General features: G+C 34.7%; 3 protein-coding genes, 1 non-coding gene and 6 pseudogenes across 21 annotated transcripts; 4 read left to right on the top strand and 6 right to left on the bottom strand.

Annotated features, from left to right (window-relative positions):
* Positions 1–939: 939 nt before the first annotated feature.
* Positions 940–1456, bottom strand: LOC107509278 (annotated as a pseudogene).
* Positions 1457–191858: 190402 nt separating this feature from the next.
* Positions 191859–193899, top strand: LOC107509270 (annotated as a pseudogene).
* A 10054-nt stretch (positions 193900–203953) lies between these two features.
* Positions 203954–309958, top strand: IMPG1 (interphotoreceptor matrix proteoglycan 1). Its single transcript, XM_016141665.2, has 17 exons — positions 203954–204020; positions 224444–224677; positions 230225–230391; positions 230650–230678; positions 234510–234574; positions 235186–235265; positions 238300–238452; positions 244243–244301; positions 247183–247203; positions 249407–249654; positions 251001–251077; positions 251867–252021; positions 281409–281937; positions 284342–284561; positions 302498–302690; positions 308460–308532; positions 309881–309958. Exons 1-17 carry the CDS (start codon positions 203954–203956, stop codon positions 309956–309958), a joined length of 2448 nt encoding a protein of 815 aa, XP_015997151.2.
* LOC107509292 lies at positions 269501–269905 on the bottom strand (annotated as a pseudogene).
* Positions 309959–312169: 2211 nt separating the features above from the next.
* On the bottom strand, positions 312170–453426 carry MYO6 (myosin VI). Of its 10 annotated transcripts, none has more exons than XM_016141702.2 (36): positions 453220–453426; positions 398748–398890; positions 391879–391948; positions 386808–386881; positions 383687–383816; positions 381680–381785; positions 379783–379838; positions 377230–377327; positions 376776–376940; positions 372564–372644; positions 369681–369861; positions 365546–365690; positions 359521–359678; positions 357863–357954; positions 356065–356137; positions 354438–354565; positions 350514–350609; positions 350049–350222; positions 346682–346720; positions 345233–345326; positions 339410–339540; positions 339237–339314; positions 337379–337508; positions 335434–335524; positions 334416–334566; positions 332738–332946; positions 331826–331904; positions 330423–330583; positions 328836–328874; positions 328252–328281; positions 326665–326703; positions 323687–323790; positions 322607–322738; positions 319656–319682; positions 316863–317081; positions 312170–316347 (listed from the first exon to the last, which is right to left on the bottom strand). In XM_016141702.2, the coding sequence occupies exons 2-36, from the start codon at positions 398862–398864 to the stop codon at positions 316148–316150; spliced, it is 3897 nt and encodes a 1298-aa protein (XP_015997188.1). In that variant the 5' UTR covers positions 398865–398890; positions 453220–453426; the 3' UTR covers positions 312170–316147. The 10 variants fall into 10 exon arrangements, with proteins under 10 accessions (XP_015997188.1, XP_015997190.1, XP_015997189.1 ...); XM_016141704.2 differs by having other exon boundaries at positions 328836–328862; XM_016141703.2 differs by lacking the exon at positions 453220–453426 and adding an exon at positions 451075–453128.
* On the top strand, positions 445721–445839 carry LOC118605124 (annotated as a pseudogene).
* An 11887-nt stretch (positions 453427–465313) lies between the features above and the next one.
* LOC118606560 lies at positions 465314–465431 on the top strand (annotated as a pseudogene).
* A 5632-nt stretch (positions 465432–471063) lies between these two features.
* SENP6 (SUMO specific peptidase 6) lies at positions 471064–562782 on the bottom strand. Of its 9 annotated transcripts, none has more exons than XM_016141692.2 (25): positions 561710–561835; positions 539602–539695; positions 537649–537709; positions 527255–527397; positions 526178–526282; positions 521864–521884; positions 512285–512355; positions 511830–511972; positions 506600–506909; positions 501336–501565; positions 498206–498376; positions 494650–494683; positions 494042–494236; positions 492846–493072; positions 491501–491610; positions 491266–491382; positions 484767–484889; positions 483662–483754; positions 480088–480518; positions 479318–479398; positions 476321–476424; positions 474684–474772; positions 473393–473461; positions 473143–473293; positions 471064–471588 (listed from the first exon to the last, which is right to left on the bottom strand). In XM_016141692.2, exons 1-25 carry the CDS (start codon positions 561759–561761, stop codon positions 471379–471381), a joined length of 3435 nt encoding a protein of 1144 aa, XP_015997178.2. In that variant the 5' UTR covers positions 561762–561835; the 3' UTR covers positions 471064–471378. The 9 variants fall into 9 exon arrangements, with proteins under 9 accessions (XP_015997178.2, XP_015997182.2, XP_015997179.2 ...); XM_016141696.2 differs by having other exon boundaries at positions 501336–501469; XM_016141693.2 differs by having other exon boundaries at positions 521864–521881.
* On the bottom strand, positions 515989–516096 carry LOC118606456. The gene has a single exon (XR_004952411.1). It is a non-coding gene; the product is annotated as a U6 spliceosomal RNA (small nuclear RNA).
* Positions 562783–565082: 2300 nt separating the features above from the next.
* On the bottom strand, positions 565083–565201 carry LOC118606798 (annotated as a pseudogene).
* Between the last annotated feature and the right edge of the window lie 11515 nt (positions 565202–576716).

Below are 576716 nucleotides of genomic sequence, written 5' to 3'. Positions count from 1 at the left end.
GACAATCTTTGGTCACATAACAACTGGAATCTAGACTCTTTCCCAAATCCAGCATCTTTCATCTCTCTCTCTCTTTTTACAGTCTCTTCTCCTTTAGGAAAATTGCTCTCATTAGCCAGAAAACAGAGTCCTTTCATTTTTGTGTCCCTAGTCAGCCCTCAAAAACCAGTGATAAAAAGGAAAATGGTTTTTAAAAGTGACCAAATTTCTTATTTCTAGTATGAATAGCCCATCATACTTGAAAGGGTACTGAAGTGAGAGTCCAGTAATGTGCCTGGCTCTATAGCAGCTCTGCCTTTGAAAAGCTCTGTCATCCTGGCCAGTCAATAACCTGCTAGGCCTCCATAGCCTTGTATAAGAGAAAGCCATTTACATCAGTGTTTTTTCAAGCTTTGTGAATCAAGAGAATCCTTTTTCAGTTGAAGTCTTATCAAGAATACTAACTATAAAGCAGTCATGCTCTAGGTCACTGCTCCAGGACAGTATAAAACCACCAGATTAGATGATTGGTCAGTTACTCCTGAATGAAATGTTAAATTCTAATATTGCCACACTTGATGGTGGTCTTGAGTTATTTTACCTTGACCATTGAGATCTGATATCTAGGAACACAACAGAAATCCTACATTTAGATCAGCAAATATGATTGTCAGACTAGGGAGGTAGAGCCCTGTCCTCAGCACAAAGCTGACTTGCCCCTCAAAGTGGCCACATAACCATAGGCCCTTTCTTTAGACTATACAGTTTTTGTTTTTTGTTTTGTTTTGTTTTGTTTTTTACTGCAAAAAGCTTTATTGTTCCAATTTGGTCTAAGGCATGGGAGAGGGCTCCAGTGTGGTTAGAAAGCTGCCTAGTGGTTTCAGGGAGAAGTTCAGGCACAAGGCCAACACCAGGGGGAAGAAAAGGGGCCCTTCGAAAGCCTCTAGACTCCAAAGGCTCCTAGTCATGCTTGATAGTGAGCCTTTGGAAGAGATACTCACCCAGCCCAACCTGGGGACAGGCCAACCTGAGGTTCGTCAGGTGGTAGCCCATCTTCTGGATGAGTTTCACTTCCTTGTCTAGGAAATGGCTCTCCAGAAAGAGATGGGGGTGTGCATGGGCAGAATTCAGGACATTCAGATCCAAAAGCTTGGTTTGGGTTCTTCTTCATGACCATGGCAGCTTGCATGGCATCCTGAGTTGTATCCCACTCTCCTTGGAAAGGCTTCTACAGGTTCTAGAAGAGGGCACAGCCACCATGCTGGTTTTACATCTTCAAGGGACACTCAGAGTCCTGGCATTTCTCCTTGGCCAGCTCACAGAATAAGTGGTCCATCCCTTCCAGAGCTGCATCCTCATAGTCAGAATAGAAGCCTAGAGAGAGGCAGGTATAGGAGGCCCATAGATGCAGGTTGACCAGGCAGTTGACAGCAGCCTCCACCTTGATCGAGTAATTCTGATGGATCTGAGAGCTCATGGTTGTTCGGCAATAAGGAGTCAAGCTCAAAAAACAGTGTTGACTGGTCTCAGAGGCCAAGGATGGCTGAGAAAGTTCCAAAGGTTGTGACTGGAAAAGAGGATGGAAGGTGGTCGGAAGCTGGAAGAAGGGGTGTTCCAGGGTCTGTTCCATCAGAACACTGCTGAAGCAAGACGCGAATCTGGGGGACCACTGAGGGCACAGCAGGGAGTATGCGGCTTTCTAACTAAATTTAGTACTTTGATGATAGCAGACTTATTGGGGTACCTGAATATATGCCTTGACCCTCCAGCAAAAGTAGCTTTGCTTATTGTGCCATATATTTGACCTCCTCAAAGATGTCATTTGAATAAAAAATTCTGTGCCCCCTCAAATTAGAAAGCCACTGTATTAAACCATCATTCAGAGCTCATCTATATATCTCCCGCTGCACTTTTATTTGATAGGTGTCGGTGCAGCTTCAAAGACAGAAGCAAAATATTCAGGCATTTCTACAAGGATTGTTGTTACCCTGTACTGGAAGTTTCATGGATAATCAGCAGGGTGAGGATATTCCAATGCCTTCATCTTGATAAAATTACTGCACGTGTATAGCATTTTGGAATCATTGTCACAAGAATTTGCATCTCACCCACTGCTGATGGCAAAAATAAGGAAGATAAAATTTTTATTTGAGAATTCTGGGAAACATGGCAGAGTGAGAGATGTCCTCAGATCTCTCCCCTTCAAACAACAATAAGCTGAACAAAACTCAACAAAAAACACCCAAACTGCACACCAGCATGTCTGAACGTGGGATCTGCACATAAGAGCTACCACAGGTCAGAACCCCAGGTGTCTGGCAGTGGGCTGGGAGAAATAAAGAAGCTGTCTCTTGCAGCTGCCGAGCTCCCTGCAGGAGGATGGGGAAGGAAGAAGGTGCAGCAACTTCCCTGATCAGCCTGCCTGGAAGTGCTGGAACTTCTAGCAGCCAGTAGCAGGGCCCAGTCAGCAGAGCAGAAAGCAGAGAAGTGGGACAGGACTGCAGAGAAATAACAGTTGGTTTTTACTGGCCCCAGTTGCAAAACTGAGGCTGAGCCGCAGCCCCCAAAGGGGCCCTTCCCCCATACCCTCCAAGACTGATCACCACGGAACCCCAGGAGATTCTGAGCAAACACTACTGAAACTGTTGCTAACACCGACAGGGACTGAAACTGAGAGTATCAACTGTGATTAAATAACAAGAAAATAAAAAAGACATTTAGGCTTTAAATAAAGCAGGGATCCAAGAGACTTAGATGCCACCTACTGGAAACCAAAAGAAAAGTGCCTTCTTTGCAGCAGGCTAAAGAGAGACCTTTATATAATAAATCTTCTTTCTGGAAAAACAACAGAATACACTTCCATTAATGCTCAGGTGGAAAATTAGTCCATTAAACACCATGAACAACCAAGGTGACCAGGAATCTCAGAAAGAAAGCAAAGTCTCCAGAATATAAGTTTACAGACAAAAAATATGCAACTTAAATGACAGGAAATTCAGAATGGTACTTTGGAAAAGACTCTATGAGATCCAAAACAACTCAAATTGACAATTTCAGAAATTGAAAAGACAACTAGATGAGCAGAGCAAGGAGACTGAAACCCTCAAAAGGAACCAAATAGAACTTCTGGAGATGAAGAACACACTGCAAGAGCTAAAAAATGAAATAGCAAGCTTGGGAAATAGAGTCAACCAAATAGAGGAAAGGATCAGTGATATCGAAGATAGAAATCTAGAAATAAATCAGAAGGAAGAAGAGAGAAACTGAAGAATGAAAAATAATGAAAGAGAAATACAAGAATTATCTGACACCATCATAAGAAAAAAACATAAGAAAAATGGACATTACCAAAGGCATGGAAAAGGAACAGGGACTAGAAAGCATTTTCTGTCAAATAGTGGACGAGAATTTCCCAAATCTAAGGAATGAGCTGGAGCTTGGAATTCAAGAAGTCAACAGAACATCCAATTATCTCAACCCAAAAAAGCTTTCACCAAGACACATTGTATTAAAGTTATCAAAATCAATGACAAAGACAGAATTCTCAGGGAACCCAGGGAAAAGAATACAATACCATAAAAAGGAAAACCCATTAGATTATCCCTGGACTTCTCAGTGCAGACCTTACAAGCCAGAAAGAAATAGACTCAAATATTTAAACTATTAAGTGAAAGGAACTACCAGCCTAGAATAATGTACCCAGCTAAGCTCTCCTTTAGACATGAAGGAGAAATTAAACCTTTCCAGACATACAAAAATTGAGAGAATTCTCCACTACAAGGACTACACAACAGGAAATACTGAAAGGTGTCAGCTCATCTAAAACAAAAGAACAAAACAAACAAACAAAAATACGTAAGAGTAAAGTGACTATTAGGCAAATAGAAGCAGAAGAGTGCAACCCTTATTAAGAACTGGGTATCATAAGCTTAAATAATAAGAGAATTGTTATAGAAAAATAGTAATGAATGTTCAGCATACATAGGGACAAATTTAGATAACAATGACTGAAAATGGGAGGATTCAAAGATCCAAATTCACAAAGGGAAAAGGAGATAAGGCACATGCAGAAGAAAATGGACGACTGTATATATACGACTATCCTTTTCATATTCATACTGGTAACCACACACTGAAGATTCAGAACTGAAGTATATAACATAAAACAAGAAGAACCAGAGGCAAAACCCACAAAAGCCAACCAAAATAAAGAAAACAGAAACATAAGGACAAGGAAACAATGGAATCACCAAGCTACCAGAAAGCAAAAGATAAAATGGCTATAAGAAAACTTCATATTTCAATAATTATCCTAAATGTAAATGGACTGAACTCACCAATAAAAAGGCACAGACTTTCAGAAACGATCAAAAAACAAAACCCAAACATATGCTGCCTCCAGGAGACACATCTCAGCTTCAAAGACAAATATAGATTCAAAGTGAAAGGGTGGAAAATGATATTTCAAGCAAATGGCATTCAGAGAAAAGCGAGAGTAGCAGTACTAATATTGGACCAAAAAAACTTCAAAATAAAAAAGGTAAAGAAAGATACTGAGGCACACTTCATAAAGATAATGGGAATTATGCACCAAGAAGATATAACACTTATTAATACCTATGATCCCAATCAGGGAGCCTTGAAATATGTAAAGCAATCATTAACAGAATTATAGGGAGAAACAGACCCAAACACTATCGTAGTAGAGGATTTAAATACCCCACTGCCAGATATGAATAGATCATCCAAACAGAAAATCAATACGAAATAATATCCTTAAATGACACATTAGACCAACTGGACATAACTGACATTTACAGAGCCTTCCATCCCAAAACAGCTGCTTATACATTCTTCTCTAGTGCACATGAAACAATCTCAAGATTTAATCACATACTGGGACACAGAAATAGCCTTGACAAATATAAGAGGGTTGAAATCATACCAACCATATACTCTGATCATAATGCTTTGAAACTAGAGATCAACTGCACAAAGAAATCAGGAAGAACCACAAATACATGGAGATTAAACAACATGCTATCGAAGAATAACTGGGTCAGGGAAGAAATAAAAAGAGATATCAAGAGATACATATAAATGAATGATAATTATAGTACAACATATCAAAACTTTTGAGACACAGCAAAAGTGGTCATAACAGGAAAATTCCTACCATTACAGGCCTATCTCCAAAAACAAGAATGAGCCCGAATAAACGACCTAATGCATCTTTACAAACTAGAAAAAGAAGAACAAATGAGGCCTAAAGTCAGCAGAAGGAAAGAAATCATCAAAATTAGAGCAGAAATAAATGAAATTGAAAACGAAAAAAAAAATAGAATAAATAAATACAACAAGGAGTTGGTTCTTTAAGAACGTTAATAAAATTGACAAACCCCTAGCTAGACTCGCTAAAGAAAAAAGGGAAAGGACACAAATAAACAAAATCAGGGATGAAAGAGGGGAAATTATGACAGACACTGTAGAAATACGAAGGATCATACAGGAATACTATGAAAAAGTATATAACACTAAATTTAATAACCTAAAAGGAATGGACCAGTACTTAGAAAAATACGATCTTCCTAGACTGAATCAAGAAGATCTGGAAAATCTAAATTGACTGATCAGCAGTATGGAAATTGAAACAATCATCAAAAACATACCACAAAGTAAAAGTCCAGGACCAGATAGCTTCACCAGAGAATTCTACCAAACGAGATTAAATACCTCTTCTCCTCAAACTCTTCCAAAAACTCTTAAGAGGAGGCAATACTTCCTAACTCATTTTATGAGGCCAATATTACTCTGATCCCAAAACCTGGTAAAGATAATACAAAAAAAGAAAACTAGAGACCAATATCTCTCATGAACACAGATGCAAAAATCCTAAATGAATTACTAGCAAACCGAAATAGCAACATTACAATTTATTAAAAGATCATACACCACGATCAAGTGGACTTCATTCCAGGGGCACAGGGATAGTTCAACATATGCAAATTGATTAATCTGATACACCACATAAACGAATTGAAAAATTAGAATCGTGTGATCATATCAATAGATGCAGAAAAAACCTTCAACAAGATACAGCATCAACTTATGATCAAAACACTTAACAAAATTGGTATAGAAGGAAAGTATCTTAACATAATTAAGGCCATATATGACAAACCCTCAGCTAACATTATGCTTAATGGTGAAAAACTAAAAAACATTCCCTCTAATATAAGGAACAAGGCAAGGCTGTCCACTATCGACACTCTTATTCAATATAACATTGGAGGTCCTAGCAAGTGCAATCAGGCAAGAGAAAGATATGGACAGCATCCAAATAGGAAACGAAGAAGTCAAACAGTCATTATTTGTGGAAGACATGATTCTCTATATAGAAAACCTTCAAGAGTCCACAAGAACTCTACTAGAAACAATAAGCAAATATAGTAAAGTCTCTGGATACAAAATAAACATTCAAAAATCCATAGTGTTCCTATACTCTAATAATGAGTCAGAAAAAGAAGAGGGGAAAATAATTCCTTTTGCAAAAAAAAAAAAAATACCAATGAATAAATTTAATAAAACATGTGAAGGACCTATATAATGAAAACTACAAGACCCTACTAAAAGAAATAGAAGAAGATACAAAGAAATGGGAAGATATTTCGTGTTCTTGGATTGGAACAATCAGCATAGTTAAAATGACCGTATTACCTAAAGCATTATACAGATTTACTGCAATCGCCATCGAAATACCATCAGCATTTTTTAAAGAAGTAGAACAAAAAATCATCAGATTTGTATGGAAGCACAAAAGACCCCAAATTGCCAAAGCCATCCTGAGAAAATGAACGAGGCTGGCAGCATCACTCTGCTCAACTTCAAATTATACTACAAAGCAACAGTAATCAAAACAGCATGGTATTGGCAACAAAACAGACATGGAGCAGTGGAGCAGAATCAAGAGTCCAGAAGTAAACCCATATTTGTATGGGCAAATAATTTTTAACAACAAAAAAATAGGCCAAAAACATATAGTAGAGAAAGGAAAACCTCTTCAATAAATGGTGCTAGGAAAATTGGAAGGCCACTTGCAAAAGAATGAAACTAGACTGTTGTCTATCACCATATACCAAAATTAACTCAAAATGGATTAAAGCCCTGAATATAAGACCAGGATCAATAAAATGCATAGAAGAAAACATAGGAACTAAACTCAAGAACTTTGGACTTAAAGAGGATTTTATGAATTTGACCTCAAAGGCAAAGGAAGTAAAAGTAAAAATAAATGAATGGGACTACATCAAATTAAGAAACTTCTGCTCAGCAAAAGAAATTGTCAACAAGGTAAAGAGACAACCACCCGAATGGGAAAATATATTTGCAAGAAACACCTCTGATAAGGGCCTAATATCCAAAATATACAAAGAACTCATACAACTCAACAACAACAACAAAATGATCCAATCAAAAAATGGGCAGAGGACCTGAACAGACACTTCTCCCCAGAGGACATACAAATGGCCAACAACTATATGAAAAGACATTCGACATCGCTAGCTACTAGGGAAATGCAAATCAAAACCACAATGAGATACCATCTCACACCTGTTAGAATAGCTATAATCAATAGGACAAGTAATAACAAATATTGGAGAGGATGTGGAGAAAAAGGAACCCTCACATACCGCTGGTGGGACTGCAAATTGGTACAGCCACTGTGAAAAAACAGTATGGAGGTTCCTCAAAAAACTAAAAATTGATCTACCATATGATCCAGCAATTCCTCTACTGGGTATTTACCCCAAAGACTTGAAAACCCATATCTGAAAAGATACTTGCACACTGATGTTCATAGCAGAACTATTCATGATGGACAGGACATGGAAGCAATGAAGTGTCCCACAACAGATGATTGGATAAAGAAGCTGTGGTACATATATACAATGGAATGTTACTCAGCCATAAGAAGAGACGAAATATTGCCATTTGCAACAACGTAGATGGACCTCAAGATAATCATGCTAAGAGAAATAAGCCAGACAGAAAAAGTTGAAAACCACATGATATCACTTATACATGGGACGTAAACCTAAAAGCAACAAATGAACAGGATAAACAGAGACTCAGGAACATAGACAATGGACTATGTTCATTGGTTACCAGAGGGTAGGGGGTGGGGGAGGAGGGAAGAGGTAATTGGGGTAAAGAGGGTCAAATATAGGGGGTTTGGGAGAGGGTGAAGTAGGTAAAGGGGATCAAATATATGGAAGCTGAAGGAAACTGGACTCTGGGTGGTAATCACACAACAGAATATATAGAGTCAAATTATAATTTATATATGAAAGTTATATAATTGTATTAACCAATGTTACCTCGATAAACACATACAAAAAAATATTTATTTGAAACCAAGGCTAAGAGAGAGAGATTGTGTTTTACTAGAAATAAAAAGTTGATCAGTGAAGTAAAAGAAACATAAATCTATGATTCCTAAATCTTTTCACTGCCCCTTTGACCCCTCTAGATAACTTTTTTTTAACCTCGCTTAATAAAAACAATATAAACTTTAATAAATAAGTATAAGATTAAAAATTCATCACACCTAAACTTCTCAAAGAATTTTATAGCAGTTCATGCTGTAAACATCTATAGCAGTTCATGCTGTATACATCTTCGGATCTTCCTTTTGCACACTTAAACTTCTGTAAGGAGTCCATGGAGAGCTAGTACTAAGCCCTTTCAGAGAGTAGGTTTCTACGAGGGTGTTCCCACCATCCTTCTCTTTGACAGTGTGTTCCCAGCATCCCTCTCACTGACGGCGTGTTAGCAACATCCTTTTCTCTGTTCACCGCACTGCAGAGAACAGGAATTCTCTTACACATTCAACACTTTAAGATTAATCATTTCACTTTACTTCTTCAGAAACCTGTGTGGAATGCTTTTAAGCACAAATAATTCAGGACCAAATAATTTAGGAAATTTTGCTATGAGTAGGGACACAAGAAACACCTTCCTAAGTGAAGAGTGTTGAAGGAAACCAAAAGTGACCAAAAGTGAACTTCGGAAGGATTGCTTTTTATGCTATTTCATGTGTGGGATGGGCCTTTGTTCTTGAAGAGCCACATTACTGTAGTTATCCATCTCTGTAGGATCTAAAGCTCATCAGCTTTTTGAAGTTGTCTTGAAATCAGAGGATGAATACTTTTAGGGACCGCACAACCTCACACACTTAAAAATCAGATGTGCTGTCAGGAGGCAAGTATCTAATTAACAGTTTTTGCATTTTGCAATTTAAGTGAAGAACTTTCCCTTGGGCCCTGTAAATTGAAACAATTACTTTGCTTTTAAGATTGCAAATCAATTTAATTTGTAAAAAACAATGGAGTCACACATACATTTTATATTTCTCTTCTAGGGATATTCCAAAAGCAAACATTTTTACATATTTTGTAACCCATATTTAATCTTTTATCTAAGCTAGATATTAGAATAATGAGCAACTTTTAAAATGAAAGATGAAATAAAACAAATTCTAAGGTCCGTAAACTTTTCTGTGTCATGCTTTGTCACAATGTGTAGCAGAACAGGTAAAAAAAACAACAACAATATCTTGTAATTACAATATTTTTCCTACCTGTAACTTTCTATCTGAAACTATACTTCGAGGAATACAGCCAAAAAAAAAACCAGCTTCCAAGTAGCCAATAAGTATATCACTCTATTTTATTTATTGAACTATTCATTCTTCCATTCATCAAAAAGAATTGAGTGCCTGCCCTGCTGTAGGCCAGGCATTCTTCCAAGCATATAAAATGATTAGCAAAAAGGGCTTCCATTGTCGTGAAGTTTATAGTCAAGTGCATAGGCTTTTCTTCTCAGCCTATTTATTTTACATGCAATTCTAACAGCCCCATATATCTAGGTACCATACTTTTGTCACAAGAGAAATATCAAGTCACAGGGAAAAAGGCTACCAGAAGGTGTAATGAGAGCAGGGAGAGATAAAGGACTAGCCAGGAAGGAAAGACAAAACTTATTAGGATCCATTCATTTGACAAATACTTATGAAATATTTAGTATATGCCTGTACTGCTCTAGGAACTGGAGACATTTACTGAACAAAAAAACAGAAATCTTGCCTGGTTCTCTTGGGACTTACCTTCTAGTGGCAAGCAGACAAAACAAACAACAAAAAGCACAGAAAGCCGAGGAAATTTAATATTAGGTAAGATAAATAAATAAAAATATAATAATAATGGCAGCTAATCCTTTTCTAATACCATATACCAGACACTGTTCCATCCATTTTCCACATAAAAATTTATTTAATCCACATTAACTGCCTTCTGAGGTGTGAACTATTATTAATATCTATCTTACAGAAGAGGAAATAAAGGCATTTCTCCAGAGGCAAACTTTTGCAGAAATATACATATGACATACAAATGTGTAATTGTTCTGGATGAAGCAGCAGTGAGCATCTTGCTTACACCCAACACCATACCTCACACTCCTAATTGGAAATTCTTCAAGAAAGAGACCCCTAAGCTTTGCAGAAAATAATTTGAAAAGCACTGACAAGAAACCTCATTTCCAGTGAGGCTGAACAGGTATTATAGAACCTACTCACTCTGCTCTAAAGAACTAATGGGTGTTTTAGACATATCCTTTCATCTTTTCCCTTCATCTTCTTATGAAGTGAGTTGAAAGAAAGGCATTGCTATTTTATAAATGTGTTTAAAGAAGCACAAAAAAGTGACTAGTACTGTTTTTACCAGCTACTATGAGACTTATTGAATCACAAACTAGAAAAGTTCTTCTATTCTTCCCTCTGAATACCAACAAGACCTAAGTCATTCATTTAAATAAAAATAGATACTCTAGAGGGCTTTTCACATACATTTCAGTAATGTTTTCCACTTGGGAATTTTTATCTTTTACAATAATGTACTGGACATTTATTACATAAACCTTTCACCAAACTAGAAGCTGATCACAGAGAAAACCCACGGTCTATAATATTGAGGTTAAGATATAGTGGAAGAGAAAAAATATAAATGCCATTTTTGATACATTTTATATCCAAAGTAGGATTCTGCATGTATATTAGTAGGGGTAAATTGATGGGTTAATGGGTGAATAGATGAAGCTGAAGAAAGGATGGAAGGGTGGATGGATGGATAGAAGAGATGGATTAATTTGAGGTTGATTAATAGAGGAAAGTGAATAAATATATATAGATAAACTGACTACCAAATAAAGAGTAAAGATATGAATGCTACTAATGTACAAATTAGCATAGTATCACTGGGGCTGATTAAATGATGTCTACTGTCAAGTCTATAAGAATGCAAGAAAACAGGTTATAAACATTTTAGAAACATTTTAATACATCTAATCCTAAAGGAATACATTCTTAAATGTCTCTAGAATAACCAACAAAGAAAACCATTAAATGTCTCCAGAATAACCAACAAAGAAAACCATTACAAATTAAATAAAGTTACTTAAGAAATTAGACTGAAATTGATGCTTTAAGAATATATAATTTTGGAATAGAAAGGAATACATTCTTAACAGAAAGAAACCAAAGCCAGAGGAAGGAGTATAGTACGTTCATGGGCAAAAAATGAATTTATGTGTTTGATGTTGAAGTTACATATTGGGAACCAGTAAGAGATGAGGTTAGCATATTCAGGCACCAGAATATGGAGTGCTTTGCATGCCAGGATGAAGTGTTTAGTGTTTCTCTTCTACATACCAAGGAGATATTGCACTTTTGTCGGTTTTGAAATTTGTTTGTTTGGGCTTGGGGCTTTCAGAATCTGTTCTGTTGATTTTTAAGAGTAATATATGTCAACCGCTGTCTAAGAAAAATTATTCCATTAGATAAAGATATGATTAATAAAGGGAAAGAAAGTCATCTATATTTACTAACAAAAACCACGCCAGTTTTTCTGCTCTAATATTCTCTCCTCAGAAAGGTCTTCAGTGCCAAGCAACCTGAAATAGGTCCATCCCAATATGTGCCCCAATAATAATCACTTCACTTTGCCTTATTTATCTTTATAGAACTACGTCCACCTGATATAAACATATGTACTTATTTTTTTACTTGTTTGTTTTGTTTCCCACTAGAATAGATGCTCCAAGAGGGCAGTCACATCTATTTAATTTGCTCCCTGATTTATTTCTAGTGCTTAGAATAAAGCCTGGCACATAGTAGGCAGTAAGCAAACATTTGTTTTAGAAATGAGTTAGTTTAACCAATAAGAAGTCATTTATGAAAAATCCACAAATCTGTAAATTCAGTTATACTGGATATATTAGTTTATAAATCACTGAATTTCTCTTAAAATTTCCATCCCTCAGTTAATTATTTAGCATATCTCTGACATTTTAATTTTTATGAACTGGTTCACAGAGTACCTCAATAGAATCATAAAATAGCCAGCAAGTTTCTGTGGTAGTTTTTGAAAAGTAGAAAATTCACTGTCGTTCATTTGTTTGATTCAATGTCACCTTAGAATCCAGGGGAAAATATAAATTAAAATTTATATGCAGCAATTAAAATTTTGTTTTCAAATAATAATATGGAATGTATTTATGCTACAATGGTTTATAATACCAAATGAGGAAATGTTTATGATACAAAATGAAATAACAGACACAAGATACCGTTTTATAAAATATAATCCCTATTTAGTCTGAAACAAATATATATGAATATGTGTGTGTAATAAATAAGAAAAATTGACTAAGAATTCATTTAACCATGATTTATCTCTGGGTATTATATTTTGGATATTGTTCCTTCTTTAAAATGTTATGACTTATAAAATTTTCCATAAAAACATTGTATTAATAATACTTCAAAAATAAGCCAAAATTATTTAAGTAAAATACAATTTAAAGCAATTTAAATAATATAGTCATAGTGACAAAATATACAAAGTAAATCTAATTATAGTATATGAAATTCAGCAATTAATAATTTTAAACATCCTTGCTATAAAAAGTATTAAGAAATAACAAAGAATTATGTAAACAAGCAATTACATTTAAAACCACAAGCATAAATCTCAGACCCGGGAAGGAGAATAAGGATCATAGAATCTAGATTATAAATCTGCATAAACCAAAAAGAAAAGAGCCAGACAATGGCTTCTCTCTTAGAGCTAACAAGACTTGGATGGATTTTATATTGAATTGAAACCTGGCTATAAGTCTGTCATATCTAGTTTTCCCACATAGAAGACCAAATTTTCAGGCAAGGACAAAGGTAATATATAAAAAGTCCATTCGATTCATTTAAAACTAGTCTAGGTTCTAGTATATTGTGAAAACATTCATCCTTGAGAACTAGTTATAAAGAGAGTGCAGCAGCTTGCCCTCATCCCATACCCGCCCCCCCCCCTCCACACACACACCTTTTTCTAGAATCCCGGTGGCACTTCATTTGGCCCAAGAAAGCAAAATATTAAGGGAGAAAGCAAAAAGTTGCAAAGTTAAACATTTACATTTGGAATCAAAGACATATGGGAAATTTTGACTTCCTCAATACTAATAGCTCTAGAAATTCTAGACCAAATGATAGAGTATCAATAGCAGCAATGTAATCTTGATAAGAGATTATAAACTTCCAGATAGTTCTTCCTCAAAATCCCTTTTCGAAGATTTGTTAAACACAGACAAAAATAAATAATTTCTTCTGAGGATGAAAGGATATGTCCTTTAAGAGCATTATATCACTTATCATTCATATTTAGGGAATGATCCTACAATTTTCCTACTCTCTGTCCTCTCAACTCAGCTTCTCCAATCTTAATATTGTAATAAGGATAATCTGATAATTCATGACCTGATTATTGCCCTTTAGCAAAAGGAACTTTTTAATCATCCTTCTCCAACTACTTAAAGTACAATCAGCTCAAAACAAAATATTGTTTTGGCTGTGACTTTATCTGTGAGTTTGAAAATTACCCACAAATGCAAACATATCAAAAAGCATAAGTATTCTAGTGACTTGGTCACATATTCCATTTTTATTGTAAAGAAGAATTACTTTAAAGTTTAGCCAAATATGATACTCAGGAAAAACCAATCTTCCAAGGGAATTGGCTTTGGGTATCAGCTTTACTCACTGGTATTAGTTTTATGACAAATTTTCTAAGGTGTACCTGTGATGATCCGGATTAAAAGACATCAAATTCCACGCCATCTAAACTCACATTAATTAATGACATCCCTACGTGTATTATTTTTTCCTTGTATTGGCAAACAAATGTGTGTGTGTCTGTGTGTGTGTGTGCGTATGAAGAGAGTTATAGAGAATGCATTACATAACACAGTAAAAAATAAATCTATTGCAGCCCTTCAAAAATTTCAAGAGCAGTTTGGCTTACCAAGGCACTGGCTCTGGTTTCCAATAAGAAATCCAATTAGGCTCAGTCTCTTGTGACAAGTAGTCATGTAATTGAGTATAATTTGTCACAATTGACCATTGTGACTCAGGAATGATTTAAGACTAAGCTAGTATAAACATTTAAAATGGCTTTGCCGCATTCCAGCTAATAGTACAAAAAATATAGCATGGCAACCTGGCCTACCGAAAAAAAGAATCTATTAAAATATTTTTCTGTATTTCTTTATTTCCATTGACTTTTCCCATTACCCAAATACTACCCTTTGCATAAGTTTTTGGTTCCTGTCCAGAGAGGTAATAATCGCATTTAACTCTTCTGTGTTACTTGTCTGAAATTAAGTAACATCTTTCACCTGAAGATTTTTTTTTTTCTGAGTGTTTGAAAACTTCTGATGCCTGAGACAAAAGCAAAGAGAAACCAAATCACTTTATAGTGACAAGTTGATTTCCCTCACATTGATGCTATTTGACTACATAAATATCTTGACTTACATTTCCAAATGTACTAAGCAGAATATATGGAAGTGAAAGATGAAAGAACTCATGCATTTATTTGTTGTTTGTTTTTGTTTTCAATTACAGTCAACATTCAATATTATTTCCTATTAGTTTCAGATATGCAGCATAGTGGTTAAACATTTATGTAATTTATGAAATGAACCCCCCAATTAGTCTAGTACCCACTCAGCACTATGGATAATCATTGTGATATAACCGAGTATATTACCTATGCTATACTTTACATCCTTGCAACTATTTTATAACTGCCAATTTATACTTCTTAAGGCGCTCTGGACTCTAAAGAAGCTGTAATTTTTATTGAAGCTTCTCCTGTTTATTGGAGCAACTTTACACAAATGGAGTATTAGGCAGGCAATTAAAATGCAACTTTCAGTTCTGATTTGATCCAGTTCTAGTAAACAAAATTGGAAAGTTATTAATTTTTTCTTACAGATTTTTAAAGTTTATTTCTCTGTGCCTAAAGCAGAAATTTATTAAACCAGGTTAAAATAGTAGGACACATTATATTCTAGGAACTACAACATCCTAAATATTGTCTACATTTCATTTTACTTTAGGTCATTGAATAGGTGTTCTATATTTTTGGCAATGTGGATTTCAAAATTTACATCAAATATATGTTACTTTGACTATACTGTGTAGGCTTTAAATAACTGCCAATTAATGTTGAAAATGTAATTAAGAATTTTTAAAAATACTATCTTTAAATCTTCTTTGGTTGATTTGATGAAAACAGATATGAAGCATTAGACTTGTGATATACTCCTAATAAAACAGAAAATATGATGTGTAACAGATCTGAGGAAAAATCACCTGTTGAACGTTTGTCAGCGTTACTAGTGTTTCTACTTTCTGGGACATCTATGTTCACCACTATATTTAAGACTTTTAGTTATCTGCTCAATAGCCATTTTTAGCTTTTAAAAATAGAAAGAGATTCCCAACTTTATCCAAGCAGAAATGCGTTCAGCTAAAATACCATATTTCTTAATCTTCCTTGTAGCTAGAGATGGCCAGTTACATGTTAGTTAAAGTTATTTGGTGGTTCTAAGCCTCCATAATTAAAAACCAGATAACTGACTTGTTTCATTTTCCTCTTTAAATTTTCTCATTCCTGCTAGCTGGAAAGTGGCCGTAACTGCTGAAGCTCCAGCAGCTATTTTGTGCCAAGAATGAACTTGAAAATGTAGTCCATTCTACGTGATGAAGTATAAAATGAGTCAGTCAGTCTCTTCAACTTGACTAAACTTTAGATAGGTTTTTTTCCTGACTAAAGGTCTCTTCCCTCTCTTAGAGCATTTACTTTAGAACACATTCAACTACAAATCCTTCTCTGCCTCTATGAGATGCAAATCTTCTCTTTTCCTAGTTTCTTATCAGTTTTACAACACAAGAATATTGTTCTCAAGGATCTAGGAGCCATCTGTTTGAAATATAATAATCAAGAGAGATAAACACCCTATCTCCCAGTCTCTATGGGAGCATAGGAGAATTAACTAACTCATTAGCTAACTAAAATTAATAAACACATATGGCCTGATCACATTGACCAACCACCCCTCCTGGCACCTTTCCACTGGATCACTCTAGTGCTTAAAAATTCTCCTATCTTTTGTTTTAGCAGAATTGAGTTCAATCTCCCCTACTAGAATAATGTTGAACAAAGTCTTCCTTACCTGTTTAATTCCATCCAATGAAATTTTTCAACACCTACATCTTATTGTGCCATTCTTCTTAACAGAATAATGCTAGTTAATATATGAAGAAGGAATAACAGAATTATACAATTGCCATTTTATGACACTCAGTGTAATAACCATTTAGACAAAGACCATAAAAGGATACTGTAACCGTTAGGTGAAAAGTTAGAAGGGAACAGAATATATCAGCATGGTGCCAAATTAACACTATTCAGATTACTTATAAATTACAAAGGAACAAAGTACCATTACAAAAGAGAGATCTAGAAATTACCGATGTAACTAAATGGTCTCATCTAGCATCACTAATGAGAAACAACCTGACAATATATACCTCTTGCTGTGATATAATATGAAATATGCACCATCACTTATGGAATTCCCTTGCCAAAAATGTTTTCCTGAATCTAACCAAATCTTTAGACCTAAGTACAAGCTTACAGGGAGCCATTAATTTTTTAAAAAATGAAAGTACTTCTCTTTCAGGAAATAGAAGACTAATTAGGAGCATGGACATTTCCTTTTATCTTTACAATTAAAGCACGATAAAGAGCAAAGATAGAAGGGGCCTGAATTCTTTGCACTACTTGGAATTGCTATATCTAGACTGCAAAAGTGTGGATTTATTTTTATGTTATATACAAAATGAATTTCTTTGTTACATAAGGCACTGTATTTTGGAGTTTCTAGTATATCCGAATTGAAAGTGATATGAACAGAAATTTTGGAAATCCAAATCACAATTCATCTAAATCAGCAAAAATCATAACGTTCTCTGCTACACTGAAGAAATCCTGCTCTCTGTATTAATGAGGCAAGGTCACTGAAAGGATGGAGTGACTTAGACATATTTGAAACACAACAGTCTAGTAATAGTGCAAGTTTGTATATTGATCACATAATCAAAAAAGCATTCTATGAAAATAAAATACAATAAATAAGTAGCTAAATAGTCTTGAAAATATAAAAGCTTAGAAATGTAAAAGCAACAAAAATATCTTCAGTTCAACTCTCTCTTCTGACAAATGTGAGATCACTGTTTCCCAGAACTCAAGTGACTTCCTTAGGTCATACAGCTCATGACGAGCACAGTTAGGATCAAAACTCGGGCCTTCACATTCTTGACAGTGTTCTCTTTTCACTACCAGGTAAAAACAAGTAAAGAAGTGAACAAGTCCTAAGGGGGTTGAATCCACTTTTAGAAGTCTCATTGAAGTAATAAAAAGGGAACATAAGTCAGGAGAATTTCTCTATGGCTTAAATGGCATTTGAATGGAATTTTTAAAAAGAAGATAAAATAAATTTCAACGTTTCACCAGAGTGATACAAATACAAGGTTTCTACCACTTATTGGGAAAAGATAAATACATGAATTGGAGGTGCAGCATCATGAAAAACATGTCCTCCAAAGATTAGAAAAAAGAGCTGTTCAATTGTGACCAAAACTAAAATTGGCAATACATTAACCTCATCTGTATTTTTTAATGACAAGTAGCTACTTGACAATACATTTTCTATTTAATCATCACCTTCTCTGATATTTATTATCTGGGAACAAAATTCTCTGTCAAGACTTACAAGCTACTACTCAAATCCCTGTAAGGCTCTTCCTTGCCTGTCCTTCACTCTCCCCACCCAATTTCATGTGTTAATGTATATATTAATAAAGGATGACTTAGATGTTATACTTGCTGTTTTGGTATTGTCAAGAATTTAGCATTTAGGATAAGACTTACATTGGAATAGATATTTTAATAAAAACCTATCATACATACTGTGGGGTGAGAACTTTCACCGTTTACCAGACATTTGTATAAGACATGGAAAGTTTTCTACAGTCATTTACACTAGCTTTTCCTCGTAATAATTTTGTCAACTGTCTTCTGTCATTATTCAAGGCATTAATATTTGTAAGTTAAAATTTCCTATGAGCAACAATACAGAGGCTTTAAGACTTAATCAATAAGGCACAATGAGCTGGCGATGAAAGAATATATCATAATGAAAATGAAGGAAGAAAATTTAAAAACAAGAAAAAGTGAAAAGTGAGCAAAGAACCATGAAAAGGAAATAATCCAAGCACTAGAAAAAACGAGGAATTCTGTCAGAGAAGTGAACAGACCCTGAGGATGAATGGGTTGCAGGAATATCAGCGCCATCTTATATAGGCAGCTCCACTGCCTGACGTACACAGGATCCCCCAAAAAACAACTCCTGTTGAAGATGAACTCAGTGTGCAAAATAAACAAAATGAGTCTGAGTGCATAATAAAAATATTAAATAATCTAAGTTAATTATGTTATAAAATTCGGAGAAATAAAGGAAGAAATTGATTCATAAGCCAAGAACAGAAATGAATGAAAAAAAAGTAATACATAGAAATTCAAAAATAAAAAATGTAGTCAATGAAATTAAATAGATTGGTTTACAGCATATTAGCTATCTATGGAAGGAATTAGTAAACTGGAAGATGAGTCTAAGGAAATCAACTAGATCAGTGTTTCTGTAAGAGTGGTCTGTAGATCGCTGTAATTCTACCAACTGTTACCAGACAGAAGAGGTTTGTATAGAAATTAATAGTAAATATTTAGAATATTTTATAACAAGTTGACAGAATAATTTTATGTTGTTAAATCTAGTAACAAAAAATTGAGTTTCGTCTTTAATTTTTCTCGAATTCATTTTGTTATATTTTACAAAAATAAAACTGGTCTTTTATCTTAAATAGTTTGAGAAAAACTCAACTAAACTATATAGCAGACAGAGAGAAAGGGGTAGAAGTTATAAAAGACAAACTGAAAAGCATAGGAATTTATAATTTATTCCATCAGGCTTTGAATTAGCGATACCCAGGGCATGTATGTAATTTATCTTCCAAATCAGATGCAGAGAGGCATTTCTAAATTTTTACACCATAATTAAAACAAACAAGAACAGTTCCAAAAAGAAAACAAAAACAAAACAGCACCGATGGTCACTTTCTTGATGCCCTATTTTGGTAGTAGTCTATTTCAAAGGCACTAAAAGGTAATTATCTTGATTCTGGAGGGAAGTGGGAAAAACACTATTTTATACAGTGAGACCCAAAGCAGCTTCTCTTTTCCTTCTCCACTACATTCTTATAATTCTAGTGCCTTTAACCTAACATCTTCTACAAGAACCACATTTCCAGCATCATTTAAAATTGAGGTTAAAAAAATAATGTATTATTACAAACAATCTACCATAAGAATGTGCCTTATATATGTATAGTTTCACAATTTATTTTGTAATGGTTTTAGAGTACATAAATTCCTTAGTATTAAATGTGTAACCATGTATAATTCTGTAGCATTTCACTTAAATTATTAAGAGCTCTATAGGCAAGATGACTGGCCAATCCTAGCTTAATAGAATTTTTAATTTTTTTACTGTTTCTTATGTGAAGGATGGAATAGACCTATTTTGAGATATATTTAAAGCTATATTCAAGCATTCATTCTCATTCTGTTACACTGAGGAAAAAAATAGTTGGTGTTCTAATAGAAATGAGAATAAAAGGCTCATAAAGGACAATGATTTTTACATTTATCCTACATGTTCCTCTGGACTTGCTGTCCAAGCTACCGACCCCAACAAGGCATAAAGATTGAGGATTAGGTAGGAAACATATCAGGGGAAAAGGTTAAGCATGGTTTCTTAAGATCAGTCCTTGTTCACTTTGTTTTCCATGTTATATGTTTTCATTTGCCTGTAATAACATGCAGATGTGTCTTCAGAATTTGGGGATATACATAATTATATTTATTATATGCTTTTATATGTATTGTGCTACAGGCAGTAACCTTAAGAATTATATTAAAGTCATTAAAAACTCTCAGACCCTAACCACTTTTATGAAAAACTTCTTCCTATTTAAATGAACAAAATTTTGCTGACTGAAAAAATGTGATATTGCTAAAAAACATAATATATAGAAGACTAAGGCAATAAGAGAGATAAGAAGTATTATATATACATTTCAACAATATGAATAGTTAAGGGTGTATGCAAGAAATTTTACAAGCTTTGACTATTTAAAATATTTTAGAACGAAACCAACTTAAACTTTTAAAAAATTTACATGAAAAGATATCCTAAATAATTATTCCTTAATATTTTTAAATAGAATATGTTAACATTTAGAAGCTTGAGATCTGGAATCAGAGAGATCTGAATTCGAATCCTTACAAGTTCCCTCTAAACCTCAGTCTCATCAATGAAACCAAAAATAATAGCATTGGCCTTGTTATATGAGTGTCTATCCACTATGAGGTATACCTGAAACTAATATAATATTGAATGTCAACTGTAATTAAAAAATAAATTTTTTTTAAAAATCACAGTTCTTTCTATTCATTACAGTGTAAACTAGAAGAAAAATTTCAAATCACAAAAGAAAAAAAAATACTCCCAATTATACAAGGCTAGCTTCCAATTGAAATTAGTATTCTAAGTTTTCACTTGGTACAGTTGTTTCTGGTGTAAAACTAGACCATGGATATCTTTAACACTTTCTATATAATCTCTAAATATCCCAATGAAGAGAAAAATAGGGTACTCTCTTGGATTCATAAACATTATGCATATACATTTGTTTTCAGGATTGTGTTTTCCTAACTACATTTTTAATTCTTATCTGATAGTATTATCAGAATACTAAAGACGTAGTTCATATTGACCATTCTTTTTCTTTTAGTATTTTATTTTATTTTATTGTTAGTTTCAAGTATACAGTACACTGATTAGGCATTTATATAATTTATGAAATGATTCTCCTGATTACTCTATCTTCCCTATTGCTCTACAGACAGCTATCACATTACTGCTAACTGCATTCCCTATGCTATGCTCCCCATCCCAGTGACCATCTATCAACTACTAATTTGTATTTCTTTAACCCTTCATCACTTTCTCCCAGCTCCCCAACCCCATCCTTGGTCCATCACCAAATTGTCCTCTATATTTGGGAGTCTGTTTTCAATTGGTTCTTTTCTTTTTGTTCCTTAGATTCCCCCATGTAAGTGAAATTACATGGTATTTATCTTTGTCTGACTTATTTCACTCAGCATAATAACCTCAAGATCCATCCATGATATTAACCATTCTTTATTTATTTTATTCCTATGATATTGAGCCAAAAACTTTTAAATATAACTATTTAAAATTACCTAAGTAACTCTATATATTATTACTTTAATTTTCAACCTAATATTTATCATAATTCACTTCTAAGTACATACATAATTTAAATCTTGCCTACTTTTTAAAAAACAATTTTTAATCAACATATATGGTGCTCTTTACCAACATTATAACACATCATAATTATTTAAATCGAATATTTATTAAATCCCTATTAAATACCTAATATTGAGTTAGGGCTGAGAATATACAACTATATATAATATGCATTCTTTGCAAAGTCTATTAGGGGACATAGATGTGTATACAACAATTAAATACCATCTGAAAGCTGTATTTGATAGAACTGTTATCTAATACAAGCATCTTTACTATTTAGGGTCTTCACACATTAAACAAAGAGTGACCCAGAATTTTCATCCTGTGTATAGCTGTCTTAAAACACTTAGTTTTTGAAACTGAAATAAAGAATATAAAGAAGTCCTACACTATAGCTACATGCAAGAAAATTAGTCATTTTGTTGCATCTTTCCAAAATATTCAGTTTAAAAAGCTTATAAATGTCAGTGGTCTCAAAAGGAGTAAAGAAAACTTATATCTCATTTATATCTCATTTCATCAAAACAAATTTATATTCTGTTCTCCTAAAATGTACTTTTAGAAAATATGCATCCCTTTACAATGAACACGTTAAAAAAAAAAGTGCTATAAAAATTCTTTTTTTTAAATGTTTCGCCCACACTGATGTAGGCCATTCTACCACACTAGTCACACTGCTGTTACGGATGCAGTTTTCTATAATAATGAACAATAAGAACTATCAACTACATTAGGGTAAGAGCTCAATCAGGACTCGCTAGGCTACAAATAAAATTAGAACTTTCAAAGTGTTATTTTTTTCCTTTGAAAATTAAAGGATTCCTTTTCAGCACTAAGATCGATGATGAGACTTCAACTTTCAGAGGTTTCTGGATCAACTAAATATGACAGATAGATCGGAGTTCCCATTGGAGGAGGTGAATTCTAATCATACCACAGTGAGTTCTATAAATTGAGCTATTGCACTTGATTACTTTCATCTGCAGTGTGAAAAAAATAGGCATGAAATTATAATTCTCAAATTGTTTTCCTGGTTGACAAAAGGGAAGGTTGACTACTATCAAATGTTACCCAGATAGAATTTATTAATAACCATCGACAGTAGTACTCTGGGACCAAAGACAGGGAGTTTTCATACCTGGTTGCAGAAGGGGAGAGAATGGTATCTTCTAGAACAGACAGTGACCCAGCTCAGCAGGTGCCACTCAAAATTCATTTTCCTTTCTGTTCACAGATGCTGTTCCTTCACATATATGTACGACTTTTTCATGTTCGCCCTAGAGCTAACAATAACAATTTATTTGGGAATTTTTAGGAAAGAAAAATCTACGATTGTTAAGTGTCACCTTTTTTGGCAGGCAATGTACACTGGTGCTTCATATACAATATTTCATTTAAAATGAACAACACTGTATTATAAAAATGAGCAAATTGGTTTCTCATGTGACAAACCAAGAATTCCAAGCAAGGTCTGCCTTAGGGCAGAGCCTGTGCTCAGTTCATCCTGATATATAAGGATACCTGAGATCATTGTCAACTACATATAAGAACAGTAGACATGGCAAAGGGTGCTTCTCTTTTACTACGGTATAATGGAATTGATCATATCAGCTCTTGTAGTTGTAGCTTGTCAGACTGTAAACTTAATGCGATACAAACGTACACAATCTCTCCCATACCTGCCTTAAAAACAGAAACTTGTGAGAACCCTTCACTACTACAGAGTTACCAGAAGAATTTATGAAATGTTTGGGTTTCAAGCACTTTTGTAAAAAAGATCAGATACTTTGTGTAAGTCAAGGCTATCTAAATTCTTACTGGATGAATACTCAAAGGGGTAATATATATTATCAACTGACAAGAATAAGGAATTTCCTGGAAATATGTTTTACAGTAATTCTGAATTTCTTCTTTGTAACAATGCCTTTGACAGCCAGAAATGGTAGAGCCTAAATAATTTTGATATGTGGTTAATGGAAGAAAATATATAATGTAGTTCAAGGAAATATATGGGTTTAAATCTGTCAGAAAATTAATTCAACAAGCTGTATTACTATGTGAGAACAATAAATAGCCAGGTTTTATTTGCACAAGGTGAGGTGAAGTCTATGCATGAATAACCTCAAATTATACTGACTGCATAAACTTTACTTTTGAACTCTGGTTCTTGTGACTTTCAAATAACAAAAACCAATAAAAATCATCTGCACTCACCTAGACCTCAAGAAAAAATGAAAAGTTTGACAACTACTTAGAATAAATAGAGTGCCAATGAAGAGCAGCCTCTTTGGTATACTTGGTCTCACTCAGCCCGTTCACAGCACTTTGTACAAGATAAATTACAAGTTTAAAAAAAAAAAAAAAAAACAACTCAGCTTAAGGCAGAGCTAAAAATTCACTAAAGCTTATAAAGCATACAAAATAGTTATGCTTTATAACTAAACCTTAAAATTGATAGAAATAGCATAAAAATGAATACATTTATACAGTTTATGTTAATATATAATGTTACTGATATAGTGCAAAGTTTTACGTTTATAAAACTGTAGATTCTACATTAATCATTAGATTCTACAATAATCTTTGTGGTAGATAACATTATTATACCACAACTACCACCTCCTCCACAGTGAGCAATTTAAAACTCACAGAAGTTACTTTACTCAAATAAGTTTGCAGAGCTAGAGCTAGTAGTAGTGAAGCCAGTGTTCGTCTGACACAAAGTATATGAGGTTTACTTGCTTCTTGAGAGCAAATAAATATCCCAAATTTGGGCAAGTACTTCCCTCAATCTCATAAGGGCTCCAAATAAGAATATTCTGGCCAGAGAATCATGAGTGGTCTTCTTAACATTTTCTTTCAAACATTATACCAAGGGCTGCCTTCTAGATACAACTGCTGAGAATAAGTAACCTGTCAAAGATCTTAAGGGAGAGAGACAGGATTCAAAACAGTCTTTTCTCACCCCAAAACTATGCTACTCCATTATGCTCCCTTGTCCAAAAATAAATATTTCAAGAGTTAACATCAGGTGAACCTCCAGTTTGTGATAGAAATGTTGTTCAGTACTGTTAAACAGAAGATTTCTCCAGCCTCGGGTTGCTAGAGAATTACATTCAAGGTCAGGGATCTGATTTACTTCTCTTTTCAGATTATGTGAACTACTCAAACTCCACAGTTGAAAACTAAAGCAAATAATAGTCTGCTTTCTGACACAAAATGGATTCATTAAGATAAACCAAAGAGAATAAAAGTACAACATAGCGAATTATACTACTAAAATCAAGCCAAGTTTTTGAAGATTCTTTGCAGTCCCAATATATCTTTTTCTGCTATAATACACGGTTGAGATAAAACAAACAAACAAACAAACAAAGTCTGGTTTCTTATTGATTAGGTAGCATCCTGGCCAAACCACTAAGGAGAATATTAAAAGATATAGTAAAAAAAAAAAAAAATCTGATTTTTATTGTTCACCTCACCACTCAAGACAGCTACCGCAGTGGAAAGCATCATGTTGTAAAATCTTCCACCAATATGAGGCACAGGAAAGAGTGTGATTGGCTCTGTAACTTTGGACATCAGAAACAGAGATCAGAAACCCACAGGGATGAATGTAGGCAATAGTCTGGAGAGGTATTAGCTAGGGCAAGTCTCAAGCAGGCAAGGATGGAATCAAGCAACTGGCTATACAGAATGCCTGAGGTGGAGGTAAGTGTGACAGGGGAGGAAAGATACATGGGGGAGAGGAGAGGAGGGGAGGGGAGGGGAGAGGAGGGGAGCCGGGAGGGGAGGGGAGGAGAGGGGAGAGAAAATAAAAAGGAAACGGTTTCAAAATAGATCAAGGAGGAGCCACTTTGTAGATAACAGCACGTTTCAGCCTTTCACACTGGGAAATAGAGAAAATTTTCCTGACTTCTAGGAAGAACTTACCTTCTAGAGCTGAGGCCAAGTGTGTCTGAGTGCATGAAGAAAAAAGGGCCCATTTCCCCATTTCCTCACAAGTCCAGGCCATCTGGGCAAGCACAATAGGAAGCCCCCGGGCTATGTAAATGACAGTGGGATAAAAGAAAAAGGGGAAGGATTCAAGAGAAATTATGAAAGATAAAGGGAAGGCAGCATGTTAGATAAAGAGAGCACAGGAAAAGAATGAGTCTATGAAGGCACATGCATGATCAAGCATGGTTTTGTAGAGTCTGTACAGCAATTCACACCAACAGGAAGTCTGCAGAGTGATCAAGTTTGTGACTGTACTGTGGAAATCTGCACACAGGTCTAAATCCTAAGAGCTAAAAGTTGATAGGTGCCAAGCAGCTTTATTTGAATTACCTATGAACAAAAAAATCATCATTACAAAAGCTAACCCTTCTTTGGACTAGTAACTCTGCTTTCTATTGTGTTAGGGACCTAACAGTTCAGACCAAATTTGAAATGCAAAACACATCATGCTCTTAAGTGAGCATTGTAGGGAAATGATTGCAATGACTAAGACTAGCCATCAGCAAAAGCATTTTGGACCCTGTAAAATTTTCTATGACTATTACTACCATCATTACAGTCTATGTTTCTTGGTGATAAAGTATTCTGACTTCTGGCAAAGAGATCAGGAAAGGAAAACCAGCATCCAAACACAAGATGACTGTGGCTTTTGAGAAATAGAAATAAAAGATGAAACATTATCCGTGCATGGTCAAAAGGGCTAGTACCCCGATATTTTTAGTCAAGGCTTTGTTTCATTGTGAACAGTTCAGTCAGTTTCACAAATGGTTGGGGCCCAAAACAAAAGCGTCAAATGAAAATCACAATCTCCTTATCTACACGAAGGTGGCTCCATGCAATGTATACCCAGAGCTCAGTGCTGCAGCCACACCCCACCCAACTCCTTCAGCAGGGTCGTTTGTAACTGCAAGGGAAAGGATTGAATCTAATGACTGTCAGAGAAATATAAAAATGGATTTTAAAAAACTAATATAGTTGTCTACCTTTTTTATTTCAAGAGGTAAGTACTTCAGAATGCTTTCTTTTCAAATGCATTTGGGCCCCTGTACATAGATTCCTTGAGTTTCCAAATAGAGACAAATTAGTTTCTGGAACAATTTGTGGGTAAGTTGTTTACTGGAATTCAGCCCAAGACTCATATTTCTAGCTTCATGCTCCCCTAAGTGACAGCTGAAAATATTGTATATATGCAAGTGTGTGTTCATAAATGATGTATTGGGGAAGAAGAGAGATTGCTAGAAAGGGCATAGAATGTTGAGATATTTTTAAAATCTATATAACAGGTACCAAAGGTTTATTGATGGTCTTGGGCTCTTTTCCTCTGGATAATGTTCTCTATAGGACATAAGACAATAAAATTCCTTAGTGATATTGAAGAATACACAGAAAGGCATTTTCAGGAGAGGGGGACAAATCTGTTGGCCATATTAAATTTACAGAGCAAAACGAACTATTCAAGATGACATAAAACGGTATGCAGAAAGGAAATCCTTGCTATTTACTAGCTGTGCCTGAGCTGGTGTTTTGGCTCTCATTTATAACGATGCAAATATTTATCGACCTCCAGAAGACAGAAAAGCAATGCATCTGGAAACTTTTTTAAAATTAAAAATAAAATAATAACAGCTATAACATGTTCAGTAACTAGTATGCACAACTAGACACTCAGCATATATGCTCTTAATTAATAGTTATTATCAAAATTACTGCAGGTATTAGTATTCCCATTTATTCATGATAAATGGAGATAGAAGAATAAATAACTTATCAAAGATCTTAAGTGAGAGAGACAGGATTCAAAACGATCTTTTTCTCATTCAAAAACTACGGTTATTCCATTATGCTCCATTGCCCAAAAATAAATATTTCAAGAGTTAACATCAGTGAACCTCAGCAAACGCAGAAATAAGCCCAGTTTACTAGATTTATATGTGCTAAGTAAAACCATTTTTAATTAAAATTGTTTTAATTAAACACACACACATACATATATATATACACACATATATATTTAATTTTTGAAACTTTTAGTACTTTTGCAAGTGAGGTTTCATTTCCAAAGTTTAGGAACATTAAATTAATGTGAATAAATTGAGTTGCTGTGTTACAATGTGTCATAATTCTACTCTTTTTTGCCTAAATAATCCTCCTGATGGATGGCCCAAGGATCCTGAACACATTTCTGCTAGCATACTCCCCTGTCCAATAACAGTACAACACCAGGAAATTATCCGGAGGGTAAGATGGAAAACTAGTAAGTTTAACTCCAGACCTAAAAAAGGATTACCTCACCTGAAGCTCACCTGTGAGGGTGCCTGTTCTATGTGCAAAATATAGATGACATTTATCAAAATGAGCAACTGCTTCCCTGAGTTACTGAATATTTATAAATACTTAGAATATTATAAAATTCAGTAAAGTATAAAATTACTCATCAAAGAACCTATTTTAGTCCAATTTTTGCCATTTTCCAAAGACTTTCATTGATCCATTTCCTTAAAGTCTTTATTCTTTAAATATATATTCTTTGAAATTATTCTCCACCTCACCCCTGTCAGAATGGCTTATATCAATAAATCAAATACAAGTGTTGGCAAGGGTATGGAGTAAAGGGAATTCTCATGCACTGCTGGTGGGATTGCAAATTGATACAGCTACTATGAAAAAGTTTGAAGTTTCCTCAAAAAATTACAAATAGAGCTACCTTATGACCCAGCAATTCTACTTTTGGGTATTTAGTCAAAGAAATCTAAAACACTAATTTGAAAAGACATATGTACCCCTATGTTCACTGCAGCACTATTTACAACAGCCAAGATCTGGAAGCAACCCAAGTGCCCATCAATAGACGACTGGATACAGAAGTGGTGGTACATATATATAATGTCCAGGACAAAAAAGAAATCTTACCATTTGCAACGACATAGATGGACCTAGAGGATATTATGCTAAGTGAAATAAGTCAGACAGAGAAAGACAAGTACTATATGATCTCGCTTATACATAGAAATCTAAAGAACAAAATAAAAGAAGAAACAAAACAATAGAAACAGATTCATAGGTATAGAGAACAAGCAGATAGTTGCCAGATAGGAGGGGAATTAGGGGACTGGGTGAAAATGGTGGAGGGATTAAGAAATATAAATTAGTAGTTACAGAATGGTCATGGGGATATGAAGTACAACATTGGGAATATAGTCAATAATATTTTAATAACTATCTATAGTGTCGAGTACTAGACTAATCAGGGGGTTCACTTCATAAATTATATACCTGTCTAACCACTATGCTGTACACCTGAAACTAATATAAAATACTGGATGTCAACTGTAATTAAAAAAATAAAAGTTGCTAAACATCATTCATCACCAGGAAAAGGCAAATCATAACCACAATGAACTATCACTTCACACCTGTTAGAATGGCTGTTATCAAAAAGACAAGAGATAAAAACTGGTAAGGATGTGGAGAAAAGGGAACTCTTGTGCACTGATGGTGGTAATGCAAATTGTCAAACCACTATGAAAAACAGTATGGTGTTTCTTCAAAAAATTAAAAACAGAACTACACGAGATCTCATAATTCCACTTCTGGGTATTTATCTGAAGAAAACAAAAACACTAACTTAAGAAGATACATGCGCCTCATGTTTATTGCAGCATTATTTACAATAGCCAAGATATGAAAACAACCTATATGTCCATCAGCGAATTAATGGACAAAGAAGTAGTATACATGTACAATGTAATATTGCACAGCCATAAAAAAGAATAAAATCTAAATAAAATTATCATTATTCACAATGATATGATTGTGTAAGTAAAAATGAAACAAAAAATCTATATGGAAATTATTACAAGAGAGTTTAGCAAAATGCTTAGTTATAAAAAAGTCAATTGTACTTTTACTCACTGTAGAGCATTTCATTAAGATGTAATTTTAAAAGATACTATTTAAAAATAGCATTAAAATGTGAAGTACTTTGGAATAAATCTAACAAAATATGAGCAAGAACTTGATGGCAAAATTATAAAACTCTGTTATTAAATATTATCACAAATCTAAATAAATGAGATGGAAATTTTTGAAAGACCAATTAATCTATAGAATAATCTATAGTGCTAATGTAAATTAATCTATAGAGTTAATGCAGTTCCAACAAAAATCCCAACAAGTGCTCTTGTGGAATTTAATTAGCCACTGGAACTATGATATAGAACTGAAAAAGTCTCCAAAGGGCCAAAGACCCTTGAAGAAGTACAGCATGGAAATGCTTGCCTTATGAGATAAAAAGAAAATTCATAGTAAACTAGATATGTGGTAGTGGTGCAGTGACAGATGAAGAGACTCATGTAACTGACTACAATGCTCTCAAAAAGATATACACATGTAAGGAAAGTTAGTTTTGGTCAAAGGTAGCATAACTGCTAAGTGGGTGGGGGAAGGATTTTTTTAAATGTTGCTGAAATAATTGGAAACCAGACAAAAGTGAAAGGCAAAACAATAAAAGTTTTACGAGACAACATGAGAGGATATAATTATAACTCCCAGGGTTATGAAAATTTCTTAAACAGGACACAACCAGCATAAAGTATAGAAGAAACGATAGAGGAATTTCACTAAATTAAAAATTAGGAATCTCTGTTCAACAGATGCTTTAAAACAAGGAGAAGCCTAATTGACAAAAGGAAGAAAATGTTTGAAACACATAAAATCAACAAAGCATTATTATTCAATCGATTAAATAAAAAGGTAAGTCAGTAGGAAAATGAGTCAATGACACACATAAACTTTTCACAATAGAAGAAACATGAATGGCACATAAACATATGAAAATGTCTCAGCCTCATCTGTAATCACAAGGAGATACCATTTTGTGTGGACTTGTAATTTTAAGGTGAGGATTTGGTGTGATGTGGATTCTGCAGGCACACTTCATGTGAGAATGTCTGGGAGAGATATGAGCAGCTCTTGTACCTGCTTCACGAAACATGGCCAAGAATGTTCAGGGCAGAAAAATGGAAGCAGCCAGAGTCCAACACCAATAAAATGAGTAAATAAATGATGGTACACTCACACACTGGAATACTAGAAAATCGTGAATGGTGAAGAATTACAGTTTTAAGTAACAAAATTGATGACTCTCAGAAAGAACATAATGTTATGAGGGGAAAAAAGCAAGTGATTAAAAAATACATTCGACATGACTATATAATGTTCAAAACCATGTAAAGCAAACAATATTCTCTTAAGAATATAAAACCTGTGTTTTAAAACATTAAAGAAAAGCAGGGAATGATACACTTAGAAGATTGTGTTTACCTCTGAGCAGGGAGTAAATGCAATTAAGGAGGGACATTAGGGCCCCCCCAATGTAATGAACGGTACCATCCTCTTACTTAAACTAGGTGGTGGGTGCACAAGTATTTGCATCACTTTTTAAAATAATTCACATGCATCTTGCAACTATTCTTTTGAATCTAATCAATGTTTAATGAACATAATGAAAACAATTTAAAATTAAAACAGAAACAAGTTTATTTTTTTTATTTTTTAAAATTTTATATTAGTTTCAGGTATACGGCACAATGGTTAGAGATTTATAGCTTATGAATTGATCCCCCTGATTATCACCCGCCTGACTCTATACACTGCCCTTTTAATAATATTGACCATATTCCCCATGACTGTTTTGTAGCTACCAATTTGTACTTCTCCATTCCTTCACCTTTTTCACCCTCCCCTTTCCCCTCTAGCAGTTACCAGATTGTCTTCTGTATCTGTGAGTCTGTTTTCATTTAGTTCATTCCTTTTGTTCCTTAGATCCATATACAAGTGAAATCATGTAGCAGAAGCAGTTAAGAAATGATTTAACAAATCTTGATTATAACTAAGATGTATGTCCACATATATAATTTTCCCAGGCTTTGGCCCATGTATCTTGAGGTTGTGTCCTGAGTGACTGCAGACTAACAGGCCCCTAAATAACCCAGCTTTCAGCAAGTGATGGCATTTCGGACTCCTGGCTGAAAAGTCTCAGAGAGTTCTTAATTCCGAGTTGAGTTGTGAGACAGTGTTTGGCACACTAGTTAGAAAGATGTTGACTCTATATTGTCTTTTCTATATCAACCCAGAAGAACCACTTTGCACAAGTGTGTTGCTATGAGATCCTCATGCCTTCTAGGCATATGAGGGCTTCACTGTGTCCTGGAGCTGCCCACAGCTAATCCTGTGTCTGTATAGATTAGGCAACCAAAGCTCAGGTTATTTGTGTTTCAAGGTCAAGCAGCTTTTAATAGTAAAGACAGAACTCGAGCCCATTTTGCTTGGCTCCACAGTCAGACAGATCCTTTCCATTTCATTCTCCTTCTCTCTGAGAGCCCTGAAAGAGAGGGCTTTGGATAAATCATTACCCTCTATGGTTCCTTACGGCTCCAAATATTTATAATGCACGCTACTATCCTCATTTGACACTGTCTAATTAACACCAATGTTGTAAATTGTTTCCTCCTCATTGTAAGTGGAGAGATGAACACAACCAGGCCACGTTGGTTTTTCCACTCACCGTAGGACTCGGCTTCCACACTGAGCTATCAACAACCTACTTAGCTGTTTTTAGCTACCTCTTAAATGAGGTTAGAACATTTTTTTTCCTACTCTGCTAATTATTCTGAACTTGAAGAACTCAGAAGAAAGTCTCACATTTCTAAATTAAGAAGGATTTTTGTGCTACATTTTAGGGGTGAAAGAAATAATCTGAGAGATAGAGTTTGGTCACAAAAGAGTTGGTATCTCTGAGACATTTCTATATTTAATGGAGAAAGATCAAACAACATTCAACATTAAGATTTTATTGTTGTAAATTTCATTTGGACATTTTTTGTTTTGGAAAGTTAGGGTTTGAGAGGGAGTGGAGAGACATTCTGACTGCTAATAAAAGAAAAGCCATTGTCGAAGGGTTTATTTTATTTTTTGGTTCTCTCAAAATAGCATCTTGGTCATGTAGGAGTGTACTACAGAAAAATTCTATTTATTCTGTTTTTTTAAATTTGGGGGAGGCAGCATGTGCCCAGAAATGCTCTGATTTTATTTTGTACTGGATGAAAATAGGGCAATTCTTTGTCTATCTCAGAAGCTAAAAGAAAGAGTAATTAATTTCTTAAGAATGTCATTCTTAAAAAATGTATCCCATTTCCATTGAAATATAGATGTTTGTACTTCTATGGGAAAAAGTAATAATTTAAATGAATAGAATGGTTTAGCATCAAAGAATCTCACATTCCAGTTCTCTGACCACACGGGTCACCCCAACTCTCTGAACCTCTCTTCTCATCTGTATCAGAGATATGCTTAATGACTACCTTCAACAGTTTTTTCTAAAGTCAAATGTAGAAAATGTTTGCAATGTGCTTGGCAAGTGAGAAGCACCCTTTAAAGGGTTGTTGTTGTTATCATTATTGTTGCGCTGAAATGATTTTTGAAATGTGCCCCTTCTCTCAAGGATGGTGTTGAATGTTTTAATATCAACTCTAGGAAAGTGTTGAGCATATGGGATGTAAAACTCCTCTGTCTAGACACTTTAAGAAAGGGGTTTAGACTATTTTTGACCCCATATTATACAAAAGATGTCGGGAATATGAGAGACCTGTGATTCAGCCACTCCTCCACTCTCCCACTGTGAGCTTTAATATCAGCTTTTGCATAATTCAAACAGAAGCATCTGCAGGGTTTTCTTTTCTGCTGACTTCACTGCAGTAGTTGGGTGAAGCCCCTTTTTCTAGTCTATGTGATCTAAAAGTCATTATTTCTTTTGAATTGGACTAAAGCAGTGAAAGATCATTATTACACAAATTTCAGGTTATGTCTGTAATCTACTCTGTCATTGTACTTTCTCCAAATGTCTTTCTTCTGTAAGAAAATGGACTGATTTTTAATCAAGTTTTCTACAAAAATAGGAAGTAGACATATTTGAAAGAGAAGTGGTGTAGATTTTAATGAAATGTACATATATCTATACATATACACACATACCTATTTTATATATGTAAAATACTTTTTGATACCTTAAACATCATGAAGAACAATCATCCTAAAAATAATGCCAACTTTTTAGATGATATATATTAGAAAAGGAAGAAAAAAATATTTACAATTAAGAGAGAAAAATGAAATGAAATCTTATTCCATTCCTCTTCATTCAGCAAGCATTTTCCAAGTGCCTATAGGGGATATGTCAATGTAATACTTGCTTTCCAAGTGTTCTAGTCCAGAAGAGGAGACAAAAATGTAAATGAGTAAGTTAAAATACAGGAGGTAATGTCAATAACAGAAAGAATTCTGTTACACTTATCACAATATAAGCATTCGCAGCATAGAAAAGGAAGCAGTAGATGCTACAGTGTAGTGGAGGAAAGAAGTAGTTAAACTTTAAGTGTGGATATTTGACTGGTACAGTAGAAGGACCACTGAAGCATCTTAAGAACTTAAACTTTCTGGGCTTCAACTCAGTCATCTATAAAATGAGGTTTAACTGAATGAGGACTAAGGTCACTTTTAGCTTTAAAATATTGTTCTGTAAAATGGAAGAAAGAGGTAAGGTGAGCAGATGGTGGCTAATTTAATTCTCATTGAGAGTTGATTAATTCAGCTTGAGTCTCTCTATTCCTTAGAATTCCAATGTGAATTTCTTAGCCTTTCTTTTATTAATTTTCGTAAAAATCTCAAAGACCAAATTAAGACAAAACATTTTAATTCAAAGTCTTTATACTAGAATCCATGTGGGATAATGAAATAGCAAGATTATTAAAGTCAAGTAAATGTTCAATTTCTCGCTCTCCCATTTATAGTGGGGGAAGTCAGTAGGTTTGTGTATCGGGTCCCTGGGCCTGCAACTTTACCAGGGAATTCAAATTATACGAATTCTCAGACCTCAGCCCAAATTTCCTGAATCAGAAACACTCAGTAGAATCCAGCAATCTATTTTCCAACAAGGCCTTCCAGGTTATATCATTGGTCCCCAGAGTATGAGAACAGCTCATGTCTGACATGGGGGTGATAACTTCCCTTTCCATAATATTTAATTTATATAGTGATTGTCAGGCTTTAATGATGTCATATTTATTACTTGATACATCATAGGTCCTCAGTAGATGATAACTATTCTTTTTATTATCTCGCTAACATTACAGTAACCATTGCTATTCCCAGGAAGAATTGGAGACTATATACTTATGTTCAGTATTCCTTTGTTCTTCATACAAACTTAAATCTAAGTTTGTAAAATAAATTATATTTCTTTAAAAGAAAGTCTCACATTTGGTAAAGCAAGCGACATTATCTGGAAGCGCTTTCCAGAAAACATGATATAACTGGGCGATTGTTTAGCCTTTTGTTTTACTGGTGTGGAGCACTGAGCATTCACGGCATTTATAAATCCCTTTGTTCTATCATCCTTTGATGTGGTGCAGAGAAAACCACTTAAAATAAAGTGTGCTTTGAGGGACAGGGTTTAGTGTCATCATTTACTAACTACAACTTTAAGCAAATCCTGAGACTTTAATAAACCTGTTTTCTCATCTGTAAAACTGAAGTCATAGTATGTCCCCACTAGGCAGTTGTGACAACCTAGTGAGATACATATTGGTTAAAGCCCTTTTAAAAACACACGTTGGCTGGCATAACCAAATTCAAGTTTGACAGATTAGATCATCGTTCTTTCATTACATTTAACAAATATTTATTGAACAATTACAACATGGTAGGCATTGTGTTGCAAATTATTTCATAGACATACTTTGCCTGTGAGTTGATAGCATAAATATTTGTAACTTTTTCACTCATGAAGCTAATGAACACTCCATGCACAAAACTATTTTGTTCCAAGAAGGCTTTACCTCTTGGGAAAGCTTAACATTAAAAGGCTCCAAATTTGATGAGGGTGACATGAAATGACAACTCATAAATATAACTTGGTACAACTTCTCAGAAACACAATTCATCAATATGTATTAAATTATATACTCTTTGACTATTAAATTCACATCTATTACTCTCACAAGCTATCCTAAGGAAATAATCAGGAACGTAACAAAGATTTATATAAAAAGTACTTATTATCATTCTATTTGCAATAGTGAAGAATTGGAAAAAATGTCTAATGACAAGGGAATAATTGAGTTAACATGTATGATGTAATGTCGCATATATTTAATAGAATGTTAAAATCCCCGTAATGGAATATTACTTAAAACTATTATTGTGATAGATATATTCCAAATATTTTTTTTTAATTGAAATTGACATTCAATATCATTTTATATTAGTTTCAGGTGTGCAGCATAGTGGTTAGACATTTATATTATTTATGAAGTGATGCCCCCAATTAGTCTAGTACTCACCTGGCAGTATACATAAATATTACAACATTATTGGCTATATTCCCTACATTGTACTTTACATCTCCATGATTATTTTGTAACTACTAATTTATATTTCTTAATCCCTCCACCTTTTTCACCCAGTCCCCCACTTCCCCTCCCATCTGGCAACCATCTGTTTGTTCTCAAGATACAGAGAACTCATTGTTCTCTGTATCAATGAGTCTATTTCTGTTTTGTTTCTTCTTTTACTTTGTTCTTTAGATTCTGCATATAAGTGAGATCATATAGTATTTATCCTTCTCTGTCTGACTTATTTCACTTAGCATAATATCCTCTAGGTCCATCTATGTTGTTACAAACAGTAAGATTTCATTTTTTTTTTTTTATGGCCATTGTATATGTGTATCACCACTTCTGTATCCAGTCATCTATCGTTGGGCACTTAGGTTGCTTCCAGATCTTGGCTGTTGTAAATAGTGCTGCAGTGGACATAGAGGTACATATATCTTTTCAAATTAGTGTTTTAGATTTCTTTGACTAAATACCCAAGAGTAGAATAGCTGGGTCATAAGGTAGCTCTATTTTTAATTTTTTGAGGAAACTTCAAACTGTTTTCCATAATAGCTGTATCAATTTGCAATCCCAGCAGCAGTGCAGGAGGAATCCCTTTTCTCCAAACCCTTGCCAACAGTCGTTTTTTGATTTATTGATGAAAGCCATTCTGACAGGTATGAGGTGATATCTCATTGTGGTTTTAATTTGCATTTCTTTGATGATTAGTGATGAACATCTTTTCATATGTCTATTGATCATCTGTATGTCTGCTTTAGAGAAATGTCTATTTAGATTCTCTATCCATTTTTTAATTGAATTTGGTTTTTTGCTAGTGAGTTCTGTGAGTTCTTTATACACTTTGGATATTAACCCCTTATCAGATATATAATTTCCAAATATTTTCTCCCATTCAGTAGGTTGCTTTTACATTTTGTTGATGGTTTTCTTTGTTGTGCAGCTTTTTAGTATGATATAGTCACATTTGTTTATTTTCACTTTTGTTGCTTGTCTTTTGGCATTACAAACAAAAAGTCATTGTCAAGACCAATATCGAGATTTCCCCCTATTTTTTTTCCCTGCAGGAATTTTAAGGTTTCACACCTTATATTCAAATGTTTAATTTATTTTGAGTAATTTTTGTGTATGGGGTAAAATAGTAGTCCAGATTCATTCTTCGACATGTCGCTGTTTAGTTTTCCCAACACTACTGAAGTAATTATCCTTTCTCCATTGTAAATTCTTCACTCCTTTGTTGTAAATTAATTGACCATATATGCATGAGGTTTTATTTTCTGAGTTGTCTATTCTCTTCCATTGATCTGTGTTTTTATGTCAATATCATATAACTTTGATTACTATAGCTTTGTAGTACAGTTTGAAATCAAAAATCATACCTCTAGCTTTGTTCTTCTCTCTCAAGATTGCTTTGGCTATCCAATGTCTTTCATGGTTCCACACAAATTTTAAGATTGTTTGTTCTATTTCTATGAAATATACATTGGAATTTTCATAAGTAATGCATTGAATCTATAAATTGCTTTGGGTAGTTTGAACATTTTAAAGTATTAATTCTTCCAAATCTGTAAGTATAGAATGTAGTTCCATTAATTTGTGTTTTATTTTATTTCTTTCATCAATGTCTTATAGTTTTCTGAGTACAGGTCTTTCATCTCCTTGGTTAAATTTATTACTAGGTATTTTTATGATAGTTTTAAGAATTCCTTTCCCAGTCATAATCCTTTCATTTCTGGGGTGTTTTTGGTCCTTTTAATTATTATTTTGTTTTGGTTTGGTTTGATTTGGTTGGCTTGCCTTACTAATTTGGCTTGGATTTTCATTACAAAATTGAATGGAAGTGGTAATGGTTGACATTTTTTATCATGTTTTATCCTGATCTTTAAAAATGTTTTCAATCTTTTACCAGTGTTGTTTGCCATAGCTTTTCTGTAGTTACCTTTTATTGGACTGAGAATACTCATTCTATTGCTAATGTCCTAAGAGATTTTATCGCAAATGCATATTGAATTTTGATCAATTATTTTCCTGCTTCCATTGAGATAATTGGATTCTTCTCCATTAATCTGCTAATGTGGTGAATTAAATTATTTATAATGTCAAACCAACTGTGTAATGTTGCAATAACCCCCAATAACTCATAATGTGTCATCTTTTTAAGCACTGTTGTAATCAATCTGCTAATACACTATTTTGAGAATTTTTGCATCCATGTTTATAAATTATATTGCTCTATACCATTCCTTCCTTGTACAGTACTAGATTGGGTTTTACATCTAGGTAATGCTAGTCTCATAAAATGAGTTGAAAAACTTCCTCCTTTATGTTCTGCAATAGTTTTTGTAATATCGAAATTATTTATTTATTTCTTGCATATTAGAATTTATAGGTAAAAACTCTCTGATCCTAAAATTTTCAATGAGAATGTTTTTAATTGTTCTTTTATTTTATTTTGTAGATATATGACTATTAACATTTTCTTTTTTTCTTGAGTCATTTTTGTTCAATACATTTTGTTCCTACAAATTTGTCCTCATCAAAACTCAAGTTTATTGGCATAAAGTTATGACTATTCTACTATTTTTAAAATCTCTGTAATTTCTGTAATTGTCATTCTTTATTTCTAATATTGCTTACTGTCCCTTCATAATTTTTCATGATCACTTTTGACTGAGATTTGTCAATTTTATTAGTCTTTCCAAGTGAAATTTTGGATTTATCAATCTACTCTATTAAATATTTGTTTTCTACCGCAGTCGTTTACTCTCTTATCTTTATCTTTTCCTTCTATCTACCTTCTTCGTGATTGTTCCATTGTTTTTTTTCGTATTAAGTTAGCAGTCTGGCTTATTAATTTTGAGACTTCCTACTTTTATAATACAAACATTTAAATATCACTCTACCTAAATCTCCCAAATTTTAATATGCAGGTTATTATTACTCAGTTCAAGACAGTCTCTATTTTATATTGATGACTTTTTTAACTTGTAAGCTACTTAGAAATGTGTTTCTAAATTTGCAAAAATATAGGATTTTTCAAATTATCTTTTGTACTCTTTTATATATGTGCTCGTTAAGTTATGTTAATTACATTGCAGTGAGGGAATAAAATGAATATAAAATCCATCTATTAAAATTGGCTCTATGTGTTATATTCATAGGTGAACTCCTTGTGTGCTCAGAAAGAATATGTATCCTGCAGTTCCTGTTTCAAGTTTTTTAATTGTTATTTAAATACGTTATATCATTGATCTATTTATACACTTATTCTGTCAATCATTAAAATGTGTGTGTTGAAAATCTCTTGCAATTGTATTGTTCTGTTAATCTTGATATTTGATCAATTCTGACTTTATATAATTTTCAGGCTATGCATTAGGTGCACAGAATTCTATTATATCTATTATATCTCTCTTGTTAATTGAGCTTTTTATTAATATAAAATGGAATTTTTATCCCTAGTAACTCTTCTTACTTTAAATTTTATTTCAGTAAGAATAATATAACAAATTCAGCTTTCTTTTGTTATTTCTTCCAGTATATAATTTGATATACTTTGATTTTCAAACTATCTGTATCCTAATAGTCCAGATGGGTCACCTATAAATTCTATGTAGCAAAATTTTAGTTTGTGGGTCTGATAATTCTTAACTCTTAAGTGTAGCATCTAATTCACTTACTTTTATTGTAATTCCTAATATAGTCTATCATCCACTTTACTGCTTATTTTTTGTCATTCCTCTTCCATATTTTTTGTTGTTCTTTTTCTAGTTTAAATTGATTCTTTTATTGCTTCTCAGTTTTTTTTTCTCCAACTATTTGGGAAATAATGTACTCTATTTCTATTTTGTGTGTGTGTGTGTGTGTGTGTGTGCGTGCGCGCGCGCATGCGCTCACATAGAAAACTAGACATTTTAAGATATCTACTTATCAAAGCATAAATTTTATTAACTTCTATACCTTCTCCTAAATAACACATATACTTTAAAACACATGAACCCCAGTCGTCCTGTGAACTTACATTAGTATTATCATTACAGTTCTATCTTGTTTTTAAACCCCAGAATATATTATTATTTTTGTTTTCTTTAGTCCATGTTTATTTTAATTTTTAGTACCTTTCTATATCATTCCTTTTTGCATATTGGTTCCGCCAACTAATTTTTCTTATTCTTGAACTCACCCTACATTGATTGCAAATGCTCCAATTATTTTTGTCTCTATCTGTTTTTATTTTGCCTTGTTCTTGACAAATACTTTACTGTGCACCAAATTTGAGATTAACACTTGCAATGTTTTCTCTCAATTCAATGAAGAAATTATTCCTTTTCTACTTGTTGGGAGAAGCCAGTGTCAGTCTAGTCATCATTCAGTTGAAGGTAATTATTTTCCGGCTGCTCTTAAAATTTTTTTTATGTTCTTTAATTTCACTACAATATGGTTAGATATGTATTCATCTTGCTTAGAATTTAGGGGCTTCCTGAGTATCTTTAATCTATTTCAGAAAGCTCTTGGTTATTTTCTTGAGCTCTATTTAACCTCCCTTTTCTTCTACATGATTAAATGCATTTAGATACCTTCATTATTCCATGAGTTTTACCTTCTCTTTCAAATTTTCCATCTCTTTGTCTTTCTGTGATCATTTTAGTTAATCTTTTCAAATGTTTTATTAATACTATTTTCATATGTGCCTAATCTGTTGTCAAAATTATCTACTGAATTTTTAATTTTAACTAATTTTTATTTCTAGAAATTCTATTTGGTTCCTTTAAAATCTGCTTACTCATTTTTAACATTTCTTGTTTTTCACTTACCTTTTCCATCACTTCAATTATACCTTTTAGTATATTAAATATTTTAATTTATATATTGTATGTCTGATAATGACAACATATAAAGCCTTTGCAGGTTTCATTCTAATTTCTATTGTTTCTACTGATTTTATCTCAATGCATTATGTCAGGCCTTTTGTGTTTCTTGACTGAGAATTCCTATTTCCTGAAATTTCATCAGTAGGAAATTTTGTGGGTTTAAGCTAAAGGTGGACATTTCCAGAGATGATGTACATTTGCTTCTTCCAAACACCAGCTCAGAACTGTTAAACTAAAGGAGTGATTTATTGTTTCTCAGACCATGTAAATAGTGTGAATTCAGCCTGCAAACCTGTTTGGGTCCATTTTTTAGCTATGAATTCTCAAGGAGATTTTTTTTATCCTCCACTCAATACCAAGATTCAAATCCAGCAATGTTCCCTGTGTTCTCCTTGGATAGGTGGAAGGTGCACGTTTACTTCAACCTTTACGCGGAAGGTATATGCTTATAGTGCTCCAGCTTTATGTAGAGGAAGTCTTATTGACTATTGTTAGTGGTCTATGATCTTTGCTTCTTGTCACTTCTGTATCCCATGAGACTGAAAACAAGATCCAATTCATTGGCTTTGGCAACTGCCCTCAAAGAAAAGTCTGGCATCAACATTCCACTTACCTTCTAGTTTCCTACTTTCATTTAGGTTTCGACACTGATTATTCTTTACTAACTTGCCAACTTAGCTCATTTTAAAAGAGAGTTTTCTATATTTTTAAGAGTTCTGTTTTTTTTTTTTTTTTTTTTTAAAAAAAAAACTTTTCAAAAGTGATAGTTTTGATATAGGGTACCCAACCCACAATTCTACTATATATATTCACATATGCTTTCACGTAAATATATCAAACCTGCTAAACATGTTAAATGTAAAAATGAAGTTACTAACCACAAAATTTTCTAGGCAGAAAGAGTGGCAGGTAGGAAGCAGGATGATGAAGATTAAGAATGAGAAAAAGAAACTGAAATTTCCCGTGCACAGTAGATATACACTTTACGTGGGGGTAGTGTTCTACATTCAGTCCATAAGTCATACAACTGTAAAATATTATTGATCATTGTAGTCCACTCTCATTCACTCCTGGGGATTTGCTCGTTGATTGGAATCGTGACCTGACTGTGTGTGTGTGTGTGTGTGTGTGTGTGTGTGTGTGCGCGCGCGCGCGCATGCATGCACGCGCACACACACACACACACACACAAACACATATTTGAATTTTGAATTTTAAAAGTTTAAAGAACATAAGGTAAAACTCTAATGTGTTCTCACTCTGAGTGAGAAATTTACTGAATCTGTTAAGTTTTTACCATACTTTCTTCACTATTTATACCTCAATTTAAGATGAAAAAAAAAATCGTTTTGCTACTCTAGTATGCTAACGATAATCCTTTGACTTTCAATCACAACCAGTGATTGTCTGGGAGAAATGTAAAAGACCCTTAAAAAGCTAAGCAGAAACACTTTAAAAGTGATAAAAATTTTTAGTAAAAGAATACTGTGTTTAATTAATCTCTTGTCAGCAGTGAAGCAACGTTGGTCAGGTGGCAATAACATGAATCTTTAAAACATTACTAAAGACTGGTAGGCAGGAGAAAATACAAATACAAATAAAATTTCAATCTGGTTAATTCAGAGTTGACTAATTTAGAATCAACATTACAAAAAAAAAAAAAGTGACTCTCAAAACTCTTAGAAACTGAACACCTGGAATTCCATAAAAGCAGAATTACTTTACTATGCTTTCCTTGAAAGAGGCAAAGAAGAAAAAATAAAATAAGAGGCATTTTATTTAACTTGTAGGAGACTTGCCACCCAATTTTTTTATGCAGCCATAACTACAGCACTTTACAATATAGATTCATGTTCAAAAAGAGTATTTCAAAGGCCTACAAGTTCCACAACTTCTAAGATCACATTATACACAGCTTCCAATGCATGAGGTTTAGCGGAAGGACTGCAGGCTGTTGTAGACAAGCTGTGTAGTTAGAAGCAAGCACTGTCATTGTCATTGTACTAGTATTTACACTGAGGTCATAACACTAGTTGGAGAGTATTAGAATCTCTGAGGAAACTGGGGCTTAGTGTGCATAAATAAATAGCTTTGTGACAGAGCTGGGGCTCAACACAGATTTCTTTAACTAAAAGCTGGTATTTTCTTAGCTGTTTTACAACCACCTCTCTAATGTATATACAGGGAAACAATCTGAGTTATTACTAACTTACTCTGACCTATTATCCAAGACTAAGAAAGTACAATCATATTCAGAAAAAGTTTTTATGATACAAATAAATTGTAATGCTCTTCTACTTTTAGAACTCTATAAGTTGAAAACTAGATTTCCATCATTTCACACTTAAAACTCGGTTGAAGAATTTCCCAGTCATTTAATCACCTGCTATAGAGGTATTTCATTGTTAATGCCTTTTTTATATTCCTTAGTGCTTTGAATACTATTGAGCAAGAACAGAACAATGATTTGAGAGGTCGAATCCTGAATTCGTAAAGTTAACTATTTTTCTTGTCTTTTTTTGAGTATGTCTGCATCAAATTTGGAAGATCTTAGAAAAAAAATATCACAGAGGTAATAAGGAAAAAAACTTATTTACTGGAAGTGCTTAAAGATTCTTATTGAGATTTCTAATTTTGCTTTTTTGATGGATGTTTTCTTGCATTGCTGATCAAAATTAGAAAGTAGAGAAGCAGGAAAACAGTTTATTAAAACAGTAAAATCATATCTAAAATATTTATTTTAGAGGCACTTATCACCTGAGCATCTAGGTGCCGATACGGATGTCAGAATTAAAAATAAAATGACTTTTCTCTCCGTGGGCGTCGTATCAGGTTTAAGAGATCATTTTAAAAGAGCAGAAAACACCTATATTTTAGAAGATAGATACCACTCAAACTTTTTTAAGTAGATTAAAAAAGTATGAGGAATTAAAAAAGCATGAGGAAATATTCAAAGCCGAGATCTACATGTTGTTCGTTTAGTCATTTCATTCAGATAAGAAAAGTCTAAAGCACTTATTACACGTCACATGGTAATCATAAAAATGCTCACATTCATAATTTAACTTAATTCTAACTATAATCTTATGTCATAAGTATTATAATAAACATTTCAACAGATTTAAAAACATAAGGCACAAAGAAATTACATGCATTGACCAAGGTCATAGCTAACCAATGGAAGAAAGCAAGGTACTCCGACTACAAGTCTATGTTCTCTATGAAGCACAATGCTCAAGGGTGTCAATGAGTTTCTGTTTGGCTTCTCTGTATCATTCGACCTTGGCTTGCAAAATGAAAAATAGGCAATATGGGGGCAGGAAGGTGAACTGTTTCAGGCAGAGGTATATTTTGCAAGCTAGTTTCAACAATTCTGTGTCAAAATAATCACTTAGCCTGTCTTAGCTATTGTTTCCTCATCTAATTTTTAAAAGATGGTAACACTTATTTTTTTTTAAGGCTATCGTGAGGACTGGATCTATATAGTTATGGTTAAATTAGCAGAAACAATAGAAAAAGAAAAATATAAATTCTTGGCTTCTATTAAGTCTTGAGTATAGGTTGATATTGGCTTTTGTAAAGATTTGAGATGCATGCAAAGAGAAAAGAAGAAGGGAGGATCTCATAAAAGCTAGCCAACAGTGGCGTTAAAACCAGAGCCAGCCAGAAGTTAAAATGATAAAAGCAGATTTTGTTCAGGAACTACTGCAATAAAAGAAAGGAGACAAGAGTATATAATTTGACTCAATGACAAATACAGCATAAACAATTGGGATTTATAAACAAGGAGTAGGGTGAAGAGTCAGCACATGGAAAATTAGTAAGAGGAAACATCAAAGGTCAGGAGAATTCTAGCTAAATAAACTTAAAGGAATTCTTGCTGAAGGCAAGCCAGGGTGATCACACACCAAGAGTGAGGAATGAGGACTTTAACTAGATACCAAGGGTAGGGATTCTTGCTAAACTAAGAAAGTTTTTAAAATAGGTGATCCGAAGACAAGAACAAAAAACAAGAAAGTCCAAAGGTCAAGGCCTAGTTGAAAAGAGGAGCCTTACTACAGTTTGGTCAAGAAGGACATCTTGTCAGTGGCCTAGAGTTTGTTTATTTGTTTTTGTTGTTGTTGTGGGCAGTTTTTAAGTTATAAATTTGATTATTTTAATAAATAATCAAAGAACTATGCAGCTTTTCTATTTCTTATAATCACTTATAATCACTTTGGAGGAGTTGTATTTTTCTAGGTTCTTTTCATCAAGATGTTCAAATACGTTAGCATTAAGTTGTTCACAGTATCCTCTTATCATTTTAATGTGTGTAGGATCTGTAGCGATGTGTTCTTTTGCATTCCTACTATTGATTATTTATGCATTCACTATTTTTTTTATCAGTGTCACTAAAAATTCATTGATTATTATTGGTGCTCTCTGTTGTTTATGCTTTCTATTTCCATAATTTCTGATTCTAAATCTGAGTTCCTTCTTTCTGTTCTCTTTGGATTTTTTTTCCTCCCTAATTTCTTGGCCTGGATGGTGTGCTCATTGATGTTTTTTCAGTTTTATATTTTTCCATTTCTAACACGCATTTAAGGCTATAAATTTCCCTCTAAGTACAGCTTTACTAGTATCCCATACTTTCTGATATACAGTATTTTTATTATCACTCAGTGTAAGGTATTTTCTAATTCCCATTGTAATATTTTTCTTTGATCTATGAGTTATTTACAGATGTAGCTCTTTATTCCAAAGCATATGGTGATATTCTAGATATCTTTTTTGCTATTGATTTCTAAAATAATTGCATTATGGTAAAACATTATATTCTATGTGCCTTCGACCCTTTCAAATGTGTTGAAAGTTGCTTTACAGCATAACATTACCGATTGTTGTAAATGTTCCACATATACTTGAAAAGGATGTATACTCTGAAGTTTGAGAAGAAAGTTATAAATATGTTCATTATGTCAAGGTTGCTCATGGTGTTATTCAATCGCTACGTCTCCACCTTGTGAAACTGTTAAAAGCTCCACTCTGAGGTCCCAACCAGTTGATAAATGTCCCCCATCAAGTGGGTAATGGTTGAGGAGATCAAACTTAAACACTAGGCTCACTACCCAGAGCCTTTGTTCTCCTTCATTCTGGTCCCATAATTCTTAACTCTCTTGTTAGCACCCCGATACCTTCCAGTAGGTTATGTGTCCAGATTTTTTAACTAAACTCAGTGGAATATTTTATTTGAAATACTGTCATCCCTAACCAAGAACACTGCCTACTTGTTCTCTCTTCTCCTCTGGAATGAAAGATCTATAAGGACAATGGCTGTATTTCTATTGTATCTTTAGTGCTTAGAAAAATGCACAGAGTAGGTACATAATAAATATTCGGTGAGTGAATGATTAAATACATATATCCATGCCAACATTATAAATGATTCTCCTCAGCAACTTTCCAAACATTCATTTCCAGAAAAAGCTTTTCCGTGGCCTAACTTTTTGGCTGGCAACTGCGGATTTTTCAGCTTTACATCTAGAAAAATTGAATAGTTACCCTTTCTAATTATGTCTATAAAAGCTCCAAGAGTGCTTAATTCATTGACCATTATAAAATGCTTTATTATCTTCAAATTTAAGAATAGAAAGTGCCAAGTTATATGCTTAATTAAAATAGCTATAATTCCATATGGGCTTAAGATTAATGTTACTGCACAAAAATTAGAAGCATTAGGAACTCTCCATGTGAGAGTAACATTAATTATTGTGTTTGGCATTGAGAAGTCTTTCATCTAATAAATTCTAGGAGTGTGAAGATATTTGAAATGTCTGTTTATTCTCAGTTATTCCTCTAGAGAGTTTAAAAAGAATTTTCCAAGCAAGATAACTTTCACCTTCGTTTAAAACACAGTTCAGATATTACTATACTAATCTATATATGAAAAGACAAACAGAGGTAGCATCAAATTACACAAGGCCACAGAATTTAGACAGATCCATGGTCCTGTTCTTGACTGGGCTCTGGGCAACTATATAAGTAGTAGAGTTTTAAATTCTCAGGGGCACCATCTGAAAAGACTAATAAAAATTAAATAAGACTCTATCCTTGAAAAACAAGTAAAATAAAGATTGGTAAGTAAGTATCAATCTCCAGGGAAACTACCTAGAAATGAATAATCTCAAGAATTCTCACACTTTTTCAAACCTTGTTCTTCTATTGCTTTCTATCCCTTTCTAGTAGTTAGAACAATGGGCTAAATAAAGGGTGAGGGGCATCTACTCTGCCGGCCATGGACACCCAAATGCTAACTGGCCTACTGCCCTAGAAGCCCTTCATCTCTGCTAGTGATAAGTGGCTTCAAGAATGCCTAAAATTGAATGTCTATAGTTGCGTATTCAAAAGTGACAAGGCATTTCACATATTCAGTGAATTAAAAACTTCTTTGGCTTTAATTAGATTAGAAAAAGGGAACTGTCCAGCAGTTCTAGATGAGAGAGTTAAAAGAGATTAAGTAACCAATCGAAAAGTGTAGCCTTCAAGAAATCTAGATCCCCAAAGCTAGACAGCATGAAGGCTGCTCAGCTAACTTAAGAAGGTTGACATACTTTATTCATTGTTAACATCCTGGACCTAACCTGACCCTGCCACATGGTGGGAGCATCATAGTCCCAAGTCATAGAAAGCCTGGCTCATTTAATCCAAATTATTAAAAGTATGTTGATACCCTAGTAACAATCTGTGGGCTTTGTTATTAGTATTATCATTATGAATTTAAGAATTTTATACATTTGATATTTTTCAACCCATTGCAGTCACTCATGCTTTTTAAATTTAAAACACTATTATATATTCTGCGATTATATCTATTCTACATTGTTTAAATAAACATTTTTATGGAAACATAATATCCCATGGAAAAGTGCACTAAAGTATATAACTGAATTACTGTACTCAAAATAAACACAACCACATAACCACACCAGATGAAAAAATAGAACATTACCAGCAACCCCAGAAATCCCTCTTTTATCCTATTACCATGTTAGTTTTGCCTGTTTTTGAACTTTACATGAATGTATTCGCACGATGTTTTTTTTTTTTTTTTTAGAGTCTGGCTTCATTTGTTTAGCATTATGTTTATAGATTCTGACCATGTTAAATGTAGCAGCAGTCTGTTCATTTTCCTTGCTACATAGTATTTAATTTTCTGACTATACGCAATTTATTTATTCATTCTAATTAGTAGATATTTTGGTTGTTTCCAGATTTTAGCTCTCATAAAATCTCTTTTAACTTCTACAAAAAGTCTTTTAGGTGTCTTTTGGTATATAAATGTATGCAATTATATTGAGTACATATCTAGGAATATAATTGCCGAGTCAAAGAATGTGCATGTGTTTTAGTAGATATCAAGCAGTTTCCCAAAGTGTAAATTTACAATTTGCACTCCCACTAGCAAGGTAAGTGGTTACTCCATATACTTGCCCATATGTGACATTTGGAACTCTGAAAGTATTTTAAGTCTTCTTTATGTTAGCCATCCTGTTAGGTATTCAGTGGGACTTCATTAAAGTTTTAATTTGCTTTTTCCAGCTAACTAATGAGGTTGGATACATTGTCCTATGTTTATTTTCCATTTAGATATCACCTTTCATTACATTTGATAGTCAAGTAAATTTGTTGCAGGGAGGGCCTTTGGGTTAGCATTCATTTGGGATACAGCATTCTCATACTGTGGGCCCATTCTGAGAGATCCATCAAATAATTCTCCGCAAAACCTCCTCCTTTCTCTCTTTCCAATGTGTGTCTTTTAAGTTCAAGTTCCTGACCATCTAGCCAAACTAATTACCACACCCTATAAATCAGGATAGATCCGTGCCTCCAGGTATGTCTCTTTCTAGAAAATGTAAAAGTAGTTTGAGTTTCTACCTACCAGGAATATTTACCTCCTCCACTGTCCTGCAGATCACACCTGAGGGGACTGCAATGCCTTGCCAGTGCACCTTGGGCTGAGTCACCTCAGGCAACCTAACTATGCCGCCAAAGCTATGGGTTAACAGAAACAGGCATAGTGTAAGTGTGAGTCAGTCATTCATATTATCTTATTTGTGCCTTCGGGACCTGCTCGATCCCAAACCTATATTTCCACTCGATCTGATAAGGGAGTCCTACTGTGCATGTTCTAACTTTAGAGCTTGATATATAAATTAATGGGAAGCTTTTGTTACATGATCCCTCAAATGAATATGACAAGCCTTTATTTCTCCCAGAGCCTAGTATAGTAAAGCAAGAGCTCTTTCTAAGAAGAAAAGAAGTTGTTTGCTGAAGAAGATCTATTTTTTCTCTAAAGTCCTAGGGACTATTACTATCATTCACTAATTGGAGTTTAGCATGGCTACATAAAATTCTGATTTTCCCAGACATATTAGACCTCAAAGGGTCTTAAGGAGCAACCAACCAGCCAAAGATCCACAGAAACAATCCAGTGAGAAAACGACTGTCATTGTTCTTAACAACAAACTCAACATCTTGTATTTCTGACAGAACAGAAGACACTGCCCTGAAAACTACAGCTATTTTGATATTTAGGTGATAGATTTAGTTAATGCTGCTGCCTCTGTCACCCACAACCAAAATGGATTCTGCACAGGCTCTCCTTCTTAACATTACTAGCTTTTGATCTAACATACTGGGGCAGGTATACCAATTGACAGAGCCTAGATCATATGCCCATGACCTAGCTGCAAAGAGGACCGAGAAAGCAAATATCTAACTTTTTTTCAGACATTTCTGAACATAGGAAAGGGATTTAAATTCTGGGCAGTCAGATACAAAAAGTCCACTTCATTAGGCATTCAGTAGATGTTTATTGATCTGCATTAATTGACCTCACTCCTCTCGTTACACATCATGATAAAATGTGAGGAAGTTTGAGCCAAATTTTAACAGCTGGTTTCACAGCATAGGGACACCAAGGATTTGACCCTGAATTTACTCTTTATAACACTCCTCTCCAGAACACAGTGAGTTAAGATAAATATATAATTTAACTGTGTACCATTTTCTAATAAACAGATTGTACCTTGTTAAGAAAATTAATTATGATCTCTTTGAACATACGGTTGAATTTCCTGTTACAAAAATCTTGGATCTGTGTAATTTAGGACTATTTATTTTGTAAGAGATTAATAATAAAATGAGCTTAATAAAGTTAATCTGTAACCAGAAGCAGTCTTAGCTCAGACAGAGATTGATCATCCAGTTCAAAAAAAGCATTGCCTGGAATCTAATTTATTTCTGCGATGCCTTCTACAGTGTCAGTTTCATCTATAGGTACTACACAAGGCCTAGAAATCTTCCCATCAACACACACACAGACTCACTAGACCAGACTCCACAATAGTGTTAGTCAAGTGAATGCCATAATTATAAACTCAAGAAATTCACTTGCATCTTCCAGTAACTGTTGTAGAAGAAAGTGAAAGCTTCTCTTTTTCAGAAACCTTAGCAAATATCTCTTCACATCATTTTTAGTAAGTTTTTATTAAATTTATTGAGGTGATGCTGGTTAATAAAATTATAGGTTTCAAGTGTACAATTCAATAATACGTCAATACGTCGTGAGTATATTACATTGCGTATTCACCACCTAAAGTTAAATTTCCTTCTGTCTCCATATATTTGAACCTGTTCAGTCTTATCTACCTCCCCGCTCTCACCCTTTCCTTTGGTAGCCATTAAACTGTTGTCTACATCCATGAGACCCTGATGTTTATTGCAGCTTTATTCGCAGTGGCCAAGATATGGAAAAACCAAAATGCCCTTCAATAGATGTGTATATGTATATGTACACACACAATGGAATATTACTCAGTAATAAGAAAAGATGAAATATTGTTGTTTGTGACAACATGGATGGATCTTATTATCATGCTAAGCAAAATAAGATAGAAAAATTCGAGAACCATATGACTTCACTCATATATAGGATATAAAACTGAAAGCACCAAATGAACAACACATCTTAATGCATTTGGTTGGTTTACGTATTCATCTCTGAAATAGGTACCGTGACTAAAAAATAACAGGATGGCCAGTTTGATTTGAGGTTATCAGAACTCAGCCTCGAAGCTAATCTGAGTAAATCCACCTCCCAAAATAAACATAACTGAGAATGAAAGAAAATGGTCCCATCAAAGGAAACATCTTGGAAAGGCAGGATACTGTTGGTAGAAAAGCAAGTAAATATGTATGAGAAGGCACACAACAAAAGCCCATTATAGATCGTTTGGATTTTATATGTAATTGCAAGTATCTACTTTCTTTAGTGGGTAAGAACTAAGCAGTCCATTAAAGACTGTTACTACCATACCACTTTAAAAGAATTAAATTATTTTTCAGTGATGGAATCCGTTTATATTTCCTAATTTATTATCCTTCTCAAATGTTCATATGCTTACTGCTATATGTCAGTCCAAAAACTTGGACATTAATGTTCCTATTTGACTCTGTATTGATGATATTGAAAATTCCTGGTAGGGATACCAAGGAGTGTCATATATAGAGTCACAAACTTTACCTGTTCCCCCAGGAACCACATCCTTTGAGTCTTCTTTAGATAAGAATTCCTCAAGATGTTTCCAGTGCTAAGAATGGTCTCTGAAATTATTATGAAAATCATATGTCCTGTTCAAATACCCTAAGTTGAGGGCACTGAAAATCATCACTTAGGTAACTTCTATCTCTAAAATTGTTTTGAACTTGTGGAATTTCATGTTCCAATAAGCAATAACAGCTTGTGCAATGTATCTGTTTCATTCTTTCTCTATGAGACCCCGTGAATCATGAAAATCAATCCCTGGCCTGTTATGGCAGCTTAAGAAGTTTGTATTTCTACAACACAATTACAATTCATGAAAAATCAACAGTATGCTAAAATGTTTTTAAAATAACTAAAATTTGAAGTACTGGCTGGCAATGTCGTATTGTAGCTAAGCTCACTGTCTCAAGTACCCAACTGAGTAACAAGAATAATGCATTTTAATCTACCAATGACCACCTTTGTAGAAGAAACAGCCTAAAGAGGAGGAAAAGGAGACAGGCGTGTCACTTGGTGCAGAAACAGGCAGCTTGATACTTGGCCTCCTCTGTACCTGGGCTCTGAAAGAAAACGGAACAAGCTGCCAGCTTTTATTCCAATACCCCACAGACAAGATACATGCTGAGATTGCACATCTACTTCCAGGTGGGAGAGAGATTTTTGCCTTTTGGATGCCCTCGCTGGAAGTGCACAGCTTGAAGCTGCTGGCTTTCTGCACTGCTCACCTTACTCAGCAAACCAGGAATGAGAGAGTGCTAGGGGAAGCATTTTCTATTTACTCTTCACATCCTGTCATTTGCCATGACCTCAGGGATACAGTACATAGCCTTTGTCAAAGCAGCAAAGACAATCTGTCTGGGGAACTTTAATTCAGGTTGCTTTCTAATTTTGGATGGCAGCAAGCTGTAGGAATAGCTTTGGCTTAATGTGGAGAAGAAAACCAGAGGCTGTTTTGTCTCTGTAGCCATATTATTTCTGATGATGTTTAACAACATTAAGAAAATTAATACTTTGAAGTCAAACTCTAATTGTATTACCCCCTGAGAAGTAAACTCCTTTTGTACAGTAGCAAAATAGACCAAACATTGTGTTTAGAAGTCTTCCCTTTTATATATCCTGTTGTTAACCACGCCTCAGTGATTCTTTTATTTTTACATTATTATTCATCCATGGAACATTAGAGAAAATGCTTGTAGCCTCTTCAATACCACAATAACTTTAATAATTTTACATGTTCTAGTCTTTCTTGTCTGTCACCATGTGAATGCAGAATTTACATCATAATCATAGTGTAAATCATAGTAATCTTAGAGTAAATATTTTAAGTTCTCCTTGACTTCCCAGAACACTATCTGAATGCTACCTGTATTTATATAAGTCATTTTACGTTATATTATGCTATAGACATGAACAATATTTCATTAAACAATTCTACTATTGTTGGACATTTAAATTGTTCCAGATTATATTATAACTAATGCTGCAATTAACATTTTTGGGAATAGAAATTTGTGGGAGGAAAAAAACCTTGTTTTTCTAATTACAAAATCAACATATGCTCACTGCATAAAATTTATAAAACCTAATTATAAAACAAACAAACAGAAAAAACCTATCTGTAGTTCTGCTACCCAAAAGTAACTATTTTTACTTTGGTGACATCCTTCAAAATTTTTTCTTTATGCATTAAGAATTTTTTTAAATGTGATAGTACTTCCTATCCTTTACCTTTGCAATAAATCATGTGCCCTTCTCTATGTAATTACATATCCATAAAGTCTGGGAGGCTTGAGCCTTACAATCACACCTGAGTCTGAATCTAATTTCAATCATTGATGAGATATGTGACTTTCAGTTGTTGTATAACATCTCCAAGGCATTAGGTTGACATGAGGATTAAATTTCAAAATGTATGTAAGTGCATTAAGTGGTACATAGTAAATATTCAATAAATAATATTATACATGGTTTTAATGGCTCCACATAATTTTATAGTATCGAGGACATAATTACCTCTTCCCCAATTATTGAATATTTAAGTCATTCCCACTTTTTTAGTATTATTTTAAAAACACCATAAACATCTTCATTTGATTATCAGTATATATATATATATATATATATATATATATATATATATATCCCTCTATTTCTTTAGCATAAATACATAGGAATGTAATTGCTGTGTCAAGGATATAACTATTTGGATTTTTAATGCATGTGGGAAAAAAAATCCAGAAAATGTGCACCATCTTGAACTCTCATGCAATTCACTCCCCATCCAATTTGTGTGCAAAAACTGATTCACATAAGAAAAAAAAAATGTATGTGCCAACTTTTTATAAAAGCTGCTGCATTACTGAGGATGGAACTGATAGAATTTGATAAGTGCAACAAATGATGTGCTTCTTTCATTCAAACACTCGTGTGCTATTACTGCTACTAAATTGAGTTTGAAAATAAAATACATTAGAGGAAGGTCTTCAAATCACAGCATCCAAAGTGTCAAAATAGGACTTTTAAAAAGTAGTGAGGTACACTTAATCACATTACTTTAAAAATTTATTACTAACATTTTGGTAAGAACAAATATTTAAGAGCATAATAAACCAAGACTCAATAAGGTGACAAATATTTCTGATATTGTTGTTGATATTAGTGACAATAAATTGCACATTTTAAGAGTAACATTATAATTTGATAGTTTAAGACATTATATAGTTTCTAAAACATTTATATATCACGGGATAGTTATTTGACACTTTTCCCTTAAATGTATAAAACCAACAGCCTCACAAAGTCACAAATGTCTCCTTATACAAAAACTACACTACACCATTCCTAAAATAGAATAGTTGCATTAAATTCCTAAAATTTCTAATTTCAGTTATTGGGTCTCTGTCATCATATCAAAAGCTTAACGTACATTGTAAAGAAAATGTTCTAGTATCTTTTATCAAGATAGTCTTTCATGAACATTTTAAAAAGGGAATCTGAAATTAGGTAGTCTACTGAAATTATTCAAACTGCCCAAAATTAAGCTATTATTAATTTTATAAATATTGCAATGAAACTTATCAGAAAGTTCCTGAATAACAAAAGCCTTTTTATCTTCCAGACACTTATCAGAGCTCACGAACTGTCAAACAACAATATCTTCTGAACTTTTCAGGAGAAAGTCTTCTCCTAATCATTAATGGCTATGGCATAAAACAGACAGCACTTGTCAACAAAAAGTATGCAATAATTAAAAATAAATTAGTAAAGAATAATTCCATAAAGATTTTAAGCCTTGATAAATGGAAGGATGATATTTTGTTTGGGGCTAACAACGTAATGACAGCACCCTACCAACCGCCATTCTCAGTGAAGGCAGCCACATGTGCATCCATCTGTTGCAAAATGAATCAGATGAAATTGTGGCTAAATCAGCAAAAATCTATCACCGCTTGAGAAAAGTAACTCTGTCCATGTTTGCCCCATAATATTGGGCTAGTAGTATCATGGTCCCACAAAATGAATCAAATATTGCTGCATCTCAACCTTGTAAAATATTTGGCAAGAGTAAGATTTCACACTGTCTGCTATAATGCTGGCATTTCACTAGTCATTAACTAAAGTACATGTCATTGTCATTGTAGTTTTCATCCTATGACATACTTGAATTCTCACATTACTTTTGTATCTGTGACTCTACCTAGATTTTAAAATGATGAGTTAACATTTCTGTGCTCTACTGTATTATCTTAAATGTTTCTCAATCTGTCTGGATCTTAGTTTTCTCATTTGTAAAATAGGAATAAAATACATTTCTTAAAGCATTGCTTTAGAGATTTTAAAGATCTAGGTCAAATTTTTATATAGCCCATGCCTACCAAATATTACATTGCTGAGTAAATCATAGCCATTATCATTCATTTCAGTGCTTTATAAGATACTGATTATAAGATTGTTACTAATAAATCTTTAATTTTTTTTCTAACAGAGATTAGGTGTGCCAAGCAATTCATAAATGAATAAAATGCTGGTTTAACGAAAATAGTGCCATTGTTAAACAACACTTTATGCAGTTCAGATTTAAAAAAAAAAAAAAGGACTACTTAAAGCTAACTCAGTTCTAGACAAGCGCACACAGCAAATAAAAAAAAAAAAAAACAAAAAAAACTAAGAAGCATGCTGTTTCTGAGTTGACAAAATGGCAACTCTGCAGTAGTCAATTTCACATCAACAGAAGATAATAGTCCAAGTCAAGGATGAATTCAAGACTATTTGCACTCAATAGACCTCCAACCCATCCTGTAGGTCATGCTGGTTGAAAGCTGACCTTGGTGGCAACAGCTGAGTTTCACCAGAAACCCTGCTCTTCGTATTAGTTACTAAACTCAAGCCTTGTACACTTAAGATGAAATGCAAAGTTTAAAAAAAATCAGAACTGAATAATGAAGGTAAAAGTTGATGGCAAATATTCACCAGCTGCTTATTGAATATAGTTGAAAAAGCAGCAGAACACTCAAATTAAGTCTCTAACAATCAAAAATATTATTTTAGACATTAAGGTAAAATTTCTACCCCATTAGCTGCTCACAAAAGCTGCTAAGTATCAGAAGAGCAGAACTATCTAATTTTTTACTCCCTTTCCTCTACTTTTTTTCTCTCTCCTCTGATATAGTCTACACATTATGTCCATAACAAGCTTACCAAAACATTAGTTAATATAAGAATTAAAATCCATTAATGATTTTTCATAGTTCATAGGATAAAGTATCCAATTCCCAGTCTGAGCCCTGTCTATATCTGCAATTTCATGTCCTATCCACCTTCCATGCACTCACTTTACACTTAAACTTGACTGCTTATTGTACATCAAATATCTGCCATGTTCTCCTTCTCCTTTGCCTTGCTTAAATGTTTTTTATGTTCTTCCATTATTGTCTAAATATCCTACCTTTTCCACAAGACTCAATCGACGCCTCTTTTACATCAAGATTTGCAAAACCAAATTTCAGATCCTGGTTGTTAACATAAATAAATGAGTAGATTCAGAAATAAATTGAATGTTGCAGGGATATGGGACCAATATTTTCCTTTGATTTTTCAGGAGAAGCCAGAAACTTGATTTTCGTATGAAAGCTTTTCATGCTTAAATGATTGAAAAATGTTTTCTATGTAATGAGGTAATACTCTGACAAACTAAGTGATGTGCTTTGCATCCTTTGTAATTTCTAATGAAGAAGCTTCATTCTGCTCATTGGCTCACCATCACTCATGCCCCTGACCCCCGTTTAGGTGCTGACACCTCAGAAAAGCACCATTTAGATGCCGACTCCTCTCATATCCACCTCCATCTTTCCCATGCTATAAGCACCAGCTGATGGAGGGAGGAAGCAAAACCTGATTTGATTGAGATTAAACAACCTCTAATTAGAAGAATACAAACTCAAAATACAAATTACATCAGTGACAGAAAAATTAAGTTTATTGCTCATCTGAGATTTTGGCCTGCCTTATATACCTGCCCACATGCCTACAAGTCAGACACAGTGTGATCTTCCCCAACAATCCCACTGCTCCATGAGTCTCTTTCCTTCAAAATACTGAGGGATTGTTGTTGTAATTGCCTAAGGTAATTTCTATTTTTATCTCTTTGGGGACTTTTTCCTCAACAAAACTATTTCACAAGTTTCTGGAAGGGTCACATCTATGTTGCACCAGGAAGTATCAATGCTAGGATTCTCCATAGTAGTTTCTTTATATTTTACTGAGTATTGCCATTGGGGAAAAGGACTACATTTATAAAATGGAAGCAAAAAGCACAGACGGATACATAGCTGGAAAGATTAACTAAATACTCACTTTGAACAAGAGACTACACTTTCATCATATTTCTAAAGGAAGTTAAACTACTCAATGGTGAGGTTGTATGTAAGTCCCTATGGTCCAGGCCCAAGGCTTATGCGTTTGTCTCCCCCTTACTTCCTGCCAGGGTAGATAAAAAATACCTCCTTAGAAATTAAGTCCCTGCTAAATTGGTGTAATATGGCCCTCTTGCAGAATATCAGAGGTTTAGCCTAAATCAAGGAGCCTTGTAGTCCAGGATTTTATTGGTAGTTTCTGTGGGAATAAGGTTCTATTAGGAAAGGTTTCATATTGGTAACTAGTCAAAAAAAAAAAAAAATCTAGGATATGAAAGTAGGAAAAAAGGTTTATCCTTACAGAGGTCAACTTCTGCCCTGACTTCTGTCAATATTTAATCATAAAAGTGTGAGTTCAGTCATAAGACTGGCGCCAAAAATCAGTCTCCCCCTGTAAAAAAAAAAAAAAAAAAAAAAAAAAATACAGTGCTACATTCCCAGCTGTCTCCCTAGAGCTTAGAAATTCCATTTTGAGGAAACAGCCATCTTCTTCGGAGTGATAAAATGTGAAGTATTCTTTATTCTAGTGAGATGTCTCACACCTCCCCTTCCTTTATTATTGTTTTTATTATCTAATACATAAGAAAGAATGAAACACCAGGATTTGTGTCATGCTGTGAAGTCCCACTGCAAAAGGGGACTTTTATCCTCTATTATTCACAAAATTGTTTCATGGTATTGACACAGGGCCGCCCTGGTGTTCATTGGTTCAGGAGACTTTGATAAACAGTTTCACATAAATTTGCTACTTCTATTTAAAGAAATAAGTGAGTTTTTGTAATCATCAGGAAAATCACCAGGAGCTGTCCCCTGTGATGTGTCATTTAAATGGCTTGGGGCATCTAGAGGCTAAAACAGTTGGAACCCAAAGACCCCTTTAAGGGAAAGCCCCCATGCTGCCATTAACACATTTGAATTCAAACCTAAAGTTAGTTCCCTGTGGTTTGCTGAAAAGCAACCCAGCCTAACCCAATAACGCTTAGAAACAACACTCCACAAATGTCAGTTATCCTCAAGAACCAGCTATGGCTAATTTGCCAAAATTTTCTGTATTCTTCTAATATTTTTCTACCCTATTTTTAGTCTGTCCTATAAACAGGAAGATTTTTGTAGCGTAAACCTATATTTTTTAACTCTGGAGCAACCATAATTACTACTTTGAAGGTTCAGCGTCACACTCCTTGTTAACACTGAGGTGATGGTTTAATCAAGTGTTTTATTTCTGTATTTCAATATTCTTTGCCTTAAATATTAATTATCAAAATTAGAAAATAAAAGAAAAAACAATATTCCAACCATCCCATATTATTACTTAAGTCTAACCCGGGCCGTTACTTAACTTGCAATAATGAGTGTTCCCAGAGAAAATTATATGTAAGACATTTATGAGGCGATGGCAATGCAATTGCTCTTGGTGCTGTACTCCGTGCTGCCCACGCTTTCTGGAATTTCTTCTTTACAACAACTTTACAAGTCAAGCACTATTTTTATTCTAATTTCAAAGGAAGAGAGAACTGAGGCTTGGAGAGACTAATTACTCTGGCCAATATCACACGGTTTTGGCCACAGCCACTGGGGCCCTGGTGGCCATATCCATATAACTACACAGAACCACCATACAATGTGTGACCACTGAACAAGGATACCAATGCCCCTGTGCCATGATTAAAACAGTAAACCCTGGTCCCAGAATCAGAACCCCAAACTACTAATTAGGGAAAGGAAGCCAATTCTCAATGTATTAAGTTATATTATGGAAATTAAGGTCCCGCATTCCACAGAGAGTGTATTTCAAAGGCCTAAATTCAAAGAAGAGATGAAACTGTGTAAAAAAGACTCAGTTATGCAACTTATCCAAGGGTGGGCAGATAATAAAGAGGAAATCTGGAATTCAAATCTAGATCTCTCTTGCTCCAAAGATGATTCTACTAGATGAACCAAGGTTGGCTTGGGCCAATTAGAAGCAGCAGAAATCATAATAATCAGACTGGTTCTTGTTCTAGGATATACTCCCAGCTCTTAGTCCTAAAAAGCCCAAATGGCAGAGAATGTCGATAAATTCCAAGTTCTGATGATCAAAAAAAAAGGTTTGATATTTAGTTATGACTACAGAAAATAATTAGAAGCTGGCAACTAAAGTGAGGTAAAAAATGACAAATGCTTTTTGTCTCCCCAGAAGAAATTACAGATTTCAATCAATTCCCTTATCTATCTTTGTATTCCAAATGGATAATGTCGGCACTAGTCTAAGACTAAGACTTTTATGGATTAAGAATTTTTTAGCAAATGATATTACAGTCGTCTAACATCCCAGTTGCTAATGGAAAGCTTCAAGGTCATCCTTACCACTTTACACATCTGGTCATTTTGCAGAAGTCAAAAACCTAGTGGGCATCCTTGATATTTCCTTACCCTTTGACCTCATAGTAAAATCCTAGCTTATATGAAACCCCGCATTTAGAAACATCATGTTAGAAAATATCTACTTAAAAGGACTGCTATAATAGTTACAAAAATTGAATAAAGAATTATATTTGTGCAACTCTAATTTAGATAAATTCTGGAAATAAGGTTAAAAAAAATTCTCCAAACTTAAATAAAAAAAAAAAAAAGATTCTCTGGCCTTCATTTCTTTCACTCTAGAAATCCAGTGACATCTTAGAGAAATCAAATGAGAAAATCAGCAGAGCAGTAAGTTCTGTATTTGTAAGAACACACCACATGATTGAGAGTATAATATGTTTGGTGATAGAATCCAGGTATTTTTTGTTATGAGATAATTCATGTTAAAAGTGTATCTATCCCCTCTATTAATAATTAGATCATTCAAATACTAATACAGAAATGAGAAATTCTGAGGAAGAGTGATTGAAATGTTGATTTAATAATCAATATTTAAAGAATATACCAATTGAAGGTACAATTCATCTTCAAGGACTATGTTCTTGACACCTCACCGCCAGCAGAGTATGAATATTGGTCCCACCTGTGGCCAGAGAGATATAAGAAAGCACTGTGTATATGGATGTAGCCTGTGGAAGTGTTGACTGTCCCACTTTTTTCAGACCTCAGAAAAAAGAATGTAACCACCAAAAGTGATCGGGAATAGCTTATAGCTAAATTTCAACTACTCATTATCTGGAGCAATTATATAATACCATGTTGGAATTAAACAAGATGATAATGCAGCCTATGGCTTTGACTATAAGAATGAGGAATATAACTAATAAGGGGAGATATGACATAATGAGTTATATACTATAAAACAAATCTAAAACTCATGCCATGTACAATGACTCAAACAGGGAGGGAGAAGTGGAAAGTTTCAAATATTGACAATTTAAATAAGTCTCAATCTTATTTCTGAACCTTGAGTATTAATCTGTTACCAAAGAGAAAATTAGGTTTCATTCTAGATTTAACCTAGAGACATCCACCAGTTCCATCTCCAAGTCCTCATTCTCCAAAGTTCTGGATCTTCTTTGCCCAAGTAAAGAAAAGTTAACTGATCACCTTGGAGAGAAACGGGCCCCTCACTGGGGAGGGTTGCCCAGCATTTTTGAGAGGAGGCCCTGAAAGCCATCCACAGTAACCCACTAGAGTTTTTCAGGATCCGTTTAGTTGGTTGTTGTTCAATATCACATAATCTGCATTTAATCTGCGTTCTTATTTTGGAAAATTCTCTCTGGCCATAATCTTTTTTCCTGTCTTCATTTCCAGACAATGTTACTTCAGCTTCAAAGTTACTTTTTTGTTACCATTTCCACCCTTGTTGCTGTATGGCACGATTTTAACCTCAGGAGACTGTTAAAAATATATCAAAGAATGTGGCGGGGGAGGGGGAGGAACAGAATAGATACATAGCATTAATGTAAAGAAATCTTTAAATATCACATGAAATGGTGTGACATCTTTCAAAGTGTTGAAAAAGTTGCTAAAACCTCAAGCACTAGAAACAATGTTTTCTCTAATTTTGTTCTAGCATATTACCCCTTACTTAAATTGATTTAGTCAATTACTCTGTTCTAGTCAGGCACAAGGCTGAGTGTTGCAAGATGTGGCAGCTGTAAAGATGAAGTCGTATGAAATTTATCATGTAGCTGATAGGACATAAACATTATTAAATTCAAAGAAAAAAAACCTAAATTCCAAAATCCACTGGACACAGAGGATACTTGGCTAAGTACTTGGGGGAAGGGATGTAGGGGCGCAAAAGAAACAAAATATAGTACTATACTCTCTACACATCACAATCTAATTAAGGATATGAACTGTTTTAAGGGAACATAAATTTAAAAGAAACAGTAAAACAGCAAAAGCTTTATGTTTATGTGCTTCCTTCTTCCCATCCCAACCTTGCTCTGCTTCTCCTCCTCTAAATCTATTCTGGAGCCCCCTTTCTATGCTTAACAAACTTACTCTCTCCTTAACAGTCTATACTCACATACTTCAGGCTTCCCCTAAAACTCTGAACTGGAGGCTAATTATTCTCCCAGGCCCTTGAAAGCCAGGAACTGAGATAGACATCGTCCTTGACTTGACTATCAAACTGTGTAGGGCAGATTTCAATGCCTTCTCTATTCAACATCCATTTGCACTGAAATAAACCAAGACTTTGAGAGTTAGTGATGGGAACTTGAGATTAGAAGTCCTAAAACTCAGGGTGGGGTTGATACTAAATGTTATGTGCAAACCAATTGTAAGGTGAGGAAAACCAGAGAGAAAACAGAGACAGAACACACACAAAAAATAAGAGGGACCTTTAATATATCCTTTGAAAGATGAACACAAACTCAGCTTCTGAGAATTCATTTATATCTAGTATCTTAATATTAAACTTCCATATATCAAACTAGTTTAACCTATTTTATTTGTTCATTTTCTCAGAAGGGACGTAGCAAGCACATGGACCATTACTTTATCGCATTCATAAAAAATCCTGTGTATTTTGAGCTTCACTAGTCACTACCTATCCCCAACACTCATTTCTTCTAAAATCCTGATCTCTCCTGCTAATCCACAGAGATTCTGACATATCACCTAGACCTTACCCCAAATCCTGCCACCATCCTAGTTAACTTCAATATCTGCATTGTTAACTGTGATGGTAAATTTTATAGGTCAACTTGACTGAGCTGATGGATGTCCAAATAGCTGGTAAAATGTCATTTCTGGGTGTGTCTTAAAGGGTGCTACCAGAAGAGATTAGTACTTGAATCAGTAGACTGAGTAAAGAAGATCCACCCTTACCAATGGAGGTGGGCATCATCCAATTTATTGAGGGCAGGAGAGGAAGGGCAAACTTGTGCACACGAACTCTTTCTCTCCCTCCCCTCCCTCCCCTCCCTCTTTCCCTCTCTCCCTCTCTCCCTCTCTCCCTCTCTCTCCCCTGCAACCCCTGAACTGGGACATCCATCTTCTCCTACTCTCAGCCATTATAGCTCCTGATTCTCAGACCTTCACATTCTGGGAATTATACCAGCATCTATCCCACTCCCATTCTCCTCCCATTCTCAGGCCTTCTTACTCAGACTGAACTACACCACCAGTTTTCCTGGTTATCCAGCTTGCAGTGAGACTTCTCAGCCTCCATAGTTGTGTGAGCCAATTCCCATAACTAACCTCATCCTACATATTTATATGTATATATATCCAACTGGTTTTATTCCTTTGGAGAACCCTAACAATAACCCATACAACAATCAAACTGCTTAATTATTTTTTCTCCTTATACTTCAGCCACCTACATCATGGCCACATCCCATCACTGCCACTACTAGAAACTGCTCCAATTCCATTCTTACCTGTCTGAGATGTTGTTCCTCTTCTTGCTCCATCCCTGATACTGATGTTTTCCAATGCTCTCTTCTCTGCCAGGGAAGAATGTGCAGAGAAAGGAGAGAAGCAGGCTATCTCATCTAATTCAATTATTATCTGTACGACAACGACTTCCAAATTTGTAGCCCAAATCTATGTGCTTACTAGACATTTCTGCTCTCTGTGCACAAATAGCTCAAATTCTATGCATCTGAAACCAAACTCATCTTACTCCCAAATCTGCTCTTTCTCCTTTTCAGTTACTTAAGTCAGAAACATGTCATCTGTCTTAAATCTTCCCTCTCCCTTCCCTGTCATTTCTAATCCATCACTAACTCCTAGTCTTTCTACCTCCTAAGTATTTCTAGACTGAACCTCTTCATACTTCCCACTTTCTCTTCCGCCACTATAGATTGATGAAGTCAAGCATATGCCAAGTAGAATACATTCAAAAGGAATTAATAAATATATCTGAAGTGTATCTAACATCCTTTATTTTTAAACAAATGTATGCAGTGATATGAAAAAAATAAAATTGTATATTTAGATTAAAATGTTTGCTTCTAAAAATCTTCAAAAAATAATTGATATCTAGATTTAAAGATGACTATTCTATCTGTGTGAATGGACTACTGATAGAAGATAGTAAAGCACATTCTTTAATAGAGGCATAAACTATACTTTACCCATACAGTCTGTAGAATGAAGGTATTATTCACCCCTAAAATTATAGACTGTTTCATAAAAAGACTGAAGCTATATTACAAAAGCACTTGAACTTTCTAAAACAATGACATCATTATTTTTTTAAAGAAGTAATGCTAGAGAGACAGTAGGCTCTAGCTTCTCAGATTGTAATGCCCCATGCAAGTATAGAAATCTAAAACTCTGCATGGTCAGGACTAACGAAAAATTTCCCCCCATTTTCCACTTTTTTTTCTTATTTTCCATTTTAACTATTAGGCATGACATAAAAGGATGATTCGAAATATTTCTAAAATATCAATCATATTGGAAACCTTAGAGAATAAGTATATGAAAGAAAATAACTTATTAGTAAAAAATTCTTTGAATTTTAGAATTGTTTTATTGAACAATTGAAATAATAGACTTTTTTCCTCATAGCCTAGTCATGGCACTAAAGATTTGCTGTTAAATGTATACCACTATCATATTTGGTTCTTACAACTATAAGAAGGAAGCTGGGCTTAGCATTCTTACATTAAACGAGAAAACTGGAACACATGGAATTACTGGGTAGGTTGATGTGTTCTTGCCATATAGCTAAATAACTACTGACTTCATCCTTCAACCATCAGTTTAGTGCAATGAGCTCTGCACTGTCATTTGCTGTAGTTTTGTACATTATGATTTATTATACCAGTATACATTCCAACAATTTCACTTGTCCTCTGAAGCAAAGTTTCCACCAGCTGGCTTTGCAAAAGCACATACACCACAGCTCCTAAGCATTTCCACAAACTGCTTAACCATTGATCAGTGACTGCAAAATGCACAGTTGCAGAGAACATGTTGGCTGTACATGAAGGCATCTGGGATTGAACAATAAATGCCAGGTTTAATTTGGACATTGGAAACAATGAAGTGTGTGGCGGTCCAAAAATAGGATCTGACAGCTTAGCTCTATCAACCTGTACCAAGCCTCCTAATGACCCCCAACAGCTAAGTTACATTACTTGGGCCAAAGCCAAGTAATTAACCTTTCAAGAATTTCCTCAATGGTTTTACAATGACTTTAACAAATAATTAGAGTCATTGTTTCTTTCCTTATACAAATCATTTTTCCTCTGTAAATGACTTGAATAGTTCTTTTGTCCCAGACTTTTGGAATATTGACTTGATTAAGGTACACACACAAATACACCGAGTCCCACTTAGTTAAATTAAATTAATGCTGTGAAGACACTGAAAAGCCTGGAGTCTGTGTCTATGTGCCTTGAACTCTCATTTTTCCTCTTAAATATTTTTACATAGGAATATTGATTCCAGAACCAACATCTAATTGATTTCAGTAAATCCATAGCTTAGGCCTGCCATCATAACACATTATGTTATATGCCTTCCATGGAAAATCATCTTGTCAAATGTATTTCAAAAATGCCTGACATATGGCATGGGCAAATTCTAGGTGTGACACGACATTCTCTGTCTGAGTAATAGGGCATAATTCACAATATGTAGTCAGTTCTGTTGAATGAAGGAAAAAAGACTGTAATATGTTTTAGATACTATTCTTTTCTTTAAAACAATCAGAGATGCTTCTCTTAGAGCAAACAATGGCAAGCGTCACTGAGCACCAGTGTCTAGTAATAAGCATATCAGAATTGATAGGTCCTAATGTTTTGCTCAGTAAGAGCCAGCAAGTCACTAAAATGTTCATTTAACATATGTCCACCCCCAAAACCATCAAGTTCGCTTCAAACATCTTACTTCTCCTTTTTATTTCATTTGGCTCAAAAGCAAAATTGGCACGGTTTTATTCACCACTGGAGATTAACTTCTAATAGAGTTGTTAGAGTACATACACGCATATGAATCATTTGCCATTGTTTCAGAAAATGGAGAAGTGAAGATTAAAAGAGAAATTGGCACAGATCTTCCAAATACTTAAAATGAGCCTGAAAATTACATTCTTGAAAGCCTTTTTCAATTTAAGTAAAAATAATGAAACAAACATTTACAAAGAAAATACAGAGCACAGAGAGCCATTAGCCAAAGCAGCAAGAGTTTTGAAGGAATACATCAGACCAAATGGATATCTTTTCAGTGAAGTTATAACACTGATGAATAAAAAAACAAAGAAGATATTTTTTTATATATTGTGGATATATGTAAGAAAATAATGATTGCTATTATTCGCATGCTCTAACCACATAAACAATAGAATACTAATAAACAATTCAGCCTTTTGACCGACAACGTAGCTATATTGATCAATATAACCCTCCAGAAGTTTTAGCAAGGAAGCACTGATGCTATTAAGTTCCTAATTCATTAAATGTTGCTCTCCCTGGTCAGGGAGAGTAAGGATTCCACATATTGAGATTTTTCTAATTTACCTATTTAGGAAATCTATCTAATAGTCTTAAAAGCAGAATATAGCAATGCATTCATTTAAAGTATTTATACAAAGTTTTAAAGTACTTACACAAATTTTTTTAAAATCTTAGACTAGGAAAGTATAAATTACTATTGGAAGACAAGTTTAGAGTGAGAAATACTGTTTTCCACATTAATGAAAATGAGAAAATACTAGAAAATATTAGCACTACAGTCTTGGGAAACAGTGATCATCAATTTATTTTACTGAAAATAAGTTACTTCAGAAAAAACCATTTGACAAAATTCAATGTCCATTTATGATAAACATTCTCAACAAAGTGGGAAGAAAAGAAACTAATAAAGGCCATATATCACAAGCCCACAGCTAACATCATACTCAATAATGAAAAGCTAAAAGCTTTTTCTCTAAGATCAGGAAAAGACAAGATGACATTTTTATTCCATATTGTATTGAAAGTTCTAACAAGAGCAATTAGGCAAGAAAAAGAAATAAAAGTCATCCAAATCAGAACCAAAGCAAAACTGTCACTATTTGCAGCTAACATGATACATATAGATATATAAAGATAAAGAGAGAGAGAAACCACCAAAAAATCTGATAGAACTAATAAACAAATTCAGTAAAGTTACAGGATACAAAATCAACAAAATCTGTTGCTATTCTATACACCAATAGCAAACTATCAGAAAGAAAAATTAAGAAAACATTTCCATTTACAATTGCATCAAAGAACATAAAATACTAAGAAATAAATTTAACCAAGGAAGCGAAACACCTATACTCTGAAAACTGTGAGATACTGATGAAAGAAATTGAAGAAAACATAATAAATGGAAAGATATCTTTACTCATGAATTAGAAGAATATACTTAAAATGTCCATTCTATGTAAAGCAATCTATAAATTTAATGCATTCTCTATCAAAATTTCAATCGTATTTTTGACAGAAATAGAACAGATCATACTAAAATTTGTATGGAATCACAGATTCCAAATAGCCAAAGCAATCTCAAGAAAAAACAAAGCAGGAGACACCACACTCTCTGATTTCAAACTATACTACAGAGCTATAATATTTCAAAACAGTATGATATTGAAATGAAAACAGGCACATAGATCAATGGAGCAAAATAGAGAGTTTGGAAATAAACCCATGCATACATAGTTAATTTATGACAAAAGAGCAAAGAATATACAGTGGGGAAAAGATATTCTCTTCAATAAATACTGTTAGGAAAACTGGACAGCCACATGCAAAAGAACAGAACTGTGCCACTACTTACCCCGTATACAAAAATGAATTCAAAAATTAAATCTTATGTTCAAGATTTGAACATAGGACGTGAGGCCTAGAAGAAAACACAATAAGGGAATCTAGCAATTTGTTACAACATGGACAAAACTTAAGGGAAAAACGTATTTCACTCTGAGTGAAATAAGTCACGCTGATAAAGAGAAATACCATGTGATCTTACATGTGGACTCTAAAAAAAAATTTAAGAAAGAAACAGAACTAACTCATAGATACAGAGAACAGGCTGGTGGTTACCAGGGCAAGGAGGGGCCCACATGGGTTAAAGGTAGTCAGAAAAAAAGTTATTTCATAACTAAAAGTTACAAAATAAGTTAAGTCATGGAGATATAATGTATAGCATGGTTTCCATAGTTAATTCTACTGTATTGCATATTTGAAAGTTGCTAAGAGTGTAGATTTTAAAAGTTCTCGTCACAAGAACTTGTAACTTGTAGTTATTATATTTAATAACTATATGTAGACTTATTATGGTGATTCTTTTGCTATTATATACAAATACTGAGTCATTATGTTGTACATCTGTAACTATATAATATGTCAATTATGTCTTAATTAAAAAAAAAGTTTAGAAGTCTTGTCTGCCAAGTGATATTAAAGCGAAAACACTGAAAGAGAGAGAGAGAGAGAAGAAAGGAAGAAAGGAAGAAAGGAAGGAAGGAAGGAAGGAAGGAAGGAAGGAAGGAAGGAAGGAAGGAAGGAAGGAAGGAAAGAAGGAAGGAAGGAAGGAAGGAAAGAAGGAAACTTTCAGATATGCCACAGGAGACATGTAATGTACCAGAACATTTGTTAAACTTTTCTTGCCTAGCAAATGAAAATTGTAAATAAATTAACGTATAAGAAGAGGGGAATTTAATATTACAATGTAGTATAGTTATACAGTGAAATACTATGCAAATAATAGAAGGGATGAAATAAATCAACATGAGCAAATCTCAAGAAAAACAGGTAAATCTTTGGACTCATTGGGGGAGACCTTGGCCAGATTAGGCATTCTCACCTTACCACATACAACTGAGAATCACTGACATTTTTCAGCTAGGCACTGATACAATATGAGTCATTTTAGGAAGATTGACCTGAGAACTGTGTGTATGATGAATTAAAGATAAGAAATTTAAGAAGTAAATAACATTAAGAATCTATTGTAACAGCCCAGGCATGAAATAATAAGGGTCCTTAATTCAAATGTTCATAATCAGAATAGAAAGGAAGAGACGGATAAATGTGTTATCACAAAGAAGGACTTTGGCAAAACTTGGTGACTGAGAGGAGAGATGTTACAGGCTGAATGTTTGTGCCCTCCAAAATCCATGTGTTGAAGCCCTAACCCCCTAGGTGATGGCACTTGGAGATGGTGGTCTTTTTAAGGTAATTAGGATTGGATGAGGTAGTGAAGGTGGAGCCATCGTAATGGGATTAGTGCCCTTATAATAAGAGACACCGGAGAGCTTGCTCTCTCTCCCCTTTCACATACAAAGAGATCATGGAAGCACACAGAAAGATGGTTGGGGACCACCTACAAGCCAAGAAGCCTCAAAATTAAATCTACCTTATGTGCACTTTGATCTTAGATTTCCAAGCCTTCAAAACTGTGAAAAACAAATTTCTATTGTTAAAAGCACCCAGTCTATAGTACTTGTTATGACAACTTGAGCAGACTAAGACAGGAGAGGTCATAGATAAAACTCAGATTTTCAATCTGGATTCATGAAAAAATTATAATGATTCTCATAAATAGGAATCTAGTTTGGGGAGATACCAATCAATCTAAATCCAAATAATTCAAGTCAACTCTAGCTGTTGCTATGATATGCAAATAAGATGGGGGCTACATGTCTTACATATAATAAAAACAAATTTAACTGAGTATAAAATGATAATGCATGCGTATGTCTGTAAGATGATCACACAATAATTTTACATTTGAGACAACAGGATTAGCAAAGCTAGCAGCGTGTAAGAAAAATCATTTGAAATTCTGCTACTGGTTTATGTATGAGTATGTGTTTCTATTTATTCTTCTCTAATGATGTTGGTAATAAGCTTGTCAAACAATTTTACTGCCAGGCTTTGAAATGGTATATTCAAATTGCTTTGATTTTTATTATAATGTGCCGGTGGCACATAGTGAAAGGAAAACCACTTACTATCCATTCAGACCAGGAAGGATTTTCCATTACCAAACAAAATGATAAAACAATAATAGGCTTCTTTTTTTTTTTAAAGAGTAATCAGCCAGGTATTATTCTGACATCACACACAATCTTCAAAACTGATTTTTTTCCTCTCGTTGGGTTTGTGTTGTTAGGATGGTTCTCTAATAATTGGAAGGCTACCCAACAGTGGTCCATGTAAAAGTTATTCTCCTACTATAAATATAATTGCACCTGTGCATGAGCTTTAATATTTTAGAATTAAGTATTTGGAATATGTAATTTTCCGTTGTTGGCTTTCATTGGTGTTTTATCACAACCAACACCATCTTCTCCATTCAGTCTGATGAGGATATTTGTAGAGATAAGTTGAACCTTTCACTACTTCAAAAAGGTCAAAAAACAAAAACTGGTGTCATCAAAATCAATAATAGGCTGAAAGTCTTTTTTTTTATCTAAAAGGAAAATAAAACAAGTTCAAACCAATGAGTAGACATTTCATGATATGTTCAATGAGATATGATTTAGCATAAATCAGTAGAAAGTCTGCTATATAACGAGGCTGCCATCAGCCAAAGCAGCCCCACGTAATTAAAAATTTCAGTAGCTCGAGAACATAATTTTAACTTAGGTATCTTAAGAAGCTGACTCTGAGACAAGAAGCAAGTGTCTTTGCTGGAAGGAGATTCCGGGGGCCTCTGGTGAAGTAAGATAAGAGAAACGGAATCCCCCGCAGGTCTTGTGATAGCACAGACTGTTGTGCCGCACACTCTGTTTTCAATTTAGTAGGCCTGTGTCAGCTCTGAAAACCCGCTTTTCTAAGAAATTCCCAGGTGATGCTGATGTTGATACAAAGACCACACTTTGAGAACAACTGCTTTAAAACGGCCTGGGCACTGAATCCAATGAAAGATTTCTTTGAAGCTTGTACTTTTCTCTGTATTTTATTCTGATAATACCTGGTATTTCTCTGTTAGCCCATTTACCACTTGGTATTATAATGTCTCTTTCCTGTTCTGTCTCCCTGGCTAGACTTTGAGATTCATAAGGGCAAGGAAACTGTCTTTCATCTCTATTATTTGATGATTGGCATAAAATAGGTGCTTCATAAATACTGGGTGAGATAAGGAAAGAAAAAGAAAGTCACGGGGAAGAGAAAGAAGAAGAAAAGAGTATGAAAGGAGAGAGAAAGAGGAATAGGGAGAATAGAAACCATACTAAGGGCTTTAAATTCTTGATTAGCTCAGTGTCATAGGTGGTCCAGAAAGCAGACTCCAAGTAAAGGAGCGAGTACATCTAGTTCATCTGGGAGGACTTAAGAATACCCACTTTGAATGGAGAGATGCTCCAGGAAGAAACGAGAAGGTAAACAATTTAAGGATGCATTATTAAGGCAGCAAGCACTGTGGGTGAGGGGAAGCTCTTGGAAACTGTGTAAAGCACATAAGTCCAAGCCAAGGGTGAAGGCAGGTGGAGGCAGGTGGAGGGGATTTACCCACATACCCTTCAGTAATTGGTTAGGGGCTGCCCCCAGGAATTCTTTAACTTTCAGGCACCTTCAGCCTGATGTGCAAAGGTCCTGGCTGCTGGAAGTCAGGCTGGCATGGATAGAAATGGTAAAAGGATCCCAGAGGATATGAGTGAACAATTGACAGCATCTGCTACACTCAGAGACTAGAGAGAAATTTCCATTAAGTTCTGTCCAAGAAAAAAGAAGCTGAGTTGAAATATGAAAACTTGGCATGTTCTGGTATACCAATTAACAGATTTTAGGCTTTTGTATTAGAAGAATCTATTTTACAATGGTAGGAATAGTTTAAGGCTAATTTAAGGAGAGACACCTCAAAAAAAATATTACACCTAAGCTTCAGCAATATCAAGCTTCTTTAGAGACAATTACCTGATTCAATCATTCTGAAGTCAATGAATATGTAAAACTGACAAAAGAGAAAGCATAGGTATTTGTCTCAGGCAGAGGTTTGAGAGGCAGATCTCTGTGATCATCTGTGGTCCTTAGGAAGGAACTGATAAGAAAAATAAAAACGACCTTCAGCAACGTCCTCTTTCCAAGAAGGGTGAATCATAGTGATTGTAAAGAAATCTATGAAAGTATTCTCCTGGTACTTATGTAAAAATGTGGGAAAAATATGTCCTTATAAATCCTTTACACACACCATGTGAGTATGTTTTAGGTGTTAACACTATGTTTTCTGTCAACTTGAAATCACTGCTTTAAATGTCACATAAATCCAAAAATAATGACACATGTATACAGGTACACTTTTTCATTTCTGATTATTTGCAATCATTTCTATACCCAGTTAATAAAATCGCCTTTGGGTAGAGCCTCACTTATGATTCATTAAACATTCAGTAAATGCTTTTATGAACAAAGCATAGGGCTAAGCACTGTGTATGACACAAAGAAGAAAACAGTTTGCTTCCAAGAAATTTATGACCCAATAAAGAAGATATGATGGATGTATAATCTATACACTCCAATATTCACAGAAGCACAATTTACAGTAGTCAAGATACGGAAGCAACCTAAATGCCCTGGATAAAGATTATGGTTCATATATACAATGGAATATTACTCAGTTATAAAAAAAAAAAATGAAATCTTACCATTTGCAATGACATGAATAGATCTAAAGGTTATAATGCTAAGTGAAATAAGTCAGACAGAGAAAGATAAATACCATTTCACTTATATACTGTATCTAAGGAACACAAAGAACAAACTAATCAAAAACAGACTCATGAATATAGTGAACAATTTGGGGATGGACATGGAGGGGTTTGGGGGATGGGGAGAATGGGGTGAAGGGTTAATGAAGGACAAATTAGTAGTTGATAGTTGGGCATAGAAATGAAGAGCACAGCAGAGGAAATGCAATTAGCACTAATATGATGGCCAAGTGGAGGGCCAGGGAAGGGAGGGAGCAATTGGGGGGATCGTTTTATGAACTATATAGATGTTTAACCATGTTCTGTATACTCGAAACTAATTTAAATAATTTTAAAAAATAAGATTGCTAGATGTAATCACAAAAATTAAGCTATGTTAGATCAGAAAGAAGAAAGTTTATCTCATGTGGGAAAAATAAGAGCTTGTGAGTCAGATAGCATTTGAACAAAGTCTTAAAGCACTCTTATGATTTAGAAGTGTGAAGGGAGAATAGCATTCTATGGGTGGGTACAAGACAGCACAAAGACATGGTGGCAAAATAACTTGGGTGATTTACAGATATGAACATATAGTTCAATTTGGCTGGAGCAGGGAGTATATACAGAGGAAAGAAAATTGGAGTCGGAAACAGGTTTGTAAAAGGTAGTGAAAGTTTGGGGGAGCACAGCATAAAGAATGTAATCAGCAGTAATGTAATGGCTAGGTGCAGAGCCAGAGGGGTGATAGAGTAAGTGGGGATCATTTTATAAACTGTATAAATGTCTAACCAAGGTACTATATACTTTAAACTAGTAATAAAATAAAACGCTTTAAAAATGGGGAAAAAAGAGGAATACAGTAGAAAAGATCAAAGACCTTATAATTGAAAAAGAAAAGGTTGTGAAAGTTCTAGATCTACACTAACAGGGTAACTATTAGCCACGTGTGGTACTAACCCCTTGAAATGCAACTTAAAACATAGTTTAAAGAATTAGAAAAAATAATGTAAAATATAAACAATTTTATATGATATATTCAAATGATATTTTAATATATTTGGTTAATAACATTACTTTTTACTTCTTTGATATGATTATGATAAAATTTTAAATTACATACATGGTACATATAAATTGTATTCTATTGGAAAATGCTATTTTAGAACAATAGCTAGAATGTTTGTACTTTGTTCTGTAAGAAGTTGGGGGCCTTAGGATAAAGAGTGAACGACTAGGTGACCTACTTAGGTATCTGCTTCAGGATGATTAATCTTGATTTAAAAGGGAGGGACTAGAGCAGAAAGAAAAAGAAAGAAAAGCATACCAGATGTAATGAAGCAAGTGGCAGTTGGGTGTGCCGAAAAGGAGACAGATTAATTGATATTGGGAAAGTAGAATTGGCAATAGTATTTGGAAGTGGATCAGAAGTTATGTCTAGAGAAGGGCAGAAGTCAAGCACAATGCCAAGTTACTGGAAGAAGTAACTGGAATAAGTATGATGATGTTAACAGAAACAGCCAGAGGAAATCAATTAAAAGAAAAAAAAGATGGGTTCAGCTTGGGGCATATTGAATTTCACATCTACAAGACATGTGTGAGGTAGCCAAGCAGACAGTTAGGAATCTGTGAGAACAGATGCTCCTACAACCTGGGAGATTTTCAAAGACCATAAAGAGGGAAAAAATACTAACAAATTTTTTAAGTAGCAATTTTTACTCAAGAAATAGAGCCCTCTTGTTCTTCTTAGATTAGGCACAGAGGTCACAATACCATGTGTTACAAAAACACTATAACAAATTGTGAAATGTCACCAGGAAATGGTGTCTTTAAAAAGAAAATTAAAGCTATACAAAAGCATAAAATAAGGAAAACTCCTCTTTCGTTTAGCTATTACTTATTGAATTCCATTAAGAGTCAGGAACTGCTTAGCATGCTAGAGAGATGGAGGTGAATGAGGCATCAGTCTGTTCTGAGAGCATTCGCAGTCACACTTTTTTCTTGGGGAAAGTGAAAATGTAACAGAATGAGGAAGCTGATATGAAAACTTGTCAAACCTTTAAGCTGTAAAGATACAACCTCTAATAGAAACAAAACTTGAGGCAAAATGTGGCAGTTTCAAGAATGGCACTGTTTTGTGTTTTTTGCTTTTTGCTTTTTTCATTTTGTGACTAGTTTCAGTATGATACTAGCCTTAACATTTTTTTTAGCATTCTGCATCATTAAGCTTCTATTGTTTTCAATGTTGATATTCAAGAGTCATTTCTTTGCCGTGAAGATAAAGTCCATTCTATACTCTATGTGAAGTCCTGTCTCTAACTTTAAAATATCATTTCCATGATCAAAGGTACCTATGGGAGCCTCCTTATAGCTGAGAAGACTACACCTTGTCAACTAGGAAAAAATATATCCATTTACTAATGAGGCAAATGAAGACACTATGTGAAATTCTCAAATCATTAACTGGAATTATATCACGGTCCAGAGGCAATTGCATGGGGGTCAGTACAGGGCCCTGGAATGACCACACACAGAACATTTTGATATGTTTGGGGACAAGGGAAACAAAGAGATCGAAGCCTTAAGGAATCATTATCTTCTCATGAAAGTCTAACCCCTGAGTTAAACGAACATTTTTCAAACAGAGAAATGGCAGAAAGTGGCCACAGCTTAAGAAACTGAATGGTTACAAACAGAATTATAATCATGTCTGACAGTGAGCTTTGTCATCTCCACCGACTGAAGGTGAACCCACAGTTTTTCCAGTTCTAAACTGATAGTTTCGACAATACACAATGCAAAATTCCTTACCAAAAAAAAAAAAAAAAGACACAAATCTAAAAAAGACCGAGTGTGATGATTTCTTATCACTGACAAATTATATAGTCACTTTAATTCATTTCCTTTCTGAAAACAGAATAGAAAAGATAGAAATAGGTCCAAGATCCTGCTTTGTCAGAATCCTGATGATATATTCTAGAATATAGTCATGGTTTGGGGGAGAGAGCTGATGGCAAGTCTCTAAGCCTGTAATTAATCCTAAAAGAAGAAAATATGATTAACTGATCATTCTAATAACAGAAGAATAAATGATGATACAGTGACAGATCAGACAAAAGAGTTTTTTCTCAGAGGAAAAATATTACTGTAATTTCCATTTTAATTTGAGCTGAACTATTATTTGGTAAAACTCTATAGATTCTCAAAGAATATTAATACAAGTCTTCTAAGCTGTCAGTGAAATACACTATAACTTTTTCTTTTCTTCTTCATTACTTCAGAAATCCTGATGGTAGAATGAAGATGTAGCCCCCATTACAGAAAATGGCATTTCATATGACCCTTATAATAACTGTGGAAAATCAAAGCATTGATCTTATCCTCATTCCACATCTAAATGATGGCATGGTCAACACCCCTTTCCCATTTTAACATTTGCTTAAGTGTAATTACTGAACAATTAGAAAACCATCTCATTACATTAAATACAAGATGTTACTTTAAAAAGAAACAAAATGTCTATATTTCATGTTCTCTAAATACCAGCTAGGGGTAGGTCACCCTAGGATGAAGAGAATTTTTAAATTTTGATGTTAACATATCTTTTTTTGGGAGGGAGATAGCTAACGTTTACTGACCTCATTAAATGCCAAGCACTGGGTAAAGTACTGTAAGCTTAGGTCATTTAATTCTCTCTTTATTTTATGAGATCCTAAAACAGAAATACCAGGATTGACATTAGTAGGAATGTGGAGAGCGAAGCAAAATCTAGCCTCAGTCAGTCTCCTCCCTTCCCACCCGCCAGTGCATTTACCGGCTCCCACCACCCCTCCCCCACCCCCCTGCACAGGTTGCTGTTCCTCCACCTAATGAGGTTTGCCTGACTGGCTGCTACAGCACAATTTCCCTGACATTCCAGCATAAAGGAAAACACAAGCTGACATATCTTAGAGGAGAGGAAAGTGCACTCCAAATGTGCTGCTTCTGTATTTATCACACTAGAGTAAAAAACATTTTTAGCATTTTTTAGCATTATTCTTTGCCACAGCTAATAAGGTTTTTTAAATCAAAAATAAACAGAGAATTGTAAGAATGTAGCAAAAGTGCTTTACAAAGATAGAAGGGTGAATCAAACTCTGCAATTAGTTGCAAGGTCAATGGAAGTAAGGAAGAACTTAGAGATCCCTAAGAAAGCTGTATCAGAAATGTTAGTTACAAGTAGAAATCAAGCTGAACTAGTTTCAGCAAAAAGGAGAGTAAGAAGATACTGGAGATTCTTAGGAAATATAAGAAGAAGCTGAACATACTGAATTTGGAAAGGTCAAAATGAAAAAAGCTCTGATTCCTGGAGTCCCTTAAAAAATCAACTTGTGCTGGACAATAAGGACATGAAAAGATGTTCAACATCACTAATCATTAGGAAAATGCAAATTGAAACCACAAAGAGATATGCACTAGGATGATGGCTATTATTAAAAAAAAAAAAAAAAAAAAAAGGCAAGTGTTGGTGAGGACATGGAGAAATGGGAACCCTTGTACATTGCCAGTGGGAACATAAAATGATTCAGCTGTGGAAAACAATATGACAGTTCCTCAAAAACTCAGAATTACCATGATCTAGCAGTTCCACTTCGGGATATATGGTGTGTCAGGTGTCCTTGAGTCAGCTCCAACTCCTGGCAACACTATAAACGAGTGAAGCTTATAGAGTCCTACCCTCAACAGCCCTGCTCAGCTCCTGCAGTCTCATGCCTACAGCTTCTTTTACGGAGTCAATCCATCTCATATTTGATTTTTCTCTTTCCCTGCTGCCTTCCATCTTTCCCAGCATTATTGTCTTTTCCAAAACAAACAAACAAACAAACAAACAAAAACCCTGCCTTCTCATGATGTCCTCAAAGTAAGATAGCTTCAGTTTTGTCATTTTTACCTCCAGTGATACTTTAGGCTTAATTTGCTCTAGGACCCAATTGCTCACCCTTCTGGGTATATACCCCAAAGAATTGAAAGCAGGGACATATAGGCTTATAGCGGCATTCTTCGCAATAACCACAAGGTGGAAGCAACCCAAATGTTCACAGGAAGATGAGTGTATAAAAAAAAATATGGTGTATACATGTCATGAAATATTATTCAGCCTTAAAAAGGAAGAACATTCTGACAGGTGCTATAAGATGGATGAATCTCGAAGTTATTAAGGGGTAGCAGAATTTGCCACTTGAAAATATGTCTTTATATATATATATATATATATATATATATATATATATAATCTGAAAACTCAGGAAAAACTTTTGACCTTACCCTTACTGCTGAAAAGAGTTTAGATAGGGGTCCTGCTCTAAGAAGGGAGAAATAATCATAAATAAAGCTTAATATGGACTAGTGTCTGATACAGAGGAACCTAGCAAGGTTCATTTGATTAAAGTCATTTCTGTGTCCCATTGTGAAAGATGACCCACCCAACATCTACAAAACATTTTCTTTTCCATCTCCATGTGAATTACGTTCCTCCTCATTGAAGTCCCAAACCACAACCTCCCCTCCTTAGCTCAAGATGGCACATGAGCCTTAACTACCTGATCTGTCCTCAGATCTCATATTCTTATGAAACCCCCATCCATACAAACGTAATAAATTTGGTTATTGTCTCCTGTTACTCTTTCTCATGTTAATTTGATTATTAGTCTGGCCAGAAGAAGGATGAAGCAAATTCACTTTTCTGCCCCACAACATTAAACAAATGAAATAAGCCAGTAACAAAAAGATAAATATCGTATGATGCCACTCATGTGCAGTACCTAGAGCTGTCAAATTCACAGCAAGAGAAAGTAGAAAGATGGTTACCTGGGCTGGTGGGAGGGAGAGTGACGAGTTATTGTAAATGAGTACAGAGTTTCAGTTTGGGAAGATGAAAAAGTTCTGGAGATGGATGAGGTAATGGTTGCCCAAAAACGTGAATGTACTTCATTCCATTAAGCTTTATACCTAAAAATGGCTAAAATGGCAAATTTTATACTATATATCCTCAAAAAAAAAATAAAGAGGTTGAGAACAGGAAAAATATTACTAAATTTGATTATCAAAGGGTTATCAGTTGTTGAAAGAGTGAATTCAGCAAAGATAAAAGTCAGGCTGCAAAGACGTTACAAAGGGTGAGCTGGCAGGGGAGGCAGTAGATAAGCGCGTCCATAGACAGCAGGTAGGAATATGGCCACAGAATAGCAACCATGGCCAGATGGAAGAATAAACTTAGCTATTAAAGGGAAGAAATGAATGAATGAAAAGTGAAGTTTCTGGTTTTGGATTAACAAAAAAGAACACTAAAATTTATGTCTAACAATTGATATTTTGTATTCAACAAATAGTAGTATATAAACTAGCTAAGAGCAGCTCATATGCAAATTGTATTCCAGAGTGTTCCAATCTGACTTTCTAATTGTCTCAGGGGGAAAACATTTTGTTGGAATAAGTAAGTCAATTAGGAGCCATTGACCATGTTTTTATCAGAGTTTCTGCAGTTTTTGTCTCTAAAAGTAAGTGTCAGTTTGACTAAGAGTAAGTAAAACAACAAAGAAGAAAGACATGTAAAACATTATATTCTAAAATTTGAAAGTAAAAAATAAAATGAGACAAAGTAGAGATTAAAAAAGAAAATAGTCAAATATTTATAGCTAGTAAATTATATTTAATCTGTTCTGGATTTAATTGTTTCCTTTTCCAACTAATTATGCTTTACTTCAACTACATCTTCCTGCTAAAATAACATTAAGGGGAATAAAATGTAACTAATTATTATTTTATCACTGCATAGAAATTTTTCTATAAAATAATGTCTTTTCACAAAGAGTAAAATGTTTGTCACAAAACTGAAGAATTATCTGTTACACACAGAATATGAGTTAAAATTAAAATAAGTTAATCAAAATTAAATTTTAAAAAAGACTGAATTCCATTGTAAAAAAAGTGGCAAAACACATAGCTTTACTAAGGCTGATGTTAAAAGTTCGATATAGATTGGAGGGGAAAAAAAATGGCATAGATGATAGAGGCTCCATCCCTCTGGCAACCAAATTAGAAGCAAAAGAGCAAAGGAAACAAGGAGCAAAGAGCAAGGAAAAATCGCTTGAGATCTAGATGAACAAGCCATACAACTAGAGAGAAATCCAAGAAATCACCCTGCAATGGCAGAAGGTAAGATGGAGTAAGGATACAAAGCTGCCAGGTCTCCAGCTGCTGAGTGAAACAGAGGCTGCAGCAGTTGCAGATGCCTCTTAAGGGGGCCAAGTCCACAAGCAGATTTTTCTGGTGATAGACTTGCTCGCTCTGAGCACCAGTGCCCATTTGGCTGCACGCAGAGGGCACCAGGAACTTACAAGAGCACACTGTTAGAGTGAGGGCCAAGGCAAGACTCACTGTATACAGCAGTATCCATTATTCCTTTTTGCGCCCTCCCCGTTCCCAATGTGCAGACACAGAGCTGCGATAGCCGCGATGTCATCAAACTGGACAACAGAGGTCACTTGCCTAGAGGATTCCCTGAAACTCTGCCTCCCCCAACTCCTGGTCCCACCCATTCCACATCCAGGTATATCTCATCCAGTCAGGTGCTCCTTGCTGAGCAGTGCCTAGACTCACACTGGAGGCAGATGGCCTCGGTTTCTGGTGTGGCCTTTTGAGGCAACTATAAGCACAGCATCTGTGGATTGCTTGCTGAATCTTAACAGGTGGCCTGGGAGATGTAGAGGCTTGGGCTAAATTTGGCCTGCAGCTGAACCCCTTTCAGGACTGTGCCACTGGACACCTGCTTCACAAATCCACACTAATAAGACCAGGAAACTTAGGAGCTTTGCTTAGTACACAGAAACAGACATGGAAAAGCAGCCAAAATGGGAAGACAAAGAAGCAGAAACCATATGAGAGAACAGAATAGGACAGAACAGAAATCATATGAGAGAACAGAACAGAAATAATGGAGTCAAGTAATCTAACAGATGCAGAATTCAAAACTGGTTATAAAGATGCCCAATGAACTTTTTGGGAAGTGTAGAAAAATTCAGTGTGAACTTCAACAAAGAAATTTTTTTAAAAACATAAAAACGGGAATGGAAACTACAAAAGGGAACCAGTCTCAAATGAAAAACACAGTATCTGAGATGAGAAGTATATAAAATGGAATAAGCAAGGGAATAAACAAAGTGTGAATAAAGAAGAGGATCAAATGACCTATGTAGAGGACAGAAAAGCCAAGGACACTCAATCAAAATGGCAAGAAAAAAGATGCCAAGACTATAAAAATAATTTAAGGAGCATATGGGACACTCTTAAACGTCAAAAATATCTGTTTCTTTGGCGTACTTGAAGGAAAACAAGATGTTGAACAGCCTAAACAGTTGAAGGAAATGGGTATAAAACCTCGGGATGCTCAGAGAATTCCAAAACCCAAGGATCCAAAGAGGGTCAAACCAAAACACATCATAATTAAAATTCCAAAGGTTAAATACAAAAAAAAAAAAAGAACCTTAAAAGCAGCAAAAGAAAAGTAAATAGTTACCTATAAGGGAACACCCATAAGACTAGCAACTGATTTCTCAAAAGAAACTATGCAAGACAGAAGGGCTTGGCACAAAATATTCAATATAATGAAGACTCAGGATCTACAACCAAGAATACTTTATCCAGCAAAGCTATCATTTAGAGTTGAAGGACAGATAAAGAGCTTCCCAGACGAAAATAAGCTAAAGGAATTTATCACCGCCAAGCCAGTATTACAGGAAATGTTGGAGAGACTTCTTTAAGAAGAAAAAACATGTATCGAAAACAAGAATAAAGAATGGTAACAACTACATTCCTATCAAGAAGTACCTCAAATGGAAAAGAATTAAGTGCTCCAACTAAAAGAATGGATGAATAAGAAAACCATACCCCTACATGCTATCTACAAGAGACTCACTTCAGATTAAAAGACACACACAGACTAAAAGGAAGGAGATGGGAAAAGATATTGATTTGATAGACCTAGAAAATATTTAAGTTAGAGAAAGATAAATACTATATGATTTTACTTATATAAAAGGAACAAACTAATCAAAAACAAACTCACAAATATAGTGGACAATTTGGTGACAGACAGAGGGGCGGGGGTTGGGGGCTAGGAGAATTGGGTGAAAGGTTAAAGAAGTACAACTTAGTAGCTGATGGTCACGAGCACAGCATAGGAAGTGTAATTAGAATTAATAGCTTGGCTAGGTGGAGGGTCAGGGAAGGGAGGGAGCAATTGGGGAGATCATTTTATGAACTATATAGATGTCTAACCAATGTACAGTATACTTTAAAACTAATTAAAATAAATAATCCAAAAAAAAAGATTTACAAAAGTTCAATACAGTTTATCAATCAAGATAGTATCACGTTACTTAACTCTCAACATTGTTTACCCTGCAGAGGTGGTACTCTGTAGTGTAGGAGATAAGCACTAAAACCTAGAACCACTCTCTCTTGGGTTTGGAATCTATCTCTGACACTACCTGTCACTTAATCTCCTAGTGATTCAATGTTTTCATTCAGAAAATAAGGATGATGACAACAACTATAATGATGATGAGAATAATGATGATGACAATGATGATAATATGACAATGATGTGGTGGTAGTGATGAGAAACCTGCCTTACAAATTTGTTGTGAAAACTGGTAACACATATAAACTGTTTATAATGGTGCCTGACACATAGAAAAACCTGACATAAAAGTGTTGTTACCATTGTATCTTCTGGTCACCACAGGTTCTGAAATCTGCAAGTAATGTTAGCAAGCAGGAGAATAAATGGTACCTGTTTTTATTACCTCTCACTGATACCCATTTTTTATGTGTCACATTGCTTTATTTGGAAATATGCCTGATGTCTGTTCTCTCACAGAGGAGTACCATACAAGCCCAGCACCCTTCCTCTCCCTGTCTTGCCAGGCTGCTTCATTTGACAGGTTTAGGAGCTCTCTCTCTCTCTCTCCTGTGTTGCTTCTGGTAGCACTCAGCAGCCTCTTTAAATATTGGATAGCTACATATGAATGAATACATAAATATGTCAGAATGACATAGCAATACAAGTAAACCCAGAGAAATTAAATAATTGCACATAGCAAATAAAGTTACTACTGCCAAAATGAACTGGTTATGTTTAAAAAAAATTAAAGCAGAAATTTCTATAAAAATTACATTATTCGGTAGCAAAATATTTTTTAAAATGGACAGTATGTTTAAAATATTAACATCCTGTTAATGCTTTACCTATTAGGCACTGACCACTCATATATTATGGGCTTCTAAAATTATTTTTATTATTATTTTAGTCAATGTTTTCATCTATCTTAAACATCAGTGTTCTTACAACTTTTGAATTAAAAAAAATCATCAGAATATTAAGTGAAAATAATTTAATGATGTATTGGAGGAAAACAACCTGTTCGGAAACAAGCAATTTAAAAAAAAAAAAAGTGAGCTAGCAGGTAGAAAGAACCACACAATAAATCTCAGTGGATAGGTCTATTCATCGCTATATCCCCACTGCCTAGAACAGTGCCTGGCTCACAGTAGGCATTTAATAAATAGTTGTCTGAGTTTTGAATGAATGAAAAACTTGTTACCCTCTAAACCTATTATCAAGCAGAAAGTTCTGGATTTTATATAAGAGGTGAACAATTAGAAATTGTTCTCAGTGGGGGTAGGAACAAACTACTTATGGATGCTTGGAAACATGGTGGGAAGTTGGCTTGTCAAAATGACTGTGGGTGCTATGGACAGTTAGAAGGTGGGGCCCAGGCATGCTAAACTCTCCAATGTTGTGACAAGTAGAGATAATTATAGGGCAATCTAGCACAATAATAAATTTTTCCACCCAAAATGAAAACAGCAATTCATTGAGAATTAATTACTGAAAGCCAAATTAGGATAATAGGGATAAAAGAAAAAAGAGAAGCAAATAAGAAAGGTAGGGGGCAGGAGCTGGGCACCTTTTACAGTGTTCAGGAGGTCTTTGTTAAGAGTAGGGAAGGAACTGTTTAGAAAACTGAGCTGGCCTAAAAAAATATCTAAATCAGAGCTTCTGGTATATAAGTACAAGCTGCAGAAGCAACGGCGAGCAGCTACTTTTTATTATAAAACAAATATGAAATAATTAATTATAAGGTGGGATGCAAATTTACTTTAAATCAAGATAAGAGATTCAAAGAAATCTCATGTTTGTGGCAAGCATCTGGGGTGTATTCCCAGAGCTCCATATACACCCACCCACACTCCCTTTACCTCTCACCCCCACGCCGTGAGTGGGTGATACTTTAGAGAAAGTTACCTCAGGCCTTGAGCAGTGAACAACAGTTCATCAGAGATGAATAGTACTAAGTATGGAACACTGCGGGGGTAGTACCAGCATAGGAGCAAGCAGAAGAAAGGCATCTAAAGGAAGGTGCAGATGTTCAGGTGAGTCCACCAAAGATAAGCTTCAAAATACAAAATACACAAAGTATCCAAGGTGGCAACATTGAGGCCCTGTTTATTCATACAGTAAATATTTATTGAACTTCTCTGTATCAGGCACTGTGCTAGGCCTTAAGGATAGAGATGAACAGAAGACATGACCTGGTCTTTATGAAGCTTATAGTCTATCAGGAGAGGCAGGCATTAAATAAACAAACAATAACTGAAACACAGGGCCTACAGACATAAGATAGCAAGGGCACCTATTTTAGATTGAAGGACTTCCCTAAAGAAGAGGTATCTTCTTGGGTTCTGAATGATGAATAAGAATTAGATGATCTTTGCAGAAATGTATTTGTGGAGAGAGCTCAGCTTGTCCCCAGGACCAAGGCAGGACAGAGTCCAGAACATCCCTAGAGCTGTTAACAAGTATGGCTGTCATCTTGGGGAGCTGAGAGGAGACACATGACATAAGGCTGAAGGCAGGCTGGGGACAGACTCCTTCAGCCTCCTACAGAAATTGTGGTTTTAATCTAATCGAACTGGGAAACCACTGGAGGACTTTTATTAGGCATGAGCCAATTTTTGTCTTAATAATATCACTCTGTCTACGATATGGAGAAGAACAGAAGGGACGGCAAGAAAAGAGGCAGGGAGACCAACAGGGAAGCTAGCACAGGGGAGAAATGATGGTGGCTTGGTTGGGCATGACAGCAACAGAAACTGGAGTAATCCATGAATTTGAAGCACAGTCAAAAGAAATTGGTAATGGATACAGAAAGTGAGGAAAAAGTGAGTGACGAGGATGAATCACTGGCCTGAGCAACTATGAGGGTGACAGAGACTACCAAGTTCTAATGTGGGCAGGTTAGAGGAAGAAGAGTTTTAGGAGAGGATGATCAAGGGGTCAGTTTTGGACTTGTTTCTATCAGTGACTGAGAGCTACCCTAATGAACATGTTTGATATTCAAATCACCAACTCAAGTGAGCTCTGGATCCAGGTATGAAATTGGGAGGTCCAGACATAGATAGGTAGTATATATAGATATGGTGCTGGATTAGATCACCTAGGAAAAATATAGTTGTCCTAGTCTATCAAGAACACTACTAAATTATCTGTCATCACGAAGTAAATCCAACAGCATGGGAAAACAATTTTAGTTCTAATACTTTTTCTATTATATTTCACTCGTTAATCATTTTTTTCTGGTCTTTATTTTAATGACTGAAGTGTACCACAAAACAAAACAAAATAGAGCCTTAGTATTGTGGCCCTGTGTACTACACATTTAGATGAAAGTTTCTAGCCAAAGATGTAGCAATTATTGTTTTTTATTCATGTGCTTCTTGCATTATTCATGAGTTCAGTAAAATGGTCACTAACACATGTTTATGAGAAGTTCACTGTAAATCTGTTAATGTAAAGTGTGTTAGTATGGAAAGTATTTGCAGCCTATTTACACATTTCTGTTTCCATGATTCAAATCTTGCTGGCCCCATCCTCATCAACAAGGCAAAATCTAAACCCTCAGCTACATATCCTCTCATCCCCTCTCTTGCTACACCCTCATAACACCACACGATTTAGCAGGAAGTTTTTACACTGCTTCCCACTGCCCTGCCTTTGCCCAGGCCTTTCCAATGCTTGGCCTACCTTTCCCCCTCAACTACCCCAAATATCAAACATCCACATCCAGAACACTCCTCTGCTCCTCCTGAAAGTCTCCATGATCCCTTTATTAGGTCACTCTCTCCACTCTGCTTGTCAGTCAAGTAAGCAAACTCCTTAAAATCAGAGCCTGAGTCTAATTAATCTCTGAGTCTGTAACTCCCAGCAAAAGGTTTGCCACAAGGGAGAAATGCAAATGTCTGTGAATTAAATTAAATTGATCAATCTTAATGTAATTTAATATAGTGGAATTGGTTATTTTGTTAAGTAAAAACTACCTTGTATTTTCTAAATTATGCATAAACAAACAAACTACTGTGCACCTACTTTGCACTTACTTTGACAATTTTAAAGATATTGGTCATTTTTTTCAAGTGCTATTTGACATAGAAAAGACACATTATCAACTATCCAGAGATGAGTCTAATTTGTATTTTCAATCACTCGATGAGACCCAAATAATCTCTAGCCTTTTGAAAATACTAGTCATAGTACCATTTAAAGAAAGCAGAAGACGGGCCAAAAATTCTTAAGAAGTTTATGCTCGGCACTTCAAGAATTTTAGTGTAGCACAAAATGTCAAGGCTTTCTCAGAGTTTAAATTTGTGCATTACAAAATCCTTCTAATCCTGCTCTCTCAAAACACAACAAAAGTAAATAGTTAAGAAGCAATTCTATAAAAAATTTTATAGCAAAAGATAATTAATTTCCCAATATATTTATCTTAATTTTCTTGTTGTTGTTAATCTCATACAATAATATTCAGGTTTAATAGGGATTTCCTAGAAAAATGAGAGCTCGACAATAACGAAAGTCTTCCTTTGGGTTAGTCCTGGACTGGTGGTCTGGTCTTCAAGGAGTCCCTTAACTTCCCAGCTCCTCAGTTTCCTCATCTGTTTAATACAACTAATAATAATTTTGCCTTAAAGTAGCTTTGCAAGGATTCAATGAGAAAACTTTCAGTTGACATTCAATAGATGGTTGCAGAATATGAATTATCAGTCTTAGGTTAGGGGTGAGGACATGGACTGGGGTCTGATCACTTACTGTGTGACCATGTGAAAATTGTTTAACTTCTCTGGGCCTCAGTCAGCTATACATCTGCAGAGCCTACTGAAAAATGAAAACACAGTGTTTTTTGTTCAAAAATTATTCATAATTTAAAAACAGTGACAATATAGCATTAAACCATATGCAGGGCCCCTCTGAGACCCTATGCAGTGACACAGGTTACAGGCCTATGAAGCTAGTATTGGCCTGTTTCCTCCCCCGGGGATGATAATTGTATCTACCTCATAGAGTATGTATGGGTATTAAATGAGACAAATAAAACATGTAAAACAACTAGAATTGTGCCTGACGTAATAAATATTATGTAAGTGTAAGCTATACAGATATATATAATAACATGGGAACCCCAGAGTCACTTCTGAGTTAGAAAAATTCATATCTCCCAAATATTAACTTTATGACATAAGTATAATAACAAAGAATGCAAGGAAAATCCTCATATTTTACATCTTTTATTCTTTACTCTTCTTCCATTCAAATTTTCTTCTAGTACAACCCAATACTCATTCCATTCTGGGTCACTCCCTCTTTTTCCAGGTTACTCAAGGGAAGGGAAAGGTATAAAGGTAGGATCTATATATCAGCTCCTTTGCAAACTTGTAGAGAGAATAAACTGCCTAGAATTCACTGGTCAAAGCTTATTCTTGGAAAAGGTTCATCAAGAAAAGATCTTTGAGAAAAGAGTGATGAAAAGCAACCCAGACCCAACCAAATGGAATCTTTCCATCTTTGTCAAACTTGGAAAGGAGTCAACAGAAGGACAATCTGCAGCATTGAGATATAACCTCTAAGGCCATTGCTGTGCCTACTCTGCCCTTTCTATTTTCTTGAGGAACAGGTACTCAAACCCAGAGTAAGAATGCTAGAATTTATCATGTCCGAGTTGACTTTTTAAAAGTTTCCTCCATTTGGGTTTAATTACTTAACTATACTTAACTACATTGAAAAAAAATGTTAGAATTAAAATAGAACCACCGGTTTGCTAAAGAAAGGTGACTAGAGTCTTATCATTGAAAGTTCCTCATTTCTTTAGAAGCAGAAAATGATTTTCAAGTATTCTAGTCAATGGATCTTTAAAAAGTAAGAGCATTTCTCACCAATTTGATATGAGAAATAATACAGACATTTCCCCTTTCCCAGACATATTCTTTATATTCTGAGAAGGAAAAATATAGCCAAAACTAATAATAGCGATCATCATCATAGTAATAGCGATTTTCTTCCAAGGAGCTTAAAGTACTTGTTAAATATCATTTTATAATAAAAAGAAGGCAATGAACTATTGGACTGCTGGCATTGCCATTATTAGTTGGATAATGTAATAGCATCTGTGGTGAATTTTTAAATTGCTGAAAAAAAAGTCAAATATCTAAGAAATATAAAAAGGCACAGGCATTTCTCTTATTTTTGACCTCTGAACTTCATTTTATCTATAAAAATACCTGAGTGATTGAATTGAGTTCTGGTAATGTAAATTATACAAGCATGAGCTTAAGACAATATAATGATCTAGAAAATAAGTGACCAAATAGGAAATGTCACATTAACCTATCCATCTAGTTATTCAATGTTTATGACTCACAAATAGAGCAGGCATTTCAATACTGGCATCCACAATAAGTCTCATACCAGTTCTCTATGCAAATTAGATATTTTGAAAATAAACATTTAGACAGTAGAGCACTATTTATTAGTCAGTTATTAGTCAGCTATTACTCCATCACTATGGATGTTGTAGTCATTTTAGGGTATAGGTAGCAATGATGTCAACTGTCTGAGGCTTTATTAGCATGTTATCACTAATCCTTGTCAATTAATAAGTAATAAGTATTTAATTCCTCAAATGGAAAACTTTAGTACAATTATTTTAAAGTGAGACAGATATAATCTTACTATCAGTATAACTGAATGTGTTAAAAGACATGACTCACTTTATAGAGGCAGAACAGTTCATTGGAAGGTAAGTTCTTCATGACAGGGGCTTTGGAATCAGACAAAATTACAAACAATTTCTGATGCCCCCCCCCCCCCCCGCTAAAATGTAAATTCCATACAAGGGGAAATCTCTTTATTTTGTTCATTATTGTATTGCAGTATCAAAATTCATCCCAAGTACACAGTTACACAGTACTTGCTTAACAAAACTTTATCACTGATTGGCAGATTGAAGGAGAAAGCAGTATCCTGGATAACTCAAGACCTTGGCTTGTGAAAGTGAGCAGATGATGGTGAAATTCACTGAGATTGAGAATTCAAGAAGAGGTCCTGGTCAGGGGTGTCTTAGTTCTCTACTATTACATAGCAGATTACTCAAAAAAAAATCAAGCTCAGAGTTTCTGAAATTTGGAAATATGGAAGCAGATTAGTCAGGTGGTTCTGACACAGGTTCTCCGTGAAGTTGCAATGAAGTTATCAGCCAAAATTGCAATCATACCAGGAGTCTCCTGTGACTGAAGAATCCACTCCAAACCTTGCTCATGTGGTTGTTTATAGGTCTCAGTTCCTCCTTAATTATTGGCTGGAAGCTTCCATTTCTTGTAACATGGGCCTCTCCATAGGACTGATTACAACAACACAGGAGCTTGCTTCCTCACCCCTGTTTCCACCACCCCTCCGCTTGTGAGAGATCCACTTTCATCTTTCCCTGAAGCACTCAATTGTGTCAACACCTTCTTGTATATCAAAAGACTCGTTCTGGTTCACTATAGGTTCTTCTGTTCCCATCAGCCCCTCTCTTCTCTATCTGTGGGTATTCTTTCCCCTAACACCAATCTAAATATAGATATTTCCCAAGGATCAATGCATGAACATAAATTTCTTTTCTTCTGTCAATGTTTTCTCACTTGTCAGTTTTATCTAGGCCTATGACTTGAAACACTCTCTGAATGTTGATAATTTCTACATATCATTATTTACGACTCTTATTTATATCTCAACATCAGCCATATTTTAAACTACAACCCCACATTTTTAACTGAACTCAGTGTATTTCCTCTTTCTAGGGACACCAGCCTCCTGGGCCCATAGGCTGAAAACATTTTCACACCATTAACACTTCACTTTCCCTTGACTGCCAACATGTAATCGATATTTATTCTGCCTTTCTAACAGCTATAACACTCATTTCTTCTTCTTTATTCTACCATTGTGATCTCACTTCAGGTTCTTGTGATTTCTCATGTGGAACATCAAAGTAGTCTCCAAATTGTCTCCCTCCCTCTATTTTTCCCCTCCACATTCTGTTTTAACACAGTGCCAAAGTCTTCTCAAACATCCCTGGAAAGACTTAAATAACACCCTATTACAAAATGAAGTCTATAGGGGTTCAGAGCATGGCTCCTCAAATTTTCCACTTTGGCATGTGAATTATTTTGTGCTGAAGGTAATTAAGACCCTGCAGGCTCACCAAGAAACTTCCACTTCTCCCTTAAATAATTTGAAGTAGGGGCTTTGCCTATAATAAGAGTTATCACCAAAAGTAATCTTTTAGGACCTATCTATAGTACAGGATGAATTACTAAATAACTGAACATTTGCTCTTGTATCATCCTGCAATGACCCTCTGAAACCAAGGTAATTTACCTCATCCTTAATTCAGAATGTCATATATACCTCATTTTAACTCTGAACCTCTCAATTATGTGGGGTCTCTGACACTTGGGTATGTGGGGTTCCCATACACATATACGTAATTAAATTTAGTTATTTTCTCGTTTCTCTGTCTTACATAGAATTATTAGACCAGCGGAAAGAAACTTGAAAAGAAGAGAAAAGTGCCTTTCCTCACCATGAGTCCAAACTCCTTACTTTGATATTTTACTCTTTCCATTAACTGGCCTGTACTAAAATGCCACATTGTTTACCAAACTCATGAAAAAGCCCTAGCTTTCTGATACGATATGATAATCTAATAAAATATTTTATTTGTTAAATAAAAAAATATTCATGACACTTGTTAAAGAATAGCTAGGCAGATTTCATTCAGGGGAACTGTAGTGTTTGGTATAGGAACCACAACAGTGGAGTTTTATAATAGGGGAGAGAGGTTGGGCTCAACACTAAGTACAACAAGGAGAATTGGGAATTTATAGCAAAGGGCAGAGTAGGGGTTCAATGGATGAAAAATTAACAAAAGTAAACATCAAGGGTACTAGGGGATTCTGGCTAAATCGACCTAAGATACTTGCTGAAAGGAGGCCAGAGTGATCAGATACCACCTGGGTGGCAGTGGGGAATGAGTAACCTGATCAAATATTGAGGGCGATCAGATATTAAGAATAAGGTTGTAGCTAAACTGAATTAGCAGTATTCTTACTAAAAATGAACAATGCAGAAACAAACAAGGAAGCCTAAAAGTTAGGGCCTAATTGAGAAGAAAGTTTCAAGGAGCCTGAGTAAAGTTTGGTCAAGAAAATCTTTGTCAAAGTCTGCTGATTTTAAATACTAAAAACTCTCCAGAAATGATTCCCAAGTCTCATTTTCTTGAAGAACAAGAAATCGCTTTCAATGAAAATTTTTCCATCAACACATTTAGTTATTCTTTCTCTGCAAGAAGACTGGCATCTCATCATTCAGTCAAATGGAGAGCTCTGCTGTGTGTCTTTGTCTAGTTGGGAGGGTAATAATTTAACCACGTAGCAAATCTGAAATGCATCCTTTCCTTAGTTTCCTAATGAAAATAAAATCTTAACCAATGTGTAGAAATGTGTACATAAGACATACTTTTGTGCTCACAAAAAGTAATAACAAAATATTGGTTATTTAACCATTAATAGTACCTCATGACTTAATCTATTAATTTAGAGGTAAAATCATTGATAATTAAAGTCACTCATACTTTTCATGAGCTGGAAAACCACCAAAAATATGTAAACTCTAAAGATATTGGCTAATTCCATCTAAATTAGGAACAGACACTGTACTAAAATTTCAATGCATTTTAAACAGTGTGAAACTCCAGCAAATTTGACAAGAAATAAATCACTCAAACCAAAATATTCTCTTTTTCTGCCTGATACTAGACTAAAACAGAAAAGGTGAGTGAACTAATTGATCATCCCCACGGATCATATTCTCATACTCCACATGCTAATTCTCTCTGGCTCTCGAGGGTACATTCAGCTCCACCAGCCATGCCTTGGTCCTCATGTTCCTAGCTCTAGTCATGAGCCTGGCAGTGATGGATTCAGAGCCGTTTTCTTAGTAAGTCTGGTGTGACCTTGTTGGGCATGGAAAAAGCATACTTTGCCCACATAACCAAAAAAAGATCTTTCTTTGACCCCAATTCTTAATTCTAAATTAACTCCAAAGCCATTTTTTGTTACTTCCTAATATAGTTAAGCTTATACATTGTATATAGCAGTTGACCTGAAAAGAAAAATTTTATGTAACACTCTTTGACAAGCATTGGTGGCTCATCCAATAAAGGTCTGTAGAGAAAATACTGGACATGGAGTGAAAAGACCCAGTTTGAAACCCAGTGCTGCCACTTTTCAGTTCAGTGATTCAGCATATCACCTATCCTCTTTGACCTTCAATTTTCTCAGGTGTAAAACAGAAATAACAATTCTCTCAGGTGATGCGAGCAAAAAGTGAGACAATACATGAGATAATCATTTTGCGAAAACTGTAAAGCAGTGTACAAATATAAGGCACGTTTTCTAAGAGGCCTCAAAAAAAAATCTTTCCTCAGCAAAACAAGACTCCTCAGGTCACATTCACATCACCGGGAAACTGGTATTTCTCAGGCTGAAAAACACCTAGCTCCACATGTCTCTGTACAAAACTGAAAAGCAAGTGCACTTTGATTGACTAATGGCTGTATAACTCTGAAGAAAACTGATCTAAAATAGGACTTATGTAATATTAAGGTAAAACTGAGCAATAACAGAGGCAAGAAGTTATGCTAGGTTTCAGCTTAAGGAGTCGAAAGTATAAAATAAAAAATGCGTATTTCTCTCAAAATCCATAAAGAATTTGCATTTATTGGTGTCAGCAGACACACTCAAAAACCTATGGATCACATGAGAACAAGCTATAATCTTCCTAGAAAGGAAGGAGAAGCCCTTAATTTCTTTCTCTCCAAATCTCTTCTTTCATAGGGCAATATCTTTGCTAAACTCTTGTGGCCATCTGAAAAAAGAAAAATCAATAGTACATTTCCTATTTTCTAATAATTAACATACCTCTCTATATATTTATCTTATATCAAACCACATCCACTTACAGTAGTGGTGGCTAAGTTCTCATGCTAGATAGATCTTGTTTACATTTATGTATCCATCACAAATACAAATGGTGATGCATATACTCGTCTGATTAGTTGAAGTTAATCAAATATCTAGTCATTGAATACGGAACTATACCAGAAAGCCCTGATTATCAATAACAGCCAAAATCTTAACACTTGAAAGAAAAGCTCACTGTTGGACTGTAATTACAGAAGACATTAGAAGCAGGGATAGCTTTAATGAAAAGATGAAATTAAACTTACTTTCTCTTTGGCCTTTCTATGTCTCCGTCATCATTTTGCCTCACAGAGCTTTCATACTACTTGCTAGTTGCCCAGATAATCTCTTACACACACTTATATACACATATACTCATACACACACACTCACACACACTTACACACACACACAGAACTACCATGATCCTGCCTAACTGCCATAAATATCTCTGTCCACCTCTTCAAACACAACTCCTTTAGGATAAGCTAACTGTCTCCTGATTATGGCAATTCTCACACAAATAAAAGAGAACTACTTACATTAATATTTTGAAAATATATATGCAATTAAATAACTTTTAAACCTAAGATTCCAACTCTTTGGTAGTGGCTTGTACAGGCTGTGGTAGTCTGCAAAAGAAATATGACAATAGAAAGGAAAAAAGAAATGAAAGAAAGAAAGAAAGAGACAGCTAGATAGATGACAGCCATGCAGCCAGAAATTAAGTGTATACATATTTATGCATGTTTACATGTACATATGTTCTGATTTGGGGAAAGATACCCTTTAAATCACACTATTTTAGACAAGCTCCTAGTCTGTTACATGTGAAGTCAGCCAGAAGATGAAACAACCATTTTCTCCCTGAGCCAAGTAAAATATCAACCAATGGGCAACACCTTTGCAAAATGCTTCTTATACTGCAATCTTGTGTTGTGTCATTCTTTAATCTTAGATTAAAATGATTTCTAAAACTGGTTTTGAATCTTCAGATTATTCATGACTGTAACACTCCTTATTGTGAAGTCTCTTTCTGATATCTTTGTCTCTATGACAGGTTTCCCGAAAAAATCTATTCTTTCCATTCCTGAGAAAAATTACTTACTTCAAGAAACTCTCCTGCCGGGTTTTTTTTTTTTTCAAAGATTGTTCAATTGGGAAAATGGCTATTATAATACTGAGATCTGTAGGGAATGATTATTTAATTTAATCATATGATACTTATGTTATATGCAATTTTGAAATCAAAGAAATGAATACAACCTCAGTTTTATGATGAAAGAAAGTATAACTGACAGAGCCAAATATAACATAATAGATTACTTGCAGAAGCACCTGATGCACATAAAATTAGGAATCACGAGTCCTTGTTCCACTCTTCTCTACAGTTACTTAACAAAACCACCATTCCAGTTTTCCATTTTCTCTTAGCAACACTAACGTTTACCTTGTCTGACTCAGAGGGCCATACTGAGAATCAAATAAGATATTATAACTTAAAATGCTATATTCCCTTATTATTGCTACATAAGCAAAGAACATTATAAATTGGTTTTGGCTTCTCAAGAAAACAGAAGTATCCACCTTTATTATTAACTTCCAGAATTCAATATTTTTGGTAGCTCAAATTTTCTGACTTTCTGATAGAAATGCCAAACTACAGATATGAGGTATAAAGGCTTTGGTAGTGGCAGGGTTCTTAAGTAGTTGCTTAAGTTCCTGTACATTTTAAGGCACAGTTGTTTAAGGACAGTGGGAGGACTGCAGGGAATTGAAGACACCACTGAACCAAATCTAGAAGAGTAGGAGCACTAGGTAAAGTTCCTAGATCTTACTGAGCCACCTCACTCTCTCTGTAACTCTGAACTTTGGTCATATCTCTCAAGCCTTGAATTCCCTAAGTAGTTGACCTGAGATTGACCTTCCTCCTCATAAAAGAATATCTCTTAGAGTGAGGATTAAGTTTCCTTGCAACCCACTCCCTCTATCCAGCTTTGGGTATTTTATAAGCAACTGGGCTAAAAAAATTAAGACAATAATTATAAACTCACAATTTATCTCCCTAAAATAATGCTTTCACTTTGTTATTCTGCTGTTCAAAACTTCCGTGTCTTTTTACTAACCATAAAGTGAAGTCCAGTTGGCTTAGGTAGCCTCACAAGGTTCAGCACAAGGTAAGGCTTTACCTCTCCATTCTCAAGTCATCTTCTAACACTCCAACAGCATCCGTGCCAATAAATACTTATGTCCATTCTCTCCCCAACCCTACATGCAATTCTTCCTATCTACCTATTCAAAGGATACAAGCTTATAGGCCACTATAAAGACCTCTGCTTTCTTTAAAGACCTCTCTAACTATTCCGAACCAATGCCATTTACCAAAGCTTGAAGTACTTGTTTACATCACTCCCTCATTTTTGTCTTTCGCTATTTGATGTTTCATAAATACATGTCTAGTTTCCACCTATAAAATATAAGCTCAAGGTAAGGAATAAACTTGAAAGTAAGGAAAACCTTCAGTACCAATGCAGGAAAAGCAATTAATCACATAACCAATGAGAGATGGAGGTAAACATAAGAGTTAAGAAAGCCATCCTCATAAACCCTTAAGTTTGTTTGTTTGTTTATGCCTACAGCAGCACCCACCTGGACTTCCTGGGTTGTCTCTCATCCAAGTACTAGACAAGCCCGACCCTGCTTAGCTTCCAAGATCAGATGGGAACGTGCTTGTTCAGGGCGGCATGGCCATAGACTTAAGTTTTTCAAAGTACTGGTTTTTTTAAGGTAGATGACAATTTTGTTCTATTTACTATGGTGGACACACCTTAAAGTAAGATTGAGTGTTCATTTTCCAATGCTATATTTGTATACAATTTAGTCTCCACTTTCCTAAAAATACAACAAGTATCATAACAGAGAGACCAATTGTTCCCATTAAGACTGTTACCAAAGTAGATATACACACATCATTAAAGACAAAAAAAAGCAAGTTTGAGACTATTATAGTTTAATTTATACCAAGTGTAGGTGTTGATAATATTCCGAACATCTTTAGCTATTTGTCATTCATTTCTTCCACTTGAAATCTTTACCTTTTTAAAGTCAAGGAGAAAGCAGGCAAATAAGTAGAAAGTTTCATCAAATTTTAACCCTTCCTTCCACTTATTTCACAGTCCTAAAGCTGGTCAGATTTTAGAGGGTTGTATATACCACTGGCAAATATGGGCCTTTGACTTATAAGAAAAATAAAATATGTGCAGAGGTCGATCATGTTTCTCAATTGTACTTCTTAAGGCTTTTTGAAAAAAGTATTATTAAACGAAATGAAAGAGAATTAAAACTCAAGCTATAAAGACACAGTGCCTATGTCTATCACTTAACTAAGGCATATTATTTTACATTTTTCCTACAATTTAATATATTTTAGTAGATTTTACATTTTTTCCCACAATTTAATATATTTTAGTATCTATCTGTTGGAACAGATTAAAGGTAAACTCTAAGAAATCTAATGAGAAGTGCCAAAGAGAAGTGCCAAGGAGGCTAAATTTTGTATTATTAAGAAATAATATTAAGAATTTATGGAAATAGCTGTGATATACCCAGTGTTGAGGCCAGGTTGATATATTAGAAAGAACACTGAGATAAGAGTAGAAACCCCAAAGTAAGTACAAATTTACACATTAGAGAATTTAGCAAAAATATATAGATGGAGTACCAAAAAATCTGTGCAAAAGCTAACCTGGGATGGAATATTTCTTGACAAATATTAACTATTTGGCATGAGCTGAGTTTTTAAAGAAATTGTGGAAGTAGGCTTGGCTTTATTTAGATTGATTATTACTATCCCTTTAAGAAAGTCCTCTGAGGCCCCTCAACCGAGACTGCACCACACACAATACTCAAACTCCCCTGAGACAAATATGCATGTGTACAAGATCCATGTGTGCAAGATCCTCTCACCTGGCTCCTTCCTCCACCTAAACTGTCTCTTGTCCTCAGATTTTCACATTCATGCTTATTCAGATTTGACAATTCAGCTAATAGGTTTTCTTTCCTGTTGAGCCTCTCCAATTTTGCTTTTGTTACCTACATTACCCTCTATCTGACCTGTGTTCAGCTCCTTTTATTTCAGCATGAACATCTCAAAAGAGACATACTCTACTACCTGACTCTCGTTATAGCAATAGCCCAGCTTTATCCCCATGAAAATCAGTATTACAAAAGAATGATGAACTACTATGCCTTGTAAAATGAAGGAACCCTTGCACTGTGTAACATCAGACTATAAGCTTTGAAGGGTTTTGAATTCTTACCAATGACAAATTGTCCCAAAAAATTAAGGATACAAGATAGTTTCCTTAAGAACAAACATTCTTGATTCAACTCAGTACTAAGACCTCTCGCCTGCTCTCATGTTCCCTACAAGAACTGTCCTCAACTTACCTGACCTTGGCCTTCTGAACAGAACCCATATAGTTTTCTTGAGCAGTCTAGTTTTATCTTATAATATTTTTGTAAATGGAAATTTCCTGTTTCCATTTTCTCAACAGAATCATAGTTAATTTGGAATCGCATGAGTTAAGTATACCTTTGCCTTTTTTCTTCATCTATCACCCAGCTCTTTGTCACTCAGCTATTTATTATGCTGAATCCCACAATAAAGTTCTGAAAGGTAAGAGAATATGCCATTATCTGTTATATAAAATAATCCGAAGAAATTTTACTTTGGAGTCTTCCAATTGTTATAAATATTGGTCTCCACTCTATCAATTCAACGCTTTAGATAACATGTATATAAGCAGATTCACAGCTCTTCATATTTCATAACTTTCCTCAGCCAGGAAATTCCTCTATTTGATGAGCATATTAAATTCTATATCGTCTTCCAACTTGAGCGAAAGAATTATCTTCCACTCCAAAAAATTTCCTAATACCACCAAACTTTCCTGGTCTCCCACCCTCTCTGAGGGTATTTGTTCCTTCATGTTACCTCCTGTGCATCATAACAAAACTCACTTTCACCACCCAAACCTCATTCCCCCAAAAAGGAGTTCTGCAATGCACCCTCTCAGAATTCTGCCAGGTAGGTAAAAATAATATAATAAAATTGGATATTTTGTCTAGAACAGACTCAACTCAATCACTAACAAGCATTATCATTGTGATGCTAAACTGAATGAGCTCAACAGGGAACAATGTATGTTAACTTTAGCATGGTAATTATTTCACAATGTATATAATATATCAAATCACCTCATTACAATATTAAATTTACATAGTGGTATATGTTGATTACATCTCAGTAAAGCTAGGTGAGTGGGAGTGTGTGCCACACGTGTGCATGCTTATGTGTGTGTGTGTGTGTGTGTGTGTGTGTGTGTGTGTATGAGAGAGAATTCTCCAGCCATAGACATTCCTCCTGCAGACATGTCATTTGCAAAAGGCAAAACAGATAACACTATAGTATAATAAAACCTAGCAACAAAACTAGGAAACGGTCAACTCAGACAACTTTGTAGACATATAACAGAATAAATGATAATACTTTTCACTATGGTTAATCTTGTAAGCTGCCTCAAATCCTTTCTAAAGTTTAAATCCTAAATAACAATATGATATGATTTTCACTACTTAAATAAAAAATAATATTTGGCTTTTTGTGATGATCTCATTATTAAGGTCTCCTTATTAGAAATTAGATAAGCATATATAATGACTGTTACAGTACTACAACTAAATTGGCATGGTCTACAGTAAATGTGAAATTGGTTAAACTTCCTAAAGCTATCTCTAACTAGCAACAGAGTTTTACATGAGTGACATCTAGGGGTTTAGAAGATTAACACCCTAACAGAGTCTTCATCTAAACTTGAATTTTCCCCTGCATCAGAGTAATTGACATATACATAGTTCACCACCTAATATAGAATCTAAACCACTTGAAAAATTAATCGGCTGTTATCTAAAATGCCATTACCTAGGAACACATTTCTAAGAACTACTGTAATATTGTGTGAGCTCCACTGATTGAAGTCTTAAGAGCCAGAGAGAAAACATTCAAAATAAAAGTTTGTTTTTTATAATTAGTAAATTTTTTAAAAAGAAATGATAGGAATATAGGTCTCTTTGTTCTTTAATGCTATCTTGTCCTTGATATCATTCTAGTTTATTCTATTTTATTTCATTCTATTAGATTTCATTCTGTTATCGCTTTATAATACATAAAATTCTTTTTTTCCTACTGTGTGTCTCCTACAAAGTTTTCTTGTGACTCTATCATCTAAGGACAATGCTCGAGATATTAGAGAAAAGAAAGTTTCCACCTGAGGGTAGGCAAAGAGATTAAGTCATATATTGTCTTCCCATACCTATATTGCACTCATTTGAGATATTTATTTAACAGGCATACCTCATTTAATTGTTCTTCACTTTACTGCACTTCACAAATACTGTGTTTTTCACAAATTCAAGTTTTGTGGCAACCCTCGCTCGAACAAACTGAAAACTTGGAAAGGATTTAGCATTCCAGATACTATTGACAGCAGCATGATTCATAGGAAGAGGGCAAAATATCAACATTAGCAGGAGTTTGGAAGAAGTTGATTCCAACCCTCATGGATGTCTTTGAGGGGTTCAAGATTTTAGTGGAGAAGTAACGGCAGATGTGGTAGAAATAGCAAGAGAACTAGAATTAGAAGTGGAATCTGATGATATGACTAAATTGCTGCAATCTCATGATAAAACTTTAACTGATGAGGAGTTACTTCTTATGGATGAGTGAATTCTTGAGATAGAATCTACTCCTTGTGAAGAGGCTGTGAAGATTATGGAAAAGGCAGCAAAAGATTTAGAATACTACAAAAACTTAGTCTATAAAGCAGCAACAGGGATTGAGAGGATCAACTCCAATTTTGGAAGAAGTTTTACCTGTGGGTAAAATACTATCAAACAGCATCACATGCTACAGAGACGTCATTCATGAAAGGAAGAGTCAAACAATGAGGCACACTTCATTGTTGTAATGTTTAAGAATTTGTCACAGTCACCCCAACCGTCAGTAACCACCACCCCGATCAGTCAGCCCCCATCGACAGAGGCAAGACCCTCCACCATCAAAAAGACATGACTCACTAAAGGCTCCGATAATGGTTAGCATTTTTCACCAACAAAATATTCTTTAATTAAGGTATGTATGTTGTTTTTTAGAGATAATACTATTGCATACTTAATGATTACAATATAGTTTAAACATAACTTTTATATATTAAAAAACTCACATAACTTGCTTCATTTGGATGGTTTGGAATAAAACCCACAATATCTCCGAGGTATGCCTATAAATGTTTCAAGCAGTTTTAGATTGTAAAACCCATTACTATATTAAATGTGTTTAATTCAAACATGTTTCTACAATCCTCCATATCCAAATGTTAAAATCTGCTTCTAAAATTTTGGTTATTAACTAAATGGTGAATAAAATTATTTCAGGATATTTTAATAGCTCTGATATTATGTAAAATAAAGTCTTTGGTATTCTCCTTGCTCTTCCTTGCTAAGATTTAAATAGGATTTTCCAGATATCTTAAAAACAATCCTGCCTTTGTTTTTGCTTAAACACAAAGTCCAGAAGATTTGTTTCAATTCACTGCCAAAATCATTTTTTATATCACAAGAAAAGGTTTTTTAAAATTTTATTTATTTGAAGGGTTTCTCCTCTCCTCAATGCTCAGCACCATATATATCATACCTTGAGTTTAGAAGTATGTTTACCTAGAAAATGTAAAGGGCCATTTTTCTCTTAAGAGTCCCAAATTATTTGGAAGAGAAATTTCTAGGTCAGAACTGTGTATCAAGCAATGTTGATACTGGCAAATCTTAACCATTTATTCTATATGACTGCTAACAAACCATACCAGAAACTAGCTCCACAAGTATTATGATAGCACTTTCTTCATGTCCTTTATACCTGGACATAATTTGGATTCATCTCTTTCCATACAGTTTCCAGTTACATTTCAGTTTTATTATAGTCAAATTGACAGCTATATTGCTAGGGAAAGAGGAGAAATTCAAAAATCCAATTCTTGTGATCAGATTAAATTACAAACCAATACACATATAGGGAGAAAGTCATTTGCTATCAGTTTTATATTATTTTAAAAACATTAAAACAAGTTAAATATGAAAAATGTATAAATATGGGAGATTTTGGCCTGGCACGTGGTAGGGTTACAATAAATATTTAGTTAATGAACAAATGAAATGTAAACCAACATAGTCACAGGAAAGTTTTCCATAGATAACACAAAATGAGAAAGACACTGAGTAGATGTCAAAGACAGCGTGTTCATTCTCTCCATCCCACTAGCAAGCCAAACTCTCTCCACACAATTCTTCATTGTCCTAGCCTCCTTTACAAATAATTTTATCCAGTTCTCTGTACTCACTGTCACTTTCATTCAATTTATAACATTTTTTATTCTGAGACAGCCTTCCCATAAGCCCTAAACTGACCTCAGAGAGCTACAGTAGAGTAGAAATTGTGTCACAGGTATAGGCAGAGAGAAGGCCTGGAATACTACTAACGTACCTAGAGTTTCTCTCAGCCTCCAGGAGGTGACTCAAAACATAACCTGGTGAGCTGGCAAGTTCACTAGGATTGTCAGCACAGGGTGGGTGGCTGCCAACAGAGGATGTGAGTTGGGGCCTGACTGAGATTCACAGCAAGCTCTTTCAGGCAGATCCACAAAGGAAAGCCAGTGGGGAAGGAACCACTGTGCATTCTCAGTACTGAGACGACAATCCTCGGGCTGCAGCAGCCACACTGTGATGGTAGACACAACAATGGCAGGGGTGGATATGCACATCCAAGCAAGGATCCAAGAACAGCAAATGGACCTCAGGCTCTTCCCCTAATGCTATGAAGTTAAATCAAAATATGATGTAATGAGCGAGGGTACCCATGCACCCAGATTCATCAGGGCGGAGAGAAGGAAAAGGAGGAGGAGACGAATTCTGAAAGCTTGAGTATTTACCCAAAAGAGACTGATGTAATCTGGACAGGACTGAGGAATACAGGACAATCACCTTAAAAGAGCAAAATTCATCACCTACACCACACAAAACAAAGCTCAGGGGCAGGCTGAGTTTACTTGCAGAGAAATAAAGTTAAATGTCTGCATATCTAGGTTGTAACTTTAAATTTTAAACTTAATACATTTGAAAATGGAAACACTAGAACCCAGAGGAATTCTTTATTTAGCATCTTCCCCTGCCAGATGGATCTCCACAGAGACTGAGCAGTTTTAGCTCCTGTGGCCAACAATTTCTCCTTCATAAATGACAAACAGATGTGACACAATTCCCTAATTTTAGAGAAGGGAAACTGAAATGCAGAAAAATTTAACGATTAACTTAACTAAATTCTATGATTCTAAATATCCAATTTATCAGTCACAGAAATAAACATCTAGATTTGTTTTTCAGACTAGCACCAGGAAACAGAACATGAGGACCTACGCACTTGGTCCATCAAGTTTTCCTTACGTTTAGCTATAAGGAAAAAATAGAGCTAAACCTTCAATCAGAGCATAATTGAAATTACTGTTTTGAATCTGAGTTTTATGTTGCTTTTATTGAATTATGAGCTCTCCCAGATAATTAAATCTTAATCATTCAAGATGTATTTATTGAGAACCTAAATCTGATCACATCAATTCAATTTATTCCTATTAAGTGTTTACTGGGAATTAGCTGTGTGATAGTCATTGTGCTAACTGCTGGGAATAAAAAAATGAGCCATCTATTCCACCGATACAGTCGCTGCTCCTGAGGGCATTAAGCGGTAGGTGAGGGAGGCTTTTAAAAAGTTATGGAAATATAAAGTGCTATCAGGAACATGAAATAAGTGAGGCTAATCTGGACTAGCCCTACCTCAGGAAGCGTACTTCATAAGCTTTTATTTATAGACAGTAGATAAATTCATTTATATTTGAGGTTAAAAGTATAATGCCATTTTTAAACAAATGACATTTTTAAATCAGATAGAAGTAATTTATAAAAATTATAAACTATCAGGATTTAAACATTCATTGAACATAGCTCCGTGTTTAACATTTGAATTCCCTCACTAGTATTGCTTCCTGGAGCTTCATATTTTATATGTATGTTTTATATCTATAGATAGATAATTCATATTTTATATGCCACCAATCGTTGTTTAAAATGGTGAAACAAAGACCATTTTATGTGTACACAACATAAATTTAGTTTGTACACTATAGTCACATACAGTGTACAAAACAATGCCAGGCCTTATTATGTATTATTATGTTTTCATTTATAATGAGTTTTAAAAGCTAAGAAATACAACACTGACTGTGGTAACACTGAGAATAAATTAATTGGGATTCCTCGACTCTATTTTTAAAATTCCAGAATCAGCCTAGTCTGGAACTCTTAGTTACAGAATTTGGCAACATGATGGTTACTTCAATTATTGAAAAATATAAAAAATAATTTGGTGCTAATAATAACTAATAGAATTAAAGTTTAAATATTTTACTTTTGCAATAAATTAGATGACATATGATATTACTGACCTAATAAGATTATTCTCACTTGCATTCTGATGTGCTTTCACAAGAAGAAAAGAAAGAGAAGAGATTATGACTAGCAAATTGGTGATGACACTGCTACACGAGTCCATGAGAATGTCAAACGTGAGACTATCAAGACATCCAACAGGTTAAAATGCTGAGGACCTTTGCCATAACTGCTACTGACACCTGGGCCTCCCTTAACCCCTTGTCCTTGTGTTTTCCAGGAACAGAAAATTTCTCCACCATGAGCCTATTTTCCTGAAGGTTCTCGTTCCATATGCAAATTGAAGTTCAGCAAACCAGACTATCCCCAGTAGCAAGGAGCCACCAGCAGAATGAAACCTTAACATTCAGTGTGAGGAATGAAAAACAGCAATTCCGTCTTTGTGCATGTGTTGGGCTAAGGAAGGTGTAGGGAAGTTTCAGGAAAATTTCACTCTTAGGGTTTTCTTCCAAAGGAAACAGCCACAGAGTTAAATTCAATTTAAGGGGTTTATAATGCACTTGGGTGTTGCTAGAACCTGGGAAGATAAATATCGATTTCTGTATAGCTCTGGAAAAGATGCGTTTACAATTACTAATACTTTTCATTATTAAGCTCTAATGGTAGGCAAAGGAATAAACAATTTCAATTATGAAATTAATATAATCAAGTCTATTGATTTGACCTTTAAAATAATTTAATTGGCTAGAGATATTATAGTGAAATTTTATATTTTTATTCTGAATTGGCATTGATTGTAGTGGAGTCTATCTCCTGTAACAAAGGAAGATTAAATTGTAATGGTTAAATCAAGATAGTTTATTTTTTCTTTTTCATGTAGTAACAAAGACGGAATCTGCTACATAATCATTTAAGGGCTCACCGAAGTGGTCTTATGGAATCATTATGTGATATGAGCGTGCACAACTGCAAGGAAAGTTAATATATATTTTCTCTTGCCAGGCAGCCATGTGACCAGCCATAATTGGTAGCCTCTATCACAATATTGTTTGGCTCAAATTGTTTATTATTTAAGAACCTCTCCTTCTTTATCACTATCTGGATATACAGCACCACATGATGTACAGTTAGTGATATCACATGGCTATTTAACCCATGCAAACAGTTTATGGACATCATACCTGGTCTACACTGGTATTTACAAAGAAAGGTTAAAGGACTACTCTAGATTTACTATATGCACCTGCTTTTTTTATTGATAAAATATTCCAGGATTTTGTCAAGAATTACTGGACTTACTTGTAAAGGTTTTGGTTAATAACTGGAGTACTTACACTTTGTTCAATAAGAAAGGCAATGAATCAAGTAAATTAAAGTTATGCCCAAGTAACGGATTTTGGATTTTATTTTAACTGAAATTCATGATCTAATTTGTAGAGATACAGGTAATATTATGAAGGTTACATGGACTTACAGAAATCGTTCAGTTAAACAGTTAAAATGAAAGTCTAGCATATTTTCCCAGACTATTTTTATTGGCAGATTTGCTTCGATTCGATTGGGGAATTTGAGATTTCTGATATTTTTGACTGATTATTTTTATCTTTTGGGGATTTGGAAGACTAATAAATGAGATCAAAATTAGACCACATGGACCACTGATGAAAATGAAATTGAGTTTTAAATTATTGATGAACTTTCGAAATGTAATAGTTACAGCAAGACCGATTTTATCTTATCAATTGTGTTCTTGTTTGTATCTAAGTCAGTTTGAAGAAACAATACTGTATCAGAGGTTCTCAAATGTTTGGTCTTTAAGAACTCTTGAAACTTAAAAATTGTAGAGTCCCAAAGAGATTTTGTTTATGTGGATTCTGTCTATTGATATTCACTGTATTAGAAAGTAAAACTGAGTGTTTTAAATATTTATTTACTTAAATATGTATTAACTATTTATTATTTAATACAATTATTTGTTATTTAATATAACATAAAATAAATTATTATTAAATGTTTTCAAAAAATGTGAGAAGAATGACATATGTTTCTTCAAGGCTTTTTAATGTCTGGTCTAACAGAAAGCAGCTGAATTTTCATATTGGCTTCAGCATTCAATCCATTGTCGTACATTATTTTCATTGAAGTAGATAAAGAAAATTCAGCCTTGAATAGATATGTGGGTAGAAAAAGAATAATCTTATGGACCTCCTGAGAGGATCTCAGAGACTCCCAAGAGCCTTCCAACCATACTTTGAGAACCACCGCCCAGTAAGTTCCCTTGGGCTTGGATTTAGGTCTTTATACCTGTTTCTTTGAAAGAATCCAAGCTTTCCTTGGCCAGAGAATAACAGTCCTGAGTCCTCAATGAGGGTAGAGACCACACCTCAACCATATTGGTGCTCTTAGTCTAACTTGAAGGAAAAATTTAAATGGTGGCTGCTAGAGAACATGCCAAGGCAATTCTACAGCAAAAGGAAAGTATTAAACAATGAACAATGGGACCAAATATAGAGAAATCAGTAAAGAAGACATGGGAAAACTTAAGGTTAAACATGAGCAGAGTCCATTTAATGAACTGGTAGTTAAAGGCTAAGAAAGAGAAAGATAACAAGAAGTAAAATCTGTCATTCACACAGGTCCCAATTTTTCTGAACACCTCACCACATTTTCATATGTGTATAAATCCTTTCCCAAACATAAATAGCCAAATAAAAATTTTTTCATCGTTCCTTGCTGCTTAAGTGATAACAGGTGATTTAAATCCCATCATTAGATGCACTCATGCAAGATATTAAGTCAGACTTGAATTACACAAACAGATAGAAACAGAGGTTGCATCTGGCTGGGGTGATTCACAGCCATGTCAAGTGTTGTTCTGGAGTCCCCAGCTATGAAAGAAGCTCCAGATACAGCATCTTACTGATCATGCATGGCATGATATGCTACTGAGGCTGGCAGCTGGTGTGACACCTTCACAATTGGAAGCTCGCTGGTCTTTGTAGAGGTAACAGGTAGTGCTATCGGTCTTAGAAACTTAAACTATATCAGTCAGGCTCCCAATAAGAAATAGTTGACAAATTCAGGAAAGTTTAGCTGAAGAAAATTTAATGGAATGACTAATGCAGAGGTATGAGAAAAATCTAAGGAAACCGAAAAGGCATAGTTAAGTAGCCAGGGACAAGCTACCATTAGATCTGAAGGGAGAGAAAGGTAATGGTGTATCTGGACCTAGGGAAAGCTACAGCCAGAAAGAAAGGGCCTCTTGACAGAAGATATAGTCTTAGAAGAATGCAGCCACTGTGAGACCATAGCATGGCAAAGAAAGATAAGAATAACTACCTAACCTCTTGTTTCTTCTGAACTCTGATCTTTCTGTCTGATGCCTCCTATTGATTAGACTCAATTGGAAGCCAGAGTGCAGAGAGGACAGGTAATGCAGTCAATGGAGTTCTGTGTCTTGGGGTACAGCAGAGCAAAGAATGGAGTAGGGGCAGAGCCAGGTAGATAGCTGGTAAGGAAAACTATAACACTTTATCTTAGGTTAAACTACACCATTCCCATTTGTAGTCCCTAAGATGAAATTCAAAAAGTGATTCAACTTTATTAAAATACGGAGAAAGTATTGTTCTCTCAGCTGGTACAAGAAATCTCTTTAAGCAGAACATACTTTTGTTCAGAAAAGTCTTTAAGTCATAGGGTAAAAATCACTACAAAGTCTGACTATCCACTAATGCAACGATTTGGGACAAAGATGAATTTGTCCAAAAGAAGGAAGGAGAGAAAAAAGATGACTGAGTGAAAAAGAGAGATAAAGAGAAAACGAAAGAGCTAGTGAGAGGGCGTACTGTAAAACCTGGGAAGTCCCTGACATTTTGGAAGGCTGGGGGCCTTCCACAAGCCATAGTGTTAATAATTCAAGTCAAGTTTATTCATTTTGAGTCAAAGAGGTCACAATCGACAACTGGCTTATAAACAAGAATTTATAACTACTAACTGGTGAGCCTGAATATTGCAAAGGAAAACTAAATCCTGTAAAACATCACTCTTTAACCCTCTATTCATAACATTTAGTGATTAGAGGGGTGTGGAGATTTTCTGTTCCAGTTTCCCTATTCTAAGGCATCCTATTTTCAAGAAATATTTGTCGTGAGTCCAGTTGTCCTTCTCCAGTAATTCTGCTAAGTGTTTTTAACTAGCCCCTTCAGAACCCACCCTGCATTCACCCTCAACTTTGTTGTCAGCCACTGCTTTAGAGGAAGGGGTTGGAATGGTCCATATATAGTTGTCCTCCCTTATCTCTAGTGGATACATTCCAAGCTCCCTGGTGAATGCCTGAAACCACGAATAGTACCCAACCCTATGTATGCTATTTTTTTTCCTATACATACATGCCTATGACAAAGTTTAATTTATAATGTAGGCACAGTAAAAGACTAACAATAATAAAATAGAACAATTATAACAATATACTGTAATAAAAGTTATGTGCACATGACCTTCCTCTCTCTCACATAACAGAGAAAGCTACTAAGGGTAGGTAGGGTATACACCATGGATATGGGTAACTGAAACTGCAGAAAGCAAAATTATGGAAGGAGGGGTAGGATATTAGATGTAATTATCTCCAGTCCCATGGTATCACCATTTTTTTTCATTCTCCCTAAAAATTCATTAGCCACCTTTCCTTTCTGAAGTCTCAGTCACAAAGACCTGGCTGAAATTGAGTCACAGTTTAATGCCCCATGGCACTTGACTGCTTATACAAATGGAGTTCCTAGAGTCTTGGGACTTACAGGGCTCCTAGGATAACTACAAGATCATTGACAGAAGGCAATACTGAGTGTAGAGGGCCCAAAATAAGGGAAAAGGCGAATGATGAAAGAATGAGGGGATGGAGAGTTCTAGGGGACCAAGTAAAAAGAGAATCGCAAAAGGGAAGTCAAAGGTAATAGACACAGCTCTATTCACATTTAACAGAGACTAAGACCAATCATAACTAGGCTTCTATCTTTTACGATGTTTGTTGAACCTTATAGCTTCCTCAGTGTCTGCTATTTTAAAATTAACTAGTATTTTCCTTTATCTCCAGGGTGCTAATAGTAAATTTCTATCAAGATTAAAAGAGGTCTGAGTGTTCATTTGGAGGCCAAGGAAAAACCTAGAAAACTTGGTTTAGCTTCATAGTGGCTCTTGAAACGATTGAATCATAGTGATGCCTTAAAAGGAAGCTCAATCGGTCAAATCTCTGGGAAGCTCTAAGAAGGACAACAAAGGAAAAAGAAAAGAGGTAATAGAAATCCAGGTTAGGAAACCAATTGACCCAAATATTTTAATGGGCAGGAAGACCTCGCAATCTTAGCTTTTGATGGCCTGTGCTGTTAAGAAGCATCTGTAGATTCATAAATATGGCAACAACCAACAATAAGAGGATATGAATCCAAGTACCTAGCTCTGCCTCTTAGAGCTTATAGAGAGTTATATAATCATACCTAGCTTTAGTTTCCTCATTTAAAAAATAAAAATTCCTATCTCTCAGAATCTGATACTAATATGTGTAGAAGAGGCTTGTCAACCCCATTAACTTACACCTGTAAACCTATGAGAAGGGCAACATGCTCCAGTGGGAAGCACTGCCATTTGCAGTAAAGCCCATATGGATCTGCCATTATTAACCATGCAGTCTGTCATATATTGCTTCACTTCTCCAAACATTTAATTTCTATTCTCTGTAGATGTGATTTTACAACCTTCTTCAGAGTTGTTGTTCAGAGATATTAGTACTTACCACAGTATCTAGCAACTAGTAAGTTACTATTTGTTCCCTTCTCTAGACTGGATGAGTGGCCTTGGGAATATCTCAGGAAATGACCTGAATGAGCCTGTTTTAGTTCCTCCTGCTTTCATAAATGCCTGGATGTCGTGAACATTTTTTTTGTTGTTGTGATTTACAACATCCAGGTTTAAATCTGAAATATATTAGTTCAAATAACTCATCTCACTTTAAAATTCATCTACAGTTTGAAGTTGGGGGCCAAGATGTTGTACATAATTCACATGTTGCTTTACTCTCTAATTTAATGACAAAAAAAGAATGAAAATTTATAGATCAAAAAATGATGCTGTAGGAAAAAATAACTTAATTTTTGAAAAAAGTTAATAATTGACTTCCAGTTTCTTTCTCTGTTTTACCTTCCTGTTACGTAACTACAGCTATATATGTAAGAATACAAATACCCAGACTCATAAAAAATCAAAGTACCCTAGAATCTTTCTTTTCTTGTTTTTATTCTTAAATCTTTCTCACCTGTATTTTCAGAGATGCTACCTTTCTTTCCTGTGGCAGAGCCTCTTGCTCCAAAAAAAAAAAAAAAAAACAACACTCATTTATCATAGTTATTAACAGCTCCACAAAATCAGTGAGTCTCTTCTTTCTTTGCAGTGTTTCATTTCTTCAGCTCATACTGAGACCTGCACCAAGTTATGGAATCTGCTCTTTCCCAGGGGAGTTTAACCTGAATTCATCTTGACTATGTTCTGGCTGTTTGATACTATACATTCTAACTCTCATCTTTGCATCATTACCAAAATAGGGAAGTTGAAACAGAAAGCTTATGACACAGGTAAGACACTGAGGTCTCTGGACATATGAGCTAAATTCTGGCTTCCCCTCTTTCATGTGTATACCTGGGACAAATGCCTGGACACAGGCATTTTTTTTTTTTCCTAAAGACTACAAAAAGTTCTGCTATTAATCACCAGTCAGTTTCTTAACACAATTTGACATAGATAAAACTAGCAGACTAAGGAAGTTCTAACATATGGTGAAGTTCTCCAACAGCAATTGTGGGATTACAATAACAGCCACAAATCTGTGTGCTTGTCAATTAGACCAAGCTCAAGACTTTTTGAGGGAGAGTAAAGCCCCAAAGACTGCTGATGACACCCACTCCCAAATTCCCCATCCAGGGCTCTGCGTACCGTAGGTGTTTAATACAGGCTTGTGAATGATAATTAAAATAATTCCTGATTTTGTGCAAGAGTATAGACTAAGCTTAGTTCTCTAACAGCAATTCTAAGCCAAACCTCTACCTTTTCTACTAACCCAACCTAAGAAGAAAGCTCTGTCAGAAAGTCAATCCTAAAGAACTATAAAGAAACCCTCTCTCTAGACTATTTAAGAGCATTTACTCAACAATGTAAAAGAAATTAATTCTGTAATCTATCGTTACTGCTAAAAAATAGACAAGAGGGAAATTCAACTATGATAAAACGTTCAATTATTTCAATTATATCTCTTTCTAAAATGAACATTCTTTTATATCAGACATCTGTAATTTAGTCCTAATTTGCTCCCAAAATAGTATCAATTATAAGACTTTAAAAAATGATAAAATAGTCACAATTTATTTAATGGTATTTATAAATGGAAGAATTATAAACATATCTGGTAAAGTTCTCTTTATAGTTAATCCAATTATTATCAGGAACTCAGGAACATAACGGGATTGTGTGTGTGTGTATATATATATATATATATATATATATATATATATATAGTGTGTGTGTATAGTGTCTATGTGTGCAGAAAAAATGCTCCCTCCTCTGAATCATAAATACCTGAAGAAAAAGCTTTTATATATTACCATGTCTTTGTCTTTTGAATTCTCACGAGTGTCCATGAACATGAAAGGTCCAAAAAAGTAATTAACTGACATTTTTTCTTATATGGGTCCATCAAATTTGTGCCCAAGCATTTGTACTCAATTTAACATTCCAATAAGGGAAATATTAATTCCTTCAATTGATTTTAAATTTGAATATGAAGATCAAATTTACTTCTCAAATTGAGACACATGATGGAACAGTAAGCCTGTCTCGCATCCCCAGGCAGGGTGGAGGCAATGAGCTCTCAGAGACAGACAGGAATGGGTTAGTGTAAGTGGTTGTAAAGAAATCTGTAACTGGGATAAGTAGAATCAAATTTTTATGCAGTATGAGGATCTGCCTCCTACTGAAGAGCTGATTATTAAATATTTAGGAATTATAATCATAAAATCAGCCATGGTAGGAGCATTTACCCCATGAAAATTGGCAAATGCTACAGGTCTGGGCTTTTGATGTTACTGTTGACATTTTTTGTTATAGTGGTTTTTGCTGAGAAAGCCAGTTTGCAAGCACATCACTGCACATAGTGTAGCACAGAATCAGCCATCTAGATATTAGCATTGTGATCTGGGAGCCAGGACAGAATCACTTTAAAGAAGTGGCATCATACTATAATTGGGTCATCATTCTTAAGTGTTTGACTTATGATAAAAATAATAACATATAATATTTATATATTTATATAGCTCCCTAACAAAAAGCTCAAAATTCCTATTGCCCATTGTCCAGGTAAGTTTACAACTGATATCTTAAGGTTTGTTATACAGTAAAGAATATATATTATTTTATAAGGATTATTGTATAGTAATCCAAAAATTCTATTTTAAAATTTTCAATATCTGAGTTAGAGTTCTTCTGCATTTATTTCCTAAAACAAAAATATTATTAAATATTATTATTACTAAATATTATTAAAATGAAAATGGATAATGATAATTTTCCTCCATCATATAAAGATTCATTAAATCTATTTCATTCAAAATAGTAATCAGTGTTACTAGTATTTATCCCTATTATATGCAAGGTACTATTTAACACATTGTTACTCCACCCTATGAGTTAGAAATTATCCCTATTTAACAGCATCAAAGCTGAGAGGCATAAGGAGTGTAACTTACCTAAAGTTTCAGAACATATAAGAGTCCAAGCCTGGATTAGATCCTCTCTCTATTTCAAAGTTCATTCTTTTAACCACTGTATTTGATTGCCTCTTACGTCCATGGGTTTTTCATGCACTCAGACATACACAACACTTTCTTTTCACCAGCTGAAAACCTTCAGAACTGTATGCTAAGCTAACCATGATAATTATTGACATGCTCATGACTGATGCAGAGTCACAGGTTGTTTAAACAGGTAGCCTCTTGAGAATTTATGCTAAATTGAGTTGTTCGTTTTAATTCACCCATCAACTAAGTATCTGGTATCAAAATTGCTACAATATTAAGTATCTATAAATGCCTTCATTATGTAGTTATATCATAGTCCAAAGTCCCTGCCTCTCACATCTCTACTCTCTACGATGAAACTTCAGTTAGTGTCAGTGGTTCCACATACCAAATAAATTCCTTTTAAGTGTGACCTTTGATCCTTAACAACACAGTAAGTCCCTAAGCCCACATTTTCCTATTAGTTTCCATATCTAAAAAGTAGATCCTACAATCCATATATCAATTTTGTCCCTATCTGTATCAGTAAAATCTACACATTTAAAATGAAAAAAAAAAAAAGTTATTCTTAGAAATAATGCCAAGACATAGCTGATAGAATTTCACAACAGCAATTGACAGGAAAATATCATTTACTTTCTGAAATTGGCAGAACTAATAGTGTCTGGTATGTTTAAAATGTCTTATAAATGTTAGAGAAGGAAAAGCTTAATCCTTGGGGAAGTCACTGAAAGAAAGTACAACTTTATAGCAATCACAATATGAGAAGAGAAATGCCCCAAGATTTCAGGGACATTATTAAAGCTGTTGGCAGACTTATTATTGGTTCACAAACTATTCATTAGCACTTTGCTAAATCCCAAGTTCTCTTGAAATTGAAAGGTCCTTACCCTGCCCATTTATTTTCAAATAATTCCAAAAGGAGAATTTTATTAGATGATTTTTAACAATGAATAAGGGGTTTAGAGGGCTATCAACAACTGCTCTTTAACTCAGAGTCATTCTTTACACCTTCAGAAATAACATCATTTGGCTTAACTTCACCTTCATTTTCAGTGAGAAATAATTAGTTATCTCACATATGCAAGAAAGAGTTGTATTAAAAACTCAATTACTTTGCTCAGTTGAAATTACCTCCCTAGATGTAATGTCTCATTACCATAAAAATGTGTATTCTAATCAGAAGTTTCTCAGATATTATGAGAAAATACATTTATTTCATTAATAAAAAGGTGAATTTGAAACCTTTTGATATCCACTTATATTAACTCTGCATTTCTCCTGATACCAACATAAATTTTCAGTGTTCATTGATTTCCCACAGGAAATTATACATGCAGCTTGTTGAGGAACAGTGTTATTTTTTTTACAAGAACAAGAGTTTATAGAAGATTATGTCTAAGGTTCTTTCTAGGGCTAACTTCAATGACCTTATGTTTATATATTTTTATATTTATACTGAATTAGCCCATATAGGAAAGCTCTGCACACTCCAGTGTCCTTTGCTACTTCTAACACTTTTCTGACCTCATGTGATAGCAATAATTCCATTCTATCCCTTTTCTAACAAGTTTGACAATGAGTTTTATGTTAATGATACCTGTTCTTAAATAATTATGCTTTTTTCTTCCTGCTCAACAATTGCATAGCTACATATGTGAAATTGCAATAGTTGTCATGACAACAGAGGTAGCCAACAAGTAGAAGAGGCAAAGCTTTTGTATAACACCAAATGGAAACAGCATGTAATTTCTTAAAGTTGTTACTCAAATTAGATTTCATAAGATGTTTCGAAAAAAAGAAAAATGTGCAACCACAATTTTTTTTCTCTCTTACAGGTTAATGGCTCTAGGAAAATATTCTGTACAAGAAAAAAATAATTCAAGTCGAATTCTATTGTCGTAAACTTAATGGGCATATGTTTACATGGCAGGACCGTATCAAAGAAATTGCTGCAACACCCGATGTCAGTGTTTAGTTAAAAACAGACCAATCCAAACTCCCCTCTGGTAGCCAGAGCCTAGTTTCACCAGTTTGTTAAAATATATAGGTTGGTAAGAAGGAAGGATTTGATGTAGATGTGTTTTTCTATATTTCAATATATATTGCCCTCAAAAATGAGGCATAGCATGGCTGCTAATGTGTGTGCGTAGAACTGAAAAGACAGATGTAGAGAATTCTCTAAACACATAAATAAGAGCCATCCACTGGGAAGCTGAAGTAGCTTTTCCCACAGTTTGTTTTTTCCCTACTCTGCCTCTCAGATCCCCAAGGATTCTAGAGCCTATGGTGGGAAAACAGATATGAGTCAAGGCCAGAGTCTATATAAAAATGAAAACCAGCTCTTTGTGGTAATGTGGATTGACAGAAGTCAATAAATACAAAATAAAAATAAAATCCAGGGGTGTGTCACTGAACCCTGGTGGACAGGTGGATGTGATAAGCAAGGGGAGAGAAGATATAGAAATCAAAGATGACACATTATGAAATGTGAGAAGTAGAGCATCTGACACCCTGAAGTCAGTTGTACAAAGAGTAAACAGAACAGCATGTCAAACTGAGTAATGTAATTTGGGAAGATATGGTAGGTGAAGGAAACTGCATAGGTTATACAACTCAGGGTCTTACTAGAACAAAGTAATTTTCCCACACACTGATAATTCCAAAGTCCCAAAGTTATGAGTTCTCACAGGCAAACATTTACTTTCCTTGCCCTAAGAGTAAGAAGTCATTTAGTGTCTGGGCATTATCGACTCCCTTTGCAGCACCAGCAGTCCTCTGTGGTTAACTAACCTTTACCATGCTGTAGACAACCTATTTTGTGTGTGTGTGTGTGTGTGTGTGCTGAACATTTACAAATGAACTGCACTCCAGGCCCCATCCTGAACCCAAACAAGCCAGATAGAACTCTAAAATCATGAAGCAGTAAATAGTCTCCTTGGAGTGTACCCATCCCAGGAGAGGAAAGCTTGCCTAGGCACGAAGCCTCTTGGTCATAGGAAAGGAGGCAGACTCTGAAGACGGCCTGGAGTCTGTCACTCTAACTGGTCTCTAGGCCCCCGGGGAACTGCTGTCTGTACTATGAAGCCCCTACTCTGCACTAGGCGGAGCTCTAAGGATACAGAGGTGAGCAAGATGAGGCTGGTCAGTAAAAAACTGATACTTAAAATCTAGCACAGAAACTGGGCACTGCACAGCAAGCTGCTAGGAATAGGATCACTGTGTGAGGAGCTGCAGGACTCTGTAAGAGCATTTATTTAGGAAAATCTAATCTAGAGAAGATAAAGGAAGCTTTTCTAAGAACGAGATTTAACCAGTCAGGGGTCAAGGGCAAGGGATTGGGAGATTAAATTGTGCAAAACCCCTAATGATCCATTTGATGGACTCAACTGCAGTAAAGCCAAAGTGGCTCTTATAACTTGTTTTAAGGAATGGGCCCATATCTTGAGGGTAGTGGGAAGCCATCAAAAGGTTTTAAGCAGGGAAGATAAAGGGGCAAAAACATCAAAAAAAAATTGGAACTATTTTTGGTAAATACTGCAAAATATCACTGCAGGTGGTTTAGGTAACTCTCCAACAGATTACAACACAAGAGGAGAAGGGCTGTCTCCTGCTCTGTGATACACAAGCTCCGTGCTGCCTCAGCTACTAGAGTACTCAGCACATCATGACAGCAGGAGAGTGTGGGCCAGAATGGAAGTTACACCACAAACAAGTTGAGCACAAGGATTGGCTGGACTCCACGGCAGTGCCTGGTCGAGCAGCCAGCACTATAGTCTCATCTCTTTTCTCTGGTTTGTCTCAACTCCAAATATAACACCAAATCTCATCCATACAGCATTTGTAAACATGCTTTTTTTGGTACTTTTGCTGGAAATTTGGGGGCAACATGGAGGTAATGCACAAAACAACACACTGAATAGACATCACTATTTTAAAGTCCACTCGCACATGTCTTCTGCCCACTTCAGCTTCCTGCCCACCCGAATATATACTTCCCTAAGGCAGAGGTTTTCATCTGTTTTGTATACAAAGAATCTCCAGAAGCTAGAACGGTGTGTGGCCATATTATTAGGCACTCAATAAATAGTTAAAGCATTGAGACTCCAGTCTCCTCACATTTTCCAGCTTCTGTTTTCTGGACTCCCTTCCAGAAGCTCTACTTTCTCACTTCACTACGCAGAAGAATTTGTGATCCACACCCTACTCTTTTCCATAGCTGCCCTTACATATCAAAAGATTCATTAATATGCTTTGACAAAGCCCTTCATGCCCCAACTACCACAGCAGAGAGGAGCTGGCAGACACTGGGATTTCAGACTCCTTTTTCTCTCCAGTCTCTGCAAATATCAATGTAAGGTTAAAAGAACCTCTTTCTACCCAATTACTCACAGTTATAGAAAAAGACATTTTCACTTTAAAGCAACTAGAATAATCTGTGTGAAATTATATTTCCTAATTTCATTTATACGAAACAATGTTAATAAAAATATCCAAACTGCTTTCTTAAAAAGTCAAAATTTTTTTTTGCATTAAATTAAATTTTAAAAAGTATACTGCCTACCCCTAACTATTTTATAAAATAGCATGACTTAGTGATTAGACTTTGTTTAGGCAGATTCTTTCTCTACATTTCTTTTAGATTTTTCCCCTTTTTTCTGCTCAATATATAAGCTCATTGCATAAAATTATATATCTACATATATATGCAAATACACAGACATATATACAAAAAAATGAAATCAGTCATAATTCTCTCCTCAAATCCTTTTTCATGCATTTTTCTATCCAGTTAAAATGATACTATATACACAATTCTGTGTCCTGATGCCTTGAGGTTCTTACACACTAAGAGTTGACTAACTCAAAAACTATTTATATTTATACTACACTAAATTAAGTGTGAAGGTTATGATACAAATAATGTGCTACAAAGTACAGAGAACAAAGAAATTACTGAGATAGCTTTTCAAAAGAGATGTGACTTTGACCCAAAGGACAAAAGAAAGACATTTGGAGGGGAAAAAAACTTGGGCAACAAAGCAGTTCTTTGAAGAACTTCCTTCGCTTAGTATAATTATTTTCAGATTCTTTTATTGTGTAGTATGTTCCAAAATCTTTTTATTATTGAGTAGCATTACATTGTGTGTATGAACAGCACAAGTGAACTTTTCATTTGTTGCCAGATGCTTATGACATATATATGTATATATAAAAATACAGTTTCTTTTTTCATTTAATTCTTGATAGACATTTAAGTCATTTTCAGTATTTAGCCATTATAAATAAAGTTTTACAATCATGCACAAGTCTTTGTATAGAATGTGTTTTCACTTCCCTTGGTTAAATACCTAGGAGTAGAATGGATGGATCATATGATGTGTATATATTTAACTGCCAAAAAGTTTTCCACATTCGTTGTGCTGAGTGGAGTAAGTCAGACAGAGAAAGAAAATACCACATGATTTCACTTACATGTGGAATCTAAAGAACAAAATAAATGAATATACAAACCAAAAATAAATTCATAGATGGAGAGACCATTTTGAGGGTTGCCAGATGGGAGTGAGATTGGGGGGTGGGTGAAAAAGGGGAAGCAGTACAGATTGGTATATAGAAAGTAGTTATGATGTAAAGTACAGCATAAGGAATATAGTCAATAATATTGTAAACTCTGTATGGTATCAGATGGGTACTAGATTAATTAGTCACTCTGTAAGTTATGTAAATGTCTAATCACTATGCTGTAACTTGAAAGTAATACTGTAAGCCAACTATAATTGAACAATTAAATATGTATATTAAAAAATTGTATCATAGTTTTGTATTGGGCTACTGTATAGTTATTAACTAACCATAATGCAATCAACTGATATCATTAAGAGAGTAAAAATTGGAGCCACAGACTGTGAGATATTCATAATACATATACCTGCAAAAGTGATATCCAAAATATAGAAAGGACTGCTACAAAGAAATAAGAAGACGATTCAATTTCAAAATGAGCAAAAGATCAGTTATTTCAAAAAAAGTATATCCAGATGGTGAATAAGCTGATTTAAAAATGCTCGACATCATTATTTATCAGCAAAAGAAAATTGAGACTAAAGCCCTCATCACAATGGTTGAAATTGAAGAGACAGACAATTCTAAAATTTGAGGAAGACAAAGAACTAGAACTTTCATATACTACTAATGGAAGTGTAAATTTGTATAGTCACTTTGGAAAACCGGCAGTATTTACTAAAGCTAAACAAAGATCTACTCTGCTACCCAACATTTCTACATTTAGGTATATATTGTGGAGTAATAAATTGATATATCTACCTAAAGACACAAATAAGAATTTTCATAGCAGCTCTATTCTTAATAATTATAAATGAGAAACAATACAAATGTTCATCAACAGAATGACTAAAATTAAAATTATGTGATATATTCATACTACATGGCAATAAAAAAGAACTGCTGACTCACTGTAGTAAAAGTGCATGACATTAAGCTTTTCATTGACGAGGCACCCATTGCAAAAGACAGTCATCTTGAGTAAACATGTTGCCAGCCTTATGACACAGCTACTAGCAAAATACCCCGAAGGAGATTCCCCTCACCCATGAAGATTTCTCTTTCAGAAAGACATGTGTAACCCGGATAATGGACCACTTGAGCAACCTTGCCTCTCTGTTCCCACACCAAAATTCTTGCTCTTAGGCTTTATATCAGCCAATAAAGAACGAACCCATAAAATCCTAGACACCCCATGCTCAGACACTAATAAACGCAAAGCCCCAGGTTTGTTCACTCTCTTTCTCTCTCACTGGAGCCTTGCTGTGTGGCCCTCAGCTATGTTATGTACCCCAGGACTTGATATTGGTCTTAGTGATAGTTTTTGGATTTGACACCAAAAGCACAGGCAATGAAAATACAAATAAATAATTAGGATTGTAGTAAACTAAAAAGCTCTGCACAGCAAAGGAAACAAAAGAATGAAGATGTAACCTATCCAATGGGAGAAAACATTTGCAAACCATAGATCTGATACAGAGTTAGTTTCCAAAATACATTAGACAGTCATCTAACTCAATGGCATAATAATATAATAATAATAAATAAATAATGAACAAAGTACTTAGAAAGAGATCCTTCCAGAGAAGACATACAAATGGCCAACCAGTACATGTAAAGGTGCTCAACATCACTAGTCATCAGGAAAATGCAAATCAAGACTACAGTTATATATCATCGCACAACTGTTGGAATGGATGAGTGTGCAGAGAAAAGGGTACCCTTGTACACAGTTTATGGGAATGTGAATTGGTACAGTCACATGAAAAACATGAAGTTTCCTCAAAAGCTAAAAATAGATACAAATGATCATAATCAATACCATGTGACCCAGTAATTCCACATCTGGGAATTCAACCAAAGGAAACAAAATTAGTATCTTAACGAGATATCTGCAACCCCATGTTCATTGCAGAATTATTTACAATAGCCAAAATATGGGAACGACCTAAGCATTCATTCATCAAAAGATGAATGGGTAAAATGTGGTATATAGATACAATGTGATATTATTCAGCCATTAAAATATAAGGAAATCCTGCCATTTGCAACACCATGGACAAAACTGATGACATTATGCTAAGTGAAATAAGTCATACAGAGAAAGGCAAATACTGCATGATCTCATTTACATGTAGAATCTTTAAAAATGTCAAACTCACAAAAACAGAGTAGAGGGTGTTGCCGTGGACTTGGTGGGAGGGGAAATGGAAAGATGTTGGTCAAAGGGTACAGACTTCAATTTATAAGATGAATAAGTTCTTGGCTTCTAATATACAGCTAGGTGACTGGTTAATAATACTGTACTATATACTAGAAATTTACTAAGAGAGTAGATCTTGTGTTTTCACCACATACACAAAAAAATGGTAACTATATAAGGATATGGATGTTAATCAACTTGATTGTGGTAACTGTTTCACAATGCACACTTACAGCAAATTATCACATCGCACACTTTAAATTATACAATTTTACTTGTCAACTATATCTTATAAAGCTAGAGAAAAATAAACATTAAAAATTTTAAATTTAAAAAATATAAAAAGATTATTTAAAAATCACAATAATAACGAAGCTTGCTTCTGAGTAGTAGGATTATTGGTGACTTTTATTTTCATTAGGCTTTCTGTATTTTTTCAAAATTTCTTCGATGAACATACATCATTGTTCTAAAATCTATTTTACTATCAATGCATGCTATTAATATATATACTGTTTACGTGTTATTTCTGTTCTTTGTTTTCTAACTATGCAAAAATTATGACTCTTTCATAAGAATTATATGTTAGAGCCTTTATCATATGTAGACAGATTATTTCTGAGGCAAATTATTGTTTAAATATCAGCTATTTCATCAAAATCTTACTCTGGCTGATAATAAGCATGCCATCTGAGAAAAGTATATAAATACTTCTATGCCACTTTAATTGTTACCCTAATTGAATACCAGTGAAACTAGACTGTAAAGCTAATACTTTCTTAAAGTAATTCAATATCAAGAAAAAACTATGACTATTTATATTACTATATGAACATTAATACTCTATTTCTTTGCAAAAATTCTGAAGTGTTATAAATTGGTGAATTCATTATAAACTCATTAACTATCCCAGATTTTCATGTACCAGTAACATTAGTATTCCATTTTTCTCCAATTTGCAGGCATACCTTCCCATAAAAAGACCAATGCAGAAAAGCATTACAAGAAGCAGCAAGGCAATATTACAACCAAAAGAGTTTAATCTTATCATTAAAGTTTAATCTCTAAGCTTTTACTTATAAGAGTTGATGATAATGTTATGTTTGTTACAGTGTCCCTTCAATGAATATAGTACAGAGAAGAGATAGGGCTTTTTTTTATTTTGTTTTGATCTTTTGTTTGCTTGCTTGCTCTTTGCTGTTTTGTCTGGTCATAATGGTTTTCACTCTATATCACATAGAATAAAGTTGAAGCCAGTCTGTAGTCCTACTACTGTCACCTGAAGACAGGTGCTATGTGGTGTTCATTAAGCAGTGAAATTGGTTCGGGGAAAAGGTCACCTTTCCCTTAACTATTGCTTTTTGAACTGATTACAGCTGGTACCAGGCAACAGAATATATGCCCGAATAGACTTTCCAACCCTAAGGGGCTGTTTTTCAAGGCACTCTAATGGTAGGCTGTCCATGAGCAATATCGTTGACTGGCCCCACTGCACTGACTCAAATGTTCACCATGCTTTCTCGGACTCAGCATGGCAGGGAGGGAAGACAAGAAATTCACATGGAAATTTTAAAAAATCTCAAGAAATGAATTACATCTTGGAGGGGATTAAGCCACAAATAGAAAAGCTTTGAGAGTTATGCACAAAAATGCAGCACAACTGTGATCTGTGCATCTTGTGCTCTCTCTCATTTGAACTACGATATAAAAACAGATACAGCAGATAGATTATAGTTGGCAAAAATCCCAAAAGGTCGCTAGGTACCTTATGTTGAAAAAGTTATAACATCAATCTAGGAATAAAGACTAGGGCCAAAACCCAAAACTGGTCAGAGACTGACCTTCAGTCAACCTCAGCAATCTCTCAAACCTTGTCTTCTCTCCTCTCTGACTGTAGTACCACATCCATAAGGTTCAAACTAAAACATGGTAAAAATGTCATATGCAAATTAATTGTGTGCAGAAATGTAACTTTTATATTTTAGCTAAAATTCACTTAAAGTAGTCTTTTGAGGTACATATTTAATCAATAAAAGTTTAAATCTTTCCAGTTTGTTTCTCCCCACCAATCCAGTTATAATTTGGCGACTTCCTCTATATATCAGAGGTGAAGCAATTCTCTTATTCTTTATGGGTTCTTCTGATATAATTTTTCAAATCCTACCCATCTTTTACAGACTACCCTAAGGGGAACTTTCTTCATAAATCTCAGACTACAACAGCCAATTTTGCCCCTACACTTTCCTCAACTTCTACAGGACCTATACAGTCTGTCATGTGATTCTACTATCTCAGATGGTTGTACAGTTTTAAATTTAAAACATTTAAATTTTAATACAAAAATTAAAATTAAATGACTTAGAATTATATCTTTCCTTATGTTAATTTAAAAATAGAGAAAGCACTCAGAAATATTTTCTGATTTCTTCAAATCCCATAGGTATAAAATGTTGTAAAACTAGCTCTTACTTACTAAATGCATTCTATGTGTCATACTATAGACTAAGTGCTTTTCATAGCTTATTTAATTTGAACCCCACAGGATTTGGGGGGGGGAGGATAGATTAATAAAGATAGGAAAGAGGATCATTTGTAGAGCCAGATTTTATGAACTTTGTTATTCACTGAATTCTCTTAACAATCTTTGATGGAGATACTGAATTCTCTACTTTACAGATGAGAGAACTAAAGTAAGTGGGTTTAAGGCAGTGATCCAATGTCATGTAATTAGTAAATGGCAAGCCCAAAGTTAGAATCCAATGATTTCTGACCTTAGCACCTGAGGCCTAAGCCTGATTCATTCTCTGATTGGTTTGTGACCTTGAAAAAGTAAGGTGTATCTCTCAGACCTCAACACCCTCATGGGAAAGGAATTACTAAAACCAAAGCTAACATTTATTGAAGACATACATGTTTGTGAGCTATGCCAAGTGGTTTACGGAAATTATTTCACTTTCTCTTCAAAACAAATCCACAAGGTACTTATTACCATTCCTGTCTTAAAGATGAGGAAAAAGAAGCAAAGAGAGCGATGAAACTTGCCAAAATCACACAGCTAGTGTGGTTGAACTGGAACTCACACTCCACTTTCCTCTCTATCATATGCAACACTGCCTCCAGAGATTGGAAAGATCTGTCTTAAATACTGCACCTGGCATTGTAGGCAATAGGTAAAAGAATACATATGAAGAAAATTCCTTGAACAAAAATGTCAGCTTTGCTGTAAAAATTTCAGGTAATACCAGCTAACGTACTAAAGGACAAAACCAGGCTCTAAAAATTCTTGACAAGCTGAAAGGGTTGGCGGCCAAATTAACAGGATGAAATTTCACAGAATAACAGCAAGGCCTTACAAGGAAATTCTTAAAAATCAAAGATACAGTTCTGAAGTGAAAGCCAGGGTTAGCAGCTGGTAGATTAAAGGACTTTAATGTAGTTCAAGCTCCAGTATGAGATAATATTATAATGAAGCTAACCTCAAAAAAAAAAAAAATCAAAGCAATCTTGGGCCTTATTAATAGAAATTTAGTGTCCAAACAAGATGGACCATAATGGAAACAAATTTGCACTCATCAGGTCACATCCAGACTTCTGGGATTCACTAAGAGAATCAATTTTAGAGAAATGATCACAGAAAGAAACAGACTACTGGACAAAACTCAGAAATCTACCACAATGGACATGCAAGTTATGATGGTATATCAGAAAACTCACACTAGTGGTCATTAAATATTTGAAAGATTTATATTCCAAATGGCCCCTTAAAGCAAAATAAGATCATGATTAGAAGACTGAGGGAAGATTGTTTCAGTTCGGTATAAGGAAAACTTTAAGAAACAACTAAAAGGTATATAAATTGTATGAATTTTCTTAAGAATGTGAATGTTCCTTGTCACTGAACATGTTCAAGCAAAAGGTCAACCACCACTTGTCAGAAATATTACACAAGAGATTCAGGCAATAGACAAGGACTCTGACTATAGGGACGTGAGGTCTGTCCCTTCTGGCTTTGTAATTCTATGTGTGAAGAGGAGGGAGAGTATTTTAAACCTGACAAAAGTGTACCTGTTTAAATCAATTTGCACAGCACATTAGTAGCGCAGTGTCATATTCACAAGTAGCTTTTAAAAAAATAAGTCTCTAAATAAAGAAAAATGTTTCCCATATGTCAAAATAATCTGTGTTGCCTAATAAATTCAGATAGGTTTAAAATGTAGCTTAAATCCATTCTATAAGATTTAACACTTTCACAGGTGTTACAGCTCACTAATTTACCATTATGTGTGAAAAACCATATATAGGTTTTTTCCTCTCACTCCAATTTTCTTTCCTTCATTGAGCTAACAAACTCCTCTCTCCACAAGATCTGAAAGAACATCTATTACCAATACAGATCATCTTTTTGAGTTCCATATCTATATTATTCTACTTAATATTTCCATTTAGATGCCCAATGGATATCTCAAAAATTTGTTTTTACAACTGAACCCTTAATAGCCAGATCCCACCCACAGTCAATCTATTCTTCCTCCAATTTTTCTAGACTTGGTAAACCCCAGTGTCATCTCCAAATTTGTTTATGCCAGAAACCTTGAAGCCATCCATGAAAGTTCCTTTCCTCATGTTCCATATCTTACCTGTAACCAAGGACTGACTATTCTCCAAAATGTTCCTCCAACTACTTCTGTCCGTGGCTCTGCCCACATCCCAGTCTATTCCAGCCTTATCTCATACCCTGAACTATTGCATATCTTCAGAATTAGTCTGCTGTCTCTTAACTATTGTATCTTAATTGTATTGTCTCTGTTCTGGTTGCTTTTCTTTTAATTATCTTGTATTTCTATATAGGCAATCAAACTATTCTCAAACAATATGATTTGCTTTTTACTTTTCAATGTTTAAACATTTTTCTATCTTCATTATTGTAATACAGTATTATAGACCATCTATGATAGATATTGTCAGTGATTTTTTAACATCTATCGAGAGGGGGCCAGTCTCTTTCATGCATGGAAAGAAATCTTCCCTGCTATTTTCTATAGTTTGATTACTATTAAATATATTAAATGTACACATTTTAAAATGCAGCTTTTCTTAATACCATAAGATAAATTGAAAGGTCTCATTTAATTTCTGAAATGTTGGCTGAAAACAGAAACCTCAAATTCACTTCTTCTTTAAATGATGTATAATAACTCATAATTTTAACAGATTAAATTCTTTTAAAACACTTAATACCACTTATATACATAATTAATCAAATCCTGGGTGACAATTCAAATCAATATACCTGATTCTCTCAAATATGTTAAACATAAAAAGGCAGACTTACAAATTGAACAAATAAATTTTTCCTAGAACTTCATTCTTGTAAGTCTAAGTCAGACATCATTTTATTTATTTTAATTGTTTTTATTTTTCAGTTATAGTTGACATTCAATATTATATTAGTTTCAGGAGTACAACAGTGATTAGACATTTATATAACAAACAAAGTTATCCCCCTGATTAGTCTAGTACCCACTTAGTTAGTTATTATACTATTATTGACTATATTCACTATGCTGTACTTCACATCCCCATGACTATTTGTAACTACCAATTTGTAATTCTTTATCACTTCACCTTTCTATTCAGCCCCAGCCCATCTGGCAACCATTAGTTTGTTCTCTGTATCTATGAGTCTGTTTCTATTTTGTCTGTTCATTTATTGTGTTCTTTACAGCCCACATATAAGTGAGATCATATGGTATTTGTCTCTCTGACATTTCACTTAGCACAATATCCTTTAAGTCCATCCATGTTATCACAAATGGTAAGATTTCATTCTTTTTATGGCTATGTAATATTCCATTTTATATATGTACCACTTCTCTTTTTTTTATCTTAAATATAAGTCATTTGGTCCATCCTCTGTAAATCAAATCAAGAACATATGCTATTAATGAGAAGGAAAATACCATTTTCAATTTTTAGAAGAAAGGAATTTAGAACTGAATGACAATATTCTGCTAATATTATATTTCGCCATAAATAATACCAAATATAAGAAAATGCCTGTATATGATAGCCCCAATAAATTAAAAATGTTTTTTGAGTATTGCCCGAATATGCTTTTATTTTTCTTTTACAACCCTTGGCAAACGAGATCAGACAACATTCTGATAACAGGTAAATGGCTATCCATATGTCTAATCACAATGTAATAATACATTGCAACGAAATAGGTATTCCTATATAGACAATAACGTGGCTGAGAAGTATCAAGTATGACGTGGAGCCTGTATTGTGTCCATCACTAAATGCCATTTAGTAAGCTTCTCCTTAGCGAGTGCTTTCCTATACCCCCAACTATCTTTTGATAATTAACAACTCGGCACTAATAACTGTTAAACATACAACAAATACAGACAACTCATCTAGATAAAATCATGTGTGCACAAAGAAAAGGAAACTAACATTTACTGAGAGTGCATTTATATATATAATTCTACTTAATCTTCATTATCTTCTTTTGAGTTTTCAATCACTCTTTCCTTTTTGTGAGAATGGAGACAAAGTTTTACAATTTAGCCAATAAATGGAGACGCTAGGGCTCAATCAGCTTCTCTTTAGCCCAAAACTGTAGGTTTTTTCTCTCAAGATAAGAACACGTTACTAAGACACACTTGATAATATTTATTCCTGTTAGTTCTTTAATCATTGGAAATTAATCAATCATTCAAACACTATCTTTTACCCCAGTACTTAAATTCTCAGATCCATCCTTTCCCCTCAACCAATTCATTTTTCATTTGATAGGTAAGATTTTTATTTTTACTGTCTATGTTTAATAAAATGCAGATTCTTGTATAAATTCTCAGAAACTTTGACTCAGCAAATCTAAAAAGGAGTTAAGGATTCTGTTTAAACATCAGCAAGATTTCTGAATCGCACTTTGACAAATACTGTTTTAGGATTAGCTCAAGTGTTGCCTTTTTAATGACACCTAACTTGATCCCACAAGTGTAGATCAGGTATCCTTCATGTGTTTGAAAAGCCATCTGTGGGGATTTTTTAGAATGTTTATCATATGAAGACTAATTTTCTTCTTGTTCTTGATCTCTTTCACTAGTGATTAAAATCTTTAATTTAAAAAAAAAATTGTACATTACAAGTCTTTGCTTACTCTGTCCCAAATCATTTGGCACATGGTTAAGTGCTGAATAACTCTTTTTTGAATGAATGAATGAATGAATGAATGAATGTTCAATGCTAACATTTAGTGTTTAGTTATAAGCAACAAACTTAATTTTATCTAGTTGATACAGAAAAGGAATTTATTAACAGTATGTTTATAGCATACCCAATCATTGGAAAAACCAGGGATATAAAAATGAGGCCAGATTCAAGAAAAAAGACAAGAATGCCAAAAGAATTCCCTGCTGAGAACAATGACAGTGCTTCTGATACCAGTTATAAGATGAACTCCATATTCTGAAATCAAGATTACCACTAACACTCACACTTAATCTTGTAACTAACTGCCACTCCTTCTGCCATGTTAGCCTACCACTTCTTTATCCTATCTCCTATTGATGGGCACTTAAGTTCCTTCCATATCTTGGCTATTGTAAATAACACTGCAGTGAATAATAGGGTGCATATATCATTTTAAATTCGTGGTTTTTTTCTTCAGATAAATACCCAGAAGTGGAATTTCTGGGTCATAAGGTAGTCCTATATTTAATATTTTGAGGAACCTCCATACTGTTTTCCATAGTAGCTATACCAATTTGTACCAATACACAAGGGTTCCCTTTTCTTCACATCCTCATCAACATCTTTTTTGTGTGTGATTTATTGATGATGGCCATTCTGACAGGTACGAGGTGATATATCATTGTGATTTCAATGTTCACTTCTCTGATAATTAGTGAGAGGTTAAGCATCTTTTCATATGTCTATTGGCTATCTGAATGTCCTCTTTGGATAAATGCCTTTTCAGGTCCTCTGCCCATTGCTTTGTTTTGTTTTGTTTTGTTTTGTTTTGTTTTGTTTTGTTTGAGGGGGGTGGTTAAGTTTTATGAGTTCTTTATAAATTTTGGATATTAACCCCTTATTGGATGTGCCATTGGCGAATATCTTCTGATTGGTAGGCTGCCTTTTTATTTAATTAATGATTTTCTTTGCTGGACAAAAACTTTTTAGTTTGATGCAGTCTCATTTGTTTATTCTTTATTTTGTTACCCTTGTCTGAGGTGATACATCGGGGAAAAAATTACTAAGAGTAATGTTAGAGAGTTCAGTGTCTACGTTTTTTTCTAGTTTTATGATTTTAGGTCTTATATTTAAATCTTTAATCCATTTTGAGTTTATTCTTGTATATAGTGTAAGAAGGTGATCAGTTCATTTCCATTTTTTTGCATATATCTGTCCATATTTCCCAACACCCTTTATTGAATAGACTCTCTTTACCCAATTGTGTATTCTTATCTGCTTTGTAATCAATTAATTGATCATAGAGGTTTAGGTTTATTTCTGGGCTCTCTATTCTGTTCCATTGATCTGTGTCTGTTTTTATACCAGCACAATGCAGTTTTAATTACTATAGCTTTGTAGTAGTGTTTTATAAAAGGTAGCATGATACCTCCAACTTTGTTCTCTTTCAAGATTGCTGTAGCGACAGACATTGTCTCATTAAATCAAATTTCATTACAAATTTCAAAATTTTAAAAAACAAAAATAGAATATTTGGGCTTAAAATGTGAAAACGAACATCTAAATTTTCTCCCTCCTGAAACACTATTAAAACCCAAAATTAAAGGAATTGTTGTCTAACAAAAAATAAATAAATAAATAAATACACCTGATCAGACTTCTAAACTCCAGAAATGTGAGAAATAACTTTCTGTTGTTTATAAGCCTTCTGTTCTATGGTACTTGGTTATAGCAGTCTAAACTAAAAAAACACTCACAAATATACTAAAGATCACAGCAACATAATTTTGAAAGTTAAAAAGCCATAGGATCAACCCAATTTACAGCACAGATTGTCCAAAAAGTTCAGGAAGAGGCAGCACCAGGTACTTTTATAGAGAGGCTTAATAGTGGAGGTGGAAGTGTAGGGAAATTCAGTTTCAAAAAGGCATTTAAATTCCTAAATTTCCTATGCCAAACTCCAATTCTGACAGAAAGTTTATTTTCAAATAGAGATAAGAGAAGGTCTCCAGACTGGGGGTAGTAGAAACAATTGAAGGCTTAGTTATCATATCTACACAAGGGGAAGTAATAGACCAGGCATAACAATATGAATGCAGCAATTCCCAGTAGCTTTCCTCCACTGAGCTTTAGAAGTCTGACAGCCACACCTTTCCCCTCTAGACAAGTGATTAGAAGGCTCTTCTCTGATCATCTGACTAGTCCAAGAAGAAGAAGGAGTTTAATAAGGAGTCAGGGAGTCTCCTAGGAAACAGCCTGCCCTAAAGCAGTAATGCTCAACTAGGGGCAATTCTTATACTCTCAAGAAAAATTTGACAATATCTGGAGACATTCTGGGTCCCACCTAGAGGGAGTGCTCCTAGCATCTAGTAGGGCCAGAGATGCTTCTATATGTCTTACAAGCATGGCTAGCCCCCATAACAAAAAATTATTCATCTCAAAGTATCAGTGATGAGACTGAGAAATCCTACCCTAGAGAAAAGTTCAAAATTGACAAATCCTGATCGTGAATTCAAAGTTTCCAGTAAGGTTTTTTTTGCCATTCTTAACCATGAGCATGAAGCCAAGAATTATCAGAATTATCAGAGCTCTCATGAAGAATTCTAAGCTGGAAGATAAGAAAACAGCAACAAAACAAAAGAAAGAGAGATCATGGAGGGAGAATAAAACTTCAAAAATATATTACTCACCTTAAAGAAATGAGAGAAGATATTGATTCTATAAAAATATAGAGAATACTATAAAACAGCTCTTGGAAATTTAATTGATGATATCAGAAATGAAAATAATATCAATAAAGGATTGAAAGAAAAAAAAGTGCACAAATCTCTCAGAAAGGCAACAACAAAATAAAGAAATGGAAACCAAAGAAAAAAGAGGAGAGGATTACTTCACGAAGTATAGTATGTAAATAATATATATTGAAAAGAGAGGTTAAGAGAAAATGGAAGTTAAATCATCTAAGAAATGTTACAAGTAAGTTTAACAGAACGGAAAAACATGAGTTCCAGATTGGGCCTTCCAAATGCTCAGCTTACTGATTTTAAACAGTAACTCTGGAAACTAGAAATTAGTGGAATGATACCTTCAAATTATGAAAGAATATTAACTTCTATGCCCAGTCAAACTATAAGCTAATTTTAATGATATTTTCGAAGATATTTCAGACATAAAATGCTTTTTAAAGTGTATCTTCAAACAGATATGTAGATCAATGAAATAGAACAGAAAAGCCAGAAATAAAACCTCACATATACAGTCCAGTGATTGTTAACAAGGATACCAAAATCATTCAATGGAGAAAAGACAGTTTTTTCAATGAATGACATTGGGGAAACTGTTCCTCCACATGCAAAAAATTAAAAAAAAAAAAAAAAAAAAAAGAAAAGAAAGAAAGAAAGGAAAAAGAAATTGAACCCTTCTTCATCTTACAAAATATATAAAAACTAACTAATGGATCAAAGATCTAAATATGAGACCTGAAACTGTAAAACTCTAAGAAGAAACATAGGAAAAAGCTTTATGGCATTGGATTTGATAATGACACCAAAAGTACAGGAAACAAAAGCAAAAATAAACTAGACTGGACAAAACTTAAAACTTCTGTGGTTCAAAGGACACAACAGAGTGAAAGGCAACCTAAAAAAGGAGAAAATGTTTGGAAATTATAGATCTAAAAAATGGTTAATACCTGGAATATATAAAGAACTGCTACAAGTCAACAACAGCTAAAGAAATACGCCTATTTAAAAAAAAATGGGTAAAGAACATGAATAGACATATCTCTAAAGATATACAAATGGCCAACAAGCATATGAAAAGATGCTAAAAATCGCTGTTAAGGAAATCCAAATAAAAACCACGAGATACCACCTCACATCTACTAGAATGGCTATAACAGCAACAGGGTCAAAGGAAAATAGCAAGTGTTGGAAGGACATGGAGAAATTGGAACCCATGTGCACTCTTGGTAGTAATGTAAATGGTACATCTGCTATGGAAAACATTATGGCAGTTCTCCAAAAAATTTAAAATAGAATTATCATATGATTTAGAATTCCACTTCTGGGCATATATCCAAAACAATTGAAAGCAGAGTCTTGAAGATGTATTTGTATACTCATGGGCATAGTAGCATCATTTACATTAAAATGTATAAGCAACCCAAAAATCCATCAATGGATAAATGGATAAACAAAATGTGGTATATACATACAATGGAATGTTATTCAGCCTTTATAAGGAAGGAAATTCAGGCAAATGCTACAATACAACCTGAATGAATCTTGAGGTCATTATGCTAAGTGAAATAAGCCAATAACAAAGAGACAAATATAGTGATTCCACTTGTTTGAGGTACCTGGAGTAGTTACATTTATAGGGACAGAAAGTAGAAGGGTGGTTTCCATGGGTTGAGGTGAGGATAAGTGAGGAGTTGCTGTTTAAAGGGTATAGGTTTTCAGTTTTGCAAGGTGAAAAGAGTTCTGGAGATTGATTTTGCAGCAATGTGAATGTACTTAACATTACTGAATTATACATTTTAGAATGGTTATGATGGTAAATTTTATGTTACATTTTATCACAATTAAAACTTTTTAATTTAAAAAATGTACCTGTCATTCACCATTTCTCATAAGGCTCTTCTTCCCTTCCCTTGGGAATCAGCCCAGGGGTCAAGCAGACTGGGAAGGATGAAGAGGCACCCAATTTGTATCCTGGACCAGAAAGGAAAAAAATACATTGATAGAAGAGCTGTCAAATTTTGAATGGGGTCTATGGATAGGATGCTACTCATGTGCCAGTGGGTCATACTGAAGTTACATATGAAAATATTCTTGTTTTTTTCAAAATATGTACCAAAGATTTGAGATGATAGGGTATTCTATATTATTTCTCTCAAGTGGTCTAGAAAAAAATAATTTTGGTAGCATTTGCCTTCTTTGATAAAGTGTCTGTTCATTTTGACTAGTTTTTATTGGGATGTTTGTTTTCTTATTATGGAGTTTGGAGAGTTCATAATACATTCAAGACACAAGCATTTATCAGAAAAGTGATTTGCAAATATTTTCCCTCAGTGTGTGACTTGAATTTTCACCTCTTAACAGTGTCTTTTGAAGAAGCAAAGATCTTAATTTTGATTTCTTTTATAAATTGTTTTTGGTTCTGTATATAAAAATATTTTGCCTAACCCCAGCCACAAAGATTTTCTCATGTTTTCTTCTAGAAGTTTTACAGTTTTAAATTGTATAATTGGGCTTTTCATCTATTTTGAAATTTTATATGAGAGGCATGGATTAAAGTCTTTTTTCGGCACACAGATACACAATAGTTCCAATAGCATTTGTTTATAAGACTACTATTTGTCCATTGAATAGCTTTGAATCTTTGTCAAAAATCAATTGTCTATATGTGTGTGGGTCTATTTCTGGATTCTTTATTTCATTTACCTATTTCTTTGTCTTTATATCAACACCATAGTGTCTTGAATATTGTAACTTTATAATAAGCCTAGAAACTAGGTAATATAAATCATCCAACTTTGTTCTCATCTAATTTTGGTATGAGTGTAATGTTGGCCACATAAAATGATTCAGAATTAGTCCCTCCTTTTCAACTTTCTAGAAGAGCTTTAAAGAATTGGTATTAATTCTTTATGAAATATTTGGTAGAGTTCACTAGTGAAGCCATTTTATGATGGGGGGTGTGTGTGTGTGTGTGTGAGAGAGAGAGAGAGAGAGAGAGAGATTCTAACCACAAATTCAATTTTTTTAGTAGACGTAGGGCCTTTTAAGATCATCTATGTCTTCTGGAGTGAGGTTCGACAGTTTGCATTTTTCAAGATTGTCCATTTCGGTGTTAAGCCATCCATGACTTTATGAGACAAACCCCACTTAATATTGATATACTATTTTTTGAATACACTACTGGATTTGGTTAGCTAATATTTTATTCAAGATTCTTGCAACAACATCTATAAGTTAATATATTTTTCCTTGTGTTGCCCATATCTGGTTTCATTATCAAGATTATGCTAGCTCCATATAATAAGAGAAGCTTTTGCTCTTTACTATTTTCTGGAATAACTTTTAAAAATAAAACAGAAATCAATTGTGCTATGAAAATTTGGTGCAAACTCCCTTGTAAAGCCACCTGGGCTAAATTTGAGAGAGAAAGGAATATTTATACTTGAAATAACATTTAAGTAAGTGGATGGCAGATGTAGAGCCAGGTTCCTCACCGCTGGAATGGGAGGTTACAAAAAAGCAATGGAGGAACGCTAGAATGATCCATACAGTAAAATAAACATTAATAGGTTCATACTGCTATAAATAAATGATTTAATTGATTGATTAATCATTTAATCAATTCATAGCCAAAGTCAAATATCCCATGCACAAGAGTTCCAAATAATTTATGGAAATGGTTCATCCTTAAGAGAGTAAAGCATAACTCTCAACTCCTTAAGCATGGTCTGTGCATAGTGACTTACTTCCAAAGAGTACAGATAGTAAAGGAGGAGGAAAAAAGGCAACTACAGCGTGGGAAAACCTGACAAAACTACTTTATCCAAGTCAACATCAACAGTGAAGTCATATTGACAGTATGCGCCCTTCACATGATGTATGAGAATAGCACTTAACGTCTGTGGTCTTCTTCCCAGAAACCCATAACCACAACCTAATCATGAGAAAAATATCAGGCATATCCCTACTGAGAGGTTGAAAAACTGAATGATTTTTCATTTTGCAGCCAAATATCTGGGGGGGGGGGGGGGGGAGAGGAGAGAATTTTCCCTTATGGGTTATATTTTTTAAGTGTTTAATCATCTTCTACAAAATACCTGATCAGTACTTCTCAAAATTATTAAGGTCATCAAAAATGAGGATAGTCTGAGAAACCATGACAACTCAGAGGTAGCTAAGGAGATATAACATCAAAATGTAATGTGGTACACTGGATGGGATACTGGAATAGAAAAAGGACATTAGGTAAAAAATAAAGAAATCTGATAAAATATTGACTTTAGTTGATAATAATATATCAATATTGGTTTGGTAGTTAGAACAAATATACCATGTCAATATAACATAATGTACATAGATGTTCAATATGTTTCCCAATAGGGGAAACTAGGTATGGCATAAATGGGAAGTCTCTACTCTCTTTGCAACTTTTCTGCAGACCTAAAATTATTCTAAGTAATCTAAAAAATAAAGCTTTTAATAAAAATGTAATTAATAGAATGAACAGGAAAATGTACCCAGAAGAGCACAATGACTGTTCAGCTGAAAATGGCCAGGCAAAAATAGATAGAGCCATAAAAAGTCATACAGAAGCCTTCAGAAGAAAACCCTAAGCTTCCATCAATCATTAAAATTTCTAAGTTTCTTTACTGTTCTTCCCAAAATTCTTCTTTACAACCTAATTAAATTCATTATACTACAAACTCAGTTCCCTCGCCTCTGATTTTCTTAATGAAGATACATATGTGGAGTGTCATACTTTAGATAAATGCTATAAAAGTACTTGAAGACAATTATAAAAATGACCTTTACTCTTGAGGCCAAATAATGTCTGTTCTCTTACCTTTTTCCTCATAGGTCATATTTTCTGAGTCTTTAATCATTTTTATGATTCCCTTGAACCTCTTATTAGAAAGGCTGAATGGTGAAAGGGAACAAACTAGTTAGCATATTTGCAGTATTTTAATGGCACTGCTAAATTTCATCATGTAGATTTGCCCTTTCCTTAAGCCACACAAAGACTTCTGCAATTTAAAAAAAAAAAAAAAAAAAAAAGCCAAAACTTTGCCCTAAGTAGCAGGAATTGTATTCTGTCATTGAAATAGTATCTCTCTCCAAAATAATACTGTTCAAATTGAAACATCACTGTAACTCTTCCAAAACCACGAATATAGCATTCAAAATGTATGATTTGGCCTACCCTGATACATGCATAGTCAATACTTAAGTTATCATAGACTTCAATAAATAATGAAAACACTAACCTCATAAAACAGAGCAATTACTTTTCAAAATTCTGTTCTGTTTCTATCTACCAGTGGACTCACTGACCTCTTTTTTTTATAACCACTTATCTTGAACAACAGACATGTCTGATGATAAATTCTAATATCACAAGAGTCAATCCAGGTTAATTGATCTGAAAAAACTTATTCAGCTTTCTAAAGCCATTTATTATGGGTTTCAGTTCACCTTATGAAGTTGATTTACTTATGTCTTAAACTGCCAAATCTCTACCAATGCTCAAGAAGAAAGTGTTAATATGCTAATTTCTTGCGTGGCATTAGTTATACCTATTTCTACATCTTTTACATTTAATTTTCATAATTCTTAGAGTTAACATGCTTCTCCATTAAACTCATGTCACAAACTGAGAATATAATTAAATTCATAAAAATTTTGCCTATAAATCAATTTATATACTTTATTATAATCATGTTACATACATTAATACAAATTGGAAGCACCAAATCCATAGCATTAAGTGGTCACTTTTTTCTCATCAGTTTTTCACTATCTCAAATATCAACATTCTCATCCCTTATTTACATGAGAACGAATTTAAGCAACAAGAAGATGGAAATCTTTGGTCACATCTTATGAAACTTCCCTGTTCTTTCCCAGTTTTCATATCTTTTTTTCTCATTTTCTACATTCCGGAAATTCTCCTCTCCCATAAGATTCCTTTTGTAATAGGCATCTTCTCCCCTACCCATACTCCTCAGCTTTTATCATTTCCACTCAGGCTAAGAGCTTCTTATTGCAGGAACCTATAACTAACTCTTCCTGCGGGATATCTGACTGAAGAAGCATGTTCCAATGAGAAGGCCAGAAATGCTGAGTAGTTAATGCCTTTAACTGTAGCCCTTAAACAGTGATGGACAAGAGTTTATGCGTAAATACCCTAGGTTTGCTTATCTCTCTGATGGGACAACTAAGTTGTGTTCTACACAATATCCGAGAGATCTACCTAGGCATTGAGAAGCCCACAGTGGCCCACGGTGGCCTACAGTGTCCATCTTCTTATTAATGCACTTATTGGTTTCCTTCCTTTCCTAACAACATTCCCTGGGATCATCTGCCAAATGAAAATGCCTACACTCAAACTTTTGTCTCAGGGACAACCTAAAAACATGATTTATGTGCCAATATTTCCTCATTTTTCTTTTTCATTCTTATGCCAAATGCAGAAAAGTTAAATCCTCTCACTGATAACTGTAACTATGAGTTAAAATATAAGTTATAATCATGAGATGATTTACGGGGATAAATAGTAAGCTCTATAAATTTACAGCTATAATATTAGAGAAATTTTTAATGAGATTCACAATAGCTTGAGCTAAACTTTGCAATCACGTTCTTAACCTCCTATAGTCAAACATGAGCTTTCTACTTTCATAAACATACACAATGATACTCCTTTGCCTTTCCTAGCATAAAATATTTTTCAGAGTATTTGTTTATCCTTTATCACATGGACATTATATCACTAATTTGCATACCCATTTCATGAATTCTGAGATTCTTAGCCTGGCCTCCATAAAATGATATACTATTTTTTTCCATTGAAAAATAAATGGACATAGACTAATATTGAAAATAGTCTGATAAAATATTATGTAAAATTCAGTAACGTTTTTAAAAATTAATTTAAAGACAAGCTTTAATTAAATAATTTTGATAGGCATATGGTATGTGAGCAACCATCTGTGCTCTTGCTCTGGGCCACACAGATGTTAGGAGGGACTTGAGGAGCAGGAAGGAATATCTAGATCCTTAGGACAGCCCCTCCCCCACCTTAATAGAATCATGCCCCTCCCCCCCCCCCAAAAAAAGTTAAAGCTAACACCAGGGAACTTGCAAAATTGGATTTTTATGAGAGAATATCTGTGGAGACTGAACAAAAATATCTCTCTTTCATTTTATTCTAGGCCCTTGGATTTTTCCTACATAATTTGGTATACTTTTGAGAAATAAGAATTAGTCTTCATTTACTATCCAAAAGCATCCACGGAGAGATGAATTGCTGCATCTCATCACTTGCACTGAGAGATTATTCTCTGGAGTAATTCATAGGCACACTCACAGTACCAAGAGCTTCTAGAAAAATAATAATGGAACTGATGATTGTTCTTTATTAAAGTTCTAGAGGAATGAGGGTAGAGGGAACTGGCCTTTGGAGAAAAGTCAAATAGCAACACATTCTTGCCATCGACTTATTTCCCAGGTCAGTTATGCTTAATAAAATATCTTTTAAAATACATTAGCACTCTTTGGGACAGAAATATAAAGATCCATAGGGTTAAAACGTTCATATTACGAAGGGCCCCCACACTGTACAGTAATGACACTACAAAGTGCTAAAGAAGCAGAAAAGAAAATGGGTCCTCCTGAACAAACCTATTCTATGAATAAGCAATCATCTAGGACTTCCTCTTCTTTCTCTCCCTTAATTGTATCAATATGCAGATCCAGGTGCCATCTCGTATCTGAAATCAACCACCTGTGATGGCAACCGCATCACAAAGTGGACTTAGAAGTCAGGCTGCAAGGAGTACTTTGAATATCAACATGCGGTTCTATGGAAAAGTAGTAATAGAGCTTTTTAAATTTCTTTAAGACAAGAACATATACCAAGGCTAAGTTAGTTTAAAATATAGTTTTTATTACCATAAATTTGGCAATTAGCAGCCACAAGTATAATTTAACCACAATAGCCCAAATAGTTCAAACAGAACTTTTGTTATAATATTGTGGATAATACTGTGGCTGGGGAAATAGAAACTTTAGCTAACTGGAGCAGGAGAGAAGATGATCACAGAAAGATAGCCCTGTGCAAACTGTGCCTCCTCAGACCCCTATGAAACTGACATGATCATCCTATTTCCAACTTCACTTTTTATTTTCTTCATGTAAAACCCAGTAGGAGAAATCTTGGTCAATGAATCATTTACTATATTAATAGAATAATATATAATATATGGTAGCATGGTTTATAGCTAAAACTTTATAGCATTAAAAGTAGTGTCAATCAATGATTTTTTTGTGTATAAGAGACAAGAAACTAACTAGAGAGAGGAAAAATTTAAGTTGATCCTGAGTGTTCCACAATGAATTTAATTTAAATTTCACATAGTAAATGACCGTGACAGTAACTAACCCCTTTCCTCTAGGCTATCCTTATTAGCTCATGATAGGTGAGGGAAATATCAATTAGAATTTTTATCATTTAAATGATGATCCATGATTTATTAAAATATTCATGAAGAAAAATCATGCTTTGAAAATTGTTTTGAAAGAAGTATCCAAAGTTTAGATGATGCCTTTTAATGTGTGTGTATAGATAGATAGATGATAGCTGACGATAGATAGATAGATAGATAGATAGATAGATAAATAGATACACACACACACACACACACTATAAACAGTATTCACCCAGAGTAAGACATCAAGTATATAGTGAACTTTAAAATAACCTCTCCAACAGAATGTATACCAACTAGAAATTTAAACAAATATGTATGATGCTGATAAATATTCTGTCTTTTCCTATGCCACACCCCCAAGTCTTGCCTAATATCATCTTTAGGTTTCTCTATTCCCTCAGGAAAGCCAGCCCTAAGCCCCAAGGCTGCAGGCAACATCCCTGTACATACTTCCCTCACATAAAATTATGCAGCTCCCACGTCACAACTCCCTTCTCAGCACGTCCTAAATTCCTGTTTACTGTCCAGAACTCCTGCAAATATTGGTTAAGCAAAATTTCTCTGAATGAGTTTATGTTCCCATTCTAATCATTAACATTTGATTATCCACATAGTCATTTTTGCTGATCAAATTGTTAAAGTTTAACAGTCAGTCATATTTTAATATATGTGTGGGTCATTTCCTTATATCATTATTTAGTGTCATTAAGAAAGTCATGGTAATTTTAAGACAATAAACAAATGAGGAAAATAAATCTAATGCCAGCAAAACACTTGTAACTAGCCCTCAGCCTGCCTGAACCACAGTTTTTCTATGCTCCAACTCAAGACCCTTTCAATTCTAGTATGCCAAAATTCTTTGTTATGCACTTCAACCTAATTAGCTTCTACAGAGTCCTATAGGGGATAATCCCACTACAGACATAGACAAATGTGACTTCAGCTCTTAGATTGCTCATAGTCTGAAACAGGGCATTATAAATAGATTACAGAAATGTAATATGACATTGTAAATTATTTTTTTAAAGGGAGGTACAATATATACCAAAAAAAAAAAAAAAAAAGATGTAGAGAGCCAGGTATGATTACATCTGTCTGTGGAGGTCAAAATGGCTTCCGAAAAGAAATCACATCTGAGCAGTATTTTTTATTTAAGTAAAAATTTTATTAACATTTATATATGTATATGGATATATGTGTATATAGAGAGATGTATGTGTGTATATATGTGTGTGTATAGATAATTTTGAAATAAATTATATATTTTTATAATAGCATCCAGAGAGATAAGAGTTTTAGAAAACATCGTAGCATATAACAGGCTGCTGCAAATAGTTGAGGATCACTGGAGCATAAAGTGTGGGAAAGCACAGCAAGTGATGAGCCCAGGGAAGCAGCCAGGGCTTCAGATGCTCTCCTAAAGCATGCCATCTATGTGCTGAAAGCAGAAAAGTAAAACAATTAAGCAGTATTTATCCCCTCAGGAAGAGCTCTCTAGCTGACATGCAGAGAATGGATTTGAGTGTTATGAGAAGAGAGGGAGGCAGAGAGACCAATTCCAAGGCTGTTGCAAAAGACCAGGCACAGCTGATGGACTAGATGTTTCTTTGATTGTGTGTCATTGCGCTCCTCTAATTGGTAACAATAGTTAGAAAGTACTGATATTCCACACTGCTCTAGGCTGAACTACAACTGCTAACCCTAGAGAAATGCAGAAATAGACCTTTATTCCAAAGAGATTGAAAAAATATTTTTTTCTCCTACAGAATTTATTCTCTCCTTAGAGACAGTTTTTGCCATTACTTTTAAGATGTCACTCCATAGTAGTAAGTTTCCATAGTTTAAGGTAAGCCGATGGTACTCCCTCCATTTCCAACAACCCTTTCCCTAGAGCACCACTATAGCACATGGAACTGAATGAGATGCTGTTTTAAATTCTTTTTAATCAAAAACTTGCTCAATCACTAGAGACAATTCAACAAAAACTGATTTAAAAAAGGCAACCCAGGGAGGATTTCTATAATTGGCTTTGTATTGCATGAGAACAGGAACCACGTTTTAAAACAATCTGAACTCTCTCCCTCTTTAAAAAATGCAACTGACCCCCACAAATATAGTCAACTGATGTTTAACAAAGGAGCAAATGCAATAAAATGGAGAAAGGACAATCTTTTTAACAAATAGTGCTGGAACGACAGGACATCCACATGTAGAAAAATGAATCTAGATACAGACTTTACATCCTTCACAAAAATCATTCAAAATGGATCACAAACCTAAATGTAAAATGTAAAACTATAAAACTAAAAGATAACATAAGAGAAAACGTAGATGACTTTGACTGTGATGATGACTTTTTTAGATACAACACTAAAGGCATGATCCATGAAAGAACTGATAAATTAGATTTCATTAGAATTAAAAATGTTTGCTCTGTGAAAGACAAAGTCAAGAGAATTACAAGAAGAATGATAAGAATTATAAGCCAGAGACTGCAAAAAAATATTTGCAAAAGACATATAGATAAAGGACTTTATCAAAAACATACCAAAAAAAAAAAAAAGAAAAAGAAACTTGAAACTCAACAGTAAGAAAAACAAACAACTGGAGTAAAAGATGAGCGAAAAACCCTAACAGACACCTCACCAGAGAAGATATACAGGTGGCAAATAAGCATATGAAAGGATGTTCCACATCATAGTAATCAGAGAAATGCAAATTAAAACAATGACATAACACTACATACCTCTAAGAATGGGCAGAAGCCAGAATGCTGACAACACCAAAAGCTAGTGAAAATGTGCAGCAATAAGGACTCTTTCAGTACTGAGGGGAAGACAAAATGGCATAGCCACTTTGGAAAGCAAATTTGCAGTTTCTTATAAAACTAAATATACTCTTACCATACAATCTAACAATCTCATTCCTTGCTATTTACCCAAAGGACTTAAAAACTACATTCACATAAAACCTGAACACGGATGTTTATAGCAGCTTTATTCATAATTTCCAAAAACTTGGAAGCAATCAAAATGTTCTTCAGTAGGTGAATGAATAAATAAACTTTAGTACAACCAAACAATGGAATATTATTCAGTTCAAAAAGAAAATAAGCTATCAAGCCATGAAAAGACATGGAGGAAACTTAAATGCATATTACTAAGTGAAAGAAGCCAATCTGAAAAAGCTGCATAATTCCAACTACATGACATTCTGGAAAAGGCAAAACTGTGGACACAGTAAAAAGATCATCGGTTACCAGGGATTTGGGGAAGGAAGAGTTGAATAGGTGGAGTACGCAGGACTTCTAGGGCAGTGAAACTACACTGCATGATATTAAAAGAGTAAATGTATGTCATTAAAAATTTGTCCAAACCTATAGAATGTACAACAAGAGTGAACACTAATGTAAACTATGATGGGTGATAATGAGGTGTCAATGTAGGTTCAATTTTAACAACTATACCATTCAGAGGGGGTACTGATAATAGAGAAATTATGATATGTGAGGACAGGTAATATAGGGGAAACTCTGTGTTTCTTAACCTCAATATTGTTGTGAAACTAAAACTGCTCTAAAAAATAAAGGCTAGTAAAATAAAAACAAGCAAAAAAAACCCCCAAAAAACAAAAAAAAAACTAAAGTTATCTAAATGCCAGATCCCCAAAGAAATCCCTATACAGTCTGATCTGGTTTCTGTTTTATTTTATTATAGACTATGCTTATTCAGTGGAATTGCCAATAAATTAAAATATCATTGTCTATTTTAAAAACCACTTCTGAAATTCTACATGTTACTTTATCAAGTTTTTAATCATTTAGAATTTGACTTCTTTGAAATTTTCTGATTGCTTGTATTTGAAGCTTTAAGGACAACCACCTTAATTTTCAGTTAAGTAATAGTTACTAAGCACTTCAAGCCACAGTACTAGGAAATTTTGAGTCTCAAAGAACAGTAAAATCTAGTTCTTATCCCAGAGAGCTTAGGATGTATTTGGCAAAACAAGGAAAACAAACATAATAGTCAATCAAAGTTTGTTAAATATTAATCTAAACCAAAAATGAATTAAGAAACAACACTTTACAGTCTGCAATGCAGTAAATAGTTAATTTCCAAATGACTGAATTGGATAACAATTGTGTTCAGAAAATGAAGGCAATAGGAATAGAGTGATTAATCCATAGAATTGGCATATATTGGAAAACTCTGATTTGTCATTTTAATAACAAAAAAATAATATCCAATGCTTTCTTTAAAACCTATAAATATTGTCCTGAATTTCATTTTCTGCCTAAAAGAACAATAGTTCTTTGCAATTTAATGTTTACAGCTCACAGATAATGTGTATTTTCCCCTAGACTGAAAAATTTCCCCCAGAGGCAATCTGAGTTGGTAGCCTTCAATGAGAGCCCTACTTCTGGGTCATAGAGAGTCTGGGGCCACACTCAGGATCTGTCCATGTGGTGACTGATCTGCTCACTTCATTTTTCTATCTGGTTTCCTTTGGTTCCCCATAAAGGAATTACAGCATTGTGATTGAGAAAAGCATTGATTGATATAAATATACCAATTCTATAATCTACCATATAATCCAGCAATTCTTCTACTAGGTATTTACCCTAAAGACATGAAAACATATATCCAAAAAGATATTTTCACACTGATGTTCATACCAGTATTATTCACGGTGACCAGGACATGGAAGCAACTGAAATGTCCTACAATAGATGATTGGATAAAAAAGATGTGGTACATATATACAATGTAATATTACTCAGCTAGAAGAAGAGATGAAATACTGCCATTTTCAACAACATGAATGGACGGACCTCAAGATAACCATGCTAAGCGAAATAAGCCAGACAAAAGGAGTTGAAAACTACATGATATCACTTATATGTAGGATCTAAACCTAAAAGCGACAAACAAACATGACAAACAAACAGAGATTCATGGACATAGACAATAGACTAGTGGTTACCAGAGGGTAGGGGTAAGTGGGAGGTAGATGGGTACAAGAGGTCAAATATGTGGTGACAGAAAGAAACCTAACTATGGACGGCGAACATACAATCCAAAATATATATGACTTACTGTTGAATTGTACACTTGAAACTTACTGGATTTCGTTAACCAATGTCACCATAATTAAAAAAAATAAAGATAAAGATAAAAAATAAATATACCAATTCTAATTCTCAGAGCTACAAACAATTTTAAAGCAATATGACTAAATATGTATATAAAAAATACCAACCCAAAAGAACTGCATGCCTAGCAAAAATCTTTTTTAGCCCTGGTTGATGGATAGCATTAATTAAGCAATACCCCTTACAATAAAATTAAAATATTGAATAAATATAAAAACTGCACATTAACCACCATAGAATTTTAGAATCATGTTCTTGCCTTGAGTTCTTTTTACTGGTTTCTACTACACTGTTAACCCATATTTAAGCTCTCACAACTCCATAGCTTGCTATTTTCTTCCTCTAGGTTCTACCAGTTTTACAATTGTAATTACTTTACACGGCATCTCTATTTTGTTCTTTCTCTCTTCATAGATAACCTCTCCTATGGAATATTTTTCTGTGCCTTAAAATGATAAATCTCTTAATCCTCATGGGCATACCATAATAAAAAAAATCACTCAAGTGTCTATGATCTTTGTACCATTGGGTAATATGATTGTGTATGTATAATTATCATACTTTCTGAAAGTTTTCGACACAATTATCAATGTACTGAAATAGACTCAACTGTCTTAGCAGTTGTATGTTCCCCAAATATATTGAGGCACTTTTCTCAAGGTCTCCCATATTTCCGAATCAAAATCCATGGATCAGGGATAATAATAATCTATTCAAGCTAAACTAGGGATTTTATATGCATTATTTATTTTAATCTGTGCAACAACCCTGAAGAGTAGCTATTATTAATTCTATGTTATCAATCTTAAATAGTCAAAAAGGTTATGTTCCTCTCTCCCTCAAGGTCTCAGGCAAAAATTTAGTTGGTTCTTAGGGCCATAGCAGGTCTCTCTGCCCCCAACTACATGTCTTTTTAACTCTTTTACCACTAGGCTTCTTTTCCTCTTGCAAGTTGACAGTGTGTCATCAAATTGGCATTCAACTTGTTAATAAATTTTGTACTTCCCATGATATTCTAGTGTTATTCTACATATAATTGTTTGGGTCTAACAGAAAATGATGAAAAATAAAATAACCTCTCAAAACAATTATGTTTGAGAGCTTATGAAAATTCATTTATTTTGATCTGTTTAACTTTTGGTTCCTTTAGGATTTATGGAAGGCAGCCTGCACAGTGTTTAAGGGAGATTAAACTATAGTCAGCTCTATCCAGGCCTACATCCAAGCTTGCCCACTGTACACCTCAAGCAAGCATCTTAGTAATTTGGAGCCTATATTCTAGGCTATTAAATGACTAATGTTGCCTTGATGGTTACACAAAATATCAGTGCCCAGGATATAGCAAGTACTTACAATAAAAGAGTCTCTGGTATGATGATGGTAATGATGATTCCCACAGTACAGAAATGCATCTTTCTAAAGTAGATATTTAGTCATTTCACTCACCTACTTAAATCTTTCAAGGTGAAGTTTTAATTTCTTAGTGTGGCACATAAGACCTGTCATGATATAGCCACTGCTTCCTCTTCCATGCCATCTCTCAGTCTTCCATGCTCTGCTCCTTCTGCCAATTGTGGAGCACTCCCACAAGCTCTCTCTTATTCCTGTCTTCTGAATGGACTCCACATATCCTTCAACCTCGGGTCAGGCATTAACTCCTCCATAACCCATGCTCCACCTACATAACCCTCAATTTAAGTTTGCTTTCCCTCCTACTGTTACCATCATACCCCAGGCAAGCCTATAGCATAGCCATGATCATTTATCCTCTGGGGTTCTAATCACAGTTTATTCGATTACTTCTCCCATTAAAATTAACGTTAATGTTGAATGATTAAAAAGTACACTCAATGATACAGTCAATTTCCCCATGAAATTTAGACTGATATAATCAATTTTGGTTACACTTTGGCTACTAAATAGATGTTAGGCCATAATGCATTTAAAGTGCAGATATTAGATTTATTCTTTAAAAAAAATTTTCAAATATTAGAACAAAAAGAAAAATAATTTTTATTTAAATGTTATAAAAACATTTTCACTATTTTGTCTTAAAAGTTAAATGTGAAAAAAGTCTAAATAGTTTCATCAGAATTAAAAATGAGTATGGAACACCAGAAGTAACTCAACTTAAATAAAATTTTAAGAAGTCTTTTATCCTCCACAGCACAGATTCACTTAGTCATTTTCCTATTAACCACTGTGGATAAGGATATACTATTCTCTCTAAAAACTGTCACTGACAAATTTCCAAAGATGTAATTTCTTATACAGTGATGAACTAAACATAGGATGGTACACTCTTGAGCTCTGAGTTTCTGTTGAAGAAAGTTATTTTTTTAAATATCCATTATCAGGCAAAATGAAATTATTTAGACTATTTGATGGAATGGCTTAAATGTCACAGAAAGATCTATAATGAATAGTTCCATTCGATCATTTCCAGTAATAAGAAAAGCAATTGATACTTGAGTTTGGGCAGTGAAGAGTACAAAGATCTACTTGTTAAACTAGTCATTGAACTCAGATGGGGAGAAAATGATAAATCTGTTAATTTTAGTATTTTCTAAAATATTCCAAGATATTTTTTTGAGATGTCTTCTTCTTGTGATATGGATTTCCATGGAGCTTTTTGGATTTTTCCCAGAAAGTCTTCTCTCCACTAAGAAAATTAAATCTACTCTTTCCTATATTAAAAATGAGAATAAATATTATAACAGACAACTCTATCTCAAAAACCATTTAACAGTGATCATTCTGGTTAAATGTATGTGTGTATCATATATTTATTTTTATATTTTTATTCTACTGATATTATAAATACCAATACCACAGAGCATATAAAATATGTATTTGGATATCTTATCATCGCTTAGGAAGATTCATATGTTACCTATCAAAGAGTATCAAGTGAATCCTTAATTTTAAAAAAGCTATATGTTCTTGAGTTTATCTTTTTATTAACATATTGCTGTTCCAGTCTCTACTCATGACTTCACTCGTGTTAAAATAATTTCCTCTATCTGACTCTTGTCTGTTAAATCTAAATATACTGATAAATTAGTCATTTTTATGGCAAAATGAGGGTCAGCTTCTATGTTGTAGAATAAATACCCACTTCAGTTGTCTTAGTCATAATTACTGAACCTAAATGTTGCCTTACATTGAGAGAATTTTCCCACCATAAGCATCAACAAGGCTTTCCGGGAAAAAAAAAAAGTTCAAGCAACTCAGGGAAATTTATGATAATGATGACATTGGTTTTTTTAATTGATAAATACATCCAGTTCCCTCCATCTAATCCTAAGTGTCATCACAGCTTGCCTGGACTATTGAAATCACTTTCTGCATGATTTACTACTACATACTCTGGATTTCTCAAATAGTTTGCACATTGTAACCCAATCATGCAAAACCAGTATGTCCTCCTCCCCACTCCAGCTTCATCCCCCTATAATTCTCAATGGTTTCCATCACCTGTGTATATAGACCCAAATTCTTAACATATCCTGTCATTGCATTGTTTACCCCTGCCTCTCTCTCCAACTTCATTTGACACTTACTCCCCTTACTTTATATGCTTCAACTGGCCTTTTTGTAGTCTTTCCACTCCTCTTTGCTATCTCCCACCATCAACTCCAAATGTTCATACAACTCCCACATTGGATCACATGCCCACCATGTGACAGATGGAGATGAGAAAAGGAGAAGAGCTGGATCTTAATATTTACAACAAATATGAGGAGCCATCACTATGGACTGGGAGAAATTAGAGTCATTGTTAAGCTGAACCGGGAATCCTACAGATACGTTCTAAACTGTGCTAGTTTTAAGGAATGCATGCTAGCTGGCTTCAATAAACTCATCTGACTACTGCAGCCCCAGGTGTCTTCCAAGGCACCAGGCTCCTGGCAGGCTCCCAAGAACTCAGGCCCCTGGCCCACCCCATCACGGTCAACTCCCATGGCTTTGGGCTCCCAGCAGGCTGAAAACTATAAGACAATGAAGAAAGAAATTGAAGAAGAGAGAAATAAATGAAAAGATAACACATGTTCATGGATCAGAAGAATTAATAGTTACAATGATCAATAATAACCAAGGTGATCTACAGATTTAATGCTATCTATCAAGATTCGAATGGCAATTTTGATAGAAATAGAAAAAAATAATTCTAAAATTTGTATGGATTTCATTCTTTTTTATGGTCAAGTAATGTTCCACTGTGTCTATATATACCATCTCTTCTTTATCCATTCATCCATTGATAGACATCCAACTTGCCTCTATATCTTGGCTATTGTAAATAATGCTGCAATGAACATATAGGCAAATGCCATATGATTTCACTTACATGTGGAATCTAAAGAATAAAATAAACTAACAAACAAAACAGAAACAAACTCATAGATACAGAGAACATTTTGATAGTTGTCAGATGGGAGGAGGGTTGGGGGGATGTAAAAGCAGAAGGAATTAAGAGGTACAAATTAGGAGTTATAAAATAGTCATGGGGATGTAAAGTATAGCAAAAGGAATACAGTCAATAATACTGTAATAAATATTCATGGCGTCAGATGGGTACTAGATTTATCAGGGTGATCACTTTGTAAGTTATAAAATTATGTCATTATGTTGTACACCTGAAACTAATATAATATTGCATATCAATTAACTGAAAAACAAAAATACTATTTAAAAATTTTAATTTAATTTAAGAATTTGTATGGAACTACTAAAAAAAAAAAAAACAAATAAACAAAACAATTCAGAGAAAGAAGAACCATTTTGGAGCTGTCACACTTCCTGATTTCAAACTTTATTGCAAAGTTATGGTAATCAAAACAGTACGATGTTGATATAAAAGCAGATACATAGACCAACGGCACAGAATCAAGAGCCCAGAAATAAATCTATGTATATACAGTAAAACTAATATTTGGCAAGTTAACTAAGTATACTCGATGGGGAAAGAACAGTCTTTCAAAAAATGATCCTGGGAAAACTGGGTACTCACATGCAAAAGAATAAAATTGGACCACTATACTATATTACATCATCGACACAAATTAACTCAAAATGAATTAAAGACCTAAATGTTAGCCCCAAAACTGTAAAACTACTAAAAGAAAACATAAAGGGAAAGTTCCTTGATACTGATGTTGGCAATGATTTTTGATATAACACCAAAAGGAAAGCATCAAAAGCAAAAATAAACAAGTAGAACTATATCAAACTGAAAGGCTTCTGCACAGCAAAAGAAACAATCAACAAACTGAAAAGGCAACCTATGGAATAGGAAAAAGTATCTGTAAACTATTTATATAAGAGGTTGATTTCTAAAAAATATAAGGAACTCATACAATTCAATAGCAAAAAAAAAAAAATACAGAATCCAATTTTAAAATGAGCAGAGGGCTAGAATATATTTTTTCTAAGGAAGACATACATGCAAAAGGCCAAAAGGTACATGAGGAGTTACTCAACATCACTTATCATTAGGTAACTGCAAATCAAAACTGTAATATCACCACACAGCTGTTGGAATGGCTATTAGGAAAAGACAAGAGATAACAAGTGTTGTCAAGGATGTGAAGAAAAGGAAGCCTTGTGCACTGTTGGTGAGAATATAAATTTGTACAGCCACTACAGAAAATAGTATGGAAGTTCCTCAAAAAATTAAAAATAGAACTACCATATGATCTAGTAATCCCAATACTAGGTAGATAGCCGAAGGAAATGAAATCAGTATCTGAAGAGATATTTGCATCCCCTTGTTCACTGCAGTATTATATTCAATAGCCAAGACACAGAAACAGCCAAAGTGTCCATCAGCAGATGAATAAAGAAAATGCGGAATACAAATATATATAAACATAAGAATATTACTTATTCATGTATAAAAAAGGAAAGAAATTGTGCTATTTGCTACACCATGGATGGATTTTGAGGGCATTATGATAATGAAATAAGACAGAAATTACCATATGATCTCAATTATATGCAGAATCTTAAAAAACCCAACTCATACAAGAGAAATAGGGTGTACAATGGTGGCTGAGGGTAGGAGAGAAGGGGAGATATTTGTCAAAGGACACAAACTTACTGCTATAAGATTAATAAGTTCTGAGGATCTAATGTACAGCATGGTGACTAGAATTAAAAATTCCGTACTATATATTTGAAAGTTAAGAGAGTAGATCTTAAGTGTTATCATCACACACACACACACACACACACACACACACACACACACACAGTAATTATGGGAGGAGATGAGGATCTGAACTAATGTTATTGTTGTAATCATTTCATAATATACACATGTATCAAATCATCACTTTGCTTTATTACATATAACATATATTATATGTCAATAAGATCTCAAAAAACCTGAGCAGGGGAATGCATTCTCTCTAACATAATCTATCATGGCTTATAGTTTAAAAGTCATAATGCAATCTAGAGCATATTCGCCCACTTTGCTCCATGTACATCGCTGACTCAACATGAGCATAGCAGGCCCATTGTCAGAATATGGGACAATATGTCATAGAGTGTGTAGAGCCCACACAACAATGGATGGGGTGTAATGGTTCTAAATGAACTTTGAGCTGCTGAGAATATTATAGCATTTCCAAGGAAGGATACCTGGCAAATTTCGCAGTAGGTGTCATGGTGTTTGTGGTTCTAGCCAAAACTGAAAAATGTTCAACCCAGACCCAGCCCTGGGAGTCACCCTTCCTGACAAAATGTACTCATGGGACTCTTTTCATCAAGACAGAGAGCTCAAGAGCAGAAAGCAGAGAGAAGGCAAAGATAAGTTTCTGAGCATTTGCTTATCACTTGAAGTTTTTGAGCTATAAGAAGGTCATAAAATCAAGTTTGTGGGTCCAAACCATGTTTCTTAATAAAAATAAAACTAAAATAGAAAAATAAGTGAGTACATTGTGTATCATAAAAATATTATCTCATGAACTCACTTTTGTTTCATTAACAAATGTACATGTATTCCTGCAATGAATTAAAACATAAAATGTGTTTCTTGGTGTGAATCACAGTGAAAAGTGTTTGAAAAATACTGTTTTAGCAAACAAAGAAAAAACAAAGGTCATTAGTAATTAATAGCAGGCATTTTAGAAAATGCTTCTTTATAAACGCCACAAATAAAGACAAGGTATTTAAAGTAAACTGTGGAAGATCTGGATCCTGGTCAAACTTTGATTCATTATGTTAGTGAAAAAGCACCTGAATTTTCAATGCAGGGCCTGAGAACTGGTGTTATTGCTATCACTGTGGTTGTAGCAACAGCAATTATTTCTGAAATGACTGCACTGGTTTTTTCCAGAAAGAACAGAATGGCAATGCATGTGAAGGCTGAGATAAAGGAGATGGGTGAGATGCACAGGGAACTCAATACATAACTATTATAATCTAAAAATTAACTACAGGAAGAAAAATTAGCAAATGGACTCAGATTACAAATGTGTTAACATGAGACAAAAGGAAGATCTTTGGGGATTACTATTTCGTTGGTTAACATCATGTATCTGTAATGGTGAACCCATACTCAAAGTATAAGTGGCACAACGTTAGATTTACCAATTTTAAAATGGCCACAGGTGTCTTAGACAGATCTAAGTTTTTAAATAAAACCTAGAACTTGAACTGCATAGTTAAAATTATTTACACATAACATTTAAGAGTTTACATTAAACATGCTTCTAAAGTAGAGTTTGAATTACTGTCTCATTCATTTGTGCCTGAAAGCTGCCTTTCTATTTACTTTGTCTTATGCATATAAACATTTTGTATGAAATATGAAATAAAACATTTTTAGGAAGGAAGGAAAGAGAGAAAGAGGGAAGGAGAAGGAAGGAAGGAAGGCAGGCAGGCAAACTAGCTATGAGTAATTAGATTTAAAGAACTGACCATTTTTCACAACTTCCACAAAAGGTATGTAAGGAAGTGGGAACTTGGTTTAGAATGGCATGTGTCAGAAATTGCATGGAACATAGGAATGATTCAGATCAAGAAAAAATAATCAGAAGCAGACTTGAATAAATTGGCTAAAAGCTGGGGGCTTTTTGGTTGTTAACAATTCCTTAGGAAAGGGAGCTTGGAATCACACTGTGGTAGAAAAGCTGTCTTAAATTAACTGCATAAACAGAGTTCTCATCCACAGTGAGAATTCAGGCATTCTCCACTAGGTTTTTCGATTGTCCCCATAAAGTTCTCAGTTAAAAACACTCCTTTAAATACAGCCACATATTGAGAGATAAGATGGAGAGATCCCTCCTGACTTTAGCAGTCAAAACCCAGATAAGAGATCACAGTAGACAAACCAGGCACTGAGCCCCAATTATAGAAACTCTGCCTAGCCACACAAATGTCTACGTGGGTAAGCCACATGAGTTACAAATGCACTTAAACATAAGAAAATTTATTTATCCACCTCTAACAGCTCAGAAAATTCAAGCCATCAAGCACAGGAAGTCAGGAAATTAAGTAACACACCAGTTTTATCACCATGTTTTCAGATGTCACATTGAATCATCCATACATTCAAAAGCAAAGTTTTGAAGTTTTTACATAACTTTATGTAGTTCCCAAAACATTTATTATCAGTCTACCTTTACGTTCCTTTTCATCAAAATTTAAATGAATATCATGTCGCAGAAGCGATTTGAATTCCAACATATAAGATCAATAAGACTGTAGATTTTCATACAAATTAGAAAAACTGTTTCTTCTACCCTATTTCTAGACAAGAACTTTTAGCTGTGTTCTATACTTTCAGCCTATTTAAAAATCAAACTATTTTCTCATTTTCCTTTTTGTAACAGTTTTGTGTGTCTACAAGAAACCAAAATGACCATAAATTCTGAACTCCCAAACTAGATTTTATAAAGGCTTCATCTGTAGCCCTTGACCTCAAACACACACTTCTTAATCAGGAGTGGGTCAGACTTCTATAGGATTAGGAAATTTCAACAAGAAAAATCAAGACAGCCAGCAATTTAGCTTCAAACAAAATAAAATTAATTAAGCTGCCTTTTTCAATACCTCATTTTTGCGGTATCCTATAAATGGAAGTTTGTCTGATATTGCTCTTTGTATCTCACTGATAAAAATGCTATTTCTTTTTTATTTTATATCACACCTTCCACAGTAAAGTTTACCTTTCAGAACCACCTAAATCAAAAACAATTTTTAACTTTTTTTAATTATCATATTTCTTTACCAGAACTTCTTCCTAGGGTATCTAAACTTGTAAAACTAATAATTAACTGAAAGCTTCTTGAATAAAAGATTATTTTTATTGTTGTATAGACTAAATAGCACCCAACCTCACTTATTAGATACTCAGAAAAGAATGGATGCATTAATTCAAATTAGCACTTTGGACTTTATAAATTAAAATATAACTTCATTTTCCCATAAACTCCTAAACACTCTGTAGACAAATTTGCCGTTTTTTTCTCTAAACTCCATTGGATCATTTCACATAGATTTAGACTTACCCAACTGCATACAGTTTGGTCTTCCTTATTTAGGAACTATGCTCATGTTTATAGTAAACTTTCGATTATCTACTCCAATGAAGCAATGCAGAGGTGTGAATAACCAGAATACAACTTCTGATTTTTCATTGATTGACTTTTCTGAATCACTTAGACTAATATTAAAAATGTGCTTCCATTAATTTAAAAAAAAAAAAGAGAATGTTAGAGTTAGTTTCCGAGAGGTATGCTAGATTTTAGGGGAGAGGTTAATCCAGGATGTAACTTTGTTGTCGATAACAATGGTCCCAATATTTTTGGCACCAGGGACCGGTGCTCCTGTGAGAATCTAATTAGCCTGATGATCTGAGGTGAGCTGAGGTGGTGATGCTAGCGCTGGGGAACAGCTGCAAATACAGATAATCCTTCACTCGCTGGCCCACTACCCTCTTGGTTTGCAGCCCAGCTCCTAATAGGTCACGAACTGATTCTGGTCCACAGCCTGGGGGTTGGGGACCCCGGTCTATAATATTCAAAGTGAGAGAAAAACTCCTAACTACATATTGAATGTATAAGTACCTACTATTGCTTATGTATAAGTACCTACTATTGCTTTGTTTATTCGCCTTCAAAAACTCACGATTAATAGAGTCTGAAAGTTTGTATTTTTGCTACAAATTAGCTGTCTGTAAAGTGTTAAAACATTGTTGAACATATTTGCACTGGGGCTACATAGCATAAACAAATTAGTTGTTCCTATCAGATGGTTCAGACTTCAAAAGGCTTTGTTGCATTACTTTTTGTTTCCCCAAGGCGTTTCGAAGACAAATGGTCTACATGATTATTCATGGTTTGAAGAATACTTTTGTTCAATGAGGTTTGTAGATGAAGCAGTGAAGCCAGTTCTTAACTAGACTTTCATGTGCTATCCATTTCTCTTCATCAAACGTTTATTTTCTACTGTTATATGCAAATTTATAACCTCCACTAAGCAGCTTCTATCTCAAAAACCTTGGGTGAGAAATTCCAAAGCATGCATAGTGGATATCTGCATTTGACTGCAGAAAGGTAGCAAATTCTATTCTATTACCTTGAAGTTGTAAAAATTTCAATGGATTTTGAAAAAGAAATATAATCAAAGTTCATTATACTGCTGGAAACGAAAAACACAATCAATATCTGTATTTACAACTGAACAAATAAAGTCTAGACATTTTTAAGTGAGCATGAGCGATTTAGTAAGCTATCTGGAAACAGAGTAGATACTCTACTTCCTAATTCCCTTATATAGAAAACCACTGTCAATTATAGCAGTTTTTAATATAAATGGAATTTCATCATTAAAAATTTTTATCCAAGACCACAGTATGTAGAAACCTTTTGAAATGCCACTTATGCTAAATTTAGCAAAAATTATGATTTTGTTTTTAAAATCTTTGTCCTTTCATTGCATATATAGACTATAGACGTCATTTACAAATAATTATCATTCAGAATATAACACAAGTTAATTGACTTTAATTTTTTAGGGATTAATTTAGGTAGTATGCTCTTCATTATTTGAGGACAAGGAGGTCTGGGCAAATTATCTATGATAAAAGAAAATCTGGCTTCACTACTCTTTTTCTTTCTTAATATAGTGATTAACTGGTTGATTAATTCAAGTTTTGAAAGTTCTTTGTGTTATGGTTTTTGTTTTATGCTACTAGAGCTACGATGAAAAATCTGATGCCCATAAATGTTAATAAACATCACCCTTAGTAAAGGTTTGTATCTAATAAACACACAGATTAAGTACCTAAACAAAATTGGTTACTTAGAAAATGCAATTGCTCTTTGTAGAATTTCTACAAATTCTAGGAACATTGTTATAATTATCTCATATTTTGGGAAAAGAAAAATTAGAGTCTTACCAAATATTCTGACTTTGCATAGTTTGCTTTTGGATTCTAATTTATTAAACTTTGTCTCCCTTCATACGATAAAGCAATTGAACCAATGATATTTAAAATTCACTTCTCTGAACTGTACAGAAAATAATAGGCTAGTGATAAATAATCAGCTACTTCTAATAGATTAATCTTAAGGAAAATAAAACAATGAGGAGATCTGCTTCTATTTAATAGGCAAGAAAGACGATAGAGCCTGGGAAAAAGATTGGCCTTATTTGATTGGCACATCCTTCCTGTTCAGACAATGACATGAGACCTGACCCAACCTTGGAAATCATCTATGGACAAGGCTCCTGAACAGAGACCCCTGCTCAAAGCCCACATCCATCCCAGGAAAGCAGCCATAAACTGTGGGAACATCTTGTCCTGAGATAGAAGAAAAAGAAGAAAGGAGGATATTGGTTGATACCACTTATTTATCTTCTCCACCCAATAATTTGTTTCTTAGCCCACTATATATATATATATATAAAGAGCTCATTTTGACAGCTACCTGTAGGTGATTTTGGAAAAAGGTAAAATAAACCACTACTTCCTTCTTTAGTTACTCTGGTTCATTTAGAGGCCTTCTAAAACAATTGTCGAGGATAATGAACTTTGAAAATGAGAATAAATCAAGTCAAACCCAGCATTACTACCAGGAAAAAAACTCTAAGCAAGTGTTCCACTTACAGATTTGTGTTGTACTGTTGTGAGAATTAAATAACTTTATTCACACAGACTACTTAGAGAAATAAGCCCATAATAAATGTGAGCTGTTAGCATTAGTAACACTGGTTAACATTTCTATCATATATTATAGAATATTCTCAATCTTATCATCTCATCCAATCTTCACAGTAAACTTCAGAGACAACTAATACTTTCTATTTATGGATTTAAAAATATCTTTCCAGGTTAAGTAACATAAATTCCACAACTCTTTCCACACACTTTAAATTATTTCATCTTTCATCTTTAGGATAAAGGTCAGTTCCTTTAGCATGGTATAAAAGGGAATCTGATCCCTTAATTTCCCTCAGAGTAACTTCTGTCATGGTCCCACACACACCCTACACCATGTCACATCCCTTTTTCTCTAATATAAGTTTTTACGGAATACATAATGCGTAATCATTATTTCCAAACTTCTTCGATTCTGTAAAACTTGATTGAGCAGGCAAAGGTTCTGAGATAATCCTGGATCTAAATTTTTGAACCCCATTCCTTTGCATAGATGGTTTCTTCATCATTAACTACCTCCCCTCTAGTCTACTTCCTGTCCATCTGGAAGAGTCCTCCTTATTTATTAAGACTCAGTTCAAGCATCACTTCTCCTAAAAAAAAAAAAAAAAAAAAAAAAAAAAAAAAATCTTTGTTTCTTATTAACCTTCTCCAGAGACAATTTGCCTCTTTCAGCACTCACTCTTTCACAAATTTTATCACATGATCTTAAGCTTGGTCTGCTCCTACCCCTCCATTTAGATACCGAAGGAGCACTAATAACTATTTCTCATTCATCTCTGAAAGAATGTACACAAGTAATAAGCAACAGACAGAATCTTCAACCCAATATTTCTGAATCCAAGTTCTATACTTAAAAGATACTTGAAGAGTACCCCCACTATTATCTAAGTTTGCTACTAAACACTGGAGATAGAGAATTGAAGAAGCCATTACTCACACCCCGAAAGACAAATATTTACATGCTGTCATATCTCAAGAAAGTAAATTATTATAAAGCTATTAAACACCTTATCTGAAATAGTCTTCCTGGCTCTATGCAATAGCTCAGAGTTGCCTGCAGTGAGGAGCCAGCCTTTGTCTTTCTGTCTGTATACCTGGTGGTAAAATCCTGAACTTTAATTCACCTTAGTAAAATCATTACACAAGCAAAGACACACAAAGAAAAACTGCAGTTTTAAAGAATACATAATTAGTAATCATTATTTCAAAGCGCCTTTGATTGTATAGAACTCGATTGGGCAGGCAGAGGTTCTGAGATGATTCTGGATCTAAATTTTTTAAAATAAAAAATAAATAAATAAATGAATAAATGAATAAATAAATAAATAAATAAATAAATAAATAGATAAATAGATTTTAAAGTGTTGTTCAGATAATTATTATATATAAAACATTATATGAAGTCACAGAAATTGATTGTGTTTTCTAACAATGCTCTTTATATCATCAGTCCAATCCAGCAACTGTTTGGATTTTCTTTGCATAATTAAAAATAAGTATATTTTATCTGAAGTCATTAATGAATTAAATATAAATATTATAACTAAAAGCTACTGAAAGAAAGCAAAACAGAACACCCAATTTCTTCTCTTGTTGAGGGTCAGAAAAATTGCAATTAATTCTGCAGAGGCTCCACTCTGAGACCTGAAGTGTGATTGAGTTAGATGGGATCTTTTATGTCTGTGAGTGAAATATCTGCATATTCATCGGAGAGACACCAGCAGGCCCATCAGCTGAAAATGCCTCTGCATAGGCCAAGCATGACAGTGCCTTCCTCCAGGTCCGAAATGTTCACCACTCTAGTTTACCTATCAAATGGAGGAACAGGCCCTTGAGAAGTAAGTTGTCAAATGTACTCGAGTTAATTGAAGAGAACTCTCTAATGCTCTCCTTCTCTAAAAGGGTATAAAAAGTTTGGAGAAATGCAAGGGAAAAAAAGAGGTCAGTAAGAAAAACAATGAAAAGAGAAGAAAAAGCAATCTCAATTTTATTTAAGATCTGCCCTGCCACACACACACAAAAAAAGCCACCCTTTTCAATCTTCTATTTTAAGTGCCTCTAGAAATAGAAAATAAATATTCCATTTGATCTTATTATGATATGAATCTTTTTCTAGCTATAATAAAAGTTTTCTTCTACTCAGTCTTTCCTACATCATAAGAATATTGCATTTTTCTATATGCTGCCTGGAAACTGTTACAAACTCATTTTAAGAACTTATTTAATCCAGGAATCATGTCTAATTTTAATTAACATGAATTAAGTGCCTGCTTTGTACAAGGCACTGTGTGCTAGTATCTGTGGAAAATATAAATATTAACTAATACAAAGGAGAGGCTGAGGAGGAGAATGAAGAAAGTACATTCAACGTGGGAATGGGATTTACATTAAGATAATACTAATTTCAGTGACTTAATCCAACAGAAATTTACTTCTCACTTATATCAGTCTAATGCATGTTTTATTGGTCTGCCAAAATCTTTCCTCCATATGATGATTTAGGGACTTAATCACCTCTATCTTATGGCTCCACCATCCTCTAGGGTCCAGACAGAAGAAAAAAAGTAGAGAAAGCAAATAATCTTCTCAATTCCATTAGGTCAAAAGCAACATGTATCTACTACTGGTAAGAACTAGTCATATAGTTGATTCTACCTTAGATTCAAGAAGGACTGAGAAATGTAGTCCAGGCCTGGGCAGCTGTTGCCAGAAAGATGGACCTTGATTAGACAACTAACTATCTCTGCCTCAAAAGGGATGTAGCATCAAGAGTTTAAAATTTAACATTGATGTTAATTTTTTTTCTTTAATTTTAGGTGAATAAAAGTTAGAAATATGGGTCCTGATTTGAAGGCAGGATAGTATGTTAGACACAGAGCCATACCTTCAGTGGGCACTTGGACCATTTTTGTTAAGTTATCTAATTATTTTAAAGAAATAAATATTTTATGCAGGACCCAGAACAAAAGTTGCTAGAAAATATACACCTGTCTCATGTGTATGAATATCACTAAACAGACTAGATTATAATGACCTATGACAAGATATTAGCATAATCAAATGCAGGCACTAGAGTTATAATATTTTATTCTTTCCTTTTTATGCTTATGTATTTTTAAATTTATCTACAATAACACTTAATGCATTCTTAATGATAAATAAATTATAAAAATTTCTAAAGGTAAACACAATCAATGTTCTGATATTCTGGGATTCGAAGAAGTGGTTTTAAATTTTTTCTTAAAACTATACAAGTTTATTCACTTGTTTGTCTATTAGATCACAGAAGTAAATTGCTTTTTACATTACTCTATTTTTATCATTTGTTAAAATTTATTGCTAATTCTCTCTTGGATCTATCATACAGCTCTCTCCCACAGAACACTACCCCCACAAACTGTACATAATAATAATAATAATAATAATAATAATAATAATAATAACAATATTGGGCACATATAATGTACTAGATACTGAACAAATCACTTTATATGTGATATCTCATTTAATACCCCTTAATTGATGAGATAAGAGATACTATTACCCCACTTTTACCTAGAGAAGCTTGGTCTTGGAGAAGTCTACTATTCATCTAACCTCTTGCAGTTAGTCAATACCTTAAGTAAATATGTACCCAGGCAGAGACCACACATTCAAAGAACATAGTACTTACCCTCCAGAAAAATTATGTTATATAATAACAACTTACACATGCAAAGTAGTTTATAATATTCAGGAAAACTTGACAAATATTATTGTACTAGATCCTTATAATGTCATGAGAACTACCATCATCATTTTCCAATTGAGGTAACTAAGAGTCAAATACTCAAAGTTCCAAAGCTAGCAGAAGGTTGCATCCATATGTATTCATCGAGAGAAACAGCAACCACATTCGTCATCTCAATTGAAGGTGACTTAATACTAAGAACTGGTTGCCAAAGTGTTGGAAAGGCTGGAATGAGAAAAGGGAGCTAATTAGTAATGGCAGAGAACTACTACATTAGTAGGGCTGGAGGAACAAAAATGAAAGTGGTATTATTCAGAGCCAGTGGAATGCAGGAACCTATGTGCCTCCTGAGAAGAAACCAGAAGCCAGCAGTTCTGCTGAAGCTTCTGGACTGGTTGCTTTTTACTGGTTACTTTTCACTGTAATTACTAGATTACAAGTCATTTACCATTGCTCTTTCAGCTACTAAAGCCATAAGCAGAATAAAAATACGACTTTTCTCTTCCTCCCAACTTAAAATTTTATGCAAGTTATTCTAAACCTCTGGCCATGTGCAATTTGCCGAATATAAAAGGGTAAATATGAAGCTGAGAGCCAAGAGACAGGTAACTGACTCAGTCCCAGAGACAGAACTGAGCTCAGAGCTTCTGACTTAGAATCAATTCTTTTCATTCAATGTATATTTATGCAACTACTCTGAGCCAGACACTATGACAGCTGCTAGAGATTACCATTATAAACCAGGTATAATAAACTAGGATTGAAGTGTCATGGAAATAATATTGGAACTCATTCCATTTAATTCTATCCTCTGAGGAGAGCTGAGGCATCACTTGTGGTTGAAAGAGTTTGCTTGATTTTGTTCTTTCAACTTGTTTAAGCTGAGAACTATGTTTCTCAGTATTCCCTACTCTATATTTAAGTTAGAATTGGCCAAAAGAGGAAAGTGCACAAGATTGGAAAGTAGAAGAGAAGGAGAGCTACCCCCTTCAGAAGTCTTTGAGCTTAGATATTGTTACAGACAGACAAAGAAGTGCCTAGTGGGTCTCATCTCTCCTCTACTCTACACCTAGCTTGTCTTCCCAACTGTTGGTTCTACTGGTCACCTAACATTTGGTTACATAGAAGCAATAATTACATAGAAGCAGCTGCTTCTCACTCTCTGAGTTGCCCCTTCACTGTCTCGCTTCAGAACTGGATGTGTTGGCTTTGCAGATTTTCCTGCAAGCTACATTTTGTCCACTCATGCTGGGCCATCACGTGGACTGGTTAATGACTCCTCCTCTAGTCTTCCCTTGAAGACCTTCATTTCCAGTCCCCAAACAAGTGTACATGGTCTAGTTCTTGATAAAGAAAATTTTCATCTCATAAACTCAAAGTGGTCCTGCTGGCAAAGCTAGCACAGAGTCCCTTTGGTATTTCCAAAATTAAGCTGTCTTCAGAGTCTTAGGAAGAGTTTCTACATGTTATGAGATATGGTTCATGATGATTTCTTACACGTTTAAGACATAGTCACCTCTTAGCCATTTCCTCTCCCAATCATCAGTCCTCTGATCTGGCTACAAAATTTAAAGTCTAGTTACCCTCTGACATTAAATTAATATGTAATTTTTCAAAATCCTCTGGCAAGTCTACTTGGACCTCCAAGTAGATGACCAAAATATAACCAAAAGATCATTTGAAATTTCTCTACCTCTTGCTATAAAACAAGACTCTTTCCCTCACTGCTTATATTAGTTGAATATTTCTCCCTTCCCTGGCATAAAGCTTTATTCTCTGTACTAAAATGCCAACTTCACTAGTCCTCTCAACTTCCTTGCAGGAAATAAATTGTCCTGTTGCCTATGTGTATTGGAGACAGAGAATATTAACTATCTTTTCATGTGGTGTCATTGTAATTACCAGAAAGGATAACATAGATTCAGCAAAAGCCAACTCATCAATAAAAATTAGGGGTTGTATTCCTGATCTGTCAGAAAGAGAGAGAGAGAGAAAGATAATCATTGTTCTTTCTATGAATCGCTAAACTATAGTTTCAGTAATTGTGGTAAAAAAAAAATGTCATCATCCACCAAAAAGATGGTTTCCAGAAGGGAGAGGGTGGGGGGATGTGTGAAAGGGGATAGAGGAATATAGTCACTAACATTGTGATAAATTTGCACAGTAACAGATAATTACTAGAATTTGTGGGGTGATCACATTGTTAGGTATAAACATGTCGAATCACCATATTATATACCTGAAAGTAATGTAACCAATATATAATTGTATATCAACCATACTTTAAATATTTAAAAGTGTTTATTTTTTAAAACATCATCATCTAACCTATGTGAAATGCTGATCAATGGAGATGAAGCTAATAGAAAGACTTTTGACCACAACAGAGGAAGAGGGGAAGAGAGAGAAAGAGATTCCACTTATGCGGATAGAGCACTTTTGTTCAAGGCAGCCTTGGTACATGATAACTTGGAGATGGGTGAGCCAAGAACAAGAAGCAACGGCAGCAGAGAAATGCCCTCAGGAGGCTCCGAAGAGCAATATGAAGAGAGGCAGACAGAACACACAAAATACTGAGCATATGCTCAGGAACAATTACCAGACATGCTCTGCAGACTCCGAGATCTAACTGGAGAGATTTTTTAGAGGAGAGGGGAAAGATAGAGGTGTAACATCAAGAAGAGATGAGGTACATATTTACATTTAAATTCTTCAAAAATATTTTGAAGCCGTTCAAAACAAACATAAGGACTGAAGAGTCTATAAATGTTTAAGACGCAAGGAATGTCTTCTTGTTCAATTCTCTAACTCCAACACACCCCCACAGGCCTAGCACTGTTCCAGGAACACAGTAACAATTCAAAAAGCATTTGTTGAATTAAGAGTAATAAATAATATACAAACAAAAAGTTACCAAATTTAACATTTGAATTAATCAATAAATAACAGCAAAATATAGTAAATAAATTAGAGAAAGGCATGTCAGAGAAAGCCAAACACCATATGGTTTCACTTGTATGTGGATTCTAAAAACAAACAAACAACAAAAACAGACTCGTAGAAACAGAAACCAAAGGGATGGTTACCAGAAGGGAGGAGGTGGGGGATGAATGAAAAGGTGAAGGGGAATGTAGTCAATAATATTGTGTTAAGTCTGCATGGTGATATGTGATTATAGAGTTGGTAATGTGATCACATTTAAAGTATAAAAATATCAAATCACTACACTGTACACCTGAAACTAATATAATATTGTATAACTATACTTAAATTTTAAAGAAAGAGGGTAACATATAAAATAAAAAGCTTGACTAAAAAAATCTGCAAGAATTGGCTAAAAACAGAACTTCCTAGAAACCGAATTAAAGATTTCAGTTCCCGAGAAGGCTTCGTTACAAGAATATTTATATAAAAGACTACAGGCAGTGCAATAGACATATTCTCAAAAGCCATTTAACAAAACCTATCGCAAAGAAGTTCCGCCTATGGTTATCTCTTATACTAGACCTTCTGAAAGCTGAGTAAAATTTTTGATTTTTAAAAGAAATTCAAATGAAGGACAGCACATGGTGATTTTTAAAAGAAATTCAAATGGACAGGGCATGCACCATCTAGGTATGTAGCATTCCTATGATTTGTCATAACACATGGACAAACTTCAAAGAAGCTTTTACAGTATGACTGTTTAATTTATCTCTTACTGTTGCTCTCAAAGATCTATTTTCCCACCAGATTTTTGAGAAGAGCTGATATTAGATGATAAGAACTGTAGAAAGGAATGATCCTGAAGGGCAGGTATTCTGTGTTATATACACCTGCAGACAGCTGAAGTGTATATAACACAGAAGCTGCTTCACTAGGGCCCCTGCTGAGTCTGATATACAGTCTTGACTAGTTGCAGACCTAAAAGTCCACAGGAGAGCCCGTAGTACAATTCAAGCTTTTCTCAGAGATAGGCTCTAATGCTGGTCAAATATCCCAATATACATAAGTGAATATCACTCCATAACAGATGGATGAAATGGAAGTGGCCTAGAAGATATTGAAAACTGAACTTATCACTTCTATAATCATGGAACTGTGACTTACCAGACAAAACAATTTTAAACACTATTGAACCCCGTGTCTAAAAAGATATTAATCAAAAACGGACCCCTAGTTAACCAAATAAAATCATTTGTTGTATAATATTATAAAATATAATCCATCTCTATGTCAGGTATCTTTCCAAAATGTTGATTTGGCTTTGAAATAATTAATACTTAGGTGTTCTTCCTGACAAAGTTAAGCTAACTCTTGAGACTGCTACTATAATATGAAAGGCAGCCCATGTCATCAGCATTCTAATTCTGCATGCTGCAGATCCAAAGAGGGTAATAATACTAAGGGAGAACATATTGGGATTAAAGAAGAAGCAATCCCTTTCAACCAGTGATTTAGAGTGTCAATATAACAAATAATTATAATTAATAATACCGATCCTCTTTAGTCATTGGCTTCATTGTATGATGGAATGTAAGACCTTGAACAGGAGGTAATTTATTCTTTAAAATTTAAATCACTTGCAGGCAGAGCATGTTAACTCCCCTCGAAAGAGGGAAAGGAGAGATTTCAGGTACGAGACAATGTGTTTACTTTCTTGCCCTACCAAATTTCGAGATAAAATTCTTTATTCTTTGTTTCTGAAAACATTCAGAGCTGACAAGATCTGGGAATATGCAGCTGTTTGCCTGTTGTAACTTAAAAGTCGAATGTGTCTGCAGTTTCTGATTTACCAATTCTGACAGGGTTTGACAAGCCTGAACACACTGTACTCGACCAATTTCTTGGGTGGGAGAATTTATAGACTTTTTCAGTTAACATGCCCAAGAAAAAGGGCTACTGGGAGAAGTCAGCCAGCTTCTACAGGCTAAAAGTACACTATAGTTGATGAGAATGAAATTGGACGTGCATAGGGCTAAACACTAAGCTCTGGGAATATAAAATGAAAACTTGTAAAGGGATCACATTCAGGTAAAAAAGAAAATGAGGAGTGTGGCAGATGTGAGGGAAGTCAACTAAATGAGATTATCAATTGTGAGGGGAACAAGGCCTCTATATATTAGAACTCAAATGAACAACACAAATAAATTCAAGCATGAGAAAAGTTTAAAATTTAAGACTGTGAAATTATTAGTAGAAATGATTTCCTGCTAGAACATGGAGTCCCAAAATTATACACTTTGCACTATGGTATCTCAAGCCTAAGCAAAAACACTGTTCAGTTTTTCTCTATGTAAACAAGGGAGATTTGCAGCAGGTTTTCTTTTACGAGGTATAATAAACTGGAGATTTTTTTTTAATAAAAGTTGTACTCTTCTGGAGTGAGGAAATCAATTAGGTTCCTTGACCTTGAGACATTGTGGATACCAGAATCGGTAAGCAAACCCCACTATGCTGAAACTCCAGATAGAGATAACTCCATTCCTAACCAGCTTGTTTCCCTTTATTAATTCATGCATGTTTCTAGGACATACCAATCCAGGAGAAAGGGAGGGTGGGGGAAAGTAATAAGCAGAGACTAAAAGAGCTATCTGAAATCTCAATCTCCTCCCACCCCAGAGCTAACCTTCAAGTACTCAGTTCCTCTCAAATTCTCCACTAACATTTCGAGCAATAGCAGTGGTATCAAACAGGTATTTCATGACAGAATGTGGGGCATCCTCTCAGCTACCTATGGCATCCTCCATTTCCTCTTCTCTTGATTCATGCTGCCTGCCCCAGAATCATGTTATTGCAGGCAACGCTGCTGTTCATCTCACTAAAGGCAGTTGATGCCCTCGACACCCAAGCAAATGCTCCCCATAGCAGGTGCTGACAGTATGAGCCTGCTAACCACGCTGTGTCACAGGAGTGCTGTCTGTCATCCCTGCAGAGACTACAATGCTATCTGCTGTCACTGTGAAAGCTACTGGCATCAATGCAGTTGATGTCTGATTTATAGTTCCTTTAGCTTTCACTAGAGTTTAATTGGAACTGTCTCACCCACAGGTCAGCCCAAGGAGGTTGCATCAGAGCATAATCTGAATGATAACATTTGTCATCATCAGAATCCTCTCTCTTTTAAGACACTAGTCCTTTTAGCAAAGTTTATGTCTTGATATTCTCTTTTCTTGGACTGAGTTCCCTCCAAAAGAGGTTTCCTCTTTCCTATAGGGAGTAAGGTAGACCTATCCCTTCGGTCCTCTAGACATGTCCCATCATGTCTATATTCAAGGCACTACTGGGTTATCAAAATTTATTCATTTATTCATTCAACAAATACTATTGAGTTCCTAAGCAGAGACCCTACTGAATGCAATTGTAAAAAATGGATACAGTGGTAAAAAGGACTGATATAATTCATGCCTTCAGGAAGCTTTCATTGTTTGAAACAAGATAAAACAAAATAATAACAAAGCAAACTGGGATGAGTGTTACATAATTGTGAGGGCTGACTATTTAAAAAATATGAGGAAAATTTTGAATCTATGCTTTGAAGAGAGGAAAATTAATTTGCTCAAGTTTATCCTGTAAGTAGGTCAACATAATAAAAGGTTCCAGTGATTGTGACCTTCTCAAAAAAGCTTTTAGAGGAATGTTTAAAACTACCTGGATGTTCTCCAGTACCAGTCCTAGGAAATTGAACTTTAGATCCCTTCCTAGGTAAAGTTCCACAATTATTTCCTTCTCTGTCTCTGAAACAGGGCACTCAGTGTAATTGGCTACAGTCCGCAACCATAGGTTTCAGGGCACAAATTGCCCACAGAGGTTCCAAATTATCTTGGAAATAAGATAACAGCATTGTTGCAGTTCATTCAGAACCACCTTTGAGGTTAGTCCTGCAGCTCCCTGCTGAGTTAATTTGGCCAGTGGCTCTCCTCAATTTCCTGTGTAGAAACCCCAAAATAAGAGTGTCTACATCTGCCCATGAAGTCACCACAACTTCCACTTTTACTGCATCCACCACTGCCATCTACGTGATCATCCCCACTCTCATATTGGGGATGTGGGGCAGGTGGACTCTGAGAGATGAAGGGCTGAGCACAGAGGCTCAGGAGAACTTCCCACCACAGGGCCAGTAGACAGAGAGGCAAAAAGGTGTCCTCACTCCCTGCCAGGAATCTTAAAAATAAGGTTTAGAGAAAAGAGCAGGCCTAGCATTTCTCAGACGTTAACAATTCCAGCTGCCTTTGAGGGTGAAACAGAGCCAACAACAGTCTCAGGCCTGGTTAGGACAGAGCAGGTCATCCACCCAGCCACCCAGGCCTAAGTGTGCACAAAACATGGCTGGTGGAAGACTTGAACCCAGGCATAAGGTAGCACTGATGACCACATCGACGGCAATGGTGGTAGTCATGAGTTAAATTGCGGTGGAAGCAGAATTTAGTTGTATTAGTGACCAATGGGGAAACACCAGCATGGGGAGCAGCAGCACCCAGGCCCAAGCAGCAGAGGAGCAGCCAAGAGAAAGAGACACATCGCCTCCCGAGAGTGTGGGTGTGCCCTTTCACTACCTTCTTGGGAGAAGAAAGTACTGACAGAGAACTGAACTTCCAGTAATCTATGAGGTCGGGCTGGTTTTGTGACTCTGTTGAAACTCTTGTTACACTGTACACATTAAAATGGGAATAACAAGGAGTTCTAGGATAGGTTAATAGGAATAAAAACACCCTCCACATATATATTCTTTGAGGAAACTGAGTTCATCCTGTCTATGCCCCCTTATACTTACACTTCTCATTCCCAACCCATAAATAAAACTAATGGTGGCAGGATTTTGTTGTTACAGAACCTTCTACCCTGTCCTTCCAAATCATTCAAGCCTTAGTGACAGCTCATCAAAGTCCCTGGTCTCCAGTTCACTTTTCTCAGCAGTCAGCCCAGATGCCTCTCCAGCTGTGCTTCAGGCGTTCTTCTCATCCCCCTGACCATAATGTCCAAATACTGCCACTGCTCTGCCTACTGGACAGCATCTGGAGTATGTGCCACAGTGTCTCTCTAGTCTCCCCGGACCTTACCCATCAGTCGAGATGGCTTCTTTCAGTCTAAAGACTTTACTAGCTACTCAGCATCTCCAGCTAATTTCCTCTAGAAGCCCCTAGCACACCGGCGTGGAGTTTAGAAACACACTCAAGGTTATTGCCCATCGGAAATATTTATTTTCCCTTATGGTGTAAAATGTTGAACTTGCTATTAGAATGCCAAAGATGGAGTTAACCTCTGTCTTCTGACACTTTATTATCTCTCACAATCACAGTTTTAAATTCTTATATGATAAGGTGGTTCACTAGTTCAAAATCATAGAGTTAGGAACTTAGTAAAATAAGCATTTAATATATGCATTGACTCCGAGCTTTTGGGAAAGACGAATTCTACTGATAAGGAATGAACTAATCAAATGTACTCAGGCGTGAGAGAGGGCTGACTTCCTGGATATGTGACTAGTGCAGCTCACAGGGCCTTGAACTTGCCCGGTTTAATGCTCTGCTAGCACTGTCTTGAAATTCTTAATAATTGTTTTAATAAGGGGCCCTGCATTTTCGTTTTGCACTGGGCCCTACAAATTAAGTAGCTGGTCCTGCCTCAGTGGGTCGCAATCACATAGTCCACATATTCGGAGGAGTTTCCATTCAGCGGAATTGACAGGTATCTTCCAAATAAAACTCAAATAAAAGCACAGAGAAGATACAAATCAACTAACATCAACAACTGAATTATCACAAGATATTCAAAATAAGGAGAAAAATCAGCTGTCTACTTTATGCTACAAACAGAGAAAAAGTCTTCTCTACTACAAATCCTTTCATCTGTCCTCATTTGATGTTTTAAATCTCTCACATAAGGAAACTCAGAATTCCCACAGGGTCTACAGTAATCAGAGGAATGTCAAAGAAGAGTCAGGACCTGGCATCCTCTGTACTGACGTGGGTGAATATAGAGTTTATATGGAGAATAAAGCAAGAGGCAGAGCTGATAGGGCATGTGCTAAGTAAGGTCAAGTGCAGTGCAGGGTATATATGGGACAAGCATCAAGTATGTCCTTGGATAGAGACTGAACAAAAGAGGCGGATTCAAGGGAACTTGAAAGCAGGAGTTCAATGGGTGGGTAATAGAGAATCTAGAAAGATTTTTGAGTAAGAGAATAAAGTAACAAGGGTAGTTTTCTCTGAAGCCCTATTTGACAAATTTTTGCCTTTTGGTCTGAAGTGAGAAAATATGAAGAAAAACAGCTAACTGGGAGAATGCTACATTCATCCACAACAATGGCAGTAAGTACTGAAATTAAAGAAAGTAAGATGTGCTTTAAGAAACAGTCTCCAGAATTTTTTTTTTTTGACCAATAGAGAATCCAAATCAAAATAGAAGGAGAAAAGAGGAGCTAATACAAAGCCCTGGACAGGGTTAGCATTAAGTGCCTGTGGAAATTATTGAAAAAAGTACAGGAGGAATGGTGAGAGAAACAGAAGACCCAAAAGAGGGAAAAACTTTAAAACATTTTATGCTAGCAGATGTTTCTGTGATATTCAATAAAGAGAAAAATAACTTAGTAAAGGCCTCTGGATTTGGCAGGAAGCAATTTAATACTGTCTAAGATTTCAGTATCACTTTCAAAGGTGCAACAGTGATTTACTTTATTTTATAATTTTATATTTTATCCCATGGAATTCTGCTCACCATCATACTTCAGCACCTAGTACAATGGATGAGAAATCAACCTTCCTCCACAATAACAGAACCTCATATCATATCTTCTAAAAGTAAAAATCTTAACTAGATTTCATATCTTACTCCCTTTGACAGATAGATGCTGAACCTGTTTATAGATATTAAATATCTTACCGAACAAATATCGTAAACTTTTACCAATGTCATTAAATGCCTTCAAAGAGCTTTTTTGAAGCATGGTAGGACTACAAAGTGCACCTTGTCCAACCCTGCCAAGCGTCTTGATATATCATCTTCCTTATCTAACAGGACAACTTCTCCCCTGCTGACCACGAAACAAAGCTTGGAGGTGGTACTGGCTCTCTTCGGAAACCAAAGAAATCCTGTTACATTTTTTATGTTAAGGAACTAGATGTAATGGTCCCCACCCACTGGCTGGTGAGCCTTCTCTTTCCTGCAATACAGGTATATACACAAGGAAATCTTATTTATAAATTTCATGGCATTTATTTTCTACAATGAATGCTAGGGATATAAAAAGCACTTTTAAAAAATTGATGAGTGAATAATGGTGATTCACTCTCTACATTAAGACCTCTGAATAGGCATTCACCCACAAATATTAGTGAAATTGATTTTGCTTTGTTTAAAACATGAAGAAAAATTAATCTGTCTATAAGTCATTGGACTACAAATATTCTCACTCCTAAAATCAGAATAGTGAAAGGGCTAGGCAAAAGACAAAAGCTTTTGTATGTGCTTTTTTCTCTTTAAAATAAGAAACATCAAAACATTCCATAAAAATATACTTTATGTGTGAGCTGAAAATTATGGAAAAGGTGAGAAGAATTAAGGATATAGGAATGATTGAAATTATTAGAAAAAAGCAAAGTATATTCTTTTAAGAAGACTGAAGGCAAAGGTAACTCTTTAGGACATAACCAAGGAAAACCAGAATAAAAACTGCCACATTCTTCTTTTGTTCCATTTTCAACATGTCACAGTCAAAAATGTTAATAGTGAAAAGATATATAAACAGTACATCAGAAGCCATTGTCAGCATTGACTAGAGCCAACACAGTAGTACATACGTCACTGGAGTACATGTAACACACAAGTAAAGTATATCACAGGCAAAAAAATCATATGAGTACAAAATACAAAAGATGCAAAGAAATCTCTCTAAGGTACTATAAGGGGGAAAAAAACTCATAAGTTGTGGCGCAGATATGGGGTGAAAGCAATGAATTGTAGATAGCTGAGGATGTTATTTAAATTATGCTAGTGTCATGCTGGATAAACCCATACAGGAGCTTAATCTCTGCAACAAAAGCCCCAGGTTAATAACGAAAAACTCCGCCAATAGTTGAATAGTAATAATATGAAAAAAGATGACTATGGATAGAAGCTGTACAGTGGCTACTCTCTGCACCTGAAGAAGTTCAATAGAACCTATGAAAGAAATCAGATACAAATCTGTCCAAAAGAAGGGGGGAAACTCTTACACAGGCAGATGGTATTTTTTAAATTATAATAAAACCAGCTTTAGGGATAATCTTTAACAAGAAAGTAAGGTGAGAAAATAAGCATCCATTAGCATAATGGGTCCCAGAATCCAGGTACAGAATGTACAGCAGTTTTTTAAAAAGCAAGTATCATAGTCTCAATCCACCAAAAAGTCTGATCTTTCAGAGTTGTCAAGAAAAACAAGAGAGGTTGTCATTAATTTCCTGCTGCCAAATGACCTCTACAAGTGTAGAGATTTCCCTGGAAAACTCACAGCCAAGATATCATTCTCAATGGGAAAAGAGAACTCTCCCTCTGCCTAGTCCTCAACTTCTCAGGAGAGGAACTGCACTGTGCAGCTTCAGGTTAGTAAAAGAAAGAAAAAGCGGCATGCAGTCCGCCTCTGTCTCTCAAACCATAGTTACTTTAAGAGGAAAATAATGACTGGTATTTATGTTAAAACCACTTAGAAGTACACAGATGTGGCAAACTAAGGAATATGCAATGTTCCCATTTGAGTCTGAGTGTTTTCATAACGTGTATAAGCTGTAGAACTAAGGACATCCCCCTACTCCTACCAGGCACATACCTCTCCTAAAGCAACTTTGTACCTCTGAATCCTGTGCTTGTGTGTGTGTGTGTGTGTGTGTGTGCGCGCGCGCGCGCGCGTGTGTGTGAGAGAGAGAGACAGAGACAGAGACAGAGACACAGAGAGATAGTGAGACAGAGACAGAGAGACAGAGAGAAGTAGTAGAGGAAATGAGGGAATGGCATATAGAGAGACATTTAGCTCTTAAATGTATACCTTTTGTCCTTTGTCCAAAGTCATATCATTTCCTTTGAATTTCAAATCAGCCAGTACCAATCCCCTTGCCTACAGGAAGCCTGCCTGATAGAGGTCTGTGCTGAGCCCTAGGTCTGACTAGGTATATTTAACTCACTTAGCTGGGAAGAACAGAGCAAAGGGTCGCCTTTATGTAGATACCTATTTTGCAATATCATTCTGATGCGTCCTATAGTAGTAACAAAGAGCCGAGTTTGAAAGATTTTTCTTCTGAGTTCACTGCTAATTCTATTAACTTCACCTCCATATGATTAATAAGTATTATAAGCCAATCGTTTTCAACAAACCCACATGCACTGCCACTGCTCCCTTTCTTCCAAGTCTATCCTTTCTTCCATGCTTCTCTTTATTCCCCTTTCCTTCTGCTCAACATTTTTTTTTAATTTAGTTCCCTTTTGCCAAATTCCTTCCTTCATCCACTCCTACGTCAGCCTCCCTTCTCCTTTCCCTTCAACCACCATATTCTCTGAAACTTGTTGACATTTGGATTATGGTAAAATCTCTATAACTCATCATAATGTGGGGGGCGGGGGGAGGAGGGAGGATGGGGAGTCATTTAATTTCCTGGACATTTTAGGGAAGAAAACTTTGCTTAAGGAAATTGTGTTTCCAACATTTCAGGACAAAGCAATGAAACCACTGTCACAGGAAGGCAAACTGTGAAAGCTCTTTAACTGATAACACATTTATAATTAGAACTTCCTTTGTTTGAATGCAAATGTTTCAGCTGAAGGCCTTCACTCTCAATCAACATAACATTTCCCTTGCTTAGTCTATTAATTTACTTAGCAACCCCTTTTTCATTGATGCAGGTTCAGCAAGGATTCTGCCTAACAGAGCTTTATGTCCCAGCAGATGGCCCATAGAAACATCTAGTTGATCTAGTCAAAACAATTTTTGCACAACAAACACTTGCTCTGTTCCATGGCCTTGTCACAATCACTCTCTGTGGGGAAGAAAAAAATTTAATTGGGTATTGTCTGCTGTATGCATTGTAAGCAGGCAGAGCTTGTATTAGATACAAATATGAACATAGTCTAGGGTTGTCAGCTAGGTCCTGCTCTCTCCTCTTCTTATCCTTCTCTGTTCTTCTATCCTACTTGGGCCTTTTGTCCCATGAATAAGTGGTCTATTTTCCTGCCTTCCATGGAAGTGCCTCCTTCTTCCAAGTATCGGTCCCTATTCCACTGGAAAATTTATCCCATTGATAAAGTTATTAAAAGTATTGCATATCAAAATCCTTTAATTATTTTACCAATCAATTCTGTTGTCTGTGATATATAATTTACTTTAAAAATGCCTGTTGAATTTTTTAAAGTTTTACATCCTTTTGGGGATCAAAGATAGATACATATTATACCTTTGAATCCAACTGAGTTCACAAAACACATTGTCAATACTATGAAATCTACCTTGCACCTACAACCAAGCATGGAACCCCTTTTCAAAGAGCACACATTCACGGCTTCTGATGTGAGACTGTCTTTAACACTGTTGACTACTACACAACCCTGATTGGGCCAGGACACCTTCAGTAGAATGAGCCAATCAATTTTCTTTGCAAAGAAACTAGAAATAGAACTAAGAGATTCCAGTCATCTGAATTCTTAGGATCTATATGCCTATTTAAGCCTAAAGGCTGAGATGGGATCAGTTTTTGGAGTAATGATATGTCCTCATTGCAAACTAACCTAAAATAAATTGGCCATTTATAACTATTATGTTATTTCACTGAAGACAGAGGTAATATTATTTTAGCATCTGGACTGAGCTAAACTTCTCACCACAACTGTACCACAGAATCCAGAAACAGAGTCAAACTTATTCCTGAAAAAAGAAATGACCCTCTAAAAATGTAATCTTAAACCTGCTCATATAAAAAAGAGTTGTCCATACAGTGTTTCTGGCTAATTCCAGCCTTGAACATCACACATTTCAGTAATGCAAAGTCATTTCTAATGCCCTTTGTGCTCATTTTAAAACTGTCTAGAGCTAAACTGAGGTACATATGCTTGAAACTTATAGTGGCTGTCTTTGGAGTGTGGATTTCTGGCTAAATTCTTTCAAATGCTAACTAACTAGCATATGTTGCTAACTACCTAATTGAGTGCTTTGAAATTTAACTTATGGCCCCTCAGGTGTAAATCAACTATGTATAAATACAGAAGTATGTATACATATATACACAAGCATATATGTACATATGTACGTGTACACATGTGTGTAGGTAAATATACTGTAGATGTAGATATAGATATATAGACATATGCGTACTACTTTTACTGAAATTTTTTAAAATAAATATTGACATTATAATAACCATGTGCTAGCAGAGCCTAAGTACCAAGTCTGCAGAGAGGAAGATGAAACTGATGTCAATGAGGAAACAGAGTGGGGGACACCTGAGGCCCCAAGGAGAGAACTCTTAAGATAATAGCTGCCTTTGTTTTTGGTAAGTTTTCCCTCTCCGTATTCAATTCTTTGTGAGACCTTGCTGTGTGCTTCCTACTTTGGGCTTGTACGAGATATACCTATATAATTATGTTAAAAAATTTTCCCCTTTTTCCTTAAAAGTTTGAGTATATTATGTTACTTGCTACCAAACAATCCTAGACTAAGATTAATACTATTCTTATATAGCTAATATAATTACAAACAAAAAGAAAGAAACTTGATATTTTAGTTAGCCTCTCAGCCTCATTACAGGTAAAGATATGACTTCCATCAGGCTTATTAAAATATTAAAGTAGCTCAAGGATCACAGTTACCATCCTCACAGAGCCCTAGAACCCCCGGTTGAAAACAACTAAATAGAAGTCCTTTTTTCTAAAAGGTTCTAAGTATATATTCATTTTTAAAGAAAATGCTTTTTAAACGTTCAACCTTTGTTGAATACCTGATAGTCAAAAAAAAATGTCCTAAGTGCTACATTTATTTAAAGTAGAAGACTTCATTCTTAATCACAGGTGTTAGGATTCTATCAGCATTCTAATGAAGGGATAAGAAGGCACAGGAATGATAATGATAACAGTGAAAGGTCAGCGAAGGTGGGAAATGCCATGAGAAGTATAGATACTGAGGAGTATGAAACAAGGAATATATGACTCAACTCAGTAAGACTCCCCAAGTTCTCAAAGTACTAGGTGGATACTGAGAGGCTAGTGTAGGCTACAGGGCAGAGGTGTAAGAAAGAGGAGGGGAGAACTACCAGGAAAGAGAAACTGTGCGAAAGTGCAGAGCATGAAGTCAGAGGACTTGTTCCAGAAACAGTAGGAGAGCGGTTCAGCTTGAAGACATAATGTGAGAGAAAGACCAGATATGAAGGTTTAGACCTGAGTAATGAAGGCTCTGAACCACACACTACGATTTCTGAAACTTTATTCTATCGTCAATATGTGTATGTTGGGAGGATGGGCAGAAGTAAGGGTTTAGAGCAGTAAAATTAATTGATGAATTTTGTATTTTAGAAAAATACCTCTGGCCACAGGATAGAGAAAGAATGGGGAGACAGAGAGACTAGAGCTCTGAAGCCAGTTAGAAGTTAAAGGCCTTCAGGTTAATGAGATGCTACTCTGGGGCATTTGCAGTGAGAATAAAAACGAAGAGATAAAATTGAGATCATTATAAAGGTAGAGTTGACAGTATATGATGACAAATTATATAGGAAAGCTAAAGGTCTAGGAAAAACGACAAATGTTCTTAACCACAGAGATTTGGTTTCCTCTTCTTTAAGAAGGAACTGATATTTTCTCCCTCACAATATTTTGTGACAATAAAGGGAATGATGCATCTAAAAGTGAACACCTAACAAAAAGGGATTTATAAAGACTAGAAAGAAAAATATTTTCTAAAAGCAAGCCAGAGATTCATTTTTTATAGGGAGAAACTTACAGTCATAGCCTTTGGCTAATCAAGAAGATTTTTCTAGGCAAGACCAAGCTTAGGTCAGAGCCATACCTGGCATGAGCTTCCCACAAGTTTTAGTACATTGTTATAGAAAGGTTCAGAGATGGAGAGCACTACTCATTATTAACCTCAAATGGTAAAAGCATTTACTAGCAAAAAAAATACATTAAACCAATAGTCAGAAGCAGGAAGTTAACTAAAAATGACGTCAAAGTAGTTAGCAAATCAAGTTCTGGGGAACGAGTCCATGTCAGCCATAAAAAGGCTGAGAGAAGAAGTGATGTTCAAATGTACCCAATGGTGCAATTTTAAAATTGATTCCATAATAACCATGAAGCAACTTCCAAGATGGCTGTTTAGTAAACAGCTCATTGAAAACTGCTGGAAAAGTGTAGGCTTCTAGAGCTTCTCTCAACAAGTTCCATGAGATAATTAAACCAATTAAAGTCTCTCCTTTTTATCTAAAATGTTATTTTAATCTACCATACTTTGTAGAATTGAGAATAATCAGTCATACCATTTCCTCTATTCTATGGCTTAGAATTGGAATCCCAATAGCATGGCCAAATGTCAAAATCATCTATTTACATCATATCACACTGCAACGAAAGCTGACCAGGTACTAAGCAGATTTGCTGACCTAGGAACAGACTACATGGAAATGAATAAAATGAAGTAAATTTCCTGAAGTTCCTCCTTCACACCAACCTATACAATAGCTAGAGCTATAGAAAAACAGAATCTGTAGTTAAGTCTGGACTTTGAAACATTGGCCAGTTGCAGACAGAAGCAGGAAAAGGGAAATGGTCCTTCAGATAGATCTGGCATGGGACCCAGACTTATGAAGGACACTGCAGCAGGTCAAGAGATAAACCAGAGAAGACTCTCAACATGACCAAGACAAGGATGATTCCTGGAGCTGTTCTCCTGACTTAACAGTTCTGCCAATTCCTATTCAAGAAGAACTGGAGTAAATCTGTTTTCATATTTAGGCTAACTCTTTAATATGATGTATATGGTTCATTATATAATGTGAATTCTGCCAATTTATGTAAAATTTTCTGTTAAAAAAAAATCCTCATTCACCCCAGCCCCTATCAGATATTGTCAGGATGGATATTTGAACCAGGTGAAGCCTAATTAACAACTGTAGTTAAAATTCTGTGGTCCTGAGTAAGCCAATTAAGCAATTCCCATATGAAATTTGTCTTGTTAAGGCCTCCTGTTTAGGTATGCTAAATTTTACAAATGCATCTGGTATAGTCCCTTATGTAGTATAAATGCCCAATTTTGTCTTGCTTTGTTAACTTTGAGACTCTTCCATAATTTTATTCCCCACTATTCTAAAGTGACCACAGTCAACCTTAGAAAGTACTTCATTCACTCACTCAACAAATACTCATTGAATTCTCATGGGGGCTAGTATGTACTTTAAAAAGTCTTTAGAAAGTATAATTCGCAAATCCATTTTCTCTTCAAGCTTATTATCTATATACCTTCTGCCAATATGCATCATTTTCCTTCATTTGTGCTCCGTGAATTATGCTTCACAAGAAAAGTCATCAAATGCAGTGGTTAAGAGAAAATCTTTGTAGCCTCACTGCCATGGTTTAAATCTCAGCTCTGGTCATTGTCACTTATGTGCCTTGAGTAAATTACTTCACCTAGGTCCCTCATTTTCTCATTTATGAAATGATGGGAGTGATAGCTCCTACTGACCTGCTGGGCTTTTGCCAGCATTAAAGAAGTTGTTTTAGGTAAAGCACTTAGAAGATTTCTTGGCATAGTAAAGCAAGCATTACCTAAAGTATCAGCTACTATTATACAAATTCCAATGTTAAAATGTTTCACATATTTAATGATCCCTGACTGGTCAGTGAGCCTTGACTCTCCCCATCAGTCTAAGTCTCAAACCCTCCTTTAAAAACAAATAGTTTGTAGTCCCACAATTACCATCTTAAAATAAAATCCACAGATACTATTACCTATCCTAGATGATAAGACATAATGAGGTACTTGAACTTACAGGTAGCCTTGTGAAGGTAACAGCCAAAAGCACAGTAATACATACAGGTGTGTTGTGTTGGCAACTCAAATACTATCAATGGCAATGCTATTAGTAGGTTTCTAAAATGGAAATATCCAAAATATCCAATGTCATCTTCCTTCATATTACTCAGTAACTATATTTAAAGAATATTCAATGTTTAGTTAAAACCATAGAAAAATTACTTTGTAATTAAAGGTAAAATGGAACTGAGGTCTAGTCTCGAGTGATTATAAACAATTTTTCATCTATGTGAATTTGGGGGTAACATTTAAAAGCATTATGTGGGACAATTCGTCACTGGGAAGGGCTGTATGCCAAATTGCAGGACATCTAACCTCCCCGCCCCCAGCCTGCTGAGTCTTAACTCCTCCCCACCACTCCAATTCATTTGACAACTAAAACAACCCAACAAATTTCCCAAACAGCCTCTGGGTACAGTATTATCCCATTAAGAACCACTGGTTTAATGAATGACAAAAGAGGAGAAAAAGAGATATTTGTTGGGACACAGTTTTACTCCTAAGAGGAAAGAGACAATGAGAATATTAGCCCAACAATTGAAAGTGGTTTAGTGGCAGGGTTATCCTAACAATGGAAGAGTGACTAAAATACTTCTTTCTATAATTCTCTATATTTAAAAATAACCTTCAACATGAAATATAATGAATATAAGAAAATATAAGAAAATTTAAGAAAAAAGAAATAAAAGAGAATTCTCAAAATCAAATATGAATCAGCAAAACCAAGATTATAGGAAAGCTAGGAATACAATATCTGCACTGAGCAAATTTCAAAGAAGAGAAAGAAAAGAGGAAACGAGAGAGGTTATAGGTTAAAGAGATTTAAATGGTATATCAATCAACTGCAATTTGTGGAGCTTATGACATAATTAGAAATATGAACCGTGACTGGATATTTGACGATATTACAGAATTACTACTAATTTTTGGCATAACATTGAAATTATAATTATTTTTAAATGAGCCCATACTTTCTAGAGACACAAACTAAAATAGTTATAGATAAAAAAAATGCTTGATATTTTTTTTCTTCAAAATAATATGAGAGTAGGGGAAGGTGGTGGGGACGTAGCTGAAACAAGATTAGCCATGAAGTCCATTCTATTTTTGGATGTTTTACATATTCTACAATTTAATACATAAAATCGTAAAGATGTGATTTTAGAGAAAAGAAAAACCAAGAAAGATCACAGTCTGATAATATTTTAATTAATGCTATACTGCAGTTAAAAAAAGAAAACTTTTAAAATATAGAAAAGAATTCTATCACAGAATCGGTTTTATTGCAATTTGAAACGTAGCAATTATACCTTTGTTCGTTATTTTTCACCCACTGTCTCTTTTCCACTTTATGAAACTTGAAAAAAAAATTTTTTTACAAACCTCAGTAGCGCTTCAGGGTCAGGAATAAAGAGGAAAAGGTGTAGAACCGTGTTCTTTAGCATGAAGAGCTGAATAAAGCAAAGCCCCTATAATGCAAATGTAGTCTGCCTGAAGTTTCGTCCTTTGGTTACAGTCCTGTGGGACCCATGGGCATAAGCTCTACTAGCTACCAGAGTTGGTGAAATATAGAGGTGTCCCCTGGTGGCTGCAGCAAAACCCGGGCACCAGGCGTGTGTAAAAGGGCCCGTCTGGGAGATGCTGACGCTCTGGAGCAAGGCCTAGAAAGCGCAGGAAGAGGGCGCTCACCAGGAAAGAAAAAGAAAATGAAAACCAGGGAAGGCAGGGGCCGAGCACAAAGATGGTACTCACCAGTCTCCATCCTAGAGAGCACCGAGCTGGCCTCCAAACATGAGTCAAATCAAATGCCTGCTCCGAGACCAGCACAAAGCCTGGCGCCCCTCGAGCGGCTGCGTCTGCGCTGAGCCCTGGGGAAGGCGAGTTCCCAGCGCAGACCCTTTAAGAGCCATTCCTCGGTTCGTTGTAGCCTTGTGGCTCCCGTGGATGCGAGCCCGTTGGCTTTCAAAGGTAGATGTTTGGGGGGATTGTCTCTCAGGCGCAGGTCTTAAAAGCAGGGGCTGCCTGCTGTAGGGTGCAAATCTTTCATTCTTCAGGAGGGAGCTGGGGGTTTTGAGTTCCCGTCCAACTTTTCATCGCACCAGGGTGGGGTCTGTGGCGAAAGTGCTTCCCAGCCTCTTCCTACCCGCTTCGATGTGGCCGGCTCTCTTTCACCCAATGTGTAGCAGTTGCTGAACCAGTTTCTAGGTTTTACCAAGACGAAGTTGTTCCATATGTAGCGGAAGATTCCTCGGGTTCATTGGAGGAGGTGCGTTCAGGACGCTCCCTTGCCATCTTGAACCAGCGTTTGGCATAAAACCATGGCACCAGATATGATAAACACCCCACAGGTTTCTACTTACAGAAGTCCCTGTCTTCAAAGATTTCACAGCTCCAATTCCTTAAAACTGCTGTCCTTGCTCCCCGCTAAACCTTTCCTGGCCCCTTTCGGTGGGTAACCAAACCAACCATATGTGGAAAGAGCCCTCTTCTCAGTTTGTGGTGAAGGGAAAAAGGAATCACTGATTTTGCTGTGGTAGTTGTCCTCTAGAAGAATATTATATTGTCTATAAACTATTTTTAAATACTTGAGCATAGAAATTGTGGTGTGTTGGATGTTAGTTTTAACCTACACCTAAATATTAACTTATATTTGAAGGTCCCTAATCAGGCCCTCTCCCCATGGTGAGCAGTTAGTATTTGAATGATGCTAATCAGAAGTCCATATTTCAGAGGCAGCAACCACAAGCATTGTTCACTATTTTAATCTCCTGTCAGCACTAGAGGATTTGTTAATTAACACAGGGGATATTAGAAATGACTTTTTATTGGTCAAAGAAGAGATATTTGAGACATAGACTCACTAGAAATATCATAAGTACCTCAGCAATTGCATGTGTATAAACATGGTTGCCCCAAATGTTATACCCTTGAAGTGACATCCTTATCCTATAATTCTCTTATGTCCAGGGTTTTGCCGTTAACAGAGAATTCTGTCACCCCATTCTTAGGTTATCTGAATCCTGCCTGTAGAATATTGTCTTTCTCCAATGTACATTTCATGCAAGGTATTAGGCGCCAAAGAGTGGGACCGAGATTGCAAGGACAAGGTACATAACTGCATTTGTACAGTTTGCTAATTAATGTTTATACATACACAGAATCTGGTGTGAGATTTGCTTTCTTTATAACCCGTCTACTGGATATAGAGGTGGGATTGGGGGGGGACTTATAGCCCTCACCTAAATCAAAGTAATATTGGCTCTCACATCTACCAATAAAAACCTATCCATCGATTCTGCACGGCCAACTCGGCTTAGATCATTTTATAATAGATGCATCCCTGACATTTCCAATTAGACATAAAATGCTTTTTCCTGAGGTTTCTTAAATATTTTAACATAGGTATGTATGCTCTTCAGCATTGAAGTACGGCACACTTCTGTGCATATCAAGGGTCTGCAAACTGCTGCCCAGGGGTTATATATGGCCTGCTGACTGTTTTTGGATGATCAGTGAGCTAAAAATGGCTTTTACAATTTAAAGCAGTTGGAAAAATTAAAAGAAGAAAATTTCATGACGTGAAAAATATGTGAAATTTCAATTGCAGTGTTCCTAAATAAAATTGTATTGGGACACTCCCATGCCCATTTGTTTAGGCACTATGTCTGCTGCTTTCACATTCCAACATGAGAAGTTGCAACAGAGATATTATGACTCTTAAAGTGTAAATTATATAGTATCTGGACCTGTACAGAAAAAGTTCTGTAAAAAGTATATACCACAGGTGTTTTTAGACTACTATGAGGAAAAAAATCATACAATGTTATAAAGAACTGATTTTCAAGTTCCAAATAATTAAGTTAAGAATTATCAGAGGATATATAAACTATCTGTAAGTTGGGAACCATCTTGAAGAGGGTTTTAGATCCTCCAATTTTAAAATAAGATATAAACGCTTTAAAAAATAAAATAAGTAATATAAATGTTTGGTTATCACTCATACATAAAAATTAATAATTTTCACCACCCCTGGGAATGGTGCCAGGGCACGGCACCTGACCAAACATAAACAAATAATCAAAACACCATGCTAGTATTCTTTATATAGGCAAAAGGCAAAAATGTTTGAATAAACTTGTCAGTATCACACTGCTTCAATCTGAAATCCACTACTATCTTTCTCCTTCCTTTTTAATCCTTTGTGGTTTTTAATATGTCTACAAATTCAAATTCAGAGGAGAATTATAGCAACGTTGATCTCACAGTAATGAATCAATAAAAAGTTTTGATCAACCTTTGGGGCAAAAGCAGCCAATTAAAGTATGTCTCCTATCTAAATCATTCTGGAGCGATTTGTCAACAAATAGGGCAAGAACTGCCATGAGCAGTTATATTAAATCAGAAGAGACAGACACATTGTAATATACTAAAATACAGATTTCTCTGAATGCTGCATCTCTTCTATTTAACCTCAATAAGAGTCTCTTCAAGCTAGACACAGACAACCTGTCAAAACAGTAGCTGAGGAAGAAGGTTCCAGCTCATTAGAATTGTACTCATCACCATTGTAAGGAACTCCTGGGAAAATGGAAAATTAAGCAGAGCAATTGAGTCTCCACAAAATAAGTCCAGAGAGGCAGGTTTTTCTAACTTATTGCTCCTAATCCTCACTGGCAAAGGCCACACTGAGCATTTTTGAACCACTGTAAGAAAGAAAGAAAGAAAGAAAGAAAGAAAGAAAGAAAGAAAGAAAGAAAGAAAGAAAGAAAGAAAGAGAAAGAGAGAGAGAGAGAGAGAGAGAAGAGAAAAGAAAGAAAGAAAAACAAAGAAAGAAGAAAACGAAAGAAAGAAAGAACGAAACGAACGCAACGAAACAAAAAGAAAGAAACAGAACGAAAGCAAAGACCCAGACGAAAGAAACGAAAGAAATAAAGGCCAGCAGTGAACGGACTTAACCGGACAGACCTCCCTTCCTTTCCTTCCTTTACTGTTCTTTCCGTTCCCGGTCACTTTCCTTCCTTTCCTTTCCTTTCTTTCCTTCCTTTCCTTTCCTTCTTTCCTTCCTTTCCCTTCCCTTCCCTTCCCTTCCCTTCCTTCCCTTCCTTCCCCCTTCCTTCCCCCTTCCGTCCCCCTTCCTTCCCCCTTCCTTCCCTTTCCTTCCCTTCCTTCCCTTCCTTCCCTTCCTTCCCTTCCTTCCGTTCTTTCCTTCTTTCTTGTCTAGGGAGGGAGGAAAGAAAAACACATTAAAAGTATATATATTCACACACAAAAACATTCCTTGTTTTCCAAAAGTCAGTAATCAATCACTTTGAAATCAAAGAGATTCCCAGTCAACCAAGAGAAATTCGGCACATCGATATTAGCATATGGGGGGAAAAAATCTACAGATAAACTCAGACTAAAAAAAAATCAAGGCTATTTGCTAGTCTGATTTTGAAACACATGCTTAAGAAAGTGGGAGGGAACTTGGTCAAAGTTTTTTTTTTAACCATTCTACAGTCTAGCAAAGGGCTGTGCTACATGCTAAATAAATATTGAATGTTCCAGAGAATAATATCATAGATTCCACTAGGTGCATAACAAGAACACTGCTGTGAGTTCAGAATTATCAGTGGGTTATCCGTGCTTTTTTTTTACTGGGGGAATGGGAAGACCATGGAACCCTGGAAGAACTATTCATAGCAGTCTACCTGGCTCTATCCCTCAGAATGCACATCAAGAGGCCATCTTGCCTTTGCCTAAAAGCCATGGGGGCAACCAGCAGGTCTTCCAGTCGCCCTTGCGGGTCCTGGCATAAGCCACTATGCGTGGAGATTCTGCACTGGTCTGCATTTTCAGAACCACTCACTCCCTACCTCTCAAGACCTGCCTAGGACTCTGCCATTATTTTACCTGATCATTCTATTGGTTTTCTCTCATAGGAAGCAGAAAACCAGTGACTAAGACTGTAGCTCTGGAGTATAGAATGTTGGATCCAAATCCTGGCCTCCTGACTTACCAGCTGTGTGGCCTGGGATAGCTGTTTAACTAGTCTATGCCTGTTTTTTTGACCCCAAAATGGAGAAAACTATAGCCGCTTGCATCATTGGCTTGTCCTGAAGCTACATGAGTAGTTCTCAGTCCAACACCCTCTTAGTATTACAAATATTTAGTGACATCCTGTTAAACATTCTGAAATGAAATTCATGAATAGTGCTGTCTGCCATGATATTCTTTTCAAAAATAATGTAATGCCTTAACTCTAATATAAAGAAGAAATAAAAGAAAGGTAATTTGTAATAAAATAATGTTTTAATAAGTAAATGCTCAAACATTATTCTAGAAGATACAATAAATTGCCCCACGCTTGCACATATACATGGAATAACCATTAATGCAGCTACAACCACCTCAAGCTATGTACTGCAGGCAGGGACATAATGTCCAAAACAGTGAAAAACTCTTGATAAGGTTCCAAATGAAACAAAATACGATCTTCTGATCTTAATTTACATGATAGATACACTCTTGGAAATGTCAGCATCTTAAAAATTCAAAATTTTCTTCCTGTTTATATGTAAAACCAAAGTAGGTTCTAGGCTTCAAAAATTATAAAAATAGGATTTCACCCATAGAAATGGCCACAGAATATTAGAGACACTTATGTGAGAATTGAGTGAAGTCAATTCTTCGCTATGTGGGACAGTCCCTATATGCATTGCAGGAAGTTAAGCAACACTGGCCCTGTCACAAATCATTGTAGACAACAAGAACAGCTTCACGAATTTTAACAATGCCCCCAGAGAATGCTAACATCCCCTTTCAGGACCACTGGATTAAGTGAAACAGAAAACATAGAATAATGTCTACCACATGGTTAATGCTCAATTTATAACTATTTTTTACTAACTCTTTCTACTTTTGTGTAATCTCTTAAAGCTTTCAAAAACTCGCCCCTACAACATATTCTCACACCATATTGGATGCCAGCAAAATACACCCTATTCTATGGGAACCTGTACCCTAGGTTAAAGCAGAATATGAGGGTCATTGGACTACATGCCTTAAAAAGCTATTTCTCCCACCATTAATAAATAGGAAAACAATTACAAACTCTCATCTACCGCTGACAAAATGATAATAAAAGAGGTTAAAAAGATAGAAAACTCAACATAACCACAGCCCAGAAGGACTCATAATGAGTCTTGTTTCCTGCTTTAAAAGCCCTAATAGAGAATTAGATATTGCAGGGACTTCTGGGTGTGCATATATGACTGCTTTGAATTGATGTTTTAAGAGCTTTGGACTACTGATTTTGTCCTTTGTCTTCTCATATATTGAGCAAGTATCAAATTGAGCAAGTAAATCAGGTAACCTAAGATAGAAAATCTGTGTAATGTATTTCTAGGGATTTTGGAGGCCTGTTTTAATCAGGAAAATGGCTGCTGAAGCAGAGAAGTACTTGACAGTTCGCAGGTGCAGAGAGCCAGAAATCACCCAGGGTCCCACAGCTGAGGTCAAGCCCCAATGTTGCTCAAAGAAAAATGGGACTTTGGTAATTTCATTCTACCCACTGATGTATTCTCACTTCCTAAGTAACCTTATATCTTTAAAAATGTACATCTAAATCCCTGGCTTGACCTGTCCTCAGAACCTCATAGTTGTCTATCCAGCTGCCTACACAACAGTACAACTTGGTCATCTTAATGGGAATCTCGAAATTAACATATCTACCTGTGCTTCCAGATGTGATACCCTGAGAAGTGTAATAAACATTTGTTGAATGAATGAATGAACAAACCAGTATTAGACAGTAATAGATAGAAAAACCAGCGTGCAGCCTGGGTGGTGGTCAAGGAAGCTTGGAAGAAAAGAGAGACTTCTGAGTCTTCAGAAACCAGGATCAGCTAATATTTCTGAAGAAGCCCTATCTCCACAATGGGACACCTGGGCAGAGGTCCAGCGATTTTTAAGGCTAACTAGATTTGAGATTTCTGAAACTGGTTAAGTCTGTGTCTATGAAGCAGCGTTCAATCCGTGGTTTAGATCCAGGCTATGAGTGAAGAATGCATCCAGGAAATAGGATTACAAGCATATCGGCATACCCCGTGTTATGAAATTCTAGGCCCTGGTTAACTATTCATTTTGGTTAAGATCTCCTTTATTCAGGCATGTATCCTCATTAGGCTCTTCGACTTTCATAAAATAATGTTACTCTTTTTTCCAGCTCAATGAATAGTTATAGCACATGAGTTGCTCTTGTCCAATAATACAAAATACCTGTTCTCCCAATACTTATAAAGGAGTATAACTTCAGATTTTCCTCTGGCCAATACCTATCATATGATCATTTGTCAAAATGACATTTACAGAGGGTCACCCAAAGGATTTGCCATCCATCCTTCTGGCTGGATTCTGCTAAGCTGGATCACTGAAGAACTAGGCCATGTGTTTATTTCATCTTATAGCAGTAATTTACTCAACCGCTCTTGGGCATTTTGTCTTTAGCATATATTGAAGAATATTATAAAGAAGAGCTCCATGGCACACTACACCTTGTTAGCTGTACAAATATTATTGATGAAGACTATTTTATGACAATGCACAGGAGTAGTCTCCCCAGGCTTAACCACAAGAATACCCAGGCCTCTCCTGATGAACTGTCCTATTCTATCTTATGAACAACATGAATCACGCAACCGATCAAAGTTTTTTTTTTGGGAGTGACTTTTGAAATGTTTAGATATAAAATTTTCAACCATTTTACATGAAATTTGGGTGCTAACTTTATTACAAGTTATTCTTCCCTTACCATGATTTTGTCCCTCTCTAATCTCCTTGTTTGTTTTTATAAATAGTAAAATAAGGCTTACATGCGTGAGGTCAAATATTATATTTTATTTGAAAATTATTTGATATTTATATGTAATTAATTTATACTTAATTCATCCAAATTATATTTGTAAATAATTATTTGCTAACTTATCCAGGCCATGTGTCAACTCTGATAATTCATTCTGTTATACCTGAGGCCTATATTTTTTCTTTATGTCAATTCACAGGTAAGGGTATTCCAATTTCATAAACAATTATGAGTTTTAAAGTCTTAGGCTCTGACACTAATATAAAGTAATATTGATTGTAAATCGTAATTTAAAAAAATTTTTTAAGTCTTAGGCTATGGAATGGCTAATTTTATTGATCAAATATTCAAATATTTACTGAATATCAACTCTATGCCAGGCAGTGTTCTGGTATTAACATACACAAAACAAACATAGTCAGTGCTCTTATATAGCATATATTCTGGGGAGAGGATGATAGGGAAAGATTAACTACAGATAAGCAAACACATAAACCAACAGAATAATTTCCAATCAGAAGCCAAATTTTTAAGGCAGTACAGTTGGTTTAGGTGATAATAATTGGGGAGAAGCTTCAGATTGGGTCATTGTGGAAGTTCTCTTTGGAGGTGACAGTTGAATGAAAACTTAAATGATGAGAAGAGAGTCATGCAAATACCTAGAGCTCTAGATAGAAGTAAAAGTATAAAGTCTTTAATGTGAGAAAAAGCTTGATGTGTTCAAGGAATCATAGAAAGCATAATGAGCAAGGGGGAAAAGAGTATAAGTCAAGGAAGTTGGCAAAGGTCATATTAGAGATAAGGGCTATGTAGAGAATTAAAATAATGTGAAAAAAAGTGACTGTGTGACTCTTTAAATTGGGTAATGAGGGAAGAGCTTTCTAAGAAGGTGACGCCTAAATAGACTTTAGAAAGGCTGAGCTGGTGCAAAAGTCTTCAGCAAAGATGCGGAAATTTTCATGATTTCGACAACCAAACCAGTCAACAGAGAAAAGAAGTCTGATTAAAGTACATTAGAGAGAAATAAGATATATGCCATGTTTAGGAATAAGAAGACTAAAGATTAAAAATATTTCAGTTTGTCTATAAGTCAAACAAATTCCAATGAAAATCTCTCCAGGATTTCATGATCCTGACATAAAGTTCCTAAAATTCATATGAAAGTACAAAGGGGTAAAAATGTCTATGAATACTTTGAAGAACATACTGGGGGATATGCTCTACCATTTATTATAAAGCTATAGTAAATAAGATTATGTGCTCTTGATTCAGAATGATAAACCATTGAACCAAAGAAATAACATAGCGATCCAGAAAATAGTATAAGATAGAGATGACATTACAAAGCAGTGGAGATGCTAAGACAACTGTGTAAAAGGTGTGAATAGGCAATTCAAAAAGAAGAAATACCAATAGCTAATAAACATATGAAAAGATGATCTACTTTACTAGATGTCAGGGAAATGCAGATTAAAATCACTGTGAAGTACCAGTTCAAACTCATCAGTTTGGCAAAATAGAAAAGTGTAGCAATTCAAGTTTTGGCATGAATATGAAGAAATAAGAACTGATTTACTGTAGGTGGGGATGGAAATTGGTATAAGATCTATCAGTAGAGAAGGAAGTGTACAGTAGTTATTCAATGGAATATGATAGAGAATTAAAATGAATAAATTAATGATTAAAATGAATAAATCTGAAGAATATTATGTGGACCAAAGATGTAAGCTGTAAAATGACATGTATAATAAACTACTTATACAACATTTGAAAACTTGTAAAAATAAAGACTATATGTCAGTTGTGGATATATACTTGCACGAATATATATAAAAACATATAGGCATGATGAACACCAAATTCAAGTTAATGGTTAATGGTTACCTTTGGGGAAGGGTGAGAATTCATTCAAGAAGAATTTCAATTGTACCTATAACATTTCCATTAAAAAGGTAAAGCAAATATAGAAAAACATTAAGATGTTATAAAGCTAAACAGTGGTTATGTATGTTGATATATCTTTATTTTATTATTCCCTAACTATTCTCTGTGTTTGAATTATCTCATAGTTTATAAAGAGAGAATAAAGGTGAGGAAGTGAAAACAATATAGATGATTTGAGTAGTTTTACTGTGAAAGGACAAGATATGGAATGGTAACTTTAAAGGATTAATATAATTTTTTTTGGTCTAAGATGATGCTAGAGTATTTTGTATGTCGATATGAATAATCTAGCATAAAGAGAGAAATTGACTGAAAAGAGAGTGGACAAACCAAAGGAACGAAGTCCTTAAGCAACAAAGCAAGACAGGAAACTAAGCTTAAGTGAAAAGACTCACCATTCACAAGCAAAGCCATACTCTCTCCCTTGTTATAAGGAGAAAAGCAAAAGGTGAGGGCAGATGCAGGTAGGTTGGAGGATTTGATAATGGAATATGAGGGGAGCTGAAGCACTGCCTGTCTTACTACGGCTGTTTTCCTAGTAAAACTGGAGGGCAAACAGGATCTAGGGATCAGGTTGTCAAGGGGGAAATATTAAGAGTGATAAGTAATTTTTCTAGGTATAGGAAAAGGAATTCTTACAAGAAACTCATAGAAATAAACTCTAACTAACCTAAGTCAATTTGGTTAAATGCAAGTATGTTAATTTTAGTAGATAATAATGGGAACCAGAAGTTGAAAGTAAGTGAGAGTTTGCTAGTCCCCTACTACCTTATTACCAAGTTTTAGTAAAAGAATTAGACAAAAATCTTCCACATGTAGAGACCATCATTAAGTTAACATTTTTAGTAAACAGACCCCAAATATACCATATAGCCTGTTCTGTAAGCCCAGTAAAATCCCTTATTGGTGCTACGATCATGCCTTGCATGGAAGGCTCCTTGGGAACAAATGTGATAACATTCTAGAGGCAGAATTTGGTTACCCTAATGGTCATCAGCAAGCCAACAAGAATCCTCCAGAGATAGCTGGGCACAGGACTGTTGGGGATCAAGCTTTTAACTTTATCCTAATGAAGAATGACTCAGTAGACTCATACCAAGACAGCAAGTGTTTCTAGAATATGTTAGTTAATCCACAAATTTTATCTATCACTAATCTCACTAGTGAATACCCATTTCCAATATCCATTATCTAATTATCAAGCCACTAATTTCACCAATAAATAACAATATTTATCTTTCATTATGCTAATATTTTAAAATGTGGTATTAATTGAAATTAAAGATTATTGAAGATTATAGTAGCTATCTCTGAAATGTGACCTTTTTGTTAAATGTCAACCATCCCCTCCCTCCCTCTAGAGGATTATGTGCTGTAACCAGGCAATTGGCCATACCTAGAGTGTAGCTCAGATTCACAGAGGTAAACACATAGAAACACGTATGCACATGTATACCTATGCCAAAATATTTTAAAGTGAGATATAGGCATTATCTTACATAAAGTAAGATTCAGATGTTGTTGAATTCTCATTTGAAATTTGAAGTCGCAAGCCTCACTCAATGTTTCTACTGACAGTTACTCGGTGTGAGATCCCAGCTCGTCATCAGAGACTAGACTTAAATCATTGACTAGCTATGAGATATTCAGAACTTCCTAAGCCTCTGCTTCAGTTTCCTCACATGCAAAATGATAATAGTATCTACCTAATCTGTATAATATGTGAATAAACTAAACAAAGTTATCTAATGTTTCTTATTATGGTTAGTGTTTTGGCTAACATCTTTTGGCTAATATCGTTTTAAACGATATTGAACTGGTAACTCCATTTCATTATCTCTGTGTGCATTGTATCACTTTTAGATGATATAATAGGCAAATAAATGCCTGTGTGTTTCGAGCTCAGAAACTCCTTTGAGTCCTACAAAACCGAAGCAATTCTGGAAACCTCTTTTCAGGATAAGTGCTTACTAGGCAGACAGAACACCTGTCCTGGGAATTTTGTGCTAAGAAGTTGGTACCCCACCCACATCCCCTTCCGGCCTTGAACGCTGCTACAAATGCACATTTCTCTCCTATGCTTCCTGCTTTGCCTATAAACAATTTTTTTAAAATGTGCTTTGTATTTAAAATAGCCAAGATATGGAATAGCCTAAATGCCTATCAACAGACGATTGGATAAAGAAGTTATGGTTCGTATATACAATGGAATATCACTCAGTTTAAAAAAAAAAAGAAAGAAAGAAAGAAAGAAAGAAAGAAAGAAAGAAAGAAAGAAAGAAAGAAAGAAAGAAGAAGAAGAAAGAAATCTTATCATTTCCAATGGCATGGATGGACCTCGAGGTGATTATGCTGAGTGTAATAAGTCAGTCAGAGAAAGATAAATATCATATGATTTCACTGACTTGCAGAATCTAAGGAACAGAATGAACAAGCAAATAGAAAAAAGACCCACGAATATAGAGGAAAATTGGGTGATGACCAGAAGACGAGAGGTGCTGGGAGAAAGTGGTGAAAGGTTAACGAAGCACAAATTTGTAGTTGATAGATAGTCACAAGGATGAGGAGCATGGCATAGGGAGTGCAGTCAGCAGTAAGATAACGGCTATGTGCAAGCCTGAGGGAAGATAGAATAATCAGGAGGATTGTTTCATAGACTATATAAATGTCTAACCAATGTACTGTATACTGTATACTTGAAACTAAAAAATAGAATAAAATGTGCTTTGGCCCAGCTAGCTTGTCAAACTAATTCTCTCTCATCTTTCACTGCTAGACTATAGAAAGAGAAGTCTCACTTACTGTCTCTTTTCTACTACCCAATTAGTCTGTAATGTGCTACAAGCTGACTTCCTTCTCTATTATGCTACCGAAATGCTCTCTCAAAGGTCACCTATCACTGATCCAATAGTGTTTCCTCAGCACTCATCTTCTTAATTCTCTTTGCAGCCCTTGACCCTGCTAACCTTTCACTCTTCCTTGGTGGTCATCTAAGTGTGCAATGAGTACTGGAGGAATTCAGACTTCAAAAATAGTTCAATAGTATCATTTAAACTGGGTTTAGTATCTATAAAATTCAAGTCACTGATAAAAGTACAACATTTATCATGACTTTATATAGAAGGAAATATTTGTAACTTGCTGACATCCAACATACTTTATTGATTTTCTTAGCAGCCTGTCCTTGTTCTAATAGTTATTTTGAAAACATGGCTGGTGACCAAGGGGATGTCTCTGTCGAGCAGGGGCTTGGGCAAAAGTGCCCACTACAACCAGTTCTCCAGGGGGCCTACCAGCCCTTCCCACCCTAGGCATCACTACTGGGACCAGAATGGAAATGACCTTGTGGACCTCCTTTTCAGCAGTCACCACTATCAGCAAAGCCTATGGAACCAGCACATAAAATCAGCACCGAAATATGTCCTCCTCCTCTAGCACCCTTGCCTACGCCCCTAGGGACAAAAAGGACATTTTGCCCCCCATCAGCACCCTGCACCACTTTGACTTGGCCCTCTCCAGCCTCTCCCCCAACTCTGAGTCCAGCCTATTGCTGCACTCCACATCCTCGATGTCCAAAGATGAAGAGGAGCCAGAGAGACTTCTGTTTGCTAAGTAGCCCTTTGTGAAGTGCTGTTGCCAACTCTGCTACAGTGTGTTCAAGGACCCTGCAATCACTACATGTGGGCACGTGTTCTGTCGAAGATGCACCTTGAAGTCAAAGAAGTGTCCTGGGGACAACATCAAGTTGACAGTCATGATAAACAACACTGCAGTGGCCAAGCAGGTCTGGGAACTCTTCATCCACTTCAGGCATGGCTATCTGGATGGTGAGGCCTGGGAAGTCCATCATCTTTGAAGTAGGCCCTCAAGGGTGCCCCTTCACCATCGAGCGCAGCAGCTGAAAGGCCCTCGAGGGCAGTTGTGACTACAAGCCAGTGAAGAGCCTGAAAAACACCAGCTGCCCACTGCTCATTAAGATAACCTATAGGTCCCTCTCAGAGAGTGTGATCACATAAAGTGTTGCCATTCCAAGTAGGAGTACACATTCACTGGGTACCAGGACATATACGAGAGGGACCTGAGGACATGCTGCTTAGACAGGCCAAAAAAAATTCATTTAGCAGACGATTGACAGCTTCCACGAGATGCACATGGCTCTGGCCCAGAAGGACCAGGAGATTGCTTTCATACACTCCATGCTGATCAAACTCTTGAAAAGATTAACCATATGAGAAGATCCTTGAGTTCAAGTCTGATGTTCTAGACGAAAACCAGAGCAATTTCAATGAGCACCATATGGAGTTCTGGAGGGATGCATCCATGTTGAATGAGGGACCCCACATCAATACGTAGCTGAACATGGGCACCCAAGGATCCTGTGACTTTCAGCAGATCTTCAAATACAAAGAAACCTTCATGGGCTACCAGGGCGCTGTCATCTGTTCCATGGATGACCTGCTCCTCACCAGCTCCTTTAGCAAAATCATCAAGGTGTGGGGCAACTATACCACATACAAATGCCAGAAGATGTTGAAGGGCTGTGACAGCATGGTGCTGGCGTTCTGCATCCAGGGGCGAGAGCTCTACTGTGGCTCAGTAAACTGCATCATCACCATGTGGGACATCTACAACCTGCAGAAAGTGAACATGAGCTGTGCCTGGAAAATGAGAGTGCACACTGGTCTCCTTGCACAACATGCTCTTCAGTAGCTTTCTGAAGACCATCAAGGTCTGGGACATAGTGGGCAGTGAGCCGAAGTTAAAGGAACTCATTGGCCTCAGCTACTGGGTACAGGCCCTGGCAACCACCCAAACTACCCATACAGCAGCTCCTACCAGACAATCAAGATCTGGGGCATCCAGACACTCAAATGCATCCATGTCCAGCAGATGTCAGCAGCAGCATCTACTCTGCCACCATAAGGAATCACCACATCATCTGAGGTACCTAGGAGAACCGCTTGCAAGACAGGTAGCGAGTGCAGACCTTAATGGGCCATGTGGGCATCAAGCATGCCCTGGCAGTCACCTCATTGCCAGAGCAGACCAAAGTCTTCAGCACAACCTACAGTCTCGCAAGGTCTGGAGCACGAACATTTCCCTGCTGCATCGCCAGGGCAGAGTGACTCGGCTGGCTGTGTCCTGGGGCCAGCTCTTCTCAGGGGCTGTGAACGGCACTGTGAAGATTTGGACTTGTCAACAGAGAATCCAGGCTGGGCCTTGGCTTTTCCTGGGTCTGCCCTGGGGGTCAGGCTGGCCATACAATTAGTCTCAGCTTCTCTGCCTGTCCTGTGGAACAGGTAGGCAGGCTCACCCAGCCAGGCAATGCCCTCCCTGCCATATGCCCAGCCAGCTTCCCTCTCCTGGGCCTGTCACTGCTGCTGCCAGGCAGCCCAGCCCCTCTCTCTGGGTGCCAGGTACAAGCATGGCCTGGCCCACCCTCCAGCCCTACCCTAGATGGACTGTGTTCTTTGTATTCATCTTTACTGTTTTTAGACCACATATAGATTTGATTACCTCCTGATTAAATAAAAGCTATGCAAACCATGAAAAAAATAAAATGCATGCAGATTGACACCTTTAAGATTAAAAAAAAAAAATTACCAGCTTTTCTAGTGTTCAGCTTACAATTGTTTTTCCCAGAGGGGAACTGGTTCAGTCTTTTCTGTGTTACTGTGTATATTACCAAGAACTTGGAGAGGCGCAAGGAGGAGAGACAGGAAAGAGCCCTTGGAGAAAGGCTCACCTGCTTTGTCTCCATAAGCAGATGTGGTCATTCAAATTCTGCCACACCAGGATCCATCAAAAAGGTCTTTAAGAAAATAATGCAGATGGATGAGGATATAAGGCCTCCTTCCCTGGGTTGCTGTCATTCATATCCTCATTAAAACTGTCATCCCAGGGCCCTACAAATGCCTTCCCGCAGTCCTGCCCTTCTGCAATCAACTTTTGTCAGATTCCATCTGCTGCTCCTTCCCTCCTAGTCCTTGAGGCAGCCCTTTTGTTTAATTCTGCAATCTTTGGCTGACTGCCAAATGAAATGATTATCTGGAGGGTCAGTGCAGAAGATAGGAGCCCACCTTAGATGACATTCTAACCACCTTTGTGCTTCCGTCTCTGTGTTATGTCCCTCCTTCTTAAGATATGGCTAATAATGCGACCCCCTCTGAACTACACAGGATGAGACTTGTATTAACAAGAAAGGCACTTATTCAAGACGCCCAGAAATACAAAGATACTGGGTTTTCATCAGAGGTAATAGAACCTATTCTCCCCAGATCAAAGATTCAGTACTCATGGCACTGAATACCTGCCACTCCTAGCACGGTTCCTGCTAAGAGCAGTTAGCCATTCTTGGTTAGTCACTGATTTTGATGGTGATGGAAATACCTCAAGAAGTTCCTTTGCCTACCTGAATTGCAGAAGCAAACCAACAGTGTAAGCAAAAAGAAGCCTAGAACACTAAGCGGACCGTAGTTTGTCTACCAAGAAAAGAGTACATGATTCTGGAGATGAAAACTTTCCAGATTCTTATGTCACCACCTTACCCCACAATGTCAAAATAAGGAGGTGCAACACGAAGGAAAAGATTAATGCAAACAGTGAGATGTGGATATAACTCCATATTTCATTGGCTTTTCATTCAATGTTGTTGTGATATTGTGATTTATAAGAAATTTATATCTGATCCATGTCATGGTTTCAGGCACAGAGCTCCCAAAACTCTTTGGAATTTCCTAAGCTATGAGAATGACAAAGGTAACTTTTATTATGTTAATGATGTAACTTAGGACCTCACCTAGTGATAGGGCCTGGTTGCCATGGGAGCCAATCCTGTGATAAGAGGGTTGTAACTTTCAGTCCCACTTCCAATCATCAATGCCAGTGATTTAATCAGTCATCCCCATGAAATGAGGTCTTTATTCGGTTGTCCAAATCCAAAAGACAAGGTTCGATGAGCTTCCGGGTTGGTGAACACAGAGAGATTTGGGCTAGAGGAGCGCTCGGATAGGGCATGGAAGCTCTGTGCCCTTTCCCTGTATCTTGGCCTAAGCACCTCTTCTATCTAGCTGTTCCTGAATTTTATCTTTTCCTTATAAACTGGTAATTTAGTAAGTAGAACATTTCTTTGAGTTCTGAGCTATTCTAGTAAATTAATCAAACCCCAGGTGGAGTTCGTTGGAACTTTCAATCTAACACCAGTGGGTCAGAAGCTCAAGTGACAACCTGGACTTTCGATTCATGTCTGAGGAATGAATGGCGGAGGCGTGGATTTGTAGGACTGAGCTCTTAACCTGTGTGATCTGACACTATCTCCAGGTGAATAGTGTCAGAATTGAGTTGAATTGTAGGACATCCACCCAGTGTCTGAGAATTTCTTGTTGATGTAGGGAAAACATCATGCATGCGTGCACGCGTGCACACACACACACACACACACACACATTAGAATTGTTGACCAGAACCCATTAGTTGTTAATTTGCCTGATGAACATCAATTGCTTTTTAAGCATTCGTTTTCCCTGTACTAAAGAGAACATAATGCAGAGCAATAAAGAGAAAATATGTTTTGGAACCAGAGGGATCTAGGTTAAAAACCCTGCTTCACCTTTACTGGTTGCATAGTTGGTAAATATACTTACCATCTCTGAGCCTCAATTTCCTCATCTGTAAAGCAGAAATAATAATAGCACTTACATTATAGAGGCTGTTATAGTTTTTTCATGATACTGATTCATTCTGGCAACCATTTCTCATTCCTATTGATTTCAGGAAAGTACATCTACAGACATACTGCCCTTTAATCCTACCTTGTACATTTTAAATCCACCACTGAAATCCTTCCAGAAAATATAGGAGAATGCTTACCTCTTTAAGAATATATAATCGCGGTTGACAGTCAACCAATTGAAAAAGCACTTGTAGATTAATTAACGGTGACCCATAATTAAACATAACAGTACTTAGAGAAAGACCCACTGATACCAGAAAGCATTGTTTCGGGAATAATAATTGTTTATCATTCTTGTTTGCTTCCTAAGTGGCAGTTATGAACATTAGTTATCCAGATTTTTAATTAAAAGTGGGGAAAATTAATAAGGTAATGCTATCAAGAGAAACTTAAATATTTGTCACTTCGATATAAATTCAATCCTAATTATATATGATATAGGATATTTTTAACAACAAAAAGTAGTCTATACCACATTTTTCTTTAAGCAACATGTTTTATTAAGGAGGCTATTAAGTGGAAATTGTTTTCATAACTTGAAATTGTTACTTACTCTCCTAGAGAAAGAACACTGATGTTTCACAACAGGATTAGAAACATAAGTACAACACATTCTAGCACATATGAATGTATATTAAAAAATATTTATATACTTATTAATAAAAAGTATGTAGCTATTTGAAATGTATAACGCAGGGTATACAGCAAAGAGAAAGTATTTTGTTAGCACCTACCAGCTTTCCAGCCTATATGAATGTATATTAGAAATATTTAAATAGTATTTATATATAACTATACACCTATTCTAACTGTTACATCGTTTTACCTAGATGTGGTTATTTAAAAGTAGATTCATCTTTCACCTAGTTCATTTCTCATTTTCAAATACACTGTTCTAAATACGCTTCTACACCAATTTGATAATTCTAATTTTCTTTAGATATCACCAAAATAAGCTGTAGTTAAAGATGAGAACTGAAAACCCAGTACCTTATGCTACCTCTGGATACCCCAAGAAAATAATATTAAAGGAATTTTTTGAAGTATGATGCCACAACAATAAAGAGAATAGAAAGGAAATAATAAAAAAGTTTTAGAATTTCTGCACCAGATAAAGCGATTAGGTCATTTAGACCAATCTTCCTGCTGAGGAAGTCTAGAAAAGCTAGATGAAATATAAAATCATCTGGTTGAAGGGAATGGAGACCTTACCAACAGTGAAGCATTACCAGAATAGAGATTTACAAGAGGTCAGAGTCAAGATATGTGAGCCTAGCTTTGGGGACCACTTTTGCCCTGGAGCATTTGCTGATCTGTAAGACAGAGGCTGAACAGTGCTTTTGAAAATCCCTCTTTAGGAAGAGGACAAAAGTGGAGTCCAGACCATGGTAAAGCCCTGGTAAACTCCAAAGGGCTACATCCCAGGAATAAAAGTGAACACAAAATGAACCATGCCACCACGAAGTACAGCCCAGATTTGAATATTCTGTGTTGCTGAATCTTCAACTTGGAATTTTTTTAAGCTGATCTTGAAATGCTAGTAATCTCCAGTGCTTGGAAGAAGCAAAGGAAAAACCTCTGGAAGGAAATATCCTAGACTTCAAATTCTTCCTATAAATATATGTTTCATAATAAACTTTATTTTAGAATAAATTTAGACTTACAGAAAAATTGTAAAGATAATATAGAGTTTCCATTTACCCCACATACTATTTTTTCACAAAATCTTCCATTATTATGGTCCATTTGTCACATTTAATTAACCAATATTGATATCATTAACCAATATTGATATCATTAAGCCAGACTTTATTCAGATTTTCTTTTTTCTTTTTTTAACTTAATGTCCTTTTTCTGTTCCAGGATCCCACCCAGGACACCACATTACACATAGTTCCTATGTCTCTAGGCAAATCTTGGTAGTGACAGTTTCTTAGACTTACCTTGTTTTTGATGACCTTGACATTTTTGAAGAGTACTTGTCAGGTATTTTGTAGAATGCCCTCAATTAGAATTTGTTTGATGTTTCCTCATGATTAGACTGGGGCTATGGGTTTTTGAAGAAAGACCACAGAGGTAAAATGGCGTTCCCATCACACCATATGACCAGGAGCATATTATCAACATGACCTCACTGTTGATGTTCACCTTGATCAACAGTCCTCTGCTATAAAGTTCTATGGTTTTTGAAAATTGCGTAGTGACATGCATTACAACACAGTTTCACTGCCCTAATCCTCTATGTTTCATCTATTCAAAGTGCACATACCCCAAAATGTCTGCAACTACTAACCTGTTCTAACCGTTGCCTTTTCTAGAGTGTTATATAAATGAAATGATACAGTATGTAGCCTTTTCAGACTGGCTTCTTTAGCCTAGCAATGTACATTTAAGATTCATCTATGTCTTTGCATGGCATGATAGCTCATACCTTCTTTTTGCTAATAGTATTCCATTGCATGGATGTACACAGTTTTTTTATTAATCCACTTATTGAAGAATATCTTGGTTGCTTCTGGATTTTGGCAATTATAAACAATGCTGCTATAAGCATTCAAGTGCAGGTTTTTGTATAGGCATGCATTTTCAAATAGGTTGGGTAAATATCTGGGAGTTAATACTGGATTGTATGGTAAGACTGTTTAGCTTTGTAAAAAACTGCCACCCAACTGTCTTTTAAAGTGCCTGTAACAATTCACATTCCCACCAGTGATGAATGAGAGTTCTTGTTGCTCTAAATATTTTCCTGTAATTGGTAGTGTCATTTTTTTTAAGTTTAGTCATTCCAATACATATGTAGCAGTATCTCATTGATATTTTAATTTGCATATCCTACTAGCAAATGATATTGAGCATCTTTTCATATGATTATTTGCCATCTGTATACCTTCTTTGGAGAGGTGTCTTGTTCAGAACTTTGGCTCATTTTCAATTGAATTGTTGGGTTTTCTTACTGTTGAGTTTTAAGTTTTCTTTGTACATTTTGGATACAAGAAATGTGTTTTGCTACACATGTGTTTCTCCCAGTTTGTGGCTTGTCTTTTAATTTTGTTTAGTCTCTTTAGCAGGGCAGAAGTTTTTCATTTTAATAAAATCCAACTCATTTTTCTTTCATGGATCATTCTCTTCTTTTGCATCTAAAATCATATTACTAAACCAAAGCCAAATAGATTTGCTTCTATTTTTTTCTAGAATTTTTATATGTATTATGCATTTACATGTATGATACATTTTTTGTTTCTGTGTAAGGTGTAAGGTTTGTTTCTCCGTCAATTTTTTTGCTTATTTTTGTGGGGTTTTATGTGTGTATGTATGGCATTGTTTGTTGAAAAGACAATTCTTTCTCCATTTAATTGCTTCTGCACCTTTGTCAAAAATCAATCTGCTATTTGTGGTTCTTCTTCTGAGCTTTTAATCTGTTCTATTGATCTTCGTGTGTATTCTTTCACCAATACCACATTGTCTTGCTTGCTGCAGTACAACTCTTAAAATATAATGTCTGGCATACAATAAAAAAAAAAAAAAACTTATACAAAGAGATAAGATAATAACAACAAAAATAAAACAGGAAAAGCAAGACAATAAAAACAACCCCTATAGTTCCAGAATTTGGAATTATCAAACTATTCTTCCTCTATTAAAAAAGATAAAAGACAAGATTTAAAATTTCAGCACAGAAGTGTAAACTATAAAAAAATGATGAAGCTGACTTGAAAGAGAACCAAATCAAAATCCCAGAACTGAGAACGCAATAACTAAAATTAAGAACAGTAAGTTATATCCAGCTGAAGAAAAAATAGTGAAATAAAAGATAAGTCAATATAATGAAACAGGAGAGAAGAAAGGGGTTGGAACAACAGGAATATATAAGATACACAGATTTTATGACAAAGGTAGAACTTAAGAACAGTGAGGGAAATGATAATCTTTTCAATAAATAGGATAGGCAAAAGTAAACAACAGTGCTTACAGATGTGTAGTTAAGTAGCAAAAGAATTAAGGAAAGCAGTTAAATGGTTATCATAGAAATGAGAATAGTGATTATATTTAATGGAGGAGAAAGGTTTGTGTTTGTGAGTGGGACCATGGATGCTTCTGGGGCACTATTAATATTCTCTGTTTTTACCTTTATATTACTAGTGTTTACTTCATAATAATTTTATTAAGCTGAACATTTAGGTTTAAGCGAGTTTTAAAACATGGATGAATGGTAGCAGATCTAGAAAAACGAATCTTAAACTGGCAATAGCGAAAGCTCAGAAACAATTTTTATATATATGACATGCCAAGTACTAGGTACTTCAGGAAATGGGAGAAAATTAATGGAAGGATAAACTGAAATAGCTAATAATCACTTAGAGCTCCAAATCCTCTTTCCCATTCTCTTCATTTGTGTAAGTGCCTCTTGGCCACTCAACAGAAGGCTGAAGGTTTATTTCCGGCAAGGTGAAATATTTTCTGGACTACTAAATATTTGGCAGATTTGAGAGTGAGGATGTTTCTCTGAAAACAGAAAGATTAAATTAAAATATTGAAAAAAAATGTTAAGACTCAGGCCCCAGACCTCTTTCTCAGTTCATGTACCAATACTTTGGAAGTCAGTCCATATCCTAATATCAAGAGATTAGTAGACTTTTCTGGTATATCTGACCACCTAAAGAGGAAATAGTTAGATACTTACTTCAAATGTTCTAGAAAGAAGGTTGCCAAATATAGGAAATAAAAATATAGGATGCCCAGTTAAATTTGAATCTTAGGTAAGTAAATAATTTTTTAGTATGTCATATGCAATATTCATGACATATTTATACTAAAATTTACTTATTGTTTACCTTAAGTTTAAATTTAACTGAGCATCCTGTATTTTATCTGGAAACACTAAGAAGAATATCCTAACTAGATCAACCTACAATGAAGACCACAGTTGGCAAGTTCCAATCTTATGCACAGAGCTTTCTTATGGTCAACCAAGAATTACATCAGTTCTAAAATAAAAGATAGAGAACAAAAAAGAGATTAAAAATGATGCTTGGGTGAAACAGAGCTTACTTAAAAAGAAAATAAATTTTGAAACTGTTAACTATTTTGAGGAGATAAAAGAAATCGTATCCCTAAAATTGTAAAACTGTACCTTATCAAAATAAAAAACAAAACATAAATTCTAAAAACTACCAGACACAACTTCCTAGAAATTACATATGACAGTAGACATTTAAAAAGCAAAAATTAAAAGATTGTTTAGAAAATTTTATAGAAATCAGAGTATAAAGAAAAGAGGAAAATAAAAGAAAAAAATAGGTTTTAAAAGTTAAAGAACTAATTCAAGAATGCCACTATCCAAATAATATGGATTCCAGAAAAAGAGAATGCAGAAAATAAAAGATGGAAATTAAACTTAAATGAAGTTTCCATTAACTGAAGAATATGAATACTAAGATTAAAAGTCCTCTAAATGCTTCCATACAATGAATTAAAATAGACCCACAATCAGAAAGATCATTATATAATATCGGAATTCTGGAAATAAAGAAAGCCTTATAGAGAGGAAAAGGGACTCCAGATTTTAGCAGCACTGGAAGCTAGAAGACAATAGATTAGTGTCTTCGGTAGTCTAAGTGAATTTTGTTTCCAACTTATAATTCTATATCCCGTTGTCTTAATTCATTCAGGCTGCTATAACAGAAAACTATAGACTGAGCCTGCTTCCTGGTTCATAGAGAACCGTCTTGTCGCAGTACTTCCATGACAGAAGCAGCAAGGGAACTCTCCCATGCCTCTTTTACAAGGGCATTAATCCCATTCACATGTGGGCTTCACCTTCATGATTCAATCACCTCCTAAAGACCTCGCCTTCAAATACCATCACATTGGGGTTTAATTTTCAAAATATGACACAAACATTCAGTCTGTAGCACTGGCTGAACTATCAATCAAGGATGAGGATAGATGGAAACAATTTTCAAACATAAGATCTCAAATTTCTTTACTGAGAACTTTCTTTCAGTAATGTACTGGAACATATGCTTCGCCAAAATAAGAGTTTAAGTTAAGAAAGAAGGCAACGTGGGATCCAGAAAACGTGGGATCCAGCACAAGAGAGGTGAAGAGAATTCCAAGGATGATTGTGAAGAAAGATCTTCAGATGACTGTTGTGAACACTAACAAGAAATTAAACAATACAGCCTGGAGGGGATAAGAAAGTCCTGAGAAAGACACATTATCTGAAGTGAGGAGAAAATTTACAAATCTGGGATAACATTTGGAGATAATTTATTGTTTTATATGTAGAAAAAAGAAAGAAAGAAAAAATGAGACAACTGCAAAAAACATAAGGGACAGCAATTAACACTAAAGGCTCCTGAACCAGTCTCCTCGGGTTCAAATCCTGGCTCTGCCACATATGCCTTAGTTTCTTCAAATATAAAACAGAGATAAGAATAATAGTATTTACCTCATAATGTGTGTGTGTGTGTGTATACATATATATATATATATATATATATATATATATATATAGAGAGAGAGAGAGAGAGAGAGAGAGAGAGTTATATATAAAAATCTATGGAAATATCTAAGAATAGTGTCTATCACAACATAAGAGCCCAATACATGTTTGAAATTACAACATACTTCATGCCTCAGCTGCATGTAGCATGTATACAGTCACAATAATATTAAACTGAATATTCGATCAAGTGAAAATACAATAATACTGAGGCAAATGGTGACATAAGATGAATACATGTTAATGAAGAGTGGGGAAAATGTGTGTAGAGGGGAATATGTTATTATTGAATAATGTCTAAAAGTGAAAAACCAAAAAGCAGTAATGGAAGCATACTATTGCCAGGTATGAATGAGAATACTAGAAGAATTAGCTTAAAGAATTAAAAGTGATTGCCTTTGAAGGGAGATGTGTCACCATTATTTTTCATAAACTTCGTAGAACTATTTGACCCTTTACGTTGCATGCATCAATAACAAATTAAAAAAATTAAAACCAGACTTAAACCAAAAAAAGTTATCTGTACGTAATGCCAGAAAGAAGGCAATTTACAATGCAATACGTTTGATGGAGACAGCCTTGCCATCTCTGGAGGCTAACATGAATTGAATGGCTACATAGTTCCAAGGATAGCAATTAAGCTCTCTCAGTAGATGTTCCTTGTGTGTGTCATTTTGGGAAATATTTGAACCTGTCAGCCTTCTTCTGTATTTGGCAGGACAGGTGAATTACCAAGAAAAAAAAAAAGCGTTCCTTCTGCCTATGGACACTTGTTAATAATGGCTTTCAGAGTCCTGGAGCTAGACTGACAGATGCTCTTCCAGGAGGTTAATGAGATAAAGGTTCCTCCAGCTGGCCCTTAAGCAGAGATTACACCTGATGGGAAGATAATCAGATTATTCCAGAAACAGCCACTGCTTCATGTTCCTCATAAATTAGCATCTTCATAAAGGTAAACCAAGAAGGTTCTCTTCACTCAGCTGGCATCAATATTTAATTATTTTTCATATTTCCGTCATTTTTAAAGTAATATTTGGGGCTGTTCTATGATTGTTACCAGATTGTTACCAATGCGCAAAAGTCAGAATGTATTTGGAAACTAGAAGGGCTATTTTTGTTATTTGGATTTTTCTCCAAGTTCAAGGAACCAAAGGTAAGTTATTTAAATATTTGTTTACTTTTAAATTGCTTATCTATAAAATCTATTTACAGAAGAGAACCTTTAAAATCAGCAACTTACCACTGTATCTCAAAGGGCAAATATATATGGTAGGCATTAAATAAAGACTGATTGATTGATTGATTGATTGAACATCAGAAATTGTTTTCATTTTATTGTTTACTACATAATCTTAAGTGCAATTTGTGTTAACAAAATAAGAGAGATAAATGCTTCCTATTTGCTTTTATTAAACATTAAATGTAAATTCATATTATTAATACAGTAACAGTAGTTCCATGAAACCAATTCCATTTATCTCTTAAAATTGATAAATAAAATCTAAAAAAATGAAATTAATATTTTGTCATTTACGATCAGACAAAAAATGTATTTCTTACTTTCTCACTGTTAAATAATGAGTTGCTTTCCCTTACAAAATAGTAAGTGTGCTTTATCTTCAGAGTTTATAATTACAGCCAACTTAGAAACTTAATAATTTTGAAGTTATGTACATAAAAATACTAGGTACCGAATGTTCTTATGGCAAATCTTCAAACGAATCTAAAATTAAAGCCAACTACAAATCAAGTATATTTTTTTAAATAATGTATTTTAAAAACTTTATTTAAAAACTGTATTAAAAACCTATTTAATACATCAAAAATGTATTTAAAAATATTTTAGAATAAGCCTGATTATTATAACATAACATTTTAAGACATTTGAAATCAATAATGTCTGATTCTTCTTTAAGGATGATTAACATTTTAATTGGAGCATTGGTTTGAAAATGTCCATAGAGAAGTAAAACAAATGGTTGCATTCATAGGTCACAAATATAACCGATTATGTCAGTTATTTTATATGTAACTTTACTGGTTGCATTGAGAGAGAAAAAGTTTCCAGAAAATATTACGTAAAAATTCCCTTGATGTTTAGCTACATAAATGATAGTGGATGGAGCAAAGTTTACTTATCTTTCCTTTCAACTATCCATTTCATTTCAATGTTTACATTTATGAAAAAATTAATTAGAAACAAATGATGGTATTCCAGTGTATTCTGAACTTAATCTGCTGAAACAAATCAGTTTGTTTGTTTCATAAACTTGATCAGGCAAATCAGCTTTGTTTTGTTTTGTTTGTTTGTTTGTTTAGTTGTGTTAAGTAATTTTACTATTTTTCCATTTTCATAGATTATATATCAGCCCTTACAAACAATTTTAAATAGCATAATTATATATAGAAAGTTAAATAAGATTACCAAAAAACTACAATTTATTGTATGACTATTTCTCTGAAACAAAGCATTGTAACTACGTAATAAGGAATCCTAACATGTTACTTGTTTGGGGCTTTTTTTTCAGTAAGAATCTTAGATCTGTGAATTTCTGTTAATCTTCAATTAGCAAGGTCTGCATCAATTAGAGTTTATTTACTTCAGCCAGACTTGTTTCCCATTTGTGACTATCATAAGTGTACTTAGAAAATGGTTTTAGGAGAGAGAAGAGTTTAATTCAATAAAACTATCTGTTAAGCATAACAGTTGGGTGTTTAAATTCAATTTTTAAAAATTATAGATTGTTTGAAAAATCAAAAATACATTAACAAATTACCCATTGTACTTCTATCCAAACCCAGACCCTACAACCTTCATGTTTCCTCAGTCTTTTTTCTATGTATGCTTACTTAATTTTTATAGAATTTCAGTTCTGCAGCACACACAATTTTATATCAGATTTTTTGCACTTCTATTTCATCATATAAATGTTCTGCATGGCTTTCTAGTTTTGACAAATATCATTTTATTGGCTGTATAATGTTCCACTCAATTGATACATCATGGTTTGCTTTATCTAAATACTCAAAGGAAGAGAAATAATTGTTCTTAATTATGTTGTTATTATAAATAACATTGTGATAAACATCTTTGTACATAAGGCATCTCTCAGCATTTAAGATTCTTAGCATACATTTACTGAAGTTAAATTATTGATTCTAAGCAATATAGCTTTATGGTATGTGATTCATATTGCCAAATTTCTTCTTGAAAGGTTTCTACCACTTTAGGTTATTTTTTTTTTCCATTCGATTCCACAGAGTACTTACCACACACCCTATACAAAATATTAAGAGATTCAAAGACACACCAATATTTCAAAGGTTTTTCTTTAAGCTTTGCAGATTCTGAATGTAGTTTTTCCATTGATACATAAAGTGAAATAGTTCTGACTTTAAAGCATTCATTAAATAAAATTGTTTAGTGCAACTAAAGACAGTTCAGTAGTTTCAAAGAACAGTTACTTCATGAAGATAGCATGGCTCGTCTCGTCAGTATTCATAATGGGGATGCCAGTGGCGTCAGATGCGCACAGCACTGCTTTACACTCCTACCTTTCCATTTCACATAAATAATTTCATCTAATTGCTTGTGACATTATGGCATGGTGGAGGAGAAAGAGGAGAAAGAAAATCCACCCTTAGCAAGCCCTAAAATGGAAATGGTGTTTATCAGAGTCCTTGCTTTTTGCATTACATTTGGTTATACTAAATAAAACCTTTAACTAAGTTATTATTAGTTCACCAAGGTAGGGCAATTATTTTAATAGCTGTGAAATGTCAGGAAATTTGCATTTGAAGACACTCTATGTCTTGCGAATCCTTGACTACTGGGATATGTTCTCATTTCACAAAATTACCTAGGAAGGTATTTTCCCTTATTGTGGCTCCATTAGCAGAGAACATGGCTTCATTTGTGTCCCTGAGATAGCCGTCCAAGGCCTGTCACATTAACTTTGCAGCACCTATATTTTTAAATTTCTGCTACAGCCTCAGGAGAGGGTAATTCAAAAGGGTCAAGGCAGATTTTTGTTGTTGTTGTTGTTCAATTGCATCTGAGAAGCTGTCCTTAAAATTGAAGCTGTGTAAATTAAAAACACTTTGCGTCCAATTTATCAAACTGGCAGCACGCTTCAAACCATTTATTAGATTAATACTTGCTTTAAAAATAAAAAGCAGTTGCTGCCTTGTGGCCCCTCTATGCTTGTTTCACTGATCACACTAAACGACTATTATGTGTGTGAGCTAATTAGGCAGCAACGACATGGCCTACTGCTTGGTTAGCCATTTCTGTCAATCATAAGCATGCAGCCACCTTAAATGTCGACTATTTTGCATGATAATCCTCTCTGAAAATTCAGATCCTGTATACCTTTAGTGCCTCAATCATGTTCACAGATTTTATGCTGTTTTAAAATAATTCATCTGGAGCATTTGAGATTTTGCTCCCTGTCATATGTTGTCAGTTTGGCTCAAATAAATTGTTATAAAAATTCAAAAAACATTCATCTGAGGCACCAAATTTTGTTTTATATTATAATTCAGTGTATATGTGTTAATGACAATAACAAAAACCCCGACCTCATCACTCTATTGTGAAGTGTGGCATTCCAGGGTGCCTGAGGTCTCAATCCACCACCTCTTCTTGCTTCAAAGTAGAAAAGACACTGCAGTTGTGGGGAGGGAACTGGTTTTACCAACCAGTGGAATACTGCAAAGTTTGTTTAAAGGAAGGAGAGCACAATGTGAGTTTTAACCTTCTAACGCAGACAATTTTTGGCACCAGTTATGTCTGAGCCCACTGTCTGACAGTGTCACTGGGATTTCTGCTTCACAAATCGAGCACCAAGTCAGATGGAACCATTTTAATAAGGAAAGGGGGTACACTTTTTGCTCTGGATCCAAAGCAACCTGCATGCCAAACTTATCCTACAATGAGCGGATACAGTGGCTGGCTGGTAATGAGAATTCACATGTGGAAATGCCACTGTCAAGTCTGAACTACACATGCATTGATTGCTTTAATTGTTTATTGAAAGTGTGCTCCCACTGCTGCACCTCTAATTTGGTCACAGTAAATGTGGGAAAGAATATGAAAGAGTTACAGATCAGTGATAAACTCTTCTAAGCATATGGTTATACTCAGTAGATAAATATTATCCTATTTACATACAGCCATTCTTTTTTTTTTTCCATTTTAATTAGTTTCAAATATATAGTACATTGGTTGGACATTTATAAAGTTTATAAAACAATCCTCCTTCTCTCCTCTGGTTTTCCACCTAGGCAATATATTAATGCTAACTGCATTCCCTATACCATGCTCCCCATCCCTGTGACCATCTATCAACTACTAATTTGTACTTCTTTAAGACTTCACCCCATATTCCCAACCCCACAACCCTCCTCCCCTCTGTCCATCACCAAATTGTCCACTATATTTATGAGTCTATTTTTGTATATACAGTCATTCTTGATGAAACACTGTTGTTCTGTGTTCCTTTATTTTATTCCAACTTGGCTTTCTTCATTTAGCCATCTTTGGTCCGCTTGCCCACCACAGCCAACTGCTCCCCCAGGGGAAGGGATAAAGGAAATCAAATCAAAAGGAACTTTGTGGAGAAAAGTCAAGACCTCAAAATTAATTAAAATTTTCCACTTTAGAAATACTTTAACTTCATATAGAAAATAACATATGTAGGGCTAATTTGTCTGTCTTAAGGATCTTGCTATGTTTATGAATAAACAAAAGTTACATTTAATTATGTCTGACTATGAAACCCAAGGGCACAATTACTAACCCATGGTAGGTAGTTCAGACCTGATCAAAATACTTTGTAGATAGCAATCATATTAATACTTTTTTTAAAATAAAAGCTCACACAAATTTTAATTAATCTTACTGCTTAGGATTTCACTAGTTGATAGACAATGTGCTCATTTCTGATCAGGAACCTAAGCAGAGAATGCTAAACAATGTTCCTAAAATTATTTGAGGTGGGAAGGTAAGAACCAAAACTTGGATTAAAGCTGTATCTAGTCCTATCTTACATCTACTTAGTCTATTAATCAGTCCAATGTCATTAGAATGCAATTGATTTGATTTTTAATATTAATTCAAAAGCCAACATTACTCTGCTGACAACACCAGATGATTGCTCATTCAAGCCATTTCTCTAGTATATGTATACATGACTGATCTCAGGATATTGGCCACATTACTCAGCTCTACGCTAAAAATTGAAGCACCAATTTTAAGAGTTCTATACTCATTAAGAAAAAAGCATCACAGTTTGAACTCCTCAAAGATGTGGAGTCACAGTGTCATTTTAAATGCCTACCATTAAAGTCTAAGTTTAGCGGCAAGTATCTTATTTAAGTTGTGTTATGTATCTAAAGGCAGTACCTGGCCTAACAGATGTGAATTGACACAGTGGGAAAGCCTTTCCCGAATTAAAATTACCTTCCAATCAAAACACTGACATTTTACCTCCAAGTTTGCAATATTTTCAGATTCAAGATACACAACTCTGAAACACCCCTTTTTAATAATTTCTCTTTTTCCCTTCCAAGGAACCTGATTTTTACTTTGATTAAAACACTCCAGCCCACACAGCTCTCAGTGTCCTTTACCTTAATCCTAGATTCTAGGGTACTCTCTGTAAACTCTCTCAACAGTCTTCTTGTTAGTACAATAGAAACTTTACTCCTTGACCCTCTGCCCCACTTTCTTGGTTAGTCCACTCTGGGTAAACTTAACGTTCACTTTTTCCACTCTCATTCCAGAGCTGCCAAGTGTTATTAAAGAATTTCAAATAAAAAGAGTGCTTCCATGAAACAAATTTTATGCACTATATAACATTAATTGGGCTATCCAAGCTATTCCACAGTCATATTCATCTCTGATTCCTTGTCTGAGTCCCCTAATTTGATTTCCAAACCTTCCCTCTCCTCTCAAGCCTTCAGCCTGATTCTCCCTCAGTCACATAACAGTATAGTTAAGAAAAAAGACTTTAAGGTTTTCACAGGACTGCATTCAACACAGAACACAGTTGCACAGAACAGTTCTGTAGCTTACTAGTTATGTGAACTTAGCAAATTGCTCGGTCCATGTATATCTCCATCTTATAATTTCTCCTCTATAAAATAGGAGTAATGACAGCAATGTCTCCCTCATAGGGCAGCAATGAAGATAAGTGAAATAATGTTCATGAAGCACTTAGTGAAGTATCTTCTACAAACACACTCAATAAATGCTGGCTCCCAAGACAACTATGATGACTACCACCATGTGTAATGTGGTATGCATGTTTGCAACTTTACCGGTGATACCAAAGTGCTTTCCTAAGCATTTTTACCATTTTAGGTCAGAGTTCCTTGTACTCCAAATCCTCATCCACACTTGGTATTATCTGACATTTTAATTTTTTCCACTCTACAGGGGGGTAGAATAGTATCTCATCGCGGTTTTAATTTTACCTTCTGATTACTAATGAGGTTGAGTATCTTTTTACATATTTTGGGTCTTTTATGTTTTCTCTTCTAGAAAATGCTTAAACAAGTGTTTTGCCCCCCTTTTCATAGGGATATATGCCTTTTCTTGTTGGTTTAGAACAGATCTCTAAAAGTTGTGGGTGTTGATCCTTTCACAGTTTTCGTAAACCTTGCAAATATCTTCTCCACCTTTGTAGCTTATTTTTTCTCTCTTAATGGTTACCTCTGCTGAACATTCTTAATTTTAATATAGTTGATTTGTGGGAGTTTTTGTCTTACTTTAAAAATCCTTCCCTATCTCAAAGTCATGAAAATATTCTCCTATCTTGTCTTATAAAAGTTGCATAATTTTGCCTTTCATATTTAGCCCAATAGTATTAAATGGGTGTAAGTATGCATGAAGTAAGAACATAATTTCTTAACATGGATAATCAATTGTTTTAACACCACTGATTAGATAGTTTCTCCTTTTCTCTCTGCTCTGTGACACTCCTTCTGTCATGAACATGGGTTTGTCCATTTTGTTATCTCTGAGTCGATGCCACATTGCTTTAATTATTAAAAATTTATAATAATCTTGGTATCTGGTAACCATGTTTCCTTGACTTTGTTCTCTTTCTACAAGAGTGTCTGAGCTAGGCTTGACCCTCTATTATTCCATAATATGATCTAAAATTAGCTCATCAAGTTCCACAAAACACCTTATTGATGTTGGGTTAGAACTGTATTGAATCTATAGATCATTTTGGGGAGAATTGATATCCTTAAAATGTTGTCTTTCTATTCAAGAACATGGACATCTCTCCTTTTACAGTACCTTACAATAAAGTTGCATGCTTATTTTAATAAAGGGATTTTACATCTTGGACTTATCTCTAGCTCATTTATATCAATTGTCATCATGTAAATGATATGATCAATTACTTTTCTACGTAGAAAAGTAATTGGTTTTATATTCCATAGCTTTGCCGAACAATCTTAATTCTGAAAATTCACTAGCAGTTCTTTGAAGCTTTCTTTTTTTATTAAATTTATTGAGGTGACATTGGTTAATAAAATTATATAGGTTTTAAGTGTATAATTCAATAAAACATCATCTGCATATTTTATTGTGTGTTCACCACCCAAAGTCAGTCTTTGAAGTTTTCTACTTAGCAATTATGTCATTTGTGAACAAAGAAAATTTGAGTTCTTCCTTTTCTGTCTTTGTATCTTTGATTTCTTTATACTGTCTTACTACCCTTCATAGGCCATTTAGTATAATGTTTAAGAGAAATGGTGGGTGCATGCATCCTTAACTCGTTACTGATCTCGAAAGGAAAGCTTTCATAATTCTCCATTAAGTATGATGTTTCTTTTAGATTGGGGATTGTTTTGTTTTTGTAATGTCTTATATCAGATTTTTTTAAAGTTTCCTTTCTATTCCTGAGTTTTAATCATGAATAAATGTAGAAATTTGCTGTGCACTTCTATATCTATTGAGATCACCAAATGATTTTTCTCTTTTAATTCATTAATGTGATAAATTACCTTACTCAATTTTCAAATATTAAACCAACACTACATTCCTGAGATAAATCTAACTTGGTCATGACCTTTTTTAAACACTGCTGGATCTCATTTGCTAACATTTTATTTCAAATCATTATATTCATATTCAAAACTGAGATTGGAGCATGATTTTTTTCTCATACTTTGTCAAGTTTTGTAAGTTTGTATGAAAATGGAATTAGTTTTCCTTGAATGTTTGATAGAACTCTCTGGTAAAGTTAGAGAATAATATTTATGGAAAGATATTTCACTACTGACTCAATTTTTGTAAAGGTTATAATAATAATTAGGCTTCCTATCTTTTATATTAGTTCGGTAAGCTGTATATTCCTAGAATTTATTCATATAAATTTCACATAGATTTTTAAATTTATCGACAAAATATTATTCATAATATCTTCATGTTATGTTTTTCATATCTATAGAAAATATAGTGATATCCTCCTTTTTCAATCCTGATAGAAATTATATCTTCCCTTTCTTACTTGATCATTCTTGTTTCTTGTTTTTGTTATTAGCATTTTCAAAGAAAAAATCTGGGGCTTTTATATTTCTTTTTCTCCTTTTTTATGTTATTATCTCCTCTTTTATATTTAATTAATCTCTACTCTTCTTTATTTTTTCTTGTATTTTCTTTGAATTTATTTTTTCTTTTGCTAACTTCTTGACATAGATGCTTAGCTTATTCATATTTAGCATTTTCTTTTTCTAAAATAGGAATTTTAATGAGATAAATTTATATTTCAAGTACTGATTTAGCTATATTTCACAAGTATTATGTAGTATTTTCATAATTTGACAAAGACATTTCAATATCCAACATGATTTCTTCATTGACTTATGGGTTAATTTAAGGCTTCCCCCCTGCCCAAAACATATGAGAATTTTCCAGTTATTTTTTAAAAACTGCCTTTTAACTTACTTGCCTATTAGTCTGAGTCCAAGAACATATACTTATATCATATGTAGTTCAGTACCTAATCATTATTTGTATATGTTCTCCATGGACTTGAAAATAAACTATATTTTATATATGATTAAATAAATCATATTTTTATTTTATTGTGTTCCATATATGTCCATTAGGTCAAGGTCAATTATGTGTTTAATCTTTTATATCCTTATTGATTTTTATCTGCTTGTTCTATCGATACCAAGAAAGATATCTTAAAATTTACCTGCTATTATTGTTGATTTTACTTTCTTTATTGTTTTGTCAACTTTTGCTTTATATATTTTGAAGTTTAGAATTAAGTACATAAAATTATAACTTCCCACATCTTTCTGGTGACTTTTAAACTTTTATCATTATGACTAGACTGTCCTCATCTTTGTAGTCCTTTCTGCCAAATAACAAAGTTCATCCCCTGGTGTGCTGGAATTGACCATACTAACTTACAAGATTTCATTGCACACATCTCTTCCCAACTCCATGTTCAGTAATATCACATTAGTGGCTTGAAATCAGCCATAAAGGAGTATTAACACATGGAAATTAGCAAATGCTACAAATTAGGCCTTCTTCCCCAGGAGTTGGTCAGTAAACATTTACCAGCAAGCTCTGATTTCATTTGATATTAATATTGCTATACCAACTTTCCTTTAGTTTGTATTTGTATAACTTTTCTCCATCTTTTCATTTAGAGGCATCTATTAAAACAGTATACAGTAGGTTTTTTAATGAAATCTAACAATCTGACTTTTAACAGGAGCACTTTATTACTTTTAATGAGCCCCAAATATTGCATGTGACCTACACTAAAAAAAATCATTAGTTGTTTATCAGAAATTCAAATTTGACTGAGTGTCCTATATTTTACTTTCTAAATCGGCAATCTTATTTCTATCTTATTCCTAGCCCTAAACCTCAGAATAGAATGGTACTAGATCATAATAACAGCTACCATTGTGCCAGGCTTCCCACAAACTCTTGACATCTATTCTCATTTAATTTTTAAAACAAAACAAAACTATATAATATGCAATCATTAATGCAAAACTATGGTATTAGAATTATTGTGATACTCTAATTAGAAACCTACAGCATGTAGAGAATATTTGCCCAAATTCGAGAAGTAGCTTTGGAAAGTAGAACTATCATACTATAACCTCAACCGCACAGGTACACAAAATGAAGTTTAACTTTTTTCTCTGCATGAACTATGATAGGTCCTTATACATCAAAAAATTTAAGTCAGAGATTGGCAGCTGTTTCTGTTCAATCTACTCCAATTCTGCTCTCTTTTAGTAGTTAATATATCATTCTTTTCTGGCAATATTAAACCAATACATACAATTCTCTTTACTCAGAACTTCCAACATACTCCATTTTACGAGCACTAAAACTACAGAGGAGTGTGTTTCACGGTTTGCAGTATTCGAATTAGGGAACAGCAAAGAGATTCAGAAAATAAAGCTGCTGGGCTAAATTAGAGCTGAGTCTGATATGAGTACTTCAGATACGGTAAGAATCTATGAAATAAATACGCCCCAAATCAAAGGGAGAAAATGCCCCATGTTCCAGCAACCTAGCACAGCTGGAACTAGAAGGAAAGTGGGGATTTGGCATGTATTATTGTGTCCCATAAGCAAATTTACAGTTCTGTTCCCTGTTATTTCCGTAGTGCACCCCCAGCTTCTGAAATTAGCTTCCTCCTGAGTTTTGAGGAATTTTTTATAGGCTCTCCGTTTATAGGTCTCTGCAAATTCCTGCTTCTTGTCTTCCCCACCCAATTCAAAACAGATCACGGACTGAATCTGCCTCTAGCTTGTGAATGGCCTGATATCGTTCCAGCATAAACCCACGGTTTCCATATCATCCAAGCTTTGTGTCAAGCCAGGTTAAAATGCTTTGAAAACTAATACATTCCATACATTTGTAAGGTACAATTGCAATTCATTATCCACATATGTCAAATTTACTTGTAAAATTCCATTCTGAAGCTCTTATCCATAATATGTATATTTATGTAAATTCCACGTTTTGAAATCTATAGAGATAGAGCCAAAAAATACATATAATGGGTTAAAAATTGAGAAGTAGAAGCAATGAAAAGGCTTAGTAGAATTTAAGTTAATACAAGGATGAGGTGATTGAAACTGGCTTATTGGGATTGGTCCTACATGTATACAAAGAAGGTAGCTGCCCACCCAGGATGATTTGAGGGGTACTAAAAAATCTAGCCAATGGAGAAAGCACTGATTTCTTTTTGTCAATTCCTGAAAATAAACTTTAGGCTGGCCACCAACTTTAAACATAATTGTTCTCACTTCTGTTTCACATTCTGTTTACTACAACTCTACCTCAGCACTAAACCAACTCCACTCGCCATTTTTTTTCAAAGTAATATACTTTACAGTTAATCACAGATGATAGAAATATCCTATTCTTCTAACTTTCAAGACTGGCCTACTTAAAGGAGAAAGGATTTTGCTGAGTTTGCTTGTGTATTCATGTGAAAATCATTTACAATCCTTAACATTTTAAACTTTACTGCTAAAATTCTGAAGTAAATTTAGCTCTCCGTGAAGAAGCAACAGCGCAGATCCCAGTCGTTTCTCACAGCCTCTGACACAATACTGCATACCTTAAGGGCCTTTGAGAATTAAGGACATTCCAGTGGTTCTAAAACTACACCAGGAACAGCACCTCTGGAACTGGCAGTTGGCTGTGAGTGGACTTCAGCCAAAAAAAAAAAAAAAAAAAAAAACAGTCAAAGGGCTGCGTTATGAAGCAATTTCATGCCCTAGAGGAAGACAGCCAGGTGTGAAACCTTCAAGCTACCCCATGACAAGTATCCCAGTTGTGTTTCTCTTATTTCCCAGGACAGAGAGAGGCCAGTTATCTTTGAGAACACTCCTCCTCTTTTCAATATGCCTCCTCTATCTCCCCCACAAACAGGAAGGGAGTTAGCAAGCATTTCTGTTCTGGGTACAGGTAAAGACATGGCCCTGCTGAACTCCTGCCTCTCCCTCCACTCCCTGACGTTTACCAGATAAGGTCAACTCACTGCTCCACCCTCTCAGAGACAAAAGAGGCAACCCCTTTTCTCTTTTCTACGTCTCTCTTCAATTTGAGTGTTATTCCTTCTCACTCACCAAGCTGCATATGCCATCAGCAAAATTTCTCAGCATTTCATCTATAGATTTGGTTCTTTTTTTTTTTTTTTTTTTTTTTTACAGTGAGGTGGAAGAGGAACTCCATACATATGTGTATAGAGGGGATAGAAAATAGGAGTTAGCAACTTTTATTTTTTGTATGGTTTCTCATGGTTCTAATCCTTACCTTTCTGACATATCAAGTGTAATGGCTAAATCTGATTTTTGCAATGAGAAGACAACATAACTGCTCTAATTCTTTGAAAGAAGGGAACACTGATTTTCACCCTTATCAGGGAGCAGTGTTGCTGAACAAATGCCAGTTTGGGAGGTAAGGAGAGCTGCAATGGCATCCAAGTTTCAACAGCTTTGGAGAGGGCAATGGTGTAGCATCCGCTCCGTGCATCATTGATGATCAGTCCATGTACTGACTATCATGAGAAGTTATTCACTTCATATTTCATTAAAGAAAATCACTGGAAGTTTCCTTAATTTCTATGATCCTCTTTTCTATCATTTATTGCAACGTGCTTTCACTGGGGTTAGTACTGTGGAAGTTTATTGGGAAATAAATGTATGAAGAGAAGTGGAAAACAAGGTGTAGAAGCTCCTATGACAGCTTAATCATACAGAAAACTGTGTTTAAAATCCACACAATTTTCTGGAACAGCATTCAACAAGGTTTCAATATATCTGCATAATTTTGGAGGCATATTCAGGTATTTTAAGCATGATGTAAATTTAGTTGCCCTTCCTCTTTGGATAAAAATTTTCAGGTGTGTAATTGAGCATTTCTACTAATGTGGGGGGCTGACCGAAATATAATAGATCAAAAACAAGCTAAGCATCTGTAGAAAGGCCACGACCCCTCGCTCTTTTTTTGGCAAGATCGGGGAGTTTATGCAAGATTAAATTATAATTTTTTAAACTTTCATGCATTGATTTGGTCTTGAAATGTTATCCACTTTCTCTCTATGGAGTTCTGTTCTTGGAGATTTTTGTTCTGTAAGAATTCCAGTAACTTTTGTCTCTATTCTTGTTACTTTGTTCATTAAGACATTGCAGCCTCTCCTCTTGGGGAAACATAATGGTTTGCTAAGTGCTGATACTAGGGGCTGTTGCTTTCATAACAATGCTTCCGTGAAAGCCCATTCTCCTTTTCCTGTTATCTGTTACTGTCACTATATATATACAGTAATCCTATATTGTAAGCCTACACAGTTAGATATCCAGAAAATATTCCTCTAGAAGAAAGAGTTTGGTGAGAAGTGATCCAAACAGGTTAGTATGGATCCACTTTAATACATAATCAAGAAAAAGACTGATTTGTGGGCAAGGCTGAGCTCTGATATGGAAGCTTTGTAAGCAGCCTATGACTGGAGGCCAACTTTGGTAGAGGAAAAATAAAAATATACTCTCCAGTGGTATGCTAAGGAGATGCTATGGCCTATAATGGCAGTCAACATCAAGGCCACATGGCTACCAACCTAGAACCTAGAGTGGAAAAGACACTTTTGACTGAAGGCTGGCCTTCACATTAGCTAGTAGACAATGCTTAGGCAATCTAATTTCAAAACAATAAATGAAGGCTCAAAAGTTCAACATTTCAGAGCTGCCACTCCACCCTTGGCTAAATTTAACTTTTTCATAGGAAAAAGTAATGTATATCCTAAGAAAATTCAGTGTTTGAATCTAGTGGTTGTTTCATTAATTTCTCTTTCTATACATTTGTAAATTTCTAAACTTCTCCGCTATCCTGGGTTGTAGGATCTGGATCAGCTCTAGGATTGAGTGGCAAAGAAATTTAATTATTTTTTTTTAAGTTAATGTTCAATTTATTAAAATTGTATATCTGATAAACAAAACTCTAGGAACCAATTAAGAAATTTAATTTAAACCCCAATTTAAACCTTCAGTGTCAACCACTTTCCCTAGCTTGCTGCAAGTTCCCTTGCCTATGGGAATGTTGTCCTCTTTCTTTCCCACCTAAATATTTTCCATCTGCCAGGCCTTTCATGAGAACCTCCCAGCTCAATGGGAATCCACCCATCGTGCTGTCTCACTCAGCCCTTCCTCAAATGGTCTGTTTTGTTCCGAAATCACCATCCTTACCACTAGCCCATCAGCAAATGTCGTCAATACTCAATATGTACAATTCCAAATTCAAAGAAGTGATTATCGGAGATATATTTTCCAACATTCGGTTTTCAGTATATTATGTGTTGGATTAGCGACACCTTCTGGTGAAGCATCACATTAACATGTTGGATACACCAGGCTCTATGAGCACATCGTAAACATCAAAATAAAAAAGAATGAAGGATAAAAGAGGAGAGAAAGAAAGGAGGAAATATTAGTAACTTTGCCTGCAGTATCAGAGAAATCTTCACACACAGAGGAGCTCACCTTGTTTTAGGAAAGGCGATAAAGACAGATCTTTCAAAAAGTTCTGCTGGGTGAATAGAAAAAAGGGTTAGTAGCCAGAGCGGAAGTGGATCTTTTAAATAGAAGGGAAAAATAATAGCATGTTTGTAGGATGATAAGACTAATCCAGTAGAAAGAGGAAATATAATTGTGCAGGCAAATGAAAGAAGAGTTTCCCGGAGACTGTCCTTGAGAGGTGAAAAAAGCTGGGATCCAGTACACAAGTAAAGGAATTAGCCTTAGAACAGTCTGCTCGTCAAATAGTCACAGAAGGGAAAACAGAGTATTTGAGCACAAATGCAGCCAGTGAGCAGATGTAGAAGTGGAAATTTGTGAAGTTCTCTTCTGGCACCTCTTGTTCTCAATAAAATGTGAAGCAAGGTCATCAGCTGAGAGTGAGAATTGGCAAGAAATGCAGGAAATCTAAAAAAAGTTGTGCACAGCTCTCCAAAAGAGTGAGAAACTCAATGGACCATGGATAGGTAGTGCAATATTATTTCAGGATCATAAAGTTAAAGTGACTCCTAATGGTTTTCTCCAATCATGTTCAGCTACAAGGGTGCAGGTGCAAAATAGGCAGAGGGTTGTATTCAACCATGGTTATGGTTTTGCCTATCAAATATAATAATTGAGGAGCCAAAGTTTTTAAGAACTTGGTACCCTAAAAAGCCAGGCAATATTAATATTCTCTCCCATCGATACTCACGTTTTAAATTGGTTGCATTTATTATTTATTTACTCTTAAATAACTGGAAAGACTCTGGGGATGTTAACTTTATTAAAATATACTTTATGCCTAAATCATCTCCTTTCTGTTCTTTTGGTTTTCATTCCTAATAAAATGATTTGTCTTTTCATTTAGGATATTTTCATTAATAAAATGACTGTATCCAAAGCCTCTGATATTACACACTGTAGAAAAAAGTAGAAATTTAAAAAGGAGTTCACAATAATCTAAGTGGACAGGACATATGAAACTGTTCTTCATGGTCAAATGGCTTTTAAAATGAATCTCATACCTATATTGTATAAGACCTATTACAATTTCCACAAAAATTTTTCATTAATTCACTTAATAAATACGTATTACAAATCTGTCATGTACAAAATATTGTATTAGGCAAGCACCAAAGTGATTTGGAAAGAGGACAGGATTATAATACTGGGGTATCTGGAATCTAAAAGTACCTAGATGTTTGCAAATACAAAGATGATTACAGCCTAAAGAGGAAAACTTGTATATTTAGAACAAATTATCATGCAAGCACTACAACACAAGTTTCATGACATTTGTTCATCTAATTTACCACTGTATACCATACTGGGCCTAAAACATAGTAGACACATAATAAATATGGTGAATTAGTAAATGCAATAGAGATATGAGCCACGCTAGAAGAACAGGAAGGAGCAATGAATGAATTCTGAACATGGGATCTTAGAAAGTTTAGCGGAGGAGAGAAAGTTTAGAAGCTGGCCCTTGAAGGAAAAGTAGGAGCCCAACAAAAAAAGAAGGAAGGGAAGGGCCCTCCAGTATGAGGTAACAGACAAGCGCAAGATCAGCACTGCAGCAAAATGCAGGGACACTTTGGGGTATGCACAGTCTAGTCTGTGGAGTGAGGATCAGTATAATGAAACCGTGTGTTAGAAAGAAACACCGAAACCAAGAAGTGAATGCGTGGTTTATCAGGTAAAAGTGTTCTGATCGAGCACTCGCACTTTGCCCAACACTGTTTTAAATGCTGCCCATGTGGTAACTCATTTAATATCATGGAAAGCTTGTAAGAGAGGCACTATTATTCCCCATTTTACAAGTGAAGAAACTCAGGCACAGAGAAGCCAAGTACAACCAAGTAATATAGCTAGGAAGTCACAGAGCCAGTGTCCTGGGTACCATTGGTATAATTCGAACATTTAGAATTGTTGAGTAGCATATGATTTGTGTTGCTACTACATTTTTCTTTCACAAATAATAAACATAATTTAAGTCAAATTTAGAAAGTAAGCATCATGAATATTAGCTGTTCCCCATCCATATTTAGGAGTTCTACATCGTCAAAGATATTCATTTCCATTTTGTTTTCTTCATTCAATGATATTACTACCTCCCAAAACTATTGTCTTAAGGATTGTTTTCCTGGTGATTAATCTACATAACATAGAACAATCTATATTATAGTACAATTGTATTAATTTTGTCAAATTTCATAAAATATTTAACTAAAATGTTTTAATATTCTTGAGCTCTGGAAATGGTAGAGCCTTTTTGTTTTTTATGAAATTACTTTGCCTCTCTCTTCTTTTTGTAACTTTGAACTTCATCCAGAGACAGTTGTTGATGGCAGCCGATTCGTCATCATACAGGTTATATTCATGTTTTGTCATCATCCTAGAGAAATATTTTCTGCCTCAAAATATTTTTCCATCTTCTACTAAATATGCTCTTTTTTTTAATAGCAGGTCTTTCAACTATCAATTCATTCTTATGAAACATTTACCTACCCTTTCCAAATACTTATATAAGATAAAAATTATCGAATCATGAAAATATATTCAAAGAATCTAAGTTTAGTTCAATATCAACATTACGATATATCAGCACTGGAGGACAGCATCTAATATGATCTAACTGCTTTACTCAAGGGAGCTTTCATTAGCTCCAATAAATAACAACAGTCCACGTTTCAATTTTTTAAAGTTTTTTAGTTTATTTTCTCTGAAATCCTTGGAAAAGACACAGACTTTGTCATTGTGGCCTATCCTATAAATATGCTTTGACCCAGAGAACTGTAAGTTCCTGTTCTCAGAGATTTTGCTCCCACATCTCTAGCAATAACTAAGGTGGGGACACAGGCAAAAGATTCTGATCCCTACTCAAGCAATAGTATTATCACAAGAGATCCCCTGTGGTCAGCTTTATGTAAACTAGAAGAACACAGCAGGCTAAGGTAGCTGATAATTATGTAATACAAGAAACCAGAGAAAGGTGGAGGATGTTTATCCTCAGTAGAAAACTGCCTAACATAGGGAAAATATAAGGAACTCTCTCAGAAAGTACTTGTAACTAGGTCTTTATTATGCCAGAGGCCAGAAATAGGACTAATATATGGAAGCCTTTGGAAGGTAATCTTCAGGTAAAAGGAAAGAATTATTTAAACATAGGCAGAAATGGAACAAAATGCTTTTTGTGTCTGGAGGAAGGAGGTAGCCATTTGTAGAGTATTTGCTTGGGTTCCCTCTGGCAGGGAGACATTAAAAACAAGGTGCTTATATAATTTATTTTTCTAATAATAATTAGGACACATTTGGGAATGAAAGATAACAGCAATAAACCTGTATTTCCAAGCAAACCAAGTCTCATGACACCTAATTCACCCTAATTGTTGACTACCAGCTATGTAGACATGTTGGAAAATGTTCTCTATACAAAATAGGGAAAGATCTACCCTCATAGGGAAAAGAGAACAGGTCAGAGCTCATGCGAATGCCGAGAAACAGGGCAAATTGTGACCTTCTCACCCCCTGATATTGTCACCCTGATAGGATAAATTCCAAAGATCCAGATCAAGCAGGATCTAGGTACACAAGCCTTACTGTGAACAAAGTGTTAAAATCCATAGGCATCCAACTGGAAAAAATTCCAGAGCAGGGGCATTGTTCCCAGAGGCAGAGTGGAGAGAATACTACTTCCAAACCCAGTTATTCAGAGTTCTACCAGAGTATAACATAAAAATGTAAGAACAGAGCCAATCCCAAAGGACTGAAGACTGTGGGAATGGCAAAGTGAGCGCAGGACCAGGCTAAACAGTAGGATTCCCCCCACGTATCAGGCAGGCACTGTGAGAAAAACAGAGAAGTACAGGGTGCATGGGGAACACACCTCCCCAACTGTGATCTGTGCTTACCATGCCAGATAGGCCTAGAATTATCATAGGATGCACTTTTTTTTTTCCATTCTTCTTGGCAATTGAAATATGATTATAAAAACTATATAACAACTAACCACACTGTAATCACTGTAAGAATTTGAAAATGTTATTAAAAATTAACATTCTAAAATTTCCATTTTACCGACTGGAGTGGGTACTAATGGCTACATACACTGCTATCCTTCTCTTGCATTTTGCCCCAATGTTGAAAGGGCACATTCCACTTTGCTATGCAACCAACCTGATTCAGGAGAAACCGATCCCACTCCACAGTTCAAATGAGCCACTCAGAGTAATCCCAGTCCCCTGCCCTGTGATCACTCAGCTCAACTCAATAGCATTGGCATATCCCTTGGTATCAGTCCAGGCACATGGCGTAAATCAGCCATACTTTAGGGAAAGGTTATTTTTCAACAGAAACAAAGGTAAGCATGTTCAAGTCAGTGGAAGCCAGCATTTGGGTAAAGTCACCACATGAGGGGACTGAGCAAAGAAAATGAGAGAATGTCAGAAAGGCAGAGCCAGAGCTCTATTTTCACCAGGCATTCCCTACTTTTCACTTTCTTTTGTAGGCAATAACTTCCTTATTGTTTAAGCCAGTTTGATTGAGGTGGATGATCTTGACCTTTTAGCTGAAAGTATCCTTAGAGATCCATAAAAAAGCGGTTCCCAAACTGTCTGCATATTGAAATCACCTGAAGACTTTCAAAAGTAGCTGATGCCCATGTTCCACTCAGAGATTATGATTTATTGGTGTTTCGTGTGGCTGGGTGAGCAAATTAATTTTTCAGCTTCCTGTCTTTCTGGAGATTCTTGAGAATTTATCACTGCCCAAGACAGATGGAATAGTCTAAAACTCCTCAAAATGACAGAGAATATGTGTTCCCACCAGTACTCTGTCTACCCCCCATAATGAAAGAGGGACTTTTATGCTTTGCAACAAGATTTGAGTTGTTCTCCAGCTACCCTGCTTGGATTTCTGCTTGATTCCCTTGTCTGCACCACATTTCAGAAGATATGAGTTTGAGAGCCTTCTTTATTAAAATGGGAATATAAATCTCTGTTAAGTCATAGCTTATAGTCTCAAGGAGCCACAGTGAGTGATCCCAGCTGTTCATCAATAATTCCTTTCTTAAACGGTGTTATGGCTGAAAGGACAGAGATGGAGTAGGAGAGGAGAACTTAAGATTTGACCTCATGGTTAATATGCACTGATACCCTAAACCTTGATCCCCTACCGCATGTTAAATTGAGAAAATTAGTATCTGTTTCATCTACAGAGTAGAGCTTTTGTGAAAATAATATGAGATAATACAGTGAGGAAAACTCAGAATAAAAAAGTGCTCAGTGAACATAAATTATTATCATGAGAGGTCTAGTAAGTTAGAAATGCGTCTAGACCTAACCCTAACACACACAATGGAGCCAACAGGATGAAATGGCCTGGGGAGTTAAATCCTCTACCAGCCTCTTCTCTTTCCCCACCCTTCATTCTTCCTCTCACCACCTCACATAGAATATCAAACCTGCTCTGTAAATGCAACTCTAAGAACTGTCCTGGCTCTAACTCGCTTTTGGTGAGATTGCCACCCTGTGAACTCCCCATGTAGAAATCCGAGGGCTGTCACTAATAGGCAGAAAGTTTGTTCTTTCCCTAGGTTTTTAGAAGCATTCCGCTTTCTCATCAAGAGTATACCTCTGGGTACCACAATGCTATATCACTCCCTGCTCGAATTATAATGTCTATCAAAAGAGGTGTCTCTTGGGAGGCTTGAGTGCTAAGTGAGGAGTGACTTTTAGAGAGATGTTTGGGAAATGGTTTCAATATTTGGCAGTTCCTAAAGGCGAGATGATTTGAGATATTGGGTTTTTTTTTTTTAAATACTTGATCAGCTCACACTATTCCCTTATTTCTGAAAATGCCTTGTCATTACAATATTACATTTGGCAGTTGTACCAAAGTAGGACTTTCATAAACCAAAGGATTATAATTTTTAGTTTATTCCATTCATTTATCATATGTTCCACATATATCACATAAATGTATATATTCACTAGGAAATCAATCTTTCTTTTACAGATCTCTCCATTAAAATGTACCATTCGGAAACTAAAGACATAGACAATGCCCCAAGACTCGAAACAGCTGAAAGTACTGCAAAAATGTACAAACTGTCAACCATGAGACGAATATTCGATTTGGCAAAGCATCGAACAAAAAGATCAGCATTTTTCCCAACTGGGCTTAAAGTCTGTCCGCAGGAATCCATGAAACAGATTTTAGCCAGTCTTCAAGCTTATTATAGATTGAGAGGTAAGAAAAGAGATGAAATCTGTTTAGTCTTTCGTTCTTTTCTTCCCTTCCCTTTCATTCATCCATAGGTTGTTTTCAGCCCCAAACTTCCAGAGTCTCTCATTTAGCCACAAGAGTTATAAAAATCAGTCTGCTAATCCGAGAGTAATGATTAATAAACATTCAAAAGTATGATAGATATCTGTTCTTATGTTTTAAAATAACATCCTGTACAACACAGAAGCATTAAGGCATTTAACAAGTCACCAGAGAGTCTCGGTATCTGGTTTTACCTCTTTTATTTTTGTCAAAGCTCGATATCAAATTTTAATGTTGTTATTACAAAGTAAGAAGCATAGGATGATTGTAACCTCAGGAATCTGAGCAAGTTGATTAATGAAGTGAGATTTTACTTTTCAGAAGCAACATTACAATCCAGATACTTTCTCTCTTCTTGATAAATGTAAATTGTTTATTGCTGATTCAGCAAAACCTATTGAAGCTATGAAACCTGGAGGCGCCACCTGAGTGCAAAGGGGTTACAAATAAACGGGGGTTACTAAGACATAATGCAGGGGTGTTGATGGGCTTTACAACATAATTACTGTGATTTCTAGTAGAGTTACAGTACAGTTTTTACCCCAAGACAGCATCATAGGATTCTTACAGCATTCTTGGAAATCACTGTGGAGTTCAATCACACCACAGCCATCGGTGGCTGTCCTTGTCGTTCACTTACCATGGATGAAAAGATTCCCATGGTTTCTTTTTTAAATGGAACAAAGAATTTTTGGTAGCTGCTATTAAATTTCCCAGGTAGCTACAAATAGTATAAAGTATCTTGTTTAGCTAAAGCATAAACTCAATTTATCTTACATGTGAAAGTTGAGGAGGTTTACTGATTTTTTACCTTGATCATACTAGATGTTTGTTTCCATTCCAAAAAGCACAGTCACCCTGATCTATTTCAAGCCTATTGACCGGAGCTAGCTGGTTCAGTTGTAGCCTGTGATGTGTTGTACATTCTGACAACTGAAAACCATTTCATGATACTAATGTTCCAAAAAGTTCTTGAGTATTTACCTCTGTAATATGTACAAGAATTGTATTAATCTGGGGTGTTCTCACTGGGTTTTAGAGGCATAATTAACTAACAGTATTAAAAATAGCAAGCCTTATGTTCCTCATATGTCTCATTTTATGTAGAAGTAAAGAGATATTTACTTTCTGACAGAAACCACACCCACAGATAAATAGCAAGTACTGGAGCATAGTCAGAAGGAGAACTCTAATTATAGGAAATCAAGTGCACTATGTTAATATTCTGAGGTCCTAGCACAGCACTTCTGCATACCAGGTTGTCAGTAAATGCTCATGGATGAATACAGGAGGCAAAGAGGCCATTGGGAATATGAAGAAAAGACAGTAACATGTGTAAATAATTCATTTTGAATGTGCCTACATATTGATCAGATGACACAGGTAAATTCCATTTATTTGTTCTTGGATGAAGTATAAATTTATGTATAGTATATACATCAGATCGAATATGAACACTATTGTAACTATTTTCATGTAACTTCTAATTCTTTATGACATTCACAGATAGGATTCATCACAAGTATTTGTAGAAAAGATTATTGCCGCAACCAAATTTTTAGCTCTGAATTTTATTCTTAGCTCTTTATTCTTGATTAGGTTTGCCTCTTTCATCTTGCCTTTCTGGATAAAACTAACCATGACAATGACAGTCCATTATCTTTATGGCTGCCCCTGGGTGATATAAAATTTTACTGTTCATCAACATGGGTTTCTCAAGTCTAACAAATTGGTTTATAAAGAAACTAGAAATAACATGCAGCTACAGAGCAGTGCTTCTTTGACAGAGTAACCCACTTATTGTTCTCGTAGCTACTTTTACAAAATGATCTGTTGACATCTTTCAAACTTAGGAGAGAAAGCTGCTATCTTCCTCAGACCAGATGGAATATTGAGCTATTTCTTTTCCCCAATGCTTAAAGCAACACGAGTGAAAATGTTTCTAGCTTCATGGTAGAATCATAAACGAGCTCATCCCAAAGAAGAGGCACAGAGGAAGCAAGTTTATTTCTAGTTGTCTCCAGGAGGAACCCTGTGTTCCTACCCAGGCAAACTTCCTCCTTTGTGACTGCCTCCCTTCAAACTGCCCATCCCCCATGTCTCTCTGCCTCCCTTCCTCTATCTGTTCTCTTTCTCTCAACCCCAATACCAAAAGCTAGATCTTTCTTTCACATTAATATGTGACTTCGAGATAGTTAAAGATGGATGGAGACCTAGTTCTTGCTGCTCCAAGTGTTGGCGTAGACCAGAACAGGTAAATCAAGGGGTTAGAAAAATCCAACTTCCAGAAATTTTTAGACTCCTCCCAGCCCTGCTGTACTTTGAGGCCTCAACTTTCACGGGTTCTTTTAATGCTCTCTTGGTGAGGATGAGGGACTCTCCCAAGGAGTTACAGGCTAATGCTTTTATCCTCCCAACCACAGAAGGATTCAATGCCTCCTGGTTTGTGTTAAGCTTCCAGGAGGCCAGAAAAATGACCTTGGATTAGTTACCCAAAAAAAACCCACCTCTCAGGAAGAGTAATGAATAAATAAATAAATAAATAAATAAATAGTAAATAAATAAATAAATAAATAAATTTTTGTTGAAAAGCTAGTAGTTTCTGTTTCATTCTAATATTTTGATCCCTATAAACTACAATGCTCCAGGGAGATAATTCTTCAAGAAAATTCAGACATTTGTCCTTTGGGGAGAAAGTTCTCTTTGAGCTTTTGTCAAAAGTAGATTTTAATGTGGATGGGGGTGTTCTGTATCCCTGTGGTGAAAGAAAGGCAAAAGAGCAGAGCTGGGAAGATCCAGGCACCAAAATAAGCCTTAAATTGGAATGAAATAACAGGAAGATTTAAACTGAGACCAAGACAACACTGGTGAGAGTGTGTCAAACTGGTAAACAGAAAGATTATCACATTACATCCTCTCAGCTGTTTCATACATGGATAGTGTTAGTGAAAGTCACCAATGCCAAACCCTCAAAGGCAGGGCTAGTTTATTTTATGTATTGTTGTGTATCTAAGAATTCAGTGGGTTTTGAACTAAACTATCAGGTACATTAGGGAAAGATGGAGGGGCAAAATAATATCCCCCAAGAGCGTATAAAGTATGTAGGTGAGAAGAATAGCAAGGGTAGCTGTTGGGTTGGACTAAACCCACACTCTTAGAGTTTGAACAAATATTGTTTCCTTCTTGCATGATATGTAGACTCTTGACTAGAAATGATAGGTATCAGAAAAGGCATTAAAACTCTCTGATCTTTGCCTGGCAGGAGAGAGATTACATTCACAAACATGGGTTCTCCAGTAAGAGAATATTATACTGGTCTCCAGGTGTGCTTGACCCCTGTTTTTCTCCAGATGTGGAAAACTCAATGCATTTTTGCGGTGATGGGGTCTGCGCCCACTCCTGATTTTGTGGATTCTGAACTTCTTTGGTCTAGAATTCTCTTTGTCTCTTAAAACAGAAAGCTAAGAAAACTCCAGACATAGAATAAGTGGGGAATGAGGGAGAATAAAACATAGGAGTAAACTAGTCTCTCACGTTATTTCTCTCCACAACCCTTTTCTCAGCACAGTAGCCAAAGAGTTTCTTTAGAAAATCAAGTGATGTCAGCTCCTGCCCCAAAGTCTCCTATTGCTGCATTTCTCTAGAGGTAAAAAAATCAACGTATTATAATTGCTTATAACAAAAGTCATCTAATTTTTTTTTCACTTAGTCCTCTAAATTAATTTTTAAACTACATACACCTCCACATGCTTTTCAGTTGACATCTAACGTTTTTATCTTAAGTTTAAGTACTTGGATAGAATGTAACTTTTGGCAACTTGTAAAAATTGACATTGAAAATAAAACAAGAATTAGAGCATTCATGTGTATCCAGTGGAATCTATCATAGCCACTCAATACTTTCCATCAATTCTCTTAACAAATAAATGAACTTTTTTTAACAGCGGGAAATGTCACATGGTTCCTTTTTCTCCATATAGCCACATTTCTATTCTACTTCCCACTTCAGAGATATATTTTAGTGTAATTTATTTTAACCTTGAAAGTCTATTATTGATTGCTCTAAACTATTTCTCAGTGACAAAAATATGTAATATGTACATTAATTGAAATTTCTTTTTTCTTTTCTGTTACTATAGGCTTTATGTGTACAAAAAATTTTATTCTGGGTTAATTTGTATTTATAATACTTTTTAATATTTAATTGAGTAAACAAATAGATATAAATTTTACAAAAAAATTTAATTGTTATTAACAGATAGATATAAGATCAGATACTGGCTTTGTGGGTATTCATGTTTATGAATATAAAATTAGGAACAAGGCTTTGGAAGAGGCCAGTTTAAATGAAGGGCCCATAGCTTAAATTTTATTAGCTTCTGCTTCTGGATAGATGGGATTGCTTTGGTGTTGTTCCTCTATTATTTTATGTAATATTACATATTGTTCCTATTATGTATTGCTAAAACGAGACAAGATTGAGCATCAATTTTATCTCTACTCTTTTACTTCGTTTCACTTAAATGCCAAGAAAACTTGATACATAAATAAGTAGATGAGAACAGAGGGAGTTTGTTATAGTAGTATCTTATTCTTTAAGTTTCTTTGGCATTATATGCTAGCAATCACATCATGTGCTGTCACCATTATTTTTAATGATTTAGCAGCTGTCAACTCCATTAGGACTCCTAATGTGCTAAAAGCAAAGGATAAGAAACCACCGTAATTGCAAAAATGTGTGTTACCCCTCAACTAAATTTACTTGCTTTCTTAGCTTCAAGGCTATTATTTCAAATCATCCCTTTATGTAGTAACCTAGGGGCACTGTGCCACAATATGATTAGGGGTCAATGAATGGAGGAAGAATGACAACCAAAGGGAAAGTGAAGAAGGAAAGGTGTGCCCTTAGACTGATATTAGGAAAGCATGAGAGGGAAGTTGAGACTTAGTAATTAATTCTATTTAAACTGTGTGCCTGTTTATCTCTTGGAAAGCTTTCAAATACAGCCTGTATCTGCGGCCTAAGGGTCTACAAGGCCCTGCACAGTTTGTGTTCCCTCCCCACGTTCTTCTGTCTTCATCTTCTGATACTCTCAACCTTGCTCTGGATATTCTGTTTCTTCAATGCTCATAGCATCCTCCAGCCTTGAAGCCTTTTTCTAAACTGCTTGCAAGTCACCTTTATGATGAAGTTTTCCTCAACTACTCTGTTTAAATTGCAGTCTTACACACACACACACACACACACACGCACACACACAAGCACACACGCACACACTCATATTCCCTATCTTCTTTCTTTTATTTTTCTCCATAGCACATATAGATGCTCAATAAATAGTTGTTAGATGAATTAATTTCTATGGACTATAAATTAGTGTGTCAAAATAAGCCCCAAAAAAGCTTTCCACGTCAGATTGTGCTTGAATTGTGAGAAGGAGACCTATTCCTAATGGCTCTGCATTGCAGTGTGTCAGGAAGCTGTTTGGGAAGCATATCGGATCTTTCTGGATCGCATCCCTGACACAGGGGAATACCAGGATTGGGTCAACATTTGCCAGCAGGAGACTTTCTGCCTCTTTGAAATTGGGAAAAATTTTAGCAACTCCCAGGAGCACCTGGATCTTCTTCAGCAGGTAAGCTTAAACATTACATGTTTGGAATATTGCCCAAATAAATATCTCCCAGACCTCAAGCCCCTACCCCTTTCAAATTGGTTTCCACAGCATAGAGTTGTTTGAAGACATGCTTGGAGATATACGATAAGGCCAATAGGAGTTTTATTTCTGCAAAATAACATTGTACAGACAAATTGAAATAAAGAAAATGAAAATAGACTTTTGCTCTTCAGTTGGCATAATCTCTTGGTAAAATTACTTTTTCTCTTTCTGCAGAGAATAAAACAGAGAAACTTCCCTGAGAGGTAAGTACCTAAAATAGAGTGCTGCGTGCTCTTGACTTTTGAAAGATCTCATAATGGAGTGAGACTCAGCTATTGTACCTTTATATTATGTCAGCCACTGAAATCTGTGTAGGTAATTCTGATAGACAATTTATATACATATTGTACTAAATATAAATGAATATATAAAAAAGAAAATTGGTAGACCATATAGATTAAGATATATGTTTGTACTATGTTTTCAGATAATATGAATTTATTACTATGTGATAAATATCTAATGTGTATTTGTCACTTATAAGACATAGAGCAATTGAAATAGTATGACTTTTAGAATTTGTGATAAATTATTAGTTACATCATGAAACTAATCCAGAGGGCAACCTCAATTTTGAACTCTTGTTCTGTATTCTGTAAAGTGTTAGTATTTCTCAAACTAAATTACTAAAGCAGTGGCTATATCCTCAGCAAGAACTGGATGTCAAATAAGAAAATCAAAATGCAAAAGAAAAAGGAAAAATACATAAATAAAATAATTAATCAGGAGAGATGTCATTGCTAAATTCTAATCTCACAAATTACATACATTTTATAACATTTAGAAATCCAAATCTGCAGATACTAATACTACAGAGAGTGACACAAATTTGGCTATATGAATTGCTGACAATCTTTTATACTGCTTTACTCATTTGTTCCTTCATTTCTATTCCCTTTGCCAGCAACCCAGACCACAGGACCTTATTACCTTACACCGTAACAAAACATCAAATCTGAGCTCCCTAACAGATTTTCCTGGCTCTAACCTCTTCTCCACTCTAACTTGAATAACTGCTGCAGGACTAATGTGTCTAAAATAGTCCTTTTCTTACACTGAGCCCTGTTCAATGGCTTTCAAAAGATTCCCACATCTTCCTCTTGCCCTTCTAAATATAATCCCCTCTGAGCACTTCCCCACTCTGTGCTACAAGCTGAGCGGAAAAGACTGAATCCCTGGCATCCCATGCCCTGACTACTGGGTAGGGCCAGCCAATAGGAAGCAAGATATCAGAGGAAGTGAAGAGAATAAGGTGAACGAATTTATTGCCTCCTCTTCCCCTACTCCACAACTTGCAAAGTCTAGGTGGGGGCAGCTATTGGTCTCCTTCAAATTCAGCTCAGTTCCTGTGAGGTGGCCCTCTCCACGAAGCCTTCTTTGTCTCTAGTTTGTGGTAACTACTCCATCCTCTTACCCCTCCTGCCAGAGAAGTGCTCCTAGCACCTTGCTGTTACCAGCCCCGGGGTTCTGCATTCTCACTTGTGGTTGTTTACATTCTTCCCACAATTTAGGAAGTAAACTCTTTATTAAACTTTGTTCAAACTACCCCATTATGAGTGAGTCATCTGTTTTCTGCCAGGACCTTCGCTGAGGCAGAAGCCAAACTAATTAATCGAGGCATGTCAGTCCCTGACCTTTTCAACTTTGCTTTTCATTACCCATAATTCCACTGCTGCCACCATGCCACCTCCTCATTACAGAGACCACACCCAACTCACCCCAGACTCTGACTCCAAACCTTTCTCTCTTGCCTGAAAGAACCGGCCTTCTCCACTTCATCTCTCCCAATCCCACTCTCCTTTCAAACTCCAAGTGAAGTCCCACCTCTTCATGATGTCTTAACCACCTATTTGAGCCTGCAGCAATCTCTCCCGGCTTTGAATTTGCATTGTTAAATGTTCTTTAACATTTCCTTGCTTTACCCTGTTTCCTGTGAGAGCGAAAACACCTCCAGGGCAGGAACTGTTTTATATTTCTCCACCAACTGCTATAGAACAGTCTTCATATATTTATAATATATAACAGTTCTAAATATGTCTATCTAACCACACTTTCATAAGTTTTTTAGTTATTGCCAAAATAAATAATGTGACCAAGGAAATATTAGTACTAGAGTTTTAATGCTGTGCACAAAACAAGGGATATTGATGCCTCTAATTTAAATTTAGGATAATACCAACTCCTCCATTTTCCAAAAAGAAAAAGAAAGTAAAGCAGAGGCCATTCGTAAGAAAAAAATTCAACACATACCAAGACTTGATAGGAAAACATTAAAATTACAGGAAATGATTATACGAGCTGGAAGGAGAAAGATATAGAATCATTCCACCAACTCTTGTGCCTACCAGCATTGATAGAAAGAAAGAAGGAACAAGACACAAACATTTTACATTACCAAGTTGTTTCTAAAAAAGGAAAGAAAGACTATAAAAGGAAAGGGTAAAAAAAAAAAAAAAAAAAAAAACACCTCTCTTTTACTTCAAACCTTTTTAAGAAAACAAAACAAAAAATTTTCTCATCTGACTAGCTCATCAGTCTGCCAGTTTCAAATGACTTTAAAGTAAAAGTTAGTGGAAGAACCCAGCAGCCTAGCTTCCCAAATTATAGCTTCTCAGTGATGGTCTAGATTGCCAATGTAGTGGCAGAATCGTACCTGCAGAAAATAGGCTGTTGAATTGTAACAAATGAAACAGCCAGCATTTTAATAATTGTTCTTCTTGGTTATTTTCTTTTTTACAAGGTTAAAAAAAAAAAAAAAAGGTTACCAATGTTATAACAGAAGAAAGGAAACCTTGCTATAAACAAATATCCATAAATTTAAAAAAAAAAAGAAAGAAAGTTGTCTAAGTTACAAATGCTATGTTTGACATAATGGAAGTTTACTCAATATTACCTCCATAAAAACTATTTATTAGACACATAGCATAATATCAACAAAACCAGACAAGAATAGCTAATTCCAAATTCCATTATAAAGTCTGAGTTTAATTTAGCCTGTATGTACCAATACAGCCATCCATATTTACAACTGACATCCATTCTGATTGGTCAGAGCCTGTGCCAGGCTGGTGGATATATTTTGTATGTTAACCTCTATCAGCCCTTTGGAAAAATTGAATGTGGTAGAAATATGCAGATGGTCCCCTTGGCTATGTTCAATCTCTATGACACTACAACGACAGAGCACCTAGCCATTCCATTTGGTCTTCCATCAGTATGAGCCACAGAAAAATTGGATCAAATGTATTGGTCAACCATCACTATACTATAGACAGACACAATTCTTTGAGACCTAATAGCTCATAGTAACAAATCTTTTCATGAGTTTCAAAAAATATCACTACTACTACTTGTTTCTAAATAAAGCTTGCTAGAAAGGGCCAATGTTATATGCAGACAATTCTATAACAATGACCTTTGTTCTGCCCTTAGAATATATCCCACACTGCCACTCCATGGCACTGTGAACCTACCCACGACTTCCTGGCTGGTTACTATTGGAGGCAATTGTTATGTTAAGAATAGGGCTTTTAATATAGCTACATTATCCAGAAATCTATCTCTCTACCATTATTGTACCCACAAGAGTTACTTTATTGAATAAACTTAATGGCTATCTGGATTTGCAGGTTTGAGGGTCTGAGATTTTAGCAAGAATATTTCAGGCATAGATCATGCCATCAATTATCTTTGATGTCAAGGACACAGTTTAAGCACAAGGGACTATAAACATCAGGCCCCCAAATCCATTTTTGCCTACTAGGGAATGTTTGCAGGACCACAAAAAGCTAAGATGCTTATGAAAAGCCCTGGAGTCAAACATAATCATTCTAAGGGAGTTTTTGAATTTTTCTTCAATGAAAACATATTAGAAGATTACTTCTGCAATGAAGAAAATAGGTAAACCCAGTTTTAAAGTGCACTTTTTCTCTAATTTTTACGTCTATTATATATAGGTAAATTTAAATGTGTTTCACCTATTGTCATCAAGCTCCTTTTCACCACATCTTTTTTCTCCTCTATTTTGCTGATAGAAAAGATGAAATATCCACAGAGGAGATGTTACAAGAGCTGGATGAAACCCCCGTGTTTTCGACAGGTGAGCTTAGATTTCATTTCATCTGTTTCTGAACCTTAACTCAGATCATCATGAAAGCATGGTAAAAAAACCAATTCTTAATTAAAGTTGAAAAAGTTTATAATGCACTTTCTTAAAATTTGTATTTCCAACCTTATAAAATGATTTAAATTCATTGTATAAAACTTGGAAAATCTAAGAAAGAATAAAGCTAAAACAAAACTGTTATCTTACAACTTGGAGGCAATTATTATCAATATTTTCAAACAAATTCAAGACAAATAAGTCTATATATCCTTTATATAGGCACGCACGCACACAAATTAACCAGATCTCATTAGGCAAAACCATTTAACTTTATCTAGAAGAGCACCAAACTTGAGTTGTAGAAAGGAAGAATGAAGAATTCAACTGGGGGAAAAAAAAAGAATTCAACTGGGATCAAGAATATCAGTTACATTTTGCTCAAGAACATATTTAGGTGATCTTAAAATAAAAATGATCTGAGAATGCATCTAACATCTGTAAATTCCAGAATGACAGAAAAAGCATATGAAATTTTGACCTTGTTCTAATGTAAATTCCTCCAGTCTCATTTCTGTGCCTGTTATTTTTTTTTTTAATTTCTGCAGATATTGCCAGCGTCTCACCGGGGCCCTTCCTGGTCACTCCTGAGGACACACTCCTCAATGGCACTATGATGCCTACAATAGTAAGAAGTTCTGAGAGTCAATTTAGCTCCTTGTATGACTGTTCTTGTTTTATTAGTAAAATAGAATAAGAGAATGAATTAACTGGCCGTTCAAAATTATTAGTGCTACATTTTTATCACTCCATTTAATAGTTAGTGACTTTGCTCTATTCACAATTCTCACTTCTTCCTAGGGACTGAGAGGGGGCAATAAATTGAAAACTAGGATAAGATGAGAGAATTGCAAGAAGCAACTTAATTACAAACTCCGGGAAGGCAGGTACCTAACAGAACATTATATACAGCAGGTGCTCACCAAGCTTTAGAATGAATGAAGTGTTCTTTCTTCCGTGAAGTGTAATCTCACGCTGACAACAAGGGAGAAGTTTCGTTCTCAGTCATGTCCAGCATGAACAGGTCAGAAAAATGTCAAAATGATTGAAATCCTGCATGTCAAATGGGGAAAAATAAAAACAGTGCTCAGAGGCAAAGAGGAGCATTGGCAGCCTCTCCATTGAAAAGGCATGCAGGATGAGAGCACTGTTACAGAATTTAATGTTGGTTATCAAAAAAGGTTATCAACATTTTTAACCTCTCTAAAAAGCTCTGAGCCAGACGCTTAAGGCCGAAACAGGGAAACAACACCCTCCTGACTTATGAGCAGTGGGGTTGTGGCAGCATGAGTTGGCAGCAGACTCAGCATGGGGCTGCAGAATAGGGGTGACAAGTCAGAACATGGGTCCTGTCATCCTCACACTGCCACTGCATCCAGATCTGCCATCCCCTGTGGCCTGTGAGACTTCTCTAGCCCTTTCCTCTTCTCCAAGGCACAAGTCAAAGCCCAGATGGTGAAGACAGGAAATTCAGTGTCTCCAGCTCTTCATAAAAATTCAAAAATTAGAACCCTGCTGGCCATTCTCTCTCTCGACCTTTAGGCCAGATGGCTGCAGATTTGGTGGAACTATTGTTATGAACAAAGAATAAAAATGTTTTCTTTTTCTCAAAAATACTATTCCATCGACAGTGAAAAGTGCTGTTGAAAAAAATTATTGAGATTAAACATATTCACTATAAAATTTCTACAACTCCTATTTGCCTTCTCTATTTTCTCACATTACCTGTGTCCAAACCTTGAAAATCTAATTTAAGTCCCTCCTTCTGCAGTAAATATCCTCTGAATATTTCATTTCACATTCATCGCATCCTTCTCTCAACATCCTTTTACCAACTGCATCTATTACTTATTCTTTCATTTAGCAAACATTTAATTGACATGCCAGACACTGGGCTATGCACTGAAGGTCCTAAGATAAACAAGACACAGTCCCTGCCTTTAAGAAATTTATAATGCAAATAAGCACAACAAAATAGTCTAAGTGCTTTGACTAAAGATGCAGATGTATGGACTGGGACAAAATGATATGCCAGGATGGGTTGCAAAGGATGCGATCCCTAGTCATTTATATTCACTAAGAGCTTTGTACATAAATGGCTTCATGTTTTTTTTAGTTTGGGAAATTGCATGAAGTGTGAGAATCATGCAGGATTCAAGGAGATTATATGGGGGTGACGGGATTAACATATAAAAAGAAGACCCTGGGCCAGTAAATCACAGGTACCAAATGAGCAATTCAGATCTTATTCACTACTACAAAAGGTCAAAGGAGGCAAAGATTTCCACCCTAGATGGTCAGAGGATATATTATTATAAGTGAATCATGAAATATTGGTAAGAAGTAAAAAAGGGTTTGTGTGTGTGTGTGTGTGTGTGTGTGTGTGTGGTGTGTGTGTGTGTGTGTGTGTGTGTGTGTGTGTATTATTGCTGGAAGTGGGCATGGGAAGTAGTGAGGATGGTCTCCAGTCATAAGATTATCACAAGCTATGTGATGTCTCAGCAACAGTGAATAAAACCTTTGTTGATCAGGGCAGGGAGAAGTGAGACAGACTAAAACGGTTCAAGCAGATTGCTGTCAGATTGTGGACTCTTGAATGTCATGAAAAAAGAATTTGGGCTTTGTCCCATAGATAATACGGAATCACTGATGGTGCTGGATAAGAGGCACAAAAATTAATCTAGTGGTTGAGGGTAAGTTAGGAGACTTGTCACTAATATATCTAAAGAATTTATTTAAATGTCTCTTGTGAATTTCAAATGTGCCTAATGAAATGGTAAGCTTCTAGAAGATAATACCATATACCATACTTTTCTTTCAACTTCCCATAGATCCTAGCACTGTGCTACACCCATACAGATGCTCAGAGTATATTATGTGAATGGATGGATGAATGAATGAATGAATGAAAAGTTTTTCATTAAACAAACATCAGTAGCCTGGTAAGTGTAAATCCATGTCCTCTGTGTGCCCTAGTAAAGTTAGAGGTTATTCTGTTGTCCACTGCCCATGGAAGAGGGCATGAGAACCCACATGAGTTGAGAACAATAAAATATTCCTGTTTGTTCTCAAACTAAAGGACAAGAATGATGACCTCTGGCCTTTTGTGATCAAATGCCAAATCCAGGTCATCGGAACAGTACTTTTATTCTTAGCCACGTGTTTTCAAAGGTGGCCCACATATGCTATTCCCTCTGAGAGAAATTTCAAGTCTTCCCTTGACCTGACAGTGTCTTCTAACCTGTCTAGAATCTTCTCTAAAAAGAATTTTAAAATATCACAGCATTGGTAGGTTATTTTATCTAACCCAATCCTCATCACAGAGTATAAAGTTACACAAGGATGTGGCACAATCTTAATGATGCTCCAGCATAATACATAAATTATGTATGTGTATATATATATATGTGTATAAAAGCTTTCATGAAAAGCACACAGTCATAAAATAACAGTGTTCTCAAAGATTCTAAGTAATTAACTCATTGGAGCTTTGGTGCTTTGTCTCTCAGTGAAATTCACAGGTCACATCTAGTTAATAGGACCTTTATTCTAAAAACACTAGAGCCTTCATACTTCACTTCTTGAGACAATATCAACATATGTTATATAATATAGCCATTTCCTTATGGTTTATTTTAACAGAAGCCCTTTTTTTACCTTAGGAAAGAGAAATAGAATTCACCGAGGTATCCGAGGGCCCACGGGAACAGAAGGTGGAGCTGAGCATCTCTCTGGCAAACCAGAAGTTCAAGTCAGAACTCTCTGACTCCCAATCCCCATATTACCAGGAGCTAGCAGAGAAGTCTCAACTTCAGGTGAGTGAACCCACCCCATACAACCACAGCCCAAGTCATGACTCAAACCTGGGACCAAATAGGATATAAACTCTTTTGGCTAAGTTCCTACTTCTTGTGAACAGGCATTCATTTTTAACCATTAAAAATAAATCAAAACCGCAATGGGTTCCAAAATGTTAGAACAAATGGATCTCCAGGTAAGTTTTCCATTCCAGTTTTCCATCCATAAAAATCATTTACATTTAGATTTTCTTTAAATATTAGCAGGTTTTAAAATCGCATTTAACTGAAAGCCACTAAGCAGATATTCTATATGTCTGAAATGTCCATGTAGGCACCAACTAAGGAAAATGCTGGGTTGAAATATGAATTTTTTAATTCATAATACTTTGTCTTACATAATGTTTTCATTTTTGCAATCTGCTGCCATTTAAAGATATGACATTTGTCATGGGTGATAAGTGAAAGGCGGTTATGTCGTCCATGTTATCCATCACTAAACTAAGGAGCTGTCCCAAGATGTCTCTTCCATCTCTGACCATCATCATATCTGCCTATCCCCAAATAAATCAAAAGGGGTCTTCATTCCCTGCAGGATAAATCCAAACTGCTCTGCTGAGCATAGCATGTATATGCCATGAAAAGACGCCTGACTTTCTTTCCAGCCTCACCTTAACACTAGTTCTTTACCATCCCTCTACCTTCCACAAACTGCTTACAAATCTTTTCTCGCCATTAGTCTTTACATGTCCTTCCTCCTCTGTCTGGAATGCCATTCCCTGAGTTTCATTTTGCAAACATCATGAAAAATTCTCTCTACCCATATTCTGGGTTCAGTGCCTCTCCTCTGAGCTAACACCCAGCAGCCACTGTTGTCTGAATACTTATCACCCTGTCTTGAGATTATTTGTTTACATGGCCTTTGTTGTCTCCATTCCTCCCTCCTCAGCCACTACCCTCACTACCATTAGGCTCTGAGCTTCTCCTTGAGAGAAGGAATCTTCTCTTCCACCTCTTCAGCCTTACCTCCTAATACAGAGTTTGGAACGCAGTTAACTACTCAGTAATGTAAAAAAGCAACTGAAAATAGAAGCACCCATGAGATTTCATAATATGAACTACATGCATGGACAGCATCTTATATGGAGAGGGAACAAACAAGCTCCCACTTCTCATGCTTAGCAAATTCAACACTTACCTCCTCTCCTCTCCCTGCATTAGCCATCAGTCAATAAAATGTAAAGAATCGTTTCTACAAACTTCAAAGAGAAAGCATTAGCACGGGGTGTTTATGAACCAGAAAAGTACTTAGATATGGATTATTAGATAGAATGAATTTTAAAAATAGTATTAACTATTCTGTTCTTTGAAATATTCTCTTCAGCAAATCTTTAGCGAGAATGTCTTCAAAATTGGATAATTGACCACAGACTGTCTTCACTGACCTGGTGTTAATTTTCTAAGAACGTAAAACAATCTTATGTAGAATAATGCAAATAAATTACAATACTTTTAAAATTTGAGTTTTAGTCTTGTTTCTTCCAAGACTTAGTCATGAGAATTTGGGGATCACTTTTCTGGCCTTAGATTCCCATTTAGAAATTGAAGATGACCTCAAAGTCCCTTTCCAAGTTAAAATATATACAGAAATAATACCACTGTTCTCAATCTTCTATATTTATTAACTTGTTTCATTTTTCACACAATCCTATAAGTTCTATTATTTCCAGTTTTTACAAGCGAAGCTACTAAGGCAAAAAGTGATTACCTAATATGCCCAAAAATGTCACACCTATTAACTGGCAAAGCTAAGATTCAAACACAAGCAGTCTGCCACCAGAATCCCTGCTCTTAGCCACCATGCTATAATTCCTATTTTCCCCAAATATTGATGGGGGAAGGATTTTTGCATCATCATCATCAAATAAACATGTCCCTTATAGCCTCTGAAATACTGATTAGCCAAAGAAGAACAGGTCTCGTTTGGTCTTGTTCCAGAAACCTATTACATCAGCCCAGCTGGTGCCACTTGTGTGGTCGTGGCCTCTCTAAGATGCAGCCCCTCTGCTTAGGGCGTCTGTTTCCCTCCCAGGCTCCTAAGCAGTCCAGACACCTAGCCGCCTGCCATCAGATAACTAACCAGCCCCACCACAGCCCACTTGCATTAGCATGGTCATTTGGACCTAATCAGAAATTAATGGACAGTGCTTTGCAGTAATTTAATTTCCACAATAAACTTAATGAGCAATTTAATACAAATGTCAAAAGGAATGCTTAGTTGTCTGAATGCTTTCTCCTGTGCAAACATTCATGAGAACTCAACACGGCTGCCTTTTTATAGCCCCGTTAACATACATTCCAGCAAAATCAGGGAGGCCCCTGTGCATTTAGTATTATTAATAAGGTTAACTGAGCACTTAATTAGCAATTTAGTGGTTAGTGCTCCATGATTGGAAGGTCCCCAGAAGATTATTTAGCAGAATTAACTGAAGGCCTTTGTCATCTCCTCCCTAGATGCCTTCTGCACCCTTCTCAGCAAAGCTGATTCTTAATCCATCACAGACAGGTTCACAAAGAGGGCATGGACACAAGCAGTAAAACCCCTCCCCTGGAGCCAGTGCCGTGAGCACTCCTGGAGGGGAGGACAGCTCTCCCCAGCAGTGTACTCTGCTGCCTATGCTCACAGCTGTGGGCTTTTATGGTAGCAGTTCTGTGCTTGACTGATTGTTTTCACACATACAACAGAATCTCTGGTATCCTGGACAAAAAAAGAGGGACGAGTCAGGATTTGAATCTTCTGCTCCAGAAACTGCAGCTCACACTTAAACATTCAGTCCTAGGTGCTATTACTGGAATGCCATGACAAATGCTTATGACCCCAGCTCCATTTCTCACAGGAGACCAGAGCAGGCCTAAAGCATGTACACAGCTCTTTCCCACCTGCCTCGATAATAAAGAAAGACCAGCTCTGCAGAACCTAATCTGCTAGCTAGCTCTTGGCAGGAGTGGAGGCACAGAAACTTTCTATTCAGGCCCCTGGCCCCTCACCCCTATGGGGACTTTCATCCTGTCCTTCCCCACACTGAGTCTTTCAAAAACAACTGACTGAATATTTGTTCTACCCTTGCCAGGCTCCATGCTATGTGGCTATTGAGGAAGTAAAAGAAAATTAGATTATCAAAGAGCTAATAATTCAGTAGCAGAGATAGAGAATAGTAAATAAATAATACAATATCACTGACTCCCTGCCCACTGTGTGTCAGACATTTATTAGTTATTCCTTAAAGCAATCTTATGATATGGGTGTTATTATCTCATTTTGGTTAAGGAGGCCAAGATTCAGAAAAATTAAGCAATAAACTTAGATCATGCAATTAAAAAGTAACAAAATGAATATTTAAACTCAGGCCTATACGGCTATCTGCTTATTACCCAAAACCTGAGCTATCTTTATCATTGTAGTTACTATATACTCAGGAAACAAAAACTATTTTAATATTGGTGCGAGAAAATATAATTTAGGAGGTAAATCAGTCTGGTGGGGGAAAAAATTCATGATACACTCCAAAACCCAATGTAAGTGATTTGGGGATTATCTGCATATCTATGCTCTAGTCCTTGGCATCGATAATGTAGAGTCTGCAATAATTTTAGATATAGTGGCAATGCAGTGGCATGTAGATGAGTTTAGAGGAGAAGAGATGCATTCGACTTGATTGAACAAAATGTGCTGAGTCCTTACTATGTGAATGACAATCCCCTAGGTGCTGGGAGGGAGGAGATAAAGATGAGTGAGCAAGACATGATCCCTGAGCCTGAGGATCATAATCTCTATGAGGGAGATAATATGGACTTCATAGACTGTTTTATGAAATGTACAGTAATAAGTTCTAGAGTAGTAAGGAGAAGAAATAATTAGGCCTGCCTTTGGGGCCCTACAAATACTTTTCAATAGAGATGTTTGAGCTGGCTTTGAAAGATGAGTAGGAGAAGGGAATATCAATGAGGAGAGGTAGAAGAATTTGCATCTTGGACTAAAGGGAAGAAATTTATAGACATCTGGAGGAAAGTACATGTTGTATTAGGGGAGAAACAGGGGTTGGTTTAATGTAACTGGCCAAGGGGGGTAATGATGGCAGAAAGTGCAAATAGTGAGGTACTTTGTGAGTAGATTGTGGAGGGTCTTAAATGCTATTCTAAAGTATTAGACCTTATTTAATAGTCAGTGCAGCCCATTGAGTGATTTTTAGTGAAGAGCAACAGATGTGGAATGATTAACTTAGAAAAACATTGTAGTCAAGAAGACCTCTCCCTCATACCCACAAACCCAATGCACCCGAAAAGCCATTTCTCTTCTGTCCCCCCCACACACCCAGAAAACCATTTCAGCAATACAGAAAGGGAAATAGGGAGGGTATAACAGCCACGGGAATACGAAGAACATGGTGAAAACAAAAGGCAGGTGAGATTTGAACCAAGAGGACTTGGTGACTGGATATGAGGGGCACAGAGGGGAGGAATCTAGGGGTTCTGGCTGTCCGGCATGGAACATGATGTATGTTCATGACCCTAACTGACACAGAGAGCCCAGGAGGAAAGGCAGATTTGGGAGGAAGAGAATGACTCTGGTTTAGACATATTTAGTTAGTGGTAAATGTTGGGATAGTCATGTGGAGAGCTCAAGGCTATGTGTCAGGAGATCATTGAAGCCATGGGAGAGAAAAAGATCTAAATCAAGAGACAGAGGGAAGCAGGCACAGGGAAGGGAGGACAGGGTCGTGTCCCTGTTTACCTCTTCAGCCTATTGCACTTTCGCCCTGCTGTTCCTCCCAAGCTTCATTACTAAACTATTCTCTCTTCCTCTTGGTTTTTCCTGCCTAGCAGGCTTCATCCAAGTAAGTTGGATGGGTCAGTGCCTTTCCATCGATGTGGCAGTGTGTCCCGAGAGCCTAGCACAGTGCCTAGAGTCAAGCTTACTGAATAAATGAGAGAATGAGTGAGATGAAGAGGCTGAGGACACAGACTTGCAGAATCCTTACATTTAAAGTAGAAAACGGAGATAGGAATAGGATATAGACTGAGAGAGTAGTCAGAGAGATGGAAGAAGAACCCAGAAAAAGCAGAGACACCATGGAAAAAGAATGGAAAATGCCACTGGATTTGAAGAGAGCCAAGAGACAATGACCTGGAGAGAACCATTCCTCCTGGGGTGATCCAGGAGCAGAGCCAGACTGTAGCGGGTCAGTGAGTAAGTGGATAACAATCATAAAATACTCTGATAATATGCCTCGTTAGTGAGAGCAGATTAGTCAAGAAAATGTATTGAAAAGTTCACGTAAGTCTAAGGGCCAGTCTAGCCTGTCAGAGAAGAATCTGCTTCCAATGTCTCATTTAAGTGCAGCAGCCATTTGACTTTAATGATTCCTTTAACATTACAGATATTTTTCCGGATCATATAGTTCAATTCGGAAGATATTACAGTTACTCTGTGTGTATAAATAAAAAGACGGTGGCCAAAAAACTTTCTTCCAAGTACCACCTTACAGCTACAACATATTTTATATAAAATAACCAGTAAAGCAAGTCAGAACTACTCAATTGCAGTTTTACGGCTTATAAATAAATAGCAAAACGCTTTCCTCTGTGTTTCAGAAATCACTAAGAACAAACTAGACCTCAATCATTGCTTCAGTTTTCCGTTTTCATTTTTTTCTTCTAACTCACCAAAAATATTTAGGCTCTTTCAGTTAGGTAAGATTTGACCCAGTAGAACCAAAAAAGTATTTCATAAATTTTTTCTCTCTTCAGATGCAAAAAATATTTAAGAAACTTCCAGGATTCGAAGAAATCCATGTGTTAGGATTTAGGTAAGTGAGAGAATCAGACTCTTCTCAATTTTTAAATTACTTTCTGCCTCTTCTCTTTTAAACCGATGTCATGAGGATTATAAAGTCTATTTTCTCCCAATTGTTTAGCTCTGCCTAATTGCTAAAATGGAATATATATCAGATAAAAGAATTGTCTAATTAGAACATGACTCTAGGTAATTTTTTTTTTAAGGGAAACACAGGAGCTATATTCCTTCCTCCCTCTGGAGTCAGAAACGCTGCTCTCTGCAGAGAGCTCATCTGCTGTCATTGGAAAAGTTGTCAATGAACCTCCTAGGAAAATAGAGGCAGATCAAAAAAAGTAGCTGTAGTTGCCTTGTTGTCTGAGTGTTTGGTTTCCTCGTTAGGCTAAATATCATTGTTTAAACAAATCAGACTGACCCAATGAGAAAAAGGGGAAACTAATAAACAGTGATGCCTAGGGGTAATGGGGTTGGAGGAATGGGGTGGACAGGGATGGATGGAAGCAAGACTTCCCAAAATATACCTTTTATATCATTTTGATGTCTGAACCATAGCAATATATTACCACACAAAACATTCAATTAAACTTTTAAATAGAAGAAACGAAATAATAAAATAGTGCCAGATTACAGTAGGATTCTATCATGTTCCCTCGGCTCTCCCACAGGAGGCCTGTATCCATAGCATCCCAATATTCTAATGTGGGTTCATGATTTTGAGCAAGAATTCTTGCTTCTTTAAGTTCTCATTATTCGAAACATCTACAAGTGGGGTCATGATATTTTTTGTTTGTTTGTTTGTTTGTTTTGTTTGTTTGTTTGTTTTAATGTGCCAAAGGATAAACATCAGGCCTGGTGTAACAGAATGAGATTCTAGACCCTGAGGGTGATTTGTAAAGTGGGTAGAGCAGGAGTCACCCTAAGTCCTTCTTGGCCCTTTCACCTTCTATTGTCTTAAAGCAAGAGGGTGCACAGAACCAGGGCTCCATGTACTCACAGAGAATAAATGAAGGGGGAGCTCCGCCAGTTTATTTCTTTCGAAAATATCAGGCTCCTCTGATTGGTGTAATTTCGAAGGAAAGAAACACTGAAAAGTAAAGCTATAAAAGATGAAACCCTTAATATTTACCAAAGCAGACTCATTTTTCTTTATTTCACGATGCTGCTCCACAGTATTCCATGTGAAATCAGATGGATTAGAGAGAAATAAAAGGTGATAGGAGAATATTCTGCACAGATGGCAGGGTCTTCTGGATAAACCACTGCAGCAAAAGAACAAAATTTTAATTTAAACCTGAAGGAAATGATAGGAACAGTTTTCTTCGGCGAATGTTCAAGTGCTCATTATCCCCTCCTTTCAAATAAATGAAAAGTTAATAATAAAAAATATTCTATTTCAGAAGAAAAGCAAAATATTAGGTTGATGAAATTTTGCAAGGTAAAAATTTGAAAGATATATCCCTTGAAGTGGCAACTTTCCCATGTGTTTATCTCTGCAAAAATTTATTCCTTTTCCTGCCAAAGATGCTTATAAAGGAAATTTGATCACACTTTCCCAATGATTTCTATTATGTGATGAAGGTTTAGTCTCCCAGAAAACATTTGATGCTGAATATAATAAATGATGTGCTTATAAGTATGGCAAACTTTTAATTATTAATAAGGACGCTGTAAAGTTAACTCATGAAGGAATTTGCTTTCTCATGAAGACAGATCCCCACAAAACCTAAAATTTTGTGTGTCTCCTGATACTGTTTTTATTTCAGTTCATTGTATAAAATCTGATCTACAATTTAATCAGTACTTTTATTTCAGTGACTTCATTCGATTCTCTCAACACAACCAAGAAGTAGTTAGGACATCTATTATTAACATGATTATAAAGATGAACAGTAAAGGTTCACTTTAAATATTGTTTTATCTCTTAGAACAAATATGGGAAACTATTAACATTTATTCAGCCTAGTTGGAGGGTATACTCCCTCAAAGACCTGTACACAAATGTCCATACTAGCTTTATCTGTAATAGCCAAGAACTGAAAAGAACATAAATGCCCATCAACAGAGCAATAAATAAACATAATTCTATACCTAACCTCAACTCTAAACCTACCCCTAACCCTAACTCTATATACCTAACCTCAATCCTATCCCTAACTCAAACCCTAACCCTAAAGTAAAACCTAACCATAATCCTAACCCTAACCTATACCTAATTGCCATCATAACTCTAAGCATAACCAACCCTAACCATATAAGTAACCTCAATCCTAACCCTACACTTAATCCTAACCATAACCCTAACCCTATGCCTAACCTGAACCCTAAACTCAACCCTAACTCTAAACCTACAGCTAACCTCAACTATATTTGTAACCTTGATCACAGCACTTCAAAACACAATCAGTCAACAAAACACCAGTTCCAGGGCCAGTCTCAGATAAATTAGTTTCAAAATTGAACTAATCATTTAATGCTATTTAGGGGGTGAGAAATTCATTTATAAAATACTTTTGAAAAAAACTTCCTGGCATCAGTACTAACCAAAATGTAAGATGTATAGGATATATTTGCAGTCTCTTTAGGATATGAGGAGCTCAAAGATTTTAAGAAGAATAAAAGTACATATAATCTTTGAACGAATATTCAGATCTTAATCAGACACATTATATAATGATGTTTACTTCCTGTGATTTATATGGTTCTCAAATTTTCCATCCAAATTCTGATGACAATTTGTATGTTTCCTTCAAAGCTCTGAGCAAATTTTGGAGACAGTGGAAAGAAATCTTTTTTTTTTTTTTTTTTGGTATTTGAAATGATATTTTGAATATCTCAATAAATTTCATAAAAATTCTTCTTCCTTGCATGTTCCCATTGTGTATGATGAAATGAAGACCAAAGAAAGAAAGAGATGGGTAATTTGGACTTTTCTTCCTATATTTTTAATAATCATTATATTTATTCATATATACAATGTATCTACAAAGCACATGGTGCAAAGATTAGAGGTTATCTGAATTGAGGATAGCAATGCAGTAATTTATACATTCATCTTCCACTAAAAACCAAATGTTATTTGACAGTTGAATGTTCTCTATATTTTGTCAGTAGGTACTTATACAGAAAGAAAAGCCTCAGTCTCTATCTTTTCTTCCTCCTTCATAAAAATTTGGAGTCTTCTACCATGTTTTTCAATTAATGATTTAAGCAAGGCATGTCACACACACACACACACACACACACACAGAGTCACAAAAGCAATGATTTCAAATGTTTCTGATCATCTAAAAGATCTTAATAGAAGGATATGAGGTGAATTTTTAACCACTCAGACTTAAAAGAATAACTGCCTTCATGTCTGTTTTTGAACAGTCCACTAATCCCCTCAAGAATTAGAATCACATTCTTCCAGGAAGAGTATCAACAAAAATCTACAAACAATCACGGGAATAAATACTCCTAAAGTTAAGCAACGGAGACAAAGATACAGTTGTTTAATCAGAGAATGCGAAACCACCTTTTGTCTTATTTTAGAAAAAAAGGCTCTTATAAAGTGGACTTGATACTTATTTTCTGATAAGTAGGATTCTGTCTACTCACATAAGAAATAACTGAAACAGATGCCAGTGGGCATACTTGCTGCTGCCTCTTCTTTCTCAGGGATACTGGAGTGTTTCTGAATTGCCCAGTGGGCAAAATCCTCATAGGGTATATCTGAATTTTCACCAAATGTGAGAGGCCTGGGGACCTCTGGGGAATGGAGATAGAGCCGAGGCCGTGCCCTCTCCCCCACACCAAAGGTGGTCACAGAGCCTCACAAAGCAGAAAAAAAGATGCTCCAGGGACCCCCAGAAATGCTGTTCTAGGTTTGAATCTGGAAGGGGGACAATAAAGATATCTTTCCTATGGTCTGAAAGTTTCCAGACCTTAAACAGTTGTCGCCAATGTCTATTAAAAATACTAGGGTACTCATCTGCCAGCATATTCTCCCTGAACTTCCAAGTCATTCTGATGAGGACCCCATAAGAATGGAAAAATTCTGCAGTGGGAGTGCAGGTCAGTGGCACTCTAGCTGACCCCTGCCAAGTTCTCCTACAGGCTCCATGTGATTGGAATATTATCAAATTGTCAGTAGTTTTATTTTAAAATTTGCTCTTCGGTTCCAAGGTCAGTTTGAATTAGACAACGGCCCACTACACCTTGAAGAGCTCAGTAATAAGAATCCGGCGTTGGTTCCTATAATTGACTAGTGAAATAATGAACTGTAGACTCTAATTGTTTGGCCCAAAGAACTGCTAAGAATACACATTATCAGTTCCTGTGGCCTTTAAAACACTTTTGCATCCTTCTGTGTAGGTTTAGGGCATGAACTAAAAGGTAAAACCTGATCTAAGAGGACAGAGCTACAAAGAATTCTATTTCATTTTTACATGCAAAAAGGCATTGAACCAATAAATGTAATAATATAGTTAATCATGTGCTACTTTCCTTTTTCCTTTTCACACCTTTCTTTTGAGATGTTATTTTTAAAACAGCTCAAGGGAAAAGATTATGATTTTATTTAGGTTTTATTTTTTAATTAAAACAGTACTTGAAAAAAGTAGAAGAGAAATATCCTTAAGAACTAAAGCTTCGAACTGGTTACAACATGTACATACTATTGTCCCACTACTATATCCTACATTGCTAGTTCATAAACCTTTTAAAATGAAGTTATTTGTAGGAAAAATGACAATTCAACCTTCTTGCTGATTGGCACTACATGACTCCACTTATAAGACCACTAAAAACACTGGTCAACAGAGCAACTCTTGACAACGCTTTTTTCATAAAGACTTAAAGTAAAAATCTATTGTCAAGATTCAGTTAGTAATCCCTCTTCACACTGGATTTAACTCCCATCTTTACATTCTATTTCAGAACAAAAAATATATGTCAATCCTTTTCCACATTTCAAACCTCTGATAAACATTGAAATTACTTTTGAAGTGGGATATTTTTTAAAAGCCCATCAGGACAGAGGTTGAATCTTTCCTGAAGCTTTGTAGCAATATAATGACTCTCTTTCCAAGGTGTGTAACAATGGCTTTGGGTGTGATGTGTCCTCTGCTTCTACAGCTCAAGCTCCATAGAGATGCAACTTATGGCTGTCTTTAAGAGAAACAGTGCAGAAGCAAAAAGTCCTGCAAGTAACATGCTGTCTTTTGATTCCAACCAAATTGAAAGTGAAGGAGTCCTTCATGGAAAAATGGAGGATGACAAGCAATCAGAAATCTATCTCACAGTTTCAGACCTCAAAAAGCTGATCAGCAGAGCACTACAAGAAGATGAATCCTTGGATGTGGGGACAATTCAGTTCACTGATGGTCAGTTTGTAATTTCATATTTCTTGGTTTATCCTCATTCTGGCAGAAGAACAAGGAGGACAAATGTCTCATGGTCACTGTAATTTATTGGACCTTGTAGAGTCAATCATTTCTGTGGCAGGCACATCATGTATGGTATAATTTCTGTCTTTCCTCACTCCAACCTCTGTCTCATTTGATGAGCCTTTGTTGAGTGCTTCACACCAAGAATAGCTCTAGGAGAAGCCTAGAGTTTTAGTTCAGTCCAGCTCAACCACAGTCTTCCAGTGAAGCCCAGGTGGACAGCCCATGGACAATTCTGTTCCCCTGGCACAACCTAGATTCCCTCATCTAGTAAATCAGTCAGGTTACAAAAGGAAACAGATGACACATTCAAATTAGGATAATTTGAGAAGAGTTTGATAAAGGGACTATATATAAAGGTTTCTCTAGTGCCCAAAGGAATAGGACAGTTCCTTGGGCTAGAAGCCCCAAGGCCCGCTACTACGCCTAAAGGGTTGCCTAATGAACCAAGCCATACCAAAGACAGAGGGCAAGCAACTACTGATATAGTCCATATAAGTCAACCTCCTAGGGCAGAGAGTAGTGGAGAGAGAAGAGGAGAGTAGATCTAAAGAAGTCAAGAAGATAATAAGGCACACTCAGGATCTTTAGTGGGTACCTGGAGGAACCCAGGAACCTAAAACTCAACTCCTCAGTAGGCCCAGTTCTCCTGGCATAATATATGGATGACATGGCATGAAACTTGGCATTCTCTGCCAGTTCTGTCTCTCTGGTTTAGATAGTCAAACTCAACACTGGAAAACTTAACCAAGGTCGCTTGGTACAATGTGCAGAGCAAATTAACATACTAGGCAAGAAAAGGTGTACTTCGGGATCATTTCTAGGTACTCTAGGTTTGTCTCTTCATTGAACTCTCTAGGCTGTTCTGAGAATCAGGCTTTCAGTTGGAAGTGGACTCTACAAATTGTCCTTGGTCCCAATATGTACCTTAGCCATTTCTTTCTTTGTCAGCTTAGTTATGTTTTCATTTCCTTTGGCCTAGCTGATCAGCCTACCTGCTTGACCCAAGGCTGTACCATAAAACTAAGCACCCTAAAAGTCCACCTTGATAACTATCCATATCACATAAATGCAAGTTACAACCCTTACATCTGTTCTTCAATATATTGTTCAGATCAATAACCAATAGCTTATGTGACACCAACTTCTTCATGATCTCTTCTACCACTCCCTAAGACCTAATTATCGCCACATTTTACAACTCTGTTTTATTGCTCCAAAAGGAAAAAAAAAAAAAATGAGAATAAAGAAACACTCAAACCTTGTGATTTTTCCATCCACAGAAATTGTTGAGTCACTGTCAGGCTCTGATATTGATACCCCATCAGTACTGCCTACCCTCCTTGCTGACATCACAAAGGTGAGTTTATTGTTCTTCAAATAGAAACAAAGCCTCAAAAACCTTCTATCAAAAAAAAAAAAAACAAGAACTAAACAGAGCAGAACCCCCTTTGCAGTGCTAATTATATCTATATATACACGTATATATATATTTTACAGGAAGTACTTAGTTTCCCATTTTTAATATAATATAACTTGTCTTTAAAACATCTTAAAATTCAAAGTTTCTTTCAATGTAGTCAGATCTTTGTTTCAGTCAGAATCTGAATTTGCTGTTTTTGATAAAATAAAAATATGTTTACGAATTGAAAAGAATACTTAAAGCAGAATGTATCATTTAACTTTGACTCTCAGAAATAAATATAAACATAAACATAATTTATAAATTTATTCTTAAGTCTTAAAATCTTATCTCTATATTTATTTATAGGGGTTTTGTAAGTATAAATTAATGTCTTAGAAAGTAAAAATAATAAATTCAGTAATAGTTTTTGTATTTCATTTAAAGCTATGTCCATTTAATTTATGCCAAACTTTATCACTGGGGTGTTCATAAATGGATGTGCTGACAAACTTCTATTTTCTCTTTAAATAAAGAATTCATAAATTCAAACATGACTGACATAATTCGAAATCTCAATTATAAGTTAACCCTATACAGGCAGGCTCAGCCAACAAGCCAATAGATCATATTTTACAATTTGTATCAATACACATTTTCTATATCAGAACCTATATCAGAATTCATGTAGATTCAAGTCAATGACAAAATTATTTGCTTAAATTTAAATAAAAAGGAAAAATATAGAGTATATCTCTTCTTATATACAGAGAAATAAATGTTCCTTCTCAACAACGTCTTTCTAACTTTACTCTCCAGGATGCTACTTTAAGTCCAGTACTTCCTCTTGGTCAACCCAGGCCTGAGACAATGGACAGAGCAGGACACAGTCTACCTGGTGAGTATCTTCATTCCACAAGTTTGTTAGATGACAACATCCCCTTTGAGGAATCCATCTATGACACTACCTCAAAGGCTAGTGATAAAGTCATCCCTGATGCAGGAGAAAGTTTCCTTACACCAGCATTTTCAAGAGAAAAGCAGTCCATTGAAGCATTTTCTTTTGAAGAGGAGAAAATCCTTGGCATCCTTTCCTCAGTTTCAGACCCCAAGCCCACAGAGAACACTGACAGCCCCCTTCCTGCTGGGCTCTACTGGGCTTCAAAACTGAAAGTCCGTCAGGACAAGGTAAGTCATAAAGCCAAAGTCCACAATGAGGGGCTGTGGCAAGACGACTGGGTCTTTACAATCAGTATATATTTTACTTTGCACCCCATGCAGGCTGGCTATTGATATACTGGCTGTTCTACATGCCTTCTCTCTCTCTCTCTCTCTCTCTCTCTCTCTCTCTCTCTCTCTCTCTCTCTCTCTCTCTCTCTTTATTATTTATGCCTCCTGGTCTTCTTAGGTGGTCGGTCTCCTATTCAAGTACTAACCAGGCCCGACCCTGCTTAGCTTCTGAGATCAGACATTGGGCTTACTCAGGGTGGCATGGCCATAGACCATGGACCATGGTTCCACTGGGGTGTGAACCCAGGACCTTCTGCGCGTAAAGCAGACGTGCTAATCACTACACTATGGAAACACATCCTACATTTATTTCTTTAGTACCAATTAGCTCATGTATAAATTGATCAATAAGGATCAATAGACTCTCTTGGTTAGCTTTTGAATTTCCAAGAATATTCATTTTTTTAGGCAATAGGGTAAAATTTTCTCACAGATAAAGAGAAACCTTTAGCAATATATGAAGACCTACAAGAAGAACTCTGAATATTCTGAAGAAGAGTCTATTTCATGCAAGAAGTAGCTGATCTAGTGGCTTTAAGAACCCTTACACTTTCCACTTTATACAGCTTTCTGGTGAAACTAGAAGTAAAAAATGTCTTTAAGAAAACATGAATCCCAGTATACAGGGTTGGTAAGGATGTGCTGTGATTCTAAGTGCAAATGCCAGTGGAGATGTGTTATGGCTGATATTTTTAATAAGATTCTTACTGTTTTGGTTAGGGTTCATCTTTACAAAATTCTACAGGTTTTTAGTGGTCCACCTCGATCTGATATTCCTCATAAACCCTGTGTGCAATTAGTATGCAATTTTACAGAAGACCAGGTTTTTCACAAATACATATATGGTATAATAGCAGAATAACCTATATAGTGTATGGCTTACATGATTACCAGTGATAAATGTTAACTGTATATATATGTGTGTATGTGTGTGTATATATATGTATATGTATGTATGTATATATATGTGTGTGTGTGTGTATGTGCGTGTGTGTATACATACATATATATATATATATATATATATATATATATATTCCCTCAGACTTGCTTTGCCCTCAAACCACAGCCTCTTCTTTCTCTATTTCACCACGCTGTCATTTTTTTTAATAGTCTAGCCCTCTAGGTCTTTACTCTCTCACCTCTTAATCACTACAAGGTTTCACAAGGTTTCACTTCTAATCACACATTACAGAGACACAATTTTCTCAAATGGCTTTCTAATTAATCAATTTAGCAGCCTCATTTCCATCTGCATTTTACCTGACATTTCTAGTGTTGGGCTTTTGTTAACCACTCCCTTCTTGGAACTCTTCCATTTGTCTTCCACAAAATGACTTTTTTTGGTTCTTCTCCTATTTTTTGACTACTGTTCCTCAGTGAGGCTTGTTACTAGGTTTTTTATAATTTGTATATTAAAATCCTACCTAATTAAAAAAAATTGTGATGATTTATAGACATCCATGAAATACAATAGGATTTTATTTTTAAAACTTGAAAGTAAATAGAAGGAGACAAAGATAAATCAGATAACTTTTAGAGAAATGAAAAAGTTTTGGAAATAGAGGTATTAGTTGCACAACACTGTGAATTTACTAATTCACAGTTACTGAGTAGTTCACTTTAAAATGGCTAATTTTATGTTATGTTTGACTTCATTGTCTTCTTAAAAATCAGATGATTATAAAAAAAAGTATACAAAATAAACATCATAAAGTTCTCTTTTTGCTTTTAATAATTCATGAATTTGGCTCTGAGCTTCTTAGCAGACCTTGCAATGAGGAAAGTACAATTAGTCATGTAATTTAGAGTCTGCATGCTTACAACATGGTAATTGCTTAGGAGAAAAAAAAATATCCCCTACAGGGCCTGGTAAGGAGGAGAGTCTGGGTTATGGCAAACCATCTCCCGTCTGCATCAACCTCCCTCCTGCATGAAATCACTATCAGGTGTCTCCTTTTAGGTCCTCACTAGAGATACATAATGTATGCCAGAGTCCAGTTTACAGTGTTTCTCTGAGGTACTGGGTTCTGACAATCTACCTTAATTCAAGGATTGATTTTGGATTATCTAGAGGAAAGAATGTGCTGCATAACCTTCAGTCAATGCTCCATAAATAAAAATCATAGCTCATAACCGAGCATTTGATTAGTATTGACTAAGAAGCACTATACATATTTGCTGACATGGGCTTAGAGTACAAATATTCTATTGCCAATTAAAGGCAGATTTGTGTGCTTTCAGTCAGCCCAACTGGAAATAGAAATAATACAAAATGAAGACCCTAACTAGAAAAAAATCCCTGATAAAAAGGAATTATATACATGGAAACAGGATGGGGGGAGGTGGAGTGGCCGGGACAGCATTCTTGACAAGACAGAGCTTCCCTTCCTCGTAAGATAGTTCTGGGTCTCTCCATATACAGATAAAATGACAACTAGGACTGCAAAGTTCCGTACCATGGCACTACTGAGATAATTTTAGCCTGAAAAATTTTTAAGGTTAGTGTCACCAAACCCCCACCAAGCCATTAAAATTTCAGTAAGGCACTCATAGAAATCTCTCAGCTTATGCAGTTCAATGTAGTAGTTAATCCCCTGAGAAAAATTACTTGTAAAATATGCCTGTAGAACACTAAATGAATTGGGATCTTGTATAGAATTCTGAGGTCTTATATTATTAATATTTTTAGGGTAGTTTATCCCAAGCCGTTCTTTCTTGTAGAGTCAGTTATCTGTTAAGATTACTCCTATTTCATATAAATCAGTCATAAACATATAAGAAAAATTCAACGTTCTGAATTTCATTCAACAAAATTCAACATGCATCCAACTCATTCAAAAATAGTCTGAAATTGTTAGGGTAGCAATGTTTTTGTGTTTTGGTTTGGTTTGATTTGTTTTAGGTGTGTATAGGCAACAATACATTTTTCTTTTCACTCATTAGAATGATCATCTGATCTATCAAAAGAGAAGTTCTACAGTGTTCTCCCTCCGAAATTAGACTTTTTTTACTTGCTAGACATTCCATTTAAGATGTAAGCCAGGCCTCTTAATAAATTGCAACATTTTAAGTAGTGAAGAAGTAAACTTTAGGCAGAGCTATTCTGCCGTAGGACATTCTTTTGTCCTTTATTTCCTTGTATAAGTCTGGCTTCTCCAGATAAACAGGACCAAAAGATTTTATACATATATAAAGAGATTTAATATAAGAAATTAGCTCATTTTGTTACGGAGGTTAAGACATCCCAAGATCTGCAAGCAGCAAGCGGAAGACCCAGGAGAGCCAACGGTGTGAGTCTCAGTGTGATTTCAAGTCCAAAGGCAGGAGAAGATCAATGTCTCAGCTCAGAGACAATCAGACAGAGAAAGTGAATTCTCCCTTAGCCTTTTTTGTCCAGTTCAGGCCTAGGGACTGGATGAGGCCCACCCATGTTGAGGAGAGCAATCTGCTTCACTGGGTCTATCTATTCAGATGTTAATTTCATCCAGAAACACCCTCACAGACACACACAAAAGAATGTTTAACCAAATATCTGAGCACCCCATGGCCCAGTCAAATTGACACATAAAATTAGCCATTACATCCCTCATCTAGGTAACAGGTTAAAATCACCACATGTTTCTGACTTTTCTTAATCTCACCTCGTCCTTTGACTCTATTGAAAGGAATCGGTGAGATGACTAAATTGAATGAGCACAAGTAGAGAAACCAGCTGATGCTGTTTCATGAGGTCAAGGACTCAATCTGTCCCTATTCATTGCCATAGCATCAGTATCCAACCAGGTGCTTGGCACATACTAGATGGATAATTAATGTACATTGAATGAATTGAAGGAGTAAACAAATGACTTTGTATCATAATACCTCCATGAAAGTCAGTTTGATGAGGATAGTTTTATTGTTTCCTTTTTGCTCTACCTACTAAGAAGCTCAGAGAAAACAAATTAAATAGTCCAGACAGTAGGTAGCCATCTATTCTTGTCACACCACTCACCGATACCAAAATATGTCATCCATTCATGCTTTTGTGTCTTTGCACATACTATTTTCTCTCACTGTAATACTCTTTCATTCTTCTAGCCTGATGACCTCTTACTCACATTTAAGTTCCATCTAATATGTCACGTCCTTTGTGGGGCTTTCCTCCAACTGCTCTGTAACAAGACTTGTATTTACATCTGTTCCCTAACTTTATAACAAAAAGGTACACAAACCTTCATCAGAATTATACCACTCAGTATTGAAATTATTAGTATGCACATCTGGGATCCCTTCAAGATCCAATTTTGAAAGTGAAAAAATGTGTTCAGATTTATCAGTGTGCTGAGCACAATGTCTGACAAGGGGTTTATAACTATTTGTTACTATTGACAACCTTACTGGGCCCATGACTATAAACTTTTCAGTCCCAGACCATAAACTACTGGAGGACTTGCGCTCCCTATGTCAGTCCTCACACAGCTTCAGAGACAGCCTCCAATGTAAGGCAATGCTTCCCACCGGTAAATACGTTTGTCAAAACAAGAGTGCTGAAAAACTTTAATCAGCTCCACCACACGTGCCATATTAACTACCACATTGATTAATGTGTCATCAAGAACTGAAAGAAATATGCAATAAGCCACTCTCCTAGGTAAAAGATTTTCATATCCTAACTCTCAATCAGACAGGCCTGACAAAGATTATTTAAATTGCTCCACTTTCAGATGAAAGGATAATAGTAAAACTTGGAAAGATTTGTAAGAAAAACTCAGCTGAACTTTATGCCACTATGGTCAATATTTTTGCCTTTTCTTCCTTTTAGCTCTCAATCAAGGACCAACAGCAAGTTTTCCTAACAGGAATATACTTCTTATAAAAATTGTTCAGAGAACTCCATGGGGAAAATGTCATCTAAAGGATAAAAGGGATGGCCATTCAGCAAAGACTTGCAACTACACTTCACCCCTAGATACAATCTTTACAATGCCCAGAAAGAAATAAAAAGTAAATGGAAGTCCTTCCAGCTTTTGAATTTGGTAATTCTAGATTTAACCTAGATGTCAGGTGAGATAGTACTGTCCTTCAAATTTTAATTTTGGGAGATTCAATGCCCTGCCCCAAATTTTGGCAATTCCCAAGAAAATTTGTACTCTGACTTTCTGCCTGCTATCGAACGGATATTACTCCATTTCCCTGCTGCACCTATTGTTAAACCTGCATCCTCTCATAACTCCTCAATGACCACCTTTGCCAGGCTCTTCCCAATTCCCTACCCCAAGGTATTTCTCAATTTTTTATGCAGAGTACTGATCTGTTTAATCTCCTTCCAACATTTTGCTGAAAAATGGCCACATTTCTAAGATAAATTCTGCCACTTTTGCAAAAGCAAAAGCAGATAGAAGGCAGTTGACATTAAAATTTGTATCTTTCTTTCCCTTCCTCTCACACTCACAGTCCTTTACACAAACACACTTACATACATATTCAGATGATATTATGTACCGAGTGTTTCTCAGTAACTCTTGGCAACTTCACCTCACCTTCATGCCACTATTTCAATTTCTTTCTCAGAGGAACTCTCTTTTTCCTCCTCCACGTCACATAAGTTCATTCTCTGGTTTTACTTTATATGGCACTCATGCACATTGATTTCCCCAAGGGCTCCATACAGCTTCTCTGCACATCTTTAGACAGGAGATTGGTCCATCATCGGTGAGTTCTAGGGACACTGAGGCCATAGAGCCAAGCAAACTCAACGTGCCAGTAAACCAGGGTAAAAAAAGATTTCAACAGGTTCACTTAAATTCAACCAGATTTCTGGGATGCTGTGCTTAGTCATTAATTCATTCAACACATATTTATGTCCTGCTTATTAAATAAGGGGATAAAATTGTAGACAAAGCAGATATATTCCATGGCTGTTGTGGTTTGAGTCGTCCCCTAAATAGGCCCTAGGATAAAGATTTGATTATAAGGAGTTTGTTTCGGAGGTGACCCTAGGAAACCCAGTAAAGCAAGGAGGAACTGAAACAGAGAAGGAAAGGAAACCAATACAGCCAATTAGCCCTGTGACCACTGGAGCTTATCAGTGGTGTGCTGGTAATGTTTAACGACCAAACTCAAGAAAACAATAGTGAGATGTATATGCATACATCAGAAGTTCATTAGAAAATCAGAAAATTAGAAAATTTCGCTGATACAAAGAATGTGTAGCTTGCAATTTACAAATAATGAAATACACATACTCTTTATTATCAGTTCTAAAGCCAATTGATTCCTCTAAGGAAGTAATTTTTAAACTGTGATCCGAATGACAGGAAGGCAAAAAAATTAAAATTGAGGAAGGACAGTGAAGAGCATTTTGGGCAGAGAGGAGTGGCTGAAGCTGGGATATTGAAGGAAAATGAAGAAAGCCAGTGTAGCTCAAGCATAAGAAGTTAAACAATGAAGCTCTAGATACATAGAGCTTAATAAGCCCTGTTAAGAATCATTAAAGGGTTTTAAGCAAAGGAATGACACATCAAATTTGAGTTTAAATAGATCTTCTGACTGCATTGTGGAGAATTGGTTGGACGTGGGCAACTGCAAGTAATCAATTCGAAGTCTTAACAGCAGTCCAGGCCAGAAATGTTGACAGCTTGGACTTGGGTAACAGAGGGAGAGATAGACAGGTGAATCTGAGAAGTATATAAGGAAAAAAAAAAAACCACTGTGAAGAATTCTGAAGCTATGAATGGGTTCATTAAGAAAGCCTGGCCTGATTAATTAGCGATATCTGTTACAGGCTCATTAGTAGGAAGTGGTAATATATGTGTCGGCAGTGTCCGTACTGGGCCAGTGGACTGGTTTTGGCCTTGCCTCTTAGATGTCCCAATATTGCCTTCCTGTTACCATTTTATGATCATGCGACTAGTTAGGACATCCTACAAAATGGCAGCCTTTGCTGGTTCTTGGGTCCTTGACATGGTCACTTTTAATAATTGCACCCATTTTTATTAGCATTTTTATTTCCATAACGAGAAAGCATAAGTATCTATTATTAGCAATGCTTTTTATTGATCTGTACTATGTTTTCCAGAGAAGAGAAAAGGAGAGGTCAATAAATACAGGAAACTGTGCTACATAAATAAGTAAATATAATGACTCATAAGGACTCAAGATTTCTCTATTTTTTGGCCTGCTTTAGGAAACTTTCTCCAAGATTACTTTAATTCTATAGAGCTAGTAGCACTTATGAGCACTTGCTCCCACTACACATCCCAATTTAGAGCTTCCATTCCAACAACTCAGTGGTTTTTGTTTGGTTTGTTTTTTTATTTCAGTTTTTGGCGTCTATAATATTTTTTACTTTCGAATTAGCGTCTGCATTCTACCCCTTCTCATTTCTTGGAGTGGCTCTAACAGACACTTACTCACTGTGGCTGAAATTCCAGCACCTCAGCAGCACCAAAAAACCAGCACACCGCAGTTCTTGGCTCGGTGAGAGGTGTGCCCCATACAAGGGAGGACTGTAGTCCCCACAGATTATCTGGAGCCTTCTCATCTCAGCTGTTTTCTTTCACACCTGGTGACGCTGAAGCAATTCAAACAAGCCCATTGAGATCTAGTCCCGGGATCATCCCTTAGCAGAAAACAGCTCTAATGACAAGGAGAATGTCTCTGTGTGAATAAAAACTTCAATGCATTTCAAAATTAAGCCATTATGACAATTTTAACAAAAATATTAACTTAAAAACATATGATTCAGTTTTTACATGTGAAGAATTGAAAACGTTTTCAGGAAAAAAAATATAAGACAAAAGGAAGCAAGAGGTTAAGGTGACATTGCATGGGGAAAATACTGGAGGAACTATATTGTCATCAAAAATGTAGTCCCATCTTTAGGATTAGAATGCACTGTCACAGATTTCTGTGATGTTTCCAAGGTCTAGATTTAGAGGTTAGTTAAAATTTCATTTTGGAGAATTCTTTATTACAATAATACCACAACTTTAGCATTGTTGCTCAACAAGCAGAGAGGACGGTACTGAAAAGGAAGATTAAGCTCAAACTGGACCACTTGCCATCTATTTCCTTTATTCAAGACCTACATACATGAAAAAAAAAAAAGATCTATGTGGGGGCTAAAAAGAATAATTAATACTTTTCCTCTCACCTTCTAAATTCCTCTAGCTGGGCTAATAATCAAATTAATAAAGACAGATTAACAGTAGAAAATAAAAATTTTACTACATGCACATGGGGAATTCACATAGGAGTGAAAATTCCAAAGACGGTGAGGCAACATTGAGCATATAAGACATTTTTAGACAAAGAAGAAAGGGAGAGGAATAAGTATTAGATTTCGAAAGTGAAAGTGGGTGTTTTGCAGGTAATTGAAGATGAGTGGGACATACATGGCAGGCAAATTCTTGCTGGGCAGCAGAAACAATAGGACACAGGGTACCTAGCTAACAGGTGCCTAGCTGGTGTCCTCTTATTTACCGTACTTAATTTCCATTAGGCTAAGGCAGCATTCTAAGATTTCCTTCCTGAAGCAGTTTTCTCTGTCTGAATCTCTTAGGCAAAAAAGGGAGCAGGGTCAAAGGTTCTTTCTGAGTCTTTTTTCTTAATAAACAGCTTAAAATTAAAATCCCAAAAAGCAGCTTCAGGGTGGCAAAAGTTTGGTTCCCTTCACCTACATACATGAAATAGGAACAAAGTAAGATTTATATATAAAACGTAAAGACTACTTGAAATTTTTCTATAAATTAAACATATGTAAATAACTATCTGGGTCAAAGGAGAGGAAAATCAGTGAGAAACAGAGGCATCAAAGAAAGCATCCAAGGAGGTTTAAGTGGGCCCCTGCTGGACTTTGCTAAAGAGAAGAGAGATGACCTCCAGGTAGAAAAAGTTCCACAGGAAAGATGGAGAGGTCGGAGTAAGATTCAGAGAAGAATGCAGAGAAATAAGTGGGGAAAGAATATATCTACATATATGTGTGTACATATGTATGTATATACATGTATGTATATATGTATGTATATATATATGTGTGTATACATGTATGTATATATGTATATTCATATATACAGATACATATCAAGCAGGACCTTAAAAGTCAGAAAAAAAGAGTTTGTTCTGAGTTTTCAGGAAATAAAGGGGGATGATGAAAATAGGACTTAGGAAAGTCAGTATGGTCACAAATTTTTTAATGAAAACTAGGACAGTGGGCGATTTTGTCCCATATCTGTGTATAAAGCTTTGGGGGCATAAGTAAGGGTAAAGCAGACGGAGACGAGATGAAAGAAGAGATGTAAGAAATTTTATTTTAAAAATAAAATAAACCAGAGACTACTTTGGATAATGATGGGTGGAGGAGAAAAATGGATCAAAGAGTTTGGATAGCCATGTGGTCGAATACCTTCTTCCTCTATGGTTATCTATGATATACATTGAACACAAATTTATTTCCACTCTGGAGTTTAAAACCTAATGAAACACAATGAACAACTCTCTCTCTCTCTCTCTCTCTCTCTCTCTCTCTCTCTCTCTCTCTCTACCTTTTCCTTTCCTCCCTCCCTCCCTCCACCCGTCTTATCTGTCTTCCTCCTTCTCTTTCCCCTTCTTTCTTTGAAAAATCAGTACAAGTCAGAGAATAGGGGTTCTCTGATATGCATTAGGAAGACCCCACTTAAATGGTTGAAATTTTACATTGAGGTTAATTGAATTTTGCATAGAGATAAGTTAACTGTTCATCATATGTATTAGGGTTCTTTAGAAAAACAGAACCAATAGGGGCGTGTGTGTGTGTGTGTGTGTGTGTGTGTGTGTGTGTGTGTGTGTGTATGGAGAGAATGAGACAGAGACAGAGACATAAATTTATTTCAAGGAATTGGCTCATGCACTTATCTCAAAGGCTGGCAAATCCAAAATCTGCAGTGTAGGCCAGCAGGCTAGAGACTCAGGGAAGAAGTCTACTGAGTCTACTGACAGTTTTTCCATTTCCTCTAGGGAGGCCGTTTTGTTTTTGTTTTTATTTTTAACTAAGAAATTCAACTAATTGGACGAGGACCACACACATTATAAAGTGTAATCTGTTTTATACAAAGTCTACTAATTTAAATGTATCTAAAAAATACCTTCGCAGAAACATCTAGAATAATGTTTGACCAAATATCTGGTGCTGTGGCCTGGCCAATTTGACACATAAAGTTAACCATCACAGTATGTCTTGAATGAGCTCAGCATAGTAGGTAAAAAAAACCAGACTACTTTATATGTTAGATCAGCAGAGAAAATATACAAAGCCAGGACTAGAACAAACGGAATCAGGTCATAATTCAGTAATTCATCTGGTGCAAAAAGAAAGCAAGGTTGCCTGATAGAATGCCCTTCATCACAATATAAAGGTGTATTTGAAATTACTGATAATAGGTAGTCGATATTCGTGGAATTGGAAGGAGACCACGGTAGAAGAGGGGGCAGAAAACGTAATGAGACTAGAGAGAAAGTTGTCCCGAAGAAAGCCATGAAGAGATAAGCACGGGGTGACATAACTGGTCAAAGTGGCATTCCAGTCACAACCGTTTATCACTTCTCACATGGCTGAGATATGGTGTGTCCATAGCTACAAGGGATTGTGCCTCATGTATCCTTATTTTGACCCACATGAGGTAACATCAGAATCCAAATAGGAAGACAAATGTTTCTGCCACTCTTTTACCCATTTTTATGGAATATGAGGCACTGATTGTGAAAATTGCTTGAGGCCAGAGAGTAACGAGGAGCAGACAAGGCCACCTCCAAGGCTATGGGGAAGAATGTCACCTTGGGTCCTCTTGTGAAGAACTGTGGTTTTATAATATGACCAGCATTTTAATCAAAGAAACAACTCTTGCATTGAGAGAAAGTGATATCTTAACAATTCAAAGTTAGAAATAGCAAATTTATAAATGGTTTGGGGACATGGATGGAAATTCCCATGAATAGTTTCCTTTAGTTTTTAAGATTTAAAAGGTAAAACTACATTTCTAAAGCCATCGGCAGATGACAAGTTGCATGTAGTTGTCAGTTGACAGAAGGGGAGTCTACATAAGCAACTGAACAAACTTCTGTAATTGTCAGGCACTTCTGCTCAAAGTGACAGGTCACATCATCCAACTGACCTTAAAAACGTAAATGTCAGAAAAATGGGATCTTCATCCTTAAGTCGGTCCTATTAATCTCAGAGAGAATTTAACATCTTTTGACCATTGTGGAAACCAAAAGATAAGTTAATTTTCAGGAGAGTTTTGCCTCTATTCTTGCTTGGCAATAAATGGGATAGAAAAATAACTCACCACTGCTAGTTGGCAAGTTCTCTGTATTGTCAGGTTAAGTAGAATCGTTGCCAGAGCATATGTATTAGCTTCATGATATTTGGAATGTTGAAACAAGTGCTAATCCACAGAATTTTAATAAAATGCTTACTAAATATCACTCGAAGTCATCGTTTACAAAATTTGCTAAATTTCATTTATAGAGATGGAACAAATTAAAGCATTTGAAGGGAGGTAAATGAATATATGTATTCGTACTTATCTACTTGTTTAGTTTGTGGGTTTGTTTTGAATGAGTATATGTTTAGACTTTAAGAAAATTTATCTCTTTAGACTCTCAGCCAAGACCTTCTTTCTGTAGGATGATAAATTTCCCATTGATTTTGGTCTTTACATGAGAGTATGCAATAATTTTAGTCATCAGGTTTTTCAGTTGCATATTTGTGATTCTTGAATAATCTTTCAGTATACTTCTTCAACTTTGAAAGCCAGAGTGACTCAGGAGTACTAGGCAATTTATATGCACCACTTTCTGTTTTAAGCATCTCTTGTGTGTTAAACTTAAGTAGAGGTACTTAGACATGATTTACAATATTCGAAAAACAAGAGTAAGAAATATAACAGCTCGGGTAACTGGGCAGTGCAATGAAGGAAGAAGGCCAGGAGAAGAAAAATAAGATAGAAAGACTGCAATTAAAATAGCTAAAAGGGCCTTTTTAAAAAAAATCAGTTTCAAGTATACAGTACATCGGTTAGACATTTATATAGTTTATAAAATGATCCCCCTAATTGCTCTTTCTCTCCTCTGATTCTCTACCTAACCATTACATTAATGCGACTGCATTCCCTATGTCATGCTGCTCATCCCCGTGACCACCTATCAACTATTAATTTACACTTCTTTAACCTTTCACCCTTTTCTCCCAGCCCCCCAACCCCGCCTCTGTCCATCACCAAATTGTCCACTATATTTGTAAGTCCGTTTTTGATTAGTTTGTTCTTTTGTTCCTTAGATTCTGCATATAAGTAAAATCATATGGTATTTATCTTTCTCTGTCTGACTTATTTCACTCAGCATAATAACCTCTAGGTCCATCTGTGTCATTGCAAATGATAGGATTTCATTTTTTTAATGGCTGAGTAATTCCATTGTATATAAGGACCATAACTTCTTTATCCAGTTGTCTGTTGATGGGCATATGGGTTGCTTTCGTATCTTTCGTATTGTAAATTATGCTGCCATGAATATTGGGGTGCGTAGATCTTTACAAATTATTGTTATGGTTTTCTTTGGATAAATACCCAGAAGTGCAATTGCTGGGTCAAAAGGTATATACATTTTTAATTTTTTGAAAAACCTCCAGACTGTTTTCCATAGTGGCTGTACCAATTTGCAGTCTCACCAAAAATATATGAGGGTTCCCTTTTCTCTGCATCCTGACCAACACTTGTTGTTCTTTGATTTATTGATGATAGCCATTGTGGTTTTAATTTGCATTTCTCTGATGATCAGTAACCTTGAGCTTTTTCATATGTCTATTGGCCATCTGCATTTCCTCTTTGAAGTATCCGTTCAGGTCTTCTAACCATTTTTTAACTGGATTGTTTGTTTTTTTGTTGCTGAGCTGTATGAGTTTTTTTTTATATATTTTTGGATATTAACCTCTTATCAGATATATCATTAGTGAATATCTTCTCCCAATCGGTCGGTTGTCTTTTTGTTTTGTTGGTTTCCTTTGTTGTCCATAAAAGGGCCTTTTAATTGCGGGAAATATTTGTTTTAATCATGGAATCTGGAGGTCAGCAAAACAGAGGCTAAACAAGGATAGAGATCTTGGGAATAGCATGGCAGTGGAAGGTGTTGGGCAAGAAGAGGGCATCAATTCTTAAAATGCAGGGGCTTCCTGAATGGGAAGCTGAAGCTGCAACTTGAGCATTTTCCTGGGAGAACCCATTTAAAAAAATTAACATTTGGTCAAGGACAAGGGGTGGGAAGGAGCATCTATTAAGTCAAGGAAAGGAGAAGTGCAGAACTGTTTCAAGGAGGCAGATTTGTCTTTGAAGTTGGACAAAGCCACACTGCTACTATGCTGTGTACCTGTAATTTGCTAACTTTCTTATGAACTTTACTCATTGCTCTAAGGGGCTGAATATTTTTAATGACTCCGCAAGGAAATGAGAGTGAGAATACGTTTAGCAAGACTTTAATGCTGGACTAACATCTAGAAAGAAGACCCTCCCATCTTCCGGGCAATGATGAGAGGATGACTTATGGGAGGCAATTGCTGAGGGTCCAGATACATTTCACCCAGTTGAACGCTTTCACTTAACACCCATTTCAGTGAGGTTTTTTTCTTCTTAAACAAAGAAAAAGTTAAACATAATCAAAGAAAAACAGGAAACTAATACTATAACACCTAAGCCTTAACTGCCTTAATTAATATTCATTATGGAAAATGGAATCTGAAGCTTGGCATGAGTCATCTATGAGTGCCTCGAATTCCGGGCTAAAAAAAGAAAATGAAAAAATGACTTTAAAAAAACGTTCCTTAGATTTAATTCTATGTTAAAAGTCTCATCTCTGGAGCAATTTAATCCATTGCATCATTATATACAAAAGATATAAAATTCTCTCCTGTTTTTGTGAGAATTGTCTGAGGTTTTCTTGGTTTGCAGGCTTGTTTTGTTTGTTTTGTTTTTTAGTTTGGAGACTTCACACACAAGCTGATGAATCTCTCAATTCATTTCTCCGCAAGAAGTCTCATTTTCTTTCCACATTGCTAATATTTTCTGCTTCCCCTTATGAAGTCCAGGCTGGGTGAGAGATCCAATTTGACATTGTGCAGTTTGTAGCAATATCCCTGGAATGATATCTTTCAGTCCTCAGTATTGGTATCTACTTTGCTTAAGAAGGACGAAGTTGTATTACATATGTCATTCTCTTCTACTCTAAAGCCATTTTCTCAATTTCAAATTCTCTTGTCAAACCCACGATCCACAATTAAGTATCTTTATGGAGATTCCTCTCTAGATGTGTGACTACAGTGGCCTCACCACCAATTCGAAGCCAATTTGCTCAAGATTTGATAGACCTGTTTTTTTCCTCAGAGTTTATTATAATAATTAGTAAGACTTCTAGTCTACACTGGGATATTTTTTTCTCAACTCCTTAGAATTCTCCTTTCATGAATTTGTGCACAAACTAGCCTGACCCTTTCTTCTTCCTCTTCACCTAATCTCAGCACATCATCTGTGTATTTGTAACATGTATCAAATTTTAGGGGTCGAATGTATGTGTGGAAGGAGATCAGACTTCAAGTGATGAATGAGCATACAATAGAGTATACAGAGGTCATATTATAACGTTGTACACCTGTAAATTATATAATGTTATTGAGCAATGTTATCCCAATATATTTAATTTTAAGAACACCATCACTGCAAAAAAAGGAAAAATGGGTTGCCAATTAAAGAAATTAAATGAAGATTAGTCGTTGTTTGTTGTACAAGCCAACATTATTGTATGTCAAGAACAATCATGTCTAGTCTGCCCACAGCTCCTGGCCTTCATGGCCCTTCAGGAAGGCTTACGAGGCTTGACATGGTGTAAACTGTTTGGACAACATGGGGTTTCACATATAGTTATATTTTTGGTCATAGTGCTTTTATTAACCTTTTCTGTTTGGTTCACAATACAAGAGGATATTTTGTTAAATGTATACAGGGGCACACATTTTTCCTTGTGCCTCAGGATCCAATAGGTATAGCACAAACAGAACTAAGTCTTGCTAAAACCTTGGTCTATAAGCAGAACTGCTCTCAAAGCTTTGTCCAGCAGCCTGGTGCTAGATAATGGAGTAGGGCTGAACCAGTGCAGATAATAACATAAACATTGTAGACAGGTGTATTTATAATGATGACAAAATGATTTGTTGTAAATCACTCAAACATTATTTTGAATGAGAAGTGTATTAATTTTTCCATGCATTCATTGAAATATAGATCCTTTTTAGCAGGGTTCAGCTTTCTATTTTCTCTTCCCTAATGACTCAGCCAGTCTATTGAAAATTATAGTCTCTGATCTGGTCCCACCTGGAAAATGCTGGCTGCCTGTGCACAGCCCAATTGGCCAGGTAGTTCTCCTACTCCCTGACTCCTCGTCCATTCAAGCACTGCATCGTGGGCCCCTGTGCTCTCTGCCCACTGCATCCCCTCTGCCAGGGCCAGCATTTTAACATCTCTTTTGGGTGGGAAGTTTCACTGACCCATAGCAGTCAGAATCTAACCAGAAAAAAAGCAGAAACTACTTTAGGCATTTTTACAGGTAAAAGCAATTGAACATCAGCACCTTATGATGGTTCAAACTATTATTCTAAGAAAGAGAATTTACTGCAGAAATATGTTCCTCAGGTGAAGAAGGAGCCAGCAAGCCAAAGAGAAGAGAGAGGACACCCAGAGATTAGAAATAGCAGGCATTGCCACTGCACCTAGCCTAGACTGACAAAAGAAGGAGGAGATATTACCAGAATCCAGGGGCAGGCTCACCTGAGGGAAGCTGGAACCCTGGAGCACCTATCCAGAAGAAGCAGGAGACACAGAGGAGAGAGAATTATTGCCAGAACAGCGACTTGAGGCACCAAGGGAGGAGGGGAAATAGCCCCTAATTTTTCCTACTCCTGCCCACCAATGCTCACTTTGGCCAAACCTAGCCCGAAGCCAGATGGTACAGAGGCCTTTGAAATGCAACCTACAGGAGTCAGAATCTCACCTCCACCTCACTAAAACAGAGCAGAAGGAAGGGCAAGGAATGACTGAGGGAAACCAAGCCCAGGATCAGCTCAGAGCCCAGTTCATAAGGGATTCCATCCATCATTAAGTAGCAATATGGTGTTTGTAGTGACGTCATGAAACATTGCTAAGCCAGCATCAACCAACAGCTCTTGCTATCCAACTATTTCATTCCCAATATTGTGAGGGCCACAAACACACAGGTCATGTACTTCAAAATTATCTCCTTATTTTTTGCACTTAATTAAAAGCAGGAAGCTCTCTCCCCACGTATTAAGTAATTTTACAATTGCTATAGTTGCTTGTTTTTCTAGGAAAATATTTCCTTGAGTACCCTTATCTATCAGTTTCAATAAAGTAATAAATAGCATAATCACCTGGGAGAGTTTCCATTTCGTGCCGACATCATCTTGATGTAGTTATCCATTTTTGCTGCCCTCGAACTGAAGGAATCTCACTCTATCTTTTTATAGGAACTCTTTCCATTATTTCGTTTTCCTCTGCCCCAGGGAGACTGTCTAGATGAATGGATTGATAAATGGATTGTAGGGATGAGTAATAGAGAATGGATGGATGTTAATAGTAATGAGGAGGTCCCAGGATTTTAAATATTGAGATATTCCCAGACTTTCTTTTGGTGGCAGTGGGAATCATAAAGTGAGCAAATTCAGGGTCATAGATGCAAAATGTGAACCTCATCAGTGTAACACTTTATCTTCTCACCATGCTTAAAATGTTAAATTAAAATAAAAGATAATAATTATTTGGGCATTCTTCACTGCAGGTAAGGAGAGTTGAATACATATTCTTTATCCAGATAGTAAATAATAAACTGTTGCCTGAATTTTTCAGATTTTTTTCTATTTTTCTTTTTTCCTGAAGCATAAATTTTCCCCAAAGGGGAATTTTATTAATGACACTACTTTATTCCTTTCCCAAAAGACCAACTGCAACCACATGAGGTGAACATATCCTCAAGATTTTATTGTCTTTATAATAAAACACAATATGAAACTTAGAACTGGATCACTTGGCCCTTCCTCTTCTTATCTCTCCAGGTTCAAAATGCTTGCATCCCTTAATAGCCAGCATTCTCTTAGATCTGTAGTTGAGCTCAATGCATTCAAGCCTCAAGACAATCTTTTTTGTAGTTTTAGCCTTTATGCAGAAAATCAGCTTAGTCTGCCCACCATAACCACTCTACTTCCTGTCCTAATGCTGCTTTCTCCATGTATACAAAGAGTCTTTGACCTTCTTGTGCTGTGTCACTTTGTGAGGTTGGTGCTTGGCACACTTCTTACAGAATGTCTGGCAGGTTTTAGGAATGTTCACCATGTTTGCAAGAATGCTATCACCATAGAAAGCCAGATTTTTTTCTTAATGTTCACATTCCTTATGCATTCAGCCTTTGCAGGATAGTAAAAATCCTCCCACCCCAACCAACATGTCCTATGGGGTTGAATTTTTTTACGACTTAATGTTAATATATGATTAGCTATGATTTATTCAAATATAGTTCATTATTCTTAATAAATCTTGCAAATTTTTCAAAATCTTGTGTAAAATGAAAGCAGATGAAATATCAATTGTCAATACCAAGGGCATGAAATTAACCAGACATCTAATGCACTAAAGGCAGTTCAGGTGCTTTTTGTAGATAACTTTGGGACAAGTAATGCTTAGAAATTTAAGTTTGAAATAGCTCCAACTGTAACTATTAAAGTAGACACCTCCCCCCAAGCACATCCCTCTAAACCTTTAACAGTTTAGAACCAATCTATTGCATTCCTCCCTTCTTTGCATATAATGATTCCCTCTAACTGATAGAATATGATGTACTCTATGAATATCCTCAAAATATGTACTTATGGAACCGACTTTTAGAAAGCATTGCAGCAGGAAGTGATTGTTTTAAGTGGCTGAAATACAGATGTCTCCTGCAACTATAACTTGGCAGAAACCACTAAAAACTATCATACTAGTTCTATTCCTAAAGGGGATTTATATTCCATTAAGAAGCAAAGAAAGATGTTAACCAGCTTGAATTGACAACATCCTGGAAATTCAAATATGCTTTTTAACATGTATTTGCTTTTTCAACAAGTTCTATAGATATACAGCAGAAAATGTCAGATTTTTTTCCAAAATGACATTCATTGATATAAAAAGCATTTTAAATGTCAAATGGTAGAATGTTGCAAAAAGAACTTCGATGTGATTACGCTAAAGATTTCTTACTCTTGAGTTCAAAGCTACTGCTTAAAGTTGAATTTCCTTGCCTTTAATTAAATTAATTTTAAAGAGAGCTTCCTTTCATGGACTTCACAGATTTGGTATTAAACATAAATGTTCACATAGCTCTTCTTGACCCAAGTCTTTACCAATGAAATATAATAAAGAGACACCTGTGGATGAAGGAGGAACTATAAGGATTGAGGGCAGAACAATGTTGTGTTACATCCTCTTCAGGGGCATATCTAGGCTGAGCTGCATCACTGGGCTATAGTCACTGTATATTTTGCCATAGTGAATTGTGGAAACTTTCTTCTGGTGTTCTCAAACTTTTCCATGAATCAGAATCCCTGGAGGCTCTGTTCAAATACAGATTGCTGGGCTCTTCTCCCAAAGTTTCTGATTCAGCAGTTCTGGGTGGGGCAAATTTGCATTTCTAACCAACTCCCCAGGGACCCTAATGCTGTGGGGGGACTTTGGGCATACTTAGAAAACCATGGCTCCACAATAATAGATGTAACTATAACTTATATTGGGGCTTTAAGATTTTCTTGAAATTCTTATGAAGATTTAATTAATATATACAATTCTTAGAACTGTGCCTTGTATGTACCAAGTAATCAAAAAATGAGTGCAGTTATAATGACCAAGTAAAATGCCTGTCACAAATCTATATGCATTTGACATTTGTTGAATGAATGACTGAGTAAAGTAAAAGCAGAATGGAATTAAATAGTCAAATATTCCAGGTTTATTGCAGTTTTACTCTTCTTCCATGTTTTCTTTAATATACAGAAAGTCTAATTCTGGAAATAAGCAAGACAATTCTACTGATTCTATAAAAAAGTGATATTGGATTAACTGAAAATTTTTCTCTTCTTTGGGTTTGCTGCTCCAGCCCTTGGGTTTGAGTGAACACATCTTAAAAACAACAATAAAATCACCTCTAGCAATTGATTTAAAATATCATTTTATACTGGCACATAGTAGGTGCCCAATAACTGTCTGAGGACTGATTGATTTCGGGACCAAATGAGTGAAGAATGCATATTTACATATAATTTGGTAAACTTAGAGCTTAGAGCAGTGTACAAAATAAAATGTACCAGACAATTAAGGGCACAATTTTATTCAGACAGAATAGGGAAAATATTCATTAATGAGGAATGTCTCAAAGAAAATAAGTGGACGAGGGTTTTATAAAGGCAGGTAAACAAAGGAAGTCATCTGTGAGTTTTATAGGAGTGGTGAGGGAGTGGACAGTAGGTGAGGAAGGGCAATTCTTTGCAGTTAGCTCCTTCCCAGGATAAAAATGCGTAGGGAGAGTTCAGAAAGCAAAAGGGTTGGTGTGAGTGGGGGTTTCTTAACTATAGCTATTTTCTGGTAAAGCTCAGATAAAGACCAACATTGTCAGCAGTAATTCACAAAGGGATGATAATAGCATCATAGGATGTGTCTTTCAGATTTGAAAGGGAGGAGACCTTTTAGTTGTTACAACAATGAGAGGGCATTGCTGATATTTAGTGGGAAGAGAAATTCTCTAATATGCCGAACAATACTACACAACAAAAGATTCATCTGCTTCCAGCAAGACTTGTACTTCTTGCCAATCATGTATACAAGAAAAAAATAACTGTAAATTTCTAGACCTTAACTCCCGTTAAAGTAAAACTTTATTAAAAGGTAAAATTATTACTCTCGTACAATTTTAAAATGAGCATATGTCAAAGATTGTATTTAACAAATTAACTGAAGAAAACAGATGTTATGACCAGTTCAAAGGAAAATTCAAACATCAGCAATTAGAAATGAGGAAATAATGTAAAACTGGCTGATATCCACAGGAAATAATCAATTATATTCCACATGATGAAAATTCTTTGCTTTTCAATAGACTAGAATAATTTGGATTACTGATGACAGAGACAATAAAAGGCACAGGCCCCTATAAATCGACCTGGAAAATTCACTACATAAGATGCTTAAGTGGTTCATCTTTCTTTTCCTGATACTTCTTTTTTCATATAAGCATAATTTGCAAAGTATATTTTGCAAAATTTTAGTTTACCCTGAATTTTCTAGGAATACAAATAATGTGTAAATTAAGGGGAGATTATGTTTTGCTTTGTTCAAAGTTTGCTAAGTGTTAACCACCATTTCAGAAAATCACTTCTCTGTGACAGTGATGATCATGGTATTTATGTTGCCAATACAACAGCTGAATCAGTATGCCTTTGTAGCTGTGGAAGCCACAGTGATATTTATAGATATTCACATATAAGTAAAAGTATCTAACTGTTATATAACATCTTATGGTGTTGTAATGCCTTTTGAAATACATATTATGCTATTATAATTTTTTTCCTTTTCTTTCTCCTTTATGTTACAGTTTGAACAAAGCATTGACCTTTTTGAAAGTGTGTATTAGCTTGGTTATATTCTTGACTAAGTTTGTCTCAGGATCGTAAAAATTACAAAATATTTGTTAGAAAAAAGGGGTACTTATTTTTTAGGGTTGGGAACACCCGGCATGGAGGTTGCCAATTGCACACTAGATTGGGTAAATGCAATTCAGATTGGCAAAACCACATTAGAAACCATGTTCCTGAACTTATAATCTATGTCCATGTCTCTGTCCCTCTTTCTCTTACTCTTCCTCTTGCTGCCATAAATACAAATACACATTCAGTTCTATAAGCTTCCCTGCAATGTCCCTATTGCAGATCAGAATACTAATATAACTTTTCCCCACATTTTACGTAATTTATAATGTATTCCCATAAAATAAGAGAGATGTGTTTTAAAATAACTATCCTAAATTAAAAACCCAATATTCTAATAAAAGTCAGAGTCAGAGACTCGTAGACCTAAAATCCTGCAATGCCGGGTCTTTAAGGGTTTCTATGTATATCAGTTATCTATTGCTGCATATAAAATGACTCTACAACTTAAAAGCTAAAAGAAATAACAAACATTTATTATCCCTCCCAGTTTCTGTAGGTTAGAAATCTAGGGTTGACTTACCTGGGTGGTTCAGGCTCAGAGGCTCTCATGAGGTTGCAGTCAAGATGTCAACCAAGGCTTTAGTCCTTGACAGGGAGGAGCTGATGGATTTACTTCCAATGTGACTTACCCCCATATCTGGCAAACTAGCTACAAGAAGTTCTCAGTTCTTCCACAAGGCTGCTTGAGTGTCCTCACAACATGGCAGCTGATTCCCTTCAGCACAATTGATTCAAGAGAGCAAGGTAGAAGAAGTAATATCTTTTATGATCTAGTCTCAAATCATACATCTTCACTTCCAGAGCATTCTGTGGAGGTTGGTCCTATGCAATGTGGGAGAGGACTACACAGGGATATGAATAATAGGAAGTAAGGATTATCTGTGACCATATTGTAAGCTATCATACCATATAATGTTCTGTGTGCTTTCTACAATCCCAATTTCACATGTTATGTAATCTTCTTAATCTCTATTACTTCTACAGATACATATGAAAATATTAATAAAGAGAAAAATATATTGATTATTTCACTTTGTAAGTCAAAGCTGGAAAAACACAACCTTTTCAATTGTCTTGGAATAAATAATTCAGAAGTAATTCAGAATTGAACTGTGGTCATGCTATCAAAAGCTACAACATCACTGCATGTCAAATCCATGTCACAATAACTTCATCTGTCCCCAAGTTCCATTTCTTTAGAGAAGGTAATAACACATTTTATTAAGGCTGCCAATGAACCAGGGACAGACGTAGATGGGCTCTTTTTCCAAATGTATACTCATGATTTCCTTATATAGGGCTGGTTCTGAATTGAATGCTGTTAGAAAACATGTTACTTACAATGAAGAGAAAGTAATCAGAGTGATGTGGCTCTGAGCTCTGTGTTTTTATATTACACGAGGCAGGGTTTAAGTCTAATAAGACTTTATAAATTCAGTATTTTTTTTTTAGTGAAGGAAATATATAATATACTAGACTGGAAAAAAAACGCGCCTTTGATTTATGATTTGAGAAGAGGAATGCCTCATGTTTGAATACATAGACATACATATTTCATTCCACAGATGACCACTTGTTAAAAAACATTCATCTTTGTAGCCTCAAGCTATCTATGCCTCTGAATTACCCACTTTATTCACTTAAGAAGACATAATTAGACAGATACTTCAAAGACTCCAATAATTCACATCAAGTAGCAAGCGCAGAATGTATAATCAGTTTGAAACTTATAAAATGGCTTAAAGGAAATGAAGAGTTTTAAAATATCCCTGTACAGTACCTAGAACATAACAGGTGCCAAATAAATATCAGTTTCCTTTCACACCATCCTCAATTCAGCCTCTCAAGATTCTAAGACTAGATTTTGAGGCTATAACCTCATTGAAATATCTAAGTAAAATAATAAGAAAGTACAGTGAAGTCCATCAGAGTTTAGGAATTAAGTTTCTTACCAGCTTCAGTTTTAATCTAGATGTTATTTTAATGTTGGTAATAATAATTTTGGTAGTAAGTTATTTTTGCTTCTGTGGTAGCTCTGCTTAAAACTTTTACTTTATTTTCAATCACCAAGGAGCTATTTTTTATCTGAAATTTACAAAAATCTAAAAATAATACCTATAAGAAAAACTTCTTAAAATGTATATTTATGTAAATGTATATTCATGTAATGTGTATTCATGTATTTCATGGAGCAGAGATAATATTGAAGATTTCTGCAACCTCAAACTTTACCCCCCCTGTGTTGAGTGACTAAACAATAGGTTTTTTAAAAATAGTAATTACCACTATTTTTAATGATATATACTCATTATTCAAAATGTTAAAGGATGAAGAAAATTAACAAAAAAAAAGGAAAATAAAATATGGTTGTTAAAATTTTGCTACTTAGAAAAAACTAAATGATATCTATCATTCTAGATATCTTTCAATACGTTTTAAAAGACAGGCTAGAGAAAAATACTTTTACATACATAGAATTTTTCTGTAATGCCATTCTAATTAAATGAACTACATTTAATTTAATTTTATTTTTATCACAAGAAAAAGAAACTTAAATGGCATTCAAGAAATTAATGATTTTCAGATAAATATTTCTTTATATTATGAGATACTCATTATTATAAGATCCCTAAAGGCTAAGAAGAAAGGTTACCTAAAATATTAATGTGGATTCATTATCATTTATGATAACACTATATGCATTAATGTTAGGCAGCATTTTTGATGTATTGTTATACAAGATATAATCATCAGAACACTCATAATCCAAACATCTTTGTTCTCCACACCTCAAGTTTTGGTAATTAGGTGGGTATTTTACCATTGTTGAGGTTTATAAATTTAAAATTAGTTCTGCAACACGACCTCTTTGGCTTCTTGGACAGGTTTCCATTTTAAAATGGATTTAGGGCTCACTTTCAAACCTTCTACCACAGTTTCTGCATTGCTGAGTCCCCTGTTTTGATTTATCTTTTAGTTGGCTGCAATGTATCGTCAGATAATTGTTTCAAGAAGGCTCAGGGATTCCAAACCTCCTGAGGGCTTGGCTACCAAAAGGAAAACTATTTCTCTGTTCACAACACTTTCAATATCAGATTTGTAGGGGTTTTTCCCACACCAGCCAATTCTCTAGACACCAACTGGGTGTCCTACAATTCAGTTCTGACACTACCTGGAGATGGTGCAGACCTCAAAGGTATAGAGCTCGCAGTCAGCTCCACAAGACTGCCCCTTACTTCAGATGCATTGAAAGTCCCAGGCTTTCACTTGTACTTCTGATCAACCAACTATAAATTAGGGGATTCCCAACTTTTATGGCTGCCACCTAAGGGACTGCCTCCAAATCACCTGGTTAGCCGGTTAGCCAAGAACCAGTGGGACTCAGCATTTGCAAATCCTCTGGAATCACAGAAAACAGAGGCAGTTTTAAATTGGCATGCAAGCGCTTCCCATGGCTATCCCCGCCAGGCTCAGCACAGAGGGAGCAAGGGAAAACACACAGCTCCCAGCTTCTCCCTGAAATGGGTTTGACTGCATACTTTCCCAGCTATTGCCCCAAGGGTCAGAAAATTAGGAGATCTGTGTCAGGAACTGAAGCCAGAAATCAGAAATATATTTCTTGTTATATCGGAGCTACTAATACCTGTAACTTTCAAATGTGAAAGATAACTTGACTTTTGAAGTTTCTTACTCTGCCATTTTTATTGATGCCACTCTCTACTGCTTCTTAGAACTGCATTTGAGTATCAATTGTCTCAAAATAAAAAGTGTTCTGACGAATATAGCATTTTTCTATCTCACACCTCCTCATTGTACAGTCTCACTTAACCAGAAGTAGTTCTTTTTAACTCCATGAGCTATTTCTTCTGACATTTGCTCTTCCCATATTTCTAAATAAAATATATTTTTGAGTCATCAGTCTTATATATTATTTACTGACTTTCTAATATTGTGAATATGGATTTAAGTTTCTTACAATACTATCTCCTCTTAATATGATAATAACTATTATTAAATCAATATTCGGTGTTTATATATTCACAGCTGACCTATTTGTTCTAACTATATTCCCTTTCTGTTTGCCTGGAGTTAATGTTTTCTTTAATCTTTTTTAATTTGCACAGTTTTCTTTGTATTTGTTCATCACTTCCCATTTTCAGAGACCTCATTCTCTTTCTCTCTGGACTACTACTCTCTAGGCCTTTTGGACAGCTGTTCCCTGGGACTTTCCTTTGCAATTATCCTTAGAATTTCCTTTGCCTTTCTCCCGAGTTGGATTCCCGAATCCCTAGAACTTCAGGCCTTCTCTCTCTGAGCTTACTCTCGTGTTTTGTGGAGAACATCCTTTGGCAGTTTTATCGAGTTAAAAATTTGATACAATGGCACAGGGCTTGGTGATACAAGTATTCCATATACCCATCTCTTGAGACTAATCTAATCTTAACTAGTTGCCTTTTGACCTGGGTTACCTGTCTTCCTAAGACATCCCTTTACCATCTTCTTGGCAATTTCTCTAACTTATTTTCAGTATCTCATTTCTTCCTTTTTCTTAGTTTACCCCATTATTTTAGGTAAACGCATTCTAAGAAAAGGTGTCTGAAAGGATTTTTTTGAGACTTTCTGTGTTTGAAAATATCTTTAATCACTCTCACATTTGATTGATGGTATAGAACTCCGTTAAAGCCATGCTGCTCTCCCAGCTAGCTGTTCATTAAACACACCCTCCTTTAGTTATTTCATTTATATTTGCTGCATTGCCAAACTCTCTCACTTCCTTCAAGCCTTGCTCAAATACTATACTCAGGGACCACCCTATATAAAATTTCAAACTTAGCATTCCCAGCTACTTTTCTTCTTCATTTTACTTCCATAGCACTTATCAGCATCTGGTACGCTGTATTTCTCTTTGTTTATTTTATTTTCTGTCTTCTTCTACTAGATGGTAAACTCCTTGGACCCAGAAAATTTCATCTGTTTTTTTCATTGATTTATCCTAACACTAGGAACAGTGCCTGGCACATAGTAGGCTATCAATACGTGTTTGTTGAATAAATGAAAAATAAACACCTATGTACTATCTCTATAATATGCCACAAAAGAAGATAATACCTTTCTTGTTATGATAAATACAAATATATTTGTTTGATATAGAAATAAGAACTTGCTGATCGTGCCACTTGAAGATCTAAGTGAGATTGTGGAATCTTTTTAGATTTCTAAACATGAGATAGGTGACTACTTGATGTTTATGATTTAGTGTGTATATGTACATATGTGACTCTTTCTAGCAGCATTTAAAATAGCCTTTCTCTGTACTTGTCCCCCACACCTTGCTCATTTTTCTACTTGGCCTTCCTCTAGCTACTAGTAGGACTTCTGGCTGCCCCCACTGAACCCACTACTGGCTTATCTCATTTTGGGCTTCAGCTGAACTTGAGTTCACTTACTTTGGTTTGGAACATTTCATCTGTGGCCTTGGCTTTTTGACAGGTCTCTTGCTCAGAAAGTGACCAAAATAGGCTTTTACTCTACATCCAGCAGCTGGGTTTCTAACCAGTATCCCCGCCATGCACACATACATATAAAGATACCTCACACCCTTGTGGGAACCCCACACACACTCAAACACAATAGCTAAAAAGTCAAATTATTCCGAGTCCATTTATTTTGCATGCCTCATGATTAAAGAGATGGCCTTGGCTTGAAGTGTTTGACGTCTCCATTGCAGTGTAAAAAACTTTATGTTCAAATGAACTGTGTCATTGCCATGTTAATTTCTATGTAAGAATCTGATGAAAACTTAATTATTTAAAATATATTTATAAGTAGCGGTAAGGTTTGGATGATATTTTTATTTCAAAGAAAATGACTATGGCCTTAGTAGTTTCAATATCAAGCCAAGAAAGAATAGAAATAATCTTTTAAATCACAATTAAATGATTTATTTAAATACGATTTGCTACTAGATTCAGCAAATGAAAATACAAGATACCCAGTTAACTTTGAATTTCAGATAAACAATAATTTTTTAATACAGGTGTGTTCCGATGAGAATTCTGTATTTTATCTTAGCAACCTTACATTTAAATAGCCAACTGTTCTTATCAGTGAAATAACTTGGATAGATTCGTTGTGAATGTGAATGAACTAATGCTAAGATGCCACAAAGGGAAAGAGTTAGAAATTCATTTTTATTGGTTGATGACCTAATACAACAGACTATTTCAATCTAGCTAAAGTCTATATAGTGATAAAGGTGTGAGTAATGAGATGCTGGCCCAGGAGTAGATCAAAAACATCTGTCATTGTGCTTCTTCCCTGACCCTTATCATCTGGAGGAGCACAGAGGACACATCACAGAAACAGATTCATATGCAGTTTCCCAGGGCACAAAGAGTCAAATCCAGTCACTGATAGCACTTGAAACCTTTTAATTAACTCCTTCAGGTTTTTCCATGTGTGTCTTAGCTCAGGCTGCTATAACAAAACACCAGAGACTGGGTACCTTAAACAACAGAGATTTACTTCTCACAGTTCTGGAGGCTGGGAAATCCAAGATCAAGCTGCCAGATGATTTGGTTCCTGGTGAGGGCCCTCTTTCTGGTTTGCAGATAGATGTCTTCTTGCTATCTCCTCAGCTGGCAGAAAGAGAGAAAGACAGAGGGGGCGGGGATTGGTCAGAGATCATCTTTCTCATGTCTCTTCTACTAAAGGCACTAATCTCATTTATGAGAGCGCCACCCTCATGAACTAATTACCTCCTAAAGACTCTACCTCCAAACACTATTACATTGGAGATTAGAACTTTAACATATGAATTTGGGGAAGATACAAACATTCAGTCTGTACAATGGAGATTTAAATAAAACTACAAGTATATATCCAGAGAGATCTTGGATGTTAGGAAACATCATTTCTGACAGTTAAATGAATTATGGGTAGATATACCTAGGCACCCTCCCCAAGTGAAAGAAAAGAGGGTGCTTTTCTAAAATCTGGGTATGAGTCACCGAAGGGTAGGTTTTATTTTAAGAAACTAATAAAACTAATATGATTCCACATTTCAGAGCTGTTTATCACTTGGAATTTCAGTTTGGGTGAGCGCACTCTAGTAAATTAGCTGACTGAGAGTCCAAAGATTATATCTGCATCCAGACAGTTCATTCATCATGCTTAGCATTTAGATTTCAGTACAGCTTTCCCACATATTTGACAAAATGCCACTAAAGTAATCACAGAAAGCTCCCTGTTTTGCTCTACCTAATGCCCTAAATATTATCGGTGGCTCTGAATTTAGGTTTATTGGAATATTTTAATAACCCACCAATCTCTGTATCTGATAGTTTCATATAACCACTTTCTTCATTCATAAATACTTACTGATTTTAATTTTGTACCAAAATAGGAACGGACTTCAATAGTTCAATGTGTACTTACCCAAGAAAGTAATGCATGTGGCCGAAAATATCAAGATATAATCCTGTAAAAGTGACAAATCCTTTAAATATTATCAAACATTTAGCAAGTTGTATGGCCAATATAAAGTTCAAATTATATGTGTAATGCACACCTTTACCCTCTCAATATCATTCTACAAATTGGCAAGTTATTCAGTCAGATTATCCAGTCTTGGAAAAGTATAATTTATATTTCAATTGGTAAAACTAACAAAATATGATAACTGGGATTCAAAAAAAAAAAAATCTAGTTGCACAAAGTTGTAGGCTTACATGATTGGAAAGTGAATAAAATTTCTGGGCAAAAGCTGCACAGCTAGTTGTCTGGGAGTTCTAGGTGGAGCTGTGGGATACAGAGCTGTTCCAATGCCATCTGTGGTTTGGCACCCTTGGTAACCTTGTCAGCTTTTATCACCTGGTTGCTAGATGTGCTGTGTCTGGCTGGGCAGTAATTCCAGAAATTCTAGGTAATTGGTAATCTTTTAGTTTCATACATCCAAAATTTTTTGGTCTGAATAAAATGGATCCACCTTCCAACTCCCCAGGTTCAGACACAGGGCTGACTTGCAGATTTCTTGTTATTTTTTTTTTTTAATGTGACATTAAAATAATCAATGTAAAAGTCATCTTTTTAAAAGTTAAGTTTAACTTTGTTTTTTTCTTTCTTTCTTTTCTTTGGGGGAATGCTTGGACATAATGAATTGGTCTCAGGAATTTTCTCCATGGACAGTTCTTTGTCTTCACCTGCTACGGCCTCTACCTCCCTGTCAGAAACTCTACCATTTTTTACTGCATCAAGCATCATCTCTCTGACTGATCAAAGTGCCACAGACATAATGTCCACTGACCAGACGGTACTAATCCCAGGGCTAACCATCCCCATCAATGATTATTCTGCCATCAGCCAATCAGCTCTGGAAATATCACGACTGCCTACATCTTCAGAAGACCACAGGTTGAGTACAGACAACGAAGATATAGTTGGAGACTTAGATGGACTGGATCTAGCTAACATTCCTTCCTCCTCTGAGGTACCGGGATTCAGTGGATATGTTTCTACCCCAGACAGTTTCTTAGAGAATACCACTCCTGTCCCAGCTTTACAGTATATCACAACTGGCTCTATGACCATCGCCGCCAAGGGCCGAGAGCTCGTGGTGTTCTTCAGTCTGCGTGTCGCTAACGTACCCTTCTCCGATGACCTGTTCAACAAGAGCTCTCTGGAGTACCAAGCTCTGGAGCAACGATTCACACAGCTGGTAAGTGGGCACTGCTTACAATTCTCTGTGCGTCTCTTCTTTTTTTGTCATTACTTTATGACTTCCTCGAGCAATGCGTATTGGAAGAGACAAACCCCTGAGAAAGCTATTGCTAAAGGCATTCAGCTGGAGTGTTGAGGTGGATTCAGATCCAATAGGCAACTGAGTTCTGTGGTGGACATACAAAGCAGACACTGCCCCCCAGCCTTGTGGAAACAAACTTATCCTTAAGATCTTTTTATTATAATTCACCCTAATTTTGTTTTCCTACTAAAAACACACAGCCACTGAAGTGCTGATTTAAAAGCAAAAACTTTTCCTAAGTTACAATATCTTAAGCTGTTTTTCAGCCATCTGATGAAAGGGCTGATGAGGTCGAGCACAGATGAGATTGAGAGTTCACATATAAAGACTCTTTTTTCAGTTCCCCTTAAGTTCTTATAAAATTAAAAAAATGACTGAATGGTTTATCATCCCTGATCCCTAACAAAGAAAGTGAGATTATCATGATAGCAAATATCTTTCTATAAAATACCTCCAAAACTCACACGTTTGTTTTGTTTCTACATGTACAATAAGAAATGTATATATAATTAGAAATGCTGGACCATGTGAGTTGAAAAAATATTTGTATGCTTCATATATATGTTAAATCATTATGGAAATTAAGACCACATAAAAACTAATACTTCAAGTGAACTTTTGAAGAAAGATTGTGCAATCTAATCTCCATACCACCCACAATGAGGTGACTAGATACCTGGGACGATCTCAAGGAACAGAGTCCCAGTGTACCTATCCCAGGTATATTAGGGTACATGCTAAGCTGCCATAATGAAGAGATCAAGAATTCAGTAACTTAAATAAGATACAATTTTATTTTTCTTTTACTAGATGGATGGGTCAGCTCTGCTCTAAAATGTCATCCAGGAACCCATATTCCTTCTATCTTATAACTCTGCTAACCCCAAGGGTGTTTCCTCATTCATACAGTCACATCCGGGTCACTGGTAGACCCTTGTTTCCACTCATGAGAAGGGGAAAGAGAGAGAGCCCAGAGCAAGCAATATCTTATGCAAATGATAGCAAAGTGGCCCGCATCTCTTCCGCTCATAGTCCACTGACAGGAACAAGTCATATGGCCACGCCTTGCTACAAAAGAGGCTGGAAAATGAAGTACCTTACTAGGCAGTCTCATTCCCATGAAAATAAGAGAAGGGACTTGGGAGAAGGGAGCAACTATTTGTCTGCACAGTAGGTAAAGACAGGGAATTCCTACCAGAGTCCAAAGCAATGCTAAGGCACAAAGAATGAGCCCAGTCAAAGTAATTAGAAGAAATCAGGAGAATAGATTGAAAATAAAATTTCATTATATTTTCAGAATAACCTTAGTGGTGGGGTACCAGAACATGGGTCAGGGGCAGAGTTAAAATTCTGGTAGGGTAGAGGCAAGGACAAAGAAAAAGCGGGTCTGGGCCAAGCCTGGGAGATTGAAGCTTGCATCTGTGTGCTCCCTGGGCTCATAGGTGTCCGTTCATGAATGAAGGGCTCACTTTCAAGGCCAGGAATAAGACAGACATTGCTGAGTTTTAAACATTTTTGAAAAGTGATCTCAAAAATGGCTATGGCTCAAAAGAAGCAGGTGTGGGGACCTGAAGCGCAAAGCCTTGGGGCGTGCTTTTGAGATCATTAAATTCTCGTCTGGAAAACATCCTTCCTGAACCACTTTCTCTTCTCCCTCACAGTTTAGACAAGGGCACTGAGGTACAACACAGTAGTTAAGGTGCCTGATGAAGGTCACACAGCTAGTTAGAGACAGTTCCAGGACTGACTGCCAATTCCCCACTCTTTCCACTGCACTGCATGTGTGTTGAATGTGAAACCCATCCTGCACAAACAGACAAGCCGATGTTTAAGCTGTTATTTATTTCAATAGATCATTTCAAATTGGTTGCTTCCAAATAGATTTCTCATTTGCACAGGCGTAGGTCAGTCTGCTCCTGGACTCAGTTTGGAACATGTTTTTATTTACTTGACTTGGATTAAAACAAACAAACAAACAAAACAAAACCTAACATTTCTGCTTTGCCAATAGCATTGGCCTGGATTTTTTAAATCCTCTTCTCTCACAATTCATCATGAAGAAAACCACTGTCCATTCATCTCAATACATGGATAGAAAGGTGGAAATATGGGACATAATCATGGCGAGTAGATTATTAAGTAGTGGTGTTCTGGTCTCTCATTAAATCCAAACACACGCAAAATAAATAAATAAAAGGAACTGAAATTTATGTCTTGGATAATGAAAAATGAATATAAATGGAACATAAATGGAATGTAAAAAAGTAACAGCTGAGCACTTAGAACACAGTTCAAAGTAAACCATCTTTTATTTTTGCAGCTGGTTCCATATCTACAATCCAATCTTACAGGATTCAAGCAACTTGAAATACTTAACTTCAGAAATGGGAGTGTGATAGTGAATAGCAAAATGAGATTTGCTAAGTCGGTCCCATACAACCTCACCAAGGCCGTGCACGGGGTCTTAGAGGATTTTCGTTCTGCTGCAGCCCAACAACTCGATCTGGAAATAGACAGCTACTCTCTCAACATCGAACCAGGTAAAAGAGTTGAAGCCAGAAATAGGCTAGAGGTATTTTTTATTTTTTATTTTTATGTTTTTATTTGTTCATTGGTTTCTTTGCTGGTTTAAGCTGCAGCTCAACTTGAGGCCACAAAAAATCAAATTAAAATCAAGCTTGATAAAATAACCTTTTGGAAGCTATGAATTGCTTTATTCAAAAGATAGGGTCCTAGGGCAAGCAGGTTCAAGTTTTCCTAAACCACAAAGCAAAGAACAAACATAGCTCTTGCTTCACAATCTGAGAGCTTTAATTTCCCCTCGGAGCAAAACTTTTGCCTTGCTTAAGAGTTTTTTTTTTTTTTTTTTTTTTTTTTTTTTAAATACAGTTCACAGCCAAAAGTTCATTTACATTCTGCTCCAAGTCAGAAGCAACTTCTCAGTGAACTGCAACAACCTAGGTTTTTTTCCCCTAAGAAACCTGCCAGTCATAGTTAACTACTGAAATTACCTCTTCATAACACAATTCAGGATGAAACTTAGACAGCATCCCGAGAAAAGGAAAAAAATCATTAGACCAAAATTCTGACTTGGAAAAAAGCCATTCACCATCACCAAAGAAAAAGAAAATAATGTCTCTTCCCATTTGTGTATCCTAGATCAGCTTCCATGTGCAAATTAAAGCAAATAAGAGTTAGATGTGACAAAAATTCTTAAAAGTATGGGGGCTCAGCCCAAAACTACACAATAGAAAGTGAACACTTGTTCTAATAATAAAGCATACTATATGTACGGTTGTAACCTGCTGGGCCCATATTGGAAACTGTTTTCATCACTAGTTTTAAAATTCTGTTTTCTAACCAATTGAAAGGGGCAGTTTGTTTGTTTGTTTGCTTTGCTTTTATTCCCTGGAGTGCAAGGGGCCAAGTCTCCAAATCTACTGCCAATGCAACCTTCCAGTCAGGTTGAAAGCAAAGTTTCCCAGCTGGCTATGAATTAGTGAAGTGAATCTTTAACATCCTCTCTGATTTTCTGTGGACTAATAAATGAAGGCAGAAGGAAAGGCCTTGGGCAAAATCCAAACAAAAAGGCTCGGTTGGGAGACACTTTTCTTTGACAAAGCAGAACTTTTAGAAACTTGAAGAAAATTGCCTCCTACCTTGTAAACAGAATCATTAAAATGACAGAGTGTCCTTAGGCACTGAGCCTAGGAGTGTTTACCTCTGAACTAGGCGGCTGGCTGAGTAAGCCCTCTGGCTCCTCTAAGAAATAAAAGATTTCCTAAATGCTGGTAAAATACCTACCTCTTCCCTAGAAAACTTCCTTAGAACTGGGAAGGAACCAGTTAGGATCAGGAGACCAATTTCTTCATCCAAGTGAGAACAGTAACAGGGGCAAGTGCCGGGAGAACTTGGAAAGCATAAGGGAGGCATTGGGCCCTTGTCTCCCTCAGGGAGCTGAGTTTACTTAGAGACCCATCCAACCACTTGAGAAGGTAAATGTAAAGAGCCAATTTAAAGCAGGGGAGAACTCGAATGTGCTGCCGTGGGGACAGGCTTCTCAAATTAGGTGCCACTCAAGTAGTGCCTTAGAAAGAGTAGTTCATTGTCAGGGATGTGTAAGGGACTTTGGTGATGTGAGAATAAAGCACAGAAGAGTGTTGACCTTGGAGAGCCATAGCCCTGCATGGGAGTCTTGTGTGCTAACTGTAGCACTCCATTTCCACAACTGGAAGATGGAGATAGTAACAGGTGTGAGGATTAAGTAAAACAATAAGAGTTGCTCTTCAGTATCTACAGAATATTGGTTCCACCCCTCACCTGCAGATAGCAAAATCCAAATATGCTCAAGTCTTTTATATTAAATGGCTGGTGTAGATTTCACTTTTTATATCCTCCTGTATACTTTAAATCACCTCTAGAATTCTTATAATACCTAAAATAATGTAAATGTTATAAAATTATTACTATACTGTATTATTTATGGAATAATGACAAGAAAAGTAAAGTCTGTGAATGTTCAGTACAGACACAACCATAGTAAGTCTAACTTCATAGTACATGTCAACACAATGTAACTTGTCCTTTGAATATTTGCAATCCAAGTTTCTTTGAATCCGCAGATGAGGAACCACAGATATGAAGGGATTGTGTTTATGACACATAACATAACACTCGACACACTGTAGTTAACTCATAAATGTTTAGTTAATATTGCAACATTGTCATCATTAAATTGACTAATGATTTGTGACCTGCATAGGGTACCAGAGAGAACAATAAAAGTACGATGACAAGGTATTTGTGTGGAGGTTGAAACTGAAATTAAATTTACTCATTTCTCGTGAGAGTGCAGCTATGTAGCTTTCCTCTAAGAAGCCAATAGCAGTAGAAATGGGATGGTGCTAACATCAGCTCCAGTCCCTGCTGGAGCCAAATTTATACTGAGCTACCAAAGAAATACCCCCAGGTATAATGGTGGAACAATAGGGGAAAGCCAGAATGTGCTGGACAACCTGTGGAATTATCTTACTCTGTTTCTTACCAGATACTTGGAGAGTGAGAAAATCTGAATTCTTAATACATTGAAAATTTATAGAACAGTGAATAAATGAATGGGAGACATCAGCCAAGAAACGACTGTAGTGAGACAGCTAGAATATGAAAAATGCCTAAACCAAAGAGTTTGAGGACAGTAGAATTAGAAAGCCAAATATGGATTTTATAAAAGTTAAAAAAAAATGAACATTATAAATTTCATTATAAAAATCAAAATAGGGAAATCCAATATCCAAAAGGGTTCCTATTTAGAGTGAGAAGCCACTGTGCCAACCTGCCCCCAAAAGTGTTTCTTCCAATCAAGGGCTGATGGGCAGACAGTTGGGTATAATAGGCAAGCAGGGAAGGACAGGCAAGGAGTACAGGGGCTTCCTAACTCACTAGGGACCCTGGTTTAGTTATTGCACCAAAGGTAACGTGTAGATTCACCCACTTGTAACCAGCAAGTGCTTGATGGTTCAGCTTTGACCATCTTCTACATTTTTAATACAAAACAATAAGTGGTGATCTAGAACCTTATGACACATTAATGTAGAAAAATCAGTCCCTCCCCAAAGGATCTTGCCATGTAGCCAACGAGGGACACCTTAGAGTGATGCTGGGATCAAAGCTATGCCTTATTCATTTAAAAACAAAACAAAACAAAACAAAACAAAACAAAAAAAAAACCAAACTTTGTAATAAGGACTTTCTGATATGCCACACTTAGTTGCAAATTCTTGTGAGTCTGAGAATCACTAAGGAGTGATCCCACAATAAAAAAAGCTCTGAGTTGTCTCTTAAAATTCCATTTTGTTGAGGCATGGTATCTAAACAGATGAAAGGATGTACGGATAGAGATTAATTGAGAGAATTCTACTCCCTCCTGCTTGGTCTCAGGCAGTGAGACGACTTGTGGTGGTGGGTAGTGGTGGTGAGGGCTGAGCAGCCTGCTGTAGCTACAAACAACCAGTACTGTTGAAGAAATAATTATTCAATATCACTTACTAAAGTCAGCAAGGAAGACTTCATTCAAGGAGGACAGTCTGGAGGGCTGTAGGGACAACTGCAGTGGGATCTTGGGGTGGAGAGGGAGAGTGGTCTCAACTCTGAATACAGACAGCACGGGCAAGTGGGAACCTACAGCCAAGCAGGAGGGGTGCGGGGGAGGGAAGGGGGGGCGGTGGATGGAAGCATCAGAGGTGATGGTTTTAGGTGGTTAAGCTGACCTAAAAGGATTCTTGTTGAAGGCAGGAGAGGGTGACCAGACATCAGCCTGCAGGGGACAGTGGAGGATGAGGAATCTGATCAGATGTCAAGAATGATCAGATTTGGAGCATGGGGGCATTCTAACTAAACCAACTTGGCAGGATTCTTGCTAGCATTGGACAATGAAGAGACAGCACAGAAGTTCAAAGGTAGAGGCTGAGTTGAAAACTTCAGTGGAGCCTGAGTAGAGTTTAGTCAAGGAAAGAATCCTTGTTGGCACCTGAGTTGGAGAAGCAGGACACCAACTACAAAGGGGTCAGTCACGGAAATACGAGCTAACATTGGAAGTGGTAGCTGCTGAGGAGACGGAGGTGGCCACCCAAAAGCAAGTTGTGGTCAGGGACCCACTCAGACACAGACTCACAAACACCCTCCACCTCCATTCTCACAGCTCCTCCTTCCTGTTCCAAACCAGGCGGAGACAGCCCCCAAACCCAAAACACTCACAGCCATTGCTTCTGAACAGAGCTAATTAATTTCCTACTTCTATGACTCTGCAAATCCTATAAAACTTCTTAAATATGAAATTGAAAAATGCAGATCTAAAAAAAAAAACCTATATGGTTATAGTAAAGTGTTTCTAACATCAGTTCTCCTATACAATTTTAGTTTGGGGAAATAAGCACAAATTTGGTGTTTCGATGATAGGAGAAATGGGTGTCTAGATGTTAAAATAAAGTAAAGAAAAATATACAGGTAATTTTCAATAGCTTTTTTCTTTAAAAAAAAAAAATCTTGACTATGACAGCTATTTTGCTCCCAGTTTTTTAGCATGACTAAATGATCCAGATTTTCTCCTTTTGGTAGTATACTTGAGTGTAAGCTGTCATGGTGATTGACAGTAGAACTGATTAAAATGTCCTCCTAGTACAACCAACCAGTGCAACCAACTTATCTGCTGCCTCTCAGGTCCCTGGATCCAGAATGAAGATAATTACTCAGGTTACTGGAGAACAAAGACTCAAATTCCAATTTACACACCCCCTGGCTCTATTGCTGGCATGGTCTTTTCTAGCATCTAAGGCTTGGGCTGATGCACTGCAGTGGCCGTCCTCCAGTATGTAGTAAGATAACTCCGTGGGGTACTGATAATCAAAACCCCAGATAATACCAGAAGGTCATTTTCACAAATATAAGAAACCTTCCTGATTCAGGTTTGATCTTGCCAATATTTGCTTAAACTCATTGGCATTAGTCCAATCTGTTGAGAAAATTCTCCTTGAAAGAGAATTAAAGGAGAAATCTTTAGAGAGAAAAGGGACAGCTGCTGGTAATACTGTATGTCAGGAATAAATACTTAGCTTTGCCTATGGGAGAGGATCCCAAGAATTTATCCTTGGAAAATGGAGAAAGCATCCTATACCTTTAACCATGTCCCATCCAGGATGGCCACATATAGCACAACTCAGTTATTGGGTGTCTTATCGCTTGGGCCTTTCCTTAACACCTTCTTGGGAGAAAAAGGAGATTAAAAGTAGGGTTACCTTACAATACAGAGTCTCTCACCTTGTGTCCAATGTTCCCTGAGCTTGAGAGCTGCTGTCTCTACCCACCCTTTCTTCCCCAACCATTATCAAAAAATAATCTTCAAAATATGAAAAACATAATTGGCATACAAACAGAAAGTGAGCATATGTCACAGTTTTATTCGACTAATTGATAAGAGAATTGTTAAAATGATAATCATGGTTTAAAGAAGATACAGAAACAGAAATTTTATACAGCCAAAGAACAAAGGACAATGATGAAATAAGATTAAGCTGAATAAAAACAAGAAATACAATCATTGTATCTTATTCATTTTCTATAACTTCTAATTTTATAGAGTTATAAAATGCCAATGGTAAATGATAGGCCAATCAAAGTTATTGCCTGCTAGGGCTCAGCAAATTGTTTCTTAAAAAGAGCCTGATAGTAAATACTTTAGGCTCTGCGAGCCAAATGATAAAATCCAGGATATTATAAATTTGCTTAAATAAAAATTTAAAAACCTAAAAACCATACCTAGCTTGCCTCTGTAAAAAGATGGCTGGCTGGATTGGCCCACAGGCAATCCCTGTTTACTAACTATTATTGCTCTAGGGCAACACTGAAAGTCACATGGTCAGCTTTTCTCCTTATTTCCAAATGTCAGGTGATTTTTTTTAAAACGTAGAAGATTTCCCAGCCTCTAACTCCCACAGGTCATTATCTTTGTAAATAATAATGTCATCATGATTCAGATCTCTGTTCATTCTTGTACTCAGTAAACACTTAGAGATTATTTGCCACCAGTAAGGCACTATTATGGGTGCCAGGACCCAAAGGTGATTCAAGCCCATTCTACCCTCAAGGAGAAATAGATACATATATAAAAAGTTATAATAGAGTCTGCTAAATACAATCATCAGGATACGAACAGAAATGCTACAAAGCACAGAGGAGAGAGCAGTAAATTCTGCAGCAGAGGCAAAGGGATGTCATGGCGGGCTTCCCAGGCAGGTGGCAATATTGAGTGTATAATGCCTTGGTATATGATGGTGGTGGGCCCTGGCAGAGAAGGGTGGGAGGGGCTGTTCAACAAAGGGCAGGAGGCTGATGCAGACATTTCTGGGAGCGATACCTAGCAGGAGGAAGGGAAGTGGGTTCAGCATGGAAGGAATGGAAAGCCATGCTGAGCCAGCTCATTTAAAGCCAGAGTTTGGTTCCAGGCTTCCTGTTAAAGAAAAAAAAATTTTTTTAATAAATAAATAAAGCCAGTTAGTCTAAGAGCCCCTGCCCAATCTATTCGCATCTACATGGGTATCCTATTTTTCCTTTCTTTTCCTTTCTTTTCTTTTCTTTTCTTAAACAACTTATGGTCCTTTAAAGTTCAACTTAAATAAAATTATGTAATACTCAAAAAGTCTTCAAACGTAATACTAAATGGTCCTTAAAGTATTCTCAAGATTATAAAATAACAACATATTTTCTCATTTACAAAATACTGCAAATTTGAAAAATACATAGTAAAAATATAAAACAGTTACAGAGTACTATTTAGATGATTTCATTTTTAAACACTTAACTTCAAAAATAAAACAAGAATTAATAAACTATATTAATAATATAAAAATACTTCAAAAGATGTGTTGGGGCATATCAGTTTTAAGGAAATGAATATTTGGTGAATTGACCTCTGGCCTATAAAGTGGGTCAAGGCCAGGGAAGAGGCTAGTGCTGAAAGTATATAGTTCAAGTATACAAGTTGAAACCTGAGAACAAGTTAAAAAAAAAAAAAAAAAAAAGGCCCAGAGCAATGTGCAGAGTGGGAGGAAAAGAGAACTGGGAATGGAACTCTGAGAAATTCCAACACTTAATGCTGAAATAGAAGAGCTGTCAGTGAAGGGAGCCAGGAGAAGATGATGTTGCAGAAACCAGGAAAAGAGGAGCACAGGGGAGACGGGTCAGCAATTTCAGCAGCTGTGAGTGATCAGTAGATTAGGACATTTAAGTTGACAGTTCAGAGGTCATTAGAACTCTTTGCAAAAGCAATCTAGCGGAGTGGCAAGAGCCCAGGCCAGATTTCACTGGGGTTGGGATGAAGTGGAAAATGAGAAAATCACCATGCCCTGTCCACTTCCTATCTTATAGCTTGGAACAAGGCTCCTACTCTCCGGAGACTGGAAGATGGGGGACGCTTTTTCCTAGATGGTTACATTGCAAAGGAATGGCTCCCAGGGCCTGGAGTAAGACAGTCCAGAGTTGTAACATTGTCAAAAACTTTAAAGAGATTTACATCTCAAAAAGGGCACAGAATGAATTTATAATTACAAGGTTTCTAAACTAACTGCTTTAAGAAAAGGGAAGTTAGAGGCCTAGAGTCAGGAAGAAGGCTGAGTAAAGCTTAGCCATGCCAAGGGGAACTGTAAGATGGTCTTGGTCAGAGGGTTTAGCATTTCTTATCTATGCCGCAGTTTTATTATATTTACAGGCAATGCTCAGACAGACCAATTATTAAGTTCCACTTACAAAATTTGAAACAAAAGCCAGTGAAGTCTTTATCGTGTCTTTTCTTTTGGGTAAATGTCAAGGAGGGAGGAAAATTAGTTTGTGGGAGTAATGCTGGAAGAGGGAAATAGTATTCCATTACTACTTCTGGACTATAGAGAAGAGAAAAATTGAAAATTATCATGAGATTTCTAGAAGAGGATCGTTCCACATTCAGATCAGTATCTGAATTCCAGGATGTGTCCTCCAAATGAGGGTCAGCAATTGGTTAGGCTAAATAATGTCCGCAGAGGTACAGAGATATAAGAAGCGACAGTTATTACTACACATAGTTAGCTATTCGCCTTTTGAAAATTCCCTGAATAAATGAATCTGCGAGACAAAAATATATAAACCAATGTTAGAACTATCTGTTATTTAGCAACTGAAATACCTAATAAATCACGGCTCACTCAGTATTCCGCCAACATCCCTGGCAACTACAGTCATTCTTGCTTTAGGCTGCGATGAAAATTCTTCAGAAGCATGGAAGGCTTTTATTCCAGTTTGCTGTGCAGGTTGAAAATTTCAAATATGCAAAACTACTTATTCTAACTTATTCTCTCCCTGAATTCCTAAGAAGCCACCTCAAAAAGGGGCAGACTTCAAGACTGGTAAATGATAAATATTGAAATTAATTGCAGTATAACATCCAAGATGCTGCCAGTCAGAACGTGTGGATGGATCAACAATCATTTTCTCTGGAAAGTTACATAATTTATAAGACCTCCATCTAGTCACTAGCTCTGAAAAGGTACTAGATGTCACTCATAATAATGACAATAAACACAGTAATACCTACTATTAATTGACACTATTTTTCAATCTTAATAAGTAACTACACAAAGCAGGTATTATTACCCACCCACCCACCACCACCACCACCACTACCATTACACAGTTGGAGAAACTGTTTCAGAGAAGTGTGAGTAACTTGCTGGCCCCATAGTAACCAAGTGCTTATAGCTGGAATTCGACAGCAGTGTTATGTGTTTTTTCAGCTCTACCTACTGCCTCTTCATAAAAAAGAGTGTTATCAGCCCTCCTACTGGGTTTACTAAGGCTGTGTAATCTATTGAGAAAAAATGAGTACTATTGGCTCTGCCAGGAGTATCCCTTCCCAGGTGGGGCAGTCGCAGGAATTCTCCTTCCAGGAGACTCCCCTCTCCTTTTACCACCCTCCATATCCCCTCCCCCCAGCGAATCTCCTGTATCTCTGTCCCTGTCTGTTGCGGAGACGGTTCGGAAGAAAAATCAGAGCCTGAAAATGCAAGAATTAACATGAATAAGGGAGAGGGGATGAATGGCAATGCTAGCTTCCCCCACCCCTGTCTCCAGGGCTTTTTACTCTCTCACAAAGCTGGCTTTGTTATTATTATTAGTTACAATCAGATTAGTAATCACAGATTACAGTCAACTCCCAAATTCAGCCTCAAGGCCACCACCTTGTTATCAGCTACTCCCTCTTCTTATCCTTGTGCCTAGAGCAAGAAGTCCCAGAATAGGTAAGGCGTGTTCGCCCTCCCTGTAGTGTGACCTTGTCGCTCCAAGCACCAGGCATCCTGCCAGGACTGCAGGCATCTCTTACAACACTGTCTCCTCCGTTACACTGCTGCTAACCTGTGCCTCCTGGGCCATCACTAGGGATCTTCTGTTAATACCTGTTTCCATTAGAGAACCCCAGTACCAATTGCACTGCCAGATGCCTCTTTGCCATTCTCCAGAGTTTCAATCCGTGCCCTCATCTCACACCTGAACCAATTTATGGAGCTTTCTTAAGATGCTGTTGGAGCCCTTCATCCAACCCCTTGTCACAAATGCCTCCATACAAGCTGAGGCCACAGCCCAGCTGCAGAGCCACCTCCCACAGCCCCTTTATTAGAGTTTTCACTCTACCTGCTGACCCTGGGACACTCAGGCCCTAACACTAATGTACCCCGAACACCTCAGTTTATTTTATTTTTTTAGTTACTTATTTTTTTATTTTTATCATAGTGACATTGGTTAACGAAATCCAGTTAGTTTCAGATGTACAATTCAACAGTGGGGCACATATACATTGCATTGTGTGTTCACCACCAAAAACCTCAGTTTAGCAGATAAAAATAATGACTGATAGTGGAGAAAATTCTTCCACCTCCCATCCAGGTTAAGATGTGTATGGTTATTCACTCACCCACTCATGTAAGAAAGAGTTACTGAGAGCCTACTATAAGAAGTTTATGGTGGTGGTTCTTGAGAATGAACTGAAATGAAACCCAAAGTTTCTCACACTGCATGCCCCTTTAAACCAGAAAGAACGCCTGTTAATAACTTACTCAGTTCCACGAATGTGTATCAAGTTCCCACCACATACATGGTGCTGGGCTGTGTGCTATTTATCACAAAATAATTATTCTCACTCTAATCCTACCCTTCGGCAATAAGCTATATGCGAAACAGTCTGGCAAATAATAAAGTGTCATAAAACAATGAAACTTTAACTTAAATGCAGATTTATTATAAAATTCTAATTGCCGTATTGCATCAACAGTTCTAGAGGTATGTGCCACCGTGTCCAGCTAATGCTCCTGCCCTTTGTTGTGGTACAACGCCTGGAATGAGCTGGAGGAACATCAGTGATCACCTGGTGTAAATACCCCATTTTATATAAGGGAAAAGTGAGACCTAAAGATGCTAACCTACATTCCCAAGGCCACCGACCATTGATGGGAATCAGTCCTTCACACACATGGTACTTTCCTGGAGGCTTCAGCATTGACAGCAGGGATGATGAGCTGGTTCACTCTCTCTGCAGGTACAGCCAAATCCCGGAATGTTCTCAGGATTTGGGGAAATAAGCCCAACGGGCCTCTGTGGAAGATGATGCCCCTGCCTTACATCTTAGATGAAGCCTCAGTAGACCATATTTATTCAAATTACTAAATGCCGAGCCCCAAAGCACTGTATTAAAGTGCGATCAATGCCTTGGGAAGGGAACAGACTCAGTGCTGCTTTAGGATTTTCTGGGCTCTAGGCCCTTTTGCTTTCATTATATTAACTAATACAAAATTAAAAATTATGTCGTATGACTGCATTATATAGAAGTGAATATAATGCAGTTTGCATTATATTATTATTTTTTTCTCCTGATTCTAAGAATTTAAAACCTGTTGGTGAACCCCTAAAAGTATGGTGGGCTAAGGCCACAAGTCCTGTGCCCTGCAAATTACTATTTATTGAAATGTGCAGGTTTGACATTCTCTGACGCCCCAGGCAAAGTACCGACCCCTCCCAACCTCCCCTTCAACAAAATCGGCACGAAAAGCCTTGGTTATAAGTGGGGGAGGCGAGGGCGAGGCAGCTTTGCAGCTGTCGGACCCCCACCCCACAGTGTGCAGGAGCGCGCAAGTGTTAGGGTTTACCCACGCCCACTCTTGGGACGTCTGTTCGTTCCGTTCTGGCGTGAGGCTTGGTCACTCCGGGTGGCTGGGCCCTAGGGGCGGCGGGGCCCTAGGGGCAGCGGGTCCGCCGGCCTCGGAACTCCAGAGCCCTTATAGCTCTGCCTTTTTGAAAATGGGAAAACATGTTCCAGGAGTTTCCACTACATTCCCCAACCAGCCAGGCTCAATCTGCGCGGTAATCACGCAGTAATAATGGCTCTATCAGCGATCCCCTGGAGCTGCTTGTGCCACCGCGCTAATTCCTTCCAGACCCCGCGTCTCTCCAGCAAGGCGCACCGCGCAGCGGTTTTTAAGGAGACAGACTCAGTTGGGGCTTTTAAATTTCATCCCCTGACTCTATTCCTACTTCTTTTGCTATTGGGCGCCATCTAGTGAGCATTAGGTTTCATCGGTTTGAAATGAAGGGAAAAAAGAAAAAAGAAAAAAAAAAAGTCTGCGAAGTCCCAATAGGCCCTCAGCATTGGCCTGCCCAGGTGAAGCCTGAGTTTCAGGCAAACTGAGCTGAAACCGGCTCTAGGACTGGACCCAGTCAAAGGAGATGCTTCACGTCCTGGGCAACGCAAGTGCTGAGACACCGCGAGAGAAGGGATGATGAGATGATAAAGAGTGACAAAGAAACGATAAAGAAAGGAACAGAAAAAGCAATCAATACAAGGCCCCAAGGTTGTAGGGCGCGTGAAGGGGTGGGGGTAGGCAGGGACATAATGAACTGAAGTTGGTGAAATGCCGACCGGAGGTCCTTGGAGACATGGAAGACAGGGAGAATTTATTTTCAGGCCTGACAAGCCTAAGTGCACTTAAGACCAGAAACAGGAGATTCGGAAAAGGCAGTCTTAGACCATAAGCGACCTGTGAATTTCCGAGGATTTCATGCAGCCCTACCGCCCCCAAGCGAGGGTCCTGGGCTCCGCTCAGGAAAGAATTCAAGAGCGAGCCAGAGTTAGAGACAAAGAAAAGTTTATTAAAGGAGGAATAACGCTCCTTGGAGTGTGGTTTCCTCTCAGAGTCAGAGGGTGAGACCCCAAGTGTTAGAGGAATTAGGTTTATATCTGTTTTTCAGTTTCTATGAAAAATTACTGATTATAAGGAGTAAAGAATGGAATGGATGGTTGGGTTTAACTTGTGCAAGGTATAGCTTAAACTCTTCGTTTTCCTGTTTTCCTTTCATGGTGTGGGTAAATAGTTGTTAATCTCTGCGGGAAACTTCCTTTGTTTTGTAGGTTACCGGTGGTTTAACAATATGGCTGATCAACCAGGTTCTGAGTCTAACAGCAAGCGGCAGGTTCAGAGTTCTACTTGGTTTCATATTTAGTCAATCTGTGTAGTCCTCATACCTCTTTCTTAAATTTATAAACTTCTTGATGACCAGGACCATAATCTTTTTAACTCTAACTGTAAAATGCCTCAAAGTGTTCCCTGCGGGCCAAGGACATTCATTTGAATGCTTTTTGATCACTGATGGACAGCTGAGAGACACACATCCTTCCTCAGTCAGCCAATTGGGAATGCCCTTTGGAATGCATAGGAAAGCCATTATATAAGCAAATCCAGGGGAGAAACTGATACAGAAAATGTGCTTAAGCTGGAAATCCAAGAATGATACAAATATTTCCAAGTGCCTTTTGATGGCCAGCTCACTTATTTCAAGCCATGTTCATTGATGTCACATTTGAAAAACAGAAACAAATGTGGAGCTTCCTATAGGGTCAGATTGTACCTTCTGCAAGGAAACATTCTGCTTTCTGCTTCATGAAGGTGTGGTAGCAGACGATGGTTTTGAGCTTTTGTTTATTTGGGAGAGCCTTTCTTTAGTTCAAAGAAAAGCATTGGCAGAAGTCTGATATGTAAACTGATGAGAGTGGTGATGCTGGCAGTGGGTGGCAGGGCCTCTCACTCATTGTCCCTCATCCTCTATTACCCCTTGGAACCCCATATTTGAAAACCGCTAGAATAATGTCAAAAGACAAACATTGTAAACAGACCTGCAGATATGTCAATCTTGGGTCATACTGACTAGCAACTATGGGCTTTAATTTTCTCATCTGTGAAAGTGAGGTCAGCGATATCTATCTTAGAAGATTGTTGTGAATATTAATAAAGACTTGTTTAAAATATCCGGCACACTACCACTTCAATAAATGTGAGCTCCCTGTTTATATAGTGGTACCCCCTTATCCACTCTTTTTTCTTTCTGAGGTTTCAGTTACCACGGTCAACCAAGGTCCAAATATATTAAATGGAAAATTCCAGAAATAAAAAAATTTATAAGTTTTAATTGCACACCTTTCTGAGTAGTGTGATGAATCTCAAGCCATTCCATTCAATCCCTCCTGGGACGTGAATCATCCCTTGTCCAGTGTATCCACACTGCATACATTCTCTGCCCGATAGTCACTTAGTAGCCATATCAATTGTCATATTGGTTATCAGAGACAGAGGAAGAGAAAGATACCACATTCACATAACTTTTATTATAGTATTTTATTATAATTGCTCTATTTTATTACTAGTTATTGCTGTTAATCTCTTACTGTGTCTAATTTGTACATTAAACTTTATCATAAGTATGTATGTGTAGGAAAAACAGTATACATAGGGTTCAGTACTATTTGTGGTTTCAGGCATCCACTGGGGGGTCTTAGAACATCTTGCCCTCAGATAAGAGGGGGACTGCTATATAAATATTGTCCTTGTGCTCCTGGTGAAACTCCTGGTGAAGGTTTGGGATCATGATCCCTGGGGCCACATCGGGGGAAAAAAGCCTGAAAGGGAACGTCGTTAATGCTCCAACTGCATCAAGAGTCCACATGGGAAGCTAAGGACTAAACCAAGACCTTTGGATGCCAGGATGGACTTGGACCTTTCCCACCACCTGCAAAGGAGCAGCTACTGACACCATTGGACTCACTCAGGCCAACGCCCTGGCTGCCTCTATGGAGGGATTGTCAAATTTGCTCTGCAGAGGAGCTATCCAAATGGGTTAAGGACAGGAAATTGATTTTGCCACCATAAAAATGATCTATTTAAAGGAAATTTAAGCAAATCCAGGAAGCTAAGGCAATTATAGACCAATTAATCCAGAGAGCAATCATGAGGACTTCATCTTCTCAAATCCACACACCACTTTGATATGATTTGAAAATATTTTTCTAGAAAGTGGCATCTAGCTGTTCTCTTCCTAATTGACTGTTGATCTCAAGTTTCATTCTCCTTCCTCTTTCCAAAAATACAGACCATATTCAGAACAGAGCATCTTAGGTTGTTGCTACATAATGTTTACATTATTGATATTCACTAAATCAAGAGCAGAGAGTGGGAGGTTCAGACTAGTTTGCTTTGTGCAAATTTCTAGGGCTGTGTTAAGGAAGGGGCAAATAGTTGTATGGCCCATCATTCTAAGGAGAAATGTCTGGGATATGACAAAGAAAGAAAATGATAACATAGGGAAAGCTTTCTTAAAAAATTTCTACTAAACTTTCATTCATCGTAAAGTCACTCTCTTCTCTTCCATGATGCTTCCTCCCCAGAGTTAGCTCACATCCAGTTCTCAGTTTTTGTCAAAAGTCCAACACACCTGGGGAAAATATTTTTTAAGGTATAAGATTGGAAGCAGCATGAGTTGCTTCACAAATTGTTGTAAATATGGTCTTTTCTGTTATGATTCCAATGAACTGCAATAACCTTTATAGGCCATGGGCCACGGGCTCCCCTTTAGGGATCTTTCCTTCTCTGGAACTTCTCATGCAGTCCACGAGAGGTGGGGTGGGAGTTAGAGAATTTGAGGGCAAATGGTCATAATTTTGGCAACGCTCAGCTTCACTGAGTCTCAGCTTCCTTATCTGCAAAGTGAGCAAATTAGTCAAGAAGGCCTCTAAAATACCTTCTAGCTCTAAAATTTTATCTATAATATAAAGGTAAAATCAAAAGCCATTTGTTGTTCTGAAATTCTCGGTGCTGCAGATGTTGAAGGACTGAGCTGATATTTGTTGAGTGAATGAATGTTGTCTTAATTTCCAAGAAGGGTACACAGCAAACAGAAACTAAGTTCAGTGATTTGAAATCTCCTACTTCTTATCTTTAGGTGGGTCCTGAATAAATAACATGAGATAAACAAGTAACCGATAAACTAGGTGCATTTGTTCTTCAAACCCACCAGATCAGGGCCCCAAAATTTGGATAAAGTCATTTCTCCAATGTTGCCTTATTGTTTTCTGTTCAGCTTTACTGGTACGTAGAAAGTGCCTGGCTGTGCTGAAAAATAAATCATGGTGAAACAGTAACCTTTTTATAACTGGAAACTTATTTGGTTATCACACATTTCCTATTACTTTTCAAGTGGGCAGAATTCATGCATTCAGTCAGCTTCTCATGTAAACATATTTCTCCACTGCAGAGGGAGGGAAATGGAGCCTCTGACTGTGTTCCCTCTTGGCTTCTGTTTTGAGACTAAAGTCCTAAACATAAAGTTGCTGACGTCTGTTATTTATTAAACCAGGCCCTGTGAGTGAATCACCTGAGCTACTGGGGTAAATCTGAGTTATTTTCCAAACAGTGCAAGGATCCCGTAACGTGGCCAGCTTTAAGAACTGTGAGGCAGGGAAAGCCAGTTCCCATTAGTGGGCCCGGTTGTCCATATGGGCCCCTCAACCTGCAGAGAAATACAACTTTGCATAGACTTTTAACAGGTCTAGCCTGCTGGAAAACCCAGCAATATGCTTTCAAAGGCCGGTTCCTGCCCACTGGTCTCTCTCCGCCCTCGCTCTCGCACTCGCTCTCGCTTCTTCCACCAAAAGGAGGTGCTGGATGAGGACAGTGAACATAGCCCTTCTTTGAAATTCTCACCTCATAAGGTGTCCACCAATGACCTGTTCACAGTTTCAGTGGTTGGTAATTTGGCAAAGCAGTTGACTGTGTTCTCTGATTGAAGATTCACAATAGATATTACCTTATTAATGACCCTAAGAGGTTTAAAACAACAAGGGGTAAGGTTGGAGGAAGTGGGAGAGAGCAAGGGAAAGAGAGAAACCTATTATATTTATCTTGCCCTGCATTAAAACAAACCAAAGTAAACAAACAAACAAACAAACAAACAAACTTATTTAGTCACCGAACTTCTTTTTAGTATAAAACTTATTAAGTCCTGCTGAGAGTTCTGCAAATGGGAAATACCAAATGACCACGGAAATTATCTTAATTCTGAAAATTCTATTTCCATATGTTCTAAAGCACAATTCTGACTGTATCCCTTCCTCACCCCAAAATCCCCTCTGGTTCCCACCTGCCTTTAAAGGCCAAATTTTTTAGCAGGGCATTCAAGACCTACCAGAGTATGGCCTTAACTTATCTTTCCAGTCTGAGTTCCCTTCCTGCTATCTAGGAGTCTCTGCTCCCTCCAAACCAGGCTTCCCCTGCTCCCTCTGCACATGTCTGTCGATTTCCCACCTCTGTGCCACTCTGCTCATTCTGCTGGATGCAGTTGGGATGTCTTTTTCAGTCTTTGCATGTACAGATGCAATACACTTTAAATACTCAGTTCAAATAATCTCTTTCATGGTGATCTCTGCCTTACATTTAGAGCTCGTATTTAGGGCTCTTATTCTAGACAAGGTACAGGGCTTCTTGTATAGAAGCATTCTGTACCTTCCCCTATGCTCCTTAGAAGAATGGCTTTATACAGGGTTACCTGTCTCCTGGTTCCTTATACATAATAGGTGCTTTTGAAAGAATAATCTGAAGGATAAATGGCTGTTCTGATTTGGCAGCAAACACTTCCAAGACAGAAATAACAATGGTCTCAGGATGAGAGGCCTGTTCTGATTCTGCCATTGGCATGTGGGGACTCCGCCTGAGAGCTCAGCCTGCTCAGCTTTATAAAGACAGAGAAAGGCTAGCAGAGCCTCAGGGCTTCCAGAGCTAAACATTCTGAGATTCTCATGATTTATAATCCACTTTACAAGGCATTTGAGACAATCCTACAGAATTAAGAATAGTAAAAGAAAACAATTAATGACCAAAAAAAAAAAAAAAAAAAATCCAGACTACGGGTCTATTTGAATTTTAATACAGGAAAAATAATCCAAAAGAATGACATCTCTAACATTAGGGCCTTAAGAATTGGCAAGAGACTAAGAGAAAGATATTTTTTAAATCAGAAAATCATCCCGAGTTCTCAAAACTGTCCACATAAATGGCTGTTACTTTATGAAGTATACCTGATCTAAATATATATATATATATTTACAGCTCATCTCTGCAGAAAATGCTTACCTTAAAAAATACCTAACTGAAAAATCTTAATTCTCTAATGCAGTGGTTATCAAAATGTGCTCTCCAGATTAGATGCATCAACATCACTCAGGACCCTCCTTAGAAACACAGATTCTCAGTCCCCATCCCAACCCTCTTGCATCAGAAACCCTGAGGATGAAACCAGGAATCTGTATTTTAACAAGGCTTTTAGATGATGCTATTGGACAACAAAGTTAGTGCACAATTATATTTTGAGCTAAATATATTTATTATCACTTGTGTTTATAAACTCGTTTTTCAAAGATACAAAAATGTATGGTTCTCTTTTCACTCTAGTCTGTTATTGCTATTGTACAACCCTCTCCAAAATGAGGTGATAACAAATATATTTGGTCTCTTACCTTTGACTTCTGTCAGATCCACTGCTCAAGCATTCATGCCTTCATTAAAATCTGCCCCGTCTCTTACAGCTGATCAAGCAGATCCCTGCAAATTCTTGGCCTGCGGTGAATTTGCCCAGTGTGTAAAGAATGAGTGGACCGAAGAAGCAGAGTGTCGTTGCAAACCGGGGTATGAGAGCCAGAGCCACCTGGACCACCAGAACCTGGGCCTCTGTGCTCCTGGAGAGGGATGTGAGGTCCAGGGAAATGGAGCCCTGTGCAGGTAGGTTGAGCACACTAACTTTAGAAACCCAAGAGTTTGTTACTTGGAATTCTGAGAAACCTATCGTATGGTCCTTTAAACCCATGGTGATCAAACTTCGGTGAGCATCAGACTCTTCCTGGAGGAGGACTTGTTGAAACACACATGGCTGGGCTCTGCTAGGCTCTGTTTCTGATTCAATAGGTCTGGGGAGGGCACAGGTAAGGCTAATCCTGCTGGTCCAACGACCGCTTTTAGAGATCATTGCTCTAAACCTTTCTACAATATTTCCTTAAGACCAATACATAAAGAAAAAACAGCCTGTGTCAGCTTTAGGACAGAATACCACATGGTCTACTATCTTAATTGGTGTGTGCACGTGTGTGTGTATATGTAATACTCACTTTTTTTCCATTTACAAACATAATAGCTTTCATCATAAGAAAACTAGAAAACAGAAAATTATGAGAATTAAGACAAAAGCCTGGCTTCTTATTTTGTAGTCAGCTTTTCGACATTCCCCCCATGTCACTAAATATTTTCCGATGTGTCATACTTGATGATTACATAGTAGTCCATTCTATAGATGTGCTATGATATGTCAAATTAATTTCCAATGGAAAGGTTAAGAGAAGCTCTTTGGAAGGAGGAGGAGGCAAGGTATAACTGGCCTTCTGTTCATGACTCAGACTTTCGGGGGTAGGTGGCCTTATGAACAGACAGGGAAGACAAAGGTTCCTAATTCTTCTACAAGCCTTGTGACACCCCAATGAAATCCACACTGTAGACTCTTCCCTCACAAGGCTTCCACGTGAGCCGGTCTTGCCTTCACCAGTCCTGAGCTCCCAGTCATATGTGCCTGAACATCTCCTTGATATTGATTACCTCAGACCCGTGTCTCTATTAGAGCATCCCATTTTGTACTGTATTTTAGTGACCATAGTCCCTAATGTGCATCAGGGGGACTTGTGGTGATCTGCTTCTACACTCAATCAATAAAGAACAAGAGACATTTAACCTTTTTCTAGATGTAACATACCCAGTTCCTTTAAAGTATCAATGCTTTAAAGACAACTATCCAATAATGGTTAAGAAGCAATATTCTGGAGTCAGACAAAGTGTGATTAAAATTTTGGCTTGGCAGTTTACTGATCAAATGACCTTGGAGAAATTCCTTAACTTCTCTGAACCTCAATTTCCTCATTGTATAATGAAACTAATAAAACCCACCTGCTGGGTTGCTGCAAGGAGTCTATAAAATTATGTTTACAAAGCATTTTTAGGAAGAGCAAGTGAGAATTATGATGATGCTATCAATTTTTTCCAAGTTAATCCTAATTAAAATCCTAACAAGACTCTATGGAATTTGACACCCCAGTTCCAAAGTTCCTCTAGAAATAAAAATGTTGAAATACAATGATGGGAGTTTGCTCTGTAAGATAGCAGTACATATGATAAAAATATTTATAACACTAAGATAGACACAGAGATAGATGATAGATCAACAGAACAAATATAAGCCCTAAACAAAATCTTACATATTAGGGAGTTTATTTTAACAAGCTTTTCAAATCAGTAGGGAAATTATGGACTGGTCAATATGGTTAGAGTACAATTGGCCTTCCATTTAGAAAAAAATAAGTTTCTTACTATACACAAATCAATTCCATATCAAAGATTCAAACCTAAAATCAAAACTATGAAAGTATGAGAAAAAAATATTTTAAAAAATATTTTTATAATCTTGGGCTGGAAAAAAACCTTCCTTAATTAAGACACCAATCCCAGAAGACAGTTAGAAGAGAACTTCTATAAAGGAAAAAGCATCATAAATAAAATCAACATAAATGACAAGGTAGAAGAGAAATACTTATGAACTATCTTATATCTTAAAGGATAAACATCATAATAATGAGTTTCTGCACATCAATAGGACAAACATCCTAATACTGAAATGAGCAAAGAAAATACAGAGGTACAATGCAGAGAAGAAATCCAAATGACCAATAAAACATAGAAAAAAATGCTTGATCTCTCTATGACCAAGGAAGTCAAAGACAATAAGGAGATATAATTTATTATTCATGAGTTTGGCAAGAAAAAGGTGGATAATATCCAATGTGGGTAACATGAGGGAAAGCTAGTTCGATCAAGCACTGTTGGTGGGTGTGTAAATTGGAAAAACCTCTTTTCAATAAATATTTGTTACTATGTATAAACTTTTCAATTTGACTCAGATATTCTACTTTTAAACAATTATTCCTACAAAAATAATTGCACTTGTGCACTAAGACAGCTGTATAAAAATATTCACAGCATCATTGCTTTGAATAAGGAAACAACTGTACAGCCCTGTTGTATGAGGGAAATAGTTAAATCATCCATAGTGTGTTGTATTAGTCACTATGGAACACAGCAGTTAAAAGCAATAATATAGCTCTACTGGAGCTGCCATATGAAAAAACCAAGACATTTCATTCAATGGGAAAAGTCGATTGCAGGATAGTAGATCCTCTTGATGTAATAAATTAATAATGAAATTATATACTTTTAAGCATATTGGGTTCAACCGCATGGCATTGCTATTTTGTCAGCAACAAATCATCAAATACCGACAATCAAATATGTAAGTAAAAGCATAGCAAATATATGGAATAAAAGATACACTCAGCTATCTTCCTAATTAACAGTGGAGTCCAATATAGACTTTGGTGTTCAAGTACACAACATAATGAGAATATGTTCATATATCACTTGTGTAATTTAAAAAAGAGGGGAGAGGGAGGAAGGAATAAAGGGTGAACTAGCAAGACCCAAGTAAGATAAGTTAGGAGAAGGGGGTTGCATGAGGCTTTTATGAACAACAATGTATTTAGTTTTTATATTAATCAGTCCTGTTTGCTATTTCAGATGGTAGAGCAATTTGTAATTCTGAACATTCCTCTTTCTTGAGTACAAAATATCACTTCTTTATTTTATTAAATGTATTAGGGTGACATTGGTTAATATCAGTTTAATGTTAACTTGTCATAAGCAAGTAGAGAAAGGCACAGGCTGATCTGGAAGTAAACAGCTCTTAAGACAGTTTGCAGAGCTCTGTTACCCCACTTGTGCCTGCCTCTGGGGGATAATATAGACTTTGGTGTTCAAGTACACAGGAATGAGCTGTTCCTTACACCAATTCAATCCATCAAACATTATTGAGCACCCACGTGCTGGTCACTATGTTCTATGCTGGGCAATAGGTAAGAAGGGAGGGAGGAAGCAGGGGAAGAAGGATGGAAGAAGAAAGATAGAAAAGGGGGAGGAAAGAGAGTAAGGCACTCAATTTCTTTGGGAGAACAAAGAAAACTCCCCACACCACCTCGAGTCTGGCCTTTTCAACTCTTTGATTAAAGATTCCTTTAAAGATATTAAATGTTAAACCCTGATAACCTCAGCATGAGAACAGCCCCCACCACTCCCATGAGCTGCTTCAGGACTCGGTAGAGAAGCTTTGGCCACAGTGATGCTGAGCCCCTCCTGAATCCCCACCACCCGCCCCATTCCGGTCAGTTGTTTCTGTTCCTCACAAGATGCCATCATTTGTGTGACTCCGACAATTTACTTTTGTGAAGGTAAGATGACAAATTAAGACCTAATCAACCATAGATTAAGACATTAATTAAGATTAGAATCTTTAAAGTTAGACCGAAGTTCAAATTTGAGCTCTACTACTAACTAGTTGTGACCTTGAGCCACGTTTTCTCCCATTTAAGCCTCAAATTTCCCATCTACATAATGGGGATAATAGGAATAAATTCATTGGCTTAGGTAAGGAATAAATCAGGTGCTCCACAGTGTAAACTCAGCTGCTAGCATTACTAAAGTTGTTCAATAATTATAAACAAAGGGCAGCTCTGTAAGGAAAAACTGAGATTCCCTGCCTGGCACTTAAACCTAAACTCTGAAGCAAATCAGTTGAGGACACCCAGTGTTTTAACTTTGAAAGCAGCATTCTCTAAAGAATTGTAGGCGTGGCCGCATTTCTGTTACTCCACCTGAAAGTGAAGAAAGAGATAGGAAAATTATATCAAGAGCAACTGCCTTTCTGAGATGAGCTCACTGACATACAACAAGCATTTTCAAGTGGTGTGGTTCTGTCATTCTCCTGCCAAGTCATTGTCATTCATTATATTTTCACCTTTATTTTTCACCCTATTTCTTTCCTCCATTAGATATTTATGAATAAACCCCATACATTTTTCATTTCCTTCAATTTTAAGTATCCTGTACATAGATTCAGTTATACTAGGAACTAACTTGGCAAAATTCTCTCAAGATTAAAAAAATTTTCATTTTCAAAGGTCTCCTTTTTAGCTTAATGAGTTTTACTTTATTAACCATTATTTATCATTTTATATACACGGAAAATGCAAATCTAGATTTAATAGGGTAAATTATTTATGACTTTTCCTCTTCAGATCTAAAAAGTTTCATTTTGTCCTTTAACTTAATAGGCCTAATTTTTCTGTGACATTATTTGTAATAATGAAAATTGTTTCCAATTATAGAAGCCAGATTAAGTAAATGATGGTAGAAAGTGACAATTATGAGGTGGTTTTAATAATATGGAAGTACTTGTTTTAACTACAGTGAGATCATACGTATACTCACATGCTACACCTCAGATGTGAGTGCGTGGTGGGGAGGGGGGGGTCCATTTTTCCTCTAGTAGCTGCTCCTCACTCCCTTTTGAGCCTTTTACCCACTGGATTGGGGTGGGGAGGAGCCAAGAGGGGAGAGATTGAAGATTAATGCAGTCCAATCCAGTTTTTAAAACCTCATCTGATTAAGTTTAGCAATCACTTTAGGCAACTCAGTTTTCTTGAAATATGCAGTCAGGCTAGAGGATCCTCTCCCCTTTTCTTCTTCTCTTCTCCAATGTGATATCAGCATGCTTGGAGGGTTGGGAGCAGGGGAGGTGGGGAGAGACTCTCCTTGCCTCATTGGATCCGTTGGAAATTTTGTGTTCCTGTATTCCCCTCATTTGTGATCTCTTAGTTCTGACCCTAGGCATCTGCCTGTCCCCCGGGATTCTCAGAGCCTCCAAATTACCCAACTAGGACAAGGAGGAACCAAAATTATTGCCCTAGCTGGTGATAGGAGGAACAAGAACCCTGTTGCTCAACCTCCTGGAACCACACCTCTCTCCTCTTCCCTCTGTCTTCTCATCAAGCACTGGGACCAAGATTTTCCCTCCTTCCTATAGTGATAGCCACCTTCACCCTTTCCCTAAAATTATAATGGACAGAATGTTAGGAGAAAACAGTTTACTGATAAGGAAGCATATGTCAGAAAGTACTCCCCAAATATTACCCATTTTATAATGTAAAAAGCAAGGCACAAAATGTGTATACACTATCATCAGAAATTATGTAATATGTATAGAGAACTGTTTTAAGCCAAGAAAATGTTATTGCAGAGTCGTTTTCATAACCACAACTCAGAACTTGACTTGAAAAATAACTCTGCTTCTCGCAAGATTAACTTATCTCTCATCTTTCACATGAGCTTTGCTCAATCCTTATGAGACCACTGCCTAAGAAACAGTAAGCCGACTGGAAGGCAAAACTCAGGGGGAAGACAGAAAGCATATTTCCTCCAGCTCTAAAAAAGGCACCTGCAAAAATACACTATCCATTTTCACTTGTCATAATAATTTTAAAACTAAAAGAGTAGAAAGTTATAGTTGTTGTTACTGCTGATATGCCAAGGAAAGAGGATATCATGCTTTGCTTTCTTTTGTAGGTCACCAGACTACTCTAAAAAGCAAGTATACAAAACTATTGTTAAAAAATTCCAGCATCAGCAAAATAAAAAGGTAAACTCATACTTTTATATGTTGGTTTTAATGACTGAATTTTGAAAGAAATGTAAAACATTTCTGGGCCTGAATCTTGTTTTAAATAGACATAAAAGAATTTTCCCCTCATTTGCCAGGCTTTTTAATTTAGTATTTTAAGGGGAGAAAAAGAGGTACAAAAAGAGTGGAGACAGAAGACTGGTAATAATTGAAATGTATAGACAAAAAAAAATACAATAACAAAAACAATCCAAGTATTTTGTAACATTTGTAACCTTTTCTTAAAAAAATATACATGTGATTTATCAAATGCATTTCAACAAGGTTGAAGTGTTCATAATGATAATTTATATTCCTGGAACTGAATCATTTTATGTATATTTTTAGAAAATATCTTTTTTTGATTTCAAATAATCAGCTAAAGCAAAAATATGTAGAAGAAACAATTTGTGAATGAGTAACTTCGAAAACTCCTAAAAGTTCACCCTCAGAAAAATGTCCCTTCCAGTCCTACATCTCTTTTAAATTACTCATCCATTCATTCAACTTATTTTACTAATTTTATTTTACAATGAGAAATAACTTTTCTCTCACCAGATTAAATGTAGCCTATATTGAGCTTTTTTCGAAATGACTCTTGGGAAAAATACCTTGGACAATTTTTGGCCTAAACTTACCTAGTTTCAAAAATTATATCTAGTCTCTGATAGCAAAAAGAATCAGCCAGTGTCCACTCTACTTTACATCTGTGTTAGAGTGAAACAAACACCTCAGAGCTTGCACTTAAAACTAGTTTTTACAGTCAGTATATAATCAAAAAGGACACTGAGGCAATCACACCAAATGCTAATCTTAATATTATGTATAGACGTGTACAATAGGAGTAATGTGAGCTCATTTGAAACAAAGAAAACTGGGCAGAAAAAGTTTAGACTCAAGCTGTAAAACGACAATGGGACATAGGATCTGATACTAACAAAATGCCCAGGATGAAGCAAACACCAACTAAATCCTGAAGTACTGTGTAGACTTAAGGGCCACAATTCAAATGACGCAGCAGCATGAAATGATGATGTCTGCTACGGCTGGAAGGACACATGGTGACCCTAACTCACAAACCATTTGCACCCCCTGCTTCAAGGTCATTCAGCCTCAGACTCTAAATAGGTTTAGGAAGAGATGGAATACATTTCTAGTAGATTAAAAAGCTAGGAATATTTTGGGGGAGGCATCTTCAACCTTTCAAAAAAGATATCCTAAATGGAAAACATATTCTCTCATTCGGCAACAGAGGTAATTTTGGAATGTACTATTGATTTGACCTTAAATGGCATTTCTTCAGCTTGTGAAACGATTTCTCTTCCAGGTAACCAGGAAAAAAAATTCTGAATTGCTGACTGTAGGATATGAAGAATTTAACCATCAAGATTGGGAAAGAAATTAAAAACTGGAAATGTACAGATTATCATTGAATCTATCTCGAGAGATGGCTTGCTTTCTCAAGGAAAACTGTATCCACTCTGTCAAAATTCTGAAAACATAGGCAGGCATATTTGCTGGTCATCAGAAGCTAGTCATATAGTCAACATTGAGAACCAGACATGGTATGTTTCAAATAGAGAATAATTATGTACTTGATGACTGGTACATTCTGAAGAAGAAATTTTTTTTGTTTTTTGTTTGTTTGTTTGTTTTAATCAAAACCAAAATACAATCAGTGAAACACATTTTAGTTATTCCTGGGTGATAATCTAAGTAATAGTAAACCAGGTTTATTTTCAGCTTTCCTTAAAATATTGCTCAGAGATCATTTATAAGTGCAACTTACTGTTTTTTGAACAATATATGGAAATCAAAGCTCTTCATATGTTACAATGTACATAAAAGTTGACATAGGCAAGCAAATGCAGGTCTCTAAATGCATGGATGTATATACTATGTAAACGCTGGAGGGGGATATATTCTCCACACTTCAATCTCTCTCTCTCTCTCTCTCTCTCTCTCTCTGTCCCCTCCCTCTCTCTGTTCTTAGGCACATTAGTTTTATAAGAAATTAATGCTTACACAGTAGATTGTTTTGTTGCCAATAATTTCTGATTTGTTCCTTTAAAAGAAAGAAGAACTGAGATTCAGATATACATACAATGGAAAATGTCACTTATTACCGTATAAAGCTATTTTAAAGGAAGACACTATACTGGGGGGGAAAAAGTGAAGTTATACTTTTTGACAACCAATTCCTATAATGTAATAACTCCACTGAATACCTCTTTACACTAACTCTGGTTTATACATGGGTAGACTGGCATTGAGGCAGTCCAGTTCAGCCAGGTTTTAATGTGCTGTTTGATGAAAAATAAATTCCTCTGTATCTCTTTCGAATGCTGCACTATCAAATATATTTACTGCAAAACCTAAATTTCAATAAAATATAAGCATAATATATTCCTCTATGTATAATATAATGGGTCTGTATTTTAGTAGATATTCCCTGGATTTGCTTTATGGATTCTGATGATTTTAAACATGCTGCCAAAAGATAGCAAAATATTAAACACTGACGCTAACATTTTAGCAGTAAACCTCAAAAATAAAAACATTTCCAAATTATAGAGGCAATCTTTGGGGAAGTGACGGCCCCTCCTGGTTATAAACCCTCAAAAACTCATTCATATTGGTGTCACAAATGCATACATTTCAGCCCTATTGTCACCCCGATCCTCCCCAAAAGTGAGGAGCTATGATATTTGACAAGAACTTCAAATTGTGATATGATGACAAAATGCCACAAAGCAAAGAATGGTGGCAAGAGATGTATCTACTCACCTCCATGTCCCTGGAGCTTCCCAGAGGAAAACATGCTTGTTAGATGTATGATAAGGTGACCGAAAGTACATGAAAAAAAAAAACTCCATCAAGAGAGAAAACGAAAACCTAAAACCATCATCTCCTGTGACACGCCCTCCATCGTCTACCTTTCAGTTGTGTTCTAACTGCTGCAGAGAAGGTAGTTTTGATGGGGAAAGAGAAATAGGTAAACACTCATTTTCTGTGGGGAAGATCCCTTTTGAAGCACCTCTCATTCTTTGGATCACCCACTTTTTAGATTGGTCTTTTCCAACCAGCCAGAGAAGAGCTGCTGAGGTAAGACAGCCTGCATTTCTCTGCACTCTCAAATGACCCACCTGGATCACCGTAGGTTCCAGACGAGAGGTACTAAATAGACCATCTGTATTTGAAGTCTTAGAGTGAAGGACTCTTCTTTGGGTCCCAGTTTTTAAATTCTGTGTCATCTCACAGATTGGTAAGGGCCTGGGAAAAGGCAGCCAAGATTTAGTTTTTCTCTAATCTAGGGAAAATGAGTAGTTATAACTCGCATACAGTGTGCTTATTCTGCGGATGGAAAACCCTCAAGAGTTTGGAGCCTGGAGCCAAAGCTCAAGGATGTTTCAATTACCTGAGTTCCCTGCCTCTTCCTACAGCCACCTAGTACAGGGTTTCCAGCTCCAGGGACTGGATGAAGCTTCAGGTTCCCCAGCTTCTCTGACTTATTCTACTGGAGACAGCAGGCAACAAATGCAACATTTACAACAACTTTTTAAAATTTATAACACCCTGTAACTGTACTGAAAGCACAAGATGCAAGAGGAAGTTCTACATAGAAAGCATTTATTTTTATTTCCAGTACATCAGTATTTTAGGAAAGTATCAGGTATACATTTTTAAGGAAATGAGAAAAATTAAGTAACACTTGCAATTAGATGAACAAAAGTAAAAGAAAATGGCCAATTAATAAACCTATTTGAGGTTTGAAGGTGAGATTTTGCATAGGTACAAATTAGGATTAAAGATTCTCTTTTTGATCTGTATTTTTCCCTGATTATCTCTTGAAAATCTTCTTTACAAAGTATGACAACCAATCTTACTTCATATATTAAGTCAGTGATGGGGGAGGAAGAATACATTTATTTGACTTAAACTTATATTCAAAGATCTGGTCCTGGCAGAGGTAGACTCTACCCCTGAGCCTGTCTCCACCTGACCCCTCCAGGATGCTTCGGCACAGAATGTCTGCCCATTGCTGCTCTCTCCACAGTGGCAGTGCCATTTCTATGTGTTAAGAATTTATATACCAGATCTATTTTGATCCAAGTTTTAATAACCATAGGTTCTGCTCTTATATTACATACAATTTATTCTAAAATTTAGCGAGGATCTAGGAATGCTTTGTTGCCTAATATATTAGTGCTTTTCAACTGGGGGTGGAGGGTGTCATCGTCTTCAGGGGCACACCCCTTTTCTCTTTCACCACTTCTCTTACCTTATTGTTACAACTGTTCCCCCAACTTGTCCTTATTTTCATTTTTAGATATCCTCCACCATCTTCTCTCATTAATTTATCTTCTGTGAGAAATAAAAAGTCTCAATACTTCTTATTTCTGGTAATGATAAACAATGAAACCCTGTCACACCTTCTGAAGATGTGGAATGACAGATGAGCAACCCTTTGCAAATCCTCCAGGGGCTACTCAAAAAGTTTGCTTGTTTTAATTCTTTTTGCTTCACGCAATTGGAGCAAAGGCATTTATATTTCTTTCATGGTCTAGAACTAAATTACTTGACCTCTCTGGATCTATTACTGCTTCTATAAAAGAAAGTAGGTCTATCACTAACATTGTATTAATTGACTGTTTCATTTAATACATATTTGTCCTACCAATTTAAATAGTCTTAAGGTATTTAGGTAAAAAAAAAAAAAAAATCTATGTATTTGGATCCCCTGAGAACCATAGTATAACCTGTGAATGAAAATATCTTTTAAAAAAATCCAATTAATAAAGCTCTACAAACAATAATTCCTCATTATTATTCTTGCCTGTGAGTTTCTGTTCTCTAGAGAAGCTTCTGCAAATACTCCCTATTTTCCACTTTCGATGACTTCTTGGTTGCTTGCAAAATTAAAGAGTTCACTGTGTTACTGGAAAGAATGACCTATAAGAAGTCTTTATAGGAAGCAGAATTCGAGTTATAATTGAATGTCTCTTGCGTGGGCTTGTGCTCCTACATGCATTATCTCTTCCTCATATAATTCTTTGAGAGGGTACCACCTACTCAACTTTACAACTAAAACTCACTGTTCTTTTCACATGTGTGTATTACAGAAACTTTCTTTCAGTGCATACCCACAGCTCATAATACATATCTCAAATGTGTTAGTGGAATAAGGAATTACATTATAATTGAATTGAATGTGAAAGTATTTTTGTTCTCATTTTTAATAGTTTATGTATGTCTACCTTTGCAAAGCATTCACTAAAGAAGGAATTGGTACTGAGACAAGCATTAAGAGATTAGCTGGTTTAAACTTCTAATTTTAAATCTCAATTGAAGTGACTAAAATATGAATTTACTTTTGATTCCTACCATTTTTACCTAGTGCTTGTGGGTTTGGAATGATTGTAAAGCACCTACATCAACATCTTTTAGAACACTATTTTTGCTATTTCCATTAAAAGCTGACAGGGTCCTAAATTTTTCCAGCAAAGGGGCTTCTGTGTGTATGTGCATCTACTGCATGTAGGTTACTGTAAGTCTATCTGAATTAGGGCAGTTCTCCTGATAGTCAAAGTTAACTCAGGAGACTACTTTAAAATAATTCTAGGACAGCTGTGTGACATAATTAGAAAAAAAAATGGCTTAAGACTATAATTTTACTAGCTATTAAAGTAAAAAAAAACTGAAGATTTGTAATAGCACTTTGCTGTGATACATTTCTTACAATTTCTTCAGAATACTAAGTTCTCTCATTACAATAATTTTAAGTTATTTGATTAGTTTTCCATCTAGTGCCTATATGTATCTAGAAAATACATAAAACTGTTTCTGAAAACAGGATTAAAGGGACTATTTGGTTACTGAATTTTCTTCAAGGGCTTTACCTGTTACTAGTTAAGAAACAGTATTTTTTTCACTACCCTATACAAATAAAAACACCAATTAAATGCAAGTGATGAGAAGAGAGAGAACAGGTCATTTATTTTCAGTAATCAGACATTCTGTCACCAGTCGTGGAGACCAAATGACTCAAGGGTTGGTGAGCCTAAGGAGTAATATAGCCTTTAAAAGATAATCATTTTCACATTCTCAGCAGCACAGACAGGACCATTTAATTTCTTTAACAGAAGACAATCATTTGCACAGTATCATAATAAATAAATATTTCTGTAGTAAGATATACATTATGTGAAGCAATTCTGAAAACAGTTGTCTGTGGCTCACAATCACTAATCTTAATCAGCTAGGAACTATTTTCCTAATGAGATACTCTTTCTAGGGGGGAAAAAATCAATGAAAATTCATTTCAAAGGTTAGTGTCTTTAAAAATTAGGGGAAAAAAAGAGTACAGAGAATTATTTTATTTTCTAATTTTATTCTAAAATACAAATAAGTCTCCTTAGGATTATGTCAACAGAACTCCTTGATGCATTTTTGTCTCTAAATTTCTAATATGAAAGTCATAAATATTAGGCTAGAAACTGCTGACATTTGATCAAAACTAACAGCACGCAAGGCAAACTTTTTAAATTAGCAGTTACATGAAACAAGCAATTACTAAGGACAAGGGCTTTTGAATTACAAAGCTTATAAACAGTTCTACAGTTACCAAAATCTCAAAGGCCAAAAGAGACACCAGGAATTTTTTTTTAAAACAAGCATGTTTTGAAGCAGAACACTAGCTTAAATCATATGAAACAACTTGGAAAAGATTCTGATACAGAAACTGCAATTGAGATGAAGATGAAAGAACATTTGAATTCAGTCCAGTTAAGCTACAATGCCACCTAAAATCTATTGTTTTTTTCTAAACAAAAGTTATCATAAAACCTTTAAGCATTTAAATGATCTGAATTTCCTTATTTGTCCAGGGAATATAAGAAAAATATTCTTATAACATAATGTGATAGAAAAGAAAAACATATCTGTGCATGATACTATGAGTACCTTCCTTATCACAAAGTACATCAATTACATCAAGCCTCTTTCTAGAATGCCAGAACTTCAGGCAAATTGCTTTACTCAAACTAAGACACACTGCATAGGAGGGGGGTAAAATAAAAATTTCCACCTTTGATGGAATTTTCCATGAATTTCCACAAGAGTAAAGAAAGTACATAGCTTTTCAGATCAAAACATCAGTGCCTTGATCTATTTAAGTGTTCTAATTTTTGTAAGAAAATTTAAGCTAAAGTTTCATTATTCCAGTTTTATTGTACTGTGCCATCCTTAAAAATCAAATATTTTGAATTTTAAATTTCTTTTCCTAGAGAGAAATTATGATGGACTAAAGGTAGTCAGTTGGCAAAGAATGAGACATGTCAGAATCTGTCCAAGTGTAACAAGTATTAGAATAATGAGAGGTTTAACAATTACAGCTAGATACAGAAAAATAACTTTTAGGTCCCAAAATCACTACCATAATTAACCTTAAATTAACAAAAAGCAATGATTAATCAAATCTGTTCATTTTGTATAAGCAATTCTAACATGACCATGGAATGGTTACATCTGTGGGGCATACACCCTACCTAGTACCACGGCAAGGGCTCCCAGCTGTAAGGTTTGTGAGCAGCATCTACTTTAACAGATTCTGCAGCATGGCCGTCGCATATGTAGGCCTAGCCTGTCTGCTTTCAATTGCATTCTGAAGGTACTGGATGCCTCCACATCGTTCCCAAATTTCTTCAAACTGCCTTGGCAAAATCTCAGCACCACGCTTTCGAGGCAGGCCTGTCTCTTCCAGATTCAGCTCACACATCTCCATGTCATCCTTACCTGCATAGATGAGATATCAGAGAACACCATATCTCTTTCACTTATTATAAGCTTTATTCTTGAAATATCTACCAAGTTGCATAAATCTGAGAACTTGCAAAACTTTATTTTCTTCCTCTAAGATTGAAATCTGCTTAATAAAGTTATCAGAAACTTAAATTTGTCCTCTACTTTCAAAGTGTATTAACACTACAGCTGCTCAAATAAAGTATGAGGGTTAATAAAAAAGCTACATTTCCTTAAACCATTATAAATTAACTGACTAAACACCAACAAAAATGTTCTCAGGGCACAGACAAGTTTCTATGTGCTCTATAAGGACCTAATTAACCTAAGCGATTTCGCATTTTGAATAAGTTAATCCCCAATTAACTGAAAATGTGATCTAACTGCAAAACTCCATCTCTCGACCCTAAAATTTAATGAAGTATTATGTTATATGTTAGTCTGTTTCATTCAGAGAGTTTATAATCCTTTTTTGCTTTCTAAAATTTTTTCATGTGAATCATACACACCAGCCACAAGAAGGATGGGTGGCTTGTCAGGATGCAGTTCCATTTGCCGGGCAATCCACGGTCCATCAAAATGGGCGTACCACCAGCCTTTTTTCTTATTCTGCGGGTCTTTGTACTGGTCAGCAGGGCGGATGAACGGGATGCGGAAGAAGCGTTGCTTTCGATTCATTATGATCTCCTGCTGCCTGGCAGGAAGCTGAGCAGCTGGGTTCTGCTGAGCTATTACACAGAACAAGGAGAGTTACACCAGCAGCCCAAGGGACAACAAAAACAGATTTTAATCCTAAAATGCACCACAAATATTTAAAAAAAAAAAAAAAGAAGAAGAAGAAGAAGAGGGATTCCTAACAGTAAATTTAAAACAAAATGTAAATATTAATTGCCTATAAATGACTACAATTCACGGTGTGATTTCTTAGAATTTTCTTTCCCTAAAAATGTTCCTTGGCATTGAAAGCAAACACACACCCCGCCCCCCCCCACACACATCCAACACATCAGCCACAATAACAACAACCAATCCCTACCAGATTCTTACAAATGACTATATCAGTAACCTAAAATGAACTCACGTGGCAGGAAAGCAAACTGGTATTATTCACTACATTTACATTTGTCCTCCAAATAGTTGAATGAAGGCTGAAGAATAACTCTTACGGGACTATTTATAAAACAAATAGTAATTTCTTAACCTGAAGGATTACATATATTTGTCAATTTAATCACAATTTCCTCAAAAAAGTGGAAGGCATAAAAGTTTTCCCTTGTGCCAACTTTGGGATTTAAAATAGACAAGATAACACAAATATTTTACTAATAGTATTTAAACTACTTCATGATAACTACAAAAAACTGTAATAGTAAGCATGAACTTTCCCTCAGATATTTACTTACTCTGAAATTAGATTTCTCTTGGAATAAAATCCACTGAAATAAGTGAAAAGTACAAAATATTTGGTTCTTATTGCTAGTAGCAGAACAATCCTTGCTTTTCTGATAGTTCTGGGCATTGTCCTCATATTAATCTTTTTTTTTTCCCCTTGCTCAATTTTCATTACTAAACAGATGGATTTTTGTTTTATCTGCAAATATATACATTTCTCTGGAACAATGATTTTACATTTTTAGCAGCACAATTTTGGTAGATCTGTTTAATACACTTTATACTTACAACTTTCAAAGTGGACCAATCATAGCAGTTCAATTAAGAATCTCACTGAAAAGCTAAGTATATCAGTGAAAAAATATATAATATGTGTAAGTCAAGAACAGCCATATGGCTTTTGTAAGAATTTCCAAATACTGAAAGGATGAAAATACTCTTATTCTACTTTTTATACCAATAGCAAAAGCTTTATAGAGGCTGAATTCATTTCTGTGTAAACCAGAGAAAGCCAAAAGCAGTTAGCAAAGCTACATATGCCTAGGAAAGGATGAAACAGAGGCCCAGTTTTGTTAGTGACTAAAAAGCCAAATCACCTTTAGCATGTTAACAGAGCTGAGCTTATGTACTCTTTTGTTCCTGTTACCCCAAAACTACTTACAGTTCAGTGTTTCCATTTTAAGTTTTAAAAATTACCTATTTTGCAGAAAACAGACTAACTCAAAACTAAGACATTTTCAAAGGATAAATTATTTAAAACCTTTCCCTCTCTCTCAAGCAGTGAATTAGAATTCAATGTCCAATTGTTAGGAAACTTACTAGGGTACTGATCACCACCCATTAAACTAACCTACTCTTTTCTTTAACGGTCTCCTGTAACTTAATATATTGGGTAAAATTAAGAAACCCAACATAAACTCTTTGATAGCTTTTTCTACTAATGCAAAAAGTAAAATTATATTAGGGAAGCCTGGAAACACATATCCATCTGGAAAACCACAAAGATACAGATTTTAAAAGCTTATAACTAATCTTCTATTAAACAATTGTTTCTTTCACATACAATCATGTTATCTTCAAAAGTGTGAAATAAGTTTCATATGCAGCCCTATAAATTACTAGGTGCACTTAAAAAAAATTAAGGTCCAACCGGTTGGCAAATAAATATGGCATTACAGTAAGTCCTTAATGTTAAAAGGTTCAGTGACTTTAAGTGACATATAATGAAACCAATTTTACCACAGGCTAACTGATATCAATAAGAGTTAAGTTCCCATGGCATTTCATCAATGTTATAATGAAATGACATTTAACAAAATTATTTTAGAACCTGCTCTATGTCTAATTCATTGTTGTTTCACTGATTGTAAAAGAAATTTACTATACATTAAGATGACTCGGAGCTTTTAAATTATCAAAAAAATGTGCATGATAAGAAGCTATAAAAGTAATGGAATAATCTCCTCTTTCTACTGAGTGGTATTCTAGTAAAGCTGTTATTTGTATTATCATACAAAACTCAAATTTTTTTGGACAGAAATGCTTATAGCCTCACAATGTTTGAAACCAGCACCTAAAGTTAGTCTTTATTCTAAAAGATCAGCTGCTTATTAAGAGAGAGTTTTGCTACAATAAGAATTGTTTATATTCATGGTTTAAAATGCTAGTTATTTTTTAAAGGAAGTAATTTGATAACATAACAGATTAAATTTAGTTCTGCATATATATTTTAAGTGATCCAAATGAAAGCATCATCTCAAGCTAAATATCTAGTACAGATAAACCAACATTAACGTACTAGAATTCCACTTAAAATTGTAGCAAAACAATGTTTAATAAAAGTTAGTACTTTATAAAGTATTTTTAACCCATCTTCCAGTTAGCTCATAAGTTACCACCCATTGACTTACGTGAATTGTTCAAAAATACTGCAAAATCTGTGAACAAATATTTAATGTTGAAGATAAAAATGCCAAAACTGTTAAGTGAGCATTCTTCTAATTTATAAAGCGTTCTCATCAAATGAGGTGGTGAGTAAGAAGTAAATGTCCTAGACATAGCCAAATACTCTCAGAATTACCTACAAGGAGATGCTTTGATTCTTTCTTATTTAAAAGGAAAAAAAAAAAGACAAAAAAAACATTTTGATTAAGTTTTAGGAAATTCTGCTTGATAGATACATAAAGAGAAGCAAAATTTTAAAAATGTATTTCATTTGTAATTTGGGACGTGGTAATATCCAATGACTTAATAATGGACATTATAGTACCTTGAAAATACTCCTAGAATTTTTATAGAAAAAGAGAATAAATTCTAAATTCATTAAAAAATTATATATATTAGAAAAAAGCATTGCCATGTTTACATATATCCACTATGTTTTAATTTCTTCAAATTGTCTAAATCTTAAAACACATACCATTTTTATTTTAAGGACTATGAAATAAAACTACTCTCCAAAGTCAGGGTTTTAAACAACTAAGTATTGTAAATTTTTATTGGGTAATTTTCCACTGCCCCCAAATTATTTCTGAAAATCTCTTCCCATAGTTAATGTAATGAGAACATGGTCATGCAGTATAGCACACAGGAAGAAGGATCCCAATTCCTAATTACAAGAATTTACCATGATTTGCCAATGTATTACTCTTAAAGATAATATCATTATATTTGTGTTAATCATAACTTGTCATCATTTTATTTTCTGAAATTAATAAATTCTAATCCTCTCAAATCTTAACCTACACAGCAGTTCTCTTTAAAGGTTAATCAGCTGCCTCATTAGGAAACCACCTAAGTACAGAACTTTCTCAGTTGAGCCGTTAAGCATCTTGGTGCTCTTCACCTTTCCTTTTACCTGCACTCTTGTGTCAGAATGAATTTTACATGGGAAAAAAAAAAAAAAAAAAAAAACAGGACAAAATGAGAGTACTCTTCAGAGAGAAGTTATCCTTTGTCCTGAAAATGGCCCATAATCAAATTCTTTGAAGGCTATGTATATGTGGAGTATGTTTGCATGAAATTCCTAAATTTGTTCATGTACCTAGATGGGACTCTTGGGATATTTTCTTAAATAAGCTACTCTGTTCCTCCAAATAGTATATATATTAAAAAAAGGAAACAGCATAAGAACCAGCAAAGTAAGACATGTATTATTTGCTCCTTTTGGGGCAAAGCTGGATGAGTAAGATATCAATGTTTGGTTTAAAAATACAAGAAATATTTGTATATGCATTCAAAATGTGTGTGCAATATTAATTTTTTTAAAAAGTGCAGTCATTCCGATATGTAAATTTTGAAATAAAACATAATGAAAGCCTATCAGCTAAAGGCCATGATAAGAATATCAGAGTTGAAAAAAAAAAAAATAGCCCACTGCCATTTATACAAAACAAAGGTAACAGTGGTTGGAAACTTGGTACAGTGAAAAGATAACAGAATCACCCTGTCGTCTTCAATTCCCAGATACAAATTTTTAAACTGGAGAAAAGTGGTAGTCACAAGAAGAGGGCCTTGCACTTGTCATTTCTTAATCCCAGGTGACCTTTCACTGAACATTATATTCTGACTGACAATCACTTAACAATCACTAGCACTAACATCTCTCCTATTACTACCTCTTTCACTCAACCTATTTTTTGCAATGACTTAGAAACACTAAAATTTCACCATTTAAATTACTTTAATCAAACATCGCTTGTAGTCGCTAGCAAGGTGAGGAAAGTAAAATAGAAGTGAGAGCTCATTTTCTAAGTCAACTTGGGTCATGTACTGCTAAACTATACTAACAAGTGCTTGGGACTATACATGCCCCTTGCTAAAAAATGACATTAAATACACTGTCACCTTGATGTTAACCAGAATTAATCTAATAAATTGTGCCTGTTTAAAGGTAGCAAGTTGGACAAATGAAACTCCAATTATTGTTTTTAAGACTGAAATTGCAACTTGTATAACACAAGTATTTTCTTTGTTAGTTTCAAGTACGCAGTACCTTAGTCAGTCATTTATAGTTCATGAAACTATCTACTTGACTGCTCTTTCTCTCCTCTGGCTCTCCTTCTAGGCATTAAATTAATGCTAACTGCATTCCCCATCCCAGTAATCCTCTACCAACTACTAATTTGTACATCTTTAACCTTTCACACCATTCTCCCAGCCCCCCAATCCCTCTCCCCTCTGGCCTTACCAGGTTGTCCTCTATATTTGGATATTCTTAATTTACATTAAAGCTACTGCATGTTTTCACAAGGTTATCTCTATCCTACTCTATTTTCCAAATTAAGTATACAACTTTGCCTTTTGCATATCAAAGTAACAAAATTCATGTTTTTTGGATCTCAAAAAAATCATATCTTGTTCTTGGCAAAACTCTGTTCCAAAAGAAGGTACTATTTCTCACCCATGCACTCATGTTTTCATAGTGTTGTAAAGTAATGTTTCCAGAAAACATTCTTTTTTTTTTATGGTAATAGTTACATTTTCATATGTAATCTTTATGCACGTGTTTGTGTATATAGGGGTATGTGGAAATATATGTATTTACAACATTACTGCACAATCTCTTCAATATAGACAAGAATATTCTTACCTCTAAATCTATCTTAATTCAATACTTGACAAATATGATTTTAAGGAAATCTATTTGAAAAAAATACTATGAAAGATAAGTCATCATTGCTGTGTTAGGTTCAGTGGATCACAATTCTACAGTAAGAAAAATTTGTCTTATGTATAATTACATGTATTTTATATACATGTATGTGTATATGTGTGTGTGTGTGTGTATACACACACACACACACACACACACACACACACACACACTTTGGAATAGTCAAAAGTACATATTTGTTTTTACCATAATCAGTAACAGACTTTGGAGCACGTTGCTCTGTTTCAGTATTTCGCTTCTTGTTCTTGGATTTCCAAGCATGATACACTTTTAGTCTCCTATGAAATTCTTCTCTGCAAGCTGCCAGGAGTTCAATATCTATCAATTACATTAAAAGAGAGGGAGAAAAAAAGAAAGAAACATTCTAATTTAGTTGTCTATTAATTGTTCTGTGGCATAAACATTTATATATTTACAGTATATATGTAACACAAAGTTTTTTCAATTAATAGCACAAAATCAAAAGTTAGCTAACTATTGATAAAGATGAGCATTTTATGATAATATTATCTTTTATATTTACAGAGCATTATCTTATGCAATATTATTATCTTAAAGCATTTGTTCCGCACAAGAACCTTGGACTAAATAAGTCTTTTATTAATGAAGAATTTAAATCACAGAGGTTAAGTAGCTTGTCCAAGGTCACGGGCCATGACAACAGAATAAAAAGCTCCCTGTGCTCAAATGCAAACTACATTTACATGCAACAGATTTTTTTATGTTTGCAATTATGCAGGTAAACTTAGTGAAGTGGGAGAGAACACAGTGAAAAGTTCGGTACAATTATACTTTAGTTCCTAGTCACAGTGTTCTGAATTGAAACATTATGATTTAACCAAGACCACAACTATGTGGGATCCTCTTGACATTATGTTTTACTCTTTGGTGGGAAGAAAAATCACATCAAAAATAAAGAACTGCACTGACATTTTTTACTTTGCATTCATAGACCAAAAGATTTTGATATATAAGTATTATAAACATTAGAAGAGCCAGTCATTAATAAGCCCAAACTATAATTTCTCTATGCTTTTTCTCTCTGACCTAGACAAGACATAGGCAAAATGAATTTAATTTAATGTTTTTCTTTTTTAGCTTTGTGAGTAAATTAGGTCTTCATTTCAAACTAACAGTAACAAAGAGAATGGCTTATACATACTAATTTACAGTAAATTTTTAAAACTCCCACCCCAATCTGGGTATTTACTTTATTACCTGTCAGGTACGGCACCTTCCCATTTTTCATCCTCTCCATACACTTACCGCAAGAAGTATTGATGGTATCACGTAGTTCTGCATATTTCCATTTACTAAGATCATGTTTCTTGGTACCAGCAGCTGCCTTGGTGGCTTGTACAGCAGGACCTCTGTAATTATTACATATTTTTGCATATTTTTAACTAGAAACATGAATATTGACTAAAGAGGCAATAAAGTGAGTAAAAGTTTAAAAGCTGTAAGTAACTACGAGAAAAACATAATAATTTTTGTTTCTTTGACAGGTGAGATTAAAAATGGTATACTATAGGATGCCAAGGTAAATTAAAATTGTCCAGTATGCCATTTAATAGCCACATTAGGTTTTCAATCAGCACTTCTGATTCCGAAATTCTAGTACCATGAATTTCCCCCAGAGTTCAGTTTCAATGTTCTAACTGATGGAAAGATGAACATCTAAAGTTAAAAAATACATTTACACATATATACATACATACATACATACATACATACATATTCCTCGAAATCAGGGAAAAAATCCTTAACATATTCAAAATATTATTAGAAGCACATTCAGAATTTATGAGCCATTAGGCCACACAGTACAATCACCTACAGACTATTGGGAGCTACAGATGGTAAAGCCCCAGCCATATCTAGTGGCTCAGAATCTCCCTGGGCACCTGAATGTTTACAGGATCCACAGGTGAGTGGCTAAACTGCAACCCACTGCATTAGTCATTAAAGATAGGGTTGAAGAGCTGCTGGATTCTGTAAACGCGTGTGACTTTTTAGCTTCACTGTTAAAGAACACTTAGAAAAGTTCTGTAAGCAGATAAAACCACATCCTCATTAGTAAGTAATAATATGACAACTAGTAAATTAAAGGAAGAAGTTTTAGGTCATGAGGCAGGTAATGGTGATTTCAAAGGGCACAAGTATTATATCTTGCCCTGTGTAGTAGAAACATTTGAGTGGGAAAAGAAGAAATAAATTTAAAAAATTAAAAAGTATATAAAATATTAAAATAATACATTTAAAAATAAAATTGATTAATTCAACTCTTTCATAGCAGTGCTACTCGGGGCTTAAGACTTGTTTCTGTATACATAATTTGAAATAAATATTCAGAAAATATGGGAAGAATTTTTTCCTGTAACAATGAACATTATTTTTCAGCAGAAGATCTTATTAGCCCAAGAGCAGACAAGCAGAACAAGCTTTAAGGGGATATTTAAGCTCAATATAACAAAGGAAGTATTAATCATCATATTTTAAGACATGAAAAGAAGATAGTACAAATATAGAAAGAACTAAATATTAAAGAACTAAAATATTGCTTCTAAGGTATCACACAAGGAGTTTCACCTTTATCATTCACGACTTGGAAAACATTTCCTCTTACAGAGGGACATTATCCAAATATGAGCTCCTATTTTCTCATCATTTTACATTTTGAAAGATAACAGCAATCTTGACAGTCAAAACATAGACATTTAATGATATTATTCCTCCTAAATATCTTTCCTAAAAGAAATTATTCCTTCAATATTAAGCTTAACAACAAAATAAATAAGGTACTTTTGCTTCTTTAAAAGACGTATTTATGCTTCATTTTAGAGAATAAATATAGCATACTTCAGCCTACATACCTCAAATTGTTATAAGCCTGGCTAAAAAATGTGCGGCCATTTAATCCTTCCTACATTTTTGTGGTTAAAATCTGTTTTAGGTTTACTTCAAAATCTACACTTTTCATAAGCTTTGTGACTGGCAATTTTCCATATAGCTTTTTTTTTTTTTTTACTTAATTGCTTTGCTCAAAAAGAGCCAGCTGTGTGGCAGCAAGGTCTATTACCCCTAACAATAAGTTATGCTTTAACATTTATTCAAATACTTATTTTCTTTTTCTTTTCTACATCCCTAAACTACTATTCAATAAACTAACAAAAAATTATCTTTTCTTCTGAGCTCTTCAAAGAGTCTTTTCCAGGAGAGCAACTGAAAATTACTCTGAGTTTTTTGTTGTTCTATTTTCTTTTGAAAGAGAAAGTGAATTTACATAATACGCAGTTTGATAGCTTGTCAGAAAACACATGAAGTGTCAATAAACATAAGGTGTGTTTTGATACTCTAAAAAATAACAACATTGAATCCAAATTGTTATTGCTTAAAATATGGTTTTAATATTTGCATTCATATTTCCTGAAATGAAAATATGCCTAAAAAATATTCAAAAAATAAAATAAAAACAAAACATATTTAGCAACCTAAGAAGTACAAGAATGAAATGTATTTAAGTGCTCCCCACTGGAGTTGTTAAAATAGTAAAAGAAAGGTATAATTTACTGATTTAGACTGTTATAAAGACAATCATGTAAAGAATACAGTAAGGTAGTAGCAAGACTGACTTTTGATTTTTAAAAATACATTAATTTTACACTTTCAATTAACTCTGTACCTTCAAAACTGACAGTTAAAATGTTATTGGTTCACATCCACTTATACAGTAATGGACCACATCCTGCTGGGAAGACCCCTTTGGTTCTTTGGTTCGATTGTTACACAGGTGGTATTTAAACCATGTACTATGGTGTAGCAGCCCTCAGGAGCCAAACTCTTCCTCTCTTTCCCCCTCCCCTTCATGAGGCACAGTGGTCACCAGCCAGGGGGCAGCCCTGCTCCCAGGCAAAGTTTTGAAATACTCATTTTGTCAGGACAAGAGGAAGGGTTCCCCTACTGAATCTGAGTTGGTGGGGGCAAGTGATAAGTACGACGGGACTACCAACAAGGAACAGTGCCATCCAAAATGCCAATGGTATCGTATCCCCCATGAGAAATGATTTAGAGGAACAGTGGTTATCTTTTTCTGTGAGGATAAAGTGATGTTTTTTTATACAGAAAATTTACGTGGAAGGCGTGAGTAGGTTATTCATATAACAGGTTCTGGTCCAAGAAATGAAGAGTAATTTAAAAATATGATTTTGAGGTTATACTTTTACCCCAAATTACACTGCACTAACCTACACAAGAAATCTGACATTTCTTTCGCCATTTGTTCCCTATAAGAAAAATGATAATACAACATAGTTATATAAAAGACAACTATACAATTTCCTTAAAATATCTAATAGTATAACTAAAAATTTGGTTTCAATACAATTATTGATTTATTAACATTCACTATACTTTGTAAAAGTCTATAATAAACTTTTCAACATACATAGGCATAAAATGCAGCAAAATTTTGTTTAAATCCAGTTAAAATTATTTGAACTCCATTTTTGCAGCAGGAAATTTCAGATAAAATCACATGAAAGCTATGCTTCTATGCTATTTTTTTTTTTTTTTTTTAATGTACAGGATACAGTCAGGATGTTCTAAATGCATACAGGAAACTTGGCAGGATATAGATTCTATACAACAATTTTTTCTCTGGGATTGCTTACTAAATATTAATTAGACAAGACATCATGGTGGTAAACCAAGCTGGTCTATTTTACAGTGCCAGAGTTTAAATAAGAGTCTGATGTATTCAAAGTTCTAAAATTCTAAATCAAAGCCTGCTTTAAAAAAAAATTCAAATGCATCAAGTACTTGGCTAAATTAAAGATCAGAAGTGCTCTGACCTTTCATGAACAAACATTTGCCAAAGGTGAAAACTTTTATTACCCATAAGAGTTTAACTTTTATCAGTATTTAATTCTGTAAAATGGGATAAACGTTTCAGCACATTTAACACCACTGTGTTAACTTCAATATTTTATTTTCCTGTCCTTTGCTCTCTTCCTTCATAATTAATCATTTTCTCACATAGAATGAGAATTCTATACATTAGACTCTGGTAAACTTCGAAATCTTACAAATAAGGAAAAGAAAAGAGGATAGGTATGTTTGTTTCAGGGCACAGCTTCCTGAATGCCTGCCAGGATACCTGGATGCTTTGATTATAAGGAAGTGAAGGACTCCTTTATTTCTCTTTCTCTGTAATAGACACTCACTAAAATTAGGTACTGAGAGTGGTCTAGCCAAGAAGCACAGTCAGAAAAAAATAATCTTTCAAACTGATGATGAAGGACAACAAATACGAAGTCAAAAAACACAAATTTAATCTAAAGAAATTACCTATGTTCATCAATCTCTCTTTAGGCTGGTCAGAATTTTCTAACTTCAAATTCAACATAATTTTCATAATTCAACATGAATTTGATCTATTATGAGCTATTTTAGATGTTAATGGAATAAAATTATCATAATATACTGAAAACGAACATATCTGCCATGACTCAAATACTTTACTTATTGATATCTCCACATATGCATCTATAAAGATGTAAGGATTAATTAAAAACACATAAAACAAAATGGGTTAAAGTTTAAACAAAGTTAGAAAACACAAAGAAGAAAACCAAATCATTAACTACTGTGATTGAGCACCAAATAAGAGCATTACATATTTTGTGTGTGGGGGGGGGGGGAGGAGGGGATGAGTTATCTCATTCTTTTCAATAAAAAGAAATTTCTCCTAAAAAGTATCCGCAATCTATTTTTTTTTTTTTTTAAAAAAGGTTATATAACTAAATCAAGTTCTAAAAAGGGAAATGACATACGGTGTCATTTTGGATCTCGCTCCACCAATTCTGTGAAAAGAATACATTTTAGTTAATATAACCAGTTGTGAATCGCGAAAATCTAGATTGTGCCAAATTTATGTTTCAGTGACTTTACTTACTGATTTTAAGACTTCCATTATCTTTATTTAATCTATGTGAGATTAGTTAGAATTTTAATGTTTGAAAATCTTCATTAAAAATGATTAGAATAAATTAAAGGCATTCAATGAAAATTAAGGTGCAAATATATTACATCTAGATTAGAAAATTCACACATTAGGAAGTTTGTTTTTAATAGAATCTGGATATTATTTTATTATTTTAGGTACAAGCATACCTTGTTTTATTGAGCTTTGCTTTATTGTGCGTCACAAATGTTATATTTTTACAAAATGAAGGCAAGACCCTCCACCAGCAAAAAGATTATGACTTGCTTTATTTGCAGTGATCTGGAACCGAACACACAATATCTCCAAGGTATGTGTATGACGTGAAATCATCACTGTGCATTAAGAATCACACGTGAAACTGATCGAGATCATATTTTAAAACATATTCCATATGTGAAAAACACTGCTTACTTAGAAATTCCTGGATGGGAATCCAAGCTGGAAAAGTAACTTGAAATTGTTGAACATTAAAAATTATTGAACATTAAAAATCCATATAGAACATTATCTGTAATGAAGTGCTAATGCTTGTAATACAAAGTATGAAATAACCAGGAGGTTCAGTAGAGAAAGAGCTCACAGGACCTGGGGGTCCTTGAAGGCTTCCTGGAAGAGAGGCTGACAGAAAGGACCTACATGGGTTTTCCAGAGGAGGAGACAGCATCCCTAGGCCTGTTCCAAAGGAGAACTAAAATGAATTCTTCTGCCTTTTAAGTTATAACTGCTTGACTATCTCCTCATTACTTAGTAGTGGTCCCATTACCTAGCTAATTCTGCTTAACTTAAATCACAGGTAACTTGTCACTTATGTTAAAGGTCCTAAAAAGGTCCACTCTTTCTCTGAGACCACTCATCTTGGAAGAGGCAAACCTTTCTGAAGACAGGAAGGAGCCCATGTATGGGCCAGTATCATTTACATATTATATGGAATGACACTGGGTATAGCTTAATACTTCAAATGCTTACGCATAAAGTTTGGCCATGAATACCAAAGATGACTCCATTAACGAGTCCTTTATGAGTGACTTTCAGCCATAATAAAGCCAGGTGTCTGTTGCACAACTTCCTCGCACACATCAGGGAGGGCAGCTCTAAGAGTCTGCTTCATTTAGGAGCCACGCCAAGCCACTGGCCAGTTATACTCAAAGACTTTCAGCCGTTCCAACATAGCACAGGTAGAAGAAATGGAACTTTGTCATAAACAGTGCTCTGACATTCTAAAAATCATGAGTATAGATATCTATTTGATTCACAATTTATATAGAATATATATACCTACATATACAGAAACCTCACAAGTTTTGCTTTGTTTTTATAAATAATCAAAATAACTAATGTTTCTAAATTCTAAATTTTTTAAATAAATCTGTTGTACTAAAACCTTCTAGCAACTTTTAATAAGAAATTCCATATTCTTCCATACTACGATATAGTATTTAGAGACAATTCAGAAACCTAAGGAGCCAAAATATTTTAATCTGATTAACCTTCCTTCTTAGAAAGGGAAATCTATTTATTCTGAAACATGTGTTATGTGTCTGTATAAAATTTCTCCTCATTCCAAATATTAAGATATATATATTTTTTAGTTTGCATTAGAAAAATAATAAATCCCAACTTCAAATATATTAAACTGGATTATAATATATTCACTGATTTCTGTGCCAGTATTTAATGGCAGGTATTTAGAAATTAAATGTCTGACTTTTATCCAATATTCTGACAATTTCAGAGTAAAAGTTGAGATTTCTTTTTTAAACAAAGTATTCATGAACTGAAATATCAGTTTTATTTGTCAACAGCTTGACATTTTGATAAAATCAACTGTTTCATTCACTTGGGTATGAAAAGAGACACAAATAATTTTTAAACGATTTTACTTAAAATATATCAGAACCTAAGGAATATGATCTTCTCCTATTCCTTGCAGGCTGAAATGAGAGGCAGAGAGATAAAGGCAGCAGACAGAACACTATACCCCGCCCAGCGTCCCAGTACCTCCGGAGGGCCAGGTCGGCCTGTGCCTCGTCACTGATGAGCTCTGCTTCACTCTGGGCGATCCGCAGGGCCAGCTCCCGATCCCGGCGCTCCTGCTCCAGGACGGCTTGCTGCTGGGATTCTTCCTCCCGCTGTCGAGCCAGCTGCTCCTCCACTTCGGCCTGTCAAGGACAGAAAGCCATTTTACCAAGGTGTCTCCACTTGTTTACCTGATCATTCCCATTACTGTCGGGAGCCATTATGAGGCACTGAAGGTGTCACCTAGCTAAAGTGATTTGCGCACACAGAAGTGTAATTTGCCCTAAAGGAGTTGCTGACCGTACTTTGACCTTATATGCAAGAAAGCTCTGTTTACCACAGGAGTTTATGGGATCTAGGATGATGTTGTGTTTAGTAAACAGTGGCATGCTTAGAGCTAAGCTTACCTCTCTGTGCTTAGCTATAAATAGGCGGGGCTAAATAAACGTGAGGCTGCGGCATTGACTGTTAGCCCTCTCAATCATTTCTTTCGTTCCTGTCCTTTTTCTTAATCCTCACTCCCCATTTCAGGCACTGATCGACTTGGCAGGCAGGCTCCGGCACATTACTACTTAAAATTGTTCCATATGAGATCTTTACTAAGGAGTATGTGTAATGTTTAACCAGAAATCTTATCAGTCTCTATTCTCTTCTACACAATGATTCATATTTCCTCTTTCCAAATCCAAGTGAAGGTAGAGAAACCGTAGTTCCACCATTCCATGAGTATCCCAAATATCACATGGGTCTCCTAGGCAGCACATTAACACCAACACCAGACAAGCAGATGTCAGGAATTTAAAATGCTGGCTGTGCTCAAGATAAATTATGAAAGACAAGACAAACAGAAACTCAAATACATAATCAATTATTCTCAGACACAGACTTTTTAAAAAATAGGGGTGAGGAGAGAATCTTAATTCTAACCTATTAATGCTATAACTACAAAAAAAGGTATAATTTAATTGGAGGACTATACTATAAAATCATGTTTTAAGTGAATGTTCAGCTGACTTTCCCCTAGGTATAATAGCAACAAACTGTTATTTATTGAATTGAGCATTATTTTTAATGCTTTAATGTGTGTTAACTCATTTGATGCTCACAACTCTTATTTACAATCATTATGCAGACCAAAAACTGTGGCCCACAGTCACCAATTATATCTTGTGCAATGTCATAATTCTGTACATTGATAGAGCCTAGATTTGAACTCACCTTCCTACCTTCAAAGTTGCTTCCCATAACCACTTCCAAAACTGCTTTTCATCTCTGAGATAAACCAATAACAGCTCATCTAGCAAATCAAGATCTTGTTTTCATTTCTTTTGTTTTGGTAGATTGTGTTGACAGAAATTCAGTCTGACTGTCTAATCGGTACATACCTGAATACGTTTTTCATCATCTTCCCTTTTCTTTCTTTCTTCTTCTTCTTGTTTTCTCTTTGCTTCCATCTCAAGTTTCCTAACAAAAAATAGAAACCTCTTTAAAAATTTAATAGAAAATAAGGAATCCTTCAGAAGGCAATTTAACTCTTAATAAACAAAGGTTATGAAATGGGGACTCTAATTAACCTGCTAGCCATATGCACTATAAACTTATCTTAAAAAAGCTAAACTCTAACTCTACGACAGAATTCTTCTGAAACAAAACAAAAACAATTACACTGCATAACCTTTAACATCTCTAGATTAACTTGGTTATAAAAACTAGGTCCAAGTTCCCAATTACATGTGCTTCCCTCTACTCCTCCAATTAAACAACTTAACATTCCTTCTGTCTACCCTATTATGCTTCCTCTAAAATGTTATCAGTTTTAAAACTGCAAAAAGTAGAAGTACTTATAAAATAATGTAAGATACAAGCCATTGCTTTATAAACAAGAAATCCTCAGGTATAAGAATCTAACTAAAATTCAAATTATAGTTAAAATCATTTTGTTATTACAAATGAGCTCTTCTCCACTTTCAAATTTATTCTAAAATTAGTCATGAGATGTCTGACAACATTTCGGCCAATGACAAACCACATACATGGTGGTGTAATACTACAAAGCTAGGGTGAGGTGTGTCACAGGCTATACCATCTGGATTTGTTAGTATACTGTATGATATTCGCTCAATGATGAAATTGCCTAAAGACACATTTCTCAGAATATATACTCATCATAAATGGTACAAGACTACAGTATTTTAAAATAAAAATAACTTTTAAAAATAAGAATATCTGTAAATCAACACCGCCACCAAGAATCACTATTCTTTTAGTTTCTAATTCAAAACAACAATTTGCCTTACATCCGCCTTTCCTCCTCTTCCTTTCTTCGACGCTGTTCATCTTCTTCACGTCTTTTTCTTTCTTTTTCCATTTCTTCTTGAATACGTCTCAGCCTTTCTGCTTCCTCTTCCTGCTGTTTTTTTTTCTGTAACTCACTGAGGAGGTTCTCTGAGCTTTTAACTACTGCATCATATTCTTTTTGTATTTGTTCCCTTGTCATCATAGTGGACTTAAAAAAATAATAAACATGTACTTAAAAACTTATCTTTACTGTTGTGCAATATACTGAAAACTACTAAACTGTACATTTTTAAATGGTTAAGATGGTAAATTTAATGTTATCTGCCTTTACCACAGTGAAGAAAAACAATATGCACACATACAGCAAAGACCAGAAAAGTTGGTGAGCAATAAGCCCATCATCTTTACTATACTGTTTATATATCTAAAATAGTCAAAAAAAATTTAAAGTTATATTTGCATACAAATATTTATATCTATTTTCTATTAATCAAGTAATCAAATATCTAAGGTGGTACTAGAACTCACATACTATAGTTAAAAATTATTTTTAAAGAAATGATTAATTTTGCCAGAGTTTACTACTCTTTAATAATAATGTTCAAAGAGTACCTAGGTAATATTTGAGAAATTATCAAATACATCTAAAATTGTTGAAAGATTTCCATAAGTGAGCCTTCAAAAAACATGGATGGGTTGATTTTAATTGATTAACGCCACATAAAGAAGGATGGCTCTTGTAAAATCATCAAAATTTATCCAAAGCATTTTCATTCTTCCTTAATCATTTTTCCATTCTACCTCTAAGATTAACTACTGTCTACATAAAATAACTGCAGGAAATATGATAAAAGGTTCGCTTTAAGATATTATATCCCACATAACTGCACTGACTTAGAAAACTAGATGAGAAAACCATTAAGACCCTAAAATATAACAGAAAAAGATATGAAGAGACAAATGAAATATAATTAACAAAAAAGTATAAAGAAACAACTGTTCTATCTCATTGATAATTAAAGAAATTAAAATCGATACAAAAAAAGAGACCCATTTTTTTCCTACAAAATTTGAGGAAAATTGCTTTTTTCATAACAGTTAAGTAATTTATGATATAGCCTATCTGAAGATAATGTAATTACAGAAACAAGGCATATGACAAGGATACAAAATTAAATCTACATTATAAGAACTATGAAAAAATACATGCATATGAAATAAGACTGGAAGGGGAATGTGCGACAGTAATAACAGTTAAATGTGTTAGTATGTTAAGAGGTTTTTATTTTCAATAATATTACATTACTTTTATAACTTAAAAATTAGTTTCTGAAAGTAGAAAAACATGAAACAAATTAAAATAATTCACATTAATCCCCTCTTGTGAATGATTACTCAAAAGCTTACTGACAGTATTTTAGTTACTATTAGCGGGGGAGGGATAGAGAATCTTTCCTAGCAACAGAGGAAATTACATAAAAATTGTGTTCTTTTTTATTTTTTTGCTATGAAAATTTTCAAACAGAGGAGCGACAGTAATATGAGTTTCGCTATTACTGAGAATGTTTACAACATTTTGTATTATTAAAAAAATAAGGATATTTTCCTATATAATTGCAATATCAATAACAAAAAATATTAAATTATGAAATAGTCATTTGGGTTAAAATTACATACCTTAATTTTGGCCATTAAAGCATCAATAGAAATTTCAAGGTCCTTGACCTGTTTATTCACCTCTGGTTTTCCATCTTTCAGTGCACTTACTACTTCATTAAATTTATCAAGTCGTTTTTTCAGTGTGCCCACCTTAACCAGGCCATCAATGCTGTAAAGATAATGCTTCATCAGAGTTTAATTTCCTCATTTAATGCTATATGGAGATTTTTGTGTCAATAAAATGCTAAACATATTACTAAACAGAATATTTCAGTTCCTTTTTCATATTGTTAAGTATTCTTTTAGATAACTTGTTCAGGATAACAAAAAATTCTCAAACGTGGATGTAAATGACATCGATGCCTGTCAACAGGATTTAAACCTTCATATTTACACTGAAAAATTTGAGAATTCAAATTGTAGAACTTAAAGTCATCTAATCTCTTTGAAAAAGTGTTAAGGATTATCAGTTTCTCAGACCTCCAAGTTTAAAAAGTGTAAATTAATAATAAAAGCAATAAAAAATAAAAACTAAATTTACAGTGAGACAATATAATTCCTACAAATAATCTTGACAATTATGGTCAAAACATTAATAAGGGAGCATCTGAGATCTTGCTCCCCAGCATATGCTGTCAGTTTGGCTCAAATAAAGTCATTAAAATTTTTTTTTCTAAAAATCAGTGTGATGTTTTTAAAAACAATGTCAATATGACATTTATCAAGAAACTGAAGTCACTAAAATAATCAGAATAAAATAGCTTTCAATAATTTAGTTCAACCTTTTATAGTTGAAAAGTGTCTATATTTTTGTAAACTTCAAATCCTTTTGTAGAATGAGGGAGGTAGCAAATTAATGAAGTAAAAATAACTAATTTCAAATAAATAATACAAATAATAGATAATATATCTTTTTACAAAGAACATGAGAAAAGAGAAAACTATGAGTATACATATTGCCCTTCATTATGACTTTGACCATTTTACATTTGGGTAATTAGGTTTTCTAAGATTCTTTAGGCACTATGCGTCTTACCGAGGTTTGTGTCTCCTTTTGCAAAGCCACATTCGAATAGTTTTTTGCATTTTAATGCAGGCTTCAGCTCGATACTTTATTTTGTTTTTCACTACATATTAAGAAAATATGATAGAAAATTATTCGGTTTAAATCAGACATATACTAGCTTTAAAAACCACTCACTTTCGCGAAGCAATTATCAAGAAACATGAAATCTTAATGAACATTATTATACCAGACATCAAAATCTAGAAGTTTAACATTTAATTTCTTATACTTCTTAAAATAAAAAATATATCATGTATATGACTAAGTTTATATTTTAAGCATATTATTTCCTTATTACACTACATTACTGTTTCCCATACTGTCCTAAGCAATATTGGTCTATGAAATGTTAACAAGTGTGTCTTGAAAAACAGGATTTACCTTTTAAATAAATATAGGAAAAGCTATAAGCTACTTTTGGAGATTCACAATGAACATACTGAGTGAGGCCTCTGATAATCCTACAGTAAAAGAATTTAATATTTAACTTAGTTACCCAGAATGTCCTAGACTTATCTGATCCTGAAACATTCTTTCAGAGCTTCCCTAACATCCTGCAAAGACCCTGACAGGTTACTGACTTCACTGCACAGCACAGTTCAGGAACGAATGGTACAATATAGACAATTTAATATAATGTGTTTTCCATCATAAGGTAATGTATAAAGCTAAAAGCATTCAACTACAGTGACAAATATGTTTATATTTTACTTGGAAAATGATGGGAGAGAACAGCTTCTGTTATCTTTTTTACTTTCTTATAGTTTTCTTTTTAGCTATATTCACAATTACACAAATTCACAAAAGACCTCAATAATAATCTTTGTTTGCATGGTTCTTTTTCATTAGGTCAAAGAAATTTTATTTTTCTATTAACAAGGAACAATTTATTGAATTTTTTTCTCATGTGTCTAGCACTATTCCAGATATTCTGGTGAGTAAGGGGTGATGGGAAGGGGTGATTATAAATTAAATCAAGTTACTGACAATAGCTCCCTACAATTAAAGGTTTTCCATAAACCCTCGGGTAACCCAAAACTATTCTGCTCCTCACCCCTTTGGGTCAGAGATAAGTAGTTACTATGATCCAGCCAGAAACACAGGGAAAAGCAGCTCAGCCAGTGTGTCAGAGACAGGGTTTAAAAGAGCAGAGGCAAGAGCAAAGGCTCAAAAGGGAAGCGGAAGCCCCGTTTTATGTGATCTTGAAAGATATTCTAAGACCTTAGTTTGCGCTACATTAAAGGAGAACCTTAATAAAAGGTTTTTAGTTTACAGAGAGAACTCTGCAGAGGTAACGCTGGACACCCAGGAAAACCAGTTTGGGAGCTACTGAAGTCATTATGCAAGTGGAAGAGGGGATCCACTAAGGCACTGGCAATGTAGAGGAAAGAATGCACACTATTTGGAGGAAGAATCGACATTTGTTGATTGACCAGATTTCAGGGACAAGAAAGGAGAGACCATTACAATCTTGAAATTTTTGGTGTGCTATCCTGGTGATGTCATGCAGGTGATAAGAGAAAAGTTCTGCCTTAAGTCTGAGAGCCTGGGGGCCAGTGTCAGGGAGAGAAGGGGGCAAGCAGAAGAGGGGGAGAGAGGGAGAGAGAAAGGGAAGAGGGAGAGAAGGAGAAAAGAATCAAAATAGTGAGTTCTGTTTTGTTTAGGACATGATGAAATTAATTCTCCTATAACACATATGGATAAAGAAGTATCACAGACACAAAAAAGAAAGTCCAGAAATACTAATTTCCATCACGTACTACACGAGGTGTTATTTGAGGAACCGAGGGCACAATGTGGATAAGCACCGCAATCCCTGTTGCCCAGCACTCACCACGGAGACCATTTTATCACATTCTGCAAACCAAACAATTTCCAAAATAACACAGATGTCGGTGTGAAAGATAACACCTACATTTGATGACTGAGAGTGAGCACCACTGAACTTTCTTCCAGCGACTGTAGATAAGCCAGTGATTGACCCTTCTTACCAACTCTGCTAAATGGTCCGGGTCAGACTTCATAATCTGATCAAATTCTGCAAACTAGGAAATGAAATAATTTAATATCAGTATCAGAAGATAAATGTGTCTAAATACACAAAGATACAAAAAAAACACTAGACTTCAAATCCAAAATCTAACTTCCTAGAAATTGTCACATTCCATTACTTAGGCATGTCTCAGTGGGGTGTATAGCAAGCCCAAACACACTTGGCTATATCTTGCTGCCCTTTCCTTCCTTCCTTCCTTCCGAATCTTGGAGGAGTAAGAGGGGTTACTCATTGTTAGTTAGCATATTCAATAATAAAAGTAGAAAAAAAATCTTAAATAAAATTATAGATGGTTGGCAAAAACGTTTTACTGAGAAAATAATGGGAAAGGGGCTAACATATCTCTAAATTGGCTCACTCACATTCTCAGACATCTCTATATAGCTCCTGAAAAGTGAAGGTCAGCTATATAGTATCAGGTACCATCAATACTGTTCTGTTTTCTCTAACTCCCATTCCTATTTTGATAAGAAATTACTACTAAGAGACAGGCAACAGAAATAAAACAGCTATCAGGTTATTAATTAATAAAATGCATCATTTCCACCATTTATCACCAAATTACATAATAATTTCTATCTTTTACCAAATAGCCCACTATAATATCTTGAGAATGTCACATAACTATCAACATCATAACTTCTTATAATCAAAATTAAATTAAAGCTAACAATGAGATTAAAGATCTGTAAAAATCTGCCTTGCATTTTCAACATATCCCTCTGATTTATTTTTCTGGAGGCAAACAAGACCAAGCACTTTTTCCATCAGGCTCTTAATTCTAAAATATTACTATAGCCCTGAAATAAGAGAAACACTGAGTTTGTGATAAATATACATGATTACAGCTAAGCCAACTATGAATATATATTTATTTTCTCTTTTCTTTCTTTTACAGGACATTGTATGGGTCTTCTGCAGTAAAAATATTCACAGGAAAGTGCACACAATGGTAATGCATTACAGATTTTATCTCATGCCCCAAAATATGAAATCAGATTTATTATGATTAATCTAAGCCTTCAAGCCAGTACAGATATTAATGATTTTGCTAATCAAATAGGTATGGTTGGCTATTATAACAATTATGTTTAAAATTATAAGTGAAATTCAATATTAAATAAGTTAGGAATGGTGAAATATAAACATATTGTAAATATCATTTAGGTATTTCTATATTATACATAGTTAGTTATAAAATATTCACCTAAGTCACATAGTTTAGTACAACGACCTGTAGATACTAAAACTATGGATTAGCCTAAGGAAATTATGTTACATATGTAAGTACTTATACTCTTACTCAGTCTAGGGTTTGAGAAAAGTCAGTATAAACTCTGGTCCAAATTCTTGCACCTTATACATCTATCATACTCTGACAGAACTTGTCCTCACAAGAAGACTCAATTTTTAACTATTAAGACTGCATTAATATGTTTTAGAAAAGTTTTCAACTTATATAAAACAGAAGTATTTTGGGGTTAACCCTTATTTAAGCAAAAAATTCAATTAGATATAATGCTCTGATCCCAATAATTTGATAGCTGAAAAAAATTGTAAGACTTATATGGAGTATTACACATTGTAAATGTCTCATATATTCTTATATACATGCTGTTAATGACCATATAATTCAAGAATACAAATCACTAAACACCTATTTATTGATCCCAGCTATTCATATTCATCATATTAAAGTTTAAAATAAAAATGTATTTACCTTGCCAGGTCTAAAAAACACTTTTGTTAACCCAAACTTGTAGTCAATTTCATTTAAGCCCAAAGCTTTAAAAAGAGCCTAAAAAATAAAAGTTACAAAGTTAAATGCCAATTAGTAATTAATAAGAAAGATAATTTATAACTAAGAAATTTCAATTTAGGTGGTATTTGTACCTTACAAAATAGCCTTGGATCCAATCTTGCAAGTTTATCTGGCATATACTTTTTATACATGTTGTAAAGTTCATGAAATGAAGCTCGTGATGGGAAACCACCCTGCATCAGGTCCAAGACAGACACCATACCTAGGTTCATAAATGAACACAAATTACTGCCAATCACTGTACAGAAGTCCAAAATTACCCTGAAAATTATTGTTAATGTTAGAAAGGTGCAATTTACAGGTACACTCAGCAATGAAATATTACTTAGGAAATAACACATTTATACTTACTATGTTCCAACTTACCTACCACCTAAAACTACTTTAGCAAATGTAATCTAAAACCAGCCTAATTCTTTTCTAAGGAAAAACTACTGATCTTTAGAAAGCTCTAATCTAGCTTGTATCTTTTTTTTATGATAGAAATCTCTGTGTCACAATCACATTATATAAAGCAAAAGCCTGCATTTAGGACACTTTCCAAGACCTGAGGTTAAGTTCAGAACAAGATTCTGAATGAGTCTCCAAGCAGTCAAACACATTCCCAAGTTCTCACAAGTGCTTAAACAAAGCAAATGGGGGGAAAAAAAAGAGCTAATTATTTCACTATAAAGGTTCCCCTTCACTTACTTCTCAAAGAAACTAGTTTATCAGGGTAAAGAGTCTGTAGAATAACTATTTTCAGTGAAACTCTAGTAGGTGGTTAATTTGAGCTTTGAATCAATGCGAGCTTTTAATAAAAACATTAACTAATCAGGGAAAGGCTCAACAACCATAGATAATTCCAAAAACTTTTGTTTATAAAAGAAAAAATAATCCCTGGATTTCAGTCTCTGGGTCTATTCAAATCAATAGAGAAAATAGGATTTTCAACAAAAAGTGTTAGAACAAATAGCTGGTTATTTAGAAAACAAAAATAACACTGGATCCTTAACTCATACTCCTCATACCTAAATAAATTCCTGCTAGTCAAGAATTTAATTAGCAAAGTGAAACTATAAAATACAAAAAGGAGTGGATTTTTATTTTAAAATAATCTCAAAGGAAAGATAGCCTTTCTAGGTAGTCAGATTGAATTTTAACCTTTCTGACTGGTGAAGGTGTAAAACACCAATAGTAACCAGGGTTGATAATAGTGTAGGAAAACGCACACATAGATTCTCACTGGGAGAGTAAAATAGTGAAATAATTTTGAATGGCAATTTGGGAACTTATTCCTTTGACTCAGTACTTTCCACTTCTATGAATCTATCCTACAATTTGTCACATATGTGGGCAAAGATATGCACAGAGAATATCCACATCTCCACTGGGTCATTGTAATAGAAAAAAAAAGAAAAAACTTGAGTATCGATTATGTTACAACCATATGAGAGAATATGATGTATTAATTAAATAGAATAGGGCAGGGCTTTACATATCCAAGACAGAGTAAATGGTCACCCCTGAGAAGTGAGATTCTTTTTACTTATATTTCTCTGTAATTTTTCGTTTTTGTTACAGTGAACAAATATAACTATTATAATATTAATGCTAATTAATGAAACACATAAAAGCAGTGATTCCTATGGAAAGAAATCCAGAACTAGATTTAGTTCTAGGCTCTGCTTGAAGAAATGAAGGTAAGGTTTGGTTAATATTATCATGATTTTTGCCCATATATATCAAATAAACCAGTATCCTTGGAAATGTACACATCTGTTACTTGTGAGTCCCTTGGCTTGGCCTGTAGCTGCAGACAATATGTGAACTGGCTCAAAGAAGTTCATTAAGAATTTCATGGAGGTTAATGAATGAATTACTAAGCCTACGGCTGCTTTCTCAGCACCTCTTTTTTTTTTTTTTTTTTGAAAGCCAATGAGCAACTTTAATTAAATTTAAAAAATTAAAAAAAAATTTTTTTATGGTGACATTGATTAATGAAATCCAGTGTTTCAGCAGTACATTTTAATAGTAAGGCATATATATATATTTACATTGTATGTTCACCTCCCATAGTTAGATTTCTTTCCGTCACCACTCTCAGTACCTGATTCTAATTTACTCAAAAGACCTTTTGACACTTAAAAAATTAAAAATCACCAGAGAAAGTACTCTTCCTTCTAGAAATCCCATGAACTGGATCTTCCCCTGGGAATTTGGTGAGGTGCTTCTTGGTGTAGTACCGGCTGGTTACACGAAGAACCCCTGTTGGCTACCACAGACAGGCAGCACAGCCCCAAGGTCATGAGGAAGAAGACCTAGGTGACTTCTCTTACCTTCCCTGACTTTGCCCTGGTGTTGGCTAATCATAAGATGGTAATTTTAGTAAAAGATGTTCTAAATTAATTGATTCTCCTTAAATTGGTAAGAAAGAAAGAAAGAAAGAAAGAAAGAAAGAAAGAAAGAAAGAAAGAAAGAAATTTGAATGGCAAAGTAGAAGTCAAATCTTAAATGTCTTTATTTTAGAAAACAACATTAATATTTTTATTTCTACCAGTTATTGATATTTTTGGCTTTTTCTCATTACCTAGCCACATGACTAGAACCAATTTCATACCATTTTACTATTAGTAATACTTTTTTAAAAAATCAAGCTATTATGAATCAGTGTCATCTATCAAATAGCCAACATATCTTAGGTATGCTGAAATACACTGCTACTGAAAGAGGAATCCTAGCTAGAGCATCAATAAGGCCATACTCTGCTAATCTAATAGTACGTATAGCTCAATCTAAACATGCTTGACTTTCCAGGACACTAAATGCTCACTTAGGAAATAAATGATTTATTATATTAGGCTTAACAAATCCTAAAAAGAAATTTAAATGGGAAAAGTCAAAGTAAAAACAAGCTAAATCTAAAGAAATATTATAAAAATACATATATATTGCATACAGGAATATAGCAGATATGAATTAACTTTCCACTATCTGTTAAATTACCCACAGATAAATCTTCGTATTTGCTATACTATGAATTTCATTCAACAAATATTTCCTGAGTCTAATACATGCCTTGCACTGCTAGGAGGCAGGGATACATGCACAAACCAAGAGAGACATAGTTTCTGCCCTCAAGGGGTTTATGGGTTCAGGGAAGGGAAAATTAAATAATTATACAAGTATATACAAAATTTATGACTGTGAAATAAAAGCCCTCAGCGCCCTTTAATTCCGGCCCCCTTCTTGGTTAGGGATATCAAGCTGAAATGTGAAAGATGAAGACGAAAGAGGCAGAGGAAGCAGCAGGTACACAGGCCCTGTGATAGGAGGGGAGGAATATGGAGCACTTAAGGATCAAAAAGGCCTGTGTGGCTGCAATATAGGAAGAAAGTGAAAAGAGATGAAGCTAGGGACACATGGGTCAGACCACATGGGAGCCTCATAACCTACTAGGATTTTGCCCTTTACCCTAATACTAATCAGAAGCCATTAAAGCATTTTAAGCAGTAAAAAGACATGATCAGACTTGAGTAGTAAAGCAATAATTCTGGATGTATGTGAACAACAGGCTGAGCAGATGCAAGAATACTTAGGAAGCTATAGCAAAAAGCCAGGTGAAAGGGTGACAACTTGGATTAGTAAGTACTAAGTCTCCCTAGAAGGAAGCAGATCTAAGTGAGTAGATCTTAAATATTTTCACCGCCCTGCCCCCCCACACAAAAGGTAATTATGTGACCTGATGGGAGTTTTAGCTCATGCCATGTTAGTAATCATTTTGCAATATGTAACTACATCAAATCAACACATTGTACACCTTGAACTTACACAATGTTATATGTCAATTAAATCTCAATAAACGGGGGCGGGGGGGGGGGGGGTGGGAGGTGAGGAGATACACTGTTTAGGAGGTCATACCAAAGGGACTTGGAGAGACTTAGAGAACCTATAGCTATGTTAATATGGTATCAACTAGCCACATGCTCTATGGTTGCATTAACCACAAGTGACTATTTAAATTTTAAAAAGTTAAATAAAATTTAAAATTCATACTAGACATATTTCAAGTGCTCAATAGCCATAGGTATCTAGCAGCTACCATACTGGACGACTCAAATATAGACTATTTCCATTGCCATGAAAAGTTATATATTGGACAGCACTAACAAAGAATGAGAAGGAAAATAGGCCTAATCCCAAACCTAAAAAACTAACAAATAATTTTCAGGTGGCAGAAGATGACCCTGTAGGTGAGTCAGGAAAGGCCAGAGAATTCAAAACAAAAGCAAGATCATGTGCCTTTTCAGGATCAAGGAGAGGATATGTAAAAGGGATTGGTCAAATTCCTTTACAGAGTCAAAAGCTGCTGTGAAGTCCACCAAGATAAGGACTACAAAATGAGCATTTGATTAAGGAAATCACTGGTGACCTTATCAAGGATTATTTCGTTGGGCTGGTCAAGGTGGGAGCTGAATTCTCTGGGGTTAAGGAGTTAGTGGAAGGCAGGAAACTAAAAGAACAAGAACATTCTTGCAGAGAACAAGAAAAATAGAGAACAAAAAGAGAGGAGAGATGGGGAGGTAGCTGGACGGGAATGTGAGTCAGAGGGAATTTAGACAATGTTTAAATAGTAATGGAGAGATTCATCTCAAAGTGAATGGTTCGATATATATAATCAATATTGAAGATTCAGAAGAAGGTAGGAAAGGATGGATTCAAAAGAACTAGTCTCGACTAAGAAGAGGGGCACTTCCTACTTCCTTAACAGGAGGGAAAGTTATGCAGATAGGCAGAAGTGTTTGGTAGCAGACAGGTAAAGCTTTGAGTTTTTCTGTTAAGCAGTGAGGCTGTCTGTTGGCAGAGGCTTAGGGATTTGAGGAGAGCAGGATGGGTCTGATTGCTTTCCACGGAGGAACAGAATATACTAACCAGGGAAATTTGGTAGGGTGGGCCTGAGAGCCCTTTAAAGGTTAGTGATCATGAATTTGTAACAGTGCCAATCCGTGTGCCTACCTTATCTGTGCAGAGGAGAAAGGACCTAATTGAATTAATCAAAAGCTGAAGTTTTGTGAGAGGGGTCAAGGGTAAATCCAGATTGGGGAGGTCTGAAGTTTTTACAGTTGGATGAAAGGCTTTTTTAAAAAAAAAAAAAAAAAGAAAGAAAGAAAGAAAGAAAAAAAAAAGGTGCACATATAATTACAAATTAGTCAAAAATACAAAACCAGGTGCAGGGCTTTGGAAGGAGCCCATTTAAATGGGGGACCCTGAAGATTTAGTGACCTTAGCTTTTTAATAAACCCACCTCTGAGAGGAGCAAAATAAGGACTCAGAGGCATAAGAGTTTAAGAGAGTACTACAAGCCTGAGATGGATTAAAAGGAAAGGAGAGGACCGGTATCTTGGGAATAAGATGGGTTACCAAGTAGGGATGGAGAATGGGTATGGAGGAAAGAAAAAATAGTGAGCCTGGTGCCTAGGATTTTTGTGAGAGAGCGAGTTAAGAATGTGAGGGTTGAGAGGGAGGAAGTGATAGTCTAACCAAATATACAAAAGTTCCACAGAAACAAGGACGCCGAAACCAACCTCCTGACTCAGTTCTGTGGGGAACGAGAAATGAGGTGCTGCTGAATGAACTGAGAGGCCATAGGAAAGCAACTGACCTAAGGGAGATCTGTTTGTACTTGAAGAATTTTTATTATTTTACTTCAGTGATGTCACAGTTTCATTTCACATTAAACTGTATCCCAGTATTGCCCATTTTGCCAGCCATGCTTTTCTATATAATTAAAGGAAATATAAGATAAAGATCTTATATTTTATAATATGTCCAGTGAAAACACTGAGCATATTAAATTGTATTTGAGCTTAGATTCCTGAAACCCCCAGGTATAGGTTATAAAAATATGAAAATACCTGAACACTGAAGTTGAGACAAAATCTGAGCACCTTCAAATTGGTGGCCTACCATCTTTAAATTAGGTTTGATACAACGAATAAAGCTGGCTCCCTAGAAGAATAAAGGTACTTTTAAAGACAATACATAGAGCATTCTTATTTTTCTATTTCTATGAATACCAGCAATTTTCAGAGCATAATATCATTAACATATGAACCTTTTCAAATAATCACTAAGGTATACAAATGTCAAATCACTATGTTGTACTTCTGAAGCTAATATATTATATGCCAACTATACTTTAATAAAAATAATTTTAATTTAAAAAACAAATTAATAATCACTAAGGAACGTAAAACCTTATTTGCATACTTTTATAATTTAAAGCTTGAAAAAATGTTCTTCATTATATACTAATTTATTTTAAATGTATTTTTAAAATACATTTTAGATTCGAATGTCAAAAGTTGTGTTATTGTAAAAAGAAGAAAAGTCTCATTGTGGAAATGTTAACATATTTAAATAATACATTTCCCTGGCTGACATACATGTGATTTTATTTTACACTTAAGTGTATTTGCATGCTATATTTCTTTGATTAGAAAATTGTCCTATGACAAGAGGAGTAAATTAAGCCTCTTAAAATCTAAGCCAACGTATAAAAAAATTCATCTTTTTATTCTACTTCAAAAATATACAGTAGGTCCTTAAGCTGCAGCACTGCACATTTTAAAGTTTTATTTGTAGAGGAATATTTTTAAAAGCTTAAAGGCATTCCTTTGGAATCAGTTATTAGATTTGTTGAATGAGGCAGAAAGAATACAGATTTGCACACAATGAAACTCTTGGGTACTGAAGCTAATATACTAGGCATCCAAGTAACTGTTTCTCTTCAAAGTCACACCTTGCAAAACTTAACAGTTATTTCAACAATGATGCTCATTACAAACACTTTTAGCATACTTTTTAGAAGAAATGCCTTCTTTTTATAAATCATAAAAGTAATACTATATTTAGATGATAAAATACCCTCCTAGGAAATACTGTCTCTATAATAGGAGGTAAAAATATTATGTCCATTTTTTTCCATATCGACCATGGAGAATGTAACTACTAAAATAAAATGAAAATGACTTGTACACATTATCTTTAATCCTAAAAGAACATTTTCTTTCTTCATAATAACTAATTATTTTCACTTTCCTCAAACTATAGGAAATTCTTAACTTAATATTCAGAGAATTCTATATATTTATAAAATAATTTGACCACATATATATTTGACCTTTTTACAAAACAAACCTAACCAAAATGACAACCATTTTAAAATTCAGGTTTTTTTAGTGAGAGAATTTGGTTTAAAATGCATTTCTAATCATTCTAGGTTTACTATGCTTATTAGAGTAAATACTCATAACAGTTTAAGAGGGCTATTTTAAAACTCTGTTTTTTTAAAGCGTACTCACAGTACTTCGAAGTTTATCCAGAAGTAAATTTAACTGAGTCTGCAAAAGAAAGCAAATCACTTTATTTTTTTCAAAAAGCAAAAGTATACAATGTCTTAAGTTAATATTAGCTCTCCAACATTAGAATAAAATGGCATGCAATAACATGGACATATAACACATTACAATTTAACAACTTCTGGTACACACACTCTTTAACAGACAGTAACATGCAAAATGTATAGCCAATAAAATGCCAAGGACAATAACTTATTTTATTTACACAGAACTTGTAAAATTAAAAGACTGAAAATCAGCAATACTAAAAATATACACGCACGCTTGCAGGTGGGATGAATGAGGAAAAAGTATACAGGCAACGAAGAAAGTAAATAAAAATGCTGGGGATGCATTCAATAAAAGATCAACAGAGAAATATTTGAATATGTGGCAGGCTGGTATAGTTTGTGTCCACTCCATTAAGATAAAGACATGTTTAAAATAATCACTAATGGTTTATATGAGGATTGTTTTATAAAACATTTATCAGAAATAAAATTGCCCTGCCTAGCTGTAGAAACCCTCCTTACCATTTAAAAACACTTCATATCTCAATTATTTTTAAAAGCTTGGATAGTTTTCTCAAAAAAAAAAAAAAAACACCAACCAAAAAAAAACTGACAATAAACACAGCTTACTATGATTTTCTGTTTTTAATAATACTAAGTGATTATAATTTATTCTATATTTGCTTTCATATATTTGCTTTGCTTCTCAGCAAAGTAAATTATGTCAAACTTTTATCGATTTTATACTAAGGTGCTTATTATACTGCTTACGAAAGATATATTACTGCATCAATCATAACTATATTTAATAGTAAAAATGGGTTTACTTTAGTGAAAGCTTTCTGTGAGTCAGGCAGTGCTCAAAGCTTTTCATGGATATTATCATGTTTAATCTGCACAACAATTCTAATTAAGAATATATTATTGGCCTCGTTTTATAGGAGAAAGCAAGCATTGAGGCCCAGAGAGTTAAATTACTTGCCTAGGAACCTGACGCTAGTCATGGCAAAACTGAGATTTCAACACAAGGCCTGACACCAAAGTTCACTCTCTTACTACAGTATACTTCAGACATCACAGGCTTAAGAGAAAATCACTCTGGACCATCACACAACTGAAAAGCAAGTATGAGAGCCACTAATTTGGAAAGAAAACAACTGTCACAAAGTCCATGCTTCTTAATCCATAGACCAAGCACAGTATTTGCAAAAAAAGAAAAAAAAAAGAAAAAAAAGAAAAAAAGAAATTGGAGAGTAAATCAGAAGAGTAGAAATAGCAAAAATAAACAAACAGCACCTTAGAAAAGAGGGAAGAATGTCAAATAGCGAAGAAGGGCCATCAAGAACCGCAAAGGTCAACAGCCTTATGCAACTGGTGCTTTATCTGTATTTTGTTTTTATTTCATGTATATGATGATAACAAGATTTTCATCAAAATTAATTACTTTTACAAAACATTAACAATAGTACTAGGATTAGGTTTTAATAACCTGAAAATATCACTCTTCAGTGGAAAACTTCTGGTTCTCAGTGATGCTGGATAACTGAAGTATTACTGTAAATGAGAGCCTTTTTTGTTTAATTGCCTCACATGACTTGAATTTAATAAGCTATTCTAGTTAAAATTAAGAATTACTATTATTTCATTTCAAAGTGTCTCATCAAGAACATATGAAATTTTATTAATAACAATATCAGCCACTTATAGCTTTCAGCAGTTTAATGTGTAAAATATATTTTAATGCATATAATCAATTTTAAGGCATTTCAAGTCTCAACATAAAGAGTACTTTAATCCAAAAATTTTTAAGAATGTTTTTGTTTTTGTTTATATTATATGAAATTTCAAGTATGTCCTTACCAGGAATACTATCTATTCCTAGCATTATAGTAGGAACATACTTAATAAATAATATACATTTTGTTACATTAATCTGTTATCATATGTCTATTCCAGAATTTCGGAATAAGAAGAAATCCAAATAAGAGAAAAAATATTGCTCAAGAGAATTAGAAACTCATAATGAATGAATATAACTTATAACAAAGTTAAAAACTTTTTATTCCATTACCCAAAAATGTATTTATTATAAGCTTTCGTCTATTTTTAAGCTTTGAAAATATTTAGTTTTATAAACATGATTTTATCAAGTTAGTTATTTAGAACCATTTCAATCCACAAGGGATTTCAGGAGGCTTATACCGCTAGATCACAGTATTCTGATGCTTAAATATTATTTTTAATTATATAATTTTTTTAACATTTAAAGTACACATAAAGAAAAGTATAGGTAAAGTTCTCATATAAATACAATACTTATGGAAATGTATGAGCAAAATTAATTCTATTTCTTTGTTCTATTTGTTGTAATTTTTTATTCTTTGACCTTGTGACACAAACGTTTTAAAATCATCTTGTTTATGCTAAATACTCAAAAATTAGAACCAATTACTAGTGTTCCATTTCTAAGACACTTCATGTGATACTTCCTCATCCTTGTCAGATCTTGAACAATAAATTCCTGATCCAAAATTAATAAGACAAATGAAATATTCTTCAATGTTAAATAAGCAATTTGAAAGGTTTGCCACACAGAGCACTTATCTTTTACAGAGTTTTTAAAACAAAAAGTTTCTGGTCCAAAATTAATAAAACAAATGAAATATTCTTCGATGTTAAATAAGCAATTTGAAGGGTTTGCCATACAGAGCACTTATTTTTTACAGAAGTTTTTAAAAGCTTTAGTCAAATTTTAGCATAATATGCACACTCATAATGCACTGTGAGAGAAAACACGTTGAAAATGAATTACAAACTGATTCATTAACTTAAGACGGGATCTTTTTTTAACATGGCAGCCACTCTATAAATAGGAGTCCATGAAGTTGATCATTTACCTGAAGCCCCTGGCTGTGCCTGCTTTTCCTCTCTCAACTCAACTAGTCCTCTCTAGCCATCCCGAGCTGTACTACTCCAGCTAAAACAAAACTGCTGAATGAGGAAGGAAGCAGAAAACACATGGGAAAGAGAAGGTTTGAAGGTCAACCAGACAGTAAGCAGAAGCAAGAACATTAGGAGAAGCTATCAGATATGTTAAGCACCAAGAAAAAACACATTCATAAAATTACAAAAATTTCTGTATGTTCAGTTACTACACCTATTTGGGGTTTTTGGCATAGAAATATCAAGAGTGCAGGGGCTGCTCTTGAACTTCACTTGTGGGAGTTCTGAGAGCATCTACATTATTCACTATAGAGTATAAAACAATTTATTTTAAATGCAGTAAAAGAAAATTCAAGTAATATATTTAACACAAATACCTTAAACTTGTTTCCCACACTGATGAAACTAAGTTTTCCTGCTTTTTGTTTAGTATCTTTGTTGTTATTTGTGGATGATTCAAATAATTCCCGTATAAACTTATCCCTGGATTCACATATTAAGGATTCAAGAGACATATGTAAAGCATCGTTGTTTTTTTCCACAAACTGGGTCTGAAAAACAAAGCAAAGAGGAATGATTCGATCCATCTTGTGATAACATCCCTTAACACAGTGCTGTCTGACAGAACTTTCTGGGACAACAGAAATGTTCTATAGCTGCACTGTCCGATGAAGTCACCACCAGACATTGTGGACACAGAGCACATAAAGTGGTGTCAGTATACTGAGAAAATGAATTTTACATTTAATTTAAATTTAAATAGCCAGATATGGCTAGAGGTTATCATATTGTATGGTGCAGCTTCAACATCAAATGGTTTTCTCCTCGTAAAAATTACTCACTGTTTCATAGCATACTGCCCCCGCGAAATGCCTGATAATGAAGCCTTCATCATCTCTGAGGTTCCTGTGAACTGCTAGCTTAGATTTTCTGGGAACCTGAAAAACAATACATACATACATGATATATGGATTGCTAAATTATACATACATGATAATTATTAAATTTTCAAAGTCATATCACAGAAATTTCCTTTAGAAAACATCTGGGATATGAAACATTTAAAATTATATTAAAAAAATCTCACACTTTACACAATTATACTGCTTTTTAAACATCTAGGAAGTTATAATACTAGTGAAATCTAGCAAATATTTGGTTATAATCTTAGGGGAAACAAAGGAGTAAGACAAAAAAACCAACCCACTACTATTTAGAAGCACATGCGAAACACAGTGGGCATTTTATAAAGTGATCTGCCTATGTTTAAAGGTGGTTTTTGACCTTGGCTGCTGAATCAGAATCACCTAAAAGAACTTTTAAACCTCCTAAGGCCTATACCATTTGCATCAGGCGATTCCTAGGTGCAGCCAAGGTTGAGAAGCATGGTTCTAAAGAAACATCTGATATCCCCACAGGAACTCTCCCACTGTTTTAAATCATACATCTTTGTGTTTACACAATGAGCCTGAATCTATTTGAAGGAAACGAGATCATTACAGGGTTGTACTATCTAAATTACAACATCTCATATTTATATCATATTTAAGTTTCCAAAATTTTTCACATAAAAGATCACATCTGATCCTCGAAGTAACCCAAGGTTAAGAAAGACAAACTCATTCAAAAATGGAAAAGCTTATATATTCCTTATGGTTAAAGTGTACAGCTGAAACTTACTGGATTTCATTAACCAATGTCACCATAAAATAAATAAATAAATTTCAAAAATTAAAAAAATAATAATAATGGAAAAGCTGACTTCAGAACATTACCAGGCTTTTTCCATGTGAGAGAGCTGGGAGACCACAACGCCTCATCTCCACATGAGGCAATACACCAGCATGAGTGAGGGTGAGGGCCCTGTCAAAATGCCTACTTCATTTACAAATTCACCACTTCCTCACTGTGCTGAATATGGCAGGTCACTTAACTTCTCTGTGCATGTTTTCCCATCTCCAGCATGAGAATGCAAACAGGATCTACCCGAAGATGATTATTATGGGGATTAAATAAAATTATTCAAGTAAAACCCTTAGAATAGTGTCTGGCACGTGCTGTGTCCAATAAATGGTAATTACTTTTATTTCCAAAGATATACAATAAAAGTAATGGTCTATTTACTGGTTTGCTCCTGTTTTCTTTTGAGAAAACTGGCCAAAGTCTGTACCCAATGCTTTGGTTTGATGTTCTTGGAGTTGTATGTCTCTGAGACCCTGGTCACAATTTTGTTGACTAGCAATCAGTACTCATGGTAAAATTAACCAAGCATCCACAGGTTGGTCATAACAAAGACCACAGAGCAGTAGATAAATAGGACTAGATATATAGCTTTAATGTTAGCAAAAGTTTTGTTGAGGATACATATTATTTTAATTCTATCCCCACTGAAGTAAGAGAAATGGGCTCCACATTACAAGAAACATTTAAGAATACAGAAGAACTTCAAGTCAATGGAACTAGTGGTTATGGGATCCAGCCTCTAAAGAAGGCTATCACAATTACATCAGCTTTTCAAGCAAATGCATTCAAACCTATTTACCTATCATGTTCTTCTTAATGATGTATGGAAATAAGAATACTTGTTATTCACTTAAACTTCTGGATCCATCTGGATCCACTAAAGCAATGACTGTTATACACTACAATATCAAAACAATAAACAGTAGTATGAGAGACATCTGCAACTCTAAGTAGCTCTTCTTTTCCTTCTTCCTTCCTTCCTTGCTTTGTTGTTCTCTATAATATGAGGCCGCACTTATCTTTGTGGATGAAATTACAGTATTTCCCCTTTATCCTCTGGGGATACCTTCCAAGACCCACAACAGGTGCTTGCAACTGCAGATAGTACCAAACTCTACTAGACAGTTAACCCTAGTACAACTTGAGGGTCAGAGGGCACTGATCCCTTCTGCAGAAAATCCACATATAACTTAGGTCAGCATATGGTGATTCCCACCCATGGACTGAAAATACAGTTGACCCTTGAATAACATAGGATTAAACTGCGTGGGTCTATTTATACACAGATTTTGTAAAACCTGCACAGTTCAAGGGTCAATTGTACTATGTTTTTTCCTATACATACATGTCTATGATACAGTTTAATTTATAAATAAGGTACAATGAGAGTGGTAAGAATAAAAATAAAATAGAATAATAACTACATTGTAATAAAAGTTATATGAATGTAGTCACTCATTTCAAGAGATCCCTTGCTGAAGTTTTCATACAAGTTCAATGCTTTTTGGTGCAACACTTTGTTGCCATCCAAAACATATTTTCTGTTCATGTCTTTCACCCACAAATTTAAAGCCTTTTCCATCTTACCTAAGCACTTAGTATGGACTATAGCCATAACTTTTGCAGTTTGAAGTGTGACAGCAAAACTAGCAAGGATTTTTTTCCACTTCACAATTTCATGGTTAGAAGATGCATTCTTATAGATCTGAGCAACTTCAGCTTACAATTTTTTTCTTTCCTTATTAAGTTAGTAACTTTTAGCTTTACACTTAAAGGAAGCACTTTACAGCTTCTGTTTGGTGTATCTGAATTGCCAGCATCGCTACTCTTGTACTTTGGGGATTATTATTAAGTAAAATTAGGGTTGCTAGAACTGCAATTGCATTGTGATACTGCAACAGTGGATCTGATAACTGAGATGGCTACTAAGTAACTAACAGGGTGGGAAGCATAAACAGTGTGAATATGCTGGACAAAGAGATAATTCATGTCCCAAGCAGGATGGCACAAGATTTCATTATGCTACTCAAAACGGCAGAGAATTTAAAACTTATGAATTGTTTATTAAATTGTCTATTTCTGGAATTCTCCATTTAATATTTTTGGACCATGGCTGACCACTGGTAACTGAAACCACAAAAAGTGAAACCACGGATGAGGGAGGACTATTGTAACATCCATGATTCTCTGTGCTAGTCAGCTCTTTCTGGGTACAAGCACAGAGTTGTGCTTAAACTACCTCAGATGACGATGGCTGAGTGTAAACACAGAATTAGGTAAATACAGGAAACAGCTCCGTAGCCACACAGTCCACCCTCATGGAGAACAGCCCTACTATTCAGTGCCACATGGTCTCAAGCACAACTCTATGACCCAACAGCAGCTCAGGGCACCAGGATTCTGGCCCATTTAGAAGTGTACTTTCCATTTAGTTCTACCGCTCTGTGTTTGTTTTTCCCTTGAGCTAATTCTTTTTTTTTGCTTCAGCTTCTATCTCTCTCTCTGAGTATAATTTCCATTAAAAACTCCTGAGGAAAGAGTATCAGAATGAATTACCTAATCACTATCTTATATGGATTCCTTCCACCAGTCAGACTCTAAGCCCCAAACTACGCTGTAAATCTTACAAATGTGCAGACAGAGATGGCCGTTTGTTATGCTAGGTGCTAACCCCTGGATTGTGAACAGGTCATATGATACAATACAAAGCAACTGATGGACATTTCACTCAGAAAAGAGAACATAAAAACAACAGGTAAGTCTTTTTGTACATTTTAGATATAGGTAAAATGTACTCTCCAACCAGCTAAAAGGAGCTTAGTTAGACAGATCATCATTATAAATATATATATGTATATATATACACACAAATTAAATGCCCATCTATAGAAGATGTTATGCCAGATAAATTATAGTTGCTATAAGCCCTATATAACTTATAAGTCTAATTATCTAACTTCTAGGGCATCTTTGTAAAGATTTCTCTTCCCACCATAGTCTCAATGCTGGAATGGCAAACTCACAGTGAGTCGGAAATGATCTTTGTGCTTTTGGTGAACTGCAGATGTAAAGTGTTGATCACTTGGCTGGGGAAGGCGACTTTCTTCATCCAAAATATCCAATATTCCCACTAATTTTGATTCAACTAAATCTATTTCAAAGAATCAAAATATAAAATGGTAAAAATAACATTTTAAAGATACGTACTCATCGAAAATTACAATGACTGATCAGAAACAATGTAATGGGTGATTCTATAACTATTCTCAAAAGCTACAGGAGAGCAGGTAGATTTTACTTTAAATCAGACAATTTATTAGAAAGTAACATCATATAGGTTTTATAAAAACAGCTCAATAAAGAAATAACCACTCCATTTGTAAACTATGACAAGAAAGAAGCAAAAGAACTAGAAATTTCTCCTCTTCCAAAATTCTCCTCTTCCAAATTTCTCCTCTTCAAAATGAAGTAAAACCACAGAACCTTTGCATAGCTTTTATGTAAAACTACTTACAGATATTTCCTCAAATGTTTCTAGCAAAACTTTAGTAACAGCACATTTTTATGCTTTCGGTTATGTTGTTTGAATTGTTTGTCCAAAATAACTTTAAAATGTAAACTGCTTAAATACAGTATATAAGAACAGTTAAATGGGACAGATTCTAAAAGCTATAGGACATGTGAAAAGAAATCAAGAATCTAACTGTATTGGTCAGAAAATGATGCTTCTTGGGCAATTAGTGTTGGTGAAGGTGGGAAAGCCTACTGAACTAAGCTTTAAATGAAAGTATTCTGATAGATGTAGAAAGATGTGGAAGTGGGCTAAAAGATAATGGAATGGGAGGAGTTCTAGTCAAGATATCAAACCACACAGTCAAAGGCACGGAGATCTTAGAAAAGATATGGTTGTGAAGGGAATGTTGAGTGGACAAGTTAGAACATGAAAGTGCTTTGAAAAGTTATACTAATGCAAAGCAGTATTATTATTCTAATACTATCATGTCCAAATCCAGCACACAATTATTGACACAACTGATAAATAGGGTTTTCAAAACATGGTTTTCCCAACAGTTGAATTTAGAGCTGGGAAGGGAAAGGAAAGGGAAAAAAAGACTAAGTACTAGCTGAGTAGTGACAAAGGTTTCTTTATTGATAAATACAGACAAGGAAAATACAGAATCTGTTCTTATGCTGCACAGTATTATCTAGATATGACACATGGAACTTGTGAAGCCCACCTGCAACCAGCCAGAGGGTGCTGCCAATGCACAGAAAACAAAGAGACCTGCAAATTGGCAGAGCCAAACACTGTCAAATCACCTGGAGCCTGGCTAAAGACTTCTTCATGTGAGATAATAAATCCCTTTATTGCTTAAACAATTATTCACATGTTAGTTGTTTAAGATAGAAAATACTCATCACTGTAAATAAAAGAAATTTTAGGAAAAATTTCCACACTGAATTTAGTGACTTGGTTTGAAAAACAACCTCCTGAAAATATATAGGGGTAAAACCTCTCTCAAATACCAGTTTCAGTAAGTTCTCATAATCAGTAAAGCAATCACAGAGCTAAGAAAAAATACTAGTAAAAGTATTCACTGTAACTTCCCAGATTTCCCAAAAGTGGAGTAAAAACAAATACAGACATACCTATACAGTCCTGATTATCCACATAATGTACTTCGTTAACACCTAAACCTTCTTTTTGATAGAGTTCTTGTTCCTAAAAGGAAATAATCATCATCATAGATAAGGAAATACCATGTGATATAAAATGGATTCACTGCTTAGTGACATTTATGATCATAACATTTACTGATTAGTCAGAGAACAAAGTTCATACCAACGATTTCAGGGGCTGAGAAGTTTTACAAAATATTAGGGAAGCAAAATCCCTGCCCCTAAAGCAATGTGAAATCAAAAATTAAATCGCCAACAACACATGTGATTTACATATGTGGAAATGTTCCCTTCTGCAGATAGGCACACTTTTCTTGAAATATGCAGATATGCACGAATACAGAGATCAGTGGTGTATGGCCATTTTAATCCACAAAATTTTTCTGTAAAGGGCCAGATAGTAAATAGATTCAGCTGTGGGCCATACTGTCTCTGTCACAGCTAGTTAATTAATTATGCCATCGCAGTATGAAAGCAGCCACAGATTGCAGTGAATGAAGAATCATGCAAAGGAAGTCTAGATACAGGGAAGAATTAGAGTATATTAAGCGAGAAGCATACAGGTAAAACTTCACATATCAATGGAAGACCTAATGCAGCTAGGTAAAACATTTGCAGATAAATTTTCTTAATTGACAAGTACTTGTTTTACCTGCATATTTATGCCAGAATTGGTTTAACTATGGGATATAAGTAAAGGTATAAAAAGTTGGAATGCTGCTGGGAAACCCATAAATAATAAAAATGTGGAAAAAGATGAATGGGATAAGAATAGAAAAGGTTTCACATTTCCAGTGGAGAAGAGAACTTAGAAAACACCAGTGCTAATATCACGAGAATACAATATTGTGGGCCAGCAGCCAGGAAGATAGGTTCCACCTCCCAAAGTCAATGGACTGCCCTGGGAATTAGCTTCTTCACCTGTAAAATAAGGGGCTGATCTAGATTGTTTCTGAGTTCTCTTTAACTCTACTACCTTCATTCATTAAAGCATATCTCAAGTAGTTCAAAGGAAGGAAGTTGAGAGTACTGACTGAAGAATTCAAAGACTAAAGGAAAAATGGTGAGCCTAATCACAAATCAATTGATCCAAAGCTATATTTACTCACTCTATAATCTAAACAATTATAAAGTAATCTTCCTCGACTTGGGACTGTGACTGTTGGCAATGGCCATAGTTATTTACTACAAGCTGTGGCAGGAAGTTCCTTACTGGACTGAAGTTGGTGTCCGGCCAAAGGCACACTGTTCACAGCTGGCAGTGTAAGAGGTAGCATGGCAGGGAACGCACTGCCCAGGGGCACTCCAGGCCAGTGGCCCCATTGAATCTCCTTAATTGGTGGCTTTCCGGACACACACAGATGGTGAGAAGGTAGCAGAGTAGGCAGAAGCAGGGAGACACTGAGGAAGGATGAGAGATGCCAAGGTCAGGGATGAGAATAGATAGTTGTTTGGCAGTGGCAGGAGTAAAGAAACAGAAACAGAAACAGAAAAAGAAACAAGCAGGATTTCAAGGCTTGTAGAAGTAATAGATGTTCACTTCTCAAGAGGTGCCTATTAGAGTTTTTACTGGGTCCCTAAGCTGTACCATTAATATTTCTGATGTACCCGAGCAATGGCTAAGCCACCAGGGCCTGTGCTGGGTGCCTTTGATTCCCTGGGCCACCTTACATTATACCATATCAATCAGGGTAACTTCAGCGTGTCTCTGTTCACTGAAACTTAAAATACCTTAATGCAGTTCTTAAATTGAAATTGTAATGGTTACCTCTTTCAGAATCCTTTCATTAAAAAACTGTTGAAGTTTTTCATTGCAATAGTTGATGCAAAATTGTTCAAAACTGTTATGTTCAAAGTACTCTGAAAACATAACACCAGAATCAAGAGTCATCATCAGATCAACTTCATATTAATAAATTTATCTTAAATGAAATTTTATTGTATCAATGCTTAATTAAAGGTTAGGTAAAAAATAGATATAATTGTTCTATACTCTCCAGATGCTCTTATTTCAAGACTTAAAGTTTGTTAGGCATTAAAATTATTAAAAATAACCTGCTTGACAAAAAAAAAAAAAAGGTGTTTGTCAAATGAGATAGATAAATGTAATATAGTAGAAGATATAATATGTAAGCAACTTATAACAATTTTTTAAAGCATAGGTATTAATCTAATTAAAGAAAATGGCTTAAAATGCAAGCACTTTAGATTTTTTTCTGTATCATCTGTAAAAATAGTTATAAAAAACGTTATGGATACTAGCTCATTTCTAAATTTAAGGGACTATGTAGTACAATATCTCCAAGATACCTACAGATCTAAAATAATTCTGTGTTTGTGTGTTTTACTAAAACTGATGTAGATCAGAAAACAACTGTTTGAATATTGTGATATCTTAAGTCAGTGATAAGTGTTTCTCCACCTTTGAACAAAAGGTAATAATTTATTATAAGTTTTAAAATACATATCACATTAAAATAAAACTCTACCCCTCTCAAAATGTAAATACTCAGACCTTTCCTTGGCAAAGGCAAACAAACTACAAAGGAGGAAGGTACCACTCATATACAGCCAGAAGGAATGCTCACACTGATAAAAACCCAATAAAAAATGGTCACGTTTATATATTTTTATATAACAGTTGTTCAAGACAAAGCAGCACTCATATGTTGGTGACTCATTTCAATTCTAGTTGCACAATTCTGCAGATGTTCTCAAATATTTATCTTGATATCTTATTTGGTGGAAACTAACTGAAAATAGCATTAATAATTCATTTTTACACATGGTAATGAATTTAGTCTATATGCTAAGTCGACCTGTACCTAGCACTACACTGTAGTCAATAGTTTTAATGACTTAATTCTCTTTATTACTAGCACTCTTATTCATTTAAGAGTATAGAGATATCTCCTAACTACAGCAGGTTCTCAGATAACGTTATTTTGTTATAACACTGATGAGCAGAAGAAAAAAAATTAAGTTCCCAGCCAGGGCCATTATTTGTATGGAGTTTGCACACTTTCCCCATGTCTGCATAGGTTTTCTCTGGGTACCTTGGTTTCCTTCCACATCCCAAAGCTGTGCACGTTAGGTTAACTGGTCTGTCTAAATTGTCCCAGTCTGAATTGAGTGTGGGTATCTATGTGAGTGTGCCCTGAGGTGGACCAGTGTCTTATCCTAAGGTATCATGAAAAAAGCATCAATAGGGAATGCAGTTAGCAATAATGTAATGGCTAGGTGGGGAGCCAGAGGAGAGAAAGAGCAATTAGGGGGATTGTTTTTTAAACTATATGTCTAATCGATGTACTGTATACTTAAAACTAATAATAAAATTTTTAAAAAATCCTTTACAACAACAACTATATATATATATACATATATATATATAACTAATTACAAACTCACCAACAAAACTATACTTACCAAAACCTGCAATATCTAGAACTCCAATAAAATAGGATGAAGTTTCAAAAGGAAAACACTGATTTACTCTGTTTACCACATGATCAAAAAGATGGCTATAGACAGTCTTGGCCAAGGCATCACGAGCGTTGTTTGCCTGCTCCACTTTCAGTGGTACCCTATAAAACAAGATAATATCAATAAAAATTCTTCAAAGTAATAATTGTGAAAATAATGTCCAATAACCAAGATCAAAGTATATTTATTGTGAAGAAAAAAACAGTTACAAAAGGTCATTTATGAATAGGCAGACAAATGGGGTTAAGTAGAATAATATAAAAGAAGAACTAAAGGAATTACCTACAATTAGATGAGAACTCTATTATTGAGTAAAGTATTTTTAGGCTGAAAAATTCTTTTTAACCTTAATTTATACTTTGCTATACATGCTGAATGTATAAAAAATTATTCAGAGGAATAACCTTTTGACTTTCTTTAAATGCAAAAGAAACTGTGTTTAATTCAAGATAACTAAAAGTTCAGTAACTTAACATTGTTTAGGAAAAAAATGTTTACATCTTAAAATCTGAGCTGTCCAACTCTACAATTTAATATAAGTAACTACAAGGTATAACAGTACTTAATATTGTAGATATAGACACACAACCCTTGTCCTCAAGAAGATTACAGTCTGATGAAGAGAGACTGCCATGAAAGAGAATTTTCAAACACCACACTAAATGCAGTCATAAAAGCAAGCATGGGGACCATGGGAGTATCAGAAAAGAATGTACAATTTGGAAGCAACCTTAACAGTCACTCAGTCCAGACTGATACTTGAATCCCTTCTAAAAATTCCAATATATATTTCCTACAGTGAAATCCTTTCCTAAAGTTAATGTTACACAGATACTCCATACATAAAAAATAAAAAAGAACTGCTCCAAAATAAAGAGAAAATGGGGACAATGACACCTAAGGACCTTACTTGTGCTTTTGCCAGCCTTTCCTTGGGTCCCAGAAATACCTCTAAGGAACCAAGCAACTGTAGGGCACTACTATACATCCTCCTCACTGAGGTTTTCTTCATAATAAAAATATTGTGGAGACTTTTAGTCAAGATAGTGTAGTAGGTAGACATTGTGCTCACCTCCTCTCAGAACCACATCAAAATTACAAGTAAAACCACAGGACAGCCATCATTGGGAATCATCAGAGGTCTAGCTGGACAGAAGTCCTACAACTGGGGACATACATAAGAGACCACCTCAAGAATGTTAGGAGGGGCAGAAACATGAAATGGGCTGGTCCCACAACCACATGTGGTGGTTGAGAATCAGGAAGGCCATCTCGGCTGCAAAGGACCTCTGGAGAAGTGAGGGGTCCCAGCCACACACTGGGTTCCCCAGCCTATGGTTTCAGGGCCAGGAAGAGAAGTCCCCACAACCTCTGGCTGTAAAAACCAGTGGAGACTATGGCTGAGTGAGACAAAGATTGTGGCTGATGACAGAGAGGGCTGAGGGAGTCACAAACATATCCCTTAAAGGGCCTGTGCATAGACTTACTCACTGACAGAGTCACTTGCTCTGAGCTCCAGTGCTGGGGAAGCTGCTCCAAAAGCAGCAGGGATAAATGGGGGGGACCTGAATTGTCTGGCTTCAGGATGAGGGCTGGAGGAGCAGCTTTCTCCTAGACAGAAGTGTTGGCAGAATCCATTGTTCCTTTGTTGAACTTTCCCCAGTCCCCTATCTGAGACTCTATTAACCTGGTTGACACAGGTTGTCCCACCCAAGTGATTCCCTGAGACTCGGCCCTCCCCCTCCCAAAACTTGCAGGCCAACCCAAGTCGCCTCCAGGGGCTTTTCCATACAAATGACCTGTCTTGGCTCTTTTTACAAACTTTCCTAAAATCTCTGAAAGGTTCACAAAACCCAAACAATCAGCATCTGGCCTTGGTGCCCCCCATACGTCTTGCTGAGAAGCCCCAATCCCAGAACTAACAGCAGCCAGACTCAGTTCTCAGCTTGACCTCTCAAGGTACCTCTAAGCCCAGCATGGGTGGTAGCCATCTGCAGATTGCTTGGTGACTCTTGCCAGGTGGCCCCAGGCAGTGCACACGCTGCGGATGAACTTGGCCTGCTGCGGAGCCCCTCCCAGGAGGCCCTGCTGCCTGGTGCCCTGCTTTGAGCTTGAGCACCACCTGGGACTGCATCCGCGGACAACACACCCAAAGGGAAGACTGGGAAGGTACCAGAGCCCTGCTGAAGTGAATCCTGCTCCACAGGGTCAGCCTCTCAATGGCCACTCCTCACAACCAATCAGCCCAACGGTCAATCCCTCCTCCTAATTAAAAAACAACAATCAAGGCTCCACTACAACAAGAAGGTACACACCCCATAAACAGGACACACCTGGAACACCTGGCTCAGGTGACCAGAGAAGACTGTGCCACTGGGCCCATAGGACACCTACTACATAAGGCCACTCTACGAAGAAAAAGGCTACTTAGTAGCCCTAACTAATACACTGAAACAAACACAGGCAAACAGCCAAAATGGGGAGACAAGGAAAACATGTCCCAAATGAAAGAATAGAACAAAGTTCCAGAAAAAGAACTAAACAAAATGGACACATGCTAAGCAATCTACCAGATGCAGAGTTCAAAATACTCATTAGAAGGATGTTCAATGAACTTAGGGGAAGAGTAGATGAACTCAATGAGAATTGTAACATAGAGACAGAAAACAAAACCCAGTCAGAAATGAAGAACACAACAACTGAAATGAAGAATATATTAGAGGGAATCAACAGTAGGTTATACAGAGCATTGAATCAGTGATTTAGAAGATTAGGTAGCAGAAATCACTCAATGAGAACAGCAACAAGAAGAAAGAAACCCAAAAATGGGGACAAGTTTAAGGCGCATCTGGGACAACATCAAGAGTACCAACATTTGCGTGATAGGGTAACAGAAGGAAAAGTGAGAGAGCAAGGAATTGAAAACCTATTTGAAGAATATGATGGAAAACTTCCTTAACCTAGTAAAGGAAATAGACATACAAGCCCAGGAAGCACAGACAGTCCCAAACAAGATGAACTGAAAGAGGACCACAAAAAGACACATCATCATTTAAATGTCAAAGGTTAAAGACAAAGAGAGAATCTTAAAAGCGACAAGAGAAAATCAAGTAGTTACCTACAAGGGAGCTCCCATAAAACACTGTCGGCTGATTTTTCAACAGAAACTTTACAGCCCAGAAGGGATTGGCATGAAACACTCAGTGATGAAAAGCAAGGACCTACAACCAAGATTATTCTACACAGCATAGAATCGAATGACAGATAAAAAGCTTCCCAGACAAGAAAAAGCTAAAGGAGTTCACCAACAGCAAAGTAAATCAATATTATAAGAATTGTTAGAGGAACTTCTTTAAGGGGGAAAAAAATATCAAAAATATAAATAATGAAATGGCAATAACTACATTTCTATCAACAATTACTTTAAATATGAATGGATTAAATGCTCCAATCAAAACACATAGGGTGACTGAATGGATAAGAAAACAAGACTCTTACATATGCTGCCTATGTAAGATTCATTTCAGATCTAAAGAAACACAAAATGAAAGTAAACAGATGGAAAAAGATATTTCATTAAAATGAAAATGAAAAAAATCTAGGTTAGCAATACCTATACCAGACAAAATAGTCATTAAATAAAGGCTATACAAGAGACAAAGAAAGATCCAGTAATCTCACTTTTGGCTATTTACCTGAAGAAACTCCAAATATTACTTTGAAGGGCCATGTGCATCCATATGTCCACTATAGCATTATTTACAACAGCCAAGAGATGGAGGCCACCTAGGTGTTCATCAATAGATGAATGGATAAAAAAAGGTGGTACATATATACAGTGGAATATTACTCAGCCATAAAAAAAGAATGAAATCTTGCCATCTGCAACAACATGGATGGACCTAGAGGGTACTGTGCTGAGTGGAGTAAGTCAGACATAGAAAGACAAATGCCATATAATTTCACTTACATATGGAACCTAAACAAAATAAACAAACAAACCAAAAACAAACTCATAGAACAATCTGAGGACTGCCAGATGAGGGGGGGGGGGGGTTGGAAGGATGGGTAAAAAAAGGAAAGGAATTAAGAAGTACAAATCAGTAGTTACAAAACAGTTAAGGGGATGTAAAATATAGTATAAGGAATATAATCAATAATATTGTAATAACTATGCATGGTGTCAGATGGATACTAGAATTACTGGTGTGATCACTTCATAAATTATATAAATATCTTATCACTGTTGTATACCTGAAACTAATGTATATTGTATACCAACTATAATTGAAAAAATAAAAAGTTATTTAAAAAAGAATAACTTGGAATTAGTTCAGCAATGAATCAGGCTAAGCACACCTTGCTAATATTTTCCAAAGTATAAAAGCTACCAAATTTTTTGAGTGATTAAAAGTTCTTTTTAATCTTCTTTGTTTTAATTTGTTGATAATTTTTCTGAAATATGTCACTGGAACTTACAGCCTGCCTTACTTTTAGCAAGAGATACAGGATCTGACTATTTCCCCACAACTGAAGATCTTACAGTGTCTCAGAGCAATGCCTGAATATCATTTTTATTTTCTAGTACTGAAAACAAAAATTCCTAAAACACAGGATATTGAACCAAAAGCATACACAGACCCAGACACAATCTGGAAGTTCTTGATTACTGGTTTTAAAAATCTTGCCTAGACTCTTATTCTCTTGTCACTTAAAACCTTCTCTAAATGAAGAATCCTAAAGGTTAGGAGGAAATTCCATTTGCTGAGTGTTTCACTAAAGTGAGTTCTACTTAATAGAAGATTCATTTTCTGTTTTTTAAAAATATTTTACTCTATTTACTCCTAATAACTCTTTCTTTACATTATAACTCCTAAATAATGGTTTTTCCATGTATAGTTATGAGCAGAATTTTAACTATAAGGAAATAGGGATGCCATTAAAATAGTGGCCATTTTTTTCACAAATATTGTGGTTTGGTCGCAAATAATAATGAAAAAAAATGTATTATTTACAGAGAGAAAGCAGATATTCCCTCATTACAACATTAATGAAGTAGGAATAAATGCTATGATAATTTTAGCCTTGTTTCCAATATTTATCAACCTACATGACTTTCGATTAGCCTTGAAATTCTAATGAATGTCCAGGAGAGCGGTGAGAATGTATGCAGATTAATATTAACAACAACTCTGTTCATTAGTTAAAAACTTTACCCAAGTCATTCTAGGCTGGTTGTAGAAACTTCAAGCAAGTTTTCTGACTTTAAAATTATAAGCACAAATAGAGAATGCCTAAATTCAACTTACATAATAATTTTTAGATTAAAAGTGTTTAAATAAGATATTAAGGAAATCCAATCAAAACTCAATATAAATTATAAGAATATGTGCAATTCAAGCAACTGGCATTAATCTGAGCAAGGCCTCAAATTTTGTTTCCAGTTTCACTATTTGCTAACAGAAGTTTTAGCACACGCCATTTGCAAGAATAATCACTTTTAAATTAAAATGATCTATTGCCTTCTGAAACTAAATAATGATGATGACTGCACAACCTTGTAAATATACTAAAAACACTGAATCTCACCTTTAAGAGTACATTATACCTCAAAATATACAATGTTCTGGAAAAATGTTTTTAGATTGTTACGTAAAACAATCAAATATTAACAAAATCAACTCATATTCTCATAGTTGTAAAAAAGTAAATCTCTCTCTTATCTTATAAATTCCACAATATATCTTTAAAGAACAACTTTAAGAGCTTCAGAAGCATTAATTTTTCTGATTTACTGCAGTGAGATGCACAGAATTTTGATCTGTTGAGCACGTGATTTAGAACATTATAGTGAACAGAATGAATCATATGTAAAGATCAACTTTAAATCTCGGTGTTCTCAAAAACAGACTTTTCCTTGAGAAACCACAGGCAGAGTTTTCGCAGAACAATGAGTTCAGGGACTTACTTTATAACTGTTCCTTTGGTGCCCCCTGCTGTTGTTAGCATGACTCTTGTAGTTAAACTTACACGAAGATCATCTTGATCCAAACCCAGTAATTCAGCACAATATTCCAATGACTGACTAGATTTATTCTTCAGATTACAACCACCTAATAAAAGTATATTTTAATTTGAAATTAATCAACATTATGTAAACCAGATTTTCAAGATCCATTTCTTAGACTTATACTTCCCTTATATATAAACTATGGAACAGACAAGTTTATTTATGACTTTTAATTTCACCTCGCTTTTTCACTACCCTTGTGTGATATTCATACCCTCAATAAGCTCAGTCCGAAACAATCACTCTACCCATCGATATTAACCTGCCACTGTTTCATTTTTTATGACCCTGCAAGTGAAAACTAATAATGATGGTTTATAATCCTTGTTATAAAATCTCTGAGGAAATAAAGAACCTTATCATTAAAATTCATATGACACCAGTAAACTTCAAAGAGTAATTTTAGTGGCAAATGTTGTAAGGCACTTTAGTAGATCAATGTTGATATTGACTGTGTGTGTATGTGTGAATGCACGTGCGTGCACATCCAACGTGCTCACGTTGCTTGTGGATGGAGGAAGAGGGTGAGGAGGCAACTGCTATTACCTGGACACCATATCTATAGATTTTTATTTGTAAGGCTATTTAAAAAGTTATTATATAGGAAGACAATGTACTACAGTGCTTTAGACTCGGGGCTGACACGGCTCTACAACTTACTAGCTGTGTGACCTTAAACAGGTTACTTATTCTTTCTGTGCTCAATTTCTCCAAAAAGTTATACAAATGGCCAATCAAAATACGAAAAGTTGTTTAACATCACGAGCCATTAGGAAAATGCAAAAAGGCACAGTGAGGTAAATATTCCACAGCCACTAGGACAGATATACTCTAACAGACAAAAGGACAGTGTTGGTGAGGATGTGGAGAAACAAGAATTTTTACACACTGTTGATGAGGATGTAAAATGGTACGGCTACTCTGAATACAGTCTGACGGTTCCTCAAAAGCTGAATCACAGTTACCATATGACTCAGTAGCTCCAATACTAGGCATATACTCAAGAGAAATAAAAACATGTCTGCACACAAATTTGTACACAGATGTGTACAGCAGCATTATTCATAACAGCCAATGGTAGAAACAACCCAAATGTTGATCAAATGATGAATGGATAAAACAAAATGTGCTATATGTGCACAATGGAATATAACTCAGCAATAAAAATAAAGACACAAAAATAGTCACAGAAGATCACATATTGTATGGTTCTGTTTGTATGAAATATGATAAAAGAAAAATTTATAGAAAGACAGAAAGTAGAACACTAGTTAAAACTAAAGCTGAGGGATTTGTGAGGGAGTGGGTGGGGTGACTGCTGACGGGTATGGAGTTACTTTTTGGAGTGATGATCTAAATGGTATAAAACTAATTGTGCTTCTGGCTGCACAACACATAATATACTAAAAACGCTGAACTATACACGTTAAATGAGTGAACTGTATGGTATGAATTATATTTCAATAAACCTGTTAAAAAAATAAGTGAAGAATACTTAGAAAATTTATTAAACCTTTAACTCCATGAAAATAAGCTTACTACTAATTTTTAGTTTATACACAGAAACATCTAAAATTATATAACTGAAAAAATTGACCACCAATAATTCATTAATTCATTTAATACTTCTCCTTTACTATTCTGCAGTTTCCTACACACTTCCAGGAATTATGTAAGGCTAACTTAAGAAAGCAAAAATATACAGAGCTTTTTCAGATTGTGAAAACATACCAAAACTGACCTCCCCAACTGAAAAAAAAAAAATCAATTCTATTTAGAAAGAAACCATCTGGATCTATAGGAAGGATCACAGGAAGGATAAAGAGTAATATAATAAAATATTAGCAACTAAAGTAAAAAATAACTAATTTATGCATTGTCTTGATTCACTGACTCATTCCAACCTTCTCTGCTTTCTACTCATTTTCCCTTCAACATAAGGAAGTTTGAGACGAAAAATAAAAGATGATGTAATTATGTGCTATGTACCTTCTGACCATTTAAGCGCTTTTCCACTAAGTAAATCCTGCCACATGTATGATCCTTTGTATATAGCTACATGTTCTACCACAGAGTAATAACATGAAGTGTGAAAAATGTCACTTTTATCACTTCTAACGACACTTTCAAAGTGTACATTAAATATTCTAAACTTATTTTGTGTTACTTTAAAGTCCCGTGTGCTCCTTCGGTATAACAATGCTGCAGAGCAAATGAAATATATTTTAACATTCATTACATTTTCAAAATAAAATTTTATTCCCTCAAAAAGAATCTGCCATTTTTTGACTTTGGAGCACATTTTGTCACTGATAAGATCCATGCCAAGGAAATTAGTCAGGCAGTTTTTGTCCTGAACGTCTTCAGTCAATAGCCTGAATTTCCTAAAGGCAATGTCATCATTCTGCAGATCAGTCAGGCTTGCTTCAAAAACACTACCTTGAGATCATCAGATACAATCTTGGTTCGAGTTCTCTTGACTAGAGTAGTCCCAATATTATATTGAACATAACTGGTGCTTTCACACCATACTAATCTTGCTTAGGAAATGGGTCAGTCACTCTTCTCGGTTTCCTTTTGGTCGCCTTTCGTAAGGCACTTGTTTCTGCTGACTGCCATGGTGCTGCTCAGAGAGCCAAAAAAGGGAGCATGTGCTCTTAAACATCATGCTATGTTGCATCTGATGTTACTGAATTCACGGCCTCATAGGATATTGGATCTGAAAGTCATTAGGACTATTTCAATCTGCTCATTCACAGATGAGGACACTCAGGAAGGTTCAGTGACTGGGGCACTGAGGGACAATTATCACAAGTACTCAAATTAGTTAGACTTTGGTAAAACCCAACTTTCATATCTATAACTTGATTAATAACCATTTTACCTATACACAAGTTTCACTTCTGTAAAATGGAGATAATATCCCCTACTTCATTATCTTTATGAAGTTTAGATTATAATTATGTTTATGATGAAAGAGAATATATAAAAGGTCTTACACAAAGCAGACATATTTTTTAAATGTTATTTTTCCTTACTCTTGTTCTACTTCCCTAAGTGCATACTATTGCTAGACATTACACTTCGAAAGCACTTCTCATGGATTATTTATTGTTTTTACAAATGAAAAACACCAAGGCTCACAGAGCTTCTATAATCTGACACTAAAGCTCATGTTATTTACTACACTAAGTGGTGTGTTCGATTTTTTTTTTAACTCACTGTAAAATTTTTAAATAATATATTTATGCAGGAGTCAACAATCTTTTTCTCTAAAGTGTCAGGTTGTAGGCTTTGCTGGCCTTACAGTCTCTGTCACAACTACTCTGCTCTGCTACAATAGCACAAAAGCTAGAATAGTCAAGACATAAGTAAATGGGCGTGGCTATGTTCTGACATTATTTTTGCAAAAACAAGCAGCTGGTCAGATTTAGTCGTAGGCCATAGTTTGCCAACCCCTGTATTCATGGATCGAACTTATGATTATATAAAAATTCTTACTCTTTATGTAGAGACCAAAACACTCGAGTTGAAAATTACTTTCATACAGGCACTTAAATGCTCTTTGTGATTTGCATAAAGTTTATCCTATTCTCATTTCCAGTAATAAAATATATGGGCTTTTATGTATTCAACTGCCCTAATTAACTGATTCAAGTTTAAATCGATTAATAAGAAAAATGTCAAAATACCTTAACAGATGATACAGAATTATTCTGTTCACTTATTGGGAAAGTATAATGTCAGCTGAAAAATTTAACTAAATATGACCCTGGTAGTCAGTTGCTTGTCCTTCATAAAATGAGTCTATTCCTCATCAGTATCACTAATTTCTTCAAAACAGAGCTCATAATGACTAATAATGCAGCATCCTTCATTTGTACAATTCACCATGTAATACGGTATAGTCTAGAAATTTCATGGTATTAACAAACCTGCACACAAACAGATGCAATTTACACATAATGAAGAAATGACAGAACTTCTAATTTTACTCCTCTTTAAAACGAAACAAATAAACTACAAAAAAAACCTGAAGTGCTGCCGGCTTCCTCAAAATCAATATTTCCAAGATGCAGGACACCAGCTACTACCCGGAACAGATCAAGCTTTTCATCATCATCCAAACCAATCTTTTTCATGGCTGTGCACATTCTAATAAAGTCTCCATGGTCATCTAACAGAGGATCTTTCAAGGAACCTGCCTTAAGATGCTACAAAATAAAAACACATCAATTAACCACACTTTACATTATTTAAGTATACTAAAAAAATCACACAAGGTCTATTGATGCACTATATAACATGCAAAAATAAAATTATCTAGAGAAAAACTTTAGCATTCTAAAACATTCAAAAACCAAAATTACTGGGCAAAGTGTACACAGGACCTCTGTACAATTTCTTTTGACTGCGTGTGAATCTACGATTATCTCAATAAAAATTTCAGTCGAAAATAGAATGAGATGAAAAAAATGGAATCAGATGTTTTCAATCAAATTACAGTTTTAACCATAAAGCCTTTTAATGCTGGAATATTACAGAAAAATAAAAATTGGGTAAAACATAAGGAAATATCAATGATTGAAATGAATCAACATGAGCCATAGGTCAAAAAGAACTGAAGTAAAAAATTGTACTAAAAATTTAAGTCTGACACTTAGAATAAACTGCCATCAACTGCGTCAATATTTAACAGTAGTAAATAGTGGACAGGCTATTAACAGTTTTCATGGTCTGAGAATTATTTTTTAAACCTTTTTTTGTGTGTAAATATATATGAGATAAAACATATTAGTAGGTATTACGCTTACTCTAAGAATTTATGCAATGACTGAGAACATTTCAGAAAAAAAGAAGAGAAAATTTGCTTTCTCTCCTAAAAGAACTTGCATCTGAAATAGTTATTTGTTAGACCCTATAACAAACTCAGAAAAGAAGAAAAGTCAGGCCTATAAAAACCAAGAGGAGAAAAATAAAAGTTACTGGACACCGAAAGGCTGGACTACGGATTTACCAGAACTTCAGAATGAATAAACAAAACTAAACATAAGGTAACTGCCAATTGCTTCCTAGCTAAAGTTTTAATTGCCAATTGCTTCCTAGCTAAAGTTTTAATTGCCTTTCCACAAAATTCTTTAAAATGCTTAATTATGTTTGTATGAAATTTCTGAAAAATGTCTAGATAAAGAAATTTAATTTTACTCTTCAAAGCAACAAAGAAAACAATCACATGCAGCTAACGTTAACAGAAAACATACCATGCATTATTTTTAGTCTTGCAACGGAACAGTTACTTCATTTAAAAACTGTTTCTAATCAAATGTTAATGACCATATTGCTGTTATAGCAGACTAAAAATACTGCATTCTCCTAAAAATTACACACAGCTTAAAAACAGTCAAATGGAACCAAGCAAAGGATTCTAATTAGTCAAAATGATCACCTCATCCTCCTGGTAAAGAAAACATAAAAAGTAATTTAAACATATTAATCCATTGCTCTATTATGTATTTAGATACACACACACACACACACACACTCAATAATATAAATGAGATTCCTAATAAAGTATGCTGATGCTAGAATCAGAAAGGGCACATTTTCTTCTAAGAAGAGTACAAATAATACATATGTTACTTTTTAAAAAGTAAAACCCAGTTTTCTTTCCTCAGTTTATTCCATGCTAAAAGGTCAATTAATATAGATATGTATATATTTTTTCCCTTTAGGACAGCTGCAATATCCCACTAGAAAATGTCTCCGTTATCTTAGTGAAAAAAATACAATTTCTATATTTTGATGATGACTTATAAAATTATAGGTTATCACAGCAAAGGCAGATGCTATAATAAACAATGTTACTTTTTAAAGTTCCAACCATGAATGTAACACACTAAAGTTTGTGATTCATATTTCAGACATCTGTATGTAAAATGATAAATAAAATGTGAACTTAAACAAAGATTAAATGCAGGCTGATCTGATTAGAATTCAAAATAATGGGGATTTTCATTTGTTTTCTGTTTTTTTCTGCAAATGTAACAAAGACATAATACATTTCACTAAGTTTTGAAAGGAGTCAAAAACATCCGACTAATAAATTCAAGAGCATTAAAAACTGAGTATAATAAAAACTTGTTCAATTACATACTGAATAGAAAACTTTTAATAAAATTAATAAAGACAATATGAACTAGTCCGTATAATTAATCCTGACTTCGTATTTCATAATTTAAGCTCCCTGAGTAGATACAATTTAATACCACTTATTACTTAAACACTGCATATTAAAATGTATAAGGGTTGTTACATATTTTTAGGTTAAGGATTTAATGTTTTTAAAATAATGCTTAACGGTATAATTACAACTAATTAATCTTAGAAATGTATTAACTTAGTAAGACCTATATATAAAACTTCTCATAATATATTAGAGAACTATGCTTTTAAAAAAAATACAATAATATATAAGTATTAATTCACAAGAATGTTTATTCTATTTAGTGTCTACTACAAAGTTTACTTCAGCCTTGAAGCAGGCAATAAATTATAAAGGATTTATTTTATACTTAATCCCAAGTGGGTACTATGAGAGTAAGTTTCGAAAATGTTAGCGCAGGATAATTCTTTTACAATTTAACACTCCCATGCTGGGAAAAGAACAAAAGGATAGCAGTAGTGTGCTGAGGCCTAACCAAGAAGAACCAGAACCTATAGCTTCTGTAGATACAAACATAGGAATACAGTACTACATACACCGTAAGAGAGATTTGGATGAGTATTTAGTTTTTTTTTAAAGTACAGCCTAAAAGTCAAAAATCTTATTTGAGTTCCAAAATAAAATAATATATATATATTATCTTTCAGCATAATTTTTTTGTATTAAAGACTTTAAAAAAACAGTCTACTATACCTCAGGAGTTTTTCGGTTCTGTAAAATTTGTTTGTCAGTTTCTTTGTTAGCAAAGTATCTAGTGCAGCCTCGGTTTAAATACTATGACAAAGAAAGGTAAAATATAATTAACAAATATGATCCTAATGAAAATAATACATAAGAAAACACAACTTATTAAGTAGTGCTAACCATAAATAATTTCTAAACATAACGTCTCAATTAAAATCCATACTTCTAATGTAACGGCTAGGTGGAGAGCCAGAGGAGAGAAAGAAACAATTACAGGGATCATTTTATAAACTATATAATTGTCTAACAAATGTTAGACTATGTACTTAAACTAATAATAAAATTAAATTTTAAAAAACCCATACTTTTATATAAGCATTTTACTTCCACCAATCAAACCAGAGATGTTGAAAATTCCAATTCTTGAAAGTAGATTTAAATTAAATGATTAACATAAAAATCAATACCATAAACCTTTCCTATACTTAAAGGGTAAAAATTTTAAATACTCTCAGTGTCAAACCTCTTATTAAAGATACATATAGTTCATAAGTACTGCAGATAATGAAAATCACCTTCCTACTAAATTGTAAAGTCTTAAATAAAGACCCACACAGTGTGATTTAATATTTTAAATTTTAACTAACAAATATTATCCTTGAGTTTCTAATTTTTTAGAGTCAGTGCTTTAAAACATGCCTTTCATATTTACTGTAAGTTAACACTGACTATACGTAAATTATATTTGCTTTATGAACCTTCATAGTTATTAAAATAACAATTTCAGCTTTCATCTCAAGGTTTTACTTTGTTGCCCAGAAGCCTTTTTAAAAGCTTTTAAAACATAAAACAAGAAGAGCAGTTGAAAAGAAAATACCACTACGTTGGTCTCAAAGAAAATCTATTACCCACATTTAGGGGAGGGGAGGCAGGAAAGAAGTACACAGGGAACAAGATGGATATTTTTAAGAAATATTTCAGCTTCTGTTAAATCAGGTCTTTACAATTCCAGTGCCTCATGGCATGAATTTTCAGATACAAGGTACAATTAAATTTACCACACCACATCATTTAGATACCAAGGGGAAAAAATTATAGTAAATTTTGAATAATGGGATAAATTAGTATTTTATATGATCAATGTTTCCATCTTTCCTCTCCATTATAATGAAATATTAAAATCAGTTAAAATGAGAAAATGGTATATAATTTTTCTTTCTACTCTAGAAACTTTGAGGAAAAAAAAAGGGAAGGCAATCTACTGGTCAACATTTTCAATTAACTATTTCAAAACAGAGCTCTATTATTTAGCAAGATCATCATAGCTTAAATATATGGGGCCCCCCAAAAAGTTTCCTTTGCTATTGAGAGTTTTATCCCCTGACCCCAACTATTTTTATCAAATACTTGGCTTTTGGACAGACTGACATAATAGTCAAACCTAGGAAAAATATTTGTTTATTCCAAATTTTCTGTAACTAGAAAGCTGTAACTATTCTTGCTACCCATTCTCATTCTATCCAAGCTTTATTCATATTCAAGATCTTTGCATGACTGTAACAAATACTTCCATAAAACATGTGCAAAAGTATCTGAAACTGATTAATGTAAGAATTTTAAACCTTTTGTTTTATAAAATACAGATACAAATTTTTAGTATGAATGTCTTCAGACAGGTGTATCACTACAGTTTTTACACAGTAATCTGGATAAAGTGACAAAAAAAATTGAAGGTGTTCGCCCTACTGTAGTGTTCTCCTTTGTTTCTACAACCTAAGAGTTGTAATTAGAGGCCTAAACTAAACTACAGAAAAACCTGATGAAAGTACCAACACTTTCAAATAGCTTTAAGGTATAACCATTTGTGGGGAGGCACAGAGAGGTGTGTGTATGCATGCATAAGAGGAACAGCTAAAATGGCAGATGTATTTGGGTAAATAAGGTAATGCTGCTCCTCTAGTTCCCTACACCAGAAGGACTCTCCTGTAAGAGAGGAAATCATGCCTCCCAGTTCACCTTAGAGGCAGGAAACTGAGACCTGATAAAGTAATCAGTAACTGCCCTCATCGGATGCCTGCCACTGTGCAAGGAAAGACCATACATCCTGAGACATAAAAACTATGCTCCTAAGCCTCCAAACGGAAAGAAATGCTGGATTAAAATGAGAACAGTCACATCACTTTCTTGTTAACTCATTGTGGACAAAGCCATATCATCATTATTACATTTCATATGATTCATAGTAATTTGTACTCCTTTTCTAAAAATCAATGTAGAGATATACCTCTTTTACCTTCATGAAGATAATGTGGGCAACTAACTTCAAATCCCAATTAATTTGGTGAGTTCTAGAGAAGGCTGGACATTGTAGAAGTATAAAAACAATGCAGTGATAAAGCATTTTAAAACAATAAAGTTTAAAAATTTCCAAATACACATTAAAAGAAACTGAATCACTTCCAGATCACTTCATAAATTATATAAATGTCTAGCCATTGTACCTTGTATCTGAAAATAATATAAAATAATAATAAAAAAAATTGAAGTAATAGAGAGAGGCTGGGTTGCAAAAACAGACACACACACAGAACAATAATTAAATATGTATGTATGTCATGATTCTCAAATGGAAAACTCCTGTCCAAATAGAACTATCAAAATCACCTGGAAAAATTTATGCACACTACATTCCTAACCCCGATCCCATGACTCCCATATATCCTTCTTAGGGACAGTGTTTTCTAGCTGAGAATTTGTAAATTATGCTAAACATCCCCAGTCACCATTTCTTGAAACTCTACTGGCTTGTGATTCTTGGCACTTCTGATTTTCCTTGTACTTCTCTCATAACTTCATTTATGTTTTCTGTCTTGAGCAACTCTTGGTCTGTTCGTCCTCTTCAACTCCAGAGTTTGAATACTGACACATGCCTTTTTTACATTACACAATCTCTCTAGACAATCTCATTTACCACCATCATAGTTTTAACTATCACCAGAGTACTGACATCTCCCAAACCTGTCACTCTAGCACTGACAATGATCTTCAGATTAGTTATCTGTCTTCTGGACATCTCCACTTCAGATGATCCATAGGCTCCAAAACTGAATTTGACATATATGCTAAATCTTCCACTTGGCCCCAATATGGTATTTACATCTGTCTAGTTTCCCTGGTCAAATTTTGGAAAATTATTCCAGACTCTGCCTTCTCCCAACCATATACAGTCTCTAAGTCCTATCAATTTTACCGCCTAATATGTTAAACGTCTCCTCCTCTATAAACCAAATTCAGGCACTGGGTAACTGCTACTGCAACTATAACCATAGGTTCCCACCCAATCTACCCATGGTTGCGATTTCTATTCATCCAATCTTCTACCCACTTAAAACCATCTCCATATAAAACCCAGAGGTAAGTATTAGATCTGACATCCAATTTTCTACTTAAAGCCCTTGAATAGCTCCTTATTAAGTATAAAAGTCCAAACTCTCTAGACTCACTTTCTACCACTTCCTGCCTTACCTTTTAAACTGTTTCTTGTTTTTCTTTGTTCATCTCCTTTTGTATCTACCAAGAACACCCTTTGCATTTTTTTTTCTCTAGTGAACACCTGAAAATCCTTCAGGATTCTGATCAAGTGTCAGCTGTTCCAGTAAGATTTCCAAAATCCACAGCATCCTCTGCATATCTCTTTCTTATCATTAAACATATTCGTCAATTTGTGTGTGTCCCACCAGATTCTAAGTTGCTCAGGACCACAAACTGTGTCTCACTTATCTTTTTAACCATGGCACAATGCCTGATACCCAGAGGATAAGCAGTAAGTATTTGTTGTTGAACTGAATTAAGGAAGATAATCATGGGTCCTCTATTATTATTAATTTAGTGGTCAAACTTTTCTCTTACAAAAAATCAAAGGTAACTTTAAAGCGAGCATGAAAGATCTATTATGAATTTCTTTTTGAGTTTAAATTGATAAAGGGGTTTAACATCTATCCTTTTACCTATCCCATTACTTACCTCCTCATATAGTACTATATTATAAACTCAGCAGTAAATCTCAATAGAGATCTACTTAATACAGAAGTCATTCTATTACATTACACTGGATTTAATGTAAGTTACATAAAACTAGATATCAAAATCCACTGAAATAAGTTTTATAATTGAAAGAAATTGAATATACAAAAATCGTACGAAATTTTTCATCCAACCTACCCGAAAATTATCTGGGGAGCTCAAATGAAGTTTTTCCCTAATATCTTCAGAAGCACCAGCACACAACCTATAAAAGATATGATAATTCCTCTCCTCTTTGCCTTGAACACAGATTCTAGATTTCTCTAGAAGATAATGTGAAACAAATCCTCCAACAACTGAACTCTAAAAAACAGAACAGAGAAAATATACTTTTACATTTGAAGTAGCAAAGTATAACCTACCAATGTTAAAGTATTATCTTTTTAAATAAACGACTATCAAAAAGACTGTAGGATTTATCAAATAAAAGGGAAAAAACAGATATATAAATGTAAGCTTAGCGTATTTAGAGGTCACAGTGAACAAATAAATTTTCCATGAGTTCAAGTACAACACTATTTCTAGCAAGACACTTGTATTTTTCAAAAACATTCCCCTAAATATATCACCCCGAAAACTCACTCTTACTTACCTTTTCATTGAAATGTATTTCTACAAATTTTCCAAATCGACTGCTATTATTGTTGCGAACAGTCTTTGCATTTCCAAAGGCTTCTAAGAGTGGGTTAGCTATTAAAAAATTAGCATGAAGGAAAATTACAAAACAATATACAGAGTATGTTTCTATGTACTAATATATATATAGCTAGCAAAATGTTCTCAAAAATATTAACATGAAAATTTACATGTAATGTTAAATTCTACAATATTTATTGACTACTACTATATTCAGGCCCTATTAAAGTACAAGAAATGGGAAAAATACGCAAACTATATTTAAAAGACATACATGTTGTGGGAAAGACTAAATTTTTAAGTCACTCATTTACAAAATTTATAAATTTAAAAATCACTCCCTAAAAATTTGAAGGTTTTCACAAGTATGTCAGCCCTACAAGAGTAACTAATGATTATATTGTAGAAAGCACAAACCTCTTGTGACAAAATACAGACAAGAAGTTATTAGTTGAGTTACTTGTCTAAAATATTTTATGTATTAATAAAACCTCCGGATTTAACGTTTTTACATGAACATCCAACAAAACATAACAAGTCAGCTTATAGAATTACCTACAAAAGGTTCTCAGAAAAATTGTTTTTAAAATCTCACATACATACATCTCATGACTAGAGAAGGGTCTCTTAAGAGTCTTATTCTTATGCTCACTAGAGTCTCAACTATAAACATACCCGATTAATGTCAACTTTACATATTTTCCATCGACCACCTCATAAACCACTTCACAATGTTACTGCTAGACTATTTCTTATGAAATCTTTTAAGGTCCGTTTCTCTTACTCTATCCATGTTAGAAAGCTCAACTAGTCTCTAAACTCTTTTAAAGATCATCCCCGACTTGTTTCACTTGTCAAAATAAATAAGAAAGTATTAAAACTTAAAAAATGCTATTATATATACCTCATCTTTCAGATAGGCAAGAAAACTGAGGCCCATCAGGGTCAACTGACTTGTGGAAGCCCATATGACTGGCTGTTGGCAATGAAAGGAGTCAATTACGACTGTTATTGATGATCTACTTTACTGATGATCTACTACTAGTTTTTGCTGAAGAATTTAATAAATTAAGTAAAATGCCCCAAAATAGGGTAAGAGCCTCTCTATAACAAAATTATATTAATGCTATTAATGATATACTCATCCCAAAACCAACAACCAATCTTCAGTTAAGAATGGCACCGAAAGATTTCTATGTCCTGCCAGTTAACATCTACTTTATCCTTTAGTAAGGGGCTGTAGAAACATCTGGAATAATACTTCACAACTTTTCTCAACTTAACATACTACATTCTCATGGAAGAAACCAGGTCTATATTCATTTCTCAAGAGAGTTTGTACCTTGAATAAACAAATCAGAGTATTAATTGGCATTTTACTGCATTAAGCCTTAATTTGTTTTATTTATTTATTCATTTTTAAAGGGTGATTTCCTCGCTACAGTAAGGTACTTTACTGTGAAGAAAGCATTACTTATGAGATCTTCATACCTGGGTGTGTCATAATACCACAGTGAGAACTGTAAGTAAAACTAGAAATTATTTATGTCTAGAAACAGGATCATGTTATTAGATCATGTTGTTAGACTCCAATGCAAGATTTATTAAATATCCAGGTCATGTCTCTGAGTCAAATTAAAATAAAAACATTCTTTGTCAGATAGTCAAAAAGAAAAAAATTAAAACAAAAAACTTGTATTAATGCAAACTTTAAAAATATTAGTTGAATTTATATTCACCTACATGCATTTTTACATCATTGTGAAAAAAATACATTTGCTAGCTATGATCTAGCAAAATGCATAAACAGAGAAGGCCCCTAATACATTTCCGATCATCTTAAATTTTTCTTTAAAATGTCAATAATGTTAAAATATGCTTTTTAATAAAACACTTTTAGTTGTTATATTTAGTAAAATAGTACAACAAATAGTTAAGATATCTGGGTTTATGTCCACTTTCACAACTGATAAGCAATATGCTCTTCAGCAAGTTACTTAAGCTTTTTTTACCCAGTTTCTCATTGTTAAGTAGGGATAAAATAGCACCTACCTCATTCTGTGAAGATTTAAATTAGATACAGATTTTAAGCAAATCAAACAATGCCTAATACATCCTACATAGGTTAATGTCATTGTCATTATTAAAACACTTACTGAGTGCCTAGTAGGGGAGAGTGAGGAAGTGGAAAGAAGAAAGAGTGTCCAAAGAGGCCTAACACACCTCAGAGAACTACAAAGAGAACCATATGAGTAAAGCATATGGATGGATTCTAAGGAAATGTGAGTCCAGTAGTCCAAAAGACTTTCCTTTCTCCTTAGCACATGGGGAGGGGTGGGAGAGAGGGGCATGGACATTAAGTAAATGAGAACATGATATCTGAGAAAAGATTTGAAGGAGAAAGGAAAGTCTTTTGGATGGCTGGGAGAACTTAAGAGGATTCTCATAAGTTAATTTCAGTACATATCTAAGGACAAAAAAAAATCAGAATTTTAAAAATTAATAATACCTTCAACAATTCTGTCATCAATATCTTGACCTGTTCCATAGGATTCAGTCAGATATCTGTTTAAAATATAGGACAAAAAAATTTAGATGACAATACTGCATATATAATAGTTATAATTTTATTTAATATGTGTAAAATATAAATCTGTATCACTGTAACCATTTAAAAATCATAAATTTATATTTAAATACAACTATTCTGTTATAGCTTCACAAACATTTAAACCTCTATTTGAACTGCCTTTAACATCTAAATCAGCATTGTTTTTTAAAATTTTTTTTGGTAATTTTTTGGTTATATTTACAACCAAATAGTTGGTTAAGTATTTTTTGGAAATATTTAACCAACTATTTGGTTGTAAATATAACACATTTCACGCAGTAATATTTATCTTCTGCATTAGATTCCAAAGTCTTTGTGAAAGCCTATTAACTCAGTCTTCATGGCTAGATAAAATATGGTAATCTGCCACTGAACAACTAGGAAGTTCCCACTTTTCTCGTTGTTACAGTGAAAGATAAAACATGATAGAACGACTGCTTGCCTGGTACATTTCAAAGGAGTAATTGCTGATTTACAGTATAGGTTTATATTATATATTTACAGTTTCTTATTTGTTCATTTTCAAAGGTGGATATTAACCACAGACTTGCCATATGATTATTACATAAAGAAAAAATTGAACCACTTAGAATTCCAAGAGTATCAGGAAGAATTCATTTAACTAGAATTTCATATACATAATAGGCAATAACAAATTCAAACTGGTTTCAAATAACTCTAAATAGTATATACATTTGCATAAAAAATAGAAAAATTTCAAAGAGACCCACCATTCAGCAATCAACTAAGAACTGTAATACCTTGAGAACACTACTGGTGAGAATTTAGAATGCACTGGACCTAGCAGTAGCTTCAACACTAGACTTAACATCCCTGAGTATATAAATTGAAAGAATTAAACTACAATGAGCATTATGGTTCCTTTGACGTTTAAAATGCTATGATTTTAAACAAACTATGGAGTTTAATATGATGGCAGCAAAGAGATACATTGAACGAGGGCTGTAGAGTGGTAGAAATAATGCCAAACATCATAAGCATAATGAAAAAAGTGGTTTTGACCACACTAATAAGGGAATATTGAGAACAGAATGTAAAGAATATTTATAGATTTCCCTTTGCCTAACCAGCACTGATCTTAAAGATCCTCATGAGAATAACACGTCAGAGATAGTTTTCAATCTACAGATTAGCTTCATATAAGGTATGTTTTTTAAAAAAGGATAGAGCTCCCTATTTTAAACTATGTCATAAAGCATACAAAAGTATTCAAAGTTAAATTGTTCATATCTCAAAGAAGTGTCTCTTTGTTCATAACATGTTCATAGTAGAACTATTCACAATAGCCAAGAGGTGGAAGCAATCCAAGTGCTAACTAACAAATGAATGGGTAAACAAATGTGATATATACAGACAATGGATTATTCAGCCTTAAAAATGAAAAAAAATTCTGACACATGTTACAACATAAATGAACCTTGAGGATATTATGCTAAGTGGAATAAGCCAGACACAGAAATACACACACTGTATGATTCACTTAAAAGAAGTATCTAGAGTAGTCAAAATCACAGAAGCAGAAAGTAGAATAGTGGTTGCCAAGGAAGGACTGAGGTAGAATGAAATATGGAATGGTTTAATGGGTATAGTTTCAGTTTTGCAAGATGAAAAGTTCTGAAAGACTGAACAACAGTATGAATATATTTAACGCTACTGAACTGTACACACTTTGAAATGGTTAAGACAGTTAATTTTATGTTATACATTTTTTTACCGTAACAACAAAAAAAATCAACCTATTCAAATGATTCTAGATTAGCTAAATAGTCCTCACCTCAGAACGAATTTTGTATTTTCTGTTTTGCCAGCTCCTGATTCTCCAGATACAATGACAGACTGACTCATCTTGAGCACCTTCATGTCTCGAAAAGCCTTATCAGCTATGGTCAAAAATAATACATTAATGATGAACAGTGTATTAAATACAAATTTACTAAATGACAGAAAGTTCATTCACAATCAAAGAGAACTTGTTCCTAAATTATAAATGTATGTTTACAGTTAGCAAAATTTTTAAATAAAATCATTCAAAAGTATTTAAAACATCTCTAAAAGTATTCACTTTAAACATCTGGCTTATTATTCTGACACCTAAATAATATGAAATCTAAATAAACAACTCTTATGTTTGTACTAAAATGTGTCCATATTATTAGCTGTGGCTTGGCTCTACCCAATACCAAAGATTTGCAGAGATAAAAATAAAAACTGCTCACTATGCATAACTAACAAAGTCCTCAGAGAAATTTAAGAAGCAACGAGCTATCAACTAAGGAATCTGAAAAAAAAAAAAAAAAAAAACCTGGCAACCAAAAATTCTGCTGGAGAAAATACATAATTGCAAAATAATTGCAAAATAAATCTGTGTTGTTTCTGTACTACTACCATTAAATTTAAACATCTTGTAGAACCTATCAACATTTCAGAAACAGGCAAAATTAACTGCTTTAAATTTTTTAGATTGTAATTATTTATACATATAATTTTTAATTATCTTCAATATACTCGAACTATTTAGGCTATAAAATGTCTTAAATTTGAAGACTATGCAGATAAGTTGAGCACAATTTAATTCTGTTGAAAGTAGTCTCAAATTAAAATAATTTTAATTCAAAATTATGTTCTTACAGATTTAGTCATATAAGACAACCATGTGCTACCCATACCGATGAGGACAACTTTACAACTTTACAAATGGCTTTTACTCTAAGGACCAAATGTAAACTACATGCAAGATATACTCATTCTTTTGATCAATTTATCAGCAATCTGTTCCACCCACTTTTGTAGAATCATTATAAATACTTTTTTAGCAGTAAACAAGTAAAAATAAAAGCCAATTTATTTACATTTTTGTAGCTGACAGAAAAACATACTAATGCCCATTAAAGTATCTGATAATCAAACTGATCTACTGTTGCACTGGACTTGGCTGACATATTCAGTCTGTCTAGCAGTACACAGTACAGAAGTCAGCCAAATCTGGGAGTTTATGAAGCCTGGTTAGGCCAAAACACAGGCATGAAGTGAAAACTCAAAGAAAAACAGATTGCACTAAGGATCAGTACCAAAACATGTCATCATATAACTATGGGTTATGTCTAGATCCAAAGGGTTAGCTAACATCTCTGAACTTGCAGTTACCAGCTGGGCGGGGGGGGGGGGGGTGACGTCAAATAATTCCACCTCTCTGCAACTCAGAGCTAAAGTGCTTTAGATGAGAGAGCCAGAGAAAGGCAGAGAGATACTGCTGTCTTCCCACACAGATTCCTCAGAGGTAGAAACGTATATCATTTTCAATTCTTTAAATTGTATAAAGCAAGATAAGGCCTTGAAGATGCCTGCTCTTACGGCTTATATCTAGCTTAAGTAACACACTCCCAAGTGGTGACCTGGGTGACAGCAGAAGGCTTGGGCCTCAAAGCTATAAAGAAGGACGCTTTTAAGATGGAGCTGATCATGCTGAGTAGTCAAAAAGAATCATTAGGTCAGCTTTTATTACATCTTACTTTCGACTGGATAGATACACGTAAGAGGACACAATTATTTAACAAAGATAATGTTGTACATACAACTGCTCCATAATTTGGCTTTAAAAATATTCTTCCCCACCCTGTGTAAAACACATGCTCCTAACAATGGTGATTCATTCAAAATACATATAGGCCCTCCAAAACATATATTCAATTCATGGCACCTTCTATTAATCCATAAGAAAAAAATGAGTAAATTTATACAATATAAGGAAAAACAAAAATTGAAATGCAATTAAATTACTTACCAATTGCAAAGACATGAGGTGGCATTGTCCCAAGAGATTTTCCTTGATAAGACTTTATTGCTTCTGAAGAATATATTTTAGGTATGTCAAAGTATGGGTTCACTGCAATCAGAATGTTTGCAACATACGTCTAAAGAGGAAAAACACAAACATAAAATTTTCCAATTACTATTTTCATTTAAAACTAAACAAGGCTCATAAGAGAAAGAAAATACAGCAAATAAATACCTTCGATTCTAGCCCTAACCATTCCGTGATCTCTACAGGACAATACTTCTCTAACAATAAATATTTACATCTATCTTCTAATCCCATAGGCATCTGAAACTCAAAACACACAACGGGATTCTCTCCTGACTTCCTTTTGCCTCAAAGAAAACATCCTCCTCCCACATGCTCTCCCAGGTTTATGGCCCACCACAAAGTCAGAGCAGGGAGCTCAGTCTCTAGACCTCTGTCTATGTCAGTCAGCTGCCTTCTTCCTCTCAACAGATTCCGCTTATGGAATCTATTCTCCTAGATCTACTCCTACAGCCAGATTTTTGGTCATTTATATTCCTCACCTAAATTACTTTATTCACCCTGATACTGAAGAGTTTAATATCACTCACAAGACCCTCTAGGCCTATTCCTATCACCGAATACCAAGAATTGATTTAGCTTCTGGTCTCTGATTTTGCAAAACAAATGCTAACCATTGCCCAGAATATTGACAGGCTAAATGTTTAATGAGCAACTTAAGCTTTCTTTTATATCTGGAATTTAACTGTGGCTTTAAAAGACCCAAAAAAATGCACCAATAAGACATAAAATTCCTTGTGGGTAGAAAGAAAGTTGTGGTTTAGCAATTAGTTGTAGTTTACTGACCAAATAGGCCACACAGGACCATATTTTTCCTTTTTCTGCTTTAGTTGTGGAAGGGAAATGATGCAGAAACCCTAAACTAAACTAAAATTCAGTGAATGCTCCCAAAGATGTTTCCTGGAGTAGGGTAAAAAGAAATTCCACATAATAATCTTTCTACAGAAGAGAAAAGGAAAGTAACAGAGATTTTAGGATTCAATGAAAATGTTAAAGTGAGTTAGCTATTGTTTTACTCAAATCTAAGGGAAAATAGTGATATAATTCTGGTTGGTGAGAAATACAAAAATATCACATTTAAACTCATTCAGAATTGTTTCTGTTTTGTACATATATTATAGTAATAATAAGCATATTTATGTATTGCTAATTTTTATAACTAAATGGTATAACTGGCTAGGAAAAAACTTAGCTTCAGTTAACTTTGAAAATACAGGTTCTCTAAATGGCAGGTGATGATGCCAAAACAGATGCCATCTAACAGGTCATCTGCTCAACCACAGACATATCTTAGAAAAAGAAGAGTCAAAAAAGCCAAGAATACCCTTAAAACTCTCCAGTGACACAGACATTATACAAGACAAACAAAATCTTAAAATTTCACAAAGATATTTTCTTCTATCAACCACACAATTCAGCAAAGATGTGTAGGTCAACTAAACTCAATGTGGGAAATAAACAATTTTTAAAAATACAATTAATACTGCACATTAACCTTCAGTCATTAATGGTCACAGTCAGCAAGTACAGTACCACTGCAACACAGGAAGCAAAAAAAGACCAGTTAAAATCCCACAGGTGTTAAACCTTTGTATAAACATTCCAAATAAAAACAAAGTGTATCAATTTTTAAAAAGTATGCTGTAAAGATAATAAAAAGTGTCCAAACTTCAAGAAAAAGATCTAAAACAAAAATCTGCTGAAATAAGATTGTTCTACCACCACCAAGTGATGTAAGACCAGTAAAGAGAAAATAGTAGCCAGTTCTACTTGAAAGATGATGTTTCCTTGTTATATCCAAATCACCTTTTATTGACTTATTACAAGTTAAACTTTCTTAACAAACAAACTTTAAGCATCTGTATTATTTTGGTGCCTAAAACAGCATGTAGCACACATCAGATGCTCAGTATTAATCTGTTGGTTGAGTTTTGCTTCTAAATATATTTCTAATCAAAAATAGCCATATTTAAATCTAAGAATACTCTTTATTTACTTGATTTTGAAAAAATAATAAAGGAGGAAAGTAAGGACTTAATACTGTGCTATGTATAACCAAAAGATGTCAAGTGAACTCTTTTGGAAAAGATTAGATTGGTTCTATTTCCCAGCTGTCACTACTTGGACAGATGGCAAAGACTAAAGGTAATTTAGTCAGAATTAAGTAAGTACAATTAGGCAAATTGATAGTGATATAAAATATTAAGACTGCCATTTGATCTAGGAGGTGTCAAAGAAGCCATGTGTTTTCTTCGTTCAAAAATAATGAAGAGTCCCATCTTTATAACAGGAGAACTACAGCGGGGTAATTTATCTCCAGCCAACAAAGGAATCTACAACTAGGTCATATTAAAATAAAACCTCTCATGTGCCCACTGAGTAATTATAATTAAAACATACTAGTTAAGTATTCATCTGAGTGAGCTGGTGTAAACCACATTTACATTCAAAGCATTCTTTATTTTTTAATATTCTGAATATTTAAGGTAAAGTATCTACTTAGGGTTTAATAAAATATTGCAACCATTTAAGCTCTATGATCAACATTTCAGTGTTCTTGATATTTCCTCACGTACTGCCGTTAGCATAATTTACATTTTTTGTCATCCGAGTTTTTAATTTAAATATATATTTCTAATAGGATGCTTTAAATTCTTTGCAGAACAATGTGGGAAGTGAACTAATTAAACAGATCTACAGATATATTCCAAAAAATAATTCAAAACCCAAAATAATTAGTATTTTTTAACAATAAAAAAATACATTTTTAAGTCTGAAAGATATTAGATGATGCTCAGAAGTCATCATTTCACTTCATAAATACTCACTAAGTGCCTTCTATGTACCATGCATGCTCTAAGTCCTAGAGTTAGAGCAGTAAAAAAAAAAAAAAACTCTTATTCTCATTGAGCTCATACTTTATTCAACAAACTCAATCAAGTATGATTTTCTGTTAGAAAATTTCCAGCTTGACAAAATCAAACAAAGCATGTAAAATAATTATCCCTGCAAAAACTTAAACCATAGGTAAAATACTTACATAAATTCTGTCTTTACTGTACCGAACCTTGATATTATGAAGGAGTGTGGCTTCGTTTAAATACATTAGTGAACCTGAAATGTAAAATGTGTAAATCATTAACTATCTGAAAGAAAAGGTAAAATAAAACAGCACTATCTTAATCTGAATCACTTTTAATACATGTTATAATTCACCTGTTAGTGTTCATTCCATCTTCTTAGAACTGTGGTACATGTAACCTAAGAGGCCAATTTTAAAATATATCCAGCTTACAAATGTGATATTTATAAACAATGAATTTCCAACCAGGTAAGTACATGTAGTACCAGCTGAGTACACATTAATGAAAGCTGGTTAAAAAAGTCAAGCGCAATTCAAATGGGAAGTACTACTTTAGATAGTGCTGATTTTGCTACACTTTTGGCACAACAAAGTAATAACATTAATTCAATCTGACACTCAGAATTTTACAGAAAAAAACACAAAAGATAAAATTTTAGAATGGGAAGGAACCAGCAGATCAGTCAGTGCCACACAACTGACAGGACAAAATAACAGTTCTGGAGAAATTAATCACCTGACCCTGGAACATATCAGAGGTTAGGAGTGCTGACCGCTGTCACAATTGAAAATCCATGTATAACATATGTCAGCCCTCTGCATACTCAAATTCCCAACCAGACGTTGAAAATACATGTTGTCTTAACCCAGGATATGCAGCTAATTAATAGCAGAATCAAGGTAGAAATCTTGTTTTTCTGATACGTGTTCTACTAATATCTCAGAATACACATATACATGTATACACACATATGTATATACACACACATACATACTCAGACATATCCTATTCTCTCAGCCTAATCTCTCCCAGCCCTCCAATCCTCTGAGCAACGCTTCTACGTTTCCACCACATAGCAGACAAAACCACTCTTTTTTCCAATCGCTTCATTCCTATTATTATTAGTACCACTATTTTTTCAGATCCAGACTGCAAACCTTTGTCAATACTTAGAATCATCTTTTCTCTGCCTCCTTGCACTAAACCAGTTTCCAACTCTGTGTACCACATAATAAAGTGTGGTATACAGAGAACCAGACTTGTGGAAGGCGCTCGAAATTAGTATAATCTCAATCTCTAAAATATCTCCAATTTCCAACACTCTAATCCCAGTTTAGGTCACATTACCTCTTTTGTAATCACAGTAGCCTCTTAATTGTTGCCTCAGTCTCTCTCATCCCTAATCCAGACCTCTCAGCACATTAACTAGAGACCTAATTACATCTCTCTCCTCAAAAAACATCGATGGGTTTCCACAACTACTAACGTCCACATTCGAATCTGACATTTGAGGCTTTTATTAAACCTGCATTCAACTGACCTTTTCATATATTTCCCACAATTCTCTTTAATACGGTTTAATTTATGGGCAGACTAAAGTATGTATCAAACCCAAATATTACTCATGCACTGGGATCCACCTCTATGTCTCCAGGTGTCAAACCTCTACCTATCCTTTAATGACATTTCAAAGATTACCTCATAAATGATACTTCCCCATTCGTATCACTACTACCACCACTAGAAGTGCTTTCTTCTTTGTACTTTCTAAATAGTGCTTACCACACAGACTACCAGTATTGAGATTATAATATTGTATATCTGGTCTTGCCTACTAAACTAGATCTTTGAGAACAGTACCCTGCCTGATTGATTTGCGTGCTTGACCCCTCACTAGAGTTTATCTATGCCTACACTGTATGTATGCCTAACATGCAATTCAGTACCCAACCAATTCTGTCAAACAAGAGTCTCTTGCTATACCAATCCCAAAGACAATCTATGCTTGTAGTCATATAATGTATCCAATTCATTTTCTAAGAACACATGCTTCACTGTTTCCCAATGCCACTTATGGCAGAATAAAAGTTAGGAGTAGGTGGAGCCTCCTAATAGCTTCAATGGCAGCTTTCCTTTGAATTGAGGAAAGATTTGGAGAAGGTAGGCAACGGAGGTGAATCTAATTTGGACTTTTGGTCACTGACCTTTCTGTAGCCCTCCTCTTCTTCTACTCTCGTCCCCCAGGAGCCTGGTCTTACGCAAAGCACACTCCTGGATCTCTCACCTTCCTCTGAACTACCTGGTTGTATGATATTTTCTCTGCTTCTTTTAAGTAAGAATTCCTAATCCCACAATACAGTTCCCCTGGAGAAGCTACTAATCATATAAACCTCTACTAACATGTGAATGACTGCTTGCTCTCAGTTCTCACCCCCTTTCACACTCACCACCAGCCTTCTCAGGGATATCTGTTAATGAAATAAATCTCTAACTGGTGAAGTATCTGCCAATGACAGAAAGAATATGGACAGGAGGGTCTTCCTCTTATATCAGGCTATTCCATTTTCATGAAGATATGGAAAGGGAAAGACAAAAAGGAACATAATTATGACCCTCTGTTTACCAGAACGGGAAACAGTAGGTCCAATTGTCTATGCAACCCTAAAGGTATGATCTAGGAATGTTGACGAGCATCTCAAAAATAACTTCCTTCTCCACCTAATTCCTCTCCTAGTAGTCAGCTCTAGAATTACTTGGTTTGGTTACTTACATGCAATCCTTAATGTGAACTGCTTGCCCTTTAGGCCTAATTATTCATAGATTTAACTATACTCAATAGCAAAACTTTAAAAACAAAACATATAATAAAAGAATAACCATATTTTTTTTTTATAAACTCCCTAAAAAGTATTTTGGCATAATGAATATATATATCAAGCATACCGAAAGTTTCTAATGAAGAGTGAGTATGACATTAAATTTAGGGAACTGATAAGGAAGTTATCTGAACATTTAAGGCCGTGCTTACTCATTACAGTTCTAGTTCACTGAAAGAAAAAAAGGAATCCACAAACGACTTCAACACAGTAGAAGTCAATCAATTCTATAGTTATATTGTTGTAGAAGTCATTCTATTACTGATAAAGGGACTGAACCAGGCAACTTTTAGAAGTCTTTCCAATATACAGTCTATACTTTATTACTCTCAGATTCTAATGGTGATAATTCATGGAGAGTATGATGTCATGTAAGTAAGAATAGCTTCAAAATCAGCAAGAAAAAATGCTATTATTTTATTACTGACTTCATATCCCTGAAATATTTTCCTACTGTGGCATTAACATCCAAAAGTCAAGTAAAAAAAGATAAAATTAACACACTAAGCTCCATATATAAATCCCTTCAAATAGAAAACCTAGAGCTAAAACTTGGTAATAAATTTTACTATATTATTAGGTCACTGTCAAAAGACAACTCATGTCTCTCTTTTAATAGAACTTTTATCACATCGTTTCGAATGGTCCACAGACATCAAGCTTTTAATCATCACATTACCATTAAGATATAGAGAAGAGGTAAGGATTTTAGAAATACGTACATAAGATACTAAAAGACAATGCCATGCCATTTGGCAGAGGATAGTGGGACAGTGGCAAGTCTCAGGCAAAAGAATGTATTATAGGACCACTTTAGCTGGAAAACCTACATTCTAAAGTCAACAACCAAAGCTGCATTAATGATGTGGTTTCAGAAAAGAGAATTCAAGTAGGGCTGGGCTGCTGTATGATGAGAACAGTGAACATCTTCACATTAGCACTGCTGCCATCTGGCATCATCCAAGAAAACACCTGCAAGAGGCAGCAAATCTACACTGGACAATTAAAAGGCTGGACGAGTGTAATACGAGATGAAATAATCAGAGGGAGAATGTTTTAAAATATTAAGAAATGGATTAAAATAATTCAAAACCACTTATTATGTTTAGCCACATGTAAATATATAAATAAAAAAAATTTACTTTAATATATGAAAAGAATTCCTAGTTCCAAATACATTAGCAAGTTATAACAAAAAAGAATATTCTCTCTTATTTTGGATATGGTAGAATAATATTCCTTTTTTTTTTCTTTTTTTACTTTGTTCTGATTGCTATTCAGACAAGTAGTATCCAATCAGACAAATTCTCCAGCAATTTTGGAAAGGCAGGAGGCTCCACATTTTTTCTCAAACTCTTATACCTAATAATATTAGCTATCATTTATTAAAAGACTATTAGAGATTAGGCACTGTGCCAAGCATTTAAAATATATCTCCAAACACAGAACACAAATGTTATCACTCCCATTTTACAGACGCAAAGCTCAAAGAGGAGTGATAAAACTGCCCCCGGGCACACAGCTTCCTAACAGCATAGCAAGAATCTGAACTCAGGTTCTCCTTCAGTCCAGAGTTCTCCCATTACTCTATTCCACACTACCTATTCACATATGGGGGTCTTATAGGTTTCCTCAAATGTGAACACCAGAGAAAATCAACAAGGACAAAATATATTCCTCTTACCTTTTTTCTTTTAAATGAAGAGATTTTTTAAAGATACCTTTAATGAAATCCATGACAACTGGACATGATTCTTGAATATTGCCCAATACAAAATGAAATATTACTACTTAATCTTGAAAATGCAAGAATACATATGGTCTGTTCACTGGATAAAGTTTTCCCGCTAAACATGCTAAGATAGTTATAAATAAAATTAATATTTCATTTTAATAAAATGTTCTGAAATCGATTTTTCAATTAGTACTCATCACACGTATTTTTAAAATGTGTTTCCTTAAAACAATGACATTAAATTGGCCCTCCTGTCTTCTAAATTATTGAACCACATATACTACATATACTACTAGAAATATCATCTAGTTCTAGATGAGGTTTAAAATAACTCCTTCAAAATCGTTAACAAAAGATCTTTAGTTCAGGCTCCATAGTAGGTTATTACCATTCCCCACATTTACACAACTGAGAAAACACTAAAAGGACATTCAAGAGACTCTTTCACCAAAGTTCAAATGTGAGACAATAATGAATTTAGGGCTTTTGAGCTCCTCCATTCACATGAATCTTAATGTCAAAAGGCTACATTTCTTCCGAACCAATACAGTGTACCTAGTAATATAACAACTAATTTATTTTGTGGAGGAACAGTTTCCTTCCCTGTGCAGAACTATTTTGTAGCATGATACTTACAATTATCTTCCACATCTTTTTTACTGTCCTCTTCTGCAGGGAACACTTGGTTTATCAGAGCCAAAAATGTCTAACAAACAAAACAAGAGCTCATTAAACTAGAGGTTTATAAACAGTAAGAAAAATAAAGGAGCTTAACTGGTTGTGTTCACTGTAATAATATCAACAATATGCTACTAAAATGTAATACAATCCTATTATTTAACAAGTCACTAATGTGAAAACAGGATAATAACTTCACACAAAAACCATACACACTAGTACCATGACCATGAAATTAATAATAGATATCAATAAAAAACATACTATAACACCTAGAGTTGGACAAAATGTGAAGTATACTAATATTAAATTTACAGAAGTATACTATTTAACAACTTTTTAAAAATTTTAATATTTATATATTGCAATTTTGTTTTTAAAAAGGAAAAATGACATTCAATCAATCAGATATACCAACAGAAGAGATTATGATTTAATTAAAGCTATTATTTGAGTAAAACACATTAGACATAAATTCTTGTGCAGATAATGTGCCAGAAATATAAATGCTATATGAATATAATTTTGGTCCATAAAATTATAGTTATGCATAAATTTGTATCTGTTATATCACTTAATGCTATGGCAGAAATTCTAGAAGTGAGATTGTATCTTGTAAGAGAGAACAAATGATCTCAAACTACATCTAAAGAGAATTAAATTTTCTCCATGTCATTCCAACAGTTATCTATAAATTTATACTTCTCAAACAATTATAATTGGTTGACGTTTCCATTCATGCCAAACAAAACTGAGGAAAAACTGTTCAATTATTTAAATATTTGTATGTCTATATTGTGTACGCACACACACACACACACACACACACACATATAAGACAAGGTTACTGCTATAGTTTACAGAGTAAATTAAGGCTGCTGGTACTACCTCAACTCAAAGTCACACCTAAATTAGAAAACTGTTTAGCCCTAAATACAACGGCAGTTAATAATTTGGACCTCAGTACACATGTTCTTAATGTTATAAATGTGGAAAGGTTTATAGATCACAAAATTGGAAGAACATTCAATTATGGATAATCCATAATGTATACTAAATATATTAATGGTAATATAAAACAACCCACAAATTATTACAATGATTTCATAGGAAAATGCATTCAGAAATAATTGCCAATATCATAGACCTATGTGTCCATCGTCACAGCCATCACATTAGGGGTAAGGCTTCCCCAGACTCCAGGTGTTGGTTTTATCCTATTAGGAGCCATGCAAAGTAAAAGAGGCTCCAGGAGGTCAGAAAATGGGAGAGCTGGAGGACAAAGAGAGGGTTAGAATGAGAAAGTTGAGAGAAGGGCTGGAGGCCAGTAAGAAGTCTTAAAAGGTAGTTTCTCTCCTTCATCCCCCCAATTTTTCCTCCCTTCACCACCTACTCAATGAGAAAAAGAAAATTTGTTTCATTAAGGTAATTGTATTCTCTTGGAGGAGGTTTTCTCTCCTGTCAAGAGAAGGTCACATAACAAAGCACCATGATCACCAGCAGTAAACATCTACCACACATCAAACACACAGCCATCAAGTGCCAGTGACAAAATGGACACATAAAATAGTCCCTGCACATGAGAAGATTATAGCCTAGTAGGGAAGGGGAGAGAAATGTAAACAAGTATCTCCAATAAAGTATTACAGGACGCTAAGAATTTACACTGCTCCTTGGAGAGAATAATCAACAGTAAATTCTATTGTATGGGAAGAGAAAAAGGGAAGGATTGGGTATTTGTAAGAAATTTTCATAAAGGAAGTGACCTCAATCAGAGTCTTGAAAGATAAATATTTGCTAAACAAAGGGCTATGGAGAGTGGCTTTCCAGGCAAAAGAGAGTAGTGTGAACACCAACACAAATCACCCAACATCACCTAGTTCATAGTGAGAGCTTGATAAACACTGTGGAGGGGAAGGATGGAAGATAAAGAAAAGAAAGAAAGGAACAAGCATATAGCAAGAGTATGAGGGGGCAATTGTTGGTTGACAAAAGATAAGACTAGAAAAGTAGACAGGGAAAATAACATGTTGACTCTCAAATGTGGTACATTTAGCCTAAAGGCCAGTCTACTGCAAATACGGAACATAAAATCGATTTAGAGATTCAAGACAGCATTTTTAACAGAATGAAAAATATTAGAAAATGTCAGAATGCACTGAAAAAGGGCCTGGTCGGGACTCCCACAGTAGAGACTCACAGTGTCTGTCTCCAGCCTCATTTTTCCTTACCCTATAAGTTTAACAATAGATTGTCCCCCTCAGGTTGACTCAGAGCTTCAACTGTCCCCTGCTCTAGAAAGTTGCCCTGAAACTTATGATTAATGCCCTTATGCTTACTGATCACAATCCTTATGGTCTAGCATTCCTTCTAGACTACTCCCGTCTTTGTTCCTGGGATGCTAACGACACTGGAGGACTGTGCAGCCAGGGAGAAGGCTCCGTGAAGCACGGTACTCCTGACCACCAACTCAGCTGTCAAACCTGAAGGAATCCAGCCGCAGAGCCACAACACCAGAGTAAAGAAGACAGAACTTGAGGGTAGAAGAAAAGATACTACAACATGGAAATCAATACTGTTAGAGGACCTCAAATACTTGTTCTTGTAACAATCCTAGATGCTTCTTGGAAGGACCAATACCATTCCAAAGAAATGAAACATCTGGGTTTACCTAGCCAAACATGTACTTAATTTCTCTGACTTTTGCCTTTTGGGAAGGACCTACATAGGACAGACTTTCACCTTCTGTTTAATAGAAATCACACCATTTCTCAATTTGTCGACAAGCCTATTTCATACTCTGACATCTGTAACTGGGGTCCTACTGTTACCAGGAAGGACGGAGCTGTATTTTCCCTTAAGGTCTCTGCGGTAACCTAGGCAGGAGAACGTGTGACATTACCGGTTTTGTCGTTATGACCAACATAGACCTGAACTGCAGTGCTCCCACCTCGATGAGTTACGTTAAGGTACCTGCAGTGTGGCTCCTGTCTATTCTTATGTGCCAGCCAATAACTCTGGAGGACCTTGCTCCCTTGGAAGACTAACTGCTTTTATGCCACAGAGGCTGCACCTGACCTGGCATTGCAGAGAACTTACTTGTAGGCCCTGACTGTAATAGTGAGCTACACTTGTTTATTCCGGCTGAATGTGTAGCTTTGTTTGCGATGTCGGCCATGACTAATGCTCTAAATGTAGAAATCAGGAGAATGGCCTGCTGTTTGGTGAAATCCCTGAATGCCACTTCTCAGGCCAGCCATGCCACTGGGGAAGAACTAAGACAAACCAAAGAGGCCATCCTTGAGCACAGAGCCACTACAGGTTATTTGTTGCTAAGAAGCAACCACAGATATAAGGGATTTAAAGGACTTTACTGTTTTAATCTTATTGATAATTCCTAACTGATGGAAAGGAAGGTAAAACATTTATAATATTGTATCCAGTATCAGACAGAAGGGGTTTTTGGCCTTGATCTGTCCCGACTCACCTCCTGGCTCCCCAGCTGTACTGATTTAACAGAAGCATTTCTTATTTTTCTTTTGTTTATAATTACAAGGATTGTGTCTTGCTGATGCAATCAATGAGCCTGGCCTGTAGGTCCATCGTCACCTGGCTGCCAAATGCTTGGCAGACACCTGGAGCCCAAGTCTTTCTTCAACTTCAGAGCAAATAATTTCACCTTAAGCTAGTCTCACAGATAACAAACTCTGTCTTTTGACAGTGGGGAAATGGAGAAGGGCCCAGTTAAATCCCAGTAGTAGAGGCCTCACAGTGTCCCCAGCCTCATTTTCCTTGCCCTATAGCTTAACGATACATTGTCCCCTGAGGCTTGGCCCAGAGCTCGAAAGTCCCCTGCCAAAGCAAGTTGCCCTAAAACTTATGATTAATGCTCTTATGCTTACAGATCACAGTCTTTATGGTCTGGCATTCCTTTCAGGCTACTCCCACCTTTGTTCTAGGTTGCTAATTTACCTGAATACCATACTGCCAGAGGGAAGGCTGCCCTGAAGCACAAGAGATCCCCCCAGAACTGTCACGTAGCCCCTGGAATAATACCCAGATTTTCCCTTATACATTCCAAGCCAGACTAAGAAAGGAAGGCAGTTTTTAAAAGTGTCAACCTGCTGCCTTCTCAGACTACTGGTGCTCTGACAATAAACGCTTATTCTAAATAGCCCAACTCCTATGTTGGTCTGTTGGGTGAGCAGCATGGGCAGCACAAGGCCAGCATGAGGCTGCCCTTTGTTTACAACACCATAGGCGGTAAAGATGTTTCATTTAACCAACTGTTTCATTTATGAATAGATACACACATGCATTCAGTACATATACTTGCTGACATGTAATATCTGTTTTTCATAAACACACACACACATTACACATACCGAATGCAATGCAAAATTTATTTCTTAGTATGGGTCACAATTGAAAAACTATAAGTCATTACTATCATCAAAGACGTGTTCTCCATCAGAGTTAAATCATTCCCTCTTCTATACTTCTACTACATTAGCAAGGAGTTTTACTTGATTTGTCCACCATTCCACGCACTTAATTCCTTAATATTTATAAGCTGGTTACCTCTAGACCATGGATTATCTAAGAAAAAGAATGCTTCTCTTGTAGATCTTTTTAATCATATAGTTATTATTATACTTCACAATTTATTAAAACCCCAATCAGAAAGTAGGGGAAAGTTAAGATTTAAAGCAATTCCTGAGATTCTGTTAAACTTCAAAAAATGTTTATGAAAAGAAGTTTCAACTTTAGTTTACAGAATTACCTAGAGATCCATAGTTTTCATGGCTTCACAATTTACATTTTAAGTCTTTTTACTGGTTCTATGTGTTTATGTGATTAATACTAATAAGACACAGTTAAAAGCACATAAATTATTTAAAGTGTGAAAAAGCATATACCCATAAATCTAATTTCTTCTATTCTTGAACTGAACTATTTTATCATTTGTGGATATAACAGAACATACCTAAATAACAGAATATACTTAGCATGTATACTTTTCATTTCATTTCAGCCTCTTGATTTACTGTGCTTATAAAATAATCTAAACAAAAATGAAAAAAAAAAAACTTTGAAGGATAAAAAGCTCAATAAATTTGTCACCCTAAAATATGCTATTTTGGGATATCAAGTATTATGAGTTAAAGGCACCTGGGAAACAGCAGATCCAAGAAAGGCATTCTGACCTTCTTTTTATTCCTGAGAGCAGGACATATAACTCCCATGTGAAAAGTGCCCTTCTGATAACAGAAGGAAGGAAGACACTCCTATCACCAGAGAAAGGGAATCAGGGGCAAGAGAAATCTGTACAAACAAACCTTGTTACATTAACTCTTACCTTCCTAAGGACCTCCCCACAATTTGCTGCCCCTAGCCCAAACCCCTTTGTCTTACCACTTCTTCACAAACTATTTCTTTGTCTAAAAGGTATAAAGGGTTTCTGCTCTAGGCACTTCCTCAGTTCTTCATTCTTTGTGAAGGCTCCCACGTGCATGTGAAAATTTAATAAAAATTGTATGCTTTTCCACTGTAAATCTGTCTATGTCAATTTAATTCTTAGGCCCAGTCAGAGACTCAAATTAATAGAGGAAAATTTTTTCTCCCCTACAAGTTCAAACAAATAACAATAATGTAGTTTATTTTTAAATTATTTTATTTTTGAACATGTACTGCAAATAGATACTTGTTAATAAGAGAAAAAAACTAAAAAACTTTGTCTCATCTTTCCTGAGGGTATCTTTAATTGGCCTCTTTAACATACCACATTATACATTATTCATTTAGGTTCCTGGGTTGTTTACAGTAACAGAATAGTTTACTCTGTGAAAAGACCTCATGAGAGATCCACCTTGTTTTTCTAAGGTTCCCAGAAGGATGACAGTCACATGGCATTAGTTAACCATGTATCAGAAGAAGATAAATTATTCACAAACATTAGCAGAGTCCAAATTAAACAGAAATGGCATCAACAAAGTTAGCCAGAAAACCTATTTAACAGGTATATTTATTAAACTGAAAATTGTGAAGATCTCCCACAAAAAGAGACCCTATTGTCGCCATGAAGACTCAAAGAGAATCCAAGACACTTTTCCCCCAAATTCCCATTTTTTAATACTATGTCTAAGTATAAAAGGAAATAGATACCATGTGCACAAAATTAAAGTATGCTTTCATGTTTTAAAAACTATCATTATATATATGCCTTGCTGTTGAATTGCACACCTGAAACTTACTGGATTTTGTTAACCAATGTTACCATAATAAAAATTAATAAATTAAAAAATAAATAGCAAAAATAATAATAGATGGGTATGTTTAAGACTTAAGTATCTTTTCTTAATAGAAATAAATCTACTCAAATCCCATGTTAATAGATTTATGTAAATAAAAAGTCTAAAGGAAAAAACTGTCTGGGAGCTAAAGCAAAAAGCAAAAATTGGTAACACAATCACATTCACTTTTCAAATTTGTACTTTGTAACATGTATACATCACAGATATATTCATTATACATATATCCACATATGTATAAGGAATAAAAATGTCATGTTTCTACTTTATCATAATGCTGTTTTTATTAAAAATGTGTTAATGAAAGGCTCACTAAATTTAACTGATTTTATCATGGGGCATCATTTTTTCCCTAAGGTATGTACTTTTGATTTAATCAAACAACTTAGTAGAAAACTAAAATTCAATTACCAGAAAATTGCTTTTCCATAAACTGCTAGGAATATCTAGTTCACTGAGAAGAGAGAAACCTATACTGAAAGAAATCAAATTTTGAAATCTTTCTGAGAAACTCACCTTGCCTTTTTGGTTCAAGGGTTCAATTGTTAAGCTGTCAGGGCCAATGTCCACAATATTGCCCATCTGAAATCCATCTGTAGGGTGTGGAGCCCAAACGGGCTTTCCATCCTCCATTTTTGAAGTGAGCTATCCACTATCTCCTGTTTCAAAGAAACAATTAAAGCAACATAAATAACTTTGGAAATAGAAAACAAATATCATCCCTTTAAAAGTTACTGTGGAAATTGCAATTCATATAAGCACATGTCTACTCCTGCTATAGGTGATCCCCACCCCTCCCATCTTGCTACACCCTGTTCCTCCTTTATCCACCTTTAAAAAAGGACCAAGCAGAAGTTGCTCTATCCTCAGGTAACACCTGTTCTGCTACTGCCTTCCTTAGGTTGTGACTGAAGTAGAGTACTACACTTTGAGCACTACAGAAATAGAGAGCAATGATCATAGATTTTACCTATTGTCCCAGTGTGATTCATAACAGCACTCTCTTTTACTACCTACAGTATTCTGGATTGCACAATAAATTAAACAGCTGTCCCAGGAATAACTGTTATTGTGTAGAATTAGCTAAGAGTTGAACAGTAAGTCATTTTAGACCTGAAGGGATAAAAATGAGAGATGTGAGGAATTACTTCCTCTGGGAAACTTTCTCTGACAGTCTGGGACTACAGAGATGCCTCACCCAAGTGCTCCCTATACACATCTTCACAAAACTGCTCACACTGTTTTTGTTGTTTCCTCATTTTTTTCTACTGAGATAGAACTTATATACAATAAAATGTACATACCCTAAACATAAAAAAGTTGAAGAGTTTTGACAAATGGATGCACACACCTAACAAACACCCAATTAATATTGAGAACATTTGCATCACCCCTGAAAGTTCCCTCATGCCTCCATCTGGTCAATCTTTTGTCTCCACAGACATCTACTGTTTTGGTTTCTATCATCATAAATTAGTTTTTGCCTTTTCTTGAATTTTATATAATAGAAATCATATAGGATAAATGATTATGTATCTGGCTTCTTGCACTCAACAAGATATTTTTGATATTCAACCATGTTGTTGTGCATATTAGCTCACTGAAGGACTATATCACAATTGTTTACCTGTTGTCCTGTTGATAGACATTTGCATCATTTCCAGTTTTTGCCTAATCTAATTGTTCAAATGTTTCTGTAAAGCTTCTTTCATGCTTGGCATCCTCAGATCTAACATTTACAATTTGGTCTTTTGAGAATATTCTGAAGGGTCTGTGACATGTAAAACATTTAATTTTAACGAGCTTAGATTCTGTGAGTCTAGTGTGTAACAGTGAATCGTCGGATAATGAGTGATCCTAGAGGTTCTAGGTTTAGCATCTCGATAGAAATTTATTTTTAAATATTTATCTGTACTTAAAGAAGAGCTGATGCATGTGTCATAACTCACCTCTTGTGTGGCATTCTCAAATATGGGATTTCCCACGTCAGTGCTCTCAGGTCTTGTCTCTCATGCAAGTCAAAGGCATTTGGTACACAGTTCAATCAAAAAGCTACAAACTATTGACATGTTTGCTATAAGCTTGTTGGTTAATGTCTTCCACCCATGGCTATGTGGCGGGATTTGCTTTCTGCACACAGTAAATTCTATTAGGTTTAAGTGTAATTCTGAGTTAAGAAACTGAATGAAGATTCTCTACAGAAGTGAATCAATAACACTGCTTCAGACTTACGTTACCACACCTATACTTACATACCTTCCCTGAATAATCATATCTAGTCCCATGGTATTAAGTACCTTCCACATGTGAGTGGTGCCCAAATTTATTTCTCAAACCCAGAAAGCTTCTGAGTTCCCAGATGTTGACCTGCCTACTAGACAACTCCTCGTAGATATAACAGATGTAACAATGCTACATTATATTATTACTCTGTTCACCACCCCAGCCTGTTCTTTCTTATATCAATAAAGGGACCAACAATATTCAGTTCAAATCAAACCTTAGTCATCCTCAATTCTTCCAGCTCCTTCCAAATCCACATCGCCACCCACAATCCAGTTGGCTTTATATTCAATACGTATCTTAAATCCACCCACTTCTCTGTATCTCCTCTGCCATCCTAGTGAAAACCAACATTGCCTGTTACCAGGACTTCTGTAATTAACAGGAGTGACTCCTACTCTTGCCAATCTGCATAGATCACCAGAAATCCTATTGAAAAAGACAAATTTGCTAACGTTTCTGTTCCATCAGGACAGTTCTTTCAGTGTCTCCAAGGCCCAGCACAAAGCAGGCAAGTAAGTATTCACTGAGTGAATGAATAAATTGTTCACGCAGTTTGAGAAGAGTAAAAGGAAGATGGCAGACTAAAGAGAGTTGAAAGTTCTTAAAACCTAGGCTTGAAACTAAGCCCCACACTCTGACTAGCACTTAAGCAAGTTACTTAATCTCTCTGATCAGTATCTTTATCTTCACCCATATGTGATATTATCACTTATCTTACAGAATTGCTATGAGGATTAAGTAACAAAAAATTGAGATCACCGTTCTAAGGATACCCAATAGATGCTAGTCATACCTCTTCCCCTTATAAGTACCCATATCCCTTTGAGGAAAAGGTCTTGTGATAGTTCTAAATACAAAAGAAAATTACAGAATAGTCATGAGGGATTATTTAGAAATAACTGAGTACCTGAAAAAAAAAATTGCAGTAAGCAAAGCCCCCAAAGTCCAAAAAAGAATGGCAAATTCCCTTGATCTATTCAAATTGCTTTCCCATATCGAACCATTTGCTGCTGCTTCCCAGTTAAGACAGATTTACAGCTACACATCTAATGTTGTTGTTCCTCAAACCCTAAACCTACAGCAAAGGAATTCCTTAAAAAGATCAGTCCACAAGAATGGGCAGAACCAAAAAGTAGACAATAATGACAAAATTTGGGGAGTTGGAAAGAAAATGGTTGAGAGGCAACTGACAGCAAATCCAAGAGAGTTGAATCCCAAGAATAGGGAAAGATGAAAAACAACCCCAATTGTACCACTGAATCTCAAAAGACGTAAGAACTATAGCACAGATATACTCCTAGAACCAAGGATAAAAAAAGGGGAGTCTACCATAAGAAGATCAGGTGAAAGTTTGAGAAAGAGATCTCCAAATACCAACTACACACATACTCCTTATTGCTGGGCAAACGACTAACTCCCCACTCCTGTACCACTCTAAGAGAAGCCTAGTGGTTATTCTTTGGAGAAGACAGAGGGTCTCTCAAGAAACCCTAGAAACAATTAAGGGTGTGCATACAAAATTGCTACATGCTGACAAAAACTCTCTCTTTGACTAAAGTTTAGTTAAGCTCCTCTGAGCTTTCTTGACTAAGCCTCAACTAGGCATTCCATGTCTGTCCTGCCCTTGCTGGATCTGCATAGGAGAGTTTTAGTAAGAATCCTGCTAAGCCAGTTTAGAGAAATTCCTCTATCTTTGATATCTGATCAAGTTATTCATCCTCTACCTTTGGCCTGCCTTCTGTAAGAATCCTCTACCCTTGCTGTTTCCTCTTAGTTATTTTGCATTCACTAATTCACCTAACTCTGCTCGTTAGCTATAAATCCCCAGCTGTCTTTGCTATATTTGAATTTGAACCTAATCTCCCTCCCCTATTGTAATACTCCTTGTTACGACAGAATATATGTCTTCTATAGACTGAACTGTGTCCTCTCTGAAATTCATATGTTGAAGCCGTAACCCCAAATGTGACTGTATTTGGAGACAGGACTTTTAGGAGGTGATTAAGGTTAAATGATGTCATAAAAATGGGATCTTAATCCAACAAAATTGATAGCTCTATAGAAAGAGCTCTCTCTCTCCCTCGCCTCCCTTTCTCTCTTACCCTTCTACCCTCCACCCCACCTCCACAATGAGGAAAGGTTATGTGAGTTTACAACAAGGTGGTGGCAGCCAAATGAAAGCAAGAGAGAACTCAACAACACTGGCAGCCTGATCTTGGACGTCCAGCCTCCAGAACTGTGAATAAATGAATTCCTCTTTGTTAGCCCCCCAATCTACGGTATTTTGTTACAGCAACCCAAGCAAACTATTCCTATTGCAATGGTCCTGAATAAAGTCTTCCTTGCCATTTTAACAGGTGTCAGAATAATTTACCTTTGATGACATAATAGCAGAAATGAAATATTCACTAGAAAGTATAGAATAAAGTTGCAACTTTTCACAAAGCCAAGAAAAAGAGAGATAATAAGTACGGGGGAAAAAAATAGAAGAAAAAAATATATAAATGAGACAAAAAGATTCAACATTAAAATATCAGGAAAAGCAAACACCTGCCCTTCCTTAAAACAAAGAGGAGAGAAAGCTTTGAAATATCCAAAGAAAATTCACTTGAACTGAAAGGAAAAATTTTCTAGTCTAAGCAAAATGCCCATTAAATCTTCAACACCAGGGGTCCCCAACCCCCGGGGCCACAGACCAGTACCCTCTGTGGTCTGTTAGGAATGGGGCGGCACATAGGAGGTGAGTGGCGGGAGAGTGAGGGAAGCTTCATCTGTATTTGCAGCCACTCCCCAGAGCTAGTATCCACCTCAGCTCCACCTCAGATCATCAGGCATTAGATTCTCAGAGGTGTACTGGTCACTGGTGTCAAAAGGGCTGGGGGACTGCTGCTCAATACAATAACTGGAAAAAAGACACCATGTCAAATTTTGGAACACCAGAAATAAAGAGAAGATGCTACACATTTCTAGAAATAAGAGAAAAAAGGAGGAAAAAAACACTGGTCATATCCCAAGGGTCATGAATCAAACGGCTTCAGCAATACTGAAAGTAGGAAGTCTAGGCAATGCCTTTTCAATTCTGAAGGAAAATTATTTCTATCCTAGAACTCTGTACTTAGGCAAACTATCAGTCCAAACTGGAGCAGTTTGACCCAAGAGACAGCCACATTGAGTGCCGTCAGCAGACATCCACTGCCCTTAGACCAGGTGAATCTGGCCTAGGTTCTTATCTAAACTTGTCTTATTCTAACATTCATACTTACTAAATAAGCATGTTTGCAAATGAATAGTACTTAAAAAGATATTATAAAAGGAAAAGACAGTCTCAATTCCCAGTGCTACTGTACTTAAGCACATGAAAGGCTGACTACAAATGCACTGCAGGAGTACAAAGTAAAAAAAGAAAAAAAACTGTATAAATCATTGGAACAGATTTAAAAATTCGAAATTATTCAGGAAAAGTGGGAATACTCTATAATACCTTATCATTAACTGAAAACTCTCATTTTTAGGACTTGACAACTCATATTTTTAAAGTAAGCACTATAGTAATCTATAGACGTAATTTATAGTAGCAGTAAGTAATTTATAGAAAGTAATCTGTAGCTTTTTAGACATACTGTGCTAACCTTCCATTTATTCTTGTTGAAAGACAAGTAGCATATCATCAAGAGTCTCTCTGGGAAGCAAACATATTGGAGATTAGAGTGACAAATATATACCTATCCATATTCTTTTTTCTGCAACTCCAGTGTCATGAGTAGAACAAGTAGATCCATACCAAAAAATATGAGCTATCACCCGCTATGTCAATACCATTATCTTCAAAAAATTACCCTTTAAAAATAATAGCTGTGACAATTATAATGCCTTTGTATTTCATTAGCAAGGGTATTAGCAATTGAGCAGTAGCTAAAAGTAATTTAGAGTTGGGTTGAAAAAGCTGAAATAAGATACCAAAAGGAAAGAAAAAAGCACTAAACAGGATAAGAACTCTTAATAAGACTGCCTTCCACAGCCATTCATTCTGTTAACCTATTTTTTTAGCCATCTATTATGTACTACAAATTGCTAGGCATTGGGGATATGGTGGTGGGCAAAAAGAGACATGGTCTGGCCTCATGGATCTTTATAATAGGGTTACAACCTTCTGCTTTGTCTGTTAGTCATCTTACTCATGGTTTGTTATCTTTTTTGTCTTTTTGCTTCAGATAGAAAAAACTCCTTTGGTATTTCCTGTAATTTCAGGCCTTCTAGTGGAAAATCCCCCCAGCTTCTGTATGTCTGAAGAGGTCTTTATTTCTCTATATCTAAAAGAGAACTTTGCTGGATATATTATTCTTGGCTGGTAATTTCTCTCTTTCAGTAGTTGAATATTTGATTGTACTCCCTCCTGGCTTGTACAGTTTCTGCTAAAAAAAATCAATGATAATCTAATGGGTTTACCTTTACAGGTTACCATTTCTTTTCCCTGGCTGCCTTGAAAATTCTTTCTTTGTCATTAATTCTTGACAGTTTTAATATAATGTGCCTTGGAGGAGGTATTTTTGGATTGAGACAGGTGTTCTGTTTGCTTCTTGGAGTCAAGGATCCAGTTTTTTCCATAGGTTTGGGAAGTTCTTGTCCACTTTGAATAACCTCTCTGTTCCCTTCTCCTGTTCTTCTCCTTCCTTATCCATTATCCTTATATTGCTGTTTCTGATGGTGTCAAACAATTCTTGTAGAGCCTTTTTTTTCTTTTTTTTTTCTTTTTACTTTCAAGTCTCCCTCTACTTCCATCTGTGTCATTTCCATATTTCTGTCATTGATATCACTAATTCTCTTCTCCATCTGGTCAGCTCTATTTTCTAAGCTCACTATTTCATTCTTCGTCTCCTTTACTGAGTTCTTCAGCTCCAGAAGTTCTATTTGGTTCTTTTTTTAAAGTTTCGATCTCTTTAGTATTCTTTTTGTTCATTTCTTTTATTTCTGAGTTCATTAAACTGCCTGAGTTTTCTTGCATCTTGCTAAGTTTTTGCGGAACTGCCATCTTGAATGCTCTGTCATTTAAATTGCATATTTCTATATCTTCAAGTTTATTTTCTGGAGATTTTTCATTTTCTTTCTGAGCTGCCTTGCCACCTTGGCTATTCATGGTATTTGATGGATATTTTTTGCCTATGCATTCATGGGAATGAACTCTGTTTTTAAAAAAAAAAAATGTATTATTATTATAAGTGATCCCTCTTTAGCAGGTTGCTAGGAAAACAACTACTTGGAACGGAGCAGCAAACAAAATTGGCAAAAATCCCTGCCCTCCAGGATCTTAAATTCTAGTTGGGGGTAAGGGAGTGGCACAGATGTATCAAATTTGCCTTCTAAAAAGACTACTCTTTCATTTGGCCAGACCCTGGCCTGGCTGATCAAAAGAATGTTATATATACCTTTGGCACATAGCTTTAAACTGGCAACTTCTCTCATCAGTATCAGTGTGTCCTGAAGGCTATTAGCTTCCCTCGTGTCCAGATACTGAAAAAACTGGGCACCAGGTAACAGTTGGCCATGACTGCTGTGTTGTGTGTGTGTACCTAGAACAATCTTTTATTGAGCATTTCAGTTCCATAAGAACTTATATACTAAAATTCTCAAAAACATTTCAGAAGCATTCCCTTTAGTCACTAAATTACCTTTGAAAATGCCTTCCTAGAAAACATCTCCAGGTTAATCTTATTCAGTATAGGAATTATTGAATTGCTATAATATCATATTATGCATTCACTAAACATTAGTATTGAACTTTGTTGTGAATATCTTGGTTTTATCAGCAATAAAAATTCATTAACAATGGGGATAAAATATCTACCATGAAGTCTAAAATCTTGACAAAGAAATATAAGAAAACATCTCAAGATAACAAGAACTAAAAACTGAATACCTCAGCATGATTAAGAAGCAATTTTTATATTCACTTTTTTATTTTTCAAAGACTATTCGGTACATATTATGTGCCAGCAACTGTTTTAGGCTTAGATATTGATGAGAAAATACAGAAATCTGTTTTTAGGTCTAAGACATCAAAAAAGAGAAATGTCTAGGCCAGCTATGAAACTTTTTGATTTTAATAGAAGTAGATCCAGTTGATCACAGCAATGGTCCTAATGACTGATCATTTTTTTACAAAGGTTATAGAATTGTACTTTCAAATATAATCTTAGAAAGCCCAATGTACTGATTAATATTTAGTGCGAGGTCCATTACCACTTGATTATTAGATATAGCCTCAGAAAATCAAAGCTAACTTCAACTTACTTGGTAATGGCTAAGATTAACTCACTAACCAAAAAAAAAAGAGGGTAATAAATAACAGTAAATATTTTATTAATAAGTTTATTATATAGTTGTTAAATATTTAAAATATTTTATATGATGATTTGAAAAGTAACACTATCAGGGAAATTACTCCAAATATGTACAATGTGAACTGTGAAAATTGGTTATATGATTTTGTTACAGATTTTCAGAGAAGAAATCAAACAATATTTCAGATACGAACTCCACCATTATTACCACAAAACATATTTGAATTTAGACATAATTCAAATAATATATGTGGACAATCTATACGAACATAACATAGACAATCTAGAGAAAGTCCTGTATTCTTCAGAGACTAAATATCCCAGTTTATTTCAAAAGCTCAAAATTCCTTTTACAGATGTTAAAATACCTGAATAGTGATATTACGCAAATGAGTTAAATTTTTCATACTGTGACTAATGTAAATTACTGTCCAAGATTATATCTAGAACTTACCTAGATTTATAATTAGTGCTAGATACAAAGTTACTTCTTAAGTTTGTTGGTCTTCCAAAAATGGATTTGTAAAAGACTACAGACTTTAATTCATTTTCTCCATGAATGGACAATGTTGTTCTCCCAATAAGTTGTTAATGAAAAGAACAATCAAATTTCAAGAAACAAGTTGATCTTCAAACCAAAAGGTCTTTTCTCCAGAAGGATCCTGCCCGTGCAAAACAGCCCCACTCTGCTCAAGTTGAAACACTCTGCAGCTTAAATTTCAGGTTTTTGGTCAATGTTACTCTGATTTTTCAGGGACTAAGAGATCTACCTGTGAGCAAAACCACAATCTAGATGGTATACTCTAATCAATAAAGGTGATAAGTCTGAACAATCCTTAGTCTTTTAAATGCATCTGTGATGTCTCTGACATTTTAAATCTCCTAAAATGTCCCAAAATAGAAGTTGAAGATTTTCACCTATAATCAGCATAGTTGTTTTAAGAGGTGACCCTAAAGTTCAATCCAATTCAGGGCACACAGTTATCCTGAAAATTCATTAAACAAACAATCTCAAATGCTATGATCAGGAGGAAGAAACTCTGAGAGACACCCAAATAAAAAAGGAAGGGTAGAAGGTATTACTCCATTGTAATCTCTATCAATCTTTCATAAATGAACCAATAATATCTAGGAAAGTCAATTAAGTTCTACTGTAATTCTTAAAAACTAAGTTATTTTAACTCTATAAATGGGATGTGTATGCATGTATGATGTGCATATATCACACAAAGGAAGAACTGAAGATGAACTGAATCTTCTCACAGCTGGTATGAAGTTCAATGCAGCTAGTCAAACACCCGCACAGGGAGACGTGGCAGGCACCAGACCCCCGTTAAAGCGAATCCCACTACATGGGGTCAACCCCTCACAAAAGCTCCTCCAATGTAGTCATAGCCATTCCTCAGGCTAGTCAGCCTGAGGGTCCATCCCTTCCACTGACATGCCAACAACAATCAAGGTTCAACTGCAACAAAAGAGCATTCATAATCCACACAAGGGACATGCATGAGCACCAGCTCAAGTGATAGAAAAGACTGTACCACTGGGCCCCACAGGACATCTACTACACATAAGGGCCATCTTCCAAAACCAGGAGATGTTGTGAACCTACCTAATTCATAGAAAAAAACACAAGGAGTCAGCCAAAATGAGGAGACAAAGTAACATATCCCAAGTGAAAGAACAGGACAAAACTACAGAAAAAGAACTAAATGAAACAGAGGTGAGCAATCTACTAGATGTGAAGTTCAAAACACCAGTTATAAGGATGCTCAATAAACTTAAGGGAAGAGTAGATGAACTTAGTAAGAAATTTCACAAAGAGACAGGAAGCATAAAAATGAAGATGGAAAACATAAAAATGGAGATGGAAAACATAAAACAAAACGTAAAGGAAAACATAGAGCAAAAAGAAAAAACTTCACAAAATAAGGATAGTTTAAGAAACCTCTGGACAACATCAAGCATACCAACATTCACATCACAAGGGTACCAGAAGGAGAAGAGAAGAGAGTAAGGGACTGAAAACCTATTTCAAGAAATAATGAAAGAAAACTTCCCTAACCTGGTGAAGGAAATAAAGACATATAAGCCCTGGAAGCACAGCCTTCCAAATGAGATGAATTGAAAGAGGCCCACACCAAGAAACATCATCATTAAAATGCCAAAGGTTAAAGGCAAAGAGAAAATCTTATAAGCAGCAAGAGAAAAAGTTAACTACCAGGGAGCTCTCACAAGACTGTCAGCTGATTTCTCAACAGAAACTTTACAAGTCAAAAGGGAATGGCATAAAATACTCAAAAGTGATGAAAAGCAAGGACCTACAACCAAGATAACTCTATCCAAAAAGGCTATCATTTACAATCAAAGGAGAGATAAAGAGCTTCCTAGACAAGAAAAAGCTAAATGAGTTCATCGCCACCAAGCCGATGTTAAGGAGGTGCAGGGAGGAGGAGGAGAAAAAGAAGAGATTAAAAATATGAATAATAAAATAGCAATAACTACATACCTATCAATAACTACTTTAAATGTAAATGGATTAAGTGCTCTAATCAAAAGACAAAGGGTGGCTAAATGGATAAGAAAACAAGACCCATACATATGCTACCTACAAGAGACCCACTTCAGATGGAAAGATGGACTGAAAGTAAAGGGATGGAAACGAAAAAATAAAAAGCCGAGGTAGCAATACTTAGACAAAACAGACTTTAAAACAAAGACTATGACAACAAAGAAGGACATTTCATAATGATAAAAGACATTTTATAATTATAAATGGATCAATCCAACAAGCCGGACATAACCCCTGTAAACATTTATGCATCCAAAGTAGGAGTACCTAAACATATAAAGCAAATATTGACGGACATAGATTGACAGTAATGCAGTCATAGTGGAGAACTTTAACACCCCATTGACACCAGTGGACAGAATCAACAAGGAAAGAGCAGCTTTAAATGACACTTAGACCACATGGAATTAATTAATATTTTTAGAACATTTCATCCCAAAGCAGCAGAATATACATTCTTCTCAAGTGCACATGGAACATTTTCCAGGACACACCACATGTTAGGCCATAAAACAAGTCTTAACAAATTTAAGAATCCTGAAATCATATCAAGCATCTTCTCCAGTCACAATGATATGAAAATTAGAAATCAATTACGAGAGGAAAACTGAAAAACACACAAACACATGGAAGCTAAATAACATGTTACTGAACAGTGAACAGGGTAACAAAAAGATCATGGAAGAAATGAGAAGATATCTCAAGACAAATGAAAATGAAAAATCTATGAGACACAGCCAGAGCAGTTCTAAGAGGCAAATCCACAGCACTACAGGCCTACCTCAAGATACGAGAAAAATCTCAATCTATCCTTATACCTAGGAACAGAATAATTCAGCTAAGTCAAGGGAAACGACAAAACACAACATTTCATGGACCATTCACTGTGTACCAGACATTGTACTTAAGTACTCTAACACTTTATCTCACTTAATTTTCACAACTCTGGGAGGTACCTCCATTTTGAAACTGAAGTTCAGAAGTTTAGGCAAGTTGCCTAAACAGAGGCACCTAAGAAACAAGTGTAGGGGCAAGATCAGAATCCTGTGTGACCCCAACTGCAAATCTATAATCACTGCACTACATAAATGCCTAATCAAGCTTCTTGTCTACACCAGTGGTTTATACTTGTCACTAGATCTGGAAGAAGACCTGGTTGTATAATACTAAGTTGTCTTAAACGATTTTTTTAATAGCATAAGAAATACAGTTTAAAAGTAAAGTCTTTATGAGAAACCTTACTACTTCTTTCATAAACATTAAAATTTGGGTATTTTTTTCCCCTGACATGAGATCTTTTTTCAACCCACCATAATGTGCCCACACATCTTCACCTTGAAAATGTAACATCTCAAGCTTTAGTCAGGGTAGATTATTCCTTTCCACTTTTACTATTATTATACTGCTGTCAGCAGTCGTCTTGGCATTTGCTTTGAATTGCTTTTAGTGCATCTCACTGCTCTTACACACATCTGGGAGTGTCCTGCCCATCTGTAGTACACCACCGTGATGTCACGAGAGTGAGCTCACTGGCCCAATCACAAGGATGCATGAATGTCAGTTCAGCATGTGACCCAGCATCCAAAAGGTCCTGTTTATGATTTCTTACTTGTAAAGTCCTAATTTAGATTTCAATTTAAATTCTTTAATTCTTTACAAGAACATACTAGAATTTTGTGGCTTGAGCAGTCCATGCTAAAAGGCAAACATGCTAATACGTGGACTTAATTTTGTCTTCCAATTAATATTACATTTAAATGACTAGCTGAGAGTCAAAGAATCAAATGGATTGGAGCATTTTTTTTTGGAATTTTTCATTTCACTGATTCAGTTATAAAATATCATTACATTGCTGTTTCTGAATTGACATCAATAAAAATATGTAATAAAATATTGCAATATTTTATAAAATGAGAAACTTGAACTATATTTTTGAAATTTTTTTCAAATTTATTTTAATTACTTCCATTCCCACTCCACATGCTTTGAAGATCATATCCACCAAACTATCTGTAAAAATTCAAAATTTTCTCAATTTTTAGGATAATCAAAGCTTTCACCACATCTACTTCCCAAACTGTATCTGTATCCATATATTGCTCTTTCTCCTCTATCACTAGGCCAAATGATTCTTACTCATGTCTAAGACCAATCCCTCTGCTTACCCACCATATCCTATCCCTTCCAGGCCACACAAGTATTTCAATAATACCTATCTCTTTTTCTCTTTTTCTCATCATCATATTTTCCCTTTTCACTACTAAACCATTCCCATTCACTGCCTATATACGCTATTTCTATTTTCTCTCTTCTCATCCTCTCTTGAACCTATTCCTATCAGACTAATGTCCCTGTCCCCAGCCATCAAGATCGCAGATGACCTCTTCCACACTGCTGCATCACATGATCAATTTTCAATTCTCATCTTACTCAAATATGAAGCATCATTTGATACATACAGATCAGTACTCTCTCCTTGAAGCACTTACTTCAAGATAACTCACTCTTCTGATGTTCTTCCTGTATTGCCTTACCTCCTTTTTGGTCTCCTTTGGTTGAATCCTCCTTATCTTTCAAAATCAGAAACTCTTGGGAATCAACCTTTGGGCCTTTTCTACATCCACTCTCATCTCCTTGTTTATCTCATCTAACCTTAAGGCCTTAAACATTTCCCATATGCTTCCATCTCATTCACATAAAAGTGGCTCACAAGACCTTTCACAAATTATCTCCCACCCACCACTACACCCTAATAGTCTTCCCTATTTTGTTTTTTCTATAATACTTAACATATGACATACTTACATATTTTACTAATTTAGAATGTAGTGTCTTCAATCCAGGGACTGTGTTTTATTCACTGCTATGAATCTAGAAGTCCAGAACAGGGGTTGGTACAAAATAAGTTTTATTAAGTTGACTAACTTTATAATCCTGCCAACTATAAAATAAATACTGTGATTGCTGTGACATAAAAGAAACCAAAAGCAGAGAAACCTGACACTTTAGTTAGCCTACTTCAGGCTCCATCACAGCAAATATAAACCTTCCCTTAGATATTTTTAAATATCACAAATAGATTAAAGAGAACCACTTGTACCTGAATGCCCTAGAGATGGGAACCTCAGTACTTTTCAGCTGCACCCGTGTCCTGGCTCCTCTTGATTTTGTCATGGAACATACCTCAGGAAATGTGTTTCTGACTGGTAGTGTAGATCTGTTCATATTTGTTCATCCTCATACCAATTCTGAATTTCCTTTGGTGAAAGTAAAGGCTGATGTCACATGTCTATGTCACTCAATATAGAGCCAATAAGATTTTTTTTTTAAAAAAGGTAAATGTTCATTGAGAGCTGGCATTCCCACTTATCATGAAGCAGGACTATGAAGCATCATTTGACACAGTTGAGCTCATTATTTACTGAGATGGGCCTCTAATAGAATGTTCTTAATAACTAGAAAGGCAATTTTTTAACAAGGCATTGATTGTTTTTAACTTTTAATTAAAGTCATAGAGTTAAATATCATACTTGACTCTTCCAAAATTAGTCCTCAACAGTGTCCCAGGATTCATGGGTAGAAGCCTTAGAGTCAACCATATACTGTTTAATAACATTAAAAAAAAAAAAAAAAAGCACATACAGAAATATGATCCAAAAATTACAAACGTTATCTCCTATTGCCATTAAAAGAATTCAAACTAATTATTTTGGGAGTTGGAGTGGAGTAACTAAAGTGATAATATTCCAGGTTCCCTAATACCTGGGAGTGGAGTGGGGGGAGTAGCCAAAAAACCAGTGCTGTGCACTGTCTCTAATCACTGCAAGGTGGGTAAAGTTAGTAGTCGATACCACCTTTCCTGTCTTCATCTTTTCCCCATCTGAGAACAGTAACTTAGCTCCACCAAAAAAAGGCAAAAATCAAGACATAAAGACCATCTTAATTCCTTGAGATTAAAAGATTCAAATCACAAGCTATAGAAATCTTACCTGTTAGGAAGTAAATTAGTAGAAAAAAACAAACCAAGTATTTTCTTGCTTTACAAACACGTCTACATTTGTTTGCCTTATTAAATCCCCAGGGCTAATAGTTTCTTTAAATAGTAATCCAAAAATTTCAAACATTGATGATATTCACTATGTTCACATTGCTTTTCCCCAGTTTATCATCTTTGTCCCTCTCTCACCTATAAACATCATTGTTCTTCCATGGCTGAGGTGTTGCATTCACATAAGTAACGAATCAAAAAAGTAAAATACTCTTATATGAGAGCATCAAGACAGGATTACTCAACTGCCCAACTGAAGTCAATACAGGGAGACTGACACTTTAGAGAGAGAGTAATTTAAGCTGGATCTTGAAGTTCCAAGGATTTCAACAAATAGAAAATTAGGGTGGAGTATTTTAGAGAAATGAAATAGCAAAAGCAGAAATTCAAAAATGTGAAACAAACTGGAAGGTGTATTGAGTATGAAGAGGAGAAAAAGTCTCAGTGCAAGATGAAGCTGGAAAGGCAAATTCAAATGGAAGTATAAAGGGCCTTAACTCTAATTCTTTATTCCACAGGCAATAGAGAACCATCTGATTAGATTTGCATATTTGAAAGATCACTTTGCTCTGGTAGAAGAGACTGTGTGTAAGAATCTAATTAATGAGAGAAAAAAAAAAACATCAAAAGTAGGGCAGTATTAGAGAGAATGACAGAATGGGATAGATACCAGATAGTAGCAAAACATGGACGAACAAACCAATAAAATGAATAGGTTTAAGACCTGACTGGGTGTTTCAAATATAACTAAAAGAAAAATTAATACTAGATAAGAAATGTAATCTCTTATGTATCAATATTATTAACTGGCCATTAGTTTTATAAGACTTTGTCTCATATGCCCACTAAATAGCAAATTCATCATGATAATTATATTCTAAGGTTATTTATTCAGGAACTGGATTTTTCTGATTGTTACAATCTACTGGACTATAAATAGCCCTCAAATCAGATGTGAATATTCACTGCCTACCATTCAATTTGGCCTTTCACACAAATGTGTTGGATAAATAAAATTAATTAACATAAGTTCTCAAAACATGGATTAAAAAACACAGTTTTACCAAATAGTTGGCAAAGTTTAGGTGAGTCAAGTGTTTTTAAAGCAGATTTCAATAAAAAGTAGATTTATAAGCAGCCGAATGAATCAAACATTATAATGGGGATTATTCTGAGTAGAAAAATTGGCTTGGACTTTTGATTTTTCACAGCAAGACTTGAGATAAACACAATTTATGTATTTCTATGATCTCTCATAAAAAAAAAAGTTTCATAAAAACATAATGGTTTTGTTAAGGCACTTAAAAGTTAACCAAATAGTTTTTCACAAAAATAACTGATCACTCTAAAATGTAAAACAGTGATTATATGATCCAAAGCTTCACACATCTTCCCAGCTCATTAAGCATGACATAGCAAAGGAATACTATTTATAGGATTAAAGGGCTTCAGTTTTCCTAAACAGAGTTAGAAGTACGCAAACTGTTTTGTTCTGTTTTTTAAGTAGATCTTACAATGAAAACCCTCTCCTCTACTGCACTTTGGGCATCTTGCCTTTATTCATAACCACCAATGTAGCTAGGAATGTTTTCCTTTAAAGCTGCTGCTTTCAACCTACACCAAAATCCAATTTTGAGTTTTTACAGTACCAACTTTATTTATGAAGTCTCTAGTTATTAAGGTCGAATGAATCCAAAAACTTTAGTTCAAGTACTCAGTTACTATTTTTAAAATCTCATACATTTTTTGGAGTTAATTATACAGTGATTATTCAATAATTAAAATTCAACTCAGCTACAATTTACTCTCAATTCACAAGAACTACAATCCTAGAAAAGAATCCTTTAGAACTATTGAGAACTCTTCACAAAAGAAAAATTTCTTTAACTAATGGTTTGAGCCTTGTTTCCTTCACTTTAGTTGTTCATATTAAGTAGAGTCTTCTCAAAATCTCCATTCAATACTGATAGCGTTTTAAGAAAAAGCACTTTATATCAAATTCTTCATTAAAGTGATGAAAAAAACAGATTTAGTTGTTTTTTGTTTTTTTTTTTTTAGGTCAAATACACTACTAAAAAAGACTTACATAACCAAACACAAGGCCCTTCTACCCTCGTCCTGACCTCCCCCCTCCCCCTTACATGGTTGCTCTCTAGGCCTGCTGGCCAGCTGTCATTCTGGGACTTCCTTTCACTGTTCTCTCCTGGGTATATAATGAAGTCTTTTCATATTTACCTTCATATTTAAATGACATGTTGAATACACACACACATACAAAGTAAATTCTACATTGCAAGTCATTTTTCTTCAAGATTTTAAAAGTATAACAAGTACTTTTAGCAACCAGAACTGCTCTGCCTTTCTGATTCAGATTTTATACTCCTGTTTCTTTCTTGCCTCTAAGCTGCAAGCTCAAAGGATCTGGCTTTAATGAGCGCTCTAAACTTCCATGACAACATGGCTAAGTGTGCAGTCCTCGAATGCACTGTGTACACACTCCCAAACTACATTCAGTCAGGAGGCCAAGTCATACATAGCTCAGATTATTTCTATTATCTCTTCTAAAATGTCTTTCCCTGTTTTTTTGTCCTTTCTAAAAGTTCTACAATTTAATGTTGTACCTCTATGAAACTGCTACTCTCATTTTCTCTTTTCTATTACCCATTTTTTTCTCTTTATTCTATTTTTCTTAGAAATGTCCCCACCTGACCTTCTAATCCTTCTGTTGAAGTTTTTATTTCTATAATCACATTTTTAATTTCACTCCATTGTCTTTGTTTATGTTGCTTTTTTTTCCTACTTTGTTTCTGTTCTCTTGCAGGAAAAGCTTTCCTCAACACACGCAGTCTTCTGTTCACATTTAGAAGTCACTAAAAAGCTGACTAGAAGCTCTGTTTCAGTAGATCCAGAGTATCACCTGGTAAACTTTATTCTAAAGTAACTTCTTTGTGGAGATGTTTCCACTGTTAGTGTCTGTTCTGATAAAGTTGTTTTCCAGAGAAAAAGGCTTCTGGTCTCTGGCAAGACGGTTAAGGAACTGGAGGCCTAACCTCTTCGCACATAGCCTTTCAATCAACCACACTGTTTTTAACCCTGAGTCTTTGCCCTCACCTTCTGTAATAACTGAAACCTCTAACCATTAAGCCTCTGATTTCCTCTTGTTAGTTTTCCCAGCAGCAAGAGCTTAAATACAGATTCCTCTACTTAACAAAGTCAGATAATATTTCTCTCTCCAAATTTGCTGAAATCCTTCAACTACTATTACCTTCTTCTTCAAGTCTCTTTGCTCTTGTAAATTTATATTTTTTAATTTCTCTGTTATCACTTTAATGGAAGTATCAGAAGAGAAAAACAGATAAATGTATGCAAACAAGAAATTAACGCTTAACGAGGTAAAACAATTTTATAGAATAATTCACTATTTATTTACATTGTTGCATTGGAAATGTTTAACAAAGCTTATTAATCTGATAATTTCACATTTGATATTTTCATCATTGTTTTTTTAAAAGCCCTAATACTATATTAACACAGTCATTTCTTACTTAAGAGTTTTTTAACTTAATATTTAAAAGTCTGACATAAAATGCATTTCAGGTAAGTGAATTATGTTCTCATAGAGTACTATTCTCACTAACTTTCATTACAAAATTTGAAATGTTTCCCTAAAGAAAAGGGTTTAACCCCAGGAAAGAGTAAAATCATTTATGATCTTTAAATTTTTAAATTATCATGAAAAGAAAATAAGTTTTCTTGAAATATCAGCAGAAATACTCAAACGTATATAATAAATGAAAAAGCACAATAAAAGAAAAATATTAGTACCCAAAGCTAGCAGAATCATTACTATTGTTCATCATTCTTCATTTATTGTATCTACTACATGGTAGCAGTCCCACAAAGGCCTACAATGTTAGTATTTTTACTTTATTTCAACATTCTCAAATACTACATTCTAAATGAAGAATCTACAGTTTAATTAAAAATAAATTTAGAAATATAAAAGAAACTTTACAGCTCTGCTACTCTATAACCTTGAGAGAAAATACTTAATTTTTCAACATAATGGCAAAAATACGTGTGGGGATCTTCATTTCTATGGCACAAATTCTCCTCTTTTAACTCTGTAGAAAATAATTACGCAGTCCAACTTATCTTCTAGAGAATAATCTAATATCTTATTTTGTTTACGAGATATTGATAACCCATATCATCACTCAGGATACCCCAATAATATCAAAAAAGCAAAATCACTTAAAACATGCTAGATTGGATCAAGCCATGCAGTATTAACCTCAAACTTAGAACCAAATGGCAACAGTGAGAGGTGTACCAGCTCTTCGAAAGAATGTTAGAATTTGACTATTTTTACAATCTGAACAATCAATGAACCACGTTGTTGTGTTCATTTCCAAATATAAAAACAAAGGCGGGGAAAAGTTAAGTGACTCATCCAGAGCTGAACAACAGAGCACTAAAACAACGCTCTCCTTTGTCCATCCATTTGCTTTCGATTAAACGGTGCCAACCCTTCTACTTTTAAAAATCTGTTTCAATCATAGCCCACTTGTAGAAATTATATACTAGAAGAAAATTCTGCATTTAAAATATATTACATACTACATTGTATGTAATATATTTTAAAATATATTACCGAACATCCAATTTTTTGTTCCTAAAAAGGGATTCAAGTGTGCACTACAATATATTATTGAAAACCACTTAGAAATAATTAGCAGTTAGTGTGGCTCAAAAGAAATATTTTTAAATATTCAACCCAAATGCCTCCACTTTACAAGTATTTGAACAGATCCCCATAAAAGATCAGAGTGGAAATATATATTTTTTCATTCTTAAATCAGCTGAGAAATCGGTCTCCTTAATGAAGTCCTTTTTGCTAAGGGAATAAACTCAGGAGAAAAGGATCTTAGCAGAATCTTCGTTTTATCACTTAAGTACCCAATTTTTTTTTTTTTTTTACTACTTAGTATAGCACATCCTATTACATTTTAAGCGTAAACTACTCTAATCTTAATAATTTGGGATACTTAATCATGCTTCACAGCAATTACAATTTTATCACAGCATGAACAGGATCATAAACATTATAGATGTTAAGTACATTAATTCTTTAAAACATGAAATCTCGCCTAGAAAAATCTGTAACTGAACCGCAGAGCAAAGAAAGCCAACACTCCAAAATTTTCTAATTGCATCGATTATTTTTTTACAGGTAAAAGGGGTCAAATATGTGGTGACAGAAAGAAATCTAACTATTGGCAGGGAACACACAATGCGAAATGACTTACTGTTGAATTGTACACTTGAAACTTATTGGATTTTGTTCATAAATGTCACTATAATAAAAAAAATCATTCTATATAGTTATTATGCTATTGTAAGGGAAAAATAAATCTAGTAATTAAAAATATCCTGACAGCTGCATCTGTACTTAATTTATAATTTACTCGTAACTACAAAATAAGGCCAGAAACGTACACCAATAAACTTCTATAAAAATTAATGTGATCAAGTCTTCAATCTCGTAATCAAAAAAATGCAAATTAAAATGATATACCATTTTTGCCTATAGAACTGAAAAAAAACCTGTATTGTAATAACAAATGCTAACAAAGTTACAGAGCAACTTATTATCTCTAAGAATTATTGTGAAAAATGTAAACTGGTACTATAGTTTTGAAAAGCAATATGGCTATATGCATGTATCTAGAATCTATATAAAGTTTAGACATTTTGATCTACTATTATTTCTAGGCATTTATGCTTAAAATAATCAGAAGTTTACTTATATTCTTCGAGGTGGTACTTACAAAAAAAGAGGAAGGCAAAAAAAAGAAGAGAAAAAGAAAACAAAAAGAAAAAAAAACTTAGAAATAAGCTAAATGTTTAATACTAAAGATAATTAACTAAATTACAGTACTGTATAATTCAGCATTTGAGGAGTCAACAAGCTCAATCTTGGTGCTTTTGTTTTGTTTTGCTTTGTTTTGTTTGGCCTTGGCTCTGCTTTACTGACCTCAGAGCATCCTTTGGACGCTGTTTAAAAAACAAACACAGTGGGTACCAGAACTGAATCCAGAATGGATCTCCAGAAGAATTTCCCCCAACTAAGGTGGACTTTACAAAATGTCAGAGAAAAAAAATGAGGCAATCTAGTGCTGAGTCCAGGTGTAGGCAGAGGAGCAGCAGTCAAGTGAAGGCGTAGGTAGGTCATGCCTCTTTCTCGTAAGTGTGGGTACAAACTGCACTCCAGAAGTGAGTGTCAGAATGAGTTTTCCATCAATGAGCTCTCGTACAAGTACTGACTCTTGCCCCACTTCTGCACGTGAACAAGTCTGCCTCCATCCGCTGTCACAATGGACTTGGCCTTTCCTGTCATCTGCCACTCTCACTGAACTCCACCCCCAGCTTGAAGGTGACCTCGTTATCCTTGAAGGTGCTGTGTGTTTTTATGATGATTGTATACTCATTTATTGTGATGACTGCAGTAGGCTTGGTGATGCTGGCCACCTGCCTGGCAGCAAAATCCACACAAACCAATTTCATGGGCTCATCAAAATTATTTTCTTTCTTCTTTTTTTTTTTAATCGAAATTCTTGCCGTCCACTAGCTTCCAGGTATCCACTAAGGTGACCACCATGGGGAGACTGGACTAGGCTGAGGAAGTAGCAGCAACAAAGCTGGGGTGGAAGGACTGCAGGACCCACCAACAACCACAGGTTTGATTATTCAAGAGCTACTCTGTAAAACCATGACATATCCTAGTTAGTTATAAGGGCCCACTGCCTACTTAAAAGTGTTATTGCGAGGGTTAAATGAAATACCCTATATACTGACTATTTTAATATGCACTTTTTTCATGTACTAACATGTTTAAAACTAAGATGCATTTAGCAATCAGTGGTGTGCCATTACTTATTTGGCTTTTCCCCCCCCCTTTTTCAGCAGTTATAGGCCATTGAGTTGGCTCCAACTCCTGGCAACCATATGAATGAGTGATATCCATAATGATCTATCCTCAGCAGCCCTCCTTTGCTACTGTAGACTCATGCCTCTGGCTTCTTTTATGGAACTACTTTCATATTTGGTCTTCCTTCTATTTTTTTCCAGTATTATTACCGTTTTCAAAGAACCCTGCCTCTCATGATGTACCTGAAGTAGGACAGCTTCAGTTTTGTCATTTCTGTCTCTAGAAATGTTTCGCACTGTTTCAGGCTTAATTTGCTAGGACTCACTTGTTCATCTTTCTGGCACTCCTGGGTGTCCGCGGAGCTCTCTTCTGGCACCATATTTTAAAATAAACTCATTTTTTTCCTATCGGCCTATTTCATTGTAGGCTTTCACATCCATACACAGTAAGAGGGAATACAAGAGTCTGGATGATCTCAGCCAAGGCTCACATCTTTGCTCTTGATGATCTTTCCTAATTCTTCCATTACTATCCTTCCAAGTCTCAGCTTTCTCTTGATTTCTTGACTGCAGTGTCCACCTGATAGGATGTCTGAACCATAATAAGCAAAATCTTTAACATTTTCAATGTCCTCATTCTCTATGTTAAAGTCATGAAGTTCTTCTGTAGTCATGATTTTTGTCTTCTTGATACTCAAATGAAGTCTTGTTTTGGCACTTTTTTCTTTTGCTTTCATCGGAAGTTGTTTCAAATCATTGCTACTTTATGCCAGTAAAATGGTGTCATCTGCTTAAGTTACTAATATTTCTTCTACCAATTTTCACTCCTTCCTCTGAGTCTCGCTCAGTTTTTCATACAATACATTCTGCATGCAAACTAAATACATAGGCAGACAAAATGCACCCCTGTCTGACACCTTTGCCTATAGAAAACCATTCTGTCTCTCCATATTCTGGTCCTACAGTGGCTTCCTATTCACCATACAGGTTACACTTCAGGACAATCAAGTATGAAAGCACGCCCATTTCCTTCAGAGTAACTCATAGCTTTTCATGATTCATGCAGTCAAAGGCTTTACTGTGTTCTGTTAAGACACAGACTAATTATCTTCTGTAATTCTTTGGAGCACTCCAGTATCTAACAAATGTTCATAATTAGATCTCGAGTGCTTCTTTCTTTTTTGAATTCAGCTCAACTATCTGGTATTTCCTTGCTCCATATAAGGTAGAAGGCTTTGCTGCTTGACCTTGAGCATCACTTTACTTGTAAAATAAGAGCAACAATCCTAACAGTTACTGCACTCCTTGGCATCTTTTTTAAGATTATGATAAAACAATTGTGCTCCTCATAATTGATGGCTTACTAGAGTAAAATTTAGATTTAATGAAATCTGGTAATGGATGAAGAACCCAGCACAAATTTAAAAACAATGTACTTTGAGATTCATGACCTAATACTAGTCATCTATATAGCAAGTGAGTCTACAGATCTCTCAGCATTTTCCCTCAGTTCATCAGTTGTATCGACTTGTAACATAGAGAGTAATTCCATTGTTTTTTTTCTTTTTAATAGCTTTTTAAAAATTTTTCAATTACAGATGACATACAATACTATATTAGTTTCAGGCGTACAACACAGTGATTAGACATTTATATAACTTACAAAGTAATCACCCCAATAAATTTACTACCCATCTGACATCATACATCGTTATTACAATATTATTGACTATAATCCCTATGCTATAGTTTACATCCCCATGACTATTTTCTTACTACCAATTTGAACTTCTTAATCCCTTCCCCTTTTTCCACCATCCCCCAACCCTCCTCCCACCTGCCAATTATCAAAATGTTCTCTGTAGCTATGAATTGGTTTCTGTTTTGTTTGTTCATTTGTTTTTTAGTTTCCACATTCTCCATTATTGTTTTTAAAGTATATATTGCATATGAAGGAATATCATACTGTCTCAATTTTTTCATTGGTTTAATAACATGGCAAATGTTTATTTCTTTACATAACTACTTTCGCTAACCTCCTTTCTCAGGTCCACACTTTACATCCATTCTCAATTGCTCCAAGTTCCCCCAAGTAAGTACTCCAGGCTGATCTGACCTCCACAACTTTGTTTAAATAGCTTTCTCTAACAAAATCATTCCAGAAACCAGTTCTTGCATCACCTTTCTCTGAGGTTTTTCCTGCCTTAACTCAATCTCTTCCCACTACTCTTTCTCATCTTTTTCCCACTTTATCCCATATACATTCTTCCAACAGAAACTGAGAAAGTGTTATTATTAATATTTATGTTCTTCTCACTAAACTAAAGCACCCTGATGATGGGGATCATTCTGACTCACATATGCATCCTAAAGCCAAGGATATAATAAACATTCTATAAATGCTGACTACACAGAAGAGTTTAGTGTGCACCACAGATAACTTGCAGAACTGTATTCTGTATACTCCGGAAACATTCAAATAGGCATAAGAAACAAATTTTTAGTCCTACATGTTTATGCCACAAATAAGAAAATAACTCAACTTTTCTTATATATTTCACTTACTCATTATTTTCTCAAAAGAAAATGGTTGAGAAATTAATGTGACAGATATTATACAGCCTTGTGCAAAGAATTCCACAACTCATCCTGAAGTAATCTTGATAATAAAATTCATGAATATAGATACAAAAATCCTTAATAAAATATTAGCAAACCAAATCCAATAATATTAAAGTACAATATAACACAACTAGTTGTATTTGGTTTACTCTAGGAAACAACTTTAATATTCAAAAAAAAATCAATAAATGAAAAGATACTTCAAATTATTATAGGGCAAAGAAGCACAAGAAAAGAAGTCCATTAGATATTATAATTCTTAGAGAAATGCACATTAAAACCACAATGCGATACCACTACACGTCTACTAGAAAAGCTAAAACTTTAAAAAACTTATAATACCAAATGTGAGTAAGGATGCAAAATAACTGGAACTCTTCTACCTTGCTTACCATACTACCTGAAGTCCTAATCCTGGGTATTTACCCAAGAGAAACATCTACACAAAGACTTATGTCTGAATGTTTATAGTAACTTATTTTTGTAATTGCTCCAAACTGGACAGTTCCAATATCCATCAACGGATGAACAGACAAAGAAATATCTGTACAATGCAAATACACTCGGCAATACATAGGACTGAACCTACCAACAGCCACAATAACATTGATGAATCTCAAAAGCATTATGCTAAGTGAAAGACATGAGATAAGAGGAATTATAGCATAAGAGTCCATCTATACGAAATACTAGAACAGGCGAAACTAATCTGAAATGATAGAAATCAGATTAGGGGTGCTAAGGAGCTGAGGAGGGGGAATAGAATTGACTACAGAAAAGAATGACGGAACTTTTGGGGGCAATGGAAATATTCTAAATGTAAAACTATACTCCTAAAAAAGTGAATTTCATTTTATGTAAATTATACCTCCATAAACTTGACTTTAAAAAATATCAATTAGAATTCACAACATGAATAGTATAAAAGTTTGATGAGATTCAACAATCATTTGTGATTTATTTTTTAAAAGATCCTAAGAAAACCAGGAAGAAGGGGTAAAATTCCTTAATGATCTAAACATCTACAGGGAAAAAAAAAATCACACTTATCAATAAAATGTAAAAGCTCCTTTAAAAAAGTTTCTATTTTTAAAAATAGAAACTAGGTAAAGATGCCTGTTCCCACCACTTCAACATTTTACTTGAGGTCTTAATTGGTGCAGTAAGGTACAAAAAAGGAGAAAAAGATGCAAGGATTGGAAAGGAAGCAATAAAACTGTCTTTAATGCAGACGTGATTGTATACAAGGAAAATAGTTTTTAAATCTACAGATAAATCCTAATAAATAAGTTTAAATAAGTCTGCAGAACATAAGTTCAATGTACAAAAATGAATATTTCTATATACCAACAATAGTTGAGAATGTTTTAAATATCATTTACAATAGCATCAAACAATATGAAATAACTAGGAATAAATCTAACTTAAAAATATGTTCATCTCCCCAAAGACACTTACTAATTACAAATCAGAAAATAGTACTTTTACATGTAAAAAGGCAGACGCCACCTTAATCAAATAATTAAAACTCTGCTTAGGACATCATACCACTTCTGTGGTACTCTTGCCAGAATGTATAATCTAAATCTCATCATGAGGAAATGTCAAACGAACCCAAATAGAGAGCCTTTATACAATATAACCAGCTTAAATCATTCAAAAATTTCAAGGTCATGAAACACAAAGGAAGATGAGGAAATATTACAAATGACAGGCAACTAAAGCAACATGACAACTGAACACGACACATAATCCAGGATTTACTCTTGCTATGAATGTAATATTTTGGATGATTTATGATTTCTGAATAAGGTCTGCATATTTTAAATGATACTACTAAGTGTTACCTGTGGTCGTGTGGAAGAATGATTTAATTAGGAAAAAACACACAGAAAATGTTTAGGAAAGAAGGGGCAGGTGCAACTTACACTCAAAAACTTCTAAGTTTCAAGTATGGGTGTGGGTGTAAAAAGATGGGGAAAGGGATAAAGAAAACGTGGTAAGGTGGTCATTAAAGGGATCTGGGTGAAGGGTACACAGGAATTTCTGTAGAATACCGTTCTTGCAACTCTTCTGAAAATCTGAAATTACAGCAAAGTAAATATTAAAAAGAAAAAATATGTAATATAAGACTACACAGAAAACTTTGAAATTATAAAACATCATTAAGAAAAATTAAGAACTAAGGTAAATTAAGCAATACACTATGATCCTAGATGAGAAGATAATTCTCTCCAAAGAAATCTCTAGGTTCAGTGCAATTTCAATTAAAATTCTAACAGATTTTTTTTTTTCAGAACTTGATTCTAAAATTCATACAGAAATGTAAGGGCCAAGAATAACCAAAGCAATCTCTAAGAAGAACTAGATGGGAAAATAAGATTTACTATAAAGCCACAATAATAAATAAGGCAGTATGGTAAAAGCACATGAATAGACAAACAGACCAATGAAACAGAACAAAGATTCATACACATATTAATACACTTGATTTACAATGCGGAATAAAAGTAGCAATCCAGGAGGAAAACTATCTTTTCAATAAATGCTATTAGGAAAACTAGATATATATTTGGAAAAAACTTACATTTGAGACCCACCTCACGTCACACACAAAAATTATACACAGGTGGGTTATAAATCTACATATGAATGGCAAACAATAAAGCTTCTAGAAGTTTCGACAGATGACCTTGATGATCCAGAATAGAGAAGAACTTAAAATGTGGGAGGTGGGGGGGGGGGGGTCGCGGATTAACCCAAAAGAAAAAAAAAAGGCATAAATCTGACAAATTAAGAATTTGTGTTTCTAATTATTACACTACATTGCTTTATCCCAAAAAAGTCACTTTAGCAGAATTTTCAGATTTTTTTATGGCTTATATGTTGCTGTGACTTTCTTAATATCAGAAAGGTTGCTTCTCTGTGATTCAAAAGATTAACTTGGAGAAAATCACATATGCACCAATGCAACTTCACATTATAATGAACTCACTCCTCTGCTTACCCAGCAATAGAACAGACCTGGACTTTTACATTTCTCTCCCTTTCCAGAGCTGTAGGAGCCTGGACATATGCTTGGCACTCAATAAAATAGTCACTAATTAAGTGACTAGATGAATAATGGAAAATTTACATTTACTCAGTGAAAAATGTTATACATATGACACACCGATATTTGAAGAATAAAAATGTGGATCAAAGACTAAACTAATGCATAATGAATTACAAAGTGACTCCCTACATCATTATACTCAGGTCTCCTCTACTAGTTCGAAGGACTAACAAAAATGGCTTCCAGTTTGGCTATGACCAGTTCAAACTATAGCAAGTCTTCCACCTCTAGCAAACTAGTACTTTATTCCTCTGCTTCATCCTATTCTTTTTCTTTGCCTCCGTAAGGTATAAACTTCCCTTTTGCTCTGCTCTGTTCCTTACTGCCAAGTCCTGTGGTCTGTTTGTTTTTCCCCAGCCTGACTCAATATTACACTCCTAACTCCAACTTTCAACTTCACTTCCATTCTGTGCCCAATCCTAATTATCTCAAACTTCTCTTAACCCCAAGTCCCTCAAATAAAGCCACCCCCATTCAGGATCTCTGAACCCACTCATACAAAAGATCCTTCCACTATGATCCCACTGAAGGGAAACTCTGATGAACAAGAACTATATTCAAACTTCTCCCTCTATCCCTTCACCTTTCAGCAGAGATTTGACTTCTCCCTAAAACACAACCTACCTTTTTGCTCTCCCCACTTAGCATTCTCACAAATATGTTACATTCAAGTGAACTTTGTTTCAATCTGGATGATAATTTCCAACCCTTTCAAAAATGCTGGCAAACACGAAAAGACAAAAAATGGCCTTAAAAATGCCTTTATTGTCAAAATAATTGATTTTATTGATCTCTTGACACAGCCTTTGCCTAATTATGGTACATGTCATTATTACTAAGGCAAGTAGGATGTTTAAGACAACAATAACAAATATGATATCAAATGTCATCTTACAGGTGGAAACTACCCCGACTGTAAAATATTTCATTAAAATAAAGAGCTCCACCCTATGAGCTGTCATGAAAATATGGGAAGAGATAAAGGGAGGAATGCTGGAAGCCTCATTTAACAAGCTTATTTCAATGTCCTAATTTCACAAGTGGGGTTACCGGTTCAGTGAACTCAATCATGTAATCCATGCAATATTTCTCATTCGAAATCAAAACAAGACCTTATACAAGTATAGGTTCCTTCCCAAAGGAGAAAGAAATAGAAACCCTTGGGAGAAAAATAGAAGCACTTTGCGAAAAACAGACTGAAAAGCTATCTGGGGATATCAAAGATTATTGCTTGTTCTTTTGTGAAAAGCTAATTTTGCAACAAGCAGATTTCAGAGAGATTCATGAAGACAGCCAGAATCCTTGGTCAAACAGAGAATCTGATTTCAGTTTCAGAGATAGTAAGCACAAAAATGTTAGATATGGGACAAGGAAACAAGGGCAGATGGAAAACAGCCATAAGAGGGAAAAGGGAAAGAAGAGAAAGGAAACATTAATCAAGGAATGGAATATCAGAGCAAAGATGAAAAGTATAACAACCAGAGCCACAAACTGGTTAAGAAAACGGTAATTCATTTAGTATGGTAAACTAAATAAATAGTAGGCAAAGGGGGAAATTAGAGGAGATTTGTAAAAATCACCATACTAAATAACAAATCATGAGTCTTTCTACTTTTCTTTTTAACTGCTATAGAGAAAAGACAGAAAAACAAGATTCTGTGGAAGAAGCGGCAATAAGATACCATCATCTTCAACATGAGGGTAAAAGAAGGAAACCAAGAAAATTCCACAATATAAAACTATTTTAAATTGATATGAATCAAAGTAATTAAGGAATATCAGTTGCATTTCAACGTATCATTAACTTCCAATAAAATACCCAAATTTAGATTCAAAATGCAAAGAAAGAACTGTGAAACCCATTCCAAAGTTATCTCTATTATCCTGCCTAACTTTACAAGACCCACCTCACTTTAATATTTGGAATAAGGTTACTCAGAATAATTAGTTTCACTGTGAACTCCAGCACAGCTCCTCATCTGTCCTTGTGTGGTTTAGGTGACACCCCACTCCTCCCACTCCTTTGTCTTATCTTATCTTGGATAGAAACAGTTTCTCCAAATGACACTAGAGGAAACATATGCAATCTTGAAAACCTGGAAAGCTGAGTTATCATCCAGCACAGATCAACATATCAACTCCATTTTAGAGATGAAGGCACTCAGACAGTATCCTTCTCACTAGAGTAAATGGGTCCATTTTTCTGAGGGTCATCTTCCATACTTAGCATGTATTCTGTGTCAAGCACCAAAGAGCCACCATTCCACACATACAATATGCACTCCTCCTACCAGAAGGGCCTCTCCCCTGTTCTTCATGTACTGCATTTCTACTCAATGCTTCAAAAATGAGCAAATCTCTCTTCCCTGATGCCTTCCACTATAATCCTTCCACTAAATACCAGAATTAGGTATTTCTTCCTCTTCACCTGCTTTTAACTTGATATAGCATTATTTCCTCTCTGCTTTGTTTTGTACTTTGTTGTTAAATTTTAATCTTTTCTTAGAGCAAGGGTCCCCAACCCCTGGGCCACCGACCAGTACCAGTCTGTGACCTGTTGGGAACTGGCCTGCTCAGCAGGAGGTGAGCGGCAGCCGAGGGAGTGAAGCTTCATCTATATTTGTAGCCACTCCCCAATGCTAGCAGCACCACCTCAGCTCCAGCTTATATCATAAGGCATGAGATTCTCATAGGAGCCCCCATCCCTGGTGCCAAAAAGGTTGGGGACCGCTGCCTTAGAGTTTAAGGATAAGAATCATATCCTGCTGCTCCATATACTGCCATCAGTACAGTATATCATATGGAGAATTATTAGATATTTGTTGATTGAATAGATGCTTAGTAAATGCCCTCTTCAATCTAAATAGCTAACTAAGGCTATATGTTAGGTTAGAACCTGTACAAACAATATCGTGTCAAATGCTAAGATTAAAGTTTCCAAGGAAGCAGATGGGTACCATTATTAGTCCATCTCTACAGACTTTCAAATCCAGTACATATCTTACCTTGTCTCTGTAAAGAACAAAAAGTTCATGCTATGTTTAAGTAGAATTTTAACATACATATTTAAAGTATCCTATTTTAACAACGACTTTTGCCATTGGTCAAAAAGGTTAATAAACACAACATATAAAGACTGACACATTACAAAAAGTATCACTAATGAAACTTTATGAATTAAAACATTTAAATATAGTATCTTAACTATGCATTTATTTTTTAAAAGCATTGTAATAACAGTTTAATTAACAAAGTTAAACAGCATTAGAAATAACTAGGGAAATGGTTATCTTTTATTCTGGTCTACTTTTAAAGCATTTTTCCTTCCAGAAAATAAAAAAAAAAAAAGTGAAGGTAGAGCTATTCCTATTATTTATTTTCATTAAACTGAAATAAGACATATAGAACTGAATACCATAAAAACAAATTTATGACCATTTCTTTCTTTTGCCATTATTCGAAACCTCAGATTTGTATACACATAGTGAGAGCAAGAACAGGTACGAAGTAACTGCAGAAAGCAGGCTGGTTTGTAGCAATGACAAGGAGCAAAGGCACAAAGCCACACAGAGAACTGGGGTGAAACAATGACAAAGTTCCTCCTGAGAGACAGTAATTTCCCCTTCTACCTTCCTTCTATGCAGACTGTAACAGTCTCCAGGTGGCTTCTTCTTTATGTCCGAAGTTATAGGAGTTCTGTTCAGCTAGTCTTCAGGTGGTTCTCAAGGATGGTTGTTCTGTAATTTAGTTATAATTTTGATGTGTTCATGGGAGGTGGTGAGCACAGTTGTTTACCAACTCTGCCATCTTGACCAGAAGGCTCTATGATCATTTCTTTTTAATATCATATTCCTATTTGTGTCAGTTTGCTTATCATATAGATCATGCACTATTAATCAAACCACTAATGCATATACAAATACTTAAATTTAACACTGGAAAAGCTACAGTCTGAACTAAAATATCTGAATTCTAATTAATCTATTACTTGCCTATTTTCCAAACTACTTTAAAATTTATTATTTCTCCATTCCTCTAAATCAGAATATAATATGGTATTTTGGTTCCGTATTTTATTAACTAAACTATGTTTTGAAAGTTTAGGAATGTTTTCCATGGTCTTAAGACTTTAAAATATCTGGTTCTAGAAACTGAAAAGCAAAGAATACTTTTTCCCTGTATTATATATAGCGCTCGTTACGTGAAAACTATACTAACAAAAATGAATTGGGGGAAGAAAGCTAAGTGCTTTGTTATATAAATCAGAAGCTCGACTTTTTTTTTTTTTAACCGTTTATACACAAAGTCTGTTTCAAGCAGCCAGCGATATCTGTAAAGAATTTTGCCAGAAATACCTTATTTTATCCACCTTTACCACTAAATTTTGTATTTCCTCCTAGGAAAGATATTAATATATATAACTAAACAACAATGAGATACTTTTTTCACCTATCACAGTGATAAAAATTTAAAAACAATAACATCAAGTTGTTCCGTTAGTGAGACTATTAACCAGTAAACCCTTTGAACCAGTACTTCTTAGCATACATTAAGGATATTTATTGTAGCACTAAAAGTGAAAATAAAAAACTGCAAACAATCTAAATGTCTATCAATAAAGAAAATGGTTTAATAAATTATGCAATATCTGGACTACATAAAGGCATGCTGCAATTAAAAACAGTAAGGTGAATCTTTAACTTTCAACAGACACTTAAATCCTGTTGCTACAGGAAAAAATGAAGTTGCAAAACATTTTGTACTTTTTATGTCAAAAAACAAATACAAAACTGGATATTTCTATAAGCCTGAAACTATAAATAATAGTAAGAGATATAGAAGTACACACACTAAAATGAAAACAGTGCTTAGTTTCTAGATGAAGATGAGCAACCAGGTGGTGATTTAGGAGAATACAAACTCTATCCATATGGTTTTGGTTTGCTGTTGACAAAAGAATGTATTCACTTATTAGGTGATTAATTTAAAATGAACACAATGTAAAAGATAATATTCAAAAAAAGTCATGGGGTTTTAATAAAGAATATGAGGAATTAAATAACTTCCTTAATAAAAAATTTGAAAGATCTTATTTTTCTTTCTCAGTGACAAAAGGAAACTAATTAAATATTACAATTTTCAAGAAGTTTTCCAACCAAGGTCCAAAATAAATTCTAGATAAATTACAATTAGGAAAAAAAGAAAACCTTTAAGAAAGTAGTGTATAATATTTATATGATATGGAAACAACAATTAATAAATTAAAAATGTAAAAACAAGTGCTATATAAAATATTAATACTTATTTTAAGTGATGGCATTATAAATAAATTTTCTTTTCTCCTTTATACATTTCACAGTTTTCAAACTTTCCAAAGGGTAGTCATTGCTTTTATAATAGAAATAAAAGTGTTATCTCTAACTTTCATCCAAAAACAAAATAAATTCTATGAAAACTCAAATTGGTGCTAAAAGTGTGTATTTGTTTATAAGTATAGCAGTCTTTCTTACTCAGACTTGTTCAACCCTGAGGCCAGAAAAAGTAGAATTCAAACCCTCAGGATGGAGCTTAAAGAGAGGAAATGTGTACAAATTTCTAAATTTAGCTTTGTAATTTTTAAAAATGATTGCTCTAACTCTAATAGTTATACAAAGAATCTGAAGTCAAACTTTTTTCCACAATGGAAATGATCTCGTCTCAGCCACGCATTCTGTACCACATCCTCCCAAATTTAAAGAAAGGGTTCTTAAGCGACATCTTTTCAGTTATAGTTTCACTTTCCCTAAAAAGTCTTTTCTTACATTGCTACCAGTTTGGGGTGCTTGTTTTTTTTGTTTTGTTTTGTTTTGTTTTAGCAACATTCTTGGTGTTCAGACTCATTATGTCCTTGACTATCCCAATCTCAACACCTCTTAGAGATTTTACGTTGATGAAATGACCAAGAATTTATAATTGGAAAAAACGTTTTAAAGGAGTAAATAATACATTCACATTTGTGATGTGAATTTGTGGTGAAATTATTCACTGAATAGACATTTATTGAGCATCTATTATAACAGGGCAAAGTATTTGGCCCTGAACGCAAAAGAATAAAGCCAGAGTGTTTACAACCCACTGAAGGAGAAAGACAAGTAAATTGTGTTGTACAAAAACACTTAAACTGCTAACACGATGTATTCACAAACATGGGACTCAGGGAGAGGGGGCAGGGAAGGGCAAGGACCAGGACAAAGATCTGTTTTGAAAGAAGTATGAAAAGATGAGTGGAATGAAGACTTTAAGCAAAGATATACCACACATTACAAGAAAACAAAAGACCAATGTGCTCTACATCTCAAACCACCTTACACTCAAACAACCTTGTTAATGTTATTAACTATTGTTACTAGGAATGCGTTAGTCCACTCCATTAAAAAGCCACTTTCCATTTCTTCATAAGAGTAGCATTACGAATTTTCTGATATAGCCCATATTCCCTCAAACAAATGCTACAAATGTCTAAACTTTGACCAGACGTAAAAAGTGTAAAATAACAAAATAACATTAAACAAATAACCAAATGAAGCTCAAAACATGAACAGCCTAATTGGAAAAGGAGAGGATCGTTTTACAGGTCATATACACCTCCTGACCTGTACTTGGCAACCTGCTTCCAGACTGTCAACAGATAAGCAGCAGAGCTCTCAAGAAAGAAGACTGATCTTTGGCAAAGCCGGGCGTCCACCCAGGGTGCTGCTATCCCCCATACACTGCACTCAGACAAGCCAAGGTAGGCCTGGAACTTGAGAAGGTTTATTTCCAATCTGGACAGTTGCCAACATGTCTCATTCAAAATCCAGGGACAAGGGCCAGGCCGGCCCCCCACGCCAGGAGCCAAGGCAACAGTACCTCCTGAATGTATTCTTGATCCAGAGGTGACCTGAATGATTCTTCCACGCCTGTTAACAGCCATACAAGAATTTGCTCAGCCCGGTTTCTATGCAGACTCTACCTTACCACTGGCAACCCAGCAACCACAAATTCCAAGTCCTAGGAGGATCATATGTACTGGAGAGAGCACTTTGGTCTACTGGGACATAACCAAGTACTGCAAAACAGCACCTTCTTTCCAAGGGCCAAATGATAACACCAAAGTATAATCTTGCACATATCACAATAAAATAATCCATCTAAATCACTCAATTCTTAAGAACCACTTCACAAAAGTCAGGGAAGCAGGAGGATTAAAAGTTTAGGGAAAACTCAGTTTACTTGATCTTGCTCACTAAAGAAAATCTCTAAGAAATATACCATTAAATTATATCATGTAAGAAACCATTTTTTTAAATTAAATTTATTGGAGTGACATTGGTTAATGAAATTACATAGGTTTCAAGTGTACAATTTAAAAATTCATCATCTGTATATTGCATTGTGTGCTCATCACTCAAAGTCAAACCACCTTCTGTCATCATGTATTTTTGACTCCCTTTGCCTTTATCTAAACCCCCCCTTCCCTCTGGTAACCACTAAACTGTTGTCTGTGTCCATGAGTTTTTGTTTGTCTTGTTCGTTTGTTGAAGAAGACATTTTTGAAACGATAGAAGGCAAATGATAGATGAAAAGTAAAAACATTTAAGTTATTTCAATATATTTCAATATACTGTTACATAAAATAATTTCATTCAATCTCCAGAAGTGGCAAAAAGAACCAATAAAATGTAGAAGGATATTGGCAATTTTGTAGTAGACAGACACAAATATATAAAAACAACATGTCAAAAATAGAGGATAAGTTTATTCAAACTACTGGATTATGGTATTGCAAATCCACCAAGTCTTTAAATCTGTATAGGGCTATAATTAAATACATAATTCATAAGCATTTAATTATGTAAAAATTTAAAAATAAGAAACATTGATATTACCTATTATATACAACACCTCAATAAACACATATTTGCTTTGGACTATAAATGGAGATTCATCTACATAAGTCATCACAGCAGCCTTTAAGTGAGGCGATAGCAAAATGTTCTGGCAGTTATCTAACAATAATTATGGTTATTTATATAACAGTGATAGAGAGCCAAGTATAATAAATTTCAGGTGTAGAAATGAAATTTTCCGATAACCTTATAGAAATAAAAATGCACGTACTTTTTAAGGCCTTCCAAAAAAGGGGTTATTTTACTTTAATTTTTATAAAAATTATATAGGTACACACACACACAAAGTACTAAAATATCCCCCAAAATGTCAACAATAGTGATTATATTCACATAGTAGAAATATTAAAAATTCCTATTCACTTCATTTTGGTTATGTGGAATTTCCACATAATGAATAAATGAGTTAATTGGGGAAAGGAGCATAAATGATTGATTAGTCCACAAAGTCTTCTATAACCATCCTAATGTTTTACTACTTCCTTACACTGTTCTTTCTCATATCTTTCCCTTCTCACATCTTTCTCCTATCACGTGCTCTCATAGCACCCACAAAACCTCTCCTCTGAAGTACAGCCATATGATAAACAGATGTTCGATGTCTGTCTCCCTACCAAAACATATACTTAATGATAGTGGGATCGTGTCTGTACTGATCACAGACGCATGTCTAGAATTTGGCATAGTGCTTCCACATGGCACACAGGAAAATGTTTTAAATGAATGAATGAACAAACTGGTCTACATCCCTCAGAATGTAGCAGAAGATTAAGCTTTCCTATCTGTTCACTAAATAATGTTGGTTGATATATAATCACTATCTTGGATATTTGAAACATGTCTGAATTATCTCATTAGTCTTTTTTTTTAATTTAATAAATTCCAGTTCCTTAAAATTTTCTCCAATTAAAGTGACTTTTATTCTGAACCCTAGTTTCTCCACAATCGTCCAATTGTGAAGTTTAGTATTTAAGTGAAACATTCCAATTCCTATTAATGGATAATAATACAATTAAAGAATTCAAGGAATAGTCATAATTTTACACAAACTGGGCAAATGCGATCAAGTGTTTACAATAGCCTTCATATATAAACAGCATGCCCTCTCAGAATATGAAATTTCAAGTTGCTCAGACTATTTAATTCTCACCATTCACTACTATAACTAGAGCTGTATTTGCACCAATTGTATTATTTCACATCTTACAGATCCTATGTCAAACTTATGGCAATTAGTCTGTTTTTAAGTGACTATCAAAAAACATAAAGTTATAGTCACTTTCCTATCTCACAGAATCAATTTAAATGTTTGCTGAAAAGTAAAGTCAATTACTTAAAATCAAAATCTTTGAACAGGGCAGCTGAACAATCTGCTTTAATGATCAGTATATTTACTAAAATTGCAAGATGGCTAACAGTTCATAATACCGTCTCCAAACATGAGCACTCCAATAAAGACCCCAATATTACCTCTATCCTGTAAAAACTTGGGATGACCTAATGTCTTGCAGTAAGGTATAAAATCCCTCAGTATCCTGCCTCTCCAAATGAAAACACATCTGTAACTGCATCCATACCTGAACTTGCCCCAGCTCTTTTCAGAGCTGATTTTTACACGCATGCTCTTGATCCCATCTTTTCCCAATCATTCCAGAATCTGGGTGCTCCCTACTGTCTCTGAACTGATTTTAGTCATTTCCTCCCCTCTTTTTAACAGCAAGATTAGTAAAACAATTATTACTAATGTAAACTATTTCCTTTTTATAAAAACCTAAAATAGACGAATGGAATATTTTCTAACTGAATTATAAAGAAAGTTTATCTAACTATTAAGCTATTTTGATTAAAAGAAATAATTTCAGTCTTCAAGTACATGAATGATAAGTATTAAGAATGTGTTTATGTAGGGGTATGTGTGTGTATACACACACCAATGATCAAATGGCCTGTACCCTCCAGAAGGTAAAACATAAAGATAGAACAATTTAGGTTAGACATAAAGAATCTTCATGAAGAACAGGAGACAAAACGAGGTTACAGAAACTTCATCTCGGGAGCTCTTTAAGATAAAGATAAAACCATGAACCAACTATTTTGAGTGACTTCAATATGGTCAGGCAGAAAACAAAAAACTAGATTCAACAAAATTAACTTTTACTTCCAAATTTTATAATGAGTAACAAGTATACCATTTTAATGACTTTCAATAATTCTTAAGTCTCCACTACAGACTGTACTCTTTTTTAATGCTTCCATGAGACACTGAAGGTTCTAATAATTAATGTACAAAAACTAAATCTTTAAAATATTTTGGCCACCAAGAGTTAGTTTCCTCAGTACTTGATAGAAAATGTTATTTATATAGCTTTTATATTAAAAAGGTAAAACAACTGAACTATACACTGGAATCACCTAGGGACTTCTAAAAAGGTATTAATATCTAGGTCTCACCCTCCAAGATCTGTGATTTAATGAGCTTAAACTGTGGCCTAGGCATCAAGATTTTAGCAACTCTAGAATTTATTCTTTTACTTCTAACAGTAACAAAAGGAAATTCAATCACTGTTGGTATAGTAATTATTTGGAAAGTCACCCCAAATTCTCATTTATACGGCAGTGTGAAATAAAAGATTTCATTTTGTCTTATACTATTTGGGGAAATTTTTAATGTTCAGGTTAATTTTGATTAGCTGATTTTTTCCACTTAAATTTTATTTGCAGAGAAAGACATTTAGCATGTGATGTCCAAATATAAATACTGCGGGTCTGGTGCGGACAAGTACAGATAAATGTATCTTCAGTTAAAAATATACATTCATGTCTTTTCTTTTTCACTCATTAATCAATTTCTTGGCGATATATACACACTTTAAAAAAGGCCAATAAAAGGGCCCTTGGTAGGTCTTTCCATGAATAAAACTTCTGTAACAAAAAGCATTGCTAACTTGTAAGGTTACATTCCTATATATTTTTTGTGCAAAGCCACCTCCACTATCCTTGTTAACAACACTACAATTCTTTAATTGTATTATTATCCATTAAGTTTCAGCTAAATTGTTGATTTGACGTCAAAAAAATCAGGAAAGATGAGTCAATTAAAAGACATCTAGCTAACAAATACATGAATAATAGTGGGAAAAACAAAGGTATAAAGCAGGGAGTAGTTCGGAAATTCAAATACTAAAGAGAGAACAACAGATACCTAACTCTATACTAACGAACAATATAAAAAATTATTACTGGTCATGTTAGAAATAGGTATCCCTTTATGTAACTTCTTTATATATCTTTATAGCAATCTCTCTATAGTATCTATTTATGGCAAAATAATTCACATATTTTACAGCACTAAGTTCCTTCTAACCTTTGTTCATTCTCAGACTTACAATCACTTTCAATTAAAAAATAGATTGTTATATCTGGGGCACGACTCTCTTGCAAAATAAAGAAAAATTGTTGTGCTTAAATTTAGATCCAAAATAGACCATATTATTGGCACCCCAGTAATCTAAAACTACAGGTAAAAAAGTTATTTATGAATTTTAGAACAGATATGACCTTAAAAATGTAGACAGTAAAATGTTTGGGGAGGCAGAAAAATATTTCTGTAGTATTCATTTAAAATGCAATAAATTGTCTTTAATTTCAGTGGAATCTATGAATCATGCATTATTTTAAAAAGTATATGCTATTTATAACTATTATAGTTTCTAATTTACATCAGTATAAAAGTTTTTATTTCACTAATTCTTTGTATATTCTGCTCAGAATTTAAAAGCTTCAGTGCCTCACTTGAAGACAGTCAACCAACACTCAAGAATAAACTGAAGACTTAATAAAACTACTGTAGTCAAAACAAATGTCTATCTAGAAGGATAGTCCAAACTGATATGGCTCCTGTGAGAAAAGGTATAACAGCTTTTAACTTTTTCTTTCAAATTCTGATGCCATTAATGATATATAAAAGGCAACATAAATAGCAAACTTAGAGAAGACAGGTAAGCCAAAAATCTAATTCAATATATGGATACATATATGCGAAATATTTTTTCACTGTTTTAACACACATTAAGTTTTCGAGAAATATAAAAATGGAAAGAAGACTGTCATTTATTACCAAAAGGTGTTCATCATTTTAGAAAAAAATCATGTTACAGAGCAATGCTGATCATGATATTTGAGTCACCAATATAACATACATATTTGTTAGTCTAATTTGCAGCAGCTGCATCCATGATTATTCTGCATATGGATATTTGCATTACTTTTTTCTGTCTTATAGTATTAAGGTACCTAAGCTTTCACAAACTGAAATACATGTTAATATACAATTAATATAAATAAATATATATTTAAATTCAAATTTATATCATATTTATAAATATTACATATTAAGATGAGCATATATGCCTAATCACTGTGATAAATATATAATTTATAATTATTTGCTTATGTTAGATTGCTATATTTTTAATTTTATATGTGTGCAGACATGTGTATATGTATATACAGGTACACAGGTATGTGTAGCGGTTTTTTTTGTCTAATTTCATTTCAGTATAGTAAATGGGGTACTACAAAATAGTTGTTTTGAAAAAGGAGCACCGAGTCTGATAGAAGAGAGAATTAGTAGTATAGCAGTAAAGAAAAATGGGACTGAGGCCAGAAACCTGACATTTGAAAGGAAGAATGAGAAACAATGGGGAAAAAGTAGACGGAAAATACTTAAGCAGGCAGTAGAAAGACGTCTCAACCAGGAGTTGTCAACATCATGAAACCATTCAGAAGAGGCTGCTAACAACTGAAAATAAGCAAATGGATTGGAAAATGGGAAAGGCACTGGTAATCACTGAATAGTTTCAGGATAGTAGTTGAAGCAGAAGTGATACTGTCTGTGAGTAAAAGAGCAAAGAGACGAAAAAAAAAAAACAGGAACAGTGCACAGAGCCTTCTATTTCAAGAAGTTTAGAGTAAGGGAAAGAAAAATAAGGTAGAAGAACAAGAAGGATGGCAGGGTCAAAAGCAGGACATTTTTGTTTGTTTTTAATTTTTTTGGTTAGGCTAGAAAAGACTTCTGAGAGATTAATTCAAGTTTATTTTAGATATTAACTCCTGACTTCATTACATATGCTTAATTACAAATTTTAAGAAATACTCTTTTACAAACTGAAATGTGTATAGATGATGAAATTATATGATATCTGGGATTTGACTCAAAATAACCCAGAAGGAGGGGGAATAATTAAAGATAAAGAAAAAGGTAAAGTAAAATTAGCCATGAGTTGCTAACTGTTGAACACGGGTAATGAGTACATAATGGTTTATATGCTCTTCTTTTGTGAATAAGCTTAAAACTTTCCCTAATAAAGTGATTTTTAAAAGTACTCTCTAAAGATGCTCAATTATTTTTCAATCTTATATATAATAATATGCTGCTCTCTTAAATGTCAAACTGATATTGATTTTTATGAGAGTATATCTTGAGGTTTTTCTTAGCAATGATGACACATTAATTGCTAAATTATCCCAATTTCTCACTTAACCTTCCAAATGATCACAGCAAGCAATTTCATATTCAACTAGATGAAAAAAAGAGATGAAAGCTGATCCTAGCATTCTGGGTTACAGTTCAAAAATCTATCCCCTGAGAAATTTTATTTGATAGAATCCATTTTATAGCATGAAATGTTTTATATTCTAGTCATAGATTTATATAAAATGTGTCTGAAATTAAAATTTTTCCAGAAATTTCTCTAAAATTTTTAACTGCACAAAAGAAAAAAATGAACTCTGAATTAATCAAGTCGTATGAATAATCCTGAATTCTGCCACTAATTAGCTGAATGACCTTTATCAAGTCTTAGCCTTGCTAGCATTTAGTTTCCTCAACTTCTTAATAACAAATTGGAATTAAATTAATTCTGCGGTAATGTCCAGCTCTAACTTTCTAGGCTTTTATACATCCGGTCTATCTACATTGAAACCTGAACACATTCACAACTCAAGAGGACAATTCTTTTGACCAGCAGCAGTTCTCCACATGGACAATGAACCCCGAGAGATTCCTGACTCTTTCAGAGAATTAGCAAGGTCAAAACTATTTTTGTAATAATAGCAAAACACTTGCCTTTTTCACTGTGGTTACATTGGCCCTAATAATGCAGAACCAATGATGGGTAAAATTTATACCAGTTTAACCAGAATTAAGGCAATGGCACCAAACCGTACCAGTAGTCACTGCACCAATAGTAAAAATATGCTGTTTCACTTAAGATACCTTTGATGAAGCAGTAAAATGTATTAATTTTTTCAGCTCTTGATCCTCAAATATACATCTTTTTAATATTCTATATGACAAAACAAAAATTGTGCACAAAGTACAAGGTATGATGGTTGACTCAAGAGAAATATTTGTGTAATGAGTTCTAATCTTCAGAAACTGACCCTTTTTTCACGAAATACCATTTTTACTGGAGAGAATGACTAACAAACCTTGGTTATTCAAATTTGGGTTTCTGGCAAACAGGTTTTGTTTGTTCATTTGTTAGTCTTTGAGTAAAGCCTGTCAGTTTAAGAAAAGCAACAAACAAGTATTTGTTGACAAAGATAAAATTCAAGTGAAAGTAGAATTTGGGAAAACTTGTATCTGCCCCCTTGAGCATAATAGCTTATGCTATCTAAGTTTAAATACTTAAGACTTTGCAGATTATATGAAAATATGATTTTGATATTATATAAATTTAGAAAATCTGCATACCTCAGTAAAACAATATATTCCAAATGACTGACACATCATATTATAAAATCATGCCTGGGTAAAAGATCCATTCAAAGTGCAAAACAGACAAATGAACTGCAATGTTACAGTACCAAAAATTCACTGACATGGTTTAAAGATTCCACTTTAGAACTTTTAAGAAATCACTACTTACTGAGTTTTGATGAAGTATCAAAGATGAATACACACAATTATCTGAAATGGTTAAATATTTCCTTTCCTAATGATATATCTGCATGAGGACAGATTTTCTTCATATACAGTTCAACCAAAACAACATAACAAATCGAATGTATAAGCAGATATGATAATCCAGCTATCTTCTATTAAAGTAGACAGTAAAGAGATTTGCAAAAATATAAAAGTGTTATTCTTTTCACTAATTTTTGTTTTGGAAAATACTTATTTTCATAAAACATGTCATTTCTGTTAACATGCATTTGTTACTGTTATTTTTAAATGGATTAAACAATATTTAAAGTTCTGAATTTTAATTCTAACACAGTAAGTATTGCTAACTATATCCAAATAAATAAATTTTTACAAAGTCTTCAATAAGTAAGAGCGTAAAAGAGTCCTAAGACCTGAGATCCGCTGATCTATGTAAAACCTTACCAAATCTTTTGCTAGGCAGTTCACACTCTAGCCATTCACAATCTAGTAAAAGTAAGGGAGAATGAAAAAAGATACACATATTACATAACTTGTGATGAATACTATAATACAGATACAATTCCAAACAGTAAATTTGGGAAAACTACTTTGAAATATTTAATTTAAGCAGGTCCTGAATGATGAGTAAGACTAATGGAAAGTGCATTCCAAAGGTCTGTTTGAACAAGACTAGGGAGATGGGAAAATGGGGGACAAGTTTAGAGACTAGGTAAATGAGGTTAGAGCATAGTACAATGGCAGATGTGTGACTAGTGCTGAGGTGGAAAAGTAAGCCAAGAAATTAGGCCACAAAGAGTTTCAAATCCCACAATAAAAGTTTGGACTCTAAAATGTATTAAGGGCTAATATAAATTCCTATTGAGTAAGAGAATATTACCGTCAGATTTCTACTTTAAAATACAACCTTAATGGTAATGCATAGGATAGACTGACTGTACATTGAGAAAAAGGGCCAAATATACGGAGATGTGTATAGGAAGAAAAGTAATAAGACTTGTACTCAGTTAGAGGGGCTAGAACAGGGTTTGGCAATTGACAGAATGTGCCAAGTGAGGAAAGAAAACGTGAGTGAATGTTCTGAGCATGAATAACTAGGATAAGGGGAGTATCATAAGGAAACAGAAGATGTAAGTTTCTGAAAGAAGGAGGATTTGATGGGAATATATGAAATTTTAAGATGTCTAGATTATCAGTTTGGAAATGCTGGTCAAGATGATATAGAAAGAAATTTGGAAGAAAATCTGCATAAAAATAAAAGTTGGAACCATGGGGATGATATAATTATCAAAATAAGAACATGTGAATAAAGCAACGTGCAAAGTACAGGATTTTATGAGACGTGAACAGTGAAGGCATGGGCAGAGAAAATTGAGCAGTGAAAACAAAACAGGAAAGTCAGACGAGAGAGTGCATGACCACCAAAGCTAAGAAGAAAGAGTTTAAAAAGAATTAGTTGGACAGTAGCTAAAGAGGTTGGAAAAGAATAATGATCTAAATGAGGCCACTGGATCTGTTAATTAGGAGGTTACAGAGTAGCCTCTGTTGAGTGTGTAGGGACAGAACACAGATTGGGTTCACAGCCTCATTAGCATGGAATTAGGTACAGGAAATAAATATTTTACCCAGGGCTACATGAAAGCACATTTTTTAAACAATAGTTTGTGTCTGCTTTTCGACCATAACATTTTTTAAATAAAACTATCTAAAATGTATCTGTTACTTTCAGAGAATTTATTTCAGAGTAACATAAAACACTGCTTTTAGCTTTTAAACAGAACACTAGCATTTACTTAATAAATTTTATGACAAAAAGAATTTACTATTGTGCTATATACTGAACCTCAATCTAGCACTTAAAAGACTATTATTCTTAGTGTAGTTAAGCCTACTAGAGTACATTTTACTGCAAATCCAACAAATAGCATGTAAGAAAAAAACCTATTACCCAATCCCTTTTAGTACTATCAAGCAAAATATGAGTTCGAACTTCATTTAGGTATATTTATATGAAATGCATATATAGCTAGACTCATGTTTACGCAAACGTAGTATGTAAAAGATCCATATTTATTAGTATAATTTAGAAAACAATCATTTGTTTTACAAAAAGATTCTTCCATTTACAAAAGAAATCACTACTGGGGTCCTTTAAATAAATATGAAGCTTTTCCAGGAGAATAAAAAAACTACAATTTAATTTACTGAAAACTGTAGAAGAATACATTTGTTTAAAACAAATTCATGAAGTATGTAATTAAAGCAGTTAAGGGGTTTAAAAAGCATAAGGAATGGTTTAGATTCTGCATGCCAGGTCTCCCCTCTATCACCAATTGGCAGTAGAAACTGGAGCACTGTGAAGAGCAGGAATCTGAGGGCGAGGACAAAAGAGGTATTACAAAGGAAGTATGTGCCTTAGACTTGAAAGCGGGCAATAGCTGTATGTTACCATCACTCATTAGATACAGAAGGACGGAAGGAATTAATCGTGAAGAGGTTTTCAAAGCATTGAATTTTTAAAAGAACACACAAAAGAAAAAGGTAACTTTTTTAGAATTCTAAATGGGGCAAAGGCTCTGGATCCAGACCACCTGATGACCCGCTCAGCTCTCCCCTCACTACTTGTATCACCTTGGCAAGTTACTTAGACCTCAGCTCTCTCAGCTGTAAAATGGGGTAATAAGAAGAGCCACTTCACAGGGTCAACATGAGAATCAAATGAGACATGGTGACATATCACTGGCTCTCAAGAATTGTTAGAACTGTACTGTTCTAGGGTCATTTAGGGTCACTCATTTAATCCACCATAATATACTGCCACCTCCCAACCTATGACATAAATCTTTCGTTGTTAAATCATGCTGCTCTATAAACCAAATTAAACTGGTTTATAAATTTCTAATAAAATGTATCTCTTTGAAATGCAAAATTCTGAGTGAAATAAATTTCTGGTTTTTAAAACATCTGTAGTGAAATCTGGTCATATGTTCATACTCATTCCATTCCCTCTCTCCTCTCCCCTCCCACCATACCTGATAGAAAATCTTTCTCAAACTAGTATAAACCTCCTCAATTAGCTATTGAGTACATGATAACTAGTTTTATATTTTATACTCATCTATTGTCTCCATCATCTCAATGACCAATACAAGCCATAGTTTTGTTTGAAACCTCAAGCACAAGCATAATAGTTACATAAATCATCTTGCTTTTCTCATCCTCAAGTCAACAATGGACAGGAAAAGCAGAAACTAATGCATTCCTCTTCAAAACACATACATATGCATACACTTTGTTCTTCCCCAAAATACCAAAAGGATAAAAGACAGCAAGCATGCCCACAAACCAAAACACAGCTGTTTCATCTAATTTTAGAAAAAAAATAACAAGGAACCAGAGAAAAGTTCTCTCTGGAATAACTCAATCCTCAAATCAGGGAAATTCAAAGAGCATAACATGGAAAAACCAACAGCCTCAGTTCTCTCCTGCGGGATACTAATTCTATCAATGTTAAATCAAAATGAGCAATGTTTTTAGAAGCTACCACAAAAGTTTGAAATCTCTCCTTAAAAAAGAAAAGCTCACTTACAGAGAAAATATCTAAATGTAATGATTTCCAAACAAAGATGCTATTCGGTTGCTGTGTATTAGTTTGATATGATTTCAAATTCGCTTTGTTTATAATTTAAGTAAAGTTGTTTTAATCTACTTGTTTATGACAAAAAAATTGTTTTTAGAAATAAAGTTGTTTTGATAGAAAAATGAAGTAAGCTGTGTCAAGATATCATCATCTCATCTGTTGTCGCTAATAAGCATTCAATAGTTCAGCTGCTGAAGGGCCCTAGCTGGGGGCTTACAGATAAGAACAAATAGAGAAACAACTATGACAAGGAGACATTTAGGCTATTATGAGAGTTTGTGCAGACTATGCGAGAGTTTGGGTCTGGGCAAGGTGACACTTTGCTGACCTAAATAGCTTTCTGAAGACCACTGGGGCATTAGCTCATCTCGGTGAGGTAACTCCTCCTAGATAAAGGTGAAGGCCAAGAAGCGGCCCTTGTGAAGATCATCCTGCCCATCAATACCAGAGCACGGTTCCCTAGCAACGTGCTTAGCAACAAGAGCGGCTGGGTTTCAGCTCTGGATTGGCCAAGCAGTCTTTCCCGAATGTACACTCATATAAAAAGACACACATCATCTAAATTTGGACTTTTTTCTTTTCACCCTTGCCTGGAATAATAATGTAATTAATCTATTATTGCTTTGGAGTATGTTATTTCTTTAGTGACTCACTAAGAGATATTATCCTAATAAGTCATGAAAATGTAATACACAGCATAGAGAATATAGTCAATAATTTCACTATTACTGTACAGTGACAGATGGTTACAAGACTTATTATGGTGATTATTTTATAAGGTATATAAATGCAAATCATTATCTTGTACACCTGAAACTAATATAATATTGTATGTCAAGTACACTTTTTTAAAAAAGAGACATTATCCTGTAATTAGATTATGAAATTTGCAGTGAACTGTGTTAAATAAATTACTGGCAAAGACAAAATCAGTCTCAGAGCATAATTGTGCTGTCAAAACAAAAAAAAAATAAAATTGTCAGTTTACTTCAAACCTGTTTTTTTTTCCCCGCCATACTCTTTTAAAGATGAAAAACATATTTGTTTAAAAAAAATGACCCGTCTATGGCCATGCCATCCTGAATGTACCCAATCTCGTCTGATCTTGGAAGCTAAGCAGGGTTGGGCCTGGTTAGTACTTGGATGGAAGATCACCTAGGAATGCCAGGTGCTGTAGGTGTTAAAAAAATAAAAAATAAAAATAAAAATAAACCAATTATAGCAATTACATCTAGAAGTATCCTTTATTTGTATGTTGAAGTCTCACAGCCAAGCTGACCTCAGGTAATACAGTTCTTCCTTTTCTGGAAGCTGTGAACAAGATCCAGTCCAGCTACTGCTTGGAATAAAATGTACTTTTTTTTTTTCCCTTGGAATCCTCAAAAGAAGGAAGAAAAGACAAACCATAATCTGTTTTGGGGAGACTACTGCTTATATAATACTGCTTATATATAGGGACCTGCATATCATCTCTTGAAGGAGAGAAACCCTTTTCTTTAGTAATCTTCAGGAAACAAAAATAAAGAACATGGATTTAGACATTTAACCAAAATTCACATTAACTAGCTAAAACTGGCATTAGCAAAAGACAGTAATAGATAACAGCAAACTGCAACAGATTTATACAGAAATTTAATGTGTCTTTAAAAGAACTTGGGGACGAAGAACAATTTTTCATTAATAGTCTTCTATGAACTATTACTATATCGAGCCTATGTTCCGGTGCTTTTACTATCCAGAGTCCTCATGAATAGGAAGTATAAATTCCACAAGGCAAAGGACTTTTCTTGCCAAAATTGTTTAAATGCAGTCATTAAAAGATTTTTTTAATAAAAAAAACATTTATTCTTTCAAAACAAGATTACCTAATAAAATTTCAGAAAACTTTCTTAAGGCCTAACAATATTTTAATAAAAGTGCTTTGTGTTAACAGACCTAAATTATGTTTCTCATTGGCTTATATGAATCAACAAAAGTTCCTAATATAATTTTTGAATTAATTAGAAAGTGAATAAACTATTTTCTTAAAACATGTATAAGACAAGCAGTCTCAAGCATTTTGCAGATGTATCACAATGCTAAAAATTATTTTAAACACACCAAGGAAATGCTACAAAAATTTCCAAAGGTTCTAATCAATGCCCAAGTTATTCTCCATTTGCTCCACTGCATCTCCAATCCCTTCTCTGTCTGCTCCTGCCCTGAGAGGATGGGCCTGCATAGATCATGACATAGGTAGGATCCCCACTTGGCTTCTAGAATTGGAAGTCACTGGCAGAGACTTAAAGCCAGAGAAAGCAAAGGTCAGAGAACACACTCTCCCTCCAGGCCTTGCCCACCTGAAAGCCACGGCTCCCATAGGCCCTTCTCCACAATGCCAGCTCTCTGCTCTGGTAATAGCTGGAGAATTAAGGGCTTCTCACTACTGCTATTCCCTGGTGCTTCATCACCCTTTGTTTGTTCCCTAACCTTTATAGTTTCTTCATTTGCAGCATCGAGGATGAAATCTCTTTTACTGCTGGGACCTTGCCTGAGCTTGCTAAAAATACCAAGTCTGGTTATTCAAAAACAGTCCATTATCTAAAGAAACCCAATTAAAAAGTTTAAAAAGGTTTTGAGATCTAAATAACCATTGTTTATATATTATTGCTATCTGTATAGTTGTTTAAAAATTAAATATAACTAGCTTACTTCCAAGTGAAGCTGGTTAATAAGCTGAAATACTAATTACAATTAAATTTAGGTAATTTAACACTTCAACATAATGCTATAAGCCCCAAATAAGCTTAGAAGAAAAAAATCAATGAACAGATTCTAGTAACTGATATTTCACTTCCTCCTACCATATACTGCCTGGTTAATCCAAGCAGTTTTTCATTGTTATTGTTGAAGCCCTCCTTAAGCACAGGATGAAAAAAAAAATTAAGCTACTGGTTCTCAAATTTTGGTATGCAAATAAGTCAACTGAGAAGCTTGTTAAAATGCAAATGTCCAGGCCCCACCCACAGTTCCCTGACATGTTTTTTACTAGCTCCCCAGGTAATTCTAACCCACGCCTAAATTTCAGAACTACTTAAAACTAGCCAACTTCAAGATCCCATCCAAATCTCCAATATATTCTTGTGTTTTTCCTTTTGGATGAACATTACACAGCAAAAAAAAAAAAAAAAAAAAAAGAAACATAGTAACAATAATAATGTGCACTAACTAAATGCCATTATGAAATGTGCTGTACATGTAATACCTAATTCACTCCTCACAAGAACCACACAAAGTAGGTAATATTGTTGCCTTCATTTTATAGATGAGAAAACTGAAACCCAGAGAACCTAAGTAATCTGACCAAAGGTAATGAATGGCAAAACCACTCAAGTGTGCCTATCCTCTTACCCAGGAACTGGACAAGCAAGCATTTGTGCATTTAAGGAGAGTTAAGTGCAAAGGCCAAGCAGCTAGGCAAGCAATAACCCTCCCTGTCTCCTCCCTCTCCCCATCTCCCACCGCTCACCCAACAAGCTCTCCTGCCTCTCCCTACCCATCACTCACTCATCAAGGCCTTCCACCTATGTGGTATGTTACCACATACTGGTAGAACATCACAAGTCTGTATATACATCAGCACTCTTTCCATATTATCTACTACATGCTAAATACTATAAGGGGTCCAAATTCAGGCTCCACGAAGTATTGTCTATGCCTCAGTTTCCTAATCTATGAAAACAGGGTTATAATGTAAAGAGCACTGAAGTGGCATAGTGATTAACTGAGCTAGTGACTTAGAGTACTCGTTTGACATAGTACCTGACACACAGCAAGAGCTCAATAAACAACAGTTCTTAAAATTGTACTTGGCTAACTACCTCTCTTACAAAATCCAACATTTCAATCCTAGGTCCCATTTATTTTCTCTCTTCCCTGTTTCCTAAGACTGTGATAAAGGAGTAGACTGGTAACAGTGCTGTTACTCAGTGGACTGAAGACCAGGAGTAGAATATTTTAGAGCGAAGTGTCTTTTAGTAGCCCTCGAATTGTACCACTTTGACAACTGTCTATTTCCCAACTTTAGAGTCAGCCCTGTTGATTACATACTAGTATAAGGAGTCTATAATTAACTCAAAATAACAATGAAATGTCACTCAGTACAGGGACTTGGTCTTAATTTATGACTGTATAGTTGGCACTTTGAATAGTGTCTAGCTCATGGTACTCAAATGTTTGTTAAATGAATGAAGGTATAAAGTATGAAGGTACCAGTGCAGACACACCTTGGCTCATTACTGAGTCTTTACAAAAAAAAGACTTCAGATCAATACCAATGTGCCAGTAAGTTATTTTCAAAATTCCCCCAGAATATTTTTCCTTCTTTTTAACTAACTGTTGATGTTAAAAAAAAAAAAAAAACACAAAAACAAAAACAAAAAAACCTCTTCAACTAGAAAAGTTAATTACCAACCACCACCTTGGCTCCATAAATCTATTAAAAATGTTACGGTGGTTCCATAATACTACATCATGCTCATCTTCTACCTTAAAAAAAAAAAAAAAAAAAAAAAGCTAAGAATTATAATCTGAGTGATCCTGATTTTTCAGAATTTCCTGACCCACCTGAATTAAAGTCATAAAATGAAATAAGTGACTGCTAAGAGGTTAACCATAACTAACATCTAGAAAGAAGACGAAGAACGGGGGAGGAGTGGCTCTGCCATGGGAATACACAGAAGTTCCATTCTCGGCGACACTTCTAGGCAGCCACATGTGACCTTGAATAAGTACTTAATATTTTTTTCCTCCATTTTCTCATCTGTAGTATCTACTTCAAGTTGTTTTAAGGACCGAATGTTCATAAAATAATTTCCAAAACAAAGCACCATACAAACATATGTTAACCTTTGACATACACATCTTCATATTTTAAATGGTTGTTTCTATTTATCTTTTTATTTCTCCAAAACTCTTTCTATTTCCTAGATCCAAAATTCTGCCAGCACAGGGAAGATCCAGTTCACACCTATGGTCATACTGCAAACACAACAGGCCCTCAGTAAATATTTCTTTAAAAAGATGCTCATCCACATAGAATAGAAATATTAGAATTCTGCTATACGCAATACCCTACCTTGTAAAGGTTAAGCAGCAAGTTACTTTCAAATAAAATAGCAAGTGACATAACACACCTTAAAGATGTCTGTGGTTTTGCTAGGAGCACCGCCTTCTTTGTGCACATAACTCAGTGTGGATGTGAATATTAACCTACGTGAATATCACCCAAGGAATGTGCTTCAGTATTTTAGTTTCACTGGAGACATGCTTTCTGCATAGAACAAGACTTCCCCTCTCTTTAACATTAGTAATATTTCTAAAGGTGCCAGATTTGTTCTTCCGGCTTTACTTCCTTTGCTTCAGTACTCACAGGGAGAACTTTTGATGGTCTTGTGGTCATTTTCCAAACTCTTATCTCATTCTCATAATATTCAGAAAAAAAATTTTTTGAAAACCATAAATAGGAAGAGTCTAATATTTATAGATTAAGACTATTAACAGTCCACTAAATTTGTCAAATAAAAGCATTAACTTTTAAATGCAAAACATCCTGGTTCCTCTGAACACTATAATGCCTCAAAAATAAAATTTGAATTTATTTAACTTTAATTAGTTCTTTATTATACACACACACACCCAGGTGTCTTACAGATCATCCATTAATGATTTATATTAAGCCCTTGAATGGTTTTGTATTTAGAGTTTAATATCCTTGAGATATTGAGATATAATTGAGTATCCTTAAGATGCAAAATTCCTAATAGCTCAAACCAAATAATGAGAAACCTGTTAAAAGTAGTCACCCAGCTTAGCCTCCTATCATTTTTCTGCTCACTTACCCAGCTGTATTATACCACTGAAATGACTCCTACTTCACTACAAAAGATTGACTTTGTGTGCTCATTCTGGTCTTTTATATCTATTATAGCTCAAGCAACATTCTTGAAATAAACACAGGCCATTAAAAAAAAAAAACAAAACTATCCAACCAGTACAGGTGACAATTCAATCATAATCTGAAAACAAGTCTTCCCCACCCCACCCCCCTAGGATTACAGAGTTATGTAATATTTAAAAGACAGCTACTGCGTTTATGAGCAATGATCTATAACATTTAGGGGAAATTAAAGTTCTATCGTAACCGGTAACATTACCCTATTCATTTTAGCTACAATGAAACCAGTGTTACATTACAGCCTGATTCTAGCTCCTATAAACCCATCTAAATAAAAAGTGCACAATGTGTATAATATTCTGGAATTTACAATAGAAATGATAAAGCAAGATCATATCACTTGTTCAAGAATGTCATTTTAAGAATGAAGAAAGAAATGCAGAATTCAAAATTAGTTTTAGAACCACATTCATGGCCTACCTCATCCTCACTCCTGTGTGCCTTCTTCAAACCTCAAGCTTCATTCTTTAACACAATACCAGTTCTGCAGATTTCTTTGAACAGTCTACCAAAGGAACTGAGATCAAAGCAACTAGTCTGGTAGAAAGAACAGGGCTTTCAAGGTCAGAAGACTTGGGTATGAATCCAGACTTTGTCCTTCTAGAGCTACATGACCTTGAGCAAATATTTAATTCTCTAAGCCTCAATTTCCTCATGTGTAAAAGAACAAGATCAACAACTGAAAATTACTTTGTAGATCAAGTAAGTCCCTCAGTGTTCTGATTATGGTAGATACCTAATAAAATGGGTGAAGATCTTATACTACTAAAGGGCCAGTTCAGAAATTATTATGCAGTATCTCATTATGGGGATCACAATTAAATTTTGTGAGATTTATTAAAGTCGTAATACTTTTTCAATCTTTTACTTAAACTTTTTTAATATATAGAAATGAAAAATTCAAAGCTAGAAATCCTTTTAAAACTGACATTTTACATATCAAAGATGGCGCTTCAATTATCAACAGACAGTGAAAACTGATTCACTTTTTTTTTAAATATTTGAGGTGATTATATTTATTCAAACCTTACATGGTCAAAAGTTTTAAAACTTTCTGAATAAAGCTGTAGTTTAGAACCCAGAGACAGCCCAGTTATCTAAACAATGGGCTACATGATACACCACAGTCTCCAGGCAAAGTCACAACAGGATGATAAAAGAGCCTTCAGTCTCTCTCAGATTTCCTGGCTGCTGTTATTTTAAAACTTGATCACATAAACATAAACAGAGGGAAAAAATCCATTTCGGATAAGCCCCATGGGTTGTGATTTATAACCTGTCTTTAATACCTTGCATTAATTTACACTTAATATTGCAATAGCAAATCTGCATAAAACGAAAATGACTTCTATTTACCACTGTGCATTTTAATTCTGTGCAACTTAAAATATTCAAAATGAGCTGAATATTTAAAAGTCAGTGAGTTTTTGTGAACACTTGCATTGTTTCAAGCTCTGGCTAGAGCCCAATTTGCGGTGTTTCTAAAATGAATGATGAAAGACACCAAGGTAATTTTTTCACTAAACAATTACAAATTGTAAAACCACAACCCAAGACATCTGTGAAGTTTAGTTAATTTGTACAGAAATGTTTTTCTGCCAACCTTTGTACCATGACCATTACCAGCCCAAGTTCAAGATTCACATTTTATAGTGTGACTAGGATCAGCTACATCTTCAGAATATTAATTTGTAAAATTTTCAAACCCTGACTATATTTAGATATACTGCTTCTACGCCACAGGAGCATAAGAGCAAATGAAACTTTTATTTAGAATGTACAGCAGTCTATTAAGTTGGGGCAGCGTTCCTAGTTCCTTACTAATATCTGTAGATTCGAATTAAAGCATTCTTCCACCACAAACTTTATGCCAGATAAAAAAGTAACGTGTTTTCTAAAGCTTAATGGAAATATTTTTGACACGGATATCCTAGTAATAGCCCTATCAAATGATTTCCTACCTAACATCCCAGAATTTGAGGGTTTTAATGGTTTTAAGGAGTTGGCTTATTTTTTTTTTTTAATTAACAAGCATAAAAAGCTACTATTCAGTAACATATACAAATTAATACACTCTAAGTACTGGACCACCTAAAGACTAAAAATAGAGTTTCAGACAGTCCTAACCTGGTCTCCTACATAATTAAACTATTAGGAGTAGCAGCTCATCCTCACATTCCAGAACAAATAGTACTGTTCCCCCACTGGATTTTAAGCTTGTTTACGAAAGACAAAACTATCACGGAATGTCCAAGGCAGAGTTGGGACACCTGAGTGCTCTGCTTCTACCTGGGAGCCAGAGAACATACACAAAGGTATCCTGGCGATGATACACCCATGAAAGGAGGCTCTCATTGTCGGATGGCAAGGGGAACCACCCCTGCGCCGCCGTGAGCCGCCGCCGCCCGGGCCCACCCATCACCTGCTTCACCCACCCGCGTCCTCAGGTGGTGAAACGAGCCGTCGGGCACCTGGGCGGCCCGAAGAGGCCTGGAAGCAGGGCCGGGCCGGGGAAACGGAAGCCCCGGCGCTGAAGTCCCGCAGCAGGGACTCCAGGACACTCACCGGTGCGGACGCGAAGGCAGGTGCGCGGTGGCGGGGCTACCTGTCGCCGGTGAGGCTGCAGGGCGGGGTCAGCGGTGAAGAACGGACGACGAGGGCGACGACGCGGGCGAGCACAGGCTCGGAGCGGCGGCGACCGGGCTCCTACTCGCTTCCTGCTCGGACAGATCCCGGGTCCGTCTCCGCCCGCCGGCCGGCGCCCCGCCGAGTCCCCGGCCCTGCTGCGCGCACGTCACGGCTACGGAGCGCCCGAGGGGGCGGGGGCGCCGCGGGCTGGGGCGGGCCGCCGCGGCGCGGGCACGCGGGGGCGCCGCGAGGGGGCGGGCGGGGCGCGGGGCCGCGCGGAGCCCGGGCTGCGGGTGTGCGCCGCGGCGCGGGGGGCGCCCCCCGCCCCGGCCCCGCCGGGAGCCGTCGTCCCTCCCGCTGCGAAACGGCCTTCTTTGCAGCGGTCGCAGTTGTCAGCCCTGCAAAGCAAGTCCTCTCCGGGCTGGATGCGGTCACTGTGCGGTCCGGCAGCAGCCAGAGTCAGTTCAAGTGGGGAGAAAGTTGTTCGGGGAGGGGGCGAGGACCCCGAGTTCTTGAAGGGGGCGGAGGGAGCGAGGCAGGGTCACTGCGGAGGGAAGAACCACGGCAAACTTGGCTTGGGCTGGGCTGCCTCGTGAAGAGGGTAATCTTCCAGGGCTACTAACTTGGCTATTCTGCTTTCGGGAGCAGGGAGTCTGAGAAGAAAATTTTTCACTTCTTTAGCCCCTTGCTGCGATTTGTTTACTTATTAAAGCCCAGTCTTCTCGTTTTATTTCTTCTGTAAGCGACATACCTGTGAGTCATATTTGAAAATTACATGTGAAGTAGCTATGCAAAATAGAATTCTGTGATGAAAACATACCTTGCCCGTAGGTGAAAATGAGCTGCTTTTAAGAAAATGAAATGATAATTTACTGTAATGCTAAATGTCTCCGCTGAAAAAAGCTAGAGCACCCACACATGAGAATTACACTTTCCCACCTCCCAACCCCCTCACCCCCAACATTTCCGAGTAACAACTAAAAAACTTAAGGAAATCTCTAAGATTCTGTTAGAAGACAAGTTTCGGATAGTCAGATGTTCCCACACTTCTCTTGATGGAAACGCTAAGTTATTAGATATTTTAGCATACAACTAAAACTAAAATATTAATCAAATAGGGAAGTTAGAAAGAGGAATAGAAACCAAAAAGGAAATAATTTGCAGCAATCTCAAAAATTTAATTCCAGATTGCCAGGAGGCAAATCTTAAGTATATAAAACTAGATTTCAAAACGAATTAGAAAAAGAAAAGAACGAAGAGAGGATGATTTCAGTTCACTTCTTTGACTTCATTTTAGATTTAAGATTAAAAGCCTTTGACAGAAAAAAAGAAAAGAAGCTGATAGTTTTTTGTAATGACGTGACTTTTTTCTCTCCTTTGTCCCCCACTTTCAATCTGTTACTGAGTCCCTTTGCTTCCAGTTCCATATTTCTCAAAGGTATCCAATTCCTCTTTATAGCCACTACCAGTATCTTGTTTTAGGCCACCATCATTTCAAGTCTTGAGGACTGTTTTAGCCACCTAACCAGTATTCCAGCTGCAATCTTGTCCTCTTCTAATCTCTGCAGTGCCACCAAGTTTATATTTTATTTACTACTCTTTTTGAACTCTTATAGTGGCATTCCACTACCCTTAGTATAAAGTCCAAACCCCTTAAGATATCTTATATGATCCTTCACGTGTTTTTGTTCGGGGAGCACAGTAGGGATCTCTTGTTAAAAATTCAAGTAAATTTGAATACCTTTTCATCATTTCCCAATTCATCACTGTCCCAAAACCCATAAAGCTGTGCTAACCCGGCTTCTTCACACAATGTTGCCTGCCTGTCTTTGGAATCACTTGTATTTTGAACTGCAGTCTTAGCCCTGCTTACCTGTCCACTCTCATTTTCACATGCTGCCCTTCTCCATACCTCATACTTTACATTCAAACCATTCTGACCTCTTTGGTGTCCAGCTTTACATTGGAGTATTGCCAGGCTAAATCCAGTTAATCCTTTGTAGCAAGGCCTATTTGTCCCCTCCAAGAAGTTTCCCTAACTCCCATATTCTAAAACTTAGCTGCGATTTGTTGCTCTTTCCCATGTCTCTTAGCACCCATTACACATATCTCTTCCAACACTTATTTCACTGTTGCTGCTTATTGGTTATTTCCTAGTAGCCCACAACTGGCCCTTAAGCTTCTTGAGAGCAGAGTAGGGAACCTGTTTGTCTTTGTGTCCCAAGTGCCAAGCACGATGGTGTTCACATGTTAGGCACTTATTAAACAATGTCTACTGATGCTGCTGCTGCTGCTGCTGCTGTTGCTGCTGCTGCTGCTATTATTATTGAATAAATGGGACAGATGGATAAACAAACAGCGAAAAAATAGACAATTCTAGGAAATTGTATACACTGTTGTTAAGCATGATAGATGTAACTGTGTCATATTTGCTGCCAAAACTCTTCTTAACTATTTATTCCATATTTACGTTTGTAAGTTTTTCAACTTTGTTTTCACCCATTAAATATTTGTAAGACTCTTCCCAGAGTCTCCTCGTGCTATACCAGGGATTCTTAAACTGAGGTCCATGGATGTCCTCACATAGATGGGTGTAACCATATACAAAATTTCGTGATTTTGTTCCTTTGTTTTTATAGAAATCTATATCATGGGTATTTAAAGAGTCTCTACACTCTCCCTGGCTGATATCTACTTTAACGGCTTCAACTGCATCTATGTTAGCTAGTTCTTAAAGTAAGACAGGTTAAACACCCCCAAAGAAACTCATCCTCTTTTCCTTCTCAGCTGCTTCAAACGATTCCCTTGCCAACAGACCCTATTATAATTATGGTATTACCAGCCAATAGTCTCAAGAAGTTGTGGCTTTTAAGTCACCCAGAACTCCTTCCTTTCCTCACTCCTAACTTTGGAGTCCCTGAATTCAGCTCATTCTATGTCATAAATTATTTCTCAGTTGACGTCTTTCTCTCCATCTCCCCTTAGAACCGCATTATCTCAACTCTTGACATTGCCTCTGTTCATTCTAGTCCACTCTATCATCACTCTTAGAGTTTCATCTCCTCCCAAATCTGATTATGTCAACCCCTTATACAAAATCCTGATGACTTTCAGATCAATTAAAACTCATTTACATAGTATACAGAATCCTTCACAATCCTGAAACTACCCACATTAAAGGAATTCGAACCTGTCAAGCGTTCATGATGCTCTTCTCAGTCTACAAAACTCCATCTATCATTTTCTCTGTCCTGACTCTGGAAGAACTGGTTTTTTTCTTTGCCCTATTTTCCAGAGCACCCACTTTATACCTATATTGCAGCACTTATTACAGACACACACAGAGCTCTCTAAAATACTGAGCTTTTTAATTAGAAATTCTGCCTTATTATTTCTTATCCCTAATGATAAGCAACTACCTGCCTCTAATAATAACTGCTGAAATTAATTGAATCCTTACTACGTGCACTGTGCTAAGCACTTTACACAGGTCATCCCATTAAATCTTCTCAGCCCTATAAGGTAATGTAATGAGCATTTGCTTTTCACCTATCTAGTTTCTGAACTCCTATCCTATATGTGGAAAACACTTAATTATGAGAACTGATGGGAGCAGAGCCCACTTTGGAAAGTGAGTTTGGCCAAAGTCCTCCCCACTATCTGGCAGCTAGGGCATAGTCATGGCATTGGACCTAGGTTAAGTGGACTGGATGCTCTCACCTGAAACATGGAATCTGGACAGTGATACAAAGAGGCAGAGAGAGAGAATTCACAGTGGTGAGGATAATTGTGGTAACCAGGGTCTGGTTATGACAATGCCAACAGTGATATCCTAAATGGATGGCTCTGCACATTTTACACACCTAGTTCTCCACTGTCCCCAGTGATTCTGTGAACTACATGATATTCAGACAATTCATTCTTTTTCTGGATAATCTGGCAAGACCGTGTTTCTGTTACCTTCAGCCTAGAACTCCAATTGATATAGAAAAGTTTTATCATTATTTCCATCTTACAAAAGAGGAATTAGTAGGTGCTCAAGTATTTATTTAATGAATAAATAAATGAGTATTTACAACTTCTAAAAGAAGTTTTGATCATCACCTCAGTTATTAGGAAGTTTGCACTAATGGTAACCTGGAATTTATAGAGAAAGACATTGCAGGAAATAAGTAGCTCTTTAGAGATAGTCTTATGATTTTTTTTCCTTAGGATATATCTTAACTCATCCTCGGACATCATTGACATCTACATCTCCCATACTTTATCAAGAAAAACTAATGTTTAATGCAGTCACTGTAAAATCATCTTTTCTTTAAAAAACTAAGTGATGTTTTAAACATCATTTCTAAACTTACTGTAGAAAAAGAGTAGGCAATATATTTTAGAAATATTTTCAATATAAATGACTAAAATTGAAGCTGAAATATCATCCATCTATCTATCTATCTATCTATCTATCTATCTATCTATCTATCTATCTATCTATGTTTTTTAAATTCCTTAACCGGATCACTACGCATCTCTTATCATTCTAGCTCCTGGAAATTTCTGTAACTATAGTTTCTTGTATTTAAACTCCCAGTTACTTTTTCATGAATTGTTCTAGTGTCATTATAATTAAAACTGAAACAATAACACAAGTGTAACCAAAGATCATCACCTCAAACACTTTAATTGAACTGTCAAATGTCTTTAAAATAATCTTTTATTTAATTTGCCATATCCTGTGTTCTTCAGCACCAGTACAGTAATTTGAAGAAGGGTAGAGAAGAGTTCATTATTTTTTTTTCAGATATAAATGGGTCAAATGTACCAAGTGGTAGAAATTTAAAGAAAGCAAACAAGTAAAGGCCATTCTGGAGGTACAGAGCTATATTAAAACTTATTTAACACAAAGCAAATAGTGTGAGGGGCAACTAGTTTCCAGGCCTGAGTGTTGAAGCCTGTGACCTGAATAAGTCACTTAATCTTGCTGAGACTCAATTTACTCATCAATAAAATAGCAATGATAATAATACCTCCTCTTTAGGGAAAGGACTAAATAACATAATGTAAAAATTAAAGCATTTTGCAAACTCGAAAGAGGTTCATAAACAGCATATTATCAATCCCATGTACAAATAATGTAAACAAATAAATACTTTTAAAATAATACATTCACATATAATCTTGAACTATTTACATGCTAGAAGTTTGTAAAATATATTTGAGCAAGAAAAAAAGTAAATCTTTAAAAAACCAGTGCTAACACATTTGAAATTAGCTTTTTTTCAATGTATAGATTAATATGAGAAGTCAATGATAGAATTGCTTTTTATGTGCAGTTTCAAAGAAATACAAATTTTTAAAAATTCAGAGATTTATATAAAACATATAACTTCTAAAAATTTTTTCTACACTAAAGAAGTCTTCCTGCTATAGCTATACTACTCCCAGGAATAAGTTGTTGAATATCCATTTTCATTGCATATTATGAATAAATGATTACTGTTGAATTTATGGATATTATTGCAGTTAAAAAATCAAATATAAAATTTTATTTGAGAAATAAAAAATTTTGAATTCATTTCAAGAAAGGAAACCATAATTATATAAAAAGACAATATGCATAAAAAATTCAGTGACACAATTTCAAAAGATCAGTCAGTTTTCTACAGCCTACATAAACAGTCCATGAAATACACTGAAAAGGAAATGGTGTTTGAAATCTGCAAAATTATATTTTTATAAATTAATCCCAAACTGATTATAAGTTAATCATTTTCAGTGATTGATTGATCTTTATTTAGATATTATCATAATGATAATTCAACTTTCAGATTGGATAGTATGTCCACTGAAATATCCTGTACAGATCTCTTAGCACATGTCCTATTTTACAGAATCAAAACTTTTTGTTTACATGTCTATGAGCTCAGTGAGATCTTATCTGTCTTTGGATATCCAGAGTCTGCTGGGACATTAAAAGGCACGCACTCAGTAAACATTTGCAGAATTTTTTCAGGTCCAAGCTCTTGACCGTGGAGAGCTTTCAGAATTGAATACATTTAGAACATTTTAGAACTTCATTAGATAAGAGAAAGGGATTTGCCCAATTTTCCATGGGAACATGAATTTAAATTTAAATCACTATTCCATAGGCAATTCAATATTTATACAGAATTTATATGCAGTATACATTTTCTCATTTTTTTAAAAAATGAATTTTCACAATATTTCTTATTTTCACCAGTTAGCCTTTAGTATCATATGTGTTAAACATGCTGTGATGGATGTTGCTATCTTACAAAAAAAATATAAAAATGAAAATCAGTTGTATCTTCTCTCAAGGTTATGAATGAAATATTCAAAATCAACACTATGTAATACAAAAAAATATTGTGTATATAATATTAAAAAACAGGAAAGACTGGGTAAAGGAATACTATTTAAACAAATCAGTGATACACAATATTCTTCAGAAAAAAATGTTTAAATAAATGAAAAGATTGGAAGTGCTTCATTTCCTTGTCTTCAAAATAGTATCTTGGAAATAGATCAAGGAAGCATTAAGTAATCACTGACCAGGAAGTGTCTAAATATGTGGCAGAGTTAAATATTATCCTGTAGTTAATAATAAACATAAGTTTGAAGTGTACAGCATTAAATGGATTCACAAAGTAATAATAACTTGAGCTCATTCACTTAGGCTTTATTGAGATTTACCAAATGATTATTCTATTAGCCTTTATTGTGTTGCTAATAAATTCTCAATGGCAATAACAAAAAGCATTTATTTTTCTCCTTAGCAAGTATAGGTCTCTGAGGGTAACCCTAGGTTGCTGGCAAATTCAGGTCTGTTCTAATGTATCTCATTCTGGGGTTCAAAATGAAGGTCCAGTGAATACCTGGGTTATTTTCTTCCAATGTCAGACGTTAGAAACATGCTATGTCTCATAAAGCCTATGTTCAAAATTGGCACACTGCTATTTCTGCCCACATTCCATTGGTCAAGGAGTCAGATGACCAAGCCTTGCATCAATAGGGCAGGTTGAATAGTTTTATTATGGATGTGTAGGTAATATTTGCTGAACAATGATAATCTAAATCATCTATCATATTTATTGGTTATTCAAAATGATATATTAAAAAGGGTTGGTAAATTAAGAAGAATGTGGAAGGTTTCTGAGATGCTGATAATGTTCTATTTTTTTAACTTGGGCCGACAGGTGGGTTTACTTGGCAATCATTCATTGAGCTATACACATTCATTAATGATCTGTGTACTTTTTTTATAAGCATATTATACTTCAAATAGCTTATATTAAAAAATATTCTAGCTAGTTGAGACTTCCACTTTTTTTTAGGTTTCTGAATTTTTAGTTACTTTCTCTTAGAAGAGTCAGATTAAAATGAGTAGCATGATTCTTGAATAGGAAAGTCTTTTTTAATTAATCACCGTGAGAAAGCTTGCGTCTTTTAAAGAAATACTATATATTCTGGGTATTAAATATATTTGCATATTTATTAATAATGTTAAGATAACCAGTTAATTAAGTCAAACAAATTCATAAAAATGTAAAGTAATTTTTAGGTATAATCAGAAAATTTAATTTAGCTTTTAGATATTTTAAAACAAATGTTTGTAGAGAAATATATTGATTATGCCAATTTGATCATGCCAATACAATTATAGTAAACAGAATTAGAAAATAATCTGCCTCAATATACAGTCCACTAAATTTCCAAAATTCAATATTATCTTCAAATAAATGCGATATTTTTTAAACCAAAATATGAGAATTTTAAGTTTTTATAATTTATGCAAAAAGGGTATATCAATGTATTTAAGTTGTCATTAGATAAAATTTTACTTTTGTGTATTTAAAACTTTTGAAGCATCATATTAAAGCTTAGTGTGGTTCAAACTGTGGATGATAATATCAATGTAGTGGATTTTAAGAAGCATTTTTTAAAAAGAATAAAACAGAAATGATCAGAATTCATCTCTTTAGAAAGTGTAAGAATTGTTTCCTAAAACTTTACATTTGTGTTTGTGTGAGAGCAGGAGTAAGGTGGGTCAGCGGAGACAAGGAGGGAAAGATAGCCACAAAGGGAGCCATATAGACAATCGGATTTTTATATATATTTATCAGTGATATCACTGTCAAAAAGCCTGACAAAGACAGGAAAAGTCTGACAGCCTTTGACTATCCCAGAAAGGGTGGAGTGTCCAGTCCATGAACCCTGGGCTTTTTAGGTTACTTGGCAACTTGAAGAAATCATAACCAGTGCTATAGCTAGAAAATAATTTCTCCCCAGGAGTCCTGTGGTTATCCCATTTATATAGTCAAGTCTCTAATAATTTAAGTATAAAAACAATTGGAGGACTGTTACAACAAGCTAATTAGTACTTCAAATACTGCTGAGATGACAAGCAGAAATTAATTTATTCCACAGCCGACAGTCTAAATGAACAGCAGGTAGAGGGGTGGCAACAACGAACAATTGGATTACTGGCTTATTTCAGTATTTGCTATGTTCTTCTCAACCTTTGTGTTGGTGTCTATTGCATATGATCTCAGGTGTCTTCTTCTGCCTCAGTCTGTTTCTTTGAACATACCACATTTTATTGTCTTTCTCGCCAGATTCCATATCGATGTTTGCAGTGGCTTTGTCAGACATTCTGGTATCTCTTTTTCTGGCTCCTCTCAGGCAGTTTTTCTTTCATATAAGCTTTGAGATTTCTAAAACAACACTACTGATATTACATAAAATTGAATTATAGTTATATAAGGAAAGAATTGACATTTTTACAGTATTATGCTTTTACATCTTAGAATGTAATTGTATCTTTCCATTCCTTATTCCTTCTGGCCTTATTCTTGGGCCATCAATGAAATTGTGTAGTTTTCTCATTCAGGCCATATGTTTTCATTATTAAATTTATTCCTAAGTATTTTATGGTTCTTGGTCATTATTGTGAATAATCTCCCCCCCCCAATTTCTTTGCTAGATTCCCATTGTGTATTTATCCAAGCCAAATTTCTTCCTTTAAAATAGGTTTCCTAAGTTTCCTAGTTATATAATCACCTACTAAACAAAAAATATTCTCTTATTTTCTAAATTATAGCAGTTTGCATTTTCTTAGTACATCTGCTGCAAGTGCAAAAACAATGAATAGTATGAGACTTTCTAGTGCCTAATATTAATTTAATTGGTTTTAAGTGTTTCACCATATAGTTACTAGGAAGTGATAGTATATATTATAACAGATACCTTTATTGTTATTTATTGTTTTGAATAACTGAATTTCTTACATCTTATAAATTTCCTCCTTTAATCTTTGACATTACAATATATTTTGATATTGAACATCCTGGAACTTGGTCATAGGGCATCATTTATTAGATTCTGATTGCCAATATTTACTTGGATTTTATCAGTCTTGAAGCATATGTTACATAATCCCTTCATTTTCCTTTTTGACACAATCTTTACTAGATTTTTTTTATTAAAGGTATGCTGGCTTCATAAATGAATTAGATTTTCACTCATTTCTATGGCCTGGAATAATTAAATGTTACAGTATTTAATCTCTGATTGTCTCCTTTCTCCTTTTCATTTTCCTTTTTTCATTTTCTTTTATCAGGCTCAAGTGTGTATCTTTTCAAAAAAAAAATGATGGTTTTGTGTGTGTGTGTGTGTGTGTGTGTGTGTGTGTGTGTGTGAGAGAGAGAGAGAGAGAGAGAGAAAGACAGACAGACAGACAGGCAAGGTATGGTAGTGTGGTGGAATAAGTGCTAGTTCATTTATTTTTACCTCCCTTAACTTCCTCTTCCTCATTTTTTAAAATGTATTTTGTTCTGTGCTTAATTTTTTAATATAAGGTTTTAGTTTATTTTTTATTTTCAGGCTTAATAAAGGTGTTGAGATCTATAAACTTCCTTTGGTACAGCTTTCACTATGTTTTATAGTTATCAAGTATAATGAAGTAATGAGCAGTCCAATTAAAGATGAAAATTTCGGAAATAAATATTGGTAACAATTTAATATATGATAAAGGAAATTCATTTTAATGCCAAAAATGTATTTTTAATAAATGATGCTGGCACAAATGACTATCTTGAAGAAAATAAAATTCTTAAGAATATAACACCCACATCTTTTGCCATACACAGAAATAAATTCCACAGTTCGACTTAAAAAAATATCTTGAACTATGTACCTGAATTTATGTACTATCATGAGTCAAGAAGAAGCCTCTTAACCAAAACTGAAAACTCCAAACATACATAAAAATAAAAATTTCAGTATGGAAAATACACTATAAGCAAAGTCTATTGACAAATAATAGATCGTGAAAAGATACATTTATAACATAAATAATGTAACATGCAGAAGGCTCGAATAGAAGAAAAAAGACAACTACCAATCCAATGGTAAAATAGACAAATGGTAGACATTGCTGTCATGGAAAAACATGCCCAGATTTTAACTAGAGATCAAGAAAATGCAAATCAAAGTAATAATATGCACAAGACTTGCAAAATTAAAAAGAGCTATATTACCTATTGCTGCTGGGGAGGTAGGAAAAATTGTATTTTAATAAACAGGTGGAAGAAATGTAAATTCTTATATCCTTTTAAAAACAAGGGATAACATCTGTAAAAATTAAAATACATAAAAGATCTTTGATCCAGCAACCCTTGGGAATCTATTCCAAAGAAATAAAACTACCAGGGTATAAAGAAATAAAAGCAGGAAAATATATTACATGCTCATGGTTGCAAAAAAACTGGAAATAAAGTGAACGCTCATTAGTCGTGTGGTAGTCAAGCTTCAAAAAAAAAAAATACTCCTCTCCCGGAAATATGTTGAGTGAACTTCTTTGTTCCTTTTGAAATTAGGAGTGTCCCTTAACTAGCTTAAGCCAGTACAGAATGAGTGGAATTGATGTGCCACTTCTGGGTAAAAACTTTGAGCCAATGTGCTGCTCATCATGTTCCCGTCTCACTCTGTAGTAGCCATGGAAGCTTGTATAAACCTACAGCTTTATTAATCTGAGTAGCTGAATAACTGATGAGCTGAGCTTCCCTGCTTTCTAGCATACCAAAGAAAGAAAACTTTTTTGAGAGGGTAAACCACAGAGATTTTGGAATCGTTACTAGAGTATAACCAAGCATCAGGATTGACTGGGTAAAGGAATGGCTAAATAAATTATGGTCCATCATATAAATGACTTTGACTTTTGCTTGGATTGAGTTTCACAAGACACTGCTGAGACGCCCCCCACTCCTGAAAAAAAAAAATGCTGGAATATGATTATCCTAGTTTATATAAGAAAAACAATATATATGTCTTTAAACATATATTACTATACAGATATGAATATGGAAAAATGTGAAAGTTGTTAAAATAGATTATAATGGAAAGATAAATCCAGAATATAACAATTTAGAAAAACGCAAAGCTATATGGTGTTTTCACATACCTGAGTTTACATATTTAATTTTAATTACAAATATTATTGAGTAGATATTATCAAAGAATTTCATACAGTATTTCATTGAATCCAAGATGCTTTGATGCTTGGTGCTTTCTTTGTCTTACCTGCATTAAGCAGTTTTCACACACCAGCTGAAAATACTACCAAAAAGAAATACATCAGTGGTTCTCAAATGTGGTCTCTCTTGGGAAATTGTTAGAAATGTAAATTTGCAGGCCCCTCTGAAGACAATCTTGAATCATAAACTGGGAATGGGGCTCAGTAATATGTTTTATCAAGCCTTTCATATGATTCTGATGCAAACTTGTTCTTTATTTGATAAGATATAACCTTAATTCAGAAGTTAAAATATTTTTTAAAAAGTTTATCTTAGAAATGAGGTAACTTATTAGACTGTCATTTTAACAGTCCTTTCTCTGCTACTTTCAATTTGCAAATTCTTACTTTCAATATAAATTCCCAGTGATCATATCTGATTGGCTTTTTTTTTTTTTGTATCTTCTAGGTCTTATTATGTTTACATTTTAAAAATATAACTTTGTCTACGGCCATGCCACCCTGAACAAGCCCAATCCCATCTGATCTCGGAAGCTAAGCAGGGTTGGGCCTGGTTATACTTGGATGGCAGATCACTTAGGAAGACCAGGTGCTGTAGGCATAAAAAATAAAAAATAAGAGACTGTAAGTTGACAAGGTCCTTGCAATCTGTGAGATCAAACAAGGGTTGCCTTGCCTAAAAAAAAAATAAAATTTAAAAATAAATTTAAAAAATATATATCACTTTGGTAGTTTCATATGCTTTTTGTTTTTAAATCAATTTTCTGTCAATATCTTCAGTTAATCATTTCCTTTCCATTTCCCAGTTGTATGTTTCATTTCTATTTAATTATTTATCTTTGACAATAATTTGTTCATAAAATTAAAAAAAAAGTTCTGACTGGGGCAAAGGTACACTTTTCTATTTTTGTTGGATATTTCTAAAAGAGACATTTCAAATGAAATAGCCACATTGTCATTATTTTAGCATCCTATGATCACAGGCATAATTTTATCTTTTACTTTAGTATAGTAATTCATAATTAGTTTAATTACTACAGTACAGGCTTGCATTCATTTTTGCCCACTATGATGCTTTATCACCATTGCAATCTTTTCAACATTCACAGTTGATCATATTATTCCTTTACTTGAAATGTTTCAGGGACTTTTTAGAATAATGACCAAAATCTTGAACATAGCTTCTAGGCCCTGTGTAATCAGGTACCAGACCTTTCCACTTTACGCTGAGGTCCAGTTACACAGGCTTTAATTTTACTTTTAAAATTATGAAAGTGTTTAAACATACTAAAAGACAACAGTTTAATGAACCCTCCATACAACCAGTTTCCATGCTAATCATGATTTAGCCATACTGCATTTCTTAAAAAATATGGACGTTATTTATTTTCATCTTCCTATATCTAACCAGGTTAACCTAGCTTCTAAGGGTAGGATGGTATTTTCAAAGCCCAGCCTTGCTGAAGAAAGTATTTCTTTAGACCCGTTTGTCCTTCTGTAAGTTGGGAGTACTAACAGTACATCTCAAATGGTCATTGTGAAGAAAAATGAACGGACACATTTAAAAATCTTAGAACAGTGTCTGGCATACAATACATGCTTAATAATGATAAGCCATTATCATTTAGAACAAGTCACACATCTCCGTACCTCAGGGCCTTTGCATAGACTGCAAGCAGTTCTCTTGCCCTCTCAGACTTTGTTCAGTTTGTGTTTACCAATACTTCAAATGTCACATTTTTAGGGACAACTTCCCCAACCTTCCCAGGCTATATTTTCTGAATACACTTTACGCTTTTCCTGCATGGCGGCTTTCTGAAATTAATTTGTGAAGATGATTAATAGATGCCTTTCCCATTACACTATAAGGAAGCTCCATGAGGGGAGAAGATAGTATCTATTTGGCTCTCTGTTTTAAATTCCCAACACCTAGTACAAAGTGAGTACTCAAAATATTTATTCAATATTTAAGGATCAATTTCTTTTCATCTAACATGTTTTGGATCAAATCCTCTGCTGCAAACATGTATGCAGCTAATTATTATAACTGTTGTAAGTTTTATAATAGGCTTTCAAGAACTTGTTTTCAGTTATTTGAATGATTAAAAATATTGAAAGTATATTAATAGTGTTTTTGAATGGATTTCTTCAGAAAAAAAGCATGCCTCTAGGTATAAAGTTTGTCCGTTGCAGTTTAATTTTAAAGTAAAGAATGATGACATGGAAATTGGCAAATGTGTAAGCTACCAGTTAAATGGTTTAAATATAAACAGAAAAAAAAAAAGCCTCCAGATAATCTTTCAATTCACTTTCTTATTTTTACACAATTTCTACTTGTGTATGACTTTAGATTTGGTGATCTTACAAAAGGCCATTATCATCAAATCTGCTTTTATTCCTAGAAGAATCCACTTGTATACAAAAATTAGACTTCATTTTTTCATTACAATGGTTATAGAAAAAAGCTTCTCATGAAACGTTATTTTCTCAAGACATTAGTCACTTACATTCAAGTTTTCTAATCATAAACCCAACTATTAGTGAAACAGAATGTAAAAAAATAACCAACCTCAGATTTGTTTAGAAAATTCACAAACACCCCCAAAATATGTTAACTCTGCCTTCTGATGGGTAGTATATATGAGGCAGTTTAGAGAACCAGTCCAGAGACGTGGATATGGCCAAATTCTATATTTAGCATAATATTTTCTACATTGAATTTTCCTCTTATGTAATTCTACATATTATCATGTTAAAAGCTCCAAGAAACCTGCTTAACTGTTTAAATGTTTTACTTATTTGACCAGAAACTTAATATCCCTCAAAACTAGTTATCAAACATAATTTGAGAACTGCAAGTCTAGGTGTATTCTACAAATCGACTAGTCCAGAATATAAAACAACCTTGATTATAGTGGTCCCATAACTCCTGGTAACCATCATTTGATAATTCACTCTAGAATCTTGTCAAAAGTAGGTGTTTCATAATTTGTAGAATCTACTTTTTTCCTTTTGATAAACAAGATTATCTGTCAGTCTCTAACTTTTGAGTACCTTAATAATTTTCTTTATAATTCTTTAAGTCTTAGTAATAGCAATTTAATAACCTCATCTATCAATTTCTTACAAGCCTTATTACCTTTGGGACCATCACCTTGAAAGCTGTCAGACATATATTGATCTTTCATATCTGTGGCTTGACATAGAAGATGGATACCAAAATTACTTGAGGAAATATTTGAAAATACATGGCACCACTTGAGTTGAAACCTGAGGTATGTGTATTTTGAAAAGCTCTCCAGGTTATTTTGATACATATTTCTAGATAAAAATTCTCTGAGTACACTACACTCTAATATCCATAATAGTAGTTTAGAGTACTCTACCATTATTCCTTGACCTGGCTTACCAGAATTAATATGGTAGGACTACTTTTCCCCAAGGTACACATTTCTTCTACTTGATCAACCAATTCTTTCTCTGTGGTTAAATTTAAGTTTCCAAGAAGAGTTTTCATAAACGTTCTCTTCTTCCTGGGAGTAGAAAAATGACAAATGTAACAGAAATTCATGCCAGGGTATTTCAGCACATTCTTTTAGTAGGTTACATTTCCTAGTACAGTCTGGTTTTGTCTCTGAGTACGGTTGTCTTATTGGTAAATTCTTCGTTTATATTCACTTGGCCAGTCTGTAGTATGCTCACATGATAATCTCCTCTTTTTGTCCTCAAAGTGATCTATAGAACAACCTTGTTATAAATCTCTTTTAGACATAGAACGCTATACACTACCTCATCTCTTAAGGGTTCTGTTTCTTCTAACCAGGTTATTCCTTCTATCATTATATTCCAGTAGCTTTACTCCACCAACTCTTGATCATGTATTATATTAAAATGCATTCTTTATTTTTTTTGTTAAGTGAATTGTCTGAGACTTCAAGTGCAATTGTGATGTCTTGAGAAATTAAAACTGTTCTTTTTACCTTGTGTCTTACAGTCTTCAGAGATCATAGCTGGTTTTTTAAAGAAAAAAAAATACTGAACTAATTTTTGACTTAAAACAATATATGATTGGATTATCCTTTCAAATCAAAACCTACTTTTAACTGATTAATAGTTTAAGCACAGGTCACTACGTATGGTTAACCGACTTAAGTTTATGTGAACTTGAAATTATACCATTAAATTTTCAGCTGTTTCAGCAACAACCAAAGGGAAAGAACTAGTTAAATAGCCACCTTTGCTCCTAAACTACGACGCATACAAATTTTATGGCAAGTAATCTAAAACTCGTTTAGAAATGATTAACTGTTATTCTATCCAACAAGAAAACAAATACAACAGATCTAATTAGTTAAGAAACCGGATACTCATCATGCCATTTCAGTGTCTAGTAACAAACCCCTAAACTTTAAAATTCTGTTTCACAACTTTCAAGTACTAATAACACATTTTTAAAAGTTGAGATCCACTTTAAACTACATATAGAAGTACTAGAATACACAATTATCAAGTAAATGTGCTTATACACCAAAGATTCTCAGGTCTAGTTTTAGAGCTCAACCTGGCAGTCTCCAAAGATTTCAGTATATGTGAAGAACAGTCATTAGAATAACCTTTAAAAATAGAATTTTACACGGGGTGAGAAATATTAAATATCTGAATGTTCTACCTCTAAAAAGTTGATAGGCATCAATCTATATTTTTCATGTAAAAATGTAATTGACTTCAGTCGGCCCAAAAGAAAAGTTATATTTTTCTCTTATCAAGAATTAAAAGTGCAAAATATAACCATTAGAAATTAAAACAAATAAACATCTTAGAACAGTTTTTTTGGTACCTTCAAATTCTGACAAAATAGAGTACATTAAAAAAAATTAAATATACCAATTTTGTTTACTGCTATCAGGCTCTTTTGAAAAACAGTTCTTATTTTTTGGTCCATATTCAATGAATAATAAAATTGAACTCTTATTTTTTCATGTCTGAGCTAATAGTGCTAGGGTATTCCTAAAAACAAACAAACAAGCAAACAAAAACAAAACAAAACAAAAAAAGAAAAATAAAAAATTTGATCAGAAATAAAAAATGTTTTAAGATAGTTCAAAGTAACAAACCTATAATTGATAACACTAACGGTGACCGTCCTTAAGCTTACACTTTAGTGTTTCCCTTAATGAGTGTCTCAGTAGATTTTTTGGTTGTTGACGATACCTTCATCCACTCCAAATACCCATATGGACTTTATTAAATTCAAGAAAATAGTCTAAAATATTGGTTGCAATTCTAAAAGTGCCAAATTAAAAATAGTTGCTGCTGATAAAAGTGGCCTTCCTTTTATTCAATTATTTTTGTTATATGTGCATTTTAAAATTTTTTAACAAAAAATGACTTTTAAAATATATATTTCAAGTCTTAAAAGTTAATTCAAAAGAAATGTATGACATTTCACTTGAAAATAATTTCAGCAAATATATGTAAGATTCCTACATGAACTGTAAATCTGTCATCAAAACCATCACATTTTAGTATTTTTAAAGGAAAATTAAAGGTAATTTTTTTCTCCTGCATTATGCAATTGATTTAAGATAATACTTTTACATGTAAAAATAATTTACACTAATCAACTCAAGCACAGTCTGATACTTCATCAAAATAACAAGAACAAAATGAGCAATGAAAAAATAGCAAAGGCCATTAGAAAAAATAGTAAATTCCTAAATTCCTTTTCGTACAGATTAAAAACATTTATCAATTAACTATATCACACAGATTGTAGCATACTTTACGATATAATATAGAAAGTTAACATGAGATATTTGAAATTCAAGCTGCACTTACCAAAATATTTTTAACTTGAGTCTTAGATTCTGTCTTCAGAAATGTACTTGACAATAATGTATGGTAAAGTTATTGAGTAGTATAATTCAAGGTGCTCTTAATACTGCTTCTTCTTAATTATTTGTGTGAAATTTTACTTATTCTATTTTTGGGGTTCCCTGATCACAAGGGAATGTATGAATTAAGAGCTGTTATTTTTTTCCTGCTATGCAAGCATATGAAGATATCTTTTTTATTTAAAATGCCTTAAGAGTTAATTTCATTTTCGTATTTCAAGTTATTTTAGAACAATTTCAAGAGGTCAAAAAATTATCATAGATACTTGAATATGCCCATGAAATATATCACACCCACTAAGGAATTTAATACAAGTTCATTAAAGAATATCAAATTAATCATTTCCTCCTATAAATATTTTTTATTTGTGTTCAGAAGTTGCAGTTTTAAGTACTATTAACAGAAAATACATAACAAAAGCTTCCTAACGAGTGAAAAAAATAATTATAAATGCTGGAAAAATTGGCTTCATTAACATATTTACAGACTTTACTTAATACATACTCCATTGGGAATTAATTATATGACATTTATACAAGCATTAACATTTCCAAATCACTCTGTGTAGTGAGCACTTCAGTTCTTTACTGTCTATACCCAAAGGTGAAAGTCACTCAGTTTCTGAAGACAACACTGACAAGTATCAGAAATGGTCAATCTGAGATATTGTTAACACATTGTTCTGTTCCTTCCCCTACAGATGTTTCTGTTGAGTAAGTGTCCTTAAGATTCTTTTTCTCTTTGCTCTGATCTTCCTGCAGCTTCAGAATTATGTTTCGGATTTCTTCTCTTTTTGTTCTCATTCTTGGGGGAGGAAACCAGTTTGCCAAATTCATAGGTAGTTCAAAATCGAGAATTGGATTCTAAAAATAAAAATATTAAATGCATATTTAAAATTTTAAGAATAGTTTAGTTTCAATCACAAAAACATTCCAGATTTAAAAATGAAAAATCAGTAACTTATTTAATACGTATTTATCCATTATCTATCACATACCAGGCATTTTGCTAGGCACTAGAGATATAAGACAGTTTCTGCCTACAGATCTTAAAGTCTAGATCAGAGGTCAGCAAACTACAGTTAGTGAGCCAAATTCTGCCTACTGATTGTTTTTATAAATAAAGTCTTACTGGAACACAGCCACATTAACTTATTTAAATGTTGTCTGTGGATGCTTTCATGCCACAACATCAGAACTGAGTAGGAACAGAGATTGTATGGCTGCAAAGCCTAAAATACTATTTATTATCTGGCCCTTTACAAAAAGGTTTGTTGATGCTAGTCTAGATACACAGATAACAATTAAAACAATGAATATGACAAATATTATGACAAAAGAAGCAGAGCCCTATGAGAATACATATCTGGGGACTTAATACAATTCCAAAAAGAAATGATGTTTAAGCTAAGACCTGAAGAATGAGTAGGAGTTAACCAAATAAGAAATGACAGAAGCAACAGGAAAGAGTATTCCAGGTAAGGAAGTATGTATCAAGGGCTAGATACAAGAATATGATACAATATATGAAAATGAATGACATTCATGTGGCTGGTATATAGAATGCTAGACTAATAATGGTAGGAAATGAGGCTAGGAGCTTGGACATGAATTTTGGTCTTAACCCAAAAGCAACAGGAAGCCACTATAAGATTTAATGCAGGAAAGTACTATGATTAGATTTGAGTTTTTAGAAAACAGTGAAAAATAGAAGGCAAGAGGTCTAGTAATATTGAAACAATAGTTTAGAATAGTGATGTCTGTGTACTGAACTTAGTAGAAGCAGGGATAAAAAAATGAACTTAACTGACATCAAGTGATAGAATTCATGGGACTTAGTAATACACTGGCTGGTGGATAAAGAAGAGGAAGAAGTTAAGATAACTGTAACAAATATCCAAGAGAAATGTACAGAGTACTGTATCTCTAAAGTCAAAGAAAGAGTGTTATGAGGAAGGAATGATCTACAGTGTCAAATGGTGCTTTGAAGTCAGGAACAATTTCAATATTAGGGTGAAGATGAAGCCAGATTATAGAGATTTGAGAAGCAAGTAAGATTTGTGAAAATAAAGACAGTAAATATAGATACTTCTCCAGAAATATATCTGTGAAGAGAAAAAGAGGATAAAAGAGGTAGTCTAAATCAAAGGAGAGATTTCTTAATATGGGAAGAGCCAGTGGAGAGGGGGAGCTGATCAATGATGAGGAATGAGGTCAACAAGCCTTGGATTTGATAAAGTACAATTTTTTATGCCTTAAAAATTCTCCAATTTGGTAGTTTTTGCTCCCTGGAATAATTTTTGAAACAACAATTTCCAAATTCTTTAAAATGTTCGCTACTATGTTTTTAGTACTAACATAAGGCCAAATACACTATTTTATTATTTATTATATCAGATCCATTAAATTGAAACCCACCTCAAAAAAGCTCTCTACATACTGCAATACGTATACACCACAATCACTGAAGTTGTTTTGCTGGGGTACTTTTGGATTAGAGCCTTTCATAACGTCTTTGGAAAAACTTCTTTTGCTCCCTTTTTTAACTTCCCATTCCACCTCTAAATATCTGCAATAATGAACATATAGTAAGAATGTACACACATAAATATACATAGTCCTTTATTTCTATCAGAATACAAAGTTCAAGGTACAGTTTCGCACTTACTCTCTTAGAATTTTTACAACATTTGACCGAGAAGGGCCTCTGAGTGAGTCCATCAGTAGGATACAAGGTCTACAGGGTAGAAATGACCAAATGTTAATACTTTATAAAGAGATGAGTGTTAACAATGAAATTTAAAATCTTCAATATTCTCTTTGTATGCCTCAGTAAAACTAGGGGGAGAGGGGAATAAATTTTATAGACACATATATCCTTATAATACTTAAATATCCAGATTATCTTAAATACTGAATAATAGAATATTAATTTAACCGTACCTTAGTTAAGAATATATTTCCCTAAAGTTCCATAGTTGATTCCTAAATATACTTCAAAATTTAGTAGAAAGTGAAAACAACTCTGAAAATTTGAACACCTCCATATTCCAAACTGCCAAAAGTGGGACCATGCGACAGTGAAGAAAATAATCCCATTTTTAACTAAAATCTATTACAGACAATAGACACATAATCATCGCATGAAAGAATTAGTTTAGAATCTAGTGATTTTTACAAGATTCCACTTTGAACACTGACTATAAATAAGACTCAATATTCAAAATTTTGTTGTCAATCCAAGTTTAGTAAGGAAGTTTAATGTAGTGTAAAAAGTCCTGAAATGTTTAAACATGTAGGTGCTTTCCGGCTAAAATTTTATGGAATTTGAAAGAGATCTCATAACTGCTCTAGGTCTCTGTATTTTCCTTTATAAATGAAGTCTGCTTCTCAAAAGTTATTAATGGAAGTTTCAGCCAACATTTTCCATAAAAAGTCAAGAGATGAAGTCTAGAAATGAGCAATACTTCACCAATTAAGAAATCTGGAGCCTCTGGAACATAGTACTTCTGAAACCAAACAGACATTCTCATTTGGGGTTCCCATCTGGAACATGTCCCACAGGACTGCCTTAAGTCAGTCCACAGCCTGCACCTTGTAGCTATGGAAACCAGGGTAAACTCAAAACCCCACATCACTGATATGAATGACAGTTCTTTATCCTTTTCTGTTCCAAATCATTTTATATCCAAAAGGATATAGTAGTTCTTAATGGAAGTGTTTGTGTGTGTGCACGCACACTGAAAATGGGCAAGGAAAGGACTGAAATCATTATTCTTTCTCCTCAATATGATCATATACATTGGGCATGATCCAATTTTCCTCACTGACCCTGACAGTCATTGTGACTTTTGCTGAAGTATTTGTTTAGATAAAAACTGTCTAGTCATGTTTTATACTATGAGGGTACAAAAATAAATATTACCATGTAGTCTGCAAGATATATAGTTAATGCTTACTGTTTACAGATAGTAGGCTTTAAATGCCACTGTCCCATTTCTGAATTGCAATTATCATCAGCAAGGAATCCATCATCACTGCTATCATCCTATAAAAGAGATCTTATTGTTATTGAAAATATACAATCTAAATAACTAATAACCTAACAAAATAGCACTATCAAATATATAAATATTTGTAACAAATATGTAAAAAACATTTTTTTCTATTTAGGTGATCGGACACTAGAAAATACTTGATTCCAGTTTTATGAAAATTCCAGTTATATACATTTTAATGAAAACAAACTAGCAATCAGAGGTCAATGAAAAATTGTTACATCATTTACTCAATCTAGAATAATTTTTAAAGAATGAATTATTTTATGATTGACTCTTCTCTGGTCAAATACTAACTACTGCTCTGATTTTAGGTATTTTTTTTGAAAATATAGTTTGTTGGCTAAGACAGCTGTTTCACAATAGGACAGGAGTGACAAACTTATTATTCTTTTACATAAATATTTTTTTCAAATCAGAAGTATTTCAAGGGCTTTTGGAAACACTTTTCCTTAACAAAGCCATATATCCATTTCATTTGAGGAAAAAAAAAACAGTATAATGACATCATGTCCTGTTTGGTAAATTATTCTGAATATAGACAAATAAGACGTTTTTATTCTTTGAGAAAGCTTCTGGCAACCTGATGAATAAAATAATCAACAGTAGGAATAAGAATAATACAGTTAGAGTAGTTAGTTCACATAACTGCTATGAGCAAAGAAGCATAAGAGCTCACTCATTAAAAACCTTAAATCTGTCTGTACCCATATATGTGTCTGTATAAGTTGGAGAGAAAAACATTTCATAGCCAAGGAACATCACACACAAAAAATGGCTTTTGTTAACAAGAGGATTAAGTAAAAAGGAAAAACAGTGCAGTACCAAATTACCTTCACTACTAAGTAAATTCAAAGTTTGTCCTACCAACTAAAGAAAGGTTAAAGAATTAAAGAAATAGTATGCTGGAGGATTCATATAAACCTTTCTCTCAATATAAAGCCCTCTTTAACTGAAGTTATAAAATATTTTCAATAATATACTTTATTCTTGATGTTAGTAAAGTTTATTAGAACAAGTGAGATACTAAGTAAATATCGGAACTGACCTGTTACTTTTAACTAAGTATAATCTACTCCTGCCATATATATTAGACAAAAGAAAAATTAATGGATAAGTGGTAGAATTTAATTTTGCTATGCTCATGTACCAAATAGTCCAAATTTTAAACATCTGCCTCTTAATGTCAAGTTAGACCAAAGATTAAGGTATGGGCCACAAATGCTTTAAAAGAGGAAGAGAAAGGGATGGTAGGGATAGGGTGAATTACTTTCGTATGAAGACTTTCTGAGGAGGGTAATATTAGTCTTGTCTACGTGGTGGTGGTGGAGATGGTGGTGATGGTGGTGGGGCCTCAAAACTAAAGCAAAACAGCGCTAATACCTTTATCCTAGCATCTTTTGAATGTAAATTGAATCTGTGTTTTGAAATGAGACCCAAATGCAGAAACATGAATTACTGCTTCAAGGACTGCCTCTAAGACTTCAAAGAAAAACTTTTAGACAAAACAGTAGAAATTTTTGCCAAGTAGGTTTCACCTGGTTATCCTGATCCTCTGAGAAGTCGATTAATTCATCTTCAAGCATTTTACTAGCTTCAGTTGATTCATCACTATAGTTTAGTCTGATTTTGCTTAAGCCATCTGTATCAATAAGAAACATTATGTAATGAAAAAGAACATGCATATAACTTATACTATATGATGTTAAGCTAGTAATCAATTCATGGTATAGTAATTAAGGCTATAAAATCTACCTTAGCATGTAATATCCCCAAAATACATAATTTTTAATTAAACTCTGGGTTGGCGTGTCAATTATAGTTGTTTTTACTACTCAGACCCTAAAATTCATTAAAATTTAAAAACTAGGCATCGATTATATGATTATACATTAAAATATATGTATGTATATGTGTATGTATATTTAATTGTTTTTGTACTAGGTATGCAAGATATCTTTGATAATGGAAACTACAATAGTCAGAAAGTAACCTAAATATCCAGTAACAGGACAGTAAGCAAGCTGTAGAACATAAAATACTGTAGATTTAAAAATTGTGAAAATAGAGAAAACTGTGCTATATAAAATAAAAAATAACAATTAGAATTAAGTGAAATCCGCTTGCTTTTGGACAAATAATAAAAAGAAAAACACAAATGAAAATAATCATCACGTTAGGATAGTGGTTATTGATGAGTTCCCAAACTCTGTGTATTTTTTCTTGTTTGGTTATATTCACAGACTTTTCAACAAAATAAAATAATACAAGCCTAATGTAGGTGCTGGTAGTATGAAAATAAATGACTCATAAAAGAAATTTGAAATAAATACTTTTAAAGGTCCATTTCAAGAATCTAAGTTCTTAAAAATCAATTATGCTGAAAGAAGCTAATCCCACAAAATGTCTCAAAGAAGGAAAGATTTGCATGAAAATAATGAAAAACAAGTCAGGCACTTTAATACCAAATATACTAATATTGTTAATTATACAGTATACCATTTCCAAGTTTTAAGAAGCATGACTTTAAGTTATTTTAGATTGGATAAATTTTATTTTGGCTTCAGTCATAAAAAGGGAATTAAGAATATCAATATAAGCAAGATGAGATGAGAAAACAGAAAAATAAAATATGCTCCTAAAAGACACGTATACAAATCTAAATGTTATGATGGAAAACGTACTATCTTATTTTTATGTTTAAAGCTAAAAGGACTATATTTGAACAGAATTTGTTCAAAAACCATCAGTGAAGCAACATTACTTCTATCTACAAAACTGCTGTATAAACACGAAGCTTACAGAAATTAAACTATATGTGCATTTCAAAAAAATGGAGAACAATAATTTAAATAGTATAGTCAATTCCTTCAATTATTTTATTCAGTAAACAAATGCCCTGTTATAAACTGACAGGTGATAACTCCATCGGCTATTCTCTCAATCAGTCCCAGTTCCTGAGAGCTTCTCACATAGTAAGATCATCTGAAGATGCTGAGTGTGATTCTAGAGTTTAAACATACACATTTTTTTTCACGTTCCATACAAGACAACTATTTCATATGGTGCCCAACTGAAAAAACACCAAATGAAAGTAGTGAAACCACACACACATTATTATTTTCCTACAGCTGACCTTAAAAACCTAATTCTTGTTATAAGATACAATTCCACTTATTTACTACAGCATGTCATCTGACATCAGTAAACACTTATGACTATATGTGTTCAATAGTTATATAAAAGTATTTAAAATGCTTCACTGAATCCAATCAACTATAATCCCAGCCCAAACAGAATGTAACTGCTGAGACATTAATCACATTACAAAAATTTTACAAGCTCTTCATATCTTAATTTTTAGTACATCATCATTTTATATAAGATAGACAGCTTAACCATCCTCTCTGAGGTAGTAAGTCACCTTTAGAGAACACACTTATTTAATGTACTTTTTGGTGAATGATCCCTTGGAAACATCTGATGAAAGATATGAGATCAGACCCACTGGCAAGTAGCTGTGGGACACTATCATTATTGGATTAAGACAAGCATTAAAAAGGATAGAAAATATTAATGTATCACACAAAATAAAGATAAATTAATTTCCTTTATGTAAGATATAGTTGATATAGTTACACGCATATTAAAAACAAAACAAAAAACCAAATACAAATTATAATAAAAAATATAGAGAATAAACAGATATTAAAAAGGCAAACAACATAAAACCGATTATTCTTTACTTAGATCTCCACTAGCATTTGTGAGACTACTTACTCAACTTTAACTGGCCACTACTGGACTAGAATATTAATTTGTAGTAGAAGGTCACTAGAAATATCTAGGGTTTGCGTAAATGAAGCCCTAGGCTTTGTCCCATGGCACTGTTTTAAATCACGCATTTTAATTCATTTTTGAATTCACATTAAAGTGTATGAGGTTACTGATCAAAGAGAAACTTAAAAAAAAATAGTTCAATGGAGATACAATTCACATACCATTCCCCTCTCTGCTTCTTATCTCCCAAAGGCACAAAGATCAACATTCTAGGGCTACTGTCAGCTTTACGCAGTTTAGTATGTCAAACAAATCAAAAATATTTTTAAGGAGATCAGCAACAGCTTTCTGACTTATTAAAGTAATATAAGCTGATAGAAGTACCAAGGGTATGTTCAGCATTCACAATTTTTGATAGATTCTTTCTGAATTCACATAATTTCATCTATGCCTTATACTGACTTTTTTTCCTCCAAAGAAAATATATTGACTTATTCACAGTTTAGTAAGTTTGCAAGGTACATACGAAAGCCATGTTATGGGTTTTATAAAGTACACTATTTTACTTTTAGGTTGGATAAGAAACTATATAATTGATTTAATATGATATTTAAATAGATTTCTGTAGCAAGTGCTAGAAATATAGAACTCATTCAAAGACAAAAACAATATTTTAGAACTGAAAGGAAAAAGAGATTGGCCCAGTGCCCTTCCCACTGAAAACAATGAAGGAGAGTAAGAAATAAAGAACTAACCTTTAATTTGAATATCAACAACTATTTTGGAGGAGAAAGCTTTAATTTCTGCCTCTGGCCACTTGATCTCAAATTGCTCATCTGTAAATTGAAAAGACTGAACTAATTCACATTACAGATCTAAGACTGTATAAGTACTGTTTATGCTGAATACAGTGAATTTTCTATGAAATAAAAATAAATATAAAATGTAGACCTTGTACCACATTTTTTTGATGGTTTACAAAAATTTATTAAAATTCAAAATTGTTTGATCTTCTATCCCATTGGGCATCCATCCATCTAGCTGCCTTTCAACAGGTCAGCAGCTTGACTGCTACTGTCATAAATGCCCTTGAAATCTTCAGAGTCAAAGGCCTGCCTTTGCTTAAAAACGCTTTGCACCAGGCCTTGTAACCAGTCCAACTCTTTACAACTCCTCATACCTTTAGATAAGAGGTCTTCAAAATCTGCACCCCAACATGTCATCTTGTACTACATTTTAAAACTGCACTCTCTGTAGGGGTGAGGGGAGAAGAATGATTGCACAAGAGAATTTGCGGAGTGATGGAAAGTTTCTAAATCTTGACTGTTGTAGTGATTACATGACTATAATACATTTATCAAAGCTCATTGAGCTACACTTATGAAATGAGTGTTACTGTAAATAAATTATATATCTCAATAAATCTGACTTTAAAATAATATGTGCCCTGAAATCTTAATCCTGTTTATAAAAAATCCAATTTACTTTGAATTCCTTGATTCTTTCAAAACATTTAGAAACATACCTGTATGGTGCACAGAACTTAAATATTCATTCTGTAGGCCATTCTCACTTTTAGTCCTATCAACAACTTTCTGGCATGCAGAGTCTCCTTTATTTGATTCTTCATTTTCACTTGCAGTATGATTTATTTTTTTCAGACTACATTTCACACTGCATATGTTTCTCCGATAACGAGGGTCACTTTCTTCCTGTTCAGCACTTGAATCAATTACAGCTACGGAATGCTTTTTGTTTAGCATCTTCTTAATTACAGGCTTGGCAGAAGAGTTTTGTGAACAACTGTCCATTTCACTGGCTGAAGGAGAAGAAATACAACTGTCCTCTACAGTTGAACATTTTTGCATGGCTGTATTTTCATGGTAATGAGGATTAGGTTCATACTTTGGTTTTTCCAAACCAGGGAAACATACAACAGCCAAAAACCAGTGTGCACTGTAAAAAACAAATGAAACTACTGAATATATCAAAAAAGTTTATTATATTTGGCAATAAATATCAATTGAAATGTTTTTTTCTAGAGCTTTTATGAAGAAATTAAGAATGCCCAATTTTTTTCAGTTCTCAAATTAATCCATTTATTTATATGATCATTGCTTCATTAAACAGAATACAATGTCTATTCAAAAGTAACGTAATTTTTGTTAGAATCATGTAGCCTGTATTCACTTTTGCAAATAATCCTTTAAACCTTATCTTGCTTGTGGAATGAAAAATTCATTGTTTTTTTCAGATAATTTAACAAAATATAAGTATCACTGCAATTCATCATGCCCATTTTACCTTCCTTTATCCTATTTATGTCAAAGGATAGAAACCTATCTAGCTTTAAGATTAAAAGAGCATTTTAAAAACTTTCACTATGTCTGTGTTTTTCTTAATAAGGCAGGAACTGCTTAACATTGAAAATATTAAATAATCCAATCACGCTATATTGATTTTAAATACAGAAATTCAAGTATTAGTAGAGTTCCTACTATCAAGTGAGTGCTCATGATACAGCTGAATTCAAATACCCAACAGTAGGGCATAAGCCACAAGTAAGAAGCTATACAGCTAATACTGGCTAACAGTCATTAATTTAATGAAGAATTTTATTAAGGGTTTACTATTCGCTAGGTACAGTGTTATGTGCTGGGATAAAATGAATAGGCCATAGATGTCGAGAACTTATTAGGTGAACATAGTATTCATCATATACTAAGATGTTCAATAGGTATTTGCTAAGTGAAAAAAATAATATAATTGACATAGATAAGTTATTCTACATTCTCATTTCTGCGAAATGTTAAATTACCCCACCAAGGTAATACTAAAAATCAGTACTGTCTCTTCATTGGACAGCATAAGTAGAAGGTCACAGTGGCTGGCTTCATTATCAGTGTTATAAAGGACAGCTGGAGAAATGCTTCTCTCCTATTATTAATTATTAGTCCTCAGTATCCTATGGACTTAAGTCAGGATAGTAGAAAGAGCAGCACACAAACTTCCTCACTTAATCAACTAATAAAGCTATTTGTAGGTCACCTCTTAATTTCAGAAATTCTGTTAAAATGTGAAAAAATGTTTTAAAATTGCTTAAATATAGTACAATACAGTGATTCTCAACCTATAGCTATTAACTTTAGTCTGTTTTTAACATTGTTTAGTTATGACATATGGTTAAGCCATACATTTTCTGTTGCCTCACCTAAAAACTGGCTGAAAGGAGAAAGCTAAATTAGAAACACCTGAGATCACTTTCGACCTCTAAGAGGCAGGGTTTTGTTCTTCTAATCCCTTTTAACAGCAGCTACACTGAGCTTAAATCACCAATGGAAGAAGACAATAAAACAGATAATTTCACTTAACTTTATATAGATTAGACTGAAATATCAAATTTCTGTCTCATAATTACTGTGACAATTATTTTAAAAATAGCTTTTAAATTTAAAGAAATTAACACCACCAGGAAAATTAAAATTAAACAGATGACAAATATATGGCAGTCTATAATTAATGTATACAAATATTTGTGGCTTTACTTCCTCAAAACAAAAACAAAAACAAAAACCGATTGAGCCCTCATGATTTGGAGGCTAGTCTTTCATCAACAAATGGCATAATACTCTATTTGAAGAATTCTTTTCCTACTCTGCACCTCTGTTCATCCTCTACTTTTCATCAAGATGACTGTAAGCATTGATCATAGTATTCATCAACATCAAACAGAGTGATTAAGGGGGATGTGCCTTTATTGTTAAATTTTGGGTTTCTCAAATTATACTTCTATTTTAAATTTTTGTAATTTATTTCTGATACATGGCTTTCTATGCATATCCTCCCTTTTGCCTAGTGCAGCTCACATATTATTATATTCTGTTTTATACAACAAATATAAGCCTTATTTTGAGAAGAATGAAGAAATTAAAGATTAGTTTTGAACTGTGTTTGACATATATATAGCTTTGAAGAAGTTGGGCTTTGTAGCCATAACCAATGTTTTGACCTACCTACCTATCTTTGGCTAGGCTGATTAGAAATCTTATCATTAAATCAGGGTTTTAAATAAAGTTTGATTATACTACGGTGAACTTATTTTCCATAGTGAGAAAAAAAAAAAAAAAAAAAGCACATTCAGAAGCTAGCCAGACACAGTTAGGCTTATTAAACATAAACAGTCTCACAGAATATCAACCTCAGTCAAGGTTACTCTGCAACCATGATAAAATGAGACAAACCAAGGCTGTTTCATAATTTGTCTAAGCAGAGACAAACATAAGGTCACAATACAAGCCCTAAAATATCAAACATCCCCCTTTTTTGCTAAATGAGTGAATGCTACTTCTTTACCCAAGAAAACCACTGCTTCTTTTGATCTTCCCCTAAATCACCAAACCAAGGCCCAAATTCTGTTATAGGCTCTTTCAAACACACTTTCATAGAGCAGCTCCATGGTTTCCCATGGTGTGAATTCTCCTTTGATGCAAGTAATAACCCCAACTTATCCAATTACAGGCGTATTCCTGGGGTCTTTAGCCGAAGGGCATAGAAAAACAAAAAAATGAAATACAAATATTCGTAAGTCTTAATTATATAATAATACTATCCTACACATCAATACCTCTCTAGCTACTGGGGGAAAATAACGTTAAAGGTTTAACCACCCCCATTTACTTAGAAAATAGCTTCATGTAGTAAGCACAGTTTCCAGTTTCAGAAAATGGCATAAATCTAGCCATTTTTTTGATTAAGAGCCAAAGTGTGTTTTAAACTAAAGATTCAAATTCTTCTATGGGACATAATCTTTCTGTATACAGTAGCTTTTTCTATTGGTATTTGCTAGACTGCATGTACCTTTTTTAAAAAATGACAGACATTATTCCGCATTTACCAATAAAACAAAATTAGCAGATTAGTGTTTGTAAAATTCAACTGTACATGATTCACTGAAAAATTCCATTAATTTGCATAAAATAAGCAGTATAAGTATAGATGTACATAAAATTTTGAAGTTTAAAAATGGATGAATTCTTCACATCATAAATGCATTTTCTAAAAATTGCCATCACATTTACATAAAGGAAAATCCTACTCACGCTTCATTAAGGGGTACAAAAATAAAATCCTTCTCAAAAATATCTACATGCCGGGTCCATGTTTTTACTCTCCCATGTCTCTTTTGCTGTATTCTGTAAGATAAGAGATATAGTATTAAGCTTCTAAAATGTTCTCAGTGCTTCAGCTTATATGCAAAACTTTTTAAATTATGAAGATTAAGAGGTTAACAGCTCAAACAGATGTATAAGATGAGTTAACAAGTTGGGGAAAGAAAACAGAACATCCGAGATGGAGCTAGCAAAGTGTGAAACTGCCATCACTGAACCAGAAAGAATGAGATATTTAATTACTGCTACTACATACTAGTGTGGACCAGTGCAACTTTTTTTACTATGCAAAACAGATGACAAAAGCAACCATATTGAGAAGCAAATCAGACTATGACCTATGCTAACTGAGGAGAAGAAAGAGGAAAAGTGAGCATTATCATAGAGTAGATGAAGTAGGATACACTATGGTCACTGGTGAAAACCAATCACTGTCATCAACTCTAAAATGCAAAATGTAATCACTGAAATAGCAGAAAACAGCAGCCATCGATTCGAGACATTTAACAGCAATTATGATAAAGCTACATCAACTCTCTGGGTGTTATCTTTTGACCAATTACGAGAAAGTATTAGAACTGGATGCAATTACTACATAGAGAAGAATATAGTACTCAAGCCTAATATGTACAATAGTATTTCTTTAACTTGTCTGAGAAGCATCCAAAGAACTTATTAATAGTACAGATTCACAGGTTCCTTTCTTAAATAACATGGATAGATCTCTAGGGTAAAGCAGAGCAATCTGTATTTAACAAGTATCCAAGCAATTTTTTAAAAATTATCAAGCATATTGGGAACATATTGATTTAGATATCACACCTAAAACTTTTTGAATTCTAGGCATTCTTGAGGCTTTAGAAAATTATGGATATTGACCTATATTTATATTGGATACAATTCAGTATTATATTGATTTTGCTAATTGGTAACAAAATTAAATAATGCTGCCTCAAAATGAGTAAGAGATTTTTTACTCAGTTAAATCTGAGTGACTTACTACATCTGTTAAATATTTTGAAAGATCATGACTTACGATAGATTAGTTGTTTCATGAACATTTCTCCTCTCTCTCTGATTAAGGCGTTTATAAAAAAAAGAACTGAATATATGAATTCGATCAGCTTCTTCTTTCTTCAGTTTTTCAAGCACCAAATATCTATTTTATAAAAAATAATTCCAATATATGAATTTAACAGTTTACGACATACTAAAAGTCAAGCAGTGATTAAATATATTTTAAGCCACCATCAATTTCTACCCCTTCGAACTGAAAGAAGCTATTAGCCAAGTTTACTTCATATGCTAGACGATAACTACCAGATTATTCTCAAGTAATGAAAAATGGCATTTGAGAGTAAAACTGTGATTAGAAATTTTTAATATTTTAAAACAAGGGCACACTTACAAATGTTCATAGAAACATTTGTAATAGCCATAAAGTGGGAATGCCAGAAATGCTCGTCAAACTAATGAATGGAAAAATAAAATATAACCATACAATGTAATATTATTCAGCAATAAAAAATTTAAGTACTGACACATGCTGTAACATAGGTGAACCTTGGAAACATTATGTTAAATGAAAGAAGCGAGTTACAAAGGAACATATGTTATGATTCCACGTATATGAAATGTTCAGACTATACAAATCCATAGAGACAGAGAAGAAATGAGTGATTGCTGAAAGCTGAGTGAGGTTGGAAGGAAATGGGGAGTCACTGCTAATGGGTACTGGGGTTCTTTTGCAGGATAAAAATGTTCTAATATTGACTGTGGTGATGGTTGCACAACCATCTGAATATATTAAAACCACTTTAAATGGGTGAATCGTATTGTATATGCATTAAATCTCAATAAAGCTACTATCTCATGTGGTTTATTTTAAACAGTTCACTTAATAAACCATGAAAACCCAGCCATATATTACTTTTTATAAAAAGAGAAAATAGAAAGAACCAGTACAATGCTGAGGTTGTAACAATGACTTTAAAGTGATCTTACGTTAGTTCTAATTTTTCCTTGCCTTAGTTTTTTTCCTTAAGGTCTATAACAAAACAAAGCAACAGTTCCTTTATATCACAGAAGAAAATTACAATATATTAAATTTAATTATTTATGTTCCAAACTCCTTCGAAGGAGCTATGCACATTCAAGCTCATGACCACCTTCACTTCATTAAAATGAGGATAGTCTGAAAGCCTCCTTATGCAGAAATCGCAAATGTCCCAGAGGGCATACCATGAAATCTGTCACTTTTATCATTATATTTGATAATTCTAAAGCTTGAGTTCTGATGAAAAGGACCTAACTACTGCTTTAGGGAAACCCAGGGTACCCCCACTAAAAAAATAATAAGACAATGAATCGGCTCATAACACAATTTAAATCAATCACTAAATTCTACAATATACTCAAAATAGAGCATGTAGTAAATAAATTAGGTTTGAGCTTAGGAGCCATATCATAATGTGTGAACCATGTACTTTTACTTGCCCTAACTACAAAGTCTACTTTGTAAAACTGAATTGAATAAACAAAGGAATAATTCAACTTTTAAAAAAGTTATTTTTGATTTAAGAAAACTGACTCTCAATTTCATATGTAAATAAATCCATGTGTTTTGAAATAGTTTTGTCTTTCTGATCTGACATATATGCATAAGTATTTGTGACTATGTATAGTTCTGTTTTTATGTATATTTTAGAACTATTCATTAGAACAGCCACATCTCTTATTTTAGAATTAAAGTGAAAATTCAAGTTTATTACAAAAATCTTATAGGAATCTCTCCCATTGGGTACATTTTTTCTTTTAGTAAATAAATCATTTAAACATTGAATGTCAGGGTATAACTGTTCACTTGTTATTTTATAAAGTAGACAATCTAACAATCAAATCATGAATGCTTTAATTATCGGATGAAGTTGAAAGATGATTTTGCAAGTAATTTTTATTAAAGTAATTCTATTCTTCTCTGCATTTTATTAAAATTCCCTAGATGCAATGCCCTTCTACTTCTTATAATATTGGCAAACTTTGGTGAAAAATTTGTTTCTAACTTGCAGAGTTAGAAATGAAAAAGAATGAGCAGCTCTGGTAGCAGCTATTAACTTATTTTAATAGAGAAGTTAAAAAAAAGTTTCCTTTTTAAAATTCACTTCTAAGACCAAAACAAACATAAAACAAACATAAACATGGGGGTTTCTTTAAATTATAAATTTTGTTAGGTTTTCATTTTTATTTGGAATACTGATTTGCATCAAAAAAGGCAGAACTTGTAGATAATCAAGTTTACCAAATGAAATTTGTTTTAAAGTAACTCTAAAATGTCAAGGAACCTCCTGAAAATACAAAGAATTTCAAGAGTATAAACAAATAACAATGGAATATCTACTGTAATGTAAAAATTATAGATTATGCAAGTATGAAATAGAAGAAACTAAAGTATAAACAAAATATAGAAATTCAACTTATTTTTTAGAACCATCTATATGCTTTCAACAAAAAACTTTTTAAATAGAGACACTTAAATAGATTAAAAGTAAAGAGGTGAAGAAACATATATACCATGCAAACAAATTAAAAGAAAGCTAGAATAACTATACTCATTTTGAACAAAGTAGGTTTAAGAACAAGGAAGATTATCAAGAATAAAGAAGGACATGACATAATGATAAAGGGGGCAATTCTCCAGGAAGACATAAACATGAATGTGTTCTAACAACAGAACTTCAGAATACATAAAGCAAAAACTGACAGACGTAAAAGGAGAAATAGACATATCCATAATTATAGTTGGAGATCAACCATCTTCTAAATAAGTGAAATTTAATTAAGGACAAAGGTGACCTGAATATACAAACAACTTGATTTAATTCACATTCACAGAACACTTCATCCAACATTCGTGTATATTCACTTAAGACTTTTCAATGGCTTGATTTGTTAAATTAGTATACATTAGGATTAAGAGATAACATCTTTCTGTTAAAACTTATAGAAAAAAATACATAACAACCTTTGCAATCTTAACCATTGTTAAGTGTACAGTTTGGTAGTGTCAAGTATATTCACATCGTTGTGAAACCATTTCCAGAACTTTACATCTTGTAAAACTAAAACTTTAATCCATTACATAACAATTCCCTTTCCCTGGCCCTCAGCCCCTGGTAACCATCATTTACTTTCTTTTTCTGTGAATTTGACTACTTTAGTTATCTAAGTAGAACCACACACAGTATTTGCCTTTTTGTGATGGTTTTATTTCACTTTGTTTGTCTTCCAAATTCATTCGTGTTGTAGCATGTAACAGGTTTCTGTCTTTCTTAAGGAAGATTAATATTTGTATTGTACGTGTGTACCACATTTTATTTATCCACTCATCTACCAATGATCAATTTGGGTTGCTTCCACTTTGTGACTATTTTAAGTAGTGCTACTAAGAACATAGGTGTGCAAGTATCTCTTTAAGACCCTACTTTCAATTCTTTTGGATATATATCTAGAAATGGGATTGCTAGATCATAATGGTAGTTCTATTTTTAATTTTTTGAGGAACCGCCATGATGTTTTCTATATTGGTTATACCATTTAACATTCCCACCAGCAGTACACAGGATGTCATTTGTCCATATTCTTGCCAACATATTATTTTTCTGTTTTGGGTTGTTTTTAAATAGTGGCCATCCTAATGGGTCTAAGGTGATATCTCATTTTGGTTTTGATTTGTATTTCTCTGATGATTAATAATGTCAAGGATCTTTTCACATATTTACTGGCCATTTGTATGAGATGACATCTTTTGATTTAGTTATCAAAAACTTTGAACTTGTCCTTAAATGTGTTTGTTAGGTTTCAAAGGTCTACATCTGCAAAATCAGGCATTTACAACCTAGGGCAGTTTCTCCTGCCAGCAAATCTATGACATATTTATAATTTACTGCAACATATTTCATTACTATTAACTCTTCAAAAAAAAAATATTGCCTCTGAAAACAGGGTATAATTAACATAAATAGGAATATTTCCCTGATGGTAAGGAGATCAAATTGGTTGATGATGTTGAATTCTTCATCCTTGTTGATTTAGTTGTTCTATCAATTACTGAGAGAGGGGAATTGATGTCTCCACCTGTGTTTTTGCATTTTTCTGTTTCTCCTTTTAGATCAGCTTTTGTGTCACATATTTTGTACCTTTGTTGTACGGCATACCCATTTAGGATTGCTAAGTCTTCTTGGTGGATCATCCTTTTGTCACTATATAATATCCCTTTTCAAACCTGGTAATTGTCTTTGCCCTCAAGTTTACTTTATGTGATATTAATACTTTATCGGGTATTAATGCTTCCTTTTAATATTTGCATACTACATCTTGTTCCATCCTTTTCCTTTCAACTTAACACATATCATTATCTTTGAAGACAGTTTTTTTAGATAGGACATAGTTGTGTTATACTGTGTAATCTACTCTGTCAACAAGTTTCATGTATTTGTAACTGTTCATCAAAAAAGTTTTATAACAGATGCTTTAAAATCTTTGTCAGATGATTCTAATACCACTGTCACCTCGATGTTGACCATCTACTGTCTTTTCTCATTCGGTTTGAAATTTCTGTGGTTCTTGGTGAGGTGAGCAACTTTAAATTGAAATTCAAATATTCTGAGTATTACAAGATTCTGGATCATTTTTAATTTTTGTGTTTTAGTGGGCTTCATCGACACTACACTACAATGGGTGAAGTGAACGTCATCTCATTATTGCCAGGTAGGGGTGCAGGTTTATGTTCTCTATTAGGCTACCATCAACAAGGAGGGAGGGGCTCCATGTTACTGATGGATAGAGGTGGAAGGCTCCCCACTAAGCCTCCACTGATAGCACCTCCACCGGATTGGGAAAGGGAAGAGTACCTCATTATATATCCCAGGGACCAGGGACAAGGGTCAAGTCTGGCTCTATACGTCACCCTAATTAGCTTAGGGTCATTGTAATCTCAAAGTTATTCTTAGTCCTTATTTGCTTTGACCTTTGCTATACTGATACCATCTCCTTCACCTCCCTTCAATTTTATGACATCACTTTCCCTGGATTTTTCTTCATACCTCTCAAATACCTTCCAAATTTATTCATGGGAGTCTTTCTATCAAAATCTACTCTCCAGGTTCTGTCCTTATAGCTCTTTTTCTCACTCAGTATTCCTACCTAAACAATTTCATCAATTTTCATAATTACCCTACTACTTGCAAAGTAAAGCCTTTTAAGTCTGTATGTCTCCAGGCCAGAACTCAACTAACCTATAGAACCACATATTCAACTGTCTGCTTTGTTGTATCAGATATCTAAAAGAGATGTTTTCCTCCTTGACCTAAACCTATTCTGCTTTTGCATTCATTGCTTTGGCTAGTGACAAAATCACTTAGCAGGTCTCACTAGTCAGAAAACTAGGAGTTATTTGGCATCTATTTCTCTCCTTAATATCCATTCAATCATGCCTGGAGTCTCGCTAAACAATTCTACCTCTTAAAACATTTCATTATTTCCTCTTCACTCCAACTAAAATGCCTTAATTAGGCTTCTTTTATCACCTTAATTAAATTTCCTTAAAGTATCTCTCATCTAGACATCTGCAATAAACATGCTTGTCAAAATGATCTTAAGGAAATTCAATTATGATATCATTTCTCTGATCAAAACCTATCATTCTTTACAAGTGTTTTCTTTCCCCAAACAGTGGGTTGCAACCATTCGTAGATTATAAAATCACTCAGCAGCTTTCAATAGTCAGATTTTTTAACTGTTGTTTTATGAAATACATCTGAATAAACCAGATGATATTGGAGAGCACTAGACACACTGATACTTGGGTTGTTTTGTTTCATATACATGCCCATTTTACATCACAAATCAGTAAACACATATAAATTTATACATGTCTAAACACAGTGTACATACACGAATATGCATGTGTATACTGAATCATGGTGTAAGCTCTTACAGGAAAGCTTCTTGGCCCCTCATACTTCCCAACCCCCAAAGAGAATGAAGCCTTCTTTTACTGCTGTCAATGCTTTAATCCCATATTTGCGTTTCCTACCACAACATAAACTTCTAACACGGTACTTGGCACATAGCTGGTACTTGCTGAACATTCACTGAAGGAAATGAGTGAAATCATACTTTTGTGCTTACTCAACAAATTATTACCTAACGTAGGCCCATAATTTTTTAAAGGCTTAACAACATTAACACTTAACACTATTAACAACATAATAAGCTATCACTGAAGAACACTTTGAATGCCAGGTATTTTTCCTAGTGCTTAACATGTATTATCTTATTTAATCCTTACCACCCTTTTAGATTTTATTATTCTCCCCATTTTTAAACTGAGGAAACACAGGTAGAAACATTAAATAACTTCCCAAATATCACACAATAAGTGGCAGTGACTAAACTCAAAAAGTTTTGACTCTACAAAACAAAGATATACAGAATGTTTAAAGACTTGCTAAAAGGTTAGTAGAAAATTAACTTACTTCAAATAAAAATCTATAATAACATCATTTAAAAATTCTCCTTCACTTAGACAGTGCAGGTCCTCATTAGTAACGGAGATGCCTCCTTTAGCTGGAGGTGGTGGATATACTATCAATCTGTAACAAAATTTTTTAAAAAAGCAAATGATCAAATATATGTGTATGTATATAATTAAAATGAATTAAAAAAGAGAAGAAATTTAAGGGTGTTGCAAATGTAAAGGAATTCTCTCACTTTTCTACAGGGCCCATGAAGATAGTGTGACTTTCTCCAGTTTCTTCCTCATCATCAAAAAACTGGAATTCTTGTTTGTTTTTAAGTTGCATTTTAGATTCAAGGGGCACCTGGAAAAGGAAATTAAATCATCAATTCACAAAAAAAAAATTGGAATTTTTTTAAATAAAAAGAGCAAGCACAAGGCAAGAATGCTTTAAAAAAGGATTAAAATATGAATCTAAAAAGTATGCATTTTTAAAAATCAAAAATAAGAAACAGGAAAAACCAGAGTCCGCCACCCCCCCCCTTTTTTTAATTTGTTAACTTATAGTAGTACAGTGATGTTCTTCTAATTTTTGTAACAGTGGTGTTTTCTGGTATCTTGTCTCTCTAAGATCCCCACTATCCATATTAAATTAGATTGTTAGTAAAATCCAAAGAATGGATATAGTATTTTTTTTCCTTCTAGCAGTGGAGGCCTACCTAAGTTCAGTCGTTAGGCAGTCCATAGAATATAGGAGCAGAGGTTCAGGGAACACAGTTCAATAAGCTTCAGTACTCCAGTTAAGAAGTCCTTAAAAGAAAAGCCTTCCCTTGAAATCTGAACCCATCGTGGCTGGCTTGTGATTCCCTTTCTTTTTCTATTCTTTTCCTCATCCCACTAGCTGTGTGAATAGCTCTTCTCTGGTAAGGCCTTGCTCAACTTCACTAAGATTGTGCCTGCCTTGAATAACACACTATCTCCAAGTGTAGCCAAGTTAAAAGATTTTAAGTGTTCCCAATAAAGTCAACAAAATTTAGTTGCTGTAGTAGGGGGCAAATTTAGAGCATTAAAGTTATATTTGTATTGCTGACTTTATACTATGTGTTACAATAGTACTGTGTAGTCTTTGGTTCAGGCAGATTCAGAGTTACCTACTGCATTAGTTATTCTAGAATTCGATAAACATATTGAGAGTCAGATCAAAGGCTAAGTGTTCTTCACTTTCCAAGTTTTCAACCATGTATGTACATGTTACATAAATGTACATGAAGGACCAAAATTCCTTTATTTGTATTGAAGCCAATGGCATCACTGGGAACCACTAGCAAATTTAAGAAATAAAGTAATAACAGATTTGAATGTAGCAGTGTATATATACGTATGTTGAGAGTTAGGCAAAAAAGAAAAAAGATGAGAAAAAAAGAACAGGAAATGAAAAAGTAAAGACAAGAATAGAGTATGCGAAGGAACTAAAAATGCTTCTGAGACCTGTACCAAGTACAATTTGTGTCACAAATCACCTATCCAAAATGAGCAATATTATATTTCTTTAAAGCTACACATTAAGATTACATTTTAAAACTTTAAAAATATAATTACATTTTTAGTTTTGTTTTCTTTTTGCACACAACTTCCTTTAATGCTCTCTTCATAGGTTCTTGTACAGGCAACAAGTCTGCTATTGGCTTCTTCAAAGGGAATTTTTGCAAAAAAATTAGGCACATTATTCTTTATACCAATGTCAGTAATGATACTTTCAAACACAATATTTGCTTGAGGATCAAGGCCATTTTGAAAAATTAAAATTATATATTGTTCTTCCAAATCTGAAAAGAAATCGATAAAAATATAAGCCTAGTAGAAAATGAGTAAATAGGCAGATATTAGAAAAAGAATAACAATCACTTATTCCAAGAATATCACCAGAAATCCTGGTGGTATCAGCGTTCAAAACAATGTTTGGCATACAGTGCGTATACAATAAATATGAAATAAAGACAAGTGACAGTGTTACCTTACAATGTCACCTGAGTTATTAAGAGAAAAGAACCGGGATACATTATTCTAGCAGCAGCTCAAGAACAAATCTATTCATGGGTTTAACTAATTTAGTTCACCTAATAGGATCCACATATATTTATAGTTTTAAATATATATCAATTTTTTTGTCAAATGAATAAAAAATTGCTAGGTGAACTGGTCTATCTATAAAGAATTTAATTGCAAAGTTGTTATTCATTAATGTGTCGACTCTTGCAGCTTTATTAGTATCTATCATTTATTCGCTGTTAAGGTAAAGCAGAAATTACTGCTGAAAATTATTTATTTTATAACTAGCTGTGCCATGCCATAAATGTTAGAGGTGAAGAGAAAGAAACTAAAGAAACATATATTGATTACAGAGATGAAGACACATCTTATGAACTTGCAAACTTCCTATTCATGCTAAACTGAAAGGATTCCAAACATATATGGTTAATTTACATTTAGCACCTATCAGTGTATCAAAAAATTCATTTTACTTAGATAATACAGTAGTAAAATTAAGAGTGCAGACCTTTTGAGTTTTAATCATTTTGAAAACTTTCTAAATGGGCAAAAATAGGTTTTATCTTCAGACCTCCCACTTTCTGTGGACTTTTACTCATCTGTAAAATGGGGGAAGTAATATCTATCTTATAAGGTCCCTGTAAGGATTGTAGATAATGTATATCTAAGTAATCTGTCAAAGTACACTCACATTCTGCTATTCAATGAATTGTATGTATTATTATAATCCGTTCTACATAACTCACTTGTTAACTTATTTATTCCTTTACAATCAGTCCAAACTTTATCCTCCATATTCATTTGCAGTTGCATGCTCAGCTTCTGATAAACTGCTGGTATCGTCTGAAGAAACACTACAGGTAATTTTCGGACATTACACCATTCACATTTAGTTAGATCAGAGGTATTTAAAGTAATCCCTACAGGATCCTTTTCTGGTTCTGGAGGAAAACAAATGGAAACAGAAAAGGAATCAATTCTTAAAAGGGCAAAATCATAAATAGAGGAAATAGTTGAAAATATAGAAGTTTAAAGTTAAACACATTATGTTCTGTAAATCATAACTCTAGTGGGAAATGAAGAAAAGTCTTTATAACTATCTTAAGGAAGCGTCTACATTTTTTTTTTTCAAATGAAAAGAGGGTTCTCTAATGAAGTATACTTCCAAAATTAAAGATAGGTTTTGTGATGTTACAGAATGAATGCATACTAGTAAGGTTAATGCTCTTTATTAAGAGCATACATGTAATAACTAATTATCTTAATAAATACTGTGTCATTTAATCTTTTATTCCTATAAACTGTTTTATTGTAAACAAAGCTTTAGTGAGTAAAAAGACAAATAATAGCTTACCTTCTAGCTGTATCTTGATAAAATCTAAACAAAACTAAAAAATAAGACAAATTAATGCCAATCTAGACTTATGAAGATTTTAATACAAACACCCTAAATGACAGATTACTTGGGACTTAGACTACAAAGGACAGAAAGACTGAATAATCAACTATGTATTTAAATATAAAATGAGCTATACCTGCCCTCTTCCAAATTATCTTTCAGAAAGATAGGCTAGGCTTCACGTTTTTTATTCAAGTGCTGAGAACACTCTTACACTATTGATTTCTCGTAACTTCAAAGAGAAGTTGACAGAATATTACAATAAACACTTGCATACTCTCACCCAGATTCACTAATTATTAATATTTTGTCACACCTACTCCATCATTTTTTCTATGTATACAGTTATTTCTCTTTTGCTAAACCAGTGAAAAGCAGGAAGATCATTACCACAACTAAGAAAATCAAAATTAACTTCATTCAACATATAGTTCATACTCAAATATCCCCAATTGCTCAAAATTGTCCTTTACTGCTGTCTTGACTTTTACCCAATCCATGATTCTGTCAATATTGTATTAGCCACTTGTCTACTCCTGTCTAGACCAGAAACGTCCCTCTGTTCTTCATTCATGGCCTTTGAAAAATCTAAGCTAGGTTCTGTAAAATGTACATTTTGGACTTATGTTTCCTAATTTTTAAATTCAGGACACACATTTCCAGCAAATACAGCACATAGGTGATGTTTAACTCCCACTACATCACATTTGAAGGCACATGACGCCAAGCTGTCTCTATTGATACAAGCTTAATCACCTGGTGAAGACAGTGTGTCAAATCTTTCCACTGTCAAGATATATTTTTCCCTTTGTAATTAAGTGGTAATCTGTGGAGAGCTACTTGACAGCTTGTTCCCTGATAACCTTTGGCTCAATGATTTTTAACATTTATTGAAGATCTTGCCTAAATTAGTTATTATTGGTGGTTATAAAAAGATGATTTGCTCAACTATTTAATATGGAGAAGACATATTAAGCCTCACACAAGCTAACTTAATAATCATTTTGTATGTTTATATAAAAGAATCCAAAAAGGAGACAAGAACTTCAAAATACACTAAAAAATAAATTGGGTAAATATATAGGATGACTAGATACATGAAAAGTAAATTTAGTAAAATGCTAAGACAAAAATCTAGTTGGGAGTTTTACTGGTGTTCACTGTAAAATTCTTCCAACTCTCTGAAAATTCACAATGCAAAAAAAAAAAAAAGCCAAAGAAATATAAAATAAATTTAGTAATTATAACTGCAAAGTCTAGAATGTCAATAAATATACCTTCTAAAGATTGTGTTTAAAACTAATACATTAATTGGTTTCACTGGAAACAAACATGCTAATTGGAAACATCAAGAAAGGATACTCGCAGCTTAGGAAACATTCCAACAAACAAAGCCGAAGTTATAGCTTTGAAAACAGTATGTTAGATAATTCAAAAAGTAGTAACAAGAATGACAGAAATACTAATGTGAAAGCATTTGAATAAAATTGTTGCATGAGATACAGAAATAGAAACATGTCTAAATATCTGTCATTTAAAAATGTGTAACTAAATCTCACACAAATATTAATTAATACATGGTATTCCTGATAATGTAAGTTATTTCCCCATTGCAAAATAGTATTTACTTTTAGATAAAACTGGCACTTCTAGACAATGCCAATTCTAACAGCGAATGAATTTAAAATAACAAAATTACCTAATAATGACTGACATTTGATAAAACATTCAAAAGAGTAAAATGTTTAAAACTTGTTTCTCAGATTAATGACGACATGGCAGATGAATCCTTTCACTACAAAACATACGGAAGTTTAAAAAGGAAATGTCAAATCATCTTTTTGATACACTATCAGAAGAATTTACAGATCTATTATACTTCAAAGAATGTTCTTTAGAAAAATCCCATGGTACAAGGAAGGTTAATAACACAGGCTGCAAACTTCCACGTTATAAGCACAACTTTTTGGCTGAAACATTTCATTTAGCATTTAACTTTTAAAAAATGTGTATTACCACATTTTACATTACACATACTGCCTTTTCTTAAAATAAATTCACAAAGTTAGTGTTGCTTCACCAGATCATATATATGCTTATATCTTTCATGTAAAAAAAAAAAAATCAAATTTTAATGTAGTTCTTGCCCGACAGCCTTGAGACTAAATATGTAACTTAAAACTAAATGTCTAACTTATCAGCAAAGCCTTAATTATCATTCTGAATAATGGTGTTAATGGGGGAAAAGCCATAAAACCTATAGGGTACTCCTGGAAATTTCCGGGATACAGTGACACAGAATGGCATTTTTTTTAACTGATGGTAACCAGGAAAGATAATCTGTATCATGAAGGCTTATAAAAAAACAGAAGTTTCATAAATCTCTGAAAACCTCGATACACATTACTATGTTATTGGGTAATAATGGACAGTCTATATATAATTTGCTTTAAATCAGGAGTACTTATTTTTCTAGTTTTTAAATCATAAGAAACTAAAGTTTTTTGATGGAAAAGAAAAAAAATGCTGATTTCCCATATAGCTTTGCTCTCATAAGAAATCAGTCTACATTTTATTTTCACCTGTGAACTAATCTATAAAGTTTTTCCTGTATTTATCGTAGAACCATGAATCCCAGAAAAGAGCTAAAGAGCTATTTACCATAATTTAAATAATAATAAAGCTACCTTTTAACTTTCCTAATGTGATACAATGTGTTTTCCTAAAGATACTGCTTTATGTGTAAAGAACAATACTAGAAGATAGAATTTGAAAGAAACAGGTGGAGGCAGATAGTCGGGGACACCAAGTTAGGGAATTATAAAACAAAGAATTACAAAGTAAGTTCAGAGATGTAGCAAGATTAATTTAATAATAATGTATAGAACACATTAGAAAGAAGAAAAATAATGGCTAAAGAAAGCTGGTTAAGGAGATTATATTAAAAGTTCAAATAGTAAATGCATATTTGAATTGGACTGGTGGTAGGAGAATAAGGTATGACAGGTAAAATAAAATGACTGTAGAAAACCCTTTGGGTTTTGTGGAAACTAAACTAATCCTGTGCCTAATGGGTGGCACTGCAGTCCAGTAATTTATTTTTAGGAGTCTTGGTGCTGCAAGACATTGTCCTGCAGAATCCAAAGATTTTGGATCCTTCTTTATCTCACTATATTATTTAAAATACTCTTCATGTATTGAGCTGGCATGAGAATAAAACAGTAATACATTGGACGGTTGTCGTACTCGCTGAAAATAGTATCTTTCTAAGGTAATGAATATGTCATTACCTTGAACATTACATTATAAAACTTTTACCCACTGATTTTTATAGTAAGGAGCCATTTATAATTGTTCATATACTCTTAAAACAATGTGAAATCATAAAATAGTTTTAATATTCTATTAAAATAAGTATTTTAACTTATAAATTTTAAAGTATTACATATTAGCCTTAGCCACAGAATTTGAATCTTATAATTGGTACAGTGAGATTTAAAAATGTACTTACAATTACAGGTTCTATTAATAGCCGAAAGAGTGTTCCTACTCGTATACTTCGGCAGTTTAAAATGACACTGTCAAAGGAACTTTGGCAGCCTAAAGACACAGGATCAACTAAAGTTTCTTGAGAAATCATTTTGCGACGTTTCAGAGGTGTGCTGATAATAGAATTACCAAACTGGAAAAAAAAAAAGAAAATTTTTACTTAAGTTACTAAAATAAGGCTGCTTAGATATGCAAAGAAGATCTAATATGAGAAATGTAATTATAAAAACATAAGATTAATTTTATTTCAATAGTGTTAAAGAAACAACTTCATTTTATATAATAGTAAACCCTTCCAATTTTATATAGCTATACTTTATATCTAGTTATTACCCTGAAATTCAAGTAATAGCACAGCAGTGAGAAGTGGTACTCTGGGAGTTAAACCGCTTGGATTCAAATCACAGATATACCACCTTTTAATGATCTGATTTTGTAAACTTAATAACTCCTTAAATTTTAGTTTCCTAAATTGTAAATTATAAATATCTACTCAACCGAGCTAATGAATACAAGCAGCTTAGTACAGTGCTTCATGCAAAGTAAAATACTGGATAAAAGTTAGCTAGTAATAGTGGTAGTGGTTGTAGTACTTGGATTAAATCACCAATTCTTTAGAGAACAGGTAATTTAGGGGAATGGTTATTTGTATTACAAAAGGATGCTTCTTTATAGATTAAAAAATTTTAAACTACTTGACTTGTTAAAATTCCAGTCACTTCAAAATGCAAATTAACCATAATATATAAGTATTTAAAAGTAATTAAAGTTATTATGTTAAAAACTTTATTATTATCACACAAATAAAATGTCATTTTGATAAAAAAAAAAAAACAACAGGAAAAAATGTCTAATGCATAGTGAGAGGTGCTATTCTCATTATACCTGTAAAGACATCTCTGTGATCTATGTCACAGGAAAAAATGTGTATTAAAACAAATGTCATATGCACATATATATATTCCTGTAAACTGCTCTTTCAGGCTTATTAACAGATTTATCATGAATATTTTCCCAATTTATAAATAGAATCCTATCAGAGAAGTTTGAAAATATTTTTTAGCTTTTAGAATTCTTTCATCAAATGAGACATTATTTAAGCTCAATGATAAGATAGATAATTTAAGAGATGCTCCAACTGAATCTGTATAGTAGAGGGACTGAGTCTATAACTTGGGTGGTCCACATCCTCCCAAGGAGCCTCTAAAAGATCTCTGAGAAACCCTAATTTTGCAGTGTGCCCATCTGAAAAATGCTTACCCACAAATTCCATCATATAGAAATCCATTATTTATTTAACTGAATTGTTCTATGCTGGACATCTGAGTTCTTTCTGATCCCTTCCCATGACACACTTTTCCAAGAAGCATTTTTGCAGCTAAATCCTCGTATATATATATATACTTACTGCCAAATTGCCTTCCAGCATAGTTATTATACTACCAATTTACATGCCCAACATTCCATTTCTCCAAACACTAACCCAAATGAGATGCTATTACAAAGGTTTTCAGCAATATGACCGTTAACAAAATGTGTTTCATTTTAATTTCATTTTCAGTACTTTACTACTTTTTTTGAACTCTATTCATTTCCATTATTCATTTACTTTTAAATGAATGGTTTACTTTTATTTCTTGATTTTTAGAAAATTAAAAATATATAAAGGAATAATTCACATTCTCACATAGTTCATTATTTTTTTGCCACTTGCGTTACTTATCAAATTATGATGTTGTGGTACAATGTTCTCTAACTTTTTAATTAATCAAATATATTCATCTCTTCATTTACTATTTTTGCTTGTGCTGAAATGTATGGAAAGGCATCCTGCAAAGACTATATTCAAAATATTAATACATATTTTTCTATTATTCTTATAGTTGCCTATTTTTTCATTTTTTCTCATTCCCATCTTAACAACAAAGTATATGTTTCCATATTTTAATCTATTCTTTTATATACCCTGACATATACATGTATACAAATATTTTTTACAGGTTTTACTTTTTTAAAACATTCTTTTTACAAAAGTAAGAAAATACGCACTTATTTCCACATCCTGGTACTCTCCCTCAACTATACTGTGTAGAAATCCTAAGTCATTGATATAGCTCTAATTTTTATTGTCAGTAGTTACATAATAGTCCATGATGCAGCTATACCACAATTTCTTCATTCATTTACATATAATGGGCAATGATTATGTTTGCAGTTGTTTGCCAGCGACAGGTTTATACATACAATCTAATACACTGGAGGGAGGGGATTCCTTTGAAATTGAGTATAGAAAACGAATTTGGTCATTCAGTACACATTTAAAAATTTTTAATAGATATTTTTGCACTACTTTCCCAAAGGTCATAACAACTTTCTTTTCCATCAGCAAGCTACACAAGTACTTTTTCCCTCAAATTCTTGCCAGTAGTACATAAGTAATTGATTTAGTATTAATTTTGAAAGTCTGTTAAGTATGCGTTATATTTAATTTTCCTTAAATTGTACTTCCTAATTTGCATTTTTCAGGTGGCAATTTATTATCTAAATTTTCTTCGCTTTTTGTCTATTCTTCTTTATTTCCCTTTTCTTTTTTCATCGAACTTTTAATGGAGTTTTTAGTCTGCTACAGATATTAACAAGTGTGTGTGTCATCTCCGTTACAAATATTTCTTTCTAGATCTATTGTCTGTCTATTGACATAATTTTTGTTCTTCATCATCTGAACGTTCTGAAATTTTTATAGTAAAATATAATATAGTAAAACATCAATATAGTTAAATATACCCAAGTTAAAATGACTTCTCGGTGTCCCCAAATTATTCAAGTATACTTGTTTATACCTACATTTTGCTGTGAGGTTGCCATTATTTCTTCTTGCTGAATATTTACCCTTTAAGCCTTCAATTAATTAAAATTTATTTTTGTAAATTTTAATTCTCTTCAAAATCATCTTCCAAGTAGTATCTTAAGCCCCGCCTAATGAATAAGTCATCTTTTTCTCCTACTGACACTGCCAAATTATCCTCCAAACAAATATTTACATTCCAAAGGAGAGACATAATCTGAATAAACATCAATAAATGAAAAAGTACCTGGTCTTTCATTCTTGCTTTTCTTGGCAACACAAGTGTATTTAACTCTGAATCTGCTGGAATACTTCTTATTTCATGCTCTACCCTACAAGTATTTTCATTTAGTGCTGCTTCTACTTTTCCAGTGGATGGCGCTGGGGAAGAACATGCTGAATCAGCAGGTTGAGGAGATATGCTCTCTCTTTTGTTAGTTCTGTCATTGTCATCATCATCATCACTAGACAAAATGACTATTCAAAAAAAAAAATGTTAAATACTGCATGTATTTTATTTCTGGCAGTTAAAAATATAAATATATTATCAAAATAGGAAATATATCAAATTTGCTTTGGATCACACCTCCAAGTCTGAGATTAATAAAAACAAATGAAGATATAATTCACTCTAGCTGATAAGTTAAATTTAGAAAACAATTAAAAATAAAGAAAGCATAAGAACGGGCATCCTTTTTCTGTCAATATACAAATACAAAATTAATTCTATAGTCCATCATCACCACCCACACAGAAACATATACAAGTTACAGCAAAAATTAAATGGTTATCAATAGTCTCTTTCAAAGTTCCAACATGCTAAGTATGAAGATAATCTGCAAATAAATTGTTCTCAAAATAGCAAGCATTTTAAATATGTGTGAAACTCCACGTGACCACATAATTTTATCTCACAAAGAAAATCACAGAAATCATCATTGGTCCTTGGGAGAATTTACACCAGTGCCTAATGCTCAATAAATTTTGTTGTGTAAATGAATGTAGCCAAGAAAAATTATAAAAGTAATCTACTCATATCTTTTACTCATTACTGAATCTATTAAATCTCTCTATCAATATTCCCCAGAGCCACCCACACTGCACTTGAGTCAAATCCTAACTCCTTCTGGCTTATATACATCCATAATCTGGCCCTTGTCTACTTTTCAACTTTCTTATACTACTCCATTTTTCCTTCTCTATGCTCCAGGCATGCTGGCCATTTATTCTGTTCCTCAAACACTACAAGCTTGTTCCTGTCTGGACTGCAGTTCCTCTAATGCAAATATTAGCTTACATAATACTTTCTGCTTAACTACCCAATCTAAAGTAGACACATGGGCACTCGCTTATTCACATCAACTGATTTTTTTTTTTTTTTGCTGTGTATGTTTATTTGCTCATTTGTTACTCCCCTCTACATATAAACTATAAAAGAGCAAGGACAATGCCTTGTCCACGGTTATATTCGCAGGGACTAAAACAGTGCCTGGCACAGAAGCAGCATTTTTCATCTGCTGAAAAATGCACACACTTCTAGGAGCAATTTTCTTCTCAGTATCCCACACTTAAATGCTTAGTTAATATTTTTCAAGATATATATATAAAAATTACATGTCCCAAACAGGCATCATCCATCCCTAGCATCACTCCCATTTTTTTTTTTTTTTTTTTTTTTTTGCTGTCCAGCCTCAGGAGCAAATGCTGTATGTTGGATCTTTTTCAGAACTGGTACTTTTATTGATAGACTACTAAACAGGTCAGGTTAGAAGGTCTAAGCAGATTTACACATATTTGAAAGTTAGAGTTTTGTCCACTTACTATCTGCCTCACATTTTCCTCTCTGTAAAACTAATGGTGCCTATTTCAAAGGACTGCCACAAGAACATAATTAAAAGGTTTACCACATCACCTGGTATGTGTAAGCTTGAAAAAAAGTCCATGAACTATTTACAATGTTTATGAAAAACCATCCAGACACTTATATTAAAAGGTAAGTATTTTAGCTATAATTATTTTTATGGTGCTTCAAGGACATTAAAACTTCTCTATCAACTATATCAAAAACTTATTTTAAAGACCCACTGCTGCAACAGGTAGAATTGTACTACAGTTCTTGTTTTATTAATTTAAAATAAGGATTCTGCTCAATATCACCATATTTGGAAAGCAAATGGAGCATGCAAAGATGATGTTACATAATTAGAAAGCTGTTCATAGCTGTTTTAATTCTACATAAAATATATTCTAATATATATCTAAGATTCTTCATCAAGATCTGCTATGGACTGAACTGTGTCCTCTCAAAATTCGTATGTTGAAGCCCTAATCTCCAATGTGACTATAATTGGAGATAGGGCCTGTAAAGAAGTAGTAAAGGTTAAATAAGGTCATAAAGGTGAGGCCTTGATCTTATAGGACTGGTAACCTTATAAGAGGAGATATCAGAGATTCTCCCTTTCCATCCACATGCAGAAGGCCATATGAGAATACAGCAAAAAAGGTGGCCATCTACGAGCCAGAGAGGCCTCCTCAGACACCAACCCTGATGGCACCTTGATCTTGAACTTCCAGCCTCCAGAACTCTTGAGAAAATAAATTTATGTTGTTTGAGACACTCAGTCTGCGGTATTCTATTATGGCAACTTGAGTACACTAATACAGGGTTTTTGTACTTATATTCCAAACTTGTTCCAACAGATTATCAGCCCTCATTCTGGACTCCGTTCAAAGTTAACTTATGAAAGGTACCTATTCCACCACCTATCTAAAATAGTACCTTCCTGACACCTGACAATTTCAATCTCTTTTCCCTGAACTGCTTTTTTCTACATAGAATTAATCATCATCACCTGAGACACTGCATATCTTCTTATTTGACTATCACAAGAGAATGAAAGCTTCAAAATAAACTATTTTAATAGAAATACAAATTTAAGAATAATTAAGTATATAAACAAAACAGACTTTGGAACCAGAAAAACCTGTTTTTTAAAAATCTACTCTCAGTTCATTGTATATATTACTAAGAAGTTACTCAATATCCTCAAGCCTAGGTTGCCACATTTATAAAATGGGATGTATTAGTACTTACCTCACATGACTGTGAAAACTAGATTAAATGGATTTGTGTATAAATCTTTACTGCAAAGCAGGGAACATTAGCATGCAATAAATATCTTTTATTACTAATATGAAATGTTCTTAAAATAGAACATAGTTTTTTCATATATTTCAATGGGAAAGACTTAAGTCTTTTTATTTTTATTTTTTGAGGAGAGGGGAACAAATTTGTTTTATGGTTTTAATTCACGGTTGATAAGGTCCCTAGGTTAAGCTCTGAAAAGTAAACCGCTTAATGCACCTAAGAATCACATGAATTTATTTTCTTATATTATCAACCTATATGGTTAATGTAGACATAATATTTATTTATTATATTTTTAACTTAATATGTACAAAATAACTTCCAGTTCCCTTCATCTTGGAAATCTCCTCAGAATGTTGTTTTCTATGTAAAGTTTGGCTCCATAATAATACATAGCTACTGTTTAATAAGTGAGAGTTTTCGCCACACCCAATCATTAAAATATAAAAACCTCACCATTAGGAATGATTCAAATGATATTAACAATATTGCCATTTGTATAACACTAAAATGTATCATCACTTATCAACATTATCATAACATGATAATAGAATGCTAGCTGGACAGCTATCATGTGGTATCTTTTTTAAACAGTTTTGAGAAATCAGCTAATGTACTGGTAAGGTCTAAGGTTTTTATATTGAATTAAAATAGAAAATGATATATTTCTGAGGTTAAAAACAAAGCTTAATTTTATCCTCAGTTTTCAGAGTAACGATCAGGAACCTCAAACAATCTCCAAGAGTAACCAACAGAAAACTTTTTTCTTGGGGGATACCATTATGAACTGATTGATTTAACTATATTGGACATATTTCAAAAAACAGTAGCTATGTCTGTTTGTGATCCAAGCATTCCCAACTTTGGTCAGTGGGAGCTCTTTCATTTTAGCTTCTGTGTCCTTTTGATGTGCCCATAGTGGTTTCTAACAGTTTCCATGCTTCCTAATCTAACTAGATGATCTAGGTTTATCTACCACTTTCGTGTTCCAGACCTGGAGTCAGCAATTTCTCGGAAGAGCTCTAGTTATTTTTAGTGGAAAATGATATTCAAAAACACAGATATGGGAACTGGAGTTGTTTGTTTCTATGGTAGGGTTGTTATTGTTCCTAGGCATTTTCTGTGAATAAAGTAGGAAATACTTAATTTCTATCTAAGAGAAAATATATATTTATATCATCACCAATTCGAATCTAAAGTTATAGGATATTTATTTCTTTGATTTTACTTTTGTATTTCTTTTCTCTGACACTGAAAATCTTGAGACAATATAATTCCTTATTTGCTTTATCAATGTGTGTTTAAAAATACCAATATCAATAATTTCAATAACAATATTATTGAATACACTCAGGATTTCTTCTCAGTTGTTTGATCTCAAAATACCTAACATTAAAGATGTACAGCCACAACATTATTTTAATTTAAATTCATTTGAAGTAATTCCTCTGTGTGTTCAAGCCACCAACTAGATATACAGTGAGGTTCATTTATTTCATTCTGGTTTGACTTTGTTGTTTTTAAAAAATTGCAATTTAATTTATTTTTAAAATCATTTAAAATATTTAAATGGTTCCAAAGTCAAATCTCTAAAAGTATATTTGAAGAAATCTTACATCTATTCCTGATTCCTACACTGTTTCTTCCCCTTCCAACCAACTACATTTAAAATGAGTATTCGGCACGCCTTTCCATTTTTTTAAAAATTCTATTTTCGTTCTTCCACCCCTCATAAGTAAAGGGCAGTATACTATACACTCTTAACCTTTACTTTGCTTCATTCATTTGGTTAAAGATATTGGAACTACATATGCTATAGTTTATTCAATCAGTCCCTGTTTCCAATCTTTTGCTATTATAAACAGTACACCATTCCATATACACACATAAGTACACATGTGTAAAGATAGGAAAAAGATTTAAGGGAGAAACAAAAGTGGTCAGGGGGGCTATGCTAGGCACTTTATATGTTATTTTATTTATTCCCTCAAAAACACTGTAAGGCAGAAAATGTTATCCATTTACAGATCAGAGAGATTAAATTAACCTAGCCAAAGTTAGAAAGGTGGGCACAACTGGCACTTGACTTAATACTGGGGCCAAAATCTGTGAATTTACAATTTAAAATGGAAGATATGAGAATAGAGTCAGTTATTATTTTCCAATTAACATGGACAGTTTTAATCATCTACCCAAAAAAATGTTACATAAATGACACAAGAAAATACTTATCAAAACTACACTTCTTTAAAAAAAAAAACAAACAAAAAACTATACTTCTTAAATATGCTCATGTTCACAGTAAAAATATGTGAAAAATATTGGACTAATATAAGTAATATTAAAGGGAGTAAAATACTTACTTGGATCATTTAGGTCTGACAGGTTTGTTTTCTTTTCTTTCAGGTTTGTGGTTTTGGCTACTTTTGCCTTAGAGTAAATGTTTTTCCCATTTGTCTGTAAATAATTTTGTCTACTATTTTTTCTACTATCATCACAATTCACAATAATATCCATTGGAATCTGTTTCGTACTGCTGCTGCTGCTGCCATAAAACCTCCCGAGTGATAATCCTGTGTTTTGTAATTTCTGTCCTCCAGAATTATGATTTGACGTTAATAGTCCAGAAGATTCATTTGAAGTTTTAGCTTGTCTGCAATTTCTTTGCAAATCCTTAGGGAAAAGAATACAACTTTGGCATTTGGTCTGATTTTCTTTTTCTTTTCCACAATTTGGACAATATTCACACTGTTCAGAAAATTTAAGTTCCCCCAAAATAAAAGACTTTGTTTTATCAACTTCACAAAACAAACAAATATACAATCTCAAAATTAAACTCTTCCACTCCTTATCATCATCATCACCATGGGTATCACAAAATCCTGACTATATCATATTAGTTACGATTTAGTGTCAGAATGCCAGAAGGAATTTTCGAGACCATCTTGCCCAGCATTCTCCAAATTGGAATATATATATTACTCAAGAGCTACAAGAAGATTTTCTAAGACATACAGGGCATAAATAATCTTAAGGGAATCAATATCTAGATACTCGATTTCTACATATAACCTTTCCAAAAACTGATCCGTTCATGCTTCTAATGTTCTAATGTCAAGGCATCTCTTGCCACAATTGCTCTTCTCCTACCTTAAAAAAAAAAAGTGTTAAACCCAGCTTTCATTTAAAATATTATAATGGTGTGTTGCCCTGGGGTATAAAAACCACCGAACCAAACCAAATGATTATTTTAAATGTTGAAAAAATGAATGATTCTAAGTATTAGTTAACAAAAACTTTTGCAAAACAATTGATTTCTAAGACAATGCTTCAAAAATATTTTAAGGCCTAATCTAGATTACAATTGTAAGATCATTAAAAAATGTTTTTTGACAGGAGAGTATCATGTGGTGTGGAGCATATAATTTAGAAGGTATTCAAGGAATTGAGTGATATTACTATAATTCTTTCCAAACTCATGTATTTATTTATATGAATGAGGTTCTTCAGCACTTACATCCATAAGAAAACTGAATCCTGTCTCAGTAGTAACATATTTATCCACAGACATATGAAGTAATTAAGAAAAACAGCCAGTGTCTCTAATTTGGAGATGCATTTCCAATAATTTTACTTTGTGCCAAACAGTTATCAAACTTTGTAACAATATAGTTTTAACCTATTAATAACTATTTTTTGTATATGTACATTATACTGTTTTTTTTTAAGTACAGCTGGTATGCAATATTATATTCGTTTCAGATGTGTAATATAGTGATTCGACATTTAGATACCTTACACAATGTGATCACAACACTAATTCTAGAAATCATCTGTCACTGTGCAAACTTACCACAACATTATTGACTCTATTCCCTTTCACTTTTTTCACCTATTTCCCCAAAACTCTCTTTTCTGGCAACTATTTGTTTAATCTGTTTCTATAAGTCTGTTTTTGTTTTTAACAAATGGAATAAATAACGTAATCTAAAAGCAAAATTTTTTTTAATACTTTGAGCCTTTGATCACCGGAAATAAAGTGTTATCATATTTGGATGCTATCGTCAGTTCCGTATATGACAAGAGATCTAACCATTCTATTTAAAAACATTATTCCTTTCACTGTGTCAACTATTACATCCTGTGAGACCAGATAAACTTGGGATGAAAAATGTTCAAAGTCAACTTAAAAATACATAGGAGAATATAGTTGTTTAAAATTCTTTTAAATTTCTTAAGTGATAGAAACCAAGTAGCTGCAGGAGGACTGACTTATAGGTGATTGCTATAAAAAATTACATGTGTATATATAAATTTCAAAAATTTTTAACTGAATCCTTAAGTTCTATACATTTTATTCTATGTAAATTTACAATTCAAAAATATTTAAAAGTACACAAGCAAAAAAAATCTACAGATCACTGCTCATGTCTTATCTTATTTAAAGATAAAAAACCCAACAAACTGTTTATCTTGCACAACATGACCAATAACAAAGCCCTTCTCTTATACCACTTTACCTATTCAAGGATATACCTTTGATAACAAAAAGGAATGAAAACCAAGCTTTAACCAGGGCAAAAATGAACTTAGTAAATAAAACATTGGCTGACTATGTCAGCATACGTGTATTATTAAAAAAAAAAAAAAAAAGCATGTCTCTTTCTCTACCAGTACCTAGGAGAATTCAAGTTATGCTATTTGTAGAATCTGGGTATAGAAAATGTTTTTCCTCATAAAAGTTTTTCAATAGAGCTCTGTGTATTCAGAATCCACAGGTAACAGGTAAACTATGCAAATAACTGGTTATACACAAATATGGGGCAAATGTCCAACTCTCTTATTTTAACCTATTTCTAAAAAAGAAAAAGAAAAGGAATATTTAAATGAAATACAACAATGCAAATGGTTGACCATGTCCCATTGTACCTGAGAGGGAAACCCATAAATAAGTAGTCCCCATTTATATACAACCCTGTGATGAAATATCTAATCCTCTTAGAAAAATTTAAACCCCATTATTTTCATGTTGAGCAAGGACATATTTCCACCACTAGCTAGGTTTAAAAAATAGTTAGATGCACACAAAAAAGTTCAGAAACATTAATTTATGTAGGAGATAGAATCCCCGTTTGCCATATATAAGCTAACTATCTTTTAAGAATCTCAGGATATAACCAAGCTGGGCACTAACTGGCTCCAAAACTTTATGGTCTATGCTAAATAGGACATATTTCAGAGAAAAGTTCCTCATGAAAAGAAGTACTTCCACATATTTCATTCTATAAAAATGTTATTGAAACAGAAAAAGCATATCTGTACAATTAAAATTTCTATTATTAAAATATGAAGGAAAAATATTGTGAGCTATTATTACATACATACGTGCCTTCTATCAGCTAAGAAACACAGTTTGGAACAGTTTGCAATAATTAGTATCAACATGCAGATCTGCTGAACCAGAAACAATATTAAATTTTTCATAAAAACTAGAAATTAAGAATTTTATCAAGCTAGCGATTTAAAAACTAGAATCTGTTCTAAATAGTAAATTTTCATAACAATTTTATGTTAAGTACAATTACTTCTCGAAAACAGATTAAATTTTTACAAAATAAAATAAACCCAAATTACATATCATGTACTATCTGCCAGTCTCAACACATAACCAACTATACTGAATAAGAATGAGCATGTCTTTGATGAGACAGCACAGACACAATGTCATTTTTAGTACACAGTGTGAAGTTTCAGATTTCACATGGAAAGAAAACCATTAACGTAGTTCAAGAACTCAAAATTATATAAAGGGTTGCTACAATCTATTTTTTATCTCCACTAAAAGAATAATTGGCATGAGAGTAAAATAAGGAAGATTTATTTTAGATATTAAAAATAAATTCTGAGGTTTTCAGTTGGCATGCCCAGTGGAAGAAAGATGGTGTATTTGATAAGAAGCTTTCCTCTTTTCTCCTCCTTTACCTGGGTCAAACAGTAAGCCAAGCGGTGTAGGAATGTCAATATGGTCTATGCCAAGCTTAGGGTGGCATAGACCATAAAAGGTAAGAAATAAGTAAATAAAGTGGGGATGATGACAGTCAGATTTCTTACTGTCGGAGAAGGGAGTTACAAACATGCAAAGTGAAAAAGGCTAAGATAAACACTGTGGTGCTGAACTAGAATTAGAATTATCAGCGTGCACTCGTGGATTTTAATGTCTTAAATATTAACACATACATACATATATATTTCCTAGCTCTGTACACTGACAAGGCCTATAAACATGACACCAAGTAGCAATGGGCATAACTAGTTCCCAAATATAGTTAGTTCCTCTACTTACAGGAACAATGGCTCCTTGGAGAAATATATGCCTCTAGAGCTGAGACAGAAATTGCAAAGAAGTCTAGATCATCTGGTTATTATACTAAAAAGTAAAGAAGTACTCAAAGAATGAAAGAAATATGTCGAAAAAACAACCAGAAGCCAAATCGGAGATATTTCCATGGGTCAAGTCTGAAACAATTTGAGCATTAAAATAAATGACAGTTGCAGAGTTATAACCTTTATGAGGAAAATAAGAATTTATGTGTCTACACTGATATAAAGGAATATATAACTAAATGTGAGATAAGGAAAAGTTCTATCTCACAGAAGTCTTATGAAGAAATGTACAAATACCTATTAATTAAACTTACAGCGTGCACTCTTAACCAAGATAAAAATTAATATCGTCAGTAATGTGAAAATCAGCATTGTATGTCTCTCATTCGATGTAATAGTAAGATTACAGCATCACTCCTGGATTCATGAAAGATGTATAAATCATGAAGAAACATCAGCCAAACCCAATTTGAGGTACAAAGTAAGTGGCCTATACTCCTCACAAATATCAAAGTTAGGAAAGACAAAGAAAGACTAAACAAGACTAAAAGTCATGGCAATTAAATGTAACATATGATCCTAAATAGCTCCTGTAATAAAGGACATTAGGTAAAATATGCATGAAGTTTGTGGATTATATGGTCATTTTGGATCCATGATAATTTTTAAATTTTGACAGACTCTGGTTATATTGAAGAATGACCTTTTTTTGTTGTTTCTTTAAAGGAAACACACACTAAAAATATTAAGTTGTAAATTAGCATCCTGCCTGTTATTTATACACAAATGGTACAGAGCAAAACATACATACGTACATAAAGAGGGTGAAGGCAGAAGGACAGCAGAGGGAGGGAGAACAATAAAGCAAATGTGGAAAACTGAGGAAGGTGATAAAAGGATATATGAATAGCTTATTATTTTTTCAACTTTTCTGTAAATTAAAAATTATTTTGAAAAACTTCTGGTTGAGAGCAATTACTGGGAGCATGTTGCAAGGAGGCAATGATAGATTCTTTACAGAAAAAGATATATTTTCAATTTTGGGTAGTTGAAAAACAATCTAATGAAGGCAGAAAAGTTTGCCAAAATCACTTTTTTGCGTCTCGACTAGTCCTATGAGAAAAGGTCACCTAGAATTCAGTAAGTACTAAAAATAATATTAATAAAAATACCATCGCATTAACAACAAAGAATAATTTCTCTACCCACCTCTAAATCAGTTAAACATTTTTTTGAGGCAGGAGACAAAGGAGTAGAAGACTGATATGTACTGTGACGTTTCTGTGATACTTTCCTTTTAATTTCAGACTCTGAGTGTGATTCAGGTTCTTCTGTTTTCTTCATTACACGATCTAAAAGAAAGAAAAAAACTGAAAGTACTAAAATTAAATTTTATAAATTCCTCATGATCTTTGCTATAAAAAAACTAATTTATATTATCAAATTATGCTTTCGTTAAAATGTTTCAACATATATAACAACTTTAAGTCAAGACAATTACATGAAACATAACATAGTTCAAAAAAACAATTTTGAAACTATAACCCATCTACAGCTGATAAAAATGGTTTTCTACATATTCTAATGCCAGTATCATATCTCTATTTCTACCTTTCATACAACTACTTGAAATCCTTTACAGTGTAATAAAACTGCACACTTACCAACAGCATGGGGCCGACTTAACCTTATAGGGTTATTTTCAAATTTTTGGACATGAGGTGGATACTCTTTCCTAGAAAAGGAAATTTATATAGTTTTATTCTAACAGAAAAAAAATATTTTTCAAAATGAAAAAAATTAGGAAATACTTAAAATACCTTTAGTAAAAGCAAAGTACAGCTTCTTTGTCATATAAAAACTGATAACTATAAAATAATAAAGGCGTATTACACAAATATACTTGCGCTTAATATATTATAAGATCCCTAAGGTCAGTAGTGACTATATTTTATTTAGACTGTCAATCTACCAAAGTCCATAGAGGGCAGACTTTCAAATAAATATTTAATAAATGAAGCCAAATTACTGTCCTTTCAAAGTACTCACTTTGGAAAGTTATATATTATTCTCCAAATGCACAAAACTTGAGAATTTTTATTTTGGAACTGTCTTCATAATCAGTTTATAAAAAACACATTTAAAAAACTTGTAATACTTCGCAGTCACCTATTTTTTGCATTAAAAAAATCTCAGCTTAATAATGCTCAATTTGCCCAATTCTATTGTAAATGTTTTTAGTTTAAAAACAAATCGATAAATAAAAGAATATATAGTGAATAAGATATTGGTCTTCAGGACAATTCCAAAATCAGTATAAAAGATGTTCTATACAAAACCAGCAATCACAGAACAAGTATTTTAGACTTGTAACATTATGGGAATATAATTATACTTCTTTGATATATTTAATTGCATTGTTGGACTACATATACAATTGATTTTCAGGATTTTGAACATAATCCTTAGTAAATGAGGATCCTAAAATACCATATAAGTCCAAATATACACTAACTTTTGGTAAAAGTAAAAACACTATAGCTAATTGTGGGGTAAAAGCATTAAAGGAGATGTGAAAATGCAACAGACCAGGGAACTACAATAGCTAATTTCCCGCCCTAAAGAAATGCTTCTAAAAATATTCCCATTTTATTTAACTAGAGATTAAAAATAAGGTTATTCTATTATTTGTAAATCCATTCACACTAGTGATCAATGCCAATCACTGATTAACTCATTTAACAAAACCACTAAAGGAATTTTCCTGTAAAGATTTAATATCCTATTGTAAAAGTCAATGCACCTACATTGAAAACAAAATATAAAAACAGCACAAGTGTAATAGGAGTAATGATAGTGGTATATTTGTAATAGCAGTTAGCAAATAGTGAGCATCATGTGCCAGGTACTGTTCTAAGTGCTTTATATCTATTAATTACTTTAATCTTCACAATAACCTTATAAAGCATATATTATTAGCATTTTATAGATGAGAAAACTGAGGCACAATGAGGTTAATTAATTTGCCCATGGTCACACCACTATTAAAGAGCAACACCAGAATCTGAAGCCTGGCAAACTGCATCGACATTGGTAAGTAATAGTGTTTTCACCATTATTGAGCAGCATGATACAACTGGGCAATTTCCACCCTGCCAAAATTTTAATATTCATGAGGATACGAGTTGTGAAGATGAGAATATGCCTTAGAGATAGTAGTCCTAGTGTTATAAAAAAGGTTATCTGCTCCTAACTACACTTTATTTAGCTTAAAATAAAATATACAATAATTCTGAAGCAAAGTATGATAGTACTATTACGGTAAACTCCAAAAATTGTATATTACATATTTTTTAAAACAGTGGATAACTCAAAGAGTAGATATTCTTAAATACTAAGGGTTATCAACAAGAAAAACAATTAGTTGAAGTTAGAGTGCAGAAAACCTGGAAATACAGATATTCTAGGAAATCCTATAAGCACAGGTTTATTCAGTAGTAACTGACATAAATCATCTGAGACAAGTCATAGATGTGCAAGGATTGAAGAAAATGCTACATTAACACACTGTGTTCTTTGCAATTTGACCCAGTGCACCTAGCCCTGCATTACTAATGAGGAACAATCAACCCACTGAATGTATTATGTAACACCCATGACCTTACCATGCATTGTAAAGTTAATAAACTATTATGTATATCTGCCAGACTTATGGCAACTCCAAATCCAATATTTGCTATGTTTCTCAACAATCAACCCACTGAATGTATTATGTAACACCCATGACCTTACCATGCATTGTAAAGTTAATAAACTCTTATGTATATCTGCCAGACTTATGGCAACTCCAAATCCAATATTTGCTATGTTTCTCTATACAAACAGGGCAATTTAAATTGTTTAAAAATTTTTATTATAATGAATAAATTACAGAAATAAAAGCATATCTTAAGTTTAACACAAAAATATAAGAATTTCAGGATAAAAGTATTAGCTTGATAAAAGAATTAAAAAGGCTTTCTAGCCAAACTATCTTGTGTTTTTTTAAAATTTAGTTTTAAAAAAATTTTTGCTAGGTGATCAAAAATCAAACTTTATGTTAATTTCTTGGTTTCAGTATTCCATTACTCTACAGATATTAAAATTTCAAACTCCAAACTGGTATAAAGCTCAAGCCTAGGATTTAATCTCTCAGTGGATATTTCTTTCTCATCTCAAACCAAGCAGAGGCTGAGAAGCTTCCGTATCATGTTATATACAAGGTGGGAGGTTTTTTGGGCTTCTGAGGTTTGTGTTTTGTCGTCATAGTTTTAGAGAAAACCTCACTTCATGAACTCAACATTTACAAGCTGCATAAAATTAAGTAGGAGAGTTTTTATTTCTTCTTTGCAGTATTGTTTAAATAATATCAGAATGCTCTGCTCATTAAAGGCTAGAAATGCCTCTGCCCTGTAAGTGTTTAAAATAAACTTATTTTTGGAATAATTTTAGATATGCAGAAAAGCTGAAGAATTCACAACTTCCTTATATCTCTTACTTAGTTCCTCCTAATGTTAACACCTTCATTACCAACACTCATGTCAAAAAAGAAACCAACATTGGTATACTACAATTAACTAAACTCCAGACTTTATTCAAATTTCACCAGCTATTCCACTAATATCTCTTTTTTGTTATTCCAGAATCCAACCCAGGACTCACTGCATTTAGTCATCCTATTTCCTTAGTTTCTTCTTTGTTTCTCAGTCTTATGTTGTTTTTCATGACCTTAACACTTTGGAAAAGAACTGATCAGTTATTTTGTAGACTGTGCCTCAATTTAGGTCTCTGATGTTTTTTTCATAATTAGAATGAGGTTGTGGGTTTGGGGTAAGAGTATTACAGAGGTAAAAGTGCCCTTATCACATATCAGGGGGTACATGATATCAATGCTAACCTGGATCGTTTGGCTAAAGTTGGCTAAAGTTCAGGTTTCTCCAACCTGAAGTTACTATTTTTCCCTTCCTACATGCTATTTGGAAGCAACCGAGTCTGTCTAGCCCACAAAAGGAGTGAGGAAAGTTAAGCTTCAATTCCTGAAGAAGGGAGTATCTACACATATTATTTGGAATTCTGTAATAAACAGCTGTTCATTTCCCCCAATTCATGTTATTGCAGCTTGTAAATTCTTAGGATAATTCAATAAGTAAATTTATTCAATCATTTATATCCATATTACTCGTGGGTATTTTTTATACTTTAGGCTATACCCCCATTGTTTCAGTTTCGGCCCTTAGGAGCTTTCAGTTGGCTCCTGTGTATCTTTGATGTGACCTCATTCTTTTGTTTTTGTATATTCTGGAAAAAATATACATAATATAACATTTACAAAACTATTGAATGCTTTGCTAATCTTAATATGCATGCCATGCTTGTACAGGGGCTATGAAAATCTCTGTATTTTTCTAATTTTTGTATATATGTTGTTGAAGCAAATGCCTTTTTGTTTTATGATTGCTTGCTTGGTTTTCCGACACTGTTAAGATGCTCCACATTCATTTTCTGTTTTCTCTTAACCTAATCCTAGAATCATTTCTCCATGTTCCTTTTATTATAGAGTAGTATTAGAAAGCAGGATCAGGGCACTGGTGCCTTTTTTTCTTGGGGGGACTTGGTTTTAATGATCTTTTTATTAATCTTTCCATTGCTCTGATCTCAAAAGACATAAATTTCTATAAAATAAATCAATGTATTCATTCTAGTTAAAATCCATTATTCCAAGCTCTTCTTAAATTTATGTCGGTCAGTCTAATTTTCAAATATATGTATTAAACTCTCCCACAGTTGTACTCTAACCAAGAACTTCTTGCATATTTTATTTTAGGGACGCATATTGTTATATGACATTTAGTTGTGATACTCTTATTTATAGACTGTGCACATTATAAAATGTGCTACTTCATCTTAAATTTCATTAGTGATTCTAATTCTTAATTCCATCTCATGCTATAAAATTCTACTCTTGCTTTCTTTCTTTGCATTTCTTGTGACTCTAAAACATCCCTTTACTTACAAATTGTTATTTTATGTCTGATTCTTGTAAAAAAAACTTAGTGTAGCTGGATTTAATCCAGTTTGTATTTTATTAAATTTATTCAATCTGATCACAATTATTCATAGCTAACAGACTTCATGTTTTCTTTTTCATCTTACTTCATGGGTTGTTATTTTTATATTTGTATATTTATTATTTTACTGTTTCCACTTTTCCACTATTTTTACTGGTTTGCACAACTGCTGTTCATTGTCTCCCCAACCCCCAGCCCCCCAAGTTAACTTAAGAAATGAATATCTACCCTCCCTTACTGGACCCTTAGTCTCACTGCATATTTCTGTTCAGTAATATGTTATCAAGATTCCAACTGTTTCCTCAAGCAAAATGTGTTACTGCATCCCAATAAGGTAAGATCTTTAAAATCCATTTATTTTCCCACCCTCACCCTTCTAAACTTCCCCCAAAAAAGGCCTTAAGACTTCTTTTACTGCTGCCTTCCCACCTTCTCGACTCCTTGATTTTGGTGGGATCATTTTGAATACCTGGTCATGGACTATTTATTTTCCTTTGCAAAACATCTCTATTTGGAAGGCAGGACATGCTTAGCCTTAACTGAATGTCACTGACTTGGTTTAACTGTACCAAATTATAAATCATATATAAAAAACTCATTAAAAAAAAAAACTCAAAGATTTATCATGTAATAACACTTCTCTACCTAAAATGCCCGGAAGGCTTCTAGTGAGTGTATCAATATAAAATTCAAACTCTTCAGATCATCTTTCAAACCCTTTTTTGATCTGGATCCTAGTTGACCTAACCAAACTCACCTCAAAACATTGTCCCCCTCTGTTCTTCAAGTAATGGCCCTTCCTTCTAGTCTTTGAACATGTCAAATTCATTCCTACATTAATATCATAGCATCATCTCTTCCTTATCTGGAAAAGCCATCTCTATGATCATAGCATGACTGACTCTTCATTTAGTCCTTGGTTAAATGTTAGCTTCACAATAAAGAGTTTCTCTGATCTTGCAATCCACAGTCACTTTCTATCACATCATCAATTACACTGCTTTATAAGGAATTTGTTTTTACGTTTTACTTGTTCATTATTAGTCTTTGCCCATCAAAATGTTAACTACAAGGAGTACAGAGATTTTGTCTGTTTTGTTCATTACTGTATCCTTATGCCTAGAACACAGCACACATTGATAAATAGACCGAATATATGTGTATATTGAAAACACTGAATGTAATTAGAAGTGCATTTCTCAGGTCAAATAATTGCACAAACATTGCTGTACAAAAATAGAATGTCAAAACTGACCCACTAGCCACCAAGCAGTAATGCAAAATATTAATTTGTCAGTCAAATATCATAACTCAGGCATTTGAAAGGCACTGTAAACATGTTTATATCGAGTGTACAGGTTGGAGAGAATATGAATATACCTGGACTCTCTAGTCTTTTTATTATCTTACTATCTAGCCTATTTCTAGTGTTTTCACATTCGATCACTATTTTCTTCACAGTGTGTTTTATTATGTGGCAAGACAAATCATTCTTCTCGTTCCCCACTTATTCTTCTTTTTAAAAAAATAAGTGTTGCTCTTCTCAAATATTTTTCTAAATAAACTTTAGAATAAATTGGTCAAATTTATTTTAAAAAGTCAGAGATTTTGACTAAAACTGCATTAAATTAAGGCTCTACATATGTGCTATATAACACAATATATTAGTAACATATTATTTATAAAAGTTAACTATAATTTGTTTATTTACCCTTTTTAAGGTTAATATCAAATAAACAATCAAGAATATAACATATGCCTCAGATTAGGTTGTTTAGGTACATTTATAAAAAGTTACACATTAATTTTATTCATGGACATTTAATTGTAATTGCTATTGTGAATGAAATTTTGGTCTTTCCAATATATATTCCAATTGATTATAAATAGATAAAATCATTATCAGTCTTGTACTCTAATACTACCATCATGCTCAACTCTTACTATTTATAAGGTTTCAGATGATTCTGTTATTAATTCTAAGGAAGACAATGTCATCTGAATATAATTTAATTTCAGATACCTTGGGACAATAATTTATAATGGTATTATATATTGGTACCACCTATCTGCAAAAACAATTTAGTAATACTTATCAAGAGCATTAAAAATATTTGAAACCTAGACCAAAGAATCCTTTCTCAGAGGTTTAAGAGATGCATTTAGAAATTTATATACAAAACTGTTCATCTATGTGTCATATACAACAGTGAAAAACAATCAGAAATGGGCTAATGGGTAAATAAATTATGTATGTGCAGGACAAGATATTACATAATCATTACAAAATTATTTTTAGAAGCCAATTTAATGACACAGAAAAATGCTAGTACATATTGTTAAGGGAAAATAGAATATACAGTTCTATTTTTATTAGAATTCGGAATACACAGCTCTATTTTTATTGTAACTCCAAATGTGTTAGGAATATGAAAAAGTTATTAGGAGATAAAGATTAGAAAGAAATGCATCGAAAGCCTAATAATGTAATTTTCTATTTTGAGAGCATTAAAAAAAATTATAAAATCTCCATTACTTGTCTTTTCAAACACACCCTTTAAGTAAACATTACTAGTATTTTGTGTGTATTCTTCTATTGTATTTTTCAATTTGTACCTCTTTGTTTCAAAATTCTCTACAATACAGATAATAATAAATATTTTAAAAATTTAATTTGAAAATCACTATGTGAGGTCAACAAATCCTTTATGTAGGGAAGGAAAAAAAAAATGGTTCTAATACCACATTAAATAGTCTAGACTGCTGGTGCTACCACATTCACTGTATCCACAACCTATCTATCCATGAGACAGAAGGAAATTTATGTCATTCGACTTGTTGAAGTAACCCACAACAAAAAAACTGACAGCAAATTTTTTAAGTCTGCAAACTCTGAATCTTAATATTGTTATTCATTATTTATTCCAGCTTGGTTTTAAACTTAAAACACACCTCACTGTGCCTAGTACATAGTATAGATAGAAAAAGGCTGGAAATGATTAGTCTTCCACAACTACCTAACTTTTGTTTATTAGATAAGCCATTCTCTTATAAACAAATCATTTAATTCAGAGATGTATAGTCCCTTGTGTTAAAGAACTTCTATTACTCCTTCAAAGATTAGGAAAATGTGGCTTAGTGTTCACAAGGACAGAAAACGATTATGTGAAAAATTTACGAAGTAAAATCTACTGATGCAAAATTTCTTCTCAGTTTATCTCTGACAAAGCTAAACAAAAAATAACTTCAGGCAAGGATCTAAAGGATTAATGGGCTAAATTCAACCTAACAGTAACTAAGCTGCTGAATAAATCACTCAAGTGTATATACTACAAGGTATTTTAGAAATAGCTGCTGCTCCATATTTAGTCCCTGTCATTAATCTTAGTACAAAAGATTGAATTTCAGTAACTATTACTATTACAAAAATTTAAACTTTGACAGTGTAAAAGTCAGTTTTAAATAATTATCTCATTTGTTCCTCATAAGTCTCCTTTAAAGTTGGGCAAACATATTATCGCCATTTTAGAGTAAGTTATGTGTCTACTGATAATGCTGTTATGTGTCTACTGGTAAGGTTGGTTGCTTAATTCTACATCTCTGACTCCTATTTCAGTACTACTGCAACAAGAACATAAGCTCCAAGAGGGTAAGGATTTCTGTCTGCACCTAGAAGAGTGCCTGGCACATAGAGTCATTGCAGTACTTGCTGAATGTAACAATGAATAAATTTCCTATACAGAAACATGCATAAGAAGCCAAAACAGTGAGAAAAAATTCGGTATAAACCCTCCGAAGCTATTGTAAATAAGAGAATAATCTTAAATCTTTATGTTATTCTAATAATATAGATAGTATCTATATTTTATCTATTTAATGGTGCAACATATAGAAAAGAATTTGTATAAAACAAGTCTGTTTCAATATGTGATTATATGAAGACTTTTTTAATGCATATTCTTTAACAATTTTTAAAAAAATCTTATTAAAATATAGTCACTTATATTTTAATATAGTCACTTATGAGTTAAAAATGTTTAAATATAATATGACATTTTATATCTGACAAAAATGATATACTCAAAAAGAAAAATAGACACAATGGAAAATAATTTTTCTTTCCCAGAAGACAGGTAGTAAAGTATCTGCAAAATCCATTCATTTAAAACAAGTAATATTTGTAAAGTATTTCAGAATTATGAAATATGTCTAAATCTTTTGTTGACAGGATCATCTTTAAATTTACATTTCAGAAACTTGGCATTCATGAAATATATGCATATTATAAAACATTGCAAGTTCTCTGCTTTGCCTCCTCTATACCTTTAAACAAAATTAAGAGTTAAAAGTATGTAATTAAAATGACAAAATGTCCCTTCTTTTGACCCTCATCAATTACATGAAAGTATTTGTTTAATACAAGGGCTGTTAATCTGTTTGTGGGGGGAAGGGTTCATAAAATGCTTTTGAGACACTCAGGAAAACAAGAAAAAAGATATGCACATGTACATAATATTCTACATACATACATTGAGGAGAGAAGATATGGACATCTGCTTTAGAACAATTATAACCATTACACTATTCTAAGAAATGTGTTCTTAAAAACTTGTTTTCATGTTATTTACATTATTCGACATTTCTGCTAAAGGACAATTGCTTCCAGTATTGTTACAAAGGGAACAAACAGTGATCATGAAATTCTATTACAAATTTTTGGGTCAGAATAGCAATACATTTGATGTTAAGACTTTTAACTCAAGGCTTAAGGTATTCTAATTCCATTTCCCTCACACTCCACCAAAATGTAAAAACAAAGGTATTATTACTAAAATACAACAAGAAATATTTTAATGATGGAACTGAAATCAAATTTACTACTAAGGCATTGAAAATAGTCCATTTTTAGTAGGAAAGTAGTCGCACATCAGTATAAATATATAACTACTACTCATGGAAAAATGTATATTAAGAATTATGGTGAAACACTACCCACGTAAGTCAAATATTTGTGTTATTAACATGTTTCCTTTTATTAAAATAATTACTGTTTTAATGGATATTTTTAAAAACATATAAACAAACTAATATTTTACTGTTATATCCATGCTGTAATATCATCAATATTAAGCTTACCTTTCCTTTTGGTCCAGACTGCTTAAAACATGAAAAAGAAAAAAAATGTAAGAGGCGCGACCTCATTTTTGATATATCATTGTAGTTTTAGTAACTGTAGTCAAAAAGGCAAAACTCTAATGCGATTCACTTGTTTTTAAACACATTACAGATACATGTTATATACTATGTTTTAAAATTTGTCAGATATATAAGTTGTTTTTCAATTGTCAACAGAAAATACTTTATATCTAAACATATTAAAGGAAGAAAAGAAGGATAAACAAGTATATGAAAAATTCTTGAAAGAGCTTTAGCTAACCATGCAATATTTGAGGATATAAGTTAGAGTAGTTACGTAAACAGTCTTCAAGAAACAATACAATGTCTTGAAAGTTAAAAATTTTTAGTGGTTATAATCCTGTTATTAGAGGTGATTATTTGCTTGTGAGTATGGAAATTTTTGCACAAAAGCCTTAAATACAGTATATGGTTTGGGACACAAGGAAAGGCCTGGGTTTTTAAATCATGGTCTCTAATCAAAAGTCCAATATATAAAAGGTCCACCCTTCTCAATAGTTCATGGAAAATGTAAAAACATCAACTACAAAAGAGTAAAATTACAAACATCTTCAAGATTTACATCCTAGTAATATTCTTCTTTATTACAAAAGGAACTAAATATTCAGAACTCTTAAGAAAAACATAGTGTACAAAATCCCTGAGACTCCATGTTAACTTTTTTTGTATCCTTATCATGTGGAACACACAAAAAAAATATCAATTTAATCCTAGCAAATTTTAAAAAAAGAAATATGGCAACTTGGTTTTATCTAAATGACATGGGAAAAAAAACTTATTTTGAGAGGAATTATAAACCTACATGATACCATATTTCACATTTCACTTTTGCTAGTGAGAAAAGTGAATAATCTGTAAAAAATAAGTTCATATTGAATAAATGACAGAAAAATAAGGAAATATTATTTACAGCCATTAAAGTAAGTGAAACAAAATATAAGCATGAAAGCTTAAATATTTATTTATTTCTAACAGGAAAAGTAAAATGAAAACCAAAAGTTAGGCATTGAATTAACACCTAACTAGCCATTTCCAACTCTATACTCTTGTGCCCAAGAAGTGAGAAGAATTTAGAACCCCTTATTTTTGTTTTGGTTGCTGAACTGACCTGTATAGAAACAGGTTTGGTTCTTTCCAATAAACGAAGGGAGTTAGGAAGAAAACAAAACAACAAAACGCACACGCACGAGTGAAAGAGTGAGAGAGAGAGAGAGAGAGAGAGAGAGAGAGAGAGAGAGAGAGAGAACCCATGCTCATTTCTCTTACTCTTGAAAAATACATTATGACATGATACCTAATTTATAATTTGTGATGCTTTTACAAGATTCCTCAATATGTATTTATTATCAACTCCTGCCCTAGAGTTGCTTATTTTTAAAAAAAGGCTTTTAAAAAATAGGGAGGGAAGCCATAATTAGTAATGTAGGGCTTTGTAAAAATATCAACTTACATTCTTGTTGGACTATTTCATTCTTGAACTAGTGGTATACTAGTGCTTTCTAAATATTTTTTTAAAAAAGGAGAAGGAGGAAGAGGAGGAGGAGGACCTGATTTAGGACTTCAAAAATTCTTTCAAAATAGTGCTTTCCATTAATAATTAAATTTTGCTTATTCCAGAAGCCCATTTTCCCATTTACTATATATGTATGCTTTTGCAGACATTCATTTTCCCCTATGACCCCTACAAATCTTTTCATCTACCTTTAATAAAAAACAAAAACAAAAAGTGAAAATTTAAATAAAACATAAACCAGTAAATGTTAGGAGTGAAGTCTGACTAAAGATAGGGGTGAACATGGTATAGAGTTACATAAGTTTTTTTAATTTCCATGTTTCTTTTTGCCATACCAATACTATCTTCTTCGATCACTATCTGTGTTAAACAACCTATCTTTTCAATATGAATTAACATTTGGAACAGTGGTAAGAAAAGAGACTGGAACCATTATATTCTCCAAATAGTAGCTAATCTGATCTTTTTACAATCTTCACTCATTCCTTTTATATTAAAAAGGTATAACATAGGTGTTCCCATATCTTACTAGAGAACTGTAAATTATTAAAAATGTAGGTCTGATTTACTAAGAGACCAGTTATACCATTCATCCCCAGATTAGACTATCTGTGTGTGAATTACCAACTGATGACATTTTGTTTCATTTCAAATTAAGAGTTGAGAAAATAAGAAAAATTAAGAGACACTATAAACCCTCATCTGAAGCCTGACAGTTGTGCCAACACTACACTAATTAAAACAAAAGTGCTGTAGCAACCACCTCAGGTGAAGGCTTTCTTCATGACTTTGAAGATGTGGTTTCTGCTGCATGCAGTGTTCTCTTCTAGCTAGTACACTATAAAAGCTACTTAATACTTCCATTGTGAATGCTTTACTGCTTCCTTCTCTGTAAACAGTACTATACATACTTTGTACATCTCTACTACTGCACTTACCACGTAATCGTGTTTACTTGTTTTTCTCACCTCTACCCTAATCAAACTTGTGCTTCAAGGCAGGGACTTTGTCATATTCATCTTTGACTATTCTGTACCTCATCTATGCCTAGTATGTAGCATGAAATCACTCAAATATTTCTGAAGGAAGAAAATTAGAAAAACTCTCAATAACTTGCCTTTGAATTTCAAAATCTTTTTAATGATATGCTGCAGTAGGAATAAGAAATGTTTATTCTTTAAATAAGAGATAAACATAAGTAGACTCTGTCCTGCTGACATAACTCCCTACTGAACTGTCAAGTATTTTAACTCACGATTTTTTCTTTAAATACAAATTAATTAAGGTTTTACTTATAAAACAACATTTTATAAGTAAATATCAGTTCTTATTAACAGAATCTAATCTTTTATGTAGATGCAAAGATACACATGCAAGGTATAATGAATGCTGACATGTATAATAAAATAAAACAAATCAATATCCAGACTGAAATCAGTTTTTTAACATTACCAATAAGGAAAGGAGAGATGGGAAGAATAGATCACAATGCGGATGATTCCAAACTAATAGATAACTTCAAAAAAAATAACAATTTTTGTTGTAGATATATCACTTGATTTTAAATTAGTATTTCAACTTAGACCACATTTTTAGAATTATCAAGATGACAGATCATTATTGGCGAGAGTCTAACAATGTGTCAGTATTTGAAAAACTATGCTATCCCTTCTTTCATCCCCCTAATTACTACCCTTTTATTATTTATTCTAATTTTTGTGCCATATATAGGTCAGAGAGCTTAATTTGTGTTCTTTACAGTACGGCAAGATAATTTTTGGCATGTGATGTAATTTATCTTTCTCTTTAGTTTGATTTCTCAAATATTTTATGTGAAAACTATGGTAAAAATATATTTAAGCAAAGAAAAAGTTTTCTTACTATCCTTATGAGAAAGATTTAAGAGTTTTAGTTTGAAAATCTATGTTATAGCAAATCTATGTAAACAGTAAACATAGCAAGGGTTTCTGAGAGACATTTTCTGAATGAGTAGCAGTCTAAAGTGACATTTTTTTAAATAATAAAGAACAACACCTAGCATATATACCAAATCTTTAAATTTTACTAGTTATAAGAAAAAGTAATGCAACAATTCATAATACAAGGTATTAAGAGATTCTTTATTTACTTATTGGAGTCTAAGAATTTCTTAGTCAATTGAAATTGACTCAGAACTGAAATCCAACTGAAATTTTATAACTATTCTAAAATGGTTATAAAAAACCTCAAAAGCATTTAAAACACAAAGCTTTCCCCATTGTTACTTCCATTATTTCAAGGTTCAAGTAGTACTTTCACAATCAATGAGAACATCCAAATCTACTCACAATTACTAAAATAAGATTTTCTCAAACATTTACAACTAATAAAGTATTTATTTTGATACTATAAAATCTTATAAACTTTATAAAGAAAGTAATGTAGTAACTACAGTTTTACTCATCAGAGCTAAACTACCAGCTAAAGATTTTTCTGTCAAATGTAAGTGCAGTGTGGAAAAATTAGGGTAACTTAACTGCAATATAATGCAACAGAATGGCTTTTATTTAAAACATCTCTATTTACAGAATGTGATTTAGTCAAAAGCAGATATAAAATAATAAAATTCTAGGACATGAATTATTTCAGAGACATGAATATATCTTTATAAACAATGGAAACAAGTAAAATTCCACAAAGTGTAAAAAAAAAAAAAAAAAAGCTTTAAAAGAAACAGTGAAAAAATCTATTGGAATCCTTACCTTTGGGCTGCTGTTTTTACTGATGACATCTGTGTATCAGAATGCTGAATATGACTACGATGAACTGCACTTCCAGAACATAGTGATGTATTCTGTGTATTTCCACTGCAGATTCAAGAAACAAAGAATAATGCGAACAGGAGAAAGTTACATACACATATGCAAAATAAATCCTTTAAAATCTGAGCAAACACAAGAAAAATTTTTACCACTTAAAAAAAATGTATAGAAAACCCATCACCCATGATAAATTGTCTATTAGGAGTTTCCCACTTTCTGAATTTGTCTCTAAATGTTTCCAATCCAATTCTTGAAGGAAGACAAAGAGTAGAACACTAGAAATTAGGAATTTAATAAATATTTTGTACCAAAAAATTTCTAGTAAATTAATTCAGATATATTGTCTCTCCCTTTTCTCTCTTTAGAAACTTTTATAAAAAAGCTTTTAAACTATGAGTATTAGTTTCCTTATATGCCAAAATAAAAATAAGTGTGAAAAAAAAAGAGTTCTAAATTCTACTTCTGATTCTGCCACTAGCTTGAAAGTTACTTAGCTTTGATGTACCTCAATAGTTTGACTATAAAATGACAAAGTAAAAATTAAATAGTGATTTTCAACCCTACTTCCAGGAGACGTAACAGCTCAATCAGATCAGTAACAGTGGTTCACTATGACAACCATTAGGAAAGGTGGCTTATATCTAGATGAGAAGAAAAATAAGAAATCTTTAAAGTCCCTTATTGAGATAATCCTGATAAGAATCCCCTTAAAGCAGACATGACCATCCCCCCTACCGTGCCTTCTACTTCTAATATAACAACTAAGATTTTATTAACCATACAAAAGCAAGCTCATTTTATAAAACCCTAGTCTACTGAAATTTTTCTTGCAATATTTTTATTTGGAACCACGAAATCATCCCTATTCCCAAGAGTCAAAGCAAAGAATGTTCACACTGGGACCACTCTACCTGTTGACCTTACTTTACAGGGTGGGTCACTTGGCCACAAAGGTAGTTAGTTTCAGTGTCAAACTCTTTATCTTTTCTGTAGGAATGTGTGGTGAAGTGCCTATACCTCAATTTCTTACTGTTGCTCAGCATGTTAAGCCCAATTGGGTTGCCTTTCAAAGGTTTTAAACTTTCAGTCTTGTTTTGTCTTGCACATGTCTTCCAGGGATCACCAGAACTAGTAGCAACAATTTCAGATTGACGATTTAACTGTAAAAAAAAAATAAAAATCCATAAATGTTAAAGAGTCAACAAATACCATAACAAGAGTCAATAAATAGCAACAACTATTTGAAAACCTATTAAAAAGGCAATAAAAACGTACCAGATATTAGGGATGGGGAAGAGGAATGTCAGTGGCATGGATCTAAGAGTAATTCAACTACGATACTTTTTTTTCCCCTCTAAGGACAACACGAATATATAGGATATGGGTATTTATATTATTTTCTTTTCATTTAAATCTTTCCAAAGATATCTGAGAAAATTAAAGCAAAAAAAGAAGAGATGAAGGTAGAGGATCTTAGGAGAACTCTTTCCCAAGAGTAAAAAATAAATATTTCCCCTGCTTAATAGGCCTTGCTGCTATCTGTAGGGTAGTACAGCCATATATGGCAATAAGTTAGCATTTCAACTAATACAAAGACTTGGCCTTAACATCAAAGTTTCTATATAAATGCAGAAACTGAGATGTCTTCATACTTTCAAAGTTGCAAATAATATGAACACATGAATAACAACCACTTTAGGTAGATCATAGTATGACAACAGTATGGCCCATTCCTTGAGAAGCTCTTCTCAACCAAGAAAACTATTTTATTACATTAATTGCACAAGACATTTAAAAGTTGCTTTCGGACTCAAGACAAAGGTCCTCAGATCTTAGTGATAATTTACCCAAAACAAGATGTTAAAAATCATTCTTGTATATATACTTTAATTTTATTTTTGAAACAACAGTCTAATATTTTTTCTTTTTTACTTTTATAGGAAAATATAGTCATAAGAAGATAGCGACTTGCCTCCTCTCCACCCCCAGCTATCTTTATAGAAATCTAACAGTTCCCTCCACAAAAAATCTCCCACAAAAAGGCCTGAGGAAAGTTCACTGTGCAAGCACCATTCTTGTTTTTAGGCATATATACATTACAAAATTCCAAAAAGACTTATTTTTGACATACTGCTTATCACTTTCTCTTCCTTGAGACATTTCTTTACTTCCTAATCTTTTACTTTAGACTCCTTCACTTCTGGTAATGGCATATCAGGTAATGCAGATCCATCTTCCCTCTACTTTCTGCAAACAACTAGAAAAGCTGGAAAAACTACAAACTAAAAAAAAAAATTCTGTTTCAGGCATCTGAGGGCTACCAAGGCAGTGAAGAATTAAGAACTAAGATCAGGGACTAGAAAACTCAGAAATCTGAGCCCAGATTTGTATTTTTCCCTGAGGCACCTTTGATTCTAGAAGATGTAGATGAGAGGCTAAGAAGCTGTGTTCAACTTCCAACAGAGTCAGAGAGCTAAGGAGACAAAAATTGTAGTTCTCAAATTCTACCAAGTACAAAGGGACCTGTAAACACCTCAAAATTCAGATTAGGATTATGGTATATTAATAAGAGTGCATCAGAATGCTAACAGTCCTCTCACAGGTTGAAATCCAGCTTCCAATCATCTCAACCTCCAGTTCAATTAAGAGTAAATCAGATAGTATTATATGCCAATTATAGCTGAAAAATAAAAAATACTAAAAAATTGAATCAGAATTACCTGGTTCAAATTTTAGAGTAAATCAGAATTACCTGGATGGTTTATTAAAATAAACTGCAGTGTTCAATCCTTACAGTTTATTCTGATTCAGTAGGTCTGGGGTCAGCCTCAGAACTTGCATTTTTTAACAAGTCCCCAGGTAATGCTAATACTGCTAACCAGGAGACATTCAAGAGAACCACTGAGTTAAGCTGATCCAAGATTGCTAATGTTCCTAATTACTAGCCAGAAGTAAATAAATATACATCCCCTGTACAGAAATAATATTACCCTTAGCCTCAAATTACCTCAGATTTTTCATATGCAATGCCTACCATTCATAAGCAAACTCTTAAATGAGACAATGTAATGAAAATCAAGAGAAACCAATGATAATGGGAACAGAACTACAGGGGACAAAAATAATGGGGTTATTATACTCTCTCACTTCCATTAGTAGAATACAACCAATTTTGTATTTGCTAACCCCCCCTTTTTTTAATCCCACAGAAAATTGTTACTGTTGAAAATAATGATTTGGGAATCAAAGAGACCTGTGGTTTCTTTCTAGCCACGTAACTTTACTTGTTATTTCAAAAATTAACAAAGAAATACACAAAATGTCTAGTCCTGGAATGGGCCTATGGAAATTCAATAACTATTAGATCTCACTTAATTAGAAACATACATTTTCAATTAGAAAGCCCATAAATTTTATCATAAACAACTGGTCATTAAACTGCATTCAGCTGAGAAAAATTAGGCCTATCCAATTGTTGTGATCTAGGCCTATTCCCATGTTATTTTTTTAAAAATGTCCTAAGTCAATGGTTCTTAAAGTGTGGTCACTAAATGAGCAGTATCAATATCACTTAGGAACACTTTAAAATGCAAATTTCAGGCTCCACTCCAGACCTAAATCAGAACCTCTAGGAGATGGATTCAGCAATCTGTTTATCAAGCCTTCCAGGTGATTCTAATCACACTGTTGGAGAGTCATAGCTCTAGGTGATTTTGATACACATGTTAAAATCTTGGAAGCAAAAGGTTTCCATTAGAGCCTGACCATGTAATTCCATTCCTCTATATAAATAATTACAGACAGTATTTTTTGAGGGTTTACTATGCATAGCATATGCTAATTACTTCATATTCAATAGCTCATGTTTAATATCTTATATTTAATCTCCATATTTTATACATTTCAGTAGTTCTTCAGGCTGAGATTCAGCAATTGCACCTGAAACATCAGGTCAATCACTTGACACTACTGAATGACAGACAGGATTAATATGCTCAAATTTCCCACTTCGGTTATTTTTTTCTCAACAAAATCTCTCTACAAGTAATTTAAACTTTATTGAAACTCTATCCCTAGGTTATAAAGATCATTAAGCTTAAAAAGGCATTGTAACTTCTCCAAACTGACTGACTCCAAAGCCTATTCTTTCCCGTACTACACTGCAGAAGGAATTTTTATAGTTTGTAGAAATACAAATATTGATTTTTAATGAAAAGCAAAAACAATGTTATTCCAAAAAAGACTCAAAATCATTGGGATACAGAACATCTTAAAAATCAAAGGAACTGTACTAATAGTTCCTTCATATAAATGTAAAAAGTTAAAATTATCTCACCCAATTTAGAGGCACCTGATTTAGCTAATTCAACCATATTTCTGATTAAGTGCTTACGCATTTTTGCGTTTTCTTTTTAGAAAGCATTTGGGCATAGCAATAGCAACCGAAAGCCCATCATTAAAATTAAAGCAAGAAAATCTGTATAAGCCAAATTCTTAAACTGCCTAATTCTGTTGCTATAGGTTACTATCAAAAGCTACATCCACTTCAGTCAGCAACAAATCACACCACTGATTCTAGCTCTGTCAGATAACCGTATCTCACAAAAAACATTTACTTTTTTTGTCATATTCTCTTAGAATACGTTCCATTTGTTATACTTTGGATGTTGCTGGGAGTGGGTTGGAATCGCTCCATAGGAAAGTCATTGGATGTAAATTTGTAAAATATTCTCTTACCACACAATTACATATCTCTAGGACACAATTCTAGCAGCCAGAAAATTTAGAGCTGTTTAAAATACAACATAAAAATTATTTTAGATACCTGGCACATCTACTTCTTTCTGCCTAACAATTTTTATTCTTCATTTTATTTGTGCTCTTGGTATTCTACATCAAATTACTGGGGGAAATAAAGTGTAAATGAGTAAAAATTGAGCCATTTATAGCTATCTCACAGATTAGATTGCTACTACTAATCAAGTCAAGAATATATTCAAATCTAGAGGTTTCTCTCTCCTCTGTCCCCCTCTTTAGCAGCCTAAGACTGTTTTCTAGCTAATGCAATCACAATATCAGGAAAACTGCTGTGGACCAATGGATTCCCACAAAATAATCACATGGTTAACAAACAAACTATAAAAATGGGCCTTACTGATGTCAGATAAGCAACTATAAACACATCATAATTATCAAAGGAAAACGAGTTTACAAAGATTCAATAACACTGCATTTAACAATGATAATGTAGCTATTTATAAAAGATTTTCAAGTGCCATGCACTATATATGTGCATTACAGTGTTTAGTAATTCTCACAATCATCTTATAAGGTGCACAGTTATTAGCAGGCCTAGAATCTGATATTCTGTCTCATTAACTACAGTAATATAATACTACCCATCAAGAAGCTTTATGTTTCCCTCAACTGAATATCGATCTACATACAACACATTTATGTAGTACAGGGAATCAGCAAACTTTTCTCTAAAGGACCAGACAGTAAATATCTTAGGCTTTATGGGTTATAGTCTCTGTCAAAGCTACTCAGCTTTGTTTAAATTAATTCAAATCTGTTATTCTAGCATAAAAGCAGTCATAAACACCACAAATGAGCATAGCTGTTTTCCAACAAAACTTAATGAACAAAAATTTTAATTTCATAAATTTTCACATCATGAAATTGTGAAAGTGTCATGAAAGGGTATTCTTCTGATTTTTTTTTTTAACCACTTAAAAAACATAAAAACTATTCTAGTTCATAGACTATAGGTTGTGGCCCAGATTTGGACTGTGAGCCCTGGTTTGCCAACCCTTGTATTATAACATTAATCATTAAATGACTGATGAGTATATAGCCATTACTAGAAATTAAGCTCCACAGGAACAAGAAACATTTGTTTTGCTCCCCAACATCTAGAACATTGTGCTTAATACATATTTGCTACGTGAATAAATATTTCATTGGGACTGCTAAAAGTGCAAACATTATCAATATGTGGTATCTTCAACCCAAACTTGCCATACATTACATAACCAACTTGACTAAAAGCCAAGTAATCAGGAAATTTAGTACCTAAGAACTTCAGATAAGATAACCTAAAAGAATTTGTTAAATGATTAGAGAAAGACATTAAAAATGTATGTTATAGGCATTTAAATTCTTAAAAACAAAGTGGAAACAATAAAGGAAGAACTAAACTATGGAAAAAAACATAAAATTTTGAAAGAGAACCAATAGAAGTTCTACAAATGCTAAATGTCACTGAAATGTTTTTTTTTTTTTTTAAAGTAATGGATAGATTAAATGGCAGGTTAGATATAGCTGAAGAGAAAAATTAGTGAATTGGAAGACAGAACTAAAGAAATTACCTAGAATATGGTATAGGGATGATTTCTTTCTCTGTCCTTTATCTTTTCTTTCTTTTTTGTTTATATATTAAAAAAATAAGTTAAATATGAAAAAATGATTAACTTATGTTTAATGAAAGTTCCAGAAAGAAAGGCAATATCAAAAAAGATAAGGCTAAAATTTTTTTCAGAAGGCATGAAAAACATGCCTTCTAATGTCTGGAGTCATTACGAGACACTGAAGCAGCTGCTAAATCTGCTTAAACAATGGTTTTAGGAAGCAGGGTTTTAAGTTAAACATTACTGACCCTGGTAAGGAGATTTGCCTCCTAAAGAAATCCTTTTAAGATAGTGGAATGTTTTACAGCCCAGAAAGCAAGGATGTTTGTACCCTGAGGGAAGGATGTATCAGAACTTATGTAAATGTCAGCATTCCTATGGTAATGTACTCTGTGCTTAGATATAAATAGGCTGGGTTAAATAAACTCAAGGCTGCAGCATTGACTGTATATACCCTCCCGAAGAACTTTCCTGTCTTCTCTTTTTTCCCTTAGGCTTCACCTCCCCTCTTTTAGGTGCTGTTTGACTTTAGATGGCTGGCTCCAGCATTCTAAAGAGGCACAATGAAAGTGCAGAAGCCTAAACACAAAGAGGTTATTCTGCGAAAGAGAGGAGGAAGAATATTAAGACGCTCTGAACCAAAATACGGTTTTCTCCTAATTCTATATTCATTTTCAAATGGAGAAAAGGGATTATATTATAGACCTATATATTATCCACAGCCCATTAAATATCCAGGAATGTGTTAACTCCTAGGATACATAGATTTTCTAAAAGGATAAAGAGGCACAAATAGATTTTTAGAAATCAACTCCTAAATCTTTAATCTCCACTTTTACACTTTCTTAAAACTGACTTACTTTAAAACCTATCTCTTATCTCTAAAAAAGGCATCATACAATATCTCCTTCCCCATCTCCCATTTCACAATAAACCTTTTTCCATTTTACAAAACAAAGACATAATTCTTATGTATAGTTTTAAGAGTCTAAAAACCTCCTGGAAAAAAAAAACAATTTGAAATATTAGTATCTAGAATCTTTTGGCACGTACAATGGCTTCCTTTCTTTCCCTGTTTTACATATATTTCCATTAAATGTGAACCGTGGGTTAGAAACTGGGTATTCTAGACCAAAAAAGGATTTTCTTAATTCAGCTATGCTACAAAATGGCAAAACAAAAGTGATAAATATTTTCATTTATGAACTTTGTGTCTTCTATTCCAATTATTTTCAAGAAAAGCATTGCTCTAAGGAAAAAACTAAGTGAAAACAAAGCAAAGAAAGCATTAAAAAAAAAAAAAAAAGATTGAAATGTGCTGTGCTGTATTACAACCAGATAATAAACTTGAGGTCAAAGCCAAGGCCATACTTTTCTGCTTTAGAATTCAGAAGTGAAATGGCTGTCATGGAAGATGTAAATTAACATGTATATTTGAAATGAAAAAAGAAAACTTTTATAGATAAATATTACATCTGATTTTATTGACTGGCTGGTCCACATGCATGTGAGCTGGCCTTGTCAAATAAGTTCTATGTAGATATTTTCCATAGACTAAATAACCTAAATATGGAGTTTCAATTTTTAAAGAAAATATATAAATCAAAAAATGATACTTTATTAAAAAATATTTTATTGACAAAGGCATCCTGTAATTAACAAGATTTCAATTTTTCCAATTATTTCTGTGTATTTGGTTTAAAAAAAGAATCTAAAAGCAACAAGTACAATTACTAGCCACTTGTTAAATCTTGATAAAGCCTTTTCAGTATATTGTCCAAATTCAAAAAGCCAGTGACTAATGACTGGATTACAAATTATTTTCAACTTTTAGATGTTAGACTGCTATGTGATTTTGGCATTTAATTCAAAAGGAAAGAACTAAATGATAATGCAATAGCAAAACTTTTTCCATATCCATCTATTTATTATGTAACCAAGATTTCTTCAGCACTCATATCTTTTAAAAAAAAAGTTTAAAAAGAAAATTACTGCTGAAAGTTTTATTCTAGCAATAAATATCTATTCATGGATACATGGACTGAATGAATAAAGGAAAACATCAGTACCATCTGTTTTTAGGTATACATTTCCAATACAATTCTAGACAATAGGTTTAATTTCTGTATTACGATCCTGGGTTAAGTGTTTATTGATAATTACAATGATAACTCGATCTAGTAAAAAAAATACTTAGAACTTTTTAGTGAAAGGAATGTTATTTCATGTTAAATTTCAGTGGATGTTTATCTTTTTATTAAAGTTGATAGGATAATTTAAATTTTTTCAATCACATAAAAATCCATCATGAAGTTAAAATGCATGTATAAAATATATACATATATATAGAAAGTTAAAATTCTGCGATAAAACCGAACAGAAACGTAAACTGAAGAAAAAAAGCACAGTATAATATTTCCAACTGTTAAAGAGGCGATGATATGTATATTTTTAAAAAAACTTGATGCCAAGTATCAAATCATTATTTTTAGAGCTCACTGGATATGTATCAGTATCATGTAGGTTTTATTTTAAAAATCAACATTTATACCCTTTAAAATATGTAATAAATTATACACTTTTTAAAAAATTAAGGGTATCTGCAGGCCAAAAAAAGAAAAATTGAAGATCAATGTCATAGAAGTTAGTGATGGAAAAAAAAAAAAACCCTTTTATTTTTCCCCACAAAGTTCACTCACTATTTTTATGCCTCCCCGAAGAACACCTAAACTGCATACTCTATGGAAATGAGATGTGAAAATAAAAACTACAAAAATCACAATGTGAAAAACTTCGTAGTTTTTCAGTGTGAGTAATATAAAGAAAATCTTTAGAGTATTAAGAGAAAACTGCAAATTCTAGAAATTCCCTAAATTATGACAAAATAGAGATGCAGAAGAAAAAAAAACCTACAAAGGTGGAGTAAAGGGAGTAAATTTAAAAACCCCTAAAATAGTACTCAACAATAAATACAGAAAATCTGTAGACAGGGCACTATGTCAGACTAGCAAAAATTCGTTTTACCATATACTCCCTAAGATTACAGTAAATAGGAATTCTCATATATTACCAGCAGAATGGCAAGCGCTAACGCCTATGAATGAGGCACTTGGCAATATCTAGCAAAATCACCTACAGATTTAACTTCTGAAATGGCAACTACAATTCTAGGAATCTATCCCACAAATACACTGTGAAGATATGAAAAAACTGTAAATACAGACTTTTTTAAAGCACTGTTTATCAATAAGGAATTAACTGACTATCTATGGTACATCCATTACCTGGAGTACTATGTAGCAATAAAAGTGATAAAGATCTCTATAAATATTCCGCTGTAGACTGATCTACAGATTATACTGTTAAGTAAAAAAAAATTTAAAAATTAAAAAAAAAAATTAAGGCACCAAATATTGTGGCTATTTTCTCCAAGAAGGGTGCTATATTTTTATAATTAAAAAAAAAAAAAATTCTAGACCACATAATCTTAAAACAGGTTGCCTACAAGTGAAAGAGAAAGAGGTAGAGAGATTCAAGATAAAAGCTAGGCTTCTGTGAATAAAAATTCTTTTGTAGATTTGACTTTGGAACCATGTATTTTTCGGTAATTTTAAAACAAATTAAATCAAATTATTTTTTTAAAAAAGCAGTTTCTCAAAAAACAAACAAACAAACAAACCCTGGCTCTCATCCAACTGGTGGAATTAACAATCGGGAATAATTTCAACACAGTAACTTAAATATACATTCCTACTAGGATCTACCTGGAGCTGCCACCAAACACCAACAACAAGAAAACAAATGAAATAAAAAAAAAAATTATAATAATATTTGTGTTGGTATTGTAAAACTACTTAAGGTAAGTTAACATCATTAGGAACCAAGACACTAAACCCAAAAGCCATAAAAAAAGACTAATATATTTCACAACATTAGAAAATACATTTTCTCCAAGGCAATAACCACCAAAAGCAGAGACAAAAAAATAAGTGAAAAAAAAAAAAACTGGTTTAAAATATTAGCAACTAGTATCAAAGCAATTGGCCAGTTTCTCCAAAAGTATTTCATCAAACCTAAGATGCATCACTGCTGTATGTACTAATGCACAAAGAAACTTTTGTTAACTTAAACTATGTCATGCCATCATTATAATATGCACCTAGATAGACTTTAGGTGTCAAAATGGGCAAAAATGTATATCTTAGACTCGATATAAACAGAATTCCTATGGATCAATAATATTTAAGACCAAACAGAAAAACATGCCAAGGATATTAAATGGTAATTATTAGAAAATAAATAAACGGACAATATTAAATGTGTTCAATTTCACTCATAATAAAAGAAATGCATATTAAGACTACAGTGAGATACTCTTTTACCCTGGCAAAGATCAAAAGGTTGATAACACTGTAACAAAAGTTAGAGAAAATAGGCATACTCAGACATTGCTAATAAAAGCGTAAATCATGTAGAACAAAATTAGAAATGTTATCTGTTCTGATACAGCAACTCTACTTATAAAAAGTCATCTTACAAATATACTCATGTGTGAGCAAAATAACCCATACAGAAGACTAATTTACTCAACATTACTTTGGAGGGAGCAAAGGTTGATAACATCATAAATACTGTGGTATGAAATGATGGCACATCATAAAATGGGAATACTATGCACCCACTGAAAAGAATGAGGTGCCTTTAATGAACTCTTATGGATGGTTTCCAGGTATATTAATTTTTTAAAGTAAGATTAGAAAAAGTGTATACAGAATGCCAGCAACTGTGTGACTGTAAGGGGGTGAGACAAGAATATATGTTTTCATTTTAATGCATAAAATCTCTCTGAAGGGATAAACAAGAAACTGGAAACACGGTTTACCTCTGGGGTAGGGAACTGAGTGGTAGGGTCTTAGAAATAAATAATATAAACATCTTTTGAAGTATTCATTTTTTGTATATAATACAAACTTTTTTAAAAATTAAAAAAGCAACACTTGCCTTTTTTCCTTTTGTCGTTTCAGAATCCTCATCTTCATCTACAGTGAGTAGATTTGCCTCACTACACAGAAAATACGGAAAAAAAAATCTTAAGTGACAAATAAAGCCCATACATTAAATTCAGAAGTTGTATCCTCTTTGCATACCTAATAATTCAGGGATTAGCAAATATTTTCTATAAAAAGTCACAGAGTAAATATTTTAAGCTTTGCAGGCCATATGGTCTCTACTGCAACTACTAATCTTTCCCACTGTAGTATGAAAGCAGCCACAGATTATACATGTGGCTATGTTCCAATAAAACTATTGACAAAATCCACTGGTGGGAATGTTGGGCCCACGGGCCATTATTTGTTGACCCCTGCCACAATTGAACACATAGTATTTGTTTTCTTAACTATAGATTTCATATACAGTCACACTCATTTTTACTTTCTTTCTTGGATTTAAAATTAGGGGAAAAGGACAGGGAAACAAATAGAGAAAAAAGAAACAAACTGATATGAAAACCTTAACTAATGAAGAAACAAGTAATTCCAATGGTATCACCACAGTAATATACCACTTTGAAGAAAATATCGACTCTTCATTGAGAATCATTGGCCTGAGATACTAAAAGACCAGAAGGATGCATCTATTAACAGTTTATGTTAATCTTAACATGTTCCTAAAGGATCCACTTGAAGATCCACTTATAATGATGAATGAAAATGCAATTCATAAATGAAACGTACAGGTAGTACCTTAAGACAAATTTTTTATATAACCATGACAAGTCTTCTCAAAAAGAAGCTCAAAATACACCTTTGAAGGCAACTCAACTAAACTATTTTTAGTAAAATCGTAGCTATTTATAATAAAGATGTAAAATCTGTTTCATTACTGTTTATATACATCCCAACTTTTTAATGCTAAAAATTCTTCTTCCAAACATTTTACAAAAATGTTTTAAAAAATGGTATACTTCCCATTCATCTTAATTTCGAATTTAATTCCAATTTTTCAAAACTACATAAATATTAAATGTCTGTAACAAAAAAATTATTTTAAATTAAAAAATAATCAGAAATAAAAACAGAAATGAAAGATCATAAAACACCAATTTTAAGTGAGAAACTTACCAGTTCTAAGCTCTCCTTCAAATAAAACTTCAGTTCAACATCTCATAGGTGAAGGCACATAAAGTGGAATGGAGCTGTTGCCCAGACAGAAGTGAAGCACCTACAATATTTAGCCAATATACTCTGAATGGCTTCCTGTGTAAAATTTTTAAAGTATAATTATAGTTTTGGTAGAACTTAGTGTATATATTTTTGTTTCTCTAAATTTGCTTTTTGTTCTGGCCAGGAGAAAACCAGATCAATAAACCAAGAAACTAATAGCAATGCTGCATCTGTAATACAAATCTTACAACATGCAAAATGTTCTATTGAAACTATTATTTAAAATTTTACACAAAAGTAATTCCAAGTGCTTTGCTTAACTTCTGTCTGGTTCAACACTTGTTTATCAATTATAGTATTTCTGGTGGGAATCTGACCTAAGATGGATTTGGTGGTGGTGGGAGGATTGTAACTGGAAAGGCTATTATAGGATTAAACTTTCATACAAAGTTTAGGGGTCTTAATCTGGATTGACTTACAATAAATGGTGGCATTGAACAGAATGCCTTATTTATTTTTTTAAAAAAGAACAATTTCTTTAGCTGGAAATCTATATAGTGGTTGATTTTTAATCAGAAGGTTACAGGCACTATATGCATGTCTATACATTTCAAAAGATGTAGAAATATTAACGGCAAAATTATTTACCAATAAAGAATTGCTTTTTCATTCTTTAAAGCCAGTGTAAAACAATTCAATATTTTCTTAAGAATGCCATACTCTTAAAAATATTTCCATGAAATATAAATTGTCTTAATGAAGTTTCATTCTTATAAATAAAAATTCTTACTCTTTATCTGTATCTCCTTCACTTTCTTCTCCATGATCAAAGCTCCAATTATTTTTAAAACCTCCATCTCTTTCAGATTCTGCTCTAGTCAAAGCTGAAATAAAAACAAGCTGAGGTAAGTATTTATTAATAAGGCTATCCAATATAAAATAAAATTGAGCATTCCCCAAGCCCTTTGCTTAGATTTAATTTGCTTGCCCTTTGACAATTTCTCATAAACATCTTATTTCCTCTAAAGAGAAAAATATCCACATTAAAATGTTTTTTGCTAATTTACAGTCATCCATGTGTGTTTGCTAGAGAAAGCTCAAATTAGTAAGGTATAATAAAAATGGGTAGCATAAATATGTATGAAATATATAAAAATCAGCCTTGTATCTCCATATTTGATGACTCATTCTAGAAATTAGTGCTTGTTAGTTTGCTTGCCTTATTTATTATAAATATATCCAGACCACTAGCTTTTTCTTTACTGCCATCATCTGTACCTTTTAACAGAAGAGAAACAAATCAAGGACGTCTGTGTTGGCAATATGGTAACCTCAATGTCAAAAAACAAAAACAAAAAAACCTCTCTATATCGGAATACCAAACATGTTTATTATGAGTTTAAAATTTTTTATAAGTGCATGGCTAAAATCCCCTGAAGCCAAAAACAACTGGAAAGTGTGAACCTGAAGAGATAAATGCAATAAGATCTTAAGTTCTCATGTTGACCCATGTGACAAAAACCTGATAGCCTAGAGTCAGGGCTTTAAGATCAAGTTTGGGGCCCCAGCAAGATGAGAAGTCAGACTGAAGATGCGAACACCTGAAGGACACCCTGAGTGAACTAGAAAAAAAAAAGAAACTCACTGAAAAAATTGACAGTGGGAATAATTATGTCTTGTCTCTGGCTCTGGGTTTCTGAATTAAATTGAAGACAAAGTGTAACCACCCCATGATTAGGGAATTCCTCCTAACCATAAGCTCATAAATACTCAGATTTGAGACCAGAAGTTTCACAGCCTACATGGCCCAGAAGAACCCATAATTTAAGAAGTGTCACAAGAAAATATGCTCAGTATCACTAGACATTAGGAAAATACAAATCAAAACTATAACGAGATACTACTTCACACCCATTAAGATGGCTATTAAAAATAAAAACCCACAAAAAATAATGTGCTGAAAAGGATGTCGAGAAATTACAACTCTTATGCACTGTTGATGGGAATGTAAAATGCTGCAGCCACTGCAGAAAAAGTTTGACAGTTCCTCTTAAGGTTTAACTCCAACAATCCCACTTCTAGGTATATACCCCAAAAAACTGAGGGCATAGACTCTGATATTTGTACACCAATGTTCACAGCAGCATTATTCACAATCGCCAAAAGGTGGAAACCAAAATGTCCATTAAGAGATAAACAAAATGTGCTCTGTACACACACACACACACACACACACACACACACACACACACACACACATATTATTCAGTGATAAAAGAATGAAATTCTGACACACACTACAACACGAATGAACCCTGACAACATTACATGGAGTGAAATAAGCCAGACACAGAAGGTCAAATATTATATGATTCCGCTTTTACAAGGTACCTAAAATAGGCAAATTCAGAGATACAAAATGAACAGCAGGAGCAAAAAGCAGAAGAGAATGGAGAATTATTTTTTAAAGGGTACAGTTTTTGCTTGGGATGATGAAAAAGTTTTGGAAATGGATAGTGGCAATCACTGTACATTATAAATACACCTAATGCCAATCCATAACGGTATACTTAAAAATGGTTAAAAGAGTAAATTCTATATTATGTATTAAAAAAAAAAAACCATAAAAGCAAAACACTAAAAGACTAACTGAATCAAAGAGAAATCTCTTCTTAAAAAATATAAAATTTCAGAGACTGTCCCAGGTGCAGACGGGGCTGACAAAGGAACAGTGGCAGCTGTCCACCCAGCCTTGGCTCCAGCGCCACACAATCCAGTCTTTCTTCAAGCTGCTGACCAAGTTGCTGACCCTCTATTGGCACCAGGAAGATCAGGCAATTCTGCTGGTGAATATGGATGGAGAAGTGAAGCCTTGGAAGATGAAAGGCATATGTAGATGAAGAGGTACCCCAGGTAACAGCACCACCTTCCTGCTATGTGAGAGAGAACCCTTGAAAGCCTTCTTGAAAAAACCCTCCCTCCCTAGTTACGGCTTCAGATGATACAGGCACAGTTGAAATCCAAATGTAATTTCATGAAACCTTAAACTAGAATCACCCAGCTAAGCTGCTTCCAGGTTCCTGATTTATGGAAACTGAGATAATACATTTTTGTTTTGAGCTACCATATTTTTGATTAATCTGTTATTCAGCAATAAATGTAGTGCTTATTATATGTACCAAATATGTACATGTGTGTACATACATATATACATACATAGATGTATGTATGTATGTGTGTGTCTATATACATATATATATAAAAAATTTCAATATAAGCCTCAAAAAAAAGTTTCAAAGAATGTGAGACCACAACCAAAAATATCATTTCAACGGGAGAAAATAACTAGGAATATACGAAGTGCTGTAAATGTTAAAAATAAAAATAAATAAAAATAAACATGAGGAAATAAACCATCACAAGCAAATCTGAAACTTCTTTATATGCATACGGGGGATGGACAAATAAGTAAATAGATAATGGCAGCAATGTTTCTCCCTGTCAGAGAAAGAGGTTACAAGTAGCAAGAGAGGAAAGCCAGGTCTATTAGAGAGATTAATATGAGCTCATATTGATATATGTACAGATGGATAGATACAGAAACAAATATAGATATGTATTGTACCATAGTAGCATACAGAGCTTAGACTCAGGATGTCTAGGAGCAGTGACACCCCAGTATCAACGAGCACACCTACAACCAGATTTTGATTTCTAAATACCATTCACCAATAAAAGGAGCCAGGACTCCAAGGAGAAATGACTGATTCTAGGGATGAAGAAGGAAAAATACAACATAAGCCTGGAATATTCTGTTGTGACAGAAAGCAAGGAGGTACTTTAAAAAGAAAAAAAAAATAGAAAATATGTGGGCATGTCAAAAGATTAAAGGAGCCAATCTGAAAGACCCTGCCAATAGCTAAACAAAGGTAGAACAATTTTAGCAAAAATACATAACAATAGTATTGGATGATAACCCCGCAAATAAATACAAACTCTCTCCTCTAAGAGATGAAACTTAATTCCCCTTCCTTTCAATATACACTGGACTTGGTAACTCACTTCCAGAGTCAACGATAAAAATGGAAATAAAGTAAATTGACAGTGAAAAACCTGACAATCACTATCTCAGCCAAGTGTTCATCAAAAGTGATGTCTTATTCATAGCATGTACAATCATGCACCATGTAATGAAGTTTCAGCCAAAGATGGACTGCATATACAACAGTGGTCTCATCAGATTATAATGTAGCTGAGAAATCCTATCCCCTAGGGATGTCATAGCCATCTTAATATAATGGCACAATGCATTACACAAATGCCACTGAATTACGACTTCTATAGTATTCAGTACTGCTTTTACATGTTTGTAGCCTAGGAGCTATAGGGGAACAGAATTTGTCACTCCAAAATATCTCTCTTTGGCATAAGGATTTTAGGTTGGTTAATTTTAAGAAAGAGCAGGCATGACAAAAGCTTTGAAAACCAAGAGGCAAGTTAACAAAAAAGGCCAGGAGATAATGAAAAATCAAGACATTTTATGCCCTAAAAGAAATGGGGTTTTGTACACACATTTCTAACAAACCTAATCATATTATTTCCTAATCAACGGATTAGAATCTATAAATTAATAAGTGAAAGAAAAATAGCCTCACAAAAGTAGTAACTGCTGGTGAAAAAAATATAAAAGGCAAAGAAAATTTTAAAACATAAGCTTAGAGCAACTTTGAGTATGAACAAAAACTTAAAATCCTCAGAAGTCCTTGAGACTATCACAATTTAATATTCTGCTATGGCTCACATTCGTAATGAGAGTGGAAAATTATGTCCACTATACCCCACTTATAAAATTGAGGGGGAGGAAAGATAAACATTGAGTGATCCCAGTTAAGTATCTCAAATTAAATCCATGCATTTTTCTCTTTATCCTCCACCAAAATGACAGTAATGGAAAGAGAGAGAAAAGCAAAAACCCGTAAGAGCAAAAGAACCCAGAAAGGGAGATAACAGCAGATGTGTGATATAACTAAATCAATGAAAGATGAGAATTTAATGGATAGGTGCATAGGAACTGATTTAGTTAACTAGAGAAAAGCAACCTTAAATGCCTGTGAAGGCATAAATATTACCAAATTGACACAAGAAAAAGATGTGAACATTGTTGTAGCAATAAAAGAAATGGAATTCATTATTAAGAATCTTTCCATAAAAAAAAAAAAAAATCAGACCCAGCGGGCTTCTCCAGTAACTTCTTTTAAACTTGTAAGAAATAGCAACAAATTTACCTAAACTTTCCCAGAAATAAAAAAAGGAACATTTTGCGGCTCATTTTATGAAGTCAGAATGCATGATCCTAAACCTGACAATGACATTCAAGGAAGAAAAATTACCAAGCATTCTCTCATGAAGGCAGATATAATACACTAAATAAAATATGAGCAAATCAAATCCAGTGATATTTAAATATTACCATCAAGTAGGCTTTATTCTAAAAGCAAGTTAATATTTGTAAATTATTAATATACTCGCAAAAAAAATAAAAACTCTTAGCAAACTAAGAACAGAAGGGAACTTCTATAATCTGAAAGAGTAACTACAAAAACCTTCAGCAAACATAATTTTCCCACTGCATTAGCTATAAACAGTTCTACTATTCAACTACATAGTGAGGGTCCTTACTAGCATAATAAAGTCAAGTCAACGAGAGAAAATGTGTATGAAGAACAAGGAACGCAAACCAGAAGGAAATTTATTCATGTACAAAACCCTAGAAAGGCTCAAAAATTTGAATATGTATTTAGAAGAACGTGAGCTAATAAATATATAAAGAAGAATAAAATTGGAAAAATCATCATTTGGGAACCAAATGATGAGTCATCAATGGATGCTAAAACTAACAAATAAGTGTGTGTGTGGGGGGGGGGGTCAAACTAATGAGTGAAATATGATGAGAAACAGTATATTTACATTGTCTCAAAGTACTTTCCCACAAAATATATATTAACTACAAAGAGAAAAATAGTACTTTTCAGTGGAGAAACCTGGCAAACACCATCTTAACTAAGTGATCAAAGTTAATTTCACCAGTAATAAGACAAAAGATCACTTAATTTGTCATTCCTTATAAAAATCCATAACTTGAATCTAATCATGAAGAAGCATCAAATAAATCCAAACTACAAAATAACTGTCCAGTGCATTTCAAACATATCAAGGTAAAGAAAGACAAAGAAAGACTGAAAAACTATTCCAGATTAAGAAACAAGACTAATTAAATAAATAATCCTTGATTGGACCCTGAGCCAGAATTTTTTTTCCTTTTGCTATAAAGAACATTTTCAGATAAACTGGTAAAACTGAAATAAAGTCCGTAGATTAGATAATAGTGCAATATCAATGTTAATTTTCTGATTTTGGTAACTGTACTGTAGTACTTTAACAGAATGTACAGTTCCTTAAAAAGGGCAGGTAGGACACTGAGTATTTAGGTGTAAATGAGCAGTATGCCTGAAATTTACTTTCGAATAGTTGAGGGGAAAAAAATTATGTTTATATAAATATGTATAGTTAGAAAGAGATAAACTATAATAAAGCAACTGTGTTAAATGTTAACATTTGTGGAAATAAGTTAGGGGCATATATGAGAATTATTTGTACTAGTTCTACAACTATCCTAAATGTAATTTCAAAATAAAAAGTAAAAACTTTAAAGAATCACAGCTTATCACAGCAGTGACTCACAAGTGGAAACTACCACAAGATCCAGTGCTAGGGTAGAAAAATCTAAGCTGTAAATGGATGAATTGTTGGAGGTTTAATGTAGACTACCTGTGAAGTGAAATAAGTGTTACTTGAAAGTACACTTGGATTAGTTATAAATGTATACAGCAAACTCTAAGGGAACCACTAAAAATTTTTTTAATGAAGTATAACTGAAATGCAAAGAAAGAAAAAAATGGAATCATACAAAATGTTCAATGGCAAAAAAATAGTGGAAGACAAAAACAGGAAGAAAAAGGGAGCGAATGGAAAACAGTAACAAATATGGTAGACATTAATCCAACTATATCAAAAATCACTTTGAATATAAATGGTCTAAATTCATCAATTAAAAGAGAAAGATTGTCAGAGTGCATCGAACAAGACCCACCATAAGCTGTCTACAAGAAACCCACTCTAAATAAAAAGGCACATGTAAATTAAAAGTAAGGTCTGGAGAAAGACACACTATGCTAACAATAATCAAAAGAAACAGGAGTAACTATATTAATTTCAGACAAAGCAAATGTCAAAGCAAGTAAAGTTATTAGGGATAAAAAAGGCATTACCCAATGTTAAAGGGGTCAATTCTCCAAGAAGGCATAACAATCTTTAACATGTTTGTACGTACCAACTGTGTCAAACTTCATAAGGCAAAAACTAATAGACTACAAAAAGAAATAGATGAATCTGTGACCATAGAGACTATAACACTGCTGTATCAGAAGTGGACTGATCCAGCAAGCAGAAAATCAAGAATGACATAGCTGAACTCAATAACACCATCAATCAACTAGATTACAGGCATACCTCATTTTATTGTACTTAGCAGAATTTTTTTTTTTTTTTTTTTTTCAAATTGAAGGTCTGTGCCAACCCTGTATCCAGCAAGTTTACCAATACTGTTTTTCCAGCAGCATTTAAGTCTCTGTGTCACATTTTGGTAATTCTCAAATTTTTTCATTATTATTATATTTGCTTTGATGACTGGTGATCAGTGATCTTTGATTCTACTACTGTAATTTAAGGGCGAGCACAAACCACGCCCACATAACCTGGTAAAATTATTTCATAAATGTTGTGTGTGTTCTGACTGCTCCGACAAGCGGCCGACCCCCATCTCTCTCTGTCTCCTTAGGCATTCCTATTCCCCGAGACATACAATATTGAAATTAGGCCAGTTAGTACCTCTACAATGGCTTCTAAGTGTTCAAAGAAAAAAGAACTGCACATCTATCACTTTAAATCAAAAGCTAGAAATGATTACGCTTAGTGAGAAAAGCATGTTCAAAAACCAAGATAGGCCAAAAGCTAGGCCTCTTGTGCCAAAGAGCCGAAATATGCAAGCAGTAGCTGCAGACGTGGTATAAAAAGCAGCAGAACTAGCAAGTGGAACCTGAAGATGTGACTGAATTGCTGCAATCTCATGATGAAACTTTAACAGATGACAGGCTGCTTCTCATGGATGAGCAAAGAAAGTGGTTTCCTGAGATGAAATCTACTCCTGGTAAAGATGCTGTGAAGATTGTTGAAATAACAAAAGACTTAGAATATTACAAAAACTGAGTTGATAAAGCAGTAGCAGGGTTTGAGAGGACTGACTGAAATTTGGAGAGAAGTTCTGTGGGTAAAATGCTATAATACAGCACTGAGTACTACAGAGAAATCATTCATGAAAGGAAGAGTCAATCGATGCAGCAAAATTCACTGTCTTATTTTAAGAAACTGCCATAGGCACCCAACCTGCAGCAACCACCATCTTCATCAGTCAGCAGTCATCAACGATGAGGAAAGACCCATCAAAAGAAAAAAGATTACAATTCACTGAAGGCTCAGATGATGGTTAACATTTTTTAGAAAGAAAATATTTCTTAATTAAGGTTTTTAGACATAATGTTATTGCACACCTAACAGACCACAATATAATATAAACATAACATTTATTTGACCAGGAAACCAAAAAATTTGTGATTTGCTTTATTGCAATATTTGCATTAGTGTGGTGGTCTGGAACTGAACCTACAATATCTCCAAGGTATGCTTGTAATTGACATCTATAGACTATTTCACCGAAAAACGGAAGAATACATATTTCTCTCAAGCTCACTTGGAATATTCACTATAAGATAGAACATATTCTGGGCCATAAAACACACTGAACAAATTTATAGGAACAGAAATCATAGTGTCTGCTCTCAAACCACAAAAGAATTAAGCTAGAAATTAGTAACAAAAGAATTAACTGGAAAATCTCAAATACATGGAAATTAAACAACACAAATATACTTCTCAACAAATAGGTCAATGAAGAAATCACGATAAATTTAAAGACGTTTTGAACTACATGAAAACACAACTTACCAAATTTGTGAGATGTAGTAAAAGCAGTACTCAGAGAACTTATAGTATTGAATGCGTATCTTAGAAAAGAAGATCTAAAATAAATCATCTAAGCTTCTATCTTATGAAAGAGAGCAATTTAATTCCAAAGTAAGCTGAAGAAAAGAAATAGCAAAAATTAGAACAGAAATCAATAAAACTGAACAGGAACCCAATAGAGAAAAATCAACAAAAGCTATATAAAGAAAACTACAGAACTCTGATGAATGAAATCAAAGAACTAAATAAATGGAGAGATATTCCATGTTCATGGATAGAACTGTCAATATTGTCAAGATGTCAGTTTTCCCCAACTTATAGATTCAAGACAATCACTATCAAAATCTCAGCAAGTTATTTTATGGATGTTAAGAAACTGATTCTAAAATTTATTTGGAGAGGCAAAAGACCCAGAATAGCCAACAAAGTATTGAAGAAGAAAAAATACGGAGATGAATCCTACCCAACTTCAAGACTTACCATAAAGCTACAGTAAGCAAGTCAGTGTGTTATTGCCAAAAGAATAGATGACTGAATTGGTGGAGAAGAACAGAGAGCCCAGAATAGAGTTGATCTGTGACAAAGGAACAAAAGCAAAACAGTAGAACAAAAGATAGTTTTACTTTTTCAAAATATGGTGCTAGAACAATTGGACATCCACATGTAAAAAATTTCATCTAGACAGAGAATTTACACCCTTCACAAAAATTAATTCAAAAGGGATCATGGACCTAAATATAAAATAAAAACTATAAAAATCTTAGAAGATAAAATAACAGAAAACCTTGGGTAGAGGACCTTGAGTATGATCATCACTTTTTAGATATAACGAAAAGGCACGACCCATGAAAGAAAGAATTGATAAGCTGAGCGTTAAAATTAAAAACTTTTGCTGTTAAAGACAATGTCAAGAAAATTAGAAGACAAGCTACACACTGGGAGCAAATATTGCAAAAGACATATCTGATAAAGGACTTCATCCAAAAAATACAAAGAACTCTCTTAAAACTCAGTAAGAAAACAATCAACCTGATGAAAAAAATGGGCCAAACATCTTAACAGACACACTTCACCAAAGAAAATATAGAGATGGAAAATAAGCATATGAAAAGATGCTCTACATCACATATCATCAAAGAAATCCAAATTTAAACAATGAGATGCCACTACCTATCAAAATAGCCAGACTCTGGAACACTGACAACACCAAATGCTGGTGAAGATGTGCAGCTTCAGGAACTCTCAGTCATTGCTGAAAGGAAGGCAAAATGATACAGCACTTCAGAAGGCAGATTTGCAGTTTCTTACGAAACTAAAAATACTATTATGTAATATAGCAATTTCACTCCTTGATATTTACTCAAAGGAGTTTAAAACAAATGTACACACTAAAACCTGCACACGGATGCTTATAGCAGCTTTATCGTAACTGCCAAAACTCGGAAACAACCAAGATGTCCTTCAGTAGGTGAATGGATAAACTCTCATACATCCAGACAATGGAATATTATTTGACACTAAAAAGAAATGAGCTATCAAGCCATGAAAAGACATGGAGGAACCTTAAATGTATATTTCTAAGTGAAACAAGCCAATCTGAAAAGGCTACATGCTGTATGATTTCAACTTCAGTCATTCCTCAGTATCTGCGAGGCACTGTTTCATGTCTTGGGTATTGTAAATAATGCTGCTATGAACATGGGGGTACAGATATCTCTGTGACAGTGTTTTTATTTCCTTCAGATATATTTCCAGAATGCTGGAACATATGATAGTTCTATTTTTAATTTCTTAAGGAACTTCCATACCATTTTCCATAGTGGTTGTACCAATTTGCAATCCCACCAACAGTGCACAAGGGTTCCCTTTTCTCCACTTATTTATCTCTTGCCTTTTTGATGATAGCCATCCTAACAGGCCTGAGGTGATATCTCACCTTGATTTTGATTTGCATTTCCCTAATGATTAGTGATATTCAGCACCTTATAGTATACTTGTTGGCTATCTACACATCTTCTTTGGAAAAATGTCTGTTCAGGTCTTTTGCCCATTTTTCAGTTTGGTTATTTGTTTTTTTGTCATTGAGTTGAATGAGTTCTTCAACTATTTTGGATATTACCCCCTTATCAGATATATAGTTTGTAAATATTTAATAGTTTTAAAAATATTTTTAATGTAAAGAAAACATAAGGCATACACTACATAGAGATTTTGAAATTTAGTTACCACAGCCTGCATAGCTAACTGGCACTCTCCTGCTGTCATATAAACTAAAGAATAAACAGTAATTAATAAAACAAAAAAATAAAATTATAATACAAAAGACCAGTAAGACTAAAAGATTTCTTGTGACAGAAAAAAACACATTAAAAAAGCAGATGACTACATTAAAAAGTTGTTCATAAATTATTCCATTCAATTGAAAAAATAAGACAAGTATTAATTACATAAAACATATGTTCGATCCATATAATTAAACCAAGGTTTACTATTTAAAGTATATAAAGAACCCCAATAGTCCAAGAGAAAAACAAAATGGGCAGATGATATGAATGAGCAATTAACTCGTGCAATTGAATACGGATTAACTCTAGGTTGGTACTCAATATTTTTTTAATGTTAAATGAACAATGAATAATATTTTTAAATACAGCAATAAAAATACAGTAACTCCTCAAAGTCATCGGTAAGTTCTGTGAATTTAAGCAGAATGCATAATGTAACAATGGTATAATTTTACCATAGGCTAACTGTTACCAATAAGAGTTAATTTCTTACGGCATCTCATCACCATTATAACAAAATGATACTATTGGAGGACCTGCTGTACAGAGGCTCCTCGACTTCCAAATAGGTTGGTTAAGTGCATTTTAAATCCCAAATGCACTTAATGTACCTAACATACTGAACATCAGAGCTTAGCCCAGACTACCTTAAACATGCTCATGAGAATACTTGCATTAGCCTACAGTTTAGCAAAATCATCAAACACAACAAAAAAACTATAGAGTACCAGTGCCTTACTCTTGAGATTGTGTGCCTGACTGGGAGCCACGCTCGCTGTTGCTGCTCAGCATCACCAGAGTATCATACGGCCTATCACTACCCTGGTAAATGATCAAAATTCAAGGTACAGTTTCTACTGAATGCATATGCTTTCACACCATTGTAAAGTTGAAAATTTTTAGGTGGAACCATAGTATCAAGGACCATCTGTATTCCGCCTTATAATAAACAACAGTACCTCAAAGTCAAACAACCATGTGATAACTCCATCAGAGCAAAAACTAAAACATCAGATATTGTCAAGTAGGTAATAATGTATATAAATAGGAAAACTTAAAAACTACTAGAGAAAGCACTTTGTAAATCAATTTGGCAATACCTAGGTGAAGCTGGAATTACACATGATAATTCCAATATTTTCACTGCTAAGGGATACACTAGATCAGGTGTCAGTAAAGTATGGCCTAGCCAAATCTGGCATGCTGCCTGTTTTCATAAGGCTCATAAGCTAAGAAGGGCTTTTACATTATTAAATGATTAAGGGGGGAAAAAATCATATGAATGTTTCATGACACATGAAATTATAAAAAATTCAAATTTCAGTGTTCACAAAGTTTTATTGGCATACAGCCACACTCATTTGCTTACGTATTATCTATTACTGTTTTCTTGCTAAAATGGCAGCATTCAGTGAACTGCCACAGAGACTGTGTGGACTGCAAAGTAACTATCTGGCCCTTTCTTGCAATAAAGTTTGCTGACTTCTGCCTAGAGAAACATGCACATGTGCACAAGGAAATGTACTTTTTAAAAAAGTTAATACAATACTAGCAACATGAGATATACTTAGATATCCATAGTAGCAGTGTATGTAATAGTAAAAAGTTGGACAGAACCTAAATTTCCAAACAGGGGAATGTATAAATAAAATGTAGTATAATTTAGTAGTTGACAGATGGTCACAAGAATGGGAAGCACAGCACAGGGAATACAGTCAGCATTAATATAAGGACTAGGTACAGAGCCAGAGGAGAGAAAGAGCAATTAAGGGGATCGTTTCATAAACTATATAAATGTTCAACCAATGCACTGTATACTTGAAACCAAGAAAATAAAATTTTAAAAAATGTAGTATATTTGTATTATGAAATACTAAAGGACAATAAAAATAAAAGCACTAGATCATCACCATCAATCTCTCAAACAATGCTGTAAGAATGAAAAGTTGCAGAATACAGTATAACATGATTTATAAAATATACTAAAATATGCAAAACAATTTACACACACACACGCAGTTCAGAGATACATACATAAAGAGTAAAGTACAATGAAATGAAGGAGACTGAAAACTACTTAATATAAGAATGGTGGTTACCCCTGGAAAGGAGGTAGGAGGATGCCAGAAGGAAATAGTTTACCCTAGCTTCAACTGTATTGGTGATGTTTTCTTTAGGTGAGGAAGTAGAACATGAGTTTTTTGCTATATTATTCTTTTTAGTTCGCATTAATGTAAAATATTTCCCCCAAATTTTTAAACTATCATTGATAATATTTTACAAAAAAAAATAGGACAAAATATTTTAAAAAGATCACTGAGACAGAAGTTAACTTCTGCAACAGAAATATAAAATTTAGAAATGTAAGAAGCAGTGAAAGAAAACAGATTCAAATGCAAATGTCAGAAAAATGCCAATAAAGAAATTTTTGGTGGCTCTGTAGTGCTATTGATCCAGTCTTGATCTCAAGAACCTGTCAAGATTCTCCAATGGCAATCTCTTGGAGCCCTGGGCCACCATATTACAAGTTTTAGTACCCTAATGCAGAGATCACATCAAGAGGCTTTTAAACTACATAGAGAGAGTAGGGCCTAACTTTCCATAGAAACAATAAGCAAATAACAGTAAAGTTTCTGGATACAAAATCTATGTTCAAAAATCCATAGCGTTCCTATACTCTAATAACGAAGTGTCAGAAAAAGAAGTGGAAAAAAATAATTCCTTTTGCAATTGCAACAAAAAGATTAAAATACCTAGGAATAAATCTAATGAAACACGCGAGGGACCTATATAATGAAAACTATAAGAAATCGAAGAAGATACTAAGAAACAGATGTTCTGTCTTCCTGGACTAAAAGAATCAACATAGTTAAAATTACCTTATTACCTAAAGCATTATAGAGATTTAATGCAATCCCCATCAAAATCCGATCAGTATTTTTTAAAGAAATGGAACAAAAAAATCATCAGATTTGTATGGAAGCACAAAAGACCCCAAATTGCCAAAGACATCCTGAGAAAAAAAATGAGGCTGGAGGCATCACTCTGTTTGACTTCAAATTATACTACAAAGCGACAGTAATCAAAATGGCATAGTACTGGCAGAAAAACAGACACACAGAGCAGTAGAACAGAATCTAGAGTCCAGAAGTAAACCCATATTTACATGGGCAAATAATTTTCGACAAAAGAGCCAAAAATATACAGTGGAGAAAGGAAAGCCTCTTCCATAAATGGTGCTGGGAAAACTGGAAAGCCACCTGTAAAAGAATGAAACTAGACTGTTGTCTATCACCATACACCAAAATTAATTCAAAATGGATTAAGGACCTGAATATAAGACCTGAAACAATAAAAAGCATAGAAGAAAACATGGGAACGAAACTCAAGGACCTTGAACTTTAAAAGAGGGTTATGAATTTGACCTCAAAGGGAAGTAAAAGCTAAAATAAATGAATGGGGCTACATCAAACTGAAAAGCTTCTGCTCAGCAAAAGAAATCATCAACAAGGTAAAGAGACAATCCTCCGAATGAGAAAATATATTTGCAAGCAACAACTCCAATAAAGACCTAATGCACAAAATATAAAAAGAACTCAACAACAACAACAACAACAACAAAATAATCCAATCAAAAAGTAGAGGGCCTGAACAGACACTTCCCCCTAGAAGACATACAAATAGCTAACAAATACATGAAAAGATGCTCAACATCACTAGCTATTAGGGAAATGCAAATTCAAACCACAAGAAGATACCATCTCACACCTGTTAGAATAGCTAACAGGACAAGTAATAACAAATGTTGGAGAGGATGCAGAGAAATAGGAACCCTCATACGCTGCTGGTGGGACTGCAAATTGGTACAGCCACTATGGAAAACAGGATGAAGGTTTCTCAAAAAACCTAAAAATTGATCTACCATATGATCCAACAACCCCTCTACTGGGCATTTCCCCCAAAGACTTGAAAACTCATAGCTGAAAAGATATTTGCACACCGATGTTCATAGCAGCATTATTCACAGTGGCCAGGACACAGAAGCAATCACCTATGATAGATGATTGGCTAAAGAAGCTGTGGTACATATAAACAATGGAATATTATTCAGCTATAAGAGATGAAATATTGCCATTTGCGACATGGATGGACCTTGAAATAATCATACTAAGTGAAATTAGCCAGATAGAAAAAGTTCAAAATCACATGGTGTCACTTATATGTGGAATATAAATCTAAAAACAAAATACAAACAGAGACTCATGGATGTGGACAATGGACTAGTGGTTACCAGAGGGGAGGGAGGGGGTTATGGGAGAGGGAGAAGGTAGACAGAGGGAAAAAATTTAAATCATTTATTCAAATAAAATTAATTAATTAAAAAATAAAAACACCATAACTATTAAAAAAAGATTATCAGACTTAATTCTGATAAAATTAAATCATTCTTTGGTATTTCTTGTGATAAAAGAGAATGGAGATCAATGCGGACCAAAGAAAAAAGATTAAATGTCAAAACATTTGGAACCCCATTTCATCCAAACTGTGACCACAGGAGTTATCAGAGGCAGAGAAGATTCTGGTTTCCATGAAGCCAAAATCAAGAGAGGTCATGGTGGTGAAGAGGTAGTATCTTCAGCATGTCTCCAGGACTTGGTGACAGATTCATACATATGAGTTTGTGAGGCAGGAAATTTGCAGATTTTTGAACAGAGGAAAGACAGTGTACAAACGAGTCTCGAAAAATTTCTAACTCTTCATCTTCTAAAAAATGGATTCACCTTTGCAAAAAATAAAAAAGTAAATTTACTACACACTGGACACCAGCACTTTTTTTTTTCCCTGCTCTGCTTCAAAGGTTGTAATGCAGTTAACATGGGAGGAAAAACAACTTGATATTCAAATCAAGGATGAAATGTATTTGAAATAGTAAAAAACTCCAAAGGCAAAAAAGATCAAAATATGGCTTCTTTGTTTTCCTACTCAAGGCTATAGTTTTAGATGGCCTCAAGGTAGTTGTTAAGTTGGGACAAAGCAGTGTCTAAATGCCCCAGTTTACCTAGGACTGTCCCAATTTTAGCACTGGAAGTCTGCATCCTCAGGAGAAAGGAGGTCGTAATTTTTGGTTATAGATGCAAAAGGTTCTGGGAAGTACACCACCAGGTAGTCCAAAAAATAGGGGCTGAAAGCAACACCATTTTTAGTGTCAAACGAATACTGCATAGATTATCTGCCTTCTGTATTCACTGTCTTTTGTAGCTGATGTTGGCAACCATAACTTGCAACTGACAATAATAGACCATTCACTGTTGCATCACTCCAAGTAATGTGACTTAAGTATACAACTTCAGTGGTTTGTAATTGTAATCAATAACAGTCTGACTTTGACTTCGTGGATTAACTGTTGTGTTTTATACTGGTACAGTTTAATTTTTTACTGTAAATAATGTGACCATGTTTTCTAAGAGTTTAGGTAATAAAAATAGAAAGATTACAGTAACAACTCCAGTATGACCCAGATATCCCTGAATGAAAGAAAAAAGAAAAGTTTCTAACATTATTCCTCTTTTCTTCTTTCTTATACTTGCCTGGTTTCCGAAATTCAGTAATTGAATCAACCCCTGATCAAAGAAAAGTCAAACCAATGAGTACTTATGTTGTTATTTATATCTTTGAAACTAATTACAAATTGTGTGGCCTACTTTGTTTCTTTAGCTTCCTAAACCATCCAAGTTTAAGAAATAGTATGACTTCATTGAATTAAAAACAAACAAACAAAAAAACACCACATAGGTATGAGAGAGGAAAAACAGTTGTGTAGATTAAGATGGCTGCAATTTCTTTGCTGCTCGTGCCCTTGAATGGTGATGCCTAATTCCCCTCCCCTTAAATCTGGCCTGGCTCTGTGACCTTTGGGCCAATGTAATGTAGCAGAAGTAACTGTCATTTCTGAAGCTGGCCTTAAAATATCTGTGGCTTCTGCTTTTACCCTCTTACAGTGCTGCTTCATCAATAAATGTTAATTCCCCATAAATTCCTATTATTTTTCCTTCCCTTGTCCTGCCCCCATCCCAAAGGGAAAGTAGGAAAATGGAAGAATCAGGAAGTAAAAGGATAAAGAAGGAAAGGATGGAGGCAGGACAGAAATGCTGAAGGAGGTTAAGGCTGTAAGTCAGGTCTCAAGTTCCAGTTCTGATTTCCCCACTAAAGTACTCTAGGTCATGTAACCTCTCCACATCTTTAAATATTTCCTTAAATATTCAGCATACGTTAGTAACGGCAACAGGAACAATCAACTTAATGGAAGTCTAGACATATGGAATACATAATTTCACTCTCTTTCCTCTCACACTACACTACTAACCTACAATATCAAGAATAGGCTAATAACTAGAAAAAGAAAGTAAGTGAAAGAAAAACATTAAAAACTAAATTTCAAATAAAAGGCAAGATGGAATGAAAGCAAGAAAAGGAAATTCTTTTCCTCTTCTCTGCCTAAGAAAATAAACATAATAATTAATACCAACTAACACATAATGCTTGGAATTGTATGCCTGGAATTGTTCTAAGAATGTACTATATGCTAACACATTTAATCTTCATGGCAACTTTATAACTATAGTTATTATCCTTGTTTTATAGATAAGAATACAGAGGTTAAAGAATCTATATCCAAGATCACACAGCTAGTAAGTAGTAGAGCTAGATGTTGGATTCTAGCATTCTGGCTTCTGAGTTCATGCTCTCTCAATGGATTTCTAATAAAAATCATTTCCATTCCAAGTTTCTTTCTACTCTCCTATTCTATGAGTACATGAAATCAAGTGATAAGCAGAATATATCAGTTTAACTTGGATGAAACCAGGAAATATATATACTTAAGGAATAAATAAGGAATGACACCATGATGTAGTTTCTAAAAGTAGTACAATCAAAAGAAATAGGAGCAGGGTTAAATGGAGAATTCTGTGGTGTGTTCCTCCGAGCAGGCTGAAACCAAAGGCCCTGTTCATATTCATGGAATGCTGATCATTTAGGAGAAATTATTTTGGTACAAGAGATATTGTGAGGTATTACTGTCCCCAGTAAAAGTGACAAACTAATTAGGTTCTGAACTGCATTTATAGACATTTAAGCAAGGCTAGATATGGCTTAGGGGAAATAGAAAATACTTCTCATGTAGAGATAGAAGCAATTTTGCAGGTATATAGGACAACACTGCAGTCTTTTCAACCTAGTGCACAAAGTCCACAAAGAGAAATGGGCCCGGAATGAAAAAGAAAACAATGTAGTTATGGATGGATGGATGGATGGATGGATGGATGGATGGATGGATGGATGGAAAAGAAAAAAAAAAAAAGGGAGAAAATATTGGTGAGGCAATTATTTGATAGAAGAAAAAAGGCAAAGGGAAAGTAAGTTAGATATGAACAAGTACAGCATAAAGAAAGACATAAATGTGAAAGTAAGCTTGTTAGAGATTCTACAGAGGAGAGAAAGTGGAAAATATCAACAGAAATGTTACAAAAACAAACTAGTTATCATCACCTCTGCCCTATCCTGCAAGTTCCCTAACTGGTCTTGCTGATACCTTTCCTCCCTCTCTAAAGCTTTCTCCCAGTGGTAGCCAGTGACCTTTTTTGAAACAAATCTGATGATGTTACCTCCAGTCTCATCTTGTACTACTCTCCTTGCTAGTACCATACAGTCCTCTTTTTAGTTCTCTGAATGTGCCATGGACCATTTCATTCCCTCTGCCTGGAAAGTTCTGTTTCTCCACCTCTTCTTCTCTTATTCGCCCTTCGATCTGTTCTGATTAGATCAAATTCTCATTGTTATGAATAATTCCCTTTTGCTGCAGGACAGTTGAAATTTTACATTTACAAGTGTGATTATTTCATCACCGACTTTCCTCAGTAGACTAGAAACTTCATAGAGAAATCATATTTCCCCCATCATTGTGATTCTCCCTCAGCTCAGTACCTACAATATAGTTAGTTAATAAATATCTGCTGAGTAAACAAAAAGAAACCTGCTAAACTGCCAAAAGTGAAAAAACAGTATAAGGAAACCTGAAATGTATGAAACAGAAAGTAACGAGTCAAAGAGAAAAAAAAAATTCCATACAAGCTGTGGCCTAATAAAATGCACATAATTTCAGGGTGATATTAAACAAACAAAATAAAGTGTAATAGTAACCAGTAAGTCTTTTTCCTAATGAAGCCAGAAAAATAAATGGTATTAATATTTTACTTAGTGGTTATTAAGAATTTAAAATATAATTTAGAATATAGATGACAAAGACATCTCAAACTCAATTTGAACAAAGCAGTGCTATTAACTTACTTCCTATTCCTCTACCTGTTGACTCCACCTCAGTAAATGGAATTACCCTACAACACTTCAAATAAAAACCCTAAGAATCATCCTTGGTTTCTCCCTTACTTCGATCCGCAATTCTGTTAGCTCTACGTCCAAAGATATCTTCCTTCTAACCACTCTTCCCCAGCCTCCACTGCCACCACCCTATCCCAAGCCCCTGTATTTTAAATCACTGTAAGTCTCCTAACTCATGCTTTTACTTACTCTTCTCTAATCCATTCCACACTGAACAGTGATTTTTTTTAAAAGATAAATATCATGACAGACCTTTGCCCCAAACTGTCCAATGATTTCCCACTTCTCAGAATGAAATAAAAATTATCTTGCATGATAGATCTGCTGTCTCTCTTTCAAATCACCCTCTTTTGCTTGCTACATTTCAGCCATAAGGACCATTTTGTTTAACAAATGGAATCATGTATCATCTGAGAATCTTTACATGCATTATCCTCTCTGCCATCTTCTAAAGAGTCCCATAGTTAATGTGTTACCTTAAGTCAGGTGTCACTACCTCAGGAAAGCTTTTCCTGACTCTAACACTATGTAAAACGACTTTTCCATTCTTTCATTGTTCTGTATGTATATTTCTTCTATAGCCTTTATCATATTGTTATAATCTTATTTCATTAACAACAAATATGTTCCAGGTGCAAGAAATATGAAGGTGAAAAAACAAAGTCATTGCTTTCATGGAGCTTATATTTTAGTAGGGCTGAAAACAAGAATTTATCATGTGTTAAGTGCTATTAGAAAAATGAAATGGTGTGGCAGCATGACATTTTAAGTAGGTTATCAGGTCTGAGCAAATCTGAATAAAACGAAGAAGGGTATTATATGAAAATGTGGGGTAAGATGGTTCCAAATGGATTAATTTTAGTTATTTATTAAGAGTCCCTCCTACTAACATATAAGTCTTATGAAGGCAGGGACCTTATATCTCATGCACTGCTGCATTCACCTTGGTACAGTGCCTAGCACAGAGTGGGCTGCTATAAATATTTGATGAGTGAATTAAAACCTACTTCAGTTTTTCAAGAAGTCTACTGGAGAGTGAGTAAAGTATACTATGTAGATGTTTAAATATTAAATCTTAAGGGCCTATGGGGAAACATTTTGAAAACATATAAACATGCTAATACAAAATGTGCGTTACCGCAAGTTACAGTGCAGAATTTTATTATTAAAAGTGTAAAGAACCAAAAAGAATTAAACACAAAAAAAATAAAAAATGCAATTAGTGCTAAGTATCATTCTATTTATTTTAAAAAATTCAGTACAACATATGAAAATCAGATGAGAAACTGAAATCCTTGCTTTTCCTTATCCTCATATTCTAAACAAGTTACCATTCACTTTATGAGAATGCTAAAGGAAACATGATGAAACTCAAAATTTATCACATCTGTATAGTCACAGACCCTTAAATTAGAATAAACTAAAAGCAACAGTTTAAAATTCACATCTGCCCCGAACGTGTTGTCCTTGTTTGTGCTCTTTCTATCCTATGTTCGTCTAGTCAGAATTTAAATTGCATCAGAAGTGTATAGAGGCCCGAAACTTACTACAGCACAAAAGTATAATCATCTGCAAATGGAATAATAAAGTCAGTTAGCCATTATTTGAGGTCCCAATATCAAAACAAAAAATAATGCACAGAGCACCACCTGTAACACAAGTTGCACCACTCTGAGACTCATTCTGCCCAAACTAGAATAGAGGTAGAATGGAGGTAATATGAAATGAACCTAGAAAAACTTACAAGCTTTCCATCTCTTCTTACCAGGAATATCATATAAAACTCTCATCACTTTTAGACAAAGACTGACTTACACAGCAAGGTAAAATTCCTTTTGCTTTGCTACACACATGGAAGAAGAATTAAGAAAATCAAGATTTCTTTTCCCACCCATATCTATCAGTCCTTATTCATTCATTAGACTAATATTGAGTACCTACTGTGTTCCAGGCACTGTTCCAAGTATTGTTTAAAAAAACAAAAAACAAAACAATAAAAACATAAGGCATACCCATTCCTCAACACCCTCTTAAAGACCCAGTTAAAATTGTACTTTCTTAATTTAGAAATGTTTCTAATTAGTTATTTTTTAAGTTATCCCTATACTGCATACGAAAATCACCTTGCAAAATTACCCAGAGTGGTTAATCCTTTTAAATAGTCACTGCACATAGACTTATTTTCCTAAACAAAAAATATATAAAACCTCAATTACCAGCATAAACACTGAACCCATAATCAAACTAAGCAAAACGAATATTAAAGTTCCTAGTCCATAGCTACAATTTAGCTGTATTTGGGGGGTCCCTATAAATGTGGGCAAAGAGCCAATATTGTTACCCATTGCCACCATCCCCAACAACATAGTTTGTATTAAGACTGGCTTTAGTCTGTCTAAAGCAAATGTTTTAACCTTCTTACAAGTGAATAAAAATGGGATCACCCAAACTTTTATCTTTTAGCTTTGGTGACTGTTCCAAAATTGTGATTGTGAATCTCATACTCTTTTTCAGATAAATGGTTTTTAGCAAGACACATTTGAAGAATATGAGACAAGGCCAGGTAGAACCTGAACGCTGGCTGTAAAAAGCTTGAAGTTCTGTGAAACGGAAAGAGCAGTGAGTATAAAACATACTCAATTACCCTCCCCTTTTCTACTTAGATTGATCCCCAATTTCACCCAAACTTAGCGATGTGAAACTTTTCCATGAACAAACACCCAGGTCTTGAACAAATTCAAGACCTGAACGCAATCTGCTCTCATCCTTGGCCACAACCACAAAAAAAAAAAAAAAAAAAAAAAAAAAAAAAAAAAAAAACGTGAAAGACTTAGGCGTGCACTCTCAAAGGACACCCAACAAGTCGGGCTCGCAGCCCGACGCACCCGCGCCTTCCTCCGCCGTGCCGGCTCCCGGCCAAGCCCCTTCCACCGACGGGCTCGAACGCAGCCCCCGCCCCGCCTGTACCTCCGCCGCCCCTCCAAACCCTACCCGGCGCGAATAACCGAATATCCGGGGATCGAGGGGCCACGTTTTCTTGTATTCCCCCTCCCCCCACATGGGCAGACATAGATGTACCTTCCAGAAAATTAGTCTCCCCTGAGCTGCCGCCGCTCTTGCCAGCCGCCATCTTCCTCCTCCCACGCCGCCTCCTCCTTAATCCATGGCCCACACCGCCGCCGCGCTCGCCGGGATGAGGGGCCGCGCCGCAGGAGGGTAGTCGCCTCAGGGTTGCGGGCCTCGGACTCGGCCGTCAGGCGGGCGGCGTTCCCGCGTCCGGACGGGCCTACACAAAACCGGGCCAGGCGTTCCGGGGCCTGTGTACGGGCTGGCGGGCGGCGAGGCCCGCGGCCTGGGCTCCTCAGGCCCCTCCGGGGCAATGCGAGCGGCGACGACGGCGACGGCGCTTCCCAAGCCCGCTTCCTCTCGGCCCACGACTCCCCATCCACCGCCCACTCAGGCCGCCTGCGAAGCTTCCCCCAGCCGCGGGCCCCGAGGAAGATAAGTAGAAGGCGACCACACAAACACGCCTCCCTTCGTCCCGGGCCGTAAAATGGCCGCACCCGCCGCGCAGGGCGGCGAGGTCTCCGCTACCGTCAGGCGCCCCCCGGCCCCTCGCTCCTTCTGCAGCCGCCGCCGCCGCTACGGCCGTCCGCCCACCCCGCCCAGGCGTGAATGCATCAGCGGAGGCCTTTGCGACTGTCCATGTGGACAGGGGTGGGTCTCTGCCACCGCTTCGCGTCCGTCGCCACAGCAGCTCCAGCCGCCGCCGCTCCTCCCCCACGGGCGCTGGAGCTGCCGCCCGGCTCCCGCCCCCGCCCCGGCGCCGCCGCCCCCAGCGCCGCTGCCCCTCAGGAGCCCGGGCCCGGCTCGCGCGCGGAGCGAGCTGCGGCGGCCGGTGCACCGACTGCGGAGCCCACCGCCGCGGCTCTCGGCGGGGCTGGCCCTTGGCGGCGCCGGCTCGGCCTAGACGAGTTTGGTCCAAAACCCCGACCACCGGGGGCCCCTCCATGGGAGACGTGGTGTGTGAGCGCTCCCAAGCCTTGCCGGTGAGGAATTTGGGTTCTGTGGCACCACAATCGCCCATGAAATGTTAAAAGTTCATTTCTTTGAGAAGGCCTTAAATTTTGAACTGTAGCCAGCTGAAGAGAAGAGGCGAGGTCGTGCAATCACAAGTTCAGAAAATGATTTGTGGTCTTCATTCATTTTTAAAGACGTTTTCAAAATAATTGATCACGGGGAGATTCTACAGTACCCTTTGGGTGACTGTGAAAAAGAAGAAAGCCCTGTCACTTTATGTGCCTGAGACCTCAACAACCATTCCCTACCTTACAAGTCAGGCCTGTAATTCCAAGTGACTATATCATGTTCATTTCTCTTCTTTCATTTTTTAACATAAAAATAAGACATGTTCATTGATGAAAATTTGGAAAATACAGAAAAAGGTTATGAATAGTCCTACCGCTGAAACTGAACTCCTTTAGATGTGTTGTCCTCTACTCGAACATTTTTCTTACATCTCTCAGTATAACTAAAAAAGATAATTTAAAAAAAAAAAACCCTATGCTATATATCAGAATTCAACAATTAAAATGGTGCAAAAAATATGACTAAGTCCAATTTTTGGGGAAATGAATAACTAGTTTAATCGTCCTGTTACGGTATAAGTAAAAAAGCTTTTAAAACTTGTTTTAAAATCTTTTCCTTAAATGAACTAATAATCTTTTCTAATTTGGTCAGAGTAACGTAATGAGTATAATTTATTATAATTTTATAATTTGTTATTTTTGTTGCTGAGGATATTGAATGATTCAGTTGTAATGCTCTATGACATAGTCTGTGCTGATGACAGTATAATACTGAGGCGTGTGGAAAATAAGCAGATGTGGCTCACTGGACTCATTTGTACAGACTCCAAAGTGTACTTTCAAAAAATAATCTCTGATTTTAAAATACATACATGCTGGCTTTGAAAATGGAGGAAGGTGCCAAAAGTCAAGGAATTTGGGTGACCTCTGGAAGCTAGAAAAGGCAAGGAAACTGATTCTCCCCCTATAGCTTTCAGAATGCAAAGCTTACGCCTTGATTTAGCCCAATGGGTCAGATGTTGGGCCTCTGACCTTTCAGAACTGTAACATAATAAGTTTTCATTAAATTGCTACGTTAATTTGTTACAGCAGCCATAGAAAACTGATACACATGGATTAGGAAATAAAGTGGAATGATATAAAAGATGTCTTTTAAACTATAAATTAGTATCTTTCAGAGAGTCCATCCTTTTATTTTTTTTAAGTGTTATTAATTTCATCTAATCTCTATGGAATACCATAATTCCAATTTTAAAAGAAGTATACATGGATTCAACCAGTGATTTTCAAACTTCATCATGCATCAGAATCACCCGGAAAGCCTTGTTAAACCCCACTCCTAGAGTTTCTGTTTCGGTGAGTCTGAAGTGGGTCTGAGATTTTGCATTTTTAAGAAATGCTGCTGATCAGGCGACCACACTATGAAAATCACTAGATCAAGCAACCTCTGAATTCCTTTCCAGTTCAGTTATTCTTATTCTATGAGTTTGCAATTACAAGTGAAATTATTATTTTCCATATGCAAATATAAGATTAAAGGTATTTTCAGAAACCACTGTTCTTTCGTATGAATATAATCAACAAAGAATTGATAGTCTCATACATTCCTTTAAGCAGGATTCGGGGCCTAGGAAACTTCAGATTTAGTTGTCCTTAATACATATACAAATATATATTTAGTATTCATAAATACTCAATTAGTAGCCTCTCTATACATACATTTTTGTAGCTCAGAGATGTTACTGAGAATGTCTTTGAATTTTAAAAATATGACTGATTATAAAACCAGTTCTCTGAATTATACATTCAGTTTTTATTAAAAGTCTAGCATGTCCTTTTTGTTTAAATTTAGCAATTTCCATTCAAATGTTAGCTACCTTGTTGTCATATTAAACAGTTTCATTCTGGCATAAAAGATAAATATAAGGGAGAAAAGTTAACTATTTTAGATTTTAATGGATGAGTAATTACAGTGGATATAAAAGCTACTTTATTTTTTCTAATTATTCCATTAAAGAAAATTTGGAATAAAGGGAAAAAAACAGGGTCCTGCCACTCAGAATTCCAACCCTAATGCCGTATCTTCTCCTATGTCTTTTTACTCACTTAATCTGGTCATCCACTCTCTAGGCTCAACTCTGGACCTATTTTTCTTGCAAATTAAGTAATTCAAACCTCCCATCTCCACCCACAACAATTACGACCATATAATCTCATTGGGATCTCTAAACTTTGACTCCTCTATCTTCTCTCTTATCTTTACTCTTCTCCCTACCTAGTTTAGATTCCATAGTACGTTATTTCATTTATTCTTTCTTGAATATATGCTCAACTACTTTATCTTTTATTATTATTATTATTTATGCCTACAGCACTTCGTCTTCCTAGGTGGTCTCCCTTCCAAGTACTAACCAGGCCCGACCCTGCTTAGCTTTCAAGATCAGATGGGATCAGGCTTGTTCAGGGTGGCATGGCCATAGACCATGGACTGTGGCTCCACTGGGACATAAACCCAGGACCTTCTGCGTGTAAAGCAGACGTGCTAACTGCTACACTATGGAACCATGTCCTATCTGATCTTTCTACCCTGTCTTTCCCTGTTGCCCTCTCCTAAAACCCTCAACCTGAATAAATGCTGTTACCCACCTTCCCTGTTGGGACGTAGGAGAATGACACTCCCTAAAGAAAGTCACCCAAGAAAGAATTTGATTTGGTGCCACTATAACATCATGACTGCCACCTCAGAGGGAACTTCTGTGTCACTGGCCTCTCCACAAGGTTCTCAAATCAGCATGTTCTCCAGCTGCCCACTACAACTATATTGAATTTCTCCAACCCTTCCCCCATCGCTCTCAGCAGAAGACCTTGCTTCCTACTTCAAAGATAAATACAAACCACAAGATAAGCATTCCCTTTGTTTACCTACCCAAACTATCTGCATCTGTAGGAACCCATTCTAATATTTATTCCCTACTGTTAAAATAGTTTCTCATTCTTTAAATCAATCCCCTCATGTACTGTATGAGTTCCATACCCTAGTGCCTTCTCAAAATCTCTACTCTCCCCAATCAATTGGAATTTGTATTTTTTTGCAGCAGAAAGTGCTGATTCTACTCTTTATAATTTTTGGATGTTTTCCACTTCCAATGACTAATTTTAGCCACTGTCACTTCTAAGACATACTACTGTAATTCCTTATTCTTTTTATCCCTCTAATCCACTTCTCACACAAAGGTCTTTTAAAAATAATCTTTAAAAAAACAATAATCTTAAAAAAATACAGATCAGATCAAAGCAGTTCCCTTTTTTTTTTCTTTAGAAGTTCCTTTTTAAAAACAAAGATTTCCTGTTGCTTTTAGGGAAAAAAAAAATCCTTAATCCTTAATCGATCTACTAGGCCCTCCCTACCTACTTCATTAGCCTCATCTTGAATCATTTTCACCTTAATTAAGCTCCAACAACTTTATACTTCTTTCAGTTTCTAAAATGCTCCATCTTCTTTTCTACTTTAGAGCCTTTGAACATGTTTTGCCCTCCATCTGCAATGCACTTCTCATTTATAGTCTTATACCTGTAGCTTAATACTTATATGCTGAATGAGTGAATAGAAAAATGAATACAGCGTATTTAAAATAATCTTTCCCAAGAAAAATTCAGAATCATAGAATTCTAGAACCCAGACTCTTAGAGACTATCAAATACAATCTTCTGAGAGGTCTAGGAAATGTCTCTGCCCCAAGCAACGTGTGATAAAAATCTAGGAAAGATAGCCTAAAAAGGATTAGCAATCCAGGGATGAACCTAGAATTTAGATCTGAAAATTACAATACTGAAACAATTTGAGCTGTTTTGAGGTGGCCAGAAGGAAGGCTTGAGTTGGTAAAAAATACACAATAACAAAGCTTCTTCTCTGTATATGGCTACAAATTCTTTTGTATCACAGCTGGTGTTTTCCGTTTTAGCCAGGTTTAAAATGTTATATGTAAAATTACTTGAATAAATGGACTCATTTTATTCTGGTAGAGCTTAATAGTTATTAATAAAACAGTAACCTAGTTTTAACATATACATTTCATTAAAAAACAATGATCAATCATGTTCTTTTAAACACTACACTGAGAAGTAGCATATAGTTAGGCCATGACTAAATACAAGTTTCAGAAGACAATAGCAAGTTCTGAAAATTATGTCTGGTTGATGATTTTTGAAGGTCCAAGTGCATTTGTCTCAGGTGAAATGAATGATGAGTGTAAAAAAGATACGATAGACTCAAAATGGATTCATTTATGGTAAGCCCCACCAAAACTTAATACCTAACCTAATTTCAGTTTCAGCCTCTCCCAGGATTATAATTTCCTGGAATTTCCTGGTCAGCACTAGTGAGGTAGTCTGACTGATAAGACCCACTGCCTTCCCCTAAAGAAAGATAACCTTGCCCGAAATAATCCTTTAAACTTTTTTTCCTGGCCTATTTCTGTCTAGAAAAATCTTTCGTTTTGTACAGCTCCTTGGGGCATCTTTCTGTTTATTAAATGGGATGCTACCTGATGCATCAATTCCTCGATAAAGTCAATTAGATCATGAAATTTACTAGGTTGAATTTTTGTTCTTTAACAGGTATTGTATGAGAATAATGTGTAAGTTTCGGTTGTAAGTATATATCCTTCTGTTTTAACATGATTTCTACATTATAATATTCCAGATCACTTTCAACTTGTTATCTTATTTTTACTCTTATTTAATTCTACCATGCTTCATGCTTCTTTTTTATTTTCGGTTCTTTTGGTCAATATTTTCTGTCTCTCTTCCATGTTATTTTTTTCTAGGATTTTAGCAGGCGGTTTAGTAACTAAAACTTTAATGCTGAATATTGTAATCTTTTAAATGAAACAAACTAATATTTTTCAAATTGTAAATGCATATATCCTAAAAATAGCACACATTTCTTATAATAGTTACTACCAGGTACCTACAGTGTCAACATTTATAAATTTACAGTCAAGTTTTCAGATGATCAGGGCTGAATTATGACTTTCCTGTACTGTAGGCACTTTTGCCTTCATGGCACCCTTCCACAAGAAATATATAGAACATTTTTTTAGCCAGAATTACAGTGCTATATATAAAACTATATTTTTCATTATGTTAGTTAATTTAAAAAATGCTTTGGTATAAACATGTAATCTAAGCTGAGTTCATTATTATATATTTATTATTATCATTATGTTAATTTTTTTTCCTGATTTTAGGAGAAATGTCTCCTATGCCTGATAGATGTGTCAGCTCTGTAGATGACTGCTGGGTCCTTTTATGTTCATTAATGGAAATGGTCACATGAAAGTCATGTTGTGGGTCCCAAGCCTGGCTGGTCCCAGGTCAGGCTGTGATCCAGGCTCACAGCTAGTAATAGGACCCCAGATTTAGAATGTTACATTAGTGTAGTAGGGTGCCCACGCCTAGGATATGTAAACGTACTTCAGCTTATTGTATCACGCATGTGTGGCTGAATACCACTATTGTACTCTGCTATGTGTAGAGCCATGTCATCCCCTGGAGGGCAGAAGAAGAAGTGCAGCAGAAGCACGCTCCCTGCAATAAAGTTGGTGCCTGCCATTTCAATCCTCATGTCAGCCCCTCGTGCATTCTTTCGACTGGGCATCTTACCACCTAAACCTTACTTTCTGGATCAGCTTGGTGCTGACACATATCTAGGTGAACTCTGAGGCAGTGGTTCTCAAACTTTAACATACATAAGGATCAACTGGAGAGCTTATAAAACAGATTCCTGGGCCCCATCTCATACCATCTAATTCAGCAGGACTGGATAGGACTCATTAATTTGAATTTCTAACGAACTCAAACATGATGCTAATACTACTATTGACATAAGAACATCCAAAACTAGAAAGAATTTTTATGAGTTTATGTGACCCAAAGTGATAGTTGGCAGGAAGCAAGATCTCAAATGGTATGGAGCATGACAGTCTTGCAGTTTCTTTACTGCATTTGAAATGAAGGAGGAAACAGTAAGAAAGAGTACATGAAAGTGAGAGAAAGCATGGCAAAGATTAGATTACAGGATAGTTAAGATTATTTGCTCTCTTGAAGGTGATTATTTCAAAGGTTTACTAATCTATGTAAGTGTTCAGAGCTAGTCACCCCAATATGTGCTTCTGTGATATGCGAATTGTTTTGAGCTGAGGGCAACTTTAACTGCTGGCTCAACTTTAACTCTGCCCGTCCCTTGACTACCTGAAAGAACTTGAATAAGGGGCCTTGCCCATAATGAGAAATTATCAGAGATAACCTCTCTGTAAGGCCTGACAAATTTCTATTAACTAAACATTGGCTCTTCTCATTCTGCAATGATCCTTTGAAGCCCCCAAAACTCCTTACTTCATCCTTAGTTCAGAATGGCTTATATACCCAGTTCCTTTTCTGTCTCTGAATCCCTTGTGTAAGGGGGAGTCTCTGACTCTCTGATGTATGTGGGGTTCACATAAATATGTTAAATTTGGGTATTTTCTCTTGCTAATCTGTCTCATGTCTATTTGATATTATACCAGCCAAAAAGCTTTGAAAGTAGAAGAAAGTTTGTTCCTCCTCCCATACCTAGACGCACAAAAACAATGCATGGGGCTTGCTTAAAGCAAAGATAAATTTTATTAAAAAAATTATATGCCTGGCCTGTGACTACCGACCAGGACCTGTCTAGTTATGAATTTGTGATCAAACTACCCTGTAAGGTTACTTTCCGTAGAACCCCTTTTTGTCCACAATATTGATCCGAGTACCACACGTTGGGAACTAGTGTTTTGAATAACATATCTAAGTGTTTCATTTATGCAAAGACTGTGTTCCTAGTATGATTCGCTTCGTATATTATCAAGATAAACACTTACTAAACATATTCTGTTATTTTTATTTTATAAGTGGATACTGAGAGCCAAAAGGTAAAATAACTTTTCTAAAAAGACAGAGAAGTATAGAGGTAAGATTTGAGCCGTCAAGGAGGAAAATTTTTCCCTTCTTCCATTCTAGGTTCTTTGGCTGGTCTAATAATTGACTCAATATAAAACAGATTAACAGGAGAAAAACAAAAGTTTAATAATATCTATACATGGTGGAGACCCAGTTACATGAGTAATTCCCCCAAATGACTGAAACTATAACCTTAAATATCATCCTCAGCAAAAGGCAAAAAAGATGTTTTGGGTGGAGAGAGTCATTTATAGGAGGTTGCTAGGAAAAGCACAGTAAACCAGGGTAAGGTTGTTATGTAGATGTAAATTGCTGCAAGAGAGTTTCTAGAAATTAAATCATCCCCCTCTTCTTAATATAGTTAGGGAGACACCCTTACAAATGGAGATTTTCCTCCAATCTTCTACTTGGTTTTCAGAGTTTGTTCTATGTTTGTGTTTCTTAAAAAATAACCAACCTAAAAGAATCTTTATGCCAGAGTGAGAAATTTCGGGGTGGCAAATTCTGCTCTCCTACAGAGCTCTGACCCATCTAGATTCCCAAGCTCATGCTCTCTTATTATCATTGCCATGTATTAATGATCTCAAAGATAGAATATAATCAGTGGGCCTAGAAGCAAATTTTTAAACATGAAATAATGTATAAAAATGATAAATATAAACTCTTAGATTATCATTGTTGTATTTACAGTTTATTGAAGTCTGCTGACGGCCTTCTTTCTGGCTCTTTATCCATCAGTTCTCATCTCCAGTTAATAACAGCAAAAGGGGTGGCTTGCAACATAATTTTCTGGAAAATGCTGTTCTGTAATGCTGACTCCCAACTAAAGCTGATTAGAATTTTTCATTTTTCATTAGCTTCACTTTATAATTGAACTGCTTTGTCTCTTTTACAGGTTAACAAACTTAACTCCTCAAAGTACAAAAAAAGTAAGAATTAACTTGTACTCAGAGTTCTGGACTTTAAATACCTTCACCTCATGAGATTAAAAGTTTCATTTTATAATAATCTTCCTCATCCATTCTTCTTAATATTATCTTGTTATAAATATAAACACACGAACTCATCACCTTTTCTTTTTCCATTTCTGCGTGTGTTGCCTCTTGTTTTTCTTTCTCTGATTCTTTTATTCCTTAAGAACTTAGCTTAATACAAATGTGGGCTATGTTCTAACTTGTATTTTTAAATAAAATGCTTTGATGACCTCAAACTTCATCAGATCTTTGCCCACAACCCAGTGTAAAACAGCTACAGTGTTTTCACCAATCATGCAAACATAATAAAATACATAGTGAAAGAAATATTACAAGGGTAGATAAATGATCAATACATTATGGAGCACCACTTAATGAAATGCTTCGCAAGTATTTAAAGCAGTGAAGTAGATCTATGTACTGATCAGAAAAGCATTCATGATTAATTAAAAAGAAAAAGCAAGTTACAGACCAGTGTGATTTTGTTTTTATAAAAATAAATTTATAAGCATATATAGCTAATCTGCATAGCACATCTTGTTTCTGATGAAAGGAATTAGAAGGTTTTTATCTTCTTTTTTATGGAATTTTAAATAATTTTTAGATTATGGGTAAGCTGCCGTTAGTGTTTTCCAGTATTTTAAAAGAATTTTAAGCTAAAAAATAAAGCTATGTTTTTGTAGATGTTTTCCTCAAAACTTCAAAGTTTAACAGTATTATCTTACCATTTTCTTTTAAAAATACTTCTTAAAACAAAAATATGGTCATTGTTGACTTACTCAGTTCATATACTTTTTATCAATTGCCAGGTATTGCTTATCCTTAAAGGCCTAAAATTTTAGGTATGAAAGTCATGTAAGTTCTATAATCTTGGGTGTGGGACAACTATTCTATGTATCAATCAGAATTGAATTCTAGATGTTTGCAGTTGATTCCTCTATTTTCTATTTCTCTATTATTATGACTTTTATTAGTTTTGTATACATTATTCTTGAAACCACTATGGAATTAGGTGGAATCAAATTAAATAGCTGTTTTTGTAGGTGAAATATGGTCAAAAGTTGGTATTTCATATGGCTCTACCTAATAATCAATTGCTATCTTGAATTGTCATGTAACATCTTTATCTAGAAAACAATCGTGGAGAATATGGATTTGCCTTAATGTCATATTACATGTGCATGAAAAGATAATGTTGGAAACTTGGTTTATTAAAGATATAGAACCTACACGTTGACTAGTAAGCCTATAATACAGGCATATACTACAACCTTGGTTTCATTGTATTATAAAAGCAAACAGTATAATATTAAGAATAGATAACATTATTATCTATAATTATCTGTAATGTGGAAAATTGGATATTAGGTTCTTATGAAATCATCTCATTTGGGGAGATAAAAGGGAAGATGTGTCAGCCCTTTAATGAGGAATTACTTTAAAAATGTTTACTATTATCTCCTCTTGAGAAAAAGTCATAATTTAGTTTGAAATGTTATGGATTGGAATGTATTACATAGTTAATTAGAGAGTATCTGTACTGGTCAGCACCTCATGCTCACCAAGGTATTTTATTTTCTACATATTATTGAACTTTGTCATCCTAAACAATGGAAAGCATTTAGGTATTTGGTCCTGTGAGTGGGTCTTCACTCTGCAAAATAAGACAAATGTCTGCTTCTGATTGAAATAAGCTAGGGAGAATTTTGTAGCTATAGTATTTGAACTATAGATACAAACACTAGCGCTGATATACTACCTTGTCTCTCTAGCCCCTTTACCTAGAGAGGGCTTTGAGGATGATTTATGGATAAGCCATGGCCCTGGAGGAGTCATTAAAACCATGTCAGTAGCAAGTCATATCTACAGTGAAAATAAAACTGCTTGAATTAGGAGAGCAATCCACCTTGAGGCTGGGCATGAACAAATGGGGGAACAGGATGTTGGTGTTATTTCCTTCTTAACTGCTGTTATCACTAAATTGACTTAATTGAAAAAAAAATTTAAGCACCTGGTCTATTTCTTTTAAATCACATGGATAGATTAGGCTGTCTTCGATGTCTTTAATAGATTTAGAAGCTGTGTGGCTTTATAAATGAACTAGGAATATGTGGGCTTGTATTTCTAAGAATATATTTTTGAAATCACTGTAATAATGTAAAATCTTCTGCAATAATACGATAATGAGAGAAAAAGTTTCTTGGTCTACAGTTCAATACACTACTTGATAAAACAAGTTCTCTAGTATTATTGAGATAGTTGATCCATTTAGAAAACATTGTAGGAATCTCTACCTTTCCTCAAAATGGGTATATATCTGTCAGAGAAATCAAACAAAACGTTAAAATAAGTGGGTCATTTCCCAATGACTGGCATGATATTGAATAAACATAAAGTGAAACCCTAGTCAAGTCAAATCAGTCTTGGCAGTCTTTTGATGGAAGTAGCCTTGTAGTCATAGACAAAAACGTATTCTTCTGAAAACTGTTTCTTCTAGAGATTTTCCTAACTTCAAAATAAATTTTAAAATACTAGATCGTAATATTTAATAATTATATATCAACTAAATACTTTTAAAAATTAAGTCCATAGAAGACCTTTGCCTAATCCTCTGTAGATAAATGTGCTTATTTTATCCTCACAATCTTAGGCAGGTCCTGGATTTTGTTTTGGTTTTCAAAATAAAGAATTGAGTAAGTTGTATCTTCTTCAAATTTGTGTCAATGTTACAAATAGGTTTTAGTTTCCCTTAATCCTGAGGGTTCCTCAATAAGGTTCATTTCCATCTTATTCCAATATTTAGGCCCCACGGCTTTGGAGCAGACTTTAGCTCCAAGATGTGCCTGTTCATATAACTCAATCAGGTTAATCCCACTCACTCTGGTATAGTGATTGCTTCAGATGAATTAATATAGTCCTAAAAATACACCTTGACAAAAGTGAGAAGTTCCCTTTTATGTTAAAGGAAAGTATCCAAAGATTATTAATTTCATCTTGAAAGTTGGCTATGTTAACAAAAAGTGAGGTTTAGGCTATAATAAAGAATAAAAAGTGATTATTTAGCAAAGGAGGAATTACAATTCGAGACACAGATCCAGGTTGCGACCTGGATTATGCCAAGAAGGGAAGAAAGAAAGCAAGGTATTTAAAGAGCAAAACCATAAGAGCTGTTCTCATTAAGGTCCTCCATGTAAATGAAAGATGTTTTTTAAGTCAGTTGAGATTGGTTAGGCTCATTATTTAAAGGGAAGATGATAGTTGTCGAAATGAATTAGCTCTTTTCAAGGTTAAGAATGCAGATAGTCCGGTTGCCATGAGAAGGAAATAAAGTTCATATATGTTCATGTAGCACTCATTGATCTGAAATGTTTATTGTTTGTCCTTGAGTTAAGTTTAGCAACATGTTAGCAACTTAACAAAGAGTTCCAAAAAATGAGACATGAAATGTGCATTGGCTTCCCTTTCTTGATGGCCTCCTGACTCCATTTTAAATGACTTTCTTAACATTGTTTATTTCATTTTTTTCTCCATTATCAATTATATTTGCCTGTTTCAGACTGTGAACTTTGTAGCATAGTCCTCTTTATAACTACATGGAGAACAAATTTATTGATTAAGGTTGAAATGAATGTACAGAAAGAGTAAAAAGTTTTGGAGAAGATAAGCCATGTAAAAGAAGATCATTTTAGCTTTAAGACACTGGTAGCAGTCCTTGTGAAAGGGAACTAATGTGGCGGATTTACTTTTTACTGTATATTCTTTTCTACTTTTTGATTTTTGTATCTTGTATATACATGTTAACTAATAAAAAGTAATTATGAATTTATGGTGTTATAGTCATCTGAAAAGTTCTCTGGACACTCTTGTAGTTCTCAGCTCTTTCTAAATTGATGCACTGCATGAGTGACAATAATGTTACTGATCCATTGCTCCTAGGTCTTTATTTATCTTAGTTGTCAGTCTATAATAATAGATTCGTAATAATTCATGCACATTGCTTTTTCTTTTTATAATAAGCAAACCATTATGAATTTTCATATTGAATTATACCCATGCCTCTATTTTTTATTTATTTACTTATTTTAATTTTTTTAAATTTATATTTTAAAAACTCTTATACTTGAGTTGGAAAAAAAATGGTGTAGATGATAGAGGCTCTGTTCATCCCTCTGGCGACCGAATCAAAGTTGTGACAGAAACAAAGAACAAATAGCAAAGGAAAACTCACCTGGGGTCTAAATATACAAGCCATACAACTATGGAGAAATCTAAGAAATCATCCTGCAATGGCAGAAAGTAGGATGGGGTTAGCACGTGAGCCTGCCTGGTCCTGAGGGGCTCAGTGGGGCAGAGGCTGCAGCAGCAGCAGCCGGCAGCTGCAGACGCCTCTTAAAGGGGCCATGTCTGCGAGCGGACTTTTACGGTGATGAATCTGCTCACTCTGAGCACCAGTGCCAGTTTGGCTGTGCAGGGGATATCAGGGTCTTACGGGGGACACTGAGTTGTTGGAGTGAGGGCTGAGGTGAGACTCACTTTGTACAGAAGTGCACCAGGTATCCATTGTTCCTGTTGAGCCCTCCCTTCTCCCAGTGTGTGGATTCAGTGCTGCCATAGCCCTGACATCATCAAACTGGATAACAGACGGCGCCCCCCCCCCCACCCACCCAGAAGACTTCCTGAAACTCTGCCCCTCCCAACTCAGGGTCCAACCTAAGTCACATCCAGCTGTATCCTCGGTGACTTCGATGCTCCTTACTGAGCCAACCCCAAGACTCACGCTGGTGACAGCTGGCCTCAGTTTCTGGTGTGGCCTCTTGAGGCAACTATAAGCACAGCATCCATGGATTGCTTGCTGAATCTTAACAGGTGGCCCCAGAGGGGCACAGACTTGGGCTAATTTGGTCTGCAGCTGAACACCTCCCAGGACTGTGCCACTGGACACTTATTACACAAATCCACACTAATAATACTGGGAAACTTAGGAGCTTTGCTTAGTACATAGAAACAGACACAGAAAGGCAGACAAAATGGGAAGGCAAAGAAGCAGAAATCATATGAGAGAACAGAACAGAGATCCAGAAATAATGGAGTCAAGCAATCTAACAGATGCAGAGTTCAAAACACTGGTTATAAAGATGCTCAGTGAACTTATGTAAAATGTTGATGAATTCAGTGAGAACTTCAGCAAAGAGATAAAAAACAGAAAAATAGAAATGGAAATTATAAAAGGAAATCAGTCAGAAATGAAGAATACTTTATTTGAGAAGAGAAGTATATTAAATGGAATGAACAAAGTGAATAGACAATCAAATGTCTTATATAGGGGATGGAAAAGCCAAGGATACTCCATCAGAAAGGCAAGGGAAAAAAAAGCCAAGACTATAATAATAATTTAAGGAGCCTATGGGACACTATTAAAAGTAAAAATATCCATATTATAGGGGTACCTAAAGGAAAATGATGTTGAAGAGCTATTTGAAGAAATAATGATGGAAAACTTCCCTAGTCTGGTGAAGGAAATAGACAAACAACCCCAGGAAGCTCAAAGAGTTCCAAAAACCAGGAATCCAAAGAGACACACACCAAGACACATCATAATTAAAATGCCAAAGGTTAAATACAAGGAGAGAACCTTTAAAGCAGCAAGAGAAAAGCAGTTAGTTACCTACAAGGGAGCACCCATAAGACTGGAAGCTGATTTCTCAAAAGAAACTATGCCAGACTGAAGGGCTTGACACAAAATATTCAATGTGATGAAAACCCAGGATCTACAACCAAGAATATTTGATTAAGCAAAGCTATCATTTAGAGTCTAAGGACAGATAGCTTCCCAGACAAACATAAACTAAAGGAATTTATCACCACCAAGCCAGTATTACAGGTAACATTGGAGGGACTTCTTTAAGAAGAAAAAACATGTATCAAAAACAAGAATAAAGAATAGTACATTGCTATCAACAAGTACCTCAAATGGAAAACAATTAAGTGCTCCAACCTAAAGATACAGCGGCTGAATGGATAAGAAAACAAGCCTCCTACATA

Source organism: Rousettus aegyptiacus, unplaced genomic scaffold (assembly GCF_014176215.1).
Source record: "Rousettus aegyptiacus isolate mRouAeg1 unplaced genomic scaffold, mRouAeg1.p scaffold_m13_p_1, whole genome shotgun sequence".
Classification (NCBI taxonomy): domain Eukaryota; kingdom Metazoa; phylum Chordata; class Mammalia; order Chiroptera; family Pteropodidae; genus Rousettus; species Rousettus aegyptiacus.
This window is presented reverse-complemented; position numbering and strand designations above follow the sequence as displayed.

Excerpts from the sequence above, each read along its gene's own strand:
- SENP6 (XM_016141692.2), bottom strand. The coding sequence starts at position 561,761 with ATGGCGGCTGGCAAGAGCGGCGGCAGCTCAGGGGAGACTAATTTTCTG. Across the intron at positions 527,398-537,648 it reads AAACGACAAAAGGAAAAAAG|TTAAATCGTCAATCTGAAAT; the intron begins GCAAGTGTTGCT and ends TTTTTTTTACAG. Across the intron at positions 479,399-480,087 it reads AAGTTCTGTGCACCATACAG|ATGAGCAATTTGAGATCAAG; the intron begins GTATGTTTCTAA and ends TTCAATTTACAG.
- IMPG1 (XM_016141665.2), top strand. The coding sequence starts at position 203,954 with ATGTATTTGGAAACTAGAAGGGCTATTTTTGTTATTTGGATTTTTCTC. Across the intron at positions 230,392-230,649 it reads ACCTGGATCTTCTTCAGCAG|AGAATAAAACAGAGAAACTT; the intron begins GTAAGCTTAAAC and ends CTCTTTCTGCAG. Across the intron at positions 284,562-302,497 it reads CTCTCTCAACATCGAACCAG|CTGATCAAGCAGATCCCTGC; the intron begins GTAAAAGAGTTG and ends CGTCTCTTACAG.
- MYO6 (XM_016141702.2), bottom strand. The coding sequence starts at position 398,864 with ATGGAGGATGGAAAGCCCGTTTGGGCTCCACACCCTACAGATGGATTT. Across the intron at positions 376,941-377,229 it reads AAATACATTTCAATGAAAAG|AGTTCAGTTGTTGGAGGATT; the intron begins GTAAGTAAGAGT and ends TCTGTTTTTTAG. Across the intron at positions 332,947-334,415 it reads CTTTAATGGCCAAAATTAAG|TCCACTATGATGACAAGGGA; the intron begins GTATGTAATTTT and ends TATTTTTTTAAG.